General features: G+C 32.0%; 51 protein-coding genes across 51 annotated transcripts; all 51 read left to right on the forward strand.

Annotated features, from left to right (window-relative positions):
• Positions 1-16,938: 16,938 nt before the first annotated feature.
• On the forward strand, positions 16,939-31,266 carry LOC126232244 (repetitive organellar protein-like). The gene is made up of 19 exons (XM_049942535.1): positions 16,939-16,945; positions 17,047-17,168; positions 17,829-18,010; positions 18,151-18,265; positions 19,812-19,913; positions 20,590-20,684; positions 21,263-21,405; positions 21,775-21,972; positions 22,014-22,240; positions 22,783-23,090; positions 23,565-23,688; positions 24,441-24,783; positions 25,640-25,710; positions 26,525-26,807; positions 26,849-27,127; positions 28,626-28,887; positions 29,114-29,527; positions 30,650-30,793; positions 31,131-31,266. Exons 1-19 carry the CDS (start codon positions 16,939-16,941, stop codon positions 31,264-31,266), a joined length of 3,555 nt encoding a protein of 1,184 aa, XP_049798492.1.
• A 59-nt stretch (positions 31,267-31,325) lies between these two features.
• On the forward strand, positions 31,326-33,431 carry LOC126232245 (repetitive organellar protein-like). Its single transcript, XM_049942536.1, has 7 exons — positions 31,326-31,470; positions 31,701-31,877; positions 31,919-32,104; positions 32,246-32,518; positions 32,620-32,791; positions 32,919-32,935; positions 33,076-33,431. The coding sequence occupies exons 1-7, from the start codon at positions 31,326-31,328 to the stop codon at positions 33,429-33,431; spliced, it is 1,326 nt and encodes a 441-aa protein (XP_049798493.1).
• A 472-nt stretch (positions 33,432-33,903) lies between these two features.
• On the forward strand, positions 33,904-44,386 carry LOC126232246 (golgin subfamily A member 6-like protein 7). The gene is made up of 10 exons (XM_049942537.1): positions 33,904-33,915; positions 37,254-37,357; positions 38,237-38,433; positions 38,475-38,693; positions 39,494-39,886; positions 41,045-41,377; positions 42,235-42,305; positions 43,192-43,474; positions 43,516-43,794; positions 44,250-44,386. Exons 1-10 carry the CDS (start codon positions 33,904-33,906, stop codon positions 44,384-44,386), a joined length of 2,028 nt encoding a protein of 675 aa, XP_049798494.1.
• Positions 44,387-48,417: 4,031 nt separating this feature from the next.
• LOC126232247 (repetitive organellar protein-like) lies at positions 48,418-50,445 on the forward strand. Its single transcript, XM_049942538.1, has 7 exons — positions 48,418-48,562; positions 48,757-48,933; positions 48,975-49,160; positions 49,302-49,574; positions 49,676-49,847; positions 49,975-49,991; positions 50,132-50,445. The coding sequence occupies exons 1-7, from the start codon at positions 48,418-48,420 to the stop codon at positions 50,443-50,445; spliced, it is 1,284 nt and encodes a 427-aa protein (XP_049798495.1).
• Positions 50,446-55,591: 5,146 nt separating this feature from the next.
• On the forward strand, positions 55,592-70,044 carry LOC126232248 (structural maintenance of chromosomes protein 2-like). The gene is made up of 11 exons (XM_049942539.1): positions 55,592-55,604; positions 55,853-56,113; positions 56,155-56,373; positions 57,174-57,600; positions 65,197-65,280; positions 65,611-66,053; positions 67,388-67,565; positions 67,842-67,935; positions 68,080-68,284; positions 68,346-68,856; positions 69,939-70,044. Exons 1-11 carry the CDS (start codon positions 55,592-55,594, stop codon positions 70,042-70,044), a joined length of 2,541 nt encoding a protein of 846 aa, XP_049798496.1.
• Positions 70,045-70,312: 268 nt separating this feature from the next.
• On the forward strand, positions 70,313-77,554 carry LOC126232249 (repetitive organellar protein-like). Its single transcript, XM_049942540.1, has 11 exons — positions 70,313-70,366; positions 70,708-70,991; positions 72,136-72,292; positions 72,615-72,897; positions 72,939-73,238; positions 73,959-74,085; positions 74,783-74,897; positions 75,604-75,798; positions 75,914-76,269; positions 76,987-77,121; positions 77,407-77,554. The coding sequence occupies exons 1-11, from the start codon at positions 70,313-70,315 to the stop codon at positions 77,552-77,554; spliced, it is 2,154 nt and encodes a 717-aa protein (XP_049798497.1).
• A 268-nt stretch (positions 77,555-77,822) lies between these two features.
• On the forward strand, positions 77,823-86,827 carry LOC126232251 (repetitive organellar protein-like). The gene is made up of 11 exons (XM_049942541.1): positions 77,823-77,876; positions 78,218-78,501; positions 79,666-79,801; positions 80,143-80,425; positions 80,467-80,766; positions 81,507-81,708; positions 84,197-84,376; positions 84,642-84,799; positions 85,265-85,462; positions 85,504-85,742; positions 86,441-86,827. Exons 1-11 carry the CDS (start codon positions 77,823-77,825, stop codon positions 86,825-86,827), a joined length of 2,421 nt encoding a protein of 806 aa, XP_049798498.1.
• A 463-nt stretch (positions 86,828-87,290) lies between these two features.
• Positions 87,291-89,322, forward strand: LOC126232252 (histone-lysine N-methyltransferase, H3 lysine-79 specific-like). Its single transcript, XM_049942542.1, has 5 exons — positions 87,291-87,352; positions 87,570-87,709; positions 87,824-88,126; positions 88,268-88,403; positions 88,881-89,322. Exons 1-5 carry the CDS (start codon positions 87,291-87,293, stop codon positions 89,320-89,322), a joined length of 1,083 nt encoding a protein of 360 aa, XP_049798499.1.
• Positions 89,323-89,725: 403 nt separating this feature from the next.
• LOC126232253 (golgin subfamily A member 6-like protein 7) lies at positions 89,726-92,834 on the forward strand. Its single transcript, XM_049942543.1, has 6 exons — positions 89,726-89,795; positions 90,324-90,605; positions 90,747-90,927; positions 91,230-91,407; positions 91,489-91,749; positions 92,448-92,834. Exons 1-6 carry the CDS (start codon positions 89,726-89,728, stop codon positions 92,832-92,834), a joined length of 1,359 nt encoding a protein of 452 aa, XP_049798500.1.
• Positions 92,835-93,313: 479 nt separating this feature from the next.
• LOC126232254 (structural maintenance of chromosomes protein 2-like) lies at positions 93,314-98,589 on the forward strand. The gene is made up of 12 exons (XM_049942544.1): positions 93,314-93,375; positions 93,557-93,743; positions 93,837-94,128; positions 94,290-94,446; positions 94,903-95,337; positions 96,006-96,078; positions 96,183-96,496; positions 96,695-96,810; positions 97,092-97,269; positions 97,546-97,772; positions 97,834-98,117; positions 98,419-98,589. The coding sequence occupies exons 1-12, from the start codon at positions 93,314-93,316 to the stop codon at positions 98,587-98,589; spliced, it is 2,496 nt and encodes an 831-aa protein (XP_049798501.1).
• Positions 98,590-101,076: 2,487 nt separating this feature from the next.
• Positions 101,077-106,005, forward strand: LOC126232255 (structural maintenance of chromosomes protein 2-like). The gene is made up of 8 exons (XM_049942545.1): positions 101,077-101,088; positions 101,144-101,390; positions 101,432-101,731; positions 103,276-103,431; positions 104,088-104,294; positions 104,396-104,681; positions 105,417-105,572; positions 105,858-106,005. The coding sequence occupies exons 1-8, from the start codon at positions 101,077-101,079 to the stop codon at positions 106,003-106,005; spliced, it is 1,512 nt and encodes a 503-aa protein (XP_049798502.1).
• A 268-nt stretch (positions 106,006-106,273) lies between these two features.
• LOC126232256 (repetitive organellar protein-like) lies at positions 106,274-115,168 on the forward strand. The gene is made up of 10 exons (XM_049942546.1): positions 106,274-106,337; positions 106,640-106,920; positions 107,676-107,756; positions 108,574-108,856; positions 108,898-109,197; positions 109,918-110,119; positions 112,618-112,904; positions 113,658-113,835; positions 113,896-114,124; positions 114,803-115,168. The coding sequence occupies exons 1-10, from the start codon at positions 106,274-106,276 to the stop codon at positions 115,166-115,168; spliced, it is 2,271 nt and encodes a 756-aa protein (XP_049798503.1).
• A 461-nt stretch (positions 115,169-115,629) lies between these two features.
• LOC126232257 (golgin subfamily A member 6-like protein 7) lies at positions 115,630-120,495 on the forward strand. The gene is made up of 9 exons (XM_049942547.1): positions 115,630-115,716; positions 116,152-116,401; positions 116,563-116,932; positions 117,683-117,825; positions 117,940-118,242; positions 118,384-118,543; positions 118,849-119,047; positions 119,129-119,410; positions 120,109-120,495. Exons 1-9 carry the CDS (start codon positions 115,630-115,632, stop codon positions 120,493-120,495), a joined length of 2,181 nt encoding a protein of 726 aa, XP_049798504.1.
• Positions 120,496-120,976: 481 nt separating this feature from the next.
• LOC126232259 (structural maintenance of chromosomes protein 2-like) lies at positions 120,977-132,940 on the forward strand. Its single transcript, XM_049942548.1, has 10 exons — positions 120,977-121,038; positions 121,256-121,406; positions 121,500-121,791; positions 121,953-122,127; positions 122,584-123,018; positions 129,767-129,850; positions 130,181-130,623; positions 131,958-132,153; positions 132,209-132,261; positions 132,564-132,940. The coding sequence occupies exons 1-10, from the start codon at positions 120,977-120,979 to the stop codon at positions 132,938-132,940; spliced, it is 2,268 nt and encodes a 755-aa protein (XP_049798505.1).
• A 481-nt stretch (positions 132,941-133,421) lies between these two features.
• Positions 133,422-135,449, forward strand: LOC126232260 (histone-lysine N-methyltransferase, H3 lysine-79 specific-like). The gene is made up of 5 exons (XM_049942549.1): positions 133,422-133,483; positions 133,701-133,851; positions 133,945-134,236; positions 134,398-134,572; positions 135,029-135,449. Exons 1-5 carry the CDS (start codon positions 133,422-133,424, stop codon positions 135,447-135,449), a joined length of 1,101 nt encoding a protein of 366 aa, XP_049798506.1.
• A 403-nt stretch (positions 135,450-135,852) lies between these two features.
• Positions 135,853-138,576, forward strand: LOC126232261 (golgin subfamily A member 6-like protein 7). Its single transcript, XM_049942550.1, has 5 exons — positions 135,853-135,904; positions 136,451-136,678; positions 136,740-136,917; positions 137,841-137,996; positions 138,354-138,576. Exons 1-5 carry the CDS (start codon positions 135,853-135,855, stop codon positions 138,574-138,576), a joined length of 837 nt encoding a protein of 278 aa, XP_049798507.1.
• Positions 138,577-139,234: 658 nt separating this feature from the next.
• On the forward strand, positions 139,235-151,685 carry LOC126232262 (structural maintenance of chromosomes protein 2-like). The gene is made up of 10 exons (XM_049942551.1): positions 139,235-139,325; positions 139,387-139,626; positions 139,788-139,905; positions 146,736-146,819; positions 147,150-147,592; positions 148,945-149,122; positions 149,399-149,492; positions 149,637-149,841; positions 149,903-150,455; positions 151,538-151,685. Exons 1-10 carry the CDS (start codon positions 139,235-139,237, stop codon positions 151,683-151,685), a joined length of 2,154 nt encoding a protein of 717 aa, XP_049798508.1.
• Positions 151,686-151,953: 268 nt separating this feature from the next.
• LOC126232263 (repetitive organellar protein-like) lies at positions 151,954-164,373 on the forward strand. Its single transcript, XM_049942552.1, has 21 exons — positions 151,954-152,007; positions 152,349-152,632; positions 153,777-153,933; positions 154,256-154,538; positions 154,580-154,879; positions 155,600-155,765; positions 156,334-156,448; positions 156,897-157,032; positions 157,146-157,391; positions 157,453-157,822; positions 158,550-158,656; positions 159,055-159,541; positions 160,219-160,338; positions 160,651-161,085; positions 161,772-161,844; positions 161,949-162,262; positions 162,461-162,576; positions 162,858-163,053; positions 163,330-163,556; positions 163,618-163,901; positions 164,203-164,373. The coding sequence occupies exons 1-21, from the start codon at positions 151,954-151,956 to the stop codon at positions 164,371-164,373; spliced, it is 4,641 nt and encodes a 1,546-aa protein (XP_049798509.1).
• Positions 164,374-164,641: 268 nt separating this feature from the next.
• LOC126232264 (golgin subfamily A member 6-like protein 7) lies at positions 164,642-166,360 on the forward strand. Its single transcript, XM_049942553.1, has 3 exons — positions 164,642-164,727; positions 165,045-165,246; positions 165,974-166,360. The coding sequence occupies exons 1-3, from the start codon at positions 164,642-164,644 to the stop codon at positions 166,358-166,360; spliced, it is 675 nt and encodes a 224-aa protein (XP_049798510.1).
• Positions 166,361-166,823: 463 nt separating this feature from the next.
• On the forward strand, positions 166,824-172,309 carry LOC126232266 (golgin subfamily A member 6-like protein 7). The gene is made up of 10 exons (XM_049942554.1): positions 166,824-166,885; positions 167,103-167,242; positions 167,357-167,617; positions 167,759-167,894; positions 168,336-168,868; positions 169,778-170,059; positions 170,201-170,381; positions 170,684-170,861; positions 170,943-171,224; positions 171,923-172,309. Exons 1-10 carry the CDS (start codon positions 166,824-166,826, stop codon positions 172,307-172,309), a joined length of 2,442 nt encoding a protein of 813 aa, XP_049798511.1.
• Positions 172,310-172,788: 479 nt separating this feature from the next.
• Positions 172,789-180,541, forward strand: LOC126232267 (structural maintenance of chromosomes protein 2-like). Its single transcript, XM_049942555.1, has 15 exons — positions 172,789-172,850; positions 173,032-173,218; positions 173,312-173,603; positions 173,765-174,134; positions 174,862-174,968; positions 175,367-175,853; positions 176,531-176,650; positions 176,963-177,397; positions 177,940-178,012; positions 178,117-178,430; positions 178,629-178,744; positions 179,026-179,221; positions 179,498-179,664; positions 179,786-180,069; positions 180,371-180,541. The coding sequence occupies exons 1-15, from the start codon at positions 172,789-172,791 to the stop codon at positions 180,539-180,541; spliced, it is 3,381 nt and encodes a 1,126-aa protein (XP_049798512.1).
• Positions 180,542-183,028: 2,487 nt separating this feature from the next.
• On the forward strand, positions 183,029-188,019 carry LOC126232268 (repetitive organellar protein-like). Its single transcript, XM_049942556.1, has 10 exons — positions 183,029-183,040; positions 183,096-183,342; positions 183,384-183,683; positions 184,404-184,569; positions 185,246-185,360; positions 185,809-185,944; positions 186,058-186,303; positions 186,365-186,734; positions 187,452-187,586; positions 187,872-188,019. The coding sequence occupies exons 1-10, from the start codon at positions 183,029-183,031 to the stop codon at positions 188,017-188,019; spliced, it is 1,875 nt and encodes a 624-aa protein (XP_049798513.1).
• A 268-nt stretch (positions 188,020-188,287) lies between these two features.
• LOC126232269 (repetitive organellar protein-like) lies at positions 188,288-198,460 on the forward strand. Its single transcript, XM_049942557.1, has 15 exons — positions 188,288-188,341; positions 188,683-188,966; positions 190,131-190,287; positions 190,629-190,911; positions 190,953-191,252; positions 193,142-193,628; positions 194,306-194,425; positions 194,738-195,172; positions 195,859-195,931; positions 196,036-196,349; positions 196,548-196,663; positions 196,945-197,140; positions 197,417-197,643; positions 197,705-197,988; positions 198,290-198,460. Exons 1-15 carry the CDS (start codon positions 188,288-188,290, stop codon positions 198,458-198,460), a joined length of 3,501 nt encoding a protein of 1,166 aa, XP_049798514.1.
• A 2,487-nt stretch (positions 198,461-200,947) lies between these two features.
• On the forward strand, positions 200,948-205,920 carry LOC126232270 (repetitive organellar protein-like). The gene is made up of 10 exons (XM_049942558.1): positions 200,948-200,959; positions 201,015-201,261; positions 201,303-201,602; positions 202,323-202,488; positions 203,147-203,261; positions 203,710-203,845; positions 203,959-204,204; positions 204,266-204,635; positions 205,353-205,487; positions 205,773-205,920. The coding sequence occupies exons 1-10, from the start codon at positions 200,948-200,950 to the stop codon at positions 205,918-205,920; spliced, it is 1,875 nt and encodes a 624-aa protein (XP_049798515.1).
• A 268-nt stretch (positions 205,921-206,188) lies between these two features.
• LOC126232271 (repetitive organellar protein-like) lies at positions 206,189-215,232 on the forward strand. Its single transcript, XM_049942559.1, has 11 exons — positions 206,189-206,242; positions 206,584-206,867; positions 208,032-208,188; positions 208,530-208,812; positions 208,854-209,153; positions 209,894-210,095; positions 212,602-212,781; positions 213,047-213,204; positions 213,670-213,867; positions 213,909-214,147; positions 214,846-215,232. The coding sequence occupies exons 1-11, from the start codon at positions 206,189-206,191 to the stop codon at positions 215,230-215,232; spliced, it is 2,442 nt and encodes an 813-aa protein (XP_049798516.1).
• A 467-nt stretch (positions 215,233-215,699) lies between these two features.
• Positions 215,700-221,260, forward strand: LOC126232272 (golgin subfamily A member 6-like protein 7). The gene is made up of 10 exons (XM_049942560.1): positions 215,700-215,761; positions 215,979-216,118; positions 216,233-216,514; positions 216,656-216,791; positions 217,287-217,819; positions 218,729-219,010; positions 219,152-219,332; positions 219,635-219,812; positions 219,894-220,175; positions 220,874-221,260. Exons 1-10 carry the CDS (start codon positions 215,700-215,702, stop codon positions 221,258-221,260), a joined length of 2,463 nt encoding a protein of 820 aa, XP_049798517.1.
• A 479-nt stretch (positions 221,261-221,739) lies between these two features.
• Positions 221,740-227,071, forward strand: LOC126232274 (structural maintenance of chromosomes protein 2-like). The gene is made up of 12 exons (XM_049942561.1): positions 221,740-221,801; positions 221,983-222,169; positions 222,263-222,554; positions 222,716-222,872; positions 223,328-223,762; positions 224,449-224,542; positions 224,647-224,960; positions 225,159-225,274; positions 225,556-225,751; positions 226,028-226,254; positions 226,316-226,599; positions 226,901-227,071. Exons 1-12 carry the CDS (start codon positions 221,740-221,742, stop codon positions 227,069-227,071), a joined length of 2,535 nt encoding a protein of 844 aa, XP_049798518.1.
• Positions 227,072-229,558: 2,487 nt separating this feature from the next.
• On the forward strand, positions 229,559-234,549 carry LOC126232275 (repetitive organellar protein-like). Its single transcript, XM_049942562.1, has 10 exons — positions 229,559-229,570; positions 229,626-229,872; positions 229,914-230,213; positions 230,934-231,099; positions 231,758-231,872; positions 232,321-232,456; positions 232,570-232,815; positions 232,877-233,246; positions 233,982-234,116; positions 234,402-234,549. The coding sequence occupies exons 1-10, from the start codon at positions 229,559-229,561 to the stop codon at positions 234,547-234,549; spliced, it is 1,875 nt and encodes a 624-aa protein (XP_049798519.1).
• A 268-nt stretch (positions 234,550-234,817) lies between these two features.
• Positions 234,818-243,941, forward strand: LOC126232276 (repetitive organellar protein-like). Its single transcript, XM_049942563.1, has 11 exons — positions 234,818-234,871; positions 235,195-235,479; positions 236,250-236,330; positions 237,158-237,440; positions 237,482-237,781; positions 238,522-238,723; positions 241,311-241,490; positions 241,756-241,913; positions 242,379-242,576; positions 242,618-242,856; positions 243,555-243,941. The coding sequence occupies exons 1-11, from the start codon at positions 234,818-234,820 to the stop codon at positions 243,939-243,941; spliced, it is 2,367 nt and encodes a 788-aa protein (XP_049798520.1).
• Positions 243,942-244,422: 481 nt separating this feature from the next.
• LOC126232277 (golgin subfamily A member 6-like protein 7) lies at positions 244,423-246,451 on the forward strand. Its single transcript, XM_049942564.1, has 5 exons — positions 244,423-244,484; positions 244,702-244,841; positions 244,956-245,258; positions 245,400-245,514; positions 246,010-246,451. The coding sequence occupies exons 1-5, from the start codon at positions 244,423-244,425 to the stop codon at positions 246,449-246,451; spliced, it is 1,062 nt and encodes a 353-aa protein (XP_049798521.1).
• A 403-nt stretch (positions 246,452-246,854) lies between these two features.
• Positions 246,855-249,434, forward strand: LOC126232278 (golgin subfamily A member 6-like protein 7). The gene is made up of 5 exons (XM_049942565.1): positions 246,855-246,924; positions 247,308-247,506; positions 247,809-247,986; positions 248,068-248,349; positions 249,048-249,434. Exons 1-5 carry the CDS (start codon positions 246,855-246,857, stop codon positions 249,432-249,434), a joined length of 1,116 nt encoding a protein of 371 aa, XP_049798522.1.
• A 479-nt stretch (positions 249,435-249,913) lies between these two features.
• Positions 249,914-252,257, forward strand: LOC126232279 (repetitive organellar protein-like). Its single transcript, XM_049942566.1, has 6 exons — positions 249,914-249,975; positions 250,157-250,343; positions 250,437-250,728; positions 250,890-251,046; positions 251,742-251,835; positions 251,940-252,257. The coding sequence occupies exons 1-6, from the start codon at positions 249,914-249,916 to the stop codon at positions 252,255-252,257; spliced, it is 1,110 nt and encodes a 369-aa protein (XP_049798523.1).
• A 133-nt stretch (positions 252,258-252,390) lies between these two features.
• On the forward strand, positions 252,391-254,364 carry LOC126232280 (repetitive organellar protein-like). Its single transcript, XM_049942567.1, has 5 exons — positions 252,391-252,397; positions 252,849-253,044; positions 253,321-253,547; positions 253,609-253,892; positions 254,194-254,364. The coding sequence occupies exons 1-5, from the start codon at positions 252,391-252,393 to the stop codon at positions 254,362-254,364; spliced, it is 885 nt and encodes a 294-aa protein (XP_049798524.1).
• A 2,487-nt stretch (positions 254,365-256,851) lies between these two features.
• LOC126232282 (golgin subfamily A member 6-like protein 7) lies at positions 256,852-261,823 on the forward strand. Its single transcript, XM_049942568.1, has 8 exons — positions 256,852-256,863; positions 256,919-257,144; positions 257,186-257,485; positions 259,030-259,185; positions 259,842-260,048; positions 260,150-260,519; positions 261,235-261,390; positions 261,676-261,823. The coding sequence occupies exons 1-8, from the start codon at positions 256,852-256,854 to the stop codon at positions 261,821-261,823; spliced, it is 1,575 nt and encodes a 524-aa protein (XP_049798525.1).
• A 268-nt stretch (positions 261,824-262,091) lies between these two features.
• On the forward strand, positions 262,092-272,972 carry LOC126232283 (repetitive organellar protein-like). The gene is made up of 13 exons (XM_049942569.1): positions 262,092-262,145; positions 262,487-262,770; positions 263,915-264,071; positions 264,382-264,665; positions 265,810-265,966; positions 266,308-266,590; positions 266,632-266,931; positions 267,652-267,853; positions 270,342-270,521; positions 270,787-270,944; positions 271,410-271,607; positions 271,649-271,887; positions 272,586-272,972. Exons 1-13 carry the CDS (start codon positions 262,092-262,094, stop codon positions 272,970-272,972), a joined length of 2,883 nt encoding a protein of 960 aa, XP_049798526.1.
• A 467-nt stretch (positions 272,973-273,439) lies between these two features.
• On the forward strand, positions 273,440-278,979 carry LOC126232284 (golgin subfamily A member 6-like protein 7). Its single transcript, XM_049942570.1, has 10 exons — positions 273,440-273,501; positions 273,719-273,858; positions 273,973-274,254; positions 274,396-274,531; positions 275,027-275,559; positions 276,469-276,750; positions 276,892-277,072; positions 277,375-277,552; positions 277,634-277,915; positions 278,614-278,979. The coding sequence occupies exons 1-10, from the start codon at positions 273,440-273,442 to the stop codon at positions 278,977-278,979; spliced, it is 2,442 nt and encodes an 813-aa protein (XP_049798527.1).
• A 479-nt stretch (positions 278,980-279,458) lies between these two features.
• On the forward strand, positions 279,459-285,532 carry LOC126232285 (structural maintenance of chromosomes protein 2-like). Its single transcript, XM_049942571.1, has 13 exons — positions 279,459-279,520; positions 279,702-279,888; positions 279,982-280,273; positions 280,435-280,591; positions 281,047-281,481; positions 282,168-282,261; positions 282,366-282,679; positions 282,878-282,993; positions 283,275-283,470; positions 283,747-283,973; positions 284,035-284,318; positions 284,937-285,219; positions 285,261-285,532. The coding sequence occupies exons 1-13, from the start codon at positions 279,459-279,461 to the stop codon at positions 285,530-285,532; spliced, it is 2,919 nt and encodes a 972-aa protein (XP_049798528.1).
• A 975-nt stretch (positions 285,533-286,507) lies between these two features.
• LOC126232286 (histone-lysine N-methyltransferase, H3 lysine-79 specific-like) lies at positions 286,508-288,445 on the forward strand. Its single transcript, XM_049942572.1, has 4 exons — positions 286,508-286,546; positions 286,819-287,005; positions 287,047-287,327; positions 288,080-288,445. The coding sequence occupies exons 1-4, from the start codon at positions 286,508-286,510 to the stop codon at positions 288,443-288,445; spliced, it is 873 nt and encodes a 290-aa protein (XP_049798529.1).
• Positions 288,446-295,345: 6,900 nt separating this feature from the next.
• Positions 295,346-305,358, forward strand: LOC126232287 (repetitive organellar protein-like). Its single transcript, XM_049942573.1, has 14 exons — positions 295,346-295,407; positions 295,625-295,764; positions 295,879-296,160; positions 296,302-296,497; positions 296,702-297,154; positions 299,125-299,346; positions 299,646-299,899; positions 300,060-300,221; positions 300,656-300,916; positions 301,058-301,196; positions 302,267-302,404; positions 302,762-303,150; positions 303,609-303,763; positions 304,972-305,358. Exons 1-14 carry the CDS (start codon positions 295,346-295,348, stop codon positions 305,356-305,358), a joined length of 3,240 nt encoding a protein of 1,079 aa, XP_049798530.1.
• Positions 305,359-305,803: 445 nt separating this feature from the next.
• On the forward strand, positions 305,804-312,885 carry LOC126232289 (golgin subfamily A member 6-like protein 7). The gene is made up of 11 exons (XM_049942574.1): positions 305,804-305,865; positions 306,083-306,222; positions 306,337-306,618; positions 306,760-306,955; positions 307,137-307,149; positions 307,260-307,612; positions 309,070-309,207; positions 309,583-309,804; positions 310,104-310,357; positions 310,399-310,656; positions 312,509-312,885. Exons 1-11 carry the CDS (start codon positions 305,804-305,806, stop codon positions 312,883-312,885), a joined length of 2,295 nt encoding a protein of 764 aa, XP_049798531.1.
• A 445-nt stretch (positions 312,886-313,330) lies between these two features.
• On the forward strand, positions 313,331-320,393 carry LOC126232290 (structural maintenance of chromosomes protein 2-like). The gene is made up of 12 exons (XM_049942575.1): positions 313,331-313,392; positions 313,610-313,749; positions 313,864-314,145; positions 314,287-314,482; positions 314,664-314,676; positions 314,787-315,139; positions 316,597-316,734; positions 317,110-317,331; positions 317,631-317,884; positions 317,926-318,183; positions 318,641-318,795; positions 319,986-320,393. Exons 1-12 carry the CDS (start codon positions 313,331-313,333, stop codon positions 320,391-320,393), a joined length of 2,481 nt encoding a protein of 826 aa, XP_049798532.1.
• Positions 320,394-320,976: 583 nt separating this feature from the next.
• Positions 320,977-324,374, forward strand: LOC126232291 (structural maintenance of chromosomes protein 2-like). The gene is made up of 6 exons (XM_049942576.1): positions 320,977-321,042; positions 321,414-321,663; positions 321,805-322,000; positions 322,277-322,690; positions 323,814-324,061; positions 324,103-324,374. Exons 1-6 carry the CDS (start codon positions 320,977-320,979, stop codon positions 324,372-324,374), a joined length of 1,446 nt encoding a protein of 481 aa, XP_049798533.1.
• Positions 324,375-324,666: 292 nt separating this feature from the next.
• Positions 324,667-327,184, forward strand: LOC126232292 (histone-lysine N-methyltransferase, H3 lysine-79 specific-like). Its single transcript, XM_049942577.1, has 3 exons — positions 324,667-324,854; positions 325,672-325,849; positions 326,819-327,184. Exons 1-3 carry the CDS (start codon positions 324,667-324,669, stop codon positions 327,182-327,184), a joined length of 732 nt encoding a protein of 243 aa, XP_049798534.1.
• Positions 327,185-327,767: 583 nt separating this feature from the next.
• Positions 327,768-332,158, forward strand: LOC126232293 (repetitive organellar protein-like). The gene is made up of 8 exons (XM_049942578.1): positions 327,768-327,833; positions 328,205-328,455; positions 328,712-328,959; positions 329,001-329,240; positions 329,553-329,698; positions 330,560-330,767; positions 330,809-331,110; positions 331,772-332,158. Exons 1-8 carry the CDS (start codon positions 327,768-327,770, stop codon positions 332,156-332,158), a joined length of 1,848 nt encoding a protein of 615 aa, XP_049798535.1.
• A 585-nt stretch (positions 332,159-332,743) lies between these two features.
• On the forward strand, positions 332,744-336,854 carry LOC126232294 (golgin subfamily A member 6-like protein 7). The gene is made up of 6 exons (XM_049942579.1): positions 332,744-332,755; positions 333,190-333,481; positions 333,603-333,759; positions 334,794-334,949; positions 335,330-335,465; positions 336,447-336,854. Exons 1-6 carry the CDS (start codon positions 332,744-332,746, stop codon positions 336,852-336,854), a joined length of 1,161 nt encoding a protein of 386 aa, XP_049798536.1.
• A 2,227-nt stretch (positions 336,855-339,081) lies between these two features.
• On the forward strand, positions 339,082-342,479 carry LOC126232295 (structural maintenance of chromosomes protein 2-like). Its single transcript, XM_049942580.1, has 6 exons — positions 339,082-339,147; positions 339,519-339,768; positions 339,910-340,105; positions 340,382-340,795; positions 341,919-342,166; positions 342,208-342,479. The coding sequence occupies exons 1-6, from the start codon at positions 339,082-339,084 to the stop codon at positions 342,477-342,479; spliced, it is 1,446 nt and encodes a 481-aa protein (XP_049798537.1).
• A 292-nt stretch (positions 342,480-342,771) lies between these two features.
• LOC126232297 (histone-lysine N-methyltransferase, H3 lysine-79 specific-like) lies at positions 342,772-345,289 on the forward strand. Its single transcript, XM_049942581.1, has 3 exons — positions 342,772-342,959; positions 343,777-343,954; positions 344,924-345,289. The coding sequence occupies exons 1-3, from the start codon at positions 342,772-342,774 to the stop codon at positions 345,287-345,289; spliced, it is 732 nt and encodes a 243-aa protein (XP_049798538.1).
• A 583-nt stretch (positions 345,290-345,872) lies between these two features.
• Positions 345,873-350,263, forward strand: LOC126232298 (repetitive organellar protein-like). Its single transcript, XM_049942582.1, has 8 exons — positions 345,873-345,938; positions 346,310-346,560; positions 346,817-347,064; positions 347,106-347,345; positions 347,658-347,803; positions 348,665-348,872; positions 348,914-349,215; positions 349,877-350,263. The coding sequence occupies exons 1-8, from the start codon at positions 345,873-345,875 to the stop codon at positions 350,261-350,263; spliced, it is 1,848 nt and encodes a 615-aa protein (XP_049798539.1).
• Positions 350,264-350,848: 585 nt separating this feature from the next.
• On the forward strand, positions 350,849-354,959 carry LOC126232299 (golgin subfamily A member 6-like protein 7). The gene is made up of 6 exons (XM_049942583.1): positions 350,849-350,860; positions 351,295-351,586; positions 351,708-351,864; positions 352,917-353,072; positions 353,435-353,570; positions 354,552-354,959. The coding sequence occupies exons 1-6, from the start codon at positions 350,849-350,851 to the stop codon at positions 354,957-354,959; spliced, it is 1,161 nt and encodes a 386-aa protein (XP_049798540.1).
• A 583-nt stretch (positions 354,960-355,542) lies between these two features.
• On the forward strand, positions 355,543-358,940 carry LOC126232300 (structural maintenance of chromosomes protein 2-like). The gene is made up of 6 exons (XM_049942584.1): positions 355,543-355,608; positions 355,980-356,229; positions 356,371-356,566; positions 356,843-357,256; positions 358,380-358,627; positions 358,669-358,940. Exons 1-6 carry the CDS (start codon positions 355,543-355,545, stop codon positions 358,938-358,940), a joined length of 1,446 nt encoding a protein of 481 aa, XP_049798541.1.
• Positions 358,941-359,232: 292 nt separating this feature from the next.
• Positions 359,233-423,190, forward strand: LOC126232301 (reticulocyte-binding protein homolog 1-like). The gene is made up of 27 exons (XM_049942585.1): positions 359,233-359,420; positions 359,686-359,843; positions 360,238-360,544; positions 405,925-406,008; positions 406,339-406,769; positions 408,526-408,744; positions 408,858-409,064; positions 409,166-409,519; positions 410,468-410,577; positions 411,414-411,696; positions 411,738-412,037; positions 412,823-412,884; positions 413,498-413,703; positions 414,354-414,667; positions 414,789-414,945; positions 416,511-416,704; positions 416,960-417,283; positions 418,230-418,386; positions 419,006-419,166; positions 419,281-419,583; positions 419,725-419,863; positions 420,264-420,398; positions 420,984-421,107; positions 421,761-421,886; positions 422,213-422,495; positions 422,537-422,814; positions 423,065-423,190. The coding sequence occupies exons 1-27, from the start codon at positions 359,233-359,235 to the stop codon at positions 423,188-423,190; spliced, it is 5,730 nt and encodes a 1,909-aa protein (XP_049798542.1).
• Positions 423,191-576,716: the final 153,526 nt, after the last annotated feature.

Below are 576,716 nucleotides of genomic sequence, written 5' to 3' on the forward strand. Positions count from 1 at the left end.
TGCTGGAGATTTTACCAAAATACTTCCAGACAATCTCTTACACTAACAGTCCTGCGCATGTTTTCCATGAACTTTTTTGTTTGTTTGTGTGTGTTGTACTCATCTAGTCAGTTAACACATGTGCTCGTCTTACTCACTCAAACATAATGACACACGCAAGTACTCAACACAGCATGAGGGAGAGACACTTGCAGACATGTACTAACAATCGATTGGTGCATCAAAATCACGGTTTCCAGCTTTTTTTTATGATGAGCAGCCCCCTGTTTATTAACAACAGTCAGTTCCGTGTCAAGTCTTACAAATATTTGCTGTTGCCTTGAAGAAATCTTCAATGCATACCTACAGCAAGACAGCCAAATGAGATCTGAAACTCCATCCATTTCCTTAAGGGGTACAAGACATTTTTAAAAAATCTCATTTGAAGACTAGATGCTTTCCAAGCATTCTTAAATACGAGACATTTATGTTTTATTCACAAATTTGTTGGCAGCTACGTGCATAGCGTAAACAGACTATAATCATGATGATTTTTTGAATCTCACTACAAGTATAACATTCATTCTTACTTTTCTGAATTTCTCACTAATTAACTAACAGAAATGATAGTTACCAAATAATATGGACTCAAATTTGTTAGTAAAAATTTATTTATTTTCAATTACTATCTGCATGAAAATCCAAGTAGTCACAAATTAAATTTTGTTACACAAATGTGAAACAGCAGTTGGAAAAAACAAAACATTATTTGAGTCTAGAGGTTTATTTATTTACTCAAGCCAGAAGCCATACAAAATTCTACCATATTATGTGATACCACTAAAACCACAATTTACATGGTTTACATAATCAACTACATGATCTTGGTCCAGAACTGGGCCACAGCAACTGCACTGCCTTCAGTCTTCATCAGCTATCCGTAACTAAAGGACTTTTTTTTTTTTTGAGGGGGGGGGGGTTTTAGGGCGCACAACTTCAACGGTCATTAGCGCCCAGACTACGTTAGGAATGCACCGCGAGTCACAAGTTTAAAACAGCAACGAAACGGAAAACACGATAAAAGACAGACTGACAGGCATAGGATTAAAAAAAAGAAAACAGCATAATCAAATGTCCTTTGAGAGGGTTGTCAAATTGATAAAATGAAGAACGCGAGCAGCTGCTCGTGGGTCATCCGCTAAAATGGCTTCTACAGTACTTGGCAGGCCAAGATCAAGACGCAGGGTGTTAAAATCCGGACAGACCGTTAAAATGTGGCGGACCGTCTGCAATTGCCCACATGGGCAGAACGGCGCCGGCGCAGCCGTCAGCAGATGGCGATGGCTGAACCGGCAGTGGCCAATTCGTAACCGGGCCAAAACGACCTCCTCCCGCCGAGAAGGGCGTGAGGAGGACGTCCAAGCCACGGGAAGAGGTTTCAGGGCCCTAAGTTTGTTGTCTGTAAGTGCAGCCCAATCGGCATGCCACTGCGATAAAATGCGCCGACAAATTACCCTGCTACAATCTGACGAAGGGATACAACAAGAAGCTGACCGAGGCTGGAGGACCGCAGCCTTGGCCGCGGCATCTGCAGCTTTGTTCCCAGGGATACCGACATGGCCAGGAACCCACATAAAGCTAACCGGAGAACCGACGTCCACCAGCTGCTGAAGAGAGCGTTGGATCCGGTGCACGAAAGGGTGAACCGGGTACGGATCACTGAGGCTCTGGATAGCGCTCAGGGAATCGGAGCAGATGACATATGCAGAATGTCGGTGGCGGCAGATGTAAAGGACAGCCTGGTAGAGGGCAAAGAGCTCAGCTGTGAAGACCGAACAAAGGCCATGGAGCCGGTATTTGAAACTTTGTGCCCCGACAATAAAAGAACACCCGACCCCGTCTGTGGTCTTAGAGCCATCTGTATAAATGAAGGTCATATTAATGAACTCCGAACGAAGTTCGATAAAACGGGAGTGGTAGACTGAACCGGGGGTAACCTCCTTCGGCAACGAGCAGAGGTCTAGGTGGACGCGAACCTGAGCCTGGAGCAAAGGTGGCGTGTGGCTCTCGCCCACTCGAAAGGTTGCAGGGAGTGAAAAATTAAGGTGTTGAAGGAGGCGACGAAAGCGAACTCCAGGGGGTAGCAGGGCAGAGACATACAACCCGTATTGACTGTCGAGAGAGCCCGCATCTCGTGGTCGTGTGGTAGCGTTCTCACTTCCCACGCCCGGGTTCCCGGGTTCGATTCCCGGCGGGGTCAGGGATTTTCTCTGCCTCGTGATGGCTGGGTGTTGTGTGCTGTCCTTAGGTTAGTTAGGTTTAAGTAGTTCTAAGGTCTAGGGGACTGATGACCTTAGATGTTAAGTCCCATAGTGCTCAGAGCCATTTTTGACTGTCGAGAGAGTCATCAAAAAAGGAACGATAAGACGGGTGGTCGGGCATTGCCAGTAGCCGACAGGCATACCGACAAAGCAGTATATCGCGCCGGTAGGTGAGTGGCAACTCACCAGCGTCAGCATGAAGACTCGACAGGACTAGTATAAAACGCTCCGATCGCAAGTCGTAAACCCCGATGTTGGATGGAGTTGAGGCGGCGTAAGATGGATGGCCGTGCAGAGGAGTATACGAAGTTCCCATAATCCAGCTTGGAGCGGACGATCGACCGATATAGGCGAAGTATGACGGTTCGATCCGCTCCCCACGACATACCACTGAGAACACGGAGGAAATTTAGAGAACGGGTACAACGAGCAGCCAAATATGACATGTGGAGACTAACTAAGTTTCCTGTCAAATGTAAGACCTAACAATTTTGTTGTCTCCACGAATGGGAGAGCAACGGGACCGAGTCGTAAGGACGGTGGGAGAAACTCTTTGTAGCGCCAGAAGTTAATACAGACCGTCTTCTCGGCAGAAAAACGGAAGCCATTGGCGACACTCCAGGAGTAAAGACGATCAAGAGAACGCTGAAGACAGCGCTCCAGGAAACACGTACGCTGCGTGCTGCAATAGATGGTAAAATCGTCCACGAAAAGGGAGCCTGATACATCAGCTGGGAGGCAATCCATTATTGGATTGATGGCTATGGCGAAGAGAGCGACGCTCAAAACTGAGCCCTGTGGCACCCCATTCTCCTGGCGAAAGGTGTCTGACAGGACAGAACCCACACGTACCCTGAACTGTCGATCCATTAAAAAGGAACGAATAAAAAGAGGGAGGCGACCGCGAAGGCCCCATGTATGCATGGTGCGGAGAATGCCCGCCCTCCAACAGGTGTCGTAAGCCTTCTCCAAATCAAAGAACACAGCCGCGGTCGGGCGCTTCCGCAAGAAGTTATTCATAATGAAGGTAGACAAGGTAATCAGATGGTCAACAGCAGAGCGGCGCCTACGAAATCCACATTGTACATTGGTAAGTAGGCTTCGAGACTCGAGCAGCCAAACCAATCGAGAGTTAACCATTCGCTCCGTCACTTTACAGACACAGCTGGTAAGCGAGATGGGTCGATAACTGGAGGGCAAGTGCTTGTCCTTCCCCAGCTTAGGAATCGGGACAACAATAGACTCGCGCCAGCATGCGGGAACATGTCCCTCAATCCAGATGCGATTGTAAGTACGAAGAAGAAAACCTTTACCCGCAGGAGAAAGGTTCTTCAGCATCTGAATATGAATAGAATCAGGCCCTGGAGCGGAGGACCGTGATCGGCCAAGTGCGTTTTCGAGTTCCCGCATGGTGAATGGGGCATTATAACTTTCACGATTCGAGGAGCGGAAGTTAGGTGGCCTAGCCTCTCTGCCTGTCTGCGGGGGAGGAAGGCAGGGTGGTAATGAGCGGAGCTCGAAACCTCTGCGAAAAAGCGGCCGAAGACATTGGAGACAGCCTCAGGGGCCACAAGGACGTCATTCGCGACCGTCAAGCCAGAAACTGGTGAGTGGACCGTAGTGCCAGATAGCCGGCGCAGGCTACCCCAGACAACAGAAGAAGGAGTAAAACTGTTGAAGGTGCTTGTGAAAGCAGCCCAGCTGGCTTTCTTGCTTTCTTTAATAATACGACGACACTGTGCACGTAATCGTTTATAATTGATACAATTCGCCACTGTAGGGTGGCGGTGAAAGGTGCGTAAAGCACGTCGACGAGCACGTAAAGCGTCTCTACATGCTGCGGTCCACCAGGGGACCGGTACGCGACGTGGAGAAGAAGTGGATGGAATATTCAGCAGCAGTGAGAATGACTTCCGTGAGGTGTGCGACCTGACTATCGCAGCTTGTGAATGTTTGATCCTGAAAGGTCGCCCTGGAAGAGAAGAGCCCCCAGTCTGCTTTGGAGATGTTCCAACGAGATGAGCACGGAGAGGGGGTATGCTGCAGGAGATGGATAACACACGGGAAGTGGTCGCTCGAATATGTATCAGAAAGTGCATACCACTCGAACCGGCGTGCAAGTTGGGGAGTACATATAGAGAGATCTAAATGGGAATAGGTGTGAGATGTGTCCGAAAGAAAAGTAGGGGCGCCAGTATTGAGGCAGACAAGATTGAGGTGGTTGAAAAGGTCTGCTAACAGGGAGCCCCTCGGGCAGGATGCTGGAGAGCCCCAAAGGGGATGGTGGGCATTGAAGTCTCCAGTTAACAAAAATGGTGCAGGTAGCTGAGCAATAAGTTGCATCATATCTGCCCTGGTAACGGCAGACGACGATGGAGTGTAAACGGTACAAATGGAAAATGTAAAAGTGGGGAGAGTAATGCGGATGGCAACTGCCTGCAGGCCGGTGTGCAACGTGATGGGATCGTAGTAAATATCATCCCGGACCAGCAACATAACCCCTCCATGAGCTGGGATACCTACCACAGGGGGTAGGTCAAAACGCACAGAGGTGTAGTGTGCCAAGGCAATTTGATCGCATGGCCGTAGCTTCGTTTCCTGGAGGGCTACGACGAGCGGACGGTGCAAGCGGAGCAGCAACTTCAAGTCCTCTCGGTTGGAGCGAATGCTGCGAATATTCCAGTGAATAAGTGCCATCATAAGAAAAAAAAAAAAATGAAAGAAGGGGTCACCTCGAAGGCCGCTGAGGGCCTGGCTTCGAGCACTGCCGCCGCTATCAGTAGGCGGACAGTCATCGTCCATTGGGTCTATAGGTTCATCGGCCATCTTGGGAAGATGCCGGGAGGGGGAGCTTCCTCCGCCGGTGAACGGCCAGATGTTCGGCTACCAGCGGTGCGGCCAGGCGAAACGGAGGACGGCCTGGGGCGGCAACCGCTGGGTGGCGCAGGAGAAGAAATGCGCCGTGGTGGAGAAGGAGAACTGTGCTTCCTATGTGCCTTCTTGGAAGGTCGTTTGGTGGAAGTACCGGTCGAAGGCTGGGAGGTCGAGGTACGGAGGAAGTCCGCATGGGACGGTTCCTTCTTGAAGGCCCGTGCATCTGACTTCGGGTTCTTCGTCTTAGCAGAAGCTGATGAAGGGGCTGGTGTCTGTGGGGTGATGGGAGGAAGAGGAGACGTCGACCGCGCGATCTTAGCACTGGCCGAACGGACGACCGTGGTGCTGAAGGTCAGATCGCATGTCTGGGTTGCCAGCTCCCTGGTAGTCCGAGGAGAGGCGAGGACAGTACTGTATTTCCCCGCTGGGAGCAGCGTGGGCTTCCTACTAGCCAATAGCTTGCGAGCAGCCGAGGTGGACACTTTCTCTTTGACCCGAATTTCTGGGATACAGCGTTCTTCCTTATAGACAGGACAGTCGCGGGAGGATGCAGCATGGTCACCCTGACAGTTCACACAACGAGGAGACGGAGGTGGACAGTCACCCTCATGGGCATCCCTGCCACAAGTGACACATTTAGCCGCATTGGAACAAGACTGGCGAGTGTGATTGAAACGCTGACACTGGTAGCATTGCGTAGGTGTCGGGACATAGGGGCGAACAGAAATGACCTCGTAGCCCGCCTTGATGCGCGATGGCAGCTGAACACTATCGAAGGTCAAGAAAAGTGTCCGGGTCGGTACAAGGTCATTGTTGACCTTTTTCATGACCCTATGGACAGCCGTCACGCCCTGCTCAGCGAGGAAAGATTGAATCGTCAGTCAAGCCGTCGAGGGATCTAGTATAGACCACACCACGAGACGAATTCAAAGTTCGGTGAGCCTCCAGACAGGGAATGTGTACAGGAGTGTGGCCCGAAGCAGTTTTTGTGCCTGAAAGGTGCTCTCAGTTTCGAGTAATAAGGTACAGTTACGCAACCTGGTACAAGATTTGACAGATCCGGCTATGGCATCGACGCCCTTCTGGATAACGAAAGGGTTGACAGAGGAAAAATCCTTTCCGTCGTCAGATCGAGAAACGACGAGGAACTGTGGGGCAGGCGGTAGTACTTTTGTCACAGGTAGCTGGTCAAGTTTCCGTTTTTGGGCAGAAGTCGAGAGAGATGGAGTGAAATCCATTGCGGAGGAATCCCCCATGATTGCCAGCGTCTCCGATGGCGCGCTCCTTCCTTGTGGGGACCCTCTCAGAGGGCACTCCCGCCTTAGGTGAATGTTTACACCTCAGGTCACACCTCCCGAGCAACAGACGGAGGGACCAATCGGCATGGTCAGAAGGTATCAGCTCAGGCAATCACCCCTCCCCGGGCCTGGCCTTTACCAGGGGGTACGCGCGTGCCTTACATGTCTACCCAGGGCGGGGAATTACGCGTTACCCCGTCACCGGCTACGCGTGCGAACGCGTGGGTCGGCCTTCAGGCGCGCACAGGGAGGAAGGAAGAAGAGGAAAAAGGAGAGAGAGAGGGAGGGGGAGGGGGAGGGGGGAGGGAGGGAGAGAGAGAGAGAGAGAGAGAGAGAGAGAGAGGACAGACTGTCTCAAACGCCGAGGCGGAGACCAGAGAAGGCAAGGAGAAGAAGGCAATGAGAAGGCAAGGAGAAGGCAAGGAGAAGAAGGCAATGAGAAGGCAAGGAGAAGAAGGCAATGAGAAGGCAAGGAGAAGAAGGCAATGAGAAGGCAAGGAGAAGAAGGCAATGAGAAGGCAAGGAGATTTTGCAGGGGAAAGAATAAGGAAGACAGTGAGGTGGAGAAGAGCAAAGAAAGGAACCAACCAAAGGAAGGAAGAAACGAGAAGTGAAAAAGCAAAGTGACCGCAAATAGAGCTCGTGGAACCGTCCGTCTCTGGACACAGGCGCTAACTACCCCCTTGAGGGGGAGGGACTCCTTTTAGTCGCCTCTTACGACAGGCAGTAATACCTCGGGCCTATTCTAATCCCCGGACCCGCAGGGGGGTTGTGTGTAAGTGTCGTTAATATGAAACCACTGGTCGTTAACCCGACCCCAACAATTATGATCTGTTAACTGAATGCATCATGTGCCGATGTACAACATTCAATGCTCATACAACAGCCATGTGCAATTATTAATCTGATGTGGCACTAAAATCATCATTGCACTGCCATGGTATAGTATTAATAATGGCTGCTTGAAACGGGTAAGGTTTTATTGTACATGGGAGTGGCAACTCATTAAATAGTGAAGGTGCAAATGAGCAATGTGGATATGCAGATTGCCTTAAATGAAAGTGTCTAAATTATGGTTTGAAGTTTTCTTTCCAAGTTACATCAGAAAAATCTCTTCAGTGTTGAACAACCCTAGAATCACAGTGCCATTCTATAGCATCACATCTCCAGTTTATTAGTACACATTGTAACTGCATCTTTTACACGTGTTTGAACAAATAATAAGCTAGTAAGTATCACAATAAATTCTGCATCAGTAAGCAGTATGTGCATTATTATTGAAACAGCTGTGAACCCTAATGCAAATGTTTTGTGCATTATATACTCATAGTTATGGGTGTAGTCGAATTAAGTCGAGTGATGCTGAGGGAATTAGATTAAGAAATGAGACACTTAAAGTAGTAAAGGAGTTTTGCTATTTGAGGAGCAAAATAACTGATGATGGTCGAAGTAGAGAGGATATAAAATTGAGACCGGCAATGGCAAGGAACGTTTCTGAAGAAGAGAAATTTGTTAACATCGAGTATAGATTTTAAGTGTCAGAAAGTCATTTCTGAAAGTATTTGTATGGAGTGTAGCCATGTATGGAAGTGAAATATGGACGATAAATAGTTTGGACAAGAAGAGAATAGAAGCTTTCGAAAAGTGGTGCTACAGAAGAATGCTGAAGATTAGATGGGTAGATCACATAACTAATGAGGAAGTATTGAATAGGATTGGGGAGAGAGACTTTCGTGGCACAAATTGACCAGAAGAAGGGATCGGTTGGTCGGACATGTTCTGAGGCATCAAGGGATCACCAATTTAGTATTGGAGGGCAGCGTGGAGGGTAAAAATCGTAGAGGGAGACCAAGAGATGATTACACTATGCAGATTCAGAAGGATGTAGGTTGCACAGGATAGAGTAGCAAGGAGAGCTGCATCAAACCAGTCTCAGGACTGAAGACCACAACAACAACAGTTATGGGTACTAATTAACAGTATTACTAGGCACATATCATCCTTGTATTTGACTTCACGACAATGCATGCTGATAGCCAACATACAAATCTTCCTTTTTTGATTAATTTTAATGGTACTTAATGTTTTCATCTGTTTAGGGTTGTATGTATTTTATGTACACAAAGATGCGTGTGTATTATGGAGCTACTGAGTGCACTTAGGCTCCCATACTGTGTAACACTATTAACAAGTTGTCAGCATTTTTTTCATGTTCCATGTTACCTCATTAATTATTTACAGTGCAGGCATATACTAACTGCTCAACAATTATTCAAGATTGTCATGTTTTGTATTCTACATGCCAAATTCTCACAGAACCAATAAATGTGTGTTCTGTTCGAGCTAATGATGGTGGCGGCTGAGTGTGCATAAAGTGTGCTTGCTTGTGTCAATGTGTGAATTTTCTTTGATGAAAAAGGCTTTCGCCGACAGCTGCATGTGTAACAGTCTCTTCATTGGTCTTTATGTTGTGCCTGTCTGCAACTCAATGTATCATCTTTACGTTGAGTAGCAATCTATCCTATCTGTTGTATATTTCTTATTACAAAATGGAGTTTCTAGTGTTTAGTTATGATATATACGATGTCCCAGGAGGAATGGTCATTTGTCAATGATCTATCAGGAATGATCATTTGAAGCACAAGAGTCCGGTAAACAATTCTTTTATGTTTTGTAATAAATGTGCAGAGTCTTTTTGTTTAAGTTTATTCCACAATGCTTAAAACTTGTGGCAAAAATTGAACATGATTTTATCCAGATTTAAGGTGTGTGTGTGTGTGTGTGTGTGAAAAAGACGCGAAAACATTACGTTGTAATTCTCACTATTTTGAACTATGTTGGGCACAATGAAGACGGACATAAATCAATGCTTGTAAGAATCTATGGGCACAATTATCTCGTAACTATTACTATCAATATTTTTCAAATCACACACTAAGGAAAGTTCATGAGGAAAACATTATCTGACACTTAAAGTAAATCACATAATCAGGACCTCACAAGTGATTCCAAAGACTCAGAAGAACTCCGAACAGCATATGCAGTACACCAAGAATGATTGAAGTTTTCATCTTTTAAAAGTTCATGAAGATGATTTTATTTTCAGCCAGCTGAAATGGAAGGAATGTATGTATGTATATTTAGATTTATTTCATACACATAACAATGATTTTTCCTCTTACTATTAATAGAAGGTAATCCAGCTATCCATACAGCAGAATCATTCTGCAATCACCTTCAAACGCTGGTTCTCGAAATTGTCTCAATAGTGTTCTCCAGAAACAATGTCATCTTCCCTTCAGCGATTCCCATTTGAATTCCCAAAGCGCATCTGTAATACTTGCATGTGTATTTGAACCTACCAATGACAAACCTAGAAGCCAGAGAGTGAATTGCCTCGATCTCTAGCTTTAATCCTAACTGGTGGGGATTCCAAACACTATCACTACTAAAAAATGGGTCAAAGATGAACAACATTTTCCTAAAATTATTCCAACAAACTAAAGTCTACCACTTGCCTTCCCTACTACAATCTTTACACGTTCGTCCCATTTCATGACAGTTTTCCCCTAGACATTTAAATGACCTGACTGTGTCAAACAGGACACTAATAGTGCTGTATTCAAACTTCATAGATTTGTTATTGCTAATCATCTGCATTAACTCATTTTTCCACAACTAGAACTAGCTGACATTCATCACATTAGCCAAAAATTCTGTCCAAGTAATCTCATATCCTCCTACAGTCACCTAATGGCAACACCTTCCTGTAAACCATAGCATCATCAGTAAACAGGCACAGATTGCTGCTAACCCTATCCCTTTATGTAGGCCTATATAGAGAAAAATAGTGGTCCTGTCACACTTACCTCAGCAAGTATGTTAACAACATAATGGGTTCTTGACAAAATTTAAATTCTAATCTGGCACTGATAAATTCAATGGCAAAAAGTGGAAATCTGTGCAAGACAGACTCAGCCTGGTTTTCCCACTTACCGAGTGATCACCTTAAACGCTTCAGCTGTCTGAGCACACTTCACATCCAACCAAAATTCCTGACTTGTCACACACTACAGATAGGTCCCTCATTACTTGCTGCTTCACGTTGATTCCCACAAGAGTTCAGATAAGAGTGCATCTGCACCAAGTGATCTTTGGGGAGTACAAAAGACGTTGTGGGTATAAGATGTTGATTTTTATTTTTTGACGGAAAATCGTTGCTTAGATTTCTCTTTAATTTTATGTATGTTTATCGAGTTTTGGATGCCTTCGAGTCTTTTCATTTACTTTGAAATAATTAACTACACAGGTTCCATGAGTACTTTTTCAGCTACAACAACATATTGCAGGGACTGTTTGCTCTAGATGGCGGGTGATTGATGATCTGCAGTGAATATCCTGCTGCATTGGTTGGCTACATTGGTTGTTATGGTATCACTTCCTGTTTGCCATATAATGCATGGCATTCATTCATACCTCGTGAGGCGCATTACGTGTTTCGCTGCATATATTTGGGCTTGTTACTCATTGAGTTGTGTTTCTCCCTTTGATATGACTCAACAAAAGCAAATATTTAAGAGAAACCTGAGGAAACCTCCCGATTTCGTTATTTGCTGTCGTAAGGACGTACTGCCAGATCGTCACATTGGTCGCTTTTCTCTCTGAAACGATAACATTTATCGTCTGCAAACTTATGTTGCGTGTTGAGGTATGCGGTGACACTACGTGCAACAAAATAGAAGCTTCTAAGTAGATGCAATCGGCAAGTAAGAAGTAGTTGAAGTCAAGTTTTAGCTATCGATATTTTAATTATTGGCCGGTTTTGGTGCGTTGCAGCTGACCGAGGACCTTTAGATTTAGCATGAACGAAGGGCAGGCAGCCACATTACACGACGAATTGCGAAAAGCTTTAATATGTAGTAAAAGGCTAAGAAAATCTCTTGTTTTCGTCATTTGCATTCATAATGATGTAATGCCAGATCGTCACATTGGTCGCTTTTCTCTCACAAACGTGTACATTTATCTTGTATATTGTAACAAATAAGCCCTCGGACACAATATTAAGTCATGAGCGTCGTCTTCAGAATTAGACTAATTGTACTAAAACATTAGGTATATAGTACACTAATAAAATTAAATTTTGTACTGACTCGAAAAGATGCAGTACTTACAATGTTAAAGATCTAAGCCGGAAAGGCGACGTCATGAACACTTGAGACGGCGAGCCGCTAAGGGCTGCTCGTACTGTGAACAAGGGTTACAACAAGACTGTGGTGTCCACTTTAGAAAGTGTGGGCAAGTAAACACGGTGTTGCTACGAGCGCCATCTAGTAGCCGCAGAAACAACTAGGATACTGTGCATTCAAAATTAGACACATGAAATTGTGATGCAGCTGATTTCGGCATAACGTAAGCATTAATAATAACAAGATAAAGTTACATATTTATCTGCTTTCGGTAAACTGCATGAGGAAATCTGAATCAAAGATCAAGCAATGGCTTTATACAGACAAAAAAGTTTTTATTTCACAGCTGCAGCTGTTCGTTGAGAATGAGGCCACCATGAGTGAGATGTTTGAAAATCTCCGATTCCTCTAAGACATCTAACCTACGCTCCTTTTCGGTATGCAGGATATTATCGCCTATGGCTTTAGGCACGTGTCCAGTAATTAAGAGATGATCGGCAAAGGATGAATTTTAGGGACTGGTGCCGTTCTATCTCAAAAGATGTTCTTTATATCTGATGGTGAAAGCACGTCCGGTTTGTCCTATATAACACGAGGAGCAGGTATCGCAGATGAACTTAAAAAACGCCAGAACCTTCTGTAGGGGAGCGAATGGATTTGAAATTATGAATGAAATTTCTCTTTAGATTATTATTAGTAGAGAAGGCAACATTGCAGTTGTATTTGTTGCGAAGCACGCGCTAAATCTGATAGGAAATGGGTCCTATGAAAAGAATAGAACAACGTTTTGTTTGGTTTAATTTCAGTGCATGAGGTGTGGAGCGTGGTAGTTGTTGCAGTTTTCTTTTTTAGGATATCGTCCACTATGTTAGGCGTACATTCATTATTGACTGCTATGGTTTTAAGTAAATTATTCTCCTCGTTAAACTTTTCTGTTGAAAGTGGTATGGAGGTGGCTCGGTGGACGGCAGAGTGAAAAAAGGTCATTTTTTGAGACTGCTATCTTACGTCGCGTGAAAAGTGTTCATATGTAGTAAAAACCTAAGAAATCCTCCCGTTACCGTCATTTGCTTACGAATCGACGTAATGCCAGATCGTCACATTGGACGCTTTTCTCTCCCAAACGTGTACATTTATCGTCTGCTAACATATGTCGCTTGCTGCGGAATGCGGAAACACTACAAGCAACACAGTAGAAGCATGTAAGTTGATGCAATCGGCCAGTAGTATATTGCACAATTCAAGTTTTAGTTATTGATTATTGAATAATTGGCCGATTTGTAGCCTTGGACATGACCAAGGTCCTTAATATTTTGAATGAACCGAGGTCTGGCAGCCACGTTGCACGAGAAAATGTTAAATGTTTGTGTGCTAATATGTAGTAAATCCACTCCATGTATATTACCATACCCGGTTATTTTTACTCATAAAAATTTGTCTGTAGTCTTGTACGAAATGTTTTCACAATTTTGGTTTGTTTTCTAGATGTATAGCAATTCGTTGCGAAAGATGGAAGAGTTTGATTTTTGCTTAGAGCATTAATGTTCGATTTGCACTTACAGTACTGCCCTGGCTGCACACTTTTCTGGGTTCGGAACTGATGCCCTTAACGTGAATTTACTTTGTCTTCACCACAGCATATTTACTTGACGTAAAATACGACGAAATACTCCGCCAATACAGTTCGATTACCATCTCGTAACTGTTGGACCTAGTGGTCTACCGGCACAGTGCGTGGTTGCAAATCGAGAACCGCGCGATCGAATCCCAGTTGAACCAATAAATTTTTCACTCTGCGTTTAATCCAGCCTTCACCTCTCAATGATATGAGGAGTCGGTAGAAACAACATGTGGTGCGGATTCCACGTTAAACTGCCGATTCCCTTCCCCGGTTGGACAACTGGTATACGTTTATGATAAGCAAGTCACCAAAGTGCCGTCCGATTGAAAGACTTAAACGAGGGCACTGAAATACGCGAAATTTGTTAGTATTATTACACTGTCGAAACGCAGTAATGTGACCACGTGTTAAAATCCCGAATAAACGCCTTTTGCAGCATGAGATGTACAGGAATAGAGTCAATGAGGTAATTACAGTGATAAGAAGCCATTCCGACTGCAGTACTTGTCCAGCTGCGATAGAATTTTATCGATTGAGGATCCGTGGCACAAACTACTGGATCGAGATGGCCCCTCAGATTCTCGATTGGGTTTAAAGCCGGGAAATTTGGCGGTCAGGGCAGTACGGTAAATTCATCCTAGAGCTTTCAGAACCACGCACATACACTGCGAGCTATGTTACACGTGCATCTAAGGGTGGATATGGTCCCCAAGGATAGGTGCGTACTAGGGTTGATCCATTGTGCCTTTCAGAATTACGAGATCACCCACGGAATGCCGCGAAAACATTCCCCACACCATTACGCTCCCTCAGGGTTGCAGGGCGTTTGCTTTCAGACGTTACAGGCCAATGAAAATCTGTCCGATGGGACATAAAATGTGATTAATATGGAGAGGCCACCTGTAGCACTCAGTGGACTTTCAGTTGTGGTACCGGCGTGCAAATGCAAGCTTTCAACGCCAATGAACAGCAGTCAGCATGGATGCAGGGACCAGGTGGCTACTGCGGAAGCCCATGCATTGTTGAGGAAACATTCGTGGCAGCCCTTGGTTCGCCTGGGCAGTCAGCTGCACAAAAGTTGCACATCTATTCGCCAGCACACTTATCTGCAGCTATCTCTCACCTGTGTCGCCTACTGCCCGTAGTCCAACACACTTGCCTCGGAGCCGGATTAGAATACCGAGAATTTGCCACGCACTGTTTACTTTACATACAGTGGCATTTGAAAAGATTACAGATCTTGCCGTTTCGGAAATGCTTCAACCTTTGGGAAGAAAGCCAACGATTATGCCCTGTTGGACGGCACATAAATCGCCCCTTTTACGCATTATGACAACGACTTCACTGTTTACAGCCTCCCACCCTCCCGCCCCCCCTTTCATCACCTACTAATGCTATCACCTGGCGTCTATGAGTATTTACACGAAAACAGGAGTTGGTCACATTAATATGACTGGACCTAGTATTATTATTATTATTATTGAAACTCCCTGGCAGATTAAAACTAGGTGCCGGACCGAGACGCGAACTCGGGACCTTTCCCTTTCGCGGGCAAGTGCTCTACCGTCTGAGCTACCGAAGCACGACTCACGCCCCGTCCTCACAGCTTTGCCAGTACCTTGTCTCCTACCTTCCAAACTTTACAGAAGCTCTCCTGTGAACTTATTAATATTTCATAGTTGTTCAGTTGTCTTTTGTGTGTGTAGCGTTGCCAGGTTACTTGCTACAGTAAAATTTTCTTTGCCGTTGCTAGAGTCGTCTTTCAAGTTTGCAGGGGCCACCGCTAGTTGGCGCTATTGGACTGCGACATTACTGTTCTTTCAAAATGTGCCGTTTGTTACTCTTAAAACTAACAAGGAGAGCTCCCCAGCGGCGGGATAGACTTTTTGAAACCAAATAAGCGGTAGTGTAACTTAAGATCCCCCGTATCAGACCCTGCATCCAGGTGGGCCTCCGTTTGCAAGTAACTGACGGAAAAGATTTCGGAATTTTGCGTGATGCTACATAGCGTTAAGGAAGTCGTATTCCATAGTCTGGTTACGTGTCATAATGGTTAGGATAGAAGCTTAACCATGCCTCGTCAGGTGCAATAATTTCTTTTATTGTTAAATCTTTATCGAAATGACTTCGATACCTATTTTTACTCAATTTATTGGTTTAAATGAAATTTCTTTCGTTCTATTCCTTTGTCACATCGTTTTAAGCACCGTATGAACTTTTCCATTTGTTCAATTTTTCTTTGCATCATTCTTCTTCCAATCGGAATTTTTGTGAATGTGTATTTTATTATACCTATCTGTTTGACTATTCAATTATTTCAAAACTCCGATAAATTAATTAGAAAACAAAAGACGAAATAATCTATTTATATTGACTGTGCATTAGTGTGTTAAAAATGTATTTGTCATTACATGACGTGCCTTTTTTTGCATGGTAATCGACATATAAATATTTAAAACAGAACCTAAATTATTTCTGCACTATGGAAATAGTAGTGTAGATGAAGATTTAAATGAGAGAAGGTTTTATAAGTAAAATAAAATTCAAGCAAAGTGAGAAATCGATATAATGAACACAATAACGTAGACGAAAATACAGGGTCATAAAAACAGGAGAAATATCGATATATCGCAAAGTATCGACATATAGATAAGTATCGATATATCGATAAGTATCGATATATCGATAAGTACCGAAAAGATATCGAAAAGTACCGAAAAGATATCGAAAAGTACCGGAAAGATATCGAAAAGTACCGAAAAGATATCGAAAAGTACCGAAAAGATTTCGAAAAGTACCGAAAAGATTTCGAAAAGTACCGAAAAGATATCGAAAAGTACCGAAAAGATATCGAAAAGTATCAAAAAGATATCGAAAAGTATCGATATATCGATAAGTATCGATATATGGATAAGTATCGATATATCGATAAGTATCGATATATCGAAAAGTATCGATGTATCGATAAGTATCGATATATCGATAAGTATCGATCTATCGATAAGTATCGATATATCGAAAAGTATCGATATATCGAAAAGTATCGATATATCGATAAGTATCGATATATCGATAAGTATCGATATATCGATAAGTATCGATATATCGATAAGTATCGATATATCGCAAAGTATCGATATATCGATAAGTACCGAAAAGATATCGAAAAGTACCGAAAAGATATCGAAAAGTACCGAAAAGATATCGAAAAGTACCGAAAAGATATCGAAAAGTACCGAAAAGATATCGAAAAGTACCGAAAAGATTTCGAAAAGTACCGAAAAGATATCGAAAAGTACCGAAAAGATATCGAAAAGTACCGAAAAGATATCGACAAGTACCGAAAAGATATCGACAAGTACCGAAAAGATATCGACAAGTACCGAAAAGATATGTAAAAGTATCGAAAAGATATCGAAAAGTATCGAAAACATATCGAAAAGTATCGAAAAGATATCGAAAAGTATCGAAAAGATATCGAAAAGTATCGAAAAGATATCGAAAAGTATCGAAAAGATATCGAAAAGTATCTATATATATCGAAAAGTATCGATATATATCGAAAAGTATCGATATATATCGAAAAGTATCGATATATAATGAAAAGTATCGATATATAATGAAAAGTATCGATATATAATGAAAAGTATCGATATATAATGATAAGTAAGGATATATAATGATAAGTATGGATATATAATGATAAGTATGGATATATAATGATAAGTATCGATATATAATGATCAGTATCGATATATAATGATAAGTATCGATATATAATGAAAAGTATCGAAAAGATATCGAAAAGTATCGAAAAGATATCGAAAAGTATCGAAAAGATATCGAAAAGTATCGATATATATCGAATAGTATCGATATATATCGAAAAGTATCAATATATATCGAAAAGTATCTATATATAAGGAAAAGGATCGATATATAAGGAAAAGTATCGATATATAATGAAAAGTATCGATATATAATGATAAGTATGGATATATAATGATAAGTATCGATATATAATGATAAGTATCGATATATAATGAAAAGTATCGATATATAATGAAAAGTATCGATATATAATGAAAAGTATCGAAAAGATATCGAAAAGTATCGAAAAGATATCGAAAAGTACCGAAAAGATATCGAAAAGTATCGATATATCGAAAAGTATCGATATATCGAAAAGTATCGATATATCGAAAAGTATCGATATATCGAAAAGTATCGATGTATCGAAAAGTATCGATATATCGATAAGTATCGATACATCGAAAAGTATCGATATATCGATAAGTATCGATATATCGAAAAGTATCGATGTATCGAAAAGTATCGATATATCGATAAGTATCGATATATCGAAAAGTATCGATATATCGAAAAGTATCGATGTATCGAAAAGTATCGATATATCGATAAGTATCGATATATCGAAAAGTATCGATATATCTAAAAGTATCGATATATCAAGAAGTATCGATATATCGAAAAGTATCGATATATCGAAAAGTATCGATATATCGAAAAGTATCGATATATCGAAAAGAATCGATATATCGATAAATATCGATATATCGAAAAGTACCGAAAAGATATCGATAAGTACCGAAAAGATATCGATAAGTACCGAAAAGATATCGATAAGTACCGAAAAGATATCGAAAAGTACCGAAAAGATATCGAAAAGTACCGAGAAGATATCGAAAAGTACCGAAAAGATATCGAAAAGTATCGAAAAGATATCGAATAGTATCGATATATCGAAAAGTATCGATATATCGAAAAGTATCGATATATCGAAAAGTATCGATATATCGAAAAGTACCGATATATCGATAAGTACCGATATATCGAAAAGTACCGAAAAGATATCGAAAAGTACCGAAAAGATATCGAAAAGTATCGAAAAGATATCGAAAAGTAGCGAAAAGATATCGAAAAGTATCGAAAAGATATCGAAAAGTATCGAAAAGATATCGAAAAGTATCGAAAAGATATCGAAAAGTGTCTATATATAATGAAAAGTATCTATATATAATAAAAAGTATCTATATATAATAAAAAGTATCGATATACACTCCTGGAAATGGAAAAAAGAACACATTGACACCGGAGTGTCAGACCCACCATACTTGCTCCGGACACTGTGAGAGGGCTGTACAAGCAATGATCACACGCACGGCACAGCGGACACACCAGGAACCGCGGTGTTGGCCGTCGAATGGCGCTAGCTGTGCAGCATTTGTGCACCGCCGCCGTCAGTGTCAGCCAGTTTGCTGTGGCATACGGAGCTCCATCGCAGTCTTTAACACTGGTAGCATGCCGCGACAGCGTGGACGTGAACCGTATGTGCAGTTGACGGACTTTGAGCGAGGGCGTATAGTGGGCATGCGGGAGGCCGGGTGGACGTACCGCCGAATTGCTCAACACGTGGGGCGTGAGGTCTCCACAGTACATCGATGTTGTCGCCAGTGGTCGGCGGAAGGTGCACGTGCCCGTCGACCTGGGACCGGACCACAGCGACGCACGGATGCACGCCAAGACCGTAGGATCCTACACAGTGCCGTAGGGGACCGCACCGCCACTTCCCAGCAAATTAGGGACACTGTTGCTCCTGGGGTATCGGCGAGGACCATTCGCAACAGTCTCCATGAAGCTGGGCTACGGTCCCGCACACCGTTAGGCCGTCTTCCGCTCACGCCCCAACATCGTGCAGCCCGCCTCCAGTGGTGTCGCGACAGGCGTGAATGGAGGGACGAATGGAGACGTGTCGTCTTCAGCGATGAGAGTCGCTTCTGCCTTGGTGCCAATGATGGTCGTATGCGTGTTTGGCGCCGTGCAGGTGAGCGCCACAATCAGGACTGCATACGACCGAGGCACACAGGGCCAACACCCGGCATCATGGTGTGGGGAGCGATCTCCTACACTGGCCGTACACCACTGGTGATCGTCGAGGGGACACTGAATAGTGCACGGTACATCCAAACCGTCATCGAACCCATCGTTCTAACATTCCTAGACCGGCAAGGGAACTTGCTGTTCCAACAGGACAATGCACGTCCGCATGTATCCCGTGCCACCCAACGTGCTCTAGAAGGTGTAAGTCAACTACCCTGGCCAGCAAGATCTCCGGATCTGTCCCCCATTGAGCATGTTTGGGACTGGATGAAGCGTCGTCTCGCGCGGTCTGCACGTCCAGCACGAACGCTGGTCCAACTGAGGCGCCAGGTGGAAATGGCATGGCAAGCCTTTCCACAGGACTACATCCAGCATCTCTACGATCGTCTCCATGGGAGAACAGCAGCCTGCATTGCTGCGAAAGGTGGATATACACTGTACTAGTGCCGACATTGTGCATGCTCTGTTGCCTGTGTCTATGTGCCTGTGGTTCTGTCAGTGTGATCATGTGATGTATCTGACCCCAGGAATGTGTCAATAAAGTTTCCCCTTCCTGGGACAATGAATTCACGGTGTTCTTATTTCAATTTCCAGGAGTGTATAATGAAAAGTATCGATATATAATGAAAAGTATCGAAAAGATATCGATAAGTATCGAAAAGATATCGATAAGTATCGAAAAGATCTCGAAAAGTATCGAAAAGATCGAAAAGTATCAAAAAGATACCGCAAAGTATCGATATATCGATAAGTATCGATATATCGAAAAGTATCGATATATCGATATATCCGATATATCGATAAGTATCAGTAAATCGATAAGTATCGATAAATCGATAAGTATCGATATATCGAAAAGTTTCTATATATCGAAAAGTATCGATATATCGAAAAGTATCGATTTATCGAAAAGTATCGACTGATCGAAAAGTATCGATATATCGAAAAGTATCGATATATCGAAAAGTATCGATATATCGATAAGTATCGATAAGATATCGAAAAGTACCGAAAAGATATCGAAAGGTACCGAAAAGATATCGAAACGTATCGAAAAGATATCGAAAAGTATCGATATATATCGAATAGTATCGATATATATCGAAAAGTATCGATATATATCGAAAAGTATCTATATATAAGGAAAAGTATCGATATATAATGAAAAGTATCGATATATAATGAAAAGTATCGATATATAATGATAAGTATGGATATATAATGATAAGTATGGATATATAATGATAAGTATGGATATATAATGATAAGTAACGATATATAATGATAAGTATCGATATATAATGATAAGTATCGATATATAATGAAAGGTATCGATATATAATAAAAAGTATCGATATATAATGAAAGGTATCGATATATAATAAAAAGTATCGATATATAATGAAAAGTATCGAAAAGATATCGAAAAGTATCGAAAAGATATCGAAAAGTATCGAAAAGATATCGAAAAGTATCGAAAAGATCGAAGAAAAGATATCGAAAAGTATCGTTATATCGATAAGTATCGATATTTCGAAAAGTATGGATATATCGATAAGTATTGATATATCCGATATATCGATAAGTATCGATATATTGAAAAGTATCGATAAATCGATAAGTATCGATATATCGAAAAGTATCGATATATGGAAAAGTATCGATATATCGAAAAGTATCGATATATCTAAAAGTATCGATATATCGAAAAGTATCGATATATCGAAAAGTATCGATATATCGAAAAGTATCGATATATCGATAAGTATCGATAAGATATCGAAAAGTATCGATATATCGAAAAGTATCGATATATCGAAAAGTATCGATATATCGATAAGTATCGATATATCGAAAAGTATCGAATAGATATCGATAAGTACCGAAAAGATATCGATAAGTACCGAAAAGATTTCGAAAAGTATCGATAATTATCGAAAAGTATCTATATATAAGGAAAAGTATCGATATATAAGCAAAAGTATCGATATATAATGAAAAGTATCGATATATAATGAAAAGTATCGATATATAATGAAAAGTATCGATATATAATTAAAACTATCGATATATAATGAAAAGTATCGAAAAGATATCGAAAAGTATCGAAAAGATATCGAAAACTATCGAAAAGATATCAAAAAGTATCGAAAAGATATCGAAAAGTATCGAAAAGATATCGAAAAGTATCGAAAAGATATCGAAAAGTATCGATATATCGAAAAGTATCGATATATCGATAAGTATCGATATATCGATAAGTATAGATATATCGAAAAGTATCGATATATCGAAAAGAATCGATATATCGGTAAGTATCGATGTATCGATAAGTATCGATAAGTATCGATATATCGATAAGTATCGATATATCGATAAGTATCGATATATCGATAAGTATCGATATATCGATAAGTATCGATATATCGATAAGTATCGATATATCGAAAAATGTCGATATATCGAAAAGTATCGATATATCGAAAAGTATCGATATATCGTAAAGTATCGATATATCGAAAAGTACCGATATATCGAAAAGTACCGCAAAGATATCGAAAAGTACCGAAAAGATATCGAAAAATACCGAAAAGATATCCAAAAGTACCGAAAAGATATCGAAAAGTACCGAAAAGATATCGAAAAGTACCGAAAAGATACCGAAAAGTATCGAAAAGATATCGAAAAGTATCGAAAAGATATCGAAAAGTATCGAAAAGATATCGAAAAGTATCGAAAAGATATCGAAAAGTATCGAAAAGATATCGAAAAGTATCTATATATAATGAAAAGTATCTATATATAATAAAAAGTATCGATATATAATGAAAAGTATCGATATATAATGAAAAGTATCGAAAAGATATCGATAAGTATCGAAAAGATATCGATAAGTATCGAAAAGATATCGATAAGTATCGAAAAGATATCGATAAGTATCGAAAAGATATAGATAAGTATCGAAAAGGTATCGGTAAGTATCGAAAAGATATCGAAAAGTTTCGAAAAGATATCGAAAAGTATCTATATATATCGAAAAGTATCTATATATATCGAAAAGTATCTATATATATCGAAAAGTATCTATATATAATGAAAAGTATCGATATATAATTAAAAGTATCGATATATAATGAAAAGTATCGATATATAAATATAAGTATCGATATATAATGATAAGTATCGATATATAAGTACCGAAAAGATATCGAAAAGTATCGAAAAGATATCGAAAAGTATCGAAAAGATATCGAATAGTATCGATATGTCGATAAGTATCGAAAAGATATCGAAAAGTATCGATATATCGACAAGTATCGATATATCGAAATTTATCGATATATCGAAAAGTATCGATATAACGAAAAGTATCGATATATCGAAAAGTATAGATATTTCAAAAATATCGATGTATCGATAAGTATCGATGTATCGATTCGTATCGATATATCCATAAGTATCGATATATCGATAAGTATCGATATATCGATAAGTATCGAAGTATCGATAAGTATCGATATATCGAAAAGTATCGATATATCGATAAGTATCGATATATCGATACTTATCGATATATCGAAAAGTATCGATGTATCGAAAAGTATCGATATATCGATAAGTGCCGATATATCGAAAAGTACCGAAAAGATATCGAAAAGTACCGAAAAGATATCGAAAAGTACCGAAAAGATATCGAAAAGTACCGAAAAGATATCGAAAAGTACCGAAAAGATATCGAAAAGTACCGAAAAGATATCGAAAAGTACCGAAAAGATATCGAAAAGTACCGAAAAGATTTCGAAAAGTACCGAAAAGATATCGAAAAGTACCGAAAAGATATCGAAAAGTACCGAAAAGATATCGAAAAGTATTGTAAAGATATCGAAAAGTATCGTAAAGATATCGAAAAGTATCGAAAATTTATCGAAAAGTATCGATGTATCGATAAGTATCGATATATCGAAAAGTATCGATGTATCGATAAGTATCGATATATCGATAAGTATCGATATATCGAAAAGTATCGATATATCGAAAAGTATCGATATATCGAAAAGTATCGATATATCGAAAAGTATCGATATATCGAAAAGTATCGATATATCGAAAAGTATCGATACATCGATAAGTATCCATATATCAATAAGTATCGATATATCGATATATATATATATATATATATATATATATATATATATATATATATATATATATATATATATATATATATATATATATATATATATCGATAAGTATAAGTATATATCGATAAGTATCGATATATCGATAAGTATCGACATATCGAAAAGTATCGATATATCGAAAAGTATCGATATATTATGAAAAGTATCGATATATCGAAAAGTATCGATATATCGATAAGTATCGATAAGATATCGAAAAGTACCGAAAAGATATCGAAAAGTATCGAAAAGTATCGAAAAGATACCGAAAAGATATCGAAAAGTATCGAAAAGATATCGAAAAGTATCTATATATATCGAAAAGTATCTATATATATCGAAAAGTATCTATATATACCGAAAAGTATCTATATATAATGAAAAGTATCGATATATAATTAAAAGTATCGATATATAATGAAAAGTATCGATATATAATGATAAGTATCGATATATAATGATAAGTATCGATATATAAGTACCGAAAAGATATCGAAAAGTACCGAAAAGATATCGAAAAGTACCGAAAAGATATCGAAAAGTATCGAAAAGATATCGAAAAGTATCGAAAAGATATCGAAAAGTATCGATATATCGATAAGTATCGAAAAGATATCGAAAAGTATCGATATATCGATAAGTATCGATATATCGAAAAGTATCGATATATCGAAAAGTATCGATATAACGAAAAGTATCGATATATCGAAAAGTATCGATGTATCGATAAGTATCGATATATCGAAAAGTATCGATGTATCGATAAGTATCGATGTATCGATAAGTATCGATGTATCGATAAGTATCGATATATCGATAAGTATCGATATATCGATAAGTATCGATATATCGATAAGTATCGATCTTTCGAAAAGTATCGATATATCGAAATGTATCGATAAATCATAAAGTATCGATATATCGAAAAGTATCGAAATATCGAAAAGTATCGATGTATCGAAAAGTATCGATGTATCGAAAAGTATCGATATATCGAAAAGTATCGATATATCGATAAGTATCGATATATCGATAAGTATCGATATATCGATAAGTACCGAAAAGATATCGAAAAGTACCGAAAAGATATCGAAAAGTACCGGAAAGATATCGAAAAGTACCGAAAAGATATCGAAAAGTACCGAAAAGATATCGAAAAGTACCGAAAAGATTTCGAAAAGTACCGAAAAGATATCGAAAAGTACCGAAAAGATATCGAAAAGTACCGAAAAGATATCGACAAGTACCGAAAAGATATCGACAAGTACCGAAAAGATATCGACAAGTACCGAAAAGATATCGACAAGTACCGAAAAGATATCGAAAAGTATCGAAAAGATATCGAAAAGTATCGAAAAGACATCGAAAAGTATCGTAAAGATATCGAAAAGTATCGAAAAGATATCGAAAAGTATCGATGTATCGATAAGTATCGATATATCGATAAGTATCGATATATCGATAAGTATCGATATAACGAAAAGTATCGATATATCGAAAAGTATCGATATATCGAAAAGTATCGATATATCGAAAAGTATCGATATATCGATACTTATCGATATATCGATACTTTTCGATATATCGATAAGTATCCATATATCAATAAGTATCGATATATCGATATATCGATAAGTATCGATAAATCGATAAGTATCGATTTATCCAAAAGTATCGATATATCGATAAGTATCGATATATCGATAAGTATCGATATATCGATAAGTATCGATATATCGAGAAGTATCGATTTATCGAGAAGTATCGATATATCGAAAAGTATCGATATATCGAGAAGTATCGATTTATCGAAAAGTATCGATATATAGAAAAGTATCGATATATCGAAAAGTATCGATATATCGAAAAGTATCGATATATCGAAAAGTATCGATATATCGAAAAGTATCGATATATCGATAAGTATCGATAAGATATCGAAAAGTACCGATAAGATATCGAAAAGTACCGGAAAGATATCGAAAAGTATCGATATATATCGAATAGTATCGATATATATCGAAATATTGATATATATCGAAAAGTATCTATATATAAGGAAAAGTATCGATATATAAGGAAAACTATCGATATATAATGAAAAGTATCGATATATAATGAAAAGTATCGATATATAATGATAAGTATGGATATATAATGATAAGTATCGATATATAATGATAAGTATCGATATATAATGATAAGTATCGATATATAAAGATAAGTATCGATATATAATAAAATGTATCGATATATAATGAAAAGTATCGAAAAGATATCGAAAAGTATCGAAAAGATATCGAAAAGTATCGAAAAGATATCGAAAAGTATCGAAAAGATCGAAAAGTATCGAAAAGATATCGAAAAGTATCGATATATCGAAAAGTATCGATATATCGAAAAGTATCGATATATCGATAAGTAACGATATATCCGATATATCGATAAGTATCGATCTATCGAAAACTATCGATATATCGAAAAGTATTGATATATCGAAAAGTATCGGTATATCGAAAAGTATCGATATATCGAAAAGTATCGATATATCGATAAGTATCGATATATCGATAAGTATCCATATATCAAAAAGTATCGATATATCGAAAAGTATCGATATATCGAAAAGTATCGATATATCGATAAGTATCGATATATCGATAAGTACAGAAAAGGTATCGAAAAGTACCGAAAAGATATCGAAAAGTACCGGAAAGATATCGAAAAGTACCGAAAAGATATCGAAAAGTACCGAAAAGATATCGAAAAGTATCGAAAAGATATCGAAAAGTATCGAAAAGATATCGAAAAGTATCGAAATGATATCGAAAAGATATCGAAATGTATCGATATATCGAATAGTATCGATATATCGAATAGTATCATTATATCGATAAGTATCGATATATCGAAAAGTACCGATATATCGAAAAGTACCGATATATCGATAAGTATCGATATATCGATAAGTATCGATAAGTATCGATATATCGATAAGTATCGATATATCGATAAGTATCGATATATCGATAAGTATCGATATGTCGATAAGTATCGATATATCGATAAGTATCGATATGTCGATAAGTATCGATATATCGATAAGTATCGATATATCGAAAAGTATCGATATATAGAAAAGTATCGATATATCGTAAAGAATCGATATATCGTAAAGTATCGATATATCGAAAAGTACCGATATATCGAAAAGTACCGAAAAGATATCGAAAAGTATCGAAAAGATATCGAAAAGTACCGAAAAGATATCGAAAAGTACCGAAAAGATATCCAAAAGTACCGAAAAGATATCGAAAAGTACCGAAAAGATATCGAAAAGTACCGAAAAGATATCGAAAAGTACCGAAAAGTTTTCGAAAAGTATCAAAAAGATATCGATAAGTATCGAAAAGATGTCGATAAGTATTTATATATAATGAAAAGTATCTATATATAATAAAAAGTATCGATATATAATGAAAAGTATCGATATATAATGAAAAGTATCGAAAAAATATCGATAAGTATCGAAAAGATATCGATAAGTATCGAAAAGATATCGATAAGTATCGAAAAGATATCGATAAGTATCGAAATTTTATAGATAAGTATCGAAAAGATATCGAAAAGTATCGAAAAGACATCGAAAAGTATCGAGAAGATATCGAAAAGATATCGAAAAGTATCGAAAAGATATCGAAAAGTATCGAAAAGATATCGAAAAGTACCGAAAAAATATCGAAAAGTATCGATATATCGAAAAGTATCGATATATCGAAAAGTATCTATATATCGATAAGTATCGATATATCGAAAAGTATCGATGTATCGAAAAGTATCGATATATCGATAAGTATCGATACATCGAAAAGTATCGATATATCGATAAGTATCGATATATCGAAAAGTATCGATGTATCGAAAAGTATCGATATATCGATAAGTATCGATATATCGAAAAGTATCGATATATCGAAAAGTATCGATATATCTAATAGTATCGATATATCAAGAAGTATCGATATATAGAAAAGTATCGATATATCGAAAAGTATCGATATATCGAAAAGAATTGATATATCGATAAATATCGATATATCGAAAAGTACCGAAAAGATATCGATAAGTACCGAAAAGATATCGATAAGTACCGAAAAGATATCGAAAAGTACCGAGAAGATATCGAAAAGTACCGAAAAGGTATCGAAAAGTATCGAAAAGATATCGAAAAGTATCGAAAAGATATCGAATAGTATCGATATATATCGAAAAGCATCGATATATATCGAAAAGTATCTATATATAAGGAAAAGTATCGATATATAAGGAAAAGTATCGATATATAATGAAAAGTATCGATATATAATGAAAAGTATCGATATATAATGAAAAGTATCGAAAAGATATCGAAAAGTATCGAAAAGATATCAAAAAGTATCGAAAAGATATCGAAAAGTATCGAAAAGATATCGAAAAGTATTGATATATCGATAAGTATCGATATATCGATAAGTATCGACATATCGATAAGTATCGATATATCGGTAAGTATCGACATATCGATAAGTATCGATATATCGATAAGTATCGATGTATCGAAAAGTATCGATATATCGATAAGTATCGATATATCGAAAAGTATCAATATATCGATATCGATGTATCGAAAAATATCGATATATCGATAAGTATCGATATATCGATAAGTATCGATATATCGATAAGTATCGATATATCGAAAAGTATCGATTTATCGAAAAGTATCGATATATCGATAAGTATCGATATATCGAAAAGTGTCGATATATCGAAAAGTATCGATATATCGATAAGTATCGATATATCGATAAGTATCGATATATCGATAAGTATCGATATGTCGATAAGTGTCGATATATCGATAAGTATCGATATATCGATAAGTATCGATGTATCGAAAAGTATCGATATATCGAAAAGTATCGATATATCGAAAAGTATCGATATATCGAAAAGTATCGATATATCGAAAAGTATCGATATATCGAAAAGTATCGATATATCGAAAAGTACCGATATATCGATAAGTATCGATATATCGAAAAGTACAGAAAAGATATCGAAAAGTATCGAAAAGATATCGAAAGGTATCGAAAAGATATCGAAAAGTATCGAAAAGATATCGAAAAGTGTCTATATATAATGAAAAGTATCTATATATAATAAAAAGTATCGATATATAATGAAAAGTATCGATATATAATGTGAAAAGTATCGAAAAGATATCGATAAGTATCGAAAAGATATCGATAAGTATCGAAAAGATACCGATAAGTATCGAAAAGATATCGATAAGTATCGAAAAGATATAGATAAGTTTCGAAAAGATATCGAAAAGTATCGAAAAGACATCGAAAAGTATCGAAAAGTTATCGAAAAGTATCGAAAAGATATTGAAAAGTATCGAAAAGTTATCGAAAAGTATCGAAAAGATATCGAAATGTATCGAAAAGATATCGAAAAGTATCGAAAAGATATCGAAAAGTATCTATATATATCGAAAAGTATCTATATATATCGAAAAGTATCGATATATCGATAAGTATCGATATATCGAAAAGTATCGATATATCGATAAGTATCGATATATCGATAAGTATCGATATATCGATAAGTATCGATATATCGATAAGTATCGATATATCGATAAGTATCGATATATCGCAAAGTATCGATATATCGATAAGTATCGATATATCGGTAAGTACAGAAAAGATATCGAAAAGTACCGAAAAGATATCGATAAGTACCGGAATGATATCGAAAAGTACCGAAAAGATATCGAAAAGTACCGAAAAGATATCGAAAAGTACCGAAAAGATATCGAAAAGTACCGAAAAGATATCGAAAAGTACCGAAAAGATTTCGAAAAGTACCGAAAAGATATCGAAAAGTACCGAAAAGATATCGAAAAGTACCGAAAAGATATCGAAAATTACCGAAAAGATATCGAAAAGTACCGAAAAGATATCGAAAAGTACCGAAAAGATATCGAACAGTACCGAAAAGATATCGACAAGTACCGAAAAGATATCGACACGTACCGAAAAGATATCGACAAGTACCGAAAAGATATCGAAAAGTACCGAAAAGATATCGAAAAGTATCGAAAAGATATCGAAAAGTATTGAAAAGATATCGAAAAGTATCGCAAAGATATCGAAAAGTATCGAAAAGATATCGAAAAGTATCGATATATCGATGAGTATCGATATATCGAAAAGTATCGAAAAGATATCGAAAAGTATCGATATATCGAAAAGTATCAATATGTCGAAAAGTATCGATATATCGATAAGTATCGATATATCGATAAGTATCGATATATCGAAAAGTATCGATATGCCGAAAAGTATCGATATATCGATAAGTATCGATATATCGATAAGTATCGATATATCGATAAGTATCGATATATCGAAAAGTATCGATATATCGATAAGTATCGATATATCGATAAGTATCGATATATCGAAAAGTATCGTTATATCGATAAGTATCGAAAAGATATCGAAAAGTATCGAAAAGATCGAAAAGTATCGAAAAGATATCGCAAAGTATCGATATATCGATAAGTATCGATATATCGAAAAGTATCGATATATCGATAAGTATCGATATATCCGATATATCGATAAGTATCGATATATCGAAAAGTTTCGGTAAATCGATAAGTATCGATATATCGATAAGTATCGATATATCGAAAAGTATCGGTATATCGAAAAGTATCGATATATCGAAAAGTGTCGATATATCGAAAAGCATCGATTTATCGAAAAGTATCGATATATCGAAAAGTATCGATATATCGAAAAGTATCGATATATCGAAAAGTATCGTAATATCGAAAAGTATCGATATATCGAAGAGTATCGATAAGATATCGAAAAGTACCGAAAAGATATCGAAAAGTACCGAAAATATATCGAAAGGTATCGAATAGTATCGATATATATCGAAAAGTATCGATATATATCGAAAAGTATCTATATATAAGGAAAAGTATCGATATATAATGAAAAGTATCGATATATAATGAAAAGTATCGATATATAATGATAAGTATGGATATATAATGATAAGTATCGATATATAATGATAAGTATCGATATATAATGATAGGTATCGATATATAATGATAAGTATCGATATATAATGAAAGGTATCGATATATAATAAAAAGTATCGATATATAATGAAAGGTATCGATATATAATAAAAAGTATCGATATATAATTAAAAGTATCGAAAAGATATCGAAAAGTATCGAAAAGATATCGAAAAGTATCGAAAAGATATCGAAAAGTATCGATAAGTATCGAAAAGATATCGAAAAGTATCGAAAAGATCGAAGAAAAGATATCGAAAAGTATCGTTATATCGATAAGTATCGATATATCGAAAAGTATCGATATATCGATAAGTATTGATATATCCGGTATATCGATAAGTATCGATATATCGAAAAGTATCGATAAATCGATAAGTATCGATAAATCGATAAGTATCGATTTATCGAAAAGTATCGATATATCGAAAAGTATCGATATATCGAAAATTATCGATATATCTAAAAGTATCGATATATCGAAAAGTATCGATATATCGAAAAGTATCTATACATCGATAAGTATCGATAGGATATCGAAAAGTATCGATATATCGAAAAGTATCGATATATCGAAAAGTATCGATATATCGATAAGTATCGATATATCGAAAAGTATCGAAAAGATATCGATAATTACCGAAAAGATATCGATAAGTACCGAAAAGATATCGAAAAGTATCGATATATATCGAAAAGTATCTATATATAAGGAAAAGTATCGATATATAAGCAAAAGTATCGATATATAATGAAAAGTATCGATATATAATGAAAAGTATCGATATATAATGAAAACTAACGATATATAATGAAAAGTATCGAAAAGATATCGAAAAGTATCGAAAAGATATCGAAAAGTATCGAAAAGATATCGAAAAGTATCGAAAAGATATCGAAAAGTATCGATATATCGAAAAGTATCGATATATCGATTAGTATCGATATATCGATAAGTATAGATATATCGAAAAGTATCGATATATCGATAAGTATCGATATATCGATAAGTATCGATATATCGATAAGTATCGATATATCGATAAGTATCGACATATCGAAAAATGTCGATATATCGAAAAGTATCGATATATCGAAAAGTATCGATATATCGTAAAGTATCGATATATCGAAAAGTACCGATATATCGAAAAGTACCGAAAAGATATCGAAAAGTACCGAAAAGATATCGAAAAGTACCGAAAAGATATCCAAAAGTACCGAAAAGATATCGAAAAGTACCGAAAAGGTATCGTAAAGTACCGAAAATATATCGAAAAGTATCGAAAAGATATCGAAAAGTATCGAAAAGATATCGAAAAGTATCGAAAAGATATCGAAAAGTATCTATATATAATGAAAAGTATCTATATATAATAAAAAGTATCGATATATAATGAAAAGTATCGATATATAATGAAAAGTATCGAAAAGATATCGATAAGTATCGAAAAGATATCGATAAGTATCGAAAAGATATCGATAAGAATCGAAAAGATATCGATAAGTATCGAAAAGATATAGATAAGTATCGAAAAGGTATCGATAAGTATCGAAAAGATATCGAAAAGTATCTATATATATCGAAAAGTATCTATATATATCGAAAAGTATCCATATATATCGAAAAGTATCTATATATAATGAAAAGTATCGATATATAATTAAAAGTATCGATATATAATGAAAAGTATCGATATATAATGATAAGTATCGATATATAATGATAAGTATCGATATATAAGTACCGAAAAGATATCGAAAAGTACCGAAAAGATATCGAAAAGTACCGAAAAGATATCGAAAAGTATCGAAAAGATATCGAAAAGTATCGAAAAGATATCGAAAAGTATCGAAAAGACATCGAAAAGTATCGAAAAGATATCGAAAAGATATCGAAAAGTATCGAAAAGATATCGAAAAGTATCGAAAAGATATCGAAAAGTATCTATATATATCGAAAAGTATCTATATATATCGAAAAGTATCCATATATATCGAAAAGTATCTATATATAATGAAAAGTATCGATATATAATTAAAAGTATCGATATATAATGAAAAGTATCGATATATAATGATAAGTATCGATATATAATGATAAGTATCGATATATAAGTACCGAAAAGATATCGAAAAGTACCGAAAAGATATCGAAAAGTACCGAAAAGATATCGAAAAGTATCGAAAAGATATCGAAAAGTATCGATATATAGATAAGTATCGAAAAGATATCGAAAAGTATCGATATATCGATAAGTATCGATATATCGAAAAGTATCGATATATCGAAAAGTATCGATATAACGAAAAGTATCGATATATCGAAAAGTATCGATATATCGAAAAGTATCGATATATCGATAAGTATCGATATATCGAAAAGTATCGAAATATCGTAAAGTATCGATATATCGAAAAGTATCGATATATCTATAAGTATCGATATATCGATAAGTTTCGATATATCGAAAAGTATCGATATATCGATAACTATCGATATATCGATAAGTATCGATATATCGATAAGTACCGAAAAGATATTGAAAAGTACCGAAAAGATATCGAAAAGTACCGAAAAGATATCAAAAAGTACCGAAAAGATATCGAAAAGTACCGAAAAGATATCGAAAAGTACCGAAAAGATTTCGAAAAGTACCGAAAAGATATCGAAAAGTACCGAAAAGATATCGAAAAGTACCGAAAATATATCGAAAAGTACCGAAAAGATATCGAAAAGTACCGAAAAGATATCGAAAAGTACCGAAAAGATATCGAAAAGTACCGAAAAGATATCGAAAAGTACCGAAAAGATATCGAAAAGTACCGAAAAGATATCGACAAGTACCGAAAAGATATCGAAAAGTACCGAAAAGATATCGAAAAGTATCGAAAAGATATCGAAAAGTATCGTTAAGATATCGAAAAGTATCGTAAAGATATCGAAAAGTATCGAAAAGATATCGAAAAGTATCAATGTATCGATAAGTATCGATATATCGATAAGTATCGATATATCGATAAGTATCGATTTATCGATAAGTATCGATATATCAAAAAGTATCGATATATCGAAAAGTATCGATATATCGAAAAGTATCGAAAAGATATCGAAAAGTATCGATATATCGAAAAGTATCGATATATCGATAAGTATCGATAAGATATCGAAAAGTACCGATAAGATATCGAAAAGTAACGAAAAGATAACGAAAAGTATCGATATATATCGAATAGTATCGATATATATCGAATAGTATCTATATATAAGGAAAAGTATCGATATATAATGAAAAGTATCGATATATAATGATAAGTATGGATATATAATGATAAGTATCGATATATAATGATAAGTATCGATATATAATGATAAGTATCGATATATAATGAAAGGTTGTGTTGTTGTGGTCTTCAGTCCTGAGACTGGTTTGATGCAGCTCTCCATGCTACTCTATCCTGTGCAAGCTTCTTCATCTCCCAGTACCTACTACAACCTACATCCTTCTGAATCTGCTTAGTGTATTGATCTCTTGGTCTCCCTCTACGATTTTTACCCTCCACGCTGCCCTCCAATGCTAAATTTGTGATCCCTTGATGCCTCAAAACATGTCCTACCAACCGATCCCTTCTTCTAGTCAAGTTGTGCCACAAACTTCTCTTCTCCCCAATCCTATTCAATACCTCCTCATTAGTTACGTGATCTACCCACCTTATCTTCAGCATTCTTCTGTAGCACCACATTTCGAAAGCTTCTATTCTCTTCTTGTCCAAACTAGTTATCGTCCATGTCTCACTTCCATACATGGCTACGCTCCATACAAATACTTTCAGAAACGACTTCCTGACACCTAAATCTATACTCGATGTTAACAAATTTCTCTTCTTGAGAAACGCTTTCCTTGCCATTGCCAGTCTACATTTTATATCCTCTCTACTTCGACCATCATCGGTTATTTTACTCCCTAAATAGCAAAACTCCTTTACTACTTTAAGTGTCTCATTTCCTAATCTAATTCCCCCAGCATCACCCGACTTAATTTGACTACATTCCATTATCCTCGTTTTGCTTTTGTTGATGTTCATCTTATATCCTCCTTTCAAGACACTGTCCATTCCGTTCAACTGCTCTTCCAAGTCCTTTGCTGTCTCTGACAGAATTACAATGTCATCGGCGAACCTCAGAGTTTTTACTTCTTCTCCATGAATTTTAATACCTACTCCGAATTTTTCTTTTGTTTCCTTTACTGCTTGCTCAATATACAGATTGAATAACATCGGGGAGAGGCTACAACCCTGTCTTACTCCTTTCCCAACCACTGCTTCCCTTTCATGTCCCTCGACTCTTATAACTGCCATCTGGTTTCTGTACAAATTGTAAATAGCCTTTCGCTCCCTGTATTTTACCCCTGCCACCTTCAGAATTTGAAAGAGAGTATTCCAGTCAACATTGTCAAAAGCTTTCTCTAAGTCTACAAATGCTAGAAATGTAGGTTTGCCTTTTCTTAATCTTTCTTCCAAGATAAGTCGTAAGGTTAGTATTGCCTCACGTGTTCCAACATTTCTACGGAATCCAAACTGATCTTCCCCGAGGTCGGCTTCTACCAGTTTTTCCATTCGTCTGTAAAGAATTCGCGTTAGTATTTTGCAGCTGTGACTTATTAAACTGATAGTTCGGTAATTTTCACATCTGTCAACACCTGCTTTCTTTGGGATTGGAATTATTATATTCTTCTTGAAGTCTGAGGGTATTTCGCCTGTCTCATACATCGTGCTCACCAGATGGTAGAGTTTTGTCATGACTGGCTCTCCCGAGGCCATCAGTAGTTCTAGTGGAATGTTGTCTACTCCCGGGGCCTTGTTTCGACTCAGGTCTTTCAGTGCTCTGTCAAACTCTTCACGCAGTATCTTATCTCCCATTTCGTCTTCATCTACATCCTCTTCCATTTCCATAATATTGTCCTCAAGTACATCTCCCTTGTATAAACCCTCTATATACTCCTTCCACCTTTCTGCCTTCCCTTCTTTGCTTAGCACTGGGTTTCCATCTGAGCTCTTGATATTCATACAAGTGGTTCTCTTCTCTCCAAAGGTCTCTTTAATTTTCCTGTAGGCAGTATCTATCTTACCCCTAGTGAGACAAGCCTCTACATCCTTACATTTGTCCTCTAGCCATCCCTGCTTAGCCATTTTGCACTTCCTGTCGATTTCATTTTTGAGACGTTTGTATTCCTTTTTGCCTGCTTCATTTACTGCATTTTTATATTTTCTCCTTTCATCAATTAAATTCAATATTTCTTCTGTTACCCAAGGATTTCTATTAGCCCTCGTCTTTTTACCTACTTGATCGTCTGCTGCCTTCACCACTTCATCCCTCAGAGCTACCCATTCTTCTTCTACTGTATTTCTTTCCCCCATTCCTGTCAATTGTTCCCTTATGCTCTCCCTGTAACTCTCTACAACCTCTGGTTCTTTCAGTTTATCCAGGTCCCATCTCCTTAAATTCCCACCTTTTTGCAGTTTCTTCAGTTTCAATCTGCAGTTCATAACCAATAGATTGTGGTCAGAATCCACATCTGCCCCAGGAAATGTCTTACAATTTAAAACCTGGTTCCTAAATCTCTGTCTTACCATTATATAATCTATCTGAAACCTGTCAGTATCTCCAGGCTTCTTCCATGTATACAGCCTCCTTTCATGATTCTTGAACCAAGTGTTAGCTATGATTAAGTTATGCTCTGAGCAAAATTCTACAAGGCGGCTTCCTCTTTCATTCCTTCCCCCCAATCCATATTCACCTACTATGTTTCCTTCTCTCCCTTTTCCTACTGACGAATTCCAGTCACCCATGACTATTAAATTTTCGTCTCCCTTCACTACCTGAATAATTTCTTTTATCTCGTCATACATTTCATCTATTTCTTCATCATCTGCAGAGCTAGTTGGCATATAAACTTGTACTACTGTAGTAGGCATGGGCTTTGTGTCTATCTTGGCCACAATAATGCGTTCACTATGCTGTTTGTAGTAGCTAACCCGCACTCCTATTTTTTTATTCATTATTAAACCTACTCCTGCATTACCCCTATTTGATTTTGTATTTATAACCCTGTAATCACCTGACCAAAAGTCTTGTTCCTCCTGCCACCGAACTTCACTAATTCCCACTATATCTAACTTTAACCTATCCATTTCCCTTTTCAAATTTTCTAACCTACCTGCCCGATTAAGTGATCTGACATTCCACGCTCCGATCCGTAGAACGCCAGTTTTCTTTCTCCTGATAACGACGTCCTCTTGAGTAGTCCCCGCCCGGAGATCCGAATGGGGGACTATTTTACCTCCGGAATATTTTACCCAAGAGGACGCCATCATCATTTAATCATACAGTAGAGCTGCATGTCCTCGGGAAAAATTACGGCTGTAGTTTCCCCTTGCTTTCAGCCGTTCGCAGTACCAGCACAGCAAGGCCGTTTTGGTTAATGTTACAAGGCCAGATCAGTCAATCATCCAGACTGTTGCCCCTGCAACTACTGAAAAGGCTGCTGCCCCTCTTCAGCAACCACATGTTTGTCTGGCCTCTCAACAGATACCCCTCCGTTGTGGTTGCACCTACGGTACGGCCATCTGCATCGCTGAGGCACGCAAGCCTCCCCACCAACGGCAAGGTCCATGGTTCATGGGGGGGATAATGAAAGGTATCGATATATAATAAAAAGTATCGATATATAATGAAAAGTATCGAAAAGATATAGAAAAGTATCGAAAAGATATCGAAAAGTATCGAAAAGATATCGAAAAGTATCATAAAGATATCGAAAAGTATCGAAAAGATATCGAAAAGTATCGAAAAGATCGAAGAAAAGATATCGAAAAGTATCGATATATCGATAAGTATCGATATATCGAAAAGTATCGATATATCGATAAGTATCGATATATCGATAAGTATCGATATATCGATAAGTATCGATATATCCGATATATCGATAAGTATCGATATATCGAAAAGTATCGATAAATCGATAAGTATCGATATATCGAAAAGTATCGATATATCGAAAAGTATCGATAAATCGAAAAGTATCGATATATCGAAAAAAAAATCGATATATCGAAAAGTATCGATATATCGAAAAGTATCGATATATCGATAAGTATCGATAAGATATCGAAAAGTATCGATATATCGAAAAGTATCGATATATCGATAAGTATCGATATATCGATAAGTATCGATAAGTATCGATATATCGATAAGTATCGATATATCGATACGTATCGAAAAGATATCGATAAGTACCGAAAAGATATCGATAAGTACCGAAAAGATATCGAAAAGTACCGAAAAGATATCGAAAAGTATCGAAAAGATATCAAAAAGTATCGAAAAGATATCGAAAAGTATCGAAAAGATATCGAAAAGTATCGAAATGATACCGAAAAGTATCGAAAAGATATCGAAAAGTATCGATATATCGAAAAGTATCGATATATCGATAAGTATCGATATATCGAAAAGTACCGATATATCGAAAAGTACCGATATATCGATAAGTACCGATATATCGATAAGTATCGATAAGTATCGATATATCGATAAGTATCGATATATCGATAAGTATCGATATATCGAAAAGTATCGATATATCGAAAAGTATCGATATATCGTAAAGTATCGATATATCGAAAAGTACCGATATATCGAAAAGTACCGAAAAGATATCGAAAATATCGAAAAGATATCGAAAAGTGCCGAAAAGATATCCAAAAGTACCGAAAAGATATCCAAAAGTACCGAAAAGATATCGAAAAGTACCGAAAAGATATCGAAAAGTACCGAAAAGATATCGAAAAGTATCGAAAAGATATCGAAAGGTATCGAAAAGATATCGAAAAGTATCTATATATAATGAAAAGTATCTATATATAATAAAAAGTATCGATATAAAATGAAAAGTATCGATATATAATGAAAAGTATCGAAAAGATATCGATAAGTATCGAAAAGATATCGATAAGTATCGAAAAGATATCGATAAGTATCGAAAAGATATAGATAAGTATCGAAAAGATATCGATAAGTATCGAAAAGATATCGAAAAGTATCGAAAAGACATCGAAAAGTATCGAAAAGATATCGAAAAGATATCGAAAAGTATCGAAAAGATATCGAAAAGTATCTATATATAATGAAAAGTATCTATATATATCGAAAAGTATCTATATATATCGAAAAGTATCTATATATAATGAAAAGTATCGATATATAATTAAAAGTATCGATATATAATGAAAAGTATCGATATATAATGATAAGTATCGATATATAATGATAAGTATCGATATATAAGTACCGAAAAGATATCGAAAAGTACCGAAAAGATATCGAAAAGTACCGAAAAGATATCGAAAAGTATCGAAAAGATATCGAAAAGTATCGAAAAGATATCGAAAAGTATCGATATATCGATAAGTATCGAAAAGATATCGAAAAGTATCGATATATCGATAAGTATCGATATATCGAAAAGTATCGATATATCGAAAAGTATCGATATAACGAAAAGTATCGATATATCGAAAAGTATCGATATATCGATAAGTATCGATATATCGAAAAGTATCGATGTATCGATAAGTATCGATGTATCGATAAGTATCGATGTATCGATAAGTATCGATATATCGATAAGTATCGATATATCGATAAGTATCGATATATCGATAAGTATCGATATATCGAAAAGTATCGATAAATCGTAAAGTATCGATATATCGAAAAGTATCGAAATATCGAAAAGTATCGATGTATCGAAAAGTATCGATGTATCGAAAAGTATCGATGTATCGAAAAGTATCGATATATCGAAAAGTATCGATATATCGAAAAGTATCGATATATCGATAAGTATCGATATATCGATAAGTATCGATATATCGATAAGTACCGAAAAGATATCGAAAAGTACCGAAAAGATATCGAAAAGTACCGGAAAGATATCGAAAAGTACCGAAAAGATATCGAAAAGTACCGAAAAGATATCGAAAAGTACCGAAAAGATATCGAAAAGTACCGAAAAGATATCGAAAAGTACCGAAAAGATTTCGAAAAGTACCGAAAAGATATCGAAAAGTACCGAAAAGATATCGAAAAGTACCGAAAAGATATCGAAAAGTACCGAATAGATATCGAAAAGTACCGAAAAGATATCGAAAAGTACCGAAAAGATATCGAAAAGTACCGAAAAGATATCGAAAAGTACCGAAAAGATATCGAAAAGTACCGAAAAGATATCGAAAAGTACCGAAAAGATATCGAAAAGTATCGTAAAGATATCGAAAAGTATTGTAAAGATATCGAAAAGTATCGTAAAGATATCGAAAAGTATCGAAAATTTATCGAAAAGTATCGATGTATCGATAAGTATCGATATATCGAAAAGTATCGATGTATCGATAAGTATCGATATATCGATAAGTATCGATATATCGAAAAGTATCGATATATCGATAAGTATCGATATATCGATAAGTATCGACATATCGAAAAGTATCGATATATCGAAAAGTATCGATATATCGAAAAGTATCGATATATCGAAAAGTATCGATATATCGAAAAGTATCGATATATCGATAAGTATCGATAAGATATCGAAAAGTACCGAAAAGATATCGAAAAGTATCGAAAAGTATCGAAAAGATACCGAAAAGATATCGAATAGTATCGAAAAGATATCGAAAAGTATCTATATATATCGAAAAGTATCTATATATATCGAAAAGTATCTATATATACCGAAAAGTATCTATATATAATGAAAAGTATCGATATATAATTAAAAGTATCGATATATAATGAAAAGTATCGATATATAATGATAAGTATCGATATATAATGATAAGTATCGATATATAAGTACCGAAAAGATATCGAAAAGTACCGAAAAGATATCGAAAAGTACCGAAAAGATATCGAAAAGTATCGAAAAGATATCGAAAAGTATCGAAAAGATATCGAAAAGTATCGATATATCGATAAGTATCGAAAAGATATCGAAAAGTATCGATATATCGATAAGTATCGATATATCGAAAAGTATCGATATATCGAAAAGTATCGATATAACGAAAAGTATCGATATATCGAAAAGTATCGATGTATCGATAAGTATCGATATATCGAAAAGTATCGATGTATCGATAAGTATCGATGTATCGATAAGTATCGATGTATCGATAAGTATCGATATATCGATAAGTATCGATATATCGATAAGTATCGATCTTTCGAAAAGTATCGATATATCGAAAAGTATCGATAAATCATAAAGTATCGATATATCGAAAAGTATCGAAATATCGAAAAGTATCGATGTATCGAAAAGTATCGATGTATCGAAAAGTATCGATATATCGAAAAGTATCGATATATCGAAAAGTATCGATATATCGATAAGTATCGATATATCGATAAGTATCGATATATCGATAAGTACCGAAAAGATATCGAAAAGTACCGAAAAGATATCGAAAAGTACCGGAAAGATATCGAAAAGTACCGAAAAGATATCGAAAAGTACCGAAAAGATATCGAAAAGTACCGAAAAGATTTCGAAAAGTACCGAAAAGATATCGAAAAGTACCGAAAAGATATCGAAAAGTACCGAAAAGATATCGACAAGTACCGAAAAGATATCGACAAGTACCGAAAAGATATCGACAAGTACCGAAAAGATATCGACAAGTACCGAAAAGATATCGAAAAGTATCGAAAAGATATCGAAAAGTATCGAAAAGACATCGAAAAGTATCGTAAAGATATCGAAAAGTATCGAAAAGATATCGAAAAGTATCGATGTATCGATAAGTATCGATATATCGATAAGTATCGATATATCGATAAGTATCGATATAACGAAAAGTATCGATATATCGAAAAGTATCGATATATCGAAAAGTATCGATATATCGAAAAGTATCGATATATCGATACTTATCGATATATCGATACTTTTCGATATATCGATAAGTATCCATATATCAATAAGTATCGATATATCGATATATCGATAAGTATCGATAAATCGATAAGTATCGATTTATCCAAAAGTATCGATATATCGATAAGTATCGATATATCGATAAGTATCGATATATCGATAAGTATCGATATATCGAGAAGTATCGATTTATCGAGAAGTATCGATATATCGAAAAGTATCGATATATCGAGAAGTATCGATTTATCGAAAAGTATCGATATATAGAAAAGTATCGATATATCGAAAATTATCGATATATCGAAAAGTATCGATATATCGAAAAGTATCGATATATCGAAAAGTATCGATATATCGATAAGTATCGATAAGATATCAAAAGTACCGATAAGATATCGAAAAGTACCGGAAAGATATCGAAAAGTATCGATATATATCGAATAGTATCGATATATATCGAAAAGTATTGATATATATCGAAAAGTATCTATATATAAGGAAAAGTATCGATATATAAGGAAAACTATCGATATATAATGAAAAGTATCGATATATAATGAAAAGTATCGATATATAATGATAAGTATGGATATATAATGATAAGTATCGATATATAATGATAAGTATCGATATATAATGATAAGTATCGATATATAAAGATAAGTATCGATATATAATAAAATGTATCGATATATAATGAAAAGTATCGAAAAGATATCGAAAAGTATCGAAAAGATATCGAAAAGTATCGAAAAGATATCGAAAAGTATCGAAAAGATCGAAAAGTATCGAAAAGATATCGAAAAGTATCGATATATCGAAAAGTATCGATATATCGAAAAGTATCGATATATCGATAAGTAACGATATATCCGATATATCGATAAGTATCGATATATCGAAAACTATCGATATATCGAAAAGTATTGATATATCGAAAAGTATCGGTATATCGAAAAGTATCGATATATCGAAAAGTATCGATATATCGATAAGTATTGATATATCGATAAGTATCCATATATCAAAAAGTATCGATATATCGAAAAGTATCGATATATCGAAAAGTATCGATATATCGATAAGTATCGATATATCGCAAAGTATTGATATATCGATAAGTATCGATATATCGATAAGTATCGATATATCGATAAGTATCGATATATCGATAAGTACAGAAAAGGTATCGAAAAGTACCGAAAAGATATCGAAAAGTACCGGAAAGATATCGAAAAGTACCGAAAAGATATCGAAAAGTACCGAAAAGATATCGAAAAGTATCGAAAAGATATCGAAAAGTATCGAAAAGATATCGAAAAGTATCGAAATGATATCGAAAAGATATCGAAATGTATCGATATATCGAATAGTATCGATATATCGAATAGTATCATTATATCGATAAGTATCGATATATCGAAAAGTACCGATATATCGAAAAGTACCGATATATCGATAAGTATCGATATATCGATAAGTATCGATAAGTATCGATATATCGATAAGTATCGATATATCGATAAGTATCGATATATCGATAAGTATCGATATGTCGATAAGTATCGATATATCGATAAGTATCGATATGTCGATAAGTATCGATATATCGATAAGTATCGATATATCGAAAAGTATCGATATATCGAAAAGTATCGATATATCGTAAAGAATCGATATATCGTAAAGTATCGATATATCGAAAAGTACCGATATATCGAAAAGTACCGAAAAGATATCGAAAAGTATCGAAAAGATATCGAAAAGTACCGAAAAGATATCGAAAAGTACCGAAAAGATATCCAAAAGTACCGAAAAGATATCGAAAAGTACCGAAAAGATATCGAAAAGTACCGAAAAGATATCGAAAAGTACCGAAAAGTTTTCGAAAAGTATCAAAAAGATATCGATAAGTATCGAAAAGATGTCGATAAGTATTTATATATAATGAAAAGTATCTATATATAATAAAAAGTATCGATATATAATGAAAAGTATCGATATATAATGAAAAGTATCGAAAAAATATCGATAAGTATCGAAAAGATATCGATAAGTATCGAAAAGATATCGATAAGTATCGAAATTTTATAGATAAGTATCGAAAAGATATCGAAAAGTATCGAAAAGATATCGAAAAGTATCGAAAAGACATCGAAAAGTATCGAGAATATATCGAAAAGATATCGAAAAGTATCGAAAAGATATCGAAAAGTATCGAAAAGATATCGAAAAGTACCGAAAAAATATCGAAAAGTATCGATATATCGAAAAGTATCGATATATCGAAAAGTATCTATATATCGATAAGTATCGATATATCGAAAAGTATCGATGTATCGAAAAGTATCGATATATCGATAAGTATCGATACATCGAAAAGTATCGATATATCGATAAGTATCGATATATCGAAAAGTATCGATGTATCGAAAAGTATCGATATATCGATAAGTATCGATATATCGATAAGTATCGATATATCGAAAAGTATCGATATATCGAAAAGTATCGATATATCTAATAGTATCGATATATCAAGAAGTATCGATATATAGAAAAGTATCGATATATCGAAAAGTATCGATATATCGAAAAGAATCGATATATCGATAAATATCGATATATCGAAAAGTACCGAAAAGATATCGATAAGTACCGAAAAGATATCGATAAGTACCGAAAAGATATCGATAAGTACCGAAAAGATATCTAAAAGTACCGAAAAGATATCGAAAAGTACCGAAAAGATATGGAAAAGTACCGAAAAGATATCGAAAAGTACCGAGAAGATATCGAAAAGTACCGAAAAGGTATCGAAAAGTATCGAAAAGATATCGAAAAGTATCGAAAAGATATCGAATAGTATCGATATATATCGAAAAGCATCGATATATATCGAAAAGTATCTATATATAAGGAAAAGTATCGATATATAAGGAAAAGTATCGATATATAATGAAAAGTATCGATATATAATGAAAAGTATCGATATATAATGAAAAGTATCGAAAAGATATCGAAAAGTATCGAAAAGATATCAAAAAGTATCGAAAAGATATCGAAAAGTATCGAAAAGATATCGAAAAGTATCGATATATCGATAAGTATCGATATATCGATAAGTATCGACATATCGATAAGTATCGATATATCGGTAAGTATCGACATATCGATAAGTATCGATATATCGATAAGTATCGATGTATCGAAAAGTATCGATATATCGATAAGTATCGATATATCGAAAAGTATCAATATATCGATATCGATGTATCGAAAAATATCGATATATCGATAAGTATCGATATATCGATAAGTATCGATATATCGATAAGTATCGATATATCGAAAAGTATCGATTTATCGAAAAGTATCGATATATCGATAAGTATCGATATATCGAAAAGTATCGATATATCGAAAAGTATCGATATATCGATAAGTATCGATATATCGATAAGTATCGATATATCGATAAGAGTCGATAAGTATCGATATATCGATAAGTATCGATATATCGATAAGTATCGATATATCGATAAGTATCGATATGTCGATAAGTGTCGATATATCGATAAGTATCGATATATCGATAAGTATCGATGTATCGAAAAGTATCGATATATCGAAAAGTATCGATATATCGAAAAGTATCGATATATCGAAAAGTATCGATATATCGAAAAGTATCGATATATCGAAAAGTATCGATATATCGAAAAGTACCGATATATCGATAAGTATCGATATATCGAAAAGTACAGAAAAGATATCGAAAAGTATCGAAAAGATATCGAAAGGTATCGAAAAGATATCGAAAAGTATCGAAAAGATATCGAAAAGTGTCTATATATAATGAAAAGTATCTATATATAATAAAAAGTATCGATATATAATGAAAAGTATCGATATATAATGTGAAAAGTATCGAAAAGATATCGATAAGTATCGAAAAGATATCGATAAGTATCGAAAAGATACCGATAAGTATCGAAAAGATATCGATAAGTATCGAAAAGATATAGATAAGTTTCGAAAAGATATCGAAAAGTATCGAAAAGACATCGAAAAGTATCGAAAAGTTATCGAAAAGTATCGAAAAGATATTGAAAAGTATCGAAAAGTTATCGAAAAGTATCGAAAAGATATCGAAATGTATCGAAAAGATATCGAAAAGTATCGAAAAGATATCGAAAAGTATCTATATATATCGAAAAGTATCTATATATATCGAAAAGTATCGATATATCGATAAGTATCGATATATCGAAAAGTATCGATATATCGAAAAGTATCGATATATCGATAAGTATCGATATATCGATAAGTATCGATATATCGATAAGTATCGATATATCGATAAGTATCGATATATCGCAAAGTATCGATATATCGATAAGTATCGATATATCGGTAAGTACAGAAAAGATATCGAAAAGTACCGAAAAGATATCGATAAGTACCGGAATGATATCGAAAAGTACCGAAAAGATATCGAAAAGTACCGAAAAGATATCGAAAAGTACCGAAAAGATATCGAAAAGTACCGAAAAGATTTCGAAAAGTACCGAAAAGATATCGAAAAGTACCGAAAAGATATCGAAAAGTACCGAAAAGATATCGAAAATTACCGAAAAGATATCGAAAAGTACCGAAAAGATATCGAAAAGTACCGAAAAGATATCGAACAGTACCGAAAAGATATCGACAAGTACCGAAAAGATATCGACACGTACCGAAAAGATATCGACAAGTACCGAAAAGATATCGAAAAGTACCGAAAAGATATCGAAAAGTATCGAAAAGATATCGAAAAGTATTGAAAAGATATCGAAAAGTATCGCAAAGATATCGAAAAGTATCGAAAAGATATCGAAAAGTATCGATATATCGATGAGTATCGATATATCGAAAAGTATCGAAAAGATATCGAAAAGTATCGATATATCGAAAAGTATCAATATGTCGAAAAGTATCGATATATCGATAAGTATCGATATATCGATAAGTATCGATATATCGAAAAGTATCGATATGCCGAAAAGTATCGATATATCGATAAGTATCGATATATCGATAAGTATCGATATATCGATAAGTATCGATATATCGAAAAGTATCGATATATCGATAAGTATCGATATATCGATAAGTATCGATATATCGAGAAGTATCGAAATATCGAAAAGTATCGATATATCGATAAGTATGGATATATCGAATAGTATCGAAATATCGAAAAGTATCGATATATCGATAAGTATCCATATATCAATAAGTATCTATATATCGATATATCGATAAGTATCGATATATCGATAAGTATCGATATATCGATAAGTATCGATATATCGATAAGTATCGATATATCGAAAAGTATCGATATATCGATAAGTATCGATATATCGATAAGTATCGATATATCGAAAAGTATCGTTATATCGATAAGTATCGAAAAGATATCGAAAAGTATCGAAAAGATCGAAAAGTATCGAAAAGATATCGCAAAGTATCGATATATCGATAAGTATCGATATATCGAAAAGTATCGATATATCGATAAGTATCGATATATCCGATATATCGATAAGTATCGATATATCGAAAAGTTTCGGTAAATCGATAAGTATCGATATATCGATAAGTATCGATATATCGAAAAGTATCGGTATATCGAAAAGTATCGATATATCGAAAAGTGTCGATATATCGAAAAGTATCGATTTATCGAAAAGTATCGATATATCGAAAAGTATCGATATATCGAAAAGTATCGATATATCGAAAAGTATCGTAATATCGAAAAGTATCGATATATCGAAGAGTATCGATAAGATATCGAAAAGTACCGAAAAGATATCGAAAAGTACCGAAAAGATATCGAAAGGTATCGAATAGTATCGATATATATCGAAAAGTATCGATATATATCGAAAAGTATCTATATATAAGGAAAAGTATCGATATATAATGAAAAGTATCGATATATAATGAAAAGTATCGATATATAATGATAAGTATGGATATATAATGATAAGTATCGATATATAATGATAAGTATCGATATATAATGATAGGTATCGATATATAATGATAAGTATCGATATATAATGAAAGGTATCGATATATAATAAAAAGTATCGATATATAATGAAAGGTATCGATATATAATAAAAAGTATCGATATATAATTAAAAGTATCGAAAAGATATCGAAAAGTATCGAAAAGATATCGAAAAGTATCGAAAAGATATCGAAAAGTATCGATAAGTATCGAAAAGATATCGAAAAGTATCGAAAAGATCGAAGAAAAGATATCGAAAAGTATCGTTATATCGATAAGTATCGATATATCGAAAAGTATCGATATATCGATAAGTATTGATATATCCGGTATATCGATAAGTATCGATATATCGAAAAGTATCGATAAATCGATAAGTATCGATAAATCGATAAGTATCGATTTATCGAAAAGTATCGATATATCGAAAAGTATCGATATATCGAAAATTATCGATATATCTAAAAGTATCGATATATCGAAAAGTATCGATATATCGAAAAGTATCGATACATCGATAAGTATCGATAAGATATCGAAAAGTATCGATATATCGAAAAGTATCGATATATCGAAAAGTATCGATATATCGATAAGTATCGATATATCGAAAAGTATCGAAAAGATATCGATAAGTACCGAAAAGATATCGATAAGTACCGAAAAGATATCGAAAAGTATCGATATATATCGAAAAGTATCTATATATAAGGAAAAGTATCGATATATAAGCAAAAGTATCGATATATAATGAAAAGTATCGATATATAATGAAAAGTATCGATATATAATGAAAAGTATCGATATATAATGAAAACTAACGATATATAATGAAAAGTATCGAAAAGATATCGAAAAGTATCGAAAAGATATCGAAAAGTATCGAAAAGATATCGAAAAGTATCGAAAAGATATCGAAAAGTATCGATATATCGAAAAGTATCGATATATCGATTAGTATCGATATATCGATAAGTATAGATATATCGATAAGTATCGATATATCGATAAGTATCGATATATCGATAAGTATCGACATATCGAAAAGTGTCGATATATCGAAAAGTATCGATATATCGAAAAGTATCGATATATCGTAAAGTATCGATATATCGAAAAGTACCGATATATCGAAAAGTACCGAAAAGATATCGAAAAGTACCGAAAAGATATCGAAAAGTACCGAAAAGATATCCAAAAGTACCGAAAAGATATCGAAAAGTACCGAAAAGGTATCGTAAAGTACCGAAAATATATCGAAAAGTATCGAAAAGATATCGAAAAGTATCGAAAAGATATCGAAAAGTATCGAAAAGATATCGAAAAGTATCTATATATAATGAAAAGTATCTATATATAATAAAAAGTATCGATATATAATGAAAAGTATCGATATATAATGAAAAGTATCGAAAAGATATCGATAAGTATCGAAAAGATATCGATAAGTATCGAAAAGATATCGATAAGTATCGAAAAGATATCGATAAGTATCGAAAAGATATAGATAAGTATCGAAAAGGTATCGATAAGTATCGAAAAGATATCGAAAAGTATCTATATATATCGAAAAGTATCTATATATATCGAAAAGTATCCATATATATCGAAAAGTATCTATATATAATGAAAAGTATCGATATATAATTAAAAGTATCGATATATAATGAAAAGTATCGATATATAATGATAAGTATCGATATATAATGATAAGTATCGATATATAAGTACCGAAAAGATATCGAAAAGTACCGAAAAGATATCGAAAAGTACCGAAAAGATATCGAAAAGTATCGAAAAGATATCGAAAAGTATCGAAAAGATATCGAAAAGTATCGAAAAGACATCGAAAAGTATCGAAAAGATATCGAAAAGATATCGAAAAGTATCGAAAAGATATCGAAAAGTATCGAAAAGATATCGAAAAGTATCTATATATATCGAAAAGTATCTATATATATCGAAAAGTATCCATATATATCGAAAAGTATCTATATATAATGAAAAGTATCGATATATAATTAAAAGTATCGATATATAATGAAAAGTATCGATATATAATGATAAGTATCGATATATAATGATAAGTATCGATATATAAGTACCGAAAAGATATCGAAAAGTACCGAAAAGATATCGAAAAGTACCGAAAAGATATCGAAAAGTATCGAAAAGATATCGAAAAGTATCGATATATAGATAAGTATCGAAAAGATATCGAAAAGTATCGATATATCGATAAGTATCGATATATCGAAAAGTATCGATATATCGAAAAGTATCGATATAACGAAAAGTATCGATATATCGAAAAGTATCGATATATCGAAAAGTATCGATATATCGATAAGTATCGATATATCGAAAAGTATCGAAATATCGTAAAGTATCGATATATCGAAAAGTATCGATATATCTATAAGTATCGATATATCGATAAGTTTCGATATATCGAAAAGTATCGATATATCGATAACTATCGATATATCGATAAGTATCGATATATCGATAAGTACCGAAAAGATATTGAAAAGTACCGAAAAGATATCGAAAAGTACCGAAAAGATATCAAAAAGTACCGAAAAGATATCGAAAAGTACCGAAAAGATATCGAAAAGTACCGAAAAGATTTCGAAAAGTACCGAAAAGATATCGAAAAGTACCGAAAAGATATCGAAAAGTACCGAAAATATATCGAAAAGTACCGAAAAGATATCGAAAAGTACCGAAAAGATATCGAAAAGTACCGAAAAGATATCGAAAAGTACCGAAAAGATATCGACAAGTACCGAAAAGATATCGAAAAGTACCGAAAAGATATCGAAAAGTATCGAAAAGATATCGAAAAGTATCGTTAAGATATCGAAAAGTATCGTAAAGATATCGAAAAGTATCGAAAAGATATCGAAAAGTATCAATGTATCGATAAGTATCGATATATCGATAAGTATCGATATATCGATAAGTATCGATTTATCGATAAGTATCGATATATCAAAAAGTATCGATATATCGAAAAGTATCGATATATCGAAAATTATCGATATATCGAAAAGTATCGATATATCGAAAAGTATCGATATATCGATAAGGATCGATATATCGAAAAGTATCGATATATCGATAAGTATCCATATATCAATAAGTATTGATATATCGATATTCTGATATATATATATATATATATATATATATATATATATATATATATATATATATATATATATATATATATATATCGATATATCGATAAGTATAAGTATATATCGATAAGTATCGATATATCGATAAGTATCGATATATCGAAAAGTATCGATATATCGAAAAGTATCGATATATCGATAAGTATCGATATATCGATAAGTATCGATATATCGATAAGTATCGATATGTCGATAGGTATCGATATATCGATAAGTATCGATATATGGAGAAGTATCGATATATCGAGAAGTATCGATATATCGAAAAGTATCGATATATCGAAAAGTAACGATATATCGATAAGTATCGATGTATCGAAAAGTATCCATATATCGAAAAGTATCAATATATCGAAAAGTATCGATATATCGAAAAGTATCGATATATCGATAAGTATCGATATATCGAGAGGTATCGATATATCGAAAAGTATCGATATATCGAAAAGTATCGATATATCGAAAAGCATCGAAAAGATATCGAAAAGTATCGATATATCGAAAAGTATGATATATCGATAAGTATCGATAAGATATCGAAAAGTACCGATAAGATATCGAAAAGTAACGAAAAGATAACGAAAAGTATCGATATATATCGAATAGTATCGATATATATCGAATAGTATCTATATATAAGGAAAAGTATCGATATATAATGAAAAGTATCGATATATAATGATAAGTATGGATATATAATGATAAGTATCGATATATAATGATAAGTATCGATATATAATGATAAGTATCGATATATAATGAAAGGTTGTGTTGTTGTGGTCTTCAGTCCTGAGACTGGTTTGATGCAGCTCTCCATGCTACTCTATCCTGTGCAAGCTTCTTCATCTCCCAGTACCTACTACAACCTACATCCTTCTGAATCTGCTTAGTGTATTGATCTCTTGGTCTCCCTCTACGATTTTTACCCTCCACGCTGCCCTCCAATGCTAAATTTGTGATCCCTTGATGCCTCAAAACATGTCCTACCAACCGATCCCTTCTTCTAGTCAAGTTGTGCCACAAACTTCTCTTCTCCCCAATCCTATTCAATACCTCCTCATTAGTTACGTGATCTACCCACCTTATCTTCAGCATTCTTCTGTAGCACCACATTTCGAAAGCTTCTATTCTCTTCTTGTCCAAACTAGTTATCGTCCATGTCTCACTTCCATACATGGCTACGCTCCATACAAATACTTTCAGAAACGACTTCCTGACACCTAAATCTATACTCGATGTTAACAAATTTCTCTTCTTGAGAAACGCTTTCCTTGCCATTGCCAGTCTACATTTTATATCCTCTCTACTTCGACCATCATCGGTTATTTTACTCCCTAAATAGCAAAACTCCTTTACTACTTTAAGTGTCTCATTTCCTAATCTAATTCCCCCAGCATCACCCGACTTAATTTGACTACATTCCATTATCCTCGTTTTGCTTTTGTTGATGTTCATCTTATATCCTCCTTTCAAGACACTGTCCATTCCGTTCAACTGCTCTTCCAAGTCCTTTGCTGTCTCTGACAGAATTACAATGTCATCGGCGAACCTCAGAGTTTTTACTTCTTCTCCATGAATTTTAATACCTACTCCGAATTTTTCTTTTGTTTCCTTTACTGCTTGCTCAATATACAGATTGAATAACATCGGGGAGAGGCTACAACCCTGTCTTACTCCTTTCCCAACCACTGCTTCCCTTTCATGTCCCTCGACTCTTATAACTGCCATCTGGTTTCTGTACAAATTGTAAATAGCCTTTCGCTCCCTGTATTTTACCCCTGCCACCTTCAGAATTTGAAAGAGAGTATTCCAGTCAACATTGTCAAAAGCTTTCTCTAAGTCTACAAATGCTAGAAATGTAGGTTTGCCTTTTCTTAATCTTTCTTCCAAGATAAGTCGTAAGGTTAGTATTGCCTCACGTGTTCCAACATTTCTACGGAATCCAAACTGATCTTCCCCGAGGTCGGCTTCTACCAGTTTTTCCATTCGTCTGTAAAGAATTCGCGTTAGTATTTTGCAGCTGTGACTTATTAAACTGATAGTTCGGTAATTTTCACATCTGTCAACACCTGCTTTCTTTGGGATTGGAATTATTATATTCTTCTTGAAGTCTGAGGGTATTTCGCCTGTCTCATACATCGTGCTCACCAGATGGTAGAGTTTTGTCATGACTGGCTCTCCCGAGGCCATCAGTAGTTCTAGTGGAATGTTGTCTACTCCCGGGGCCTTGTTTCGACTCAGGTCTTTCAGTGCTCTGTCAAACTCTTCACGCAGTATCTTATCTCCCATTTCGTCTTCATCTACATCCTCTTCCATTTCCATAATATTGTCCTCAAGTACATCTCCCTTGTATAAACCCTCTATATACTCCTTCCACCTTTCTGCCTTCCCTTCTTTGCTTAGCACTGGGTTTCCATCTGAGCTCTTGATATTCATACAAGTGGTTCTCTTCTCTCCAAAGGTCTCTTTAATTTTCCTGTAGGCAGTATCTATCTTACCCCTAGTGAGACAAGCCTCTACATCCTTACATTTGTCCTCTAGCCATCCCTGCTTAGCCATTTTGCACTTCCTGTCGATTTCATTTTTGAGACGTTTGTATTCCTTTTTGCCTGCTTCATTTACTGCATTTTTATATTTTCTCCTTTCATCAATTAAATTCAATATTTCTTCTGTTACCCAAGGATTTCTATTAGCCCTCGTCTTTTTACCTACTTGATCGTCTGCTGCCTTCACCACTTCATCCCTCAGAGCTACCCATTCTTCTTCTACTGTATTTCTTTCCCCCATTCCTGTCAATTGTTCCCTTATGCTCTCCCTGTAACTCTCTACAACCTCTGGTTCTTTCAGTTTATCCAGGTCCCATCTCCTTAAATTCCCACCTTTTTGCAGTTTCTTCAGTTTCAATCTGCAGTTCATAACCAATAGATTGTGGTCAGAATCCACATCTGCCCCAGGAAATGTCTTACAATTTAAAACCTGGTTCCTAAATCTCTGTCTTACCATTATATAATCTATCTGAAACCTGTCAGTATCTCCAGGCTTCTTCCATGTATACAGCCTCCTTTCATGATTCTTGAACCAAGTGTTAGCTATGATTAAGTTATGCTCTGAGCAAAATTCTACAAGGCGGCTTCCTCTTTCATTCCTTCCCCCCAATCCATATTCACCTACTATGTTTCCTTCTCTCCCTTTTCCTACTGACGAATTCCAGTCACCCATGACTATTAAATTTTCGTCTCCCTTCACTACCTGAATAATTTCTTTTATCTCGTCATACATTTCATCTATTTCTTCATCATCTGCAGAGCTAGTTGGCATATAAACTTGTACTACTGTAGTAGGCATGGGCTTTGTGTCTATCTTGGCCACAATAATGCGTTCACTATGCTGTTTGTAGTAGCTAACCCGCACTCCTATTTTTTTATTCATTATTAAACCTACTCCTGCATTACCCCTATTTGATTTTGTATTTATAACCCTGTAATCACCTGACCAAAAGTCTTGTTCCTCCTGCCACCGAACTTCACTAATTCCCACTATATCTAACTTTAACCTATCCATTTCCCTTTTCAAATTTTCTAACCTACCTGCCCGATTAAGTGATCTGACATTCCACGCTCCGATCCGTAGAACGCCAGTTTTCTTTCTCCTGATAACGACGTCCTCTTGAGTAGTCCCCGCCCGGAGATCCGAATGGGGGACTATTTTACCTCCGGAATATTTTACCCAAGAGGACGCCATCATCATTTAATCATACAGTAGAGCTGCATGTCCTCGGGAAAAATTACGGCTGTAGTTTCCCCTTGCTTTCAGCCGTTCGCAGTACCAGCACAGCAAGGCCGTTTTGGTTAATGTTACAAGGCCAGATCAGTCAATCATCCAGACTGTTGCCCCTGCAACTACTGAAAAGGCTGCTGCCCCTCTTCAGGAACCACATGTTTGTCTGGCCTCTCAACAGATACCCCTCCGTTGTGGTTGCACCTACGGTACGGCCATCTGCATCGCTGAGGCACGCAAGCCTCCCCACCAACGGCAAGGTCCATGGTTCATGGGGGGGATAATGAAAGGTATCGATATATAATAAAAAGTATCGATATATAATGAAAAGTATCGAAAAGATATAGAAAAGTATCGAAAAGATATCGAAAAGTATCGAAAAGATATCGAAAAGTATCATAAAGATATCGAAAAGTATCGAAAAGATATCGAAAAGTATCGAAAAGATCGAAGAAAAGATATCGAAAAGTATCGATATATCGATAAGTATCGATATATCGAAAAGTATCGATATATCGATAAGTATCGATATATCGATAAGTATCGATATATCGATAAGTATCGATATATCCGATATATCGATAAGTATCGATATATCGAAAAGTATCGATAAATCGATAAGTATCGATATATCGAAAAGTATCGATATATCGAAAAGTATCGATAAATCGAAAAGTATCGATATATCGAAAAAAAATCGATATATCGAAAAGTATCGATATATCGAAAAGTATCGATATATCGATAAGTATCGATAAGATATCGAAAAGTATCGATATATCGAAAAGTATCGATATATCGATAAGTATCGATATATCGATAAGTATCGATAAGTATCGATATATCGATAAGTATCGATATATCGATACGTATCGAAAAGATATCGATAAGTACCGAAAAGATATCGATAAGTACCGAAAAGATATCGAAAAGTACCGAAAAGATATCGAAAAGTATCGAAAAGATATCAAAAAGTATCGAAAAGATATCGAAAAGTATCGAAAAGATATCGAAAAGTATCGAAATGATACCGAAAAGTATCGAAAAGATATCGAAAAGTATCGATATATCGAAAAGTATCGATATATCGATAAGTATCGATATATCGATAAGTATCGATATATCGAAAAGTACCGATATATCGAAAAGTACCGATATATCGATAAGTACCGATATATCGATAAGTATCGATAAGTATCGATATATCTATAAGTATCGATATATCGATAAGTATCGATATATCGATAAGTATCGATATATCGAAAAGTATCGATATATCGAAAAGTATCGATATATCGTAAAGTAACGATATATCGAAAAGTACCGATATATCGAAAAGTACCGAAAAGATATCGAAAATATCGAAAAGATATCGAAAAGTGCCGAAAAGATATCCAAAAGTACCGAAAAGATATCCAAAAGTACCGAAAAGATATCGAAAAGTACCGAAAAGATATCGAAAAGTACCGAAAAGATATCGAAAAGTATCGAAAAGATATCGAAAGGTATCGAAAAGATATCGAAAAGTATCTATATATAATGAAAAGTATCTATATATAATAAAAAGTATCGATATAAAATGAAAAGTATCGATATATAATGAAAAGTATCGAAAAGATATCGATAAGTATCGAAAAGATATCGATAAGTATCGAAAAGATATCGATAAGTATCGAAAAGATATAGATAAGTATCGAAAAGATATCGATAAGTATCGAAAAGATATCGAAAAGTATCGAAAAGACATCGAAAAGTATCGAAAAGATATCGAAAAGATATCGAAAAGTATCGAAAAGATATCGAAAAGTATCTATATATAATGAAAAGTATCTATATATATCGAAAAGTATCTATATATATCGAAAAGTATCTATATATAATGAAAAGTATCGATATATAATTAAAAGTATCGATATATAATGAAAAGTATCGATATATAATGATAAGTATCGATATATAATGATAAGTATCGATATATAAGTACCGAAAAGATATCGAAAAGTACCGAAAAGATATCGAAAAGTACCGAAAAGATATCGAAAAGTATCGAAAAGATATCGAAAAGTATCGAAAAGATATCGAAAAGTATCGATATATCGATAAGTATCGAAAAGATATCGAAAAGTATCGATATATCGATAAGTATCGATATATCGAAAAGTATCGATATATCGAAAAGTATCGATATAACGAAAAGTATCGATATATCGAAAAGTATCGATATATCGATAAGTATCGATATATCGAAAAGTATCGATGTATCGATAAGTATCGATGTATCGATAAGTATCGATGTATCGATAAGTATCGATATATCGATAAGTATCGATATATCGATAAGTATCGATATATCGATAAGTATCGATATATCGAAAAGTATCGATAAATCGTAAAGTATCGATATATCGAAAAGTATCGAAATATCGAAAAGTATCGATGTATCGAAAAGTATCGATGTATCGAAAAGTATCGATGTATCGAAAAGTATCGATATATCGAAAAGTATCGATATATCGAAAAGTATCGATATATCGATAAGTATCGATATATCGATAAGTATCGATATATCGATAAGTACCGAAAAGATATCGAAAAGTACCGAAAAGATATCGAAAAGTACCGGAAAGATATCGAAAAGTACCGAAAAGATATCGAAAAGTACCGAAAAGATATCGAAAAGTACCGAAAAGATATCGAAAAGTACCGAAAAGATATCGAAAAGTACCGAATAGATATCGAAAAGTACCGAAAAGATATCGAAAAGTACCGAAAAGATATCGAAAAGTACCGAAAAGATATCGAAAAGTACCGAAAAGATATCGACAAGTACCGAAAAGATATCGACAAGTACCGAAAAGATATCGACAAGTACCGAAAAGATGTCGACAAGTACCGAAAAGATATCGAAAAGTACCGAAAAGATATCGAAAAGTATCGAAAAGATATCGAAAAGTATCGAAAAGATATCGAAAAGTATCGTAAAGATATCGAAAAGTATCGAAAAGATATCGAAAAGTATCGATGTATCGATAAGTATCGATATATCGATAAGTGTCGATATATCGATAAGTATCGATATATCGAAAAGTATCGATGTATCGAAAAGTATCGATATATCGAAAAGTATCGATATATCGAAAAGTATCGATATATCGATAAGTATCCTAATATCAATAAGTATCGATATATCGATATATCGATAAGTATCGATAAATCGATAAGTATCGATATATCGAAAAGTATCGATATATCGAAAACTATCGATATATCGATAAGTATCGATATATCGAGAAGTATCGATATATCGATAAGTATCGATATATCGAGAAGTATCGATTCATCGAAAAGTATCGATATATCGAAAAGTATCGATATATCGAGAAGTATCGATTTATCGAAAAGTATCAATTAATCGAAAAGTATCGATATATCGAAAAGTATCGATATATCGATAAGTATCGATATATCGATAAGTATCGATATATCGAAAACTATCGATATATCGAAAAGTATCGATCTATCGAAAAGTATCGATATATCGAAAAGTATCGATATATCGAAAAGTATCGATATATCGAAAAGTATCGATAAGATATCGAAAAGTACCGATAAGATATCGAAAAGTACCGAAAAGATATCGAAAAGTATCGATATATATCGAATAGTATCGATATATATCGAAAAGTATTGATATATATCGAAAAGTATCTATATATAAGGAAAAGTATCGATATATAAGGAAAACTATCGATATATAATGAAAAGTATCGATATATAATGAAAAGTATCGATATATAATGATAAGTATGGATATATAATGATAAGTATCGATATATAATGATAAGTATCGATATATAATGATAAGTATCGATATATAAAGATAAGTATCGATATATAATGAAAAGTATCGAAAAGATATCGTAAAGTATCGAAAAGATATCGAAAAGTATCGAAAAAGATATCGAAAAGTATCGAAAAGATATCGAAAAGTATCGAAAAGATATCGAAAAGTATCGATATATCGAAAAGTATCGATATATCGAAAAGTATCGATTTATCGATAAGTATCGATATATCCGATATATCGATAAGTATCGATATATCGAAAACTATCGATATATCGAAAAGTATCGATATATCCATAAGTATTGATATATCGAAAAGTGTCGATGTATCGAAAAGTATCGATATATCGGTAAGTATCGATATATCGAAAAGTATCGATATATCGAAAAGTATCGATATATCGATAAGTATCGATATATCGCAAAGTATCGATATATCGATAAGTATCGATCTATCGAGAAGTATCTAAATTTCGAAAAGTATCGATATATCGATAATGATGGATATATCGAATAGTATCGATATATCGAAAAGTATCGATATATCGATAAGTATCCATATATCAATAAGTATCTATATATCGATATATCGATAAGTATCGATATATCAAAAAGTATCGATATATCGATAAGTATCGATATATCGATAAGTATCGATAAATCGAAAAGTATCGTTATATCGATAAGTATCGAAAAGATATCGAAAAGTATCGAAAAGATCGAAAAGTATCGAAAAGATATCGCAAAGTATCGATATATCGATAAGTATCGACATATCGAAAAGTATCGATATATCGATAAGTATCGATATATCCGATATATCGATAAGTATCGATATATCGAAAAGTATCGATAAATCGATAAGTATCGATATATCGAAAAGTATCGATATATCGAAAAGTATCGATATATCGAAAAGTATCGATATATAGAAAAGTATCGATATATCGAAAAGTATCGATATATCGATAAGTATCGATATATCGAAACGTATCGATATATCGAAACGTATCGAAAAGATATCGATAAGTACCGAAAAGATATCGATAAGTACCGAAAAGATATCGAAAAGTATCGAAAAGATATCAAAAAGTATCGAAAAGATATCGAAAAGTATGCGAGGTGCCGGGGCTAGCAGTGTATTGATGACTAAATTCTATTAGAATCCACATATGTCAATCATGCTCTAAGCCCCCCCTATTCTAACTCCGACTTTTGCTGTGGCACAAGGATAAAAGAAATACGCGAACTGACTCTAATCAACCCTGCTAGTGGAGTAGAAGAGAGTTTGGCACCTGCAATAATTTAATTTGATAAATAAGTTAAATAAACAAAGGTTTCATTAGCATAGTGAGGAATGATAGGGTTGCTCTATTGATTAACAGAAAGAAAGTTCTGTCCAAAATAACAATATGATTTATTAAGATTAAACGGAGAATAGTAAAAGAGACACAGGAAATATAAAACATCAAATTGGCTAAAATTGGAGATTCATACAAACACAGTAAAGGTGAAGTTGTCCCTAACTTAGATCGTGAGGTTTAAGACGAAGTGGTATGTGGAGCCAATTCCTTTCCACTCAAATCTCAAGAGAGACACACAGCTAACCCAATAGTAATTGCTGCTACCCGAAACTGAACAAAGTTAGAAAAGGATGAACAGGCGCGCTCTGCTGAGCTCTGATTATCACCTAGGAAAATCCCTATCTGCCGGTGCTGCGGACGTACATTACCAACAGTCTTCTTATCTCCCAGAACACGATCTGGCGTACCGCAGGCGAGGGCTGGTTGCTCGAACGTCCTCGACCGAAAGGCGACTGCCGACTACCCAGAGCACCCGCACAGGCCGAACACCGAACATTCCCGCCCCCACGACAGTGGCCGTGGTTACGTTCCAATCAGCAACTCGAAAACCGGCGGAAATTCCACTCCATTGCCGGAGCACTACCATTCCACCAATGGAGATTCTTGGCGCCAATTTCTGTGCTGATTTTGCAGAAAGTGCGGGAATTTTCCCGCCACAACTGCGTGGGTACACAAGTCATTCCCACGCCTCGCTGGTAGCCCGCCAGAAAGTGTTTTCGCAAGGTTTCTCTGAAGTAACGGAACCTCTAGCCCAGCCGCTACTTCACACCCCAGCGGGCGTGTCTCTTGACAATGTCGGCGTCTGAAAAGCATTCACTCGACTGCCTCACACACGTCGGCTTAACTCTCTCCTGTTCCACAGAGCCCGCCTGTCACCGGCCCACCCGGGTGACGAGAGACGCTGCGTGGGAAGTACGCGTGTAAAGGAAAAGCAACCCTCCACCGCATGCAACTAGAGAGGAGAATCGTAAGATAGAAATATGAGAGGGGGCTCATGCCACCTCTCATTGCCCCTACGCCATTTTAGATTGTAATTGGTGAGCGGTTGGCTCACTTAGGAGCAAGGTAGTGAGTCAATCGCCCAAGAACAATCTTACAAAGTGACTCCACATACCGCACTCTATAAAAAAGATCATTGCAACTGAAAAATGCAACTCATAGAGGGAGGATTATTTATGATGTAGCCAACTTCACCTTCTTAATATGGAACACTAACACTCACATCACACATCCATACCCAGGGAGCCCCTTCCAAACACCGATTCACGCAGACATTCACGCTCTAAACATGGCCCGGGCATCTGAGCCAAATATGGAGCAGTTTATTCTTTACAATCAGAGTTGGAGTGCTCCGCAATTAAATGCCCAAGATGTTACAACAATTTTAATCATTAAACTAACCTGACCTCACTCACACATGATAATATTTAAGTTAACAATCTCTTTGTGAGTTTTCAGAATCTAGTTACAACCTCCGATTCATTCTGTCTCCCTGCAGCAAGAATAACCTTTACAAAATGTTCCCTGAACTGATGGTCCATTCACAATGACAGTGGTGGTATCTGCTTCAGTTTATGGGGACTTCAGGCACACTGTTAGCATACACACAACAATAAACACAAAATACAAAAAAAAACATGATGTGGAGAACAATACAGTAATCTGTAATAAGAATTACAGTGTAAAACACAAACGCATACAAGGTATAACATACATTACAGAAACAACATAAGAGAAAGAAATTTAAGAAAAACGAAAAAAACAAGGTTCATGGGGCATCAAATTGTGCGTGCACATTGCACAAAGTTCACGACTGTGCTGAGAATGAGGCACTAAATCACATTGTTAGAAATATCCGTGGCACTTCACTGATTCCACTGTACTGACATCACATAAGGCTAAACGTCGGTTGTAGTTGCTACGTTGTGGCAACAGCAATCGGGAGTTCTGGAGTGTCTGCAGTACGCTGTTGAGATTGTAGTCAGACCCACGCATATGATCACGGCCGTATGGTAGGAAGACACAGTGATAGGCTCTCCTCACGTCGATTAATTGTCTCTGAGGTCTACTCGTTGGGATACATCACAAGTCTAGGTCTCTTCTCTCGCTGGACAGAACTTTACGTTTCCCAATATTGCAGTTCGACGAGGGATGATGGCACGTGGAGTGACTCCACAAGTGTGTGGGGTCATCCATACAGGATCGAACTAGGAGCGACTATTGTTAAAAACTGCTCTCTAATAGAGAGGAGAAGTAAGACATGAGACCATACATTTGTTAGTGTGGCACGATACTGCTTTGTGTATGCAGATCGGCCAATGCTAGTGAGTTGTAAAAACCCAAACAGGTGAGTATAGAGCGTCCCTTTCTGTCCTGAGGCACATGAGGCGCAGGTTCTGACACGATATGTGATCTTCTTCGTGTACTCACGACAACGTGGTCTGCCGCAGGGAATCCCTCCAAGCGGCTGCCGCGTCCGGAGAGCTAGCAGGCTGTCGCGTGTCAGGGTCAACGGCCAGCCCCACTTTCGCTTGTGGCGGGGCGAGGGTCCCGTGTAATCCCTCAGGTAAGCAGCCGGGTGACTGTCAGCGTGTAGGACGGGACGCTCGCCCTTTAGCAGGTAGCCGAAGACCTCTTGTTTTTGCGCTGGCTGGCCTCTGCATTGCCACGTTCCTCGTCATCTGTACAATTCTTACAAAAGTCTTATGCCTAACTTTTTCCCATGACCTTCTATGTTATAATAAATTTACCTAATGAAACATTGATGGTCTGTCATTTCAGACACTCTTATTTTACTTTTATAGTTATTAATCTATGGCAATCATTATAACATCTAATCTAGACATGGAAATAATTTATTTTGATATACGTGTAGAGACCGATCTCAGTAAGTACATGGTGTGTGATAACTGATGCTTTGTAATGGATGAACAACTAAATGTGCGGGCCCGCACTAATATTACTATTAATTATATAGATCGACAGTAGACATGCTACAAGAATTAACTACCATATCCCAACGATCTACATTCTACGTCTTTTAATTAAATTATGTTGTTATGCAGGTCTAAGTTTTACTGTGCTATAAAGAACATGCTACTACGCTACTTTCGCTCGCCCGTCGTCCCTCCATCTCGGGTCTGTGGTTTGGTGACCTGAAAAATAGCAACTCAACAGGCGCGCGCCACACTTGTGGTAGAAAACCCCCACAATATTAATCTAGTTATTGTTAAATCCTACAGTTTAACTTATCCTAGTATCGTACTTTCCCTTTTATTTATTTATTTATTTATTTTATTTATTTATTTATTTATTTATTTATTTTTTTATTTACCTTATACAATACCCTTACATAGTTCCTGTTACGCTGAGATGTCTTGCTGCTCGCCGCTATTGACGACAGTGATGTGCGCGCCGTACGACATGACCTCCGAGTTTTCATTACGCCTCACTGAAACTCCAGAGACTGGGTTAGCCATGGCTATACACGACAATAAATTTATAGTTGCAACTTCCTTCTCTATGTGAAGCGGTTTTCGCGATCGAAGTACACCTTTCCAGAAGCAATGTAATATGACCAAGCCAGGACTGGTTCCTGTTGAGGATTCAGACACCCAACACACGCCAGCTACACAGTATGTCACGAATATCCAAGTACAATTCCTTGGTGATTCATCTGTGACAAAAACGAGCAGCACGCTAAATCCCCAACCAGCACATTAGCATGGTAGGCTTTTATGCCCTCATTTCTCTCGTCTAGGGCACCATTAGAGTCAAATGCTCACAGGTTCACCCCGACTTGCAAGACAACGATACCGGCGCAGCTCTGCAAAAACTATACTGCCCATATTCACCCTCGAAATCGCGCAATATACCACAATCGTGCAGTGCACTGACGCTTGCCTGCAAGCATTGGTATGAACGTCTCACGAACTGGTTGTGGCCGCTATGGAGCGTATCACGACCTCTCAGAACGCTTCTAAGAGCACGTTCTTGTATGCGCCCGTTTGTGCGACGTCTCGTCACTCATCCTTATCCCTTAACATGGACACCAGATAGGAAAGGACAAAAACATTGCTCATGAAAAGGTAGTGTCTCCTACTCCATCGACATTGGAGATCGCAAACATAAACAAAAAGAGGATAGCAGCAGTAAATTCTTATGCAAGACAACGCAGCGTGTTAACACTTTAGCAATCTTAATCTATTAATGCAACGGTTATTGTTCCCCGAAAAAAGGTTCATATCTTTGCCTATTCTACTATGTACATTTCTTACACTACTACTATTCTACGAACTCCTTTGTGTGAGAGAAGTGGTGGAGTCCTATGGACTAGCGTCAATCCCTTCTTAGACTCCCCCTCCTCTGACGTGCATTAGGATTTGGAGGTCTAATTTCAATCTCCTGGTTCTCCTGTTGTCCTTGATTTCGCTCCCTCCAATTACGGTCGCTTTGCCGTTCGTCATTCCTCCTGTCCCAGATTGCTTGTCTGGATTGACCCTGTTCCCTGACGTTCTGGTTTCCGTGTCTCTGGTTTCCATAACCTTGAATAGCGTAACCTTGATCTCGGTAACCCTGGTTTCCTAACTGACCAGTGCGATTATGCGATCTGTTGTCGTCTTCCCTTGCTGGCCCGTGGTATTTGTTATTTTGCGCCTTCTTCCTGTCCTTTGCGTCTTGTTTATCGAAGACTACTTCGAGTTCGCGCAGTAGACTCTTGAATGCATCTATGTCAGATCCACACTTCCCGACAAGTGTCTGTTGATACCTAACTGGCAATTTCGAAAAGCAAAATTTAATAATTTCTCCGTTGCTGTATGGACTATCTAAAAACTGATTCTTCTTGAGTAAGTCATCAAAAAAATTTGGTTGCGCTCTTATGCCCGGACACTTCCAGTTCAGGACAAAATATTATTTCCTCTTTAATCCTGTCTTGCGTTTCCTTTGACCAGTAGGTCCGCAGGAATGCACCAACAAATTCCTGATAAGTCCGACACGTCGCTGCCACGCCCCGCATCTTTTCCGCGGCTTGGCCTTCGATGTGTCCACACATGAATTCTAATTTGGCCTGGGTTGGCCATGACGACGGTAATGAATTAGTAAATTGCATCACCCAGCTCTTCGGATGCATCGAAAAGTATCGATATATATCGAATAGTATCGATATATATCGAAAAGTATCGATATATATCGAAAAGTATCTATATATATAAGGAAAAGTATCGATATATAATGAAAAGTATCGATATATAATGAAAAGTATCGATATATAATGATAAGTATGGATATATAATGATAAGTATCGATATATAATGATAAGTATCGATATATAATGATAAGTATCGATATATAATGATAAGTATCGATATATAATGAAAGGTATCGATATATAATAAAAAGTATCGATATATAATGAATAGTATCGAAAAGATATCGAAAAGTATCGAAAAGTATCGAAAAGATATCGAAAAGTATCGAAAAGATCGAAGAAAAGATATCGAAAAGTATCGATATATCGAAAAGTATCGATATATCGAAAAGTATCGATATATCGAAAAGTATCGATATATCGAAAAGTATCGATATATCGATAAGTACCGATATATCGAAAAGTATCGATATATCGAAAAGTATCGATATATCGAAAAGTATCGATATATCGATAGGTATCGATATATCGATAGGTATCGATATATCGATACTTTTCGATATATCGATAAGTATCGATATATCGATAAGTATCGATATATTGATAAGTATCGATATATCGCAAAGTATCGATATATCGATAAGTATCGATATATCGATAAGTATCGATATATCGATAAGTACAGAAAAGATATCGAAAAGTACCGAAAATATATCGAAAAGTACCGGAAAGATATCGAAAAGTACCGAAAAGATATCGAAAAGTACAGAAAAGATATCGAAAAGTACCGGAAAGATATCGAAAAGTACCGAAAATATATCGAAAAGTACCGAAAAGATATCGAAAAGTACCGAAAAGATATCGAAAAGTACCGAAAAGATATCGACAAAGATATCGAAAAGTACCGAAAAGATATCGACAAGTACCGAAAAGATATCGACAAGTACCGAAAAGATATCGAAAAGTATCGAAAAGATATCGAAAAGTATCGAAAAGATATCGAAAAGTATCGTAAAGATATCGAAAAGTATCGAAAAGATATCGAAAAGTATCGATATATCGATAAGTATCGATATATCGATAAGTATCCATATATCAATAAGTATCCATATATCGATATATCGATAAGTATCGATATTTCGAAAAGTATCGATACATCGATAAGTATCGATATATCGATAAGTATCGATATATCGATAAGTATCGATATATCGAAAAGTATCGATACATCGATAAGTATCGATATATCGATAAGTATCGATATATCGATAAGTATCGATATATCGATAAGTATCAATATATCTAAAAGTATCGTTATATCGATAAGTATCGAAAAGATATCGAAAAGTATCGAAAAGATCGAAAAGTATCGAAAAGATATCGCAAAGTATCGATATATCGTTAAGTATCGACATATCGAAAATTATCGATATATCGATAAGTATCGATATATCCGATATATTGATAAGTATCGATATATCGAAAAGTATCGATAAATCGATAAGTATCGATAAATCGATAAGTATCGATAAGATATCGAAAAGTACCGAAAAGATATCGAAAAGTACCGAAAAGATATCGAAACGTATCGAAAAGATATCGAAACGTATCGAAAAGATATCGAAAAGTATCGATATATCGAAAAGTATCGATATATCGATAAGTATCGATAGATCGAAAAGTATCGATATATCGAAAAGTATCGATATATCGAAAAGTATCGATATATCGAAAAGTATCGATATATCGATAAGTATCGATAAGATATCGAAAAGTACCGAAAAGATATCGAAAAGTACCGATAAGATATCGAAACGTATCGAAAAGATATCGAAAAGTATCGATATATATCGAATAGTATCGATACATATCGAAAAGTATCGATATATATCGAAAAGTATCTATATATATAAGGAAAAGTATCGATATATAATGAAAAGTATCGATATATAATGAAAAGTATCGATATATAATGAAAAGTATCGATATATAATGATAAGTATGGATATATAATGATAAGTATCGATATAAAATGATAAGTATCGATATATAATGATAAGTATCGATATATAATGATAAGTATCGATATATAATGAAAGGTATCGATATATAATAAAAAGTATCGATATATAATGAATAGTATCGAAAAGATATCGAAAAGTATCGAAAAGATATCGAAAAGTATCGAAAAGATCGAAGAAAAGATATCGATAAGTATCGATATATCGATTAGTATCGATATATCGATAAGTATCGATATATCGAGAAGTATCGATATATCGAAAAGTATCGATATATCGAAAAGTATCGATATAACGAAAAAAATCAATATATCGAAAAGTATCGATATATCGAAAAGAATCGATATATCGATAAGTATCGATAAGATATCGAAAAGTATCGATATATCGAAAAGTATCGATATATCGATAAGTATCGATATATCGATACGTATCGAAAAGATATCGATAAGTACCGAAAAGATATCGATAAGTACCGAAAAGATATCGAAAAGTACCGAAAAGATATCGAAAAGTATCGAAAAGATATCAAAAAGTATCGAAAAGATATCGAAAAGTATCGAAAAGATATCGAAAAGTATCGAAATGATATCGAAAAGTATCGAAAAGATATCGAAAAGTATCGATATATCGAAAAGTATCGATATATCGATAAGTATCGATATATCGAAAAGTACCGATATATCGAAAACTACCGATATATCGATAAGTACCGATATATCGATAAGTATCGATAAGTATCGATATATCGATAAGTATCGATATATCGATAAGTATCGATATATCGATAAGTATCGATATATCGAAAAGTATCGATATATCGTAAAGTATCGATATATCGAAAAGTACCGATATATCGAAAAGTACCGAAAAGATATCGAAAAGTACTGAAAAGATATCGAAAAGTACCGAAAAGATATCGAAAAGTATCGAAAAGATATCGAAAACTATCGAAAAGATATCGAAAAGTATCGAAAAGATATCGAAAAGTATCTATATATAATGAAAAGTACCTATATATAATAAAAAGTATCGATATATAATGAAAAGTATCGATATATAATGAAAAGTATCGAAAAGATATCGATAAGTATCGAAAAGATATCGATAAGTAACGAAAATATATCGATAAGTATCGAAAAGATATAGATAAGTATCGAAAAGATATCGATAAGTATCGAAAAGATATCGAAAAGTATCGAAAAGACATCGAAAAGTATCGAAAAGATATCGAAAAGTATCGAAAAGATATCGAAAAGTATCTATATATATCGAAAAGTATCTATATATATCGAAAAGTATCTATATATAATGAAAAGTATCGATATATAATTAAAAGTATCGATATATAATGAAAAGTATCGATATATAATGATAAGTATCGATATATAATGATAAGTATCGATATATAAGTACCGAAAAGATATCGAAAAGTACCGAAAAGATATCGAAAAGTACCGAAAAGATATCGAAAAGAACCGGAAAGATATCGAAAAGTACCGAAAAGATATCGAAAAGTACCGAAAAGATATCGAAAAGTACCGAAAAGATATCGAAAAGTACCGAAAAGATTTCGAAAAGTACCGAAAAGATTTCGAAAAGTACCGAAAAGATATCGAAAAGTACCGAAAAGTTATCGAAAAGTACCGAAAAGATATCGACAAGTACCGAAAAGATATCGACAAGTACCGAAAAGATATCGAAAAGTACCGAAAAGATATCGAAAAGTACCGAAAAGATATCGAAAAGTACCGAAAAGATTTCGAAAATTACCGAAAAGATATCGAAAAGTATCGAAAAGATATCGAAAAGTATCGAAAAGATATCGAAAAGTATCGTAAAGATATCGAAAAGTATCGAAAAGATATCGAAAAGTATCGATGTATAGATAAGTATCGATATATCGATAAGTATCGATATATCGATAAGTATCGATATATCGAAAAGTATCGATATATCGAAAAGTATCGATATATCGATAAGTATCGATATATCGAGAAGTATCGATTTATCGAAAAGTATCGATATATCGAAAAGTATCGATATATCGAGAAGTATCGATTTATCGAAAAGTATCGATATATAGAAAAGTATCGATATATCGAAAAGTATCGATATATCCGATATATCGATAAGTATCGATATATCGAAAACTATCGATATATCGAAAAGTATCGATATATCGAAAAGTATCGATATATCGAAAAGTATCGATATATCGATAAGTATCGATATATCGATAAGTATCGATAAGATATCGAAAAGTACCGATAAGATATCGAAAAGTACCGAAAAGATATCGAAAAGTATCGATATATATCGAATAGTATCGATATATATCGAAAAGTATTGATATATATCGAAAAGTATCTATATATAAGGAAAAGTATCGATATATAAGGAAAACTATCGATATATAATGAAAAGTATCGATATATAATGAAAAGTATCGATACATAATGATAAGTATCGATATATAATGATAAGTATCGATATATAATGATAAGTATCGATATATAATGATAAGTATCGATATATAAAGATAAGTATCGATATATAATAAATTGTATCGATATATAATGAAAAGTATCGAAAAGATATCGAAAAGTATCGAAAAGATATCGAAAAGTATCGAAAAGATATCGAAAAGTATCATAAAGATCGAAAAGTATCGAAAAGATATCGAAAAGTATCGATATATCGAAAAGTATCGATATATCGAAAAGTATCGATATATCGATAAGTATCGATATATCCGATATATCGATAAGTATCGATATATCGAAAACTATCGATATATCGAAAAGTATTGATATATCGAAAAGTATCGATATACCGAAAAGTATCGATATATCGAAAAGTATCGATATATCGATAAGTATCGATATGTCGATAAGTATCGATATATCGCAAAGTATCGATATATCGATAAGTATCGATACATCGATAAGTATCGATATATCGATAAGTATCGATATATCGATAAGTATAGAAAAGGTATCGAAAAGTACCGAAATGATATCGAAAAGTACCGGAAAGATATCGAAAAGTACCGAAAAGATATCGAAAAGTACCGAAAAGATGGTTATCACATTTAGCATTCAACCGCGATTTTTTATATATATTTTAACAACGCGTTTCGAGAGACAATGCTCTCATCATCAGGTTGTAAAATCTATGTCGCGAAATTAAACGTACTAAAAATACAAAATACCATCACCAATAGTTGGTGGGTCCATAAAGTAAAAAAGAATTAAAAGTATATTGGACTGTGGGTCCTCGTCTTGTTAAAATATATATAAAAAATCGCGGTTGAATGCTAAATGTGATAACCAGTATAACGACAACTGCTACCTCGACTCCATAATGGATTATATCATATCGAAAAGATATCGAAAAGTATCGAAAAGATATCGAAAAGTATCGAAATGATATCGAAAAGTATCGAAAAGATATCGAAATGTATCGATATATCGAATAGTATCGATATATCGAATAGTATCATTATATCGATAAGTATCGATATATCGAAAAGTACCGATATATCGAAAAGTACCGATATATCGATAAGTATCGATATATCGATAAGTATCGATAAGTATCGATATACCGATAAGTATCGATATATCGATAAGTATCGATATATCGATAAGTATCGATATATCGATAAGTATCGATATGTCGATAAGTATCGATATATCGATAAGTATCGATATATCGAAAAGTATCGATATATCGAAAAGTATCGATATATCGTAAAGAATCGATATATCGTAAAGTATCGATATATCGAAAAGTACCGATATATCGAAAAGTACCGAAAAGATATCGAAAAGTATCGAAAAGATATCGAAAAGTACCAAAAAGATATCGAAAAGTACCGAAAAGATATCCAAAAGTACCGAAAAGATATCGAAAAGTACCGAAAAGATATCGAAAAGTACCGAAAAGATATCGAAAAGTACCGAAAAATTTTTGAAAAGTATCGAAAAGATATCGAAAAGTATCGAAAAGATATCGAAAAGTATCGTAAAGATATCGAAAAGTATCGAAAAGATATCGAAAAGTATCGATGTATCGATAAGTATCGATATATCGATAAGTATCGATATATCGATAAGTATCGATATATCGAAAAGTATCGATATATCGAAAAGTATCGATATATCCATAAGTATCGATATATCGAGAAGTATCGATTTATCGAAAAGTATCGATATATCGAAAAGTATCGATATATCGAGAAGTATCGATTTATCGAAAAGTATCGATATATAGAAAAGTATCGATATATCGAAAAGTATCGATATATCCGATATATCGATAAGTATCGATGTATCGAAAACTATCGATATATCGAAAAGTATCGATATATCGAAAAGTATCGATATATCGAAAAGTATTGATATATCGATAAGTATCGATATATCGATAAGTATCGATAAGATATCGAAAAGTACCGATAAGATATCGAAAAGTACCGAAAAGATATCGAAAAGTATCGATATATATCGAATAGTATCGATATATATCTAAAAGTATTGATATATATCGAAAAGTATCTATATATAAGGAAAAGTATCGATATATAAGGAAAACTATCGATATATAATGAAAAGTATCGATATATAATGAAAAGTATCGATATATAATGATAAGTATGGATATATAATGATAAGTATCGATATATAATGATAAGTATCGATATATAATGATAAGTATCGATATATAAAGATAAGTATCGATATATAATAAAATGTATCGATATATAATGAAAAGTATCGAAAAGATATCGAAAAGTATCGAAAAGATATCGAAAAGTATCGAAAAGATATCGAAAAGTATCATAAAGATCGAAAAGTATCGAAAAGATATCGAAAAGTATCGATATATCGAAAAGTATCGATATATCGAAAAGTATCGATATATCGATAAGTATCGATATATCCGATATATCGATAAGTATCGACATATCGAAAACTATCGATATATCGAAAAGTATTGATATATCGAAAAGTATCGATATACCGAAAAGTATCGATATATCGAAAAGTATCGATATATCGATAAGTATCGATATATCGATAAGTATCGATATATCGCAAAGTATCGATATATCGATAAGTATCGATACATCGATAAGTATCGATATATCGATAAGTATCGATATATCGATAAGTATAGAAAAGGTATCGAAAAGTACCGAAAAGATATCGAAAAGTACCGGAAAGATATCGAAAAGTACCGAAAAGATATCGAAAAGTACCGAAAAGATATCGAAAAGTACCGAAAAGATATGGAAAAGTATCGAAAAGATATCGAAAAGTATCGAAAAGATATCGAAAAGTATCGAAATGATATCGAAAAGTATCGAAAAGATATCGAAATGTATCGATATATCGAATAGTATCGATATATCGAATAGTATCATTATATCGATAAGTATCGATATATCGAAAAGTACCGATATATCGAAAAGTACCGATATATAGATAAGTATCGATGTATCGATAAGTATCGATAATATCGATATACCGATAAGTATCGATATATCGATAAGTATCGATATATCGATAAGTATCGATATGTCGATAAGTATCGATATATCGATAAGTATCGATATATCGAAAAGTATCGATATATCGAAAAGTATCGATATATCGTAAAGAATCGATATATCGTAAAGTATCGATATATCGAAAAGTACCGATATATCGAAAAGTACCGAAAAGATATCGAAAAGTATCGAAAAGATATCGAAAAGTACCGAAAAGATATCGAAAAGTACCGAAAAGATATCCAAAAGTACCGAAAAGATATCGAAAAGTACCGAAAAGATATCGAAAAGTACCGAAAAGATATCGAAAAGTACCGAAAAATTTTCGAAAAGTATCGAAAAGATATCGATAAGTATCGAAAAGATATCGATAAGTATTTATATATAATGAAAAGTATCTATATATAATAAAAAGTATCGATATATAATGAAAAGTATCGATATATAATGAAAAGTATCGAAAAGATATCGATAAGTATCGAAAAGATATCGATAAGTATCGAAAAGATATCGAGAAGTATCCAAAAGATATCGATAAGTATCGAAATTTTATAGATAAGTATCGAAAAGATATCGAAAAGTATCGAAAAGATATCGAAAAGTATCGAAAAGACATCGAAAAGTATCGAAAAGATATCGAAAAGATATCGAAAAGTATCGAAAAGATATCGAAAAGTATCGAAAAGATATCGAAAAGTACCGAAAAAATATCGAAAAATATCGATATATCGAAAAGTATCGATATATCGAAAAGTATCGATATATCGATAAGTATCGATATATCGAAAAGTATCGATGTATCGAAAAGTATCGATATATCGATAAGTATCGATACATCGAAAAGTATCGATATATCGATAAGTATCGATATATCGAAAAGTATCGATGTATCGAATAGTATCGATATATCGATAAGTATCGATATATCGAAAAGTATCGATATATCGAAAAATATCGATGTATCGAAAAGTATCGATATATCGATAAGTATCGATCTATCGAAAAGTATCGATATATCGAAAAGTATCGATATATCTAATAGTATCGATATATCAAGAAGTATCGATATATCGAAAAGTATCGATATATCGAAAAGTATCGATATATCGAAAAGAATCGATAAATCGATAAATATCGATATATCGAAAAGTACCGAAAAGATATCGATAAGTACCGAAAAGATATCGATAAGTACCGAAAAGATATCGATAAGTACCGAAAAGATATCTAAAAGTACCGAAAAGATATCTAAAAGTACCGAAAAAATATCGAAAAGTACCGAAAAGATATCGAAAAGTACCGAGAAGATATCGAAAAGTACCGAAAAGATATCGAAAAGTATCGAAAAGATATCGAAAAGTATCGAAAAGATATCGAATAGTATCGATATATATCGAAAAGCATCGATATATATCGAAAAGTATCTATATATAAGGAAAAGTATCGATATATAAGGAAAAGTATCGATATATAATGAAAAGTATCGATATATAATGAAAAGTATCGAATATAATGAAAAGTATCGAAAAGATATCGAAAAGTATCGAAAAGATATCAAAAAGTATCGAAAAGATATCGAAAAGTATCGAAAAGATATCGAAAAGTATCGATATGTCGATAAGTATCGATATATCGATAAGTATCGACTTATCGATAAGTATCGATATATCGATAAGTATCGACATATCGATAAGTATCGATATATCGATAAGTATCGATGTATCGAAAAGTATCGATATATCGATAAGTATCGATATATCGAAAAGTATCAATATATCAATATCGATGTATTGAAAAATATCGATATATTGATAAGTATCGATATATCGAAAAGTATCGATATATCGATAAGTATCCATATATCGATAAGTATCGATATATCGAGAAGTATCGAAATATCGAAAAGTATCGATATATCGATAAGTATGGATATATCGAATAGTATCGATATATCGAAAAGTATCGATATATCGATAAGTATCCATATATCGATAAGTATCTATATATCGATATATCGATAAGTATCGATATATCGATAAGTATCGATATATCGATAAGTACCGATATATCGATAAGTATCGATAAGTATCCATATATCGATAAGTATCGATATATCGATAAGTATCGATATATCGATAAGTATCGATATATCGATAAGTATCGATATATCGAAAAGTATCGATCTATCGAAAAGTATCGATATATCGTAAGGTATCGATATATCGAAAAGTACCGATATATCGAAAAGTACCGAAAAGATATCGAAAAGTATCGAAAAGATATCGAAAAGTGCCGAAAAGATATCCAAAAGTACCGAAAAGATATCCAAAAGTACCGAAAAGATATCGAAAAGTACCGAAAAGATATCGAAAAGTACCGAAAAGATATCGAAAAGTACCAAAAGATATCGAAAAGTATCGAAAAGATATCGAAAAGTATCGATATATCGATAAGTATCGATATATCGATAAGTATCGATATATCGAAAAGTATCGATATATCGAAAAGTATCGATATATCGATAAGTATCGATATATCGAAAAGTATCGATATATCGAAAAGTATCGATATATCGATAAGTATCGATATATCGATAAGTATCGTTATATCGATAAGAGTCGATAAGTATCGATATATCGATAAGTATCGATATATCGATAAGTATCGATATATCGATAAGTATCGATATATCGATAAGTGTCGATATATCGATAAGTATCGATATATCGATAAGTATCGATGTATCGATAAGTATCGATATATCGAAAAGTATCGATATATCGAAAAGTATCGATATATCGAAAAGTATCGATATATCGAAAAGTATCGATATATCGAATAGTATCGATTTATCGAAAAGTACCGATATATCGATAAGTACTGATATATCGAAAAGTACCGAAAAGATATCGAAAAGAATCGAAAAGATATAAAAGTATCGAAAAGATATCGAAAAGTATCTATATATAATGAAAAGTATCTATATATAATAAAAAGTATCGATATATAATGAAAAGTATCGATATATAATGAAAAGTATCGAAAAGATATCGATAAGTATCGAAAAGATATCGATAAGTAACAAAAAGATATCGATAAGTATCGAAAAGATATAGATAAGTATCGAAAAGATATCGATAAGTATCGAAAAGATATCGAAAAGTATCGAAAAGTATCGAAAAGTATCGAAAAGATATCGAAAAGATATCGAAAAGTATCGAAAAGATATCGAAAAGTATCTATATATATCGAAAAGTATCTATATATATCGAAAAGTATCTATATATATCGAAAAGTATCTATATATAATGAAAAGTATCGATATATAATTAAAAGTATCGATATATAATGAAAAGTATCGATATATAATGATAAGTATCGATATATAATGATAAGTATCGTAATATAAGTACCGAAAAGATATCGAAAAGTACCGAAAAGATATCGAAAAGTACCGAAAAGATATCGAAAAGAACCGGAAAGATATCGAAAAGTACCGAAAAGATATCGAAAAGTACCGAAAAGATATCGAAAAGTACCGAAAAGATATCGAAAAGTACCGAAAAGATTTCGAAAAGTACCGAAAAGTTATCGAAAAGTACCGAAAAGATATCGACAAGTACCGAAAAGATATCGACAAGTACCGAAAAGATATCGACAAGTACCGAAAAGATATCGACAAGTACCGAAAAGATATCGAAAAGTATCGAAAAGATATCGAAAAGTATCGAAAAGATATCGAAAAGTATCGTAAAGATATCGAAAAGTATCGAAAAGATATCGAAAAGTATCGCTGTATCGATAAGTATCGATATATCGATAAGTATCGATATATCGATAAGTATCGATATATCGAAAAGTATCGATATATATTAAAAGTATCGATATATCGATAAGTATCGATATATCGAGAAGTATCGATTTATCGAAAAGTATCGATATATCGAAAAGTATCGTTATATCGAGAAGTATCGATTTATCGAAAAGTATCGATATATAGAAAAGTATCGATATATCGAAAAGTATCGATATATCCGATATATCGATAAGTATCGATATATCGAAAAGTATCGATATATCGAAAAGTATCGATATATCGAAAAGTATCGATATATCGATAAGTATCGATATATCGATAAGTATCGATAAGATATCGAAAAGTACCGATAAGATATCGAAAAGTACCGAAAAGATATCGAAAAGTATCGATATATATCGAATAGTATCGATATATATCGAAAAGTATTGATATATATCGAAAAGTATCTATATATAAGGAAAAGTATCGATATATAAGGAAAACTATCGATATATAATGAAAAGTATCGATATATAATGAAAAGTATCGATATATAATGATAAGTATCGATATATAATGATAAGTATCGATATATAATGATAAGTATCGATATATAATGATAAGTATCGATATATAAAGATAAGTATCGATATATAATAAAATGTATCGATATATAATGAAAAGTATCGAAAAGATATCGAAAAGTATCGAAAAGATATCGAAAAGTATCGAAAAGATCGAAAAGTATCGAAAAGATATCGAAAAGTATCGATATATCGAAAAGTATCGATATATCGAAAAGTATCGATATATCGATAAGTATCGATATATCCGATATATCGATAAGTATCGATACATCGAAAACTATCGATATATCGAAAAGTATTGATATATCGAAAAGTATCGATATACCGAAAAGTATCGATATATCGAAAAGTATCGATATATCGATAAGTATCGATATATCGATAAGTATCGATATATCGCAAAGTATCGATATATCGATAAGTATCGATATATCGCAAAGTATCGATATATCGATAAGTATCGATACATCGATAAGTATCGATATATCGATAAGTATCGATATATCGATAAGTATAGAAAAGGTATCGAAAAGTACCGAAAAGATATCGAAAAGTACCGGAAAGATATCGAAAAGTACCGAAAAGATATCGAAAAGTACCGAAAAGATATCGAAAAGTACCGAAAAGATATCGAAAAGTATCGAAAAGATGGTTATCACATTTAGCATTCAACCGCGATTTTTTATATATATTTTAACAACGCGTTTCGAGAGACAATGCTCTCATCATCAGGTTGTAAAATCTATGTCGCGAAATTAAACGTACTAAAAAGACAAAATACCATCACCAATAGTTGGTGGGTCCATAAAGTAAAAAAGAATTAAAAGTATATTGGACTGTGAGTCCTCGTCTTGTTAAAATATATATAAAAAATCGCGGTTGAATGCTAAATGTGATAACCAGTATAACGACAACTGCTACCTCGACTCCATAATGGATTATATCATATCGAAAAGATATCGAAAAGTATCGAAAAGATATCGAAAAGTATCGAAATGATATCGAAAAGTATCGAAAAGATATCGAAATGTATCGATATATCGAATAGTATCGATATATCGAATAGTATCGTTATATCGATAAGTATCGATATATCGAAAAGTACCGATATATCGAAAAGTACCGATATATCGATAAGTATCGATATATCGATAAGTATCGATAAGTATCGATATACCGATAAGTATCGATATATCGATAAGTATCGATATATCGATAAATATCGATATATCGATAAGTATCGATATGTCAATAAGTATCGATATATCGATAAGTATCGATATATCGAAAAGTATCGATATATCGAAAAGTATCGATATATCGCAAAGAATCGATATATCGTAAAGTATCGATATATCGTAAAGTACCGATATATCGAAAAGTACCGAAAAGATATCGAAAAGTATCGAAAAGATATCGAAAAGTACAGAAAAGATATCGAAAAGTACCGAAAAGATATCCAAAAGTACCGAAAAGATATCGAAAAGTACCGAAAAGATATCGAAAAGTACCGAAAAGATATCGAAAAGTACCGAAAAATTTTCGAAAAGTATCGAAAAGATATCGAAAAGTATCGAAAAGATATCGAAAAGTATCGTAAAGATATCGAAAAGTATCGAAAAGATATCGAAAAGTATCGATGTATCGATAAGTATCGATATATCGATAAGTATCGATATATCGATAAGTATCGATGTATCGAAAAGTATCGATATATCGAAAAGTATCGATATATCCATAAGTATCGATATATCGAGAAGTATCGATTTATCGAAAAGTATCGATATATCGAAAAGTATCGATATATCGAGAAGTATCGATTTATCGAAAAGTATCGATATATAGAAAAGTATCGATTTATCGAAAAGTATCGATATATCCGATATATCGATAAGTATCGATGTATCGAAAACTATCGATATATCGAAAAGTATCGATATATCGAAAAGTATCGATATATCGAAAAGTATCGATATATCGATAAGTATCGATATATCGATAAGTATCGATAAGATATCGAAAAGTACCGAAAAGATATCGAAAAGTACCGAAAAGATATCGAAAAGTATCGATATATATCGAATAGTATCGATATATATCGAAAAGTATTGATATATATCGAAAAGTATCTATATATAAGGAAAAGTATCGATATATAAGGAAAACTATCGATATATAATGAAAAGTATCGATATATAATGAAAAGTATCGATATATAATGATAAGTATGGATATATAATGATAAGTATCGATATATAATGATAAGTATCGATATATAATGATAAGTATCGATATATAATGATAAGTATCGATATATAAAGATAAGTATCGATATATAATAAAATGTATCGATATATAATGAAAAGTATCGAAAAGATATCGAAAAGTATCGAAAAGATATCGAAAAGTATCGAAAAGATATCGAAAAGTATCATAAAGATCGAAAAGTATCGAAAAGATATCGAAAAGTATCGATATATCGAAAAGTATCGATATATCGATAAGTATCGATATATCGATAAGTATCGATATATCCGACATATCGATAAGTATCGATATATCGAAAACTATCGATATATCGAAAAGTATTGATATATCGAAAAGTATCGATATACCGAAAAGTATCGATATATCGAAAAGTATCGATATATCGATAAGTATCGATATATCGATAAGTATCGATATATCGCAAAGTATCGATATATCGATAAGTATCGATACATCGATAAGTATCGATATATCGATAAGTATCGATATATCGATAAGTATAGAAAAGGTATCGAAAAGTACCGAAAAGATATCGAAAAGTACCGGAAAGATATCGAAAAGTACCGAAAAGATATCGAAAAGTACCGAAAAGATATCGAAAAGTACCGAAAAGATATCGAAAAGTATCGAAAAGATATCGAAAAGTATCGAAATGATATCGAAAAGTATCGAAAAGATATCGAAATGTATCGATATATCGAATAGTATCGATATATCGAATAGTATCATTATATCGATAAGTATCGATATATCGAAAAGTACCGATATATCGAAAAGTACCGATATATAGATAAGTATCGATATATCGATAAGTATCGATAAGTATCGATATACCGATAAGTATCGATATATCGATAAGTATCGATATATCGATAAGTATCGATATATCGATAAGAATCGATATGTCGATAAGTATCGATATATCGATAAGTATCGATATATCGAAAAGTATCGATATATCGAAAAGTATCGATATATCGTAAAGAATCGATATATCGTAAAGTATCGATATATCGAAAAGTACCGATATATCGAAAAGTACCGAAAAGATATCGAAAAGTATCGAAAAGATATCGAAAAGTACCGAAAAGATATCGAAAAGTACCGAAAAGATATCCAAAAGTACCGAAAAGATATCGAAAAGTACCGAAAAGATATCGAAAAGTACCGAAAAGATATCGAAAAGTACCGAAAAATTTTCGAAAAGTATCGAAAAGATATCGATAAGTATCGAAAAGATATCGATAAGTATTTATATATAATGAAAAGTATCTATATATAATAAAAAGTATCGATATATAATGAAAAGTATCGATATATAATGAAAAGTATCGAAAAGATATCGATAAGTATCGAAAAGATATCGATAAGTATCGAAAAGATATCGACAAGTATCGAAAAGATATCGATAAGTATCGAAATTTTATAGATAAGTATCGAAAAGATATCGAAAAGTATCGAAAAGATATCGATAAGTATCGAAAAGACATCGAAAAGTATCGAAAAGATATCGAAAAGATATCGAAAAGTATCGAAAAGATATCGAAAAGTATCGAAAAGATATCGAAAAGTACCGAAAAAATATCGAAAAGTATCGATATATCGAAAAGTATCGATATATCGAAAAGTATCGATATATCGATAAGTATCGATATATCGAAAAGTATCGATGTATCGAAAAGTATCGATAGATCGATAAGTATCGATACATCGAAAAGTATCGATATATCGATAAGTATCGATATATCGAAAAGTATCGATGTATCGAATAGTATCGATATATCGATAAGTATCGATATATCGAAAAGTATCGATATATCGAAAAGTATCGATGTATCGAAAAGTATCGATATATCGATAAGTATCGATATATCGAAAAGTATCGATATATCGAAAAGTATCGATATATCTAATAGTATCGATATATCAAGAAGTATCGATATATCGAAAAGTATCGATATATCGAAAAGTATCGATATATCGAAAAGAATCGATATATCGATAAATATCGATATATCGAAAAGTACCGAAAAGATATCGATAAGTACCGAAAAGATATCGATAAGTACCGAAAAGATATCGATAAGTACCGAAAAGATATCTAAAAGTACCGAAAAGATATCTAAAAGTACCGAAAAAATATCGAAAAGTACCGAAAAGATATCGAAAAGTACCGAGAAGATATCGAAAAGTACCGAAAAGATATCGAAAAGTATCGAAAAGATATCGAAAAGTATCGAAAAGATATCGAATAGTATCGATATATATCGAAAAGCATCGATATATATCGAAAAGTATCTATATATAAGGAAAAGTATCGATATATAAGGAAAAGTATCGATATATAAGGAAAAGTATCGATATATAATGAAAAGTATCGATATATAATGAAAAGTATCGAATATAATGAAAAGTATCGAAAAGATATCGAAAAGTATCGAAAAGATATCAAAAAGTATCGAAAAGATATCGAAAAGTATCGAAAAGATATCGAAAAGTATCGATATATCGATAAGTATCGATATATCGATAAGTATCGACATATCGATAAGTATCGATATATCGATAAGTATCGACATATCGATAAGTATCGATATATCGATAAGTATCGATGTATCGAAAAGTATCGATATATCGATAAGTATCGATATATCGAAAAGTATCAATATATCAATATCGATGTATCGAAAAATATCGATATATCGATAAGTATCGATATATCGAAAAGTATCGATATATCGATAAGTATCCATATATCGATAAGTATCGATATATCGAGAAGTATCGAAATATCGATAAGTATCGATATATCGATAAGTATCGATGTATCGAAAAGTATCGATATATCGATAAGTATCGATATATCGAAAAGTATCAATATATCAATATCGATGTATCGAAAAATATCGATATATCGATAAGTATCGATATATCGATAAGTATGGATATATCGAATAGTATCGATATATCGAAAAGTATCGATATATCGATAAGTATCCATATATCGATAAGTATCTATATATCGATATATCGATAAGTATCGATATATCGATAAGTATCGATATATCGATAAGTACCGATATATCGATAAGTATCGATAAGTATCGATATATCGATAAGTATCGATATATCGATAAGTATCCATATATCGATAAGTATCTATATATCGATATATCGATAAGTATCGATATATCGATAAGTATCGATATATCGATAAGTACCGATATATCGATAAGTATCGATAAGTATCGATATATCGATAAGTATCGATATATCGATAAGTATCGATATATCGATAAGTATCGATATATCGAAAAGTATCGATATATCGAAAAGTATCGATATATCGAAAAGTATCGATCTATCGAAAAGTATCGATATATCGAAAAGTATCGATATATCGATAAGTATCGATATATCGATAAGTATCGATATATCGATAAGTATCGATATATCGATAAGTATCGATATATCGCAAAGTATCGATATATCGATAAGTATCGATATATCGATAAGTATCGATATATCGATAAGTATCGATATATCGAAAAGTATCGATATATCGATAAGTATCGATATATCGATAAGTATCGATATATCGAAAAGTATCGTTATATCTATAAGTATTGAAAAGATATCGAAAAGTATCGAAAAGATCGAAAAGTATCGAAAAGATATCGCAATGTATCGATATATCGAAAAGTATCGATATATCGAAAAGTATCGAAAAGATATCGAAAAGTATCGATATATCGAAAAGTATCAATATGTCGAAAAGTATCGATATATCGATAAGTATCGATATATCGATAAGTATCGATATATCGAAAAGTATCGATATGCCGAAAAGTATCGATATATCGATAAGTATCGATATATCGATAAGTATCGATATATCGATAAGTATCGATATATCGAAAAGTATCGATATATCGATAAGTATCGATATATCGCTAAGTATCGATATATCGAGAAGTATCGAAATATCGAAAAGTATCGATATATCGATAAGTATGGATATATCGAATAGTATCGATATATCGAAAAGTATCGATATATCGATAAGTATCCATATATCGATAAGTATCTATATATCGATATATCGATAAGTATCGATATATCGATAAGTATCGATATATCGAAAAGTATCGATATATCGATAAGTATCGATATATCGATAAGTATCGATATATCGAAAAGTATCGATATATCGAGAAGTATCGATATATCGATAAGTATCGATATATCGATAAGTATCGATATATCGAAAAGTATCGTTATATCGATAAGTATCGAAAAGATATCGAAAAGTATCGAAAAGATCGAAAAGTGTCGAAAAGATATCGCAAAGTATCGATATATCGATAAGTATCGATATATCGAAAAGTATCGATATATCGATAAGTATCGATATATCCGATATATCGATAAGTATCGATATATCGAAATGTTTCGGTAAATCGATAAGTATCGATATATCGATAAGTATCGATATATCGAAAAGTATCGATATAACGAAAAGTTTCGATATATCGAAAAGTGTCGATATATCGAAAAGTATCGATTTATCGAAAAGTATCGATATATCGAAATGTATCGATATATCGAAAAGAATCGATATATCGAAAAGTATCGAAATATCGAAAAGTATCGATATATCGATAAGTATCGATAAGATATCGAAAAGTACCGAAAAGATATCGAAAAGTACCGAAAAGATATCGAAACGTATCGAATAGTATCGATATTTATCGAAAAGTATCGATATATATCGAAAAGTATCTATATATAAGGAAAAGTATCGATATATAATGAAAAGTATCGATATATAATGAAAAGTATCGATATATAATGATAAGTATGGATATATAATGATAAGTATCGATATATAATGATAAGTATCGATATATAATAATAGGTATCGATATATAATGATAAGTATCGATATATAATGAAAGGTATCGATATATAATAAAAAGTATCGATATATAATGAAAGGTATCGATATATAATAAAAAGTATCGATATATAATGAAAAGTATCGAAAAGATATCGAAAAGTATCGAAAAGATATCGAAAAGTATCGAAAAGATATCGAAAAGTATCGAAAAGTATCGAAAAGATATCGAAAAGTATCGAAAAGATCGAAGAAAAGATATCGAAAAGTATCGTTATATCGATAAGTATCGATATATCGAAAAGTATCGATATATCGATAAGTATTGATATATCCGATATATCGATAAGTATCGATATATCGAAAAGTATCGATAAATCTATAAGTATCGATAAATCGATAAGTATCGATATATCGAAAAGTATCGATATATCGAAAAGTATCGATATATCGAAAAGTATCGATATATCTAAAAGTATCGATACATCGAAATGTATCGATATATCGAAAAGTATCGATATATCGACAAGTATCGATAAGATATCGAAAAGTATCGATATATCGAAAAGTATCGATATATCGAAAAGTATCGATATATCGATAAGTACCGATATATCGAAAAGTATCGAAAAGATATCGATAAGTACCGAAAAGATATCGATAAGTACCGAAAAGATATCGAAAAGTATCGATATATATCGAAAAGTATCTATATATAAGGAAAAGTATCGATATATAAGCAAAAGTATCGATATATAATGAAAAGTATCGATATATAATGAAAAGTATCGATATATAATGAAAAGTATCGATATATAATGAAAACTATCGATATATAATGAAAAGTATCGAAAAGATATCGAAAAGTATCGAAAAGATATCGAAAAGTATCGAAAAGATATCGAAAAGTATCGATATATCGAAAAGTATCGATATATCGATAAGTATCGATATATCGAAAAGTATCGATATATCGAAAAGTATCGATATATCGAAAAGTATCGATATATCGATAAGTATCGATATATCGATAAGTATCGATATATCGATAAGTATCGATATATCGATAAGTATCGACATATCGAAAAGTGTCGATATATCGAAAAGTATCGATATATCGAAAAGTATCGATATATCGTAAAGTATCGATATATCGAAAAGTACCGATATATCGAAAAGTACCGAAAAGATATCGAAAAGTACCGAAAAGATATCGAAAAGTACCGAAAAGATATCCAAAAGTACCGAAAAGATATCGAAAAGTACCGAAAAGGTATCGAAAAGTACCGAAAATATATCGAAAAGTATCGAAAAGATATCGAAAAGTATCGAAAAGATATCGAAAAGTATCGAAAAGATATCGAAAAGTATCGAAAAGATATCGAAAAGTATCTATATATAATGAAAAGTATCTATATATAATAAAAAGTATCGATATATAATGAAAAGTATCGATATATAATGAAAAGTATCGAAAAGATATCGATAAGTATCGAAAAGATATCGATAAGTATCGAAAAGGTATCGATAAGTATCGAAAAGATATCGAAAAGTATCGAAAAGATATCGAAAAGTATCGAAAAGACATCGAAAAGTATCGAAAAGATATCGAAAAGATATCGAAAAGTATCGAAAAGATATCGAAAAGTATCGAAAAGATATCGAAAAGTATCTATATATATCGAAAAGTATCTATATATATCGAAAAGTATCTATATATATCGAAAAGTATCTATATATAATGAAAAGTATCGATATATAATTAAAAGTATCGATATATAATGAAAAGTATCGATATATAATGATAAGTATCGATATATAATGATAAGTATCGATATATAAGTACCGAAAAGATATCGAAAAGTACCGAAAAGATATCGAAAAGTACCGAAAAGATATCGAAAAGTATCGAAAAGATATCGAAAAGTATCGAAAAGATATCGAAAAGTATCAATATATCGATAAGTATCGAAAAGATATCGAAAAGTATCGATATATCGATAAGTATCGATATATCGAAAAGTATCGATATATCGAAAAGTATCGATATAACGAAAAGTATCGATATATCGAAAAGTATCGATATATCGAAAAGTATCGATATATCGATAAGTATCGATATATCGATAAGTATCGATACATCGATAAGTATCGATATATCGATAAGTATCGATTTATCGATAAGTATCGATATATCGATAAGTATCGATATATCGAAAAATATCGATATATCGTAAAGTATCGATATATCGAAAAGTATCGATATATCGATAAGTATCGATATATCGATAAGTATCGATATATCGAAAAGTATCGATATATCGATAAGTATCGATATATCGATAAGTATCGATATATCGATAAGTACCGAAAAGATATCGAAAAGTACCGAAAAGATATCGAAAAGTACCGAAAAGATATCGAAAAGTACCGAAAAGATATCGAAAAGTACCGAAAAGATATCAAAAAGTACCGAAAAGATATCGAAAAGTACCGAAAAGATATCGAAAAGTACCGAAAAGATTTCGAAAAGTACCGAAAAGATATCGAAAAGTACCGAAAAGATATCGAAAAGTACCGAAAATATATCGAAAAGTACCGAAAAGATATCGAAAAGTACCGAAAAGATATCGAAAAGTACCGAAAAGATATCGAAAAGTACCGAAAAGATATCGAAAAGTACCGAAAAGATATCGACAAGTACCGAAAAGATATCGAAAAGTACCGAAAAGATATCGAAAAGTATCGAAAAGATATCGAAAAGTATCGTTAAGATATCGAAAAGTATCGTAAAGATATCGAAAAGTATCGAAAAGATATCGAAAAGTATCAATGTATCGATAAGTATCGATATATCGATAAGTATCGATATATCGAAAAGTATCGATATATCGATAAGTATCGATATATCGAAAAGTATCGATATATCGAAAAGTATCGATATATCGAAAAGTATCGATATATCGATAAGGATCGATATATCGAAAAGTATCGATATATCGATAAGTATCCATATATCAATAAGTATCGATATATCGAAATATCGATTTATATATATATATATATCGATATATCGATAAGTATAAGTATATATCGATAAGTATCGATATATCGATAAGTATCGATATATCGAAAAGTATCGATATATCGATAAGTATCGATATATCGATAAGTATTGATATATCGATAAGTATCGATATATCGATAAGTATCGATATATCGATAAGTATCGATATATGGAGAAGTATCGATATAACGAGAAGTATCGATATATCGAAAAGTATCAATATATCGAAAAGTATTGATATATCGATAAGTATCGATGTATCGAAAAGTATCCATATATCGAAAAGTATCAATATATCGAAAAGTATCGATATATCGAAAAGTATCGATATATCGATAAGTATCGATATATCGAGAGGTATCGATATATCGAAAAGTATCGATATATCGAAAAGTATCGATATATCGAATAGTATCGGTATATCGAAAAGTATCGATATATCGAAAAGTACCGATATATCGATAAGTACCGATATATCGAAAAGTACCGAAAAGATATCGAAAAGTATCGAAAAGATATCGAAAAGTAGCGATATAATATCGAAAAGTATCGAAAAGATATCGAAAAGTATCGAAAAGATATCGAAAAGTATCGAAAAGATATCGAAAAGTGTCTATATATAATGAAAAGTATCTATATATAATAAAAAGTATCGATATATAATGAAAAGTATCGATATATAATGTGAAAAGTATCGAAAAGATATCGATAAGTATCGAAAAGATATCGATAAGTATCGAAAAGATATCGATAAGTATCGAAAAGATATAGATAAGTTTCGAAAAGATATCGAAAAGTATCGAAAAGACATCGAAAAGTATCGAAAAGTTATCGAAAAGTATCGAAAAGATATCGAAAAGTATCGAAAAGTTATCGAAAAGTATCGAAAAGATATCGAAAAGTATCGAAAAGATATCGAAAAGTATCGAAAAGATATCGAAAAGTATCGAACAGATATCGAAAAGTATCGAAAAGATATCGAAAAGTATCTATATATATCGAAAAGTATCTATATATATCGAAAAGTATCTATATATATCGAAAAGTATCTATATATATCGAAAAGTATCTATATATAATGAAAAGTATCGATATATAATTAAAAGTATCGATATATAATGATAAGTATCGATATATAATGATAAGTATCGATATATAAGTACCGAAAAGATATCGAAAAGTACCGAAAAGATATCGAAAAGTACCGAAAAGATATCGAAAAGTATCGAAAAGATATCGAAAAGTATCGAAAAGATATCAAAAAGTATCGATATATCGATAAGTAATGAAAAGATATCGAAAAGTATCGATATATCGATAAGTATCGATATATCGAAAAGTAACGATATATCGAAAAGTATCGATATAACGAAAAGTATCGATATATCGAAAAGTATCGATATATCGAAAAGTATCGATATAACGAAAAGTATCGATATATCGAAAAGTATCGATATATCGATAAGTATCGATATAACGAAAAGTATCGATATATCGAAAAGTATCGATATATATATAAGTATCGATATATCGAAAAGTATCGATATATCTATAAGTATCGATATATCGATAAGTATCGATATATCGATAAGTATCGATATATCGATAAGTATCGATATATCGATAAGTATCGATATATCGATAAGTATCGATATATCGATAAGTATCGATATATCGATTAGTATCGATATATCGATAAGTATCGATATATCGCAAAGTATCGATATATCGATAAGTATCGATATATCGGTAAGTACAGAAAAGATATCGAAAAGTACCGAAAAGATATCGATAAGTACCGGAATGATATCGAAAAGTACCGAAAAGATATCGAAAAGTACCGAAAAGATATCGAAAAGTACCGAAAAGATATCGAAAAGTACCGAAAAGATATCGAAAAGTACCGAAAAGATATCGAAAAATACCGAAAAGATTTCGAAAAGTACCGAAAAGATATCGAAAGGTACCGAAAAGATATCGAAAAGTACCGAAAAGATATCGAAAATTACCGTAAAGATATCGAAAAGTACCGAAAAGATATCGAAAAGTACCGAAAAGATATCGAAAAGTACCAAAAAGATATCGACAAGTACCGAAAAGATATCGACAAGTACCGAAAAGATATCGACAAGTACCGAGAAGATATCGAAAAGTACCGAAAAGATATCGAAAAGTATCGAAAAGATATCGAAAAGTATTGAAAAGATATCGAAAAGTATCGCAAAGATATCGAAAAGTATCGAAAAGATATCGAAAAGTATCGATATATCGATAAGTATCGATATATCGAAAAGTATCGAAAAGATATCGAAAAGTATCGATATATCGAAAAGTATCAATATGTCGAAAAGTATCGATATATCGATAAGTATCGATATATCGATAAGTATCGATATATCGAAAAGTATCGATATGCCGAAAAGTATCGATATATCGATAAGTATCGATATATCGATAAGTATCGATATATCGATAAGTATCGATATATCGATAAGTATCGATATATCGAAAAGTATCGATATATCGATAAGTATCGATATATCGATAAGTATCGATATATCGAGAAGTATCGAAATATCGAAAAGTATCGATATATCGATAAGTATGGATATATCGAATAGTATCGATATATCGAAAAGTATCGATATATCGATAAGTATCCATAAATCGATAAGTATCTATATATCGATATATCGATAAGTATCGATATATCGATAAGTATCGATATATCGATAAGTATCGATATATCGATAAGTACCGATATATCGATAAGTATCGATAAGTATCGATATATCGATAAGTATCGATGTATCGAAAAGTATCGATATATCGAAAAGTATCGATGTATCGAAAAGTATCGATATATCGAAAAGTATCGATATATCGAAAAGTATCGATATATCGAAAAGTATCGATATATCGAAAAGTACCGATATATCGATAAGTACCGATATATCGAAAAGTACCGAAAAGATATCGAAAAGTATCGAAAAGATATCGAAAAGTATCGAAAAGATATCGAAAAGTAGCGATATAATATCGAAAAGTATCGAAAAGATATCGAAAAGTATCGAAAAGATATCGAAAAGTATCGAAAAGATATCGAAAAGTGTCTATATATAATGAAAAGTATCTATATATAATAAAAAGTATCGATATATAATGAAAAGTATCGATATATAATGTGAAAAGTATCGAAAAGATATCGATAAGATTCGAAAAGATATCGATAAGTATCGAAAAGATATCGATAAGTATCGAAAAGATATCGATAAGTATCGAAAAGATATAGATAAGTTTCAAAAAGATATCGAAAAGTATCGAAAAGACATCGAAAAGTATCGAAAAGTTATCGAAAAGTATCGAAAAGATATCGAAAAGTATCGAAAAGTTATCGAAAAGTATCGAAAAGATATCGAAAAGTATCGAAAAGATATCGAAAAGTATCGAAAAGATATCGAAAAGTATCTATATATATCGAAAAGTATCTATATATATCGAAAAGTATCTATATATATCGAAAAGTATCTATATATAATGAAAAGTATCGATATATAATTAAAAGTATCGATATATAATGAAAAGTATCGATATATAATGATAAGTATCGATATATAATGATAAGTATCGATATATAAGTACCGAAAAGATATCGAAAAGTACCGAAAAGATATCGAAAAGTACCGAAAAGATATCGAAAAGTATCGAAAAGATATCGAAAAGTATCGAAAATATATCGAAAAGTATCGAAAAGATATCAAAAAGTATCGAAAAGATATCGAAAAGTATCGAAAAGATATCGAAAAGTATCGATATATCGAAAAGTATCGATATATCGATAAGTATCGATATATCGAAAAGTATCGATATATCGAAAAGTATCGATATATCGAAAAGTATCGATATATCGAAAAGTATCGATATATCGATAAGTATCGATATATCGATAAGTATCGATATATCGATAAGTATCGACATATCGAAAAGTGTCGATATATCGAAAAGTATCGATATATCGAAAAGTATCGATATATCGTAAAGTATCGATATATCGAAAAGTACCGATATATCGAAAAGTACCGAAAAGATATCGAAAAGTACCGAAAAGATATCGAAAAGTACCGAAAAGATATCCAAAAGTACCGAAAAGATATCGAAAAGTACCGAAAAGGTATCGAAAAGTACCGAAAATATATCGAAAAGTATCGAAAAGATATCGAAAAGTATCGAAAAGATATCGAAAAGTATCGAAAAGATATCGAAAAGTATCGAAAAGATATCGAAAAGTATCTATATATAATGAAAAGTATCTATATATAATAAAAAGTATCGATATATAATGAAAAGTATCGATATATAATGAAAAGTATCGAAAAGATATCGATAAGTATCGAAAAGATATCGATAAGTATCGAAAAGATATCGATAAGTATCGAAAAGATATCGATAAGTATCGAAAAGATATAGATAAGTATCGAAAAGGTATCGATAAGTATCGAAAAGATATCGAAAAGTATCGAAAAGATATCGAAAAGTATCGAAAAGATATCGAAAAGATATCGAAAAGTATCGAAAAGATATCGAAAAGTATCGAAAAGATATCGAAAAGTATCTATATATATCGAAAAGTATCTATATATATCGAAAAGTATCTATATATATCGAAAAGTATCTATATATAATGAAAAGTATCGATATATAATTAAAAGTATCGATATATAATGAAAAGTATCGATATATAATGATAAGTATCGATATATAATGATAAGTATCGATATATAAGTACCGAAAAGATATCGAAAAGTACCGAAAAGATATCGAAAAGTACCGAAAAGATATCGAAAAGTATCGAAAAGATATCGAAAAGTATCGAAAAGATATCGAAAAGTATCAATATATCGATAAGTATCGAAAAGATATCGAAAAGTATCGATATATCGATAAGTATCGATATATCGAAAAGTATCGATATATCGAAAAGTATCGATATAACGAAAAGTATCGATATAACGAAAAGTATCGATATATCGAAAAGTATCGATATATCGATAAGTATCGATACATCGATAAGTATCGATACATCGATAAGTATCGATATATCGATAAGTATCGATTTATCGATAAGTATCGATATATCGATAAGTATCGATATATCGAAAAATATCGATATATCGTAAAGTATCGAAATATCGAAAAGTATCGATATATCGATAAGTATCGATATATCGATAAGTATCGATATATCGAAGAGTATCGATATATCGATAAGTATCGATATATCGATAAGTATCGATATATCGATAAGTACCGAAAAGATATCGAAAAGTACCGAAAAGATATCGAAAAGTACCGAAAAGATATCGAAAAGTACCGAAAAGATATTGAAAAGTACCGAAAAGATATCAAAAAGTACCGAAAAGATATCGAAAAGTACCGAAAAGATATCGAAAAGTACCGAAAAGATTTCGAAAAGTACCGAAAAGATATCGAAAAGTACCGAAAAGATATCGAAAAGTACCGAAAATATATCGAAAAGTACCGAAAAGATATCGAAAAGTACCGAAAAGATATCGAAAAGTACCGAAAAGATATCGAAAAGTACCGAAAAGATATCGAAAAGTACCGAAAAGATATCGACAAGTACCGAAAAGATATCGAAAAGTACCGAAAAGATATCGAAAAGTATCGAAAAGATATCGAAAAGTATCGTTAAGATATCGAAAAGTATCGTAAAGATATCGAAAAGTATCGAAAAGATATCGAAAAGTATCAATGTATCGATAAGTATCGATATATCGATAAGTATCGATGTATCGAAAAGTATCGATATATCGATAAGTATCGATATATCGAAAAGTATCGATATATCGAAAAGAATCGATATATCGAAAAGTATCGATATATCGATAAGGATCGATATATCGAAAAGTATCGATATATCGATAAGTATCCATATATCAATTAGTATCGATATATCGAAATATCGATTTATATATATATATATCGATATATCGATAAGTATAAGTATATATCGATAAGTATCGATATATCGATAAGTATCGATATATCGAAAAGTATCGATATATCGATAAGTATCGATATATCGATAAGTATCGATATATCGATAAGTATCGATATATCGATAAGTATCGATATATCGATAAGTATCGATATATCGATAAGTATCGAAATATGGAGAAGTATCGATATAACGAGAAGTATCGATATATCGAAAAGTATCAATATATCGAAAAGTATTGATATATCGATAAGTATCGATGTATCGAAAAGTATCCATATATCGAAAAGTATCATTATATCGAAAAGTATCGATATATCGAAAAGTATCGATATATCGATAAGTATCGATATATCGAGAGGTATCGATATATCGAAAAGTATCGATATATCGAAAAGGATCGATATAACGAATAGTATCGGTATATCGAAAAGTATCGATATATCGAAAAGTACCGATATATCGATAAGTACCGATATATCGAAAAGTACCGAAAAGATATCGAAAAGTATCGAAAAGATATCGAAAAGTAGCGATATAATATCGAAAAGTATCGAAAAGATATCGAAAAGTATCGAAAAGATATCGAAAAGTATCGAAAAGGTATCGAAAAGTGTCTATATATAATGAAAAGTATCTATATATAATAAAAAGTATCGATATATAATGAAAAGTATCGATATATAATGTGAAAAGTATCGAAAAGATATCGATAAGTATCGAAAAGATATCGATAAGTATGGAAAAGATATCGATAAATATCGAAAAGATATAGATAAGTTTCGAAAAGATATCGAAAAGTATCGAAAAGACATCGAAAAGTATCGAAAAGTTATCGAAAAGTATCGAAAAGATATCGAAAAGTATCGAAAAGTTATCGAAAAGTATCGAAAAGATATCGAAAAGTATCGAAAAGATATCGAAAAGTATCGAAAAGATATCGAAAAGTATCGAAAAGATATCGAAAAGTATCTATATATATCGAAAAGTATCTATATATATCGAAAAGTATCTATATATATCGAAAAGTATCTATATATATCGAAAAGTATCTATATATAATGAAAAGTATCGATATATAATTAAAAGTATCGATATATAATGAAAAGTATCGATATATAATGATAAGTATCGATATATAATGATAAGTATCGATATATAAGTACCGAAAAGATATCGAAAAGTACCGAAAAGATATCGAAAAGTACCGAAAAGATATCGAAAAGTATCGAAAAGATATCGAAAAGTATCGAAAAGATATCAAAAAGTATCGATATATCGATAAGTATCGAAAAGATATCGAAAAGTATCGATATATCGATAAGTATCGATATATCGAAAAGTAACGATATATCGAAAAGTATCGATATAACGAAAAGTATCGATATATCGAAAAGTATCGATATATCGATAAGTATCGATATAACGAAAAGTATCGATATATCGAAAAGTATCGATATATCGATAAGTATCGATATATCGAAAAGTATCGATATATCTATAAGTATCGATATATCTATAAGTATCGATATATCGATAATTATCGATATATCGATAAGTATCGATATATCGATAAGTATCGATATATCGATAAGTATCGATATATCGATAAGTATCGATATATCGATAAGTATCGATATATCGATAAGTATCGATATATCGATTAGTATCGATATATCGATAAGTTTCGATATATCGATAAGTATCGATATATCGCAAAGTATCGATATATCGATAAGTATCGATATATCGGTAAGTACAGAAAAGATATCGAAAAGTACCGAAAAGATATCGATAAGTACCGGAATGATATCGAAAAGTACCGAAAAGATATCGAAAAGTACCGAAAAGATATCGAAAAGTACCGAAAAGATATCGAAAAGTACCGAAAAGATATCGAAAAGTACCGAAAAGATATCGAAAAGTACCGAAAAGATTTCGAAAAGTACCGAAAAGATATCGAAAAGTACCGAAAAGATATCGAAAAGTACCGAAAAGATATCGAAAATTACCGTAAAGATATCGAAAAGTACCGAAAAGATATCGAAAAGTACCGAAAAGATATCGAAAAGTACCAAAAAGATATCGACAAGTACCGAAAAGATATCGACAAGTACCGAAAAGATATCGACAAGTACCGAGAAGATATCGAAAAGTACCGAAAAGATATCGAAAAGTATCGAAAAGATATCGAAAAGTATTGAAAAGATATCGAAAAGTATCGCAAAGATATCGAAAAGTATCGAAAAGATAACGAAAAGTATCGATATATCGAAAAGTATCAATATGTCGAAAAGTATCGATATATCGATAAGTATCGATATATCGAAAAGTATCGATATGCCGAAAAGTATCGATATATCGATAAGTATCGATATATCGATAAGTATCGATATATCGATAAGTATCGATATATCGATAAGTATCGATATATCGAAAAGTATCGATATATCGATAAGTATCGATATATCGATAAGTATCGAAATATCGAAAAGTATCGATATATCGATAAGTATGGATATATCGAATAGTATCGATATATCGAAAAGTATCGATATATCGATAAGTATCCATATATCGATAAGTATCTATATATCGATATATCGATAAGTATCGATATATCGATAAGTATCGATATATCGATAAGTACCGATATATCGATAAGTATCGATAAGTATCGATATATCGATAAGTATCGATGTATCGAAAAGTATCGATATATCGAAAAGTATCGATGTATCGAAAAGTATCGATATATCGAAAAGTATCGATATATCGAAAAGTATCGATATATCGAAAAGTATCGATATATCGAAAAGTACCGATATATCGATAAGTACCGATATATCGAAAAGTACCGAAAAGATATCGAAAAGTATCGAAAAGATATCGAAAAGTATCGAAAAGATATCGAAAAGTATCGAAAAGATATCGAAAAGTATCGAAAAGATATCGAAAAGTGTCTATATATAATGAAAAGTATCTATATATAATAAAAAGTATCGATATATAATGAAAAGTATCGATATATAATGTGAAAAGTATCGAAAAGATATCGATAAGATTCGAAAAGATATCGATAAGTATCGAAAAGATATCGATAAGTATCGAAAAGATATCGATAAGTATCGAAAAGATATAGATAAGTTTCAAAAAGATATCGAAAAGTATCGAAAAGACATCGAAAAGTATCGAAAAGTTATCGAAAAGTATCGAAAAGATATCGAAAAGTATCGAAAAGTTATCGAAAAGTATCGAAAAGATATCGAAAAGTATCGAAAAGATATCGAAAAGTACCGAAAAGATATCGAAAAGTATCGAAAAGATATCGAAAAGTATCGAAAAGATATCGAAAAGTAGCGATATAATATCGAAAAGTATCGAAAAGATATCGAAAAGTATCGAAAAGATATCGAAAAGTATCGAAAAGATATCGAAAAGTGTCTATATATAATGAAAAGTATCTATATATAATAAAAAGTATCGATATATAATGAAAAGTATCGATATATAATGTGAAAAGTATCGAAAAGATATAGATAAGTTTCAAAAAGATATCGAAAAGTTATCGAAAAGTATCGAAAAGATATCGAAAAGTATCGAAAAGTTATCGAAAAGTATCGAAAAGATATCGAAAAGTATCGAAAAGATATCGAAAAGATATCGAAAAGTATCGAAAAGATCTAAGAAAAGATATCGATAAGTATCGATGTATCGATTAGTATCGATATATCGATAAGTATCGATATATCGAGAAGTATCGATATATCGAAAAGTATCGATATATCGAAAAGTATCGATATAACGAAAAAAATCGATATATCGAAAAGTATCGATATATCGAAAAGAATCGATATATCGATAAGTATCGATAAGATATCGAAAAGTATCGATATATCGAAAAGTATCGATATATCGATAAGTATCGATATATCGATACGTATCGAAAAGATATCGATAAGTACCGAAAAGATATCGATAAGTACCGAAAAGATATCGAAAAGTACCGAAAAGATATCGAAAAGTATCGAAAAGATATCAAAAAGTATCGAAAAGATATCGAAAAGTATCGAAAAGATATCGAAAAGTATCGAAATGATATCGAAAAGTATCGAAAAGATATCGAAAAGTATCGATATATCGAAAAGTATCGATATATCGATAAGTATCGATATATCGAAAAGTACCGATATATCGAAAAGTACCGATATATCGATAAGTACCGATATATCGATAAGTATCGATAAGTATCGATATATCGATAAGTATCGATATATCGATAAGTATCGATATATCGATAAGTATCGATATATCGAAAAGTATCGATATATCGTAAAGTATCGATATATCGAAAAGTACCGATATATCGAAAAGTACCGAAAAGATATCGAAAAGTATCGAAAAGATATCGAAAAGTGCCGAAAAGATATCCAAAAGTACCGAAAAGAGATCGAAAAGTACCGAAAAGATATCGAAAAGTATCGAAAAGACATCGAAAAGTATCGAAAAGATATCGAAAAGATATCGAAAAGTATCGAAAAGATATCGAAAAGTATCTATATATATCGAAAAGTATCTATATATATCGAAAAGTATCTATATATAATGAAAAGTATCGATATATAATTAAAAGTATCGATATATAATGAAAAGTATCGATATATAATGATAAGTATCGATATATAATGATAAGTATCGATATATAAGTACCGAAAAGATATCGAAAAGTACCGAAAAGATATCGAAAAGTACCGAAAAGATATCGAAAAGAACCGGAAAGATATAGAAAAGTACCGAAAAGATATCGAAAAGTACCGAAAAGATATCGAAAAGTACCGAAAAGATATCGAAAAGTACCGAAAAGATTTCGAAAAGTACCGAAAAGATTTCGAAAAGTACCGAAAAGATATCGAAAAGTACCGAAAAGTTATCGAAAAGTACCGAAAAGATATCGAAAAGTATCATAAAGATCGAAAAGTATCGAAAAGATATCGAAAAGTATCGATATATCGAAAAGTATCGATATATCGAAAAGTATCGATATATCGATAAGTATCGATATATCCGATATATCGATAAGTATCGATATATCGAAAACTATCGATATATCGAAAAGTATTGATATATCGAAAAGTATCGATATACCGAAAAGTATCGATATATCGAAAAGTATCGATATATCGATAAGTATCGATATATCGATAAGTATCGATATATCGCAAAGTATCGATATATCGATAAGTATCGATACATCGATAAGTATCGATATATCGATAAGTATCGATATATCGATAAGTATAGAAAAGGTATCGAAAAGTACCGAAATGATATCGAAAAGTACCGGAAAGATATCGAAAAGTACCGAAAAGATATCGAAAAGTACCGAAAAGATATCGAAAAGTACCGAAAAGATATCGAAAAGTATCGAAAAGATGGTTATCACATTTAGCATTCAACCGCGATTTTTTATATATATTTTAACAACGCGTTTCGAGAGACAATGCTCTCATCATCAGGTTGTAAAATCTATGTCGCGAAATTAAACGTACTAAAAAGACAAAATACCATCACCAATAGTTGGTGGGTCCATAAAGTAAAAAAGAATTAAAAGTATATTGGACTGTGGGTCCTCGTCTTGTTAAAATATATATAAAAAATCGCGGTTGAATGCTAAATGTGATAACCAGTATAACGACAACTGCTACCTTGACTCCATAATGGATTATATCATATCGAAAAGATATCGAAAAGATATCGAAAAGTATCGAAATGATATCGAAAAGTATCGAAAAGATATCGAAATGTATCGATATATCGAATAGTATCGATATATCGAATAGTATCATTATATCGATAAGTATCGATATATCGAAAAGTACCGATATATCGAAAAGTACCGATATATCGATAAGTATCGATATATCGATAAGTATCGATAAGTATCGATATACCGATAAGTATCGATATATCGATAAGTATCGATATATCGATAAGTATCGATATATCGATAAGTATCGATATGTCGATAAGTATCGATATATCGATAAGTATCGATATATCGAAAAGTATCGATATATCGAAAAGTATCGATATATCGTAAAGAATCGATATATCGTAAAGTATCGATATATCGAAAAGTACCGATAATCGAAAAGTACCAAAAAGATATCGAAAAGTACCGAAAAGATATCCAAAAGTACCGAAAAGATATCTAAAAGTACCGAAAAGATATCGAAAAGTACCGAAAAGATATCGAAAAGTACCGAAAAATTTTCGAAAAGTATCGAAAAGATATCGAAAAGTATCGAAAAGATATCGAAAAGTATCGTAAAGATATCGAAAAGTATCGAAAAGATATCGAAAAGTATCGATGTATCGATAAGTATCGATATATCGATAAGTATCGATATATCGATAAGTATCGATATATCGAAAAGTATCGATATATCGAAAAGTATCGATATACCCATAAGTATCGATATATCGAGAAGTATCGATTTATCGAAAAGTATCGATATATCGAAAAGTATCGATATATCGAGAAGTATCGATTTATCGAAAAGTATCGATATATAGAAAAGTATCGATATATCGAAAAGTATCGATATATCCGATATATCGATAAGTATCGATGTATCGAAAACTATCGATATATCGAAAAGTATCGATATATCGAAAAGTATCGATATATCGAAAAGTATTGATATATCGATAAGTATCGATATATCGATAAGTATCGATAAGATATCGAAAAGTACCGATAAGATATCGAAAAGTACCGAAAAGATATCGAAAAGTATCGATATATATCGAATAGTATCGATATATATCTAAAAGTATTGATATATATCGAAAAGTATCTATATATAAGGAAAAGTATCGATATATAAGGAAAACTATCGATATATAATGAAAAGTATCGATATATAATGAAAAGTATCGATATATAATGATAAGTATGGATATATAATGATAAGTATCGATATATAATGATAAGTATCGATATATAATGATAAGTATCGATATATAAAGATAAGTATCGATATATAATAAAATGTATCGATATATAATGAAAAGTATCGAAAAGATATCGAAAAGTATCGAAAAGATATCGAAAAGTATCGAAAAGATATCGAAAAGTATCATAAAGATCGAAAAGTATCGAAAAGATATCGAAAAGTATCGATATATCGAAAAGTATCGATATATCGAAAAGTATCGATATATCGATAAGTATCGATATATCCGATATATCGATAAGTATCGATATATCGAAAACTATCGATATATCGAAAAGTATTGATATATCGAAAAGTATCGATATACCGAAAAGTATCGATATATCGAAAAGTATCGATATATCGATAAGTATCGATATATCGATAAGTATCGATATATCGCAAAGTATCGATATATCGATAAGTATCGATACATCGATAAGTATCGATATATCGATAAGTATCGATATATCGATAAGTATAGAAAAGGTATCGAAAAGTACCGAAAAGATATCGAAAAGTACCGGAAAGATATCGAAAAGTACCGAAAAGATATCGAAAAGTACCGAAAAGATATCGAAAAGTACCGAAAAGATATGGAAAAGTATCGAAAAGATATCGAAAAGTATCGAAAAGATATCGAAAAGTATCGAAATGATATCGAAAAGTATCGAAAAGATATCGAAATGTATCGATATATCGAATAGTATCGATATATCGAATAGTATCATTATATCGATAAGTATCGATATATCGAAAAGTACCGATATATCGAAAAGTACCGATATATAGATAAGTATCGATATATCGATAAGTATCGATAAGTATCGATATACCGATAAGTATCGATATATCGATAAGTATCGATATATCGATAAGTATCGATATGTCGATAAGTATCGATATATCGATAAGTATCGATATATCGAAAAGTATCGATGTATCGAAAAGTATCGATATATCGTAAAGAATCGATATATCGTAAAGTATCGATATATCGAAAAGTACCGATATATCGAAAAGTACCGAAAAGATATCGAAAAGTATCGAAAAGATATCGAAAAGTACCGAAAAGATATCGAAAAGTACCGAAAAGATATCCAAAAGTACCGAAAAGATATCGAAAAGTACCGAAAAGATATCGAAAAGTACCGAAAAGATATCGAAAAGTACCGAAAAATTTTCGAAAAGTATCGAAAAGATATCGATAAGTATCGAAAAGATATCGATAAGTATTTATATATAATGAAAAGTATCTATATATAATAAAAAGTATCGATATATAATGAAAAGTATCGATATATAATGAAAAGTATCGAAAAGATATCGATAAGTATCGAAAAGATATCGATAAGTATCGAAAAGATATCGACAAGTATCGAAAAGATATCGATAAGTATCGAAATTTTTTAGATAAGTATCGAAAAGATATCGAAAAGTATCGAAAAGATATCGAAAAGTATCGAAAAGACATCGAAAAGTATCGAAAATATATCGAAAAGATATCGAAAAGTATCGAAAAGATATCGAAAAGTATCGAAAAGATATCGAAAAGTACCGAAAAAATATCGAAAAATATCGATATATCGAAAAGTATCGATATATCGAAAAGTATCGATATATCGATAAGTATCGATATATCGAAAAGTATCGATGTATCGAAAAGTATCGATATATCGATAAGTATCGATACATCGAAAAGTATCGATATATCGATAAGTATCGATATATCGAAAAGTATCGATGTATCGAATAGTATCGATATATCGATAAGTATCGATATATCGAAAAGTATCGATATATCGAAAAATATCGATGTATCGGAAAGTATCGATATATCGATAAGTATCGATGTATCGAAAAGTATCGATATATCGAAAAGTATCGATATATCAAATAGTATCGATATATCAAGAAGTATCGATATATCGAAAAGTATCGATATATCGAAAAGTATCGATATATCGAAAGGAATCGATAAATCGATAAATATCGATATATCGAAAAGTACCGAAAAGATATCGATAAGTACCGAAAAGATATCGATAAGTACCGAAAAGATATCGATAAGTACCGAAAAGATATCTAAAAGTACCGAAAAGATATCTAAAAGTACCGAAAAAATATCGAAAAGTACCGAAAAGATATCGAAAAGTACCGAGAAGATATCGAAAAGTACCGAAAAGATATCGAAAAGTATCGAAAAGATATCGAAAAGTATCGAAAAGATATCGAATAGTATCGATATATATCGAAAAGCATCGATATATATCGAAAAGTATCTATATATAAGGAAAAGTATCGATATATAAGGAAAAGTATCGATATATAATGAAAAGTATCGATATATAATGAAAAGTATCGAATATAATGAAAAGTATCGAAAAGATATCGAAAAGTATCGAAAAGATATCAAAAAGTATCGAAAAGATATCGAAAAGTATCGAAAAGATATCGAAAAGTATCGATATATCGATAAGTATCGATATATCGATAAGTATCGACATATCGATAAGTATCGATATATCGATAAGTATCGACATATCGATAAGTATCGATATATCGATAAGTATCATTATATCGAAAAGTATCGATATATCGATAAGTATCGATATATCGAAAAGTATCAATATATCAATATCGATGTATCGAAAAATATCGATATATCGATAAGTATCGATATATCGAAAAGTATCGATATATCGATAAGTATCCATATATCGATAAGTATCGATATATCGAGAAGTATCGAAATATCGAAAAGTATCGATATATCGATTAGTACGGATATATCGAATAGTATCGATATATCGAAAAGTATCGATATATCGATAAGTATCCATATATCGATAAGTATCTATATATCGATATATCGATAAGTATCGATATATCGATAAGTATCGATATATCGATAAGTACCGATATATCGATAAGTATCGATAAGTATCCATATATCGATAAGTATCGATATATCGATAAGTATCGATATATCGATAAGTATCGATATATCGATAAGTATCGATATATCGAAAAGTATCGATCTATCGAAAAGTATCGATATATCGTAAAGTATCGATATATCGAAAAGTACCGATATATCGAAAAGTACCGAAAAGATATCGAAAAGTATCGAAAAGATATCGAAAAGTGCCGAAAAGATATCCAAAAGTACCGAAAAGATATCCAAAAGTACCGAAAAGATATCGAAAAGTACCGAAAAGATATCGAAAAGTACCGAAAAGATATCGAAAAGTACCAAAAGATATCGAAAAGTATCGAAAAGATATCGAAAAGTATCGATATATCGATAAGTATCGATATATCGATAAGTATCGATATATCGAAAAGTATCGATATATCGAAAAGTATCGATATATCGATAAGTATCGATATATCGAAAAGTATCGATATATCGAAAAGTATCGATATATCGATAAGTATCGATATATCGATAAGTATCGTTATATCGATAAGAGTCGATAAGTATCGATATATCGATAAGTATCGATATATCGATAAGTATCGATATATCGATAAGTATCGATATATCGATAAGTGTCGATATATCGATAAGTATCGATATATCGATAAGTATCGATGTATCGAAAAGTATCGATATATCGAAAAGTATCGATATATCGAAAAGTATCGATATATCGAAAAGTATCGATATATCGAAAAGTATCGATATATCGAAAAGTATCGATATATCGAAAAGTACCGATATATCGATAAGTACCGATATACCGAAAAGTACCGAAAAGATATCGAAAAGAATCGAAAAGATATCGAAAAGTATCGAAAAGATATCGAAAAGTATCTATATATAATGAAAAGTATCTATATATAATAAAAAGTATCGATATATAATGAAAAGTATCGATATATAATGAAAAGTATCGAAAAGATATCGATAAGTATCGAAAAGATATCGATAAGTAACAAAAAGATATCGATAAGTATCGAAAAGATATAGATAAGTATCGAAAAGATATCGATAAGTATCGAAAAGATATCGAAAAGTATCGAAAAGACATCGAAAAGTATCGAAAAGATATCGAAAAGATATCGAAAAGTATCGAAAAGATATCGAAAAGTATCTATATATATCGAAAAGTATCTATATATATCGAAAAGTATCTATATATATCGAAAAGTATCTATATATAATGAAAAGTATCGATATATAATTAAAAGTATCGATATATAATGAAAAGTATCGATATATAATGATAAGTATCGATATATAATGATAAGTATCGATATATAAGTACCGAAAAGATATCGAAAAGTACCGAAAAGATATCGAAAAGTACCGGAAAGATATCGAAAAGTACCGAAAAGATATCGAAAAGTACCGAAAAGATATCGAAAAGTACCGAAAAGATATCGAAAAGTACCGAAAAGATTTCAAAAAGTACCGAAAAGATTTCGAAAAGTACCGAAAAGATATCGAAAAGTACCGAAAAGTTATCGAAAAGTACCGAAAAGATATCGACAAGTACCGAAAAGATATCGAAAAGTATCGTAAAGATATCGAAAAGTATCGAAAAGATATCGAAAAGTATCGATGTATCGATAAGTATCGATATATCGATAAGTATCGATATATCGATAAGTATCGATATATCGAAAAGTATCGATATATATTAAAAGTATCGATATATCGATAAGTATCGATATATCGAGAAGTATCGATTTATCGAAAAGTATCGATATATCGAAAAGTATCGATATATCGAGAAGTATCGATTTATCGAAAAATATCGATATATAGAAAAGTATCGATATATCGAAAAGTATCGATATATCCGATATATCGATAAGTATCGATATATCGAAAACTATCGATATATCGAAAAGTATCGATATATCGAAAAGTATCGATATATCGAAAAGTATCGATATATCGATAAGTATCGATATATCGATAAGTATCGATAAGATATCGAAAAGTACCGATAAGATATCGAAAAGTACCGAAAAGATATCGAAAAGTATCGATATATATCGAATAGTATCGATATATATCGAAAAGTATTGATATATATCGAAAAGTATCTATATATAAGGAAAAGTATCGATATATAAGGAAAACTATCGATATATAATGAAAAGTATCGATATATAATGAAAAGTATCGATATATAATGATAAGTATCGATATATAATGATAAGTATCGATATATAATGATAAGTATCGATATATAATGATAAGTATCGATATATAAAGATAAGTATCGATATATAATAAAATGTATCGATATATAATGAAAAGTATCGAAAAGATATCGAAAAGTATCGAAAAGATATCGAAAAGTATCGAAAAGATATCGAAAAGTATCATAAAGATCGAAAAGTATCGAAAAGATATCGAAAAGTATCGATATATCGAAAAGTATCGATATATCGAAAAGTATCGATATATCGATAAGTATCGATATATCCGATATATCGATAAGTATCGATACATCGAAAACTATCGATATATCGAAAAGTATTGATATATCGAAAAGTATCGATATACCGAAAAGTATCGATATATCGAAAAGTATCGATATATCGATAAGTATCGATATATCGATAAGTATCGATATATCGCAAAGTATCGATGTATCGATAAGTATCGATATATCGCAAAGTATCGATATATCGATAAGTATCGATACATCGATAAGTATCGATATATCGATAAGTATCGATATATCGATAAGTATAGAAAAGGTATCGAAAAGTACCGAAAAGATATCGAAAAGTACCGGAAAGATATCGAAAAGTACCGAAAAGATATCGAAAAGTACCGAAAAGATATCGAAAAGTACCGAAAAGATATCGAAAAGTATCGAAAAGATGGTTATCACATTTAGCATTCAACCGCGATTTTTTATATATATTTTAACAACGCGTTTCGAGAGACAATGCTCTCATCATCAGGTTGTAAAATCTATGTCGCGAAATTAAACGTACTAAAAAGACAAAATACCATCACCAATAGTTGGTGGGTCCATAAAGTAAAAAAGAATTAAAAGTATATTGGACTGTGGGTCCTCGTCTTGTTAAAATATATATAAAAAATCGCGGTTGAATGCTAAATGTGATAACCAGTATAACGAAAACTGCTACCTCGACTCCATAATGGATTATATCATATCGAAAAGTATCGAAAAGATATCGAAAAGTATCGAAATGATATCGAAAAGTATCGAAAAGATATCGAAATGTATCGATATATCGAATAGTATCGATATATCGAATAGTATCGTTATATCGATAAGTATCGATATATCGAAAAGTACCGATATATCGAAAAGTACCGATATATCGATAAGTATCGATATATCGATAAGTATCGATAAGTATCGATATACCGATAAGTATCGATATATCGATAAGTATCGATATATCGATAAATATCGATATATCGATAAGTATCGATATGTCGATAAGTATCGATATATCGATAAGTATCGATATATCGAAAAGTATCGATATATCGAAAAGTATCGATATATCGCAAAGAATCGATATATCGTAAAGTATCGATATATCGTAAAGTACCGATATATCGAAAAGTACCGAAAAGATATCGAAAAGTATCGAAAAGATATCGAAAAGTACCGAAAAGATATCGAAAAGTACCGAAAAGATATCCAAAAGTACCGAAAAGATATCGAAAAGTACCGAAAAGATATCGAAAAGTACCGAAAAGATATCGAAAAGTACCGAAAAATTTTCGAAAAGTATCGAAAAGATATCGAAAAGTATCGAAAAGATATCGAAAAGTATCGTAAAGATATCGAAAAGTATCGAAAAGATATCGAAAAGTATCGATATATCGATAAGTATCGATATATCGATAAGTATCGATGTATCGATAAGTATCGATATATCGAAAAGTATCGATATATCGAAAAGTATCGATATATCCATAAGTATCGATATATCGAGAAGTATCGATTTATCGAAAAGTATCGATATATCGAAAAGTATCGATATATCGAGAAGTATCGATTTATCGAAAAGTATCGATATATAGAAAAGTATCGATATATCGAAAAGTATCGATATATCCGATATATCGATAAGTATCGATGTATCGAAAACTATCGATATATCGAAAAGTATCGATATATCGAAAAGTATCGATATATCGAAAAGTATCGATATATCGATAAGTATCGATATATCGATAAGTATCGATAAGATATCGAAAAGTACCGAAAAGATATCGAAAAGTACCGAAAAGATATCGAAAAGTATCGATATATATCGAATAGTATCGATATATATCGAAAAGTATTGATATATATCGAAAAGTATCTATATATAAGGAAAAGTATCGATATATAAGGAAAACTATCGATATATAATGAAAAGTATCGATATATAATGAAAAGTATCGATATATAATGATAAGTATGGATATATAATGATAAGTATCGATATATAATGATAAGTATCGATATATAATGATAAGTATCGATATATAAAGATAAGTATCGATATATAATAAAATGTATCGATATATAATGAAAAGTATCGAAAAGATATCGAAAAGTATCGAAAAGATATCGAAAAGTATCGAAAAGATATCGAAAAGTATCATAAAGATCGAAAAGTATCGAAAAGATATCGAAAAGTATCGATATATCGAAAAGTATCGATATATCGAAAAGTATCGATATATCGATAAGTATCGATATATCCGACATATCGATAAGTATCGATATATCGAAAACTATCGATATATCGAAAAGTATTGATATATCGAAAAGTATCGATATACCGAAAAGTATCGATATATCGAAAAGTATCGATATATCGATAAGTATCGATATATCGATAAGTATCGATATATCGCAAAGTATCGATATATCGATAAGTATCGATACATCGATAAGTATCGATATATCGATAAGTATCGATATATCGATAAGTATAGAAAAGGTATCGAAAAGTACCGAAAAGATATCGAAAAGTACCGGAAAGATATCGAAAAGTACCGAAAAGATATCGAAAAGTACCGAAAAGATATCGAAAAGTACCGAAAAGATATCGAAAAGTATCGAAAAGATATCGAAAAGTATCGAAAAGATATCGAAAAGTATCGAAATGATATCGAAAAGTATCGAAAAGATATCGAAATGTATCGATATATCGAATAGTATCGATATATCGAATAGTATCATTATATCGATAAGTATCGATATATCGAAAAGTACCGATATATCGAAAAGTACCGATATATAGATAAGTATCGATATATCGATAAGTATCGATATACCGATAAGTATCGATATATCGATAAGTATCGATATATCGATAAGTATCGATATATCGATAAGAATCGATATGTCGATAAGTATCGATGTATCGATAAGTATCGATATATCGAAAAGTATCGATATATCGAAAAGTATCGATATATCGTAAAGAATCGATATATCGTAAAGTATCGATATATCGAAAAGTACCGATATATCGAAAAGTACCGAAAAGATATCGAAAAGTATCGAAAAGATATCGAAAAGTACCGAAAAGATATCGAAAAGTACCGAAAAGATATCCAAAAGTACCGAAAAGATATCGAAAAGTACCGAAAAGATATCGAAAAGTACCGAAAAGATATCGAAAAGTACCGAAAAATTTTCGAAAAGTATCGAAAAGATATCGATAAGTATCGAAAAGATATCGATAAGTATTTATATATAATGAAAAGTATCTATATATAATAAAAAGTATCGATATATAATGAAAAGTATCGATATATAATGAAAAGTATCGAAAAGATATCGATAAGTATCGAAAAGATATCGATAAGTATCGAAAAGATATCGACAAGTATCGAAAAGATATCGATAAGTATCGAAATTTTATAGATAAGTATCGAAAAGATATCGAAAAGTATCGAAAAGATATCGATAAGTATCGAAAAGACATCGAAAAGTATCGAAAAGATATCGAAAAGATATCGAAAAGTATCGAAAAGATATCGAAAAGTATCGAAAAGATATCGAAAAGTACCGAAAAAATATCGAAAAGTATCGATATATCGAAAAGTATCGATATATCGAAAAGTATCGATATATCGATAAGTATCGATATATCGAAAAGTATCGATGTATCGAAAAGTATCGATATATCGATAAGTATCGATACATCGAAAAGTATCGATATATCGATAAGTATCGATATATCGAAAAGTATCGATGTATCGAATAGTATCGATATATCGATAAGTATCGATATATCGAAAAGTATCGATATATCGAAAAGTATCGATGTATCGAAAAGTATCGATATATCGATAAGTATCGATATATCGAAAAGTATCGATATATCGAAAAGTATCGATATATCTAATAGTATCGATATATCAAGAAGTATCGATATATCGAAAAGTATCGATATATCGAAAAGTATCGATATATCGAAAAGAATCGATATATCGATAAATATCGATATATCGAAAAGTACCGAAAAGATATCGATAAGTACCGAAAAGATATCGATAAGTACCGAAAAGATATCGATAAGTACCGAAAAGATATCTAAAAGTACCGAAAAGATATCTAAAAGTACCGAAAAAATATCGAAAAGTACCGAAAAGATATCGAAAAGTACCGAGAAGATATCGAAAAGTACCGAAAAGATATCGAAAAGTATCGAAAAGATATCGAAAAGTATCGAAAAGATATCGAATAGTATCGATATATATCGAAAAGCATCGATATATATCGAAAAGTATCTATATATAAGGAAAAGTATCGATATATAAGGAAAAGTATCGATATATAATGAAAAGTATCGATATATAATGAAAAGTATCGAATATAATGAAAAGTATCGAAAAGATATCGAAAAGTATCGAAAAGATATCAAAAAGTATCGAAAAGATATCGAAAAGTATCGAAAAGATATCGAAAAGTATCGATATATCGATAAGTATCGATATATCGATAAGTATCGACATATCGATAAGTATCGATATATCGATAAGTATCGACATATCGATAAGTATCGATATATCGATAAGTATCGATGTATCGAAAAGTATCGATATATCGATAAGTATCGATATATCGAAAAGTATCAATATATCAATATCGATGTATCGAAAAATATCGATATATCGATAAGTATCGATATATCGAAAAGTATCGATATATCGATAAGTATCCATATATCGATAAGTATCGATATATCGAGAAGTATCGAAATATCGATAAGTATCGATATATCGATAAGTATCGATGTATCGAAAAGTATCGATATATCGATAAGTTTCGATATATCGAAAAGTATCAATATATCAATATCGATGTATCGAAAAATATCGATATATCGATAAGTATCGATATATCGATAAGTATGGATATATTGAATAGTATCGATATATCGAAAAGTATCGATATATCGATAAGTATCCATATATCGATAAGTATCTATATATCGATATATCGATAAGTATCGATATATCGATAAGTATCGATATATCGATAAGTACCGATATATCGATAAGTATCGATAAGTATCGATATATCGATAAGTATCGATATATCGATAAGTATCCATATATCGATAAGTATCTATATATCGATATATCGATAAGTATCGATATATCGATAAGTATCGATATATCGATAAGTACCGATATATCGATAAGTATCGATAAGTATCGATATATCGATAAGTATCGATATATCGATAAGTATCGATATATCGATAAGTATCGATATATCGATAAGTATCGATATTTCGAAAAGTATCGATCTATCGAAAAGTATCGATATATCGAAAAGTATCGATATATCGATAAGTATCGATATATCGATAAGTATCGATATATCGATAAGTATCGATATATCGATAAGTATCGATATATCGCAAAGTATCGATATATCGATAAGTATCGATATATCGATAAGTATCGATATATCGATAAGTATCGATATATCGAAAAGTATCGATATATCGATAAGTATCGATATATCGATAAGTATCGATATATCGAAAAGTATCGTTATATCGATAAGTATCGAAAAGATATCGAAAAGTATCGAAAAGATCGAAAAGTATCGAAAAGATATCGCAATGTATCGATATATCGAAAAGTATCGATATATCGAAAAGTATCGAAAAGATATCGAAAAGTATCGATATATCGAAAAGTATCAATATGTCGAAAAGTATCGATATATCGATAAGTATCGATATATCGATAAGTATCGATATATCGAAAAGTATCGATATGCCGAAAAGTATCGATATATCGATAAGTATCGATATATCGATAAGTATCGATATATCGATAAGTATCGATATATCGATAAGTATCGATATATCGAAAAGTATCGATATATCGATAAGTATCGATATATCGCTAAGTATCGATATATCGAGAAGTATCGAAATATCGAAAAGTATCGATATATCGATAAGTATGGATATATCGAATAGTATCGATATATCGAAAAGTATCGATATATCGATAAGTATCCATATATCGATAAGTATCTATATATCGATATATCGATAAGTATCGATATATCGATAAGTATCGATATATCGATAAGTATCGATATATCGATAAGTATCGATATATCGATAAGTATCGATATATCGAAAAGTATCGATATATCGAGAAGTATCGATATATCGATAAGTATCGATATATCGATAAGTATCGATATATCGAAAAGTATCGTTATATCGATAAGTATCGAAAAGATATCGAAAAGTATCGAAAAGATCGAAAAGTGTCGAAAAGATATCGCAAAGTATCGATATATCGATAAGTATAGATATATCGAAAAGTATCGATATATCGATAAGTATCGATATATCCGATATATCGATAAGTATCGATATATCGAAATGTTTCGGTAAATCGATAAGTATCGATATATCGATAAGTATCGATATATCGAAAAGTATCGATATAACGAAAAGTATCGATATATCGAAAAGTGTCGATATATCGAAAAGTATCGATTTATCGAAAAGTATCGATATATCGAAATGTATCGATATATCGAAAAGAATCGATATATCGAAAAGTATCGAAATATCGAAAAGTATCGATATATCGATAAGTATCGATAAGATATCGAAAAGTACCGAAAAGATATCGAAAAGTACCGAAAAGATATCGAAACGTATCGAATAGTATCGATATTTATCGAAAAGTATCGATATATATCGAAAAGTATCTATATATAAGGAAAAGTATCGATATATAATGAAAAGTATCGATATATAATGAAAAGTATCGATATATAATGATAAGTATGGATATATAATGATAAGTATCGATATATAATGATAAGTATCGATATATAATAATAGGTATCGATATATAATGATAAGTATCGATATATAATGAAAGGTATCGATATATAATAAAAAGTATCGATATATAATGAAAGGTATCGATATATAATAAAAAGTATCGATATATAATGAAAAGTATCGAAAAGATATCGAAAAGTATCGAAAAGATATCGAAAAGTATCGAAAAGATATCGAAAAGTATCGAAAAGTATCGAAAAGATATCGAAAAGTATCGAAAAGATCGAAGAAAAGATATCGAAAAGTATCGTTATATCGATAAGTATCGATATATCGAAAAGTATCGATATATCGATAAGTATTGATATATCCGATATATCGATAAGTATCGATATATCGAAAAGTATCGATAAATCTATAAGTATCGATAAATCGATAAGTATCGATATAACGAAAAGTATCGATATATCGAAAAGTATCGATATATCGAAAAGTATCGATATATCTAAAAGTATCGATACATCGAAAAGTATCGATATATCGAAAAGTATCGATATATCGACAAGTATCGATAAGATATCGAAAAGTATCGATATATCGATAAGTATCGATATATCGAAAAGTATCGATATATCGATAAGTACCGATATATCGAAAAGTATCGAAAAGATATCGATAAGTACCGAAAAGATATCGATAAGTACCGAAAAGATATCGAAAAGTATCGATATATATCGAAAAGTATCTATATATAAGGAAAAGTATCGATATATAAGCAAAAGTATCGATATATAATGAAAAGTATCGATATATAATGAAAAGTATCGATATATAATGAAAAGTATCGATATATAATGAAAACTATCGATATATAATGAAAAGTATCGAAAAGATATCGAAAAGTATCGAAAAGATATCGAAAAGTATCGAAAAGATATCGAAAAGTATCGATATATCGAAAAGTATCGATATATCGATAAGTATCGATATATCGAAAAGTATCGATATATCGAAAAGTATCGATATATCGATAAGTATCGATATATCGATAAGTATCGATATATCGATAAGTATCGATATATCGATAAGTATCGACATATCGAAAAGTGTCGATATATCGAAAAGTATCGATATATCGAAAAGTATCGATATATCGTAAAGTATCGATATATCGAAAAGTACCGATATATCGAAAAGTACCGAAAAGATATCGAAAAGTACCGAAAAGATATCGAAAAGTACCGAAAAGATATCCAAAAGTACCGAAAAGATATCGAAAAGTACCGAAAAGGTATCGAAAAGTACCGAAAATATATCGAAAAGTATCGAAAAGATATCGAAAAGTATCGAAAAGATATCGAAAAGTATCGAAAAGATATCGAAAAGTATCGAAAAGATATCGAAAAGTATCTATATATAATGAAAAGTATCTATATATAATAAAAAGTATCGATATATAATGAAAGGTATCGAAAAGATATCGATAAGTATCGAAAAGATATCGATAAGTATCGAAAAGATATCGATAAGTATCGAAAAGATATCGATAAGTATCGAAAAGATATAGATAAGTATCGAAAAGGTATCGATAAGTATCGAAAAGATATCGAAAAGTATCGAAAAGATATCGAAAAGTATCGAAAAGATATCGAAAAGTATCTATATATATCGAAAAGTATCTATATATATCGAAAAGTATCTATATATATCGAAAAGTATCTATATATAATGAAAAGTATCGATATATAATTAAAAGTATCGATATATAATGAAAAGTATCGATATATAATGATAAGTATCGATATATAATGATAAGTATCGATATATAAGTACCGAAAAGATATCGAAAAGTACCGAAAAGATATCGAAAAGTACCGAAAAGATATCGAAAAGTATCGAAAAGATATCGAAAAGTATCGAAAAGATATCGAAAAGTATCAATATATCGATAAGTATCGAAAAGATATCGAAAAGTATCGATATATCGATAAGTATCGATATATCGAAAAGTATCGATATATCGAAAAGTATATATATATCGAAAAGTATCGATATATCGAAAAGTATCGATATATCGATAAGTATCGATATATCGATAAGTATCGATGCATCGATAAGTATCGATGCATCGATAAGAATCGATATATCGATAAGTATCGATTTATCGATAAGTATCGATATATCGATAAGTATCGATATATCGAAAAATATCGATATATCGTAAAGTATCGATATATCGAAAAGTATCGATATATCGATAAGTATCGATATATCGATAAGTATCGATATATCGAAAAGTATCGATATATCGATAAGTATCGATATATCGATAAGTATCGATATATCGATAAGTACCGAAAAGATATCGAAAAGTACCGAAAAGATATCGAAAAGTACCGAAAAGATATCGAAAAGTACCGAAAAGATATCGAAAAGTACCGAAAAGATATCAAAAAGTACCGAAAAGATATCGAAAAGTACCGAAAAGATATCGAAAAGTACCGAAAAGATTTCGAAAAGTACCGAAAAGATATCGAAAAGTACCGAAAAGATATCGAAAAGTACCGAAAATATATCGAAAAGTACCGAAAAGATATCGAAAAGTACCGAAAAGATATCGAAAAGTACCGAAAAGATATCGAAAAGTACCGAAAAGATATCGACAAGTACCGAAAAGATATCGAAAAGTACCGAAAAGATATCGAAAAGTATCGAAAAGATATCGAAAAGTATCGTTAAGATATCGAAAAGTATCGTAAAGATATCGAAAAGTATCGAAAAGATATCGAAAAGTATCAATGTATCGATAAGTATCGATATATCGATAAGTATCGATATATCGAAAAGTATCGATATATCGATAAGTATCGATATATCGAAAAGTATCGATATATCGAAAAGTATCGATATATCGAAAAGTATCGATATATCGATAAGGATCGATATATCGAAAAGTATCGATATATCGATAAGTATCCATATATCAATAAGTATCGATATATCGAAATATCGATTTATATATATATATATCGATATATCGATAAGTATAAGTATATATCGATAAGTATCGATATATCGATAAGTATCGATATATCGAAAAGTATCGATATATCGATAAGTATCGATATATCGATAAGTATCGATATATCGATAAGTATCGATATATCGATAAGTATCGATATATCGATAAGTATCGATATATGGAGAAGTATCGATATAACGAGAAGTATCGATATATCGAAAGAATCAATATATCGAAAAGTATTGATATATCGATAAGTATCGATGTATCGAAAAGGATCCATATATCGAAAAGTATCAATATATCGAAAAGTATCGATATATCGAAAAGTATCGATATATCGATAAGTATCGATATATCGAGAGGTATCGATATATCGAAAAGTATCGATATATCGAAAAGTATCGATATATCGAATAGTATCGGTATATCGAAAAGTATCGATATATCGAAAAGTACCGATATATCGATAAGTACCGATATATCGAAAAGTACCGAAAATATATCGAAAAGTATCGAAAAGATATCGAAAAGTAGCGATATAATATCGAAAAGTATCGAAAAGATATCGAAAAGTATCGAAAAGATATCGAAAAGTATCGAAAAGATATCGAAAAGTGTCTATATATAATGAAAAGTATCTATATATAATAAAAAGTATCGATATATAATGAAAAGTATCGATATATAATGTGAAAAGTATCGAAAAGATATCGATAAGTATCGAAAAGATATCGATAAGTATCGAAAAGATATCGATAAGTATCGAAAAGATATAGATAAGTTTCGAAAAGATATCGAAAAGTATCGAAAAGACATCGAAAAGTATCGAAAAGTTATCGAAAAGTATCGAAAAGATATCGAAAAGTATCGAAAAGATATCGAAAAGTATCGAAAAGATATCGAAAAGTATCGAAAAGATATCGAAAAGTATCTATATATATCGAAAAGTATCTATATATATCGAAAAGTATCTATATATATCGAAAAGTATCTATATATATCGAAAAGTATCTATATATAATGAAAAGTATCGATATATAATTAAAAGTATCGATATATAATGAAAAGTATCGATATATAATGATAAGTATCGATATATAATGATAAGTATCGATATATAAGTACCGAAAAGATATCGAAAAGTACCGAAAAGATATCGAAAAGTACCGAAAAGATATCGAAAAGTACCGAAAAGATATCGAAAAGTACCGAAAAGATATCGAAAAGTACCGAAAAGATTTCGAAAAGTACCGAAAAGATATCGAAAAGTACCGAAAAGATATCGAAAATTACCGTAAAGATATCGAAAAGTACCGAAAAGATATCGAAAAGTACCGAAAAGATATCGAAAAGTACCAAAAAGATATCGACAAGTACCGAAAAGATATCGACAAGTACCGAAAAGATATCGACAAGTACCGAGAAGATATCGAAAAGTACCGAAAAGATATCGAAAAGTATCGAAAAGATATCGAAAAGTATTGAAAAGATATCGAAAAGTATCGCAAAGATATCGAAAGTATCGAAAAGATATCGAAAAGTATCGATATATCGATAAGTATCGATATATCGAAAAGTATCGAAAAGATATCGAAAAGTATCGATATATCGAAAAGTATCAATATGTCGAAAAGTATCGATATATCGATAAGTATCGATATATCGATAAGTATCGATATATCGAAAAGTATCGATATGCCGAAAAGTATCGATATATCGATAAGTATCGATATATCGATAAGTATCGATATATCGATAAGTATCGATATATCGATAAGTATCGATATATCGAAAAGTATCGATATATCGATAAGTATCGATATATCGATAAGTATCGAAATATCGAGAAGTATCGTAATATCGAAAAGTATCGATATATCGATAAGTATGGATATATCGAATAGTATCGATATATCGAAAAGTATCGATATATCGATAAGTATCCATATATCGATAAGTATCTATATATCGATATATCGATAAGTATCGATATATCGATAAGTATCGATATATCGATAAGTATCGATATATCGATAAGTACCGATATATCGATAAGTATCGATAAGTATCGATATATCGATAAGTATCGATGTATCGAAAAGTATCGATATATCGAAAAGTATCGATGTATCGAAAAGTATCGATATATCGAAAAGTATCGATATATCGAAAAGTATCGATATATCGAAAAGTATCGATATATCGAAAAGTACCGATATATCGATAAGTACCGATATATCGAAAAGTACCGAAAAGATATCGAAAAGTATCGAAAAGATATCGAAAAGTATCGAAAAGATATCGAAAAGTAGCGATATAATATCGAAAAGTATCGAAAAGATATCGAAAAGTATCGAAAAGATATCGAAAAGTATCGAAAAGATATCGAAAAGTGTCTATATATAATGAAAAGTATCTATATATAATAAAAAGTATCGATATATAATGAAAAGTATCGATATATAATGTGAAAAGTATCGAAAAGATATCGATAAGATTCGAAAAGATATCGATAAGTATCGAAAAGATATCGATAAGTATCGAAAAGATATCGATAAGTATCGAAAAGATATAGATAAGTTTCAAAAAGATATCGAAAAGTATCGAAAAGACATCGAAAAGTATCGAAAAGTTATCGAAAAGTATCGAAAAGATATCGAAAAGTATCGAAAAGTTATCGAAAAGTATCGAAAAGATATCGAAAAGTATCGAAAAGATATCGAAAAGTATCGAAAAGATATCGAAAAGTATCGAAAAGATATCGAAAAGTATCTATATATATCGAAAAGTATCTATATATATCGAAAAGTATCTATATATATCGAAAAGTATCTATATATAATGAAAAGTATCGATATATAATTAAAAGTATCGATATATAATGAAAAGTATCGATATATAATGATAAGTATCGATATATAATGATAAGTATCGATATATAAGTACCGAAAAGATATCGAAAAGTACCGAAAAGATATCGAAAAGTACCGAAAAGATATCGAAAAGTATCGAAAAGATATCGAAAAGTATCGAAAATATATCGAAAAGTATCGAAAAGATATCAAAAAGTATCGAAAAGATATCGAAAAGTATCGAAAAGATATCGAAAAGTATCGATATATCGAAAAGTATCGATATATCGATAAGTATCGATATATCGAAAAGTATCGATATATCGAAAAGTATCGATATATCGAAAAGTATCGATATATCGATAAGTATCGATATATCGATAAGTATCGATATATCGATAAGTATCGACATATCGAAAAGTGTCGATATATCGAAAAGTATCGATATATCGAAAAGTATCGATATATCGTAAAGTATCGATATATCGAAAAGTACCGATATATCGAAAAGTACCGAAAAGATATCGAAAAGTACCGAAAAGATATCGAAAAGTACCGAAAAGATATCCAAAAGTACCGAAAAGATATCGAAAAGTACCGAAAAGGTATCGAAAAGTACCGAAAATATATCGAAAAGTATCGAAAAGATATCGAAAAGTATCGAAAAGATATCGAAAAGTATCGAAAAGATATCGAAAAGTATCGAAAACATATCGAAAAGTATCGAAAAGATATCGAAAAGTATCTATATATAATGAAAAGTATCTATATATAATAAAAAGTATCGATATATAATGAAAAGTATCGATATATAATGAAAAGTATCGAAAAGATATCGATAAGTATCGAAAAGATATCGATAAGTATCGAAAAGATATCGATAAGTATCGAAAAGATATCGATAATTATCGAAAAGATATAGATAAGTATCGAAAAGGTATCGATAAGTATCGAAAAGATATCGAAAAGTATCGAAAAGATATCGAAAAGTATCGAAAAGACATCGAAAAGTATCGAAAAGATATCGAAAAGATATCGAAAAGTATCGAAAAGATATCGAAAAGTATCGAAAAGATATCGAAAAGTATCTATATATATCGAAAAGTATCTATATATATCGAAAAGTATCTATATATATCGAAAAGTATCTATATATAATGAAAAGTATCGATATATAATTAAAAGTATCGATATATAATGAAAAGTATCGATATATAATGATAAGTATCGATATATAATGATAAGTATCGATATATAAGTACCGAAAAGATATCGAAAAGTACCGAAAAGATATCGAAAAGTACCGAAAAGATATCGATAAGTATCGAAAAGATATCGAAAAGTATCGAAAAGATATCGAAAAGTATCAATATATCGATAAGTATCGAAAAGATATCGAAAAGTATCGATATATCGATAAGTATCGATATATCGAAAAGTATCGATATATCGAAAAGTATCGATATAACGAAAAGTATCGATATAACGAAAAGTATCGATATATCGAAAAGTATCGATATATCGATAAGTATCGATATATCGATAAGTATCGATACATCGATAAGTATCGATATATCGATAAGTATCGATTTATCGATAAGTATCGATATATCGATAAGTATCGATATATCGAAAAATATCGATATATCGTAAAGTATCGATATATCGAAAAGTATCGATATATCGATAAGTATCGATATATCGATAAGTATCGATATATCGAAAAGTATCGATATATCGATAAGTATCGATATATCGATAAGTATCGATATATCGATAAGTACCGAAAAGATATCGAAAAGTACCGAAAAGATATCGAAAAGTACCGAAAAGATATCGAAAAGTACCGAAAAGATATCGAAAAGTACCGAAAAGATATCAAAAAGTACCGAAAAGATATCGAAAAGTACCGAAAAGATATCGAAAAGTACCGAAAAGATTTCGAAAAGTACCGAAAAGATATCGAAAAGTACCGAAAAGATATCGAAAAGTACCGAAAATATATCGAAAAGTACCGAAAAGATATCGAAAAGTACCGAAAAGATATCGAAAAGTACCGAAAAGATATCGAAAAGTACCGAAAAGATATCGAAAAGTACCGAAAAGATATCGACAAGTACCGAAAAGATATCGAAAAGTACCGAAAAGATATCGAAAAGTATCGAAAAGATATCGAAAAGTATCGTTAAGATATCGAAAAGTATCGTAAAGATATCGAAAAGTATCGAAAAGATATCGAAAAGTATCAATGTATCGATAAGTATCGATATATCGATAAGTATCGATATATCGAAAAGTATCGATATATCGATAAGTATCGATATATCGAAAAGTATCGATATATCGAAAAGTATCGATATATCGAAAAGTATCGATATATCGATAAGGATCGATATATCGAAAAGTATCGATATATCGATAAGTATCCATATATCAATAAGTATCGATATATCGAAATATCGATTTATATATATATATATATCGATATATCGATAAGTATAAGTATATATCGATAAGTATCGATATATCGATAAGTATCGATATATCGAAAAGTATCGATATATCGATAAGTATCGATATTTCGATAAGTATCGATATATCGATAAGTATCGATATATCGATAAGTATCGATATATCGATAAGTATCGATATATCGATAAGTATCGAAATATGGAGAAGTATCGATATAACGAGAAGTATCGATATATCGAAAAGTATCAATATATCGAAAAGTATTGATATATCGATAAGTATCGATGTATCGAAAAGTATCCATATATCGAAAAGTATCAATATATCGAAAAGTATCGATATATCGAAAAGTATCGATATATCGATAAGTATCGATATATCGAGAGGTATCGATATATCGAAAAGTATCGATATATCGAAAAGTATCGATATATCGAATAGTATCGGTATATCGAAAAGTATCGATATATCGAAAAGTACCGATATATCGATAAGTACCGATATATCGAAAAGTACCGAAAAGATATCGAAAAGTATCGAAAAGATATCGAAAAGTAGCGATATAATATCGAAAAGTATCGAAAAGATATCGAAAAGTATCGAAAAGATATCGAAAAGTATCGAAAAGGTATCGAAAAGTGTCTATATATAATGAAAAGTATCTATATATAATAAAAAGTATCGATATATAATGAAAAGTATCGATATATAATGTGAAAAGTATCGAAAAGATATCGATAAGTATCGAAAAGATATCGATAAGTATCGAAAAGATATCGATAAATATCGAAAAGATATAGATAAGTTTCGAAAAGATATCGAAAAGTATCGAAAAGACATCGAAAAGTATCGAAAAGTTATCGAAAAGTATCGAAAAGATATCGAAAAGTATCGAAAAGTTATCGAAAAGTATCGAAAAGATATCGAAAAGTATCGAAAAGATATCGAAAAGTATCGAAAAGATATCGAAAAGTATCGAAAAGATATCGAAAAGTATCTATATATATCGAAAAGTATCTATATATATCGAAAAGTATCTATATATATCGAAAAGTATCTATATATATCGAAAAGTATCTATATATAATGAAAAGTATCGATATATAATTAAAAGTATCGATATATAATGAAAAGTATCGGTATATAATGATAAGTATCGATATATAATGATAAGTATCGATATATAAGTACCGAAAAGATATCGAAAAGTACCGAAAAGATATCGAAAAGTACCGAAAAGATATCGAAAAGTATCGAAAAGATATCGAAAAGTATCGAAAAGATATCAAAAAGTATCGATATATCGATAAGTATCGAAAAGATATCGAAAAGTATCGATATATCGATAAGTATCGATATATCGAAAAGTAACGATATATCGAAAAGTATCGATATAACGAAAAGTATCGATATATCGAAAAGTATCGATATATCGAAAAGTATCGATATAACGAAAAGTATCGATATATCGAAAAGTATCGATATATCGATAAGTATCGATATAACGAAAAGTATCGATATATCGAAAAGTATCGATATATCGATAAGTATCGATATATCGAAAAGTATCGATATATCTATAAGTATCGATATATCGATAAGTATCGATATATCGATAAGTATCGATATATCTATAAGTATCGATATATCGATAAGTATCGATATATCGATAAGTATCGATATATCGATAAGTATCGATATATCGATTAGTATCGATATATCGATAAGTATCGATATATCGATAAGTATCGATATATCGCAAAGTATCGATATATCGATAAGTATCGATATATCGGTAAGTACAGAAAAGATATCGAAAAGTACCGAAAAGATATCGATAAGTACCGGAATGATATCGAAAAGTACCGAAAAGATATCGAAAAGTACCGAAAAGATATCGAAAAGTACCGAAAAGATGTCGAAAAGTACCGAAAAGATATCGAAAAGTACCGAAAAGATATCGAAAAGTACCGAAAAGATTTCGAAAAGTACCGAAAAGATATCGAAAAGTACCGAAAAGATATCGAAAAGTACCGAAAAGATATCGAAAATTACCGTAAAGATATCGAAAAGTACCGAAAAGATATCGAAAAGTACCGAAAAGATATCGAAAAGTACCAAAAAGATATCGACAAGTACCGAAAAGATATCGACAAGTACCGAAAAGATATCGACAAGTACCGAGAAGATATCGAAAAGTACCGAAAAGATATCGAAAAGTATCGAAAAGATATCGAAAAGTATTGAAAAGATATCGAAAAGTATCGCAAAGATATCGAAAAGTATCGAAAAGATATCGAAAAGTATCGATATATCGATAAGTATCGATATATCGAAAAGTATCGAAAAGATATCGAAAATTATCGATATATCGAAAAGTATCAATATGTCGAAAAGTATCGATATATCGATAAGTATCGATATATCGATAAGTATCAATATATCGAAAAGTATCGATATGCCGAAAAGTATCGATATATCGATAAGTATCGATATATCGATAAGTATCGATATATCGATAAGTATCGATATATCGATAAGTATCGGTATATCGAAAAGTATCGATATATCGATAAGTATCGATATATCGATAAGTATCGATATATCGATAAGTATCGATATATCGCAAAGTATCGATATATCGATAAGTATCGATCTATCGAGAAGTATCTAAATTTCGAAAAGTATCGATATATCGATAATGATGGATATATCGAATAGTATCGATATATCGAAAAGTATCGATATATCGATAAGTATCCATATATCAATAAGTATCTATATATCGATATATCGATAAGTATCGATATATCAAAAAGTATCGATATATCGATAAGTATCGATATATCGATAAGTATCGATAAATCGAAAAGTATCGTTATATCGATAAGTATCGAAAAGATATCGAAAAGTATCGAAAAGATCGAAAAGTATCGAAAAGATATCGCAAAGTATCGATATATCGATAAGTATCGACATATCGAAAAGTATCGATATATCGATAAGTATCGATATATCCGATATATCGATAAGTATCGATATATCGAAAAGTATCGATAAATCGATAAGTATCGATATATCGAAAAGTATCGATATATCGAAAAGTATCGATATATCGAAAAGTATCGATATATAGAAAAGTATCGATATATCGAAAAGTATCGATATATCGATAAGTATCGATATATCGAAACGTATCGATATATCGAAACGTATCGAAAAGATATCGATAAGTACCGAAAAGATATCGATAAGTACCGAAAAGATATCGAAAAGTATCGAAAAGATATCAAAAAGTATCGAAAAGATATCGAAAAGTATGCGAGGTGCCGGGGCTAGCAGTGTATTGATGACTAAATTCTATTAGAATCCACATATGTCAATCATGCTCTAAGCCCCCCCTATTCTAACTCCGACTTTTGCTGTGGCACAAGGATAAAAGAAATACGCGAACTGACTCTAATCAACCCTGCTAGTGGAGTAGAAGAGAGTTTGGCACCTGCAATAATTTAATTTGATAAATAAGTTAAATAAACAAAGGTTTCATTAGCATAGTGAGGAATGATAGGGTTGCTCTATTGATTAACAGAAAGAAAGTTCTGTCCAAAATAACAATATGATTTATTAAGATTAAACGGAGAATAGTAAAAGAGACACAGGAAATATAAAACATCAAATTGGCTAAAATTGGAGATTCATACAAACACAGTAAAGGTGAAGTTGTCCCTAACTTAGATCGTGAGGTTTAAGACGAAGTGGTATGTGGAGCCAATTCCTTTCCACTCAAATCTCAAGAGAGACACACAGCTAACCCAATAGTAATTGCTGCTACCCGAAACTGAACAAAGTTAGAAAAGGATGAACAGGCGCGCTCTGCTGAGCTCTGATTATCACCTAGGAAAATCCCTATCTGCCGGTGCTGCGGACGTACATTACCAACAGTCTTCTTATCTCCCAGAACACGATCTGGCGTACCGCAGGCGAGGGCTGGTTGCTCGAACGTCCTCGACCGAAAGGCGACTGCCGACTACCCAGAGCACCCGCACAGGCCGAACACCGAACATTCCCGCCCCCACGACAGTGGCCGTGGTTACGTTCCAATCAGCAACTCGAAAACCGGCGGAAATTCCACTCCATTGCCGGAGCACTACCATTCCACCAATGGAGATTCTTGGCGCCAATTTCTGTGCTGATTTTGCAGAAAGTGCGGGAATTTTCCCGCCACAACTGCGTGGGTACACAAGTCATTCCCACGCCTCGCTGGTAGCCCGCCAGAAAGTGTTTTCGCAAGGTTTCTCTGAAGTAACGGAACCTCTAGCCCAGCCGCTACTTCACACCCCAGCGGGCGTGTCTCTTGACAATGTCGGCGTCTGAAAAGCATTCACTCGACTGCCTCACACACGTCGGCTTAACTCTCTCCTGTTCCACAGAGCCCGCCTGTCACCGGCCCACCCGGGTGACGAGAGACGCTGCGTGGGAAGTACGCGTGTAAAGGAAAAGCAACCCTCCACCGCATGCAACTAGAGAGGAGAATCGTAAGATAGAAATATGAGAGGGGGCTCATGCCACCTCTCATTGCCCCTACGCCATTTTAGATTGTAATTGGTGAGCGGTTGGCTCACTTAGGAGCAAGGTAGTGAGTCAATCGCCCAAGAACAATCTTACAAAGTGACTCCACATACCGCACTCTATAAAAAAGATCATTGCAACTGAAAAATGCAACTCATAGAGGGAGGATTATTTATGATGTAGCCAACTTCACCTTCTTAATATGGAACACTAACACTCACATCACACATCCATACCCAGGGAGCCCCTTCCAAACACCGATTCACGCAGACATTCACGCTCTAAACATGGCCCGGGCATCTGAGCCAAATATGGAGCAGTTTATTCTTTACAATCAGAGTTGGAGTGCTCCGCAATTAAATGCCCAAGATGTTACAACAATTTTAATCATTAAACTAACCTGACCTCACTCACACATGATAATATTTAAGTTAACAATCTCTTTGTGAGTTTTCAGAATCTAGTTACAACCTCCGATTCATTCTGTCTCCCTGCAGCAAGAATAACCTTTACAAAATGTTCCCTGAACTGATGGTCCATTCACAATGACAGTGGTGGTATCTGCTTCAGTTTATGGGGACTTCAGGCACACTGTTAGCATACACACAACAATAAACACAAAATACAAAAAAAAACATGATGTGGAGAACAATACAGTAATCTGTAATAAGAATTACAGTGTAAAACACAAACGCATACAAGGTATAACATACATTACAGAAACAACATAAGAGAAAGAAATTTAAGAAAAACGAAAAAAACAAGGTTCATGGGGCATCAAATTGTGCGTGCACATTGCACAAAGTTCACGACTGTGCTGAGAATGAGGCACTAAATCACATTGTTAGAAATATCCGTGGCACTTCACTGATTCCACTGTACTGACATCACATAAGGCTAAACGTCGGTTGTAGTTGCTACGTTGTGGCAACAGCAATCGGGAGTTCTGGAGTGTCTGCAGTACGCTGTTGAGATTGTAGTCAGACCCACGCATATGATCACGGCCGTATGGTAGGAAGACACAGTGATAGGCTCTCCTCACGTCGATTAATTGTCTCTGAGGTCTACTCGTTGGGATACATCACAAGTCTAGGTCTCTTCTCTCGCTGGACAGAACTTTACGTTTCCCAATATTGCAGTTCGACGAGGGATGATGGCACGTGGAGTGACTCCACAAGTGTGTGGGGTCATCCATACAGGATCGAACTAGGAGCGACTATTGTTAAAAACTGCTCTCTAATAGAGAGGAGAAGTAAGACATGAGACCATACATTTGTTAGTGTGGCACGATACTGCTTTGTGTATGCAGATCGGCCAATGCTAGTGAGTTGTAAAAACCCAAACAGGTGAGTATAGAGCGTCCCTTTCTGTCCTGAGGCACATGAGGCGCAGGTTCTGACACGATATGTGATCTTCTTCGTGTACTCACGACAACGTGGTCTGCCGCAGGGAATCCCTCCAAGCGGCTGCCGCGTCCGGAGAGCTAGCAGGCTGTCGCGTGTCAGGGTCAACGGCCAGCCCCACTTTCGCTTGTGGCGGGGCGAGGGTCCCGTGTAATCCCTCAGGTAAGCAGCCGGGTGACTGTCAGCGTGTAGGACGGGACGCTCGCCCTTTAGCAGGTAGCCGAAGACCTCTTGTTTTTGCGCTGGCTGGCCTCTGCATTGCCACGTTCCTCGTCATCTGTACAATTCTTACAAAAGTCTTATGCCTAACTTTTTCCCATGACCTTCTATGTTATAATAAATTTACCTAATGAAACATTGATGGTCTGTCATTTCAGACACTCTTATTTTACTTTTATAGTTATTAATCTATGGCAATCATTATAACATCTAATCTAGACATGGAAATAATTTATTTTGATATACGTGTAGAGACCGATCTCAGTAAGTACATGGTGTGTGATAACTGATGCTTTGTAATGGATGAACAACTAAATGTGCGGGCCCGCACTAATATTACTATTAATTATATAGATCGACAGTAGACATGCTACAAGAATTAACTACCATATCCCAACGATCTACATTCTACGTCTTTTAATTAAATTATGTTGTTATGCAGGTCTAAGTTTTACTGTGCTATAAAGAACATGCTACTACGCTACTTTCGCTCGCCCGTCGTCCCTCCATCTCGGGTCTGTGGTTTGGTGACCTGAAAAATAGCAACTCAACAGGCGCGCGCCACACTTGTGGTAGAAAACCCCCACAATATTAATCTAGTTATTGTTAAATCCTACAGTTTAACTTATCCTAGTATCGTACTTTCCCTTTTATTTATTTATTTATTTATTTTATTTATTTATTTATTTATTTATTTATTTTTTTATTTACCTTATACAATACCCTTACATAGTTCCTGTTACGCTGAGATGTCTTGCTGCTCGCCGCTATTGACGACAGTGATGTGCGCGCCGTACGACATGACCTCCGAGTTTTCATTACGCCTCACTGAAACTCCAGAGACTGGGTTAGCCATGGCTATACACGACAATAAATTTATAGTTGCAACTTCCTTCTCTATGTGAAGCGGTTTTCGCGATCGAAGTACACCTTTCCAGAAGCAATGTAATATGACCAAGCCAGGACTGGTTCCTGTTGAGGATTCAGACACCCAACACACGCCAGCTACACAGTATGTCACGAATATCCAAGTACAATTCCTTGGTGATTCATCTGTGACAAAAACGAGCAGCACGCTAAATCCCCAACCAGCACATTAGCATGGTAGGCTTTTATGCCCTCATTTCTCTCGTCTAGGGCACCATTAGAGTCAAATGCTCACAGGTTCACCCCGACTTGCAAGACAACGATACCGGCGCAGCTCTGCAAAAACTATACTGCCCATATTCACCCTCGAAATCGCGCAATATACCACAATCGTGCAGTGCACTGACGCTTGCCTGCAAGCATTGGTATGAACGTCTCACGAACTGGTTGTGGCCGCTATGGAGCGTATCACGACCTCTCAGAACGCTTCTAAGAGCACGTTCTTGTATGCGCCCGTTTGTGCGACGTCTCGTCACTCATCCTTATCCCTTAACATGGACACCAGATAGGAAAGGACAAAAACATTGCTCATGAAAAGGTAGTGTCTCCTACTCCATCGACATTGGAGATCGCAAACATAAACAAAAAGAGGATAGCAGCAGTAAATTCTTATGCAAGACAACGCAGCGTGTTAACACTTTAGCAATCTTAATCTATTAATGCAACGGTTATTGTTCCCCGAAAAAAGGTTCATATCTTTGCCTATTCTACTATGTACATTTCTTACACTACTACTATTCTACGAACTCCTTTGTGTGAGAGAAGTGGTGGAGTCCTATGGACTAGCGTCAATCCCTTCTTAGACTCCCCCTCCTCTGACGTGCATTAGGATTTGGAGGTCTAATTTCAATCTCCTGGTTCTCCTGTTGTCCTTGATTTCGCTCCCTCCAATTACGGTCGCTTTGCCGTTCGTCATTCCTCCTGTCCCAGATTGCTTGTCTGGATTGACCCTGTTCCCTGACGTTCTGGTTTCCGTGTCTCTGGTTTCCATAACCTTGAATAGCGTAACCTTGATCTCGGTAACCCTGGTTTCCTAACTGACCAGTGCGATTATGCGATCTGTTGTCGTCTTCCCTTGCTGGCCCGTGGTATTTGTTATTTTGCGCCTTCTTCCTGTCCTTTGCGTCTTGTTTATCGAAGACTACTTCGAGTTCGCGCAGTAGACTCTTGAATGCATCTATGTCAGATCCACACTTCCCGACAAGTGTCTGTTGATACCTAACTGGCAATTTCGAAAAGCAAAATTTAATAATTTCTCCGTTGCTGTATGGACTATCTAAAAACTGATTCTTCTTGAGTAAGTCATCAAAAAAATTTGGTTGCGCTCTTATGCCCGGACACTTCCAGTTCAGGACAAAATATTATTTCCTCTTTAATCCTGTCTTGCGTTTCCTTTGACCAGTAGGTCCGCAGGAATGCACCAACAAATTCCTGATAAGTCCGACACGTCGCTGCCACGCCCCGCATCTTTTCCGCGGCTTGGCCTTCGATGTGTCCACACATGAATTCTAATTTGGCCTGGGTTGGCCATGACGACGGTAATGAATTAGTAAATTGCATCACCCAGCTCTTCGGATGCATCGAAAAGTATCGATATATATCGAATAGTATCGATATATATCGAAAAGTATCGATATATATCGAAAAGTATCTATATATATAAGGAAAAGTATCGATATATAATGAAAAGTATCGATATATAATGAAAAGTATCGATATATAATGATAAGTATGGATATATAATGATAAGTATCGATATATAATGATAAGTATCGATATATAATGATAAGTATCGATATATAATGATAAGTATCGATATATAATGAAAGGTATCGATATATAATAAAAAGTATCGATATATAATGAATAGTATCGAAAAGATATCGAAAAGTATCGAAAAGTATCGAAAAGATATCGAAAAGTATCGAAAAGATCGAAGAAAAGATATCGAAAAGTATCGATATATCGAAAAGTATCGATATATCGAAAAGTATCGATATATCGAAAAGTATCGATATATCGAAAAGTATCGATATATCGATAAGTACCGATATATCGAAAAGTATCGATATATCGAAAAGTATCGATATATCGAAAAGTATCGATATATCGATAGGTATCGATATATCGATAGGTATCGATATATCGATACTTTTCGATATATCGATAAGTATCGATATATCGATAAGTATCGATATATTGATAAGTATCGATATATCGCAAAGTATCGATATATCGATAAGTATCGATATATCGATAAGTATCGATATATCGATAAGTACAGAAAAGATATCGAAAAGTACCGAAAATATATCGAAAAGTACCGGAAAGATATCGAAAAGTACCGAAAAGATATCGAAAAGTACAGAAAAGATATCGAAAAGTACCGGAAAGATATCGAAAAGTACCGAAAATATATCGAAAAGTACCGAAAAGATATCGAAAAGTACCGAAAAGATATCGAAAAGTACCGAAAAGATATCGACAAAGATATCGAAAAGTACCGAAAAGATATCGACAAGTACCGAAAAGATATCGACAAGTACCGAAAAGATATCGAAAAGTATCGAAAAGATATCGAAAAGTATCGAAAAGATATCGAAAAGTATCGTAAAGATATCGAAAAGTATCGAAAAGATATCGAAAAGTATCGATATATCGATAAGTATCGATATATCGATAAGTATCCATATATCAATAAGTATCCATATATCGATATATCGATAAGTATCGATATTTCGAAAAGTATCGATACATCGATAAGTATCGATATATCGATAAGTATCGATATATCGATAAGTATCGATATATCGAAAAGTATCGATACATCGATAAGTATCGATATATCGATAAGTATCGATATATCGATAAGTATCGATATATCGATAAGTATCAATATATCTAAAAGTATCGTTATATCGATAAGTATCGAAAAGATATCGAAAAGTATCGAAAAGATCGAAAAGTATCGAAAAGATATCGCAAAGTATCGATATATCGTTAAGTATCGACATATCGAAAATTATCGATATATCGATAAGTATCGATATATCCGATATATTGATAAGTATCGATATATCGAAAAGTATCGATAAATCGATAAGTATCGATAAATCGATAAGTATCGATAAGATATCGAAAAGTACCGAAAAGATATCGAAAAGTACCGAAAAGATATCGAAACGTATCGAAAAGATATCGAAACGTATCGAAAAGATATCGAAAAGTATCGATATATCGAAAAGTATCGATATATCGATAAGTATCGATAGATCGAAAAGTATCGATATATCGAAAAGTATCGATATATCGAAAAGTATCGATATATCGAAAAGTATCGATATATCGATAAGTATCGATAAGATATCGAAAAGTACCGAAAAGATATCGAAAAGTACCGATAAGATATCGAAACGTATCGAAAAGATATCGAAAAGTATCGATATATATCGAATAGTATCGATACATATCGAAAAGTATCGATATATATCGAAAAGTATCTATATATATAAGGAAAAGTATCGATATATAATGAAAAGTATCGATATATAATGAAAAGTATCGATATATAATGAAAAGTATCGATATATAATGATAAGTATGGATATATAATGATAAGTATCGATATAAAATGATAAGTATCGATATATAATGATAAGTATCGATATATAATGATAAGTATCGATATATAATGAAAGGTATCGATATATAATAAAAAGTATCGATATATAATGAATAGTATCGAAAAGATATCGAAAAGTATCGAAAAGATATCGAAAAGTATCGAAAAGATCGAAGAAAAGATATCGATAAGTATCGATATATCGATTAGTATCGATATATCGATAAGTATCGATATATCGAGAAGTATCGATATATCGAAAAGTATCGATATATCGAAAAGTATCGATATAACGAAAAAAATCAATATATCGAAAAGTATCGATATATCGAAAAGAATCGATATATCGATAAGTATCGATAAGATATCGAAAAGTATCGATATATCGAAAAGTATCGATATATCGATAAGTATCGATATATCGATACGTATCGAAAAGATATCGATAAGTACCGAAAAGATATCGATAAGTACCGAAAAGATATCGAAAAGTACCGAAAAGATATCGAAAAGTATCGAAAAGATATCAAAAAGTATCGAAAAGATATCGAAAAGTATCGAAAAGATATCGAAAAGTATCGAAATGATATCGAAAAGTATCGAAAAGATATCGAAAAGTATCGATATATCGAAAAGTATCGATATATCGATAAGTATCGATATATCGAAAAGTATCGATATATCGAAAAGTATCGATATAACGAAAAGTATCGATATAACGAAAAGTATCGATATATCGAAAAGTATCGATATATCGATAAGTATCGATATATCGATAAGTATCGATACATCGATAAGTATCGATATATCGATAAGTATCGATTTATCGATAAGTATCGATATATCGATAAGTATCGATATATCGAAAAATATCGATATATCGTAAAGTATCGATATATCGAAAAGTATCGATATATCGATAAGTATCGATATATCGATAAGTATCGATATATCGAAAAGTATCGATATATCGATAAGTATCGATATATCGATAAGTATCGATATATCGATAAGTACCGAAAAGATATCGAAAAGTACCGAAAAGATATCGAAAAGTACCGAAAAGATATCGAAAAGTACCGAAAAGATATCGAAAAGTACCGAAAAGATATCAAAAAGTACCGAAAAGATATCGAAAAGTACCGAAAAGATATCGAAAAGTACCGAAAAGATTTCGAAAAGTACCGAAAAGATATCGAAAAGTACCGAAAAGATATCGAAAAGTACCGAAAATATATCGAAAAGTACCGAAAAGATATCGAAAAGTACCGAAAAGATATCGAAAAGTACCGAAAAGATATCGAAAAGTACCGAAAAGATATCGAAAAGTACCGAAAAGATATCGACAAGTACCGAAAAGATATCGAAAAGTACCGAAAAGATATCGAAAAGTATCGAAAAGATATCGAAAAGTATCGTTAAGATATCGAAAAGTATCGTAAAGATATCGAAAAGTATCGAAAAGATATCGAAAAGTATCAATGTATCGATAAGTATCGATATATCGATAAGTATCGATATATCGAAAAGTATCGATATATCGATAAGTATCGATATATCGAAAAGTATCGATATATCGAAAAGTATCGATATATCGAAAAGTATCGATATATCGATAAGGATCGATATATCGAAAAGTATCGATATATCGATAAGTATCCATATATCAATAAGTATCGATATATCGAAATATCGATTTATATATATATATATATCGATATATCGATAAGTATAAGTATATATCGATAAGTATCGATATATCGATAAGTATCGATATATCGAAAAGTATCGATATATCGATAAGTATCGATATTTCGATAAGTATCGATATATCGATAAGTATCGATATATCGATATGTATCGATATATCGATAAGTATCGATATATCGATAAGTATCGAAATATGGAGAAGTATCGATATAACGAGAAGTATCGATATATCGAAAAGTATCAATATATCGAAAAGTATTGATATATCGATAAGTATCGATGTATCGAAAAGTATCCATATATCGAAAAGTATCAATATATCGAAAAGTATCGATATATCGAAAAGTATCGATATATCGATAAGTATCGATATATCGAGAGGTATCGATATATCGAAAAGTATCGATATATCGAAAAGTATCGATATATCGAATAGTATCGGTATATCGAAAAGTATCGATATATCGAAAAGTACCGATATATCGATAAGTACCGATATATCGAAAAGTACCGAAAAGATATCGAAAAGTATCGAAAAGATATCGAAAAGTAGCGATATAATATCGAAAAGTATCGAAAAGATATCGAAAAGTATCGAAAAGATATCGAAAAGTATCGAAAAGGTATCGAAAAGTGTCTATATATAATGAAAAGTATCTATATATAATAAAAAGTATCGATATATAATGAAAAGTATCGATATATAATGTGAAAAGTATCGAAAAGATATCGATAAGTATCGAAAAGATATCGATAAGTATCGAAAAGATATCGATAAATATCGAAAAGATATAGATAAGTTTCGAAAAGATATCGAAAAGTATCGAAAAGACATCGAAAAGTATCGAAAAGTTATCGAAAAGTATCGAAAAGATATCGAAAAGTATCGAAAAGTTATCGAAAAGTATCGAAAAGATATCGAAAAGTATCGAAAAGATATCGAAAAGTATCGAAAAGATATCGAAAAGTATCGAAAAGATATCGAAAAGTATCTATATATATCGAAAAGTATCTATATATATCGAAAAGTATCTATATATATCGAAAAGTATCTATATATATCGAAAAGTATCTATATATAATGAAAAGTATCGATATATAATTAAAAGTATCGATATATAATGAAAAGTATCGGTATATAATGATAAGTATCGATATATAATGATAAGTATCGATATATAAGTACCGAAAAGATATCGAAAAGTACCGAAAAGATATCGAAAAGTACCGAAAAGATATCGAAAAGTATCGAAAAGATATCGAAAAGTATCGAAAAGATATCAAAAAGTATCGATATATCGATAAGTATCGAAAAGATATCGAAAAGTATCGATATATCGATAAGTATCGATATATCGAAAAGTAACGATATATCGAAAAGTATCGATATAACGAAAAGTATCGATATATCGAAAAGTATCGATATATCGAAAAGTATCGATATAACGAAAAGTATCGATATATCGAAAAGTATCGATATATCGATAAGTATCGATATAACGAAAAGTATCGATATATCGAAAAGTATCGATATATCGATAAGTATCGATATATCGAAAAGTATCGATATATCTATAAGTATCGATATATCGATAAGTATCGATATATCGATAAGTATCGATATATCTATAAGTATCGATATATCGATAAGTATCGATATATCGATAAGTATCGATATATCGATAAGTATCGATATATCGATTAGTATCGATATATCGATAAGTATCGATATATCGATAAGTATCGATATATCGCAAAGTATCGATATATCGATAAGTATCGATATATCGGTAAGTACAGAAAAGATATCGAAAAGTACCGAAAAGATATCGATAAGTACCGGAATGATATCGAAAAGTACCGAAAAGATATCGAAAAGTACCGAAAAGATATCGAAAAGTACCGAAAAGATGTCGAAAAGTACCGAAAAGATATCGAAAAGTACCGAAAAGATATCGAAAAGTACCGAAAAGATTTCGAAAAGTACCGAAAAGATATCGAAAAGTACCGAAAAGATATCGAAAATTACCGTAAAGATATCGAAAAGTACCGAAAAGATATCGAAAAGTACCGAAAAGATATCGAAAAGTACCAAAAAGATATCGACAAGTACCGAAAAGATATCGACAAGTACCGAAAAGATATCGACAAGTACCGAGAAGATATCGAAAAGTACCGAAAAGATATCGAAAAGTATCGAAAAGATATCGAAAAGTATTGAAAAGATATCGAAAAGTATCGCAAAGATATCGAAAAGTATCGAAAAGATATCGAAAAGTATCGATATATCGATAAGTATCGATATATCGAAAAGTATCGAAAAGATATCGAAAATTATCGATATATCGAAAAGTATCAATATGTCGAAAAGTATCGATATATCGATAAGTATCGATATATCGATAAGTATCAATATATCGAAAAGTATCGATATGCCGAAAAGTATCGATATATCGATAAGTATCGATATATCGATAAGTATCGATATATCGATAAGTATCGATATATCGATAAGTATCGATATATCGAAAAGTATCGATATATCGATAAGTATCGATATATCGATAAGTATCGATATATCGAGAAGTATCGAAATATCGAAAAGTATCGATATATCGATAAGTATGGATATATCGAATAGTATCGAAATATCGAAAAGTATCGATATATCGATAAGTATCCATATATCGATAAGTATCAATATATCGATATATCGATAAGTATCGATATATCGATAAGTATCGATACATCGATAAGTATCGATATATCGATAAGTACCGATATATCGATAAGTATCGATAAGTATCGATATATCGATAAGTATCGATGTATCGAAAAGTATCGATATATCGAAAAGTATCGATGTATCGAAAAGTATCGATATATCGAAAAGTATCGATATATCGAAAAGTATCGATATATCGAAAAGTATCGATATATCGAAAAGTACCGATATATCGATAAGTACCGATATATCGAAAAGTACCGAAAAGATATCGAAAAGTATCGAAAAGATATCGAAAAGTATCGAAAAGATATCGAAAAGTAGCGATATAATATCGAAAAGTATCGAAAAGATATCGAAAAGTATCGAAAAGATATCGAAAAGTATCGAAAAGATATCGAAAAGTGTCTATATATAATGAAAAGTATCTATATATAATAAAAAGTATCGATATATAATGAAAAGTATCGATATATAATGTGAAAAATATCGAAAAGATATCGATAAGATTCGAAAAGATATCGATAAGTATCGAAAAGATATCGATAAGTATCGAAAAGATATCGATAAGTATCGAAAAGATATAGATAAGTTTCAAAAAGATATCGAAAAGTATCGAAAAGACATCGAAAAGTATCGAAAAGTTATCGAAAAGTATCGAAAAGATATCGAAAAGTATCGAAAAGTATCTATATATAATGAAAAGTATCGATATATAATTAAAAGTATCGATATATAATGAAAAGTATCGATATATAATGATAAGTATCGATATATTATGATAAGTATCGATATATAAGTACCGAAAAGATATCGAAAAGTACCGAAAAGATATCGAAAAGTACCGAAAAGATATCGAAAAGTATCGAAAAGATATCGAAAAGTATCGAAAATATATCGAAAAGTATCGAAAAGATATCAAAAAGTATCGATATATCGATAAGTATCGAAAAGATATCGAAAAGTATCGATATATCGATAAGTATCGATATATCGAAAAGTATCGATATAACGAAAAGTATCGATATATCGAAAAGTATCGATATATCGATAAGTATCCATATATCGATAAGTATCGATATATCGATGAGTATCGATATATCGATCGATAAGTATCGATATATCGAAAAGTATCGATATATCGATAAGTATCCATATATCAATAAGTATCGATATATCGATATATCGATAAGTATCGATAAGTCGATAAGTATCGATATATCGAAAAGTATCGATATATCGAAAAGTATCGATATATCGATAAGTATCGATATATCGATAAGTATCGATATATCGATAAGTATCGATATATCGAGAAGTATCGATTTATCGAAAAGTATCGATATATCGAAAAGTATCGATATATCGAGAAGTATCGATTTATCGAAAAGTATCGATATATAGAAAAGTATCGATATATCGAAAAGTATCGATATATCCGATATATCGAAAAGAATCGATACATCGAAAACTATCGATATATCGAAAAGTATCGATATATCGAAAAGTATCGATATATCGAAAAGTATCGATATATCGATAAGTATCGATAAGATATCGAAAAGTACCGATAAGATATCGAAAAGTACCGAAAAGATATCGAAAAGTACCGATATATATCGAATAGTATCGATATATATCGAAAAGTATTGATATATATCGAAAAGTATCTATATATAAGGAAAAGTATCGATATATAAGGAAAACTATCGATATATAATGAAAAGTATCGATATATAATGAAAAGTATCGATATATAATGATAAGTATGGATATATAATGATAAGTATCGATATATAATGATAAGTATCGATATATAATGATAAGTATCGATATATAAAGATAAGTATCGATATATAATAAAATGTATCGATATATAATGAAAAGTATCGAAAAGATATCGAAAAGTATCGAAAAGATATCGAAAAGTATCGAAAAGATATCGAAAAGTATCATAATGATCGAAAAGTATCGAAAAGATATCGAAAAGTATCGATATATCGAAAAGTATCGATATATCGAAAAGTATCGATATATCGATAAGTATCGATATATCCGATATATCGATAAGTATCGATATATCGAAAACTATCGATATATCGAAAAGTATTGATATATCGAAAAGTATCGATATATCGAAAAGTATCGATATATCGAAAAGTATCGATATATCGGTAAGTATCGATATATCGATAAGTATCGATATATCGAAAAGTATCGATATATCGAAAAGTATCGATATATCGATAAGTATCGATATATCGATAAGTATCGATATATCGAAAAGTATCGATATATCGATAAGTATCGATATATCGCAAAGTATCGATATATCGATAAGTATCGATACATCGATAAGTATCGATATGTCGATAAGTATCTATATATCGGTAAGTACAGAAAAGGTATCGAAAAGTACCGAAAAGATATCGAAAAGTACCGGAAAGATATCGAAAAGTACCGAAAAGATATCGAAAAGTACCGAAAAGATATCGAAAAGTACCGAAAAGATATCGAAAAGTATCGAAAAGATATCGAAAAGTATCGAAAAGATATCGAAAAGTATCGAAATGATATCGAAAAGTATCGAAAAGATATCGAAATGTATCGATATATCGAATAGTATCGATATATCGAATAGTATCATTATATCGATAAGTATCGATATATCGAAAACTACCGATATATCGAAAAGTACCGATATATCGATAAGTATCGATATATCGTTAATTATCGATAAGTATCGATATATCGATATGTATCGATATTTCGATAAGTATCGATATATCGATAAGTATCGATATATCGATAAGAATCGATATGTCGATAAGTATCGATATATCGATAAGTATCGATATATCGAAAAGTATCGATATATCGAAAAGTATCGATATATCGAAAAGTATCGATATATCGAAAAGTATCGATATATCTAAAAGTATCGATATATAGAAAAGTATCCATATATCGAAAAGTATCGATATATCGATAAGTATCGATAAGATATCGAAAAGTATCGATATATCGAAAAGTATCGATATATCGAAAAGTATCGATATATCGATAAGTATCGATATATCGAAAAGTATCGAAAAGATATCCATAAGTACCGAAAAGATATCGATAAGTACCGAAAAGATATCGAAAAGTATCGATATATATCGAAAAGTATCTATATATAAGGAAAAGTATCGATATATAAGCAAAAGTATCGATATATAATGAAAAGTATCGATATATAATGAAAAGTATCGATATATAATGAAAACTATCGATATATAATGAAAAGTATCGAAAAGATATCGAAAAGTATCGAAAAGATATCGAAAAGTATCGAAAAGATATCGAAAAGTATCGAAAAGATATCGAAAAGTATCTATATATAATGAAAAGTATCTATATATAATAAAAAGTATCGATATATAATGAAAAGTATCGATATATAATGAAAAGTATCGAAAAGATATCGATAAGTATCGAAAAGATTTCGATAAGTATCGAAAAGATATCGATAAGTATCGAAAAGATATAGATAAGTATCGAAAAGGTATCGATAAGTATCGAAAAGATATCGAAAAGTATCGAAAAGACATCGAAATGTATCGAAAAGATATCGAAAAGATATCGAAAAGTATCGGAAAGATATCGAAAAGTATCGAAAAGATATCGAAAAGTATCTATATATATCGAAAAGTATCTATATATATCGAAAAGTATCTATATATATCGAAAAGTATCTATATATAATGAAAAGTATCGATATATAATTAAAAGTATCGATATATAATGAAAAGTATCGATATATAATGACAAGTATCGATATATAATGATAAGTATCGATATATAAGTACCGAAAAGATATCGAAAAGTACCGAAAAGATATCGAAAAGTACCGAAAAGATATCGAAAAGTATCGAAAAGATATCGAAAAGTATCGAAAAGATATCGAAAAGTATCGATATATCGATAAGTATCGAAAAGATATCGAAAAGTATCGATATATCGATAAGTATCGATATATCGAAAAGTATCGATATATCGAAAAGTATCGATATAACGAGAAGTATCGATATATCGAAAAGTATCGATATATCGAAAAGTATCGATGTATCGTTAAGTATCGATATATCGATAAGTATCGATATATCGAAAAGTATCGACATTTCGATAAGTATCGATGTATCGATAAGTATCGATATATCGAAAAGTATCGATATATCGTAAAGTATCGATATATCGAAAAGTATCGAGATATCGATAAGTATCGATATATCGATAAGTATCGATATATCGAAAAGTATCGATATATCGATAAGTATCGATATATCGATAAGTATCGATATATCGATAAGTATCGATATATCGATAAGTACCGAAAAGATATCGAAAAGTACCGAAAAGATATCGAAAAGTACCGAAAAGATATCGAAAAGTACCGAAAAGATATCGAAAAGTACCGAAAAGATATCGAAAAGTATCCAAAAGATATCGAAAAGTATCGAAAAGATATCTAAAAGTATCGTAAAGATATCGAAAAGTATCGAAAAGATATCGAAAAGTATCGATATATCGATAAGTATCAATATATCGATAAGTATCGATATATCAAAAAGTATCGATATATCGATAAGTATCGATATATCGATAAGTATCGATAAATCGAAAAGTATCGTTATATCGATAAGTATCGAAAAGATATCGAAAAGTATCGAAAAGATCGAAAAGTATTGAAAAGATATCGCAAAGTATCGATATATCGATAAGTATCGACATATCGAAAAGTATCGATATATCGATAAGTATCGATATATCCGATATATCGATAAGTATCGATATATCGAAAAGTATCGATAAATCGATAAGTATCGATATATCGAAAAGTATCGATATATCGAAAAGTATCGATATATCGAAAAGTATCGATATATAGAAAAGTATCGATATATCGAAAAGTATCGATATATCGATAAGTATCGATATATCGAAACGTATCGATATATCGAAACGTATCGAAAAGATATCGATAAGTACCGAAAAGATATCGATAAGTACCGAAAAGATATCGAAAAGTATCGAAAAGATATCAAAAAGTATCGAAAAGATATCGAAAAGTATGCGAGGTGCCGGGGCTAGCAGTGTATTGATGACTAAATTCTATTAGAATCCACATATGTCAATCATGCTCTAAGCCCCCCCTATTCTAACTCCGACTTTTGCTGTGGCACAAGGATAAAAGAAATACGCGAACTGACTCTAATCAACCCTGCTAGTGGAGTAGAAGAGAGTTTGGCACCTGCAATAATTTAATTTGATAAATAAGTTAAATAAACAAAGGTTTCATTAGCATAGTGAGGAATGATAGGGTTGCTCTATTGATTAACAGAAAGAAAGTTCTGTCCAAAATAACAATATGATTTATTAAGATTAAACGGAGAATAGTAAAAGAGACACAGGAAATATAAAACATCAAATTGGCTACAATTGGAGATTCATACAAACACAGTAAAGGTGAAGTTGTCCCTAACTTAGATCGTGAGGTTTAAGACGAAGTGGTATGTGGAGCCAATTCCTTTCCACTCAAATCTCAAGAGAGACACACAGCTAACCCAATAGTAATTGCTGCTACCCGAAACTGAACAAAGTTAGAAAAGGATGAACAGGCGCGCTCTGCTGAGCTCTGATTATCACCTAGGAAAATCCCTATCTGCCGGTGCTGCGGACGTACATTACCAACAGTCTTCTTATCTCCCAGAACACGATCTGGCGTACCGCAGGCGAGGGCTGGTTGCTCGAACGTCCTCGACCGAAAGGCGACTGCCGACTACCCAGAGCACCCGCACAGGCCGAACACCGAACATTCCCGCCCCCACGACAGTGGCCGTGGTTACGTTCCAATCAGCAACTCGAAAACCGGCGGAAATTCCACTCCATTGCCGGAGCACTACCATTCCACCAATGGAGATTCTTGGCGCCAATTTCTGTGCTGATTTTGCAGAAAGTGCGGGAATTTTCCCGCCACAACTGCGTGGGTACACAAGTCATTCCCACGCCTCGCTGGTAGCCCGCCAGAAAGTGTTTTCGCAAGGTTTCTCTGAAGTAACGGAACCTCTAGCCCAGCCGCTACTTCACACCCCAGCGGGCGTGTCTCTTGACAATGTCGGCGTCTGAAAAGCATTCACTCGACTGCCTCACACACGTCGGCTTAACTCTCTCCTGTTCCACAGAGCCCGCCTGTCACCGGCCCACCCGGGTGACGAGAGACGCTGCGTGGGAAGTACGCGTGTAAAGGAAAAGCAACCCTCCACCGCATGCAACTAGAGAGGAGAATCGTAAGATAGAAATATGAGAGGGGGCTCATGCCACCTCTCATTGCCCCTACGCCATTTTAGATTGTAATTGGTGAGCGGTTGGCTCACTTAGGAGCAAGGTAGTGAGTCAATCGCCCAAGAACAATCTTACAAAGTGACTCCACATACCGCACTCTATAAAAAAGATCATTGCAACTGAAAAATGCAACTCATAGAGGGAGGATTATTTATGATGTAGCCAACTTCACCTTCTTAATATGGAACACTAACACTCACATCACACATCCATACCCAGGGAGCCCCTTCCAAACACCGATTCACGCAGACATTCACGCTCTAAACATGGCCCGGGCATCTGAGCCAAATATGGAGCAGTTTATTCTTTACAATCAGAGTTGGAGTGCTCCGCAATTAAATGCCCAAGATGTTACAACAATTTTAATCATTAAACTAACCTGACCTCACTCACACATGATAATATTTAAGTTAACAATCTCTTTGTGAGTTTTCAGAATCTAGTTACAACCTCCGATTCATTCTGTCTCCCTGCAGCAAGAATAACCTTTACAAAATGTTCCCTGAACTGATGGTCCATTCACAATGACAGTGGTGGTATCTGCTTCAGTTTATGGGGACTTCAGGCACACTGTTAGCATACACACAACAATAAACACAAAATACAAAAAAAAACATGATGTGGAGAACAATACAGTAATCTGTAATAAGAATTACAGTGTAAAACACAAACGCATACAAGGTATAACATACATTACAGAAACAACATAAGAGAAAGAAATTTAAGAAAAACGAAAAAAACAAGGTTCATGGGGCATCAAATTGTGCGTGCACATTGCACAAAGTTCACGACTGTGCTGAGAATGAGGCACTAAATCACATTGTTAGAAATATCCGTGGCACTTCACTGATTCCACTGTACTGACATCACATAAGGCTAAACGTCGGTTGTAGTTGCTACGTTGTGGCAACAGCAATCGGGAGTTCTGGAGTGTCTGCAGTACGCTGTTGAGATTGTAGTCAGACCCACGCATATGATCACGGCCGTATGGTAGGAAGACACAGTGATAGGCTCTCCTCACGTCGATTAATTGTCTCTGAGGTCTACTCGTTGGGATACATCACAAGTCTAGGTCTCTTCTCTCGCTGGACAGAACTTTACGTTTCCCAATATTGCAGTTCGACGAGGGATGATGGCACGTGGAGTGACTCCACAAGTGTGTGGGGTCATCCATACAGGATCGAACTAGGAGCGACTATTGTTAAAAACTGCTCTCTAATAGAGAGGAGAAGTAAGACATGAGACCATACATTTGTTAGTGTGGCACGATACTGCTTTGTGTATGCAGATCGGCCAATGCTAGTGAGTTGTAAAAACCCAAACAGGTGAGTATAGAGCGTCCCTTTCTGTCCTGAGGCACATGAGGCGCAGGTTCTGACACGATATGTGATCTTCTTCGTGTACTCACGACAACGTGGTCTGCCGCAGGGAATCCCTCCAAGCGGCTGCCGCGTCCGGAGAGCTAGCAGGCTGTCGCGTGTCAGGGTCAACGGCCAGCCCCACTTTCGCTTGTGGCGGGGCGAGGGTCCCGTGTAATCCCTCAGGTAAGCAGCCGGGTGACTGTCAGCGTGTAGGACGGGACGCTCGCCCTTTAGCAGGTAGCCGAAGACCTCTTGTTTTTGCGCTGGCTGGCCTCTGCATTGCCACGTTCCTCGTCATCTGTACAATTCTTACAAAAGTCTTATGCCTAACTTTTTCCCATGACCTTCTATGTTATAATAAATTTACCTAATGAAACATTGATGGTCTGTCATTTCAGACACTCTTATTTTACTTTTATAGTTATTAATCTATGGCAATCATTATAACATCTAATCTAGACATGGAAATAATTTATTTTGATATACGTGTAGAGACCGATCTCAGTAAGTACATGGTGTGTGATAACTGATGCTTTGTAATGGATGAACAACTAAATGTGCGGGCCCGCACTAATATTACTATTAATTATATAGATCGACAGTAGACATGCTACAAGAATTAACTACCATATCCCAACGATCTACATTCTACGTCTTTTAATTAAATTATGTTGTTATGCAGGTCTAAGTTTTACTGTGCTATAAAGAACATGCTACTACGCTACTTTCGCTCGCCCGTCGTCCCTCCATCTCGGGTCTGTGGTTTGGTGACCTGAAAAATAGCAACTCAACAGGCGCGCGCCACACTTGTGGTAGAAAACCCCCACAATATTAATCTAGTTATTGTTAAATCCTACAGTTTAACTTATCCTAGTATCGTACTTTCCCTTTTATTTATTTATTTATTTATTTTATTTATTTATTTATTTATTTATTTATTTTTTTATTTACCTTATACAATACCCTTACATAGTTCCTGTTACGCTGAGATGTCTTGCTGCTCGCCGCTATTGACGACAGTGATGTGCGCGCCGTACGACATGACCTCCGAGTTTTCATTACGCCTCACTGAAACTCCAGAGACTGGGTTAGCCATGGCTATACACGACAATAAATTTATAGTTGCAACTTCCTTCTCTATGTGAAGCGGTTTTCGCGATCGAAGTACACCTTTCCAGAAGCAATGTAATATGACCAAGCCAGGACTGGTTCCTGTTGAGGATTCAGACACCCAACACACGCCAGCTACACAGTATGTCACGAATATCCAAGTACAATTCCTTGGTGATTCATCTGTGACAAAAACGAGCAGCACGCTAAATCCCCAACCAGCACATTAGCATGGTAGGCTTTTATGCCCTCATTTCTCTCGTCTAGGGCACCATTAGAGTCAAATGCTCACAGGTTCACCCCGACTTGCAAGACAACGATACCGGCGCAGCTCTGCAAAAACTATACTGCCCATATTCACCCTCGAAATCGCGCAATATACCACAATCGTGCAGTGCACTGACGCTTGCCTGCAAGCATTGGTATGAACGTCTCACGAACTGGTTGTGGCCGCTATGGAGCGTATCACGACCTCTCAGAACGCTTCTAAGAGCACGTTCTTGTATGCGCCCGTTTGTGCGACGTCTCGTCACTCATCCTTATCCCTTAACATGGACACCAGATAGGAAAGGACAAAAACATTGCTCATGAAAAGGTAGTGTCTCCTACTCCATCGACATTGGAGATCGCAAACATAAACAAAAAGAGGATAGCAGCAGTAAATTCTTATGCAAGACAACGCAGCGTGTTAACACTTTAGCAATCTTAATCTATTAATGCAACGGTTATTGTTCCCCGAAAAAAGGTTCATATCTTTGCCTATTCTACTATGTACATTTCTTACACTACTACTATTCTACGAACTCCTTTGTGTGAGAGAAGTGGTGGAGTCCTATGGACTAGCGTCAATCCCTTCTTAGACTCCCCCTCCTCTGACGTGCATTAGGATTTGGAGGTCTAATTTCAATCTCCTGGTTCTCCTGTTGTCCTTGATTTCGCTCCCTCCAATTACGGTCGCTTTGCCGTTCGTCATTCCTCCTGTCCCAGATTGCTTGTCTGGATTGACCCTGTTCCCTGACGTTCTGGTTTCCGTGTCTCTGGTTTCCATAACCTTGAATAGCGTAACCTTGATCTCGGTAACCCTGGTTTCCTAACTGACCAGTGCGATTATGCGATCTGTTGTCGTCTTCCCTTGCTGGCCCGTGGTATTTGTTATTTTGCGCCTTCTTCCTGTCCTTTGCGTCTTGTTTATCGAAGACTACTTCGAGTTCGCGCAGTAGACTCTTGAATGCATCTATGTCAGATCCACACTTCCCGACAAGTGTCTGTTGATACCTAACTGGCAATTTCGAAAAGCAAAATTTAATAATTTCTCCGTTGCTGTATGGACTATCTAAAAACTGATTCTTCTTGAGTAAGTCATCAAAAAAATTTGGTTGCGCTCTTATGCCCGGACACTTCCAGTTCAGGACAAAATATTATTTCCTCTTTAATCCTGTCTTGCGTTTCCTTTGACCAGTAGGTCCGCAGGAATGCACCAACAAATTCCTGATAAGTCCGACACGTCGCTGCCACGCCCCGCATCTTTTCCGCGGCTTGGCCTTCGATGTGTCCACACATGAATTCTAATTTGGCCTGGGTTGGCCATGACGACGGTAATGAATTAGTAAATTGCATCACCCAGCTCTTCGGATGCATCGAAAAGTATCGATATATATCGAATAGTATCGATATATATCGAAAAGTATCGATATATATCGAAAAGTATCTATATATATAAGGAAAAGTATCGATATATAATGAAAAGTATCGATATATAATGAAAAGTATCGATATATAATGATAAGTATGGATATATAATGATAAGTATCGATATATAATGATAAGTATCGATATATAATGATAAGTATCGATATATAATGATAAGTATCGATATATAATGAAAGGTATCGATATATAATAAAAAGTATCGATATATAATGAATAGTATCGAAAAGATATCGAAAAGTATCGAAAAGTATCGAAAAGATATCGAAAAGTATCGAAAAGATCGAAGAAAAGATATCGAAAAGTATCGATATATCGAAAAGTATCGATATATCGAAAAGTATCGATATATCGAAAAGTATCGATATATCGAAAAGTATCGATATATCGATAAGTACCGATATATCGAAAAGTATCGATATATCGAAAAGTATCGATATATCGAAAAGTATCGATATATCGATAGGTATCGATATATCGATAGGTATCGATATATCGATACTTTTCGATATATCGATAAGTATCGATATATCGATAAGTATCGATATATTGATAAGTATCGATATATCGCAAAGTATCGATATATCGATAAGTATCGATATATCGATAAGTATCGATATATCGATAAGTACAGAAAAGATATCGAAAAGTACCGAAAATATATCGAAAAGTACCGGAAAGATATCGAAAAGTACCGAAAAGATATCGAAAAGTACAGAAAAGATATCGAAAAGTACCGGAAAGATATCGAAAAGTACCGAAAATATATCGAAAAGTACCGAAAAGATATCGAAAAGTACCGAAAAGATATCGAAAAGTACCGAAAAGATATCGACAAAGATATCGAAAAGTACCGAAAAGATATCGACAAGTACCGAAAAGATATCGACAAGTACCGAAAAGATATCGAAAAGTATCGAAAAGATATCGAAAAGTATCGAAAAGATATCGAAAAGTATCGTAAAGATATCGAAAAGTATCGAAAAGATATCGAAAAGTATCGATATATCGATAAGTATCGATATATCGATAAGTATCCATATATCAATAAGTATCCATATATCGATATATCGATAAGTATCGATATTTCGAAAAGTATCGATACATCGATAAGTATCGATATATCGATAAGTATCGATATATCGATAAGTATCGATATATCGAAAAGTATCGATACATCGATAAGTATCGATATATCGATAAGTATCGATATATCGATAAGTATCGATATATCGATAAGTATCAATATATCTAAAAGTATCGTTATATCGATAAGTATCGAAAAGATATCGAAAAGTATCGAAAAGTTCGAAAAGTATCGAAAAGATATCGCAAAGTATCGATATATCGTTAAGTATCGACATATCGAAAATTATCGATATATCGATAAGTATCGATATATCCGATATATTGATAAGTATCGATATATCGAAAAGTATCGATAAATCGATAAGTATCGATAAATCGATAAGTATCGATAAATCGATAAGTATCGATAAGATATCGAAAAGTACCGAAAAGATATCGAAAAGTACCGAAAAGATATCGAAACGTATCGAAAAGATATCGAAACGTATCGAAAAGATATCGAAAAGTATCGATATATCGAAAAGTATCGATATATCGATAAGTATCGATAGATCGAAAAGTATCGATATATCGAAAAGTATCGATATATCGAAAAGTATCGATATATCGAAAAGTATCGATATATCGATAAGTATCGATAAGATATCGAAAAGTACCGAAAAGATATCGAAAAGTACCGATAAGATATCGAAACGTATCGAAAAGATATCGAAAAGTATCGATATATATCGAATAGTATCGATACATATCGAAAAGTATCGATATATATCGAAAAGTATCTATATATATAAGGAAAAGTATCGATATATAATGAAAAGTATCGATATATAATGAAAAGTATCGATATATAATGAAAAGTATCGATATATAATGATAAGTATGGATATATAATGATAAGTATCGATATAAAATGATAAGTATCGATATATAATGATAAGTATCGATATATAATGATAAGTATCGATATATAATGAAAGGTATCGATATATAATAAAAAGTATCGATATATAATGAATAGTATCGAAAAGATATCGAAAAGTATCGAAAAGATATCGAAAAGTATCGAAAAGATCGAAGAAAAGATATCGATAAGTATCGATATATCGATTAGTATCGATATATCGATAAGTATCGATATATCGAGAAGTATCGATATATCGAAAAGTATCGATATATCGAAAAGTATCGATATAACGAAAAAAATCGATATATCGAAAAGTATCGATATATCGAAAAGAATCGATATATCGATAAGTATCGATAAGATATCGAAAAGTATCGATATATCGAAAAGTATCGATATATCGATAAGTATCGATATATCGATACGTATCGAAAAGATATCGATAAGTACCGAAAAGATATCGATAAGTACCGAAAAGATATCGAAAAGTACCGAAAAGATATCGAAAAGTATCGAAAAGATATCAAAAAGTATCGAAAAGATATCGAAAAGTATCGAAAAGATATCGAAAAGTATCGAAATGATATCGAAAAGTATCGAAAAGATATCGAAAAGTATCGATATATCGAAAAGTATCGATATATCGATAAGTATCGATATATCGAAAAGTACCGATATATCGAAAACTACCGATATATCGATAAGTACCGATATATCGATAAGTATCGATAAGTATCGATATATCGATAAGTATCGATATATCGATAAGTATCGATATATCGATAAGTATCGATATATCGAAAAGTATCGATATATCGTAAAGTATCGATATATCGAAAAGTACCGATATATCGAAAAGTACCGAAAAGATATCGAAAAGTACTGAAAAGATATCGAAAAGTACCGAAAAGATATCGAAAAGTATCGAAAAGATATCGAAAACTATCGAAAAGATATCGAAAAGTATCGAAAAGATATCGAAAAGTATCTATATATAATGAAAAGTACCTATATATAATAAAAAGTATCGATATATAATGAAAAGTATCGATATATAATGAAAAGTATCGAAAAGATATCGATAAGTATCGAAAAGATATCGATAAGTAACGAAAATATATCGATAAGTATCGAAAAGATATAGATAAGTATCGAAAAGATATCGATAAGTATCGAAAAGATATCGAAAAGTATCGAAAAGACATCGAAAAGTATCGAAAAGATATCGAAAAGTATCGAAAAGATATCGAAAAGTATCTATATATATCGAAAAGTATCTATATATATCGAAAAGTATCTATATATAATGAAAAGTATCGATATATAATTAAAAGTATCAATATATAATGAAAAGTATCGATATATAATGATAAGTATCGATATATAATGATAAGTATCGATATATAAGTACCGAAAAGATATCGAAAAGTACCGAAAAGATATCGAAAAGTACCGAAAAGATATCGAAAAGAACCGGAAAGATATCGAAAAGTACCGAAAAGATATCGAAAAGTACCGAAAAGATATCGAAAAGTACCGAAAAGATACCGAAAAGTACCGAAAAGATTTCGAAAAGTACCGAAAAGATTTCGAAAAGTACCGAAAAGATATCGAAAAGTACCGAAAAGTTATCGAAAAGTACCGAAAAGATATCGACAAGTACCGAAAAGATATCGACAAGTACCGAAAAGATATCGACAAGTACCGAAAAGATATCGAAAACTACCGAAAAGATATCGAAAAGTACCGAAAAGATATCGAAAAGTACCGAAAAGATATCGAAAAGTACCGAAAAGATTTCGAAAATTACCGAAAAGATATCGAAAAGTATCGAAAAGATATCGAAAAGTATCGAAAAGATATCGAAAAGTATCGTAAAGATATCGAAAAGTATCGAAAAGATATCGAAAAGTATCGATGTATAGATAAGTATCGATATATCGATAAGTATCGATATATCGATAAGTATCGATATATCGAAAAGTATCGATATATCGAAAAGTATCGATATATCGATAAGTATCGATATATCGAGAAGTATCGATTTATCGAAAAGTATCGATATATCGAAAAGTATCGATATATCGAGAAGTATCGATTTATCGAAAAGTATCGATATATAGAAAAGTATCGATATATCGAAAAGTATCGATATATCCGATATATCGATAAGTATCGATATATCGAAAACTATCGATATATCGAAAAGTATCGATATATCGAAAAGTATCGATATATCGAAAAGTATCGATATATCGATAAGTATCGATATATCGATAAGTATCGATAAGATATCGAAAAGTACCGATAAGATATCGAAAAGTACCGAAAAGATATCGAAAAGTATCGATATATATCGAATAGTATCGATATATATCGAAAAGTATTGATATATATCGAAAAGTATCTATATATAAGGAAAAGTATCGATATATAAGGAAAACTATCGATATATAATGAAAAGTATCGATATATAATGAAAAGTATCGATACATAATGATAAGTATCGATATATAATGATAAGTATCGATATATAATGATAAGTATCGATATATAATGATAAGTATCGATATATAAAGATAAGTATCGATATATAATAAATTGTATCGATATATAATGAAAAGTATCGAAAAGATATCGAAAAGTATCGAAAAGATATCGAAAAGTATCGAAAAGATATCGAAAAGTATCATAAAGATCGAAAAGTATCGAAAAGATATCGAAAAGTATCGATATATCGAAAAGTATCGATATATCGAAAAGTATCGATATATCGATAAGTATCGATATATCCGATATATCGATAAGTATCGATATATCGAAAACTATCGATATATCGAAAAGTATTGATATATCGAAAAGTATCGATATACCGAAAAGTATCGATATATCGAAAAGTATCGATATATCGATAAGTATCGATATGTCGATAAGTATCGATATATCGCAAAGTATCGATATATCGATAAGTATCGATACATCGATAAGTATCGATATATCGATAAGTATCGATATATCTATAAGTATAGAAAAGGTATCGAAAAGTACCGAAATGATATCGAAAAGTACCGGAAAGATATCGAAAAGTACCGAAAAGATATCGAAAAGTACCGAAAAGATATCGAAAAGTACCGAAAAGATATCGAAAAGTATCGAAAAGATGGTTATCACATTTAGCATTCAACCGCGATTTTTTATATATATTTTAACAACGCGTTTCGAGAGACAATGCTCTCATCATCAGGTTGTAAAATCTATGTCGCGAAATTAAACGTACTAAAAATACAAAATACCATCACCAATAGTTGGTGGGTCCATAAAGTAAAAAAGAATTAAAAGTATATTGGAGTGTGGGTCCTCGTCTTGTTAAAATATATATAAAAAATCGCGGTTGAATGCTAAATGTGATAACCAGTATAACGACAACTGCTACCTCGACTCCATAATGGATTATATCATATCGAAAAGATATCGAAAAGTATCGAAAAGATATCGAAAAGTATCGAAATGATATCGAAAAGTATCGAAAAGATATCGAAATGTATCGATATATCGAATAGTATCGATATATCGAATAGTATCATTATATCGATAAGTATCGATATATCGAAAAGTACCGATATATCGAAAAGTACCGATATATCGATAAGTATCGATATATCGATAAGTATCGATAAGTATCGATATACCGATAAGTATCGATATATCGATAAGTATCGATATATCGATAAGTGTCGATATATCGATAAGTATCGATATGTCGATAAGTATCGATATATCGATAAGTATCGATATATCGAAAAGTATCGATATATCGAAAAGTATCGATATATCGTAAAGAATCGATATATCGTAAAGTATCGATATATCGAAAAGTACCGATATATCGAAAAGTACCGAAAAGATATCGAAAAGTATCGAAAAGATATCGAAAAGTACCAAAAAGATATCGAAAAGTACCGAAAAGATATCCAAAAGTACCGAAAAGATATCGAAAAGTACCGAAAAGATATCGAAAAGTACCGAAAAGATATCGAAAAGTACCGAAAAATTTTTGAAAAGTATCGAAAAGATATCGAAAAGTATCGAAAAGATATCGAAAAGTATCGTAAAGATATCGAAAAGTATCGAAAAGATATCGAAAAGTATCGATGTATCGATAAGTATCGATATATCGATAAGTATCGATATATCGATAAGTATCGATATATCGAAAAGTATCGATATATCGAAAAGTATCGATATATCCATAAGTATCGATATATCGAGAAGTATCGATTTATCGAAAAGTATCGATATATCGAAAAGTATCGATATATCGAGAAGTATCGATTTATCGAAAAGTATCGATATATAGAAAAGTATCGATATATCGAAAAGTATCGATATATCCGATATATCGATAAGTATCGATGTATCGAAAACTATCGATATATCGAAAAGTATCGATATATCGAAAAGTATCGATATATCGAAAAGTATTGATATATCGATAAGTATCGATATATCGATAAGTATCGATAAGATATCGAAAAGTACCGATAAGATATCGAAAAGTACCGAAAAGATATCGAAAAGTATCGATATATATCGAATAGTATCGATATATATCTAAAAGTATTGATATATATCGAAAAGTATCTATATATAAGGAAAAGTATCGATATATAAGGAAAACTATCGATATATAATGAAAAGTATCGATATATAATGAAAAGTATCGATATATAATGATAAGTATGGATATATAATGATAAGTATCGATATATAATGATAAGTATCGATATCTAATGATAAGTATCGATATATAAAGATAAGTATCGATATATAATAAAATGTATCGATATATAATGAAAAGTATCGAAAAGATATCGAAAAGTATCGAAAAGATATCGAAAAGTATCGAAAAGATATCGAAAAGTATCATAAAGATCGAAAAGTATCGAAAAGATATCGAAAAGTATCGATATATCGAAAAGTATCGATATATCGAAAAGTATCGATATATCGATAAGTATCGATATATCCGATATATCGATAAGTATCGACATATCGAAAACTATCGATATATCGAAAAGTATTGATATATCGAAAAGTATCGATATACCGAAAAGTATCGATATATCGAAAAGTATCGATATATCGATAAGTATCGATATATCGATAAGTATCGATATATCGCAAAGTATCGATATATCGATAAGTATCGATACATCGATAAGTATCGATATATCGATAAGTATCGATATATCGATAAGTATAGAAAAGGTATCGAAAAGTACCGAAAAGATATCGAAAAGTACCGGAAAGATATCGAAAAGTACCGAAAAGATATCGAAAAGTACCGAAAAGATATCGAAAAGTACCGAAAAGATATGGAAAAGTATCGAAAAGATATCGAAAAGTATCGAAAAGATATCGAAAAGTATCGAAATGATATCGAAAAGTATCGAAAAGATATCGAAATGTATCGATATATCGAATAGTATCGATATATCGAATAGTATCATTATATCGATAAGTATCGATATATCGAAAAGTACCGATATATCGAAAAGTACCGATATATAGATAAGTATCGATGTATCGATAAGTATCGATAATATCGATATACCGATAAGTATCGATATATCGATAAGTATCGATATATCGATAAGTATCGATATGTCGATAAGTATCGATATATCGATAAGTATCGATATATCGAAAAGTATCGATATATCGAAAAGTATCGATATATCGTAAAGAATCGATATATCGTAAAGTATCGATATATCGAAAAGTACCGATATATCGAAAAGTACCGAAAAGATATCGAAAAGTATCGAAAAGATATCGAAAAGTACCGAAAAGATATCGAAAAGTACCGAAAAGATATCCAAAAGTACCGAAAAGATATCGAAAAGTACCGAAAAGATATCGAAAAGTACCGAAAAGATATCGAAAAGTACCGAAAAATTTTCGAAAAGTATCGAAAAGATATCGATAAGTATCGAAAAGATATCGATAAGTATTTATATATAATGAAAAGTATCTATATATAATAAAAAGTATCGATATATAATGAAAAGTATCGATATATAATGAAAAGTATCGAAAAGATATCGATAAGTATCGAAAAGATATCGATAAGTATCGAAAAGATATCGAGAAGTATCCAAAAGATATCGATAAGTATCGAAATTTTATAGATAAGTATCGAAAAGATATCGAAAAGTATCGAAAAGATATCGAAAAGTATCGAAAAGACATCGAAAAGTATCGAAAAGATATCGAAAAGATATCGAAAAGTATCGAAAAGATATCGAAAAGTATCGAAAAGATATCGAAAAGTACCGAAAAAATATCGAAAAATATCGATATATCGAAAAGTATCGATATATCGAAAAGTATCGATATATCGATAAGTATCGATATATCGAAAAGTATCGATGTATCGAAAAGTATCGATATATCGATAAGTATCGATACATCGAAAAGTATCGATATATCGATAAGTATCGATATATCGAAAAGTATCGATGTATCGAATAGTATCGATATATCGATAAGTATCGATATATCGAAAAGTATCGATATATCGAAAAATATCGATGTATCGAAAAGTATCGATATATCGATAAGTATCGATCTATCGAAAAGTATCGATATATCGAAAAGTATCGATATATCTAATAGTATCGATATATCAAGAAGTATCGATATATCGAAAAGTATCGATATATCGAAAAGTATCGATATATCGAAAAGAATCGATAAATCGATAAATATCGATATATCGAAAAGTACCGAAAAGATATCGATAAGTACCGAAAAGATATCGATAAGTACCGAAAAGATATCGATAAGTACCGAAAAGATATCTAAAAGTACCGAAAAGATATCTAAAAGTACCGAAAAAATATCGAAAAGTACCGAAAAGATATCGAAAAGTACCGAGAAGATATCGAAAAGTACCGAAAAGATATCGAAAAGTATCGAAAAGATATCGAAAAGTATCGAAAAGATATCGAATAGTATCGATATATATCGAAAAGCATCGATATATATCGAAAAGTATCTATATATAAGGAAAAGTATCGATATATAAGGAAAAGTATCGATATATAATGAAAAGTATCGATATATAATGAAAAGTATCGAATATAATGAAAAGTATCGAAAAGATATCGAAAAGTATCGAAAAGATATCAAAAAGTATCGAAAAGATATCGAAAAGTATCGAAAAGATATCGAAAAGTATCGATATATCGATAAGTATCGATGTATCGAAAAGTATCGATATATCGATAAGTATCGATATATCGAAAAGTATCAATATATCAATATCGATGTATTGAAAAATATCGATATATCGATAAGTATCGATATATCGAAAAGTATCGATATATCGATAAGTATCCATATATCGATAAGTATCGATATATCGAGAAGTATCGAAATATCGAAAAGTATCGATATATCGATAAGTATGGATATATCGAATAGTATCGATATATCGAAAAGTATCGATATATCGATAAGTATCCATATATCGATAAGTATCTATATATCGATATATCGATAAGTATCGATATATCGATAAGTATCGATATATCGATAAGTACCGATATATCGATAAGTATCGATAAGTATCCATATATCGATAAGTATCGATATATCGATAAGTATCGATATATCGATAAGTATCGATATATCGATAAGTATCGATATATCGAAAAGTATCGATCTATCGAAAAGTATCGATATATCGTAAGGTATCGATATATCGAAAAGTACCGATATATCGAAAAGTACCGAAAAGATATCGAAAAGTATCGAAAAGATATCGAAAAGTGCCGAAAAGATATCCAAAAGTACCGAAAAGATATCCAAAAGTACCGAAAAGATATCGAAAAGTACCGAAAAGATATCGAAAAGTACCGAAAAGATATCGAAAAGTACCAAAAGATATCGAAAAGTATCGAAAAGATATCGAAAAGTATCGATATATCGATAAGTATCGATATATCGATAAGTATCGATATATCGAAAAGTATCGATATATCGAAAAGTATCGATATATCGATAAGTATCGATATATCGAAAAGTATCGATATATCGAAAAGTATCGATATATCGATAAGTATCGATATATCGATAAGTATCGTTATATCGATAAGAGTCGATAAGTATCGATATATCGATAAGTATCGATATATCGATAAGTATCGATATATCGATAAGTATCGATATATCGATAAGTGTCGATATATCGATAAGTATCGATATATCGATAAGTATCGATGTATCGATAAGTATCGATATATCGAAAAGTATCGATATATCGAAAAGTATCGATATATCGAAAAGTATCGATATATCGAAAAGTATCGATATATCGAATAGTATCGATTTATCGAAAAGTACCGATATATCGATAAGTACCGATATATCGAAAAGTACCGAAAAGATATCGAAAAGAATCGAAAAGATATCGAAAAGTATCGAAAAGATATCGAAAAGTATCTATATATAATGAAAAGTATCTATATATAATAAAAAGTATCGATATATAATGAAAAGTATCGATATATAATGAAAAGTATCGAAAAGATATCGATAAGTATCGAAAAGATATCGATAAGTAACAAAAAGATATCGATAAGTATCGAAAAGATATAGATAAGTATCGAAAAGATATCGATAAGTATCGAAAAGATATCGAAAAGTATCGAAAAGTATCGAAAAGTATCGAAAAGATATCGAAAAGATATCGAAAAGTATCGAAAAGATATCGAAAAGTATCTATATATATCGAAAAGTATCTATATATATCGAAAAGTATCTATATATATCGAAAAGTATCTATATATAATGAAAAGTATCGATATATAATTAAAAGTATCGATATATAATGAAAAGTATCGATATATAATGATAAGTATCGATATATAATGATAAGTATCGATATATAAGTACCGAAAAGATATCGAAAAGTACCGAAAAGATATCGAAAAGTACCGAAAAGATATCGAAAAGAACCGGAAAGATATCGAAAAGTACCGAAAAGATATCGAAAAGTACCGAAAAGATATCGAAAAGTACCGAAAAGATATCGAAAAGTACCGAAAAGATTTCGAAAAGTACCGAAAAGTTATCGAAAAGTACCGAAAAGATATCGACAAGTACCGAAAAGATATCGACAAGTACCGAAAAGATATCGACAAGTACCGAAAAGATATCGACAAGTACCGAAAAGATATCGAAAAGTATCGAAAAGATATCGAAAAGTATCGAAAAGATATCGAAAAGTATCGTAAAGATATCGAAAAGTATCGAAAAGATATCGAAAAGTATCGCTGTATCGATAAGTATCGATATATCGATAAGTATCGATATATCGATAAGTATCGATATATCGAAAAGTATCGATATATATTAAAAGTATCGATATATCGATAAGTATCGATATATCGAGAAGTATCGATTTATCGAAAAGTATCGATATATCGAAAAGTATCGTTATATCGAGAAGTATCGATTTATCGAAAAGTATCGATATATAGAAAAGTATCGATATATCGAAAAGTATCGATATATCCGATATATCGATAAGTATCGATATATCGAAAAGTATCGATATATCGAAAAGTATCGATATATCGAAAAGTATCGATATATCGATAAGTATCGATATATCGATAAGTATCGATAAGATATCGAAAAGTACCGATAAGATATCGAAAAGTACCGAAAAGATATCGAAAAGTATCGATATATATCGAATAGTATCGATATATATCGAAAAGTATTGATATATATCGAAAAGTATCTATATATAAGGAAAAGTATCGATATATAAGGAAAACTATCGATATATAATGAAAAGTATCGATATATAATGAAAAGTATCGATATATAATGATAAGTATCGATATATAATGATAAGTATCGATATATAATGATAAGTATCGATATATAATGATAAGTATCGATATATAAAGATAAGTATCGATATATAATAAAATGTATCGATATATAATGAAAAGTATCGAAAAGATATCGAAAAGTATCGAAAAGATATCGAAAAGTATCGAAAAGATCGAAAAGTATCGAAAAGATATCGAAAAGTATCGATATATCGAAAAGTATCGATATATCGAAAAGTATCGATATATCGATAAGTATCGATATATCCGATATATCGATAAGTATCGATACATCGAAAACTATCGATATATCGAAAAGTATTGATATATCGAAAAGTATCGATATACCGAAAAGTATCGATATATCGAAAAGTATCGATATATCGATAAGTATCGATATATCGATAAGTATCGATATATCGCAAAGTATCGATATATCGATAAGTATCGATATATCGCAAAGTATCGATATATCGATAAGTATCGATATATCGCAAAGTATCGATATATCGAAAAGTGTCGATATATCGAAAAGTATCGATTTATCGAAAAGTATCGATATATCGAAAAGTATCGATATATCGAAAAGTATCGAAATATCGAAAAGTATCGATATATCGATAAGTATCGATAAGATATCGAAAAGAACCGGAAAGATATCGAAAAGTACCGAAAAGATATCGAAAAGTACCGAAAAGATATCGAAAAGTACCGAAAAGATATCGAAAAGTACCGAAAAGATTTCGAAAAGTACCGAAAAGATTTCGAAAAGTACCGAAAAGATATCGAAAAGTACCGAAAAGTTATCGAAAAGTACCGAAAAGATATCGACAAGTACCGAAAAGATATCGACAAGTACCGAAAAGATATCGACAAGTACCGAAAAGATATCGAAAAGTACCGAAAAGATATCGAAAAGTACCGAAAAGATATCGAAAAGTACCGAAAAGATATCGAAAAGTACCGAAAAGATTTCGAAAATTACCGAAAAGATATCGAAAAGTATCGAAAAGATATCGAAAAGTATCGAAAAGATATCGAAAAGTATCGTAAAGATATCGAAAAGTATCGAAAAGATATCGAAAAGTATCGATGTATAGATAAGTATCGATATATCGATAAGTATCGATATATCGATAAGTATCGATATATCGAAAAGTATCGATATATCGAAAAGTATCGATATATCGATAAGTATCGATATATCGAGAAGTATCGATTTATCGAAAAGTATCGATATATCGAAAAGTATCGATATATCGAGAAGTATCGATTTATCGAAAAGTATCGATATATAGAAAAGTATCGATATATCGAAAAGTATCGATATATCCGATATATCGATAAGTATCGATATATCGAAAACTATCGATATATCGAAAAGTATCGATATATCGAAAAGTATCGATATATCGAAAAGTATCGATATATCGATAAGTATCGATATATCGATAAGTATCGATAAGATATCGAAAAGTACCGATAAGATATCGAAAAGTACCGAAAAGATATCGAAAAGTATCGATATATATCGAATAGTATCGATATATATCGAAAAGTATTGATATATATCGAAAAGTATCTATATATAAGGAAAAGTATCGATATATAAGGAAAACTATCGATATATAATGAAAAGTATCGATATATAATGAAAAGTATCGATACATAATGATAAGTATCGATATATAATGATAAGTATCGATATATAATGATAAGTATCGATATATAATGATAAGTATCGATATATAAAGATAAGTATCGATATATAATAAATTGTATCGATATATAATGAAAAGTATCGAAAAGATATCGAAAAGTATCGAAAAGATATCGAAAAGTATCGAAAAGATATCGAAAAGTATCATAAAGATCGAAAAGTATCGAAAAGATATCGAAAAGTATCGATATATCGAAAAGTATCGATATATCGATAAGTATCGATATATCGAAAAGTATCGATATATCTATAAGTATCGATATATCTATAAGTATCGATATATCGATAATTATCGATATATCGATAAGTATCGATATATCGATAAGTATCGATATATCGATAAGTATCGATATATCGATAAGTATCGATATATCGATAAGTATCGATATATCGATAAGTATCGATATATCGATTAGTATCGATATATCGATAAGTTTCGATATATCGATAAGTATCGATATATCGCAAAGTATCGATATATCGATAAGTATCGATATATCGGTAAGTACAGAAAAGATATCGAAAAGTACCGAAAAGATATCGATAAGTACCGGAATGATATCGAAAAGTACCGAAAAGATATCGAAAAGTACCGAAAAGATATCGAAAAGTACCGAAAAGATATCGAAAAGTACCGAAAAGATATCGAAAAGTACCGAAAAGATATCGAAAAGTACCGAAAAGATTTCGAAAAGTACCGAAAAGATATCGAAAAGTACCGAAAAGATATCGAAAAGTACCGAAAAGATATCGAAAATTACCGTAAAGATATCGAAAAGTACCGAAAAGATATCGAAAAGTACCGAAAAGATATCGAAAAGTACCAAAAAGATATCGACAAGTACCGAAAAGATATCGACAAGTACCGAAAAGATATCGACAAGTACCGAGAAGATATCGAAAAGTACCGAAAAGATATCGAAAAGTATCGAAAAGATATCGAAAAGTATTGAAAAGATATCGAAAAGTATCGCAAAGATATCGAAAAGTATCGAAAAGATAACGAAAAGTATCGATATATCGAAAAGTATCAATATGTCGAAAAGTATCGATATATCGATAAGTATCGATATATCGATAAGTATCGATATATCGAAAAGTATCGATATGCCGAAAAGTATCGATATATCGATAAGTATCGATATATCGATAAGTATCGATATATCGATAAGTATCGATATATCGATAAGTATCGATATATCGAAAAGTATCGATATATCGATAAGTATCGATATATCGATAAGTATCGAAATATCGAAAAGTATCGATATATCGATAAGTATGGATATATCGAATAGTATCGATATATCGAAAAGTATCGATATATCGATAAGTATCCATATATCGATAAGTATCTATATATCGATATATCGATAAGTATCGATATATCGATAAGTATCGATATATCGATAAGTACCGATATATCGATAAGTATCGATAAGTATCGATATATCGATAAGTATCGATGTATCGAAAAGTATCGATATATCGAAAAGTATCGATGTATCGAAAAGTATCGATATATCGAAAAGTATCGATATATCGAAAAGTATCGATATATCGAAAAGTATCGATATATCGAAAAGTACCGATATATCGATAAGTACCGATATATCGAAAAGTACCGAAAAGATATCGAAAAGTATCGAAAAGATATCGAAAAGTATCGAAAAGATATCGAAAAGTATCGAAAAGATATCGAAAAGTATCGAAAAGATATCGAAAAGTGTCTATATATAATGAAAAGTATCTATATATAATAAAAAGTATCGATATATAATGAAAAGTATCGATATATAATGTGAAAAGTATCGAAAAGATATCGATAAGATTCGAAAAGATATCGATAAGTATCGAAAAGATATCGATAAGTATCGAAAAGATATCGATAAGTATCGAAAAGATATAGATAAGTTTCAAAAAGATATCGAAAAGTATCGAAAAGACATCGAAAAGTATCGAAAAGTTATCGAAAAGTATCGAAAAGATATCGAAAAGTATCGAAAAGTTATCGAAAAGTATCGAAAAGATATCGAAAAGTATCGAAAAGATATCGAAAAGTACCGAAAAGATATCGAAAAGTATCGAAAAGATATCGAAAAGTATCGAAAAGATATCGAAAAGTAGCGATATAATATCGAAAAGTATCGAAAAGATATCGAAAAGTATCGAAAAGATATCGAAAAGTATCGAAAAGATATCGAAAAGTGTCTATATATAATGAAAAGTATCTATATATAATAAAAAGTATCGATATATAATGAAAAGTATCGATATATAATGTGAAAAGTATCGAAAAGATATAGATAAGTTTCAAAAAGATATCGAAAAGTTATCGAAAAGTATCGAAAAGATATCGAAAAGTATCGAAAAGTTATCGAAAAGTATCGAAAAGATATCGAAAAGTATCGAAAAGATATCGAAAAGATATCGAAAAGTATCGAAAAGATCGAAGAAAAGATATCGATAAGTATCGATGTATCGATTAGTATCGATATATCGATAAGTATCGATATATCGAGAAGTATCGATATATCGAAAAGTATCGATATATCGAAAAGTATCGATATAACGAAAAAAATCGATATATCGAAAAGTATCGATATATCGAAAAGAATCGATATATCGATAAGTATCGATAAGATATCGAAAAGTATCGATATATCGAAAAGTATCGATATATCGATAAGTATCGATATATCGATACGTATCGAAAAGATATCGATAAGTACCGAAAAGATATCGATAAGTACCGAAAAGATATCGAAAAGTACCGAAAAGATATCGAAAAGTATCGAAAAGATATCAAAAAGTATCGAAAAGATATCGAAAAGTATCGAAAAGATATCGAAAAGTATCGAAATGATATCGAAAAGTATCGAAAAGATATCGAAAAGTATCGATATATCGAAAAGTATCGATATATCGATAAGTATCGATATATCGATAAGTATCGATATATCGAAAAGTACCGATATATCGAAAAGTACCGATATATCGATAAGTACCGATATATCGATAAGTATCGATAAGTATCGATATATCGATAAGTATCGATATATCGATAAGTATCGATATATCGATAAGTATCGATATATCGAAAAGTATCGATATATCGTAAAGTATCGATATATCGAAAAGTACCGATATATCGAAAAGTACCGAAAAGATATCGAAAAGTATCGAAAAGATATCGAAAAGTGCCGAAAAGATATCCAAAAGTACCGAAAAGAGATCGAAAAGTACCGAAAAGATATCGAAAAGTATCGAAAAGACATCGAAAAGTATCGAAAAGATATCGAAAAGATATCGAAAAGTATCGAAAAGATATCGAAAAGTATCTATATATATCGAAAAGTATCTATATATATCGAAAAGTATCTATATATAATGAAAAGTATCGATATATAATTAAAAGTATCGATATATAATGAAAAGTATCGATATATAATGATAAGTATCGATATATAATGATAAGTATCGATATATAAGTACCGAAAAGATATCGAAAAGTACCGAAAAGATATCGAAAAGTACCGAAAAGATATCGAAAAGAACCGGAAAGATATAGAAAAGTACCGAAAAGATATCGAAAAGTACCGAAAAGATATCGAAAAGTACCGAAAAGATATCGAAAAGTACCGAAAAGATTTCGAAAAGTACCGAAAAGATTTCGAAAAGTACCGAAAAGATATCGAAAAGTACCGAAAAGTTATCGAAAAGTACCGAAAAGATATCGAAAAGTATCATAAAGATCGAAAAGTATCGAAAAGATATCGAAAAGTATCGATATATCGAAAAGTATCGATATATCGAAAAGTATCGATATATCGATAAGTATCGATATATCCGATATATCGATAAGTATCGATATATCGAAAACTATCGATATATCGAAAAGTATTGATATATCGAAAAGTATCGATATACCGAAAAGTATCGATATATCGAAAAGTATCGATATATCGATAAGTATCGATATATCGATAAGTATCGATATATCGCAAAGTATCGATATATCGATAAGTATCGATACATCGATAAGTATCGATATATCGATAAGTATCGATATATCGATAAGTATAGAAAAGGTATCGAAAAGTACCGAAATGATATCGAAAAGTACCGGAAAGATATCGAAAAGTACCGAAAAGATATCGAAAAGTACCGAAAAGATATCGAAAAGTACCGAAAAGATATCGAAAAGTATCGAAAAGATGGTTATCACATTTAGCATTCAACCGCGATTTTTTATATATATTTTAACAACGCGTTTCGAGAGACAATGCTCTCATCATCAGGTTGTAAAATCTATGTCGCGAAATTAAACGTACTAAAAAGACAAAATACCATCACCAATAGTTGGTGGGTCCATAAAGTAAAAAAGAATTAAAAGTATATTGGACTGTGGGTCCTCGTCTTGTTAAAATATATATAAAAAATCGCGGTTGAATGCTAAATGTGATAACCAGTATAACGACAACTGCTACCTTGACTCCATAATGGATTATATCATATCGAAAAGATATCGAAAAGATATCGAAAAGTATCGAAATGATATCGAAAAGTATCGAAAAGATATCGAAATGTATCGATATATCGAATAGTATCGATATATCGAATAGTATCATTATATCGATAAGTATCGATATATCGAAAAGTACCGATATATCGAAAAGTACCGATATATCGATAAGTATCGATATATCGATAAGTATCGATAAGTATCGATATACCGATAAGTATCGATATATCGATAAGTATCGATATATCGATAAGTATCGATATATCGATAAGTATCGATATGTCGATAAGTATCGATATATCGATAAGTATCGATATATCGAAAAGTATCGATATATCGAAAAGTATCGATATATCGTAAAGAATCGATATATCGTAAAGTATCGATATATCGAAAAGTACCGATAATCGAAAAGTACCAAAAAGATATCGAAAAGTACCGAAAAGATATCCAAAAGTACCGAAAAGATATCTAAAAGTACCGAAAAGATATCGAAAAGTACCGAAAAGATATCGAAAAGTACCGAAAAATTTTCGAAAAGTATCGAAAAGATATCGAAAAGTATCGAAAAGATATCGAAAAGTATCGTAAAGATATCGAAAAGTATCGAAAAGATATCGAAAAGTATCGATGTATCGATAAGTATCGATATATCGATAAGTATCGATATATCGATAAGTATCGATATATCGAAAAGTATCGATATATCGAAAAGTATCGATATATCCATAAGTATCGATATATCGAGAAGTATCGATTTATCGAAAAGTATCGATATATCGAAAAGTATCGATATGATATCGAAAAGTACCGAAAAGATATCGAAAAGTATCGAAAAGATATCGAAAAGTATCGAAAAGATATCGAAAAGTATCAATATATCGATAAGTATCGAAAAGATATCGAAAAGTATCGATATATCGATAAGTATCGATATATCGAAAAGTATCGATATATCGAAAAGTATCGATATAACGAAAAGTATCGATATATCGAAAAGTATCGATATATCGAAAAGTATCGATATATCGATAAGTATCGATATATCGATAAGTATCGATACATCGATAAGTATCGATATATCGATAAGTATCGATTTATCGATAAGTATCGATATATCGATAAGTATCGATATATCGAAAAATATCGATATATCGTAAAGTATCGATATATCGAAAAGTATCGATATATCGATAAGTATCGATATATCGATAAGTATCGATATATCGAAAAGTATCGATATATCGATAAGTATCGATATATCGATAAGTATCGATATATCGATAAGTACCGAAAAGATATCGAAAAGTACCGAAAAGATATCGAAAAGTACCGAAAAGATATCGAAAAGTACCGAAAAGATATCGAAAAGTACCGAAAAGATATCAAAAAGTACCGAAAAGATATCGAAAAGTACCGAAAAGATATCGAAAAGTACCGAAAAGATTTCGAAAAGTACCGAAAAGATATCGAAAAGTACCGAAAAGATATCGAAAAGTACCGAAAATATATCGAAAAGTACCGAAAAGATATCGAAAAGTACCGAAAAGATATCGAAAAGTACCGAAAAGATATCGAAAAGTACCGAAAAGATATCGAAAAGTACCGAAAAGATATCGACAAGTACCGAAAAGATATCGAAAAGTACCGAAAAGATATCGAAAAGTATCGAAAAGATATCGAAAAGTATCGTTAAGATATCGAAAAGTATCGTAAAGATATCGAAAAGTATCGAAAAGATATCGAAAAGTATCAATGTATCGATAAGTATCGATATATCGATAAGTATCGATATATCGAAAAGTATCGATATATCGATAAGTATCGATATATCGAAAAGTATCGATATATCGAAAAGTATCGATATATCGAAAAGTATCGATATATCGATAAGGATCGATATATCGAAAAGTATCGATATATCGATAAGTGTCCATATATCAATAAGTATCGATATATCGAAATATCGATTTATATATATATATATATCGATATATCGATAAGTATAAGTATATATCGATAAGTATCGATATATCGATAAGTATCGATATATCGAAAAGTATCGATATATCGATAAGTATCGATATATCGATAAGTATCGATATATCGATAAGTATCGATATATCGATAAGTATCGATATATCGATAAGTATCGATATATGGAGAAGTATCGATATAACGAGAAGTATCGATATATCGAAAAGTATCAATATATCGAAAAGTATTGATATATCGATAAGTATCGATGTATCGAAAAGTATCCATATATCGAAAAGTATCAATATATCGAAAAGTATCGATATATCGAAAAGTATCGATATATCGATAAGTATCGATATATCGAGAGGTATCGATATATCGAAAAGTATCGATATATCGAAAAGTATCGATATATCGAATAGTATCGGTATATCGAAAAGTATCGATATATCGAAAAGTACCGATATATCGATAAGTACCGATATATCGAAAAGTACCGAAAAGATATCGAAAAGTATCGAAAAGATATCGAAAAGTAGCGATATAATATCGAAAAGTATCGAAAAGATATCGAAAAGTATCGAAAAGATATCGAAAAGTATCGAAAAGATATCGAAAAGTGTCTATATATAATGAAAAGTATCTATATATAATAAAAAGTATCGATATATAATGAAAAGTATCGATATATAATGTGAAAAGTATCGAAAAGATATCGATAAGTATCGAAAAGATATCGATAAGTATCGAAAAGATATCGATAAGTATCGAAAAGATATAGATAAGTTTCGAAAAGATATCGAAAAGTATCGAAAAGACATCGAAAAGTATCGAAAAGATATCGAAAAGTATCGAAAAGATATCGAAAAGTATCGAAAAGATATCGAAAAGTATCGAAAAGATATCGAAAAGTATCGAACAGATATCGAAAAGTATCGAAAAGATATCGAAAAGTATCTATATATATCGAAAAGTATCTATATATATCGAAAAGTATCTATATATATCGAAAAGTATCTATATATATCGAAAAGTATCTATATATAATGAAAAGTATCGATATATAATTAAAAGTATCGATATATAATGATAAGTATCGATATATAATGATAAGTATCGATATATAAGTACCGAAAAGATATCGAAAAGTACCGAAAAGATATCGAAAAGTACCGAAAAGATATCGAAAAGTATCGAAAAGATATCGAAAAGTATCGAAAAGATATCAAAAAGTATCGATATATCGATAAGTAATGAAAAGATATCGAAAAGTATCGATATATCGATAAGTATCGATATATCGAAAAGTAACGATATATCGAAAAGTATCGATATAACGAAAAGTATCGATATATCGAAAAGTATCGATATATCGATAAGTATCGATATAACGAAAAGTATCGATATATCGAAAAGTATCGATATATAGATAAGTATCGATATATCGAAAAGTATCGATATATCTATAAGTATCGATATATCGATAAGTATCGATATATCGATAAGTATCGATATATCGATAAGTATCGATATATCGATAAGTATCGATATATCGATAAGTATCGATATATCGATAAGTATCGATATATCGATTAGTATCGATATATCGATAAGTATCGATATATCGATAAGTATCGATATATCGCAAAGTATCGATATATCGATAAGTATCGATATATCGGTAAGTACAGAAAAGATATCGAAAAGTACCGAAAAGATATCGATAAGTACCGGAATGATATCGAAAAGTACCGAAAAGATATCGAAAAGTACCGAAAAGATATCGAAAAGTACCGAAAAGATATCGAAAAGTACCGAAAAGATATCGAAAAGTACCGAAAAGATATCGAAAAATACCGAAAAGATTTCGAAAAGTACCGAAAAGATATCGAAAGGTACCGAAAAGATATCGAAAAGTACCGAAAAGATATCGAAAATTACCGTAAAGATATCGAAAAGTACCGAAAAGATATCGAAAAGTACCGAAAAGATATCGAAAATACCAAAAAGATATCGACAAGTACCGAAAAGATATCGACAAGTACCGAAAAGATATCGACAAGTACCGAGAAGATATCGAAAAGTACCGAAAAGATATCGAAAAGTATCGAAAAGATATCGAAAAGTATTGAAAAGATATCGAAAAGTATCGCAAAGATATCGAAAAGTATCGAAAAGATATCGAAAAGTATCGATATATCGATAAGTATCGATATATCGAAAAGTATCGAAAAGATATCGAAAAGTATCGATATATCGAAAAGTATCAATATGTCGAAAAGTATCGATATATCGATAAGTATCGATATATCGATAAGTATCGATATATCGAAAAGTATCGATATGCCGAAAAGTATCGATATATCGATAAGTATCGATATATCGATAAGTATCGATATATCGATAAGTATCGATATATCGATAAGTATCGATATATCGAAAAGTATCGATATATCGATAAGTATCGATATATCGATAAGTATCGATATATCGAGAAGTATCGAAATATCGAAAAGTATCGATATATCGATAAGTATGGATATATCGAATAGTATCGATATATCGAAAAGTATCGATATATCGATAAGTATCCATAAATCGATAAGTATCTATATATCGATATATCGATAAGTATCGATATATCGATAAGTATCGATATATCGATAAGTATCGATATATCGATAAGTACCGATATATCGATAAGTATCGATAAGTATCGATATATCGATAAGTATCGATGTATCGAAAAGTATCGATATATCGAAAAGTATCGATGTATCGAAAAGTATCGATATATCGAAAAGTATCGATATATCGAAAAGTATCGATATATCGAAAAGTATCGATATATCGAAAAGTACCGATATATCGATAAGTACCGATATATCGAAAAGTACCGAAAAGATATCGAAAAGTATCGAAAAGATATCGAAAAGTATCGAAAAGATATCGAAAAGTAGCGATATAATATCGAAAAGTATCGAAAAGATATCGAAAAGTATCGAAAAGATATCGAAAAGTATCGAAAAGATATCGAAAAGTGTCTATATATAATGAAAAGTATCTATATATAATAAAAAGTATCGATATATAATGAAAAGTATCGATATATAATGTGAAAAGTATCGAAAAGATATCGATAAGATTCGAAAAGATATCGATAAGTATCGAAAAGATATCGATAAGTATCGAAAAGATATCGATAAGTATCGAAAAGATATAGATAAGTTTCAAAAAGATATCGAAAAGTATCGAAAAGACATCGAAAAGTATCGAAAAGTTATCGAAAAGTATCGAAAAGATATCGAAAAGTATCGAAAAGTTATCGAAAAGTATCGAAAAGATATCGAAAAGTATCGAAAAGATATCGAAAAGTATCGAAAAGATATCGAAAAGTATCTATATATATCGAAAAGTATCTATATATATCGAAAAGTATCTATATATATCGAAAAGTATCTATATATAATGAAAAGTATCGATATATAATTAAAAGTATCGATATATAATGAAAAGTATCGATATATAATGATAAGTATCGATATATAATGATAAGTATCGATATATAAGTACCGAAAAGATATCGAAAAGTACCGAAAAGATATCGAAAAGTACCGAAAAGATATCGAAAAGTATCGAAAAGATATCGAAAAGTATCGAAAATATATCGAAAAGTATCGAAAAGATATCAAAAAGTATCGAAAAGATATCGAAAAGTATCGAAAAGATATCGAAAAGTATCGATATATCGAAAAGTATCGATATATCGATAAGTATCGATATATCGAAAAGTATCGATATATCGAAAAGTATCGATATATCGAAAAGTATCGATATATCGAAAAGTATCGATATATCGATAAGTATCGATATATCGATAAGTATCGATATATCGATAAGTATCGACATATCGAAAAGTGTCGATATATCGAAAAGTATCGATATATCGAAAAGTATCGATATATCGTAAAGTATCGATATATCGAAAAGTACCGATATATCGAAAAGTACCGAAAAGATATCGAAAAGTACCGAAAAGATATCGAAAAGTACCGAAAAGATATCCAAAAGTACCGAAAAGATATCGAAAAGTACCGAAAAGGTATCGAAAAGTACCGAAAATATATCGAAAAGTATCGAAAAGATATCGAAAAGTATCGAAAAGATATCGAAAAGTATCGAAAAGATATCGAAAAGTATCGAAAAGATATCGAAAAGTATCTATATATAATGAAAAGTATCTATATATAATAAAAAGTATCGATATATAATGAAAAGTATCGATATATAATGAAAAGTATCGAAAAGATATCGATAAGTATCGAAAAGATATCGATAAGTATCGAAAAGATATCGATAAGTATCGAAAAGATATCGATAAGTATCGAAAAGATATAGATAAGTATCGAAAAGGTATCGATAAGTATCGAAAAGATATCGAAAAGTATCGAAAAGATATCGAAAAGTATCGAAAAGACATCGAAAAGTATCGAAAAGATATCGAAAAGATATCGAAAAGTATCGAAAAGATATCGAAAAGTATCGAAAAGATATCGAAAAGTATCTATATATATCGAAAAGTATCTATATATATCGAAAAGTATCTATATATATCGAAAAGTATCTATATATAATGAAAAGTATCGATATATAATTAAAAGTATCGATATATAATGAAAAGTATCGATATATAATGATAAGTATCGATATATAATGATAAGTATCGATATATAAGTACCGAAAAGATATCGAAAAGTACCGAAAAGATATCGAAAAGTACCGAAAAGATATCGAAAAGTATCGAAAAGATATCGAAAAGTATCGAAAAGATATCGAAAAGTATCAATATATCGATAAGTATCGAAAAGATATCGAAAAGTATCGATATATCGATAAGTATCGATATATCGAAAAGTATCGATATATCGAAAAGTATCGATATAACGAAAAGTATCGATATAACGAAAAGTATCGATATATCGAAAAGTATCGATATATCGATAAGTATCGATACATCGATAAGTATCGATACATCGATAAGTATCGATATATCGATAAGTATCGATTTATCGATAAGTATCGATATATCGATAAGTATCGATATATCGAAAAATATCGATATATCGTAAAGTATCGAAATATCGAAAAGTATCGATATATCGATAAGTATCGATATATCGATAAGTATCGATATATCGAAGAGTATCGATATATCGATAAGTATCGATATATCGATAAGTATCGATATATCGATAAGTACCGAAAAGATATCGAAAAGTACCGAAAAGATATCGAAAAGTACCGAAAAGATATCGAAAAGTACCGAAAAGATATTGAAAAGTACCGAAAAGATATCAAAAAGTACCGAAAAGATATCGAAAAGTACCGAAAAGATATCGAAAAGTACCGAAAAGATTTCGAAAAGTACCGAAAAGATATCGAAAAGTACCGAAAAGATATCGAAAAGTACCGAAAATATATCGAAAAGTACCGAAAAGATATCGAAAAGTACCGAAAAGATATCGAAAAGTACCGAAAAGATATCGAAAAGTACCGAAAAGATATCGAAAAGTACCGAAAAGATATCGACAAGTACCGAAAAGATATCGAAAAGTACCGAAAAGATATCGAAAAGTATCGAAAAGATATCGAAAAGTATCGTTAAGATATCGAAAAGTATCGTAAAGATATCGAAAAGTATCGAAAAGATATCGAAAAGTATCAATGTATCGATAAGTATCGATATATCGATAAGTATCGATGTATCGAAAAGTATCGATATATCGATAAGTATCGATATATCGAAAAGTATCGATATATCGAAAAGAATCGATATATCGAAAAGTATCGATATATCGATAAGGATCGATATATCGAAAAGTATCGATATATCGATAAGTATCCATATATCAATTAGTATCGATATATCGAAATATCGATTTATATATATATATATCGATATATCGATAAGTATAAGTATATATCGATAAGTATCGATATATCGATAAGTATCGATATATCGAAAAGTATCGATATATCGATAAGTATCGATATATCGATAAGTATCGATATATCGATAAGTATCGATATATCGATAAGTATCGATATATCGATAAGTATCGATATATCGATAAGTATCGAAATATGGAGAAGTATCGATATAACGAGAAGTATCGATATATCGAAAAGTATCAATATATCGAAAAGTATTGATATATCGATAAGTATCGATGTATCGAAAAGTATCCATATATCGAAAAGTATCATTATATCGAAAAGTATCGATATATCGAAAAGTATCGATATATCGATAAGTATCGATATATCGAGAGGTATCGATATATCGAAAAGTATCGATATATCGAAAAGTATCGATATAACGAATAGTATCGGTATATCGAAAAGTATCGATATATCGAAAAGTACCGATATATCGATAAGTACCGATATATCGAAAAGTACCGAAAAGATATCGAAAAGTATCGAAAAGATATCGAAAAGTAGCGATATAATATCGAAAAGTATCGAAAAGATATCGAAAAGTATCGAAAAGATATCGAAAAGTATCGAAAAGGTATCGAAAAGTGTCTATATATAATGAAAAGTATCTATATATAATAAAAAGTATCGATATATAATGAAAAGTATCGATATATAATGTGAAAAGTATCGAAAAGATATCGATAAGTATCGAAAAGATATCGATAAGTATCGAAAAGATATCGATAAATATCGAAAAGATATAGATAAGTTTCGAAAAGATATCGAAAAGTATCGAAAAGACATCGAAAAGTATCGAAAAGTTATCGAAAAGTATCGAAAAGATATCGAAAAGTATCGAAAAGTTATCGAAAAGTATCGAAAAGATATCGAAAAGTATCGAAAAGATATCGAAAAGTATCGAAAAGATATCGAAAAGTATCGAAAAGATATCGAAAAGTATCTATATATATCGAAAAGTATCTATATATATCGAAAAGTATCTATATATATCGAAAAGTATCTATATATATCGAAAAGTATCTATATATAATGAAAAGTATCGATATATAATTAAAAGTATCGATATATAATGAAAAGTATCGATATATAATGATAAGTATCGATATATAATGATAAGTATCGATATATAAGTACCGAAAAGATATCGAAAAGTACCGAAAAGATATCGAAAAGTACCGAAAAGATATCGAAAAGAACCGGAAAGATATCGAAAAGTACCGAAAAGATATCGAAAAGTACCGAAAAGATATCGAAAAGTACCGAAAAGATATCGAAAAGTACCGAAAAGATTTCGAAAAGTACCGAAAAGTTATCGAAAAGTACCGAAAAGATATCGACAAGTACCGAAAAGATATCGACAAGTACCGAAAAGATATCGACAAGTACCGAAAAGATATCGACAAGTACCGAAAAGATATCGAAAAGTATCGAAAAGATATCGAAAAGTATCGAAAAGATATCGAAAAGTATCGTAAAGATATCGAAAAGTATCGAAAAGATATCGAAAAGTATCGCTGTATCGATAAGTATCGATATATCGATAAGTATCGATATATCGATAAGTATCGATATATCGAAAAGTATCGATATATATTAAAAGTATCGATATATCGATAAGTATCGATATATCGAGAAGTATCGATTTATCGAAAAGTATCGATATATCGAAAAGTATCGTTATATCGAGAAGTATCGATTTATCGAAAAGTATCGATATATAGAAAAGTATCGATATATCGAAAAGTATCGATATATCCGATATATCGATAAGTATCGATATATCGAAAAGTATCGATATATCGAAAAGTATCGATATATCGAAAAGTATCGATATATCGATAAGTATCGATATATCGATAAGTATCGATAAGATATCGAAAAGTACCGATAAGATATCGAAAAGTACCGAAAAGATATCGAAAAGTATCGATATATATCGAATAGTATCGATATATATCGAAAAGTATTGATATATATCGAAAAGTATCTATATATAAGGAAAAGTATCGATATATAAGGAAAACTATCGATATATAATGAAAAGTATCGATATATAATGAAAAGTATCGATATATAATGATAAGTATCGATATATAATGATAAGTATCGATATATAATGATAAGTATCGATATATAATGATAAGTATCGATATATAAAGATAAGTATCGATATATAATAAAATGTATCGATATATAATGAAAAGTATCGAAAAGATATCGAAAAGTATCGAAAAGATATCGAAAAGTATCGAAAAGATCGAAAAGTATCGAAAAGATATCGAAAAGTATCGATATATCGAAAAGTATCGATATATCGAAAAGTATCGATATATCGATAAGTATCGATATATCCGATATATCGATAAGTATCGATACATCGAAAACTATCGATATATCGAAAAGTATTGATATATCGAAAAGTATCGATATACCGAAAAGTATCGATATATCGAAAAGTATCGATATATCGATAAGTATCGATATATCGATAAGTATCGATATATCGCAAAGTATCGATATATCGATAAGTATCGATATATCGCAAAGTATCGATATATCGATAAGTATCGATATATCGCAAAGTATCGATATATCGAAAAGTGTCGATATATCGAAAAGTATCGATTTATCGAAAAGTATCGATATATCGAAAAGTATCGATATATCGAAAAGTATCGAAATATCGAAAAGTATCGATATATCGATAAGTATCGATAAGATATCGAAAAGAACCGGAAAGATATCGAAAAGTACCGAAAAGATATCGAAAAGTACCGAAAAGATATCGAAAAGTACCGAAAAGATATCGAAAAGTACCGAAAAGATTTCGAAAAGTACCGAAAAGATTTCGAAAAGTACCGAAAAGATATCGAAAAGTACCGAAAAGTTATCGAAAAGTACCGAAAAGATATCGACAAGTACCGAAAAGATATCGACAAGTACCGAAAAGATATCGACAAGTACCGAAAAGATATCGAAAAGTACCGAAAAGATATCGAAAAGTACCGAAAAGATATCGAAAAGTACCGAAAAGATATCGAAAAGTACCGAAAAGATTTCGAAAATTACCGAAAAGATATCGAAAAGTATCGAAAAGATATCGAAAAGTATCGAAAAGATATCGAAAAGTATCGTAAAGATATCGAAAAGTATCGAAAAGATATCGAAAAGTATCGATGTATAGATAAGTATCGATATATCGATAAGTATCGATATATCGATAAGTATCGATATATCGAAAAGTATCGATATATCGAAAAGTATCGATATATCGATAAGTATCGATATATCGAGAAGTATCGATTTATCGAAAAGTATCGATATATCGAAAAGTATCGATATATCGAGAAGTATCGATTTATCGAAAAGTATCGATATATAGAAAAGTATCGATATATCGAAAAGTATCGATATATCCGATATATCGATAAGTATCGATATATCGAAAACTATCGATATATCGAAAAGTATCGATATATCGAAAAGTATCGATATATCGAAAAGTATCGATATATCGATAAGTATCGATATATCGATAAGTATCGATAAGATATCGAAAAGTACCGATAAGATATCGAAAAGTACCGAAAAGATATCGAAAAGTATCGATATATATCGAATAGTATCGATATATATCGAAAAGTATTGATATATATCGAAAAGTATCTATATATAAGGAAAAGTATCGATATATAAGGAAAACTATCGATATATAATGAAAAGTATCGATATATAATGAAAAGTATCGATACATAATGATAAGTATCGATATATAATGATAAGTATCGATATATAATGATAAGTATCGATATATAATGATAAGTATCGATATATAAAGATAAGTATCGATATATAATAAATTGTATCGATATATAATGAAAAGTATCGAAAAGATATCGAAAAGTATCGAAAAGATATCGAAAAGTATCGAAAAGATATCGAAAAGTATCATAAAGATCGAAAAGTATCGAAAAGATATCGAAAAGTATCGATATATCGAAAAGTATCGATATATCGATAAGTATCGATATATCGAAAAGTATCGATATATCTATAAGTATCGATATATCTATAAGTATCGATATATCGATAATTATCGATATATCGATAAGTATCGATATATCGATAAGTATCGATATATCGATAAGTATCGATATATCGATAAGTATCGATATATCGATAAGTATCGATATATCGATAAGTATCGATATATCGATTAGTATCGATATATCGATAAGTTTCGATATATCGATAAGTATCGATATATCGCAAAGTATCGATATATCGATAAGTATCGATATATCGGTAAGTACAGAAAAGATATCGAAAAGTACCGAAAAGATATCGATAAGTACCGGAATGATATCGAAAAGTACCGAAAAGATATCGAAAAGTACCGAAAAGATATCGAAAAGTACCGAAAAGATATCGAAAAGTACCGAAAAGATATCGAAAAGTACCGAAAAGATATCGAAAAGTACCGAAAAGATTTCGAAAAGTACCGAAAAGATATCGAAAAGTACCGAAAAGATATCGAAAAGTACCGAAAAGATATCGAAAATTACCGTAAAGATATCGAAAAGTACCGAAAAGATATCGAAAAGTACCGAAAAGATATCGAAAAGTACCAAAAAGATATCGACAAGTACCGAAAAGATATCGACAAGTACCGAAAAGATATCGACAAGTACCGAGAAGATATCGAAAAGTACCGAAAAGATATCGAAAAGTATCGAAAAGATATCGAAAAGTATTGAAAAGATATCGAAAAGTATCGCAAAGATATCGAAAAGTATCGAAAAGATAACGAAAAGTATCGATATATCGAAAAGTATCAATATGTCGAAAAGTATCGATATATCGATAAGTATCGATATATCGATAAGTATCGATATATCGAAAAGTATCGATATGCCGAAAAGTATCGATATATCGATAAGTATGGATATATCGAATAGTATCGATATATCGAAAAGTATCGATATATCGATAAGTATCCATATATCGATAAGTATCTATATATCGATATATCGATAAGTATCGATATATCGATAAGTATCGATATATCGATAAGTACCGATATATCGATAAGTATCGATAAGTATCGATATATCGATAAGTATCGATGTATCGAAAAGTATCGATATATCGAAAAGTATCGATGTATCGAAAAGTATCGATATATCGAAAAGTATCGATATATCGAAAAGTATCGATATATCGAAAAGTATCGATATATCGAAAAGTACCGATATATCGATAAGTACCGATATATCGAAAAGTACCGAAAAGATATCGAAAAGTATCGAAAAGATATCGAAAAGTATCGAAAAGATATCGAAAAGTATCGAAAAGATATCGAAAAGTATCGAAAAGATATCGAAAAGTGTCTATATATAATGAAAAGTATCTATATATAATAAAAAGTATCGATATATAATGAAAAGTATCGATATATAATGTGAAAAGTATCGAAAAGATATCGATAAGATTCGAAAAGATATCGATAAGTATCGAAAAGATATCGATAAGTATCGAAAAGATATCGATAAGTATCGAAAAGATATAGATAAGTTTCAAAAAGATATCGAAAAGTATCGAAAAGACATCGAAAAGTATCGAAAAGTTATCGAAAAGTATCGAAAAGATATCGAAAAGTATCGAAAAGTTATCGAAAAGTATCGAAAAGATATCGAAAAGTATCGAAAAGATATCGAAAAGTACCGAAAAGATATCGAAAAGTATCGAAAAGATATCGAAAAGTATCGAAAAGATATCGAAAAGTAGCGATATAATATCGAAAAGTATCGAAAAGATATCGAAAAGTATCGAAAAGATATCGAAAAGTATCGAAAAGATATCGAAAAGTGTCTATATATAATGAAAAGTATCTATATATAATAAAAAGTATCGATATATAATGAAAAGTATCGATATATAATGTGAAAAGTATCGAAAAGATATAGATAAGTTTCAAAAAGATATCGAAAAGTTATCGAAAAGTATCGAAAAGATATCGAAAAGTATCGAAAAGTTATCGAAAAGTATCGAAAAGATATCGAAAAGTATCGAAAAGATATCGAAAAGATATCGAAAAGTATCGAAAAGATCGAAGAAAAGATATCGATAAGTATCGATGTATCGATTAGTATCGATATATCGATAAGTATCGATATATCGAGAAGTATCGATATATCGAAAAGTATCGATATATCGAAAAGTATCGATATAACGAAAAAAATCGATATATCGAAAAGTATCGATATATCGAAAAGAATCGATATATCGATAAGTATCGATAAGATATCGAAAAGTATCGATATATCGAAAAGTATCGATATATCGATAAGTATCGATATATCGATACGTATCGAAAAGATATCGATAAGTACCGAAAAGATATCGATAAGTACCGAAAAGATATCGAAAAGTACCGAAAAGATATCGAAAAGTATCGAAAAGATATCAAAAAGTATCGAAAAGATATCGAAAAGTATCGAAAAGATATCGAAAAGTATCGAAATGATATCGAAAAGTATCGAAAAGATATCGAAAAGTATCGATATATCGAAAAGTATCGATATATCGATAAGTATCGATATATCGATAAGTATCGATATATCGAAAAGTACCGATATATCGAAAAGTACCGATATATCGATAAGTACCGATATATCGATAAGTATCGATAAGTATCGATATATCGATAAGTATCGATATATCGATAAGTATCGATATATCGATAAGTATCGATATATCGAAAAGTATCGATATATCGTAAAGTATCGATATATCGAAAAGTACCGATATATCGAAAAGTACCGAAAAGATATCGAAAAGTATCGAAAAGATATCGAAAAGTGCCGAAAAGATATCCAAAAGTACCGAAAAGAGATCGAAAAGTACCGAAAAGATATCGAAAAGTATCGAAAAGACATCGAAAAGTATCGAAAAGATATCGAAAAGATATCGAAAAGTATCGAAAAGATATCGAAAAGTATCTATATATATCGAAAAGTATCTATATATATCGAAAAGTATCTATATATAATGAAAAGTATCGATATATAATTAAATGTATCGATATATAATGAAAAGTATCGATATATAATGATAAGTATCGATATATAATGATAAGTATCGATATATAAGTACCGAAAAGATATCGAAAAGTACCGAAAAGATATCGAAAAGTACCGAAAAGATATCGAAAAGAACCGGAAAGATATAGAAAAGTACCGAAAAGATATCGAAAAGTACCGAAAAGATATCGAAAAGTACCGAAAAGATATCGAAAAGTACCGAAAAGATTTCGAAAAGTACCGAAAAGATTTCGAAAAGTACCGAAAAGATATCGAAAAGTACCGAAAAGTTATCGAAAAGTACCGAAAAGATATCGAAAAGTATCATAAAGATCGAAAAGTATCGAAAAGATATCGAAAAGTATCGATATATCGAAAAGTATCGATATATCGAAAAGTATCGATATATCGATAAGTATCGATATATCCGATATATCGATAAGTATCGATATATCGAAAACTATCGATATATCGAAAAGTATTGATATATCGAAAAGTATCGATATACCGAAAAGTATCGATATATCGAAAAGTATCGATATATCGATAAGTATCGATATATCGATAAGTATCGATATATCGCAAAGTATCGATATATCGATAAGTATCGATACATCGATAAGTATCGATATATCGATAAGTATCGATATATCGATAAGTATAGAAAAGGTATCGAAAAGTACCGAAATGATATCGAAAAGTACCGGAAAGATATCGAAAAGTACCGAAAAGATATCGAAAAGTACCGAAAAGATATCGAAAAGTACCGAAAAGATATCGAAAAGTATCGAAAAGATGGTTATCACATTTAGCATTCAACCGCGATTTTTTATATATATTTTAACAACGCGTTTCGAGAGACAATGCTCTCATCATCAGGTTGTAAAATCTATGTCGCGAAATTAAACGTACTAAAAAGACAAAATACCATCACCAATAGTTGGTGGGTCCATAAAGTAAAAAAGAATTAAAAGTATATTGGACTGTGGGTCCTCGTCTTGTTAAAATATATATAAAAAATCGCGGTTGAATGCTAAATGTGATAACCAGTATAACGACAACTGCTACCTTGACTCCATAATGGATTATATCATATCGAAAAGATATCGAAAAGATATCGAAAAGTATCGAAATGATATCGAAAAGTATCGAAAAGATATCGAAATGTATCGATATATCGAATAGTATCGATATATCGAATAGTATCATTATATCGATAAGTATCGATATATCGAAAAGTACCGATATATCGAAAAGTACCGATATATCGATAAGTATCGATATATCGATAAGTATCGATAAGTATCGATATACCGATAAGTATCGATATATCGATAAGTATCGATATATCGATAAGTATCGATATATCGATAAGTATCGATATGTCGATAAGTATCGATATATCGATAAGTATCGATATATCGAAAAGTATCGATATATCGAAAAGTATCGATATATCGTAAAGAATCGATATATCGTAAAGTATCGATATATCGAAAAGTACCGATAATCGAAAAGTACCAAAAAGATATCGAAAAGTACCGAAAAGATATCCAAAAGTACCGAAAAGATATCTAAAAGTACCGAAAAGATATCGAAAAGTACCGAAAAGATATCGAAAAGTACCGAAAAATTTTCGAAAAGTATCGAAAAGATGTCGAAAAGTATCGAAAAGATATCGAAAAGTATCGTAAAGATATCGAAAAGTATCGAAAAGATATCGAAAAGTATCGATGTATCGATAAGTATCGATATATCGATAAGTATCGATATATCGATAAGTATCGATATATCGAAAAGTATCGATATATCGAAAAGTATCGATATACCCATAAGTATCGATATATCGAGAAGTATCGATTTATCGAAAAGTATCGATATATCGAAAAGTATCGATATATCGAGAAGTATCGATTTATCGAAAAGTATCGATATATAGAAAAGTATCGATATATCGAAAAGTATCGATATATCCGATATATCGATAAGTATCGATGTATCGAAAACTATCGATATATCGAAAAGTATCGATATATCGAAAAGTATCGATATATCGAAAAGTATTGATATATCGATAAGTATCGATATATCGATAAGTATCGATAAGATATCGAAAAGTACCGATAAGATATCGAAAAGTACCGAAAAGATATCGAAAAGTATCGATATATATCGAATAGTATCGATATATATCTAAAAGTATTGATATATATCGAAAAGTATCTATATATAAGGAAAAGTATCGATATATAAGGAAAACTATCGATATATAATGAAAAGTATCGATATATAATGAAAAGTATCGATATATAATGATAAGTATGGATATATAATGATAAGTATCGATATATAATGATAAGTATCGATATATAATGATAAGTATCGATATATAAAGATAAGTATCGATATATAATAAAATGTATCGATATATAATGAAAAGTATCGAAAAGATATCGAAAAGTATCGAAAAGATATCGAAAAGTATCGAAAAGATATCGAAAAGTATCATAAAGATCGAAAAGTATCGAAAAGATATCGAAAAGTATCGATATATCGAAAAGTATCGATATATCGAAAAGTATCGATATATCGATAAGTATCGATATATCCGATATATCGATAAGTATCGATATATCGAAAACTATCGATATATCGAAAAGTATTGATATATCGAAAAGTATCGATATACCGAAAAGTATCGATATATCGAAAAGTATCGATATATCGATAAGTATCGATATATCGATAAGTATCGATATATCGCAAAGTATCGATATATCGATAAGTATCGATACATCGATAAGTATCGATATATCGATAAGTATCGATATATCGATAAGTATAGAAAAGGTATCGAAAAGTACCGAAAAGATATCGAAAAGTACCGGAAAGATATCGAAAAGTACCGAAAAGATATCGAAAAGTACCGAAAAGATATCGAAAAGTACCGAAAAGATATGGAAAAGTATCGAAAAGATATCGAAAAGTATCCAAAAGATATCGAAAAGTATCGAAATGATATCGAAAAGTATCGAAAAGATATCGAAATGTATCGATATATCGAATAGTATCGATATATCGAATAGTATCATTATATCGATAAGTATCGATATATCGAAAAGTACCGATATATCGAAAAGTACCGATATATAGATAAGTATCGATATATCGATAAGTATCGATAAGTATCGATATACCGATAAGTATCGATATATCGATAAGTATCGATATATCGATAAGTATCGATATGTCGATAAGTATCGATATATCGATAAGTATCGATATATCGAAAAGTATCGATGTATCGAAAAGTATCGATATATCGTAAAGAATCGATATATCGTAAAGTATCGATATATCGAAAAGTACCGATATATCGAAAAGTACCGAAAAGATATCGAAAAGTATCGAAAAGATATCGAAAAGTACCGAAAAGATATCGAAAAGTACCGAAAAGATATCCAAAAGTACCGAAAAGATATCGAAAAGTACCGAAAAGATATCGAAAAGTACCGAAAAGATATCGAAAAGTACCGAAAAATTTTCGAAAAGTATCGAAAAGATATCGATAAGTATCGAAAAGATATCGATAAGTATTTATATATAATGAAAAGTATCTATATATAATAAAAAGTATCGATATATAATGAAAAGTATCGATATATAATGAAAAGTATCGAAAAGATATCGATAAGTATCGAAAAGATATCGATAAGTATCGAAAAGATATCGAGAAGTATCCAAAAGATATCGATAAGTATCGAAATTTTATAGATAAGTATCGAAAAGATATCGAAAAGTATCGAAAAGATATCGAAAAGTATCGAAAAGACATCGAAAAGTATCGAAAAGATATCGAAAAGATATCGAAAAGTATCGAAAAGATATCGAAAAGTATCGAAAAGATATCGAAAAGTACCGAAAAAATATCGAAAAATATCGATATATCGAAAAGTATCGATATATCGAAAAGTATCGATATATCGATAAGTATCGATATATCGAAAAGTATCGATGTATCGAAAAGTATCGATATATCGATAAGTATCGATACATCGAAAAGTATCGATATATCGATAAGTATCGATATATCGAAAAGTATCGATGTATCGAATAGTATCGATATATCGATAAGTATCGATATATCGAAAAGTATCGATATATCGAAAAATATCGATGTATCGAAAAGTATCGATATATCGATAAGTATCGATCTATCGAAAAGTATCGATATATCGAAAAGTATCGATATGTCTAATAGTATCGATATATCAAGAAGTATCGATATATCGAAAAGTATCGATATATCGAAAAGTATCGATATATCGAAAAGAATCGATAAATCGATAAATATCGATATATCGAAAAGTACCGAAAAGATATCGATAAGTACCGAAAAGATATCGATAAGTACCGAAAAGATATCGATAAGTACCGAAAAGATATCTAAAAGTACCGAAAAGATATCTAAAAGTACCGAAAAAATATCGAAAAGTACCGAAAAGATATCGAAAAGTACCGAGAAGATATCGAAAAGTACCGAAAAGATATCGAAAAGTATCGAAAAGATATCGAAAAGTATCGAAAAGATATCGAATAGTATCGATATATATCGAAAAGCATCGATATATATCGAAAAGTATCTATATATAAGGAAAAGTATCGATATATAAGGAAAAGTATCGATATATAATGAAAAGTATCGATATATAATGAAAAGTATCGAATATAATGAAAAGTATCGAAAAGATATCGAAAAGTATCGAAAAGATATCAAAAAGTATCGAAAAGATATCGAAAAGTATCGAAAAGATATCGAAAAGTATCGATATGTCGATAAGTATCGATATATCGATAAGTATCGACATATCGATAAGTATCGACATATCGATAAGTATCGATATATCGATAAGTATCGACATATCGATAAGTATCGATATATCGATAAGTATCGATGTATCGAAAAGTATCGATATATCGATAAGTATCGATATATCGAAAAGTATCAATATATCAATATCGATGTATTGAAAAATATCGATATATCGATAAGTATCGATATATCGAAAAGTATCGATATATCGATAAGTATCCATATATCGATAAGTATCGATATATCGAGAAGTATCGAAATATCGAAAAGTATCGATATATCGATAAGTATGGATATATCGAATAGTATCGATATATCGAAAAGTATCGATATATCGATAAGTATCCATATATCGATAAGTATCTATATATCGATATATCGATAAGTATCGATATATCGATAAGTATCGATATATCGATAAGTACCGATATATCGATAAGTATCGATAAGTATCCATATATCGATAAGTATCGATATATCGATAAGTATCGATATATCGATAAGTATCGATATATCGATAAGTATCGATATATCGAAAAGTATCGATCTATCGAAAAGTATCGATATATCGTAAGGTATCGATATATCGAAAAGTACCGATATATCGAAAAGTACCGAAAAGATATCGAAAAGTATCGAAAAGATATCGAAAAGTGCCGAAAAGATATCCAAAAGTACCGAAAAGATATCCAAAAGTACCGAAAAGATATCGAAAAGTACCGAAAAGATATCGAAAAGTACCGAAAAGATATCGAAAAGTACCAAAAGATATCGAAAAGTATCGAAAAGATATCGAAAAGTATCGATATATCGATAAGTATCGATATATCGATAAGTATCGATATATCGAAAAGTATCGATATATCGAAAAGTATCGATATATCGATAAGTATCGATATATCGAAAAGTATCGATATATCGAAAAGTATCGATATATCGATAAGTATCGATATATCGATAAGTATCGTTATATCGATAAGAGTCGATAAGTATCGATATATCGATAAGTATCGATATATCGATAAGTATCGATATATCGATAAGTATCGATATATCGATAAGTGTCGATATATCGATAAGTATCGATATATCGATAAGTATCGATGTATCGATAAGTATCGATATATCGAAAAGTATCGATATATCGAAAAGTATCGATATATCGAAAAGTATCGATATATCGAAAAGTATCGATATATCGAATAGTATCGATTTATCGAAAAGTACCGATATATCGATAAGTACCGATATATCGAAAAGTACCGAAAAGATATCGAAAAGAGTCGAAAAGATATCGAAAAGTATCGAAAAGATATCGAAAAGTATCTATATATAATGAAAAGTATCTATATATAATAAAAAGTATCGATATATAATGAAAAGTATCGATATATAATGAAAAGTATCGAAAAGATATCGATAAGTATCGAAAAGATATCGATAAGTAACAAAAAGATATCGATAAGTATCGAAAAGATATAGATAAGTATCGAAAAGATATCGATAAGTATCGAAAAGATATCGAAAAGTATCGAAAAGTATCGAAAAGTATCGAAAAGATATCGAAAAGATATCGAAAAGTATCGAAAAGATATCGAAAAGTATCTATATATATCGAAAAGTATCTATATATATCGAAAAGTATCTATATATATCGAAAAGTATCTATATATAATGAAAAGTATCGATATATAATTAAAAGTATCGATATATAATGAAAAGTATCGATATATAATGATAAGTATCGATATATAATGATAAGTATCGATATATAAGTACCGAAAAGATATCGAAAAGTACCGAAAAGATATCGAAAAGTACCGAAAAGATATCGAAAAGAACCGGAAAGATATCGAAAAGTACCGAAAAGATATCGAAAAGTACCGAAAAGATATCGAAAAGTACCGAAAAGATATCGAAAAGTACCGAAAAGATTTCGAAAAGTACCGAAAAGTTATCGAAAAGTACCGAAAAGATATCGACAAGTACCGAAAAGATATCGACAAGTACCGAAAAGATATCGACAAGTACCGAAAAGATATCGACAAGTACCGAAAAGATATCGAAAAGTATCGAAAAGATATCGAAAAGTATCGAAAAGATATCGAAAAGTATCGTAAAGATATCGAAAAGTATCGAAAAGATATCGAAAAGTATCGCTGTATCGATAAGTATCGATATATCGATAAGTATCGATATATCGATAAGTATCGATATATCGAAAAGTATCGATATATATTAAAAGTATCGATATATCGATAAGTATCGATATATCGAGAAGTATCGATTTATCGAAAAGTATCGATATATCGAAAAGTATCGTTATATCGAGAAGTATCGATTTATCGAAAAGTATCGATATATAGAAAAGTATCGATATATCGAAAAGTATCGATATATCCGATATATCGATAAGTATCGATATATCGAAAAGTATCGATATATCGAAAAGTATCGATATATCGAAAAGTATCGATATATCGATAAGTATCGATATATCGATAAGTATCGATAAGATATCGAAAAGTACCGATAAGATATCGAAAAGTACCGAAAAGATATCGAAAAGTATCGATATATATCGAATAGTATCGATATATATCGAAAAGTATTGATATATATCGAAAAGTATCTATATATAAGGAAAAGTATCGATATATAAGGAAAACTATCGATATATAATGAAAAGTATCGATATATAATGAAAAGTATCGATATATAATGATAAGTATCGATATATAATGATAAGTATCGATATATAATGATAAGTATCGATATATAATGATAAGTATCGATATATAAAGATAAGTATCGATATATAATAAAATGTATCGATATATAATGAAAAGTATCGAAAAGATATCGAAAAGTATCGAAAAGATATCGAAAAGTATCGAAAAGATCGAAAAGTATCGAAAAGATATCGAAAAGTATCGATATATCGAAAAGTATCGATATATCGAAAAGTATCGATATATCGATAAGTATCGATATATCCGATATATCGATAAGTATCGATACATCGAAAACTATCGATATATCGAAAAGTATTGATATATCGAAAAGTATCGATATACCGAAAAGTATCGATATATCGAAAAGTATCGATATATCGATAAGTATCGATATATCGATAAGTATCGATATATCGCAAAGTATCGATATATCGATAAGTATCGATATATCGCAAAGTATCGATATATCGATAAGTATCGATACATCGATAAGTATCGATATATCGATAAGTATCGATATATCGATAAGTATAGAAAAGGTATCGAAAAGTACCGAAAAGATATCGAAAAGTACCGGAAAGATATCGAAAAGTACCGAAAAGATATCGAAAAGTACCGAAAAGATATCGAAAAGTACCGAAAAGATATCGAAAAGTATCGAAAAGATGGTTATCACATTTAGCATTCAACCGCGATTTTTTATATATATTTTAACAACGCGTTTCGAGAGACAATGCTCTCATCATCAGGTTGTAAAATCTATGTCGCGAAATTAAACGTACTAAAAAGACAAAATACCATCACCAATAGTTGGTGGGTCCATAAAGTAAAAAAGAATTAAAAGTATATTGGACTGTGAGTCCTCGTCTTGTTAAAATATATATAAAAAATCGCGGTTGAATGCTAAATGTGATAACCAGTATAACGACAACTGCTACCTCGACTCCATAATGGATTATATCATATCGAAAAGATATCGAAAAGTATCGAAAAGATATCGAAAAGTATCGAAATGATATCGAAAAGTATCGAAAAGATATCGAAATGTATCGATATATCGAATAGTATCGATATATCGAATAGTATCGTTATATCGATAAGTATCGATATATCGAAAAGTACCGATATATCGAAAAGTACCGATATATCGATAAGTATCGATATATCGATAAGTATCGATAAGTATCGATATACCGATAAGTATCGATATATCGATAAGTATCGATATATCGATAAATATCGATATATCGATAAGTATCGATATGTCAATAAGTATCGATATATCGATAAGTATCGATATATCGAAAAGTATCGATATATCGAAAAGTATCGATATATCGCAAAGAATCGATATATCGTAAAGTATCGATATATCGTAAAGTACCGATATATCGAAAAGTACCGAAAAGATATCGAAAAGTATCGAAAAGATATCGAAAAGTACAGAAAAGATATCGAAAAGTACCGAAAAGATATCCAAAAGTACCGAAAAGATATCGAAAAGTACCGAAAAGATATCGAAAAGTACCGAAAAGATATCGAAAAGTACCGAAAAATTTTCGAAAAGTATCGAAAAGATATCGAAAAGTATCGAAAAGATATCGAAAAGTATCGTAAAGATATCGAAAAGTATCGAAAAGATATCGAAAAGTATCGATGTATCGATAAGTATCGATATATCGATAAGTATCGATATATCGATAAGTATCGATGTATCGAAAAGTATCGATATATCGAAAAGTATCGATATATCCATAAGTATCGATATATCGAGAAGTATCGATTTATCGAAAAGTATCGATATATCGAAAAGTATCGATATATCGAGAAGTATCGATTTATCGAAAAGTATCGATATATAGAAAAGTATCGATTTATCGAAAAGTATCGATATATCCGATATATCGATAAGTATCGATGTATCGAAAACTATCGATATATCGAAAAGTATCGATATATCGAAAAGTATCGATATATCGAAAAGTATCGATATATCGATAAGTATCGATATATCGATAAGTATCGATAAGATATCGAAAAGTACCGAAAAGATATCGAAAAGTACCGAAAAGATATCGAAAAGTATCGATATATATCGAATAGTATCGATATATATCGAAAAGTATTGATATATATCGAAAAGTATCTATATATAAGGAAAAGTATCGATATATAAGGAAAACTATCGATATATAATGAAAAGTATCGATATATAATGAAAAGTATCGATATATAATGATAAGTATGGATATATAATGATAAGTATCGATATATAATGATAAGTATCGATATATAATGATAAGTATCGATATATAATGATAAGTATCGATATATAAAGATAAGTATCGATATATAATAAAATGTATCGATATATAATGAAAAGTATCGAAAAGATATCGAAAAGTATCGAAAAGATATCGAAAAGTATCGAAAAGATATCGAAAAGTATCATAAAGATCGAAAAGTATCGAAAAGATATCGAAAAGTATCGATATATCGAAAAGTATCGATATATCGATAAGTATCGATATATCGATAAGTATCGATATATCCGACATATCGATAAGTATCGATATATCGAAAACTATCGATATATCGAAAAGTATTGATATATCGAAAAGTATCGATATACCGAAAAGTATCGATATATCGAAAAGTATCGATATATCGATAAGTATCGATATATCGATAAGTATCGATATATCGCAAAGTATCGATATATCGATAAGTATCGATACATCGATAAGTATCGATATATCGATAAGTATCGATATATCGATAAGTATAGAAAAGGTATCGAAAAGTACCGAAAAGATATCGAAAAGTACCGGAAAGATATCGAAAAGTACCGAAAAGATATCGAAAAGTACCGAAAAGATATCGAAAAGTACCGAAAAGATATCGAAAAGTATCGAAAAGATATCGAAAAGTATCGAAAAGATATCGAAAAGTATCGAAATGATATCGAAAAGTATCGAAAAGATATCGAAATGTATCGATATATCGAATAGTATCGATATATCGAATAGTATCATTATATCGATAAGTATCGATATATCGAAAAGTACCGATATATCGAAAAGTACCGATATATAGATAAGTATCGATATATCGATAAGTATCGATAAGTATCGATATACCGATAAGTATCGATATATCGATAAGTATCGATATATCGATAAGTATCGATATATCGATAAGAATCGATATGTCGATAAGTATCGATATATCGATAAGGATCGATATATCGAAAAGTATCGATATATCGAAAAGTATCGATATATCGTAAAGAATCGATATATCGTAAAGTATCGATATATCGAAAAGTACCGATATATCGAAAAGTACCGAAAAGATATCGAAAAGTATCGAAAAGATATCGAAAAGTACCGAAAAGATATCGAAAAGTACCGAAAAGATATCCAAAAGTACCGAAAAGATATCGAAAAGTACCGAAAAGATATCGAAAAGTACCGAAAAGATATCGAAAAGTACCGAAAAATTTTCGAAAAGTATCGAAAAGATATCGATAAGTATCGAAAAGATATCGATAAGTATTTATATATAATGAAAAGTATCTATATATAATAAAAAGTATCGATATATAATGAAAAGTATCGATATATAATGAAAAGTATCGAAAAGATATCGATAAGTATCGAAAAGATATCGATAAGTATCGAAAAGATATCGACAAGTATCGAAAAGATATCGATAAGTATCGAAATTTTATAGATAAGTATCGAAAAGATATCGAAAAGTATCGAAAAGATATCGATAAGTATCGAAAAGACATCGAAAAGTATCGAAAAGATATCGAAAAGATATCGAAAAGTATCGAAAAGATATCGAAAAGTATCGAAAAGATATCGAAAAGTACCGAAAAAATATCGAAAAGTATCGATATATCGAAAAGTATCGATATATCGAAAAGTATCGATATATCGATAAGTATCGATATATCGAAAAGTATCGATGTATCGAAAAGTATCGATAGATCGATAAGTATCGATACATCGAAAAGTATCGATATATCGATAAGTATCGATATATCGAAAAGTATCGATGTATCGAATAGTATCGATATATCGATAAGTATCGATATATCGAAAAGTATCGATATATCGAAAAGTATCGATGTATCGAAAAGTATCGATATATCGATAAGTATCGATATATCGAAAAGTGTCGATATATCGAAAAGTATCGATATATCTAATAGTATCGATATATCAAGAAGTATCGATATATCGAAAAGTATCGATATATCGAAAAGTATCGATATATCGAAAAGAATCGATATATCGATAAATATCGATATATCGAAAAGTACCGAAAAGATATCGATAAGTACCGAAAAGATATCGATAAGTACCGAAAAGATATCGATAAGTACCGAAAAGATATCTAAAAGTACCGAAAAGATATCTAAAAGTACCGAAAAAATATCGAAAAGTACCGAAAAGATATCGAAAAGTACCGAGAAGATATCGAAAAGTACCGAAAAGATATCGAAAAGTATCGAAAAGATATCGAAAAGTATCGATATATCGATAAGTATCGATATATCGATAAGTATCGACATATCGATAAGTATCGATATATCGATAAGTATCGACATATCGATAAGTATCGATATATCGATAAGTATCGATATATCGAAAAGTATCGATATATATTAAAAGTATCGATATATCGATAAGTATCGATATATCGAGAAGTATCGATTTATCGAAAAGTATCGATATATCGAAAAGTATCGTTATATCGAGAAGTATCGATTTATCGAAAAGTATCGATATATAGAAAAGTATCGATATATCGAAAAGTATCGATATATCCGATATATCGATAAGTATCGATATATCGAAAAGTATCGATATATCGAAAAGTATCGATATATCGAAAAGTATCGATATATCGATAAGTATCGATATATCGATAAGTATCGATAAGATATCGAAAAGTACCGATAAGATATCGAAAAGTACCGAAAAGATATCGAAAAGTATCGATATATATCGAATAGTATCGATATATATCGAAAAGTATTGATATATATCGAAAAGTATCTATATATAAGGAAAAGTATCGATATATAAGGAAAACTATCGATATATAATGAAAAGTATCGATATATAATGAAAAGTATCGATATATAATGATAAGTATCGATATATAATGATAAGTATCGATATATAATGATAAGTATCGATATATAATGATAAGTATCGATATATAAAGATAAGTATCGATATATAATAAAATGTATCGATATATAATGAAAAGTATCGAAAAGATATCGAAAAGTATCGAAAAGATATCGAAAAGTATCGAAAAGATCGAAAAGTATCGAAAAGATATCGAAAAGTATCGATATATCGAAAAGTATCGATATATCGAAAAGTATCGATATATCGATAAGTATCGATATATCCGATATATCGATAAGTATCGATACATCGAAAACTATCGATATATCGAAAAGTATTGATATATCGAAAAGTATCGATATACCGAAAAGTATCGATATATCGAAAAGTATCGATATATCGATAAGTATCGATATATCGATAAGTATCGATATATCGCAAAGTATCGATATATCGATAAGTATCGATATATCGCAAAGTATCGATATATCGATAAGTATCGATATATCGCAAAGTATCGATATATCGAAAAGTGTCGATATATCGAAAAGTATCGATTTATCGAAAAGTATCGATATATCGAAAAGTATCGATATATCGAAAAGTATCGAAATATCGAAAAGTATCGATATATCGATAAGTATCGATAAGATATCGAAAAGAACCGGAAAGATATCGAAAAGTACCGAAAAGATATCGAAAAGTACCGAAAAGATATCGAAAAGTACCGAAAAGATATCGAAAAGTACCGAAAAGATTTCGAAAAGTACCGAAAAGATTTCGAAAAGTACCGAAAAGATATCGAAAAGTACCGAAAAGTTATCGAAAAGTACCGAAAAGATATCGACAAGTACCGAAAAGATATCGACAAGTACCGAAAAGATATCGACAAGTACCGAAAAGATATCGAAAAGTACCGAAAAGATATCGAAAAGTACCGAAAAGATATCGAAAAGTACCGAAAAGATATCGAAAAGTACCGAAAAGATTTCGAAAATTACCGAAAAGATATCGAAAAGTATCGAAAAGATATCGAAAAGTATCGAAAAGATATCGAAAAGTATCGTAAAGATATCGAAAAGTATCGAAAAGATATCGAAAAGTATCGATGTATAGATAAGTATCGATATATCGATAAGTATCGATATATCGATAAGTATCGATATATCGAAAAGTATCGATATATCGAAAAGTATCGATATATCGATAAGTATCGATATATCGAGAAGTATCGATTTATCGAAAAGTATCGATATATCGAAAAGTATCGATATATCGAGAAGTATCGATTTATCGAAAAGTATCGATATATAGAAAAGTATCGATATATCGAAAAGTATCGATATATCCGATATATCGATAAGTATCGATATATCGAAAACTATCGATATATCGAAAAGTATCGATATATCGAAAAGTATCGATATATCGAAAAGTATCGATATATCGATAAGTATCGATATATCGATAAGTATCGATAAGATATCGAAAAGTACCGATAAGATATCGAAAAGTACCGAAAAGATATCGAAAAGTATCGATATATATCGAATAGTATCGATACATATCGAAAAGTATTGATATATATCGAAAAGTATCTATATATAAGGAAAAGTATCGATATATAAGGAAAACTATCGATATATAATGAAAAGTATCGATATATAATGAAAAGTATCGATACATAATGATAAGTATCGATATATAATGATAAGTATCGATATATAATGATAAGTATCGATATATAATGATAAGTATCGATATATAAAGATAAGTATCGATATATAATAAATTGTATCGATATATAATGAAAAGTATCGAAAAGATATCGAAAAGTATCGAAAAGATATCGAAAAGTATCGAAAAGATATCGAAAAGTATCATAAAGATCGAAAAGTATCGAAAAGATATCGAAAAGTATCGATATATCGAAAAGTATCGATATATCGATAAGTATCGATATATCGAAAAGTATCGATATATCTATAAGTATCGATATATCTATAAGTATCGATATATCGATAATTATCGATATATCGATAAGTATCGATATATCGATAAGTATCGATATATCGATAAGTATCGATATATCGATAAGTATCGATATATCGATAAGTATCGATATATCGATAAGTATCGATATATCGATTAGTATCGATATATCGATAAGTTTCGATATATCGATAAGTATCGATATATCGCAAAGTATCGATATATCGATAAGTATCGATATATCGGTAAGTACAGAAAAGATATCGAAAAGTACCGAAAAGATATCGATAAGTACCGGAATGATATCGAAAAGTACCGAAAAGATATCGAAAAGTACCGAAAAGATATCGAAAAGTACCGAAAAGATATCGAAAAGTACCGAAAAGATATCGAAAAGTACCGAAAAGATATCGAAAAGTACCGAAAAGATTTCGAAAAGTACCGAAAAGATATCGAAAAGTACCGAAAAGATATCGAAAAGTACCGAAAAGATATCGAAAATTACCGTAAAGATATCGAAAAGTACCGAAAAGATATCGAAAAGTACCGAAAAGATATCGAAAAGTACCAAAAAGATATCGACAAGTACCGAAAAGATATCGACAAGTACCGAAAAGATATCGACAAGTACCGAGAAGATATCGAAAAGTACCGAAAAGATATCGAAAAGTATCGAAAAGATATCGAAAAGTATTGAAAAGATATCGAAACGTATCGCAAAGATATCGAAAAGTATCGAAAAGATAACGAAAAGTATCGATATATCGAAAAGTATCAATATGTCGAAAAGTATCGATATATCGATAAGTATCGATATATCGATAAGTATCGATATATCGAAAAGTATCGATATGCCGAAAAGTATCGATATATCGATAAGTATCGATATATCGATAAGTATCGATATATCGATAAGTATCGATATATCGATAAGTATCGATATATCGAAAAGTATCGATATATCGATAAGTATCGATATATCGATAAGTATCGAAATATCGAAAAGTATCGATATATCGATAAGTATGGATATATCGAATAGTATCGATATATCGAAAAGTATCGATATATCGATAAGTATCCATATATCGATAAGTATCTATATATCGATATATCGATAAGTATCGATATATCGATAAGTATCGATATATCGATAAGTACCGATATATCGATAAGTATCGATAAGTATCGATATATCGATAAGTATCGATGTATCGAAAAGTATCGATATATCGAAAAGTATCGATGTATCGAAAAGTATCGATATATCGAAAAGTATCGATATATCGAAAAGTATCGATATATCGAAAAGTATCGATATATCGAAAAGTACCGATATATCGATAAGTACCGATATATCGAAAAGTACCGAAAAGATATCGAAAAGTATCGAAAAGATATCGAAAAGTATCGAAAAGATATCGAAAAGTATCGAAAAGATATCGAAAAGTATCGAAAAGATATCGAAAAGTGTCTATATATAATGAAAAGTATCTATATATAATAAAAAGTATCGATATATAATGAAAAGTATCGATATATAATGTGAAAAGTATCGAAAAGATATCGATAAGATTCGAAAAGATATCGATAAGTATCGAAAAGATATCGATAAGTATCGAAAAGATATCGATAAGTATCGAAAAGATATAGATAAGTTTCAAAAAGATATCGAAAAGTATCGAAAAGACATCGAAAAGTATCGAAAAGTTATCGAAAAGTATCGAAAAGATATCGAAAAGTATCGAAAAGTTATCGAAAAGTATCGAAAAGATATCGAAAAGTATCGAAAAGATATCGAAAAGTACCGAAAAGATATCGAAAAGTATCGAAAAGATATCGAAAAGTATCGAAAAGATATCGAAAAGTAGCGATATAATATCGAAAAGTATCGAAAAGATATCGAAAAGTATCGAAAAGATATCGAAAAGTATCGAAAAGATATCGAAAAGTGTCTATATATAATGAAAAGTATCTATATATAATAAAAAGTATCGATATATAATGAAAAGTATCGATATATAATGTGAAAAGTATCGAAAAGATATAGATAAGTTTCAAAAAGATATCGAAAAGTTATCGAAAAGTATCGAAAAGATATCGAAAAGTATCGAAAAGTTATCGAAAAGTATCGAAAAGATATCGAAAAGTATCGAAAAGATATCGAAAAGATATCGAAAAGTATCGAAAAGATCGAAGAAAAGATATCGATAAGTATCGATGTATCGATTAGTATCGATATATCGATAAGTATCGATATATCGAGAAGTATCGATATATCGAAAAGTATCGATATATCGAAAAGTATCGATATAACGAAAAAAATCGATATATCGAAAAGTATCGATATATCGAAAAGAATCGATATATCGATAAGTATCGATAAGATATCGAAAAGTATCGATATATCGAAAAGTATCGATATATCGATAAGTATCGATATATCGATACGTATCGAAAAGATATCGATAAGTACCGAAAAGATATCGATAAGTACCGAAAAGATATCGAAAAGTACCGAAAAGATATCGAAAAGTATCGAAAAGATATCAAAAAGTATCGAAAAGATATCGAAAAGTATCGAAAAGATATCGAAAAGTATCGAAATGATATCGAAAAGTATCGAAAAGATATCGAAAAGTATCGATATATCGAAAAGTATCGATATATCGATAAGTATCGATATATCGATAAGTATCGATATATCGAAAAGTACCGATATATCGAAAAGTACCGATATATCGATAAGTACCGATATATCGATAAGTATCGATAAGTATCGATATATCGATAAGTATCGATATATCGATAAGTATCGATATATCGATAAGTATCGATATATCGAAAAGTATCGATATATCGTAAAGTATCGATATATCGAAAAGTACCGATATATCGAAAAGTACCGAAAAGATATCGAAAAGTATCGAAAAGATATCGAAAAGTGCCGAAAAGATATCCAAAAGTACCGAAAAGAGATCGAAAAGTACCGAAAAGATATCGAAAAGTATCGAAAAGACATCGAAAAGTATCGAAAAGATATCGAAAAGATATCGAAAAGTATCGAAAAGATATCGAAAAGTATCTATATATATCGAAAAGTATCTATATATATCGAAAAGTATCTATATATAATGAAAAGTATCGATATATAATTAAAAGTATCGATATATAATGAAAAGTATCGATATATAATGATAAGTATCGATATATAATGATAAGTATCGATATATAAGTACCGAAAAGATATCGAAAAGTACCGAAAAGATATCGAAAAGTACCGAAAAGATATCGAAAAGAACCGGAAAGATATAGAAAAGTACCGAAAAGATATCGAAAAGTACCGAAAAGATATCGAAAAGTACCGAAAAGATATCGAAAAGTACCGAAAAGATTTCGAAAAGTACCGAAAAGATTTCGAAAAGTACCGAAAAGATATCGAAAAGTACCGAAAAGTTATCGAAAAGTACCGAAAAGATATCGAAAAGTATCATAAAGATCGAAAAGTATCGAAAAGATATCGAAAAGTATCGATATATCGAAAAGTATCGATATATCGAAAAGTATCGATATATCGATAAGTATCGATATATCCGATATATCGATAAGTATCGATATATCGAAAACTATCGATATATCGAAAAGTATTGATATATCGAAAAGTATCGATATACCGAAAAGTATCGATATATCGAAAAGTATCGATATATCGATAAGTATCGATATATCGATAAGTATCGATATATCGCAAAGTATCGATATATCGATAAGTATCGATACATCGATAAGTATCGATATATCGATAAGTATCGATATATCGATAAGTATAGAAAAGGTATCGAAAAGTACCGAAATGATATCGAAAAGTACCGGAAAGATATCGAAAAGTACCGAAAAGATATCGAAAAGTACCGAAAAGATATCGAAAAGTACCGAAAAGATATCGAAAAGTATCGAAAAGATGGTTATCACATTTAGCATTCAACCGCGATTTTTTATATATATTTTAACAACGCGTTTCGAGAGACAATGCTCTCATCATCAGGTTGTAAAATCTATGTCGCGAAATTAAACGTACTAAAAAGACAAAATACCATCACCAATAGTTGGTGGGTCCATAAAGTAAAAAAGAATTAAAAGTATATTGGACTGTGGGTCCTCGTCTTGTTAAAATATATATAAAAAATCGCGGTTGAATGCTAAATGTGATAACCAGTATAACGACAACTGCTACCTTGACTCCATAATGGATTATATCATATCGAAAAGATATCGAAAAGATATCGAAAAGTATCGAAATGATATCGAAAAGTATCGAAAAGATATCGAAATGTATCGATATATCGAATAGTATCGATATATCGAATAGTATCATTATATCGATAAGTATCGATATATCGAAAAGTACCGATATATCGAAAAGTACCGATATATCGATAAGTATCGATATATCGATAAGTATCGATAAGTATCGATATACCGATAAGTATCGATATATCGATAAGTATCGATATATCGATAAGTATCGATATATCGATAAGTATCGATATGTCGATAAGTATCGATATATCGATAAGTATCGATATATCGAAAAGTATCGATATATCGAAAAGTATCGATATATCGTAAAGAATCGATATATCGTAAAGTATCGATATATCGAAAAGTACCGATAATCGAAAAGTACCAAAAAGATATCGAAAAGTACCGAAAAGATATCCAAAAGTACCGAAAAGATATCTAAAAGTACCGAAAAGATATCGAAAAGTACCGAAAAGATATCGAAAAGTACCGAAAAATTTTCGAAAAGTATCGAAAAGATATCGAAAAGTATCGAAAAGATATCGAAAAGTATCGTAAAGATATCGAAAAGTATCGAAAAGATATCGAAAAGTATCGATGTATCGATAAGTATCGATATATCGATAAGTATCGATATATCGATAAGTATCGATATATCGAAAAGTATCGATATATCGAAAAGTATCGATATACCCATAAGTATCGATATATCGAGAAGTATCGATTTATCGAAAAGTATCGATATATCGAAAAGTATCGATATATCGAGAAGTATCGATTTATCGAAAAGTATCGATATATAGAAAAGTATCGATATATCGAAAAGTATCGATATATCCGATATATCGATAAGTATCGATGTATCGAAAACTATCGATATATCGAAAAGTATCGATATATCGAAAAGTATCGATATATCGAAAAGTATTGATATATCGATAAGTATCGATATATCGATAAGTATCGATAAGATATCGAAAAGTACCGATAAGATATCGAAAAGTACCGAAAAGATATCGAAAAGTATCGATATATATCGAATAGTATCGATATATATCTAAAAGTATTGATATATATCGAAAAGTATCTATATATAAGGAAAAGTATCGATATATAAGGAAAACTATCGATATATAATGAAAAGTATCGATATATAATGAAAAGTATCGATATATAATGATAAGTATGGATATATAATGATAAGTATCGATATATAATGATAAGTATCGATATATAATGATAAGTATCGATATATAAAGATAAGTATCGATATATAATAAAATGTATCGATATATAATGAAAAGTATCGAAAAGATATCGAAAAGTATCGAAAAGATATCGAAAAGTATCGAAAAGATATCGAAAAGTATCATAAAGATCGAAAAGTATCGAAAAGATATCGAAAAGTATCGATATATCGAAAAGTATCGATATATCGAAAAGTATCGATATATCGATAAGTATCGATATATCCGATATATCGATAAGTATCGATATATCGAAAACTATCGATATATCGAAAAGTATTGATATATCGAAAAGTATCGATATACCGAAAAGTATCGATATATCGAAAAGTATCGATATATCGATAAGTATCGATATATCGATAAGTATCGATATATCGCAAAGTATCGATATATCGATAAGTATCGATACATCGATAAGTATCGATATATCGATAAGTATCGATATATCGATAAGTATAGAAAAGGTATCGAAAAGTACCGAAAAGATATCGAAAAGTACCGGAAAGATATCGAAAAGTACCGAAAAGATATCGAAAAGTACCGAAAAGATATCGAAAAGTACCGAAAAGATATGGAAAAGTATCGAAAAGATATCGAAAAGTATCCAAAAGATATCGAAAAGTATCGAAATGATATCGAAAAGTATCGAAAAGATATCGAAATGTATCGATATATCGAATAGTATCGATATATCGAATAGTATCATTATATCGATAAGTATCGATATATCGAAAAGTACCGATATATCGAAAAGTACCGATATATAGATAAGTATCGATATATCGATAAGTATCGATAAGTATCGATATACCGATAAGTATCGATATATCGATAAGTATCGATATATCGATAAGTATCGATATGTCGATAAGTATCGATATATCGATAAGTATCGATATATCGAAAAGTATCGATGTATCGAAAAGTATCGATATATCGTAAAGAATCGATATATCGTAAAGTATCGATATATCGAAAAGTACCGATATATCGAAAAGTACCGAAAAGATATCGAAAAGTATCGAAAAGATATCGAAAAGTACCGAAAAGATATCGAAAAGTACCGAAAAGATATCCAAAAGTACCGAAAAGATATCGAAAAGTACCGAAAAGATATCGAAAAGTACCGAAAAGATATCGAAAAGTACCGAAAAATTTTCGAAAAGTATCGAAAAGATATCGATAAGTATCGAAAAGATATCGATAAGTATTTATATATAATGAAAAGTATCTATATATAATAAAAAGTATCGATATATAATGAAAAGTATCGATATATAATGAAAAGTATCGAAAAGATATCGATAAGTATCGAAAAGATATCGATAAGTATCGAAAAGATATCGAGAAGTATCCAAAAGATATCGATAAGTATCGAAATTTTATAGATAAGTATCGAAAAGATATCGAAAAGTATCGAAAAGATATCGAAAAGTATCGAAAAGACATCGAAAAGTATCGAAAAGATATCGAAAAGATATCGAAAAGTATCGAAAAGATATCGAAAAGTATCGAAAAGATATCGAAAAGTACCGAAAAAATATCGAAAAATATCGATATATCGAAAAGTATCGATATATCGAAAAGTATCGATATATCGATAAGTATCGATATATCGAAAAGTATCGATGTATCGAAAAGTATCGATATATCGATAAGTATCGATACATCGAAAAGTATCGATATATCGATAAGTATCGATATATCGAAAAGTATCGATGTATCGAATAGTATCGATATATCGATAAGTATCGATATATCGAAAAGTATCGATATATCGAAAAATATCGATGTATCGAAAAGTATCGATATATCGATAAGTATCGATCTATCGAAAAGTATCGATATATCGAAAAGTATCGATATATCTAATAGTATCGATATATCAAGAAGTATCGATATATCGAAAAGTATCGATATATCGAAAAGTATCGATATATCGAAAAGAATCGATAAATCGATAAATATCGATATATCGAAAAGTACCGAAAAGATATCGATAAGTACCGAAAAGATATCGATAAGTACCGAAAAGATATCGATAAGTACCGAAAAGATATCTAAAAGTACCGAAAAGATATCTAAAAGTACCGAAAAAATATCGAAAAGTACCGAAAAGATATCGAAAAGTACCGAGAAGATATCGAAAAGTACCGAAAAGATATCGAAAAGTATCGAAAAGATATCGAAAAGTATCGAAAAGATATCGAATAGTATCGATATATATCGAAAAGCATCGATATATATCGAAAAGTATCTATATATAAGGAAAAGTATCGATATATAAGGAAAAGTATCGATATATAATGAAAAGTATCGATATATAATGAAAAGTATCGAATATAATGAAAAGTATCGAAAAGATATCGAAAAGTATCGAAAAGATATCAAAAAGTATCGAAAAGATATCGAAAAGTATCGAAAAGATATCGAAAAGTATCGATATGTCGATAAGTATCGATATATCGATAAGTATCGACATATCGATAAGTATCGATATATCGATAAGTATCGACATATCGATAAGTATCGATATATCGATAAGTATCGATGTATCGAAAAGTATCGATATATCGATAAGTATCGATATATCGAAAAGTATCAATATATCAATATCGATGTATTGAAAAATATCGATATATCGATAAGTATCGATATATCGAAAAGTATCGATATATCGATAAGTATCCATATATCGATAAGTATCGATATATCGAGAAGTATCGAAATATCGAAAAGTATCGATATATCGATAAGTATGGATATATCGAATAGTATCGATATATCGAAAAGTATCGATATATCGATAAGTATCCATATATCGATAAGTATCTATATATCGATATATCGATAAGTATCGATATATCGATAAGTATCGATATATCGATAAGTACCGATATATCGATAAGTATCGATAAGTATCCATATATCGATAAGTATCGATATATCGATAAGTATCGATATATCGATAAGTATCGATATATCGATAAGTATCGATATATCGAAAAGTATCGATCTATCGAAAAGTATCGATATATCGTAAGGTATCGATATATCGAAAAGTACCGATATATCGAAAAGTACCGAAAAGATATCGAAAAGTATCGAAAAGATATCGAAAAGTGCCGAAAAGATATCCAAAAGTACCGAAAAGATATCCAAAAGTACCGAAAAGATATCGAAAAGTACCGAAAAGATATCGAAAAGTACCGAAAAGATATCGAAAAGTACCAAAAGATATCGAAAAGTATCGAAAAGATATCGAAAAGTATCGATATATCGATAAGTATCGATATATCGATAAGTATCGATATATCGAAAAGTATCGATATATCGAAAAGTATCGATATATCGATAAGTATCGATATATCGAAAAGTATCGATATATCGAAAAGTATCGATATATCGATAAGTATCGATATATCGATAAGTATCGTTATATCGATAAGAGTCGATAAGTATCGATATATCGATAAGTATCGATATATCGATAAGTATCGATATATCGATAAGTATCGATATATCGATAAGTGTCGATATATCGATAAGTATCGATATATCGATAAGTATCGATGTATCGATAAGTATCGATATATCGAAAAGTATCGATATATCGAAAAGTATCGATATATCGAAAAGTATCGATATATCGAAAAGTATCGATATATCGAATAGTATCGATTTATCGAAAAGTACCGATATATCGATAAGTACCGATATATCGAAAAGTACCGAAAAGATATCGAAAAGAGTCGAAAAGATATCGAAAAGTATCGAAAAGATATCGAAAAGTATCTATATATAATGAAAAGTATCTATATATAATAAAAAGTATCGATATATAATGAAAAGTATCGATATATAATGAAAAGTATCGAAAAGATATCGATAAGTATCGAAAAGATATCGATAAGTAACAAAAAGATATCGATAAGTATCGAAAAGATATAGATAAGTATCGAAAAGATATCGATAAGTATCGAAAAGATATCGAAAAGTATCGAAAAGTATCGAAAAGTATCGAAAAGATATCGAAAAGATATCGAAAAGTATCGAAAAGATATCGAAAAGTATCTATATATATCGAAAAGTATCTATATATATCGAAAAGTATCTATATATATCGAAAAGTATCTATATATAATGAAAAGTATCGATATATAATTAAAAGTATCGATATATAATGAAAAGTATCGATATATAATGATAAGTATCGATATATAATGATAAGTATCGATATATAAGTACCGAAAAGATATCGAAAAGTACCGAAAAGATATCGAAAAGTACCGAAAAGATATCGAAAAGAACCGGAAAGATATCGAAAAGTACCGAAAAGATATCGAAAAGTACCGAAAAGATATCGAAAAGTACCGAAAAGATATCGAAAAGTACCGAAAAGATTTCGAAAAGTACCGAAAAGTTATCGAAAAGTACCGAAAAGATATCGACAAGTACCGAAAAGATATCGACAAGTACCGAAAAGATATCGACAAGTACCGAAAAGATATCGACAAGTACCGAAAAGATATCGAAAAGTATCGAAAAGATATCGAAAAGTATCGAAAAGATATCGAAAAGTATCGTAAAGATATCGAAAAGTATCGAAAAGATATCGAAAAGTATCGCTGTATCGATAAGTATCGATATATCGATAAGTATCGATATATCGATAAGTATCGATATATCGAAAAGTATCGATATATATTAAAAGTATCGATATATCGATAAGTATCGATATATCGAGAAGTATCGATTTATCGAAAAGTATCGATATATCGAAAAGTATCGTTATATCGAGAAGTATCGATTTATCGAAAAGTATCGATATATAGAAAAGTATCGATATATCGAAAAGTATCGATATATCCGATATATCGATAAGTATCGATATATCGAAAAGTATCGATATATCGAAAAGTATCGATATATCGAAAAGTATCGATATATCGATAAGTATCGATATATCGATAAGTATCGATAAGATATCGAAAAGTACCGATAAGATATCGAAAAGTACCGAAAAGATATCGAAAAGTATCGATATATATCGAATAGTATCGATATATATCGAAAAGTATTGATATATATCGAAAAGTATCTATATATAAGGAAAAGTATCGATATATAAGGAAAACTATCGATATATAATGAAAAGTATCGATATATAATGAAAAGTATCGATATATAATGATAAGTATCGATATATAATGATAAGTATCGATATATAATGATAAGTATCGATATATAATGATAAGTATCGATATATAAAGATAAGTATCGATATATAATAAAATGTATCGATATATAATGAAAAGTATCGAAAAGATATCGAAAAGTATCGAAAAGATATCGAAAAGTATCGAAAAGATCGAAAAGTATCGAAAAGATATCGAAAAGTATCGATATATCGAAAAGTATCGATATATCGAAAAGTATCGATATATCGATAAGTATCGATATATCCGATATATCGATAAGTATCGATACATCGAAAACTATCGATATATCGAAAAGTATTGATATATCGAAAAGTATCGATATACCGAAAAGTATCGATATATCGAAAAGTATCGATATATCGATAAGTATCGATATATCGATAAGTATCGATATATCGCAAAGTATCGATATATCGATAAGTATCGATATATCGCAAAGTATCGATATATCGATAAGTATCGATACATCGATAAGTATCGATATATCGATAAGTATCGATATATCGATAAGTATAGAAAAGGTATCGAAAAGTACCGAAAAGATATCGAAAAGTACCGGAAAGATATCGAAAAGTACCGAAAAGATATCGAAAAGTACCGAAAAGATATCGAAAAGTACCGAAAAGATATCGAAAAGTATCGAAAAGATGGTTATCACATTTAGCATTCAACCGCGATTTTTTATATATATTTTAACAACGCGTTTCGAGAGACAATGCTCTCATCATCAGGTTGTAAAATCTATGTCGCGAAATTAAACGTACTAAAAAGACAAAATACCATCACCAATAGTTGGTGGGTCCATAAAGTAAAAAAGAATTAAAAGTATATTGGACTGTGAGTCCTCGTCTTGTTAAAATATATATAAAAAATCGCGGTTGAATGCTAAATGTGATAACCAGTATAACGACAACTGCTACCTCGACTCCATAATGGATTATATCATATCGAAAAGATATCGAAAAGTATCGAAAAGATATCGAAAAGTATCGAAATGATATCGAAAAGTATCGAAAAGATATCGAAATGTATCGATATATCGAATAGTATCGATATATCGAATAGTATCGTTATATCGATAAGTATCGATATATCGAAAAGTACCGATATATCGAAAAGTACCGATATATCGATAAGTATCGATATATCGATAAGTATCGATAAGTATCGATATACCGATAAGTATCGATATATCGATAAGTATCGATATATCGATAAATATCGATATATCGATAAGTATCGATATGTCAATAAGTATCGATATATCGATAAGTATCGATATATCGAAAAGTATCGATATATCGAAAAGTATCGATATATCGCAAAGAATCGATATATCGTAAAGTATCGATATATCGTAAAGTACCGATATATCGAAAAGTACCGAAAAGATATCGAAAAGTATCGAAAAGATATCGAAAAGTACAGAAAAGATATCGAAAAGTACCGAAAAGATATCCAAAAGTACCGAAAAGATATCGAAAAGTACCGAAAAGATATCGAAAAGTACCGAAAAGATATCGAAAAGTACCGAAAAATTTTCGAAAAGTATCGAAAAGATATCGAAAAGTATCGAAAAGATATCGAAAAGTATCGTAAAGATATCGAAAAGTATCGAAAAGATATCGAAAAGTATCGATGTATCGATAAGTATCGATATATCGATAAGTATCGATATATCGATAAGTATCGATGTATCGAAAAGTATCGATATATCGAAAAGTATCGATATATCCATAAGTATCGATATATCGAGAAGTATCGATTTATCGAAAAGTATCGATATATCGAAAAGTATCGATATATCGAGAAGTATCGATTTATCGAAAAGTATCGATATATAGAAAAGTATCGATTTATCGAAAAGTATCGATATATCCGATATATCGATAAGTATCGATGTATCGAAAACTATCGATATATCGAAAAGTATCGATATATCGAAAAGTATCGATATATCGAAAAGTATCGATATATCGATAAGTATCGATATATCGATAAGTATCGATAAGATATCGAAAAGTACCGAAAAGATATCGAAAAGTACCGAAAAGATATCGAAAAGTATCGATATATATCGAATAGTATCGATATATATCGAAAAGTATTGATATATATCGAAAAGTACCTATATATAAGGAAAAGTATCGATATATAAGGAAAACTATCGATATATAATGAAAAGTATCGATATATAATGAAAAGTATCGATATATAATGATAAGTATGGATATATAATGATAAGTATCGATATATAATGATAAGTATCGATATATAATGATAAGTATCGATATATAATGATAAGTATCGATATATAAAGATAAGTATCGATATATAATAAAATGTATCGATATATAATGAAAAGTATCGAAAAGATATCGAAAAGTATCGAAAAGATATCGAAAAGTATCGAAAAGATATCGAAAAGTATCATAAAGATCGAAAAGTATCGAAAAGATATCGAAAAGTATCGATATATCGAAAAGTATCGATATATCGATAAGTATCGATATATCGATAAGTATCGATATATCCGACATATCGATAAGTATCGATATATCGAAAACTATCGATATATCGAAAAGTATTGATATATCGAAAAGTATCGATATACCGAAAAGTATCGATATATCGAAAAGTATCGATATATCGATAAGTATCGATATATCGATAAGTATCGATATATCGCAAAGTATCGATATATCGATAAGTATCGATACATCGATAAGTATCGATATATCGATAAGTATCGATATATCGATAAGTATAGAAAAGGTATCGAAAAGTACCGAAAAGATATCGAAAAGTACCGGAAAGATATCGAAAAGTACCGAAAAGATATCGAAAAGTACCGAAAAGATATCGAAAAGTACCGAAAAGATATCGAAAAGTATCGAAAAGATATCGAAAAGTATCGAAAAGATATCGAAAAGTATCGAAATGATATCGAAAAGTATCGAAAAGATATCGAAATGTATCGATATATCGAATAGTATCGATATATCGAATAGTATCATTATATCGATAAGTATCGATATATCGAAAAGTACCGATATATCGAAAAGTACCGATATATAGATAAGTATCGATATATCGATAAGTATCGATAAGTATCGATATACCGATAAGTATCGATATATCGATAAGTATCGATATATCGATAAGTATCGATATATCGATAAGAATCGATATGTCGATAAGTATCGATATATCGATAAGTATCGATATATCGAAAAGTATCGATATATCGAAAAGTATCGATATATCGTAAAGAATCGATATATCGTAAAGTATCGATATATCGAAAAGTACCGATATATCGAAAAGTACCGAAAAGATATCGAAAAGTATCGAAAAGATATCGAAAAGTACCGAAAAGATATCGAAAAGTACCGAAAAGATATCCAAAAGTACCGAAAAGATATCGAAAAGTACCGAAAAGATATCGAAAAGTACCGAAAAGATATCGAAAAGTACCGAAAAATTTTCGAAAAGTATCGAAAAGATATCGATAAGTATCGAAAAGATATCGATAAGTATTTATATATAATGAAAAGTATCTATATATAATAAAAAGTATCGATATATAATGAAAAGTATCGATATATAATGAAAAGTATCGAAAAGATATCGATAAGTATCGAAAAGATATCGATAAGTATCGAAAAGATATCGACAAGTATCGAAAAGATATCGATAAGTATCGAAATTTTATAGATAAGTATCGAAAAGATATCGAAAAGTATCGAAAAGATATCGATAAGTATCGAAAAGACATCGAAAAGTATCGAAAAGATATCGAAAAGATATCGAAAAGTATCGAAAAGATATCGAAAAGTATCGAAAAGATATCGAAAAGTACCGAAAAAATATCGAAAAGTATCGATATATCGAAAAGTATCGATATATCGAAAAGTATCGATATATCGATAAGTATCGATATATCGAAAAGTATCGATGTATCGAAAAGTATCGATAGATCGATAAGTATCGATACATCGAAAAGTATCGATATATCGATAAGTATCGATATATCGAAAAGTATCGATGTATCGAATAGTATCGATATATCGATAAGTATCGATATATCGAAAAGTATCGATATATCGAAAAGTATCGATGTATCGAAAAGTATCGATATATCGATAAGTATCGATATATCGAAAAGTGTCGATATATCGAAAAGTATCGATATATCTAATAGTATCGATATATCAAGAAGTATCGATATATCGAAAAGTATCGATATATCGAAAAGTATCGATATATCGAAAAGAATCGATATATCGATAAATATCGATATATCGAAAAGTACCGAAAAGATATCGATAAGTACCGAAAAGATATCGATAAGTACCGAAAAGATATCGATAAGTACCGAAAAGATATCTAAAAGTACCGAAAAGATATCTAAAAGTACCGAAAAAATATCGAAAAGTACCGAAAAGATATCGAAAAGTACCGAGAAGATATCGAAAAGTACCGAAAAGATATCGAAAAGTATCGAAAAGATATCGAAAAGTATCGAAAAGATATCGAATAGTATCGATATATATCGAAAAGCATCGATATATATCGAAAAGTATCTATATATAAGGAAAAGTATCGATATATAAGGAAAAGTATCGATATATAAGGAAAAGTATCGATATATAATGAAAAGTATCGATATATAATGAAAAGTATCGAATATAATGAAAAGTATCGAAAAGATATCGAAAAGTATCGAAAAGATATCAAAAAGTATCGAAAAGATATCGAAAAGTATCGAAAAGATATCGAAAAGTATCGATATATCGATAAGTATCGATATATCGATAAGTATCGACATATCGATAAGTATCGATATATCGATAAGTATCGACATATCGATAAGTATCGATATATCGATAAGTATCGATGTATCGAAAAGTATCGATATATCGATAAGTATCGATATATCGAAAAGTATCAATATATCAATATCGATGTATCGAAAAATATCGATATATCGATAAGTATCGATATATCGAAAAGTATCGATATATCGATAAGTATCCATATATCGATAAGTATCGATATATCGAGAAGTATCGAAATATCGATAAGTATCGATATATCGATAAGTATCGATGTATCGAAAAGTATCGATATATCGATAAGTATCGATATATCGAAAAGTATCAATATATCAATATCGATGTATCGAAAAATATCGATATATCGATAAGTATCGATATATCGATAAGTATGGATATATCGAATAGTATCGATATATCGGAAAGTATCGATATATCGATAAGTATCCATATATCGATAAGTATCTATATATCGATATATCGATAAGTATCGATATATCGATAAGTATCGATATATCGATAAGTACCGATATATCGATAAGTATCGATAAGTATCGATATATCGATAAGTATCGATATATCGATAAGTATCCATATATCGATAAGTATCTATATATCGATATATCGATAAGTATCGATATATCGATAAGTATCGATACATCGATAAGTACCGATATATCGATAAGTATCGATAAGTATCGATATATCGATAAGTATCGATATATCGATAAGTATCGATATATCGATAAGTATCGATATATCGATAAGTATCGATATATCGAAAAGTATCGATATATCGAAAAGTATCGATCTATCGAAAAGTATCGATATATCGAAAAGTATCGATATATCGATAAGTATCGATATATCGATAAGTATCGATATATCGATAAGTATCGATATATCGATAAGTATCGATATATCGCAAAGTATCGATATATCGATAAGTATCGATATATCGATAAGTATCGATATATCGATAAGTATCGATATATCGAAAAGTATCGATATATCGATAAGTATCGATATATCGATAAGTATCGATATATCGAAAAGTATCGTTATATCTATAAGTATCGAAAAGATATCGAAAAGTATCGAAAAGATCGAAAAGTATCGAAAAGATATCGCAATGTATCGATATATCGAAAAGTATCGATATATCGAAAAGTATCGAAAAGATATCGAAAAGTATCGATATATCGAAAAGTATCAATATGTCGAAAAGTATCGATATATCGATAAGTATCGATATATCGATAAGTATCGATATATCGAAAAGTATCGATATGCCGAAAAGTATCGATATATCGATAAGTATCGATATATCGATAAGTATCGATATATCGATAAGTATCGATATATCGATAAGTATCGATATATCGAAAAGTATCGATATATCGATAAGTATCGATATATCGCTAAGTATCGATATATCGAGAAGTATCGAAATATCGAAAAGTATCGATATATCGATAAGTATGGATATATCGAATAGTATCGATATATCGAAAAGTATCGATATATCGATAAGTATCCATATATCGATAAGTATCTATGTATCGATATATCGATAAGTATCGATATATCGATAAGTATCGATATATCGAAAAGTATCGATATATCGATAAGTATCGATATATCGATAAGTATCGATATATCGAAAAGTATCGATATATCGAGAAGTATCGATATATCGATAAGTATCGATATATCGATAAGTATCGATATATCGAAAAGTATCGTTATATCGATAAGTATCGAAAAGATATCGAAAAGTATCGAAAAGATCGAAAAGTGTCGAAAAGATATCGCAAAGTATCGATATATCGATAAGTATCGATATATCGAAAAGTATCGATATATCGATAAGTATCGATATATCCGATATATCGATAAGTATCGATATATCGAAATGTTCCGGTAAATCGATAAGTATCGATATATCGATAAGTATCGATATATCGAAAAGTATCGATATAACGAAAAGTTTCGATATATCGAAAAGTGTCGATATATCGAAAAGTATCGATTTATCGAAAAGTATCGATATATCGAAATGTATCGATATATCGAAAAGAATCGATATATCGAAAAGTATCGAAATATCGAAAAGTATCGATATATCGATAAGTATCGATAAGATATCGAAAAGTACCGAAAAGATATCGAAAAGTACCGAAAAGATATCGAAACGTATCGAATAGTATCGATATTTATCGAAAAGTATCGATATATATCGAAAAGTATCTATATATAAGGAAAAGTATCGATATATAATGAAAAGTATCGATATATAATGAAAAGTATCGATATATAATGATAAGTATGGATATATAATGATAAGTATCGATATATAATGATAAGTATCGATATATAATAATAGGTATCGATATATAATGATAAGTATCGATATATAATGAAAGGTATCGATATATAATAAAAAGTATCGATATATAATGAAAGGTATCGATATATAATAAAAAGTATCGATATATAATGAAAAGTATCGAAAAGATATCGAAAAGTATCGAAAAGATATCGAAAAGTATCGAAAAGATATCGAAAAGTATCGAAAAGTATCGAAAAGATATCGAAAAGTATCGAAAAGATCGAAGAAAAGATATCGAAAAGTATCGTTATATCGATAAGTATCGATATATCGAAAAGTATCGATATATCGATAAGTATTGATATATCCGATATATCGATAAGTATCGATATATCGAAAAGTATCGATAAATCTATAAGTATCGATAAATCGATAAGTATCGATATAACGAAAAGTATCGATATATCGAAAAGTATCGATATATCGAAAAGTATCGATATATCTAAAAGTATCGATACATCGAAATGTATCGATATATCGAAAAGTATCGATATATCGACAAGTATCGATAAGATATCGAAAAGTATCGATATATCGAAAAGTATCGATATATCGAAAAGTATCGATATATCGATAAGTACCGATATATCGAAAAGTATCGAAAAGATATCGATAAGTACCGAAAAGATATCGATAAGTACCGAAAAGATATCGAAAAGTATCGATATATATCGAAAAGTATCTATATATAAGGAAAAGTATCGATATATAAGCAAAAGTATCGATATATAATGAAAAGTATCGATATATAATGAAAAGTATCGATATATAATGAAAAGTATCGATATATAATGAAAACTATCGATATATAATGAAAAGTATCGAAAAGATATCGAAAAGTATCGAAAAGATATCGAAAAGTATCGAAAAGATATCGAAAAGTATCGATATATCGAAAAGTATCGATATATCGATAAGTATCGATATATCGAAAAGTATCGATATATCGAAAAGTATCGATATATCGAAAAGTATCGATATATCGATAAGTATCGATATATCGATAAGTATCGATATATCGATAAGTATCGATATATCGATAAGTATCGACATATCGAAAAGTGTCGATATATCGAAAAGTATCGATATATCGAAAAGTATCGATATATCGTAAAGTATCGATATATCGAAAAGTACCGATATATCGAAAAGTACCGAAAAGATATCGAAAAGTACCGAAAAGATATCGAAAAGTACCGAAAAGATATCCAAAAGTACCGAAAAGATATCGAAAAGTACCGAAAAGGTATCGAAAAGTACCGAAAATATATCGAAAAGTATCGAAAAGATATCGAAAAGTATCGAAAAGATATCGAAAAGTATCGAAAAGATATCGAAAAGTATCGAAAAGATATCGAAAAGTATCTATATATAATGAAAAGTATCTATATATAATAAAAAGTATCGATATATAATGAAAAGTATCGATATATAATGAAAAGTATCGAAAAGATATCGATAAGTATCGAAAAGATATCGATAAGTATCGAAAAGGTATCGATAAGTATCGAAAAGATATCGAAAAGTATCGAAAAGATATCGAAAAGTATCGAAAAGACATCGAAAAGTATCGAAAAGATATCGAAAAGATATCGAAAAGTATCGAAAAGATATCGAAAAGTATCGAAAAGATATCGAAAAGTATCTATATATATCGAAAAGTATCTATATATATCGAAAAGTATCTATATATATCGAAAAGTATCTATATATAATGAAAAGTATCGATATATAATTAAAAGTATCGATATATAATGAAAAGTATCGATATATAATGATAAGTATCGATATATAATGATAAGTATCGATATATAAGTACCGAAAAGATATCGAAAAGTACCGAAAAGATATCGAAAAGTACCGAAAAGATATCGAAAAGTATCGAAAAGATATCGAAAAGTATCGAAAAGATATCGAAAAGTATCAATATATCGATAAGTATCGAAAAGATATCGAAAAGTATCGATATATCGATAAGTATCGATATATCGAAAAGTATCGATATATCGAAAAGTATCGATATAACGAAAAGTATCGATATATCGAAAAGTATCGATATATCGAAAAGTATCGATATATCGATAAGTATCGATATATCGATAAGTATCGATACATCGATAAGTATCGATATATCGATAAGTATCGATTTATCGATAAGTATCGATATATCGATAAGTATCGATATATCGAAAAATATCGATATATCGTAAAGTATCGATATATCGAAAAGTATCGATATATCGATAAGTATCGATATATCGATAAGTATCGATATATCGAAAAGTATCGATATATCGATAAGTATCGATATATCGATAAGTATCGATATATCGATAAGTACCGAAAAGATATCGAAAAGTACCGAAAAGATATCGAAAAGTACCGAAAAGATATCGAAAAGTACCGAAAAGATATCGAAAAGTACCGAAAAGATATCAAAAAGTACCGAAAAGATATCGAAAAGTACCGAAAAGATATCGAAAAGTACCGAAAAGATTTCGAAAAGTACCGAAAAGATATCGAAAAGTACCGAAAAGATATCGAAAAGTACCGAAAATATATCGAAAAGTACCGAAAAGATATCGAAAAGTACCGAAAAGATATCGAAAAGTACCGAAAAGATATCGAAAAGTACCGAAAAGATATCGAAAAGTACCGAAAAGATATCGACAAGTACCGAAAAGATATCGAAAAGTACCGAAAAGATATCGAAAAGTATCGAAAAGATATCGAAAAGTATCGTTAAGATATCGAAAAGTATCGTAAAGATATCGAAAAGTATCGAAAAGATATCGAAAAGTATCAATGTATCGATAAGTATCGATATATCGATAAGTATCGATATATCGAAAAGTATCGATATATCGATAAGTATCGATATATCGAAAAGTATCGATATATCGAAAAGTATCGATATATCGAAAAGTATCGATATATCGATAAGGATCGATATATCGAAAAGTATCGATATATCGATAAGTATCCATATATCAATAAGTATCGATATATCGAAATATCGATTTATATATATATATATATATATCGATATATCGATAAGTATAAGTATATATCGATAAGTATCGATATATCGATAAGTATCGATATATCGAAAAGTATCGATATATCGATAAGTATCGATATATCGATAAGTATCGATATATCGATAAGTATCGATATATCGATAAGTATCGATATATCGATAAGTATCGATATATGGAGAAGTATCGATATAACGAGAAGTATCGATATATCGAAAAGTATCAATATATCGAAAAGTATTGATATATCGATAAGTATCGATGTATCGAAAAGTATCCATATATCGAAAAGTATCAATATATCGAAAAGTATCGATATATCGAAAAGTATCGATATATCGATAAGTATCGATATATCGAGAGGTATCGATATATCGAAAAGTATCGATATATCGAAAAGTATCGATATATCGAATAGTATCGGTATATCGAAAAGTATCGATATATCGAAAAGTACCGATATATCGATAAGTACCGATATATCGAAAAGTACCGAAAAGATATCGAAAAGTATCGAAAAGATATCGAAAAGTAGCGATATAATATCGAAAAGTATCGAAAAGATATCGAAAAGTATCGAAAAGATATCGAAAAGTATCGAAAAGATATCGAAAAGTGTCTATATATAATGAAAAGTATCTATATATAATAAAAAGTATCGATATATAATGAAAAGTATCGATATATAATGTGAAAAGTATCGAAAAGATATCGATAAGTATCGAAAAGATATCGATAAGTATCGAAAAGATATCGATAAGTATCGAAAAGATATAGATAAGTTTCGAAAAGATATCGAAAAGTATCGAAAAGACATCGAAAAGTATCGAAAAGTTATCGAAAAGTATCGAAAAGATATCGAAAAGTATCGAAAAGATATCGAAAAGTATCGAAAAGATATCGAAAAGTATCGAAAAGATATCGAAAAGTATCGAACAGATATCGAAAAGTATCGAAAAGATATCGAAAAGTATCTATATATATCGAAAAGTATCTATATATATCGAAAAGTATCTATATATATCGAAAAGTATCTATATATATCGAAAAGTATCTATATATAATGAAAAGTATCGATATATAATTAAAAGTATCGATATATAATGATAAGTATCGATATATAATGATAAGTATCGATATATAAGTACCGAAAAGATATCGAAAAGTACCGAAAAGATATCGAAAAGTACCGAAAAGATATCGAAAAGTATCGAAAAGATATCGAAAAGTATCGAAAAGATATCAAAAAGTATCGATATATCGATAAGTAATGAAAAGATATCGAAAAGTATCGATATATCGATAAGTATCGATATATCGAAAAGTAACGATATATCGAAAAGTATCGATATAACGAAAAGTATCGATATATCGAAAAGTATCGATATATCGAAAAGTATCGATATAACGAAAAGTATCGATATATCGAAAAGTATCGATATATCGATAAGTATCGATATAACGAAAAGTATCGATATATCGAAAAGTATCGATATATAGATAAGTATCGATATATCGAAAAGTATCGATATATCTATAAGTATCGATATATCGATAAGTATCGATATATCGATAAGTATCGATATATCGATAAGTATCGATATATCGATAAGTATCGATATATCGATAAGTATCGATATATCGATAAGTATCGATATATCGATTAGTATCGATATATCGATAAGTATCGATATATCGATAAGTATCGATATATCGCAAAGTATCGATATATCGATAAGTATCGATATATCGGTAAGTACAGAAAAGATATCGAAAAGTACCGAAAAGATATCGATAAGTACCGGAATGATATCGAAAAGTACCGAAAAGATATCGAAAAGTACCGAAAAGATATCGAAAAGTACCGAAAAGATATCGAAAAGTACCGAAAAGATATCGAAAAGTACCGAAAAGATATCGAAAAATACCGAAAAGATTTCGAAAAGTACCGAAAAGATATCGAAAGGTACCGAAAAGATATCGAAAAGTACCGAAAAGATATCGAAAATTACCGTAAAGATATCGAAAAGTACCGAAAAGATATCGAAAAGTACCGAAAAGATATCGAAAATACCAAAAAGATATCGACAAGTACCGAAAAGATATCGACAAGTACCGAAAAGATATCGACAAGTACCGAGAAGATATCGAAAAGTACCGAAAAGATATCGAAAAGTATCGAAAAGATATCGAAAAGTATTGAAAAGATATCGAAAAGTATCGCAAAGATATCGAAAAGTATCGAAAAGATATCGAAAAGTATCGATATATCGATAAGTATCGATATATCGAAAAGTATCGAAAAGATATCGAAAAGTATCGATATATCGAAAAGTATCAATATGTCGAAAAGTATCGATATATCGATAAGTATCGATATATCGATAAGTATCGATATATCGAAAAGTATCGATATGCCGAAAAGTATCGATATATCGATAAGTATCGATATATCGATAAGTATCGATATATCGATAAGTATCGATATATCGATAAGTATCGATATATCGAAAAGTATCGATATATCGATAAGTATCGATATATCGATAAGTATCGATATATCGAGAAGTATCGAAATATCGAAAAGTATCGATATATCGATAAGTATGGATATATCGAATAGTATCGATATATCGAAAAGTATCGATATATCGATAAGTATCCATAAATCGATAAGTATCTATATATCGATATATCGATAAGTATCGATATATCGATAAGTATCGATATATCGATAAGTACCGATATATCGATAAGTACCGATATATCGATAAGTATCGATAAGTATCGATATATCGATAAGTATCGATGTATCGAAAAGTATCGATATATCGAAAAGTATCGATGTATCGAAAAGTATCGATATATCGAAAAGTATCGATATATCGAAAAGTATCGATATATCGAAAAGTATCGATATATCGAAAAGTACCGATATATCGATAAGTACCGATATATCGAAAAGTACCGAAAAGATATCGAAAAGTATCGAAAAGATATCGAAAAGTATCGAAAAGATATCGAAAAGTAGCGATATAATATCGAAAAGTATCGAAAAGATATCGAAAAGTATCGAAAAGATATCGAAAAGTATCGAAAAGATATCGAAAAGTGTCTATATATAATGAAAAGTATCTATATATAATAAAAAGTATCGATATATAATGAAAAGTATCGATATATAATGTGAAAAGTATCGAAAAGATATCGATAAGATTCGAAAAGATATCGATAAGTATCGAAAAGATATCGATAAGTATCGAAAAGATATCGATAAGTATCGAAAAGATATAGATAAGTTTCAAAAAGATATCGAAAAGTATCGAAAAGACATCGAAAAGTATCGAAAAGTTATCGAAAAGTATCGAAAAGATATCGAAAAGTATCGAAAAGTTATCGAAAAGTATCGAAAAGATATCGAAAAGTATCGAAAAGATATCGAAAAGTATCGAAAAGATATCGAAAAGTATCTATATATATCGAAAAGTATCTATATATATCGAAAAGTATCTATATATATCGAAAAGTATCTATATATAATGAAAAGTATCGATATATAATTAAAAGTATCGATATATAATGAAAAGTATCGATATATAATGATAAGTATCGATATATAATGATAAGTATCGATATATAAGTACCGAAAAGATATCGAAAAGTACCGAAAAGATATCGAAAAGTACCGAAAAGATATCGAAAAGTATCGAAAAGATATCGAAAAGTATCGAAAATATATCGAAAAGTATCGAAAAGATATCAAAAAGTATCGAAAAGATATCGAAAAGTATCGAAAAGATATCGAAAAGTATCGATATATCGAAAAGTATCGATATATCGATAAGTATCGATATATCGAAAAGTATCGATATATCGAAAAGTATCGATATATCGAAAAGTATCGATATATCGAAAAGTATCGATATATCGATAAGTATCGATATATCGATAAGTATCGATATATCGATAAGTATCGACATATCGAAAAGTGTCGATATATCGAAAAGTATCGATATATCGAAAAGTATCGATATATCGTAAAGTATCGATATATCGAAAAGTACCGATATATCGAAAAGTACCGAAAAGATATCGAAAAGTACCGAAAAGATATCGAAAAGTACCGAAAAGATATCCAAAAGTACCGAAAAGATATCGAAAAGTACCGAAAAGGTATCGAAAAGTACCGAAAATATATCGAAAAGTATCGAAAAGATATCGAAAAGTATCGAAAAGATATCGAAAAGTATCGAAAAGATATCGAAAAGTATCGAAAAGATATCGAAAAGTATCTATATATAATGAAAAGTATCTATATATAATAAAAAGTATCGATATATAATGAAAAGTATCGATATATAATGAAAAGTATCGAAAAGATATCGATAAGTATCGAAAAGATATCGATAAGTATCGAAAAGATATCGATAAGTATCGAAAAGATATCGATAAGTATCGAAAAGATATAGATAAGTATCGAAAAGGTATCGATAAGTATCGAAAAGATATCGAAAAGTATCGAAAAGATATCGAAAAGTATCGAAAAGACATCGAAAAGTATCGAAAAGATATCGAAAAGATATCGAAAAGTATCGAAAAGATATCGAAAAGTATCGAAAAGATATCGAAAAGTATCTATATATATCGAAAAGTATCTATATATATCGAAAAGTATCTATATATATCGAAAAGTATCTATATATAATGAAAAGTATCGATATATAATTAAAAGTATCGATATATAATGAAAAGTATCGATATATAATGATAAGTATCAATATATAATGATAAGTATCGATATATAAGTACCGAAAAGATATCGAAAAGTACCGAAAAGATATCGAAAAGTACCGAAAAGATATCGAAAAGTATCGAAAAGATATCGAAAAGTATCGAAAAGATATCGAAAAGTATCAATATATCGATAAGTATCGAAAAGATATCGAAAAGTATCGATATATCGATAAGTATCGATATATCGAAAAGTATCGATATATCGAAAAGTATCGATATAACGAAAAGTATCGATATAACGAAAAGTATCGATATATCGAAAAGTATCGATATATCGATAAGTATCGATACATCGATAAGTATCGATACATCGATAAGTATCGATATATCGATAAGTATCGATTTATCGATAAGTATCGATATATCGATAAGTATCGATATATCGAAAAATATCGATATATCGTAAAGTATCGAAATATCGAAAAGTATCGATATATCGATAAGTATCGATATATCGATAAGTATCGATATATCGAAGAGTATCGATATATCGATAAGTATCGATATATCGATAAGTATCGATATATCGATAAGTACCGAAAAGATATCGAAAAGTACCGAAAAGATATCGAAAAGTACCGAAAAGATATCGAAAAGTACCGAAAAGATATTGAAAAGTACCGAAAAGATATCAAAAAGTACCGAAAAGATATCGAAAAGTACCGAAAGGATATCGAAAAGTACCGAAAAGATTTCGAAAAGTACCGAAAAGATATCGAAAAGTACCGAAAAGATATCGAAAAGTACCGAAAATATATCGAAAAGTACCGAAAATATATCGAAAAGTACCGAAAAGATATCGAAAAGTACCGAAAAGATATCGAAAAGTACCGAAAAGATATCGAAAAGTACCGAAAAGATATCGACAAGTACCGAAAAGATATCGAAAAGTACCGAAAAGATATCGAAAAGTATCGAAAAGATATCGAAAAGTATCGTTAAGATATCGAAAAGTATCGTAAAGATATCGAAAAGTATCGAAAAGATATCGAAAAGTATCAATGTATCGATAAGTATCGATATATCGATAAGTATCGATGTATCGAAAAGTATCGATATATCGATAAGTATCGATATATCGAAAAGTATCGATATATCGAAAAGAATCGATATATCGAAAAGTATCGATATATCGATAAGGATCGATATATCGAAAAGTATCGATATATCGATAAGTATCCATATATCAATTAGTATCGATATATCGAAATATCGATTTATATATATATATATCGATATATCGATAAGTATAAGTATATATCGATAAGTATCGATATATCGATAAGTATCGATATATCGAAAAGTATCGATATATCGATAAGTATCGATATATCGATAAGTATCGATATATCGATAAGTATCGATATATCGATAAGTATCGATATATCGATAAGTATCGATATATCGATAAGTATCGAAATATGGAGAAGTATCGATATAACGAGAAGTATCGATATATCGAAAAGTATCAATATATCGAAAAGTATTGATATATCGATAAGTATCGATGTATCGAAAAGTATCCATATATCGAAAAGTATCATTATATCGAAAAGTATCGATATATCGAAAAGTATCGATATATCGATAAGTATCGATATATCGAGAGGTATCGATATATCGAAAAGTATCGATATATCGAAAAGTATCGATATAACGAATAGTATCGGTATATCGAAAAGTATCGATATATCGAAAAGTACCGATATATCGATAAGTACCGATATATCGAAAAGTACCGAAAAGATATCGAAAAGTATCGAAAAGATATCGAAAAGTAGCGATATAATATCGAAAAGTATCGAAAAGATATCGAAAAGTATCGAAAAGATATCGAAAAGTATCGAAAAGGTATCGAAAAGTGTCTATATATAATGAAAAGTATCTATATATAGTAAAAAGTATCGATATATAATGAAAAGTATCGATATATAATGTGAAAAGTATCGAAAAGATATCGATAAGTATCGAAAAGATATCGATAAGTATCGAAAAGATATCGATAAATATCGAAAAGATATAGATAAGTTTCGAAAAGATATCGAAAAGTATCGAAAAGACATCGAAAAGTATCGAAAAGTTATCGAAAAGTATCGAAAAGATATCGAAAAGTATCGAAAAGTTATCGAAAAGTATCGAAAAGATATCGAAAAGTATCGAAAAGATATCGAAAAGTATCGAAAAGATATCGAAAAGTATCGAAAAGATATCGAAAAGTATCTATATATATCGAAAAGTATCTATATATATCGAAAAGTATCTATATATATCGAAAAGTATCTATATATATCGAAAAGTATCTATATATAATGAAAAGTATCGATATATAATTAAAAGTATCGATATATAATGAAAAGTATCGATATATAATGATAAGTATCGATATATAATGATAAGTATCGATATATAAGTACCGAAAAGATATCGAAAAGTACCGAAAAGATATCGAAAAGTACCGAAAAGATATCGAAAAGTATCGAAAAGATATCGAAAAGTATCGAAAAGATATCAAAAAGTATCGATATATCGATAAGTATCGAAAAGATATCGAAAAGTATCGATATATCGATAAGTATCGATATATCGAAAAGTAACGATATATCGAAAAGTATCGATATAACGAAAAGTATCGATATATCGAAAAGTATCGATATATCGATAAGTATCGATATAACGAAAAGTATCGATATATCGAAAAGTATCGATATATCGATAAGTATCGATATATCGAAAAGTATCGATATATCTATAAGTATCGATATATCTATAAGTATCGATATATCGATAATTATCGATATATCGATAAGTATCGATATATCGATAAGTATCGATATATCATAAGTATCGATATATCGATAAGTATCGATATATCGATAAGTATCGATATATCGATAAGTATCGATATATCGATTAGTATCGATATATCGATAAGTTTCGATATATCGATAAGTATCGATATATCGCAAAGTATCGATATATCGATAAGTATCGATATATCGGTAAGTACAGAAAAGATATCGAAAAGTACCGAAAAGATATCGATAAGTACCGGAATGATATCGAAAAGTACCGAAAAGATATCGAAAAGTACCGAAAAGATATCGAAAAGTACCGAAAAGATATCGAAAAGTACCGAAAAGATATCGAAAAGTACCGAAAAGATATCGAAAAGTACCGAAAAGATTTCGAAAAGTACCGAAAAGATATCGAAAAGTACCGAAAAGATATCGAAAAGTACCGAAAAGATATCGAAAATTACCGTAAAGATATCGAAAAGTACCGAAAAGATATCGAAAAGTACCGAAAAGATATCGAAAAGTACCAAAAAGATATCGACAAGTACCGAAAAGATATCGACAAGTACCGAAAAGATATCGACAAGTACCGAGAAGATATCGAAAAGTACCGAAAAGATATCGAAAAGTATCGAAAAGATATCGAAAAGTATTGAAAAGATATCGAAAAGTATCGCAAAGATATCGAAAAGTATCGAAAAGATAACGAAAAGTATCGATATATCGAAAAGTATCAATATGTCGAAAAGTATCGATATATCGATAAGTATCGATATATCGATAAGTATCGATATATCGAAAAGTATCGATATGCCGAAAAGTATCGATATATCGATAAGTATCGATATATCGATAAGTATCGATATATCGATAAGTATCGATATATCGATAAGTATCGATATATCGAAAAGTATCGATATATCGATAAGTATCGATATATCGATAAGTATCGAAATATCGAAAAGTATCGATATATCGATAAGTATGGATATATCGAATAGTATCGATATATCGAAAAGTATCGATATATCGATAAGTATCCATATATCGATAAGTATCTATATATCGATATATCGATAAGTATCGATATATCGATAAGTATCGATATATCGATAAGTACCGATATATCGATAAGTATCGATAAGTATCGATATATCGATAAGTATCGATGTATCGAAAAGTATCGATATATCGAAAAGTATCGATGTATCGAAAAGTATCGATATATCGAAAAGTATCGATATATCGAAAAGTATCGATATATCGAAAAGTATCGATATATCGAAAAGTACCGATATATCGATAAGTACCGATATATCGAAAAGTACCGAAAAGATATCGAAAAGTATCGAAAAGATATCGAAAAGTATCGAAAAGATATCGAAAAGTATCGAAAAGATATCGAAAAGTATCGAAAAGATATCGAAAAGTATCGAAAAGATATCGAAAAGTGTCTATATATAATGAAAAGTATCTATATATAATAAAAAGTATCGATATATAATGAAAAGTATCGATATATAATGTGAAAAGTATCGAAAAGATATCGATAAGATTCGAAAAGATATCGATAAGTATCGAAAAGATATCGATAAGTATCGAAAAGATATCGATAAGTATCGAAAAGATATAGATAAGTTTCAAAAAGATATCGAAAAGTATCGAAAAGACATCGAAAAGTATCGAAAAGTTATCGAAAAGTATCGAAAAGATATCGAAAAGTATCGAAAAGTTATCGAAAAGTATCGAAAAGATATCGAAAAGTATCGAAAAGATATCGAAAAGTACCGAAAAGATATCGAAAAGTATCGAAAAGATATCGAAAAGTATCGAAAAGATATCGAAAAGTAGCGATATAATATCGAAAAGTATCGAAAAGATATCGAAAAGTATCGAAAAGATATCGAAAAGTATCGAAAAGATATCGAAAAGTGTCTATATATAATGAAAAGTATCTATATATAATAAAAAGTATCGATATATAATGAAAAGTATCGATATATAATGTGAAAAGTATCGAAAAGATATAGATAAGTTTCAAAAAGATATCGAAAAGTTATCGAAAAGTATCGAAAAGATATCGAAAAGTATCGAAAAGTTATCGAAAAGTATCGAAAAGATATCGAAAAGTATCGAAAAGATATCGAAAAGATATCGAAAAGTATCGAAAAGATCGAAGAAAAGATATCGATAAGTATCGATGTATCGATTAGTATCGATATATCGATAAGTATCGATATATCGAGAAGTATCGATATATCGAAAAGTATCGATATATCGAAAAGTATCGATATAACGAAAAAAATCGATATATCGAAAAGTATCGATATATCGAAAAGAATCGATATATCGATAAGTATCGATAAGATATCGAAAAGTATCGATATATCGAAAAGTATCGATATATCGATAAGTATCGATATATCGATACGTATCGAAAAGATATCGATAAGTACCGAAAAGATATCGATAAGTACCGAAAAGATATCGAAAAGTACCGAAAAGATATCGAAAAGTATCGAAAAGATATCAAAAAGTATCGAAAAGATATCGAAAAGTATCGAAAAGATATCGAAAAGTATCGAAATGATATCGAAAAGTATCGAAAAGATATCGAAAAGTATCGATATATCGAAAAGTATCGATATATCGATAAGTATCGATATATCGATAAGTATCGATATATCGAAAAGTACCGATATATCGAAAAGTACCGATATATCGATAAGTACCGATATATCGATAAGTATCGATAAGTATCGATATATCGATAAGTATCGATATATCGATAAGTATCGATATATCGATAAGTATCGATATATCGAAAAGTATCGATATATCGTAAAGTATCGATATATCGAAAAGTACCGATATATCGAAAAGTACCGAAAAGATATCGAAAAGTATCGAAAAGATATCGAAAAGTGCCGAAAAGATATCCAAAAGTACCGAAAAGAGATCGAAAAGTACCGAAAAGATATCGAAAAGTATCGAAAAGACATCGAAAAGTATCGAAAAGATATCGAAAAGATATCGAAAAGTATCGAAAAGATATCGAAAAGTATCTATATATATCGAAAAGTATCTATATATATCGAAAAGTATCTATATATAATGAAAAGTATCGATATATAATTAAAAGTATCGATATATAATGAAAAGTATCGATATATAATGATAAGTATCGATATATAATGATAAGTATCGATATATAAGTACCGAAAAGATATCGAAAAGTACCGAAAAGATATCGAAAAGTACCGAAAAGATATCGAAAAGAACCGGAAAGATATAGAAAAGTACCGAAAAGATATCGAAAAGTACCGAAAAGATATCGAAAAGTACCGAAAAGATATCGAAAAGTACCGAAAAGATTTCGAAAAGTACCGAAAAGATTTCGAAAAGTACCGAAAAGATATCGAAAAGTACCGAAAAGTTATCGAAAAGTACCGAAAAGATATCGAAAAGTATCATAAAGATCGAAAAGTATCGAAAAGATATCGAAAAGTATCGATATATCGAAAAGTATCGATATATCGAAAAGTATCGATATATCGATAAGTATCGATATATCCGATATATCGATAAGTATCGATATATCGAAAACTATCGATATATCGAAAAGTATTGATATATCGAAAAGTATCGATATACCGAAAAGTATCGATATATCGAAAAGTATCGATATATCGATAAGTATCGATATATCGATAAGTATCGATATATCGCAAAGTATCGATATATCGATAAGTATCGATACATCGATAAGTATCGATATATCGATAAGTATCGATATATCGATAAGTATAGAAAAGGTATCGAAAAGTACCGAAATGATATCGAAAAGTACCGGAAAGATATCGAAAAGTACCGAAAAGATATCGAAAAGTACCGAAAAGATATCGAAAAGTACCGAAAAGATATCGAAAAGTATCGAAAAGATGGTTATCACATTTAGCATTCAACCGCGATTTTTTATATATATTTTAACAACGCGTTTCGAGAGACAATGCTCTCATCATCAGGTTGTAAAATCTATGTCGCGAAATTAAACGTACTAAAAAGACAAAATACCATCACCAATAGTTGGTGGGTCCATAAAGTAAAAAAGAATTAAAAGTATATTGGACTGTGGGTCCTCGTCTTGTTAAAATATATATAAAAAATCGCGGTTGAATGCTAAATGTGATAACCAGTATAACGACAACTGCTACCTTGACTCCATAATGGATTATATCATATCGAAAAGATATCGAAAAGATATCGAAAAGTATCGAAATGATATCGAAAAGTATCGAAAAGATATCGAAATGTATCGATATATCGAATAGTATCGATATATCGAATAGTATCATTATATCGATAAGTATCGATATATCGAAAAGTACCGATATATCGAAAAGTACCGATATATCGATAAGTATCGATATATCGATAAGTATCGATAAGTATCGATATACCGATAAGTATCGATATATCGATAAGTATCGATATATCGATAAGTATCGATATATCGATAAGTATCGATATGTCGATAAGTATCGATATATCGATAAGTATCGATATATCGAAAAGTATCGATATATCGAAAAGTATCGATATATCGTAAAGAATCGATATATCGTAAAGTATCGATATATCGAAAAGTACCGATAATCGAAAAGTACCAAAAAGATATCGAAAAGTACCGAAAAGATATCCAAAAGTACCGAAAAGATATCTAAAAGTACCGAAAAGATATCGAAAAGTACCGAAAAGATATCGAAAAGTACCGAAAAATTTTCGAAAAGTATCGAAAAGATATCGAAAAGTATCGAAAAGATATCGAAAAGTATCGTAAAGATATCGAAAAGTATCGAAAAGATATCGAAAAGTATCGATGTATCGATAAGTATCGATATATCGATAAGTATCGATATATCGATAAGTATCGATATATCGAAAAGTATCGATATATCGAAAAGTATCGATATACCCATAAGTATCGATATATCGAGAAGTATCGATTTATCGAAAAGTATCGATATATCGAAAAGTATCGATATATCGAGAAGTATCGATTTATCGAAAAGTATCGATATATAGAAAAGTATCGATATATCGAAAAGTATCGATATATCCGATATATCGATAAGTATCGATGTATCGAAAACTATCGACATATCGAAAAGTATCGATATATCGAAAAGTATCGATATATCGAAAAGTATTGATATATCGATAAGTATCGATATATCGATAAGTATCGATAAGATATCGAAAAGTACCGATAAGATATCGAAAAGTACCGAAAAGATATCGAAAAGTATCGATATATATCGAATAGTATCGATATATATCTAAAAGTATTGATATATATCGAAAAGTATCTATATATAAGGAAAAGTATCGATATATAAGGAAAACTATCGATATATAATGAAAAGTATCGATATATAATGAAAAGTATCGATATATAATGATAAGTATGGATATATAATGATAAGTATCGATATATAATGATAAGTATCGATATATAATGATAAGTATCGATATATAAAGATAAGTATCGATATATAATAAAATGTATCGATATATAATGAAAAGTATCGAAAAGATATCGAAAAGTATCGAAAAGATATCGAAAAGTATCGAAAAGATATCGAAAAGTATCATAAAGATCGAAAAGTATCGAAAAGATATCGAAAAGTATCGATATATCGAAAAGTATCGATATATCGAAAAGTATCGATATATCGATAAGTATCGATATATCCGATATATCGATAAGTATCGATATATCGAAAACTATCGATATATCGAAAAGTATTGATATATCGAAAAGTATCGATATACCGAAAAGTATCGATATATCGAAAAGTATCGATATATCGATAAGTATCGATATATCGATAAGTATCGATATATCGCAAAGTATCGATATATCGATAAGTATCGATACATCGATAAGTATCGATATATCGATAAGTATCGATATATCGATAAGTATAGAAAAGGTATCGAAAAGTACCGAAAAGATATCGAAAAGTACCGGAAAGATATCGAAAAGTACCGAAAAGATATCGAAAAGTACCGAAAAGATATCGAAAAGTACCGAAAAGATATGGAAAAGTATCGAAAAGATATCGAAAAGTATCGAAAAGATATCGAAAAGTATCGAAATGATATCGAAAAGTATCGAAAAGATATCGAAATGTATCGATATATCGAATAGTATCGATATATCGAATAGTATCATTATATCGATAAGTATCGATATATCGAAAAGTACCGATATATCGAAAAGTACCGATATATAGATAAGTATCGATATATCGATAAGTATCGATAAGTATCGATATACCGATAAGTATCGATATATCGATAAGTATCGATATATCGATAAGTATCGATATGTCGATAAGTATCGATATATCGATAAGTATCGATATATCGAAAAGTATCGATGTATCGAAAAGTATCGATATATCGTAAAGAATCGATATATCGTAAAGTATCGATATATCGAAAAGTACCGATATATCGAAAAGTACCGAAAAGATATCGAAAAGTATCGAAAAGATATCGAAAAGTACCGAAAAGATATCGAAAAGTACCGAAAAGATATCCAAAAGTACCGAAAAGATATCGAAAAGTACCGAAAAGATATCGAAAAGTACCGAAAAGATATCGAAAAGTACCGAAAAATTTTCGAAAAGTATCGAAAAGATATCGATAAGTATCGAAAAGATATCGATAAGTATTTATATATAATGAAAAGTATCTATATATAATAAAAAGTATCGATATATAATGAAAAGTATCGATATATAATGAAAAGTATCGAAAAGATATCGATAAGTATCGAAAAGATATCGATAAGTATCGAAAAGATATCGAGAAGTATCCAAAAGATATCGATAAGTATCGAAATTTTATAGATAAGTATCGAAAAGATATCGAAAAGTATCGAAAAGATATCGAAAAGTATCGAAAAGACATCGAAAAGTATCGAAAAGATATCGAAAAGATATCGAAAAGTATCGAAAAGATATCGAAAAGTATCGAAAAGATATCGAAAAGTACCGAAAAAATATCGAAAAATATCGATATATCGAAAAGTATCGATATATCGAAAAGTATCGATATATCGATAAGTATCGATATATCGAAAAGTATCGATGTATCGAAAAGTATCGATATATCGATAAGTATCGATACATCGAAAAGTATCGATATATCGATAAGTATCGATATATCGAAAAGTATCGATGTATCGAATAGTATCGATATATCGATAAGTATCGATATATCGAAAAGTATCGATATATCGAAAAATATCGATGTATCGAAAAGTATCGATATATCGATAAGTATCGATCTATCGAAAAGTATCGATATATCGAAAAGTATCGATATATCTAATAGTATCGATATATCAAGAAGTATCGATATATCGAAAAGTATCGATATATCGAAAAGTATCGATATATCGAAAAGAATCGATAAATCGATAAATATCGATATATCGAAAAGTACCGAAAAGATATCGATAAGTACCGAAAAGATATCGATAAGTACCGAAAAGATATCGATAAGTACCGAAAAGATATCTAAAAGTACCGAAAAGATATCTAAAAGTACCGAAAAAATATCGAAAAGTACCGAAAAGATATCGAAAAGTACCGAGAAGATATCGAAAAGTACCGAAAAGATATCGAAAAGTATCGAAAAGATATCGAAAAGTATCGAAAAGATATCGAATAGTATCGATATATATCGAAAAGCATCGATATATATCGAAAAGTATCTATATATAAGGAAAAGTATCGATATATAAGGAAAAGTATCGATATATAATGAAAAGTATCGATATATAATGAAAAGTATCGAATATAATGAAAAGTATCGAAAAGATATCGAAAAGTATCGAAAAGATATCAAAAAGTATCGAAAAGATATCGAAAAGTATCGAAAAGATATCGAAAAGTATCGATATGTCGATAAGTATCGATATATCGATAAGTATCGACATATCGATAAGTATCGATATATCGATAAGTATCGACATATCGATAAGTATCGATATATCGATAAGTATCGATGTATCGAAAAGTATCGATATATCGATAAGTATCGATATATCGAAAAGTATCAATATATCAATATCGATGTATTGAAAAATATCGATATATCGATAAGTATCGATATATCGAAAAGTATCGATATATCGATAAGTATCCATATATCGATAAGTATCGATATATCGAGAAGTATCGAAATATCGAAAAGTATCGATATATCGATAAGTATGGATATATCGAATAGTATCGATATATCGAAAAGTATCGATATATCGATAAGTATCCATATATCGATAAGTATCTATATATCGATATATCGATAAGTATCGATATATCGATAAGTATCGATATATCGATAAGTACCGATATATCGATAAGTATCGATAAGTATCCATATATCGATAAGTATCGATATATCGATAAGTATCGATATATCGATAAGTATCGATATATCGATAAGTATCGATATATCGAAAAGTATCGATCTATCGAAAAGTATCGATATATCGTAAGGTATCGATATATCGAAAAGTACCGATATATCGAAAAGTACCGAAAAGATATCGAAAAGTATCGAAAAGATATCGAAAAGTGCCGAAAAGATATCCAAAAGTACCGAAAAGATATCCAAAAGTACCGAAAAGATATCGAAAAGTACCGAAAAGATATCGAAAAGTACCGAAAAGATATCGAAAAGTACCAAAAGATATCGAAAAGTATCGAAAAGATATCGAAAAGTATCGATATATCGATAAGTATCGATATATCGATAAGTATCGATATATCGAAAAGTATCGATATATCGAAAAGTATCGATATATCGATAAGTATCGATATATCGAAAAGTATCGATATATCGAAAAGTATCGATATATCGATAAGTATCGATATATCGATAAGTATCGTTATATCGATAAGAGTCGATAAGTATCGATATATCGATAAGTATCGATATATCGATAAGTATCGATATATCGATAAGTATCGATATATCGATAAGTGTCGATATATCGATAAGTATCGATATATCGATAAGTATCGATGTATCGATAAGTATCGATATATCGAAAAGTATCGATATATCGAAAAGTATCGATATATCGAAAAGTATCGATATATCGAAAAGTATCGATATATCGAATAGTATCGATTTATCGAAAAGTACCGATATATCGATAAGTACCGATATATCGAAAAGTACCGAAAAGATATCGAAAAGAATCGAAAAGATATCGAAAAGTATCGAAAAGATATCGAAAAGTATCTATATATAATGAAAAGTATCTATATATAATAAAAAGTATCGATATATAATGAAAAGTATCGATATATAATGAAAAGTATCGAAAAGATATCGATAAGTATCGAAAAGATATCGATAAGTAACAAAAAGATATCGATAAGTATCGAAAAGATATAGATAAGTATCGAAAAGATATCGATAAGTATCGAAAAGATATCGAAAAGTATCGAAAAGTATCGAAAAGTATCGAAAAGATATCGAAAAGATATCGAAAAGTATCGAAAAGATATCGAAAAGTATCTATATATATCGAAAAGTATCTATATATATCGAAAAGTATCTATATATATCGAAAAGTATCTATATATAATGAAAAGTATCGATATATAATTAAAAGTATCGATATATAATGAAAAGTATCGATATATAATGATAAGTATCGATATATAATGATAAGTATCGATATATAAGTACCGAAAAGATATCGAAAAGTACCGAAAAGATATCGAAAAGTACCGAAAAGATATCGAAAAGAACCGGAAAGATATCGAAAAGTACCGAAAAGATATCGAAAAGTACCGAAAAGATATCGAAAAGTACCGAAAAGATATCGAAAAGTACCGAAAAGATTTCGAAAAGTACCGAAAAGTTATCGAAAAGTACCGAAAAGATATCGACAAGTACCGAAAAGATATCGACAAGTACCGAAAAGATATCGACAAGTACCGAAAAGATATCGACAAGTACCGAAAAGATATCGAAAAGTATCGAAAAGATATCGAAAAGTATCGAAAAGATATCGAAAAGTATCGTAAAGATATCGAAAAGTATCGAAAAGATATCGAAAAGTATCGCTGTATCGATAAGTATCGATATATCGATAAGTATCGATATATCGATAAGTATCGATATATCGAAAAGTATCGATATATATTAAAAGTATCGATATATCGATAAGTATCGATATATCGAGAAGTATCGATTTATCGAAAAGTATCGATATATCGAAAAGTATCGTTATATCGAGAAGTATCGATTTATCGAAAAGTATCGATATATAGAAAAGTATCGATATATCGAAAAGTATCGATATATCCGATATATCGATAAGTATCGATATATCGAAAAGTATCGATATATCGAAAAGTATCGATATATCGAAAAGTATCGATATATCGATAAGTATCGATATATCGATAAGTATCGATATATCGATAAGTATCGATAAGATATCGAAAAGTACCGATAAGATATCGAAAAGTACCGAAAAGATATCGAAAAGTATCGATATATATCGAATAGTATCGATATATATCGAAAAGTATTGATATATATCGAAAAGTATCTATATATAAGGAAAAGTATCGATATATAAGGAAAACTATCGATATATAATGAAAAGTATCGATATATAATGAAAAGTATCGATATATAATGATAAGTATCGATATATAATGATAAGTATCGATATATAATGATAAGTATCGATATATAATGATAAGTATCGATATATAAAGATAAGTATCGATATATAATAAAATGTATCGATATATAATGAAAAGTATCGAAAAGATATCGAAAAGTATCGAAAAGATATCGAAAAGTATCGAAAAGATCGAAAAGTATCGAAAAGATATCGAAAAGTATCGATATATCGAAAAGTATCGATATATCGAAAAGTATCGATATATCGATAAGTATCGATATATCCGATATATCGATAAGTATCGATACATCGAAAACTATCGATATATCGAAAAGTATTGATATATCGAAAAGTATCGATATACCGAAAAGTATCGATATATCGAAAAGTATCGATATATCGATAAGTATCGATATATCGATAAGTATCGATATATCGCAAAGTATCGATATATCGATAAGTATCGATATATCGCAAAGTATCGATATATCGATAAGTATCGATACATCGATAAGTATCGATATATCGATAAGTATCGATATATCGATAAGTATAGAAAAGGTATCGAAAAGTACCGAAAAGATATCGAAAAGTACCGGAAAGATATCGAAAAGTACCGAAAAGATATCGAAAAGTACCGAAAAGATATCGAAAAGTACCGAAAAGATATCGAAAAGTATCGAAAAGATGGTTATCACATTTAGCATTCAACCGCGATTTTTTATATATATTTTAACAACGCGTTTCGAGAGACAATGCTCTCATCATCAGGTTGTAAAATCTATGTCGCGAAATTAAACGTACTAAAAAGACAAAATACCATCACCAATAGTTGGTGGGTCCATAAAGTAAAAAAGAATTAAAAGTATATTGGACTGTGAGTCCTCGTCTTGTTAAAATATATATAAAAAATCGCGGTTGAATGCTAAATGTGATAACCAGTATAACGACAACTGCTACCTCGACTCCATAATGGATTATATCATATCGAAAAGATATCGAAAAGTATCGAAAAGATATCGAAAAGTATCGAAATGATATCGAAAAGTATCGAAAAGATATCGAAATGTATCGATATATCGAATAGTATCGATATATCGAATAGTATCGTTATATCGATAAGTATCGATATATCGAAAAGTACCGATATATCGAAAAGTACCGATATATCGATAAGTATCGATATATCGATAAGTATCGATAAGTATCGATATACCGATAAGTATCGATATATCGATAAGTATCGATATATCGATAAATATCGATATATCGATAAGTATCGATATGTCAATAAGTATCGATATATCGATAAGTATCGATATATCGAAAAGTATCGATATATCGAAAAGTATCGATATATCGCAAAGAATCGATATATCGTAAAGTATCGATATATCGTAAAGTACCGATATATCGAAAAGTACCGAAAAGATATCGAAAAGTATCGAAAAGATATCGAAAAGTACAGAAAAGATATCGAAAAGTACCGAAAAGATATCCAAAAGTACCGAAAAGATATCGAAAAGTACCGAAAAGATATCGAAAAGTACCGAAAAGATATCGAAAAGTACCGAAAAATTTTCGAAAAGTATCGAAAGATATCGAAAAGTATCGAAAAGATATCGAAAAGTATCGTAAAGATATCGAAAAGTATCGAAAAGATATCGAAAAGTATCGATGTATCGATAAGTATCGATATATCGATAAGTATCGATATATCGATAAGTATCGATGTATCGAAAAGTATCGATATATCGAAAAGTATCGATATATCCATAAGTATCGATATATCGAGAAGTATCGATTTATCGAAAAGTATCGATACATCGAAAAGTATCGATATATCGAGAAGTATCGATTTATCGAAAAGTATCGATATATAGAAAAGTATCGATTTATCGAAAAGTATCGATATATCCGATATATCGATAAGTATCGATGTATCGAAAACTATCGATATATCGAAAAGTATCGATATATCGAAAAGTATCGATATATCGAAAAGTATCGATATATCGATAAGTATCGATATATCGATAAGTATCGATAAGATATCGAAAAGTACCGAAAAGATATCGAAAAGTACCGAAAAGATATCGAAAAGTATCGATATATATCGAATAGTATCGATATATATCGAAAAGTATTGATATATATCGAAAAGTATCTATATATAAGGAAAAGTATCGATATATAAGGAAAACTATCGATATATAATGAAAAGTATCGATATATAATGAAAAGTATCGATATATAATGATAAGTATGGATATATAATGATAAGTATCGATATATAATGATAAGTATCGATATATAATGATAAGTATCGATATATAATGATAAGTATCGATATATAAAGATAAGTATCGATATATAATAAAATGTATCGATATATAATGAAAAGTATCGAAAAGATATCGAAAAGTATCGAAAAGATATCGAAAAGTATCGAAAAGATATCGAAAAGTATCATAAAGATCGAAAAGTATCGAAAAGATATCGAAAAGTATCGATATATCGAAAAGTATCGATATATCGATAAGTATCGATATATCGATAAGTATCGATATATCCGACATATCGATAAGTATCGATATATCGAAAACTATCGATATATCGAAAAGTATTGATATATCGAAAAGTATCGATATACCGAAAAGTATCGATATATCGAAAAGTATCGATATATCGATAAGTATCGATATATCGATAAGTATCGATATATCGCAAAGTATCGATATATCGATAAGTATCGATACATCGATAAGTATCGATATATCGATAAGTATCGATATATCGATAAGTATAGAAAAGGTATCGAAAAGTACCGAAAAGATATCGAAAAGTACCGGAAAGATATCGAAAAGTACCGAAAAGATATCGAAAAGTACCGAAAAGATATCGAAAAGTACCGAAAAGATATCGAAAAGTATCGAAAAGATATCGAAAAGTATCGAAAAGATATCGAAAAGTATCGAAATGATATCGAAAAGTATCGAAAAGATATCGAAATGTATCGATATATAGAATAGTATCGATATATCGAATAGTATCATTATATCGATAAGTATCGATATATCGAAAAGTACCGATATATCGAAAAGTACCGATATATAGATAAGTATCGATATATCGATAAGTATCGATAAGTATCGATATACCGATAAGTATCGATATATCGATAAGTATCGATATATCGATAAGTATCGATATATCGATAAGAATCGATATGTCGATAAGTATCGATATATCGATAAGTATCGATATATCGAAAAGTATCGATATATCGAAAAGTATCGATATATCGTAAAGAATCGATATATCGTAAAGTATCGATATATCGAAAAGTACCGATATATCGAAAAGTACCGAAAAGATATCGAAAAGTATCGAAAAGATATCGAAAAGTACCGAAAAGATATCGAAAAGTACCGAAAAGATATCCAAAAGTACCGAAAAGATATCGAAAAGTACCGAAAAGATATCGAAAAGTACCGAAAAGATATCGAAAAGTACCGAAAAATTTTCGAAAAGTATCGAAAAGATATCGATAAGTATCGAAAAGATATCGATAAGTATTTATATATAATGAAAAGTATCTATATATAATAAAAAGTATCGATATATAATGAAAAGTATCGATATATAATGAAAAGTATCGAAAAGATATCGATAAGTATCGAAAAGATATCGATAAGTATCGAAAAGATATCGACAAGTATCGAAAAGATATCGATAAGTATCGAAATTTTATAGATAAGTATCGAAAAGATATCGAAAAGTATCGAAAAGATATCGATAAGTATCGAAAAGACATCGAAAAGTATCGAAAAGATATCGAAAAGATATCGAAAAGTATCGAAAAGATATCGAAAAGTATCGAAAAGATATCGAAAAGTACCGAAAAAATATCGAAAAGTATCGATATATCGAAAAGTATCGATATATCGAAAAGTATCGATATATCGATAAGTATCGATATATCGAAAAGTATCGATGTATCGAAAAGTATCGATAGATCGATAAGTATCGATACATCGAAAAGTATCGATATATCGATAAGTATCGATATATCGAAAAGTATCGATGTATCGAATAGTATCGATATATCGATAAGTATCGATGTATCGAAAAGTATCGATATATCGAAAAGTATCGATGTATCGAAAAGTATCGATATATCGATAAGTATCGATATATCGAAAAGTATCGATATATCGAAAAGTATCGATATATCTAATAGTATCGATATATCAAGAAGTATCGATATATCGAAAAGTATCGATATATCGAAAAGTATCGATATATCGAAAAGAATCGATATATCGATAAATATCGATATATCGAAAAGTACCGAAAAGATATCGATAAGTACCGAAAAGATATCGATAAGTACCGAAAAGATATCGATAAGTACCGAAAAGATATCTAAAAGTACCGAAAAGATATCTAAAAGTACCGAAAAAATATCGAAAAGTACCGAAAAGATATCGAAAAGTACCGAGAAGATATCGAAAAGTACCGAAAAGATATCGAAAAGTATCGAAAAGATATCGAAAAGTATCGAAAAGATATCGAATAGTATCGATATATATCGAAAAGCATCGATATATATCGAAAAGTATCTATATATAAGGAAAAGTATCGATATATAAGGAAAAGTATCGATATATAAGGAAAAGTATCGATATATAATGAAAAGTATCGATATATAATGAAAAGTATCGAATATAATGAAAAGTATCGAAAAGATATCGAAAAGTATCGAAAAGATATCAAAAAGTATCGAAAAGATATCGAAAAGTATCGAAAAGATATCGAAAAGTATCGATATATCGATAAGTATCGATATATCGATAAGTATCGACATATCGATAAGTATCGATATATCGATAAGTATCGACATATCGATAAGTATCGATATATCGATAAGTATCGATGTATCGAAAAGTATCGATATATCGATAAGTATCGATATATCGAAAAGTATCAATATATCAATATCGATGTATCGAAAAATATCGATATATCGATAAGTATCGATATATCGAAAAGTATCGATATATCGATAAGTATCCATATATCGATAAGTATCGATATATCGAGAAGTATCGAAATATCGATAAGTATCGATATATCGATAAGTATCGATGTATCGAAAAGTATCGATATATCGATAAGTATCGATATATCGAAAAGTATCAATATATCAATATCGATGTATCGAAAAATATCGATATATCGATAAGTATCGATATATCGATAAGTATGGATATATCGAATAGTATCGATATATCGAAAAGTATCGATATATCGATAAGTATCCATATATCGATAAGTATCTATATATCGATATATCGATAAGTATCGATATATCGATAAGTATCGATATATCGATAAGTACCGATATATCGATAAGTATCGATAAGTATCGATATATCGATAAGTATCGATATATCGATAAGTATCCATATATCGATAAGTATCTATATATCGATATATCGATAAGTATCGATATATCGATAAGTATCGATATATCGATAAGTACCGATATATCGATAAGTATCGATAAGTATCGATATATCGATAAGTATCGATATATCGATAAGTATCGATATATCGATAAGTATCGATATATCGATAAGTATCGATATATCGAAAAGTATCGATATATCGAAAAGTATCGATCTATCGAAAAGTATCGATATATCGAAAAGTATCGATATATCGATAAGTATCGATATATCGATAAGTATCGATATATCGATAAGTATCGATATATCGATAAGTATCGATATATCGCAAAGTATCGATATATCGATAAGTATCGATATATCGATAAGTATCGATATATCGATAAGTATCGATATATCGAAAAGTATCGATATATCGATAAGTATCGATATATCGATAAGTATCGATATATCGAAAAGTATCGTTATATCTATAAGTATCGAAAAGATATCGAAAAGTATCGAAAAGATCGAAAAGTATCGAATAGATATCGCAATGTATCGATATATCGAAAAGTATCGATATATCGAAAAGTATCGAAAAGATATCGAAAAGTATCGATATATCGAAAAGTATCAATATGTCGAAAAGTATCGATATATCGATAAGTATCGATATATCGATAAGTATCGATATATCGAAAAGTATCGATATGCCGAAAAGTATCGATATATCGATAAGTATCGATATATCGATAAGTATCGATATATCGATAAGTATCGATATATCGATAAGTATCGATATATCGAAAAGTATCGATATATCGATAAGTATCGATATATCGCTAAGTATCGATATATCGAGAAGTATCGAAATATCGAAAAGTATCGATATATCGATAAGTATGGATATATCGAATAGTATCGATATATCGAAAAGTATCGATATATCGATAAGTATCCATATATCGATAAGTATCTATATATCGATACATCGATAAGTATCGATATATCGATAAGTATCGATATATCGAAAAGTATCGATATATCGATAAGTATCGATATATCGATAAGTATCGATATATCGAAAAGTATCGATATATCGAGAAGTATCGATATATCGATAAGTATCGATATATCGATAAGTATCGATATATCGAAAAGTATCGTTATATCGATAAGTATCGAAAAGATATCGAAAAGTATCGAAAAGATCGAAAAGTGTCGAAAAGATATCGCAAAGTATCGATATATCGATAAGTATCGATATATCGAAAAGTATTGATATATCGATAAGTATCGATATATCCGATATATCGATAAGTATCGATATATCGATAAGTATCGATATATCGAAAAGTATCGATATATCGATAAGTATCGATATATCCGATATATCGATAAGTATCGATATATCGAAATGTTTCGGTAAATCGATAAGTATCGATATATCGATAAGTATCGATATATCGAAAAGTATCGATATAACGAAAAGTTTCGATATATCGAAAAGTGTCGATATATCGAAAAGTATCGATTTATCGAAAAGTATCGATATATCGAAATGTATCGATATATCGAAAAGAATCGATATATCGAAAAGTATCGAAATATCGAAAAGTATCGATATATCGATAAGTATCGATAAGATATCGAAAAGTACCGAAAAGATATCGAAAAGTACCGAAAAGATATCGAAACGTATCGAATAGTATCGATATTTATCGAAAAGTATCGATATATATCGAAAAGTATCTATATATAAGGAAAAGTATCGATATATAATGAAAAGTATCGATATATAATGAAAAGTATCGATATATAATGATAAGTATGGATATATAATGATAAGTATCGATATATAATGATAAGTATCGATATATAATAATAGGTATCGATATATAATGATAAGTATCGATATATAATGAAAGGTATCGATATATAATAAAAAGTATCGATATATAATGAAAGGTATCGATATATAATAAAAAGTATCGATATATAATGAAAAGTATCGAAAAGATATCGAAAAGTATCGAAAAGATATCGAAAAGTATCGAAAAGATATCGAAAAGTATCGAAAAGTATCGAAAAGATATCGAAAAGTATCGAAAAGATCGAAGAAAAGATATCGAAAAGTATCGTTATATCGATAAGTATCGATATATCGAAAAGTATCGATATATCGATAAGTATTGATATATCCGATATATCGATAAGTATCGATATATCGAAAAGTATCGATAAATCTATAAGTATCGATAAATCGATAAGTATCGATATAACGAAAAGTATCGATATATCGAAAAGTATCGATATATCGAAAAGTATCGATATATCTAAAAGTATCGATACATCGAAATGTATCGATATATCGAAAAGTATCGATATATCGACAAGTATCGATAAGATATCGAAAAGTATCGATATATCGAAAAGTATCGATATATCGAAAAGTATCGATATATCGATAAGTACCGATATATCGAAAAGTATCGAAAAGATATCGATAAGTACCGAAAAGATATCGATAAGTACCGAAAAGATATCGAAAAGTATCGATATATATCGAAAAGTATCTATATATAAGGAAAAGTATCGATATATAAGCAAAAGTATCGATATATAATGAAAAGTATCGATATATAATGAAAAGTATCGATATATAATGAAAAGTATCGATATATAATGAAAACTATCGATATATAATGAAAAGTATCGAAAAGATATCGAAAAGTATCGAAAAGATATCGAAAAGTATCGAAAAGATATCGAAAAGTATCGATATATCGAAAAGTATCGATATATCGATAAGTATCGATATATCGAAAAGTATCGATATATCGAAAAGTATCGATATATCGAAAAGTATCGATATATCGATAAGTATCGATATATCGATAAGTATCGATATATCGATAAGTATCGATATATCGATAAGTATCGACATATCGAAAAGTGTCGATATATCGAAAAGTATCGATATATCGAAAAGTATCGATATATCGTAAAGTATCGATATATCGAAAAGTACCGATATATCGAAAAGTACCGAAAAGATATCGAAAAGTACCGAAAAGATATCGAAAAGTACCGAAAAGATATCCAAAAGTACCGAAAAGATATCGAAAAGTACCGAAAAGGTATCGAAAAGTACCGAAAATATATCGAAAAGTATCGAAAAGATATCGAAAAGTATCGAAAAGATATCGAAAAGTATCGAAAAGATATCGAAAAGTATCGAAAAGATATCGAAAAGTATCTATATATAATGAAAAGTATCTATATATAATAAAAAGTATCGATATATAATGAAAAGTATCGATATATAATGAAAAGTATCGAAAAGATATCGATAAGTATCGAAAAGATATCGATAAGTATCGAAAAGGTATCGATAAGTATCGAAAAGATATCGAAAAGTATCGAAAAGATATCGAAAAGTATCGAAAAGACATCGAAAAGTATCGAAAAGATATCGAAAAGATATCGAAAAGTATCGAAAAGATATCGAAAAGTATCGAAAAGATATCGAAAAGTATCTATATATATCGAAAAGTATCTATATATATCGAAAAGTATCTATATATATCGAAAAGTATCTATATATAATGAAAAGTATCGATATATAATTAAAAGTATCGATATATAATGAAAAGTATCGATATATAATGATAAGTATCGATATATAATGATAAGTATCGATATATAAGTACCGAAAAGATATCGAAAAGTACCGAAAAGATATCGAAAAGTACCGAAAAGATATCGAACAGTATCGAAAAGATATCGAAAAGTATCGAAAAGATATCGAAAAGTATCAATATATCGATAAGTATCGAAAAGATATCGAAAAGTATCGATATATCGATAAGTATCGATATATCGAAAAGTATCGATATATCGAAAAGTATCGATATAACGAAAAGTATCGATATATCGAAAAGTATCGATATATCGAAAAGTATCGATATATCGATAAGTATCGATATATCGATAAGTATCGATACATCGATAAGTATCGATATATCGATAAGTATCGATTTATCGATAAGTATCGATATATCGATAAGTATCGATATATCGAAAAATATCGATATATCGTAAAGTATCGATATATCGAAAAGTATCGATATATCGATAAGTATCGATATATCGATAAGTATCGATATATCGAAAAGTATCGATATATCGATAAGTATCGACATATCGATAAGTATCGATATATCGATAAGTACCGAAAAGATATCGAAAAGTACCGAAAAGATATCGAAAAGTACCGAAAAGATATCGAAAAGTACCGAAAAGATATCGAAAAGTACCGAAAAGATTTCAAAAAGTACCGAAAAGATATCGAAAAGTACCGAAAAGATATCGAAAAGTACCGAAAAGATTTCGAAAAGTACCGAAAAGATATCGAAAAGTACCGAAAAGATATCGAAAAGTACCGAAAATATATCGAAAAGTACCAAAAAGATATCGAAAAGTACCGAAAAGATATCGAAAAGTACCGAAAAGATATCGAAAAGTACCGAAAAGATATCGAAAAGTACCGAAAAGATATCGACAAGTACCGAAAAGATATCGAAAAGTACCGAAAAGATATCGAAAAGTATCGAAAAGATATCGAAAAGTATCGTTAAGATATCGAAAAGTATCGTAAAGATATCGAAAAGTATCGAAAAGATATCGAAAAGTATCAATGTATCGATAAGTATCGATATATCGATAAGTATCGATATATCGAAAAGTATCGATATATCGATAAGTATCGATATATCGAAAAGTATCGATATATCGAAAAGTATCGATATATCGAAAAGTATCGATATATCGATAAGGATCGATATATCGAAAAGTATCGATATATCGATAAGTATCCATATATCAATAAGTATCGATATATCGAAATATCGATTTATATATATATATATATCGATATATCGATAAGTATAAGTATATATCGATAAGTATCGATATATCGATAAGTATCGATATATCGAAAAGTATCGATATATCGAAAAGTATCGATATATCGATAAGTATCGATATATCGATAAGTATCGATATATCGATAAGTATCGATATATCGATAAGTATCGATATATCGATAAGTATCGATATATGGAGAAGTATCGATATAACGAGAAGTATCGATATATCGAAAAGTATCAATATATCGAAAAGTATTGATATATCGATAAGTATCGATGTATCGAAAAGTATCCATATATCGAAAAGTATCAATATATCGAAAAGTATCGATATATCGAAAAGTATCGATATATCGATAAGTATCGATATATCGAGAGGTATCGATATATCGAAAAGTATCGATATATCGAAAAGTATCGATATATCGAATAGTATCGGTATATCGAAAAGTATCGATATATCGAAAAGTACCGATATATCGATAAGTACCGATATATCGAAAAGTACCGAAAAGATATCGAAAAGTATCGAAAAGATATCGAAAAGTAGCGATATAATATCGAAAAGTATCGAAAAGATATCGAAAAGTATCGAAAAGATATCGAAAAGTATCGAAAAGATATCGAAAAGTGTCTATATATAATGAAAAGTATCTATATATAATAAAAAGTATCGATATATAATGAAAAGTATCGATATATAATGTGAAAAGTATCGAAAAGATATCGATAAGTATCGAAAAGATATCGATAAGTATCGAAAAGATATCGATAAGTATCGAAAAGATATAGATAAGTTTCGAAAAGATATCGAAAAGTATCGAAAAGACATCGAAAAGTATCGAAAAGTTATCGAAAAGTATCGAAAAGATATCGAAAAGTATCGAAAAGTTATCGAAAAGTATCGAAAAGATATCGAAAAGTATCGAAAAGATATCGAAAAGTATCGAAAAGATATCGAAAAGTATCGAACAGATATCGAAAAGTATCGAAAAGATATCGAAAAGTATCTATATATATCGAAAAGTATCTATATATATCGAAAAGTATCTATATATATCGAAAAGTATCTATATATATCGAAAAGTATCTATATATAATGAAAAGTATCGATATATAATTAAAAGTATCGATATATAATGATAAGTATCGATATATAATGATAAGTATCGATATATAAGTACCGAAAAGATATCGAAAAGTACCGAAAAGATATCGAAAAGTATCGAAAAGATATCGAAAAGTATCGAAAAGATATCAAAAAGTATCGATATATCGATAAGTAATGAAAAGATATCGAAAAGTATCGATATATCGATAAGTATCGATATATCGAAAAGTAACGATATATCGAAAAGTATCGATATAACGAAAAGTATCGATATATCGAAAAGTATCGATATATCGAAAAGTATCGATATAACGAAAAGTATCGATATATCGAAAAGTATCGATATATCGATAAGTATCGATATAACGAAAAGTATCGATATATCGAAAAGTATCGATATATAGATAAGTATCGATATATCGAAAAGTATCGATATATCTATAAGTATCGATATATCGATAAGTATCGATATATCGATAAGTATCGATATATCGATAAGTATCGATATATCGATAAGTATCGATATATCGATAAGTATCGATATATCGATAAGTATCGATATATCGATTAGTATCGATATATCGATAAGTATCGATATATCGATAAGTATCGATATATCGCAAAGTATCGATATATCGATAAGTATCGATATATCGGTAAGTACAGAAAAGATATCGAAAAGTACCGAAAAGATATCGATAAGTACCGGAATGATATCGAAAAGTACCGAAAAGATATCGAAAAGTACCGAAAAGATATCGAAAAGTACCGAAAAGATATCGAAAAGTACCGAAAAGATATCGAAAAGTACCGAAAAGATATCGAAAAATACCGAAAAGATTTCGAAAAGTACCGAAAAGATATCGAAAGGTACCGAAAAGATATCGAAAAGTACCGAAAAGATATCGAAAATTACCGTAAAGATATCGAAAAGTACCGAAAAGATATCGAAAAGTACCGAAAAGATATCGAAAAGTACCAAAAAGATATCGACAAGTACCGAAAAGATATCGACAAGTACCGAAAAGATATCGACAAGTACCGAGAAGATATCGAAAAGTACCGAAAAGATATCGAAAAGTATCGAAAAGATATCGAAAAGTATTGAAAAGATATCGAAAAGTATCGCAAAGATATCGAAAAGTATCGAAAAGATATCGAAAAGTATCGATATATCGATAAGTATCGATATATCGAAAAGTATCGAAAAGATATCGAAAAGTATCGATATATCGAAAAGTATCAATATGTCGAAAAGTATCGATATATCGATAAGTATCGATATATCGATAAGTATCGATATATCGAAAAGTATCGATATGCCGAAAAGTATCGATATATCGATAAGTATCGATATATCGATAAGTATCGATATATCGATAAGTATCGATATATCGATAAGTATCGATATATCGAAAAGTATCGATATATCGATAAGTATCGATATATCGATAAGTATCGATATATCGAGAAGTATCGAAATATCGAAAAGTATCGATATATCGATAAGTATGGATATATCGAATAGTATCGATATATCGAAAAGTATCGATATATCCATAAGTATCCATAAATCGATAAGTATCTATATATCGATATATCGATAAGTATCGATATATCGATAAGTATCGATATATCGATAAGTATCGATATATCGATAAGTACCGATATATCGATAAGTATCGATAAGTATCGATATATCGATAAGTATCGATGTATCGAAAAGTATCGATATATCGAAAAGTATCGATGTATCGAAAAGTATCGATATATCGAAAAGTATCGATATATCGAAAAGTATCGATATATCGAAAAGTATCGATATATCGAAAAGTACCGATATATCGATAAGTACCGATATATCGAAAAGTACCGAAAAGATATCGAAAAGTATCGAAAAGATATCGAAAAGTATCGAAAAGATATCGAAAAGTAGCGATATAATATCGAAAAGTATCGAAAAGATATCGAAAAGTATCGAAAAGATATCGAAAAGTACCGAAAAGATATCGAAAAGTACCGAAAAGATATCGAAAAGTACCGAAAAGATATCGAAAAGTATCGAAAAGATATCGAAAAGTATCGAAAATATATCGAAAAGTATCGAAAAGATATCAAAAAGTATCGAAAAGATATCGAAAAGTATCGAAAAGATATCGAAAAGTATCGATATATCGAAAAGTATCGATATATCGATAAGTATCGATATATCGAAAAGTATCGATATATCGAAAAGTATCGATATATCGAAAAGTATCGATATATCGAAAAGTATCGATATATCGATAAGTATCGATATATCGATAAGTATCGATATATCGATAAGTATCGACATATCGAAAAGTGTCGATATATCGAAAAGTATCGATATATCGAAAAGTATCGATATATCGTAAAGTATCGATATATCGAAAAGTACCGATATATCGAAAAGTACCGAAAAGATATCGAAAAGTACCGAAAAGATATCGAAAAGTACCGAAAAGATATCCAAAAGTACCGAAAAGATATCGAACAGTACCGAAAAGGTATCGAAAAGTACCGAAAATATATCGAAAAGTATCGAAAAGATATCGAAAAGTATCGAAAAGATATCGAAAAGTATCGAAAAGATATCGAAAAGTATCGAAAAGATATCGAAAAGTATCTATATATAATGAAAAGTATCTATATATAATAAAAAGTATCGATATATAATGAAAAGTATCGATATATAATGAAAAGTATCGAAAAGATATCGATAAGTATCGAAAAGATATCGATAAGTATCGAAAAGATATCGATAAGTATCGAAAAGATATCGATAAGTATCGAAAAGATATAGATAAGTATCGAAAAGGTATCGATAAGTATCGAAAAGATATCGAAAAGTATCGAAAAGATATCGAAAAGTATCGAAAAGACATCGAAAAGTATCGAAAAGATATCGAAAAGATATCGAAAAGTATCGAAAAGATATCGAAAAGTATCGAAAAGATATCGAAAAGTATCTATATATATCGAAAAGTATCTATATATATCGAAAAGTATCTATATATATCGAAAAGTATCTATATATAATGAAAAGTATCGATATATAATTAAAAGTATCGATATATAATGAAAAGTATCGATATATAATGATAAGTATCGATATATAATGATAAGTATCGATATATAAGTACCGAAAAGATATCGAAAAGTACCGAAAAGATATCGAAAAGTACCGAAAAGATATCGAAAAGTATCGAAAAGATATCGAAAAGTATCGAAAAGATATCGAAAAGTATCAATATATCGATAAGTATCGAAAAGATATCGAAAAGTATCGATATATCGATAAGTATCGATATATCGAAAAGTATCGATATATCGAAAAGTATCGATATAACGAAAAGTATCGATATAACGAAAAGTATCGATATATCGAAAAGTATCGATATATCGATAAGTATCGATACATCGATAAGTATCGATACATCGATAAGTATCGATATATCGATAAGTATCGATTTATCGATAAGTATCGATATATCGATAAGTATCGATATATCGAAAAATATCGATATATCGTAAAGTATCGAAATATCGAAAAGTATCGATATATCGATAAGTATCGATATATCGATAAGTATCGATATATCGAAGAGTATCGATATATCGATAAGTATCGATATATCGATAAGTATCGATATATCGATAAGTACCGAAAAGATATCGAAAAGTACCGAAAAGATATCGAAAAGTACCGAAAAGATATCGAAAAGTACCGAAAAGATATTGAAAAGTACCGAAAAGATATCAAAAAGTACCGAAAAGATATCGAAAAGTACCGAAAAGATATCGAAAAGTACCGAAAAGATTTCGAAAAGTACCGAAAAGATATCGAAAAGTACCGAAAAGATATCGAAAAGTACCGAAAATATATCGAAAAGTACCGAAAAGATATCGAAAAGTACCGAAAAGATATCGAAAAGTACCGAAAAGATATCGAAAAGTACCGAAAAGATATCGAAAAGTACCGAAAAGATATCGACAAGTACCGAAAAGATATCGAAAAGTACCGAAAAGATATCGAAAAGTATCGAAAAGATATCGAAAAGTATCGTTAAGATATCGAAAAGTATCGTAAAGATATCGAAAAGTATCGAAAAGATATCGAAAAGTATCAATGTATCGATAAGTATCGATATATCGATAAGTATCGATGTATCGAAAAGTATCGATATATCGATAAGTATCGATATATCGAAAAGTATCGATATATCGAAAAGAATCGATATATCGAAAAGTATCGATATATCGATAAGGATCGATATATCGAAAAGTATCGATATATCGATAAGTATCCATATATCAATTAGTATCGATATATCGAAATATCGATTTATATATATATATATCGATATATCGATAAGTATAAGTATATATCGATAAGTATCGATATATCGATAAGTATCGATATATCGAAAAGTATCGATATATCGATAAGTATCGATATATCGATAAGTATCGATATATCGATAAGTATCGATATATCGATAAGTATCGATATATCGATAAGTATCGATATATCGATAAGTATCGAAATATGGAGAAGTATCGATATAACGAGAAGTATCGATATATCGAAAAGTATCAATATATCGAAAAGTATTGATATATCGATAAGTATCGATGTATCGAAAAGTATCCATATATCGAAAAGTATCATTATATCGAAAAGTATCGATATATCGAAAAGTATCGATATATCGATAAGTATCGATATATCGAGAGGTATCGATATATCGAAAAGTATCGATATATCGAAAAGTATCGATATAACGAATAGTATCGGTATATCGAAAAGTATCGATATATCGAAAAGTACCGATATATCGATAAGTACCGATATATCGAAAAGTACCGAAAAGATATCGAAAAGTATCGAAAAGATATCGAAAAGTAGCGATATAATATCGAAAAGTATCGAAAAGATATCGAAAAGTATCGAAAAGATATCGAAAAGTATCGAAAAGGTATCGAAAAGTGTCTATATATAATGAAAAGTATCTATATATAATAAAAAGTATCGATATATAATGAAAAGTATCGATATATAATGTGAAAAGTATCGAAAAGATATCGATAAGTATCGAAAAGATATCGATAAGTATCGAAAAGATATCGATAAATATCGAAAAGATATAGATAAGTTTCGAAAAGATATCGAAAAGTATCGAAAAGACATCGAAAAGTATCGAAAAGTTATCGAAAAGTATCGAAAAGATATCGAAAAGTATCGAAAAGTTATCGAAAAGTATCGAAAAGATATCGAAAAGTATCGAAAAGATATCGAAAAGTATCGAAAAGATATCGAAAAGTATCGAAAAGATATCGAAAAGTATCTATATATATCGAAAAGTATCTATATATATCGAAAAGTATCTATATATATCGAAAAGTATCTATATATATCGAAAAGTATCTATATATAATGAAAAGTATCGATATATAATTAAAAGTATCGATATATAATGAAAAGTATCGATATATAATGATAAGTATCGATATATAATGATAAGTATCGATATATAAGTACCGAAAAGATATCGAAAAGTACCGAAAAGATATCGAAAAGTACCGAAAAGATATCGAAAAGTATCGAAAAGATATCGAAAAGTATCGAAAAGATATCAAAAAGTATCGATATATCGATAAGTATCGAAAAGATATCGAAAAGTATCGATATATCGATAAGTATCGATATATCGAAAAGTAACGATATATCGAAAAGTATCGATATAACGAAAAGTATCGATATATCGAAAAGTATCGATATATCGATAAGTATCGATATAACGAAAAGTATCGATATATCGAAAAGTATCGATATATCGATAAGTATCGATATATCGAAAAGTATCGATATATCTATAAGTATCGATATATCTATAAGTATCGATATATCGATAATTATCGATATATCGATAAGTATCGATATATCGAAAAGTATCGATATATCGATAAGTATCGATATATCGATAAGTATCGAAATATCGAAAAGTATCGATATATCGATAAGTATGGATATATCGAATAGTATCGATATATCGAAAAGTATCGATATATCGATAAGTATCCATATATCGATAAGTATCTATATATCGATATATCGATAAGTATCGATATATCGATAAGTATCGATATATCGATAAGTACCGATATATCGATAAGTATCGATAAGTATCGATATATCGATAAGTATCGATGTATCGAAAAGTATCGATATATCGAAAAGTATCGATGTATCGAAAAGTATCGATATATCGAAAAGTATCGATATATCGAAAAGTATCGATATATCGAAAAGTATCGATATATCGAAAAGTACCGATATATCGATAAGTACCGATATATCGAAAAGTACCGAAAAGATATCGAAAAGTATCGAAAAGATATCGAAAAGTATCGAAAAGATATCGAAAAGTATCGAAAAGATATCGAAAAGTATCGAAAAGATATCGAAAAGTATCGAAAAGATATCGAAAAGTGTCTATATATAATGAAAAGTATCTATATATAATAAAAAGTATCGATATATAATGAAAAGTATCGATATATAATGTGAAAAGTATCGAAAAGATATCGATAAGATTCGAAAAGATATCGATAAGTATCGAAAAGATATCGATAAGTATCGAAAAGATATCGATAAGTATCGAAAAGATATAGATAAGTTTCAAAAAGATATCGAAAAGTATCGAAAAGACATCGAAAAGTATCGAAAAGTTATCGAAAAGTATCGAAAAGATATCGAAAAGTATCGAAAAGTTATCGAAAAGTATCGAAAAGATATCGAAAAGTATCGAAAAGATATCGAAAAGTACCGAAAAGATATCGAAAAGTATCGAAAAGATATCGAAAAGTATCGAAAAGATATCGAAAAGTAGCGATATAATATCGAAAAGTATCGAAAAGATATCGAAAAGTATCGAAAAGATATCGAAAAGTATCGAAAAGATATCGAAAAGTGTCTATATATAATGAAAAGTATCTATATATAATAAAAAGTATCGATATATAATGAAAAGTATCGATATATAATGTGAAAAGTATCGAAAAGATATAGATAAGTTTCAAAAAGATATCGAAAAGTTATCGAAAAGTATCGAAAAGATATCGAAAAGTATCGAAAAGTTATCGAAAAGTATCGAAAAGATATCGAAAAGTATCGAAAAGATATCGAAAAGATATCGAAAATTATCGAAAAGATCGAAGAAAAGATATCGATAAGTATCGATGTATCGATTAGTATCGATATATCGATAAGTATCGATATATCGAGAAGTATCGATATATCGAAAAGTATCGATATATCGAAAAGTATCGATATAACGAAAAAAATCGATATATCGAAAAGTATCGATATATCGAAAAGAATCGATATATCGATAAGTATCGATAAGATATCGAAAAGTATCGATATATCGAAAAGTATCGATATATCGATAAGTATCGATATATCGATACGTATCGAAAAGATATCGATAAGTACCGAAAAGATATCGATAAGTACCGAAAAGATATCGAAAAGTACCGAAAAGATATCGAAAAGTATCGAAAAGATATCAAAAAGTATCGAAAAGATATCGAAAAGTATCGAAAAGATATCGAAAAGTATCGAAATGATATCGAAAAGTATCGAAAAGATATCGAAAAGTATCGATATATCGAAAAGTATCGATATATCGATAAGTATCGATATATCGATAAGTATCGATATATCGAAAAGTACCGATATATCGAAAAGTACCGATATATCGATAAGTACCGATATATCGATAAGTATCGATAAGTATCGATATATCGATAAGTATCGATATATCGATAAGTATCGATATATCGATAAGTATCGATATATCGAAAAGTATCGATATATCGTAAAGTATCGATATATCGAAAAGTACCGATATATCGAAAAGTACCGAAAAGATATCGAAAAGTATCGAAAAGATATCGAAAAGTGCCGAAAAGATATCCAAAAGTACCGAAAAGAGATCGAAAAGTACCGAAAAGATATCGAAAAGTATCGAAAAGACATCGAAAAGTATCGAAAAGATATCGAAAAGATATCGAAAAGTATCGAAAAGATATCGAAAAGTATCTATATATATCGAAAAGTATCTATATATATCGAAAAGTATCTATATATAATGAAAAGTATCGATATATAATTAAAAGTATCGATATATAATGAAAAATATCGATATATAATGATAAGTATCGATATATAATGATAAGTATCGATATATAAGTACCGAAAAGATATCGAAAAGTACCGAAAAGATATCGAAAAGTACCGAAAAGATATCGAAAAGAACCGGAAAGATATAGAAAAGTACCGAAAAGATATCGAAAAGTACCGAAAAGATATCGAAAAGTACCGAAAAGATATCGAAAAGTACCGAAAAGATTTCGAAAAGTACCGAAAAGATTTCGAAAAGTACCGAAAAGATATCGAAAAGTACCGAAAAGTTATCGAAAAGTACCGAAAAGATATCGAAAAGTATCATAAAGATCGAAAAGTATCGAAAAGATATCGAAAAGTATCGATATATCGAAAAGTATCGATATATCGAAAAGTATCGATATATCGATAAGTATCGATATATCCGATATATCGATAAGTATCGATATATCGAAAACTATCGATATATCGAAAAGTATTGATATATCGAAAAGTATCGATATACCGAAAAGTATCGATATATCGAAAAGTATCGATATATCGATAAGTATCGATATATCGATAAGTATCGATATATCGCAAAGTATCGATATATCGATAAGTATCGATACATCGATAAGTATCGATATATCGATAAGTATCGATATATCGATAAGTATAGAAAAGGTATCGAAAAGTACCGAAATGATATCGAAAAGTACCGGAAAGATATCGAAAAGTACCGAAAAGATATCGAAAAGTACCGAAAAGATATCGAAAAGTACCGAAAAGATATCGAAAAGTATCGAAAAGATGGTTATCACATTTAGCATTCAACCGCGATTTTTTATATATATTTTAACAACGCGTTTCGAGAGACAATGCTCTCATCATCAGGTTGTAAAATCTATGTCGCGAAATTAAACGTACTAAAAAGACAAAATACCATCACCAATAGTTGGTGGGTCCATAAAGTAAAAAAGAATTAAAAGTATATTGGACTGTGGGTCCTCGTCTTGTTAAAATATATATAAAAAATCGCGGTTGAATGCTAAATGTGATAACCAGTATAACGACAACTGCTACCTTGACTCCATAATGGATTATATCATATCGAAAAGATATCGAAAAGATATCGAAAAGTATCGAAATGATATCGAAAAGTATCGAAAAGATATCGAAATGTATCGATATATCGAATAGTATCGATATATCGAATAGTATCATTATATCGATAAGTATCGATATATCGAAAAGTACCGATATATCGAAAAGTACCGATATATCGATAAGTATCGATATATCGATAAGTATCGATAAGTATCGATATACCGATAAGTATCGATATATCGATAAGTATCGATATATCGATAAGTATCGATATATCGATAAGTATCGATATGTCGATAAGTATCGATATATCGATAAGTATCGATATATCGAAAAGTATCGATATATCGAAAAGTATCGATATATCGTAAAGAATCGATATATCGTAAAGTATCGATATATCGAAAAGTACCGATAATCGAAAAGTACCAAAAAGATATCGAAAAGTACCGAAAAGATATCCAAAAGTACCGAAAAGATATCTAAAAGTACCGAAAAGATATCGAAAAGTACCGAAAAGATATCGAAAAGTACCGAAAAATTTTCGAAAAGTATCGAAAAGATATCGAAAAGTATCGAAAAGATATCGAAAAGTATCGTAAAGATATCGAAAAGTATCGAAAAGATATCGAAAAGTATCGATGTATCGATAAGTATCGATATATCGATAAGTATCGATATATCGATAAGTATCGATATATCGAAAAGTATCGATATATCGAAAAGTATCGATATACCCATAAGTATCGATATATCGAGAAGTATCGATTTATCGAAAAGTATCGATATATCGAAAAGTATCGATATATCGAGAAGTATCGATTTATCGAAAAGTATCGATATATAGAAAAGTATCGATATATCGAAAAGTATCGATATATCCGATATATCGATAAGTATCGATGTATCGAAAACTATCGATATATCGAAAAGTATCGATATATCGAAAAGTATCGATATATCGAAAAGTATTGATATATCGATAAGTATCGATATATCGATAAGTATCGATAAGATATCGAAAAGTACCGATAAGATATCGAAAAGTACCGAAAAGATATCGAAAAGTATCGATATATATCGAATAGTATCGATATATATCTAAAAGTATTGATATATATCGAAAAGTATCTATATATAAGGAAAAGTATCGATATATAAGGAAAACTATCGATATATAATGAAAAGTATCGATATATAATGAAAAGTATCGATATATAATGATAAGTATGGATATATAATGATAAGTATCGATATATAATGATAAGTATCGATATATAATGATAAGTATCGATATATAAAGATAAGTATCGATATATAATAAAATGTATCGATATATAATGAAAAGTATCGAAAAGATATCGAAAAGTATCGAAAAGATATCGAAAAGTATCGAAAAGATATCGAAAAGTATCATAAAGATCGAAAAGTATCGAAAAGATATCGAAAAGTATCGATATATCGAAAAGTATCGATATATCGAAAAGTATCGATATATCGATAAGTATCGATATATCCGATATATCGATAAGTATCGATATATCGAAAACTATCGATATATCGAAAAGTATTGATATATCGAAAAGTATCGATATACCGAAAAGTATCGATATATCGAAAAGTATCGATATATCGATAAGTATCGATATATCGATAAGTATCGATATATCGCAAAGTATCGATATATCGATAAGTATCGATACATCGATAAGTATCGATATATCGATAAGTATCGATATATCGATAAGTATAGAAAAGGTATCGAAAAGTACCGAAAAGATATCGAAAAGTACCGGAAAGATATCGAAAAGTACCGAAAAGATATCGAAAAGTACCGAAAAGATATCGAAAAGTACCGAAAAGATATGGAAAAGTATCGAAAAGATATCGAAAAGTATCGAAAAGATATCGAAAAGTATCGAAATGATATCGAAAAGTATCGAAAAGATATCGAAATGTATCGATATATCGAATAGTATCGATATATCGAATAGTATCATTATATCGATAAGTATCGATATATCGAAAAGTACCGATATATCGAAAAGTACCGATATATAGATAAGTATCGATATATCGATAAGTATCGATAAGTATCGATATACCGATAAGTATCGATATATCGATAAGTATCGATATATCGATAAGTATCGATATGTCGATAAGTATCGATATATCGATAAGTATCGATATATCGAAAAGTATCGATGTATCGAAAAGTATCGATATATCGTAAAGAATCGATATATCGTAAAGTATCGATATATCGAAAAGTACCGATATATCGAAAAGTACCGAAAAGATATCGAAAAGTATCGAAAAGATATCGAAAAGTACCGAAAAGATATCGAAAAGTACCGAAAAGATATCCAAAAGTACCGAAAAGATATCGAAAAGTACCGAAAAGATATCGAAAAGTACCGAAAAATTTTCGAAAAGTATCGAAAAGATATCGATAAGTATCGAAAAGATATCGATAAGTATTTATATATAATGAAAAGTATCTATATATAATAAAAAGTATCGATATATAATGAAAAGTATCGATATATAATGAAAAGTATCGAAAAGATATCGATAAGTATCGAAAAGATATCGATAAGTATCGAAAAGATATCGACAAGTATCGAAAAGATATCGATAAGTATCGAAATTTTTTAGATAAGTATCGAAAAGATATCGAAAAGTATCGAAAAGATATCGAAAAGTATCGAAAAGACATCGAAAAGTATCGAAAATATATCGAAAAGATATCGAAAAGTATCGAAAAGATATCGAAAAGTATCGAAAAGATATCGAAAAGTACCGAAAAAATATCGAAAAATATCGATATATCGAAAAGTATCGATATATCGAAAAGTATCGATATATCGATAAGTATCGATATATCGAAAAGTATCGATGTATCGAAAAGTATCGATATATCGATAAGTATCGATACATCGAAAAGTATCGATATATCGATAAGTATCGATATATCGAAAAGTATCGATGTATCGAATAGTATCGATATATCGATAAGTATCGATATATCGAAAAGTATCGATATATCGAAAAATATCGATGTATCGGAAAGTATCGATATATCGATAAGTATCGATGTATCGAAAAGTATCGATATATCGAAAAGTATCGATATATCAAATAGTATCGATATATCAAGAAGTATCGATATATCGAAAAGTATCGATATATCGAAAAGTATCGATGTATCGAAAGGAATCGATAAATCGATAAATATCGATATATCGAAAAGTACCGAAAAGATATCGATAAGTACCGAAAAGATATCGATAAGTACCGAAAAGATATCGATAAGTACCGAAAAGATATCTAAAAGTACCGAAAAGATATCTAAAAGTACCGAAAAAATATCGAAAAGTACCGAAAAGATATCGAAAAGTACCGAGAAGATATCGAAAAGTACCGAAAAGATATCGAAAAGTATCGAAAAGATATCGAAAAGTATCGAAAAGATATCGAATAGTATCGATATATATCGAAAAGCATCGATATATATCGAAAAGTATCTATATATAAGGAAAAGTATCGATATATAAGGAAAAGTATCGATATATAATGAAAAGTATCGATATATAATGAAAAGTATCGAATATAATGAAAAGTATCGAAAAGATATCGAAAAGTATCGAAAAGATATCAAAAAGTATCGAAAAGATATCGAAAAGTATCGAAAAGATATCGAAAAGTATCGATATATCGATAAGTATCGATATATCGATAAGTATCGACATATCGATAAGTATCGATATATCGATAAGTATCGACATATCGATAAGTATCGATATATCGATAAGTATCATTGTATCGAAAAGTATCGATATATCGATAAGTATCGATATATCGAAAAGTATCAATATATCAATATCGATGTATCGAAAAATATCGATATATCGATAAGTATCGATATATCGAAAAGTATCGATATATCGATAAGTATCCATATATCGATAAGTATCGATATATCGAGAAGTATCGAAATATCGAAAAGTATCGATATATCGATTAGTACGGATATATCGAATAGTATCGATATATCGAAAAGTATCGATATATCGATAAGTATCCATATATCGATAAGTATCTATATATCGATATATCGATAAGTATCGATATATCGATAAGTATCGATATTTCGATAAGTACCGATATATCGATAAGTATCGATAAGTATCCATATATCGATAAGTATCGATATATCGATAAGTATCGATATATCGATAAGTATCGATATATCGATAAGTATCGATATATCGAAAAGTATCGATCTATCGAAAAGTATCGATATATCGTAAAGTATCGATATATCGAAAAGTACCGATATATCGAAAAGTACCGAAAAGATATCGAAAAGTATCGAAAAGATATCGAAAAGTGCCGAAAAGATATCCAAAAGTACCGAAAAGATATCCAAAAGTACCGAAAAGATATCGAAAAGTACCGAAAAGATATCGAAAAGTACCGAAAAGATATCGAAAAGTACCAAAAGATATCGAAAAGTATCGAAAAGATATCGAAAAGTATCGATATATCGATAAGTATCGATATATCGATAAGTATCGATATATCGAAAAGTATCGATATATCGAAAAGTATCGATATATCGATAAGTATCGATATATCGAAAAGTATCGATATATCGAAAAGTATCGATATATCGATAAGTATCGATATATCGATAAGTATCGTTATATCGATAAGAGTCGATAAGTATCGATATATCGATAAGTATCGATATATCGATAAGTATCGATATATCGATAAGTATCGATATATCGATAAGTGTCGATATATCGATAAGTATCGATATATCGATAAGTATCGATGTATCGAAAAGTATCGATATATCGAAAAGTATCGATATATCGAAAAGTATCGATATATCGAAAAGTATCGATATATCGAAAAGTATCGATATATCGAAAAGTATCGATATATCGAAAAGTACCGATATATCGATAAGTACCGATATACCGAAAAGTACCGAAAAGATATCGAAAAGAATCGAAAAGATATCGAAAAGTATCGAAAAGATATCGAAAAGTATCTATATATAATGAAAAGTATCTATATATAATAAAAAGTATCGATATATAATGAAAAGTATCGATATATAATGAAAAGTATCGAAAAGATATCGATAAGTATCGAAAAGATATCGATAAGTAACAAAAAGATATCGATAAGTATCGAAAAGATATAGATAAGTATCGAAAAGATATCGATAAGTATCGAAAAGATATCGAAAAGTATCGAAAAGACATCGAAAAGTATCGAAAAGATATCGAAAAGATATCGAAAAGTATCGAAAAGATATCGAAAAGTATCTATATATATCGAAAAGTATCTATATATATCGAAAAGTATCTATATATATCGAAAAGTATCTATATATAATGAAAAGTATCGATATATAATTAAAAGTATCGATATATAATGAAAAGTATCGATATATAATGATAAGTATCGATATATAATGATAAGTATCGATATATAAGTACCGAAAAGATATCGAAAAGTACCGAAAAGATATCGAAAAGTACCGGAAAGATATCGAAAAGTACCGAAAAGATATCGAAAAGTACCGAAAAGATATCGAAAAGTACCGAAAAGATATCGAAAAGTACCGAAAAGATTTCGAAAAGTACCGAAAAGATTTCGAAAAGTACCGAAAAGATATCGAAAAGTACCGAAAAGTTATCGAAAAGTACCGAAAAGATATCGACAAGTACCGAAAAGATATCGACAAGTACCGAAAAGATATCGACAAGTACCGAAAAGATATCGAAAAGTATCGAAAAGATATCGAAAAGTATCGAAAAGATATCGAAAAGTATCGTAAAGATATCGAAAAGTATCGAAAAGATATCGAAAAGTATCGATGTATCGATAAGTATCGATATATCGATAAGTATCGATATATCGATAAGTATCGATATATCGAAAAGTATCGATATATATTAAAAGTATCGATATATCGATAAGTATCGATATATCGAGAAGTATCGATTTATCGAAAAGTATCGATATATCGAAAAGTATCGATATATCGAGAAGTATCGATTTATCGAAAAATATCGATATATAGAAAAGTATCGATATATCGAAAAGTATCGATATATCCGATATATCGATAAGTATCGATATATCGAAAACTATCGATATATCGAAAAGTATCGATATATCGAAAAGTATCGATATATCGAAAAGTATCGATATATCGATAAGTATCGATATATCGATAAGTATCGATAAGATATCGAAAAGTACCGATAAGATATCGAAAAGTACCGAAAAGATATCGAAAAGTATCGATATATATCGAATAGTATCGATATATATCGAAAAGTATTGATATATATCGAAAAGTATCTATATATAAGGAAAAGTATCGATATATAAGGAAAACTATCGATATATAATGAAAAGTATCGATATATAATGATAAGTATCGATATATAATGATAAGTATCGATATATAATGATAAGTATCGATATATAATGATAAGTATCGATATATAAAGATAAGTATCGATATATAATAAAATGTATCGATATATAATGAAAAGTATCGAAAAGATATCGAAAAGTATCGAAAAGATATCGAAAAGTATCGAAAAGATATCGAAAAGTATCATACAGATCGAAAAGTATCGAAAAGATATCGAAAAGTATCGATATATCGAAAAGTATCGATATATCGAAAAGTATCGATATATCGATAAGTATCGATATATCCGATATATCGATAAGTATCGATACATCGAAAACTATCGATATATCGAAAAGTATTGATATATCGAAAAGTATCGATATACCGAAAAGTATCGATATATCGAAAAGTATCGATATATCGATAAGTATCGATATATCGATAAGTATCGATATATCGCAAAGTATCGATGTATCGATAAGTATCGATATATCGCAAGGTATCGATATATCGATAAGTATCGATACATCGATAAGTATCGATATATCGATAAGTATCGATATATCGATAAGTATAGAAAAGGTATCGAAAAGTACCGAAAAGATATCGAAAAGTACCGGAAAGATATCGAAAAGTACCGAAAAGATATCGAAAAGTACCGAAAAGATATCGAAAAGTACCGAAAAGATATCGAAAAGTATCGAAAAGATGGTTATCACATTTAGCATTCAACCGCGATTTTTTATATATATTTTAACAACGCGTTTCGAGAGACAATGCTCTCATCATCAGGTTGTAAAATCTATGTCGCGAAATTAAACGTACTAAAAAGACAAAATACCATCACCAATAGTTGGTGGGTCCATAAAGTAAAAAAGAATTAAAAGTATATTGGACTGTGGGTCCTCGTCTTGTTAAAAAATATATAAAAAATCGCGGTTGAATGCTAAATGTGATAACCAGTATAACGAAAACTGCTACCTCGACTCCATAATGGATTATATCATATCGAAAAGATATCGAAAAGTATCGAAAAGATATCGAAAAGTATCGAAATGATATCGAAAAGTATCGAAAAGATATCGAAATGTATCGATATATCGAATAGTATCGATATATCGAATAGTATCGTTATATCGATAAGTATCGATATATCGAAAAGTACCGATATATCGAAAAGTACCGATATATCGATAAGTATCGATATATCGATAAGTATCGATAAGTATCGATATACCGATAAGTATCGATATATCGATAAGTATCGATATATCGATAAATATCGATATATCGATAAGTATCGATATGTCGATAAGTATCGATATATCGATAAGTATCGATATATCGAAAAGTATCGATATATCGAAAAGTATCGATATATCGCAAAGAATCGATATATCGTAAAGTATCGATATATCGTAAAGTACCGATATATCGAAAAGTACCGAAAAGATATCGAAAAGTATCGAAAAGATATCGAAAAGTACCGAAAAGATATCGAAAAGTACCGAAAAGATATCCAAAAGTACCGAAAAGATATCGAAAAGTACCGAAAAGATATCGAAAAGTACCGAAAAGATATCGAAAAGTACCGAAAAATTTTCGAAAAGTATCGAAAAGATATCGAAAAGTATCGAAAAGATATCGAAAAGTATCGTAAAGATATCGAAAAGTATCGAAAAGATATCGAAAAGTATCGATGTATCGATAAGTATCGATATATCGATAAGTATCGATGTATCGATAAGTATCGATATATCGAAAAGTATCGATATATCGAAAAGTATCGATATATCCATAAGTATCGATATATCGAGAAGTATCGATTTATCGAAAAGTATCGATATATCGAAAAGTATCGATATATCGAGAAGTATCGATTTATCGAAAAGTATCGATATATAGAAAAGTATCGATATATCGAAAAGTATCGATATATCCGATATATCGATAAGTATCGATGTATCGAAAACTATCGATATATCGAAAAGTATCGATATATCGAAAAGTATCGATATATCGAAAAGTATCGATATATCGATAAGTATCGATATATCGATAAGTATCGATAAGATATCGAAAAGTACCGAAAAGATATCGAAAAGTACCGAAAAGATATCGAAAAGTATCGATATATATCGAATAGTATCGATATATATCGAAAAGTATTGATATATATCGAAAAGTATCTATATATAAGGAAAAGTATCGATATATAAGGAAAACTATCGATATATAATGAAAAGTATCGATATATAATGAAAAGTATCGATATATAATGATAAGTATGGATATATAATGATAAGTATCGATATATAATGATAAGTATCGATATATAATGATAAGTATCGATATATAAAGATAAGTATCGATATATAATAAAATGTATCGATATATAATGAAAAGTATCGAAAAGATATCGAAAAGTATCGAAAAGATATCGAAAAGTATCGAAAAGATATCGAAAAGTATCATAAAGATCGAAAAGTATCGAAAAGATATCGAAAAGTATCGATATATCGAAAAGTATCGATATATCGAAAAGTATCGATATATCGATAAGTATCGATATATCCGACATATCGATAAGTATCGATATATCGAAAACTATCGATATATCGAAAAGTATTGATATATCGAAAAGTATCGATATACCGAAAAGTATCGATATATCGAAAAGTATCGATATATCGATAAGTATCGATATATCGATAAGTATCGATACATCGCAAAGTATCGATATATCGATAAGTATCGATACATCGATAAGTATCGATATATCGATAAGTATCGATATATCGATAAGTATAGAAAAGGTATCGAAAAGTACCGAAAAGATATCGAAAAGTACCGGAAAGATATCGAAAAGTACCGAAAAGATATCGAAAAGTACCGAAAAGATATCGAAAAGTACCGAAAAGATATCGAAAAGTATCGAAAAGATATCGAAAAGTATCGAAAAGATATCGAAAAGTATCGAAATGATATCGAAAAGTATCGAAAAGATATCGAAATGTATCGATATATCGAATAGTATCGATATATCGAATAGTATCATTATATCGATAAGTATCGATATATCGAAAAGTACCGATATATCGAAAAGTACCGATATATAGATAAGTATCGATATATCGATAAGTATCGATAAGTATCGATATACCGATAAGTATCGATATATCGATAAGTATCGATATATCGATAAGTATCGATATATCGATAAGAATCGATACGATATATCGAAAAGTATCGATATATCGAAAAGTATCGATATATCGCAAAGAATCGATATATCGTAAAGTATCGATATATCGTAAAGTACCGATATATCGAAAAGTACCGAAAAGATATCGAAAAGTATCGAAAAGATATCGAAAAGTACCGAAAAGATATCGAAAAGTACCGAAAAGATATCCAAAAGTACCGAAAAGATATCGAAAAGTACCGAAAAGATATCGAAAAGTACCGAAAAGATATCGAAAAGTACCGAAAAATTTTCGAAAAGTATCGAAAAGATATCGAAAAGTATCGAAAAGATATCGAAAAGTATCGTAAAGATATCGAAAAGTATCGAAAAGATATCGAAAAGTATCGATGTATCGATAAGTATCGATATATCGATAAGTATCGATGTATCGATAAGTATCGATATATCGAAAAGTATCGATATATCGAAAAGTATCGATATATCCATAAGTATCGATATATCGAGAAGTATCGATTTATCGAAAAGTATCGATATATCGAAAAGTATCGATATATCGAGAAGTATCGATTTATCGAAAAGTATCGATATATAGAAAAGTATCGATATATCGAAAAGTATCGATATATCCGATATATCGATAAGTATCGATGTATCGAAAACTATCGATATATCGAAAAGTATCGATATATCGAAAAGTATCGATATATCGAAAAGTATCGATATATCGATAAGTATCGATATATCGATAAGTATCGATAAGATATCGAAAAGTACCGAAAAGATATCGAAAAGTACCGAAAAGATATCGAAAAGTATCGATATATATCGAATAGTATCGATATATATCGAAAAGTATTGATATATATCGAAAAGTATCTATATATAAGGAAAAGTATCGATATATAAGGAAAACTATCGATATATAATGAAAAGTATCGATATATAATGAAAAGTATCGATATATAATGATAAGTATGGATATATAATGATAAGTATCGATATATAATGATAAGTATCGATATATAATGATAAGTATCGATATATAAAGATAAGTATCGATATATAATAAAATGTATCGATATATAATGAAAAGTATCGAAAAGATATCGAAAAGTATCGAAAAGATATCGAAAAGTATCGAAAAGATATCGAAAAGTATCATAAAGATCGAAAAGTATCGAAAAGATATCGAAAAGTATCGATATATCGAAAAGTATCGATATATCGAAAAGTATCGATATATCGATAAGTATCGATATATCCGACATATCGATAAGTATCGATATATCGAAAACTATCGATATATCGAAAAGTATTGATATATCGAAAAGTATCGATATACCGAAAAGTATCGATATATCGAAAAGTATCGATATATCGATAAGTATCGATATATCGATAAGTATCGATATATCGCAAAGTATCGATATATCGATAAGTATCGATACATCGATAAGTATCGATATATCGATAAGTATCGATATATCGATAAGTATAGAAAAGGTATCGAAAAGTACCGAAAAGATATCGAAAAGTACCGGAAAGATATCGAAAAGTACCGAAAAGATATCGAAAAGTACCGAAAAGATATCGAAAAGTACCGAAAAGATATCGAAAAGTATCGAAAAGATATCGAAAAGTATCGAAAAGATATCGAAAAGTATCGAAATGATATCGAAAAGTATCGAAAAGATATCGAAATGTATCGATATATCGAATAGTATCGATATATCGAATAGTATCATTATATCGATAAGTATCGATATATCGAAAAGTACCGATATATCGAAAAGTACCGATATATAGATAAGTATCGATATATCGATAAGTATCGATAAGTATCGATATACCGATAAGTATCGATATATCGATAAGTATCGATATATCGATAAGTATCGATATATCGATAAGAATCGATATGTCGATAAGTATCGATGTATCGATAAGTATCGATATATCGAAAAGTATCGATATATCGAAAAGTATCGATATATCGTAAAGAATCGATATATCGTAAAGTATCGATATATCGAAAAGTACCGATATATCGAAAAGTACCGAAAAGATATCGAAAAGTATCGAAAAGATATCGAAAAGTACCGAAAAGATATCGAAAAGTACCGAAAAGATATCCAAAAGTACCGAAAAGATATCGAAAAGTACCGAAAAGATATCGAAAAGTACCGAAAAGATATCGAAAAGTACCGAAAAATTTTCGAAAAGTATCGAAAAGATATCGATAAGTATCGAAAAGATATCGATAAGTATTTATATATAATGAAAAGTATCTATATATAATAAAAAGTATCGATATATAATGAAAAGTATCGATATATAATGAAAAGTATCGAAAAGATATCGATAAGTATCGAAAAGATATCGATAAGTATCGAAAAGATATCGACAAGTATCGAAAAGATATCGATAAGTATCGAAATTTTATAGATAAGTATCGAAAAGATATCGAAAAGTATCGAAAAGATATCGATAAGTATCGAAAAGACATCGAAAAGTATCGAAAAGATATCGAAAAGATATCGAAAAGTATCGAAAAGATATCGAAAAGTATCGAAAAGATATCGAAAAGTACCGAAAAAATATCGAAAAGTATCGATATATCGAAAAGTATCGATATATCGAAAAGTATCGATATATCGATAAGTATCGATATATCGAAAAGTATCGATGTATCGAAAAGTATCGATATATCGATAAGTATCGATACATCGAAAAGTATCGATATATCGATAAGTATCGATATATCGAAAAGTATCGATGTATCGAATAGTATCGATATATCGATAAGTATCGATATATCGAAAGGTATCGATATATCGAAAAGTATCGATGTATCGAAAAGTATCGATATATCGATAAGTATCGATATATCGAAAAGTATCGATATATCGAAAAGTATCGATATATCTAATAGTATCGATATATCAAGAAGTATCGATATATCGAAAAGTATCGATATATCGAAAAGTATCGATATATCGAAAAGAATCGATATATCGATAAATATCGATATATCGAAAAGTACCGAAAAGATATCGATAAGTACCGAAAAGATATCGATAAGTACCGAAAAGATATCGATAAGTACCGAAAAGATATCTAAAAGTACCGAAAAGATATCTAAAAGTACCGAAAAAATATCGAAAAGTACCGAAAAGATATCGAAAAGTACCGAGAAGATATCGAAAAGTACCGAAAAGATATCGAAAAGTATCGAAAAGATATCGAAAAGTATCGAAAAGATATCGAATAGTATCGATATATATCGAAAAGCATCGATATATATCGAAAAGTATCTATATATAAGGAAAAGTATCGATATATAAGGAAAAGTATCGATATATAATGAAAAGTATCGATATATAATGAAAAGTATCGAATATAATGAAAAGTATCGAAAAGATATCGAAAAGTATCGAAAAGATATCAAAAAGTATCGAAAAGATATCGAAAAGTATCGAAAAGATATCGAAAAGTATCGATATATCGATAAGTATCGATATATCGATAAGTATCGACATATCGATAAGTATCGATATATCGATAAGTATCGACATATCGATAAGTATCGATATATCGATAAGTATCGATGTATCGAAAAGTATCGATATATCGATAAGTATCGATATATCGAAAAGTATCAATATATCAATATCGATGTATCGAAAAATATCGATATATCGATAAGTATCGATATATCGAAAAGTATCGATATATCGATAAGTATCCATATATCGATAAGTATCGATATATCGAGAAGTATCGAAATATCGATAAGTATCGATATATCGATAAGTATCGATGTATCGAAAAGTATCGATATATCGATAAGTTTCGATATATCGAAAAGTATCAATATATCAATATCGATGTATCGAAAAATATCGATATATCGATAAGTATCGATATATCGATAAGTATGGATATATTGAATAGTATCGATATATCGAAAAGTATCGATATATCGATAAGTATCCATATATCGATAAGTATCTATATATCGATATATCGATAAGTATCGATATATCGATAAGTATCGATATATCGATAAGTACCGATATATCGATAAGTATCGATAAGTATCGATATATCGATAAGTATCGATATATCGATAAGTATCCATATATCGATAAGTATCTATATATCGATATATCGATAAGTATCGATATATCGATAAGTATCGATATATCGATAAGTACCGATATATCGATAAGTATCGATAAGTATCGATATATCGATAAGTATCGATATATCGATAAGTATCGATATATCGATAAGTATCGATATATCGATAAGTATCGATATTTCGAAAAGTATCGATCTATCGAAAAGTATCGATATATCGAAAAGTATCGATATATCGATAAGTATCGATATATCGATAAGTATCGATATATCGATAAGTATCGATATATCGATAAGTATCGATATATCGCAAAGTATCGATATATCGATAAGTATCGATATATCGATAAGTATCGATATATCGATAAGTATCGATATATCGAAAAGTATCGATATATCGATAAGTATCGATATATCGATAAGTATCGATATATCGAAAAGTATCGTTATATCGATAAGTATCGAAAAGATATCGAAAAGTATCGAAAAGATCGAAAAGTATCGAAAAGATATCGCAATGTATCGATATATCGAAAAGTATCGATATATCGAAAAGTATCGAAAAGATATCGAAAAGTATCGATATATCGAAAAGTATCAATATGTCGAAAAGTATCGATATATCGATAAGTATCGATATATCGATAAGTATCGATATATCGAAAAGTATCGATATGCCGAAAAGTATCGATATATCGATAAGTATCGATATATCGATAAGTATCGATATATCGATAAGTATCGATATATCGATAAGTATCGATATATCGAAAAGTATCGATATATCGATAAGTATCGATATATCGCTAAGTATCGATATATCGAGAAGTATCGAAATATCGAAAAGTATCGATATATCGATAAGTATGGATATATCGAATAGTATCGATATATCGAAAAGTATCGATATATCGATAAGTATCCATATATCGATAAGTATCTATATATCGATATATCGATAAGTATCGATATATCGATAAGTATCGATATATCGAAAAGTATCGATATATCGATAAGTATCGATATATCGATAAGTATCGATATATCGAAAAGTATCGATATATCGAGAAGTATCGATATATCGATAAGTATCGATATATCGATAAGTATCGATATATCGAAAAGTATCGTTATATCGATAAGTATCGAAAAGATATCGAAAAGTATCGAAAAGATCGAAAAGTGTCGAAAAGATATCGCAAAGTATCGATATATCGATAAGTATCGATATATCGAAAAGTATCGATATATCGATAAGTATCGATATATCCGATATATCGATAAGTATCGATATATCGAAATGTTCCGGTAAATCGATAAGTATCGATATATCGATAAGTATCGATATATCGAAAAGTATCGATATAACGAAAAGTTTCGATATATCGAAAAGTGTCGATATATCGAAAAGTATCGATTTATCGAAAAGTATCGATATATCGAAATGTATCGATATATCGAAAAGAATCGATATATCGAAAAGTATCGAAATATCGAAAAGTATCGATATATCGATAAGTATCGATAAGATATCGAAAAGTACCGAAAAGATATCGAAAAGTACCGAAAAGATATCGAAACGTATCGAATAGTATCGATATTTATCGAAAAGTATCGATATATATCGAAAAGTATCTATATATAAGGAAAAGTATCGATATATAATGAAAAGTATCGATATATAATGAAAAGTATCGATATATAATGATAAGTATGGATATATAATGATAAGTATCGATATATAATGATAAGTATCGATATATAATAATAGGTATCGATATATAATGATAAGTATCGATATATAATGAAAGGTATCGATATATAATAAAAAGTATCGATATATAATGAAAGGTATCGATATATAATAAAAAGTATCGATATATAATGAAAAGTATCGAAAAGATATCGAAAAGTATCGAAAAGATATCGAAAAGTATCGAAAAGATATCGAAAAGTATCGAAAAGTATCGAAAAGATATCGAAAAGTATCGAAAAGATCGAAGAAAAGATATCGAAAAGTATCGTTATATCGATAAGTATCGATATATCGAAAAGTATCGATATATCGATAAGTATTGATATATCCGATATATCGATAAGTATCGATATATCGAAAAGTATCGATAAATCTATAAGTATCGATAAATCGATAAGTATCGATATAACGAAAAGTATCGATATATCGAAAAGTATCGATATATCGAAAAGTATCGATATATCTAAAAGTATCGATACATCGAAATGTATCGATATATCGAAAAGTATCGATATATCGACAAGTATCGATAAGATATCGAAAAGTATCGATATATCGAAAAGTATCGATATATCGAAAAGTATCGATATATCGATAAGTACCGATATATCGAAAAGTATCGAAAAGATATCGATAAGTACCGAAAAGATATCGATAAGTACCGAAAAGATATCGAAAAGTATCGATATATATCGAAAAGTATCTATATATAAGGAAAAGTATCGATATATAAGCAAAAGTATCGATATATAATGAAAAGTATCGATATATAATGAAAAGTATCGATATATAATGAAAAGTATCGATATATAATGAAAACTATCGATATATAATGAAAAGTATCGAAAAGATATCGAAAAGTATCGAAAAGATATCGAAAAGTATCGAAAAGATATCGAAAAGTATCGATATATCGAAAAGTATCGATATATCGATAAGTATCGATATATCGAAAAGTATCGATATATCGAAAAGTATCGATATATCGAAAAGTATCGATATATCGATAAGTATCGATATATCGATAAGTATCGATATATCGATAAGTATCGATATATCGATAAGTATCGACATATCGAAAAGTGTCGATATATCGAAAAGTATCGATATATCGAAAAGTATCGATATATCGTAAAGTATCGATATATCGAAAAGTACCGATATATCGAAAAGTACCGAAAAGATATCGAAAAGTACCGAAAAGATATCGAAAAGTACCGAAAAGATATCCAAAAGTACCGAAAAGATATCGAAAAGTACCGAAAAGGTATCGAAAAGTACCGAAAATATATCGAAAAGTATCGAAAAGATATCGAAAAGTATCGAAAAGATATCGAAAAGTATCGAAAAGATATCGAAAAGTATCGAAAAGATATCGAAAAGTATCTATATATAATGAAAAGTATCTATATATAATAAAAAGTATCGATATATAATGAAAAGTATCGATATATAATGAAAAGTATCGAAAAGATATCGATAAGTATCGAAAAGATATCGATAAGTATCGAAAAGGTATCGATAAGTATCGAAAAGATATCGAAAAGTATCGAAAAGATATCGAAAAGTATCGAAAAGACATCGAAAAGTATCGAAAAGATATCGAAAAGATATCGAAAAGTATCGAAAAGATATCGAAAAGTATCGAAAAGATATCGAAAAGTATCTATATATATCGAAAAGTATCTATATATATCGAAAAGTATCTATATATATCGAAAAGTATCTATATATAATGAAAAGTATCGATATATAATTAAAAGTATCGATATATAATGAAAAGTATCGATATATAATGATAAGTATCGATATATAATGATAAGTATCGATATATAAGTACCGAAAAGATATCGAAAAGTACCGAAAAGATATCGAAAAGTACCGAAAAGATATCGAAAAGTATCGAAAAGATATCGAAAAGTATCGAAAAGATATCGAAAAGTATCAATATATCGATAAGTATCGAAAAGATATCGAAAAGTATCGATATATCGATAAGTATCGATATATCGAAAAGTATCGATATATCGAAAAGTATCGATATAACGAAAAGTATCGATATATCGAAAAGTATCGATATATCGAAAAGTATCGATATATCGATAAGTATCGATATATCGATAAGTATCGATACATCGATAAGTATCGATATATCGATAAGTATCGATTTATCGATAAGTATCGATATATCGATAAGTATCGATATATCGAAAAATATCGATATATCGTAAAGTATCGATATATCGAAAAGTATCGATATATCGATAAGTATCGATATATCGATAAGTATCGATATATCGAAAAGTATCGATATATCGATAAGTATCGATATATCGATAAGTATCGATATATCGATAAGTACCGAAAAGATATCGAAAAGTACCGAAAAGATATCGAAAAGTACCGAAAAGATATCGAAAAGTACCGAAAAGATATCGAAAAGTACCGAAAAGATATCAAAAAGTACCGAAAAGATATCGAAAAGTACCGAAAAGATATCGAAAAGTACCGAAAAGATTTCGAAAAGTACCGAAAAGATATCGAAAAGTACCGAAAAGATATCGAAAAGTACCGAAAATATATCGAAAAGTACCGAAAAGATATCGAAAAGTACCGAAAAGATATCGAAAAGTACCGAAAAGATATCGAAAAGTACCGAAAAGATATCGAAAAGTACCGAAAAGATATCGACAAGTACCGAAAAGATATCGAAAAGTACCGAAAAGATATCGAAAAGTATCGAAAAGATATCGAAAAGTATCGTTAAGATATCGAAAAGTATCGTAAAGATATCGAAAAGTATCGAAAAGATATCGAAAAGTATCAATGTATCGATAAGTATCGATATATCGATAAGTATCGATATATCGAAAAGTATCGATATATCGATAAGTATCGATATATCGAAAAGTATCGATATATCGAAAAGTATCGATATATCGAAAAGTATCGATATATCGATAAGGATCGATATATCGAAAAGTATCGATATATCGATAAGTATCCATATATCAATAAGTATCGATATATCGAAATATCGATTTATATATATATATATATATATCGATATATCGATAAGTATAAGTATATATCGATAAGTATCGATATATCGATAAGTATCGATATATCGAAAAGTATCGATATATCGATAAGTATCGATATATCGATAAGTATCGATATATCGATAAGTATCGATATATCGATAAGTATCGATATATCGATAAGTATCGATATATGGAGAAGTATCGATATAACGAGAAGTATCGATATATCGAAAAGTATCAATATATCGAAAAGTATTGATATATCGATAAGTATCGATGTATCGAAAAGTATCCATATATCGAAAAGTATCAATATATCGAAAAGTATCGATATATCGAAAAGTATCGATATATCGATAAGTATCGATATATCGAGAGGTATCGATATATCGAAAAGTATCGATATATCGAAAAGTATCGATATATCGAATAGTATCGGTATATCGAAAAGTATCGATATATCGAAAAGTACCGATATATCGATAAGTACCGATATATCGAAAAGTACCGAAAAGATATCGAAAAGTATCGAAAAGATATCGAAAAGTAGCGATATAATATCGAAAAGTATCGAAAAGATATCGAAAAGTATCGAAAAGATATCGAAAAGTATCGAAAAGATATCGAAAAGTGTCTATATATAATGAAAAGTATCTATATATAATAAAAAGTATCGATATATAATGAAAAGTATCGATATATAATGTGAAAAGTATCGAAAAGATATCGATAAGTATCGAAAAGATATCGATAAGTATCGAAAAGATATCGATAAGTATCGAAAAGATATAGATAAGTTTCGAAAAGATATCGAAAAGTATCGAAAAGACATCGAAAAGTATCGAAAAGTTATCGAAAAGTATCGAAAAGATATCGAAAAGTATCGAAAAGATATCGAAAAGTATCGAAAAGATATCGAAAAGTATCGAAAAGATATCGAAAAGTATCGAACAGATATCGAAAAGTATCGAAAAGATATCGAAAAGTATCTATATATATCGAAAAGTATCTATATATATCGAAAAGTATCTATATATATCGAAAAGTATCTATATATATCGAAAAGTATCTATATATAATGAAAAGTATCGATATATAATTAAAAGTATCGATATATAATGATAAGTATCGATATATAATGATAAGTATCGATATATAAGTACCGAAAAGATATCGAAAAGTACCGAAAAGATATCGAAAAGTACCGAAAAGATATCGAAAAGTATCGAAAAGATATCGAAAAGTATCGAAAAGATATCAAAAAGTATCGATATATCGATAAGTAATGAAAAGATATCGAAAAGTATCGATATATCGATAAGTATCGATATATCGAAAAGTAACGATATATCGAAAAGTATCGATATAACGAAAAGTATCGATATATCGAAAAGTATCGATATATCGAAAAGTATCGATATAACGAAAAGTATCGATATATCGAAAAGTATCGATATATCGATAAGTATCGATATAACGAAAAGTATCGATATATCGAAAAGTATCGATATATAGATAAGTATCGATATATCGAAAAGTATCGATATATCTATAAGTATCGATATATCGATAAGTATCGATATATCGATAAGTATCGATATATCGATAAGTATCGATATATCGATAAGTATCGATATATCGATAAGTATCGATATATCGATAAGTATCGATATATCGATTAGTATCGATATATCGATAAGTATCGATATATCGATAAGTATCGATATATCGCAAAGTATCGATATATCGATAAGTATCGATATATCGGTAAGTACAGAAAAGATATCGAAAAGTACCGAAAAGATATCGATAAGTACCGGAATGATATCGAAAAGTACCGAAAAGATATCGAAAAGTACCGAAAAGATATCGAAAAGTACCGAAAAGATATCGAAAAGTACCGAAAAGATATCGAAAAGTACCGAAAAGATATCGAAAAATACCGAAAAGATTTCGAAAAGTACCGAAAAGATATCGAAAGGTACCGAAAAGATATCGAAAAGTACCGAAAAGATATCGAAAATTACCGTAAAGATATCGAAAAGTACCGAAAAGATATCGAAAAGTACCGAAAAGATATCGAAAATACCAAAAAGATATCGACAAGTACCGAAAAGATATCGACAAGTACCGAAAAGATATCGACAAGTACCGAGAAGATATCGAAAAGTACCGAAAAGATATCGAAAAGTATCGAAAAGATATCGAAAAGTATTGAAAAGATATCGAAAAGTATCGCAAAGATATCGAAAAGTATCGAAAAGATATCGAAAAGTATCGATATATCGATAAGTATCGATATATCGAAAAGTATCGAAAAGATATCGAAAAGTATCGATATATCGAAAAGTATCAATATGTCGAAAAGTATCGATATATCGATAAGTATCGATATATCGATAAGTATCGATATATCGAAAAGTATCGATATGCCGAAAAGTATCGATATATCGATAAGTATCGATATATCGATAAGTATCGATATATCGATAAGTATCGATATATCGATAAGTATCGATATATCGAAAAGTATCGATATATCGATAAGTATCGATATATCGATAAGTATCGATATATCGAGAAGTATCGAAATATCGAAAAGTATCGATATATCGATAAGTATGGATATATCGAATAGTATCGATATATCGAAAAGTATCGATATATCGATAAGTATCCATAAATCGATAAGTATCTATATATCGATATATCGATAAGTATCGATATATCGATAAGTATCGATATATCGATAAGTACCGATATATCGATAAGTACCGATATATCGATAAGTATCGATAAGTATCGATATATCGATAAGTATCGATGTATCGAAAAGTATCGATATATCGAAAAGTATCGATGTATCGAAAAGTATCGATATATCGAAAAGTATCGATATATCGAAAAGTATCGATATATCGAAAAGTATCGATATATCGAAAAGTACCGATATATCGATAAGTACCGATATATCGAAAAGTACCGAAAAGATATCGAAAAGTATCGAAAAGATATCGAAAAGTATCGAAAAGATATCGAAAAGTAGCGATATAATATCGAAAAGTATCGAAAAGATATCGAAAAGTATCGAAAAGATATCGAAAAGTATCGAAAAGATATCGAAAAGTGTCTATATATAATGAAAAGTATCTATATATAATAAAAAGTATCGATATATAATGAAAAGTATCGATATATAATGTGAAAAGTATCGAAAAGATATCGATAAGATTCGAAAAGATATCGATAAGTATCGAAAAGATATCGATAAGTATCGAAAAGATATCGATAAGTATCGAAAAGATATAGATAAGTTTCAAAAAGATATCGAAAAGTATCGAAAAGACATCGAAAAGTATCGAAAAGTTATCGAAAAGTATCGAAAAGATATCGAAAAGTATCGAAAAGTTATCGAAAAGTATCGAAAAGATATCGAAAAGTATCGAAAAGATATCGAAAAGTATCGAAAAGATATCGAAAAGTATCTATATATATCGAAAAGTATCTATATATATCGAAAAGTATCTATATATATCGAAAAGTATCTATATATAATGAAAAGTATCGATATATAATTAAAAGTATCGATATATAATGAAAAGTATCGATATATAATGATAAGTATCGATATATAATGATAAGTATCGATATATAAGTACCGAAAAGATATCGAAAAGTACCGAAAAGATATCGAAAAGTACCGAAAAGATATCGAAAAGTATCGAAAAGATATCGAAAAGTATCGAAAATATATCGAAAAGTATCGAAAAGATATCAAAAAGTATCGAAAAGATATCGAAAAGTATCGAAAAGATATCGAAAAGTATCGATATATCGAAAAGTATCGATATATCGATAAGTATCGATATATCGAAAAGTATCGATATATCGAAAAGTATCGATATATCGAAAAGTATCGATATATCGAAAAGTATCGATATATCGATAAGTATCGATATATCGATAAGTATCGATATATCGATAAGTATCGACATATCGAAAAGTGTCGATATATCGAAAAGTATCGATATATCGAAAAGTATCGATATATCGTAAAGTATCGATATATCGAAAAGTACCGATATATCGAAAAGTACCGAAAAGATATCGAAAAGTACCGAAAAGATATCGAAAAGTACCGAAAAGATATCCAAAAGTACCGAAAAGATATCGAAAAGTACCGAAAAGGTATCGAAAAGTACCGAAAATATATCGAAAAGTATCGAAAAGATATCGAAAAGTATCGAAAAGATATCGAAAAGTATCGAAAAGATATCGAAAAGTATCGAAAAGATATCGAAAAGTATCTATATATAATGAAAAGTATCTATATATAATAAAAAGTATCGATATATAATGAAAAGTATCGATATATAATGAAAAGTATCGAAAAGATATCGATAAGTATCGAAAAGATATCGATAAGTATCGAAAAGATATCGATAAGTATCGAAAAGATATCGATAAGTATCGAAAAGATATAGATAAGTATCGAAAAGGTATCGATAAGTATCGAAAAGATATCGAAAAGTATCGAAAAGATATCGAAAAGTATCGAAAAGACATCGAAAAGTATCGAAAAGATATCGAAAAGATATCGAAAAGTATCGAAAAGATATCGAAAAGTATCGAAAAGATATCGAAAAGTATCTATATATATCGAAAAGTATCTATATATATCGAAAAGTATCTATATATATCGAAAAGTATCTATATATAATGAAAAGTATCGATATATAATTAAAAGTATCGATATATAATGAAAAGTATCGATATATAATGATAAGTATCAATATATAATGATAAGTATCGATATATAAGTACCGAAAAGATATCGAAAAGTACCGAAAAGATATCGAAAAGTACCGAAAAGATATCGAAAAGTATCGAAAAGATATCGAAAAGTATCGAAAAGATATCGAAAAGTATCAATATATCGATAAGTATCGAAAAGATATCGAAAAGTATCGATATATCGATAAGTATCGATATATCGAAAAGTATCGATATATCGAAAAGTATCGATATAACGAAAAGTATCGATATAACGAAAAGTATCGATATATCGAAAAGTATCGATATATCGATAAGTATCGATACATCGATAAGTATCGATACATCGATAAGTATCGATATATCGATAAGTATCGATTTATCGATAAGTATCGATATATCGATAAGTATCGATATATCGAAAAATATCGATATATCGTAAAGTATCGAAATATCGAAAAGTATCGATATATCGATAAGTATCGATATATCGATAAGTATCGATATATCGAAGAGTATCGATATATCGATAAGTATCGATATATCGATAAGTATCGATATATCGATAAGTACCGAAAAGATATCGAAAAGTACCGAAAAGATATCGAAAAGTACCGAAAAGATATCGAAAAGTACCGAAAAGATATTGAAAAGTACCGAAAAGATATCAAAAAGTACCGAAAAGATATCGAAAAGTACCGAAAGGATATCGAAAAGTACCGAAAAGATTTCGAAAAGTACCGAAAAGATATCGAAAAGTACCGAAAAGATATCGAAAAGTACCGAAAATATATCGAAAAGTACCGAAAATATATCGAAAAGTACCGAAAAGATATCGAAAAGTACCGAAAAGATATCGAAAAGTACCGAAAAGATATCGACAAGTACCGAAAAGATATCGAAAAGTACCGAAAAGATATCGAAAAGTATCGAAAAGATATCGAAAAGTATCGTTAAGATATCGAAAAGTATCGTAAAGATATCGAAAAGTATCGAAAAGATATCGAAAAGTATCAATGTATCGATAAGTATCGATATATCGATAAGTATCGATGTATCGAAAAGTATCGATATATCGATAAGTATCGATATATCGAAAAGTATCGATATATCGAAAAGAATCGATATATCGAAAAGTATCGATATATCGATAAGGATCGATATATCGAAAAGTATCGATATATCGATAAGTATCCATATATCAATTAGTATCGATATATCGAAATATCGATTTATATATATATATATCGATATATCGATAAGTATAAGTATATATCGATAAGTATCGATATATCGATAAGTATCGATATATCGAAAAGTATCGATATATCGATAAGTATCGATATATCGATAAGTATCGATATATCGATAAGTATCGATATATCGATAAGTATCGATATATCGATAAGTATCGATATATCGATAAGTATCGAAATATGGAGAAGTATCGATATAACGAGAAGTATCGATATATCGAAAAGTATCAATATATCGAAAAGTATTGATATATCGATAAGTATCGATGTATCGAAAAGTATCCATATATCGAAAAGTATCATTATATCGAAAAGTATCGATATATCGAAAAGTATCGATATATCGATAAGTATCGATATATCGAGAGGTATCGATATATCGAAAAGTATCGATATATCGAAAAGTATCGATATAACGAATAGTATCGGTATATCGAAAAGTATCGATATATCGAAAAGTACCGATATATCGATAAGTACCGATATATCGAAAAGTACCGAAAAGATATCGAAAAGTATCGAAAAGATATCGAAAAGTAGCGATATAATATCGAAAAGTATCGAAAAGATATCGAAAAGTATCGAAAAGATATCGAAAAGTATCGAAAAGGTATCGAAAAGTGTCTATATATAATGAAAAGTATCTATATATAGTAAAAAGTATCGATATATAATGAAAAGTATCGATATATAATGTGAAAAGTATCGAAAAGATATCGATAAGTATCGAAAAGATATCGATAAGTATCGAAAAGATATCGATAAATATCGAAAAGATATAGATAAGTTTCGAAAAGATATCGAAAAGTATCGAAAAGACATCGAAAAGTATCGAAAAGTTATCGAAAAGTATCGAAAAGATATCGAAAAGTATCGAAAAGTTATCGAAAAGTATCGAAAAGATATCGAAAAGTATCGAAAAGATATCGAAAAGTATCGAAAAGATATCGAAAAGTATCGAAAAGATATCGAAAAGTATCTATATATATCGAAAAGTATCTATATATATCGAAAAGTATCTATATATATCGAAAAGTATCTATATATATCGAAAAGTATCTATATATAATGAAAAGTATCGATATATAATTAAAAGTATCGATATATAATGAAAAGTATCGATATATAATGATAAGTATCGATATATAATGATAAGTATCGATATATAAGTACCGAAAAGATATCGAAAAGTACCGAAAAGATATCGAAAAGTACCGAAAAGATATCGAAAAGTATCGAAAAGATATCGAAAAGTATCGAAAAGATATCAAAAAGTATCGATATATCGATAAGTATCGAAAAGATATCGAAAAGTATCGATATATCGATAAGTATCGATATATCGAAAAGTAACGATATATCGAAAAGTATCGATATAACGAAAAGTATCGATATATCGAAAAGTATCGATATATCGATAAGTATCGATATAACGAAAAGTATCGATATATCGAAAAGTATCGATATATCGATAAGTATCGATATATCGAAAAGTATCGATATATCTATAAGTATCGATATATCTATAAGTATCGATATATCGATAATTATCGATATATCGATAAGTATCGATATATCGATAAGTATCGATATATCATAAGTATCGATATATCGATAAGTATCGATATATCGATAAGTATCGATATATCGATAAGTATCGATATATCGATTAGTATCGATATATCGATAAGTTTCGATATATCGATAAGTATCGATATATCGCAAAGTATCGATATATCGATAAGTATCGATATATCGGTAAGTACAGAAAAGATATCGAAAAGTACCGAAAAGATATCGATAAGTACCGGAATGATATCGAAAAGTACCGAAAAGATATCGAAAAGTACCGAAAAGATATCGAAAAGTACCGAAAAGATATCGAAAAGTACCGAAAAGATATCGAAAAGTACCGAAAAGATATCGAAAAGTACCGAAAAGATTTCGAAAAGTACCGAAAAGATATCGAAAAGTACCGAAAAGATATCGAAAAGTACCGAAAAGATATCGAAAATTACCGTAAAGATATCGAAAAGTACCGAAAAGATATCGAAAAGTACCGAAAAGATATCGAAAAGTACCAAAAAGATATCGACAAGTACCGAAAAGATATCGACAAGTACCGAAAAGATATCGACAAGTACCGAGAAGATATCGAAAAGTACCGAAAAGATATCGAAAAGTATCGAAAAGATATCGAAAAGTATTGAAAAGATATCGAAAAGTATCGCAAAGATATCGAAAAGTATCGAAAAGATAACGAAAAGTATCGATATATCGAAAAGTATCAATATGTCGAAAAGTATCGATATATCGATAAGTATCGATATATCGATAAGTATCGATATATCGAAAAGTATCGATATGCCGAAAAGTATCGATATATCGATAAGTATCGATATATCGATAAGTATCGATATATCGATAAGTATCGATATATCGATAAGTATCGATATATCGAAAAGTATCGATATATCGATAAGTATCGATATATCGATAAGTATCGAAATATCGAAAAGTATCGATATATCGATAAGTATGGATATATCGAATAGTATCGATATATCGAAAAGTATCGATATATCGATAAGTATCCATATATCGATAAGTATCTATATATCGATATATCGATAAGTATCGATATATCGATAAGTATCGATATATCGATAAGTACCGATATATCGATAAGTATCGATAAGTATCGATATATCGATAAGTATCGATGTATCGAAAAGTATCGATATATCGAAAAGTATCGATGTATCGAAAAGTATCGATATATCGAAAAGTATCGATATATCGAAAAGTATCGATATATCGAAAAGTATCGATATATCGAAAAGTACCGATATATCGATAAGTACCGATATATCGAAAAGTACCGAAAAGATATCGAAAAGTATCGAAAAGATATCGAAAAGTATCGAAAAGATATCGAAAAGTATCGAAAAGATATCGAAAAGTATCGAAAAGATATCGAAAAGTATCGAAAAGATATCGAAAAGTGTCTATATATAATGAAAAGTATCTATATATAATAAAAAGTATCGATATATAATGAAAAGTATCGATATATAATGTGAAAAGTATCGAAAAGATATCGATAAGATTCGAAAAGATATCGATAAGTATCGAAAAGATATCGATAAGTATCGAAAAGATATCGATAAGTATCGAAAAGATATAGATAAGTTTCAAAAAGATATCGAAAAGTATCGAAAAGACATCGAAAAGTATCGAAAAGTTATCGAAAAGTATCGAAAAGATATCGAAAAGTATCGAAAAGTTATCGAAAAGTATCGAAAAGATATCGAAAAGTATCGAAAAGATATCGAAAAGTACCGAAAAGATATCGAAAAGTATCGAAAAGATATCGAAAAGTATCGAAAAGATATCGAAAAGTAGCGATATAATATCGAAAAGTATCGAAAAGATATCGAAAAGTATCGAAAAGATATCGAAAAGTATCGAAAAGATATCGAAAAGTGTCTATATATAATGAAAAGTATCTATATATAATAAAAAGTATCGATATATAATGAAAAGTATCGATATATAATGTGAAAAGTATCGAAAAGATATAGATAAGTTTCAAAAAGATATCGAAAAGTTATCGAAAAGTATCGAAAAGATATCGAAAAGTATCGAAAAGTTATCGAAAAGTATCGAAAAGATATCGAAAAGTATCGAAAAGATATCGAAAAGATATCGAAAAGTATCGAAAAGATCGAAGAAAAGATATCGATAAGTATCGATGTATCGATTAGTATCGATATATCGATAAGTATCGATATATCGAGAAGTATCGATATATCGAAAAGTATCGATATATCGAAAAGTATCGATATAACGAAAAAAATCGATATATCGAAAAGTATCGATATATCGAAAAGAATCGATATATCGATAAGTATCGATAAGATATCGAAAAGTATCGATATATCGAAAAGTATCGATATATCGATAAGTATCGATATATCGATACGTATCGAAAAGATATCGATAAGTACCGAAAAGATATCGATAAGTACCGAAAAGATATCGAAAAGTACCGAAAAGATATCGAAAAGTATCGAAAAGATATCAAAAAGTATCGAAAAGATATCGAAAAGTATCGAAAAGATATCGAAAAGTATCGAAATGATATCGAAAAGTATCGAAAAGATATCGAAAAGTATCGATATATCGAAAAGTATCGATATATCGATAAGTATCGATATATCGATAAGTATCGATATATCGAAAAGTACCGATATATCGAAAAGTACCGATATATCGATAAGTACCGATATATCGATAAGTATCGATAAGTATCGATATATCGATAAGTATCGATATATCGATAAGTATCGATATATCGATAAGTATCGATATATCGAAAAGTATCGATATATCGTAAAGTATCGATATATCGAAAAGTACCGATATATCGAAAAGTACCGAAAAGATATCGAAAAGTATCGAAAAGATATCGAAAAGTGCCGAAAAGATATCCAAAAGTACCGAAAAGAGATCGAAAAGTACCGAAAAGATATCGAAAAGTATCGAAAAGACATCGAAAAGTATCGAAAAGATATCGAAAAGATATCGAAAAGTATCGAAAAGATATCGAAAAGTATCTATATATATCGAAAAGTATCTATATATATCGAAAAGTATCTATATATAATGAAAAGTATCGATATATAATTAAAAGTATCGATATATAATGAAAAGTATCGATATATAATGATAAGTATCGATATATAATGATAAGTATCGATATATAAGTACCGAAAAGATATCGAAAAGTACCGAAAAGATATCGAAAAGTACCGAAAAGATATCGAAAAGAACCGGAAAGATATAGAAAAGTACCGAAAAGATATCGAAAAGTACCGAAAAGATATCGAAAAGTACCGAAAAGATATCGAAAAGTACCGAAAAGATTTCGAAAAGTACCGAAAAGATTTCGAAAAGTACCGAAAAGATATCGAAAAGTACCGAAAAGTTATCGAAAAGTACCGAAAAGATATCGAAAAGTATCATAAAGATCGAAAAGTATCGAAAAGATATCGAAAAGTATCGATATATCGAAAAGTATCGATATATCGAAAAGTATCGATATATCGATAAGTATCGATATATCCGATATATCGATAAGTATCGATATATCGAAAACTATCGATATATCGAAAAGTATTGATATATCGAAAAGTATCGATATACCGAAAAGTATCGATATATCGAAAAGTATCGATATATCGATAAGTATCGATATATCGATAAGTATCGATATATCGCAAAGTATCGATATATCGATAAGAAAGTATCAATATGTCGATAAGTATCGATATATCGATAAGTATCGATATATCGATAAGTATCGATATATCGAAAAGTATCGATATATCGATAAGTATCGATATATCGATAAGTATCGATATATCGAAAAGTATCGTTATATCGATAAGTATCGAAAAGATATCGAAAAGTATCGAAAAGATCGAAAAGTATCGAAAAGATATCGCAAAGTATCGATATATCGATAAGTATCGATATATCGAAAAGTATCGATATATCGATAAGTATCGATATGTCGATAAGTATCGATATATCGATAAGTATCGATATATCGAAAAGTATCGATATATCGAAAAGTATCGATATATCGTAAAGAATCGATATATCGTAAAGTATCGATATATCGAAAAGTACCGATATATCGAAAAGTACCGAAAAGATATCGAAAAGTATCGAAAAGATATCGAAAAGTACCGAAAAGATATCGAAAAGTACCGAAAAGATATCCAAAAGTACCGAAAAGATATCGAAAAGTACCGAAAAGATATCGAAAAGTACCGAAAAGATATCGAAAAGTACCGAAAAATTTTCGAAAAGTATCGAAAAGATATCGATAAGTATCGAAAAGATATCGATAAGTATTTATATATAATGAAAAGTATCTATATATAATAAAAAGTATCGATATATAATGAAAAGTATCGATATATAATGAAAAGTATCGAAAAGATATCGATAAGTATCGAAAAGATATCGATAAGTATCGAAAAGATATCGACAAGTATCGAAAAGTTATCGATAAGTATCGAAATTTTATAGATAAGTATCGAAAAGATATCGAAAAGTATCGAAAAGATATCGAAAAGTATCGAAAAGACATCGAAAAGTATCGAAAAGATATCGAAAAGATATCGAAAAGTATCGAAAAGATATCGAAAAGTACCGAAAAGATATCGAAACGTATCGAATAGTATCGATATTTATCGAAAAGTATCGATATATATCGAAAAGTATCTATATATAAGGAAAAGTATCGATATATAATGAAAAGTATCGATATATAATGAAAAGTATCGATATATAATGATAAGTATGGATATATAATGATAAGTATCGATATATAATGATAAGTATCGATATATAATAATAGGTATCGATATATAATGATAAGTATCGATATATAATGAAAGGTATCGATATATAATAAAAAGTATCGATATATAATGAAAGGTATCGATATATAATAAAAAGTATCGATATATAATGAAAAGTATCGAAAAGATATCGAAAAGTATCGAAAAGATATCGAAAAGTATCGAAAAGTATCGAAAAGATATCGAAAAGTATCGAAAAGATCGAAGAAAAGATATCGAAAAGTATCGTTATATCGATAAGTATCGATATATCGAAAAGTATCGATATATCGATAAGTATTGATATATCCGATATATCGATAAGTATCGATATATCGAAAAGTATCGATAAATCTATAAGTATCGATAAATCGATAAGTATCGATATAACGAAAAGTATCGATATATCGAAAAGTATCGATATATCGAAAAGTATCGATATATCTAAAAGTATCGATACATCGAAAAGTATCGATATATCGAAAAGTATCGATATATCGATAAGTATCGATAAGATATCGAAAAGTATCGATATATCGAAAAGTATCGATATATCGAAAAGTATCGATGTATCGATAAGTACCGATATATCGAAAAGTATCGAAAAGATATCGATAAGTACCGAAAAGATATCGATAAGTACCGAAAAGATATCGAAAAGTATCGATATATATCGAAAAGTATCTATATATAAGGAAAAGTATCGATATATAAGCAAAAGTATCGATATATAATGAAAAGTATCGATATATAATGAAAAGTATCGATATATAATGAAAAGTATCGATATATAATGAAAACTATCGATATATAATGAAAAGTATCGAAAAGATATCGAAAAGTATCGAAAAGGTATCGAAAAGTATCGAAAAGATATCGAAAAGTATCGAAAAGATATCGAAAAGTATCGATATATCGAAAAGTATCGATATATCGATAAGTATCGATATATCGAAAAGTATCGATATATCGAAAAGTATCGATATATCGATAAGTATCGACATATCGAAAAGTGTCGATATATCGAAAAGTATCGATATATCGAAAAGTATCGATATATCGTAAAGTATCGATATATCGAAAAGTACCGATATATCGAAAAGTACCGAAAAGATATCGAAAAGTACCGAAAAGATATCGAAAAGTACCGAAAAGATATCCAAAAGTACCGAAAAGATATCGAAAAGTACCGAAAAGGTATCGAAAAGTACCGAAAATATATCGAAAAGTATCGAAAAGATATCGAAAAGTATCGAAAAGATATCGAAAAGTTTCGAAAAGATATCGAAAAGTATCTATATATAATGAAAAGTATCTATATATAATAAAAAGTATCGATATATAATGAAAAGTATCGATATATAATGAAAAGTATCGAAAAGATATCGATAAGTATCGAAAAGATATCGATAAGTATCGTAAAGATATCGATAAGTATCGAAAAGATATAGATAAGTATCGAAAAGGTATCGATAAGTATCGAAAAGATATCGAAAAGTATCGAAAAGATATCGAAAAGTATCGAAAAGACATCGAAAAGTATCGAAAAGATATCGAAAAGATATCGAAAAGTATCGAAAAGATATCGAAAAGTATCGAAAAGATATCGAAAAGTATCTATATATATCGAAAAGTATCTATATATATCGAAAAGTATCTATATTTATCGAAAAGTATCTATATATAATGAAAAGTATCGATATATAATTAAAAGTATCGATATATAATGAAAAGTATCGATATATAATGATAAGTATCGATATATAATGATAAGTATCGATATATAAGTACCGAAAAGATATCGAAAAGTACCGAAAAGATATCGAAAAGTACCGAAAAGATATCGAAAAGTATCGAAAAGATATCGAAAAGTATCGAAAAGATATCGAAAAGTATCGATATATCGATAAGTATCGAAAAGATATCGAAAAGTATCGATATATCGATAAGTATCGATATATCGAAAAGTATCGATATATCGAAAAGTATCGATATAACGAAAAGTATCGATATATCGATAAGTATCGATATATCGATAAGTATCGATATATCGATAAGTATCGATATATCGATAAGTATCGATATATCGATAAGTATCGATATATCGATAAGTATCGATATATCGATAAGTATCGATTTATCGATAAGTATCGATATATCGATAAGTATCGATATATATAAAAATATCGATATATCGTAAAGTATCGATATATCGAAAAGTATCGATATATCGATAAGTATCGATATATCGATAAGTATCGATATATCGAAAAGTATCGATATATCGATAAGTATCGATATATCGAAAAGTATCGATATATCGATAAGTATCGATATATCGATAAGTATCGATATATCGATAAGTACCGAAAAATTATCGAAAAGTACCGAAAAGATATCGAAAAGTACCGAAAAGATATCGAAAAGTACCGAAAAGATATCGAAAAGTACCGAAAAGATATCAAAAAGTACCAAAAAGATATCGAAAAGTACCGAAAAGATATCGAAAAGTACCGAAAAGATTTCGAAAAGTACCGAAAAGATATCGAAAAGTACCGAAAAGATATCGAAAAGTACCGAAAATATATCGAAAAGTACCGAAAAGATATCGAAAAGTACCGAAAAGATATCGAAAAGTACCGAAAAGATATCGAAAAGTACCGAAAAGATATCGACAAGTACCGAAAAGATATCGAAAAGTACCGAAAAGATATCGAAAAGTATCGAAAAGATATCGAAAAGTATCGTTAAGATATCGAAAAGTATCGTAAAGATATCGAAAAGTATCGAAAAGATATCGAAAAGTATCAATGTATCGATAAGTATCGATATATCGATAAGTATCGATATATCGAAAAGTATCGATATATCGATAAGTATCGATATATCGAAAAGTATCGATATATCGAAATGTATCGATATATCGAAAAGTATCGATATATCGATAAGGATCGATATATCGAAAAGTATCGATATATCGATAAGTATCCATATATCAATAAGTATCGATATATCGAAATATCGATTTATATATATATATATATATATATATATATATATCGATATATCGATAAGTATAAGTATATATCGAAAAGTATCGATATATCGATAAGTATCGATATATCGAAAAGTAACGATATATCGAAAAGTATCGATATATCGATAAGTATCGATATATCGAAAAGTATCGATATATCGATAAGTATCGATATATCGATAAGTATCGATACATCGATAAGTATCGATATATGGAGAAGTATCGATATAACGAGAAGTATCGATATATCGAAAAGTATCAATATATCGAATAGTATTGATATATCGATAAGTATCGATGTATCGAAAAGTATCCATCGATAAGTATCGATAAGTATCGATATATCGATAAGTATCGATGTATCGAAAAGTATCGATATATCGAAAAGTATCGATGTATCGAAAAGTATCGATATATCGAAAAGTATCGATATATCGAAAAGTATCGATATATCGAAAAGTATCGATATATCGAAAAGTACCGATATATCGATAAGTACCGATATATCGAAAAGTACCGAAAAGATATCGAAAAGTATCGAAAAGATATCGAAAAGTATCGAAAAGATATCGAAAAGTAGCGAAATAATATCGAAAAGTATCGAAAAGATATCGAAAAGTATCGAAAAGATATCGAAAAGTATCGAAAAGATATCGAAAAGTGTCTATATATAATGAAAAGTATCTATATATAATAAAAAGTATCGATATATAAGGAAAAGTATCGATATATAATGTGAAAAGTATCGAAAAGATATCGATAAGTATCGAAAAGATATCGATAAGTATCGAAAAGATATCGATAAGTATCGAAAAGATATCGATAAGTATCGAAAAGATATAGATAAGTTTCAAAAAGATATCGAAAAGTATCGAAAAGACATCGAAAAGTATCGAAAAGTTATCGAAAAGTATCGAAAAGATATCGAAAAGTATCGAAAAGTTATCGAAAAGTATCGAAAAGATATCGAAAAGTATCGAAAAGATATCGAAAAGTATCGAAAAGATATCGAAAAGTATCGAAAAGATATCGAAAAGTATCTATATATATCGAAAAGTATCTATATATATCGAAAAGTATATATATATATCGAAAAGTATCTATATATAATGAAAAGTATCGATATATAATTAAAAGTATCGATATATAATTAAAAGTATCGATATATAATGATAAGTATCGATATATAATGATAAGTATCGATATATAAGTACCGAAAAGATATCGAAAAGTACCGAAAAGATATCGAAAAGTACCGAAAAGATATCGAAAAGTATCGAAAAGATATCGAAAAGTATCGAAAATATATCGAAAAGTATCGAAAAGATATCAAAAAGTATCGATATATCGATAAGTATCGAAAAGATATCGAAAAGTATCGATATATCGATAAGTATCGATATATCGAAAAGTATCGATATATCGAAAAGTATCGATATAACGAAAAGTATCGATATATCGAAAAGTATCGATATATCGATAAGTATCGATATATCGAAAAGTATCGATATATCGATAAGTATCGATATATCGAAAAGTATCGATATATCGATAAGTATCCATATATCGATAAGTATCGATATATCGATAAGTATCGATATATCGATCGATAAGTATCGATATATCGAAAAGTATCGATATATCGATAAGTATCCATATATCAATAAGTATCGATATATCGATATATCGCTAAGTATCGATAAATCGATAAGTATCGATATATCGAAAAGTATCGATATATCGAAAAGTATCGATATATCGATAAGTATCGATATATCGATAAGTATCGATATATCGAGAAGTATCGATTTATCGAAAAGTATCGATATATCGAAAAGTATCGATATATCGAGAAGTATCGATTTATGGAAAAGTATCGATATATAGAAAAGTATCGATATATCGAAAAGTATCGATATATCCGATATATCGATAAGAATCGATACATCGAAAACTATCGATATATCGAAAAGTATCGATATATCGAAAACTATCGATATTTCGAAAAGTATCGATATATCGAAAAGTATCGATATATCGATAAGTATCGATAAGATATCGAAAAGTACCGATAAGATATCGAAAAGTACCGAAAAGATATCGAAAAGTATCGATATATATCGAATAGTATCGATATATATCGAAAAGTATTGATATATATCGAAAAGTATCTATATATAAGGATAAGTATCGATATATAAGGAAAACTATCGATATATAATGAAAAGTATCGATATATAATGAAAAGTATCGATATATAATGATAAGTATGGATATATAATGATAAGTATCGATATATAATGATAAGTATCGATATATAATGATAAGTATCGATATATAAAGATAAGTATCGATATATAATAAAATGTATCGATATATAATGAAAAGTATCGAAAAGATATCGAAAAGTATCGAAAAGATATCGAAAAGTATCGAAAAGATATCGAAAAGTATCATAAAGATCGAAAAGTATCGAAAAGATATCGAAAAGTATCGATATATCGAAAAGTATCGATATATCGAAAAGTATCGATATATCGATAAGTATCGATATATCCGATATATCGATAAGTATCGATATATCGAAAACTATCGATATATCGAAAAGTATTGATATATCGAAAAGTATCGATATATCGAAAAGTATCGATATATCGAAAAGTATCGATATATCGGTAAGTATCGATATATCGATAAGTATCGATATATCGAAAAGTATCGATATATCGAAAAGTATCGATATATCGATAAGTATCGATATATCGATAAGTATCGATATATCGAAAAGTATCGATATATCGATAAGTATCGATATATCGCAAAGTATCGATATATCGATAAGTATCGATACATCGATAAGTATCGATATGTCGATAAGTATCTATATATCGATAAGTACAGAAAAGGTATCGAAAAGTACCGAAAAGATATCGAAAAGTACCGGAAAGATATCGAAAAGTACCGAAAAGATATCGAAAAGTACCGAAAAGATATCGAAAAGTACCGAAAAGATATCGAAAAGTATCGAAAAGATATCGAAAAGTATCGAAAAGATATCGAAAAGTATCGAAATGATATCGAAAAGTATCGAAAAGATATCGAAATGTATCGATATATCGAATAGTATCGATATATCGAATAGTATCATTATATCGATAAGTATCGATATATCGAAAAGTACCGATATATCGAAAAGTACCGATATATCGATAAGTATCGATATATCGTTAATTATCGATAAGTATCGATATATCGATATGTATCGATATTTCGATAAGTATCGATATATCGATAAGTATCGATATATCGATAAGAATCGATATGTCGATAAGTATCGATATATCGATAAGTATCGATATATCGAAAAGTATCGATATATCGAAAAGTATCGATATATCGTAAAGAATCGATATATCGTAAAGTATCGATATATCGAAAAGTACCGATATATCGAAAAGTACCGAAAAGATATCGAAAAGTATCGAAAAGTACCGAAAAGATATCGAAAAGTACCGAAAAGATATCCAAAAGTACCGAAAAGATATCGAAAAGTACCGAAAAGATATCGAAAAGTACCGAAAAGATATCGAAAAGTACCGAAAAATTTTCGAAAAGTATCGAAAAGATATCGATAAGTATCGAAAAGATATCGATAAGTATTTATATATAATGAAAAGTATCTATATATAATAAAAAGTATCGATATATAATGAAAAGTATCGATATATAATGAAAAGTATCGAAAAGATATCGATAAGTATCGAAATATATCGATAAGTATCGAAAAGATATCGATAAGTATCGAAAAGATATCGATAAGTATCGAAATTTTATAGATAAGTATCGAAAAGATATCGAAAAGTATCGAAAAGATATCGAAAAGTATCGAAAAGATATCGAAAAGTACCGAGAAGATATCGAAAAGTATCGAAAAGATATCGAAAAGTATCGAAAAGATATCGAAAAGTATCGAAAAGATATCGAAAAGTATCTATATATATCGAAAAGTATCTATATATATCGAAAAGTATCTATATATATCGAAAAGTATCTATATATAATGAAAAGTATCGATATATAATTAAAAGTATCGATATATAATGAAAAGTATCGATATATAATGATAAGTATCGATATATAATGATAAGTATCGATATATAAGTACCGAAAAGATATCGAAAAGTACCGAAAAGATATCGAAAAGTATCGAAAAGATATCGAAAAGTATCGAAAATATATCGAAAAGTATCGAAAAGATATCAAAAAGTATCGATATATCGATAAGTATCGAAAAGATATCGAAAAGTATCGATATATCGATAAGTATCGATATATCGAAAAGTATCGATATATCGAAAAGTATCGATATAACGAAAAGTATCGATATATCGAAAAGTATCGATATATCGATAAGTGTCGATATATCGAAAAGTATCGATATATCGATAAGTATCGATATATCGATAAGTATCGATATATCGAGAAGTATCGATTTATCGAAAAGTATCGATATATCGAAAAGTATCGATATATCGAGAAGTATCGATTTATGGAAAAGTATCGATATATAGAAAAGTATCGATATATCGAAAAGTATCGATATATCCGATATATCGATAAGAATCGATACATCGAAAACTATCGATATATCGAAAAGTATCGATATATCGAAAAGTATCGATATATCGAAAAGTATCGATATATCGATAAGTATCGATGTATCGAAAAGTATCGATGTATCGAAAAGTATCGATATATCGATAAGTATCGATACATCGAAAAGTATCGATATATCGATAAGTATCGATATATCGAAAAGTATCGATGTATCGAAAAGTATCGATATATCGATAAGTATCGATATATCGAAAAGTATCGATATATCGAAAAGTATCGATATATCTAATAGTATCGATATATCAAGAAGTATCGATGTATCGATAAGTATCGATATATCGAAAAGTATCGATATATCGATAAGTATCCATATATCGATAAGTATCGATATATCGATAAGTATCGATATATCGATCGATAAGTATCGATACATCGAAAAGTATCGATATATCGATAAGTATCGATAAATCGAAAAGTATCGATGTATCGAGAAGTATCGATATATCGATAAGTATCGATATATCGAAAAGTATCGATATATCGAGAAGTATCGATATATCGATAATAATCGATATATCGATAAGTATCGATATATCGATAAGTATCGATATATCGATAAGTATCCATATATCGATAAGTATCGATATATCGATAAGTATCGATATATCGATCGATAAGTATCGATACATCGAAAAGTATCGATATATCGATAAGTATCGATAAATCGAAAAGTATCGATGTATCGAAAAGTATCGATATATCGATAAGTATCGATATATCGAAAAGTATCGATATATCGAGAAGTATCGATATATCGATAATAATCGATATATCGATAAGTATCGATATATCGATAAGTATCGATATATCGATAAGTATCGATTTATCGATAAGTATCGATATATCGATAAGTATCGATATATAGAAAAATATCGATATATCGTAAAGTATCGATATATCGAAAAGTATCGATATATCGATAAGTATCGATATATCGATAAGTATCGATGTATCGAAAAGTATCGATATATCGATAAGTATCGATATATCGATAAGTATCGATATATCGATAAGTATCGATATATCGATAAGTACCGAAAAGATATCGAAAAGTACCGAAAAGATATCGAAAAGTACCGAAAAGATATCGAAAAGTACCGAAAAGATATCAAAAAGTACCGAAAAGATATCGAAAAGTACCGAAAAGATATCGAAAAGTACCGAAAAGATTTCGAAAAGTACCGAAAAGATATCGAAAAGTACCGAAAAGATATCGGAAAGTACCGAAAATATATCGAAAAGTACCGAAAAGATATCGAAAAGTACCGAAAAGATATCGAAAAGTACCGAAAAGATATCGAAAAGTACCGAAAAGATATCGAAAAGTACCGAAAAGATATCGAAAAGTACCGAAAAGATATCGACAAGTACCGAAAAGATATCGAAAAGTACCGAAAAGATATCGAAAAGTATCGAAAAGATATCGAAAAGTATCGTTAAGATATCGAAAAGTATCGTAAAGATATCGAAAAGTATCGAAAAGATATCGAAAAGTATCAATGTATCGATAAGTATCGATATATCGATAAGTATCGATATATCGAAAAGTATCGATATATCGATAAGTATCGATATATCGAAAAGTATCGATATATCGAAAAGTATCGATATATCGAAAAGTATCGATATATCGATAAGGATCGATATATCGAAAAGTATCGATATATCGATAAGTATCCATATATCAATAAGTATCGATATATCGAAATATCGATTTATATATATATATATCGATATATCGATAAGTATAAGTATATATCGATAAGTATCGATATATCGATAAGTATCGATATATCGAAAAGTATCGATATATCGAAAAGTATCGATATATCGATAAGTATCGATATATCGATAAGTATCGATATATCGATAAGTATCGATATATCGATAAGTATCGATATATCGATAAGTATCGATATATCGATAAGTATCGATATATGGAGAAGTATCGATATAACGAGAAGTATCGATATATCGAAAAGTATCAATATATCGAAAAGTATTGATATATCGATAAGTATCGATGTATCGAAAAGTATCCATATATCGAAAAGTATCAATATATCGAAAAGTATCGATATATCGAAAAGTATCGATATATCGATAAGTATCGATATATCGAGAGGTATCGATATATCGAAAAGTATCGATATATCGAAAAGTATCGATATATCGAAAATTATCGGTATATCGAAAAGTATCGATATATCGAAAAGTACCGATATATCGATAAGTACCGATATATCGAAAAGTACCGAAAAGATATCGAAAAGTATCGAAAAGATATCGAAAAGTAGCGATATAATATCGAAAAGTATCGAAAAGATATCGAAAAGTATCGAAAAGATATCGAAAAGTATCGAAAAGATATCGAAAAGTGTCTATATATAATGAAAAGTATCTATATATAATAAAAAGTATCGATATATAATGAAAAGTATCGATATATAATGTGAAAAGTATCGAAAAGATATCGATAAGTATCGAAAAGATATCGATAAGTATCGAAAAGATATCGATAAGTATCGAAAAGATATCGATAAGTATCGAAAAGATATAGATAAGTTTCGAAAAGATATCGAAAAGTATCGAAAAGACATCGAAAAGTATCGAAAAGTTATCGAAAAGTATCGAAAAGATATCGAAAAGTATCGAAAAGTTATCGAAAAGTATCGAAAAGATATCGAAAAGTATCGAAAAGATATCGAAAAGTATCGAAAAGATATCGAAAAGTATCTATATATATCGAAAAGTATCTATATATATCGAAAAGTATCTATATATATCGAAAAGTATCTATATATAATGAAAAGTATCGATATATAATTAAAAGTATCGATATATAATGAAAAGTATCGATATATAATGATAAGTATCGATATATAATGATAAGTATCGATATATAAGTACCGAAAAGATATCGAAAAGTACCGAAAAGATATCGAAAAGTACCGAAAAGATATCGAAAAGTATCGAAAAGATATCGAAAAGTATCGAAAAGATATCGAAAAGTATCGAAAAGATATCAAAAAGTATCGATATATCGATAAGTATCGAAAAGATATCGAAAAGTATCGATATATCGATAAGTATCGATAATTCGAAAAGTATCGATATATCGAAAACTATAGATATAACGAAAAGTATCGATATATCGAAAAGTATCGATATATCGATAAGTATCGATATATCGAAAAGTATCGATATATCGATAAGTATCGATATATCGATAAGTATCGATATATCGCAAAGTATCGATATATCGATAAGTATCGATATATCGGTAAGTACAGAAAAGATATCGAAAAGTACCGAAAAGATATCGATAAGTACCGGAATGATATCGAAAAGTACCGAAAAGATATCGAAAAGTACCGAAAAGATATCGAAAAGTACCGAAAAGATATCGAAAAGTACCGAAAAGATATCGAAAAGTACCGAAAAGATATCGAAAAGTACCGAAAAGATTTCGAAAAGTACCGAAAAGATATCGAAAAGTACCGAAAAGATATCGAAAAGTACCGAAAAGATATCGAAAATTACCGTAAAGATATCGAAAAGTACCGAAAAGATATCGAAAAGTACCGAAAAGATATCGAAAAGTACCGAAAAGATATCGACAAGTACCGAAAAGATATCGACAAGTACCGAAAAGATATCGACAAGTACCGAAAAGATATCGAAAAGTACCGAAAAGATATCGAAAAGTACCGAAAAAATATCGAAAAGTATCGATATATCGAAAAGTATCGATATATCGAAAAGTATCGATATATCGATAAGTATCGATGTATCGAAAAGTATCGATGTATCGAAAAGTATCGATATATCGATAAGTATCGATACATCGAAAAGTATCGATATATCGATAAGTATCGATATATCGAAAAGTATCGATGTATCGAAAAGTATCGATATATCGATAAGTATCGATATATCGAAAAGTATCGATATATCGAAAAGTATCGATATATCTAATAGTATCGATATAACGAAAAGTATCGATATATCGAAAAGTATCGATATATCGATAAGTATCGATATATCGAAAAGTATCGATATATCGATAAGTATCGATATATCGAAAAGTATCGATATATCGATAAGTATCCATATATCGATAAGTATCGATATATCGATAAGTATCGATATATCGATCGATAAGTATCGATATATCGAAAAGTATCGATATATCGATAAGTATCCATATATCAATAAGTATCGATATATCGATATATCGATAAGTATCGATAAATCGATAAGTATCGATATATCGAAAAGTATCGATATATCGAAAAGTATCGATATATCGATAAGTATCGATATATCGAAAAGTATCGATATATCGATAAGTATCCATATATCGATAAGTATCGATATATCGATAAGTATCGATATATCGATCGATAAGTATCGATATATCGAAAAGTATCGATATATCGATAAGTATCCATATATCAATAAGTATCGATATATCGATATATCGATAAGTATCGATAAATCGATAAGTATCGATATATCGAAAAGTATCGATATATCGAAAAGTATCGATATATCGATAAGTATCGATATATCGATAAGTATCGATATATCGATAAGTATCGATATATCGAGAAGTATCGATTTATCGAAAAGTATCGATATATCGAAAAGTATCGATATATCGAGAAGTATCGATTTATGGAAAAGTATCGATATATAGAAAAGTATCGATATATCGAAAAGTATCGATATATCCGATATATCGATAAGAATCGATACATCGAAAACTATCGATATATCGAAAAGTATCGATATATCGAAAACTATCGATATTTCGAAAAGTATCGATATATCGAAAAGTATCGATATATCGATAAGTATCGATAAGATATCGAAAAGTACCGATAAGATATCGAAAAGTACCGAAAAGATATCGAAAAGTATCGATATATATCGAATAGTATCGATATATATCGAAAAGTATTGATATATATCGAAAAGTATCTATATATAAGGAAAAGTATCGATATATAAGGAAAACTATCGATATATAATGAAAAGTATCGATATATAATGAAAAGTATCGATATATAATGATAAGTATGGATATATAATGATAAGTATCGATATATAATGATAAGTATCGATATATAATGATAAGTATCGATATATAAAGATAAGTATCGATATATAATAAAATGTATCGATATATAATGAAAAGTATCGAAAAGATATCGAAAAGTATCGAAAAGATATCGAAAAGTATCGAAAAGATATCGAAAAGTATCATAAAGATCGAAAAGTATCGAAAAGATATCGAAAAGTATCGATATATCGAAAAGTATCGATATATCGAAAAGTATCGATATATCGATAAGTATCGATATATCCGATATATCGATAAGTATCGATATATCGAAAACTATCGATATATCGAAAAGTATTGATATATCGAAAAGTATCGATATATCGAAAAGTATCGATATATCGAAAAGCATCGATATATCGGTAAGTATCGATATATCGATAAGTATCGATATATCGAAAAGTATCGATATATCGAAAAGTATCGATATATCGATAAGTATCGATATATCGATAAGTATCGATATATCGAAAAGTATCGATATATCGATAAGTATCGATATATCGCAAAGTATCGATATATCGATAAGTATCGATACATCGATAAGTATCGATATGTCGATAAGTATCTATATATCGATAAGTACAGAAAAGGTATCGAAAAGTACCGAAAAGATATCGAAAAGTACCGGAAAGATATCGAAAAGTACCGAAAAGATATCGAAAAGTACCGAAAAGATATCGAAAAGTACCGAAAAGATATCGAAAAGTATCGAAAAGATATCGAAAAGTATCGAAAAGATATCGAAAAGTATCGAAATGATATCGAAAAGTATCGAAAAGATATCGAAATGTATCGATATATCGAATAGTATCGATATATCGAATAGTATCATTATATCGATAAGTATCGATATAAAGAAAAGTACCGATATATCGAAAAGTACCGATATATCGATAAGTATCGATATATCGTTAATTATCGATAAGTATCGATATATCGATATGTATCGATATTTCGATAAGTATCGATATATCGATAAGTATCGATATATCGATAAGAATCGATATGTCGATAAGTATCGATATATCGATAAGTATCGATATATCGAAAAGTATCGATATATCGAAAAGTATCGATATATCGTAAAGAATCGATATATCGTAAAGTATCGATATATCGAAAAGTACCGATATATCGAAAAGTACCGAAAAGATATCGAAAAGTATCGAAAAGTACCGAAAAGATATCGAAAAGTACCGAAAAGATATCCAAAAGTACCGAAAAGATATCGAAAAGTACCGAAAAGATATCGAAAAGTACCGAAAAGATATCGAAAAGTACCGAAAAATTTTCGAAAAGTATCGAAAAGATATCGATAAGTATCGAAAAGATATCGATAAGTATTTATATATAATGAAAAGTATCTTTATATAATAAAAAGTATCGATATATAATGAAAAGTATCGATATATAATGAAAAGTATCGAAAAGATATCGATAAGTATCGAAATATATCGATAAGTATCGAAAAGATATCGATAAGTATCGAAAAGATATCGATAAGTATCGAAATTTTATAGATAAGTATCGAAAAGATATCGAAAAGTATCGAAAAGATATCGAAAAGTATCGAAAAGACATCGAAAAGTATCGAAAAGATATCGAAAAGATATCGAAAAGTATCGAAAAGATATCGAAAAGTATCGAAAAGATATCGAAAAGTACCGAAAAAATATCGAAAAGTATCGATATATCGAAAAGTATCCATCGATAAGTATCGATGTATCGAAATGTATCGATATATCGAAAAGTATCGATGTATCGAAAAGTATCGATAAATCGAAAAGTATCGATATATCGAAAAGTATCGATATATCGAAAGGTATCGATATATCGAAAAGTACCGATATATCGATAAGTACCGATATATCGAAAAGTACCGAAAAGATATCGAAAAGTATCGAAAAGATATCGAAAAGTATCGAAAAGATATCGAAAAGTAGCGAAATAATATCGAAAAGTATCGAAAAGATATCGAAAAGTATCGAAAAGATATCGAAAAGTATCGAAAAGATATCGAAAAGTGTCTATATATAATGAAAAGTATCTATATATAATAAAAAGTATCGATATATAAGGAAAAGTATCGATATATAATGTGAAAAGTATCGAAAAGATATCGATAAGTATCGAAAAGATATCGATAAGTATCGAAAAGATATCGATAAGTATCGAAAAGATATAGATAAGTTTCAAAAAGATATCGAAAAGTATCGAAAAGACATCGAAAAGTATCGAAAAGTTATCGAAAAGTATCGAAAAGATATCGAAAAGTATCGAAAAGTTATCGAAAAGTATCGAAAAGATATCGAAAAGTATCGAAAAGATATCGAAAAGTATCGAAAAGATATCGAAAAGTATCTATATATATCGAAAAGTATCTATATATATCGAAAAGTATATATATATATCGAAAAGTATCTATATATAATGAAAAGTATCGATATATAATTAAAAGTATCGATATATAATTAAAAGTATCGATATATAATGATAAGTATCGATATATAATGATAAGTATCGATATATAAGTACCGAAAAGATATCGAAAAGTACCGAAAAGATATCGAAAAGTACCGAAAAGATATCGAAAAGTATCGAAAAGATATCGAAAAGTATCGAAAATATATCGAAAAGTATCGAAAAGATATCAAAAAGTATCGATATATCGATAAGTTTCGAAAAGATATCGAAAAGTATCGATATATCGATAAGTATCGATATATCGAAAAGTATCGATATATCGAAAAGTATCGATATAACGAAAAGTATCGATATATCGAAAAGTATCGATATATCGATAAGTATCGATATATCGAAAAGTATCGATATATCGATAAGTATCGATATATCGAAAAGTATCGATATATCGATAAGTATCCATATATCGATAAGTATCGATATATCGATAAGTATCGATATATCGATCGATAAGTATCGATATATCGAAAAGTATCGATATATCGATAAGTATCCATATATCAATAAGTATCGATATATCGATATATCGATAAGTATCGATAAATCGATAAGTATCGATATATCGAAAAGTATCGATATATCGAAAAGTATCGATATATCGATAAGTATCGATATATCGATAAGTATCGATATATCGATAAGTATCGATATATCGAGAAGTATCGATTTATCGAAAAGTATCGATATATCGAAAAGTATCGATATATCGAGAAGTATCGATTTATGGAAAAGTATCGATATATAGAAAAGTATCGATATATCGAAAAGTATCGATATATCCGATATATCGATAAGAATCGATACATCGAAAACTATCGATATATCGAAAAGTATCGATATATCGAAAACTATCGATATTTCGAAAAGTATCGATATATCGAAAAGTATCGATATATCGATAAGTATCGATAAGATATCGAAAAGTACCGATAAGATATCGAAAAGTACCGAAAAGATATCGAAAAGTATCGATATATATCGAATAGTATCGATATATATCGAAAAGTATTGATATATATCGAAAAGTATCTATATATAAGGAAAAGTATCGATATATAAGGAAAACTATCGATATATAATGAAAAGTATCGATATATAATGAAAAGTATCGATATATAATGATAAGTATGGATATATAATGATAAGTATCGATATATAATGATAAGTATCGATATATAATGATAAGTATCGATATATAAAGATAAGTATCGATATATAATAAAATGTATCGATATATAATGAAAAGTATCGAAAAGATATCGAAAAGTATCGAAAAGATATCGAAAAGTATCGAAAAGATATCGAAAAGTATCATAAAGATCGAAAAGTATCGAAAAGATATCGAAAAGTATCGATATATCGAAAAGTATCGATATATCGATAAGTATCGATATATCCGATATATCGATAAGTATCGATATATCGAAAACTATCGATATATCGAAAAGTATTGATATATCGAAAAGTATCGATATATCGAAAAGTATCGATATATCGAAAAGTATCGATATATCGGTAAGTATCGATATATCGATAAGTATCGATATATCGAAAAGTATCGATATATCGAAAAGTATCGATATATCGATAAGTATCGATATATCGATAAGTATCGATATATCGAAAAGTATCGATATATCGATAAGTATCGATATATCGCAAAGTATCGATATATCGATAAGTATCGATACATCGATAAGTATCGATATGTCGATAAGTATCTATATATCGATAAGTACAGAAAAGGTATCGAAAAGTACCGAAAAGATATCGAAAATACCGGAAAGATATCGAAAAGTACCGAAAAGATATCGAAAAGTACCGAAAAGATATCGAAAAGTACCGAAAAGATATCGAAAAGTATCGAAAAGATATCGAAAAGTATCGAAAAGATACGAAAAGATATCGATAAGTATCGAAAAGATATCGATAAGTATCGAAATTTTATAGATAAGTATCGAAAAGATATCGAAAAGTATCGAAAAGATATCGAAAAGTATCGAAAAGACATCGAAAAGTATCGAAAAGATATCGAAAAGATATCGAAAAGTATCGAAAAGATATCGAAAAGTATCGAAAAGATATCGAAAAGTACCGAAAAAATATCGAAAAGTATCGATATATCGAAAAGTATCGATATATCGAAAAGTATCGATATATCGATAAGTATCGATGTATCGAAAAGTATCGATGTATCGAAAAGTATCGATATATCGATAAGTATCGATACATCGAAAAGTATCGATATATCGATAAGTATCGATATATCGAAAAGTATCGATGTATCGAAAAGTATCGATATATCGATAAGTATCGATATATCGAAAAGTATCGATATATCGAAAAGTATCGATATATCTAATAGTATCGATATATCAAGAAGTATCGATGTATAGAAAAGTATCGATATATCGAAAAGTATCGATATATCGAAAAGAATCGATATATCGATAAATATCGATATATCGAAAAGTACCGAAAAGATATCGATAAGTACCGAAAAGATATCGATAAGTACCGAAAAGATATCGATAAGTACCGAAAAGATATCTAAAAGTACCGAAAAGATATCTAAAAATACCGAAAAGATATCGAAAAGTACCGAAAAGATATCGAAAAGTACCGAGAAGATATCGAAAAGTATCGAAAAGATATCGAAAAGTATCGAAAAGATATCGAAAAGTATCGAAAAGATATCGAAAAGTATCTATATATATCGAAAAGTATCTATATATATCGAAAAGTATCTATATATATCGAAAAGTATCTATATATAATGAAAAGTATCGATATATAATTAAAAGTATCGATATATAATGAAAAGTATCGATATATAATGATAAGTATCGATATATAATGATAAGTATCGATATATAAGTACCGAAAAGATATCGAAAAGTACCGAAAAGATATCGAAAAGTATCGAAAAGATATCGAAAAGTATCGAAAATATATCGAAAAGTATCGAAAAGATATCAAAAAGTATCGATATATCGATAAGTATCGAAAAGATATCGAAAAGTATCGATATATCGATAAGTATCGATATATCGAAAAGTATCGATATATCGAAAAGTATCGATATAACGAAAAGTATCGATATATCGAAAAGTATCGATATATCGATAAGTATCGATATATCGAAAAGTATCGATATATCGATAAGTATCGATATATCGAAAAGTATCGATATATCGATAAGTATCCATATATCGATAAGTATCGATATATCGATAAGTATCGATATATCGATCGATAAGTATCGATACATCGAAAAGTATCGATATATCGATAAGTATCGATAAATCGAAAAGTATCGATGTATCGAGAAGTATCGATATATCGATAAGTATCGATATATCGAAAAGTATCGATATATCGAGAAGTATCGATATATCGATAATAATCGATATATCGATAAGTATCGATATATCGATAAGTATCGATATATCGATAAGTATCCATATATCGATAAGTATCGATATATCGATAAGTATCGATATATCGATCGATAAGTATCGATACATCGAAAAGTATCGATATATCGATAAGTATCGATAAATCGAAAAGTATCGATGTATCGAAAAGTATCGATATATCGATAAGTATCGATATATCGAAAAGTATCGATATCTCGAGAAGTATCGATATATCGATAATAATCGATATATCGATAAGTATCGATATATCGATAAGTATCGATATATCGATAAGTATCGATTTATCGATAAGTATCGATATATCGATAAGTATCGATATATAGAAAAATATCGATATATCGTAAAGTATCGATATATCGAAAAGTATCGATATATCGATAAGTATCGATATATCGATAAGTATCGATGTATCGAAAAGTATCGATATATCGATAAGTATCGATATATCGATAAGTATCGATATATCGATAAGTATCGATATATCGATAAGTACCGAAAAGATATCGAAAAGTACCGAAAAGATATCGAAAAGTACCGAAAAGATATCGAAAAGTACCGAAAAGATATCGAAAAGTACCGAAAAGATATCAAAAAGTACCGAAAAGATATCGAAAAGTACCGAAAAGATATCGAAAAGTACCGAAAAGATTTCGAAAAGTACCGAAAAGATATCGAAAAGTACCGAAAAGATATCGAAAAGTACCGAAAATATATCGAAAAGTACCGAAAAGATATCGAAAAGTACCGAAAAGATATCGAAAAGTACCGAAAAGATATCGAAAAGTACCGAAAAGATATCGAAAAGTACCGAAAAGATATCGACAAGTACCGAAAAGATATCGAAAAGTACCGAAAAGATATCGAAAAGTATCGAAAAGATATCGAAAAGTATCGTTAAGATATCGAAAAGTATCGTAAAGATATCGAAAAGTATCGAAAAGATATCGAAAAGTATCAATGTATCGATAAGTATCGATATATCGATAAGTATCGATATATCGAAAAGTATCGATATATCGATAAGTATCGATATATCGAAAAGTATCGATATATCGAAAAGTATCGATATATCGAAAAGTATCGATATATCGATAAGGATCGATATATCGAAAAGTATCGATATATCGATAAGTATCCATATATCAATAAGTATCGATATATCGAAATATCGATTTATATATATATATATATCGATATATCGATAAGTATAAGTATATATCGATAAGTATCGATATATCGATAAGTGTCGATATATCGAAAAGTATCGATATATCGAAAAGTATCGATATATCGATAAGTATCGATATATCGATAAGTATCGATATATCGATAAGTATCGATATATGGAGAAGTATCGATATAACGAGAAGTATCGATATATCGAAAAGTATCAATATATCGAAAAGTATTGATATATCGATAAGTATCGATGTATCGAAAAGTATCCATATATCGAAAAGTATCAATATATCGAAAAGTATCGATATATCGAAAAGTATCGATATATCGATAAGTATCGATATATCGAGAGGTATCGATATATCGAAAAGTATCGATATATCGAAAAGTATCGATATATCGAAAATTATCGGTATATCGAAAAGTATCGATATATCGAAAAGTACCGATATATCGATAAGTACCGATATATCGAAAAGTACCGAAAAGATATCGAAAAGTATCGAAAAGATATCGAAAAGTAGCGATATAATATCGAAAAGTATCGAAAAGATATCGAAAAGTATCGAAAAGATATCGAAAAGTATCGAAAAGATATCGAAAAGTGTCTATATATAATGAAAAGTATCTATATATAATAAAAAGTATCGATATATAATGAAAAGTATCGATATATAATGTGAAAAGTATCGAAAAGATATCGATAAGTATCGAAAAGATATCGATAAGTATCGAAAAGATATCGATAAGTATCGAAAAGATATCGATAAGTATCGAAAAGATATAGATAAGTTTCGAAAAGATATCGAAAAGTATCGAAAAGACATCGAAAAGTATCGAAAAGTTATCGAAAAGTATCGAAAAGATATCGAAAAGTATCGAAAAGTTATCGAAAAGTATCGAAAAGATATCGAAAAGTATCGAAAAGATATCGAAAAGTATCGAAAAGATATCGAAAAGTATCTATATATATCGAGAAGTATCTATATATATCGAAAAGTATCTATATATATCGAAAAGTATCTATATATAATGAAAAGTATCGATATATAATTAAAAGTATCGATATATAATGAAAAGTATCGATATATAATGATAAGTATCGATATATAATGATAAGTATCGATATATAAGTACCGAAAAGATATCGAAAAGTACCGAAAAGATATCGAAAAGTACCGAAAAGATATCGAAAAGTATCGAAAAGATATCGAAAAGTATCGAAAAGATATCGAAAAGTATCGAAAAGATATCAAAAAGTATCGATATATCGATAAGTATCGAAAAGATATCGAAAAGTATCGATATATCGATAAGTATCGATAATTCGAAAAGTATCGATATATCGAAAACTATAGATATAACGAAAAGTATCGATATATCGAAAAGTATCGATATATCGATAAGTATCGATATATCGAAAAGTATCGATATATCGATAAGTATCGATATATCGATAAGTATCGATATATCGCAAAGTATCGATATATCGATAAGTATCGATATATCGGTAAGTACAGAAAAGATATCGAAAAGTACCGAAAAGATATCGATAAGTACCGTAATGATATCGAAAAGTACCGAAAAGATATCGAAAAGTACCGAAAAGATATCTAAAAGTACCGAAAAGATATCGAAAAGTACCGAAAAGATATCGAAAAGTACCGAAAAGATATCGAAAAGTACCGAAAAGATTTCGAAAAGTACCGAAAAGATATCGAAAAGTACCGAAAAGATATCGAAAAGTACCGAAAAGATATCGAAAATTACCGTAAAGATATCGAAAAGTACCGAAAAGATATCGAAAAGTACCGAAAAGATATCGAAAAGTACCGAAAAGATATCGACAAGTACCGAAAAGATATCGACAAGTACCGAAAAGATATCGACAAGTACCGAAAAGATATCGAAAAGTACCGAAAAGATATCGAAAAGTACCGAAAAAATATCGAAAAGTATCGATATATCGAAAAGTATCGATATATCGAAAAGTATCGATATATCGATAAGTATCGATGTATCGAAAAGTATCGATGTATCGAAAAGTATCGATATATCGATAAGTATCGATACATCGAAAAGTATCGATATATCGATAAGTATCGATATATCGAAAAGTATCGATGTATCGAAAAGTATCGATATATCGATAAGTATCGATATATCGAAAAGTATCGATATATCGAAAAGTATCGATATATCTAATAGTATCGATATAACGAAAAGTATCGATATATCGAAAAGTATCGATATATCGATAAGTATCGATATATCGAAAAGTATCGATATATCGATAAGTATCGATATATCGAAAAGTATCGATATATCGATAAGTATCCATATATCGATAAGTATCGATATATCGATAAGTATCGATATATCGATCGATAAGTATCGATATATCGAAAAGTATCGATATATCGATAAGTATCCATATATCAATAAGTATCGATATATCGATATATCGATAAGTATCGATAGATCGATAAGTATCGATATATCGAAAAGTATCGATATATCGAAAAGTATCGATATATCGATAAGTATCGATATATCGAAAAGTATCGATATATCGATAAGTATCCATATATCGATAAGTATCGATATATCGATAAGTATCGATATATCGATCGATAAGTATCGATATATCGAAAAGTATCGATATATCGATAAGTATCCATATATCAATAAGTATCGATATATCGATATATCGATAAGTATCGATAAATCGATAAGTATCGATATATCGAAAAGTATCGATATATCGAAAAGTATCGATATATCGATAAGTATCGATATATCGATAAGTATCGATATATCGATAAGTATCGATATATCGAGAAGTATCGATTGTTCGAAAAGTATCGATATATCGAAAAGTATCGATATATCGAGAAGTATCGATTTATGGAAAAGTATCGATATATAGAAAAGTATCGATATATCGAAAAGTATCGATATATCCGATATATCGATAAGAATCGATACATCGAAAACTATCGATATATCGAAAAGTATCGATATATCGAAAACTATCGATATTTCGAAAAGTATCGATATATCGAAAAGTATCGATATATCGATAAGTATCGATAAGATATCGAAAAGTACCGATAAGATATCGAAAAGTACCGAAAAGATATCGAAAAGTATCGATATATATCGAATAGTATCGATATATATCGAAAAGTATTGATATATATCGAAAAGTATCTATATATAAGGAAAAGTATCGATATATAAGGAAAACTATCGATATATAATGAAAAGTATCGATATATAATGAAAAGTATCGATATATAATGATAAGTATGGATATATAATGATAAGTATCGATATATAATGATAAGTATCGATATATAATGATAAGTATCGATATATAAAGATAAGTATCGATATATAATAAAATGTATCGATATATAATGAAAAGTATCGAAAAGATATCGAAAAGTATCGAAAAGATATCGAAAAGTATCGAAAATATATCGAAAAGTATCATAAAGATCGAAAAGTATCGAAAAGATATCGAAAAGTATCGATATATCGAAAAGTATCGATATATCGAAAAGTATCGATATATCGATAATTATCGATATATCCGATATATCGATAAGTATCGATATATCGAAAACTATCGATATATCGAAAAGTATTGATATATCGAAAAGTATCGATATATCGAAAAGTATCGATATATCGAAAAGTATCGATATATCGGTAAGTATCGATATATCGATAAGTATCGATATATCGAAAAGTATCGATATATCGAAAAGTATCGATATATCGATAAGTATCGATATATCGATAAGTATCGATATATCGAAAAGTATCGATATATCGATAAGTATCGATATATCGCAAAGTATCGATATATCGATAAGTATCGATACATCGATAAGTATCGATATGTCGATAAGTATCTATATATCGATAAGTACAGAAAAGGTATCGAAAAGTACCGAAAAGATATCGAAAAGTACCGGAAAGATATCGAAAAGTACCGAAAAGATATCGAAAAGTACCGAAAAGATATCGAAAAGTACCGAAAAGATATCGAAAAGTATCGAAAAGATATCGAAAAGTATCGAAAAGATATCGAAAAGTATCGAAATGATATCGAAAAGTATCGAAAAGATATCGAAATGTATCGATATATCGAATAGTATCGATATATCGAATAGTATCATTATATCGATAAGTATCGATATAAAGAAAAGTACCGATATATCGAAAAGTACCGATATATCGATAAGTATCGATATATCGTTAATTATCGATAAGTATCGATATATCGATATGTATCGATATTTCGATAAGTATCGATATATCGATAAGTATCGATATATCGATAAGAATCGATATGTCGATAAGTATCGATATATCGATAAGTATCGATATATCGAAAAGTATCGATATATCGAAAAGTATCGATATATCGTAAAGAATCGATATATCGTAAAGTATCGATATATCGAAAAGTACCGATATATCGAAAAGTACCGAAAAGATATCGAAAAGTATCGAAAAGTACCGAAAAGATATCGAAAAGTACCGAAAAGATATCCAAAAGTACCGAAAAGATATCGAAAAGTACCGAAAAGATATCGAAAAGTACCGAAAAGATATCGAAAAGTACCGAAAAATTTTCGAAAAGTATCGAAAAGATATCGATAAGTATCGAAAAGATATCGATAAGTATTTATATATAATGAAAAGTATCTATATATAATAAAAAGTATCGATATATAATGAAAAGTATCGATATATAATGAAAAGTATCGAAAAGATATCGATAAGTATCGAAAAGATATCGATAAGTATCGAAATTTTATAGATAAGTATCGAAAAGATATCGAAAAGTATCGAAAAGATATCGAAAAGTATCGAAAAGACATCGAAAAGTATCGAAAAGATATCGAAAAGATATCGAAAAGTATCGAAAAGATATCGAAAAGTATCGAAAAGATATCGAAAAGTACCGAAAAAATATCGAAAAGTATCGATATATCGAAAAGTATCGATATATCGAAAAGTATCGATATATCGATAAGTATCGATGTATCGAAAAGTATCGATGTATCGAAAAGTATCGATATATCGATAAGTATCGATACATCGAAAAGTATCGATATATCGATAAGTATCGATATATCGAAAAGTATCGATGTATCGAAAAGTATCGATATATCGATAAGTATCGATATATCGAAAAGTATCGATATATCGAAAAGTATCGATATATCTAATAGTATCGATATATCAAGAAGTATCGATGTATCGAAAAGTATCGATATATCGAAAAGTATCGATATATCGAAAAGAATCGATATATCGATAAATATCGATATATCGAAAAGTACCGAAAAGATATCGATAAGTACCGAAAAGATATCGATAAGTACCGAAAAGATATCGATAAGTACCGAAAAGATATCTAAAAGTACCGAAAAGATATCTAAAAATACCGAAAAGATATCGAAAAGTACCGAAAAGATATCGAAAAGTACCGATAAGATATCGAAAAGTATCGAAAAGATATCGAAAAGTATCGAAAAGATATCGAAAAGTATCGAAAAGATATCGAAAAGTATCTATATATATCGAAAAGTATCTATATATATCGAAAAGTATCTATATATATCGAAAAGTATCTATATATAATGAAAAGTATCGATATATAATTAAAAGTATCGATATATAATGAAAAGTATCGATATATAATGATAAGTATCGATATATAATGATAAGTATCGATATATAAGTACCGAAAAGATATCGAAAAGTACCGAAAAGATATCGAAAAGTACCGAAAAGATATCGAAAAGTATCGAAAAGATATCGAAAAGTATCGAAAATATATCGAAAAGTATCGAAAAGATATCAAAAAGTATCGATATATCGATAAGTATCGAAAAGATATCGAAAAGTATCGATATATCGATAAGTATCGATATATCGAAAAGTATCGATATATCGAAAAGTATCGATATAACGAAAAGTATCGATATATCGAAAAGTATCGATATATCGATAAGTATCGATATATCGAAAAGTATCGATATATCGATAAGTATCGATATATCGAAAAGTATCGATATATCGATAAGTATCCATATATCGATAAGTATCGATATATCGATAAGTATCGATATATCGATCGATAAGTATCGATACATCGAAAAGTATCGATATATCGATAAGTATCGATAAATCGAAAAGTATCGATGTATCGAGAAGTATCGATATATCGATAAGTATCGATATATCGAAAAGTATCGATATATCGAGAAGTATCGATATATCGATAATAATCGATATATCGATAAGTATCGATATATCGATAAGTATCGATATATCGATAAGTATCCATATATCGATAAGTATCGATATATCGATAAGTATCGATATATCGATCGATAAGTATCGATACATCGAAAAGTATCGATATATCGATAAGTATCGATAAATCGAAAAGTATCGATGTATCGAAAAGTATCGATATATCGATAAGTATCGATATATCGAAAAGTATCGATATCTCGAGAAGTATCGATATATCGATAATAATCGATATATCGATAAGTATCGATATATCGATAAGTATCGATATATCGATAAGTATCGATTTATCGATAAGTATCGATATATCGATAAGTATCGATATATAGAAAAATATCGATATATCGTAAAGTATCGATATATCGAAAAGTATCGATATATCGATAAGTATCGATATATCGATAAGTATCGATGTATCGAAAAGTATCGATATATCGATAAGTATCGATATATCGATAAGTATCGATATATCGATAAGTATCGATATATCGATAAGTACCGAAAAGATATCGAAAAGTACCGAAAAGATATCGAAAAGTACCGAAAAGATATCGAAAAGTACCGAAAAGATATCGAAAAGTACCGAAAAGATATCAAAAAGTACCGAAAAGATATCGAAAAGTACCGAAAAGATATCGAAAAGTACCGAAAAGATTTCGAAAAGTACCGAAAAGATATCGAAAAGTACCGAAAAGATATCGAAAAGTACCGAAAATATATCGAAAAGTACCGAAAAGATATCGAAAAGTACCGAAAAGATATCGAAAAGTACCGAAAAGATATCGAAAAGTACCGAAAAGATATCGAAAAGTACCGAAAAGATATCGACAAGTACCGAAAAGATATCGAAAAGTACCGAAAAGATATCGAAAAGTATCGAAAAGATATCGAAAAGTATCGTTAAGATATCGAAAAGTATCGTAAAGATATCGAAAAGTATCGAAAAGATATCGAAAAGTATCAATGTATCGATAAGTATCGATATATCGATAAGTATCGATATATCGAAAAGTATCGATATATCGATAAGTATCGATATATCGAAAAGTATCGATATATCGAAAAGTATCGATATATCGAAAAGTATCGATATATCGATAAGGATCGATATATCGAAAAGTATCGATATATCGATAAGTATCCATATATCAATAAGTATCGATATATCGAAATATCGATTTATATATATATATATATCGATATATCGATAAGTATAAGTATATATCGATAAGTATCGATATATCGATAAGTGTCGATATATCGAAAAGTATCGATATATCGAAAAGTATCGATATATCGATAAGTATCGATATATCGATAAGTATCGATATATCGATAAGTATCGATATATGGAGAAGTATCGATATAACGAGAAGTATCGATATATCGAAAAGTATCAATATATCGAAAAGTATTGATATATCGATAAGTATCGATGTATCGAAAAGTATCCATATATCGAAAAGTATCAATATATCGAAAAGTATCGATATATCGAAAAGTATCGATATATCGATAAGTATCGATATATCGAGAGGTATCGATATATCGAAAAGTATCGATATATCGAAAAGTATCGATATATCGAAAATTATCGGTATATCGAAAAGTATCGATATATCGAAAAGTACCGATATATCGATAAGTACCGATATATCGAAAAGTACCGAAAAGATATCGAAAAGTATCGAAAAGATATCGAAAAGTAGCGATATAATATCGAAAAGTATCGAAAAGATATCGAAAAGTATCGAAAAGATATCGAAAAGTATCGAAAAGATATCGAAAAGTGTCTATATATAATGAAAAGTATCTATATATAATAAAAAGTATCGATATATAATGAAAAGTATCGATATATAATGTGAAAAGTATCGAAAAGATATCGATAAGTATCGAAAAGATATCGATAAGTATCGAAAAGATATCGATAAGTATCGAAAAGATATCGATAAGTATCGAAAAGATATAGATAAGTTTCGAAAAGATATCGAAAAGTATCGAAAAGACATCGAAAAGTATCGAAAAGTTATCGAAAAGTATCGAAAAGATATCGAAAAGTATCGAAAAGTTATCGAAAAGTATCGAAAAGATATCGAAAAGTATCGAAAAGATATCGAAAAGTATCGAAAAGATATCGAAAAGTATCTATATATATCGAGAAGTATCTATATATATCGAAAAGTATCTATATATATCGAAAAGTATCTATATATAATGAAAAGTATCGATATATAATTAAAAGTATCGATATATAATGAAAAGTATCGATATATAATGATAAGTATCGATATATAATGATAAGTATCGATATATAAGTACCGAAAAGATATCGAAAAGTACCGAAAAGATATCGAAAAGTACCGAAAAGATATCGAAAAGTATCGAAAAGATATCGAAAAGTATCGAAAAGATATCGAAAAGTATCGAAAAGATATCAAAAAGTATCGATATATCGATAAGTATCGAAAAGATATCGAAAAGTATCGATATATCGATAAGTATCGATAATTCGAAAAGTATCGATATATCGAAAACTATAGATATAACGAAAAGTATCGATATATCGAAAAGTATCGATATATCGATAAGTATCGATATATCGAAAAGTATCGATATATCGATAAGTATCGATATATCGATAAGTATCGATATATCGCAAAGTATCGATATATCGATAAGTATCGATATATCGGTAAGTACAGAAAAGATATCGAAAAGTACCGAAAAGATATCGATAAGTACCGTAATGATATCGAAAAGTACCGAAAAGATATCGAAAAGTACCGAAAAGATATCTAAAAGTACCGAAAAGATATCGAAAAGTACCGAAAAGATATCGAAAAGTACCGAAAAGATATCGAAAAGTACCGAAAAGATTTCGAAAAGTACCGAAAAGATATCGAAAAGTACCGAAAAGATATCGAAAAGTACCGAAAAGATATCGAAAATTACCGTAAAGATATCGAAAAGTACCGAAAAGATATCGAAAAGTACCGAAAAGATATCGAAAAGTACCGAAAAGATATCGACAAGTACCGAAAAGATATCGACAAGTACCGAAAAGATATCGACAAGTACCGAAAAGATATCGAAAAGTACCGAAAAGATATCGAAAAGTACCGAAAAAATATCGAAAAGTATCGATATATCGAAAAGTATCGATATATCGAAAAGTATCGATATATCGATAAGTATCGATGTATCGAAAAGTATCGATGTATCGAAAAGTATCGATATATCGATAAGTATCGATACATCGAAAAGTATCGATATATCGATAAGTATCGATATATCGAAAAGTATCGATGTATCGAAAAGTATCGATATATCGATAAGTATCGATATATCGAAAAGTATCGATATATCGAAAAGTATCGATATATCTAATAGTATCGATATAACGAAAAGTATCGATATATCGAAAAGTATCGATATATCGATAAGTATCGATATATCGAAAAGTATCGATATATCGATAAGTATCGATATATCGAAAAGTATCGATATATCGATAAGTATCCATATATCGATAAGTATCGATATATCGATAAGTATCGATATATCGATCGATAAGTATCGATATATCGAAAAGTATCGATATATCGATAAGTATCCATATATCAATAAGTATCGATATATCGATATATCGATAAGTATCGATAGATCGATAAGTATCGATATATCGAAAAGTATCGATATATCGAAAAGTATCGATATATCGATAAGTATCGATATATCGAAAAGTATCGATATATCGATAAGTATCCATATATCGATAAGTATCGATATATCGATAAGTATCGATATATCGATCGATAAGTATCGATATATCGAAAAGTATCGATATATCGATAAGTATCCATATATCAATAAGTATCGATATATCGATATATCGATAAGTATCGATAAATCGATAAGTATCGATATATCGAAAAGTATCGATATATCGAAAAGTATCGATATATCGATAAGTATCGATATATCGATAAGTATCGATATATCGATAAGTATCGATATATCGAGAAGTATCGATTGTTCGAAAAGTATCGATATATCGAAAAGTATCGATATATCGAGAAGTATCGATTTATGGAAAAGTATCGATATATAGAAAAGTATCGATATATCGAAAAGTATCGATATATCCGATATATCGATAAGAATCGATACATCGAAAACTATCGATATATCGAAAAGTATCGATATATCGAAAACTATCGATATTTCGAAAAGTATCGATATATCGAAAAGTATCGATATATCGATAAGTATCGATAAGATATCGAAAAGTACCGATAAGATATCGAAAAGTACCGAAAAGATATCGAAAAGTATCGATATATATCGAATAGTATCGATATATATCGAAAAGTATTGATATATATCGAAAAGTATCTATATATAAGGAAAAGTATCGATATATAAGGAAAACTATCGATATATAATGAAAAGTATCGATATATAATGAAAAGTATCGATATATAATGATAAGTATGGATATATAATGATAAGTATCGATATATAATGATAAGTATCGATATATAATGATAAGTATCGATATATAAAGATAAGTATCGATATATAATAAAATGTATCGATATATAATGAAAAGTATCGAAAAGATATCGAAAAGTATCGAAAAGATATCGAAAAGTATCGAAAATATATCGAAAAGTATCATAAAGATCGAAAAGTATCGAAAAGATATCGAAAAGTATCGATATATCGAAAAGTATCGATATATCGAAAAGTATCGATATATCGATAATTATCGATATATCCGATATATCGATAAGTATCGATATATCGAAAACTATCGATATATCGAAAAGTATTGATATATCGAAAAGTATCGATATATCGAAAAGTATCGATATATCGAAAAGTATCGATATATCGGTAAGTATCGATATATCGATAAGTATCGATATATCGAAAAGTATCGATATATCGAAAAGTATCGATATATCGATAAGTATCGATATATCGATAAGTATCGATATATCGAAAAGTATCGATATATCGATAAGTATCGATATATCGCAAAGTATCGATATATCGATAAGTATCGATACATCGATAAGTATCGATATGTCGATAAGTATCTATATATCGATAAGTACAGAAAAGGTATCGAAAAGTACCGAAAAGATATCGAAAAGTACCGGAAAGATATCGAAAAGTACCGAAAAGATATCGAAAAGTACCGAAAAGATATCGAAAAGTACCGAAAAGATATCGAAAAGTATCGAAAAGATATCGAAAAGTATCGAAAAGATATCGAAAAGTATCGAAATGATATCGAAAAGTATCGAAAAGATATCGAAATGTATCGATATATCGAATAGTATCGATATATCGAATAGTATCATTATATCGATAAGTATCGATATAAAGAAAAGTACCGATATATCGAAAAGTACCGATATATCGATAAGTATCGATATATCGTTAATTATCGATAAGTATCGATATATCGATATGTATCGATATTTCGATAAGTATCGATATATCGATAAGTATCGATATATCGATAAGAATCGATATGTCGATAAGTATCGATATATCGATAAGTATCGATATATCGAAAAGTATCGATATATCGAAAAGTATCGATATATCGTAAAGAATCGATATATCGTAAAGTATCGATATATCGAAAAGTACCGATATATCGAAAAGTACCGAAAAGATATCGAAAAGTATCGAAAAGTACCGAAAAGATATCGAAAAGTACCGAAAAGATATCCAAAAGTACCGAAAAGATATCGAAAAGTACCGAAAAGATATCGAAAAGTACCGAAAAGATATCGAAAAGTACCGAAAAATTTTCGAAAAGTATCGAAAAGATATCGATAAGTATCGAAAAGATATCGATAAGTATTTATATATAATGAAAAGTATCTATATATAATAAAAAGTATCGATATATAATGAAAAGTATCGATATATAATGAAAAGTATCGAAAAGATATCGATAAGTATCGAAAAGATATCGATAAGTATCGAAATTTTATAGATAAGTATCGAAAAGATATCGAAAAGTATCGAAAAGATATCGAAAAGTATCGAAAAGACATCGAAAAGTATCGAAAAGATATCGAAAAGATATCGAAAAGTATCGAAAAGATATCGAAAAGTATCGAAAAGATATCGAAAAGTACCGAAAAAATATCGAAAAGTATCGATATATCGAAAAGTATCGATATATCGAAAAGTATCGATATATCGATAAGTATCGATGTATCGAAAAGTATCGATGTATCGAAAAGTATCGATATATCGATAAGTATCGATACATCGAAAAGTATCGATATATCGATAAGTATCGATATATCGAAAGTATCGATGTATCGAAAAGTATCGATATATCGATAAGTATCGATATATCGAAAAGTATCGATATATCGAAAAGTATCGATATATCTAATAGTATCGATATATCAAGAAGTATCGATGTATAGAAAAGTATCGATATATCGAAAAGTATCGATATATCGAAAAGAATCGATATATCGATAAATATCGATATATCGAAAAGTACCGAAAAGATATCGATAAGTACCGAAAAGATATCGATAAGTACCGAAAAGATATCGATAAGTACCGAAAAGATATCTAAAAGTACCGAAAAGATATCTAAAAATACCGAAAAGATATCGAAAAGTACCGAAAAGATATCGAAAAGTACCGAGAAGATATCGAAAAGTATCGAAAAGATATCGAAAAGTATCGAAAAGATATCGAAAAGTATCGAAAAGATATCGAAAAGTATCTATATATATCGAAAAGTATCTATATATATCGAAAAGTATCTATATATATCGAAAAGTATCTATATATAATGAAAAGTATCGATATATAATTAAAAGTATCGATATATAATGAAAAGTATCGATATATAATGATAAGTATCGATATATAATGATAAGTATCGATATATAAGTACCGAAAAGATATCGAAAAGTACCGAAAAGATATCGAAAAGTATCGAAAAGATATCGAAAAGTATCGAAAATATATCGAAAAGTATCGAAAAGATATCAAAAAGTATCGATATATCGATAAGTATCGAAAAGATATCGAAAAGTATCGATATATCGATAAGTATCGATATATCGAAAAGTATCGATATATCGAAAAGTATCGATATAACGAAAAGTATCGATATATCGAAAAGTATCGATATATCGATAAGTATCGATATATCGAAAAGTATCGATATATCGATAAGTATCGATATATCGAAAAGTATCGATATATCGATAAGTATCCATATATCGATAAGTATAGATATATCGATCGATAAGTATCGATACATCGAAAAGTATCGATATATCGATAAGTATCGATAAATCGAAAAGTATCGATGTATCGAGAAGTATCGATATATCGATAAGTATCGATATATCGAAAAGTATCGATATATCGAGAAGTATCGATATATCGATAATAATCGATATATCGATAAGTATCGATATATCGATAAGTATCGATATATCGATAAGTATCCATATATCGATAAGTATCGATATATCGATAAGTATCGATATATCGATCGATAAGTATCGATACATCGAAAAGTATCGATATATCGATAAGTATCGATAAATCGAAAAGTATCGATGTATCGAAAAGTATCGATATATCGATAAGTATCGATATATCGAAAAGTATCGATATATCGAGAAGTATCGATATATCGATAATAATCGATATATCGATAAGTATCGATATATCGATAAGTATCGATATATCGATAAGTATCGATTTATCGATAAGTATCGATATATCGATAAGTATCGATATATCGAAAAATATCGATATATCGTAAAGTATCGATATATCGAAAAGTATCGATATATCGATAAGTATCGATATATCGATAAGTATCGATGTATCGAAAAGTATCGATATATCGATAAGTATCGATATATCGATAAGTATCGATATATCGATAAGTATCGATATATCGATAAGTACCGAAAAGATATCGAAAAGTACCGAAAAGATATCGAAAAGTACCGAAAAGATATCGAAAAGTACCGAAAAGATATCGAAAAGTACCGAAAAGATATCAAAAAGTACCGAAAAGATATCGAAAAGTACCGAAAAGATATCGAAAAGTACCGAAAAGATTTCGAAAAGTACCGAAAAGATATCGAAAAGTACCGAAAAGATATCGAAAAGTACCGAAAATATATCGAAAAGTACCGAAAAGATATCGAAAAGTACCGAAAAGATATCGAAAAGTACCGAAAAGATATCGAAAAGTACCGAAAAGATATCGAAAAGTACCGAAAAGATATCGAAAAGTACCGAAAAGATATCGACAAGTACCGAAAAGATATCGAAAAGTACCGAAAAGATATCGAAAAGTATCGAAAAGATATCGAAAAGTATCGTTAAGATATCGAAAAGTATCGTAAAGATATCGAAAAGTATCGAAAAGATATCGAAAAGTATCAATGTATCGATAAGTATCGATATATCGATAAGTATCGATATATCGAAAAGTATCGATATATCGATAAGTATCGATATATCGAAAAGTATCGATATATCGAAAAGTATCGATATATCGAAAAGTATCGATATATCGATAAGGATCGATATATCGAAAAGTATCGATATATCGATAAGTATCCATATATCAATAAGTATCGATATATCGAAATATCGATTTATATATATATATATCGATATATCGATAAGTATAAGTATATATCGATAAGTATCGATATATCGATAAGTATCGATATATCGAAAAGTATCGATATATCGAAAAGTATCGATATATCGAAAAGTATCGATATATCGATAAGTATCGATATATCGATAAGTATCGATATATCGATAAGTATCGATATAACGATAAGTATCGATATATCGATAAGTATCGATATATGGAGAAGTATCGATATAACGAGAAGTATCGATATATCGAAAAGTATCAATATATCGAAAAGTATTGATATATCGATAAGTATCGATGTATCGAAAAGTATCCATATATCGAAAAGTATCAATATATCGAAAAGTATCGAAATATCGAAAAGTATCGATATATCGATAAGTATCGATATATCGAGAGGTATCGATATATCGAAAAGTATCGATATATCGAAAAGTATCGATATATCGAAAAGTATCGGTATATCGAAAAGTATCGATATATCGAAAAGTACCGATATATCGATAAGTACCGATATATCGAAAAGTACCGAAAAGATATCGAAAAGTATCGAAAAGATATCGAAAAGTAGCGATATAATATCGAAAAGTATCGAAAAGATATCGAAAAGTATCGAAAAGATATCGAAAAGTATCGAAAAGATATCGAAAAGTGTCTATATATAATGAAAAGTATCTATATATAATAAAAAGTATCGATATATAATGAAAAGTATCGATATATAATGTGAAAAGTATCGAAAAGATATCGATAAGTATCGAAAAGATATCGATAAGTATCGAAAAGATATCGATAAGTATCGAAAAGATATAGATAAGTTTCGAAAAGATATCGAAAAGTATCGAAAAGACATCGAAAAGTATCGAAAAGTTATCGAAAAGTATCGAAAAGATATCGAAAAGTATCGAAAAGTTATCGAAAAGTATCGAAAAGATATCGAAAAGTATCGAAAAGATATCGAAAAGTATCTATATATATCGAAAAGTATCTATATATATCGAAAAGTATCTATATATATCGAAAAGTATCTATATATAATGAAAAGTATCGATATATAATTAAAAGTATCGATATATAATGAAAAGTATCGATATATAATGATAAGTATCGATATATAATGATAAGTATCGATATATAAGTACCGAAAAGATATCGAAAAGTACCGAAAAGATATCGAAAAGTACCGAAAAGATATCGAAAAGTATCGAAAAGATATCGAAAAGTATCGAAAAGATATCGAAAAGTATCGAAAAGATATCAAAAAGTATCGATATATCGATAAGTATCGAAAAGATATCGAAAAGTATCGATATATCGATAAGTATCGATGATTCGAAAAGTATCGATATATCGAAAACTATAGATATAACGAAAAGTATCGATATATCGAAAAGTATCGATATATCGAAAAGTATCGATATATCGATAAGTATCGATATATCGATAAGTATCGATATATCGATAAGTATCGATATATCGATAAGTATCGATATATCGATAAGTATAGATATATCGATAAGTATCGATATATCGATAAGTATCGATATATCGCAAAGTATCGATATATCGATAAGTATCGATATATCGGTAAGTACAGAAAAGATATCGAAAAGTACCGAAAAGATATCGATAAGTACCGGAATGATATCGAAAAGTACCGAAAAGATATCGAAAAGTACCGAAAAGATATCGAAAAGTACCGAAAAGATATCGAAAAGTACCGAAAAGATATCGAAAAGTACCGAAAAGATTTCGAAAAGTACCGAAAAGATATCGAAAAGTACCGAAAAGATATCGAAAAGTACCGAAAAGATATCGAAAATTACCGTAAAGATATCGAAAAGTACCGAAAAGATATCGAAAAGTACCGAAAAGATATCGAAAAGTACCGAAAAGATATCGACAAGTACCGAAAAGATATCGACAAGTACCGAAAAGATATCGACAAGTACCGAAAAGATATCGAAAAGTACCGAAAAGATATCGAAAAGTATCGAAAAGATATCGAAAAGTATTGAAAAGATATCGAAAAGTATCGCAAAGATATCGAAAAGTATCGAAAAGATATCGAAAAGTATCGATATATCGATAAGTATCGATATATCGAAAAGTATCGAAAAGATATCGAAAAGTATCGATATATCGAAAAGTATCAATATGTCGAAAAGTATCGATATATCGATAAGTATCGATATATCGATAAGTATCGATATATCGAAAAGTATCGATATATCGATAAGTATCGATATATCGATAAGTATCGATATATCGAAAAGTATCGATATATCGATAAGTATCGATATATCGATAAGTATCGATATATCGAGAAGTATCGAAATATCGAAAAGTATCGATATATCGATAAGTATGGATATATCGAATAGTATCGATATATCGAAAAGTATCGATATATCGATAAGTATCCATGTATCGATAAGTATCTATATATCGATATATCGATAAGTATCGATATATCGATAAGTACCGATATATCGATAAGTATCGATAAGTATCGATATATCGATAAGTATCGATGTATCGAAAAGTATCGATATATCGAAAAGTATCGATGTATCGAAAAGTATCGATATATCGAAAAGTATCGATATATCGAAAAGTATCGATATATCGAAAAGTATCGATATATCGAAAAGTACCGATATATCGATAAGTACCGATATATCGAAAAGTACCGAAAAGATATCGAAAAGTATCGAAAAGATATCGAAAAGTATCGATATATCGAAAAGTATCAATATGTCGATAAGTATCGATATATCGATAAGTATCGATATATCGATAAGTATCGATATATCGAAAAGTATCGATATATCGATAAGTATCGATATATCGATAAGTATCGATCTATCGAAAAGTATCGTTATATCGATAAGTATCGAAAAGATATCGAAAAGTATCGAAAAGATCGAAAAGTATCGAAAAGATATCGCAAAGTATCGATATATCGATAAGTATCGATATATCGAAAAGTATCGATATATCGATAAGTATCGATATGTCGATAAGTATCGATATATCGATAAGTATCGATATATCGAAAAGTATCGATATATCGAAAAGTATCGATATATCGTAAAGAATCGATATATCGTAAAGTATCGATATATCGAAAGGTACCGATATATCGAAAAGTACCGAAAAGATATCGAAAAGTATCGAAAAGATATCGAAAAGTACCGAAAAGATATCGAAAAGTACCGAAAAGATATCCAAAAGTACCGAAAAGATATCGAAAAGTACCGAAAAGATATCGAAAAGTACCGAAAAGATATCGAAAAGTACCGAAAAATTTTCGAAAAGTATCGAAAAGATATCGATAAGTATCGAAAAGATATCGATAAGTATTTATATATAATGAAAAGTATCTATATATAATAAAAAGTATCGATATATAATGAAAAGTATCGATATATAATGAAAAGTATCGAAAAGATATCGATAAGTATCGAAAAGATATCGATAAGTATCGAAAAGATATCGACAAGTATCGAAAAGTTATCGATAAGTATCGAAATTTTATAGATAAGTATCGAAAAGATATCGAAAAGTATCGAAAAGATATCGAAAAGTATCGAAAAGACATCGAAAAGTATCGAAAAGATATCGAAAAGATATCGAAAAGTATCGAAAAGATATCGAAAAGTACCGAAAAGATATCGAAACGTATCGAATAGTATCGATATTTATCGAAAAGTATCGATATATATCGAAAAGTATCTATATATAAGGAAAAGTATCGATATATAATGAAAAGTATCGATATATAATGAAAAGTATCGATATATAATGATAAGTATGGATATATAATGATAAGTATCGATATATAATGATAAGTATCGATATATAATAATAGGTATCGATATATAATGATAAGTATCGATATATAATGAAAGGTATCGATATATAATAAAAAGTATCGATATATAATGAAAGGTATCGATATATAATAAAAAGTATCGATATATAATGAAAAGTATCGAAAAGATATCGAAAAGTATCGAAAAGATATCGAAAAGTATCGAAAAGATATCGAAAAGTATCGAAAAGTATCGAAAAGATATCGAAAAGTATCGAAAAGATCGAAGAAAAGATATCGAAAAGTATCGTTATATCGATAAGTATCGATATATCGAAAAGTATCGATATATCGATAAGTATTGATATATCCGATATATCGATAAGTATCGATATATCGAAAAGTATCGATAAATCTATAAGTATCGATAAATCGATAAGTATCGATATAACGAAAAGTATCGATATATCGAAAAGTATCGATATATCGAAAAGTATCGATATATCTAAAAGTATCGATACATCGAAAAGTATCGATATATCGAAAAGTATCGATATATCGATAAGTATCGATAAGATATCGAAAAGTATCGATATATCGAAAAGTATCGATATATCGAAAAGTACCGATACATCGATAAGTACCGATATATCGAAAAGTATCGAAAAGATATCGATAAGTACCGAAAAGATATCGATAAGTACCGAAAAGATATCGAAAAGTATCGATATATATCGAAAAGTATCTATATATAAGGAAAAGTATCGATATATAAGCAAAAGTATCGATATATAATGAAAAGTATCGATATATAATGAAAAGTATCGATATATAATGAAAACTATCGATATATAATGAAAAGTATCGAAAAGATATCGAAAAGTATCGAAAAGATATCGAAAAGTATCGAAAAGATATCGAAAAGTATCGAAAAGATATCGAAAAGTATCGATATATCGAAAAGTATCGATATATCGATAAGTATCGATATATCGAAAAGTATCGATATATCGAAAAGTATCGATATATCGATAAGTATCGACATATCGAAAAGTGTCGATATATCGAAAAGTATCGATATATCGAAAAGTATCGATATATCGTAAAGTATCGATATATCGAAAAGTACCGATATATCGAAAAGTACCGAAAAGATATCGAAAAGTACCGAAAAGATATCGAAAAGTACCGAAAAGATATCCAAAAGTACCGAAAAGATATCGAAAAGTACCGAAAAGGTATCGAAAAGTACCGAAAATATATCGAAAAGTATCGAAAAGATATCGAAAAGTATCGAAAAGATATCGAAAAGTATCGAAAAGATATCGAAAAGTATCGAGAAGATATCAAAAAGTATCGATATATCGATAAGTATCGAAAAGATATCGAAAAGTATCGATATATCGATAAGTATCGATATATCGAAAAGTATCGATATATCGAAAAGTATCGATATAACGAAAAGTATCGATATATCGAAAAGTATCGATATATCGATAAGTATCGATATATCGAAAAGTATCGATATATCGATAAGTATCGATATATCGAAAAGTATCGATATATCGATAAGTATCCATATATCGATAAGTATCGATATATCGATAAGTATAGATATATCGATCGATAAGTATCGATACATCGAAAAGTATCGATATATCGATAAGTATCGATAAATCGAAAAGTATCGATGTATCGAGAAGTATCGATATATCGATAAGTATCGATATATCGAAAAGTATCGATATATCGAGAAGTATCGATATATCGATAATAATCGATATATCGATAAGTATCGATATATCGATAAGTATCGATATATCGATAAGTATCCATATATCGATAAGTATCGATATATCGATAAGTATCGATATATCGATCGATAAGTATCGATACATCGAAAAGTATCGATATACCGATAAGTATCGATAAATCGAAAAGTATCGATGTATCGAAAAGTATCGATATATCGATAAGTATCGATATATCGAAAAGTATCGATATATCGAGAAGTATCGATATATCGATAATAATCGATATATCGATAAGTATCGATATATCGATAAGTATCGATATATCGATAAGTATCGATTTATCGATAAGTATCGATATATCGATAAGTATCGATATATCGAAAAATATCGATATATCGTAAAGTATCGATATATCGAAAAGTATCGATATATCGATAAGTATCGATATATCGATAAGTATCGATGTATCGAAAAGTATCGATATATCGATAAGTATCGATATATCGATAAGTATCGATATATCGATAAGTATCGATATATCGATAAGTACCGAAAAGATATTGAAAAGTACCGAAAAGATATCGAAAAGTACCGAAAAGATATCGAAAAGTACCGAAAAGATATCGAAAAGTACCGAAAAGATATCAAAAAGTACCGAAAAGATATCGAAAAGTACCGAAAAGATATCGAAAAGTACCGAAAAGATTTCGAAAAGTACCGAAAAGATATCGAAAAGTACCGAAAAGATATCGAAAAGTACCGAAAAGATATCGAAAAGTACCGAAAAGATATCGAAAAGTACCGAAAAGATATCGAAAAGTACCGAAAAGATATCGAAAAGTACCGAAAAGATATCGACAAGTACCGAAAAGATATCGAAAAGTACCGAAAAGATATCGAAAAGTATCGAAAAGATATCGAAAAGTATCGTTAAGATATCGAAAAGTATCGTAAAGATATCGAAAAGTATCGAAAAGATATCGAAAAGTATCAATGTATCGATAAGTATCGATATATCGATAAGTATCGATATATCGAAAAGTATCGATATATCGATAAGTATCGATATATCGAAAAGTATCGATATATCGAAAAGTATCGATATATCGAAAAGTATCGATATATCGATAAGGATCGATATATCGAAAAGTATCGATATATCGATAAGTATCCATATATCAATAAGTATCGATATATCGAAATATCGATTTATATATATATATATCGATATATCGATAAGTATAAGTATATATCGATAAGTATCGATATATCGATAAGTATCGATATATCGAAAAGTATCGATATATCGAAAAGTATCGATATATCGAAAAGTATCGATATATCGATAAGTATCGATATATCGATAAGTATCGATATATCGATAAGTATCGATATATCGATAAGTATCGATATATCGATAAGTATCGATATATGGAGAAGTATCGATATAACGAGAAGTATCGATATATCGAAAAGTATCAATATATCGAAAAGTATTGATATATCGATAAGTATCGATGTATCGAAAAGTATCCATATATCGAAAAGTATCAATATATCGAAAAGTATCGAAATATCGAAAAGTATCGATATATCGATAAGTATCGATATATCGAGAGGTATCGATATATCGAAAAGTATCGATATATCGAAAAGTATCGATATATCGAAAAGTATCGGTATATCGAAAAGTATCGATATATCGAAAAGTACCGATATATCGATAAGTACCGATATATCGAAAAGTACCGAAAAGATATCGAAAAGTATCGAAAAGATATCGAAAAGTAGCGATATAATATCGAAAAGTATCGAAAAGATATCGAAAAGTATCGAAAAGATATCGAAAAGTATCGAAAAGATATCGAAAAGTGTCTATATATAATGAAAAGTATCTATATATAATAAAAAGTATCGATATATAATGAAAAGTATCGATATATAATGTGAAAAGTATCGAAAAGATATCGATAAGTATCGAAAAGATATCGATAAGTATCGAAAAGATATCGATAAGTATCGAAAAGATATAGATAAGTTTCGAAAAGATATCGAAAAGTATCGAAAAGACATCGAAAAGTATCGAAAAGTTATCGAAAAGTATCGAAAAGATATCGAAAAGTATCGAAAAGTTATCGAAAAGTATCGAAAAGATATCGAAAAGTATCGAAAAGATATCGAAAAGTATCGAAAAGATATCGAAAAGTATCTATATATATCGAAAAGTATCTATATATATCGAAAAGTATCTATATATATCGAAAAGTATCTATATATAATGAAAAGTATCGATATATAATTAAAAGTATCGATATATAATGAAAAGTATCGATATATAATGATATGTCGATAAGTATCGATATATCGATAAGTATCGATATATCGAAAAGTATCGATATATCGAAAAGTATCGATATATCGTAAAGAATCGATATATCGTAAAGTATCGATATATCGAAAGGTACCGATATATCGAAAAGTACCGAAAAGATATCGAAAAGTATCGAAAAGATATCGAAAAGTACCGAAAAGATATCGAAAAGTACCGAAAAGATATCCAAAAGTACCGAAAAGATATCGAAAAGTACCGAAAAGATATCGAAAAGTACCGAAAAGATATCGAAAAGTACCGAAAAATTTTCGAAAAGTATCGAAAAGATATCGATAAGTATCGAAAAGATATCGATAAGTATTTATATATAATGAAAAGTATCTATATATAATAAAAAGTATCGATATATAATGAAAAGTATCGATATATAATGAAAAGTATCGAAAAGATATCGATAAGTATCGAAAAGATATCGATAAGTATCGAAAAGATATCGACAAGTATCGAAAAGTTATCGATAAGTATCGAAATTTTATAGATAAGTATCGAAAAGATATCGAAAAGTATCGAAAAGATATCGAAAAGTATCGAAAAGACATCGAAAAGTATCGAAAAGATATCGAAAAGATATCGAAAAGTATCGAAAAGATATCGAAAAGTACCGAAAAGATATCGAAACGTATCGAATAGTATCGATATTTATCGAAAAGTATCGATATATATCGAAAAGTATCTATATATAAGGAAAAGTATCGATATATAATGAAAAGTATCGATATATAATGAAAAGTATCGATATATAATGATAAGTATGGATATATAATGATAAGTATCGATATATAATGATAAGTATCGATATATAATAATAGGTATCGATATATAATGATAAGTATCGATATATAATGAAAGGTATCGATATATAATAAAAAGTATCGATATATAATGAAAGGTATCGATATATAATAAAAAGTATCGATATATAATGAAAAGTATCGAAAAGATATCGAAAAGTATCGAAAAGATATCGAAAAGTATCGAAAAGATATCGAAAAGTATCGAAAAGTATCGAAAAGATATCGAAAAGTATCGAAAAGATCGAAGAAAAGATATCGAAAAGTATCGTTATATCGATAAGTATCGATATATCGAAAAGTATCGATATATCGATAAGTATTGATATATCCGATATATCGATAAGTATCGATATATCGAAAAGTATCGATAAATCTATAAGTATCGATAAATCGATAAGTATCGATATAACGAAAAGTATCGATATATCGAAAAGTATCGATATATCGAAAAGTATCGATATATCTAAAAGTATCGATACATCGAAAAGTATCGATATATCGAAAAGTATCGATATATCGATAAGTATCGATAAGATATCGAAAAGTATCGATATATCGAAAAGTATCGATATATCGAAAAGTATCGATACATCGATAAGTACCGATATATCGAAAAGTATCGAAAAGATATCGATAAGTACCGAAAAGATATCGATAAGTACCGAAAAGATATCGAAAAGTATCGATATATATCGAAAAGTATCTATATATAAGGAAAAGTATCGATATATAAGCAAAAGTATCGATATATAATGAAAAGTATCGATATATAATGAAAAGTATCGATATATAATGAAAACTATCGATATATAATGAAAAGTATCGAAAAGATATCGAAAAGTATCGAAAAGATATCGAAAAGTATCGAAAAGATATCGAAAAGTATCGAAAAGATATCGAAAAGTATCGATATATCGAAAAGTATCGATATATCGATAAGTATCGATATATCGAAAAGTATCGATGTATCGAAAAGTATCGATATATCGATAAGTATCGACATATCGAAAAGTGTCGATATATCGAAAAGTATCGATATATCGAAAAGTATCGATATATCGTAAAGTATCGATATATCGAAAAGTACCGATATATCGAAAAGTACCGAAAAGATATCGAAAAGTACCGAAAAGATATCGAAAAGTACCGAAAAGATATCCAAAAGTACCGAAAAGATATCGAAAAGTACCGAAAAGGTATCGAAAAGTACCGAAAATATATCGAAAAGTATCGAAAAGATATCGAAAAGTATCGAAAAGATATCGAAAAGTATCGAAAAGATATCGAAAAGTATCGAAAAGATATCGAAAAGTATCTATATATAATGAAAAGTATCTATATATAATAAAAAGTATCGATATATAATGAAAAGTATCGATATATAATGAAAAGTATCGAAAAGATATCGATAAGTATCGAAAAGATATCGATAAGTATCGAAAAGATATCGATAAGTATCGAAAAGATATCGATAAGTATCGAAAAGATATAGATAAGTATCGAAAAGGCATCGATAAGTATCGAAAAGATATCGAAAAGTATCGAAAAGATATCGAAAAGTATCGAAAAGACATCGAAAAGTATCGAAAAGATATCGAAAAGATATCGAAAAGTATCGAAAAGATATCGAAAAGTATCGAAAAGATATCGAAAAGTATCTATATATATCGAAAAGTATCTATATATATCGAAAAGTATCTATATTTATCGAAAAGTATCTATATATAATGAAAAGTATCGATATATAATTAAAAGTATCGATATATAATGAAAAGTATCGATATATAATGATAAGTATCGATATATAATGATAAGTATCGATATATAAGTACCGAAAAGATATCGAAAAGTACCGAAAAGATATCGAAAAGTACCGAAAAGATATCGAAAAGTATCGAAAAGATATCGAAAAGTATCGAAAAGATATCGAAAAGTATCGATATATCGATAAGTATCGAAAAGATATCGAAAAGTATCGATATATCGATAAGTATCGATATATTGAAAAGTATCGATATATCGAAAAGTATCGATATAACGAAAAGTATCGATATATCGATAAGTATCGATATATCGATAAGTATCGATATATCGATAAGTATCGATATATCGATAAGTATCGATATATCGATAAGTATCGATATATCGATAAGTATCGATATATCGAAAAATATCGATATATCGTAAAGTATCGATATATCGAAAAGTATCGATATATCGATAAGTATCGATATATCGATAAGTATCGATATATCGAAAAGTATCGTTATTCGATAAGTATCGATATATCGATAAGTATCGATATATCGATAAGTACCGAAAAGATATCGAAAAGTACCGAAAAGATATCGAAAAGTACCGAAAAGATATCGAAAAGTACCGAAAAGATATCGAAAAGTACCGAAAAGATATCAAAAAGTACCGAAAAGATATCGAAAAGTACCGAAAAGATATCGAAAAGTACCGAAAAGATTTCGAAAAGTACCGAAAAGATATCGAAAAGTACCGAAAAGATATCGAAAAGTACCGAAAATATATCGAAAAGTACCGAAAAGATATCGAAAAGTACCGAAAAGATATCGAAAAGTACCGAAAAGATATCGAAAAGTACCGAAAAGATATCGAAAAGTACCGAAAAGATATCGACAAGTACCGAAAAGATATCGAAAAGTACCGAAAAGATATCGAAAAGTATCGAAAAGATATCGAAAAGTATCGTTAAGATATCGAAAAGTATCGTAAAGATATCGAAAAGTATCGAAAAGATATCGAAAAGTATCAATGTATCGATAAGTATCGATATATCGATAAGTATCGATATATCGAAAAGTATCGATATATCGATAAGTATCGATATATCGAAAAGTATCGATATATCGAAATGTATCGATATATCGAAAAGTATCGATATATCGATAAGGATCGATATATCGAAAAGTATCGATATATCGATAAGTATCCATATATCAATAAGTATCGATATATCGAAATATCGATTTATATATATATATATATCGATATATCGATAAGTATAAGTAAATATCGAAAAGTATCGATATATCGATAAGTATCGATATATCGAAAAGTATCGATATATCGAAAAGTATCGATATATCGATAAGTATCGATATATCGATAAGTATCGATATATCGATAAGTATCGATATATCGATAAGTATCGATATATCGATAAGTATCGATATATCGATAAGTATCGATATATGGAGAAGTATCGATATAACGAGAAGTATCGATATATCGAAAAGTATCAATATATCGAATAGTATTGATATATCGATAAGTATCGATGTATCGAAAAGTATCCATCGATAAGTATCGATAAGTATCGATATATCGATAAGTATCGATGTATCGAAAAGTATCGATATATCGAAAAGTATCGATGTATCGAAAAGTATCGATATATCGAAAAGTATCGATATATCGAAAAGTATCGATATATCGAAAAGTATCGATATATCGAAAAGTACCGATATATCGATAAGTACCGATATATCGAAAAGTACCGAAAAGATATCGAAAAGTATCGAAAAGATATCGAAAAGTATCGAAAAGATATCGAAAAGTAGCGAAATAATATCGAAAAGTATCGAAAAGATATCGAAAAGTATCGAAAAGATATCGAAAAGTATCGAAAAGATATCGAAAAGTGTCTATATATAATGAAAAGTATCTATATATAATAAAAAGTATCGATATATAATGAAAAGTATCGATATATAATGTGAAAAGTATCGAAAAGATATCGATAAGTATCGAAAAGATATCGATAAGTATCGAAAAGATATCGATAAGTATCGAAAAGATATCGATAAGTATCGAAAAGATATAGATAAGTTTCAAAAAGATATCGAAAAGTATCGAAAAGACATCGAAAAGTATCGAAAAGTTATCGAAAAGTATCGAAAAGTTATCGAAAAGTATCGAAAAGGTATCGAAAAGTATCGAAAAGATATCGAAAAGTATCGAAAAGATATCGAAAAGTATCGAAAAGATATCGAAAAGTATCTATATATATCGAAAAGTATCTATATATATCGAAAAGTATATATATATATCGAAAAGTATCTATATATAATGAAAAGTATCGATATATAATTAAAAGTATCGATATATAATTAAAAGTATCGATATATAATGATAAGTATCGATATATAAGTACCGAAAAGATATCGAAAAGTACCGAAAAGATATCGAAAAGTACCGAAAAGATATCGAAAAGTATCGAAAAGATATCGAAAAGTATCGAAAATATATCGAAAAGTATCGAAAAGATATCAAAAAGTATCGATATATCGATAAGTATCGAAAAGATATCGAAAAGTATCGATATATCGATAAGTATCGATATATCGAAAAGTATCGATATATCGAAAAGTATCGATATAACGAAAAGTATCGATATATCGAAAAGTATCGATATATCGATAAGTATCGATATATCGAAAAGTATCGATATATCGATAAGTATCGATATATCGAAAAGTATCGATATATCGATAAGTATCCATATATCGATAAGTATCGATATATCGATAAGTATCGATATATCGATCGATAAGTATCGATATATCGAAAAGTATCGATATATCGATAAGTATCCATATATCAATAAGTATCGATATATCGATATATCGATAAGTATCGATAAATCGATAAGTATCGATATATCGAAAAGTATCGATATATCGAAAAGTATCGATATATCGATAAGTATCGATATATCGATAAGTATCGATATATCGATAAGTATCGATTTATCGAAAAGTATCGATATATCGAAAAGTATCGATATATCGAGAAGTATCGATTTATGGAAAAGTATCGATATATAGAAAAGTATCGATATATCGAAAAGTATCGATATATCCGATATATCGATAAGAATCGATACATCGAAAACTATCGATATATCGATAAGTATCGATATATCGAAAAGTATCGGTATTTCGAAAAGTATCGATATATCGAAAAGTATCGATATATCGATAAGTATCGATAAGATATCGAAAAGTACCGATAAGATATCGAAAAGTACCGAAAAGATATCGAAAAGTATCGATATATATCGAATAGTATCGATATATATCGAAAAGTATTGATATATATCGAAAAGTATCTATATATAAGGAAAAGTATCGATATATAAGGAAAACTATCGATATATAATGAAAAGTATCGATATATAATGAAAAGTATCGATATATAATGATAAGTATGGATATATAATGATAAGTATCGATATATAATGATAAGTATCGATATATAATGATAAGTATCGATATATAAAGATAAGTATCGATATATAATAAAATGTATCGATATATAATGAAAAGTATCGAAAAGATATCGAAAAGTATCGAAAAGATATCGAAAAGTATCGAAAAGATATCGAAAAGTATCATAAAGATCGAAAAGTATCGAAAAGATATCGAAAAGTATCGATATATCGAAAAGTATCGATATATCGAAAAGTATCGATATATCGATAAGTATCGATATATCCGATATATCGATAAGTATCGATATATCGAAAACTATCGATATATCGAAAAGTATTGATATATCGAAAAGTATCGATATATCGAAAAGTATCGATATATCGAAAAGTATCGATATATCGGTAAGTATCGATATATCGATAAGTATCGATATATCGAAAAGTATCGATATATCGAAAAGTATCGATATATCGATAAGTATCGATATATCGATAAGTATCGATATATCGAAAAGTATCGATATATCGATAAGTATCGATATATCGCAAAGTATCGGTATATCGATAAGTATCGGTATATCGATAAGTATCGATACATCGATAAGTATCGATATGTCGATAAGTATCTATATATCGATAAGTACAGAAAAGGTATCGAAAAGTACCGAAAAGATATCGAAAAGTACCGGAAAGATATCGAAAAGTACCGAAAAGATATCGAAAAGTACCGAAAAGATATCGAAAAGTATCGAAAAGATATCGAAAAGTATCGAAAAGATATCGAAAAGTATCGAAATGATATCGAAAAGTATCGAAAAGATATCGAAATGTATCGATATATCGAATAGTATCGATATATCGAATAGTATCATTATATCGATAAGTATCGATTTATCGAAAAGTACCGATATATCGAAAAGTACCGATATATCGATAAGTATCGATTATCGTTAATTATCGATAAGTATCGATATATCGATATGTATCGATATTTCGATAAGTATCGATATATCGATAAGTATCCATATATCGATAAGTATCGATATATCGATAAGTATCGATATATCGATCGATAAGTATCGATACATCGAAAAGTATCGATATATCGATAAGTATCGATAAATCGAAAAGTATCGATGTATCGAAAAGTATCGATATATCGATAAGTATCGATATATCGAAAAGTATCGATATATCGAGAAGTATCGATATATCGATAATAATCGATATATCGATAAGTATCGATATATCGATAAGTATCGATATATCGATAAGTATCCATATATCGATAAGTATCGATATATCGATAAGTATCGATATATCGATCGATAAGTATCGATACATCGAAAAGTATCGATATATCGATAAGTATCGATAAATCGAAAAGTATCGATGTATCGAAAAGTATCGATATATCGATAAGTATCGATATATCGAAAAGTATCGATATATCGAGAAGTATCGATATATCGATAATAATCGATATATCGATAAGTATCGATATATCGATAAGTATCGATATATCGATAAGTATCGATTTATCGATAAGTATCGATATATCGATAAGTATCGATATATCGAAAAATATCGATATATCGTAAAGTATCGATATATCGAAAAGTATCGATATATCGATAAGTATCGATATATCGATAAGTATCGATGTATCGAAAAGTATCGATATATCGATAAGTATCGATATATCGATAAGTATCGATATATCGATAAGTATCGATATATCGATAAGTACCGAAAAGATATCGAAAAGTACCGAAAAGATATCGAAAAGTACCGAAAAGATATCGAAAAGTACCGAAAAGATATCGAAAAGTACCGAAAAGATATCAAAAAGTACCGAAAAGATATCGAAAAGTACCGAAAAGATATCGAAAAGTACCGAAAAGATTTCGAAAAGTACCGAAAAGATATCGAAAAGTACCGAAAAGATATCGAAAAGTACCGAAAATATATCGAAAAGTACCGAAAAGATATCGAAAAGTACCGAAAAGATATCGAAAAGTACCGAAAAGATATCGAAAAGTACCGAAAAGATATCGAAAAGTACCGAAAAGATATCGAAAAGTACCGAAAAGATATCGACAAGTACCGAAAAGATATCGAAAAGTACCGAAAAGATATCGAAAAGTATCGAAAAGATATCGAAAAGTATCGTTAAGATATCGAAAAGTATCGTAAAGATATCGAAAAGTATCGAAAAGATATCGAAAAGTATCAATGTATCGATAAGTATCGATATATCGATAAGTATCGATATATCGAAAAGTATCGATATATCGATAAGTATCGATATATCGAAAAGTATCGATATATCGAAAAGTATCGATATATCGAAAAGTATCGATATATCGATAAGGATCGATATATCGAAAAGTATCGATATATCGATAAGTATCCATATATCAATAAGTATCGATATATCGAAATATCGATTTATATATATATATATCGATATATCGATAAGTATAAGTATATATCGATAAGTATCGATATATCGATAAGTATCGATATATCGAAAAGTATCGATATATCGAAAAGTATCGATATATCGAAAAGTATCGATATATCGATAAGTATCGATATATCGATAAGTATCGATATATCGATAAGTATCGATATAACGATAAGTATCGATATATCGATAAGTATCGATATATGGAGAAGTATCGATATAACGAGAAGTATCGATATATCGAAAAGTATCAATATATCGAAAAGTATTGATATATCGATAAGTATCGATGTATCGAAAAGTATCCATATATCGAAAAGTATCAATATATCGAAAAGTATCGAAATATCGAAAAGTATCGATATATCGATAAGTATCGATATATCGAGAGGTATCGATATATCGAAAAGTATCGATATATCGAAAAGTATCGATATATCGAAAAGTATCGGTATATCGAAAAGTATCGATATATCGAAAAGTACCGATATATCGATAAGTACCGATATATCGAAAAGTACCGAAAAGATATCGAAAAGTATCGAAAAGATATCGAAAAGTAGCGATATAATATCGAAAAGTATCGAAAAGATATCGAAAAGTATCGAAAAGATATCGAAAAGTATCGAAAAGATATCGAAAAGTGTCTATATATAATGAAAAGTATCTATATATAATAAAAAGTATCGATATATAATGAAAAGTATCGATATATAATGTGAAAAGTATCGAAAAGATATCGATAAGTATCGAAAAGATATCGATAAGTATCGAAAAGATATCGATAAGTATCGAAAAGATATAGATAAGTTTCGAAAAGATATCGAAAAGTATCGAAAAGACATCGAAAAGTATCGAAAAGTTATCGAAAAGTATCGAAAAGATATCGAAAAGTATCGAAAAGTTATCGAAAAGTATCGAAAAGATATCGAAAAGTATCGAAAAGATATCGAAAAGTATCTATATATATCGAAAAGTATCTATATATATCGAAAAGTATCTATATATATCGAAAAGTATCTATATATAATGAAAAGTATCGATATATAATTAAAAGTATCGATATATAATGAAAAGTATCGATATATAATGATAAGTATCGATATATAATGATAAGTATCGATATATAAGTACCGAAAAGATATCGAAAAGTACCGAAAAGATATCGAAAAGTACCGAAAAGATATCGAAAAGTATCGAAAAGATATCGAAAAGTATCGAAAAGATATCGAAAAGTATCGAAAAGATATCAAAAAGTATCGATATATCGATAAGTATCGAAAAGATATCGAAAAGTATCGATATATCGATAAGTATCGATAATTCGAAAAGTATCGATATATCGAAAACTATAGATATAACGAAAAGTATCGATATATCGAAAAGTATCGATATATCGAAAAGTATCGATATATCGATAAGTATCGATATATCGATAAGTATCGATATATCGATAAGTATCGATATATCGATAAGTATCGATATATCGATAAGTATAGATATATCGATAAGTATCGATATATCGAAAAGTATCGATATATCGATAAGGATCGATATATCGAAAAGTATCGATATATCGATAAGTATCCATATATCAATAAGTATCGATATATCGAAATATCGATTTATATATATATATATCGATATATCGATAAGTATAAGTATATATCGATAAGTATCGATATATCGATAAGTATCGATATATCGAAAAGTATCGATATATCGAAAAGTATCGATATATCGAAAAGTATCGATATATCGATAAGTATCGATATATCGATAAGTATCGATATATCGATAAGTATCGATATAACGATAAGTATCGATATATCGATAAGTATCGATATATGGAGAAGTATCGATATAACGAGAAGTATCGATATATCGAAAAGTATCAATATATCGAAAAGTATTGATATATCGATAAGTATCGATGTATCGAAAAGTATCCATATATCGAAAAGTATCAATATATCGAAAAGTATCGAAATATCGAAAAGTATCGATATATCGATAAGTATCGATATATCGAGAGGTATCGATATATCGAAAAGTATCGATATATCGAAAAGTATCGATATATCGAAAAGTATCGGTATATCGAAAAGTATCGATATATCGAAAAGTACCGATATATCGATAAGTACCGATATATCGAAAAGTACCGAAAAGATATCGAAAAGTATCGAAAAGATATCGAAAAGTAGCGATATAATATCGAAAAGTATCGAAAAGATATCGAAAAGTATCGAAAAGATATCGAAAAGTATCGAAAAGATATCGAAAAGTGTCTATATATAATGAAAAGTATCTATATATAATAAAAAGTATCGATATATAATGAAAAGTATCGATATATAATGTGAAAAGTATCGAAAAGATATCGATAAGTATCGAAAAGATATCGATAAGTATCGAAAAGATATCGATAAGTATCGAAAAGATATAGATAAGTTTCGAAAAGATATCGAAAAGTATCGAAAAGACATCGAAAAGTATCGAAAAGTTATCGAAAAGTATCGAAAAGATATCGAAAAGTATCGAAAAGTTATCGAAAAGTATCGAAAAGATATCGAAAAGTATCGAAAAGATATCGAAAAGTATCTATATATATCGAAAAGTATCTATATATATCGAAAAGTATCTATATATATCGAAAAGTATCTATATATAATGAAAAGTATCGATATATAATTAAAAGTATCGATATATAATGAAAAGTATCGATATATAATGATAAGTATCGATATATAATGATAAGTATCGATATATAAGTACCGAAAAGATATCGAAAAGTACCGAAAAGATATCGAAAAGTACCGAAAAGATATCGAAAAGTATCGAAAAGATATCGAAAAGTATCGAAAAGATATCGAAAAGTATCGAAAAGATATCAAAAAGTATCGATATATCGATAAGTATCGAAAAGATATCGAAAAGTATCGATATATCGATAAGTATCGATGATTCGAAAAGTATCGATATATCGAAAACTATAGATATAACGAAAAGTATCGATATATCGAAAAGTATCGATATATCGAAAAGTATCGATATATCGATAAGTATCGATATATCGATAAGTATCGATATATCGATAAGTATCGATATATCGATAAGTATCGATATATCGATAAGTATAGATATATCGATAAGTATCGATATATCGATAAGTATCGATATATCGCAAAGTATCGATATATCGATAAGTATCGATATATCGGTAAGTACAGAAAAGATATCGAAAAGTACCGAAAAGATATCGATAAGTACCGGAATGATATCGAAAAGTACCGAAAAGATATCGAAAAGTACCGAAAAGATATCGAAAAGTACCGAAAAGATATCGAAAAGTACCGAAAAGATATCGAAAAGTACCGAAAAGATTTCGAAAAGTACCGAAAAGATATCGAAAAGTACCGAAAAGATATCGAAAAGTACCGAAAAGATATCGAAAATTACCGTAAAGATATCGAAAAGTACCGAAAAGATATCGAAAAGTACCGAAAAGATATCGAAAAGTACCGAAAAGATATCGACAAGTACCGAAAAGATATCGACAAGTACCGAAAAGATATCGACAAGTACCGAAAAGATATCGAAAAGTACCGAAAAGATATCGAAAAGTATCGAAAAGATATCGAAAAGTATTGAAAAGATATCGAAAAGTATCGCAAAGATATCGAAAAGTATCGAAAAGATATCGAAAAGTATCGATATATCGATAAGTATCGATATATCGAAAAGTATCGAAAAGATATCGAAAAGTATCGATATATCGAAAAGTATCAATATGTCGAAAAGTATCGATATATCGATAAGTATCGATATATCGATAAGTATCGATATATCGAAAAGTATCGATATATCGATAAGTATCGATATATCGATAAGTATCGATATATCGAAAAGTATCGATATATCGATAAGTATCGATATATCGATAAGTATCGATATATCGAGAAGTATCGAAATATCGAAAAGTATCGATATATCGATAAGTATGGATATATCGAATAGTATCGATATATCGAAAAGTATCGATATATCGATAAGTATCCATGTATCGATAAGTATCTATATATCGATATATCGATAAGTATCGATATATCGATAAGTACCGATATATCGATAAGTATCGATAAGTATCGATATATCGATAAGTATCGATGTATCGAAAAGTATCGATATATCGAAAAGTATCGATGTATCGAAAAGTATCGATATATCGAAAAGTATCGATATATCGAAAAGTATCGATATATCGAAAAGTATCGATATATCGAAAAGTACCGATATATCGATAAGTACCGATATATCGAAAAGTACCGAAAAGATATCGAAAAGTATCGAAAAGATATCGAAAAGTATCGATATATCGAAAAGTATCAATATGTCGATAAGTATCGATATATCGATAAGTATCGATATATCGATAAGTATCGATATATCGAAAAGTATCGATATATCGATAAGTATCGATATATCGATAAGTATCGATCTATCGAAAAGTATCGTTATATCGATAAGTATCGAAAAGATATCGAAAAGTATCGAAAAGATCGAAAAGTATCGAAAAGATATCGCAAAGTATCGATATATCGATAAGTATCGATATATCGAAAAGTATCGATATATCGATAAGTATCGATATGTCGATAAGTATCGATATATCGATAAGTATCGATATATCGAAAAGTATCGATATATCGAAAAGTATCGATATATCGTAAAGAATCGATATATCGTAAAGTATCGATATATCGAAAGGTACCGATATATCGAAAAGTACCGAAAAGATATCGAAAAGTATCGAAAAGATATCGAAAAGTACCGAAAAGATATCGAAAAGTACCGAAAAGATATCCAAAAGTACCGAAAAGATATCGAAAAGTACCGAAAAGATATCGAAAAGTACCGAAAAGATATCGAAAAGTACCGAAAAATTTTCGAAAAGTATCGAAAAGATATCGATAAGTATCGAAAAGATATCGATAAGTATTTATATATAATGAAAAGTATCTATATATAATAAAAAGTATCGATATATAATGAAAAGTATCGATATATAATGAAAAGTATCGAAAAGATATCGATAAGTATCGAAAAGATATCGATAAGTATCGAAAAGATATCGACAAGTATCGAAAAGTTATCGATAAGTATCGAAATTTTATAGATAAGTATCGAAAAGATATCGAAAAGTATCGAAAAGATATCGAAAAGTATCGAAAAGACATCGAAAAGTATCGAAAAGATATCGAAAAGATATCGAAAAGTATCGAAAAGATATCGAAAAGTACCGAAAAGATATCGAAACGTATCGAATAGTATCGATATTTATCGAAAAGTATCGATATATATCGAAAAGTATCTATATATAAGGAAAAGTATCGATATATAATGAAAAGTATCGATATATAATGAAAAGTATCGATATATAATGATAAGTATGGATATATAATGATAAGTATCGATATATAATGATAAGTATCGATATATAATAATAGGTATCGATATATAATGATAAGTATCGATATATAATGAAAGGTATCGATATATAATAAAAAGTATCGATATATAATGAAAGGTATCGATATATAATAAAAAGTATCGATATATAATGAAAAGTATCGAAAAGATATCGAAAAGTATCGAAAAGATATCGAAAAGTATCGAAAAGATATCGAAAAGTATCGAAAAGTATCGAAAAGATATCGAAAAGTATCGAAAAGATCGAAGAAAAGATATCGAAAAGTATCGTTATATCGATAAGTATCGATATATCGAAAAGTATCGATATATCGATAAGTATTGATATATCCGATATATCGATAAGTATCGATATATCGAAAAGTATCGATAAATCTATAAGTATCGATAAATCGATAAGTATCGATATAACGAAAAGTATCGATATATCGAAAAGTATCGATATATCGAAAAGTATCGATATATCTAAAAGTATCGATACATCGAAAAGTATCGATATATCGAAAAGTATCGATATATCGATAAGTATCGATAAGATATCGAAAAGTATCGATATATCGAAAAGTATCGATATATCGAAAAGTACCGATACATCGATAAGTACCGATATATCGAAAAGTATCGAAAAGATATCGATAAGTACCGAAAAGATATCGATAAGTACCGAAAAGATATCGAAAAGTATCGATATATATCGAAAAGTATCTATATATAAGGAAAAGTATCGATATATAAGCAAAAGTATCGATATATAATGAAAAGTATCGATATATAATGAAAAGTATCGATATATAATGAAAACTATCGATATATAATGAAAAGTATCGAAAAGATATCGAAAAGTATCGAAAAGATATCGAAAAGTATCGAAAAGATATCGAAAAGTATCGAAAAGATATCGAAAAGTATCGATATATCGAAAAGTATCGATATATCGATAAGTATCGATATATCGAAAAGTATCGATATATCGAAAAGTATCGATATATCGATAAGTATCGACATATCGAAAAGTGTCGATATATCGAAAAGTATCGATATATCGAAAAGTATCGATATATCGTAAAGTATCGATATATCGAAAAGTACCGATATATCGAAAAGTACCGAAAAGATATCGAAAAGTACCGAAAAGATATCGAAAAGTACCGAAAAGATATCCAAAAGTACCGAAAAGATATCGAAAAGTACCGAAAAGGTATCGAAAAGTACCGAAAATATATCGAAAAGTATCGAAAAGATATCGAAAAGTATCGAAAAGATATCGAAAAGTATCGAAAAGATATCGAAAAGTATCGAGAAGATATCAAAAAGTATCGATATATCGATAAGTATCGAAAAGATATCGAAAAGTATCGATATATCGATAAGTATCGATATATCGAAAAGTATCGATATATCGAAAAGTATCGATATAACGAAAAGTATCGATATATCGAAAAGTATCGATATATCGATAAGTATCGATATATCGAAAAGTATCGATATATCGATAAGTATCGATATATCGAAAAGTATCGATATATCGATAAGTATCCATATATCGATAAGTATCGATATATCGATAAGTATAGATATATCGATCGATAAGTATCGATACATCGAAAAGTATCGATATATCGATAAGTATCGATAAATCGAAAAGTATCGATGTATCGAGAAGTATCGATATATCGATAAGTATCGATATATCGAAAAGTATCGATATATCGAGAAGTATCGATATATCGATAATAATCGATATATCGATAAGTATCGATATATCGATAAGTATCGATATATCGATAAGTATCCATATATCGATAAGTATCGATATATCGATAAGTATCGATATATCGATCGATAAGTATCGATACATCGAAAAGTATCGATATACCGATAAGTATCGATAAATCGAAAAGTATCGATGTATCGAAAAGTATCGATATATCGATAAGTATCGATATATCGAAAAGTATCGATATATCGAGAAGTATCGATATATCGATAATAATCGATATATCGATAAGTATCGATATATCGATAAGTATCGATATATCGATAAGTATCGATTTATCGATAAGTATCGATATATCGATAAGTATCGATATATCGAAAAATATCGATATATCGTAAAGTATCGATATATCGAAAAGTATCGATATATCGATAAGTATCGATATATCGATAAGTATCGATGTATCGAAAAGTATCGATATATCGATAAGTATCGATATATCGATAAGTATCGATATATCGATAAGTATCGATATATCGATAAGTACCGAAAAGATATTGAAAAGTACCGAAAAGATATCGAAAAGTACCGAAAAGATATCGAAAAGTACCGAAAAGATATCGAAAAGTACCGAAAAGATATCAAAAAGTACCGAAAAGATATCGAAAAGTACCGAAAAGATATCGAAAAGTACCGAAAAGATTTCGAAAAGTACCGAAAAGATATCGAAAAGTACCGAAAAGATATCGAAAAGTACCGAAAAGATATCGAAAAGTACCGAAAAGATATCGAAAAGTACCGAAAAGATATCGAAAAGTACCGAAAAGATATCGAAAAGTACCGAAAAGATATCGACAAGTACCGAAAAGATATCGAAAAGTACCGAAAAGATATCGAAAAGTATCGAAAAGATATCGAAAAGTATCGTTAAGATATCGAAAAGTATCGTAAAGATATCGAAAAGTATCGAAAAGATATCGAAAAGTATCAATGTATCGATAAGTATCGATATATCGATAAGTATCGATATATCGAAAAGTATCGATATATCGATAAGTATCGATATATCGAAAAGTATCGATATATCGAAAAGTATCGATATATCGAAAAGTATCGATATATCGATAAGGATCGATATATCGAAAAGTATCGATATATCGATAAGTATCCATATATCAATAAGTATCGATATATCGAAATATCGATTTATATATATATATATCGATATATCGATAAGTATAAGTATATATCGATAAGTATCGATATATCGATAAGTATCGATATATCGAAAAGTATCGATATATCGAAAAGTATCGATATATCGAAAAGTATCGATATATCGATAAGTATCGATATATCGATAAGTATCGATATATCGATAAGTATCGATATATCGATAAGTATCGATATATCGATAAGTATCGATATATGGAGAAGTATCGATATAACGAGAAGTATCGATATATCGAAAAGTATCAATATATCGAAAAGTATTGATATATCGATAAGTATCGATGTATCGAAAAGTATCCATATATCGAAAAGTATCAATATATCGAAAAGTATCGAAATATCGAAAAGTATCGATATATCGATAAGTATCGATATATCGAGAGGTATCGATATATCGAAAAGTATCGATATATCGAAAAGTATCGATATATCGAAAAGTATCGGTATATCGAAAAGTATCGATATATCGAAAAGTACCGATATATCGATAAGTACCGATATATCGAAAAGTACCGAAAAGATATCGAAAAGTATCGAAAAGATATCGAAAAGTAGCGATATAATATCGAAAAGTATCGAAAAGATATCGAAAAGTATCGAAAAGATATCGAAAAGTATCGAAAAGATATCGAAAAGTGTCTATATATAATGAAAAGTATCTATATATAATAAAAAGTATCGATATATAATGAAAAGTATCGATATATAATGTGAAAAGTATCGAAAAGATATCGATAAGTATCGAAAAGATATCGATAAGTATCGAAAAGATATCGATAAGTATCGAAAAGATATAGATAAGTTTCGAAAAGATATCGAAAAGTATCGAAAAGACATCGAAAAGTATCGAAAAGTTATCGAAAAGTATCGAAAAGATATCGAAAAGTATCGAAAAGTTATCGAAAAGTATCGAAAAGATATCGAAAAGTATCGAAAAGATATCGAAAAGTATCGAAAAGATATCGAAAAGTATCTATATATATCGAAAAGTATCTATATATATCGAAAAGTATCTATATATATCGAAAAGTATCTATATATAATGAAAAGTATCGATATATAATTAAAAGTATCGATATATAATGAAAAGTATCGATATATAATGATATGTCGATAAGTATCGATATATCGATAAGTATCGATATATCGAAAAGTATCGATATATCGAAAAGTATCGATATATCGTAAAGAATCGATATATCGTAAAGTATCGATATATCGAAAGGTACCGATATATCGAAAAGTACCGAAAAGATATCGAAAAGTATCGAAAAGATATCGAAAAGTACCGAAAAGATATCGAAAAGTACCGAAAAGATATCCAAAAGTACCGAAAAGATATCGAAAAGTACCGAAAAGATATCGAAAAGTACCGAAAAGATATCGAAAAGTACCGAAAAATTTTCGAAAAGTATCGAAAAGATATCGATAAGTATCGAAAAGATATCGATAAGTATTTATATATAATGAAAAGTATCTATATATAATAAAAAGTATCGATATATAATGAAAAGTATCGATATATAATGAAAAGTATCGAAAAGATATCGATAAGTATCGAAAAGATATCGATAAGTATCGAAAAGATATCGACAAGTATCGAAAAGTTATCGATAAGTATCGAAATTTTATAGATAAGTATCGAAAAGATATCGAAAAGTATCGAAAAGATATCGAAAAGTATCGAAAAGACATCGAAAAGTATCGAAAAGATATCGAAAAGATATCGAAAAGTATCGAAAAGATATCGAAAAGTACCGAAAAGATATCGAAACGTATCGAATAGTATCGATATTTATCGAAAAGTATCGATATATATCGAAAAGTATCTATATATAAGGAAAAGTATCGATATATAATGAAAAGTATCGATATATAATGAAAAGTATCGATATATAATGATAAGTATGGATATATAATGATAAGTATCGATATATAATGATAAGTATCGATATATAATAATAGGTATCGATATATAATGATAAGTATCGATATATAATGAAAGGTATCGATATATAATAAAAAGTATCGATATATAATGAAAGGTATCGATATATAATAAAAAGTATCGATATATAATGAAAAGTATCGAAAAGATATCGAAAAGTATCGAAAAGATATCGAAAAGTATCGAAAAGATATCGAAAAGTATCGAAAAGTATCGAAAAGATATCGAAAAGTATCGAAAAGATCGAAGAAAAGATATCGAAAAGTATCGTTATATCGATAAGTATCGATATATCGAAAAGTATCGATATATCGATAAGTATTGATATATCCGATATATCGATAAGTATCGATATATCGAAAAGTATCGATAAATCTATAAGTATCGATAAATCGATAAGTATCGATATAACGAAAAGTATCGATATATCGAAAAGTATCGATATATCGAAAAGTATCGATATATCTAAAAGTATCGATACATCGAAAAGTATCGATATATCGAAAAGTATCGATATATCGATAAGTATCGATAAGATATCGAAAAGTATCGATATATCGAAAAGTATCGATATATCGAAAAGTATCGATACATCGATAAGTACCGATATATCGAAAAGTATCGAAAAGATATCGATAAGTACCGAAAAGATATCGATAAGTACCGAAAAGATATCGAAAAGTATCGATATATATCGAAAAGTATCTATATATAAGGAAAAGTATCGATATATAAGCAAAAGTATCGATATATAATGAAAAGTATCGATATATAATGAAAAGTATCGATATATAATGAAAACTATCGATATATAATGAAAAGTATCGAAAAGATATCGAAAAGTATCGAAAAGATATCGAAAAGTATCGAAAAGATATCGAAAAGTATCGAAAAGATATCGAAAAGTATCGATATATCGAAAAGTATCGATATATCGATAAGTATCGATATATCGAAAAGTATCGATGTATCGAAAAGTATCGATATATCGATAAGTATCGACATATCGAAAAGTGTCGATATATCGAAAAGTATCGATATATCGAAAAGTATCGATATATCGTAAAGTATCGATATATCGAAAAGTACCGATATATCGAAAAGTACCGAAAAGATATCGAAAAGTACCGAAAAGATATCGAAAAGTACCGAAAAGATATCCAAAAGTACCGAAAAGATATCGAAAAGTACCGAAAAGGTATCGAAAAGTACCGAAAATATATCGAAAAGTATCGAAAAGATATCGAAAAGTATCGAAAAGATATCGAAAAGTATCGAAAAGATATCGAAAAGTATCGAAAAGATATCGAAAAGTATCTATATATAATGAAAAGTATCTATATATAATAAAAAGTATCGATATATAATGAAAAGTATCGATATATAATGAAAAGTATCGAAAAGATATCGATAAGTATCGAAAAGATATCGATAAGTATCGAAAAGATATCGATAAGTATCGAAAAGATATCGATAAGTATCGAAAAGATATAGATAAGTATCGAAAAGGCATCGATAAGTATCGAAAAGATATCGAAAAGTATCGAAAAGATATCGAAAAGTATCGAAAAGACATCGAAAAGTATCGAAAAGATATCGAAAAGATATCGAAAAGTATCGAAAAGATATCGAAAAGTATCGAAAAGATATCGAAAAGTATCTATATATATCGAAAAGTATCTATATATATCGAAAAGTATCTATATTTATCGAAAAGTATCTATATATAATGAAAAGTATCGATATATAATTAAAAGTATCGATATATAATGAAAAGTATCGATATATAATGATAAGTATCGATATATAATGATAAGTATCGATATATAAGTACCGAAAAGATATCGAAAAGTACCGAAAAGATATCGAAAAGTACCGAAAAGATATCGAAAAGTATCGAAAAGATATCGAAAAGTATCGAAAAGATATCGAAAAGTATCGATATATCGATAAGTATCGAAAAGATATCGAAAAGTATCGATATATCGATAAGTATCGATATATTGAAAAGTATCGATATATCGAAAAGTATCGATATAACGAAAAGTATCGATATATCGATAAGTATCGATATATCGATAAGTATCGATATATCGATAAGTATCGATATATCGATAAGTATCGATATATCGATAAGTATCGATATATCGATAAGTATCGATATATCGAAAAATATCGATATATCGTAAAGTATCGATATATCGAAAAGTATCGATATATCGATAAGTATCGATATATCGATAAGTATCGATATATCGAAAAGTATCGTTATTCGATAAGTATCGATATATCGATAAGTATCGATATATCGATAAGTACCGAAAAGATATCGAAAAGTACCGAAAAGATATCGAAAAGTACCGAAAAGATATCGAAAAGTACCGAAAAGATATCGAAAAGTACCGAAAAGATATCAAAAAGTACCGAAAAGATATCGAAAAGTACCGAAAAGATATCGAAAAGTACCGAAAAGATTTCGAAAAGTACCGAAAAGATATCGAAAAGTACCGAAAAGATATCGAAAAGTACCGAAAATATATCGAAAAGTACCGAAAAGATATCGAAAAGTACCGAAAAGATATCGAAAAGTACCGAAAAGATATCGAAAAGTACCGAAAAGATATCGAAAAGTACCGAAAAGATATCGACAAGTACCGAAAAGATATCGAAAAGTACCGAAAAGATATCGAAAAGTATCGAAAAGATATCGAAAAGTATCGTTAAGATATCGAAAAGTATCGTAAAGATATCGAAAAGTATCGAAAAGATATCGAAAAGTATCAATGTATCGATAAGTATCGATATATCGATAAGTATCGATATATCGAAAAGTATCGATATATCGATAAGTATCGATATATCGAAAAGTATCGATATATCGAAATGTATCGATATATCGAAAAGTATCGATATATCGATAAGGATCGATATATCGAAAAGTATCGATATATCGATAAGTATCCATATATCAATAAGTATCGATATATCGAAATATCGATTTATATATATATATATATCGATATATCGATAAGTATAAGTAAATATCGAAAAGTATCGATATATCGATAAGTATCGATATATCGAAAAGTATCGATATATCGAAAAGTATCGATATATCGATAAGTATCGATATATCGATAAGTATCGATATATCGATAAGTATCGATATATCGATAAGTATCGATATATCGATAAGTATCGATATATCGATAAGTATCGATATATGGAGAAGTATCGATATAACGAGAAGTATCGATATATCGAAAAGTATCAATATATCGAATAGTATTGATATATCGATAAGTATCGATGTATCGAAAAGTATCCATCGATAAGTATCGATAAGTATCGATATATCGATAAGTATCGATGTATCGAAAAGTATCGATATATCGAAAAGTATCGATGTATCGAAAAGTATCGATATATCGAAAAGTATCGATATATCGAAAAGTATCGATATATCGAAAAGTATCGATATATCGAAAAGTACCGATATATCGATAAGTACCGATATATCGAAAAGTACCGAAAAGATATCGAAAAGTATCGAAAAGATATCGAAAAGTATCGAAAAGATATCGAAAAGTAGCGAAATAATATCGAAAAGTATCGAAAAGATATCGAAAAGTATCGAAAAGATATCGAAAAGTATCGAAAAGATATCGAAAAGTGTCTATATATAATGAAAAGTATCTATATATAATAAAAAGTATCGATATATAATGAAAAGTATCGATATATAATGTGAAAAGTATCGAAAAGATATCGATAAGTATCGAAAAGATATCGATAAGTATCGAAAAGATATCGATAAGTATCGAAAAGATATCGATAAGTATCGAAAAGATATAGATAAGTTTCAAAAAGATATCGAAAAGTATCGAAAAGACATCGAAAAGTATCGAAAAGTTATCGAAAAGTATCGAAAAGTTATCGAAAAGTATCGAAAAGGTATCGAAAAGTATCGAAAAGATATCGAAAAGTATCGAAAAGATATCGAAAAGTATCGAAAAGATATCGAAAAGTATCTATATATATCGAAAAGTATCTATATATATCGAAAAGTATATATATATATCGAAAAGTATCTATATATAATGAAAAGTATCGATATATAATTAAAAGTATCGATATATAATTAAAAGTATCGATATATAATGATAAGTATCGATATATAAGTACCGAAAAGATATCGAAAAGTACCGAAAAGATATCGAAAAGTACCGAAAAGATATCGAAAAGTATCGAAAAGATATCGAAAAGTATCGAAAATATATCGAAAAGTATCGAAAAGATATCAAAAAGTATCGATATATCGATAAGTATCGAAAAGATATCGAAAAGTATCGATATATCGATAAGTATCGATATATCGAAAAGTATCGATATATCGAAAAGTATCGATATAACGAAAAGTATCGATATATCGAAAAGTATCGATATATCGATAAGTATCGATATATCGAAAAGTATCGATATATCGATAAGTATCGATATATCGAAAAGTATCGATATATCGATAAGTATCCATATATCGATAAGTATCGATATATCGATAAGTATCGATATATCGATCGATAAGTATCGATATATCGAAAAGTATCGATATATCGATAAGTATCCATATATCAATAAGTATCGATATATCGATATATCGATAAGTATCGATAAATCGATAAGTATCGATATATCGAAAAGTATCGATATATCGAAAAGTATCGATATATCGATAAGTATCGATATATCGATAAGTATCGATATATCGATAAGTATCGATATATCGAGAAGTATCGATTTATCGAAAAGTATCGATATATCGAAAAGTATCGATATATCGAGAAGTATCGATTTATGGAAAAGTATCGATATATAGAAAAGTATCGATATATCGAAAAGTATCGATATATCCGATATATCGATAAGAATCGATACATCGAAAACTATCGATATATCGATAAGTATCGATATATCGAAAAGTATCGGTATTTCGAAAAGTATCGATATATCGAAAAGTATCGATATATCGATAAGTATCGATAAGATATCGAAAAGTACCGATAAGATATCGAAAAGTACCGAAAAGATATCGAAAAGTATCGATATATATCGAATAGTATCGATATATATCGAAAAGTATTGATATATATCGAAAAGTATCTATATATAAGGAAAAGTATCGATATATAAGGAAAACTATCGATATATAATGAAAAGTATCGATATATAATGAAAAGTATCGATATATAATGATAAGTATGGATATATAATGATAAGTATCGATATATAATGATAAGTATCGATATATAATGATAAGTATCGATATATAAAGATAAGTATCGATATATAATAAAATGTATCGATATATAATGAAAAGTATCGAAAAGATATCGAAAAGTATCGAAAAGATATCGAAAAGTATCGAAAAGATATCGAAAAGTATCATAAAGATCGAAAAGTATCGAAAAGATATCGAAAAGTATCGATATATCGAAAAGTATCGATATATCGAAAAGTATCGATATATCGATAAGTATCGATATATCCGATATATCGATAAGTATCGATATATCGAAAACTATCGATATATCGAAAAGTATTGATATATCGAAAAGTATCGATATATCGAAAAGTATCGATATATCGAAAAGTATCGATATATCGGTAAGTATCGATATATCGATAAGTATCGATATATCGAAAAGTATCGATATATCGAAAAGTATCGATATATCGATAAGTATCGATATATCGATAAGTATCGATATATCGAAAAGTATCGATATATCGATAAGTATCGATATATCGCAAAGTATCGGTATATCGATAAGTATCGATACATCGATAAGTATCGATATGTCGATAAGTATCTATATATCGATAAGTACAGAAAAGGTATCGAAAAGTACCGAAAAGATATCGAAAAGTACCGGAAAGATATCGAAAAGTACCGAAAAGATATCGAAAAGTACCGAAAAGATATCGAAAAGTATCGAAAAGATATCGAAAAGTATCGAAAAGATATCGAAAAGTATCGAAATGATATCGAAAAGTATCGAAAAGATATCGAAATGTATCGATATATCGAATAGTATCGATATATCGAATAGTATCATTATATCGATAAGTATCGATTTATCGAAAAGTACCGATATATCGAAAAGTACCGATATATCGATAAGTATCGATTATCGTTAATTATCGATAAGTATCGATATATCGATATGTATCGATATTTCGATAAGTATCGATATATCGATAAGTATCCATATATCGATAAGTATCGATATATCGATAAGTATCGATATATCGATCGATAAGTATCGATACATCGAAAAGTATCGATATATCGATAAGTATCGATAAATCGAAAAGTATCGATGTATCGAAAAGTATCGATATATCGATAAGTATCGATATATCGAAAAGTATCGATATATCGAGAAGTATCGATATATCGATAATAATCGATATATCGATAAGTATCGATATATCGATAAGTATCGATATATCGATAAGTATCCATATATCGATAAGTATCGATATATCGATAAGTATCGATATATCGATCGATAAGTATCGATACATCGAAAAGTATCGATATATCGATAAGTATCGATAAATCGAAAAGTATCGATGTATCGAAAAGTATCGATATATCGATAAGTATCGATATATCGAAAAGTATCGATATATCGAGAAGTATCGATATATCGATAATAATCGATATATCGATAAGTATCGATATATCGATAAGTATCGATATATCGATAAGTATCGATTTATCGATAAGTATCGATATATCGATAAGTATCGATATATCGAAAAATATCGATATATCGTAAAGTATCGATATATCGAAAAGTATCGATATATCGATAAGTATCGATATATCGATAAGTATCGATGTATCGAAAAGTATCGATATATCGATAAGTATCGATATATCGATAAGTATCGATATATCGATAAGTATCGATATATCGATAAGTACCGAAAAGATATCGAAAAGTACCGAAAAGATATCGAAAAGTACCGAAAAGATATCGAAAAGTACCGAAAAGATATCGAAAAGTACCGAAAAGATATCAAAAAGTACCGAAAAGATATCGAAAAGTACCGAAAAGATATCGAAAAGTACCGAAAAGATTTCGAAAAGTACCGAAAAGATATCGAAAAGTACCGAAAAGATATCGAAAAGTACCGAAAATATATCGAAAAGTACCGAAAAGATATCGAAAAGTACCGAAAAGATATCGAAAAGTACCGAAAAGATATCGAAAAGTACCGAAAAGATATCGAAAAGTACCGAAAAGATATCGAAAAGTACCGAAAAGATATCGACAAGTACCGAAAAGATATCGAAAAGTACCGAAAAGATATCGAAAAGTATCGAAAAGATATCGAAAAGTATCGTTAAGATATCGAAAAGTATCGTAAAGATATCGAAAAGTATCGAAAAGATATCGAAAAGTATCAATGTATCGATAAGTATCGATATATCGATAAGTATCGATATATCGAAAAGTATCGATATATCGATAAGTATCGATATATCGAAAAGTATCGATATATCGAAAAGTATCGATATATCGAAAAGTATCGATATATCGATAAGGATCGATATATCGAAAAGTATCGATATATCGATAAGTATCCATATATCAATAAGTATCGATATATCGAAATATCGATTTATATATATATATATCGATATATCGATAAGTATAAGTATATATCGATAAGTATCGATATATCGATAAGTATCGATATATCGAAAAGTATCGATATATCGAAAAGTATCGATATATCGAAAAGTATCGATATATCGATAAGTATCGATATATCGATAAGTATCGATATATCGATAAGTATCGATATAACGATAAGTATCGATATATCGATAAGTATCGATATATGGAGAAGTATCGATATAACGAGAAGTATCGATATATCGAAAAGTATCAATATATCGAAAAGTATTGATATATCGATAAGTATCGATGTATCGAAAAGTATCCATATATCGAAAAGTATCAATATATCGAAAAGTATCGAAATATCGAAAAGTATCGATATATCGATAAGTATCGATATATCGAGAGGTATCGATATATCGAAAAGTATCGATATATCGAAAAGTATCGATATATCGAAAAGTATCGGTATATCGAAAAGTATCGATATATCGAAAAGTACCGATATATCGATAAGTACCGATATATCGAAAAGTACCGAAAAGATATCGAAAAGTATCGAAAAGATATCGAAAAGTAGCGATATAATATCGAAAAGTATCGAAAAGATATCGAAAAGTATCGAAAAGATATCGAAAAGTATCGAAAAGATATCGAAAAGTGTCTATATATAATGAAAAGTATCTATATATAATAAAAAGTATCGATATATAATGAAAAGTATCGATATATAATGTGAAAAGTATCGAAAAGATATCGATAAGTATCGAAAAGATATCGATAAGTATCGAAAAGATATCGATAAGTATCGAAAAGATATAGATAAGTTTCGAAAAGATATCGAAAAGTATCGAAAAGACATCGAAAAGTATCGAAAAGTTATCGAAAAGTATCGAAAAGATATCGAAAAGTATCGAAAAGTTATCGAAAAGTATCGAAAAGATATCGAAAAGTATCGAAAAGATATCGAAAAGTATCTATATATATCGAAAAGTATCTATATATATCGAAAAGTATCTATATATATCGAAAAGTATCTATATATAATGAAAAGTATCGATATATAATTAAAAGTATCGATATATAATGAAAAGTATCGATATATAATGATAAGTATCGATATATAATGATAAGTATCGATATATAAGTACCGAAAAGATATCGAAAAGTACCGAAAAGATATCGAAAAGTACCGAAAAGATATCGAAAAGTATCGAAAAGATATCGAAAAGTATCGAAAAGATATCGAAAAGTATCGAAAAGATATCAAAAAGTATCGATATATCGATAAGTATCGAAAAGATATCGAAAAGTATCGATATATCGATAAGTATCGATAATTCGAAAAGTATCGATATATCGAAAACTATAGATATAACGAAAAGTATCGATATATCGAAAAGTATCGATATATCGAAAAGTATCGATATATCGATAAGTATCGATATATCGATAAGTATCGATATATCGATAAGTATCGATATATCGATAAGTATCGATATATCGATAAGTATAGATATATCGATAAGTATCGATATATCGATAAGTATCGATATATCGCAAAGTATCGATATATCGATAAGTATCGATATATCGGTAAGTACAGAAAAGATATCGAAAAGTACCGAAAAGATATCGATAAGTACCGGAATGATATCGAAAAGTACCGAAAAGATATCGAAAAGTACCGAAAAGATATCGAAAAGTACCGAAAAGATATCGAAAAGTACCGAAAAGATATCGAAAAGTACCGAAAAGATTTCGAAAAGTACCGAAAAGATATCGAAAAGTACCGAAAAGATATCGAAAAGTACCGAAAAGATATCGAAAATTACCGTAAAGATATCGAAAAGTACCGAAAAGATATCGAAAAGTACCGAAAAGATATCGAAAAGTACCGAAAAGATATCGACAAGTACCGAAAAGATATCGACAAGTACCGAAAAGATATCGACAAGTACCGAAAAGATATCGAAAAGTACCGAAAAGATATCGAAAAGTATCGAAAAGATATCGAAAAGTATTGAAAAGATATCGAAAAGTATCGCAAAGATATCGAAAAGTATCGAAAAGATATCGAAAAGTATCGATATATCGATAAGTATCGATATATCGAAAAGTATCGAAAAGATATCGAAAAGTATCGATATATCGAAAAGTATCAATATGTCGAAAAGTATCGATATATCGATAAGTATCGATATATCGATAAGTATCGATATATCGAAAAGTATCGATATATCGATAAGTATCGATATATCGATAAGTATCGATATATCGAAAAGTATCGATATATCGATAAGTATCGATATATCGATAAGTATCGATATATCGAGAAGTATCGAAATATCGAAAAGTATCGATATATCGATAAGTATGGATATATCGAATAGTATCGATATATCGAAAAGTATCGATATATCGATAAGTATCCATGTATCGATAAGTATCTATATATCGATATATCGATAAGTATCGATATATCGATAAGTACCGATATATCGATAAGTATCGATAAGTATCGATATATCGATAAGTATCGATGTATCGAAAAGTATCGATATATCGAAAAGTATCGATGTATCGAAAAGTATCGATATATCGAAAAGTATCGATATATCGAAAAGTATCGATATATCGAAAAGTATCGATATATCGAAAAGTACCGATATATCGATAAGTACCGATATATCGAAAAGTACCGAAAAGATATCGAAAAGTATCGAAAAGATATCGAAAAGTATCGATATATCGAAAAGTATCAATATGTCGATAAGTATCGATATATCGATAAGTATCGATATATCGATAAGTATCGATATATCGAAAAGTATCGATATATCGATAAGTATCGATATATCGATAAGTATCGATCTATCGAAAAGTATCGTTATATCGATAAGTATCGAAAAGATATCGAAAAGTATCGAAAAGATCGAAAAGTATCGAAAAGATATCGCAAAGTATCGATATATCGATAAGTATCGATATATCGAAAAGTATCGATATATCGATAAGTATCGATATGTCGATAAGTATCGATATATCGATAAGTATCGATATATCGAAAAGTATCGATATATCGAAAAGTATCGATATATCGTAAAGAATCGATATATCGTAAAGTATCGATATATCGAAAGGTACCGATATATCGAAAAGTACCGAAAAGATATCGAAAAGTATCGAAAAGATATCGAAAAGTACCGAAAAGATATCGAAAAGTACCGAAAAGATATCCAAAAGTACCGAAAAGATATCGAAAAGTACCGAAAAGATATCGAAAAGTACCGAAAAGATATCGAAAAGTACCGAAAAATTTTCGAAAAGTATCGAAAAGATATCGATAAGTATCGAAAAGATATCGATAAGTATTTATATATAATGAAAAGTATCTATATATAATAAAAAGTATCGATATATAATGAAAAGTATCGATATATAATGAAAAGTATCGAAAAGATATCGATAAGTATCGAAAAGATATCGATAAGTATCGAAAAGATATCGACAAGTATCGAAAAGTTATCGATAAGTATCGAAATTTTATAGATAAGTATCGAAAAGATATCGAAAAGTATCGAAAAGATATCGAAAAGTATCGAAAAGACATCGAAAAGTATCGAAAAGATATCGAAAAGATATCGAAAAGTATCGAAAAGATATCGAAAAGTACCGAAAAGATATCGAAACGTATCGAATAGTATCGATATTTATCGAAAAGTATCGATATATATCGAAAAGTATCTATATATAAGGAAAAGTATCGATATATAATGAAAAGTATCGATATATAATGAAAAGTATCGATATATAATGATAAGTATGGATATATAATGATAAGTATCGATATATAATGATAAGTATCGATATATAATAATAGGTATCGATATATAATGATAAGTATCGATATATAATGAAAGGTATCGATATATAATAAAAAGTATCGATATATAATGAAAGGTATCGATATATAATAAAAAGTATCGATATATAATGAAAAGTATCGAAAAGATATCGAAAAGTATCGAAAAGATATCGAAAAGTATCGAAAAGATATCGAAAAGTATCGAAAAGTATCGAAAAGATATCGAAAAGTATCGAAAAGATCGAAGAAAAGATATCGAAAAGTATCGTTATATCGATAAGTATCGATATATCGAAAAGTATCGATATATCGATAAGTATTGATATATCCGATATATCGATAAGTATCGATATATCGAAAAGTATCGATAAATCTATAAGTATCGATAAATCGATAAGTATCGATATAACGAAAAGTATCGATATATCGAAAAGTATCGATATATCGAAAAGTATCGATATATCTAAAAGTATCGATACATCGAAAAGTATCGATATATCGAAAAGTATCGATATATCGATAAGTATCGATAAGATATCGAAAAGTATCGATATATCGAAAAGTATCGATATATCGAAAAGTACCGATACATCGATAAGTACCGATATATCGAAAAGTATCGAAAAGATATCGATAAGTACCGAAAAGATATCGATAAGTACCGAAAAGATATCGAAAAGTATCGATATATATCGAAAAGTATCTATATATAAGGAAAAGTATCGATATATAAGCAAAAGTATCGATATATAATGAAAAGTATCGATATATAATGAAAAGTATCGATATATAATGAAAACTATCGATATATAATGAAAAGTATCGAAAAGATATCGAAAAGTATCGAAAAGATATCGAAAAGTATCGAAAAGATATCGAAAAGTATCGAAAAGATATCGAAAAGTATCGATATATCGAAAAGTATCGATATATCGATAAGTATCGATATATCGAAAAGTATCGATATATCGAAAAGTATCGATATATCGATAAGTATCGACATATCGAAAAGTGTCGATATATCGAAAAGTATCGATATATCGAAAAGTATCGATATATCGTAAAGTATCGATATATCGAAAAGTACCGATATATCGAAAAGTACCGAAAAGATATCGAAAAGTACCGAAAAGATATCGAAAAGTACCGAAAAGATATCCAAAAGTACCGAAAAGATATCGAAAAGTACCGAAAAGGTATCGAAAAGTACCGAAAATATATCGAAAAGTATCGAAAAGATATCGAAAAGTATCGAAAAGATATCGAAAAGTATCGAAAAGATATCGAAAAGTATCGAGAAGATATCAAAAAGTATCGATATATCGATAAGTATCGAAAAGATATCGAAAAGTATCGATATATCGATAAGTATCGATATATCGAAAAGTATCGATATATCGAAAAGTATCGATATAACGAAAAGTATCGATATATCGAAAAGTATCGATATATCGATAAGTATCGATATATCGAAAAGTATCGATATATCGATAAGTATCGATATATCGAAAAGTATCGATATATCGATAAGTATCCATATATCGATAAGTATCGATATATCGATAAGTATAGATATATCGATCGATAAGTATCGATACATCGAAAAGTATCGATATATCGATAAGTATCGATAAATCGAAAAGTATCGATGTATCGAGAAGTATCGATATATCGATAAGTATCGATATATCGAAAAGTATCGATATATCGAGAAGTATCGATATATCGATAATAATCGATATATCGATAAGTATCGATATATCGATAAGTATCGATATATCGATAAGTATCCATATATCGATAAGTATCGATATATCGATAAGTATCGATATATCGATCGATAAGTATCGATACATCGAAAAGTATCGATATACCGATAAGTATCGATAAATCGAAAAGTATCGATGTATCGAAAAGTATCGATATATCGATAAGTATCGATATATCGAAAAGTATCGATATATCGAGAAGTATCGATATATCGATAATAATCGATATATCGATAAGTATCGATATATCGATAAGTATCGATATATCGATAAGTATCGATTTATCGATAAGTATCGATATATCGATAAGTATCGATATATCGAAAAATATCGATATATCGTAAAGTATCGATATATCGAAAAGTATCGATATATCGATAAGTATCGATATATCGATAAGTATCGATGTATCGAAAAGTATCGATATATCGATAAGTATCGATATATCGATAAGTATCGATATATCGATAAGTATCGATATATCGATAAGTACCGAAAAGATATTGAAAAGTACCGAAAAGATATCGAAAAGTACCGAAAAGATATCGAAAAGTACCGAAAAGATATCGAAAAGTACCGAAAAGATATCAAAAAGTACCGAAAAGATATCGAAAAGTACCGAAAAGATATCGAAAAGTACCGAAAAGATTTCGAAAAGTACCGAAAAGATATCGAAAAGTACCGAAAAGATATCGAAAAGTACCGAAAAGATATCGAAAAGTACCGAAAAGATATCGAAAAGTACCGAAAAGATATCGAAAAGTACCGAAAAGATATCGAAAAGTACCGAAAAGATATCGACAAGTACCGAAAAGATATCGAAAAGTACCGAAAAGATATCGAAAAGTATCGAAAAGATATCGAAAAGTATCGTTAAGATATCGAAAAGTATCGTAAAGATATCGAAAAGTATCGAAAAGATATCGAAAAGTATCAATGTATCGATAAGTATCGATATATCGATAAGTATCGATATATCGAAAAGTATCGATATATCGATAAGTATCGATATATCGAAAAGTATCGATATATCGAAAAGTATCGATATATCGAAAAGTATCGATATATCGATAAGGATCGATATATCGAAAAGTATCGATATATCGATAAGTATCCATATATCAATAAGTATCGATATATCGAAATATCGATTTATATATATATATATCGATATATCGATAAGTATAAGTATATATCGATAAGTATCGATATATCGATAAGTATCGATATATCGAAAAGTATCGATATATCGAAAAGTATCGATATATCGAAAAGTATCGATATATCGATAAGTATCGATATATCGATAAGTATCGATATATCGATAAGTATCGATATATCGATAAGTATCGATATATCGATAAGTATCGATATATGGAGAAGTATCGATATAACGAGAAGTATCGATATATCGAAAAGTATCAATATATCGAAAAGTATTGATATATCGATAAGTATCGATGTATCGAAAAGTATCCATATATCGAAAAGTATCAATATATCGAAAAGTATCGAAATATCGAAAAGTATCGATATATCGATAAGTATCGATATATCGAGAGGTATCGATATATCGAAAAGTATCGATATATCGAAAAGTATCGATATATCGAAAAGTATCGGTATATCGAAAAGTATCGATATATCGAAAAGTACCGATATATCGATAAGTACCGATATATCGAAAAGTACCGAAAAGATATCGAAAAGTATCGAAAAGATATCGAAAAGTAGCGATATAATATCGAAAAGTATCGAAAAGATATCGAAAAGTATCGAAAAGATATCGAAAAGTATCGAAAAGATATCGAAAAGTGTCTATATATAATGAAAAGTATCTATATATAATAAAAAGTATCGATATATAATGAAAAGTATCGATATATAATGTGAAAAGTATCGAAAAGATATCGATAAGTATCGAAAAGATATCGATAAGTATCGAAAAGATATCGATAAGTATCGAAAAGATATAGATAAGTTTCGAAAAGATATCGAAAAGTATCGAAAAGACATCGAAAAGTATCGAAAAGTTATCGAAAAGTATCGAAAAGATATCGAAAAGTATCGAAAAGTTATCGAAAAGTATCGAAAAGATATCGAAAAGTATCGAAAAGATATCGAAAAGTATCGAAAAGATATCGAAAAGTATCTATATATATCGAAAAGTATCTATATATATCGAAAAGTATCTATATATATCGAAAAGTATCTATATATAATGAAAAGTATCGATATATAATTAAAAGTATCGATATATAATGAAAAGTATCGATATATAATGATAAGTATCGATATATAATGATAAGTATCGATATATAAGTACCGAAAAGATATCGAAAAGTACCGAAAAGATATCGAAAAGTACCGAAAAGATATCGAAAAGTATCGAAAAGATATCGAAAAGTATCGAAAAGATATCGAAAAGTATCGAAAAGATATCAAAACGTATCGATATATCGATAAGTATCGAAAAGATATCGAAAAGTATCGATATATCGATAAGTATCGATAATTCGAAAAGTATCGATATATCGAAAACTATAGATATAACGAAAAGTATCGATATATCGAAAAGTATCGATATATCGAAAAGTATCGATATATCGAAAAGTATCGATATATCGAAAAGTATCGATATATCGATAAGTATCGATATATCGATAAGTATCGATATATCGATAAGTATCGATATATCGATAAGTATCGATATATCGATAAGTATCGATATATCGATAAGTATCGATATATCGATAAGTATAGATATATCGATAAGTATCGATATATCGATAAGTATCGATATATCGCAAAGTATCGATATATCGATAAGTATCGATATATCGGTAAGTACAGAAAAGATATCGAAAAGTACCGAAAAGATATCGATAAGTACCGGAATGATATCGAAAAGTACCAAAAAGATATCGAAAAGTACCGAAAAGATATCGAAAAGTACCGAAAAGATATCGAAAAGTACCGAAAAGATATCGAAAAGTACCGAAAAGATTTCGAAAAGTACCGAAAAGATATCGAAAAGTACCGAAAAGATATCGAAAAGTACCGAAAAGATATCGAAAATTACCGTAAAGATATCGAAAAGTACCGAAAAGATATCGAAAAGTACCGAAAAGATATCGAAAAGTACCGAAAAGATATCGACAAGTACCGAAAAGATATCGACAAGTACCGAAAAGATATCGACAAGTACCGAAAAGATATCGAAAAGTACCGAAAAGATATCGAAAAGTATCGAAAAGATATCGAAAAGTATTGAAAAGATATCGAAAAGTATCGCAAAGATATCGAAAAGTATCGAAAAGATATCGAAAAGTATCGATATATCGATAAGTATCGATATATCGAAAAGTATCGAAAAGATATCGAAAAGTATCGATATATCGAAAAGTATCAATATGTCGAAAAGTATCGATATATCGATAAGTATCGATATATCGATAAGTATCGATATATCGAAAAGTATCGATATATCGATAAGTATCGATATATCGATAAGTATCGATATATCGAAAAGTATCGATATATCGATAAGTATCGATATATCGATAAGTATCGATATATCGAGAAGTATCGAAATATCGAAAAGTATCGATATATCGATAAGTATGGATATATCGAATAGTATCGATATATCGAAAAGTATCGATATATCGATAAGTATCCATGTATCGATAAGTATCTATATATCGATATATCGATAAGTATCGATATATCGATAAGTACCGATATATCGATAAGTATCGATAAGTATCGATATATCGATAAGTATCGATGTATCGAAAAGTATCGATATATCGAAAAGTATCGATGTATCGAAAAGTATCGATATATCGAAAAGTATCGATATATCGAAAAGTATCGATATATCGAAAAGTATCGATATATCGAAAAGTACCGATATATCGATAAGTACCGATATATCGAAAAGTACCGAAAAGATATCGAAAAGTATCGAAAAGATATCGAAAAGTATCGATATATCGAAAAGTATCAATATGTCGATAAGTATCGATATATCGATAAGTATCGATATATCGATAAGTATCGATATATCGAAAAGTATCGATATATCGATAAGTATCGATATATCGATAAGTATCGATCTATCGAAAAGTATCGTTATATCGATAAGTATCGAAAGGATATCGAAAAGTATCGAAAAGATCGAAAAGTATCGAAAAGATATCGCAAAGTATCGATATATCGATAAGTATCGATATATCGAAAAGTATCGATATATCGATAAGTATCGATATGTCGATAAGTATCGATATATCGATAAGTATCGATATATCGAAAAGTATCGATATATCGAAAAGTATCGATATATCGTAAAGAATCGATATATCGTAAAGTATCGATATATCGAAAGGTACCGATATATCGAAAAGTACCGAAAAGATATCGAAAAGTATCGAAAAGATATCGAAAAGTACCGAAAAGATATCGAAAAGTACCGAAAAGATATCCAAAAGTACCGAAAAGATATCGAAAAGTACCGAAAAGATATCGAAAAGTACCGAAAAGATATCGAAAAGTACCGAAAAATTTTCGAAAAGTATCGAAAAGATATCGATAAGTATCGAAAAGATATCGATAAGTATTTATATATAATGAAAAGTATCTATATATAATAAAAAGTATCGATATATAATGAAAAGTATCGATATATAATGAAAAGTATCGAAAAGATATCGATAAGTATCGAAAAGATATCGATAAGTATCGAAAAGATATCGACAAGTATCGAAAAGTTATCGATAAGTATCGAAATTTTATAGATAAGTATCGAAAAGATATCGAAAAGTATCGAAAAGATATCGAAAAGTATCGAAAAGACATCGAAAAGTATCGAAAAGATATCGAAAAGATATCGAAAAGTATCGAAAAGATATCGAAAAGTACCGAAAAGATATCGAAACGTATCGAATAGTATCGATATTTATCGAAAAGTATCGATATATATCGAAAAGTATCTATATATAAGGAAAAGTATCGATATATAATGAAAAGTATCGATATATAATGAAAAGTATCGATATATAATGATAAGTATGGATATATAATGATAAGTATCGATATATAATGATAAGTATCGATATATAATAATAGGTATCGATATATAATGATAAGTATCGATATATAATGAAAGGTATCGATATATAATAAAAAGTATCGATATATAATGAAAGGTATCGATATATAATAAAAAGTATCGATATATAATGAAAAGTATCGAAAAGATATCGAAAAGTATCGAAAAGATATCGAAAAGTATCGAAAAGATATCGAAAAGTATCGAAAAGTATCGAAAAGATATCGAAAAGTATCGAAAAGATCGAAGAAAAGATATCGAAAAGTATCGTTATATCGATAAGTATCGATATATCGAAAAGTATCGATATATCGATAAGTATTGATATATCCGATATATCGATAAGTATCGATATATCGAAAAGTATCGATAAATCTATAAGTATCGATAAATCGATAAGTATCGATATAACGAAAAGTATCGATATATCGAAAAGTATCGATATATCGAAAAGTATCGATATATCTAAAAGTATCGATACATCGAAAAGTATCGATATATCGAAAAGTATCGATATATCGATAAGTATCGATAAGATATCGAAAAGTATCGATATATCGAAAAGTATCGATATATCGAAAAGTATCGATACATCGATAAGTACCGATATATCGAAAAGTATCGAAAAGATATCGATAAGTACCGAAAAGATATCGATAAGTACCGAAAAGATATCGAAAAGTATCGATATATATCGAAAAGTATCTATATATAAGGAAAAGTATCGATATATAAGCAAAAGTATCGATATATAATGAAAAGTATCGATATATAATGAAAAGTATCGATATATAATGAAAACTATCGATATATAATGAAAAGTATCGAAAAGATATCGAAAAGTATCGAAAAGATATCGAAAAGTATCGAAAAGATATCGAAAAGTATCGAAAAGATATCGAAAAGTATCGATATATCGAAAAGTATCGATATATCGATAAGTATCGATATATCGAAAAGTATCGATGTATCGAAAAGTATCGATATATCGATAAGTATCGACATATCGAAAAGTGTCGATATATCGAAAAGTATCGATATATCGAAAAGTATCGATATATCGTAAAGTATCGATATATCGAAAAGTACCGATATATCGAAAAGTACCGAAAAGATATCGAAAAGTACCGAAAAGATATCGAAAAGTACCGAAAAGATATCCAAAAGTACCGAAAAGATATCGAAAAGTACCGAAAAGGTATCGAAAAGTACCGAAAATATATCGAAAAGTATCGAAAAGATATCGAAAAGTATCGAAAAGATATCGAAAAGTATCGAAAAGATATCGAAAAGTATCGAAAAGATATCGAAAAGTATCTATATATAATGAAAAGTATCTATATATAATAAAAAGTATCGATATATAATGAAAAGTATCGATATATAATGAAAAGTATCGAAAAGATATCGATAAGTATCGAAAAGATATCGATAAGTATCGAAAAGATATCGATAAGTATCGAAAAGATATCGATAAGTATCGAAAAGATATAGATAAGTATCGAAAAGGCATCGATAAGTATCGAAAAGATATCGAAAAGTATCGAAAAGATATCGAAAAGTATCGAAAAGACATCGAAAAGTATCGAAAAGATATCGAAAAGATATCGAAAAGTATCGAAAAGATATCGAAAAGTATCGAAAAGATATCGAAAAGTATCTATATATATCGAAAAGTATCTATATATATCGAAAAGTATCTATATTTATCGAAAAGTATCTATATATAATGAAAAGTATCGATATATAATTAAAAGTATCGATATATAATGAAAAGTATCGATATATAATGATAAGTATCGATATATAATGATAAGTATCGATATATAAGTACCGAAAAGATATCGAAAAGTACCGAAAAGATATCGAAAAGTACCGAAAAGATATCGAAAAGTATCGAAAAGATATCGAAAAGTATCGAAAAGATATCGAAAAGTATCGATATATCGATAAGTATCGAAAAGATATCGAAAAGTATCGATATATCGATAAGTATCGATATATTGAAAAGTATCGATATATCGAAAAGTATCGATATAACGAAAAGTATCGATATATCGATAAGTATCGATATATCGATAAGTATCGATATATCGATAAGTATCGATATATCGATAAGTATCGATATATCGATAAGTATCGATATATCGATAAGTATCGATATATCGAAAAATATCGATATATCGTAAAGTATCGATATATCGAAAAGTATCGATATATCGATAAGTATCGATATATCGATAAGTATCGATATATCGAAAAGTATCGTTATTCGATAAGTATCGATATATCGATAAGTATCGATATATCGATAAGTACCGAAAAGATATCGAAAAGTACCGAAAAGATATCGAAAAGTACCGAAAAGATATCGAAAAGTACCGAAAAGATATCGAAAAGTACCGAAAAGATATCAAAAAGTACCGAAAAGATATCGAAAAGTACCGAAAAGATATCGAAAAGTACCGAAAAGATTTCGAAAAGTACCGAAAAGATATCGAAAAGTACCGAAAAGATATCGAAAAGTACCGAAAATATATCGAAAAGTACCGAAAAGATATCGAAAAGTACCGAAAAGATATCGAAAAGTACCGAAAAGATATCGAAAAGTACCGAAAAGATATCGAAAAGTACCGAAAAGATATCGACAAGTACCGAAAAGATATCGAAAAGTACCGAAAAGATATCGAAAAGTATCGAAAAGATATCGAAAAGTATCGTTAAGATATCGAAAAGTATCGTAAAGATATCGAAAAGTATCGAAAAGATATCGAAAAGTATCAATGTATCGATAAGTATCGATATATCGATAAGTATCGATATATCGAAAAGTATCGATATATCGATAAGTATCGATATATCGAAAAGTATCGATATATCGAAATGTATCGATATATCGAAAAGTATCGATATATCGATAAGGATCGATATATCGAAAAGTATCGATATATCGATAAGTATCCATATATCAATAAGTATCGATATATCGAAATATCGATTTATATATATATATATATCGATATATCGATAAGTATAAGTAAATATCGAAAAGTATCGATATATCGATAAGTATCGATATATCGAAAAGTATCGATATATCGAAAAGTATCGATATATCGATAAGTATCGATATATCGATAAGTATCGATATATCGATAAGTATCGATATATCGATAAGTATCGATATATCGATAAGTATCGATATATCGATAAGTATCGATATATGGAGAAGTATCGATATAACGAGAAGTATCGATATATCGAAAAGTATCAATATATCGAATAGTATTGATATATCGATAAGTATCGATGTATCGAAAAGTATCCATCGATAAGTATCGATAAGTATCGATATATCGATAAGTATCGATGTATCGAAAAGTATCGATATATCGAAAAGTATCGATGTATCGAAAAGTATCGATATATCGAAAAGTATCGATATATCGAAAAGTATCGATATATCGAAAAGTATCGATATATCGAAAAGTACCGATATATCGATAAGTACCGATATATCGAAAAGTACCGAAAAGATATCGAAAAGTATCGAAAAGATATCGAAAAGTATCGAAAAGATATCGAAAAGTAGCGAAATAATATCGAAAAGTATCGAAAAGATATCGAAAAGTATCGAAAAGATATCGAAAAGTATCGAAAAGATATCGAAAAGTGTCTATATATAATGAAAAGTATCTATATATAATAAAAAGTATCGATATATAATGAAAAGTATCGATATATAATGTGAAAAGTATCGAAAAGATATCGATAAGTATCGAAAAGATATCGATAAGTATCGAAAAGATATCGATAAGTATCGAAAAGATATCGATAAGTATCGAAAAGATATAGATAAGTTTCAAAAAGATATCGAAAAGTATCGAAAAGACATCGAAAAGTATCGAAAAGTTATCGAAAAGTATCGAAAAGTTATCGAAAAGTATCGAAAAGGTATCGAAAAGTATCGAAAAGATATCGAAAAGTATCGAAAAGATATCGAAAAGTATCGAAAAGATATCGAAAAGTATCTATATATATCGAAAAGTATCTATATATATCGAAAAGTATATATATATATCGAAAAGTATCTATATATAATGAAAAGTATCGATATATAATTAAAAGTATCGATATATAATTAAAAGTATCGATATATAATGATAAGTATCGATATATAAGTACCGAAAAGATATCGAAAAGTACCGAAAAGATATCGAAAAGTACCGAAAAGATATCGAAAAGTATCGAAAAGATATCGAAAAGTATCGAAAATATATCGAAAAGTATCGAAAAGATATCAAAAAGTATCGATATATCGATAAGTATCGAAAAGATATCGAAAAGTATCGATATATCGATAAGTATCGATATATCGAAAAGTATCGATATATCGAAAAGTATCGATATAACGAAAAGTATCGATATATCGAAAAGTATCGATATATCGATAAGTATCGATATATCGAAAAGTATCGATATATCGATAAGTATCGATATATCGAAAAGTATCGATATATCGATAAGTATCCATATATCGATAAGTATCGATATATCGATAAGTATCGATATATCGATCGATAAGTATCGATATATCGAAAAGTATCGATATATCGATAAGTATCCATATATCAATAAGTATCGATATATCGATATATCGATAAGTATCGATAAATCGATAAGTATCGATATATCGAAAAGTATCGATATATCGAAAAGTATCGATATATCGATAAGTATCGATATATCGATAAGTATCGATATATCGATAAGTATCGATATATCGAGAAGTATCGATTTATCGAAAAGTATCGATATATCGAAAAGTATCGATATATCGAGAAGTATCGATTTATGGAAAAGTATCGATATATAGAAAAGTATCGATATATCGAAAAGTATCGATATATCCGATATATCGATAAGAATCGATACATCGAAAACTATCGATATATCGATAAGTATCGATATATCGAAAAGTATCGGTATTTCGAAAAGTATCGATATATCGAAAAGTATCGATATATCGATAAGTATCGATAAGATATCGAAAAGTACCGATAAGATATCGAAAAGTACCGAAAAGATATCGAAAAGTATCGATATATATCGAATAGTATCGATATATATCGAAAAGTATTGATATATATCGAAAAGTATCTATATATAAGGAAAAGTATCGATATATAAGGAAAACTATCGATATATAATGAAAAGTATCGATATATAATGAAAAGTATCGATATATAATGATAAGTATGGATATATAATGATAAGTATCGATATATAATGATAAGTATCGATATATAATGATAAGTATCGATATATAAAGATAAGTATCGATATATAATAAAATGTATCGATATATAATGAAAAGTATCGAAAAGATATCGAAAAGTATCGAAAAGATATCGAAAAGTATCGAAAAGATATCGAAAAGTATCATAAAGATCGAAAAGTATCGAAAAGATATCGAAAAGTATCGATATATCGAAAAGTATCGATATATCGAAAAGTATCGATATATCGATAAGTATCGATATATCCGATATATCGATAAGTATCGATATATCGAAAACTATCGATATATCGAAAAGTATTGATATATCGAAAAGTATCGATATATCGAAAAGTATCGATATATCGAAAAGTATCGATATATCGGTAAGTATCGATATATCGATAAGTATCGATATATCGAAAAGTATCGATATATCGAAAAGTATCGATATATCGATAAGTATCGATATATCGATAAGTATCGATATATCGAAAAGTATCGATATATCGATAAGTATCGATATATCGCAAAGTATCGGTATATCGATAAGTATCGATACATCGATAAGTATCGATATGTCGATAAGTATCTATATATCGATAAGTACAGAAAAGGTATCGAAAAGTACCGAAAAGATATCGAAAAGTACCGGAAAGATATCGAAAAGTACCGAAAAGATATCGAAAAGTACCGAAAAGATATCGAAAAGTATCGAAAAGATATCGAAAAGTATCGAAAAGATATCGAAAAGTATCGAAATGATATCGAAAAGTATCGAAAAGATATCGAAATGTATCGATATATCGAATAGTATCGATATATCGAATAGTATCATTATATCGATAAGTATCGATTTATCGAAAAGTACCGATATATCGAAAAGTACCGATATATCGATAAGTATCGATTATCGTTAATTATCGATAAGTATCGATATATCGATATGTATCGATATTTCGATAAGTATCGATATATCGATAAGTATCGATATATCGATAAGAATCGATATGTCGATAAGTATCGATATATCGATAAGTATCGATATATCGAAAAGTATCGATATATCGAAAAGTATCGATATATCGTAAAGAATCGATATATCGTAAAGTATCGATATATCGAAAAGTACCGATATATCGAAAAGTACCGAAAAGATATCGAAAAGTATCGAAAAGTACCGAAAAGATATCGAAAAGTACCGAAAAGATATCCAAAAGTACCGAAAAGATATCGAAAAGTACCGAAAAGATATCGAAAAGTACCGAAAAGATATCGAAAAGTACCGAAAAATTTTCGAAAAGTATCGAAAAGATATCGATAAGTATCGAAAAGATATCGATAAGTATTTATATATAATGAAAAGTATCTATATATAATAAAAAGTATCGATATATAATGAAAAGTATCGATATATAATGAAAAGTATCGAAAAGATATCGATAAGTATCGAAATATATCGATAAGTATCGAAAAGATATCGATAAGTATCGAAAAGATATCGATAAGTATCGAAATTTTATAGATAAGTATCGAAAAGATATCGAAAAGTATCGAAAAGATATCGAAAAGTATCGAAAAGACATCGAAAAGTATCGAAAAGATATCGAAAAGATATCGAAAAGTATCGAAAAGATATCGAAAAGTATCGAAAAGATATCGAAAAGTACCGAAAAAATATCGAAAAGTATCGATATATCGAAAAGTATCGATATATCGAAAAGTATCGATATATCGATAAGTATCGATGTATCGAAAAGTATCGATGTATCGAAAAGTATCGATATATCGATAAGTATCGATACATCGAAAAGTATCGATATATCGATAAGTATCGATATATCGAAAAGTATCGATGTATCGAAAAGTATCGATATATCGATAAGTATCGATATATCGAAAAGTATCGATATATCGAAAAGTATCGATATATCTAATAGTATCGATATATCAAGAAGTATCGATGTATCGAAAAGTATCGATATATCGAAAAGTATCGATATATCGAAAAGAATCGATATATCGATAAATATCGATATATCGAAAAGTACCGAAAAGATATCGATAAGTACCGAAAAGATATCGATAAGTACCGAAAAGATATCGATAAGTACCGAAAAGATATCTAAAAGTACCGAAAAGATATCTAAAAATACCGAAAAGATATCGAAAAGTACCGAAAAGATATCGAAAAGTACCGAGAAGATATCGAAAAGTATCGAAAAGATATCGAAAAGTATCGAAAAGATATCGAAAAGTATCTATATATATCGAAAAGTATCTATATATATCGAAAAGTATCTATATATAATGAAAAGTATCGATATATAATTAAAAGTATCGATATATAATGAAAAGTATCGATATATAATGATAAGTATCGATATATAATGATAAATATCGATATATAAGTACCGAAAAGATATCGAAAAGTACCGAAAAGATATCGAAAAGTACCGAAAAGATATCGAAAAGTATCGAAAAGATATCGAAAAGTATCGAAAATATATCGAAAAGTATCGAAAAGATATCAAAAAGTATCGATATATCGATAAGTATCGAAAAGATATCGAAAAGTATCGATATATCGATAAGTATCGATATATCGAAAAGTATCGATATATCGAAAAGTATCGATATAACGAAAAGTATCGATATATCGAAAAGTATCGATATATCGATAAGTATCGATATATCGAAAAGTATCGATATATCGATAAGTATCGATATATCGAAAAGTATCGATATATCGATAAGTATCCATATATCGATAAGTATCGATATATCGATAAGTATCGATATATCGATCGATAAGTATCGATACATCGAAAAGTATCGATATATCGATAAGTATCGATAAATCGAAAAGTATCGATGTATCGAAAAGTATCGATATATCGATAAGTATCGATATATCGAAAAGTATCGATATATCGAGAAGTATCGATATATCGATAATAATCGATATATCGATAAGTATCGATATATCGATAAGTATCGATATATCGAGAAGTATCCATATATCGATAAGTATCGATATATCGATAAGTATCGATATATCGATAAGTATCGATAAAACGATAAGTATCGATATATGGAGAAGTATCGATATAACGAGAAGTATCGATATATCGAAAAGTATCAATGTATCGAAAAGTATTGATATATCGATAAGTATCGATGTATCGAAAAGTATCCATATATCGAAAAGTATCAATATATCGAAAAGTATCGATATATCGAAAAGTATCGATATATCGATAAGTATCGATATATCGAGAGGTATCGATATATCGAAAAGTATCGATATATCGAAAAGTATCGATATATCGAAAAGTATCGGTATATCGAAAAGTATCGATATATCGAAAAGTACCGATATATCGATAAGTACCGATATATCGAAAAGTACCGAAAAGATATCGAAAAGTATCGAAAAGATATCGAAAAGTAGCGATATAATATCGAAAAGTATCGAAAAGATATCGAAAAGTATCGAAAAGATATCGAAAAGTATCGAAAAGGTATCGAAAAGTGTCTATATATAATGAAAAGTATCTATATATAATAAAAAGTATCGATATATAATGAAAAGTATCGATATATAATGTGAAAAGTATCGAAAAGATATCGATAAGTATCGAAAAGATATCGATAAGTATGGAAAAGATATCGATAAGTATCGAAAAGATATCGATAAGTATCGAAAAGATATAGATAAGTTTCGAAAAGATATCGAAAAGTATCGAAAAGACATCGAAAAGTATCGAAAAGTTATCGAAAAGTATCGAAAAGATATCGAAAAGTATCGAAAAGTTATCGAAAAGTATCGAAAAGATATCGAAAAGTATCGAAAAGATATCGAAAAGTATCGAAAAGATATCGAAAAGTATCGAAAAGATATCGAAAAGTATCTATATATATCGAAAAGTATCTATATATATCGAAAAGTATCTATATATATCGAAAAGTATCTATATATAATGAAAAGTATCGATATATAATTAAAAGTATCGATATATAATGAAAAGTATCGATATATAATGATAAGTATCGATATATAATGATAAGTATCGATATATAAGTACCGAAAAGATATCGAAAAGTACCGAAAAGATATCGAAAAGTACCGAAAAGATATCGAAAAGTATCGAAAAGATATCGAAAAGTATCGAAAAGATATCGAAAAGTATCGAAAAGATATCAAAAAGTATCGATATATCGATAAGTATCGAAAAGATATCGAAAAGTATCGATATATCGATAAGTATCGATAATTCGAAAAGTATCGATATATCGAAAACTATAGATATAACGAAAAGTATCGATATATCGAAAAGTATCGATATATCGATAAGTATCGATATATCGAAAAGTATCGATATATCGAAAAGTATCGATATATCGAAAAGTATCGATATATCGATAAGTATCGATATATCGATAAGTATCGATATATCGATAAGTATCGATATATCGATAAGTATCGATATATCGATAAGTATCGATATATCGATAAGTATCGATATATCGATAAGTATCGATATATCGATAAGTATCGATATATCGCAAAGTATCGATATATCGATAAGTATCGATATATCGGTAAGTACAGAAAAGATATCGAAAAGTACCGAAAAGATATCGATAAGTACCGGAATGATATCGAAAAGTACCGAAAAGATATCGAAAAGTACCGAAAAGATATCGAAAAGTACCGAAAAGATATCGAAAAGTACCGAAAAGATATCGAAAAGTACCGAAAAGATTTCGAAAAGTACCGAAAAGATATCGAAAAGTACCGAAAAGATATCGAAAAGTACCGAAAAGATATCGAAAATTACCGTAAAGATATCGAAAAGTACCGAAAAGATATCGAAAAGTACCGAAAAGATATCGAAAAGTACCGAAAAGATATCGACAAGTACCGAAAAGATATCGACAAGTACCGAAAAGATATCGACAAGTACCGAAAAGATATCGAAAAGTACCGAAAAGATATCGAAAAGTATCGAAAAGATATCGAAAAGTATTGAAAAGATATCGAAAAGTATCGCAAAGATATCGAAAAGTATCGAAAAGATATCGAAAAGTATCGATATATCGATAAGTATCGATATATCGAAAAGTATCGAAAAGATATCGAAAAGTATCGATATATCGAAAAGTATCAATATGTCGAAAAGTATCGATATATCGATAAGTATCGATATATCGATAAGTATCGATATATCGAAAAGTATCGATATGCCGAAAAGTATCGATATATCGATAAGTATCGATATATCGATAAGTATCGATATATCGATAAGTATCGATATATCGATAAGTATCGATATATCGAAAAGTATCGATATATCGATAAGTATCGATATATCGATAAGTATCGATATATCGAGAAGTATCGAAATATCGAAAAGTATCGATATATCGATAAGTATGGATATATCGAATAGTATCGATATATCGAAAAGTATCGATATATCGATAAGTATCCATGTATCGATAAGTATCTATATATCGATATATCGATAAGTATCGATATATCGATAAGTACCGATATATCGATAAGTATCGATAAGTATCGATATATCGATAAGTATCGATGTATCGAAAAGTATCGATATATCGAAAAGTATCGATGTATCGAAAAGTATCGATATATCGAAAAGTATCGATATATCGAAAAGTATCGATATATCGAAAAGTATCGATATATCGAAAAGTACCGATATATCGATAAGTACCGATATATCGAAAAGTACCGAAAAGATATCGAAAAGTATCGAAAAGATATCGAAAAGTATCGAAAAGATATCGAAAAGTAGCGAAATAATATCGAAAAGTATCGAAAAGATATCGAAAAGTATCGAAAAGATATCGAAAAGTATCGAAAAGATATCGAAAAGTGTCTATATATAATGAAAAGTATCTATATATAATAAAAAGTATCGATATATAATGGAAAGTATCGATATATAATGTGAAAAGTATCGAAAAGATATCGATAAGTATCGAAAAGATATCGATAAGTATCGAAAAGATATCGATAAGTATCGAAAAGATATCGATAAGTATCGAAAAGATATAGATAAGTTTCAAAAAGATATCGAAAAGTATCGAAAAGACATCGAAAAGTATCGAAAAGTTATCGAAAAGTATCGAAAAGATATCGAAAAGTATCGAAAAGTTATCGAAAAGTATCGAAAAGGTATCGAAAAGTATCGAAAAGATATCGAAAAGTATCGAAAAGATATCGAAAAGTATCGAAAAGATATCGAAAAGTATCGAAAAGATATCGAAAAGTATCTATATATATCGAAAAGTATCTATATATATCGAAAAGTATCTATATATATCGAAAAGTATCTATATATAATGAAAAGTATCGATATATAATTAAAAGTATCGATATATAATGAAAAGTATCGATATATAATGATAAGTATCGATATATAATGATAAGTATCGATATATAAGTACCGAAAAGATATCGAAAAGTACCGAAAAGATATCGAAAAGTACCGAAAAGATATCGAAAAGTATCGAAAAGATATCGAAAAGTATCGAAAATATATCGAAAATTATCGAAAAGATATCAAAAAGTATCGATATATCGATAAGTATCGAAAAGATATCGAAAAGTATCGATATATCGATAAGTATCGATATATCGAAAAGTAACGATATATCGAAAAGTATCGATATAACGAAAAGTATCGATATATCGAAAAGTATCGATATATCGAAAAGTATCGATATAACGAAAAGTATCGATATATCGAAAAGTATCGATATATCGATAAGTATCGATATAACGAAAAGTATCGATATATCGAAAAGTATCGATATATCGATAAGTATCGATATATCGAAAAGTATCGATATATCTATAAGTATCGATATATCGATAAGTATCGATATATCGAAAAGTATCGATATATCTATAAGTATCGATATATCGATAAGTATCGATATATCGATTAGTATCGATATATCGATAAGTATCGATATATCGATAAGTATCGATATATCGCAAAGTATCGATATATCGATAAGTATCGATATATCGGTAAGTACAGAAAAGATATCGAAAAGTACCGAATAGATATCGAAAAGTACCGAAAAGATATCGAAAAGTACCGAAAAGATATCGAAAAGTACCGAAAAGATATCGAAAAGTACCGAAAAGATATCGAAAAGTACCGAAAAGATATCGAAAAGTACCGAAAAGATTTCGAAAAGTACCGAAAAGATATCGAAAAGTACCGAAAAGATATCGAAAAGTACCGAAAAGATATCGAAAATTACCGTAAAGATATCGAAAAGTACCGAAAAGATATCGAAAAGTACCGAAAAGATATCGAAAAGTACCAAAAAGATATCGACAAGTACCGAAAAGATATCGACAAGTACCGAAAAGATATCGACAAGTACCGAGAAGATATCGAAAAGTACCGAAAAGATATCGAAAAGTATCGAAAAGATATCGAAAAGTATTGAAAAGATATCGAAAAGTATCGCAAAGATATCGAAAAGTATCGAAAAGATATCGAAAAGTATCGATATATCGATAAGTATCGATATATCGAAAAGTATCGAAAAGATATCGAAAAGTATCGATATATCGAAAAGTATCAATATGTCGAAAAGTATCGATATATCGATAAGTATCGATATATCGATAAGTATCGATATATCGAAAAGTATCGATATGCCGAAAAGTATCGATATATCGATAAGTATCGATATATCGATAAGTATCGATATATCGATAAGTATCGATATATCGATAAGTATCGATATATCGAAAAGTATCGATATATCGATAAGTATCGATATATCGATAAGTATCGATATATCGAGAAGTATCGAAATATCGAAAAGTATCGATATATCGATAAGTATGGATATATCGAATAGTATCGATATATCGAAAAGTATCGATATATCGATAAGTATCCATATATCGATAAGTATCTATATATCGATATATCGATAAGTATCGATATATCGATAAGTATCGATATATCGATAAGTATCGATATATCGATAAGTACCGATATATCGATAAGTATCGATAAGTATCGATATATCGATAAGTATCGATGTATCGAAAAGTATCGATATATCGAAAAGTATCGATGTATCGAAAAGTATCGATATATCGAAAAGTATCGATATATCGAAAAGTATCGAAATATCGAAAAGTATCGATATATCGAAAAGTACCGATATATCGATAAGTACCGATATATCGAAAAGTACCGAAAAGATATCGAAAAGTATCGAAAAGATATCGAAAAGTATCGAAAAGATATCGAAAAGTAGCGATATAATATCGAAAAGTATCGAAAAGATATCGAAAAGTATCGAAAAGATATCGAAAAGTATCGAAAAGATATCGAAAAGTGTCTATATATAATGAAAAGTATCTATATATAATAAAAAGTATCGATATATAATGAAAAGTATCGATATATAATGTGAAAAGTATCGAAAAGATATCGATAAGATTCGAAAAGATATCGATAAGTATCGAAAAGATATCGATAAGTATCGAAAAGATATCGATAAGTATCGAAAAGATATAGATAAGTTTCAAAAAGATATCGAAAAGTATCGAAAAGACATCGAAAAGTATCGAAAAGTTATCGAAAAGTATCGAAAAGATATCGAAAAGTATCGAAAAGTTATCGAAAAGTATCGAAAAGATATCGAAAAGTATCGAAAAGATATCGAAAAGTATCGAAAAGATATCGAAAAGTATCGAAAAGATATCGAAAAGTATCTATATATATCGAAAAGTATCTATATATATCGAAAAGTATCTATATATATCGAAAAGTATCTATATATAATGAAAAGTATCGATATATAATTAAAAGTATCGATATATAATGAAAAGTATCGATATATAATGATAAGTATCGATATATAATGATAAATATCGATATATAAGTACCGAAAAGATATCGAAAAGTACCGAAAAGATATCGAAAAGTACCGAAAAGATATCGAAAAGTATCGAAAAGATATCGAAAAGTATCGAAAATATATCGAAAAGTATCGAAAAGATATCAAAAAGTATCGATATATCGATAAGTATCGAAAAGATATCGAAAAGTATCGATATATCGATAAGTATCGATATATCGAAAAGTATCGATATAACGAAAAGTATCGATATATCGAAAAGTATCGATATATCGATAAGTATCGATATATCGAAAAGTATCGATATATCGATAAGTATCGATATATCGAAAAGTATCGATATATCGATAAGTATCCATATATCGATAAGTATCGATATATCGATGAGTATCGATATATCGATCGATAAGTATCGATATATCGAAAAGTATCGATATATCGATAAGTATCCATATATCAATAAGTATCGATATATCGATATATCGATAAGTATCGATAAATCGATAAGTATCGATATATCGAAAAGTATCGATATATCGAAAAGTATCGATATATCGATAAGTATCGATATATCGATAAGTATCGATATATCGAGAAGTATCGATTTATCGAAAAGTATCGATATATCGAAAAGTATCGATATATCGAGAAGTATCGATTTATCGAAAAGTATCGATATATAGAAAAGTATCGATATATCGAAAAGTATCGATATATCCGATATATCGATAAGAATCGATACATCGAAAACTATCGATATATCGAAAAGTATCGATATATCGAAAAGTATCGATATATCGAAAAGTATCGATAAATCGAAAAGTATCGATATATCGAAAAGTATCGATATATCGATAAGTATCGATAAGATATCGAAAAGTACCGATAAGATATCGAAAAGTACCGAAAAGATATCGAAAAGTATCGATATATATCGAATAGTATCGATATATATCGAAAAGTATTGATATATATCGAAAAGTATCTATATATAAGGAAAAGTATCGATATATAAGGAAAACTATCGATATATAATGAAAAGTATCGATATATAATGAAAAGTATCGATATATAATGATAAGTATGGATATATAATGATAAGTATCGATATATAATGATAAGTATCGATATATAATGATAAGTATCGATATATAAAGATAAGTATCGATATATAATAAAATGTATCGATATATAATGAAAAGTATCGAAAAGATATCGAAAAGTATCGAAAAGATATCGAAAAGTATCGAAAAGATATCGAAAAGTATCATAATGATCGAAAAGTATCGAAAAGATATCGAAAAGTATCGATATATCGAAAAGTATCGATATATCGATAAGTATCGATATATCCGATATATCGATAAGTATCGATATACCGAAAACTATCGATATATCGAAAAGTATTGATATATCGAAAAGTATCGATATATCGAAAAGTATCGATATATCGAAAAGTATCGATATATCGGTAAGTATCGATATATCGATAAGTATCGATATATCGAAAAGTATCGATATATCGAAAAGTATCGATATATCGATAAGTATCGATATATCGATAAGTATCGATATATCGAAAAGTATCGATATATCGATAAGTATCGATATATCGCAAAGTATCGATATATCGATAAGTATCGATACATCGATAAGTATCGATATGTCGATAAGTATCTATATATCGATAAGTACAGAAAAGGTATCGAAAAGTACCGAAAAGATATCGAAAAGTACCGGAAAGATATCGAAAAGTACCGAAAAGATATCGAAAAGTACCGAAAAGATATCGAAAAGTACCGAAAAGATATCGAAAAGTATCGAAAAGATATCGAAAAGTATCGAAAAGATATCGAAAAGTATCGAAATGATATCGAAAAGTATCGAAAAGATATCGAAATGTATCGATATATCGAATAGTATCGATATATCGAATAGTATCATTATATCGATAAGTATCGATATATCGAAAAGTACCGATATATCGAAAAGTACCAATATATCGATAAGTATCGATATATCGTTAATTATCGATAAGTATCGATATATCGATATGTATCGATATTTCGATAAGTATCGATATATCGATAAGTATCGATATATCGATAAGAATCGATATGTCGATAAGTATCGATATATCGATAAGTATCGATATATCTAAAAGTATCGATATATCGAAAAGTATCGATATATCGTAAAGAATCGATATATCGTAAAGTATCGATATATCGAAAAGTACCGATATATCGAAAAGTACCGAAAAGATATCGAAAAGTATCGAAAAGATATCGAAAAGTACCGAAAAGATATCGAAAAGTACCGAAAAGATATCCAAAAGTACCGAAAAGATATCGAAAAGTACCGAAAAGATATCGAAAAGTACCGAAAAGATATCGAAAAGTACCGAAAAATTTTCGAAAAGTATCGAAAAGATATCGATAAGTATCGAAAAGATATCGATAAGTATTTATATATAATGAAAAGTATCTATATATAATAAAAAGTATCGATATATAATGAAAAGTATCGATATATAATGAAAAGTATCGAAAAGATATCGATAAGTATCGAAATATATCGATAAGTATCGAAAAGATATCGATAAGTATCGAAAAGATATCGATAAGTATCGAAATTTTATAGATAAGTATCGAAAAGATATCGAAAAGTAACGAAAAGATATCGAAAAGTATCGAAAAGACATCGAAAAGTATCGAAAAGATATCGAAAAGATATCGAAAAGTATCGAAAAGATATCGAAAAGTATCGAAAAGATATCGAAAAGTACCGAAAAAATATCGAAAAGTATCGATATATCGAAAAGTATCGATATATCGAAAAGTATCGATATATCGATAAGTATCGATGTATCGAAAAGTATCGATGTATCGAAAAGTATCGATATATCGATAAGTATCGATACATCGAAAAGTATCGATATATCGATAAGTATCGATATATCGAAAATTATCGATGTATCGAAAAGTATCGATATATCGATAAGTATCGATATATCGAAAAGTATCGATATATCGAAAAGTATCGATATGTCGATAAGTATCGATATATCGAAAAGTATCGATGTATCGAAAAGTATCGATATATCAAAAAGTATCGATGTATCGAAAAGTATCGATATATCGATAAGTATCGATATATCGAAAAGTATCGATATATCGAAAAGTATCGATGTATCGAAAAGTATCGATATATCGATAAGTATCGATATATCGAAAAGTATCGATATATCGAAAAGAATCGATATATCTAATAGTATCGATATATCAAGAAGTATCGATATATCGAAAAGTATCGATATATCGAAAAGAATCGATATATCGATAAATATCGATATATCGAAAAGTACCGAAAAGATATCGATAAGTACCGAAAAGATATCGATAAGTACCGAAAAGATATCGATAAGTACCGAAAAGATATCTAAAAGTACCGAAAAGATATCTAAAAGTACCGAAAAGATATCGAAAAGTACCGAAAAGATATCGAAAAGTACCGAGATGATATCGAAAAGTACCGAAAAGATATCGAAAAGTATCGAAAAGATATCGAAAAGTATCGAAAAGATATCGAATAGTATCGATATATATCGAAAAGCATCGATATATATTGAAAAGTATCTATATATAAGGAAAAGTATCGATATATAAGGAAAAGTATCGATATATAATGAAAAGTATCGATATATAATGAAAAGTATCGATATATAATGAAAAGTATCGAAAAGATATCGAAAAGTATCGAAAAGATATCAAAAAGTATCGAAAAGATATCGAAAAGTATCGAAAAGATATCGAAAAGTATCGATATATCGATAAGTATCGATATATCGATAAGTATCGACATATTGATAAGTATCGATATATCGATAAGTATCGACATATCGATAGGTATCGATATATCGATAAGTATCGATGTATCGAAAAGTATCGATATATCGATAAGTATCGATATATCGAAAAGTATCAATATATCGATATCGATGTATCGAAAAATATCGATATATCGATAAGTATCGATATATCGATAAGTATCGATATATCGATAAGTATCGATATATCGAAAAGTATCGATATATCGAAAAGTATCGATATATCGATAAGTATCGATATATCGAAAAGTATCGATATATCGAAAAGTATCGATATATCGATAAGTATCGATAAATCGATAAGTATCGATATATCGATAAGAGTCGATAAGTATCGATATATCGATAAGTATCGATATATCGATAAGTATCGATATATCGATAAGTATCGATATATCGATAAGTGTCGATATATCGATAAGTATCGATATATCGATAAGTATCGATGTATCGAAAAGTATCGATATATCGAAAAGTATTGATATATCGAAAAGTATCGATATATCGAAAAGTATCGATATATCGAAAAGTATCGATATATCGAAAAGTACCGATATATCGATAAGTACCGATATATCGAAAAGTACGGAAAAGATATCGAAGGTATCGAAAAGTATCGAAATGATATCGAAAAGTATCGAAAAGATATCGAAATGTATCGATATATCGAATAGTATCGATATATCGAATAGTATCATTATATCGATAAGTATCGATATATCGAAAAGTACCGATATATCGAAAAGTACCGATATATCGATAAGTATCGATATATCGTTAATTATCGATAAGTATCGATATATCGATATGTATCGATATTTCGATAAGTATCGATATATCGATAAGTATCGATATATCGATAAGAATCGATATGTCGATAAGTATCGATATATCGATAAGTATCGATATATCGAAAAGTATCGATATATCGAAAAGTATCGATATATCGTAAAGAATCGATATATCGTAAAGTATCGATATATCGAAAAGTACCGATATATCGAAAAGTACCGAAAAGATATCGAAAAGTATCGAAAAGATATCGAAAAGTACCGAAAAGATATCGAAAAGTACCGAAAAGATATCCAAAAGTACCGAAAAGATATCGAAAAGTACCGAAAAGATATCGAAAAGTACCGAAAAGATATCGAAAAGTACCGAAAAATTTTTGAAAAGTATCGAAAAGGTATCGATAAGTATCGAAAAGATATCGATAAGTATTTATATATAATGAAAAGTATCTATATATAATAAAAAGTATCGATATATAATGAAAAGTATCGATATATAATGAAAAGTATCGAAAAGATATCGATAAGTATCGACATATATCGATAAGTATCGAAAAGATATCGATAAGTATCGAAAAGATATCGATAAGTATCGAAATTTTATAGATAAGTATCGAAAAGATATCGAAAAGTATCGAAAAGATATCGAAAAGTATCGAAAAGACATCGAAAAGTATCGAAAAGATATCGAAAAGATATCGAAAAGTATCGAAAAGATATCGAAAAGTATCGAAAAGATATCGAAAAGTACCGAAAAAATATCGAAAAGTATCGATATATCGAAAAGTATCGATATATCGAAAAGTATCGATATATCGATAAGTATCGATGTATCGAAAAGTATCGATGTATCGAAAAGTATCGATATATCGATAAGTATCGATACATCGAAAAGTATCGATATATCGATAAGTATCGATATATCGAAAAGTATCGATGTATCGAAAAGTATCGATATATCGATAAGTATCGATATATCGAAAAGTATCGATTTATCGAAAATTATCGATATATCGATAAGTATCGATATATCGAAAAGTATCGATATATCGATAAGTATCGATATATCGAAAAGTATCGATATATCGATAAGTATCGATATATCGATAAGTATCGATATATCGATAAGTATCGATATATCGATAAGTATCGATATATCGCAAAGTATCGATATATCGATAAGTATCGATACATCGATAAGTTTCGATATACCGATAAGTATCGATATATCGAAAAGTATCGATATATCGATAAGTATCGATATATCGATAAGTATCGTTATATCGAAAAGTATCGTTATATCGATAAGTATCGAAAAGATATCGAAAAGTATCGAAAAGATCGAAAAGTATCGAAAAGATATCGCAAAGTATCGATATATCGAAAAGTATCGATATATCGAAAAGTATCGAAAAGATATTGAAAAGTATCGATATATCGAAAAGTATCAATATGTCGAAAAGTATCGATATATCGATAAGTATCGATATATCGATAAGTATCGATATATCGAAAAGTATCGATATGCCGAAAAGTATCGATATATCGATAAGTATCGATATATCGATAAGTATCGATATATCGATAAGTATCGATATATCGAAAAGTATCGATATATCGATAAGTATCGATATATCGAGAAGTATCGAAATATCGAAAAGTATCGATATATCGATAAGTATGGATATATCGAATAGTATCGATATATCGAAAAGTATCGATATATCGATAAGTATCCATATATCGATAAGTATCTATATATCGATATATCGATAAGTATCGATATATCGAAAAGTGTCGATATATCGAAAAGTATCGATTTATCGAAAAGTATCGATATATCGAAAAGTATCGATATATCGAAAAGTATCGATATATCGAAAAGAATCGATATATCGAAAAGTATCGAAATATCGAATAGTATCGATATATCGATAAGTATCGATAAGATATCGAAAAGTACCGAAAAGATATCGAAAAGTACCGAAAAGATATCGAAACGTATCGAATAGTATCGATATTTATCGAAAAGTATCGATATATATCGAAAAGTATCTATATATAAGGAAAAGTATCGATATATAATGAAAAGTATCGATATATAATGAAAAGTATCGATATATAATGATAAGTATGGATATATAATGATAAGTATCGATATATAATGATAAGTATCGATATATAATAATAGGTATCGATATATAATGATAAGTATCGATATATAATGAAAGGTATCGATATATAATAAAAAGTATCGATATATAATGAAAGGTATCGATATATAATAAAAAGTATCGATATATAATGAAAAGTATCGAAAAGATATCGAAAAGTATCGAAAAGATATCGAAAAGTATCGAAAAGATATCGAAAAGTATCGAAAAGTATCGAAAAGATATCGAAAAGTATCGAAAAGATCGAAGAAAAGATATCGAAAAGTATCGTTATATCGATAAGTATCGATATATCGAAAAGTATCGATATATCGATAAGTATTGATATATCCGATATATCGATAAGTATCGATATATCGAAACGTATCGATAAATCTATAAGTATCGATAAATCGATAAGTATCGATATACGAAAAGTATCGATATATCGAAAAGTATCGATATATCGAAAAGTATCGATATATCTAAAAGTATCGATACATCGAAAAGTATCGATATATCGAAAAGTATCGATATATCGATAAGTATCGATAAGATATCGAAAAGTATCGATATATCGAAAAGTATCGATATATCGAAAAGTATCGATATATCGATAAGTATCGATATATCGAAAAGTATCGAAAAGATATCGATAAGTACCGAAAAGATATCGATAAGTACCGAAAAGATATCGAAAAGTATCGATATATATCGAAAAGTATCTATATATAAGGAAAAGTATCGATATATAAGCAAAAGTATCGATATATAATGAAAAGTATCGATATATAATGAAAAGTATCGATATATAATGAAAAGTATCGATATATAATGAAAACTACCGATATATAATGAAAATTATCGAAAAGATATCGAAAAGTATCGAAAAGATATCGAAAAATATCGAAAAGATATCGAAAAGTATCGATATATCAAAAAGTATCGATATATCGATAAGTATCGATATATCGAATTGTATCGATATATCGAAAAGTATCGATATATCGAAAAGTATCGATATATCGAAAAGTATCGATATATCGATAAGTATCGATATATCGATAAGTATCGATATATCGATAAGTATCGATATATCGATAAGTATCGACATATCGAAAAGTGTCGATATATCGAAAAGTATCGATATATCGAAAAGTATCGATATATCGTAAAGTATCGATATATCGAAAAGTACCGATATATCGAAAAGTACCGAAAAGATATCGAAAAGTACCGAAAAGATATCGAAAAGTACCGAAAAGATATCCAAAAGTACCGAAAAGATATCGAAAAGTACCGAAAAGGTATCGAAAAGTACCGAAAATATATCGAAAAGTATCGAAAAGATATCGAAAAGTATCGAAAAGATATCGAAAAGTATCTATATATAATGAAAAGTATCTATATATAATAAAAAGTATCGATATATAATGAAAAGTATCGATATATAATGAAAAGTTTCGAAAAGATATCGATAAGTATCGAAAAGATATCGATAAGTATCGAAAAGATATCGATAAGTATCGAAAAGATATCGATAAGTATCGAAAAGATATAGATAAGTATCGAAAAGGTATCGATAAGTATCGAAAAGATATCGAAAAGTATCGAAAAGATATCGAAAAGTATCGAAAAGACATCGAAAAGTATCGAAAAGATATCGAAAAGATATCGAAAAGTATCGAAAAGATATCGAAAAGTATCGAAAAGATATCGAAAAGTATCTATATATATCGAAAAGTATCTATATATATCGAAAAGTATCTATATATATCGAAAAGTATCTATATATAATGAAAAGTATCGATATATAATTAAAAGTATCGATATATAATGAAAAGTATCGATATATAATGATAAGTATCGATATATAATGATAAGTATCGATATATAAGTACCGAAAAGATATCGAAAAGTACCGAAAAGATATCGAAAAGTACCGAAAAGATATCGAAAAGTATCGAAAAGATATCGAAAAGTATCGAAAAGATATCGAAAAGTATCGATATATCGATAAGTATCGAAAAGATATCGAAAAGTATCGATATATCGATAAGTATCGATATATCGAAAAGTATCGATATATCGAAAAGTATCGATATAACGAAAAGTATCGATATATCGAATAGTATCGATATATCGAAAAGTATCGATATATCGATAAGTATCGATATATCGATAAGTATCGATATATCGATAAGTATCGATTTATCGATAAGTATCGATATATCGATAAGTATCGATATATCGAAAAATATCGATATATCGTAAAGTATCGATATATCGAAAAGTATCGATATATCGATAAGTATCGATATATCGATAAGTATCGATATATCGGAAAGTATCGATATATCGATAAGTACCGAACAGATATCGAAAAGTACCGAAAAGATATCGAAAAGTACCGAAAAGATATCGAAAAGTACCGAAAAGATATCGAAAAGTACCGAAAAGATATCAAAAAGTACCGAAAAGATATCGAAAAGTACCGAAAAGATATCGAAAAGTACCGAAAAGATTTCGAAAAGTACCGAAAAGATATCGAAAAGTACCGAAAAGATATCGAAAAGTACCGAAAATATATCGAAAAGTACCGAAAAGATATCGAAAAGTACCGAAAAGATATCGAAAAGTACCGAAAAGATATCGAAAAGTACCGAAAAGATATCTAAAAGTACCGAAAAGATATCGACAAGTACCGAAAAGATATCGAAAAGTACCGAAAAGATATCGAAAAGTATCGAAAAGATATCGAAAAGTATCGTTAAGATATCGAAAAGTATCGTAAAGATATCGAAAAGTATCGAAAAGATATCGAAAAGTATCAATGTATCGATAAGTATCGATATATCGATAAGTATCGATATATCGAAAAGTATCGATATATCGATAAGTATCGATATATCGAAAAGTATTGATATATCGAAAAGTATCGATATATCGAAAAGTATCGATATATCGATAAGGATCGATATATCGAAAAGTATCGATATATCGAGAAGTATCCATATATCAATAAGTATCGATATATCGATATATCGATTTATATATATATATCGATATATCGATAAGTATAAGTATATATCGATAAGTATCGATATATCGATAAGTATCGATATATCCAAAAGTATCGATATATCGATAAGTATCGATATATCGATAAGTATCGATATATCGATAAGTATCGATATATGGAGAAGTATCGATATAACGAGAAGTATCGATATATCGAAAAGTATCGATATATCGAAAAGTATTGATATATCGATAAGTATCGATGTATCGAAAAGTATCCATATATCGAAAAGTATCAATATATCGAAAAGTATCGATATATCGAAAAGTATCGATATATCGATAAGTATCGATATATCGAGAGGTATCGATATATCGAAAAGTATCGATATATCGAAAAGTATCGATATATCGAAAAGTATCAGTATATCGAAAAGTATCGATATATCGAAAAGTACCGATATATCGATAAGTACCGATATATCGAAAAGTACCGAAAAGATATCGAAAAGTATCGAAAAGATATCGAAAAGTAGCGATATAATATCGAAAAGTATCGAAAAGATATCGAAAAGTATCGAAAAGATATCGAAAAGTATCGAAAAGATATCGAAAAGTGTCTATATATAATGAAAAGTATCTATATATAATAAAAAGTATCGATATATAATGAAAAGTATCGATATATAATGTGAAAAGTATCGAAAAGATATCGATAAGTATCGAAAAGATATCGATAAGTATCGAAAAGATATCGATAAGTATCGAAAAGATATCGATAAGTATCGAAAAGATATAGATAAGTTTCGAAAAGATATCGAAAAGTATCGAAAAGACTTCGAAAAGTATCGAAAAGTTATCGAAAAGTATCGAAAAGATATCGAAAAGTATCGAAAAGTTATCGAAAAGTATCGAAAAGATATCGAAAAGTATCGAAAAGATATCGAAAAGTATCGAAAAGATATCGAAAAGTATCGAAAAGATATCGAAAAGTATCTATATATATCGAAAAGTATCTATATATATCGAAAAGTATCTATATATATCGAAAAGTATCTATATATAATGAAAAGTATCGATATATAATTAAAAGTATCGATATATAATGAAAAGTATCGATATATAATGATAAGTATCGATATATAATGATAAGTATCGATATATAAGTACCGAAAAGATATCGATAAGTACCGAAAAGATATCGAAAAGTACCGAAAAGATATCGAAAAGTATCGAAAAGATATCGAAAAGTATCGAAAAGATATCGAAAAGTATCGAAAAGATATCAAAAAGTATCGATATATCGATAAGTATCGAAAAGATATCGAAAAGTATCGATATATCGATAAGTATCGATATATCGAAAAGTATCGATATATCGAAAAGTATCGATTTAACGAAAAGTATCGATATATCGAAAAGTATCGATATATCGATAAGTATCGATATATCGAAAAGTATCGATACATCGATAAGTATCGATATATCGATAAGTATCGATATATCGATAAGTATCGATATATCGATAAGTATCGATATATCGATAAGTATCGATATATCGATAAGTATCGATATATCGCAAAGTATCGATATATCGATAAGTATCGATATATCGGTAAGTACAGAAAAGATATCGAAAAGTACCGAAAAGATATCGATAAGTACCGAAAAGATATCGAAAAGTACCGAAAAGATATCGAAAAGTACCGAAAAGATATCGAAAAGTACCGAAAAGATATCGAAAAGTACCGAAAAGATTTCGAAAAGTACCGAAAAGATATCGAAATGTACCGAAAAGATATCGAAAAGTACCGAAAAGATATCGAAAATTACCGAAAAGATATCGAAAAGTACCGAAAAGATATCGAAAAGTACCGAAAAGATATCGAAAAGTACCGAAAAGATATCGACAAGTACCGAAAAGATATCGACAAGTACCGAAAAGATATCGACAAGTACCGAAAAGATATCGAAAAGTACCGAAAAGATATCGAAAAGTATCGAAAAGATATCGAAAAGTATTGAAAAGATATCGAAAAGTATCGCAAAGATATCGAAAAGTATCGAAAAGATATCGAAAAGTATCGATATATCGATAAGTATCGATATATCGAAAAGTATCGAAAAGTATCGATATATCGAAAAGTATCAATATGTCGAAAAGTATCGATATATCGATAAGTATCGATATATCGATAAGTATCGATATATCGAAAAGTATCGATATGCCGAAAAGTATCGATATATCGATAAGTATCGATATATCGATAAGTATCGATATATCGATAAGTATCGATATATCGATAAGTATCGATATATCGAAAAGTATCGATATATCGATAAGTATCGATATATCGATAAGTATCGATATATCGATAAGTATCGATATATCGATAAGTATCGATATATCGAGAAGTATCGAAATATCGAAAAGTATCGATATATCGATAAGTATGGATATATCGAATAGTATCGATATATCGAAAAGTATCGATATATCGATAAGTATCCATATATCGATAAGTATCTATATATCGATATATCGATAAGTATCGATATATCGATAAGTATCGATATATCGATAAGTACCGATATATCGGTAAGTATCGATAAGTAACGATATATCGATAAGTATCGATGTATCGAAAAGTATCGATATATCGAAAAGTATCGATGTATCGAAAAGTATCGATATATCGAAAAATATCGATATATCGAAAAGTATCGATATATCGAAAAGTATCTATATATCGAAAAGTACCGATATATCGATAAGTACCGATATATCGAAAAGTACCGAAAAGATATCGAAAAGTATCGAAAAGATATCGAAAAGTATCGAAAAGATATCGAAAAGTAGCGAAATAATATCGAAAAGTATCGAAAAGATATCGAAAAGTATCGAAAAGATATCGAAAAGTATCGAAAAGATATCGAAAAGTGTCTATATATAATGAAAAGTATCTATATATAATAAAAAGTATCGATATATAATGAAAAGTATCGATATATAATGTGAAAAGTATCGAAAAGATATCGATAAGTATCGAAAAGATATCGATAAGTATCGAAAAGATATAGATAAGTTTCAAAAAGATATCGAAAAGTATCGAAAAGACATCGAAAAGTATCGAAAAGTTATCGAAAAGTATCGAAAAGTTATCGAAAAGTATCGAAAAGATATCGAAAAGTATCGAAAAGATATCGAAAAGTATCGAAAAGATATCGAAAAGTATCGAAAAGATATCTAGTATCGATATATATCGAAAAGCATCGATATATATCGAAAAGTATCTATATATAATGAAAAGTATCGATATATAAGGAAAAGTATCGATATATAATGAAAAGTATCGATATATAATGAAAAGTATCGATATATAATGAAAAGTATCGAAAAGATATCGAAAAGTATCGAAAAGATATCAAAAAGTATCGAAAAGATATCGAAAAGTATCGAAAAGATATCGAAAAGTATCGATATATCGATAAGTATCGATATATCGATAAGTATCGACATATCGATAAGTATCGATATATCGATAAGTATCGACATATCGATAAGTATCGATATATCGATAAGTATAGATGTATCGAAAAGTATCGATATATCGATAAGTATCGAAAAGATATCGATAAGTATCGAAAAGATATAGATAAGTTTCGAAAATATATCGAAAAGTATCGAAAAGACATCGAAAAGTATCGAAAAGTTATCGAAAAGTATCGAAAAGGTATCGAAAAGTATCGAAAAGTTATCGAAAAGTATCGAAAAGATATCGAAAAGTATCGAAAAGATATCGAAAAGTATCGAAAAGATATCGAAAAGTATCGAAAAGATATCGAAAAGTATCTATATATATCGGAAAGTATCTATATATATCGAAAAGTATCTATATATATCGAAAAGTATCTATATATATCGAAAAGTATCTATATATAATGAAAAGTATCGATATATAATTAAAAGTATCGATATATAATGAAAAGTATCGATATATAATGATAAGTATCGATATATAATGATAAGTATCGATATATAAGTACCGAAAAGATATCGAAAAGTACCGAAAAGATATCGAAAAGTACCGAAAAGATATCGAAAAGTATCGAAAAGATATCGAAAAGTATCGAAAAGATATCAAAAAGTATCGATATATCGATAAGTATCGAAAAGATATCGAAAAGTATCGATATATCGATAAGTATCGATATATCGAAAAGTATCGATATATCGAAAAGTATCGATATAACGAAAAGTATCGATATATCGAAAAGTATCGATATATCGAAAAGTATCGATATATCGAAAAGTATCGATATATCGATAAGAATCGATATATCGAAAAGTATCGATATATCGATAAGTATCGATGTATCGATAAGTATCGATATATCGCAAAGTATCGATATATCGGTAAGTACAGAAAAGATATCGAAAAGTACCGAAAAGATATCGATAAGTACCGGAATGATATCGAAAAGTACCGAAAAGATATCGAAAAGTACCGAAAAGATATCGAAAAGTACCGAAAAGATATCGAAAAGTACCGAAAAGATATCGAAAAGTACCGAAAAGATATCGAAAAGTACCGAAAATATATCCAAAAGTACCGAAAAGATTTCGAAAAGTACCGAAAAGATATCGAAAAGTACCGAAAAGATATCGAAAAGTACCGAAAAGATATCGAAAATTACCGAAAAGATATCGAAAAGTACCGAAAAGATATCGAAAAGTACCGAAAAGATATCGAAAAGTACCGAAAAGATATCGACAAGTACCGAAAAGATATCGACAAGTACCGAAAAGATATCGACAAGTACCGAAAAGATATCGAAAAGTACCGAAAAGATATCGAAAAGATATCGAAAAGTATTGAAAAGATATCGAAAAGTATCGCAAAGATATCGAAAAGTATCGAAAAGATATCGAAAAGTATCGATATATCGATAAGTATCGATGTATCGAAAAGTATCGAAAAGATATCGAAAAGTATCGATATATCGAAAAGAATCAATATGTCGAAAAGTATCGATATATCGATAAGTATCGATATATCGATAAGTATCGATATATCGAAAAGTATCGATATGCCGAAAAGTATCGATATATCGATAAGTATCGATATATCGATAAGTATCGATATATCGATAAGTATCGATATATCGATAAGTATCGATATATCGAAAAGTATCGATATATCGATAAGTATCGATATATCGATAAGTATCGATATATCGAGAAGTATCGAAATATCGAAAAGTATCGATATATCGATAAGTATGGATATATCGAATAGTATCGATATATCGAAAAGTATCGATATATCGATAAGTATCCATATATCGATAAGTATCTATATATCGATATATCGATAAGTATCGATATATCGATAAGTATCGATATATCGATAAGTACCGATATATCTATAAGTATCGATAAGTATCGATATATCGATAAGTATCGATATATCGATAAGTATCGATATATCGATAAGTAACGATATATCGATAAGTATCGATATATCGAAAGGTATCGATCTATCGAAAAGTATCGATATATCGTAAAGTATCGATAATTCGAAAAGTACCGATATATCGAAAAGTACCGAAAAGATATCGAAAAGTATCGAAAAGATATCGAAAAGTGCCGAAAAGATATCCAAAAGTACCGAAAAGATATCCAAAAGTACCGAAAAGATATCGAAAAGTACCGAAAAGATATCGAAAAGTACCGAAAAGATATCGAAAAGTACCGAAAAGATATCGAAAAGTATCGAAAAGATATCGAAAAGTATCGAAAAGATATCGAAAAGTATCTATATATAATGAAAAGTATCTATATATAATAAAAAGTATCGATATATAATGAAAAGTATCGATATATAATGAAAAGTATCGAAATGATATCGATAAGTATCGAAAAGATATCGATAAGTAACGAAAAGATATCGATAAGTATCGAAAAGATATAGATAAGTATCGAAAAGATATCGATAAGTATCGAAAAGATATCGAAAAGTATCGAAAAGACATCGAAAAGTATCGAAAAGATATCGAAAAGATATCGAAAAGTATCGAAAAGATATCGAAAAGTATCTATATATATCGAAAAGTATCTATATATATCGAAAAGTATCTATATATATCGAAAAGTATCTATATATAATGAAAAGTATCGATATATAATTAAAAGTATCGATATATAATGAAAAGTATCGATATATAATGATAAGTATCGATATATAATGATAAGTATCGATATATAAGTACCGAAAAGATATCGAAAAGTACCGAAAAGATATCGAAAAGTACCGAAAAGATATCGAAAAGTACCGGAAAGATATCGAAAAGTACCGAAAAGATATCGAAAAGTGCCGAAAAGATATCGAAAAGTACCGAAAAGATATCGAAAAGTACCGAAAAGATTTCGAAAAGTACCGAAAAGATATCGAAAAGTACCGAAAAGATATCGAAAAGTACCGAAAAGATATCGACAAGTACCGAAAAGATATCGACAAGTACCGAAAAGATATCGACAAGTACCGAAAAGATATCGAAAAGTATCGAAAAGATATCGAAAAGTATCGTAAAGATATCGAAAAGTATCGAAAAGATATCGAAAAGTATCGATGTATCGATAAGTATCTATATATCGATAAGTATCGATATATCGATAAGTATCGATATATCGAAAAGTATCGATATATCGAAAAGTATCGATATATCGAAAAGTATCGATATATCGAAAAGTATCGATATATCGATAAGTATCGATATATCGAAAAGTATCGATATATCGATAAGTATCCATATATCAATAAGTATCGATATATCGATATATCGATAAGTATCGATAAATCGATAAGTATCGATATATCGAAAAGTATCGATATATCGAAAAGTATCGATATATCGATAAGTATCGATATATCGATAAGTATCGATATATCGATAAGTATCGATATATCGAGAAGTATCGATTTATCGAAAAGTATCGATATATCGAAAAGTATCGATATATCGAGAAGTATCGATTTATCGAAAATTATCGATATATAGAAAAGTATCGATATATCGAAAAGTATCGATAAATCCGATATATCGATAAGTATCGATATATCGAAAACTATCGATATATCGAAAAGTATCGATATATCGAAAAGTATCGATATATCGAAAAGTATCGATATATCGATAAGTATCGATAAGATATCGAAAAGTACCGATAAGATATCGAAAAGTACCGAAAAGATATCGAAAAGTATCGATATATATCGAATAGTATCGATATATATCGAAAAGTATTGATATATATCGAAAAGTATCTATATATAAGGAAAAGTATCGATATATAGGGAAAACTATCGATATATAATGAAAAGTATCGATATATAATGAAAAGTATCGATATATAATGATAAGTATCGATATATAATGATAAGTATCGATATATAATGATAAGTATCGATATATAATGATAAGTATCGATATATAAAGATAAGTATCGATATATAATAAAATGTATCGATATATAATGAAAAGTATCGAAAAGATATCGAAAAGTATCGAAAAGATATCGAAAAGTATCGAAAAGATATCGAAAAGTATCATAAAGATCGAAAAGTATCGAAAAGATATCGAAAAGTCTCGATATATCGAAAAGTATCGATATATCGAAAAGTATCGATATATCGATAAGTATCGATATATCCGATATATCGATAAGTATCGATATATCGAAAACTATCGATATATCGAAAAGTATTGATATATCGAAAAGTATCGATATATCGAAAAGTATCGATATATCGAAAAGTATCGATATATCGATAAGTATCGATATATCGTACCGATATATCGATAAGTACCGATATATCGAAAATATCGATATATCGATAAGTACCGATATATCGATAAGTACCGATATATCGAAAAGTGCCGATATATCGAAAAGTACCGATATATCGAAAAGTACCGATATATCGAAAAGTACCGATGTATCGAAAAGTACCGATATATCGAAAAGTATCGATATATCGTTAAGTATCGATATATCGAAAAGTATCGAAAAGATATCGATAAGTACCAAAAAGATATCGATCGATATATCGATAAGTATCGATATATCGATAAGTATCGATATATCGGTAAGTATCGATATATCGAAATGTACCGATATATCGAAAAGTACCGATATATCGAAAAGTACCGGTATATCGAAAAGTACCGATATATCGATAAGTACCGATATATCGAAAAGTACCGATATATCGAAAAGTACCGATATATCGAAAAGTACCGATGTATCGAAAAGTACCGATATATCGAAAAGTACCGATATATCGAAAAGTACCGATATATCGATAAGTACCGATATATCGAAAAGTACTGATATATCGAAAAGTACCGATATATCGATAAGTACCGATCTATCGATAAGTGCCGATTTATCGAAAAGTATCGATATATCGATAAGTACCGATGTATCGAAAAGTATCGAAAAGATATCGATAAGTACCGAAAAGATATCGATAAGTACCGAAAAGATATCGAAAAGTACCGAGAAGATATCGAAAAGTACCGAAAAGATATCGAAAAGTATCGAAAAGATATCGAAAAGTATCGATATATATCGAAAAGTATCGATATATATCGAAAAGTATCGATATATAAGGAAAAGTATCGATATATAATGAAAAGTATCGATATATAATGAAAAGTATCGATATATAATGAAAAGTATCGATATATAATGAAAAGTATCGAAAAGATATCGAAAAGTATCGAAAAGATATCGAAAAGTATCGAAAAGATATCGAAAAGTGTCGATATATCGATAAGTATCGATATATCGATAAGTATCGATATATCGATAAGTATCGATATATCGAAAAGTATCGATATATCGAATAGTATCGATATATCGATAAGTATCGATATATCGATCGAAAAGTATCGATATATCGATAAGTATCGATATGTCGAAAAGTATCGATATATCGAAAAGTATCGATATATCGAAAAGTATCGGTATATCGATAAGTATCGATATATCGCAAAGTATCGATACATCGATAAGTATCGATATATCGATAAGTACCGAAAAGATATCGAAAAGTACCGGAAAGATATCGAAAAGTACCGAAAAGATATCGAAAAGTACCGAAAAGATATCGAAAAAACCGAAAAGATATCGAAAAGTACCGAAAAGATTTCGAAAAGTACCGAAAAGATTTCGAAAAGTACCGAAAAGATTTCGAAAAGTACCAAAAAGATATCGAAAAGTACCGAAAAGATATCGAAAAGTACCGAAAATATATCGAAAAGTACCGAAAAGATATCGAAAAGTACCGAAAAGATATCGAAAAGTACCGAAAAGATATCGACAAGTACCGAAAAGATATCGACAAGTACCGAAAAGATATCGACAAGTACCGAAAAGATATCGACAAGTACCGAAAAGATATCGAAAAGTACCGAAAAGATATCGAAAAGTATCCAAAAGATATCGAAAAGTATCGAAAAGATATCGAAAAGTATCGTAAAGATATCGAAAAGTATCGAAAAGATATCGAAAAGTATCGATATATCGATAAGTATCAATATATCGATAAGTATCGATATATCAAAAAGTATCGATATATCGATAAGTATCGATATATCGATAAGTATCGATATATCGATAAGTATCGATATATCGATAAGTATCGATAAATCGAAAAGTATCGTTATATCGATAAGTATCGAAAAGATATCGAAAAGTATCGAAAAGATCGAAAAATATCGTAAAGATATCGCAAAGTATCGATATATCGATAAGTATCGACATATCGAAAAGTATCGATATATCGATAAGTATCGATATATCCGATATATCGATAAGTATCGATATATCGAAAAGTATCGATAAATCGATAAGTATCGATATATCGAAAAGTATCGATATATCGAAAAGTATCGATAAATCGAAAAGTATCGATATATAGAAAAGTATCGATATATCGAAAAGTATCGATATATCGATAAGTATCGATATATCGTAACGTATCGATATATCGAAACGTATCGAAAAGATATCGATAAGTACCGAAAAGATATCGATAAGTACCGAAAAGATATCGAAAAGTATCGAAAAGATATCAAAAAGTATCGAAAAGATATCGAAAAGTATGCGAGGTGCCGGGGCTAGCAGTGTATTGATCACTAAATTCTATTAGAATCCACATATGTCAATCATGCTCTAAGCCCCCCCTATTCTAACTCCGACTTTTGCTGTGGCACAAGGATAAAAGAAATACGCGAACTGACTCTAATCAACCCTGCTAGTGGAGTAGAAGAGAGTTTGGCACCTGCAATAATTTAATTTGATAAATAAGTTAAATAAACAAAGGTTTCATTAGCATAGTGAGGAATGATAGGGTTGCTCTATTGATTAACAGAAAGAAAGTTCTGTCCAAAATAACAATATGATTTATTAAGATTAAACGGAGAATAGTAAAAGAGACACAGGAAATATAAAACATCAAATTGGCTAAAATTGGAGATTCATACAAACACAGTAAAGGTGAAGTTGTCCCTAACTTAGATCGTGAGGTTTAAGACGAAGTGGTATGTGGAGCCAATTCCTTTCCACTCAAATCTCAAGAGAGACACACAGCTAACCCAATAGTAATTGCTGCTACCCGAAACTGAACAAAGTTAGAAAAGGATGAACAGGCGCGCTCTGCTGAGCTCTGATTATCACCTAGGAAAATCCCTATCTGCCGGTGCTGCGGACGTACATTACCAACAGTCTTCTTATCTCCCACAACACGATCTGGCGTACCGCAGGCGAGGGCTGGTTGCTCGAACGTCCTCGACCGAAAGGCGACTGCCGACTACCCAGAGCACCCGCACAGGCCGAACACCGAACATTCCCGCCCCCACGACAGTGGCCGTGGTTACGTTCCAATCAGCAACTCGAAAACCGGCGGAAATTCCACTCCATTGCCGGAGCACTACCATTCCACCAATGGAGATTCTTGGCGCCAATTTCTGTGCTGATTTTGCAGAAAGTGCGGGAATTTTCCCGCCACAACTGCGTGGGTACACAAGTCATTCCCACGCCTCGCTGGTAGCCCGCCAGAAAGTGTTTTCGCAAGGTTTCTCTGAAGTAACGGAACCTCTAGCCCAGCCGCTACTTCACACCCCAGCGGGCGTGTCTCTTGACAATGTCGGCGTCTGAAAAGCATTCACTCGACTGCCTCACACACGTCGGCTTAACTCTCTCCTGTTCCACAGAGCCCGCCTGTCACCGGCCCACCCGGGTGACGAGAGACGCTGCGTGGGAAGTACGCGTGTAAAGGAAAAGCAACCCTCCACCGCATGCAACTAGAGAGGAGAATCGTAAGATAGAAATATGAGAGGGGGCTCATGCCACCTCTCATTGCCCCTACGCCATTTTAGATTGTAATTGGTGAGCGGTTGGCTCACTTAGGAGCAAGGTAGTGAGTCAATCGCCCAAGAACAATCTTACAAAGTGACTCCACATACCGCACTCTATAAAAAAGATCATTGCAACTGAAAAATGCAACTCATAGAGGGAGGATTATTTATGATGTAGCCAACTTCACCTTCTTAATATGGAACACTAACACTCACATCACACATCCACACCCAGGGAGCCCCTTCCAAACACCGATTCACGCAGACATTCACGCTCTAAACATGGCCCGGGCATCTGAGCCAAATATGGAGCAGTTTATTCTTTACAATCAGAGTTGGAGTGCTCCGCAATTAAATGCCCAAGATGTTACAACAATTTTAATCATTAAACTAACCTGACCTCACTCACACATGATAATATTTAAGTTAACAATCTCTTTGTGAGTTTTCAGAATCTAGTTACAACCTCCGATTCATTCTGTCTCCCTGCAGCAAGAATAACCTTTACAAAATGTTCCCTGAACTGATGGTCCATTCACAATGACAGTGGTGGTATCTGCTTCAGTTTATGGGGACTTCAGGCACACTGTTAGCATACACACAACAATAAACACAAAATACAAAAAAAAACATGATGTGGAGAACAATACAGTAATCTGTAATAAGAATTACAGTGTAAAACACAAACGCATACAAGGTATAACATACATTACAGAAACAACATAAGAGAAAGAAATTTAAGAAAAACGAAAAAAACAAGGTTCATGGGGCATCAAATTGTGCGTGCACATTGCACAAAGTTCACGACTGTGCTGAGAATGAGGCACTAAATCACATTGTTAGAAATATCCGTGGCACTTCACTGATTCCACTGTACTGACATCACATAAGGCTAAACGTCGGTTGTAGTTGCTACGTTGTGGCAACAGCAATCGGGAGTTCTGGAGTGTCTGCAGTACGCTGTTGAGATTGTAGTCAGACCCACGCATATGATCACGGCCGTATGGTAGGAAGACACAGTGATAGGCTCTCCTCACGTCGATTAATTGTCTCTGAGGTCTACTCGTTGGGATACATCACTAGTCTAGGTCTCTTCTCTCGCTGGACAGAACTTTACGTTTCCCAATATTGCAGTTCGACGAGGGATGATGGCACGTGGAGTGACTCCACAAGTGTGTGGGGTCATCCATACAGGATCGAACTAGGAGCGACTATTGTTAAAAACTGCTCTCTAATAGAGAGGAGAAGTAAGACATGAGACCATACATTTGTTAGTGTGGCACGATACTGCTTTGTGTATGCAGATCGGCCAATGCTAGTGAGTTGTAAAAACCCAAACAGGTGAGTATAGAGCGTCCCTTTCTGTCCTGAGGCACATGAGGCGCAGGTTCTGACACGATATGTGATCTTCTTCGTGTACTCACGACAACGTGGTCTGCCGCAGGGAATCCCTCCAAGCGGCTGCCGCGTCCGGAGAGCTAGCAGGCTGTCGCGTGTCAGGGTCAACGGCCAGCCCCACTTTCGCTTGTGGCGGGGCGAGGGTCCCGTGTAATCCCTCAGGTAAGCAGCCGGGTGACTGTCAGCGTGTAGGACGGGACGCTCGCCCTTTAGCAGGTAGCCGAAGACCTCTTGTTTTTGCGCTGGCTGGCCTCTGCATTGCCACGTTCCTCGTCATCTGTACAATTCTTACAAAAGTCTTATGCCTAACTTTTTCCCATGACCTTCTATGTTATAATAAATTTACCTAATGAAACATTGATGGTCTGTCATTTCAGACACTCTTATTTTACTTTTATAGTTATTAATCTATGGCAATCATTATAACATCTAATCTAGACATGGAAATAATTTATTTTGATATACGTGTAGAGACCGATCTCAGTAAGTACATGGCGTGTGATAACTGATGCTTTGTAATGGATGAACAACTAAATGTGCGGGCCCGCACTAATATTACTATTAATTATATAGATCGACAGTAGACATGCTACAAGAATTAACTACCAAATCCCAACGATCTACATTCTACGTCTTTTAATTAAATTATGTTGTTATGCAGGTCTAAGTTTTACTGTGCTATAAAGAACATGCTACTACGCTACTTTCGCTCGCCCGTCGTCCCTCCATCTCGGGTCTGTGGTTTGGTGACCTGAAAAATAGCAACTCAACAGGCGCGCGCCACACTTGTGGTAGAAAACCCCCACAATATTAATCTAGTTATTGTTAAATCCTACAGTTTAACTTATCCTAGTATCGTACTTTCCCTTTTATTTATTTATTTATTTATTTTATTTATTTATTTATTTATTTATTTATTTATTTATTTTTTTATTTACCTTATACAATACCCTTACATAGTTCCTGTTACGCTGAGATGTCTTGCTGCTCGCCGCTATTGACGACAGTGATGTGCGCGCCGTACGACATGACCTCCGAGTTTTCATTACGCCTCACTGAAACTCCAGAGACTGGGTTAGCCATGGCTATACACGACAATAAATTTATAGTTGCAACTTCCTTCTCTATGTGAAGCGGTTTTCGCGATCGAAGTACACCTTTCCAGAAGCAATGTAATATGACCAAGCCAGGACTGGTTCCTGTTGAGGATTCAGACACCCAACACACGCCAGCTACACAGTATGTCACGAATATCCAAGTACAATTCCTTGGTGATTCATCTGTGACAAAAACGAGCAGCACGCTAAATCCCCAACCAGCACATTAGCATGGTACGCTTTTATGCCCTCATTTCTCTCGTCTAGGGCACCATTAGAGTCAAATGCTCACAGGTTCACCCCGACTTGCAAGACAACGATACCGGCGCAGCTCTGCAAAAACTATACTGCCCATATTCACCCTCGAAATCGCGCAATATACCACAATCGTGCAGTGCACTGACGCGTGCCTGCAAGCATTGGTATGAACGTCTCACGAACTGGTTGTGGCCGCTATGGAGCGTATCACGACCTCTCAGAACGCTTCTAAGAGCACGTTCTTGTATGCGCCCGTTTGTGCGACGTCTCGTCACTCATCCTTATCCCTTAACATGGACACCAGATAGGAAAGGACAAAAACATTGCTCATGAAAAGGTAGTGTCTCCTACTCCATCGACATTGGAGATCGCAAACATAAACAAAAAGAGGATAGCAGCAGTAAATTCTTATGCAAGACAACGCAGCGTGTTAACACTTTAGCAATCTTAATCTATTAATGCAACGGTTATTGTTCCCCGAAAAAAGGTTCATATCTTTGCCTATTCTACTATGTACATTTCTTACACTACTACTATTCTACGAACTCCTTTGTGTGAGAGAAGTGGTGGAGTCCTATGGACTAGCGTCAATCCCTTCTTAGACTCCCCCTCCTCTGACGTGCATTAGGATTTGGAGGTCTAATTTCAATCTCCTGGTTCTCCTGTTGTCCTTGATTTCGCTCCCTCCAATTACGGTCGCTTTGCCGTTCGTCATTCCTCCTGTCCCAGATTGCTTGTCTGGATTGACCCTGTTCCCTGACGTTCTGGTTTCCGTGTCTCTGGTTTCCATAACCTTGAATAGCGTAACCTTGATCTCGGTAACCCTGGTTTCCTAACTGACCAGTGCGATTATGCGATCTGTTGTCGTCTTCCCTCGCTGGCCCGTGGTATTTGTTATTTTGCGCCTTCTTCCTGTCCTTTGCGTCTTGTTTATCGAAGACTACTTCGAGTTCGCGCAGTAGACTCTTGAATGCATCTATGTCAGATCCACACTTCCCGACAAGTGTCTGTTGATACCTAACTGGCAATTTCGAAAAGCAAAATTTAATAATTTCTCCGTTGCTGTATGGACTATCTAAAAACTGATTCTTCTTGAGTAAGTCATCAAAAAAATTTGGTTGCGCTCTTATGCCCGGACACTTCCAGTTCAGGACAAAATATTATTTCCTCTTTAATCCTGTCTTGCGTTTCCTTTGACCAGTAGGTCCGCAGGAATGCACCAACAAATTCCTGATAAGTCCGACACGTCGCTGCCACGCCCCGCATCTTTTCCGCGGCTTGGCCTTCGATGTGTCCACACATGAATTCTAATTTGGCCTGGGTTGGCCATGACGACGGTAATGAATTAGTAAATTGCATCACCCAGCTCTTCGGATGCATCGAAAAGTATCGATATATATCGAATAGTATCGATATATATCGAAAAGTATCGATATATATCGAAAAGTATCTATATATATAAGGAAAAGTATCGATATATAATGAAATGTATCGATATATAATGAAAAGTATCGATATATAATGAAAAGTATCGATATATAATGATAAGTATGGATATATAATGATAAGTATCGATATATAATGATAAGTATCGATATATAATGATAAGTATCGATATATAATGATAAGTATCGATATATAATGAAAGGTATCGATATATAATAAAAAGTATCGATATATAATGAACAGTATCGAAAAGATATCGAAAAGTATCGAAAAGTATCGAAAAGATATCGAAAAGTATCGAAAAGATCGAAGAAAAGATATCGAAAAGTATCGATATATCGAAAAGTATCGATATATCGAAAAGTATCGATATATCGAAAAGTATCGATGTATCGAAAAGTATCGATATATCGATAAGTATCGATATATCGAAAAGTATCGATATATCGAAAAGTATCGATATATCGAAAAGTATCGATATATCGATAGGTATCGATATATCGATAGGTATCGATATATCGATACTTTTCGATATATCGATAAGTATCGATATATCGATAAGTATCGATATATTGATAAGTATCGATATATCGCAAAGTATCGATATATCGATAAGTATCGATATATCGATAAGTATCGATATATCGATAAGTACAGAAAAGATATCGAAAAGTACCGAAAATATATCGAAAAGTACCGGAAAGATATCGAAAAGTACCGAAAAGATATCGAAAAGTACAGAAAAGATATCGAAAGGTACCGGAAAGATATCGAAAAGTACCGAAAATATATCGAAAAGTACCGAAAAGATATCGAAAAGTACCGAAAAGATATCGAAAAGTACCGAAAAGATATCGACAAGTACCGAAAAGATATCGACAAGTACCGAAAAGATATCGACAAGTACCGAAAAGATATCGAAAAGTATCGAAAAGATATCGAAAAGTATCGAAAAGATATCGAAAAGTATCGTAAAGATATCGAAAAGTATCGAAAAGATATCGAAAAGTATCGATATATCAATAAGTATCGATATATCGATAAGTATCCATATATCAATAAGTATCCATATATCGATATATCGATAAGTATCGATATTTCGAAAAGTATCGATACATCGATAAGTATCGATATATCGATAAGTATCGATATATCGATAAGTATCGATATATCGAAAAGTATCGATACATCGATAAGTATCGATATATCGATAAGTATCGATATATCGATAAGTATCGATATATCGATAAGTATCGATATATCTAAAAGTATCGTTAAATCGATAAGTATCGAAAAGATATCGAAAAGTATCGAAAAGATCGAAAAGTATCGAAAAGATATCGCAAAGTATCGATATATCGTTAAGTATCGACATATCGAAAATTATCGATATATCGATAAGTATCGATATATCCGATATATTGATAAGTATCGATATATCGAAAAGTATCGATAAATCGATAAGTATCGATAAATCGATAAGTATCGATAAGATATCGAAAAGTACCGAAAAGATATCGAAAAGTACCGAAAAGATATCGAAACGTATCGAAAAGATATCGAAACGTATCGAAAATCTATCGAAAAGTATCGATATATCGAAAAGTGTCGATATATCGATAAGTATCGATAAGATATCGAAAAGTACCGAAAAGATATCGAAAAGTACCGAAAAGATATCGAAACGTATCGAAAAGATATCGAAAAGTATCGATATATATCGAATAGTATCCATATATATCGAAAAGTATCGATATATATCGAAAAGTATCTATATATATAAGGAAAAGTATCGATATATAATGAAAAGTATCGATATATAATGAAAAGTATCGATATATAATGAAAAGTATCGATATATAATGATAAGTATGGATATATAATGACAAGTATCGATATATAATGATAAGTATCGATATATATAATGATAAGTATCGATATATAATGATAAGTATCGATATATAATGAAAGGTATCGATATATAATAAAAAGTATCGATATATAATGAATAGTATCGAAAAGATATCGAAAAGTATCGAAAAGATCGAAGAAAAGATATCGAAAAGTATCGATATATCGATAAGTATCGATATATCGATAAGTATCCATATATCAATAAGTATCGATATATATATATATATATATATATATATATATATATATATATATATATATATATATATATATATATATATATATATATATATATATATATATATATATATATATATATATCGATAAGTATCGATATATCGATAAGTATCGACATATCGAAAAGTATCGATATATCGAAAAGTATCGATATATCGATAAGTATCGATATATCGATAAGTATCGATATATCGATAAGTATCGATATATCGATTACTATCGATATATCGATAAGTATCGATTTATCGAGAAGTATCGATATATCGAAAAGTATCGATATATCGAAAAGTATCGATATAACGAAAAAAATCGATATATCGAAAAGTATCGATATATCGAAAAGAATCGATATATCGATAAGTATCGATAAGATATCGAAAAGTATCGATATATCGAAAAGTATCGATATATCGATAAGTATCGATATATCGATAAGTATCGATATATCGAAAAGTACCGATATATCGAAAAGTACCGATATATCGATAAGTACCGATATATCGATAAGTATCGATAAGTATCGATATATCGATAAGTATCGATATATCGATAAGTATCGATATATCGATAAGTATCGATATATCGATAAGTATCGATATATCGAAAAGTATCGATATATCGTAAAGTATCGATATATCGAAAAGTACCGATATATCGAAAAGTACCGAAAAGATATCGAAAAGTATCGAAAAGATATCGAAAAGTGCCGAAAAGATATCCAAAAGTACCGAAAAGATATCCAAAAGTACCGAAAAGATATCGAAAAGTACCGAAAAGATATCGAAAAGTACCGAAAAGATATCGAAAAGTACCGAAAAGATATCGAAAAGTATCGAAAAGATATCGAAAAGTATCGAAAAGATATCGAAAAGTATCGAAAAGATATCGAAAAGTATCTATATATAATGAAAAGTATCTATATATAATAAAAAGTATCGATATATAATGAAAAGTATCGATATATAATGAAAAGTATCGAAAAGATATCGATAAGTATCGAAAAGATATCGATAAGTAACGAAAAGATATCGATAAGTATCGAAAAGATATAGATAAGTATCGAAAAGATATCGATAAGTATCGAAAAGATATCGAAAAGTATCGAAAAGACATCGAAAAGTATCGAAAAGATATCGAAAAGATATCGAAAAGTATCGAAAAGATATCGAAAAGTATCTATATATATCGAAAAGTATCTATATATATCGAAAAGTATCTATATATATCGAAAAGTATCTATATATAATGAAAAGTATCGATATATAATTAAAAGTATCGATATATAATGAAAAGTATCGATATATAATGATAAGTATCGATATATAATGATAAGTATCGATATATAAGTACCGAAAAGATATCGAAAAGTACCGAAAAGATATCGAAAAGTACCGAAAAGATATCGAAAAGTACCGGAAAGATATCGAAAAGTACCGAAAAGATATCGAAAAGTACCGAAAAGGTATCGAAAAGTACCGAAAAGATATCGAAAAGTACCGAAAAGATTTCGAAAAGTACCGAAAAGATATCGAAAAGTACCGAAAAGATATCGAAAAGTACCGAAAAGATATCGACAAGTACCGAAAAGATATCGACAAGTACCGAAAAGATATCGACAAGTACCGAAAAGATATCGAAAAGTATCGAAAAGATATCGAAAAGTATCGAAAAGATATCGAAAAGTATCGTAAAGATATCGAAAAGTATCGAAAAGATATCGAAAAGTATCGATGTATCGATAAGTATCGATATATCGATAAGTATCGATGTATCGATAAGTATCGATATATCGAAAAGTATCGATATATCGAAAAGTATCTATATATAGATAAGTATCGATATATCGAAAAGTATCGATATATCGATAAGTATCCATATATCAATAAGTATCGATATAATGATATATCGATAAGTATCGATAAATCGATAAGTATCGATATATCGAAAAGTATCGATATATCGAAAAGTATCGATATATCGATAAGTATCGATATATCGATAAGTATCGATATATCGATAAGTATCGATATATCGAGAAGTATCGATTTATCGAAAAGTATCGATATATCGAAAAGTATCGATATATCGAGAAGTATCGATTTATCGAAAAGTATCGATATATAGAAAAGTATCGATATATCGAAAAGTATCGATATATCCGATATATCGATAAGTATCGATATGTCGAAAACTATCGATATATCGAAAAGTATCGATATATCGAAAAGTATCGATATATCGAAAAGTATCGATATATCGAAAAGTATCGATATATCGATAAGTATCGATAAGATATCGAAAAGTACCGATAAGATATCGAAAAGTACCGAAAAGATATCGAAAAGTATCGATATATATCGAATAGTATCGATATATATCGAAAAGTATTGATATATATCGAAAAGTATCTATATATAAGGAAAAGTATCGATATATAAGGAAAACTATCGATATATAATGAAAAGTATCGATATATAATGAAAAGTATCGATATATAATGATAAGTATGGATATATAATGATAAGTATCGATATATAATGATAAGTATCGATATATAATGATAAGTATCGATATATAAAGATAAGTATCGATATATAATAAAATGTATCGATATATAATGAAAAGTATCGAAAAGATATCGAAAAGTATCGAAAAGATATCGAAAAGTATCGAAAAGATATCGAAAAGTATCATAAAGATCGAAAAGTATCGAAAAGATATCGAAAAGTATCGATATATCGAAAAGTATCGATATATCGAAAAGTATCGATATATCGATAAGTATCGTTATATGCGATATATCGATAAGTATCGATATATCGAAAACTATCGATATATCGAAAAGTATTGATATATCGAAAAGTATCGATATATCGAAAAGTATCGATATATCGAAAAGTATCGATATACCGATAAGTATCTATATATCGATAAGTATCGATATATCGAAAAGTATCGATATATCGAAAAGTATCTATATATCGATAAGTATCGATATATCGATAAGTATCGATATATCGAAAAGTATCGATATATCGATAAGTATCGATATATCGATAAGTATCGATATATCGCAAAGTATCGATATATCGATAAGTATCGATACATCGATAAGTATCGATATATCGATAAGTATCGATATATCGATAAGTACAGAAAAGGTATCGAAAAGTACCGAAAAGATATCGAAAAGTACCGGAAAGATATCGAAAAGTACCGAAAAGATATCGAAAAGTATCGAAAAGATATCGAAAAGTATCGAAAAGATATCGAAAAGTATCGAAATGATATCGAAAAGTATCGAAAAGATATCGAAATGTATCGATATATCGAATAGTATCGATATATCGAATAGTATCATTATATCGATAAGTATCGATATATCGAAAAGTACCGATATATCGAAAAGTACCGATATATCGATAAGTATCGATATATCGATAAGTATCGATAAGTATCGATATATCGATAAGTATCGATATATCGATAAGTATCGATATGTCGATAAGTATCGATATATCGATAAGTATCGATATATCGAAAAGTATCGATATATCGAAAAGTATCGATATATCGTAAAGAATCGATATATCGTAAAGTATCGATATATCGAAAAGTACCGATATATCGAAAAGTACCGAAAAGATATCGAAAAGTATCGAAAAGATATCGAAAAGTACCGAAAAGATATCGAAAAGTACCGAAAAGATATCCAAAAGTACCGAAAAGATATCGAAAAGTACCGAAAAGATATCGAAAAGTACCGAAAAGATATCGAAAAGTACCGAAAAATTTTCGAAAAGTATCGAAAAGATATCGATAAGTATCGAAAAGATATCGATAAGTATTTATATATAATGAAAAGTATCTATATATAATAAAAAGTATCGATATATAATGAAAAGTATCGATATATAATGAAAAGTATCGAAAAGATATCGATAAGTATCGAAAAGATATCGATAAGTATCGAAAAGATATCGACAAGTATCGAAAAGTTATCGATAAGTATCGAAATTTTATAGATAAGTATCGAAAAGATATCGAAAAGTATCGAAAAGATATCGAAAAGTATCGAAAAGACATCGAAAAGTATCGAAAAGATATCGAAAAGATATCGAAAAGTATCGAAAAGATATCGAAAAGTATCGAAAAGATATCGAAAAGTACCGAAAAAATATCGAAAAGTATCGATATATCGAAAAGTATCGATATATCGAAAAGTATCGATATATCGATAAGTATTGATATATCGAAAAGTATCGATGTATCGAAAAGTATCGATATATCGATAAGTATCGATACATCGAAAAGTATCGATATATCGATAAGTATCGATATATCGAAAAGTATCGATGTATCGAATATCATCGATATATCGATAAGTATCGATATATCGAAAAGTATCGATATATCGAAAAGTATCGATGTATCGAAAAGTATCGATATATCGATAAGTATCGATATTTCGAAAAGTATCGATATATCGAAAAGTATCGATATATCTAATAGTATCGATATATCAAGAAGTATCGATATATCGAAAAGTATCGATATATCGAAAAGTATCGATATATCGAAAAGAATCGATATATCGATAATTATCGATATATCGAAAAGTACCGAAAAGATATCGATAAGTACCGAAAAGATATCGATAAGTACCGAAAAGATATCGATAAGTACCGAAAAGATATCTAAAAGTACCGAAAAGATATCTAAAAGTACCGAAAAAATATCGAAAAGTACCGAAAAGATATCGAAAAGTACCGAGAAGATATCGAAAAGTACCGAAAAGATATCGAAAAGTATCGAAAAGATATCGAAAAGTATCGAAAAGATATCGAATAGTATCGATATATATCGAAAAGCATCGATATATATCGAAAAGTATCTATATATAAGGAAAAGTATCGATATATAAGGAAAAGTATCGATATATAATGAAAAGTATCGATATATAATGAAAAGTATCGAATATAATGAAAAGTATCGAAAAGATATCGAAAAGTATCGAAAAGATATCAAAAAGTATCGAAAAGATATCGAAAAGTATCGAAAAGATATCGAAAAGTATCGATATATCGATAAGTATCGATATATCGATAAGTATCGACATATCGATAAGTATCGATATATCGATAAGTATCGACATATCGATAAGTATCGATATATCGATAAGTATCGATGTATCGAAAAGTATCGGTATATCGATAAGTATCGATATATCGAAAAGTATCAATATATCAATATCGATGTATCGAAAAATATCGATATATCGATAAGTATCAATATATCGAAAAGTATCGATATATCGATAAGTATCCATATATCGATAAGTATCGATATATCGATAAGTATGGATATATCGAATAGTATCGATATATCGAAAAGTATCGATATATCGATAAGTATCCATATATCGATAAGTATCTATATATCGATATATCGATAAGTATCGATATATCGATAAGTATCGATATATCGATAAGTACCGATATATCGATAAGTATCGATAAGTATCGATATATCGATAAGTATCGATATATACATTAAGTATCGATATATCGATAAGTATTGATATATCGATAAGTATCGATATATCGAAAAGTATCGATCTATCGAAAAGTATCGATATATCGTAAAGTATCGATATATCGAAAAGTACCGATATATCGAAAAGTACCGAAAAGATATCGAAAAGTATCGAAAAGATATCGAAAAGTGCCGAAAAGATATCCAAAAGTACCGAAAAGATATCCAAAAGTACCGAAAAGATATCGAAAAGTACCGAAAAGATATCGAAAAGTACCGAAAAGATATCGAAAAGTACCGAAAAGATATCGAAAAGTATCGAAAAGATATCGAAAAGTATCGATATATCGTTAAGTATCGATATATCGATAAGTATCGATATATCGAAAAGTATCGATATATCGAAAAGTATCGATATATCGATAAGTATCGATATATCGAATAGTATCGATATATCGAAAAGTATCGATATATCGATAAGTATCGATATATCGATAAGTATCGTTATATCGATAAGAGTCGATAAGTATCGATATATCGATAAGTATCGATATATCGATAAGTATCGATATATCGATAAGTATCGATATATCGATAAGTATCGATATATCGATAAGTATCGATGTATCGAAAAGTATCGATATATCGAAAAGTATCGATGTATCGAAAAGTATCGATATATCGAAAAGTATCGATATATCGAAAATTATCGATATATCGAAAAGTATCGATATATCGAAAAGTACCGATATATCGATAAGTACCGATATATTGAAAAGTACCGAAAAGATATCGAAAAGTATCGAAAAGATATCGAAAAGTATCGAAAAGATATCGAAAAGTAGCGAAATAATATCGAAAAGTATCGAAAAGATATCGAAAAGTATCGAAAAGATATCGAAAAGTATCGAAAAGATATCGAAAAGTGTCTATATATAATGAAAAGTATCTATATATAATAAAAAGTATCGATATATAATGAAAAGTATCGATATATTATGTGAAAAGTATCGAAAAGATATCGATAAGTATCGAAAAGATATCGATAAGTATCGAAAAGATATCGATAAGTATCGAAAAGATATAGATAAGTTTCGAAAAGATATCGAAAAGTATCGAAAAGACATCGAAAAGTATCGAAAAGTTATCGAAAAGTATCGAAAAGATATCGAAAAGTATCGAAAAGTTATCGAAAAGTATCGAAAAGATATCGAAAAGTATCGAAAAGATATCGAAAAGTATCGAAAAGATATCGAAAAGTATCGAAAAGATATCGAAAAGTATCTATATATATCGAAAAGTATCTATATATATCGAAAAGTATCTATATATATCGAAAAGTATCTATATATAATGAAAAGTATCGATATATAATTAAAAGTATCGATATATAATGAAAAGTATCGATATATAATGATAAGTATCGATATATAAGTACCGAAAAGATATCGAAAAGTACCGAAAAGATATCGAAAAGTACCGAAAAGATATCGAAAAGTTACGAAAAGATATCGAAAAGTATCGAAAAGATATCGAAAAGTATCGAAAAGATATCAAAAAGTATCGATATATCGATAAGTATCGAAAAGATATCGAAAAGTATCGATATATCGATAAGTATCGATATATCGAAAAGTATCGATATATCGAAAAGTATCGATATAACGAAAAGTATCGATATATCGAAAAGTATCGATATATCGATAAGTATCGATATATCGAAAAGTATCGATATATCAATAAGTATCGATATATCGAAAAGTATCGATATATCGATAAGTATCCGTATATCGATAAGTATCGATATATCGATAAGTATCGATATATCGATCGATAAGTATCGATATATCGAAAAGTATCGATATATCGATAAGTATCCATATATCAATAAGTATCGATATATCGATATATCGATAAGTATCGATAAATCGATAAGTATCGATATATCGAAAAGTATCGATATATCGAAAAGTATCGATATATCGATAAGTATCGATATATCGATAAGTATCGATATATCGATAAGTATCGATATATCGAGAAGTATCGATTTATAGAAAAGTATCGATATATCGAAAAGTATCGATATATCGAGAAGTATCGATTTATCGAAAAGTATCGATATATAGAAAAGTATCGATATATCGAAAAGTATCGATATATCCGATATATCGATAAGAATCGATATATCGAAAACTATCGATATATCGAAAAGTATCGATATATCGAAAAGTATCGATATATCGAAAAGTATCGATATATCGAAAAGTATCGATATATCGATAAGTATCGATAAGATATCGAAAAGTACCGATAAGATATTGAAAAGTACCGAAAAGATATCGAAAAGTATCGATATATATCGAATAGTATCGATATATATCGAAAAGTATTGATATATATCGAAAAGTATCTATATATAAGGAAAAGTATCGATATATAAGGAAAACTATCGATATATAATGAAAAGTATCGATATATAATGAAAAGTATCGATATATAATGATAAGTATGGATATATAATGATAAGTATCGATATATAATGATAAGTATCGATATATAATGATAAGTATCGATATATAAAGATAAGTATCGATATATAATAAAATGTATCGATATATAATGAAAAGTATCGAAAAGATATCGAAAAGTATCGAAAAGATATCGAAAAGTATCGAAAAGATATCGAAAAGTATCATAAAGATCGAAAAGTATCGAAAAGATATCGAAAAGTATCGATATATCGAAAAGTATCGATATATCGAAAAGTATCGATATATCGATAAGTATCGATATATCCGGTATATAGATAAGTATCGATATATCGAAAACTATCGATATATCGAAAAGTATTGATATATCGAAAAGTATCGATATATCGAAAAGTATCGATATATCGAAAAGTATCGATATATCGGTAAGTATGGATATATCGATAAGTATCGATATATCGAAAAGTATCGATATATCGAAAAGTATCGATATATCGATAAGTACCGATATATCGATAAGTATCGATATATCGAAAAGTATCGATATATCGATAAGTATCGATGTATCGCAAAGTATCGATATATCGATAAGTATCGATACATCGATAAGTATCGATATGTCGATAAGTATCTATATATCGATAAGTACAGAAAAGGTATCGAAAAGTACCGAAAAGATATCGAAAAGTACCGGAAAGATATCGAAAAGTACCGAAAAGATATCGAAAAGTACCGAAAAGATATCGAAAAGTACCGAAAAGATATCGAAAAGTATCGAAAAGATATCGAAAAGTATCGAAAAGATATCGAAAAGTATCGAAATGATATCGAAAAGTATCGAAAAGGTATCGAAATGTATCGATATATCGAACAGTATCATTATATCGATAAGTATCGATATATCGAAAAGTACCGATATATCGAAAAGTACCGATATATCGATAAGTATCGATATATCGTTAAGTATCGATAAGTATCGATATATCGATATGTATCGATATTTCGATAAGTATCGATATATCGATAAGTATCGATATATCGATAAGAATCGATATGTCGATAAGTATCGATATATCGATAAGTATCGATATATCGCAAAGTATCGATATATCGTAAAGAATCGATATATCGTAAAGTATCGATATATCGAAAAGTACCGATATATCGAAAAGTACAGAAAAGATATCGAAAAGATATCGAAAAGTACCGAAAAGATATCGAAAAGTACCGAAAAGATATCCAAAAGTACCGAAAAGATATCGAAAAGTACCGAAAAGATATCGAAAAGTACCGAAAAGATATCGAAAAGTACCGAAAAATTTTCGAAAAGTATCGAAAAGACATCGAAAAGTATCGAAAAGATATCGAAAAGATATCGAAAAGTATCGAAAAGATATCGAAAAGTATCGAAAAGATATCGAAAAGTACCGAAAAAATATCGAAAAGTATCGATATATCGAAAAGTATCGATATATCGAAAAGTATCGATATATCGATAAGTATCGATATATCGAAAAGTGTCGATGTATCGAAAAGTATCGATATATCGATAAGTATCTATACATCGAAAAGTATCGATATATCGATAAGTATCGATATATCGAAAAGTATCGATGTATCGAAAAGTATCGATATATCGATAAGTATCGATATATCGAAAAGTATCGATATATCGAAAAGTATCGATATATCGATAAGTATCGATATATCGAAAAGTATCGATATATCGATAAGTATCGATATATCGAAAAGTATCGATGTATCGAAAAGTATCGATATATCGATAAGTATCGATATATCGAAAAGTATCGATATATCGAAAAGTATCGATATATCGAAAAGTATCGATGTATCGAAAAGTATCGATATATCGATAAGTATCGATATATCGAAAAGTATCGATATATCGAAAAGTATCGATATATCTAATAGTATCGATATATCAAGAAGTATCGATATATCGAAAAGTATCGATATATCGAAAAGTATCGATATATCGAAAAGAATCGATATATCGATAAATATCGATATATCGAAAAGTACCGAAAAGATATCGATAAGTACCGAAAAGATATCGATAAGTACCGAAAAGATATCGATAAGTACCGAAAAGATATCTAAAAGTACCGAAAAGATATCGAAAAGTACCGAAAAGATATCGAAAAGTACCGAGAAGATATCGAAAAGTACCGAAAAGATATCGAAAAGTATCGAAAAGATATCGAAAAGTATCGAAAAGATATCGAATAGTATCGATATATATCGAAAAGCATCGATATATATCGAAAAGTATCTATATATAAGGAAAAGTATCGATATATAAGGAAAAGAGTCGATATATAATGAAAAGTATCGATATATAATGAAAAGTATCGATATATAATGAAAAGTATCGAAAAGATATCGAAAAGTATCGAAAAGATATCAAAAAGTATCGAACAGATATCGAAAAGTATCGAAAAGATATCGAAAAGTATCGATATATCGATAAGTATCGATATATCGATAAGTATCGACATATCGATAAGTATCGATATATCGATAAGTATCGACATATCGATAAGTATCGATATATCGATAAGTATCGATGTATCGAAAAGTATCGATATATCGATAAGTATCGATATATCGAAAAGTATCAATATATCGATATCGATGTATCGAAAAATATCGATATATCGATAAGTATCGATATATCGATAAGTATCGATATACCGAAAAGTATCGATATATCGAAAAGTATCGATATATCGAAAAGTATCGATATATCGAAAAGTATCGATATATCGATAAGTATCGATATATCGAAAAGTATCGATATATCGAATAGTATCGATATATCGAAAAGTATCGATATATCGATAAGTATCGATATATCGATAAGAGTCGATAAGTATCGATATATCGATAAGTATCGATATATCGATAAGTATCGATATATCGATAAGTATCGATATATCGATAAGTGTCGATATATCGATAAGTATCGATATATCGATAAGTATCGATGTATCGAAAAGTATCGATATATCGAAAAGTATCGATATATCGATAAGTATCGATATATCGAAAAGTATCGATATATCGAAAAGTATCGATATATCGAAAAGTATCGATATATCGAAAAGTATCGATATATCGAAAAGTACCGATATATCGATAAGTACCGATATATCGAAAAGTACGGAAAAGATATCGAAAAGTATCGAAAAGATATCGAAAAGTATCGAAAAGATATCGAAAAGTAGCGAAATAATATCGAAAAGTATCGAAAAGATATCGAAAAGTATCGAAAAGATATCGAAAAGTATCGAAAAGATATCGAAAAGTGTCTATATATAATGAAAAGTATCTATATATAATAAAAAGTATCGATATATAATGAAAAGTATCGATATATAATGTGAAAAGTATCGAAAAGATATCGATAAGTATCGAAAAGATATCGATAAGTATCGAAAAGATATCGATAAGTATCGAAAAGATATCGATAAGTATCGAAAAGATATAGATAAGTTTCGAAAAGATATCGAAAAGTATCGAAAAGACATCGAAAAGTATCGAAAAGTTATCGAAAAGTATCGAAAAGATATCGAAAAGTATCGAAAAGTTATCGAAAAGTATCGAAAAGATATCGAAAAGTATCGAAAAGATATCGAAAAGTATCGAAAAGATATCGAAAAGTATCGAAAAGATATCGAAAAGTATCTATATATATCGAAAAGTATCTATATATATCGAAAAGTATCTATATATATCGAAAAGTATCTATATATAATGAAAAGTAGCGATATATAATTAAAAGTATCGATATATAATGAAAAGTATCGATATATAATGATAAGTATCGATATATAATGATAAGTATCGATATATAAGTACCGAAAAGATATCGAAAAGTACCGAAAAGATATCGAAAAGTACCGAAAAGATATCGAAAAGTATCGAAAAGATATCGAAAAGTATCGAAAAGATATCGAAAAGTATCGAAAAGATATCAAAAAGTATCGATATATCGATAAGTATCGAAAAGATATCGAAAAGTATCGATATATCGATAAGTATCGATATATCGAAAAGTATCGATATATCGAAAAGTATCGATATAACGAAAAGTATCGATATATCGAAAAGTATCGACATATCGATAAGTATCGATATATCGAAAAGTATCGATATATCGATAAGTATCGATTTATCGAAACGTATCGATATATCGATAAGTATCGATATATCGATAAGTATCGATATATCGATAAGTATCGATATATCGCAAAGTATCGATATATCGATAAGTATCGATATATCGATAAGTATCGATATATCGAAAAGTATCGATATATCGATAAGTATCGATATATCGATAAGTATCGATATATCGAAAAGTATCGTTATATCGATAAGTATCGAAAAGATATCGAAAAGTATCGAAAAGATCGAAAAGTATCGAAAAGATATCGCAAAGTATCGATATATCGAAAAGTATCGATACATCGAAAAGTATCGAAAAGATATCGAAAAGTATCGATATATCGAAAAGTATCAATATGTCGAAAAGTATCGATATATCGATAAGTATCGATATATCGATAAGTATCGATATATCGAAAAGTATCGATATGCCGAAAAGTATCGATATATCGATAAGTATCGATATATCGATAAGTATCGATATATCGATAAGTATCGATATATCGAAAAGTATCGATATATCGATAAGTATCGATATATCGAAAAGTATCGATATATCGATAAGTATCGATATATCGAAAAGTATCGATATATCGAGAAGTATCGAAATATCGAAAAGTATCGATATATCGATAAGTATGGATATATCGAATAGTATCGATATATCGAAAAGTATCGATTTATCGATAAGTATCCATATATCGATAAGTATCTATATATCGATATATCGATAAGTATCGATATATCGATAAGTATCGATATATCGAAAAGTATCAATATATCGATAAGTATCGATATATCGATAAGTATCGATATATCGAAAAGTATCGATATATCGATAAGTATCGATATATCGAAAAGTATCGATATATCGATAAGTATCGATATATCGATAAGTATCGATATATCGAAAAGTATCGTTATATCGATAAGTATCGAAAAGATATCGAAAAGTATCGAAAAGATCGAAAAGTATCGAAAAGATATCGCAAAGTATCGATATATCGATAAGTATCGATGTATCGAAAAGTATCGATATATCGATAAGTATCGAAAAGTATCGATATATCGATAAGTATCGATATATCCGATATGTCGATAAGTATCGATATATCGAAAAGTTTCGGTAAATCGATAAGTATCGATATATCGATAAGTATCGATATATCGAAAAGTATCGATATATCGAAAAGTATCGATATATCGAAAAGTGTCGATATATCGAAAAGTATCGATTTATCGAAAAGTATCGATATATCGAAAAGTATCGATATATAGAAAAGAATCGATATATCGAAAAGTATCGAAATATCGAAAAGTATCGATATATCGATAAGTATCGATAAGATATCGAAAAGTACCGAAAAGATATCGAAAAGTACCGAAAAGATATCGAAACGTATCGAATAGTATCGATATTTATCGAAAAGTATCGATATATATCGAAAAGTATCTATATATAAGGAAAAGTATCGATATATAATGAAAAGTATCGATATATAATGAAAAGTATCGATATATAATGATAAGTATGGATATATAATGATAAGTATCGATATATAATGATAAGTATCGATATATAATAATAGGTATCGATATATAATGATAAGTATCGATATATAATGAAAGGTATCGATATATAATAAAAAGTATCGATATATAATGAAAGGTATCGATATATAATAAAAAGTATCGATATATAATGAAAAGTATCGAAAAGATATCGAAAAGTATCGAAAAGATATCGAAAAGTATCGAAAAGATATCGAAAAGTATCGAAAAGTATCGAAAAGATATCGAAAAGTATCGAAAAGATCGAAGAAAAGATATCGAAAAGTATCGTTATATCGATAAGTATCGATATATCGAAAAGTATCGATATATCGATAAGTATTGATATATCCGATATATCGATAAGTATCGATATATCGAAAAGTATCGATAAATCTATAAGTATCGATAAATCGATAAGTATCGATAAATCGATAAGTATCGATAAGTATCGATATATCGATAAGTAATGATATATCGATAAGTATCGATATATCGATAAGTATCGATATATCGATAAGTATCGACATGTCGATAAGTATCGATATATCGATAAGTATCGATATATCGAAAAGTATCGATATATCGAAAAGTATCGATATATCGTAAAGAATCGATATATCGTAAAGTATCGATATATCGAAAAGTACCGATATATCGAAAAGTACCGAAAAGATATCGAAAAGTATCGAAAAGATATCGAAAAGTACCGAAAAGATATCGAAAAGTACCGAAAAGATATCCAAAAGTACCGAAAAGATATCGAAAAGTACCGAAAAGATATCGAAAAGTACCGAAAAGATATCGAAAAGTACCGAAAAATTTTCGAAAAGTATCGAAAAGATATCGATAAGTATCGAAAAGATATCGATAAGTATTTATATATAATGAAAAGTATCTATATATAATAAAAAGTATCGATATATAATGAAAAGTATCGATATATAATGAAAAGTATCGAAAAGATATCGATAAGTATCGAAAAGATATCGATAAGTATCGAAAAGATATCGATAAGTATCGAAATTTTATAGATAAGTATCGAAAAGATATCGAAAAGTATCGAAAAGATATCGAAAAGTATCGAAAAGACATCGAAAAGTATCGAAAAGATATCGAAAAGATATCGAAAAGTATCGAAAAGATATCGAAAAGTATCGAAAAGATATCGAAAAGTACCGAAAAATATCGAAAAGTATCGATATATCGAAAAGTATCGATATATCGAAAAGTATCGATATATCGATAAGTATCGATATATCGAAAAGTATCGATGTATCGAAAAGTATCGATATATCGAAAAGTATCGATATATCGAAAAGAATCGATATATAGATAAATATCGATATATCTAAAAGTACCGAAAAGATATCGATAAGTACCGAAAAGATATCGATAAGTACCGAAAAGATATCGATAAGTACCGAAAAGATATCTAAAAGTACCGATAGGATATCTAAAAGTACCGAAAAGATATCGAAAAGTACCGAAAAGATATCGAAAAGTACCGAGAAGATATCGAAAAGTACCGAAAAGATATCGAAAAGTATCGAAAAGATATCGAAAAGTATCGAAAAGATATCGAATAGTATCGATATATATCGAAAAGCATCGATATATATCGAAAAGTATCTATATATAAGGAAAAGTATCGAACTCCCAGCATTCTGACTATTGTAGTTATTAGCAAAGACTTCTTTCTTTTGCTAGGTGCTTCTCTTGATTGATACCGTTATCACTTATATTCATCAATTTCACAGTGGAGTAATGTATTTGAATCGTGAAATGTGGTAAAGTGTTTGTTCTTTACAGCAGGGTCATCTGGTTGTATGGCCACAAAGCAGATTCTCCATTCAACGGGTTTTTTGTGCATATGGGACTTCACATGCACCTTACTGAATAACGGATGTTTGGAATGTGATAAATCTTCTTGGTTAGGTATCTCCTTCATTTGCTTTATATTTTTAAAAATCGTATTCCAGTGGTCACTAAAATAATCAATGTGCTTCACAAATTGTGGTACATGTTTCTTCCCTCTCAGCAGGGAGATTCCGTTTGATGACTGCTATGTTTGTTCTACCATGGAGTGTGATTTTGTTGGATGGGAACCACCACTCCCAGCATTCTGACTATTGTAGTTATTAGCAAAGACTTCTTTCTTTTGCTAGGTGCTTCTCTTGATTGATACCGTTATCACTTATATTCATCAATTTCACAGTGGAGTAATGTATTTGAATCGTGAAATGTGGTAAAGTGTTTGTTCTTTACAGCAGGGTCATCTGGTTGTATGGCCACAAAGCAGATTCTCCATTCAACGGGTTTTTTGTGCATATGGGACTTCACATGCACCTTACTGAATAACGGATGTTTGGAATGTGATAAATCTTCTTGGTTAGGTATCTCCTTCATTTGCTTTATATTTTTAAAAATCGTATTCCAGTGGTCACTAAAATAATCAATGTGCTTCACAAATTGTGGTACATGTTTCTTCCCTCTCAGCAGGGAGATTCCGTTTGATGACTGCTATGTTTGTTCTACCATGGAGTGTGATTTTGTTGGATGGGAACCACCACTCCCAGCATTCTGACTATTGTAGTTATTAGCAAAGACTTCTTTCTTTTGCTAGGTGCTTCTCTTGATTGATACCGTTATCACTTATATTCATCAATTTCACAGTGGAGTAATGTATTTGAATCGTGAAATGTGGTAAAGTGTTTGTTCTTTACAGCAGGGTCATCTGGTTGTATGGCCACAAAGCAGATTCTCCATTCAACGGGTTTTTTGTGCATATGGAACTTCACATGCACCTTACTGAATAACGGATGTTTGGAATGTGATAAATCTTCTTGTTTAGCTATCTCCTTCATTTGCTTTATATTTTTAAAAATCGTATTCCAGTGGTCACTAAAATAATCAATGTGCTTCACAAATTGTGGTACATGTTTCTTCCCTCTCAGCAGGGAGATTCCGTTTGATGACTGCTATGTTTGTTCTACCATGGAGTGTGATTTTGTTGGATGGGAACCACCACTCCCAGCATTCTGACTATTGTAGTTATTAGCAAAGACTTCTTTCTTTTGCTAGGTGCTTCTCTTGATTGATACCGTTATCACTTATATTCATCAATTTCACAGTGGAGTAATGTATTTGAATCGTGAAATGTGGTAAAGTGTTTGTTCTTTACAGCAGGGTCATCTGGTTGTATGGCCACAAAGCAGATTCTCCATTCAATGGGTTTTTTGTGCATATGGGACTTCACATGCACCTTACTGAATAACGGATGTTTGGAATGTGATAAATCTTCTTGGTTAGGTATCTCCTTCATTTGCTTTATATTTTTAAAAATCGTATTCCAGTGGTCACTAAAATAATCAATGTGCTTCACAAATTGTGGTACATGTTTCTTCCCTCTCAGCAGGGAGATTACGTTTGATGACTGCTATGTTTGTTCTACCATGGAGTGTGATTTTGTTGGATGGGAACCACCGCTCCCAGCATTCTGACTATTGTAGTTATTAGCAAAGACTTCTTTCTTTTGCTAGGTGCTTCTCTTGATTGATACCGTTATCACTTATATTCATCAATTTCACAGTGGGTTAATGTATTTGAATCGTGAAATGTGGTAAAGTGTTTGTTCTTTACAGCAGGGTCATCTGGTTGTATGGCCACAAAGCAGATTCTCCATTCAACGGGTTTTTTGTGCATATGGGACTTCACATGCACCTTACTGAATAACGGATGTTTGGAATGTGATAAATCTTCTTGTTTAGCTATCTCCTTCATTTGCTTTATATTTTTAAAAATCGTATTCCAGTGGTCACTAAAATAATCAATGTGCTTCACAAATTGTGGTACATGTTTCTTCCCTCTCAGCAGGGAGATTCCGTTTGATGACTGCTATGTTTGTTCTACCATGGAGTGTGATTTTGTTGGATGGTAACCACCACTCCCAGCATTCTGACTATTGTAGTTATTAGCAAAGACTTCTTTCTTTTGCTAGGTGCTTCTCTTGATTGATACCGTTATCACTTATATTCATCAATTTCACAGTGGAGTAATGTATTTGAATCGTGAAATGTGGTAAAGTGTTTGTTCTTTACAGCAGGGTCATCTGGTTGTATGGCCACAAAGCAGATTCTCCATTCAACGGGTTTTTTGTGCATATGGGACTTCACATGCACCTTACTGAATAACGGATGTTTGGAATGTGATAAATCTTCTTGTTTAGCTATCTCCTTCATTTGCTTTATATTTTTAAAAATCGTATTCCAGTGGTCACTAAAATAATCAATGTGCTTCACAAATTGTGGTACATGTTTCTTCCCTCTCAGCAGGGAGATTCCGTTTGATGACTGCTATGTTTGTTCTACCATGGAGTGTGATTTTGTTGGATGGGAACCACCACTCCCAGCATTCTGACTCTTGTAGTTATTAGCAAAGACTTCTTTCTTTTGCTAGGTGCTTCTCTTGATTGATACCGTTATCACTTATATTCATCAATTTCACAGTGGAGTAATGTATTTGAATCGTGAAATGTGGTAAAGTGTTTGTTCTTTACAGCAGGGTCATCTGGTTGTATGGCCACAAAGCAGATTCTCCATTCAACGGGTTTTTTGTGCATATGGGACTTCACATGCACCTTACTGAATAACGGATGTTTGGAATGTGATAAATCTTCTTGTTTAGCTATCTCCTTCATTTGCTTTATATTTTTAAAAATCGTATTCCAGTGGTCACTAAAATAATCAATGTGCTTCACAAATTGTGGTACATGTTTCTTCCCTCTCAGCAGGGAGATTCCGTTTGATGACTGCTATGTTTGTTCTACCATGGAGTGTGATTTTGTTGGATGGGAACCACCACTCCCAGCATTCTGACTATTGTAGTTATTAGCAAAGACTTCTTTCTTTTGCTAGGTGCTTCTCTTGATTGATACCGTTATCACTTATATTCATCAATTTCACAGTGGAGTAATGTATTTGAATCGTGAAATGTGGTAAAGTGTTTGTTCTTTACAGCAGGGTCATCTGGTTGTATGGCCACAAAGCAGATTCTCCATTCAACGGGTTTTTTGTGCATATGGGACTTCACATGCACCTTACTGAATAACGGATGTTTGGAATGTGATAAATCTTCTTGTTTAGCTATCTCCTTCATTTGCTTTATATTTTTAAAAATCGTATTCCAGTGGTCACTAAAATAATCAATGTGCTTCACAAATTGTGGTACATGTTTCTTCCCTCTCAGCAGGGAGATTCCGTTTGATAACTGCTATGTTTGTTCTACCATGGAGTGTGATTTTGTTGGATGGGAACCACCACTCCCAGCATTCTGACTATTGTAGTTATTAGCAAAGACTTCTTTCTTTTGCTAGGTGCTTCTCTTGATTGATACCGTTATCACTTATATTCATCAATTTCACAGTGGAGTAATGTATTTGAATCGTGAAATGTGGTAAAGTGTTTGTTCTTTACAGCAGGGTCATCTGGTTGTATGGCCACAAAGCAGATTCTCCATTCAACGGGTTTTTTGTGCATATGGGACTTCACATGCACCTTACTGAATAACGGATGTTTGGAATGTGATAAATCTTCTTGGTTAGGTATCTCCTTCATTTGCTTTATATTTTTAAAAATCGTATTCCAGTGGTCACTAAAATAATCAATGTGCTTCACAAATTGTGGTACATGTTTCTTCCCTCTCAGCAGGGAGATTCCGTTTGATGACTGCTATGTTTGTTCTACCATGGAGTGTGATTTTGTTGGATGGGAACCACCACTCCCAGCATTCTGACTATTGTAGTTATTAGCAAAGACTTCTTTCTTTTGCTAGGTGCTTCTCTTGATTGATACCGTTATCACTTATATTCATCAATTTCACAGTGGAGTAATGTATTTGAATCGTGAAATGTGGTAAAGTGTTTGTTCTTTACAGCAGGGTCATCTGGTTGTATGGCCACAAAGCAGATTCTCCATTCAACGGGTTTTTTGTGCATATGGGACTTCACATGCACCTTACTGAATAACGGATGTTTGGAATGTGATAAATCTTCTTGGTTAGGTATCTCCTTCATTTGCTTTATATTTTTAAAAATCGTATTCCAGTGGTCACTAAAATAATCAATGTGCTTCACAAATTGTGGTACATGTTTCTTCCCTCTCAGCAGGGAGATTCCGTTTGATGACTGCTATGTTTGTTCTACCATGGAGTGTGATTTTGTTGGATGGGAACCACCACTCCCAGCATTCTGACTATTGTAGTTATTAGCAAAGACTTCTTTCTTTTGCTAGGTGCTTCTCTTGATTGATACCGTTATCACTTATATTCATCAATTTCACAGTGGAGTAATGTATTTGAATCGTGAAATGTGGTAAAGTGTTTGTTCTTTACAGCAGGGTCATCTGGTTGTATGGCCACAAAGCAGATTCTCCATTCAACGGGTTTTTTGTGCATATGGGACTTCACATGCACCTTACTGAATAACGGATGTTTGGAATGTGATAAATCTTCTTGTTTAGCTATCTCCTTCATTTGCTTTATATTTTTAAAAATCGTATTCCAGTGGTCACTAAAATAATCAATGTGCTTCACAAATTGTGGTACATGTTTCTTCCCTCTCAGCAGGGAGATTCCGTTTGATGACTGCTATGTTTGTTCTACCATGGAGTGTGATTTTGTTGGATGGGAACCACCACTCCCAGCATTCTGACTCTTGTAGTTATTAGCAAAGACTTCTTTCTTTTGCTAGGTGCTTCTCTTGATTGATACCGTTATCACTTATATTCATCAATTTCACAGTGGAGTAATGTATTTGAATCGTGAAATGTGGTAAAGTGTTTGTTCTTTACAGCAGGGTCATCTGGTTGTATGGCCACAAAGCAGATTCTCCATTCAACGGGTTTTTTGTGCATATGGGACTTCACATGCACCTTACTGAATAACGGATGTTTGGAATGTGATAAATCTTCTTGGTTAGGTATCTCCTTCATTTGCTTTATATTTTTAAAAATCGTATTCCAGTGGTCACTAAAATAATCAATGTGCTTCACAAATTGTGGTACATGTTTCTTCCCTCTCAGCAGGGAGATTCCGTTTGATGACTGCTATGTTTGTTCTACCATGGAGTGTGATTTTGTTGGATGGGAACCACCACTCCCAGCATTCTGACTCTTGTAGTTATTAGCAAAGACTTCTTTCTTTTGCTAGGTGCTTCTCTTGATTGATACCGTTATCACTTATATTCATCAATTTCACAGTGGAGTAATGTATTTGAATCGTGAAATGTGGTAAAGTGTTTGTTCTTTACAGCAGGGTCATCTGGTTGTATGGCCACAAAGCAGATTCTCCATTCAACGGGTTTTTTGTGCATATGGGACTTCACATGCACCTTACTGAATAACGGATGTTTGGAATGTGATAAATCTTCTTGTTTAGCTATCTCCTTCATTTGCTTTATATTTTTAAAAATCGTATTCCAGTGGTCACTAAAATAATCAATGTGCTTCACAAATTGTGGTACATGTTTCTTCCCTCTCAGCAGGGAGATTCCGTTTGATGACTGCTATGTTTGTTCTACCATGGAGTGTGATTTTGTTGGATGGGAACCACCACTCCCAGCATTCTGACTATTGTAGTTATTAGCAAAGACTTCTTTCTTTTGCTAGGTGCTTCTCTTGATTGATACCGTTATCACTTATATTCATCAATTTCACAGTGGAGTAATGTATTTGAATCGTGAAATGTGGTAAAGTGTTTGTTCTTTACAGCAGGGTCATCTGGTTGTATGGCCACAAAGCAGATTCTCCATTCAACGGGTTTTTTGTGCATATGGGACTTCACATGCACCTTACTGAATAACGGATGTTTGGAATGTGATAAATCTTCTTGTTTAGCTATCTCCTTCATTTGCTTTATATTTTTAAAAATCGTATTCCAGTGGTCACTAAAATAATCAATGTGCTTCACAAATTGTGGTACATGTTTCTTCCCTCTCAGCAGGGAGATTCCGTTTGATAACTGCTATGTTTGTTCTACCATGGAGTGTGATTTTGTTGGATGGGAACCACCACTCCCAGCATTCTGACTATTGTAGTTATTAGCAAAGACTTCTTTCTTTTGCTAGGTGCTTCTCTTGATTGATACCGTTATCACTTATATTCATCAATTTCACAGTGGAGTAATGTATTTGAATCGTGAAATGTGGTAAAGTGTTTGTTCTTTACAGCAGGGTCATCTGGTTGTATGGCCACAAAGCAGATTCTCCATTCAACGGGTTTTTTGTGCATATGGGACTTCACATGCACCTTACTGAATAACGGATGTTTGGAATGTGATAAATCTTCTTGGTTAGGTATCTCCTTCATTTGCTTTATATTTTTAAAAATCGTATTCCAGTGGTCACTAAAATAATCAATGTGCTTCACAAATTGTGGTACATGTTTCTTCCCTCTCAGCAGGGAGATTCCGTTTGATGACTGCTATGTTTGTTCTACCATGGAGTGTGATTTTGTTGGATGGGAACCACCACTCCCAGCATTCTGACTATTGTAGTTATTAGCAAAGACTTCTTTCTTTTGCTAGGTGCTTCTCTTGATTGATACCGTTATCACTTATATTCATCAATTTCACAGTGGAGTAATGTATTTGAATCGTGAAATGTGGTAAAGTGTTTGTTCTTTACAGCAGGGTCATCTGGTTGTATGGCCACAAAGCAGATTCTCCATTCAACGGGTTTTTTGTGCATATGGGACTTCACATGCACCTTACTGAATAACGGATGTTTGGAATGTGATAAATCTTCTTGGTTAGGTATCTCCTTCATTTGCTTTATATTTTTAAAAATCGTATTCCAGTGGTCACTAAAATAATCAATGTGCTTCACAAATTGTGGTACATGTTTCTTCCCTCTCAGCAGGGAGATTCCGTTTGATGACTGCTATGTTTGTTCTACCATGGAGTGTGATTTTGTTGGATGGGAACCACCACTCCCAGCATTCTGACTATTGTAGTTATTAGCAAAGACTTCTTTCTTTTGCTAGGTGCTTCTCTTGATTGATACCGTTATCACTTATATTCATCAATTTCACAGTGGAGTAATGTATTTGAATCGTGAAATGTGGTAAAGTGTTTGTTCTTTACAGCAGGGTCATCTGGTTGTATGGCCACAAAGCAGATTCTCCATTCAACGGGTTTTTTGTGCATATGGGACTTCACATGCACCTTACTGAATAACGGATGTTTGGAATGTGATAAATCTTCTTGTTTAGCTATCTCCTTCATTTGCTTTATATTTTTAAAAATCGTATTCCAGTGGTCACTAAAATAATCAATGTGCTTCACAAATTGTGGTACATGTTTCTTCCCTCTCAGCAGGGAGATTCCGTTTGATGACTGCTATGTTTGTTCTACCATGGAGTGTGATTTTGTTGGATGGGAACCACCACTCCCAGCATTCTGACTCTTGTAGTTATTAGCAAAGACTTCTTTCTTTTGCTAGGTGCTTCTCTTGATTGATACCGTTATCACTTATATTCATCAATTTCACAGTGGAGTAATGTATTTGAATCGTGAAATGTGGTAAAGTGTTTGTTCTTTACAGCAGGGTCATCTGGTTGTATGGCCACAAAGCAGATTCTCCATTCAACGGGTTTTTTGTGCATATGGGACTTCACATGCACCTTACTGAATAACGGATGTTTGGAATGTGATAAATCTTCTTGGTTAGGTATCTCCTTCATTTGCTTTATATTTTTAAAAATCGTATTCCAGTGGTCACTAAAATAATCAATGTGCTTCACAAATTGTGGTACATGTTTCTTCCCTCTCAGCAGGGAGATTCCGTTTGATGACTGCTATGTTTGTTCTACCATGGAGTGTGATTTTGTTGGATGGGAACCACCACTCCCAGCATTCCTACTATTGTAGTTATTAGCAAAGACTTCTTTCTTTTGCTAGGTGCTTCTCTTGATTGATACCGTTATCACTTATATTCATCAATTTCACAGTGGAGTAATGTATTTGAATCGTGAAATGTGGTAAAGTGTTTGTTCTTTACAGCAGGGTCATCTGGTTGTATGGCCACAAAGCAGATTCTCCATTCAACGGGTTTTTTGTGCATATGGGACTTCACATGCACCTTACTGAATAACGGATGTTTGGAATGTGATAAATCTTCTTGTTTAGCTATCTCCTTCATTTGCTTTATATTTTTAAAAATCGTATTCCAGTGGTCACTAAAATAATCAATGTGCTTCACAAATTGTGGTACATGTTTCTTCCCTCTCAGCAGGGAGATTCCGTTTGATGACTGCTATGTTTGTTCTACCATGGAGTGTGATTTTGTTGGATGGGACCCACCACTCCCAGCATTCTGACTCTTGTAGTTATTAGCAAAGACTTCTTTCTTTTGCTAGGTGCTTCTCTTGATTGATACCGTTATCACTTATATTCATCAATTTCACAGTGGAGTAATGTATTTGAATCGTGAAATGTGGTAAAGTGTTTGTTCTTTACAGCAGGGTCATCTGGTTGTATGGCCACAAAGCAGATTCTCCATTCAACGGGTTTTTTGTGCATATGGGACTTCACATGCACCTTACTGAATAACGGATGTTTGGAATGTGATAAATCTTCTTGGTTAGGTATCTCCTTCATTTGCTTTATATTTTTAAAAATCGTATTCCAGTGGTCACTAGAATAATCAATGTGCTTCACAAATTGTGGTACATGTTTCTTCCCTCTCAGCAGGGAGATTCCGTTTGATGACTGCTATGTTTGTTCTACCATGGAGTGTGATTTTGTTGGATGGGAACCACCACTCCCAGCATTCTGACTATTGTAGTTATTAGCAAAGACTTCTTTCTTTTGCTAGGTGCTTCTCTTGATTGATACCGTTATCACTTATATTCATCAATTTCACAGTGGAGTAATGTATTTGAATCGTGAAATGTGGTAAAGTGTTTGTTCTTTACAGCAGGGTCATCTGGTTGTATGGCCACAAAGCAGATTCTCCATTCAACGGGTTTTTTGTGCATATGGGACTTCACATGCACCTTACTGAATAACGGATGTTTGGAATGTGATAAATCTTCTTGTTTAGCTATCTCCTTCATTTGCTTTATATTTTTAAAAATCGTATTCCAGTGGTCACTAAAATAATCAATGTGCTTCACAAATTGTGGTACATGTTTCTTCCCTCTCAGCAGGGAGATTCCGTTTGATGACTGCTATGTTTGTTCTACCATGGAGTGTGATTTTGTTGGATGGGAACCACCACTCCCAGCATTCTGACTCTTGTAGTTATTAGCAAAGACTTCTTTCTTTTGCTAGGTGCTTCTCTTGATTGATACCGTTATCACTTATATTCATCAATTTCACAGTGGAGTAATGTATTTGAATCGTGAAATGTGGTAAAGTGTTTGTTCTTTACAGCAGGGTCATCTGGTTGTATGGCCACAAAGCAGATTCTCCATTCAACGGGTTTTTTGTGCATATGGGACTTCACATGCACCTTACTGAATAACGGATGTTTGGAATGTGATAAATCTTCTTGGTTAGGTATCTCCTTCATTTGCTTTATATTTTTAAAAATCGTATTCCAGTGGTCACTAAAATAATCAATGTGCTTCACAAATTGTGGTACATGTTTCTTCCCTCTCAGCAGGGAGATTCCGTTTGATGACTGCTATGTTTGTTCTACCATGGAGTGTGATTTTGTTGGATGGGAACCACCACTCCCAGCATTCCTACTATTGTAGTTATTAGCAAAGACTTCTTTCTTTTGCTAGGTGCTTCTCTTGATTGATACCGTTATCACTTATATTCATCAATTTCACAGTGGAGTAATGTATTTGAATCGTGAAATGTGGTAAAGTGTTTGTTCTTTACAGCAGGGTCATCTGGTTGTATGGCCACAAAGCAGATTCTCCATTCAACGGGTTTTTTGTGCATATGGGACTTCACATGCACCTTACTGAATAACGGATGTTTGGAATGTGATAAATCTTCTTGTTTAGCTATCTCCTTCATTTGCTTTATATTTTTAAAAATCGTATTCCAGTGGTCACTAAAATAATCAATGTGCTTCACAAATTGTGGTACATGTTTCTTCCCTCTCAGCAGGGAGATTCCGTTTGATGACTGCTATGTTTGTTCTACCATGGAGTGTGATTTTGTTGGATGGGACCCACCACTCCCAGCATTCTGACTCTTGTAGTTATTAGCAAAGACTTCTTTCTTTTGCTAGGTGCTTCTCTTGATTGATACCGTTATCACTTATATTCATCAATTTCACAGTGGAGTAATGTATTTGAATCGTGAAATGTGGTAAAGTGTTTGTTCTTTACAGCAGGGTCATCTGGTTGTATGGCCACAAAGCAGATTCTCCATTCAACGGGTTTTTTGTGCATATGGGACTTCACATGCACCTTACTGAATAACGGATGTTTGGAATGTGATAAATCTTCTTGGTTAGGTATCTCCTTCATTTGCTTTATATTTTTAAAAATCGTATTCCAGTGGTCACTAGAATAATCAATGTGCTTCACAAATTGTGGTACATGTTTCTTCCCTCTCAGCAGGGAGATTCCGTTTGATGACTGCTATGTTTGTTCTACCATGGAGTGTGATTTTGTTGGATGGGAACCACCACTCCCAGCATTCTGACTATTGTAGTTATTAGCAAAGACTTCTTTCTTTTGCTAGGTGCTTCTCTTGATTGATACCGTTATCACTTATATTCATCAATTTCACAGTGGAGTAATGTATTTGAATCGTGAAATGTGGTAAAGTGTTTGTTCTTTACAGCAGGGTCATCTGGTTGTATGGCCACAAAGCAGATTCTCCATTCAACGGGTTTTTTGTGCATATGGGACTTCACATGCACCTTACTGAATAACGGATGTTTGGAATGTGATAAATCTTCTTGTTTAGCTATCTCCTTCATTTGCTTTATATTTTTAAAAATCGTATTCCAGTGGTCACTAAAATAATCAATGTGCTTCACAAATTGTGGTACATGTTTCTTCCCTCTCAGCAGGGAGATTCCGTTTGATAACTGCTATGTTTGTTCTACCATGGAGTGTGATTTTGTTGGATGGGAACCACCACTCCCAGCATTCTGACTATTGTAGTTATTAGCAAAGACTTCTTTCTTTTGCTAGGTGCTTCTCTTGATTGATACCGTTATCACTTATATTCATCAATTTCACAGTGGAGTAATGTATTTGAATCGTGAAATGTGGTAAAGTGTTTGTTCTTTACAGCAGGGTCATCTGGTTGTATGGCCACAAAGCAGATTCTCCATTCAACGGGTTTTTTGTGCATATGGGACTTCACATGGACCTTACTGAATAACGGATGTTTGGAATGTGATAAATCTTCTTGGTTAGGTATCTCCTTCATTTGCTTTATATTTTTAAAAATCGTATTCCAGTGGTCACTAAAATAATCAATGTGCTTCACAAATTGTGGTACATGTTTCTTCCCTCTCAGCAGGGAGATTCCGTTTGATGACTGCTATGTTTGTTCTACCATGGAGTGTGATTTTGTTGGATGGGAACCACCACTCCCAGCATTCTGACTATTGTAGTTATTAGCAAAGACTTCTTTCTTTTGCTAGGTGCTTCTCTTGATTGATACCGTTATCACTTATATTCATCAATTTCACAGTGGAGTAATGTATTTGAATCGTGAAATGTGGTAAAGTGTTTGTTCTTTACAGCAGGGTCATCTGGTTGTATGGCCACAAAGCAGATTCTCCATTCAACGGGTTTTTTGTGCATATGGGACTTCACATGCACCTTACTGAATAACGGATGTTTGGAATGTGATAAATCTTCTTGTTTAGCTATCTCCTTCATTTGCTTTATATTTTTAAAAATCGTATTCCAGTGGTCACTAAAATAATCAATGTGCTTCACAAATTGTGGTACATGTTTCTTCCCTCTCAGCAGGGAGATTCCGTTTGATGACTGCTATGTTTGTTCTACCATGGAGTGTGATTTTGTTGGATGGGAACCACCACTCCCAGCATTCTGACTATTGTAGTTATTAGCAAAGAATTCTTTCTTTTGCTAGGTGCTTCTCTTGATTGATACCGTTATCACTTATATTCATCAATTTCACAGTGGAGTAATGTATTTGAATCGTGAAATGTGGTAAAGTGTTTGTTCTTTACAGCAGGGTCATCTGGTTGTATGGCCACAAAGCAGATTCTCCATTCAACGGGTTTTTTGTGCATATGGGACTTCACATGCACCTTACTGAATAACGGATGTTTGGAATGTGATAAATCTTCTTGTTTAGCTATCTCCTTCATTTGCTTTATATTTTTAAAAATCGTATTCCAGTGGTCACTAAAATAATCAATGTGCTTCACAAATTGTGGTACATGTTTCTTCCCTCTCAGCAGGGAGATTCCGTTTGATGACTGCTATGTTTGTTCTACCATGGAGTGTGATTTTGTTGGATGGGAACCACCACTCCCAGCATTCTGACTATTGTAGTTATTAGCAAAGACTTGTTTCTTTTGCTAGGTGCTTCTCTTGATTGATACCGTTATCACTTATATTCATCAATTTCACAGTGGAGTAATGTATTTGAATCGTGAAATGTGGTAAAGTGTTTGTTCTTTACAGCAGGGTCATCTGGTTGTATGGCCACAAAGCAGATTCTCCATTCAATGGGTTTTTTGTGCATATGGGACTTCACATGCACCTTACTGAATAACGGATGTTTGGAATGTGATAAATCTTCTTGGTTAGGTATCTCCTTCATTTGCTTTATATTTTTAAAAATCGTATTCCAGTGGTCACTAAAATAATCAATGTGCTTCACAAATTGTGGTACATGTTTCTTCCCTCTCAGCAGGGAGATTCCGTTTGATGACTGCTATGTTTGTTCTACCATGGAGTGTGATTTTGTTGGATGGGAACCACCACTCCCAGCATTCTGACTATTGTAGTTATTAGCAAAGACTTCTTTCTTTTGCTAGGTGCTTCTCTTGATTGATACCGTTATCACTTATATTCATCAATTTCACAGTGGAGTAATGTATTTGAATCGTGAAATGTGGTGAAGTGTTTGTTCTTTACAGCAGGGTCATCTGGTTGTATGGCCACAAAGCAGATTCTCCATTCAACGGGTTTTTTGTGCATATGGGACTTCACATGCACCTTACTGAATAACGGATGTTTGGAATGTGATAAATCTTCTTGTTTAGCTATCTCCTTCATTTGCTTTATATTTTTAAAAATCGTATTCCAGTGGTCACTAAAATAATCAATGTGCTTCACAAATTGTGGTACATGTTTCTTCCCTCTCAGCAGGGAGATTCCGTTTGATGACTGCTATGTTTGTTCTACCATGGAGTGTGATTTTGTTGGATGGGAACCACCACTCCCAGCATTCCTACTATTGTAGTTATTAGCAAAGACTTCTTTCTTTTGCTAGGTGCTTCTCTTGATTGATACCGTTATCACTTATATTCATCAATTTCACAGTGGAGTAATGTATTTGAATCGTGAAATGTGGTAAAGTGTTTGTTCTTTACAGCAGGGTCATCTGGTTGTATGGCCACAAAGCAGATTCTCCATTCAACGGGTTTTTTGTGCATATGGGACTTCACATGCACCTTACTGAATAACGGATGTTTGGAATGTGATAAATCTTCTTGTTTAGCTATCTCCTTCATTTGCTTTATATTTTTAAAAATCGTATTCCAGTGGTCACTAAAATAATCAATGTGCTTCACAAATTGTGGTACATGTTTCTTCCCTCTCAGCAGGGAGATTCCGTTTGATGACTGCTATGTTTGTTCTACCATGGAGTGTGATTTTGTTGGATGGGAACCACCACTCCCAGCATTCTGACTCTTGTAGTTATTAGCAAAGACTTCTTTCTTTTGCTAGGTGCTTCTCTTGATTGATACCGTTATCACTTATATTCATCAATTTCACAGTGGAGTAATGTATTTGAATCGTGAAATGTGGTAAAGTGTTTGTTCTTTACAGCAGGGTCATCTGGTTGTATGGCCACAAAGCAGATTCTCCATTCAACGGGTTTTTTGTGCATATGGGACTTCACATGCACCTTACTGAATAACGGATGTTTGGAATGTGATAAATCTTCTTGTTTAGCTATCTCCTTCATTTGCTTTATATTTTTAAAAATCGTATTCCAGTGGTCACTAAAATAATCAATGTGCTTCACAAATTGTGGTACATGTTTCTTCCCTCTCAGCAGGGAGATTCCGTTTGATGACTGCTATGTTTGTTCTACCATGGAGTGTGATTTTGTTGGATGGGAACCACCACTCCCAGCATTCTGACTATTGTAGTTATTAGCAAAGACTTCTTTCTTTTGCTAGGTGCTTCTCTTGATTGATACCGTTATCACTTATATTCATCAATTTCACAGTGGAGTAATGTATTTGAATCGTGAAATGTGGTAAAGTGTTTGTTCTTTACAGCAGGGTCATCTGGTTGTATGGCCACAAAGCAGATTCTCCATTCAACGGGTTTTTTGTGCATATGGGACTTCACATGCACCTTACTGAATAACGGATGTTTGGAATGTGATAAATCTTCTTGTTTAGCTATCTCCTTCATTTGCTTTATATTTTTAAAAATCGTATTCCAGTGGTCACTAAAATAATCAATGTGCTTCACAAATTGTGGTACATGTTTCTTCCCTCTCAGCAGGGAGATTCCGTTTGATAACTGCTATGTTTGTTCTACCATGGAGTGTGATTTTGTTGGATGGGAACCACCACTCCCAGCATTCTGACTATTGTAGTTATTAGCAAAGACTTCTTTCTTTTGCTAGGTGCTTCTCTTGATTGATACCGTTATCACTTATATTCATCAATTTCACAGTGGAGTAATGTATTTGAATCGTGAAATGTGGTAAAGTGTTTGTTCTTTACAGCAGGGTCATCTGGTTGTATGGCCACAAAGCAGATTCTCCATTCAACGGGTTTTTTGTGCATATGGGACTTCACATGCACCTTACTGAATAACGGATGTTTGGAATGTGATAAATCTTCTTGGTTAGGTATCTCCTTCATTTGCTTTATATTTTTAAAAATCGTATTCCAGTGGTCACTAAAATAATCAATGTGCTTCACAAATTGTGGTACATGTTTCTTCCCTCTCAGCAGGGAGATTCCGTTTGATGACTGCTATGTTTGTTCTACCATGGAGTGTGATTTTGTTGGATGGGAACCACCACTCCCAGCATTCTGACTATTGTAGTTATTAGCAAAGACTTCTTTCTTTTGCTAGGTGCTTCTCTTGATTGATACCGTTATCACTTATATTCATCAATTTCACAGTGGAGTAATGTATTTGAATCGTGAAATGTGGTAAAGTGTTTGTTCTTTACAGCAGGGTCATCTGGTTGTATGGCCACAAAGCAGATTCTCCATTCAACGGGTTTTTTGTGCATATGGGACTTCACATGCACCTTACTGAATAACGGATGTTTGGAATGTGATAAATCTTCTTGTTTAGCTATCTCCTTCATTTGCTTTATATTTTTAAAAATCGTATTCCAGTGGTCACTAAAATAATCAATGTGCTTCACAAATTGTGGTACATGTTTCTTCCCTCTCAGCAGGGAGATTCCGTTTGATGACTGCTATGTTTGTTCTACCATGGAGTGTGATTTTGTTGGATGGGAACCACCACTCCCAGCATTCTGACTATTGTAGTTATTAGCAAAGAATTCTTTCTTTTGCTAGGTGCTTCTCTTGATTGATACCGTTATCACTTATATTCATCAATTTCACAGTGGAGTAATGTATTTGAATCGTGAAATGTGGTAAAGTGTTTGTTCTTTACAGCAGGGTCATCTGGTTGTATGGCCACAAAGCAGATTCTCCATTCAACGGGTTTTTTGTGCATATGGGACTTCACATGCACCTTACTGAATAACGGATGTTTGGAATGTGATAAATCTTCTTGTTTAGCTATCTCCTTCATTTGCTTTATATTTTTAAAAATCGTATTCCAGTGGTCACTAAAATAATCAATGTGCTTCACAAATTGTGGTACATGTTTCTTCCCTCTCAGCAGGGAGATTCCGTTTGATGACTGCTATGTTTGTTCTACCATGGAGTGTGATTTTGTTGGATGGGAACCACCACTCCCAGCATTCTGACTATTGTAGTTATTAGCAAAGACTTGTTTCTTTTGCTAGGTGCTTCTCTTGATTGATACCGTTATCACTTATATTCATCAATTTCACAGTGGAGTAATGTATTTGAATCGTGAAATGTGGTAAAGTGTTTGTTCTTTACAGCAGGGTCATCTGGTTGTATGGCCACAAAGCAGATTCTCCATTCAACGGGTTTTTTGTGCATATGGGACTTCACATGCACCTTACTGAATAACGGATGTTTGGAATGTGATAAATCTTCTTGGTTAGGTATCTCCTTCATTTGCTTTATATTTTTAAAAATCGTATTCCAGTGGTCACTAAAATAATCAATGTGCTTCACAAATTGTGGTACATGTTTCTTCCCTCTCAGCAGGGAGATTCCGTTTGATGACTGCTATGTTTGTTCTACCATGGAGTGTGATTTTGTTGGATGGGAACCACCACTCCCAGCATTCTGACTATTGTAGTTATTAGCAAAGACTTCTTTCTTTTGCTAGGTGCTTCTCTTGATTGATACCGTTATCACTTATATTCATCAATTTCACAGTGGAGTAATGTATTTGAATCGTGAAATGTGGTGAAGTGTTTGTTCTTTACAGCAGGGTCATCTGGTTGTATGGCCACAAAGCAGATTCTCCATTCAACGGGTTTTTTGTGCCTATGGGACTTCACATGCACCTTACTGAATAACGGATGTTTGGAATGTGATAAATCTTCTTGGTTAGGTATCTCCTTCATTTGCTTTATATTTTTAAAAATCGTATTCCAGTGGTCACTAAAATAATCAATGTGCTTCACAAATTGTGGTACATGTTTCTTCCCTCTCAGCAGGGAGATTCCGTTTGATGACTGCTATGTTTGTTCTACCATGGAGTGTGATTTTGTTGGATGGGAACCACCACTCCCAGCATTCCTACTATTGTAGTTATTAGCAAAGACTTCTTTCTTTTGCTAGGTGCTTCTCTTGATTGATACCGTTATCACTTATATTCATCAATTTCACAGTGGAGTAATGTATTTGAATCGTGAAATGTGGTAAAGTGTTTGTTCTTTACAGCAGGGTCATCTGGTTGTATGGCCACAAAGCAGATTCTCCATTCAACGGGTTTTTTGTGCATATGGGACTTCACATGCACCTTACTGAATAACGGATGTTTGGAATGTGATAAATCTTCTTGTTTAGCTATCTCCTTCATTTGCTTTATATTTTTAAAAATCGTATTCCAGTGGTCACTAAAATAATCAATGTGCTTCACAAATTGTGGTACATGTTTCTTCCCTCTCAGCAGGGAGATTCCGTTTGATGACTGCTATGTTTGTTCTACCATGGAGTGTGATTTTGTTGGATGGGAACCACCACTCCCAGCATTCTGACTCTTGTAGTTATTAGCAAAGACTTCTTTCTTTTGCTAGGTGCTTCTCTTGATTGATACCGTTATCACTTATATTCATCAATTTCACAGTGGAGTAATGTATTTGAATCGTGAAATGTGGTAAAGTGTTTGTTCTTTACAGCAGGGTCATCTGGTTGTATGGCCACAAAGCAGATTCTCCATTCAACGGGTTTTTTGTGCATATGGGACTTCACATGCACCTTACTGAATAACGGATGTTTGGAATGTGATAAATCTTCTTGTTTAGCTATCTCCTTCATTTGCTTTATATTTTTAAAAATCGTATTCCAGTGGTCACTAAAATAATCAATGTGCTTCACAAATTGTGGTACATGTTTCTTCCCTCTCAGCAGGGAGATTCCGTTTGATGACTGCTATGTTTGTTCTACCATGGAGTGTGATTTTGTTGGATGGGAACCACCACTCCCAGCATTCTGACTATTGTAGTTATTAGCAAAGACTTCTTTCTTTTGCTAGGTGCTTCTCTTGATTGATACCGTTATCACTTATATTCATCAATTTCACAGTGGAGTAATGTATTTGAATCGTGAAATGTGGTAAAGTGTTTGTTCTTTACAGCAGGGTCATCTGGTTGTATGGCCACAAAGCAGATTCTCCATTCAACGGGTTTTTTGTGCATATGGGACTTCACATGCACCTTACTGAATAACGGGTGTTTGGAATGTGATAAATCTTCTTGTTTAGCTATCTCCTTCATTTGCTTTATATTTTTAAAAATCGTATTCCAGTGGTCACTAAAATAATCAATGTGCTTCACAAATTGTGGTACATGTTTCTTCCCTCTCAGCAGGGAGATTCCGTTTGATAACTGCTATGTTTGTTCTACCATGGAGTGTGATTTTGTTGGATGGGAACCACCACTCCCAGCATTCTGACTATTGTAGTTATTAGCAAAGACTTCTTTCTTTTGCTAGGTGCTTCTCTTGATTGATACCGTTATCACTTATATTCATCAATTTCACAGTGGAGTAATGTATTTGAATCGTGAAATGTGGTAAAGTGTTTGTTCTTTACAGCAGGGTCATCTGGTTGTATGGCCACAAAGCAGATTCTCCATTCAACGGGTTTTTTGTGCATATGGGACTTCACATGCACCTTACTGAATAACGGATGTTTGGAATGTGATAAATCTTCTTGGTTAGGTATCTCCTTCATTTGCTTTATATTTTTAAAAATCGTATTCCAGTGGTCACTAAAATAATCAATGTGCTTCACAAATTGTGGTACATGTTTCTTCCCTCTCAGCAGGGAGATTCCGTTTGATGACTGCTATGTTTGTTCTACCATGGAGTGTGATTTTGTTGGATGGGAACCACCACTCCCAGCATTCTGACTATTGTAGTTATTAGCAAAGACTTCTTTCTTTTGCTAGGTGCTTCTCTTGATTGATACCGTTATCACTTATATTCATCAATTTCACAGTGGAGTAATGTATTTGAATCGTGAAATGTGGTAAAGTGTTTGTTCTTTACAGCAGGGTCATCTGGTTGTATGGCCACAAAGCAGATTCTCCATTCAACGGGTTTTTTGTGCATATGGGACTTCACATGCACCTTACTGAATAACGGATGTTTGGAATGTGATAAATCTTCTTGGTTAGGTATCTCCTTCATTTGCTTTATATTTTTAAAAATCGTATTCCAGTGGTCACTAAAATAATCAATGTGCTTCACAAATTGTGGTACATGTTTCTTCCCTCTCAGCAGGGAGATTCCGTTTGATGACTGCTATGTTTGTTCTACCATGGAGTGTGATTTTGTTGGATGGGAACCACCGCTCCCAGCATTCTGACTATTGTAGTTATTAGCAAAGACTTCTTTCTTTTGCTAGGTGCTTCTCTTGATTGATACCGTTATCACTTATATTCATCAATTTCACAGTGGAGTAATGTATTTGAATCGTGAAATGTGGTAAAGTGTTTGTTCTTTACAGCAGGGTCATCTGGTTGTATGGCCACAAAGCAGATTCTCCATTCAACGGGTTTTTTGTGCATATGGGACTTCACATGCACCTTACTGAATAACGGATGTTTGGAATGTGATAAATCTTCTTGGTTAGGTATCTCCTTCATTTGCTTTATATTTTTAAAAATCGTATTCCAGTGGTCACTAAAATATCAATGTGCTTCACAAATTGTGGTACATGTTTCTTCCCTCTCAGCAGGGAGATTCCGTTTGATGACTGCTATGTTTGTTCTACCATGGAGTGTGATTTTGTTGGATGGGAACCACCACTCCCAGCATTCTGACTATTGTAGTTATTAGCAAAGACTTCTTTCTTTTGCTAGGTGCTTCTCTTGATTGATACCGTTATCACTTATATTCATCAATTTCACAGTGGAGTAATGTATTTGAATCGTGAAATGTGGTAAAGTGTTTGTTCTTTACAGCAGGGTCATCTGGTTGTATGGCCACAAAGCAGATTCTCCATTCAACGGGTTTTTTGTGCATATGGGACTTCACATGCACCTTACTGAATAACGGATGTTTGGAATGTGATAAATCTTCTTGTTTAGCTATCTCCTTCATTTGCTTTATATTTTTAAAAATCGTATTCCAATGGTCACTAAAATAATCAATGTGCTTCACAAATTGTGGTACATGTTTCTTCCCTCTCAGCAGGGAGATTCCGTTTGATGACTGCTATGTTTGTTCTACCATGGAGTGTGATTTTGTTGGATGGGAACCACCACTCCCAGCATTCTGACTCTTGTAGTTATTAGCAAAGACTTCTTTCTTTTGCTAGGTGCTTCTCTTGATTCATACCGTTATCACTTATATTCATCAATTTCACAGTGGAGTAATGTATTTGAATCGTGAAATGTGGTAAAGTGTTTGTTCTTTACAGCAGGGTCATCTGGTTGTATGGCCACAAAGCAGATTCTCCATTCAACGGGTTTTTTGTGCATATGGGACTTCACATGCACCTTACTGAATAACGGATGTTTGGAATGTGATAAATCTTCTTGTTTAGCTATCTCCTTCATTTGCTTTATATTTTTAAAAATCGTATTCCAGTGGTCACTAAAATAATCAATGTGCTTCACAAATTGTGGTACATGTTTCTTCCCTCTCAGCAGGGAGATTCCATTTGATGACTGCTATGTTTGTTCTACCATGGAGTGTGATTTTGTTGGATGGGAACCACCACTCCCAGCATTCTGACTATTGTAGTTATTAGCAAAGACTTCTTTCTTTTGCTAGGTGCTTCTCTTGATTGATACCGTTATCACTTATATTCATCAATTTCACAGTGGAGTAATGTATTTGAATCGTGAAATGTGGTAAAGTGTTTGTTCTTTACAGCAGGGTCATCTGGTTGTATGGCCACAAAGCAGATTCTCCATTCAACGGGTTTTTTGTGCATATGGGACTTCACATGCACCTTACTGAATAACGGATGTTTGGAATGTGATAAATCTTCTTGTTTAGCTATCTCCTTCATTTGCTTTATATTTTTAAAAATCGTATTCCAGTGGTCACTAAAATAATCAATGTGCTTCACAAATTGTGGTACATGTTTCTTCCCTCTCAGCAGGGAGATTCCGTTTGATAACTGCTATGTTTGTTCTACCATGGAGTGTGATTTTGTTGGATGGGAACCACCACTCCCAGCATTCTGACTATTGTAGTTATTAGCAAAGACTTCTTTCTTTTGCTAGGTGCTTCTCTTGATTGATACTGTTATCACTTATATTCATCAATTTCACAGTGGAGTAATGTATTTGAATCGTGAAATGTGGTAAAGTGTTTGTTCTTTACAGCAGGGTCATCTGGTTGTATGGCCACAAAGCAGATTCTCCATTCAACGGGTTTTTTGTGCATATGGGACTTCACATGCACCTTACTGAATAACGGATGTTTGGAATGTGATAAATCTTCTTGGTTAGGTATCTCCTTCATTTGCTTTATATTTTTAAAAATCGTATTCCAGTGGTCACTAAAATAATCAATGTGCTTCACAAATTGTGGTACATGTTTCTTCCCTCTCAGCAGGGAGATTCCGTTTGATGACTGCTATGTTTGTTCTACCATGGAGTGTGATTTTGTTGGATGGGAACCACCACTCCCAGCATTCTGACTATTGTAGTTATTAGCAAAGACTTCTTTCTTTTGCTAGGTGCTTCTCTTGATTGATACCGTTATCACTTATATTCATCAATTTCACAGTGGAGTAATGTATTTGAATCGTGAAATGTGGTAAAGTGTTTGTTCTTTACAGCAGGGTCATCTGGTTGTATGGCCACAAAGCAGATTCTCCATTCAACGGGTTTTTTGTGCATATGGGACTTCACATGCACCTTACTGAATAACGGATGTTTGGAATGTGATAAATCTTCTTGGTTAGGTATCTCCTTCATTTGCTTTATATTTTTAAAAATCGTATTCCAGTGGTCACTAAAATAATCAATGTGCTTCACAAATTGTGGTACATGTTTCTTCCCTCTCAGCAGGGAGATTCCGTTTGATGACTGCTATGTTTGTTCTACCATGGAGTGTGATTTTGTTGGATGGGAACCACCGCTCCCAGCATTCTGACTATTGTAGTTATTAGCAAAGACTTCTTTCTTTTGCTAGGTGCTTCTCTTGATTGATACTGTTATCACTTATATTCATCAATTTCACAGTGGAGTAATGTTTTTGAATCGTGAAATGTGGTAAAGTGTTTGTTCTTTACAGCAGGGTCATCTGGTTGTATGGCCACAAAGCAGATTCTCCATTCAACGGGTTTTTTGTGCATATGGGACTTCACATGCACCTTACTGAATAACGGATGTTTGGAATGTGATAAATCTTCTTGGTTAGGTATCTCCTTCATTTGCTTTATATTTTTAAAAATCGTATTCCAGTGGTCACTAAAATAATCAATGTGCTTCACAAATTGTGGTACATGTTTCTTCCCTCTCAGCAGGGAGATTCCGTTTGATGACTGCTATGTTTGTTCTACCATGGAGTGTGATTTTGTTGGATGGGAACCACCACTCCCAGCATTCCTACTATTGTAGTTATTAGCAAAGACTTCTTTCTTTTGCTAGGTGCTTCTCTTGATTGATACCGTTATCACTTATATTCATCAATTTCACAGTGGAGTAATGTATTTGAATCGTGAAATGTGGTAAAGTGTTTGTTCTTTACAGCAGGGTCATCTGGTTGTATGGCCACAAAGCAGATTCTCCATTCAACGGGTTTTTTGTGCATATGGGACTTCACATGCACCTTACTGAATAACGGATGTTTGGAATGTGATAAATCTTCTTGTTTAGCTATCTCCTTCATTTGCTTTATATTTTTAAAAATCGTATTCCAGTGGTCACTAAAATAATCAATGTGCTTCACAAATTGTGGTACATGTTTCTTCCCTCTCAGCAGGGAGATTCCGTTTGATGACTGCTATGTTTGTTCTACCATGGAGTGTGATTTTGTTGGATGGGACCCACCACTCCCAGCATTCTGACTCTTGTAGTTATTAGCAAAGACTTCTTTCTTTTGCTAGGTGCTTCTCTTGATTGATACCGTTATCACTTATATTCATCAATTTCACAGTGGAGTAATGTATTTGAATCGTGAAATGTGGTAAAGTGTTTGTTCTTTACAGCAGGGTCATCTGGTTGTATGGCCACAAAGCAGATTCTCCATTCAACGGGTTTTTTGTGCATATGGGACTTCACATGCACCTTACTGAATAACGGATGTTTGGAATGTGATAAATCTTCTTGTTTAGCTATCTCCTTCATTTGCTTTATATTTTTAAAAATCGTATTCCAGTGGTCACTAAAATAATCAATGTGCTTCACAAATTGTGGTACATGTTTCTTCCCTCTCAGCAGGGAGATTCCGTTTGATGACTGCTATGTTTGTTCTACCATGGAGTGTGATTTTGTTGGATGGGAACCACCACTCCCAGCATTCTAACTATTGTAGTTATTAGCAAAGACTTCTTTCTTTTGCTAGGTGCTTCTCTTGATTGATACCGTTATCACTTATATTCATCAATTTCACAGTGGAGTAATGTATTTGAATCGTGAAATGTGGTAAAGTGTTTGTTCTTTACAGCAGGGTCATCTGGTTGTATGGCCACAAAGCAGATTCTCCATTCAACGGGTTTTTTGTGCATATGGGACTTCACATGCACCTTACTGAATAACGGATGTTTGGAATGTGATAAATCTTCTTGTTTAGCTATCTCCTTCATTTGCTTTATATTTTTAAAAATCGTATTCCAGTGGTCACTAAAATAATCAATGTGCTTCACAAATTGTGGTACATGTTTCTTCCCTCTCAGCAGGGAGATTCCGTTTGATAACTGCTATGTTTGTTCTACCATGGAGTGTGATTTTGTTGGATGGGAACCACCACTCCCAGCATTCTGACTATTGTAGTTATTAGCAAAGACTTCTTTCTTTTGCTAGGTGCTTCTCTTGATTGATACCGTTATCACTTATATTCATCAATTTCACAGTGGAGTAATGTATTTGAATCGTGAAATGTGGTAAAGTGTTTGTTCTTTACAGCAGGGTCATCTGGTTGTATGGCCACAAAGCAGATTCTCCATTCAACGGGTTTTTTGTGCATATGGGACTTCACATGCACCTTACTGAATAACGGATGTTTGGAATGTGATAAATCTTCTTGGTTAGGTATCTCCTTCATTTGCTTTATATTTTTAAAAATCGTATTCCAGTGGTCACTAAAATAATCAATGTGCTTCACAAATTGTGGTACATGTTTCTTCCCTCTCAGCAGGGAGATTCCGTTTGATGACTGCTATGTTTGTTCTACCATGGAGTGTGATTTTGTTGGATGGGAACCACCACTCCCAGCATTCTGACTATTGTAGTTATTAGCAAAGACTTCTTTCTTTTGCTAGGTGCTTCTCTTGATTGATACCGTTATCACTTATATTCATCAATTTCACAGTGGAGTAATGTATTTGAATCGTGAAATGTGGTAAAGTGTTTGTTCTTTACAGCAGGGTCATCTGGTTGTATGGCCACAAAGCAGATTCTCCATTCAACGGGTTTTTTGTGCATATGGGACTTCACATGCACCTTACTGAATAACGGATGTTTGGAATGTGATAAATCTTCTTGGTTAGGTATCTCCTTCATTTGCTTTATATTTTTAAAAATCGTATTCCAGTGGTCACTAAAATAATCAATGTGCTTCACAAATTGTGGTACATGTTTCTTCCCTCTCAGCAGGGAGATTCCGTTTGATGACTGCTATGTTTGTTCTACCATGGAGTGTGATTTTGTTGGATGGGAACCACCGCTCCCAGCATTCTGACTATTGTAGTTATTAGCAAAGACTTCTTTCTTTTGCTAGGTGCTTCTCTTGATTGATACCGTTATCACTTATATTCATCAATTTCACAGTGGAGTAATGTATTTGAATCGTGAAATGTGGTAAAGTGTTTGTTCTTTACAGCAGGGTCATCTGGTTGTATGGCCACAAAGCAGATTCTCCATTCAACGGGTTTTTTGTGCATATGGGACTTCACATGCACCTTACTGAATAACGGATGTTTGGAATGTGATAAATCTTCTTGGTTAGGTGTCTCCTTCATTTGCTTTATATTTTTAAAAATCGTATTCCAGTGGTCACTAAAATAATCAATGTGCTTCACAAATTGTGGTACATGTTTCTTCCCTCTCAGCAGGGAGATTCCGTTTGATGACTGCTATGTTTGTTCTACCATGGAGTGTGATTTTGTTGGATGGGAACCACCACTCCCAGCATTCTGACTATTGTAGTTATTAGCAAAGACTTCTTTCTTTTGCTAGGTGCTTCTCTTGATTGATACCGTTATCACTTATATTCATCAATTTCACAGTGGAGTAATGTATTTGAATCGTGAAATGTGGTAAAGTGTTTGTTCTTTACAGCAGGGTCATCTGGTTGTATGGCCACAAAGCAGATTCTCCATTCAACGGGTTTTTTGTGCATATGGGACTTCACATGCACCTTACTGAATAACGGATGTTTGGAATGTGATAAATCTTCTTGTTTAGCTATCTCCTTCATTTGCTTTATATTTTTAAAAATCGTATTCCAGTGGTCACTAAAATAATCAATGTGCTTCACAAATTGTGGTACATGTTTCTTCCCTCTCAGCAGGGAGATTCCGTTTGATGACTGCTATGTTTGTTCTACCATGGAGTGTGATTTTGTTGGATGGGAACCACCACTCCCAGCATTCTGACTCTTGTAGTTATTAGCAAAGACTTCTTTCTTTTGCTAGGTGCTTCTCTTGATTGATACCGTTATCACTTATATTCATCAATTTCACAGTGGAGTAATGTATTTGAATCGTGAAATGTGGTAAAGTGTTTGTTCTTTACAGCAGGGTCATCTGGTTGTATGGCCACAAAGCAGATTCTCCATTCAACGGGTTTTTTGTGCATATGGGACTTCACATGCACCTTACTGAATAACGGATGTTTGGAATGTGATAAATCTTCTTGTTTAGCTATCTCCTTCATTTGCTTTATATTTTTAAAAATCGTATTCCAGTGGTCACTAAAATAATCAATGTGCTTCACAAATTGTGGTACATGTTTCTTCCCTCTCAGCAGGGAGATTCCGTTTGATGACTGCTATGTTTGTTCTACCATGGAGTGTGATTTTGTTGGATGGGAACCACCACTCCCAGCATTCTGACTCTTGTAGTTATTAGCAAAGACTTCTTTCTTTTGCTAGGTGCTTCTCTTGATTGATACCGTTATCACTTATATTCATCAATTTCACAGTGGAGTAATGTATTTGAATCGTGAAATGTGGTAAAGTGTTTGTTCTTTACAGCAGGGTCATCTGGTTGTATGGCCACAAAGCAGATTCTCCATTCAACGGGTTTTTTGTGCATATGGGACTTCACATGCACCTTACTGAATAACGGATGTTTGGAATGTGATAAATCTTCTTGGTTAGGTATCTCCTTCATTTGCTTTATATTTTTAAAAATCGTATTCCAGTGGTCACTAAAATAATCAATGTGCTTCACAAATTGTGGTACATGTTTCTTCCCTCTCAGCAGGGAGATTCCGTTTGATGACTGCTATGTTTGTTCTACCATGGGGTGTGATTTTGTTGGATGGGAACCACCACTCCCAGCATTCTGACTCTTGTAGTTATTAGCAAAGACTTCTTTCTTTTGCTAGGTGCTTCTCTTGATTGATACCGTTATCACTTATATTCATCAATTTCACAGTGGAGTAATGTATTTGAATCGTGAAATGTGGTAAAGTGTTTGTTCTTTACAGCAGGGTCATCTGGTTGTATGGCCACAAAGCAGATTCTCCATTCAACGGGTTTTTTGTGCATATGGGACTTCACATGCACCTTACTGAATAACGGATGTTTGGAATGTGATAAATCTTCTTGGTTAGGTATCTCCTTCATTTGCTTTATATTTTTAAAAATCGTATTCCAGTGGTCACTAAAATAATCAATGTGCTTCACAAATTGTGGTACATGTTTCTTCCCTCTCAGCAGGGAGATTCCGTTTGATGACTGCTATGTTTGTTCTACCATGGAGTGTGATTTTGTTGGATGGGAACCACCACTCCCAGCATTCTGACTATTGTAGTTATTAGCAAAGAATTCTTTCTTTTGCTAGGTGCTTCTCTTGATTGATACCGTTATCACTTATATTCATCAATTTCACAGTGGAGTAATGTATTTGAATCGTGAAATGTGGTAAAGTGTTTGTTCTTTACAGCAGGGTCATCTGGTTGTATGGCCACAAAGCAGATTCTCCATTCAACGGGTTTTTTGTGCATATGGGACTTCACATGCACCTTACTGAATAACGGATGTTTGGAATGTGATAAATCTTCTTGGTTAGGTATCTCCTTCATTTGCTTTATATTTTTAAAAATCGTATTCCAGTGGTCACTAAAATAATCAATGTGCTTCACAAATTGTGGTACATGTTTCTTCCCTCTCAGCAGGGAGATTCCGTTTGATGACTGCTATGTTTGTTCTACCATGGAGTGTGATTTTGTTGGATGGGAACCACCACTCCCAGCATTCTGACTATTGTAGTTATTAGCAAAGACTTCTTTCTTTTGCTAGGTGCTTCTCTTGATTGATACCGTTATCACTTATGTTCATCAATTTCACAGTGGAGTAATGTATTTGAATCGTGAAATGTGGTAAAGTGTTTGTTCTTTACAGCAGGGTCATCTGGTTGTATGGCCACAAAGCAGATTCTCCATTCAACGGGTTTTTTGTGCATATGGGACTTCACATGCACCTTACTGAATAACGGATGTTTGGAATGTGATAAATCTTCTTGGTTAGGTATCTCCTTCATTTGCTTTATATTTTTAAAAATCGTATTCCAGTGGTCACTAAAATAATCAATGTGCTTCACAAATTGTGGTACATGTTTCTTCCCTCTCAGCAGGGAGATTCCGTTTGATGACTGCTATGTTTGTTCTACCATGGAGTGTGATTTTGTTGGATGGGAACCACCGCTCCCAGCATTCTGACTATTGTAGTTATTAGCAAAGACTTCTTTCTTTTGCTAGGTGCTTCTCTTGATTGATACCGTTATCACTTATATTCATCAATTTCACAGTGGAGTAATGTATTTGAATCGTGAAATGTGGTAAAGTGTTTGTTCTTTACAGCAGGGTCATCTGGTTGTATGGCCACAAAGCAGATTCTCCATTCAACGGGTTTTTTGTGCATATGGGACTTCACATGCACCTTACTGAATAATGGATGTTTGGAATGTGATAAATCTTCTTGGTTAGGTATCTCCTTCATTTGCTTTATATTTTTAAAAATCGTATTCCAGTGGTCACTAAAATAATCAATGTGCTTCACAAATTGTGGTACATGTTTCTTCCCTCTCAGCAGGGAGATTCCGTTTGATGACTGCTATGTTTGTTCTACCATGGAGTGTGATTTTGTTGGATGGGAACCACCACTCCCAGCATTCTGACTATTGTAGTTATTAGCAAAGACTTCTTTCTTTTGCTAGGTGCTTCTCTTGATTGATACCGTTATCACTTATATTCATCAATTTCGCAGTGGAGTAATGTATTTGAATCGTGAAATGTGGTAAAGTGTTTGTTCTTTACAGCAGGGTCATCTGGTTGTATGGCCACAAAGCAGATTCTCCATTCAACGGGTTTTTTGTGCATATGGGACTTCACATGCACCTTACTGAATAACGGATGTTTGGAATGTGATAAATCTTCTTGTTTAGCTATCTCCTTCATTTGCTTTATATTTTTAAAAATCGTATTCCAGTGGTCACTAAAATAATCAATGTGCTTCACAAATTGTGGTACATGTTTCTTCCCTCTCAGCAGGGAGATTCCGTTTGATGACTGCTATGTTTGTTCTACCATGGAGTGTGATTTTGTTGGATGGGAACCACCACTCCCAGCATTCTGACTCTTGTAGTTATTAGCAAAGACTTCTTTCTTTTGCTAGGTGCTTCTCTTGATTCATACCGTTATCACTTATATTCATCAATTTCACAGTGGAGTAATGTATTTGAATCGTGAAATGTGGTAAAGTGTTTGTTCTTTACAGCAGGGTCATCTGGTTGTATGGCCACAAAGCAGATTCTCCATTCAACGGGTTTTTTGTGCATATGGGACTTCACATGCACCTTACTGAATAACGGATGTTTGGAATGTGATAAATCTTCTTGTTTAGCTATCTCCTTCATTTGCTTTATATTTTTAAAAATCGTATTCCAGTGGTCACTAAAATAATCAATGTGCTTCACAAATTGTGGTACATGTTTCTTCCCTCTCAGCAGGGAGATTCCGTTTGATGACTGCTATGTTTGTTCTACCATGGAGTGTGATTTTGTTGGATGGGAACCACCACTCCCAGCATTCTGACTATTGTAGTTATTAGCAAAGACTTCTTTCTTTTGCTAGGTGCTTCTCTTGATTGATACCGTTATCACTTATATTCATCAATTTCACAGTGGAGTAATGTATTTGAATCGTGAAATGTGGTAAAGTGTTTGTTCTTTACAGCAGGGTCATCTGGTTGTATGGCCACAAAGCAGATTCTCCATTCAACGGGTTTTTTGTGCATATGGGACTTCACATGCACCTTACTGAATAACGGATGTTTGGAATGTGATAAATCTTCTTGTTTAGCTATCTCCTTCATTTGCTTTATATTTTTAAAAATCGTATTCCAGTGGTCACTAAAATAATCAATGTGCTTCACAAATTGTGGTACATGTTTCTTCCCTCTCAGCAGGGAGATTCCGTTTGATAACTGCTATGTTTGTTCTACCATGGAGTGTGATTTTGTTGGATGGGAACCACCACTCCCAGCATTCTGACTATTGTAGTTATTAGCAAAGACTTCTTTCTTTTGCTAGGTGCTTCTCTTGATTGATACCGTTATCACTTATATTCATCAATTTCACAGTGGAGTAATGTATTTGAATCGTGAAATGTGGTAAAGTGTTTGTTCTTTACAGCAGGGTCATCTGGTTGTATGGCCACAAAGCAGATTCTCCATTCAACGGGTTTTTTGTGCATATGGGACTTCACATGCACCTTACTGAATAACGGATGTTTGGAATGTGATAAATCTTCTTGGTTAGGTATCTCCTTCATTTGCTTTATATTTTTAAAAATCGTATTCCAGTGGTCACTAAAATAATCAATGTGCTTCACAAATTGTGGTACATGTTTCTTCCCTCTCAGCAGGGAGATTCCGTTTGATGACTGCTATGTTTGTTCTACCATGGAGTGTGATTTTGTTGGATGGGAACCACCACTCCCAGCATTCTGACTATTGTAGTTATTAGCAAAGACTTCTTTCTTTTGCTAGGTGCTTCTCTTGATTGATACCGTTATCACTTATATTCATCAATTTCACAGTGGAGTAATGTATTTGAATCGTGAAATGTGGTGAAGTGTTTGTTCTTTACAGCAGGGTCATCTGGTTGTATGGCCACAAAGCAGATTCTCCATTCAACGGGTTTTTTGTGCATATGGGACTTCACATGCACCTTACTGAATAACGGATGTTTGGAATGTGATAAATCTTCTTGTTTAGCTATCTCCTTCATTTGCTTTATATTTTTAAAAATCGTATTCCAGTGGTCACTAAAATAATCAATGTGCTTCACAAATTGTGGTACATGTTTCTTCCCTCTCAGCAGGGAGATTCCGTTTGATGACTGCTATGTTTGTTCTACCATGGAGTGTGATTTTGTTGGATGGGAACCACCACTCCCAGCATTCTGACTCTTGTAGTTATTAGCAAAGACTTCTTTCTTTTGCTAGGTGCTTCTCTTGATTGATACCGTTATCACTTATATTCATCAATTTCACAGTGGAGTAATGTATTTGAATCGTGAAATGTGGTAAAGTGTTTGTTCTTTACAGCAGGGTCATCTGGTTGTATGGCCACAAAGCAGATTCTCCATTCAACGGGTTTTTTGTGCATATGGGACTTCACATGCACCTTACTGAATAACGGATGTTTGGAATGTGATAAATCTTCTTGGTTAGGTATCTCCTTCATTTGCTTTATATTTTTAAAAATCGTATTCCAGTGGTCACTAAAATAATCAATGTGCTTCACAAATTGTGGTACATGTTTCTTCCCTCTCAGCAGGGAGATTCCGTTTGATGACTGCTATGTTTGTTCTACCATGGAGTGTGATTTTGTTGGATGGGAACCACCACTCCCAGCATTCCTACTATTGTAGTTATTAGCAAAGACTTCTTTCTTTTGCTAGGTGCTTCTCTTGATTGATACCGTTATCACTTATATTCATCAATTTCACAGTGGAGTAATGTATTTGAATCGTGAAATGTGGTAAAGTGTTTGTTCTTTACAGCAGGGTCATCTGGTTGTATGGCCACAAAGCAGATTCTCCAATCAACGGGTTTTTTGTGCATATGGGACTTCACATGCACCTTACTGAATAACGGATGTTTGGAATGTGATAAATCATCTTGTTTAGCTATCTCCTTCATTTGCTTTATATTTTTAAAAATCGTATTCCAGTGGTCACTAAAATAATCAATGTGCTTCACAAATTGTGGTACATGTTTCTTCCCTCTCAGCAGGGAGATTCCGTTTGATGACTGCTATGTTTGTTCTACCATGGAGTGTGATTTTGTTGGATGGGAACCACCACTCCCAGCATTCTGACTCTTGTAGTTATTAGCAAAGACTTCTTTCTTTTGCTAGGTGCTTCTCTTGATTGATACCGTTATCACTTATATTCATCAATTTCACAGTGGAGTAATGTATTTGAATCGTGAAATGTGGTAAAGTGTTTGTTCTTTACAGCAGGGTCATCTGGTTGTATGGCCACAAAGCAGATTCTCCATTCAACGGGTTTTTTGTGCATATGGGACTTCACATGCACCTTACTGAATAACGGATGTTTGGAATGTGATAAATCTTCTTGTTTAGCTATCTCCTTCATTTGCTTTATATTTTTAAAAATCGTATTCCAGTGGTCACTAAAATAATCAATGTGCTTCACAAATTGTGGTACATGTTTCTTCCCTCTCAGCAGGGAGATTCCGTTTGATGACTGCTATGTTTGTTCTACCATGGAGTGTGATTTTGTTGGATGGGAACCACCACTCCCAGCATTCTGACTATTGTAGTTATTAGCAAAGACTTCTTTCTTTTGCTAGGTGCTTCTCTTGATTGATACCGTTATCACTTATATTCATCAATTTCACAGTGGAGTAATGTATTTGAATCGTGAAATGTGGTAAAGTGTTTGTTCTTTACAGCAGGGTCATCTGGTTGTATGGCCACAAAGCAGATTCTCCATTCAACGGGTTTTTTGTGCATATGGGACTTCACATGCACCTTACTGAATAACGGATGTTTGGAATGTGATAAATCTTCTTGTTTAGCTATCTCCTTCATTTGCTTTATATTTTTAAAAATCGTATTCCAGTGGTCACTAAAATAATCAATGTGCTTCACAAATTGTGGTACATGTTTCTTCCCTCTCAGCAGGGAGATTCCGTTTGATAACTGCTATGTTTGTTCTACCATGGAGTGTGATTTTGTTGGATGGGAACCACCACTCCCAGCATTCTGACTATTGTAGTTATTAGCAAAGACTTCTTTCTTTTGCTAGGTGCTTCTCTTGATTGATACCGTTATCACTTATATTCATCAATTTCACAGTGGAGTAATGTATTTGAATCGTGAAATGTGGTAAAGTGTTTGTTCTTTACAGCAGGGTCATCTGGTTGTATGGCCACAAAGCAGATTCTCCATTCAACGGGTTTTTTGTGCATATGGGACTTCACATGCACCTTACTGAATAACGGATGTTTGGAATGTGATAAATCTTCTTGGTTAGGTATCTCCTTCATTTGCTTTATATTTTTAAAAATCGTATTCCAGTGGTCACTAAAATAATCAATGTGCTTCACAAATTGTGGTACATGTTTCTTCCCTCTCAGCAGGGAGATTCCGTTTGATGACTGCTATGTTTGTTCTACCATGGAGTGTGATTTTGTTGGATGGGAACCACCACTCCCAGCATTCTGACTATTGTAGTTATTAGCAAAGACTTCTTTCTTTTGCTAGGTGCTTCTCTTGATTGATACCGTTATCACTTATATTCATCAATTTCACAGTGGAGTAATGTATTTGAATCGTGAAATGTGGTAAAGTGTTTGTTCTTTACAGCAGGGTCATCTGGTTGTATGGCCACAAAGCAGATTCTCCATTCAACGGGTTTTTTGTGCATATGGGACTTCACATGCACCTTACTGAATAACGGATGTTTGGAATGTGATAAATCTTCTTGGTTAGGTATCTCCTTCATTTGCTTTATATTTTTAAAAATCGTATTCCAGTGGTCACTAAAATAATCAATGTGCTTCACAAATTGTGGTACATGTTTCTTCCCTCTCAGCAGGGAGATTCCGTTTGATGACTGCTATGTTTGTTCTACCATGGAGTGTGATTTTGTTGGATGGGAACCACCACTCCCAGCATTCTGACTATTGTAGTTATTAGCAAAGAATTCTTTCTTTTGCTAGGTGCTTCTCTTGATTGATACCGTTATCACTTATATTCATCAATTTCACAGTGGAGTAATGTATTTGAATCGTGAAATGTGGTAAAGTGTTTGTTCTTTACAGCAGGGTCATCTGGTTGTATGGCCACAAAGCAGATTCTCCATTCAACGGGTTTTTTGTGCATATGCGACTTCACATGCACCTTACTGAATAACGGATGTTTGGAATGTGATAAATCTTCTTGGTTAGGTATCTCCTTCATTTGCTTTATATTTTTAAAAATCGTATTCCAGTGGTCACTAAAATAATCAATGTGCTTCACAAATTGTGGTACATGTTTCTTCCCTCTCAGCAGGGAGATTCCGTTTGATGACTGCTATGTTTGTTCTACCATGGAGTGTGATTTTGTTGGATGGGAACCACCACTCCCAGCATTCTGACTATTGTAGTTATTAGCAAAGACTTCTTTCTTTTGCTAGGTGCTTCTCTTGATTGATACCGTTATCACTTATATTCATCAATTTCACAGTGGAGTAATGTATTTGAATCGTGAAATGTGGTAAAGTGTTTGTTCTTTACAGCAGGGTCATCTGGTTGTATGGCCACAAAGCAGATTCTCCATTCAACGGGTTTTTTGTGCATATGGGACTTCACATGCACCTTACTGAATAACGGATGTTTGGAATGTGATAAATCTTCTTGGTTAGGTATCTCCTTCATTTGCTTTATATTTTTAAAAATCGTATTCCAGTGGTCACTAAAATAATCAATGTGCTTCACAAATTGTGGTACATGTTTCTTCCCTCTCAGCAGGGAGATTCCGTTTGATGACTGCTATGTTTGTTCTACCATGGAGTGTGATTTTGTTGGATGGGAACCACCGCTCCCAGCATTCTGACTATTGTAGTTATTAGCAAAGACTTCTTTCTTTTGCTAGGTGCTTCTCTTGATTGATACCGTTATCACTTATATTCACCAATTTCACAGTGGAGTAATGTATTTGAATCGTGAAATGTGGTAAAGTGTTTGTTCTTTACAGCAGGGTCATCTGGTTGTATGGCCACAAAGCAGATTCTCCATTCAACGGGTTTTTTGTGCATATGGGACTTCACATGCACCTTACTGAATAACGGATGTTTGGAATGTGATAAATCTTCTTGGTTAGGTATCTCCTTCATTTGCTTTATATTTTTAAAAATCGTATTCCAGTGGTCACTAAAATATCAATGTGCTTCACAAATTGTGGTACATGTTTCTTCCCTCTCAGCAGGGAGATTCCGTTTGATGACTGCTATGTTTGTTCTACCATGGAGTGTGATTTTGTTGGATGGGAACCACCACTCCCAGCATTCTGACTATTGTAGTTATTAGCAAAGACTTCTTTCTTTTGCTAGGTGCTTCTCTTGATTGATACCGTTATCACTTATATTCATCAATTTCACAGTGGAGTAATGTATTTGAATCGTGAAATGTGGTAAAGTGTTTGTTCTTTACAGCGGGGTCATCTGGTTGTATGGCCACAAAGCAGATTCTCCATTCAACGGGTTTTTTGTGCATATGGGACTTCACATGCACCTTACTGAATAACGGATGTTTGGAATGTGATAAATCTTCTTGGTTAGGTATCTCCTTCATTTGCTTTATATTTTTAAAAATCGTATTCCAGTGGTCACTAAAATAATCAATGTGCTTCACAAATTGTGGTACATGTTTCTTCCCTCTCAGCAGGGAGATTCCGTTTGATGACTGCTATGTTTGTTCTACCATGGAGTGTGATTTTGTTGGATGGGAACCACCACTCCCAGCATTCTGACTCTTGTAGTTATTAGCAAAGACTTCTTTCTTTTGCTAGGTGCTTCTCTTGATTGATACCGTTATCACTTATATTCATCAATTTCACAGTGGAGTAATGTATTTGAATCGTGAAATGTGGTAAAGTGTTTGTTCTTTACAGCAGGGTCATCTGGTTGTATGGCCACAAAGCAGATTCTCCATTCAACGGGTTTTTTGTGCATATGGGACTTCACATGCACCTTACTGAATAACGGATGTTTGGAATGTGATAAATCTTCTTGTTTAGCTATCTCCTTCATTTGCTTTATATTTTTAAAAATCGTATTCCAGTGGTCACTAAAATAATCAATGTGCTTCACAAATTGTGGTACATGTTTCTTCCCTCTCAGCAGGGAGATTCCGTTTGATGACTGCTATGTTTGTTCTACCATGGAGTGTGATTTTGTTGGATGGGAACCACCACTCCCAGCATTCTGACTATTGTAGTTATTAGCAAAGACTTCTTTCTTTTGCTAGGTGCTTCTCTTGATTGATACCGTTATCACTTATATTCATCAATTTCACAGTGGAGTAATGTATTTGAATCGTGAAATGTGGTAAAGTGTTTGTTCTTTACAGCAGGGTCATCTGGTTGTATGGCCACAAAGCAGATTCTCCATTCAACGGGTTTTTTGTGCATATGGGACTTCACATGCACCTTACTGAATAACAGATGTTTGGAATGTGATAAATCTTCTTGTTTAGCTATCTCCTTCATTTGCTTTATATTTTTAAAAATCGTATTCCAGTGGTCACTAAAATAATCAATGTGCTTCACAAATTGTGGTACATGTTTCTTCCCTCTCAGCAGGGAGATTCCGTTTGATAACTGCTATGTTTGTTCTACCATGGAGTGTGATTTTGTTCGATGGGAACCACCACTCCCAGCATTCTGACTATTGTAGTTATTAGCAAAGACTTCTTTCTTTTGCTAGGTGCTTCTCTTGATTGATACCGTTATCACTTATATTCATCAATTTCACAGTGGAGTAATGTATTTGAATCGTGAAATGTGGTAAAGTGTTTGTTCTTTACAGCAGGGTCATCTGGTTGTATGGCCACAAAGCAGATTCTCCATTCAACGGGTTTTTTGTGCATATGGGACTTCACATGCACCTTACTGAATAACGGATGTTTGGAATGTGATAAATCTTCTTGGTTAGGTATCTCCTTCATTTGCTTTATATTTTTAAAAATCGTATTCCAGTGGTCACTAAAATAATCAATGTGCTTCACAAATTGTGGTACATGTTTCTTCCCTCTCAGCAGGGAGATTCCGTTTGATGACTGCTATGTTTGTTCTACCATGGAGTGTGATTTTGTTGGATGGGAACCACCACTCCCAGCATTCTGACTATTGTAGTTATTAGCAAAGACTTCTTTCTTTTGCTAGGTGCTTCTCTTGATTGATACCGTTATCACTTATATTCATCAATTTCACAGTGGAGTAATGTATTTGAATCGTGAAATGTGGTAAAGTGTTTGTTCTTTACAGCAGGGTCATCTGGTTGTATGGCCACAAAGCAGATTCTCCATTCAACGGGTTTTTTGTGCATATGGGACTTCACATGCACCTTACTGAATAACGGATGTTTGGAATGTGATAAATCTTCTTGGTTAGGTATCTCCTTCATTTGCTTTATATTTTTAAAAATCGTATTCCAGTGGTCACTAAAATAATCAATGTGCTTCACAAATTGTGGTACATGTTTCTTCCCTCTCAGCAGGGAGATTCCGTTTGATGACTGCTATGTTTGTTCTACCATGGAGTGTGATTTTGTTGGATGGGAACCACCACTCCCAGCATTCTGACTATTGTAGTTATTAGCAAAGACTTCTTTCTTTTGCTAGGTGCTTCTCTTGATTGATACCGTTATCACTTATATTCATCAATTTCACAGTGGAGTAATGTATTTGAATCGTGAAATGTGGTAAAGTGTTTGTTCTTTACAGCAGGGTCATCTGGTTGTATGGCCACAAAGCAGATTCTCCATTCAACGGGTTTTTTGTGCATATGGGACTTCACATGCACCTTACTGAATAACGGATGTTTGGAATGTGATAAATCTTCTTGTTTAGCTATCTCCTTCATTTGCTTTATATTTTTAAAAATCGTATTCCAGTGGTCACTAAAATAATCAATGTGCTTCACAAATTGTGGTACATGTTTCTTCCCTCTCAGCAGGGAGATTCCGTTTGATGACTGCTATGTTTGTTCTACCATGGAGTGTGATTTTGTTGGATGGGAACCACCACTCCCAGCATTCTGACTCTTGTAGTTATTAGCAAAGACTTCTTTCTTTTGCTAGGTGCTTCTCTTGATTGATACCGTTATCACTTATATTCATCAATTTCACAGTGGAGTAATGTATTTGAATCGTGAAATGTGGTAAAGTGTTTGTTCTTTACAGCAGGGTCATCTGGTTGTATGGCCACAAAGCAGATTCTCCATTCAACGGGTTTTTTGTGCATATGGGACTTCACATGCACCTTACTGAATAACGGATGTTTGGAATGTGATAAATCTTCTTGGTTAGGTATCTCCTTCATTTGCTTTATATTTTTAAAAATCGTATTCCAGTGGTCACTAAAATAATCAATGTGCTTCACAAATTGTGGTACATGTTTCTTCCCTCTCAGCAGGGAGATTCCGTTTGATGACTGCTATGTTTGTTCTACCATGGAGTGTGATTTTGTTGGATGGGAACCACCACTCCCAGCATTCCTACTATTGTAGTTATTAGCAAAGACTTCTTTCTTTTGCTAGGTGCTTCTCTTGATTGATACCGTTATCACTTATATTCATCAATTTCACAGTGGAGTAATGTATTTGAATCGTGAAATGTGGTAAAGTGTTTGTTCTTTACAGCAGGGTCATCTGGTTGTATGGCCACAAAGCAGATTCTCCATTCAACGGGTTTTTTGTGCATATGGGACTTCACATGCACCTTACTGAATAACGGATGTTTGGAATGTGATAAATCTTCTTGGTTAGGTATCTCCTTCATTTGCTTTATATTTTTAAAAATCGTATTCCAGTGGTCACTAAAATAATCAATGTGCTTCACAAATTGTGGTACATGTTTCTTCCCTCTCAGCAGGGAGATTCCGTTTGATGACTGCTATGTTTGTTCTACCATGGAGTGTGATTTTGTTGGATGGGACCCACCACTCCCAGCATTCTGACTCTTGTAGTTATTAGCAAAGACTTCTTTCTTTTGCTAGGTGCTTCTCTTGATTGATACCGTTATCACTTATATTCATCAATTTCACAGTGGAGTAATGTATTTGAATCGTGAAATGTGGTAAAGTGTTTGTTCTTTACAGCAGGGTCATCTGGTTGTATGGCCACAAAGCAGATTCTCCATTCAACGGGTTTTTTGTGCATATGGGACTTCACATGCACCTTACTGAATAACGGATGTTTGGAATGTGATAAATCTTCTTGTTTAGCTATCTCCTTCATTTGCTTTATATTTTTAAAAATCGTATTCCAGTGGTCACTAAAATAATCAATGTGCTTCACAAATTGTGGTACATGTTTCTTCCCTCTCAGCAGGGAGATTCCGTTTGATGACTGCTATGTTTGTTCTACCATGGAGTGTGATTTTGTTGGATGGGAACCACCATTCCAGCATTCTGACTATTGTAGTTATTAGCAAAGACTTCTTTCTTTTGCTAGGTGCTTCTCTTGATTGATACCGTTATCACTTATATTCATCAATTTCACAGTGGAGTAATGTATTTGAATCGTGAAATGTGGTAAAGTGTTTGTTCTTTACAGCAGGGTCATCTGGTTGTATGGCCACAAAGCAGATTCTCCATTCAACGGGTTTTTTGTGCATATGGGACTTCACATGCACCTTACTGAATAACGGATGTTTGGAATGTGATAAATCTTCTTGTTTAGCTATCTCCTTCATTTGCTTTATATTTTTAAAAATCGTATTCCAGTGGTCACTAAAATAATCAATGTGCTTCACAAATTGTGGTACATGTTTCTTCCCTCTCAGCAGGGAGATTCCGTTTGATAACTGCTATGTTTGTTCTACCATGGAGTGTGATTTTGTTGGATGGGAACCACCACTCCCAGCATTCTGACTATTGTAGTTATTAGCAAAGACTTCTTTCTTTTGCTAGGTGCTTCTCTTGATTGATACCGTTATCACTTATATTCATCAATTTCACAGTGGAGTAATGTATTTGAATCGTGAAATGTGGTAAAGTGTTTGTTCTTTACAGCAGGGTCATCTGGTTGTATGGCCACAAAGCAGATTCTCCATTCAACGGGTTTTTTGTGCATATGGGACTTCACATGCACCTTACTGAATAACGGATGTTTGGAATGTGATAAATCTTCTTGGTTAGGTATCTCCTTCATTTGCTTTATATTTTTAAAAATCGTATTCCAGTGGTCACTAAAATAATCAATGTGCTTCACAAATTGTGGTACATGTTTCTTCCCTCTCAGCAGGGAGATTCCGTTTGATGACTGCTATGTTTGTTCTACCATGGAGTGTGATTTTGTTGGATGGGAACCACCACTCCCAGCATTCTGACTATTGTAGTTATTAGCAAAGACTTCTTTCTTTTGCTAGGTGCTTCTCTTGATTGATACCGTTATCACTTATATTCATCAATTTCACAGTGGAGTAATGTATTTGAATCGTGAAATGTGGTAAAGTGTTTGTTCTTTACAGCAGGGTCATCTGGTTGTATGGCCACAAAGCAGATTCTCCATTCAACGGGTTTTTTGTGCATATGGGACTTCACATGCACCTTACTGAATAACGGATGTTTGGAATGTGATAAATCTTCTTGGTTAGGTATCTCCTTCATTTGCTTTATATTTTTAAAAATCGTATTCCAGTGGTCACTAAAATAATCAATGTGCTTCACAAATTGTGGTACATGTTTCTTCCCTCTCAGCAGGGAGATTCCGTTTGATGACTGCTATGTTTGTTCTACCATGGAGTGTGATTTTGTTGGATGGGAACCACCACTCCCAGCATTCTGACTATTGTAGTTATTAGCAAAGAATTCTTTCTTTTGCTAGGTGCTTCTCTTGATTGATACCGTTATCACTTATATTCATCAATTTCACAGTGGAGTAATGTATTTGAATCATGAAATGTGGTAAAGTGTTTGTTCTTTACAGCAGGGTCATCTGGTTGTATGGCCACAAAGCAGATTCTCCATTCAACGGGTTTTTTGTGCATATGGGACTTCACATGCACCTTACTGAATAACGGATGTTTGGAATGTGATAAATCTTCTTGGTTAGGTATCTCCTTCATTTGCTTTATATTTTTAAAAATCGTATTCCAGTGGTCACTAAAATAATCAATGTGCTTCACAAATTGTGGTACATGTTTCTTCCCTCTCAGCAGGGAGATTCCGTTTGATGACTGCTATGTTTGTTCTACCATGGAGTGTGATTTTGTTGGATGGGAACCACCACTCGCAGCATTCTGACTATTGTAGTTATTAGCAAAGACTTCTTTCTTTTGCTAGGTGCTTCTCTTGATTGATACCGTTATCACTTATATTCATCAATTTCACAGTGGAGTAATGTATTTGAATCGTGAAATGTGGTAAAGTGTTTGTTCTTTACAGCAGGGTCATCTGGTTGTATGGCCACAAAGCAGATTCTCCATTCAACGGGTTTTTTGTGCATATGGGACTTCACATGCACCTTACTGAATAACGGATGTTTGGAATGTGATAAATCTTCTTGGTTAGGTATCTCCTTCACTTGCTTTATATTTTTAAAAATCGTATTCCAGTGGTCACTAAAATAATCAATGTGCTTCACAAATTGTGGTACATGTTTCTTCCCTCTCAGCAGGGAGATTCCGTTTGATGACTGCTATGTTTGTTCTACCATGGAGTGTGATTTTGTTGGATGGGAACCACCGCTCCCAGCATTCTGACTATTGTAGTTATTAGCAAAGACTTCTTTCTTTTGCTAGGTGCTTCTCTTGATTGATACCGTTATCACTTATATTCATCAATTTCACAGTGGAGTAATGTATTTGAATCGTGAAATGTGGTAAAGTGTTTGTTCTTTACAGCAGGGTCATCTGGTTGTATGGCCACAAAGCAGATTCTCCATTCAACGGGTTTTTTGTGCATATGGGACTTCACATGCACCTTACTGAATAACGGATGTTTGGAATGTGATAAATCTTCTTGGTTAGGTATCTCCTTCATTTGCTTTATATTTTTAAAAATCGTATTCCAGTGGTCACTAAAATAATCAATGTGCTTCACAAATTGTGGTACATGTTTCTTCCCTCTCAGCAGGGAGATTCCGTTTGATGACTGCTATGTTTGTTCTACCACGGAGTGTGATTTTGTTGGATGGGAACCACCACTCCCAGCATTCTGACTATTGTAGTTATTAGCAAAGACTTCTTTCTTTTGCTAGGTGCTTCTCTTGATTGATACCGTTATCACTTATATTCATCAATTTCACAGTGGAGTAATGTATTTGAATCGTGAAATGTGGTAAAGTGTTTGTTCTTTACAGCAGGGTCATCTGGTTGTATGGCCACAAAGCAGATTCTCCATTCAACGGGTTTTTTGTGCATATGGGACTTCACATGCACCTTACTGAATAACGGATGTTTGGAATGTGATAAATCTTCTTGGTTAGGTATCTCCTTCATTTGCTTTATATTTTTAAAAATCGTATTCCAGTGGTCACTAAAATAATCAATGTGCTTCACAAATTGTGGTACATGTTTCTTCCCTCTCAGCAGGGAGATTCCGTTTGATGACTGCTATGTTTGTTCTACCATGGAGTGTGATTTTGTTGGATGGGAACCACCACTCCCAGCATTCTGACTCTTGTAGTTATTAGCAAAGACTTCTTTCTTTTGCTAGGTGCTTCTCTTGATTGATACCGTTATCACTTATATTCATCAATTTCACAGTGGAGTAATGTATTTGAATCGTGAAATGTGGTAAAGTGTTTGTTCTTTACAGCAGGGTCATCTGGTTGTATGGCCACAAAGCAGATTCTCCATTCAACGGGTTTTTTGTGCATATGGGACTTCACATGCACCTTACTGAATAACGGATGTTTGGAATGTGATAAATCTTCTTGTTTAGCTATCTCCTTCATTTGCTTTATATTTTTAAAAATCGTATTCCAGTGGTCACTAAAATAATCAATGTGCTTCACAAATTGTGGTACATGTTTCTTCCCTCTCAGCAGGGAGATTCCGTTTGATGACTGCTATGTTTGTTCTACCATGGAGTGTGATTTTGTTGGATGGGAACCACCACTCCCAGCATTCTGACTATTGTAGTTATTAGCAAAGACTTCTTTCTTTTGCTAGGTGCTTCTCTTGATTGATACCGTTATCACTTATATTCATCAATTTCACAGTGGAGTAATGTATTTGAATCGTGAAATGTGGTAAAGTGTTTGTTCTTTACAGCAGGGTCATCTGGTTGTATGGCCACAAAGCAGATTCTCCATTCAATGGGTTTTTTGTGCATATGGGACTTCACATGCACCTTACTGAATAACGGATGTTTGGAATGTGATAAATCTTCTTGGTTAGGTATCTCCTTCATTTGCTTTATATTTTTAAAAATCGTATTCCAGTGGTCACTAAAATAATCAATGTGCTTCACAAATTGTGGTACATGTTTCTTCCCTCTCAGCAGGGAGATTCCGTTTGATGACTGCTATGTTTGTTCTACCATGGAGTGTGATTTTGTTGGATGGGAACCACCACTCCCAGCATTCTGACTATTGTAGTTATTAGCAAAGACTTCTTTCTTTTGCTAGGTACTTCTCTTGATTGATACCGTTATCACTTATATTCATCAATTTCACAGTGGAGTAATGTATTTGAATCGTGAAATGTGGTAAAGTGTTTGTTCTTTACAGCAGGGTCATCTGGTTGTATGGCCACAAAGCAGATTCTCCATTCAACGGGTTTTTTGTGCATATGGGACTTCACATGCACCTTACTGAATAACGGATGTTTGGAATGTGATAAATCTTGTTGGTTAGGTATCTCCTTCATTTGCTTTATATTTTTAAAAATCGTATTCCAGTGGTCATTAAAATAATCAATGTGCTTCACAAATTGTAGTACATGTTTCTTCCCTCTCAGCAGGGAGATTCCGTTTGATGACTGCTATGTTTGTTCTACCATGGAGTGTGATTTTGTTGGATGGGAACCACCACTCCCAGCATTCTGACTATTGTAGTTATTAGCAAAGACTTCTTTCTTTTGCTAGGTGCTTCTCTTGATTGATACCGTTATCACTTATATTCATCAATTTCACAGTGGAGTAATGTATTTGAATCGTGAAATGTGGTAAAGTGTTTGTTCTTTACAGCAGGGTCATCTGGTTGTATGGCCACAAAGCAGATTCTCCATTCAACGGGTTTTTTGTGCATATGGGACTTCACATGCACCTTACTGAATAACGGATGTTTGGAATGTGATAAATCTTCTTGGTTAGGTATCTCCTTCATTTGCTTTATATTTTTAAAAATCGTATTCCAGTGGTCACTAAAATAATCAATGTGCTTCACAAATTGTGGTACATGTTTCTTCCCTCTCAGCAGGGAGATTCCGTTTGATGACTGCTATGTTTGTTCTACCATGGAGTGTGATTTTGTTGGATGGGAACCACCACTCCCAGCATTCTGACTATTGTAGTTATTAGCAAAGACTTCTTTCTTTTGCTAGGTGCTTCTCTTGATTGATACCGTTATCACTTATATTCATCAATTTCACAGTGGAGTAATGTATTTGAATCGTGAAATGTGGTAAAGTGTTTGTTCTTTACAGCAGGGTCATCTGGTTGTATGGCCACAAAGCAGATTCTCCATTCAACGGGTTTTTTGTGCATATGGGACTTCACATGCACCTTACTGAATAACGGATGTTTGGAATGTGATAAATCTTCTTGTTTAGCTATCTCCTTCATTTGCTTTATATTTTTAAAAATCGTATTCCAGTGGTCACTAAAATAATCAATGTGCTTCACAAATTGTGGTACATATTTCTTCCCTCTCAGCAGGGAGATTCCGTTTGATGACTGCTATGTTTGTTCTACCATGGAGTGTGATTTTGTTGGATGGGAACCACCACTCCCAGCATTCTGACTCTTGTAGTTATTAGCAAAGACTTCTTTCTTTTGCTAGGTGCTTCTCTTGATTGATACCGTTATCACTTATATTCATCAATTTCACAGTGGAGTAATGTATTTGAATCGTGAAATGTGGTAAAGTGTTTGTTCTTTACAGCAGGGTCATCTGGTTGTATGGCCACAAAGCAGATTCTCCATTCAACGGGTTTTTTGTGCATATGGGACTTCACATGCACCTTACTGAATAACGGATGTTTGGAATGTGGTAAATCTTCTTGGTTAGGTATCTCCTTCATTTGCTTTATATTTTTAAAAATCGTATTCCAGTGGTCACTAAAATAATCAATGTGCTTCACAAATTGTGGTACATGTTTCTTCCCTCTCAGCAGGGAGATTCCGTTTGATGACTGCTATGTTTGTTCTACCATGGAGTGTGATTTTGTTGGATGGGAACCACCACTCCCAGCATTCCTACTATTGTAGTTATTAGCAAAGACTTCTTTCTTTTGCTAGGTGCTTCTCTTGATTGATACCGTTATCACTTATATTCATCAATTTCACAGTGGAGTAATGTATTTGAATCGTGAAATGTGGTAAAGTGTTTGTTCTTTACAGCAGGGTCATCTGGTTGTATGGCCACAAAGCAGATTCTCCATTCAACGGGTTTTTTGTGCATATGGGACTTCACATGCACCTTACTGAATAACGGATGTTTGGAATGTGATAAATCTTCTTGGTTAGGTATCTCCTTCATTTGCTTTATATTTTTAAAAATCGTATTCCAGTGGTCACTAAAATAATCAATGTGCTTCACAAATTGTGGTACATGTTCCTTCCCTCTCAGCAGGGAGATTCCGTTTGATGACTGCTATGTTTGTTCTACCATGGAGTGTGATTTTGTTGGATGGGAACCACCACTCCCAGCATTCTGACTATTGTAGTTATTAGCAAAGACTTCTTTCTTTTGCTAGGTGCTTCTCTTGATTGATACCGTTATCACTTATATTCATCAATTTCACAGTGGAGTAATGTATTTGAATCGTGAAATGTGGTAAAGTGTTTGTTCTTTACAGCAGGGTCATCTGGTTGTATGGCCACAAAGCAGATTCTCCATTCAACGGGTTTTTTGTGCATATGGGACTTCACATGCACCTTACTGAATAACGGATGTTTGGAATGTGATAAATCTTCTTGTTTAGCTATCTCCTTCATTTGCTTTATATTTTTAAAAATCGTATTCCAGTGGTCACTAAAATAATCAATGTGCTTCACAAATTGTGGTACATATTTCTTCCCTCTCAGCAGGGAGATTCCGTTTGATGACTGCTATGTTTGTTCTACCATGGAGTGTGATTTTGTTGGATGGGAACCACCACTCCCAGCATTCTGACTCTTGTAGTTATTAGCAAAGACTTCTTTCTTTTGCTAGGTGCTTCTCTTGATTGATACCGTTATCACTTATATTCATCAATTTCACAGTGGAGTAATGTATTTGAATCGTGAAATGTGGTAAAGTGTTTGTTCTTTACAGCAGGGTCATCTGGTTGTATGGCCACAAAGCAGATTCTCCATTCAACGGGTTTTTTGTGCATATGGGACTTCACATGCACCTTACTGAATAACGGATGTTTGGAATGTGATAAATCTTCTTGGTTAGGTATCTCCTTCATTTGCTTTATATTTTTAAAAATCGTATTCCAGTGGTCACTAAAATAATCAATGTGCTTCACAAATTGTGGTACATGTTTCTTCCCTCTCAGCAGGGAGATTCCGTTTGATGACTGCTATGTTTGTTCTACCATGGAGTGTGATTTTGTTGGATGGGAACCACCACTCCCAGCATTCCTACTATTGTAGTTATTAGCAAAGACTTCTTTCTTTTGCTAGGTGCTTCTCTTGATTGATACCGTTATCACTTATATTCATCAATTTCACAGTGGAGTAATGTATTTGAATCGTGAAATGTGGTAAAGTGTTTGTTCTTTACAGCAGGGTCATCTGGTTGTATGGCCACAAAGCAGATTCTCCATTCAACGGGTTTTTTGTGCATATGGGACTTCACATGCACCTTACTGAATAACGGATGTTTGGAATGTGATAAATCTTCTTGTTTAGCTATCTCCTTCATTTGCTTTATATTTTTAAAAATCGTATTCCAGTGGTCACTAAAATAATCAATGTGCTTCACAAATTGTGGTACATGTTTCTTCCCTCTCAGCAGGGAGATTCCGTTTGATAACTGCTATGTTTGTTCTACCATGGAGTGTGATTTTGTTGGATGGGAACCACCACTCCCAGCATTCTGACTATTGTAGTTATTAGCAAAGACTTCTTTCTTTTGCTAGGTGCTTCTCTTGATTGATACCGTTATCACTTATATTCATCAATTTCACAGTGGAGTAATGTATTTGAATCGTGAAATGTGGTAAAGTGTTTGTTCTTTACAGCAGGGTCATCTGGTTGTATGGCCACAAAGCAGATTCTCCATTCAACGGGTTTTTTGTGCATATGGGACTTCACATGCACCTTACTGAATAACGGATGTTTGGAATGTGATAAATCTTCTTGGTTAGGTATCTCCTTCATTTGCTTTATATTTTTAAAAATCGTATTCCAGTGGTCACTAAAATAATCAATGTGCTTCACAAATTGTGGTACATGTTTCTTCCCTCTCAGCAGGGAGATTCCGTTTGATGACTGCTATGTTTGTTCTACCATGGAGTGTGATTTTGTTGGATGGGAACCACCACTCCCAGCATTCTGACTATTGTAGTTATTAGCAAAGACTTCTTTCTTTTGCTAGGTGCTTCTCTTGATTGATACCGTTATCACTTATATTCATCAATTTCACAGTGGAGTAATGTATTTGAATCGTGAAATGTGGTAAAGTGTTTGTTCTTTACAGCAGGGTCATCTGGTTGTATGGCCACAAAGCAGATTCTCCATTCAACGGGTTTTTTGTGCATATGGGACTTCACATGCACCTTACTGAATAACGGATGTTTGGAATGTGATAAATCTTCTTGGTTAGGTATCTCCTTCATTTGCTTTATATTTTTAAAAATCGTATTCCAGTGGTCACTAAAATAATCAATGTGCTTCACAAATTGTGGTACATGTTTCTTCCCTCTCAGCAGGGAGATTCCGTTTGATGACTGCTATGTTTGTTCTACCATGGAGTGTGATTTTGTTGGATGGGAACCACCGCTCCCAGCATTCTGACTATTGTAGTTATTAGCAAAGACTTCTTTCTTTTGCTAGGTGCTTCTCTTGATTGATACCGTTATCACTTATATTCATCAATTTCACAGTGGAGTAATGTATTTGAATCGTGAAATGTGGTAAAGTGTTTGTTCTTTACAGCAGGGTCATCTGGTTGTATGGCCACAAAGCAGATTCTCCATTCAACGGGTTTTTTGTGCATATGGGACTTCACATGCACCTTACTGAATAACGGATGTTTGGAATGTGATAAATCTTCTTGGTTAGGTATCTCCTTCATTTGCTTTATATTTTTAAAAATCGTATTCCAGTGGTCACTAAAATATCAATGTGCTTCACAAATTGTGGTACATGTTTCTTCCCTCTCAGCAGGGAGATTCCGTTTGATGACTGCTATGTTTGTTCTACCATGGAGTGTGATTTTGTTGGATGGGAACCACCACTCCCAGCATTCTGACTATTGTAGTTATTAGCAAAGACTTCTTTCTTTTGCTAGGTGCTTCTCTTGATTGATACCGTTATCACTTATATTCATCAATTTCACAGTGGAGTAATGTATTTGAATCGTGAAATGTGGTAAAGTGTTTGTTCTTTACAGCAGGGTCATCTGGTTGTATGGCCACAAAGCAGATTCTCCATTCAACGGGTTTTTTGTGCATATGGGACTTCACATGCACCTTACTGAATAACGGATGTTTGGAATGTGATAAATCTTCTTGTTTAGCTATCTCCTTCATTTGCTTTATATTTTTAAAAATCGTATTCCAGTGGTCACTAAAATAATCAATGTGCTTCACAAATTGTGGTACATGTTTCTTCCCTCTCAGCAGGGAGATTCCGTTTGATGACTGCTATGTTTGTTCTACCATGGAGTGTGATTTTGTTGGATGGGAACCACCACTCCCAGCATTCTGACTCTTGTAGTTATTAGCAAAGACTTCTTTCTTTTGCTAGGTGCTTCTCTTGATTGATACCGTTATCACTTATATTCATCAATTTCACAGTGGAGTAATGTATTTGAATCGTGAAATGTGGTAAAGTGTTTGTTCTTTACAGCAGGGTCATCTGGTTGTATGGCCACAAAGCAGATTCTCCATTCAACGGGTTTTTTGTGCATATGGGACTTCACATGCACCTTACTGAATAACGGATGTTTGGAATGTGATAAATCTTCTTGTTTAGCTATCTCCTTCATTTGCTTTATATTTTTAAAAATCGTATTCCAGTGGTCACTAAAATAATCAATGTGCTTCACAAATTGTGGTACATGTTTCTTCCCTCTCAGCAGGGAGATTCCGTTTGATGACTGCTATGTTTGTTCTACCATGGAGTGTGATTTTGTTGGATGGGAACCACCACTCCCAGCATTCTGACTATTGTAGTTATTAGCAAAGACTTCTTTCTTTTGCTAGGTGCTTCTCTTGATTGATACCGTTATCACTTATATTCATCAATTTCACAGTGGAGTAATGTATTTGAATCGTGAAATGTGGTAAAGTGTTTGTTCTTTACAGCAGGGTCATCTGGTTGTATGGCCACAAAGCAGATTCTCCATTCAACGGGTTTTTTGTGCATATGGGACTTCACATGCACCTTACTGAATAACGGATGTTTGGAATGTGATAAATCTTCTTGGTTAGGTATCTCCTTCATTTGCTTTATATTTTTAAAAATCGTATTCCAGTGGTCACTAAAATAATCAATGTGCTTCACAAATTGTGGTACATGTTTCTTCCCTCTCAGCAGGGAGATTCCGTTTGATAACTGCTATGTTTGTTCTACCATGGAGTGTGATTTTGTTGGATGGGAACCACCACTCCCAGCATTCTGACTATTGTAGTTATTAGCAAAGACTTCTTTCTTTTGCTAGGTGCTTCTCTTGATTGATACCGTTATCACTTATATTCATCAATTTCACAGTGGAGTAATGTATTTGAATCGTGAAATGTGGTAAAGTGTTTGTTCTTTACAGCAGGGTCATCTGGTTGTATGGCCACAAAGCAGATTCTCCATTCAACGGGTTTTTTGTGCATATGGGACTTCACATGCACCTTACTGAATAACGGATGTTTGGAATGTGATAAATCTTCTTGGTTAGGTATCTCCTTCATTTGCTTTATATTTTTAAAAATCGTATTCCAGTGGTCACTAAAATAATCAATGTGCTTCACAAATTGTGGTACATGTTTCTTCCCTCTCAGCAGGGAGATTCCGTTTGATGACTGCTATGTTTGTTCTACCATGGAGTGTGATTTTGTTGGATGGGAACCACCACTCCCAGCATTCTGACTATTGTAGTTATTAGCAAAGACTTCTTTCTTTTGCTAGGTGCTTCTCTTGATTGATACCGTTATCACTTATATTCATCAATTTCACAGTGGAGTAATGTATTTGAATCGTGAAATGTGGTAAAGTGTTTGTTCTTTACAGCAGGGTCATCTGGTTGTATGGCCACAAAGCAGATTCTCCATTCAACGGGTTTTTTGTGCATATGGGACTTCACATGCACCTTACTGAATAACGGATGTTTGGAATGTGATAAATCTTCTTGGTTAGGTATCTCCTTCATTTGCTTTATATTTTTAAAAATCGTATTCCAGTGGTCACTAAAATAATCAATGTGCTTCACAAATTGTGGTACATGTTTCTTCCCTCTCAGCAGGGAGATTCCGTTTGATGACTGCTATGTTTGTTCTACCATGGAGTGTGATTTTGTTGGATGGGAACCACCGCTCCCAGCATTCTGACTATTGTAGTTATTAGCAAAGACTTCTTTCTTTTGCTAGGTGCTTCTCTTGATTGATACCGTTATCACTTATATTCATCAATTTCACAGTGGAGTAATGTATTTGAATCGTGAAATGTGGTAAAGTGTTTGTTCTTTACAGCAGGGTCATCTGGTTGTATGGCCACAAAGCAGATTCTCCATTCAACGGGTTTTTTGTGCATATGGGACTTCACATGCACCTTACTGAATAACGGATGTTTGGAATGTGATAAATCTTCTTGTTTAGCTATCTCCTTCATTTGCTTTATATTTTTAAAAATCATATTCCAGTGGTCACTAAAATAATCAATGTGCTTCACAAATTGTGGTACATGTTTCTTCCCTCTCAGCAGGGAGATTCCGTTTGATGACTGCTATGTTTGTTCTACCATGGAGTGTGATTTTGTTGGATGGGAACCACCACTCCCAGCATTCTGACTCTTGTAGTTATTAGCAAAGACTTCTTTCTTTTGCTAGGTGCTTCTCTTGATTGATACCGTTATCACTTATATTCATCAATTTCACAGTGGAGTAATGTATTTGAATCGTGAAATGTGGTAAAGTGTTTGTTCTTTACAGCAGGGTCATCTGGTTGTATGGCCACAAAGCAGATTCTCCATTCAACGGGTTTTTTGTGCATATGGGACTTCACATGCACCTTACTGAATAACGGATGTTTGGAATGTGATAAATCTTCTTGGTTAGGTATCTCCTTCATTTGCTTTATATTTTTAAAAATCGTATTCCATTGGTCACTAAAATAATCAATGTGCTTCACAAATTGTGGTACATGTTTCTTCCCTCTCAGCAGGGAGATTCCGTTTGATGACTGCTATGTTTGTTCTACCATGGAGTGTGATTTTGTTGGATGGGAACCACCACTCCCAGCATTCCTACTATTGTAGTTATTAGCAAAGACTTCTTTCTTTTGCTAGGTGCTTCTCTTGATTGATACCGTTATCACTTATATTCATCAATTTCACAGTGGAGTAATGTATTTGAATCGTGAAATGTGGTAAAGTGTTTGTTCTTTACAGCAGGGTCATCTGGTTGTATGGCCACAAAGCAGATTCTCCATTCAACGGGTTTTTTGTGCATATGGGACTTCACATGCACCTTACTGAATAACGGATGTTTGGAATGTGATAAATCTTCTTGTTTAGCTATCTCCTTCATTTGCTTTATATTTTTAAAAATCGTATTCCAGTGGTCACTAAAATAATCAATGTGCTTCACAAATTGTGGTACATGTTTCTTCCCTCTCAGCAGGGAGATTCCGTTTGATGACTGCTATGTTTGTTCTACCATGGAGTGTGATTTTGTTGGATGGGAACCACCACTCCCAGCATTCTGACTCTTGTAGTTATTAGCAAAGACTTCTTTCTTTTGCTAGGTGCTTCTCTTGATTGATACCGTTATCACTTATATTCATCAATTTCACAGTGGAGTAATGTATTTGAATCGTGAAATGTGGTAAAGTGTTTGTTCTTTACAGCAGGGTCATCTGGTTGTATGGCCACAAAGCAGATTCTCCATTCAACGGGTTTTTTGTGCATATGGGACTTCACATGCACCTTACTGAATAACGGATGTTTGGAATGTGATAAATCTTCTTGGTTAGGTATCTCCTTCATTTGCTTTATATTTTTAAAAATCGTATTCCAGTGGTCACTAAAATAATCAATGTGCTTCACAAATTGTGGTACATGTTTCTTCCCTCTCAGCAGGGAGATTCCGTTTGATGACTGCTATGTTTGTTCTACCATGGAGTGTGATTTTGTTGGATGGGAACCACCACTCCCAGCATTCCTACTATTGTAGTTATTAGCAAAGACTTCTTTCTTTTGCTAGGTGCTTCTCTTGATTGATACCGTTATCACTTATATTCATCAATTTCACAGTGGAGTAATGTATTTGAATCGTGAAATGTGGTAAAGTGTTTGTTCTTTACAGCAGGGTCATCTGGTTGTATGGCCACAAAGCAGATTCTCCATTCAACGGGTTTTTTGTGCATATGGGACTTCACATGCACCTTACTGAATAACGGATGTTTGGAATGTGATAAATCTTCTTGTTTAGCTATCTCCTTCATTTGCTTTATATTTTTAAAAATCGTATTCCAGTGGTCACTAAAATAATCAATGTGCTTCACAAATTGTGGTACATGTTTCTTCCCTCTCAGCAGGGAGATTCCGTTTGATGACTGCTATGTTTGTTCTACCATGGAGTGTGATTTTGTTGGATGGGACCCACCACTCCCAGCATTCTGACTCTTGTAGTTATTAGCAAAGACTTCTTTCTTTTGCTAGGTGCTTCTCTTGATTGATACCGTTATCACTTATATTCATCAATTTCACAGTGGAGTAATGTATTTGAATCGTGAAATGTGGTAAAGTGTTTGTTCTTTACAGCAGGGTCATCTGGTTGTATGGCCACAAAGCAGATTCTCCATTCAACGGGTTTTTTGTGCATATGGGACTTCACATGCACCTTACTGAATAACGGATGTTTGGAATGTGATAAATCTTCTTGTTTAGCTATCTCCTTCATTTGCTTTATATTTTTAAAAATCGTATTCCAGTGGTCACTAAAATAATCAATGTGCTTCACAAATTGTGGTACATGTTTCTTCCCTCTCAGCAGGGAGATTCCGTTTGATGACTGCTATGTTTGTTCTACCATGGAGTGTGATTTTGTTGGATGGGAACCACCACTCCCAGCATTTCTACTATTGTAGTTATTAGCAAAGACTTCTTTCTTTTGCTAGGTGCTTCTCTTGATTGATACCGTTATCACTTATATTCATCAATTTCACAGTGGAGTAATGTATTTGAATCGTGAAATGTGGTAAAGTGTTTGTTCTTTACAGCAGGGTCATCTGGTTGTATGGCCACAAAGCAGATTCTCCATTCAACGGGTTTTTTGTGCATATGGGACTCCACATGCACCTTACTGAATAACGGATGTTTGGAATGTGATAAATCTTCTTGTTTAGCTATCTCCTTCATTTGCTTTATATTTTTAAAAATCGTATTCCAGTGGTCACTAAAATAATCAATGTGCTTCACAAATTGTGGTACATGTTTCTTCCCTCTCAGCAGGGAGATTCCGTTTGATGACTGCTATGTTTGTTCTACCATGGAGTGTGATTTTGTTGGATGGGAACCACCACTCCCAGCATTCTGACTCTTGTAGTTATTAGCAAAGACTTCTTTCTTTTGCTAGGTGCTTCTCTTGATTGATACCGTTATCACTTATATTCATCAATTTCACAGTGGAGTAATGTATTTGAATCGTGAAATGTGGTAAAGTGTTTGTTCTTTACAGCAGGGTCATCTGGTTGTATGGCCACAAAGCAGATTCTCCATTCAACGGGTTTTTTGTGCATATGGGACTTCACATGCACCTTACTGAATAACGGATGTTTGGAATGTGATAAATCTTCTTGTTTAGCTATCTCCTTCATTTGCTTTATATTTTTAAAAATCGTATTCCAGTGGTCACTAAAATAATCAATGTGCTTCACAAATTGTGGTACATGTTTCTTCCCTCTCGGCAGGGAGCTTCCGTTTGATGACTGCTATGTTTGTTCTACCATGGAGTGTGATTTTGTTGGATGGGAACCACCACTCCCAGCATTCTGACTATTGTAGTTATTAGCAAAGACTTCTTTCTTTTGCTAGGTGCTTCTCTTGATTGATACCGTTATCACTTATATTCATCAATTTCACAGTGGAGTAATGTATTTGAATCGTGAAATGTGGTAAAGTGTTTGTTCTTTACAGCAGGGTCATCTGGTTGTATGGCCACAAAGCAGATTCTCCATTCAACGGGTTTTTTGTGCATATGGGACTTCACATGCACCTTACTGAATAACGGATGTTTGGAATGTGATAAATCTTCTTGTTTAGCTATCTCCTTCATTTGCTTTATATTTTTAAAAATCGTATTCCAGTGGTCACTAAAATAATCAATGTGCTTCACAAATTGTGGTACATGTTTCTTCCCTCTCAGCAGGGAGATTCCGTTTGATAACTGCTATGTTTGTTCTACCATGGAGTGTGATTTTGTTGGATGGGAACCACCACTCCCAGCATTCTGACTATTGTAGTTATTAGCAAAGACTTCTTTCTTTTGCTAGGTGCTTCTCTTGATTGATACCGTTATCACTTATATTCATCAATTTCACAGTGGAGTAATGTATTTGAATCGTGAAATGTGGTAAAGTGTTTGTTCTTTACAGCAGGGTCATCTGGTTGTATGGCCACAAAGCAGATTCTCCATTCAACGGGTTTTTTGTGCATATGGGACTTCACATGCACCTTACTGAATAACGGATGTTTGGAATGTGATAAATCTTCTTGTTTAGCTATCTCCTTCATTTGCTTTATATTTTTAAAAATCGTATTCCAGTGGTCACTAAAATAATCAATGTGCTTCACAAATTGTGGTACATGTTTCTTCCCTCTCAGCAGGGAGATTCCGTTTGATGACTGCTATGTTTGTTCTACCATGGAGTGTGATTTTGTTGGATGGGAACCACCACTCCCAGCATTCTGACTCTTGTAGTTATTAGCAAAGACTTCTTTCTTTTGCTAGGTGCTTCTCTTGATTGATACCGTTATCACTTATATTCATCAATTTCACAGTGGAGTAATGTATTTGAATCGTGAAATGTGGTAAAGTGTTTGTTCTTTACAGCAGGGTCATCTGGTTGTATGGCCACAAAGCAGATTCTCCATTCAACGGGTTTTTTGTGCATATGGGACTTCACATGCACCTTACTGAATAACGGATGTTTGGAATGTGATAAATCTTCTTGTTTAGCTATCTCCTTCATTTGCTTTATATTTTTAAAAATCGTATTCCAGTGGTCACTAAAATAATCAATGTGCTTCACAAATTGTGGTACATGTTTCTTCCCTCTCAGCAGGGAGATTCCGTTTGATAACTGCTATGTTTGTTCTACCATGGAGTGTGATTTTGTTGGATGGGAACCACCACTCCCAGCATTCTGACTATTGTAGTTATTAGCAAAGACTTCTTTCTTTTGCTAGGTGCTTCTCTTGATTGATACCGTTATCACTTATATTCATCAATTTCACAGTGGAGTAATGTATTTGAATCGTGAAATGTGGTAAAGTGTTTGTTCTTTACAGCAGGGTCATCTGGTTGTATGGCCACAAAGCAGATTCTCCATTCAACGGGTTTTTTGTGCATATGGGACTTCACATGCACCTTACTGAATAACGGATGTTTGGAATGTGATAAATCTTCTTGGTTAGGTATCTCCTTCATTTGCTTTATATTTTTAAAAATCGTATTCCAGTGGTCACTAAAATAATCAATGTGCTTCACAAATTGTGGTACATGTTTCTTCCCTCTCAGCAGGGAGATTCCGTTTGATGACTGCTATGTTTGTTCTACCATGGAGTGTGATTTTGTTGGATGGGAACCACCACTCCCAGCATTCTGACTATTGTAGTTATTAGCAAAGACTTCTTTCTTTTGCTAGGTGCTTCTCTTGATTGATACCGTTATCACTTATATTCATCAATTTCACAGTGGAGTAATGTATTTGAATCGTGAAATGTGGTAAAGTGTTTGTTCTTTACAGCAGGGTCATCTGGTTGTATGGCCACAAAGCAGATTCTCCATTCAACGGGTTTTTTGTGCATATGGGACTTCACATGCACCTTACTGAATAACGGATGTTTGGAATGTGATAAATCTTCTTGGTTAGGTATCTCCTTCATTTGCTTTATATTTTTAAAAATCGTATTCCAGTGGTCACTAAAATAATCAATGTGCTTCACAAATTGTGGTACATGTTTCTTCCCTCTCAGCAGGGAGATTCCGTTTGATGACTGCTATGTTTGTTCTACCATGGAGTGTGATTTTGTTGGATGGGAACCACCGCTCACAGCATTCTGACTATTGTAGTTATTAGCAAAGACTTCTTTCTTTTGCTAGGTGCTTCTCTTGATTGATACCGTTATCACTTATATTCATCAATTTCACAGTGGAGTAATGTATTTGAATCGTGAAATGTGGTAAAGTGTTTGTTCTTTACAGCAGGGTCATCTGGTTGTATGGCCACAAAGCAGATTCTCCATTCAACGGGTTTTTTGTGCATATGGGACTTCACATGCACCTTACTGAATAACGGATGTTTGGAATGTGATAAATCTTCTTGTTTAGCTATCTCCTTCATTTGCTTTATATTTTTAAAAATCATATTCCAGTGGTCACTAAAATAATCAATGTGCTTCACAAATTGTGGTACATGTTTCTTCCCTCTCAGCAGGGAGATTCCGTTTGATGACTGCTATGTTTGTTCTACCATGGAGTGTGATTTTGTTGGATGGGAACCACCACTCCCAGCATTCTGACTCTTGTAGTTATTAGCAAAGACTTCTTTCTTTTGCTAGGTGCTTCTCTTGATTGATACCGTTATCACTTATATTCATCAATTTCACAGTGGAGTAATGTATTTGAATCGTGAAATGTGGTAAAGTGTTTGTTCTTTACAGCAGGGTCATCTGGTTGTATGGCCACAAAGCAGATTCTCCATTCAACGGGTTTTTTGTGCATATGGGACTTCACATGCACCTTACTGAATAACGGATGTTTGGAATGTGATAAATCTTCTTGGTTAGGTATCTCCTTCATTTGCTTTATATTTTTAAAAATCGTATTCCATTGGTCACTAAAATAATCAATGTGCTTCACAAATTGTGGTACATGTTTCTTCCCTCTCAGCAGGGAGATTCCGTTTGATGACTGCTATGTTTGTTCTACCATGGAGTGTGATTTTGTTGGATGGGAACCACCACTCCCAGCATTCCTACTATTGTAGTTATTAGCAAAGACTTCTTTCTTTTGCTAGGTGCTTCTCTTGATTGATACCGTTATCACTTATATTCATCAATTTCACAGTGGAGTAATGTATTTGAATCGTGAAATGTGGTAAAGTGTTTGTTCTTTACAGCAGGGTCATCTGGTTGTATGGCCACAAAGCAGATTCTCCATTCAACGGGTTTTTTGTGCATATGGGACTTCACATGCACCTTACTGAATAACGGATGTTTGGAATGTGATAAATCTTCTTGTTTAGCTATCTCCTTCATTTGCTTTATATTTTTAAAAATCGTATTCCAGTGGTCACTAAAATAATCAATGTGCTTCACAAATTGTGGTACATGTTTCTTCCCTCTCAGCAGGGAGATTCCGTTTGATGACTGCTATGTTTGTTCTACCATGGAGTGTGATTTTGTTGGATGGGAACCACCACTCCCAGCATTCTGACTCTTGTAGTTATTAGCAAAGACTTCTTTCTTTTGCTAGGTGCTTCTCTTGATTGATACCGTTATCACTTATATTCATCAATTTCACAGTGGAGTAATGTATTTGAATCGTGAAATGTGGTAAAGTGTTTGTTCTTTACAGCAGGGTCATCTGGTTGTATGGCCACAAAGCAGATTCTCCATTCAACGGGTTTTTTGTGCATATGGGACTTCACATGCACCTTACTGAATAACGGATGTTTGGAATGTGATAAATCTTCTTGGTTAGGTATCTCCTTCATTTGCTTTATATTTTTAAAAATCGTATTCCAGTGGTCACTAAAATAATCAATGTGCTTCACAAATTGTGGTACATGTTTCTTCCCTCTCAGCAGGGAGATTCCGTTTGATGACTGCTATGTTTGTTCTACCATGGAGTGTGATTTTGTTGGATGGGAACCACCACTCCCAGCATTCCTACTATTGTAGTTATTAGCAAAGACTTCTTTCTTTTGCTAGGTGCTTCTCTTGATTGATACCGTTATCACTTATATTCATCAATTTCACAGTGGAGTAATGTATTTGAATCGTGAAATGTGGTAAAGTGTTTGTTCTTTACAGCAGGGTCATCTGGTTGTATGGCCACAAAGCAGATTCTCCATTCAACGGGTTTTTTGTGCATATGGGACTTCACATGCACCTTACTGAATAACGGATGTTTGGAATGTGATAAATCTTCTTGTTTAGCTATCTCCTTCATTTGCTTTATATTTTTAAAAATCGTATTCCAGTGGTCACTAAAATAATCAATGTGCTTCACAAATTGTGGTACATGTTTCTTCCCTCTCAGCAGGGAGATTCCGTTTGATGACTGCTATGTTTGTTCTACCATGGAGTGTGATTTTGTTGGATGGGACCCACCACTCCCAGCATTCTGACTCTTGTAGTTATTAGCAAAGACTTCTTTCTTTTGCTAGGTGCTTCTCTTGATTGATACCGTTATCACTTATATTCATCAATTTCACAGTGGAGTAATGTATTTGAATCGTGAAATGTGGTAAAGTGTTTGTTCTTTACAGCAGGGTCATCTGGTTGTATGGCCACAAAGCAGATTCTCCATTCAACGGGTTTTTTGTGCATATGGGACTTCACATGCACCTTACTGAATAACGGATGTTTGGAATGTGATAAATCTTCTTGTTTAGCTATCTCCTTCATTTGCTTTATATTTTTAAAAATCGTATTCCAGTGGTCACTAAAATAATCAATGTGCTTCACAAATTGTGGTACATGTTTCTTCCCTCTCAGCAGGGAGATTCCGTTTGATGACTGCTATGTTTGTTCTACCATGGAGTGTGATTTTGTTGGATGGGAACCACCACTCCCAGCATTTCTACTATTGTAGTTATTAGCAAAGACTTCTTTCTTTTGCTAGGTGCTTCTCTTGATTGATACCGTTATCACTTATATTCATCAATTTCACAGTGGAGTAATGTATTTGAATCGTGAAATGTGGTAAAGTGTTTGTTCTTTACAGCAGGGTCATCTGGTTGTATGGCCACAAAGCAGATTCTCCATTCAACGGGTTTTTTGTGCATATGGGACTCCACATGCACCTTACTGAATAACGGATGTTTGGAATGTGATAAATCTTCTTGTTTAGCTATCTCCTTCATTTGCTTTATATTTTTAAAAATCGTATTCCAGTGGTCACTAAAATAATCAATGTGCTTCACAAATTGTGGTACATGTTTCTTCCCTCTCAGCAGGGAGATTCCGTTTGATGACTGCTATGTTTGTTCTACCATGGAGTGTGATTTTGTTGGATGGGAACCACCACTCCCAGCATTCTGACTCTTGTAGTTATTAGCAAAGACTTCTTTCTTTTGCTAGGTGCTTCTCTTGATTGATACCGTTATCACTTATATTCATCAATTTCACAGTGGAGTAATGTATTTGAATCGTGAAATGTGGTAAAGTGTTTGTTCTTTACAGCAGGGTCATCTGGTTGTATGGCCACAAAGCAGATTCTCCATTCAACGGGTTTTTTGTGCATATGGGACTTCACATGCACCTTACTGAATAACGGATGTTTGGAATGTGATAAATCTTCTTGTTTAGCTATCTCCTTCATTTGCTTTATATTTTTAAAAATCGTATTCCAGTGGTCACTAAAATAATCAATGTGCTTCACAAATTGTGGTACATGTTTCTTCCCTCTCGGCAGGGAGCTTCCGTTTGATGACTGCTATGTTTGTTCTACCATGGAGTGTGATTTTGTTGGATGGGAACCACCACTCCCAGCATTCTGACTATTGTAGTTATTAGCAAAGACTTCTTTCTTTTGCTAGGTGCTTCTCTTGATTGATACCGTTATCACTTATATTCATCAATTTCACAGTGGAGTAATGTATTTGAATCGTGAAATGTGGTAAAGTGTTTGTTCTTTACAGCAGGGTCATCTGGTTGTATGGCCACAAAGCAGATTCTCCATTCAACGGGTTTTTTGTGCATATGGGACTTCACATGCACCTTACTGAATAACGGATGTTTGGAATGTGATAAATCTTCTTGTTTAGCTATCTCCTTCATTTGCTTTATATTTTTAAAAATCGTATTCCAGTGGTCACTAAAATAATCAATGTGCTTCACAAATTGTGGTACATGTTTCTTCCCTCTCAGCAGGGAGATTCCGTTTGATAACTGCTATGTTTGTTCTACCATGGAGTGTGATTTTGTTGGATGGGAACCACCACTCCCAGCATTCTGACTATTGTAGTTATTAGCAAAGACTTCTTTCTTTTGCTAGGTGCTTCTCTTGATTGATACCGTTATCACTTATATTCATCAATTTCACAGTGGAGTAATGTATTTGAATCGTGAAATGTGGTAAAGTGTTTGTTCTTTACAGCAGGGTCATCTGGTTGTATGGCCACAAAGCAGATTCTCCATTCAACGGGTTTTTTGTGCATATGGGACTTCACATGCACCTTACTGAATAACGGATGTTTGGAATGTGATAAATCTTCTTGGTTAGGTATCTCCTTCATTTGCTTTATATTTTTAAAAATCGTATTCCAGTGGTCACTAAAATAATCAATGTGCTTCACAAATTGTGGTACATGTTTCTTCCCTCTCAGCAGGGAGATTCCGTTTGATGACTGCTATGTTTGTTCTACCATGGAGTGTGATTTTGTTGGATGGGAACCACCACTCCCAGCATTCTGACTATTGTAGTTATTAGCAAAGACTTCTTTCTTTTGCTAGGTGCTTCTCTTGATTGATACCGTTATCACTTATATTCATCAATTTCACAGTGGAGTAATGTATTTGAATCGTGAAATGTGGTAAAGTGTTTGTTCTTTACAGCAGGGTCATCTGGTTGTATGGCCACAAAGCAGATTCTCCATTCAACGGGTTTTTTGTGCATATGGGACTTCACATGCACCTTACTGAATAACGGATGTTTGGAATGTGATAAATCTTCTTGGTTAGGTATCTCCTTCATTTGCTTTATATTTTTAAAAATCGTATTCCAGTGGTCACTAAAATAATCAATGTGCTTCACAAATTGTGGTACATGTTTCTTCCCTCTCAGCAGGGAGATTCCGTTTGATGACTGCTATGTTTGTTCTACCATGGAGTGTGATTTTGTTGGATGGGAACCACCACTCCCAGCATTCTGACTCTTGTAGTTATTAGCAAAGACTTCTTTCTTTTGCTAGGTGCTTCTCTTGATTGATACCGTTATCACTTATATTCATCAATTTCACAGTGGAGTAATGTATTTGAATCGTGAAATGTGGTAAAGTGTTTGTTCTTTACAGCAGGGTCATCTGGTTGTATGGCCACAAAGCAGATTCTCCATTCAACGGGTTTTTTGTGCATATGGGACTTCACATGCACCTTACTGAATAACGGATGTTTGGAATGTGATAAATCTTCTTGTTTAGCTATCTCCTTCATTTGCTTTATATTTTTAAAAATCGTATTCCAGTGGTCACTAAAATAATCAATGTGCTTCACAAATTGTGGTACATGTTTCTTCCCTCTCAGCAGGGAGATTCCGTTTGATGACTGCTATGTTTGTTCTACCATGGAGTGTGATTTTGTTGGATGGGAACCACCACTCCCAGCATTCTGACTCTTGTAGTTATTAGCAAAGACTTCTTTCTTTTGCTAGGTGCTTCTCTTGATTGATACCGTTATCACTTATATTCATCAATTTCACAGTGGAGTAATGTATTTGAATCGTGAAATGTGGTAAAGTGTTTGTTCTTTACAGCAGGGTCATCTGGTTGTATGGCCACAAAGCAGATTCTCCATTCAACGGGTTTTTTGTGCATATGGGACTTCACATGCACCTTACTGAATAACGGATGTTTGGAATGTGATAAATCTTCTTGTTTAGCTATCTCCTTCATTTGCTTTATATTTTTAAAAATCGTATTCCAGTGGTCACTAAAATAATCAATGTGCTTCACAAATTGTGGTACATGTTTCTTCCCTCTCAGCAGGGAGATTCCGTTTGATAACTGCTATGTTTGTTCTACCATGGAGTGTGATTTTGTTGGATGGGAACCACCACTCCCAGCATTCTGACTATTGTAGTTATTAGCAAAGACTTCTTTCTTTTGCTAGGTGCTTCTCTAGATTGATACCGTTATCACTTATATTCATCAATTTCACAGTGGAGTAATGTATTTGAATCGTGAAATGTGGTAAAGTGTTTGTTCTTTACAGCAGGGTCATCTGGTTGTATGGCCACAAAGCAGATTCTCCATTCAACGGGTTTTTTGTGCATATGGGACTTCACATGCACCTTACTGAATAACGGATGTTTGGAATGTGATAAATCTTCTTGGTTAGGTATCTCCTTCATTTGCTTTATATTTTTAAAAATCGTATTCCAGTGGTCACTAAAATAATCAATGTGCTTCACAAATTGTGGTACATGTTTCTTCCCTCTCAGCAGGGAGATTCCGTTTGATGACTGCTATGTTTGTTCTACCATGGAGTGTGATTTTGTTGGATGGGAACCACCACTCCCAGCATTCTGACTATTGTAGTTATTAGCAAAGACTTCTTTCTTTTGCTAGGTGCTTCTCTTGATTGATACCGTTATCACTTATATTCATCAATTTCACAGTGGAGTAATGTATTTGAATCGTGAAATGTGGTAAAGTGTTTGTTCTTTACAGCAGGGTCATCTGGTTGTATGGCCACAAAGCAGATTCTCCATTCAACGGGTTTTTTGTGCATATGGGACTTCACATGCACCTTACTGAATAACGGATGTTTGGAATGTAATAAATCTTCTTGGTTAGGTATCTCCTTCATTTGCTTTATATTTTTAAAAATCGTATTCCAGTGGTCACTAAAATAATCAATGTGCTTCACAAATTGTGGTACATGTTTCTTCCCTCTCAGCAGGGAGATTCCGTTTGATGACTGCTATGTTTGTTCTACCATGGAGTGTGATTTTGTTGGATGGGAACCACCACTCCCAGCATTCTGACTATTGTAGTTATTAGCAAAGAATTCTTTCTTTTGCTAGGTGCTTCTCTTGATTGATACCGTTATCACTTATATTCATCAATTTCACAGTGGAGTAATGTATTTGAATCGTGAAATGTGGTAAAGTGTTTGTTCTTTACAGCAGGGTCATCTGGTTGTATGGCCACAAAGCAGATTCTCCATTCAACGGGTTTTTTGTGCATATGGGACTTCACATGCACCTTACTGAATAACGGATGTTTGGAATGTGATAAATCTTCTTGGTTAGGTATCTCCTTCATTTGCTTTATATTTTTAAAAATCGTATTCCAGTGGTCACTAAAATAATCAATGTGCTTCACAAATTGTGGTACATGTTTCTTCCCTCTCAGCAGGGAGATTCCGTTTGATGACTGCTATGTTTGTTCTACCATGGAGTGTGATTTTGTTGGATGGGAACCACCACTCCCAGCATTCTGACTATTGTAGTTATAAGCAAAGACTTCTTTCTTTTGCTAGGTGCTTCTCTTGATTGATACCGTTATCACTTATATTCATCAATTTCACAGTGGAGTAATGTATTTGAATCGTGAAATGTGGTAAAGTGTTTGTTCTTTACAGCAGGGTCATCTGGTTGTATGGCCACAAAGCAGATTCTCCATTCAACGGGTTTTTTGTGCATATGGGACTTCACATGCACCTTACTGAATAACGGATGTTTGGAATGTGATAAATCTTCTTGGTTAGGTATCTCCTTCATTTGCTTTATATTTTTAAAAATCGTATTCCAGTGGTCACTAAAATAATCAATGTGCTTCACAAATTGTGGTACATGTTTCTTCCCTCTCAGCAGGGAGATTCCGTTTGATGACTGCTATGTTTGTTCTACCATGGAGTGTGATTTTGTTGGATGGGAACCACCGCTCCCAGCATTCTGACTATTGTAGTTATTAGCAAAGACTTCTTTCTTTTGCTAGGTGCTTCTCTTGATTGATACCGTTATCACTTATATTCATCAATTTCACAGTGGAGTAATGTATTTGAATCGTGAAATGTGGTAAAGTGTTTGTATTTTACAGCAGGGTCATCTGGTTGTATGGCCACAAAGCAGATTCTCCATTCAACGGGTTTTTTGTGCATATGGGACTTCACATGCACCTTACTGAATAACGGATGTTTGGAATGTGATAAATCTTCTTGGTTAGGTATCTCCTTCATTTGCTTTATATTTTTAAAAATCGTATTCCAGTGGTCACTAAAATAATCAATGTGCTTCACAAATTGTGGTACATGTTTCTTCCCTCTCAGCAGGGAGATTCCGTTTGATGACTGCTATGTTTGTTCTACCATGGAGTGTGATTTTGTTGGATGGGAACCACCACTCCCAGCATTCCTACTATTGTAGTTATTAGCAAAGACTTCTTTCTTTTGCTAGGTGCTTCTCTTGATTGATACCGTTATCACTTATATTCATCAATTTCACAGTGGAGTAATGTATTTGAATCGTGAAATGTGGTAAAGTGTTTGTTCTTTACAGCAGGGTCATCTGGTTGTATGGCCACAAAACAGATTCTCCATTCAACGGGTTTTTTGTGCATATGGGACTTCACATGCACCTTACTGAATAACGGATGTTTGGAATGTGATAAATCTTCTTGTTTAGCTATCTCCTTCATTTGCTTTATATTTTTAAAAATCGTATTCCAGTGGTCACTAAAATAATCAATGTGCTTCACAAATTGTGGTACATGTTTCTTCCCTCTCAGCAGGGAGATTCCGTTTGATGACTGCTATGTTTTTTCTACCATGGAGTGTGATTTTGTTGGATGGGAACCACCACTCCCAGCATTCTGACTCTTGTAGTTATTAGCAAAGACTTCTTTCTTTTGCTAGGTGCTTCTCTTGATTGATACCGTTATCACTTATATTCATCAATTTCACAGTGGAGTAATGTATTTGAATCGTGAAATGTGGTAAAGTGTTTGTTCTTTACAGCAGGGTCATCTGGTTGTATGGCCACAAAGCAGATTCTCCATTCAACGGGTTTTTTGTGCATATGGGACTTCACATGCACCTTACTGAATAACGGATGTTTGGAATGTGATAAATCTTCTTGTTTAGCTATCTCCTTCATTTGCTTTATATTTTTAAAAATCGTATTCCAGTGGTCACTAAAATAATCAATGTGCTTCACAAATTGTGGTACATGTTTCTTCCCTCTCAGCAGGGAGATTCCGTTTGATAACTGCTATGTTTGTTCTACCATGGAGTGTGATTTTGTTGGATGGGAACCACCACTCCCAGCATTCTGACTATTGTAGTTATTAGCAAAGACTTCTTTCTTTTGCTAGGTGCTTCTCTTGATTGATACCGTTATCACTTATATTCATCAATTTCACAGTGGAGTAATGTATTTGAATCGTGAAATGTGGTAAAGTGTTTGTTCTTTACAGCAGGGTCATCTGGTTGTATGGCCACAAAGCAGATTCTCCATTCAACGGGTTTTTTGTGCATATGGGACTTCACATGCACCTTACTGAATAACGGATGTTTGGAATGTGATAAATCTTCTTGGTTAGGTATCTCCTTCATTTGCTTTATATTTTTAAAAATCGTATTCCAGTGGTCACTAAAATAATCAATGTGCTTCACAAATTGTGGTACATGTTTCTTCCCTCTCAGCAGGGAGATTCCGTTTGATGACTGCTATGTTTGTTCTACCATGGAGTGTGATTTTGTTGGATGGGAACCACCACTCCCAGCATTCTGACTATTGTAGTTATTAGCAAAGACTTCTTTCTTTTGCTAGGTGCTTCTCTTGATTGATACCGTTATCACTTATATTCATCAATTTCACAGTGGAGTAATGTATTTGAATCGTGAAATGTGGTGAAGTGTTTGTTCTTTACAGCAGGGTCATCTGGTTGTATGGCCACAAAGCAGATTCTCCATTCAACGGGTTTTTTGTGCATATGGGACTTCACATGCACCTTACTGAATAACGGATGTTTGGAATGTGATAAATCTTCTTGTTTAGCTATCTCCTTCATTTGCTTTATATTTTTAAAAATCGTATTCCAGTGGTCACTAAAATAATCAATGTGCTTCACAAATTGTGGTACATGTTTCTTCCCTCTCAGCAGGGAGATTCCGTTTGATGACTGCTATGTTTGTTCTACCATGGAGTGTGATTTTGTTGGATGGGAACCACCACTCCCAGCATTCTGACTCTTGTAGTTATTAGCAAAGACTTCTTTCTTTTGCTAGGTGCTTCTCTTGATTGATACCGTTATCACTTATATTCATCAATTTCACAGTGGAGTAATGTATTTGAATCGTGAAATGTGGTAAAGTGTTTGTTCTTTACAGCAGGGTCATCTGGTTGTATGGCCACAAAGCAGATTCTCCATTCAACGGGTTTTTTGTGCATATGGGACTTCACATGCACCTTACTGAATAACGGATGTTTGGAATGTGATAAATCTTCTTGGTTAGGTATCTCCTTCATTTGCTTTATATTTTTAAAAATCGTATTCCAGTGGTCACTAAAATAATCAATGTGCTTCACAAATTGTGGTACATGTTTCTTCCCTCTCAGCAGGGAGATTCCGTTTGATGACTGCTATGTTTGTTCTACCATGGAGTGTGATTTTGTTGGATGGGAACCACCACTCCCAGCATTCTGACTATTGTAGTTATTAGCAAAGACTTCTTTCTTTTGCTAGGTGCTTCTCTTGATTGATACCGTTATCACTTATATTCATCAATTTCACAGTGGAGTAATGTATTTGAATCGTGAAATGTGGTAAAGTGTTTGTTCTTTACAGCAGGGTCATCTGGTTGTATGGCCACAAAGCAGATTCTCCATTCAACGGGTTTTTTGTGCATATGGGACTTCACATGCACCTTACTGAATAACGGATGTTTGGAATGTGATAAATCTTCTTGTTTAGCTATCTCCTTCATTTGCTTTATATTTTTAAAAATCGTATTCCAGTGGTCACTAAAATAATCAATGTGCTTCACAAATTGTGGTACATGTTTCTTCCCTCTCAGCAGGGAGATTCCGTTTGATAACTGCTATGTTTGTTCTACCATGGAGTGTGATTTTGTTGGATGGGAACCACCACTCCCAGCATTCTGACTATTGTAGTTATTAGCAAAGACTTCTTTCTTTTGCTAGGTGCTTCTCTTGATTGATACCGTTATCACTTATATTCATCAATTTCACAGTGGAGTAATGTATTTGAATCGTGAAATGTGGTAAAGTGTTTGTTCTTTACAGCAGGGTCATCTGGTTGTATGGCCACAAAGCAGATTCTCCATTCAACGGGTTTTTTGTGCATATGGGACTTCACATGCACCTTACTGAATAACGGATGTTTGGAATGTGATAAATCTTCTTGGTTAGGTATCTCCTTCATTTGCTTTATATTTTTAAAAATCGTATTCCAGTGGTCACTAAAATAATCAATGTGCTTCACAAATTGTGGTACATGTTTCTTCCCTCTCAGCAGGGAGATTCCGTTTGATGACTGCTATGTTTGTTCTACCATGGAGTGTGATTTTGTTGGATGGGAACCACCACTCCCAGCATTCTGACTATTGTAGTTATTAGCAAAGACTTCTTTCTTTTGCTAGGTGCTTCTCTTGATTGATACCGTTATCACTTATATTCATCAATTTCACAGTGGAGTAATGTATTTGAATCGTGAAATGTGGTAAAGTGTTTGTTCTTTACAGCAGGGTCATCTGGTTGTATGGCCACAAAGCAGATTCTCCATTCAACGGGTTTTTTGTGCATATGGGACTTCACATGCACCTTACTGAATAACGGATGTTTGGAATGTGATAAATCTTCTTGGTTAGGTATCTCCTTCATTTGCTTTATATTTTTAAAAATCGTATTCCAGTGGTCACTAAAATAATCAATGTGCTTCACAAATTGTGGTACATGTTTCTTCCCTCTCAGCAGGGAGATTCCGTTTGATGACTGCTATGTTTGTTCTACCATGGAGTGTGATTTTGTTGGATGGGAACCACCACTCCCAGCATTCTGACTATTGTAGTTATTAGCAAAGAATTCTTTCTTTTGCTAGGTGCTTCTCTTGATTGATACCGTTATCACTTATATTCATCAATTTCACAGTGGAGTAATGTATTTGAATCGTGAAATGTGGTAAAGTGTTTGTTCTTTACAGCAGGGTCATCTGGTTGTATGGCCACAAAGCAGATTCTCCATTCAACGGGTTTTTTGTGCATATGGGACTTCACATGCACCTTACTGAATAACGGATGTTTGGAATGTGATAAATCTTCTTGGTTAGGTATCTCCTTCATTTGCTTTATATTTTTAAAAATCGTATTCCAGTGGTCACTAAAATAATCAATGTGCTTCACAAATTGTGGTACATGTTTCTTCCCTCTCAGCAGGGAGATTCCGTTTGATGACTGCTATGTTTGTTCTACCATGGAGTGTGATTTTGTTGGATGGGAACCACCACTCCCAGCATTCTGACTATTGTAGTTATTAGCAAAGACTTCTTTCTTTTGCTAGGTGCTTCTCTTGATTGATACCGTTATCACTTATATTCATCAATTTCACAGTGGAGTAATGTATTTGAATCGTGAAATGTGGTAAAGTGTTTGTTCTTTACAGCAGGGTCATCTGGTTGTATGGCCACAAAGCAGATTCTCCATTCAACGGGTTTTTTGTGCATATGGGACTTCACATGCACCTTACTGAATAACGGATGTTTGGAATGTGATAAATCTTCTTGGTTAGGTATCTCCTTCATTTGCTTTATATTTTTAAAAATCGTATTCCAGTGGTCACTAAAATAATCAATGTGCTTCACAAATTGTGGTACATGTTTCTTCCCTCTCAGCAGGGAGATTCCGTTTGATGACTGCTATGTTTGTTCTACCATGGAGTGTGATTTTGTTGGATGGGAACCACCGCTCCCAGCATTCTGACTATTGTAGTTATTAGCAAAGACTTCTTTCTTTTGCTAGGTGCTTCTCTTGATTGATACCGTTATCACTTATATTCATCAATTTCACAGTGGAGTAATGTATTTGAATCGTGAAATGTGGTAAAGTGTTTGTTCTTTACAGCAGGGTCATCTGGTTGTATGGCCACAAAGCAGATTCTCCATTCAACGGGTTTTTTGTGCATATGGGACTTCACATGCACCTTACTGAATAACGGATGTTTGGAATGTGATAAATCTTCTTGGTTAGGTATCTCCTTCATTTGCTTTATATTTTTAAAAATCGTATTCCAGTGGTCACTAAAATATCAATGTGCTTCACAAATTGTGGTACATGTTTCTTCCCTCTCAGCAGGGAGATTCCGTTTGATGACTGCTATGTTTGTTCTACCATGGAGTGTGATTTTGTTGGATGGGAACCACCACTCCCAGCATTCTGACTATTGTAGTTATTAGCAAAGACTTCTTTCTTTTGCTAGGTGCTTCTCTTGATTGATACCGTTATCACTTATATTCATCAATTTCACAGTGGAGTAATGTATTTGAATCGTGAAATGTGGTAAAGTGTTTGTTCTTTACAGCAGGGTCATCTGGTTGTATGGCCACAAAGCAGATTCTCCATTCAACGGGTTTTTTGTGCATATGGGACTTCACATGCACCTTACTGAATAACGGATGTTTGGAATGTGATAAATCTTCTTGGTTAGGTATCTCCTTCATTTGCTTTATATTTTTAAAAATCGTATTCCAGTGGTCACTAAAATAATCAATGTGCTTCACAAATTGTGGTACATGTTTCTTCCCTCTCAGCAGGGAGATTCCGTTTGATGACTGCTATGTTTGTTCTACCATGGAGTGTGATTTTGTTGGATGGGAACCACCACTCCCAGCATTCTGACTCTTGTAGTTATTAGCAAAGACTTCTTTCTTTTGCTAGGTGCTTCTCTTGATTGATACCGTTATCACTTATATTCATCAATTTCACAGTGGAGTAATGTATTTGAATCGTGAAATGTGGTAAAGTGTTTGTTCTTTACAGCAGGGTCATCTGGTTGTATGGCCACAAAGCAGATTCTCCATTCAACGGGTTTTTTGTGCATATGGGACTTCACATGCACCTTACTGAATAACGGATGTTTGGAATGTGATAAATCTTCTTGTTTAGCTATCTCCTTCATTTGCTTTATATTTTTAAAAATCGTATTCCAGTGGTCACTAAAATAATCAATGTGCTTCACAAATTGTGGTACATGTTTCTTCCCTCTCAGCAGGGAGATTCCGTTTGATGACTGCTATGTTTGTTCTACCATGGAGTGTGATTTTGTTGGATGGGAACCACCACTCCCAGCATTCTGACTATTGTAGTTATTAGCAAAGACTTCTTTCTTTTGCTAGGTGCTTCTCTTGATTGATACCGTTATCACTTATATTCATCAATTTCACAGTGGAGTAATGTATTTGAATCGTGAAATGTGGTAAAGTGTTTGTTCTTTACAGCAGGGTCATCTGGTTGTATGGCCACAAAGCAGATTCTCCATTCAACGGGTTTTTTGTGCATATGGGACTTCACATGCACCTTACTGAATAACGGATGTTTGGAATGTGATAAATCTTCTTGTTTAGCTATCTCCTTCATTTGCTTTATATTTTTAAAAATCGTATTCCAGTGGTCACTAAAATAATCAATGTGCTTCACAAATTGTGGTACATGTTTCTTCCCTCTCAGCAGGGAGATTCCGTTTGATAACTGCTATGTTTGTTCTACCATGGAGTGTGATTTTGTTGGATGGGAACCACCACTCCCAGCATTCTGACTATTGTAGTTATTAGCAAAGACTTCTTTCTTTTGCTAGGTGCTTCTCTTGATTGATACCGTTATCACTTATATTCATCAATTTCACAGTGGAGTAATGTATTTGAATCGTGAAATGTGGTAAAGTGTTTGTTCTTTACAGCAGGGTCATCTGGTTGTATGGCCACAAAGCAGATTCTCCATTCAACGGGTTTTTTGTGCATATGGGACTTCACATGCACCTTACTGAATAACGGATGTTTGGAATGTGATAAATCTTCTTGGTTAGGTATCTCCTTCATTTGCTTTATATTTTTAAAAATCGTATTCCAGTGGTCACTAAAATAATCAATGTGCTTCACAAATTGTGGTACATGTTTCTTCCCTCTCAGCAGGGAGATTCCGTTTGATGACTGCTATGTTTGTTCTACCATGGAGTGTGATTTTGTTGGATGGGAACCACCACTCCCAGCATTCTGACTATTGTAGTTATTAGCAAAGACTTCTTTCTTTTGCTAGGTGCTTCTCTTGATTGATACCGTTATCACTTATATTCATCAATTTCACAGTGGAGTAATGTATTTGAATCGTGAAATGTGGTAAAGTGTTTGTTCTTTACAGCAGGGTCATCTGGTTGTATGGCCACAAAGCAGATTCTCCATTCAACGGGTTTTTTGTGCATATGGGACTTCACATGCACCTTACTGAATAACGGATGTTTGGAATGTGATAAATCTTCTTGGTTAGGTATCTCCTTCATTTGCTTTATATTTTTAAAAATCGTATTCCAGTGGTCACTAAAATAATCAATGTGCTTCACAAATTGTGGTACATGTTTCTTCCCTCTCAGCAGGGAGATTCCGTTTGATGACTGCTATGTTTGTTCTACCATGGAGTGTGATTTTGTTGGATGGGAACCACCACTCCCAGCATTCTGACTATTGTAGTTATTAGCAAAGACTTCTTTCTTTTGCTAGGTGCTTCTCTTGATTGATACCGTTATCACTTATATTCATCAATTTCACAGTGGAGTAATGTATTTGAATCGTGAAATGTGGTAAAGTGTTTGTTCTTTACAGCAGGGTCATCTGGTTGTATGGCCACAAAGCAGATTCTCCATTCAACGGGTTTTTTGTGCATATGGGACTTCACATGCACCTTACTGAATAACGGATGTTTGGAATGTGATAAATCTTCTTGTTTACCTATCTCCTTCATTTGCTTTATATTTTTAAAAATCGTATTCCAGTGGTCACTAAAATAATCAATGTGCTTCACAAATTGTGGTACATGTTTCTTCCCTCTCAGCAGGGAGATTCCGTTTGATGACTGCTATGTTTGTTCTACCATGGAGTGTGATTTTGTTGGATGGGAACCACCACTCCCAGCATTCTGACTCTTGTAGTTATTAGCAAAGACTTCTTTCTTTTGCTAGGTGCTTCTCTTGATTGATACCGTTATCACTTATATTCATCAATTTCACAGTGGAGTAATGAATTTGAATCGTGAAATGTGGTAAAGTGTTTGTTCTTTACAGCAGGGTCATCTGGTTGTATGGCCACAAAGCAGATTCTCCATTCAACGGGTTTTTTGTGCATATGGGACTTCACATGCACCTTACTGAATAACGGATGTTTGGAATATGATAAATCTTCTTGGTTAGGTATCTCCTTCATTTGCTTTATATTTTTAAAAATCGTATTCCAGTGGTCACTAAAATAATCAATGTGCTTCACAAATTGTGGTACATGTTTCTTCCCTCTCAGCAGGGAGATTCCGTTTGATGACTGCTATGTTTGTTCTACCATGGAGTGTGATTTTGTTGGATGGGAACCACCACTCCCAGCATTCCTACTATTGTAGTTATTAGCAAAGACTTCTTTCTTTTGCTAGGTGCTTCTCTTGATTGATACCGTTATCACTTATATTCATCAATTTCACAGTGGAGTAATGTATTTGAATCGTGAAATGTGGTAAAGTGTTTGTTCTTTACAGCAGGGTCATCTGGTTGTATGGCCACAAAGCAGATTCTCCATTCAACGGGTTTTTTGTGCATATGGGACTTCACATGCACCTTACTGAATAACGGATGTTTGGAATGTGATAAATCTTCTTGTTTAGCTATCTCCTTCATTTGCTTTATATTTTTAAAAATCGTATTCCAGTGGTCACTAAAATAATCAATGTGCTTCACAAATTGTGGTACATGTTTCTTCCCTCTCAGCAGGGAGATTCCGTTTGATGACTGCTATGTTTGTTCTACCATGGAGTGTGATTTTGTTGGATGGGACCCACCACTCCCAGCATTCTGACTCTTGTAGTTATTAGCAAAGACTTCTTTCTTTTGCTAGGTGCTTCTCTTGATTGATACCGTTATCACTTATATTCATCAATTTCACAGTGGAGTAATGTATTTGAATCGTGAAATGTGGTAAAGTGTTTGTTCTTTACAGCAGGGTCATCTGGTTGTATGGCCACAAAGCAGATTCTCCATTCAACGGGTTTTTTGTGCATATGGGACTTCACATGCACCTTACTGAATAACGGATGTTTGGAATGTGATAAATCTTCTTGTTTAGCTATCTCCTTCATTTGCTTTATATTTTTAAAAATCGTATTCCAGTGGTCACTAAAATAATCAATGTGCTTCACAAATTGTGGTACATGTTTCTTCCCTCTCAGCAGGGAGATTCCGTTTGATGACTGCTATGTTTGTTCTACCATGGAGTGTGATTTTGTTGGATGGGAACCACCACTCCAGCATTCTGACTATTGTAGTTATTAGCAAAGACTTCTTTCTTTTGCTAGGTGCTTCTCTTGATTGATACCGTTATCACTTATATTCATCAATTTCACAGTGGAGTAATGTATTTGAATCGTGAAATGTGGTAAAGTGTTTGTTCTTTACAGCAGGGTCATCTGGTTGTATGGCCACAAAGCAGATTCTCCATTCAACGGGTTTTTTGTGCATATGGGACTTCACATGCACCTTACTGAATAACGGATGTTTGGAATGTGATAAATCTTCTTGTTTAGCTATCTCCTTCATTTGCTTTATATTTTTAAAAATTGTATTCCAGTGGTCACTAAAATAATCAATGTGCTTCACAAATTGTGGTACATGTTTCTTCCCTCTCAGCAGGGAGATTCCGTTTGATAACTGCTATGTTTGTTCTACCATGGAGTGTGATTTTGTTGGATGGGAACCACCACTCCCAGCATTCTGACTATTGTAGTTATTAGCAAAGACTTCTTTCTTTTGCTAGGTGCTTCTCTTGATTGATACCGTTATCACTTATATTCATCAATTTCACAGTGGAGTAATGTATTTGAATCGTGAAATGTGGTAAAGTGTTTGTTCTTTACAGCAGGGTCATCTGGTTGTATGGCCACAAAGCAGATTCTCCATTCAACGGGTTTTTTGTGCATATGGGACTTCACATGCACCTTACTGAATAACGGATGTTTGGAATGTGATAAATCTTCTTGGTTAGGTATCTCCTTCATTTGCTTTATATTTTTAAAAATCGTATTCCAGTGGTCACTAAAATAATCAATGTGCTTCACAAATTGTGGTACATGTTTCTTCCCTCTCAGCAGGGAGATTCCGTTTGATGACTGCTATGTTTGTTCTACCATGGAGTGTGATTTTGTTGGATGGGAACCACCACTCCCAGCATTCTGACTCTTGTAGTTATTAGCAAAGACTTCTTTCTTTTGCTAGGTGCTTCTCTTGATTGATACCGTTATCACTTATATTCATCAATTTCACAGTGGAGTAATGTATTTGAATCGTGAAATGTGGTAAAGTGTTTGTTCTTTACAGCAGGGTCATCTGGTTGTATGGCCACAAAGCAGATTCTCCATTCAACGGGTTTTTTGTGCATATGGGACTTCACATGCACCTTACTGAATAACGGATGTTTGGAATGTGATAAATCTTCTTGGTTAGGTATCTCCTTCACTTGCTTTATATTTTTAAAAATCGTATTCCAGTGGTCACTAAAATAATCAATGTGCTTCACAAATTGTGGTACATGTTTCTTCCCTCTCAGCAGGGAGATTCCGTTTGATGACTGCTATGTTTGTTCTACCATGGAGTGTGATTTTGTTGGATGGGAACCACCGCTCCCAGCATTCTGACTATTGTAGTTATTAGCAAAGACTTCTTTCTTTTGCTAGGTGCTTCTCTTGATTGATACCGTTATCACTTATATTCATCAATTTCACAGTGGAGTAATGTATTTGAATCGTGAAATGTGGTAAAGTGTTTGTTCTTTACAGCAGGGTCATCTAGTTGTATGGCCACAAAGCAGATTCTCCATTCAACGGGTTTTTTGTGCATATGGGACTTCACATGCACCTTACTGAATAACGGATGTTTGGAATGTGATAAATCTTCTTGGTTAGGTATCTCCTTCATTTGCTTTATATTTTTAAAAATCGTATTCCAGTGGTCACTAAAATTATCAATGTGCTTCACAAATTGTGGTACATGTTTCTTCCCTCTCAGCAGGGAGATTCCGTTTGATGACTGCTATGTTTGTTCTACCATGGAGTGTGATTTTGTTGGATGGGAACCACCACTCCCAGCATTCTGACTATTGTAGTTATTAGCAAAGACTTCTTTCTTTTGCTAGGTGCTTCTCTTGATTGATACCGTTATCACTTATATTCATCAATTTCACAGTGGAGTAATGTATTTGAATCGTGAAATGTGGTAAAGTGTTTGTTCTTTACAGCAGGGTCATCTGGTTGTATGGCCACAAAGCAGATTCTCCATTCAACGGGTTTTTTGTGCATATGGGACTTCACATGCACCTTACTGAATAACGGATGTTTGGAATGTGATAAATCTTCTTGGTTAGGTATCTCCTTCATTTGCTTTATATTTTTAAAAATCGTATTCCAGTGGTCACTAAAATAATCAATGTGCTTCACAAATTGTGGTACATGTTTCTTCCCTCTCAGCAGGGAGATTCCGTTTGATGACTGCTATGTTTGTTCTACCATGGAGTGTGATTTTGTTGGATGGGAACCACCACTCCCAGCATTCTGACTCTTGTAGTTATTAGCAAAGACTTCTTTCTTTTGCTAGGTGCTTCTCTTGATTGATACCGTTATCACTTATATTCATCAATTTCACAGTGGAGTAATGTATTTGAATCGTGAAATGTGGTAAAGTGTTTGTTCTTTACAGCAGGGTCATCTGGTTGTATGGCCACAAAGCAGATTCTCCATTCAACGGGTTTTTTGTGCATATGGGACTTCACATGCACCTTACTGAATAACGGATGTTTGGAATGTGATAAATCTTCTTGTTTAGCTATCTCCTTCATTTGCTTTATATTTTTAAAAATCGTATTCCAGTGGTCACTAAAATAATCAATGTGCTTCACAAATTGTGGTACATGTTTCTTCCCTCTCAGCAGGGAGATTCCGTTTGATGACTGCTATGTTTGTTCTACCATGGAGTGTGATTTTGTTGGATGGGAACCACCACTCCCAGCATTCTGACTATTGTAGTTATTAGCAAAGACTTCTTTCTTTTGCTAGGTGCTTCTCTTGATTGATACCGTTATCACTTATATTCATCAATTTCACAGTGGAGTAATGTATTTGAATCGTGAAATGTGGTAAAGTGTTTGTTCTTTACAGCAGGGTCATCTGGTTGTATGGCCACAAAGCAGATTCTCCATTCAATGGGTTTTTTGTGCATATGGGACTTCACATGCACCTTACTGAATAACGGATGTTTGGAATGTGATAAATCTTCTTGGTTAGGTATCTCCTTCATTTGCTTTATATTTTTAAAAATCGTATTCCAGTGGTCACTAAAATAATCAATGTGCTTCACAAATTGTGGTACATGTTTCTTCCCTCTCAGCAGGGAGATTCCGTTTGATGACTGCTATGTTTGTTCTACCATGGAGTGTGATTTTGTTGGATGGGAACCACCACTCCCAGCATTCTGACTATTGTAGTTATTAGCAAAGACTTCTTTCTTTTGCTAGGTGCTTCTCTTGATTGATACCGTTAACACTTATATTCATCAATTTCACAGTGGAGTAATGTATTTGAATCGTGAAATGTTGTAAAGTGTTTGTTCTTTACAGCAGGGTCATCTGGTTGTATGGCCACAAAGCAGATTCTCCATTCAACGGGTTTTTTGTGCATATGGGACTTCACATGCACCTTACTGAATAACGGATGTTTGGAATGTGATAAATCTTCTTGGTTAGGTATCTCCTTCATTTGCTTTATATTTTTAAAAATCGTATTCCAGTGGTCACTAAAATAATCAATGTGCTTCACAAATTGTGGTACATGTTTCTTCCCTCTCAGCAGGGAGATTCCGTTTGATGACTGCTATGTTTGTTCTACCATGGAGTGTGATTTTGTTGGATTGGAACCACCACTCCCAGCATTCTGACTATTGTAGTTATTAGCAAAGACTTCTTTCTTTTGCTAGGTGCTTCTCTTGATTGATACCGTTAACACTTATATTCATCAATTTCACAGTGGAGTAATGTATTTGAATCGTGAAATGTGGTAAAGTGTTTGTTCTTTACAGCAGGGTCATCTGGTTGTATGGCCACAAAGCAGATTCTCCATTCAACGGGTTTTTTGTGCATATGGGACTTCACATGCACCTTACTGAATAACGGATGTTTGGAATGTGATAAATCTTCTTGTTTAGCTATCTCCTTCATTTGCTTTATATTTTTAAAAATCGTATTCCAGTGGTCACTAAAATAATCAATGTGCTTCACAAATTGTGGTACATATTTCTTCCCTCTCAGCAGGGAGATTCCGTTTGATGACTGCTATGTTTGTTCTACCATGGAGTGTGATTTTGTTGGATGGGAACCACCACTCCCAGCATTCTGACTCTTGTAGTTATTAGCAAAGACTTCTTTCTTTTGCTAGGTGCTTCTCTTGATTGATACCGTTATCACTTATATTCATCAATTTCACAGTGGAGTAATGTATTTGAATCGTGAAATGTGGTAAAGTGTTTGTTCTTTACAGCAGGGTCATCTGGTTGTATGGCCACAAAGCAGATTCTCAATTCAACGGGTTTTTTGTGCATATGGGACTTCACATGCACCTTACTGAATAACGGATGTTTGGAATGTGGTAAATCTTCTTGGTTAGGTATCTCCTTCATTTGCTTTATATTTTTAAAAATCGTATTCCAGTGGTCACTAAAATAATCAATGTGCTTCACAAATTGTGGTACATGTTTCTTCCCTCTCAGCAGGGAGATTCCGTTTGATGACTGCTATGTTTGTTCTACCATGGAGTGTGATTTTGTTGGATGGGAACCACCACTCCCAGCATTCTGACTATTGTAGTTATTAGCAAAGAATTCTTTCTTTTGCTAGGTGCTTCTCTTGATTGATACCGTTAACACTTATATTCATCAATTTCACAGTGGAGTAATGTATTTGAATCGTGAAATGTGGTAAAGTGTTTGTTCTTTACAGCAGGGTCATCTGGTTGTATGGCCACAAAGCAGATTCTCCATTCAACGGGTTTTTTGTGCATATGGGACTTCACATGCACCTTACTGAATAACGGATGTTTGGAATGTGATAAATCTTCTTGGTTAGGTATCTCCTTCATTTGCTTTATATTTTTAAAAATCGTATTCCAGTGGTCACTAAAATAATCAATGTGCTTCACAAATTGTGGTACATGTTTCTTCCCTCTCAGCAGGGAGATTCCGTTTGATGACTGCTATGTTTGTTCTACCATGGAGTGTGATTTTGTTGGATGGGAACCACCACTCCCAGCATTCTGACTATTGTAGTTATTAGCAAAGACTTCTTTCTTTTGCTAGGTGCTTCTCTTGATTGATACCGTTATCACTTATATTCATCAATTTCACAGTGGAGTAATGTATTTGAATCGTGAAATGTGGTAAAGTGTTTGTTCTTTACAGCAGGGTCATCTGGTTGTATGGCCACAAAGCAGATTCTCCATTCAACGGGTTTTTTGTGCATATGGGACTTCACATGCACCTTACTGAATAACGGATGTTTGGAATGTGATAAATCTTCTTGGTTAGGTATCTCCTTCATTTGCTTTATATTTTTAAAAATCGTATTCCAGTGGTCACTAAAATAATCAATGTGCTTCACAAATTGTGGTACATGTTTCTTCCCTCTCAGCAGGGAGATTCCGTTTGATGACTGCTATGTTTGTTCTACCATGGAGTGTGATTTTGTTGGATGGGAACCACCACTCCCAGCATTCTGACTATTGTAGTTATTAGCAAAGACTTCTTTCTTTTGCTAGGTGCTTCTCTTGATTGATACCGTTATCACTTATATTCATCAATTTCACAGTGGAGTAATGTATTTGAATCGTGAAATGTGGTAAAGTGTTTGTTCTTTACAGCAGGGTCATCTGGTTGTATGGCCACAAAGCAGATTCTCCATTCAACGGGTTTTTTGTGCATATGGGACTTCACATGCACCTTACTGAATAACGGATGTTTGGAATGTGATAAATCTTCTTGTTTAGCTATCTCCTTCATTTGCTTTATATTTTTAAAAATCGTATTCCAGTGGTCACTAAAATAATCAATGTGCTTCACAAATTGTGGTACATATTTCTTCCCTCTCAGCAGGGAGATTCCGTTTGATGACTGCTATGTTTGTTCTACCATGGAGTGTGATTTTGTTGGATGGGAACCACCACTCCCAGCATTCTGACTCTTGTAGTTATTAGCAAAGACTTCTTTCTTTTGCTAGGTGCTTCTCTTGATTGATACCGTTATCACTTATATTCATCAATTTCACAGTGGAGTAATGTATTTGAATCGTGAAATGTGGTAAAGTGTTTGTTCTTTACAGCAGGGTCATCTGGTTGTATGGCCACAAAGCAGATTCTCCATTCAACGGGTTTTTTGTGCATATGGGACTTCACATGCACCTTACTGAATAACGGATGTTTGGAATGTGATAAATCTTCTTGGTTAGGTATCTCCTTCATTTGCTTTATATTTTTAAAAATCGTATTCCAGTGGTCACTAAAATAATCAATGTGCTTCACAAATTGTGGTACATGTTTCTTCCCTCTCAGCAGGGAGATTCCGTTTGATGACTGCTATGTTTGTTCTACCATGGAGTGTGATTTTGTTGGATGGGAACCACCACTCCCAGCATTCCTACTATTGTAGTTATTAGCAAAGACTTCTTTCTTTTGCTAGGTGCTTCTCTTGATTGATACCGTTATCACTTATATTCATCAATTTCACAGTGGAGTAATGTATTTGAATCGTGAAATGTGGTAAAGTGTTTGTTCTTTACAGCAGGGTCATCTGGTTGTATGGCCACAAAGCAGATTCTCCATTCAACGGGTTTTTTGTGCATATGGGACTTCACATGCACCTTACTGAATAACGGATGTTTGGAATGTGATAAATCTTCTTGTTTAGCTATCTCCTTCATTTGCTTTATATTTTTAAAAATCGTATTCCAGTGGTCACTAAAATAATCAATGTGCTTCACAAATTGTGGTACATGTTTCTTCCCTCTCAGCAGGGAGATTCCGTTTGATGACTGCTATGTTTGTTCTACCATGGAGTGTGATTTTGTTGGATGGGAACCACCACTCCCAGCATTCTGACTCTTGTAGTTATTAGCAAAGACTTCTTTCTTTTGCTAGGTGCTTCTCTTGATTGATACCGTTATCACTTATATTCATCAATTTCACAGTGGAGTAATGTATTTGAATCGTGAAATGTGGTAAAGTGTTTGTTCTTTACAGCAGGGTCATCTGGTTGTATGGCCACAAAGCAGATTCTCCATTCAACGGGTTTTTTGTGCATATGGGACTTCACATGCACCTTACTGAATAACGGATGTTTGGAATGTGATAAATCTTCTTGTTTAGCTATCTCCTTCATTTGCTTTATATTTTTAAAAATCGTATTCCAGTGGTCACTAAAATAATCAATGTGCTTCACAAATTGTGGTACATGTTTCTTCCCTCTCAGCAGGGAGATTCCGTTTGATGACTGCTATGTTTGTTCTACCATGGAGTGTGATTTTGTTGGATGGGAACCACCACTCCCAGCATTCTGACTATTGTAGTTATTAGCAAAGACTTCTTTCTTTTGCTAGGTGCTTCTCTTGATTGATACCGTTATCACTTATATTCATCAATTTCACAGTGGAGTAATGTATTTGAATCGTGAAATGTGGTAAAGTGTTTGTTCTTTACAGCAGGGTCATCTGGTTGTATGGCCACAAAGCAGATTCTCCATTCAACGGGTTTTTTGTGCATATGGGACTTCACATGCACCTTACTGAATAACGGATGTTTGGAATGTGATAAATCTTCTTGTTTAGCTATCTCCTTCATTTGCTTTATATTTTTAAAAATCGTATTCCAGTGGTCACTAAAATAATCAATGTGCTTCACAAATTGTGGTACATGTTTCTTCCCTCTCAGCAGGGAGATTCCGTTTGATAACTGCTATGTTTGTTCTACCATGGAGTGTGATTTTGTTGGATGGGAACCACCACTCCCAGCATTCTGACTCTTGTAGTTATTAGCAAAGACTTCTTTCTTTTGCTAGGTGCTTCTCTTGATTGATACCGTTATCACTTATATTCATCAATTTCACAGTGGAGTAATGTATTTGAATCGTGAAATGTGGTAAAGTGTTTGTTCTTTACAGCAGGGTCATCTGGTTGTATGGCCACAAAGCAGATTCTCCATTCAACGGGTTTTTTGTGCATATGGGACTTCACATGCACCTTACTGAATAACGGATGTTTGGAATGTGATAAATCTTCTTGGTTAGGTATCTCCTTCATTTGCTTTATATTTTTAAAAATCGTATTCCAGTGGTCACTAAAATAATCAATGTGCTTCACAAATTGTGGTACATGTTTCTTCCCTCTCAGCAGGGAGATTCCGTTTGATGACTGCTATGTTTGTTCTACCATGGAGTGTGATTTTGTTGGATGGGAACCACCACTCCCAGCATTCTGACTATTGTAGTTATTAGCAAAGACTTCTTTCTTTTGCTAGGTGCTTCTCTTGATTGATACCGTTATCACTTATATTCATCAATTTCACAGTGGAGTAATGTATTTGAATCGTGAAATGTGGTAAAGTGTTTGTTCTTTACAGCAGGGTCATCTGGTTGTATGGCCACAAAGCAGATTCTCCATTCAACGGGTTTTTTGTGCATATGGGACTTCACATGCACCTTACTGAATAACGGATGTTTGGAATGTGATAAATCTTCTTGGTTAGGTATCTCCTTCATTTGCTTTATATTTTTAAAAATCGTATTCCAGTGGTCACTAAAATAATCAATGTGCTTCACAAATTGTGGTACATGTTTCTTCCCTCTCAGCAGGGAGATTCCGTTTGATGACTGCTATGTTTGTTCTACCATGGAGTGTGATTTTGTTGGATGGGAACCACCACTCCCAGCATTCTGACTATTGTAGTTATTAGCAAAGACTTCTTTCTTTTGCTAGGTGCTTCTCTTGATTGATACCGTTATCACTTATATTCATCAATTTCACAGTGGAGTAATGTATTTGAATCGTGAAATGTGGTAAAGTGTTTGTTCTTTACAGCAGGGTCATCTGGTTGTATGGCCACAAAGCAGATTCTCCATTCAACGGGTTTTTTGTGCATATGGGACTTCACATGCATCTTACTGAATAACGGATGTTTGGAATCTGATAAATCTTCTTGTTTAGCTATCTCCTTCATTTGCTTTATATTTTTAAAAATCGTATTCCAGTGGTCACTAAAATAATCAATGTGCTTCACAAATTGTGGTACATGTTTCTTCCCTCTCAGCAGGGAGATTCCGTTTGATGACTGCTATGTTTGTTCTACCATGGAGTGTGATTTTGTTGGATGGGAACCACCACTCCCAGCATTCTGACTATTGTAGTTATTAGCAAAGACTTCTTTCTTTTGCTAGGTGCTTCTGTTGAGTGATACCGTTATCACTTATATTCATCAATTTCACAGTGGAGTAATGTATTTGAATCGTGAAATGTGGTAAAGTGTTTGTTCTTTACATCAGGGTCATCTGGTTGTATGGCCACAAGGCAGATTCTCCATTCAACGGGTTTTTTGTGCATATGGGACTTCACATGCACCTTACTGAATAACGGATGTTTGGAATGTGATAAATCTTCTTGGTTAGGTATCTCCTTCATTTGCTTTATATTTTTAAAAATCGTATTCCAGTGGTCACTAAAATAATCAATGTGCTTCACAAATTGTGGTACATGTTTCTTCCCTCTCAGCAGGGAGATTCCGTTTGATGACTGCTATGTTTGTTCTACCATGGAGTGTGATTTTGTTGGATGGGAACCACCACTCCCAGCATTCTGACTATTGTAGTTATTAGATAAGACTTCTTTCTTTTGCTAGGTGCTTCTCTTGATTGATACCGTTAACACTTATATTCATCAATTTCACAGTGGAGTAATGTATTTGAATCGTGAAATGTTGTAAAGTGTTTGTTCTTTACAGCAGGGTCATCTGGTTGTATGGCCACAAAGCAGATTCTCCATTCAACGGGTTTTTTGTGCATATGGGACTTCACATGCACCTTACTGAATAACGGATGTTTGGAATGTGATAAATCTTCTTGGTTAGGTATCTCCTTCATTTGCTTTATATTTTTAAAAATCGTATTCCAGTGGTCACTAAAATAATCAATGTGCTTCACAAATTGTGGTACATGTTTCTTCCCTCTCAGCAGGGAGATTCCGTTTGATGACTGCTATGTTTGTTCTACCATGGAGTGTGATTTTGTTGGATGGGAACCACCACTCCCAGCATTCTGACTATTGTAGTTATTAGCAAAGACTTCTTTCTTTTGCTAGGTGCTTCTCTTGATTGATACCGTTATCACTTATATTCATCAATTTCACAGTGGAGTAATGTATTTGAATCGTGAAATGTGGTAAAGTGTTTGTTCTTTACAGCAGGGTCATCTGGTTGTATGGCCACAAAGCAGATTCTCCATTCAACGGGTTTTTTGTGCATATGGGACTTCACATGCACCTTACTGAATAACGGATGTTTGGAATGTGATAAATCTTCTTGGTTAGGTATCTCCTTCATTTGCTTTATATTTTTAAAAATCGTATTCCAGTGGTCACTAAAATAATCAATGTGCTTCACAAATTGTGGTACATGTTTCTTCCCTCTCAGCAGGGAGATTCCGTTTGATGACTGCTATGTTTGTTCTACCATGGAGTGTGATTTTGTTGGATGGGAACCAACACTCCCAGCATTCTGACTATTGTAGTTATTAGCAAAGACTTCTTTCTTTTGCTAGGTGCTTCTCTTGATTGATACCGTTATCACTTATATTCATCAATTTCACAGTGGAGTAATGTATTTGAATCGTGAAATGTGGTAAAGTGTTTGTTCTTTACAGCAGGGTCATCTGGTTGTATGGCCACAAAGCAGATTCTCCATTCAACGGGTTTTTTGTGCAAATGGGACTTCACATGCACCTTACTGAATAATGGATGTTTGGAATGTGATAAATCTTCTTGTTTAGCTATCTCCTTCATTTGCTTTATATTTTTAAAAATCGTATTCCAGTGGTCACTAAAATAATCAATGTGCTTCACAAATTGTGGTACATATTTCTTCCCTCTCAGCAGGGAGATTCCGTTTGATGACTGCTATGTTTGTTCTACCATGGAGTGTGATTTTGTTGGATGGGAACCACCACTCCCAGCATTCTGACTCTTGTAGTTATTAGCAAAGACTTCTTTCTTTTGCTAGGTGCTTCTCTTGATTGATACCGTTATCACTTATATTCATCAATTTCACAGTGGAGTAATGTATTTGAATCGTGAAATGTGGTAAAGTGTTTGTTCTTTACAGCAGGGTCATCTGGTTGTATGGCCACAAAGCAGATTCTCCATTCAACGGGTTTTTTGTGCATATGGGACTTCACATGCACCTTACTGAATAACGGATGTTTGGAATGTGGTAAATCTTCTTGGTTAGGTATCTCCTTCATTTGCTTTATATTTTTAAAAATCGTATTCCAGTGGTCACTAAAATAATCAATGTGCTTCGCAAATTGTGGTACATGTTTCTTCCCTCTCAGCAGGGAGATTCCGTTTGATGACTGCTATGTTTGTTCTACCATGGAGTGTGATTTTGTTGGATGGGAACCACCACTCCCAGCATTCTGACTATTGTAGTTATTAGCAAAGAATTCTTTCTTTTGCTAGGTGCTTCTCTTGATTGATACCGTTAACACTTATATTCATCAATTTCACAGTGGAGTAATGTATTTGAATCGTGAAATGTGGTAAAGTGTTTGTTCTTTACAGCAGGGTCATCTGGTTGTATGGCCACAAAGCAGATTCTCCATTCAACGGGTTTTTTGTGCATATGGGACTTCACATGCACCTTACTGAATAACGGATGTTTGGAATGTGATAAATCTTCTTGGTTAGGTATCTCCTTCATTTGCTTTATATTTTTAAAAATCGTATTCCAGTGGTCACTAAAATAATCAATGTGCTTCACAAATTGTGGTACATGTTTCTTCCCTCTCAGCAGGGAGATTCCGTTTGATGACTGCTATGTTTGTTCTAGCATGGAGTGTGATTTTGTTGGATGGGAACCACCACTCCCAGCATTCTGACTATTGTAGTTATTAGCAAAGACTTCTTTCTTTTGCTAGGTGCTTCTCTTGATTGATACCGTTATCACTTATATTCATCAATTTCACAGTGGAGTAATGTATTTGAATCGTGAAATGTGGTAAAGTGTTTGTTCTTTACAGCAGGGTCATCTGGTTGTATGGCCACAAAGCAGATTCTCCATTCAACGGGTTTTTTGTGCATATGGGACTTCACATGCACCTTACTGAATAACGGATGTTTGGAATGTGATAAATCTTCTTGGTTAGGTATCTCCTTCATTTGCTTTATATTTTTAAAAATCGTATTCCAGTGGTCACTAAAATAATCAATGTGCTTCACAAATTGTGGTACATGTTTCTTCCCTCTCAGCAGGGAGATTCCGTTTGATGACTGCTATGTTTGTTCTACCATGGAGTGTGATTTTGTTGGATGGGAACCACCACTCCCAGCATTCTGACTATTGTAGTTATTAGCAAAGACTTCTTTCTTTTGCTAGGTGCTTCTCTTGATTGATACCGTTATCACTTATATTCATCAATTTCACAGTGGAGTAATGTATTTGAATCGTGAAATGTGGTAAAGTGTTTGTTCTTTACAGCAGGGTCATCTGGTTGTATGGCCACAAAGCAGATTCTCCATTCAACGGGTTTTTTGTGCATATGGGACTTCACATGCACCTTACTGAATAACGGATGTTTGGAATGTGATAAATCTTCTTGGTTAGGTATCTCCTTCATTTGCTTTATATTTTTAAAAATCGTATTCCAGTGGTCACTAAAATAATCAATGTGCTTCACAAATTGTGGTACATGTTTCTTCCCTCTCAGCAGGGAGATTCCGTTTGATGACTGCTATGTTTGTTCTACCATGGAGTGTGATTTTGTTGGATGGGAACCACCACTCCCAGCATTCTGACTATTGTAGTTATTAGCAAAGACTTCTTTCTTTTGCTAGGTGCTTCTCTTGATTGATACCGTTATCACTTATATTCATCAATTTCACAGTGGAGTAATGTATTTGAATCGTGAAATGTGGTAAAGTGTTTGTTCTTTACAGCAGGGTCATCTGGTTGTATGGCCACAAAGCAGATTCTCCATTCAACGGGTTTTTTGTGCATATGGGACTTCACATGCACCTTACTGAATAACGGATGTTTGGAATGTGATAAATCTTCTTGGTTAGGTATCTCCTTCATTTGCTTTATATTTTTAAAAATCGTATTCCAGTGGTCACTAAAATAATCAATGTGCTTCACAAATTGTGGTACATGTTTCTTCCCTCTCAGCAGGGAGATTCCGTTTGATGACTGCTATGTTTGTTCTACCATGGAGTGTGATTTTGTTGGATGGGAACCACCACTCCCAGCATTCTGACTATTGTAGTTATTAGCAAAGACTTCTTTCTTTTGCTAGGTGCTTCTCTTGATTGATACCGTTATCACTTATATTCATCAATTTCACAGTGGAGTAATGTATTTGAATCGTGAAATGTGGTAAAGTGTTTGTTCTTTACAGCAGGGTCATCTGGTTGTATGGCCACAAAGCAGATTCTCCATTCAACGGGTTTTTTGTGCATATGGGACTTCACATGCACCTTACTGAATAACGGATGTTTGGAATGTGATAAATCTTCTTGGTTAGGTATCTCCTTCATTTGCTTTATATTTTTAAAAATCGTATTCCAGTGGTCACTAAAATAATCAATGTGCTTCACAAATTGTGGTACATGTTTCTTCCCTCTCAGCAGGGAGATTCCGTTTGATGACTGCTATGTTTGTTCTACCATGGAGTGTGATTTTGTTGGATGGGAACCACCACTCCCAGCATTCTGACTATTGTAGTTATTAGCAAAGACTTCTTTCTTTTGCTAGGTGCTTCTCTTGATTGATACCGTTATCACTTATATTCATCAATTTCACAGTGGAGTAATGTATTTGAATCGTGAAATGTGGTAAAGTGTTTGTTCTTTACAGCAGGGTCATCTGGTTGTATGGCCACAAAGCAGATTCTCCATTCAACGGGTTTTTTGTGCATATGGGACTTCACATGCACCTTACTGAATAACGGATGTTTGGAATGTGATAAATCTTCTTGTTTAGCTATCTCCTTCATTTGCTTTATATTTTTAAAAATCGTATTCCAGTGGTCACTAAAATAATCAATGTGCTTCACAAATTGTGGTACATGTTTCTTCCCTCTCAGCAGGGAGATTCCGTTTGATGACTGCTATGTTTGTTCTACCATGGAGTGTGATTTTGTTGGATGGGAACCACCACTCCCAGCATTCTGACTCTTGTAGTTATTAGCAAAGACTTCTTTCTTTTGCTAGGTGCTTCTCTTGATTGATACCGTTATCACTTATATTCATCAATTTCACAGTGGAGTAATGTATTTGAATCGTGAAATGTGGTAAAGTGTTTGTTCTTTACAGCAGGGTCATCTGGTTGTATGGCCACAAAGCAGATTCTCCATTCAACGGGTTTTTTGTGCATATGGGACTTCACATGCACCTTACTGAATAACGGATGTTTGGAATGTGATAAATCTTCTTGGTTAGGTATCTCCTTCATTTGCTTTATATTTTTAAAAATCGTATTCCAGTGGTCACTAAAATAATCAATGTGCTTCACAAATTGTGGTACATGTTTCTTCCCTCTCAGCAGGGAGATTCCGTTTGATGACTGCTATGTTTGTTCTACCATGGAGTGTGATTTTGTTGGATGGGAACCACCACTCCCAGCATTCCTACTATTGTAGTTATTAGCAAAGACTTCTTTCTTTTGCTAGGTGCTTCTCTTGATTGATACCGTTATCACTTATATTCATCAATTTCACAGTGGAGTAATGTATTTGAATCGTGAAATGTGGTAAAGTGTTTGTTCTTTACAGCAGGGTCATCTGGTTGTATGGCCACAAAGCAGATTCTCCATTCAACGGGTTTTTTGTGCATATGGGACTTCACATGCACCTTACTGAATAACGGATGTTTGGAATGTGATAAATCTTCTTGTTTAGCTATCTCCTTCATTTGCTTTATATTTTTAAAAATCGTATTCCAGTGGTCACTAAAATAATCAATGTGCTTCACAAATTGTGGTACATGTTTCTTCCCTCTCAGCAGGGAGATTCCGTTTGATGACTGCTATGTTTGTTCTACCATGGAGTGTGATTTTGTTGGATGGGACCCACCACTCCCAGCATTCTGACTATTGTAGTTATTAGCAAAGACTTCTTTCTTTTGCTAGGTGCTTCTCTTGATTGATACCGTTATCACTTATATTCATCAATTTCACAGTGGAGTAATGTATTTGAATCGTGAAATGTGGTAAAGTGTTTGTTCTTTACAGCAGGGTCATCTGGTTGTATGGCCACAAAGCAGATTCTCCATTCAACGGGTTTTTTGTGCATATGGGACTTCACATGCACCTTACTGAATAACGGATGTTTGGAATGTGATAAATCTTCTTGTTTAGCTATCTCCTTCATTTGCTTTATATTTTTAAAAATCGTATTCCAGTGGTCACTAAAATAATCAATGTGCTTCACAAATTGTGGTACATGTTTCTTCCCTCTCAGCAGGGAGATTCCGTTTGATGACTGCTATGTTTGTTCTACCATGGAGTGTGATTTTGTTGGATGGGAACCACCACTCCAGCATTCTGACTATTGTAGTTATTAGCAAAGACTTCTTTCTTTTGCTAGGTGCTTCTCTTGATTGATACCGTTATCACTTATATTCATCAATTTCACAGTGGAGTAATGTATTTGAATCGTGAAATGTGGTAAAGTGTTTGTTCTTTACAGCAGGGTCATCTGGTTGTATGGCCACAAAGCAGATTCTCCATTCAACGGGTTTTTTGTGCATATGGGACTTCACATGCACCTTACTGAATAACGGATGTTTGGAATGTGATAAATCTTCTTGTTTAGCTATCTCCTTCATTTGCTTTATATTTTTAAAAATCGTATTCCAGTGGTCACTAAAATAATCAATGTGCTTCACAAATTGTGGTACATGTTTCTTCCCTCTCAGCAGGGAGATTCCGTTTGATAACTGCTATGTTTGTTCTACCATGGAGTGTGATTTTGTTGGATGGGAACCACCACTCCCAGCATTCTGACTATTGTAGTTATTAGCAAAGACTTCTTTCTTTTGCTAGGTGCTTCTCTTGATTGATACCGTTATCACTTATATTCATCAATTTCACAGTGGAGTAATGTATTTGAATCGTGAAATGTGGTAAAGTGTTTGTTCTTTACAGCAGGGTCATCTGGTTGTATGGCCACAAAGCAGATTCTCCATTCAACGGGTTTTTTGTGCATATGGGACTTCACATGCACCTTACTGAATAACGGATGTTTGGAATGTGATAAATCTTCTTGGTTAGGTATCTCCTTCATTTGCTTTATATTTTTAAAAATCGTATTCCAGTGGTCACTAAAATAATCAATGTGCTTCACAAATTGTGGTACATGTTTCTTCCCTCTCAGCAGGGAGATTCCGTTTGATGACTGCTATGTTTGTTCTACCATGGAGTGTGATTTTGTTGGATGGGAACCACCACTCCCAGCATTCTGACTATTGTAGTTATTAGCAAAGACTTCTTTCTTTTGCTAGGTGCTTCTCTTGATTGATACCGTTATCACTTATATTCATCAATTTCACAGTGGAGTAATGTATTTGAATCGTGAAATGTGGTAAAGTGTTTGTTCCTTACAGCAGGGTCATCTGGTTGTATGGCCACAAAGCAGATTCTCCATTCAACGGGTTTTTTGTGCATATGGGACTTCACATGCACCTTACTGAATAACGGATGTTTGGAATGTGATAAATCTTCTTGGTTAGGTATCTCCTTCATTTGCTTTATATTTTTAAAAATCGTATTCCAGTGGTCACTAAAATAATCAATGTGCTTCACAAATTGTGGTACATGTTTCTTCCCTCTCAGCAGGGAGATTCCGTTTGATGACTGCTATGTTTGTTCTACCATGGAGTGTGATTTTGTTGGATGGGAACCACCACTCCCAGCATTCTGACTATTGTAGTTATTAGCAAAGAATTCTTTCTTTTGCTAGGTGCTTCTCTTGATTGATACCGTTATCACTTATATTCATCAATTTCACAGTGGAGTAATGTATTTGAATCGTGAAATGTGGTAAAGTGTTTGTTCTTTACAGCAGGGTCATCTGGTTGTATGGCCACAAAGCAGATTCTCCATTCAATGGGTTTTTTGTGCATATGGGACTTCACATGCACCTTACTGAATAACGGATGTTTGGAATGTGATAAATCTTCTTGGTTAGGTATCTCCTTCATTTGCTTTATATTTATAAAAATCGTATTCCAGTGGTCACTAAAATAATCAATGTGCTTCACAAATTGTGGTACATGTTTCTTCCCTCTCAGCAGGGAGATTCCGTTTGATGACTGCTATGTTTGTTCTACCATGGAGTGTGATTTTGTTGGATGGGAACCACCGCTCCCAGCATTCTGACTATTGTAGTTATTAGCAAAGACTTCTTTCTTTTGCTAGGTGCTTCTCTTGATTGATACCGTTATCACTTATATTCATCAATTTCACAGTGGAGTAATGTATTTGAATCGTGAAATGTGGTAAAGTGTTTGTTCTTTACAGCAGGGTCATCTGGTTGTATGGCCACAAAGCAGATTCTCCATTCAACGGGTTTTTTGTGCATATGGGACTTCACATGCACCTTACTGAATAACGGATGTTTGGAATGTGATAAATCTTCTTGGTTAGGTATCTCCTTCATTTGCTTTATATTTTTAAAAATCGTATTCCAGTGGTCACTAAAATAATCAATGTGCTTCACAAATTGTGGTACATGTTTCTTCCCTCTCAGCAGGGAGATTCCGTTTGATGACTGCTATGTTTGTTCTACCATGGAGTGTGATTTTGTTGGATGGGAACCACCACTCCCAGCATTCTGACTATTGTAGTTATTAGCAAAGACTTCTTTCTTTTGCTAGGTGCTTCTCTTGATTGATACCGTTATCACTTATATTCATCAATTTCACAGTGGAGTAATGTATTTGAATCGTGAAATGTGGTAAAGTGTTTGTTCTTTACAGCAGGGTCATCTGGTTGTATGGCCACAAAGCAGATTCTCCATTCAACGGGTTTTTTGTGCATATGGGACTTCACATGCACCTTACTGAATAACGGATGTTTGGAATGTGATAAATCTTCTTGTTTAGCTATCTCCTTCATTTGCTTTATATTTTTAAAAATCGTATTCCAGTGGTCACTAAAATAATCAATGTGCTTCACAAATTGTGGTACATGTTTCTTCCCTCTCAGCAGGGAGATTCCGTTTGATGACTGCTATGTTTGTTCTACCATGGAGTGTGATTTTGTTGGATGGGAACCACCACTCCCAGCATTCTGACTATTGTAGTTATTAGCAAAGACTTCTTTCTTTTGCTAGGTGCTTCTCTTGATTGATACCGTTATCACTTATATTCATCAATTTCACAGTGGAGTAATGTATTTGAATCGTGAAATGTGGTAAAGTGTTTGTTCTTTACAGCAGGGTCATCTGGTTGTATGGCCACAAAGCAGATTCTCCATTCAATGGGTTTTTTGTGCATATGGGACTTCACATGCACCTTACTGAATAACGGATGTTTGGAATGTGATAAATCTTCTTGGTTAGGTATCTCCTTCATTTGCTTTATATTTTTAAAAATCGTATTCCAGTGGTCACTAAAATAATCAATGTGCTTCACAAATTGTGGTACATGTTTCTTCCCTCTCAGCAGGGAGATTCCGTTTGATGACTGCTATGTTTGTTCTACCATGGAGTGTGATTTTGTTGGATGGGAACCACCACTCCCAGCATTCTGACTATTGTAGTTATTAGCAAAGACTTCTTTCTTTTGCTAGGTGCTTCTCTTGATTGATACCGTTAACACTTATATTCATCAATTTCACAGTGGAGTAATGTATTTGAATCGTGAAATGTTGTAAAGTGTTTGTTCTTTACAGCAGGGTCATCTGGTTGTATGGCCACAAAGCAGATTCTCCATTCAACGGGTTTTTTGTGCATATGGGACTTCACATGCACCTTACTGAATAACGGATGTTTGGAATGTGATAAATCTTCTTGGTTAGGTATCTCCTTCATTTGCTTTATATTTTTAAAAATCGTATTCCAGTGGTCACTAAAATAATCAATGTGCTTCACAAATTGTGGTACATGTTTCTTCCCTCTCAGCAGGGAGATTCCGTTTGATGACTGCTATGTTTGTTCTACCATGGAGTGTGATTTTGTTGGATGGGAACCACCACTCCCAGCATTCTGACTATTGTAGTTATTAGCAAAGACTTCTTTCTTTTGCTAGGTGCTTCTCTTGATTGATACCGTTAACACTTATATTCATCAATTTCACAGTGGAGTAATGTATTTGAATCGTGAAATGTGGTAAAGTGTTTGTTCTTTACAGCAGGGTCATCTGGTTGTATGGCCACAAAGCAGATTCTCCATTCAACGGGTTTTTTGTGCATATGGGACTTCACATGCACCTTACTGAATAACGGATGTTTGGAATGTGATAAATCTTCTTGTTTAGCTATCTCCTTCATTTGCTTTATATTTTTAAAAATCGTATTCCAGTGGTCACTAAAATAATCAATGTGCTTCACAAATTGTGGTACATATTTCTTCCCTCTCAGCAGGGAGATTCCGTTTGATGACTGCTATGTTTGTTCTACCATGGAGTGTGATTTTGTTGGATGGGAACCACCACTCCCAGCATTCTGACTCTTGTAGTTATTAGCAAAGACTTCTTTCTTTTGCTAGGTGCTTCTCTTGATTGATACCGTTATCACTTATATTCATCAATTTCACAGTGGAGTAATGTATTTGAATCGTGAAATGTGGTAAAGTGTTTGTTCTTTACAGCAGGGTCATCTGGTTGTATGGCCACAAAGCAGATTCTCCATTCAACGGGTTTTTTGTGCATATGGGACTTCACATGCACCTTACTGAATAACGGATGTTTGGAATGTGGTAAATCTTCTTGGTTAGGTATCTCCTTCATTTGCTTTATATTTTTAAAAATCGTATTCCAGTGGTCACTAAAATAATCAATGTGCTTCACAAATTGTGGTACATGTTTCTTCCCTCTCAGCAGGGAGATTCCGTTTGATGACTGCTATGTTTGTTCTACCATGGAGTGTGATTTTGTTGGATGGGAACCACCACTCCCAGCATTCTGACTCTTGTAGTTATTAGCAAAGACTTCTTTCTTTTGCTAGGTGCTTCTCTTGATTGATACCGTTATCACTTATATTCATCAATTTCACAGTGGAGTAATGTATTTGAATCGTGAAATGTGGTAAAGTGTTTGTTCTTTACAGCAGGGTCATCTGGTTGTATGGCCACAAAGCAGATTCTCCATTCAACGGGTTTTTTGTGCATATGGGACTTCACATGCACCTTACTGAATAACGGATGTTTGGAATGTGGTAAATCTTCTTGGTTAGGTATCTCCTTCATTTGCTTTATATTTTTAAAAATCGTATTCCAGTGGTCACTAAAATAATCAATGTGCTTCGCAAATTGTGGTACATGTTTCTTCCCTCTCAGCAGGGAGATTCCGTTTGATGACTGCTATGTTTGTTCTACCATGGAGTGTGATTTTGTTGGATGGGAACCACCACTCCCAGCATTCTGACTATTGTAGTTATTAGCAAAGAATTCTTTCTTTTGCTAGGTGCTTCTCTTGATTGATACCGTTAACACTTATATTCATCAATTTCACAGTGGAGTAATGTATTTGAATCGTGAAATGTGGTAAAGTGTTTGTTCTTTACAGCAGGGTCATCTGGTTGTATGGCCACAAAGCAGATTCTCCATTCAACGGGTTTTTTGTGCATATGGGACTTCACATGCACCTTACTGAATAACGGATGTTTGGAATGTGATAAATCTTCTTGGTTAGGTATCTCCTTCATTTGCTTTATATTTTTAAAAATCGTATTCCAGTGGTCACTAAAATAATCAATGTGCTTCACAAATTGTGGTACATGTTTCTTCCCTCTCAGCAGGGAGATTCCGTTTGATGACTGCTATGTTTGTTCTACCATGGAGTGTGATTTTGTTGGATGGGAACCACCACTCCCAGCATTCTGACTATTGTAGTTATTAGCAAAGACTTCTTTCTTTTGCTAGGTGCTTCTCTTGATTGATACCGTTATCACTTATATTCATCAATTTCACAGTGGAGTAATGTATTTGAATCGTGAAATGTGGTAAAGTGTTTGTTCTTTACAGCAGGGTCATCTGGTTGTATGGCCACAAAGCAGATTCTCCATTCAACGGGTTTTTTGTGCATATGGGACTTCACATGCACCTTACTGAATAACGGATGTTTGGAATGTGATAAATCTTCTTGTTTGACTATCTCCTTCATTTGCTTTATATTTTTAAAAATCGTATTCCAGTGGTCACTAAAATAATCAATGTGCTTCACAAATTGTGGTACATATTTCTTCCCTCTCAGCAGGGAGATTCCGTTTGATGACTGCTATGTTTGTTCTACCATGGAGTGTGATTTTGTTGGATGGGAACCACCACTCCCAGCATTCTGACTCTTGTAGTTATTAGCAAAGACTTCTTTCTTTTGCTAGGTGCTTCTCTTGATTGATACCGTTATCACTTATATTCATCAATTTCACAGTGGAGTAATGTATTTGAATCGTGAAATGTGGTAAAGTGTTTGTTCTTTACAGCAGGGTCATCTGGTTGTATGGCCACAAAGCAGATTCTCCATTCAACGGGTTTTTTGTGCATATGGGACTTCACATGCACCTTACTGAATAACGGATGTTTGGAATGTGATAAGTCTTCTTGGTTAGGTATCTCCTTCATTTGCTTTATATTTTTAAAAATCGTATTCCAGTGGTCACTAAAATAATCAATGTGCTTCACAAATTGTGGTACATGTTTCTTCCCTCTCAGCAGGGAGATTCCGTTTGATGACTGCTATGTTTGTTCTACCATGGAGTGTGATTTTGTTGGATGGGAACCACCACTCCCAGCATTCCTACTATTGTAGTTATTAGCAAAGACTTCTTTCTTTTGCTAGGTGCTTCTCTTGATTGATACCGTTATCACTTATATTCATCAATTTCACAGTGGAGTAATGTATTTGAATCGTGAAATGTGGTAAAGTGTTTGTTCTTTACAGCAGGGTCATCTGGTTGTATGGCCACAAAGCAGATTCTCCATTCAACGGGTTTTTTGTGCATATGGGACTTCACATGCACCTTACTGAATAACGGATGTTTGGAATGTGATAAATCTTCTTGTTTAGCTATCTCCTTCATTTGCTTTATATTTTTAAAAATCGTATTCCAGTGGTCACTAAAATAATCAATGTGCTTCACAAATTGTGGTACATGTTTCTTCCCTCTCAGCAGGGAGATTCCGTTTGATGACTGCTATGTTTGTTCTACCATGGAGTGTGATTTTGTTGGATGGGAACCACCACTCCCAGCATTCTGACTATTGTAGTTATTAGCAAAGACTTCTTTCTTTTGCTAGGTGCTTCTCTTGATTGATACCGTTATCACTTATATTCATCAATTTCACAGTGGAGTAATGTATTTGAATCGTGAAATGTGGTAAAGTGTTTGTTCTTTACAGCAGGGTCATCTGGTTGTATGGCCACAAAGCAGATTCTCCATTCAACGGGTTTTTTGTGCATATGGGACTTCACATGCACCTTACTGAATAACGGATGTTTGGAATGTGATAAATCTTCTTGGTTAGGTATCTCCTTCATTTGCTTTATATTTTTAAAAATCGTATTCCAGTGGTCACTAAAATAATCAATGTGCTTCACAAATTGTGGTACATGTTTCTTCCCTCTCAGCAGGGAGATTCCGTTTGATGACTGCTATGTTTGTTCTACCATGGAGTGTGATTTTGTTGGATGGGAACCACCACTCCCAGCATTCTGACTATTGTAGTTATTAGCAAAGACTTCTTTCTTTTGCTAGGTGCTTCTCTTGATTGATACCGTTATCACTTATATTCATCAATTTCACAGTGGAGTAATGTATTTGAATCGTGAAATGTGGTAAAGTGTTTGTTCTTTACAGCAGGGTCATCTGGTTGTATGGCCACAAAGCAGATTCTCCATTCAACGGGTTTTTTGTGCATATGGGACTTCACATGCACCTTACTGAATAACGGATGTTTGGAATGTGATAAATCTTCTTGGTTAGGTATCTCCTTCATTTGCTTTATATTTTTAAAAATCGTATTCCAGTGGTCACTAAAATAATCAATGTGCTTCACAAATTGTGGTACATGTTTCTTCCCTCTCAGCAGGGAGATTCCGTTTGATGACTGCTATGTTTGTTCTACCATGGAGTGTGATTTTGTTGGATGGGAACCACCACTCCCAGCATTCTGACTATTGTAGTTATTAGCAAAGACTTCTTTCTTTTGCTAGGTGCTTCTCTTGATTGATACCGTTATCACTTATATTCATCAATTTCACAGTGGAGTAATGTATTTGAATCGTGAAATGTGGTAAAGTGTTTGTTCTTTACAGCAGGGTCATCTGGTTGTATGGCCACAAAGCAGATTCTCCATTCAACGGGTTTTTTGTGCATATGGGACTTCACATGCACCTTACTGAATAACGGATGTTTGGAATGTGATAAATCTTCTTGTTTAGCTATCTCCTTCATTTGCTTTATATTTTTAAAAATCGTATTCCAGTGGTCACTAAAATAATCAATGTGCTTCACAAATTGTGGTACATGTTTCTTCCCTCTCAGCAGGGAGATTCCGTTTGATGACTGCTATGTTTGTTCTACCATGGAGTGTGATTTTGTTGGATGGGAACCACCACTCCCAGCATTCTGACTCTTGTAGTTATTAGCAAAGACTTCTTTCTTTTGCTAGGTGCTTCTCTTGATTGATACCGTTATCACTTATATTCATCAATTTCACAGTGGAGTAATGTATTTGAATCGTGAAATGTGGTAAAGTGTTTGTTCTTTACAGCAGGGTCATCTGGTTGTATGGCCACAAAGCAGATTCTCCATTCAACGGGTTTTTTGTGCATATGGGACTTCACATGCACCTTACTGAATAACGGATGTTTGGAATGTGATAAATCTTCTTGGTTAGGTATCTCCTTCATTTGCTTTATATTTTTAAAAATCGTATTCCAGTGGTCACTAAAATAATCAATGTGCTTCACAAATTGTGGTACATGTTTCTTCCCTCTCAGCAGGGAGATTCCGTTTGATGACTGCTATGTTTGTTCTACCATGGAGTGTGATTTTGTTGGATGGGAACCACCACTCCCAGCATTCCTACTATTGTAGTTATTAGCAAAGACTTCTTTCTTTTGCTAGGTGCTTCTCTTGATTGATACCGTTATCACTTATATTCATCAATTTCACAGTGGAGTAATGTATTTGAATCGTGAAATGTGGTAAAGTGTTTGTTCTTTACAGCAGGGTCATCTGGTTGTATGGCCACAAAGCAGATTCTCCATTCAACGGGTTTTTTGTGCATATGGGACTTCACATGCACCTTACTGAATAACGGATGTTTGGAATGTGATAAATCTTCTTGTTTAGCTATCTCCTTCATTTGCTTTATATTTTTAAAAATCGTATTCCAGTGGTCACTAAAATAATCAATGTGCTTCACAAATTGTGGTACATGTTTCTTCCCTCTCAGCAGGGAGATTCCGTTTGATGACTGCTATGTTTGTTCTACCATGGAGTGTGATTTTGTTGGATGGGACCCACCACTCCCAGCATTCTGACTCTTGTAGTTATTAGCAAAGACTTCTTTCTTTTGCTAGGTGCTTCTCTTGATTGATACCGTTATCACTTATATTCATCAATTTCACAGTGGAGTAATGTATTTGAATCGTGAAATGTGGTAAAGTGTTTGTTCTTTACAGCAGGGTCATCTGGTTGTATGGCCACGAAGCAGATTCTCCATTCAACGGGTTTTTTGTGCATATGGGACTTCACATGCACCTTACTGAATAACGGATGTTTGGAATGTGATAAATCTTCTTGTTTAGCTATCTCCTTCATTTGCTTTATATTTTTAAAAATCGTATTCCAGTGGTCACTAAAATAATCAATGTGCTTCACAAATTGTGGTACATGTTTCTTCCCTCTCAGCAGGGAGATTCCGTTTGATGACTGCTATGTTTGTTCTACCATGGAGTGTGATTTTGTTGGATGGGAACCACCACTCCAGCATTCTGACTATTGTAGTTATTAGCAAAGACTTCTTTCTTTTGCTAGGTGCTTCTCTTGATTGATACCGTTATCACTTATATTCATCAATTTCACAGTGGAGTAATGTATTTGAATCGTGAAATGTGGTAAAGTGTTTGTTCTTTACAGCAGGGTCATCTGGTTGTATGGCCACAAAGCAGATTCTCCATTCAACGGGTTTTTTGTGCATATGGGACTTCACATGGACCTTACTGAATAACGGATGTTTGGAATGTGATAAATCTTCTTGGTTAGCTATCTCCTTCATTTGCTTTATATTTTTAAAAATCGTATTCCAGTGGTCACTAAAATAATCAATGTGCTTCACAAATTGTGGTACATGTTTCTTCCCTCTCAGCAGGGAGATTCCGTTTGATAACTGCTATGTTTGTTCTACCATGGAGTGTGATTTTGTTGGATGGGAACCACCACTCCCAGCATTCTGACTATTGTAGTTATTAGCAAAGACTTCTTACTTTTGCTAGGTGCTTCTCTTGATTGATACCGTTATCACTTATATTCATCAATTTCACAGTGGAGTAATGTATTTGAATCGTGAAATGTGGTAAAGTGTTTGTTCTTTACAGCAGGGTCATCTGGTTGTATGGCCACAAAGCAGATTCTCCATTCAACGGGTTTTTTGTGCATATGGGACTTCACATGCACCTTACTGAATAACGGATGTTTGGAATGTGATAAATCTTCTTGGTTAGGTATCTCCTTCATTTGCTTTATATTTTTAAAAATCGTATTCCAGTGGTCACTAAAATAATCAATGTGCTTCACAAATTGTGGTACATGTTTCTTCCCTCTCAGCAGGGAGATTCCGTTTGATGACTGCTATGTTTGTTCTACCATGGAGTGTGATTTTGTTGGATGGGAACCACCACTCCCAGCATTCTGACTATTGTAGTTATTAGCAAAGACTTCTTTCTTTTGCTAGGTGCTTCTCTTGATTGATACCGTTATCACTTATATTCATCAATTTCACAGTGGAGTAATGTATTTGAATCGTGAAATGTGGTAAAGTGTTTGTTCTTTACAGCAGGGTCATCTGGTTGTATGGCCACAAAGCAGATTCTCCATTCAACGGGTTTTTTGTGCATATGGGACTTCACATGCACCTTACTGAATAACGGATGTTTGGAATGTGATAAATCTTCTTGGTTAGGTATCTCCTTCATTTGCTTTATATTTTTAAAAATCGTATTCCAGTGGTCACTAAAATAATCAATGTGCTTCACAAATTGTGGTACATGTTTCTTCCCTCTCAGCAGGGAGATTCCGTTTGATGACTGCTATGTTTGTTCTACCATGGAGTGTGATTTTGTTGGATGGGAACCACCACTCCCAGCATTCTGACTATTGTAGTTATTAGCAAAGAATTCTTTCTTTTGCTAGGTGCTTCTCTTGATTGATACCGTTATCACTTATATTCATCAATTTCACAGTGGAGTAATGTATTTGAATCGTGAAATGTGGTAAAGTGTTTGTTCTTTACAGCAGGGTCATCTGGTTGTATGGCCACAAAGCAGATTCTCCATTCAATGGGTTTTTTGTGCATATGGGACTTCACATGCACCTTACTGAATAACGGATGTTTGGAATGTGATAAATCTTCTTGGTTAGGTATCTCCTTCATTTGCTTTATATTTTTAAAAATCGTATTCCAGTGGTCACTAAAATAATCAATGTGCTTCACAAATTGTGGTACATGTTTCTTCCCTCTCAGCAGGGAGATTCCGTTTGATGACTGCTATGTTTGTTCTACCATGGAGTGTGATTTTGTTGGATGGGAACCACCGCTCCCAGCATTCTGACTATTGTAGTTATTAGCAAAGACTTCTTTCTTTTGCTAGGTGCTTCTCTTGATTGATACCGTTATCACTTATATTCATCAATTTCACAGTGGAGTAATGTATTTGAATCGTGAAATGTGGTAAAGTGTTTGTTCTTTACAGCAGGGTCATCTGGTTGTATGGCCACAAAGCAGATTCTCCATTCAACGGGTTTTTTGTGCATATGGGACTTCACATGCACCTTACTGAATAACGGATGTTTGGAATGTGATAAATCTTCTTGGTTAGGTATCTCCTTCATTTGCTTTATATTTTTAAAAATCGTATTCCAGTGGTCACTAAAATAATCAATGTGCTTCACAAATTGTGGTACATGTTTCTTCCCTCTCAGCAGGGAGATTCCGTTTGATGACTGCTATGTTTGTTCTACCATGGAGTGTGATTTTGTTGGATGGGAACCACCACTCCCAGCATTCTGACTATTGTAGTTATTAGCAAAGACTTCTTTCTTTTGCTAGGTGCTTCTCTTGATTGATACCGTTATCACTTATATTCATCAATTTCACAGTGGAGTAATGTATTTGAATCGTGAAATGTGGTAAAGTGTTTGTTCTTTACAGCAGGGTCATCTGGTTGTATGGCCACAAAGCAGATTCTCCATTCAATGGGTTTTTTGTGCATATGGGACTTCACATGCACCTTACTGAATAACGGATGTTTGGAATGTGATAAATCTTCTTGGTTAGGTATCTCCTTCATTTGCTTTATATTTTTAAAAATCGTATTCCAGTGGTCACTAAAATAATCAATGTGCTTCACAAATTGTGGTACATGTTTCTTCCCTCTCAGCAGGGAGATTCCGTTTGATGACTGCTATGTTTGTTCTACCATGGAGTGTGATTTTGTTGGATGGGAACCACCACTCCCAGCATTCTGACTATTGTAGTTATTAGCAAAGACTTCTTTCTTTTGCTAGGTGCTTCTCTTGATTGATACCGTTAACACTTATATTCATCAATTTCACAGTGGAGTAATGTATTTGAATCGTGAAATGTTGTAAAGTGTTTGTTCTTTACAGCAGGGTCATCTGGTTGTATGGCCACAAAGCAGATTCTCCATTCAACGGGTTTTTTGTGCATATGGGACTTCACATGCACCTTACTGAATAACGGATGTTTGGAATGTGATAAATCTTCTTGGTTAGGTATCTCCTTCATTTGCTTTATATTTTTAAAAATCGTATTCCAGTGGTCACTAAAATAATCAATGTGCTTCACAAATTGTGGTACATGTTTCTTCCCTCTCAGCAGGGAGATTCCGTTTGATGACTGCTATGTTTGTTCTACCATGGAGTGTGATTTTGTTGGATGGAAACCACCACTCCCAGCATTCTGACTATTGTAGTTATTAGCAAAGACTTCTTTCTTTTGCTAGGTGCTTCTCTTGATTGATACCGTTAACACTTATATTCATCAATTTCACAGTGGAGTAATGTATTTGAATCGTGAAATGTGGTAAAGTGTTTGTTCTTTACAGCAGGGTCATCTGGTTGTATGGCCACAAAGCAGATTCTCCATTCAACGGGTTTTTTGTGCATATGGGACTTCACATGCACCTTACTGAATAACGGATGTTTGGAATGTGATAAATCTTCTTGTTTAGCTATCTCCTTCATTTGCTTTATATTTTTAAAAATCGTATTCCAGTGGTCACTAAAATAATCAATGTGCTTCACAAATTGTGGTACATATTTCTTCCCTCTCAGCAGGGAGATTCCGTTTGATGACTGCTATGTTTGTTCTACCATGGAGTGTGATTTTGTTGGATGGGAACCACCACTCCCAGCATTCTGACTCTTGTAGTTATTAGCAAAGACTTCTTTCTTTTGCTAGGTGCTTCTCTTGATTGATACCGTTATCACTTATATTCATCAATTTCACAGTGGAGTAATGTATTTGAATCGTGAAATGTGGTAAAGTGTTTGTTCTTTACAGCAGGGTCATCTGGTTGTATGGCCACAAAGCAGATTCTCCATTCAACGGGTTTTTTGTGCATATGGGACTTCACATGCACCTTACTGAATAACGGATGTTTGGAATGTGGTAAATCTTCTTGGTTAGGTATCTCCTTCATTTGCTTTATATTTTTAAAAATCGTATTCCAGTGGTCACTAAAATAATCAATGTGCTTCACAAATTGTGGTACATGTTTCTTCCCTCTCAGCAGGGAGATTCCGTTTGATGACTGCTATGTTTGTTCTACCATGGAGTGTGATTTTGTTGGATGGGAACCACCACTCCCAGCATTCTGACTACTGTAGTTATTAGCAAAGAATTCTTTCTTTTGCTAGGTGCTTCTCTTGATTGATACCGTTAACACTTATATTCATCAATTTCACAGTGGAGTAATGTATTTGAATCGTGAAATGTGGTAAAGTGTTTGTTCTTTACAGCAGGGTCATCTGGTTGTATGGCCACAAAGCAGATTCTCCATTCAACGGGTTTTTTGTGCATATGGGACTTCACATGCACCTTACTGAATAACGGATGTTTGGAATGTGATAAATCTTCTTGGTTAGGTATCTCCTTCATTTGCTTTATATTTTTAAAAATCGTATTCCAGTGGTCACTAAAATAATCAATGTGCTTCACAAATTGTGGTACATGTTTCTTCACTCTCAGCAGGGAGATTCCGTTTGATGACTGCATTGTTTGTTCTACCATGGAGTGTGATTTTGTTGGATGGGAACCACCACTCCCAGCATTCTGACTATTGTAGTTATTAGCAAAGACTTCTTTCTTTTGCTAGGTGCTTCTCTTGATTGATACCGTTATCACTTATATTCATCAATTTCACAGTGGAGTAATGTATTTGAATCGTGAAATGTGGTAAAGTGTTTGTTCTTTACAGCAGGGTCATCTGGTTGTATGGCCACAAAGCAGATTCTCCATTCAACGGGTTTTTTGTGCATATGGGACTTCACATGCACCTTACTGAATAACGGATGTTTGGAATGTGATAAATCTTCTTGGTTAGGTATCTCCTTCATTTGCTTTATATTTTTAAAAATCGTATTCCAGTGGTCACTAAAATAATCAATGTGCTTCACAAATTGTGGTACATGTTTCTTCCCTCTCAGCAGGGAGATTCCGTTTGATGACTGCTATGTTTGTTCTACCATGGAGTGTGATTTTGTTGGATGGGAACCACCACTCCCAGCATTCTGACTACTGTAGTTATTAGCAAAGACTTCTTTCTTTTGCTAGGTGCTTCTCTTGATTGATACCGTTATCACTTATATTCATCAATTTCACAGTGGAGTAATGTATTTGAATCGTGAAATGTGGTAAAGTGTTTGTTCTTTACAGCAGGGTCATCTGGTTGTATGGCCACAAAGCAGATTCTCCATTCAACGGGTTTTTTGTGCATATGGGACTTCACATGCACCTTACTGAATAACGGATGTTTGGAATGTGATAAATCTTCTTGTTTAGCTATCTCCTTCATTTGCTTTATATTTTTAAAAATCGTATTCCAGTGGTCACTAAAATAATCAATGTGCTTCACAAATTGTGGTACATATTTCTTCCCTCTCAGCAGGGAGATTCCGTTTGATGACTGCTATGTTTGTTCTACCATGGAGTGTGATTTTGTTGGATGGGAACCACCACTCCCAGCATTCTGACTCTTGTAGTTATTAGCAAAGACTTCTTTCTTTTGCTAGGTGCTTCTCTTGATTGATACCGTTATCACTTATATTCATCAATTTCACAGTGGAGTAATGTATTTGAATCGTGAAATGTGGTAAAGTGTTTGTTCTTTACAGCAGGGTCATCTGGTTGTATGGCCACAAAGCAGATTCTCCATTCAACGGGTTTTTTGTGCATATGGGACTTCACATGCACCTTACTGAATAACGGATGTTTGGAATGTGATAAATCTTCTTGGTTAGGTATCTCCTTCATTTGCTTTATATTTTTAAAAATCGTATTCCAGTGGTCACTAAAATAATCAATGTGCTTCACAAATTGTGGTACATGTTTCTTCCCTCTCAGCAGGGAGATTCCGTTTGATGACTGCTATGTTTGTTCTACCATGGAGTGTGATTTTGTTGGATGGGAACCACCACTCCCAGCATTCCTACTATTGTAGTTATTAGCAAAGACTTCTTTCTTTTGCTAGGTGCTTCTCTTGATTGATACCGTTATCACTTATATTCATCAATTTCACAGTGGAGTAATGTATTTGAATCGTGAAATGTGGTAAAGTGTTTGTTCTTTACAGCAGGGTCATCTGGTTGTATGGCCACAAAGCAGATTCTCCATTCAATGGGTTTTTGTGCATATGGGACTTCACATGCACCTTACTGAATAACGGATGTTTGGAATGTGATAAATCTTCTTGTTTAGCTATCTCCTTCATTTGCTTTATATTTTTAAAAATCGTATTCCAGTGGTCACTAAAATAATCAATGTGCTTCACAAATTGTGGTACATGTTTCTTCCCTCTCAGCAGGGAGATTCCGTTTGATGACTGCTATGTTTGTTCTACCATGGAGTGTGATTTTGTTGGATGGGAACCACCACTCCCAGCATTCTGACTCTTGTAGTTATTAGCAAAGACTTCTTTCTTTTGCTAGGTGCTTCTCTTGATTGATACCGTTATCACTTATATTCATCAATTTCACAGTGGAGTAATGTATTTGAATCGTGAAATGTGGTAAAGTGTTTGTTCTTTACAGCAGGGTCATCTGGTTGTATGGCCACAAAGCAGATTCTCCATTCAACGGGTTTTTTGTGCATATGGGACTTCACATGCACCTTACTGAATAACGGATGTTTGGAATGTGATAAATCTTCTTGTTTAGCTATCTCCTTCATTTGCTTTATATTTTTAAAAATCGTATTCCAGTGGTCACTAAAATAATCAATGTGCTTCACAAATTGTGGTACATGTTTCTTCCCTCTCAGCAGGGAGATTCCGTTTGATGACTGCTATGTTTGTTCTACCATGGAGTGTGATTTTGTTGGATGGGAACCACCACTCCCAGCATTCTGACTCTTGTAGTTATTAGCAAAGACTTCTTTCTTTTGCTAGGTGCTTCTCTTGATTGATACCGTTATCACTTATATTCATCAATTTCACAGTGGAGTAATGTATTTGAATCGTGAAATGTGGTAAAGTGTTTGTTCTTTACAGCAGGGTCATCTGGTTGTATGGCCACAAAGCAGATTCTCCATTCAACGGGTTTTTTGTGCATATGGGACTTCACATGCACCGTACTGAATAACGGATGTTTGGAATGTGATAAATCTTCTTGTTTAGCTATCTCCTTCATTTGCTTTATATTTTTAAAAATCGTATTCCAGTGGTCACTAAAATAATCAATGTGCTTCACAAATTGTGGTACATGTTTCTTCCCTCTCAGCAGGGAGATTCCGTTTGATAACTGCTATGTTTGTTCTACCATGGAGTGTGATTTTCTTGGATGGGAACCACCACTCCCAGCATTCTGACTATTGTAGTTATTAGCAAAGACTTCTTTCTTTTGCTAGGTGCTTCTCTTGATTGATACCGTTATCACTTATATTCATCAATTTCACAGTGGAGTAATGTATTTGAATCGTGAAATGTGGTAAAGTGTTTGTTCTTTACAGCAGGGTCATCTGGTTGTATGGCCACAAAGCAGATTCTCCATTCAACGGTTTTTTTGTGCATATGGGACTTCACATGCACCTTACTGAATAACGGATGTTTGGAATGTGATAAATCTTCTTGGTTAGGTATCTCCTTCATTTGCTTTATATTTTTAAAAATCGTATTCCAGTGGTCACTAAAATAATCAATGTGCTTCACAAATTGTGGTACATGTTTCTTCCCTCTCAGCAGGGAGATTCCGTTTGATGACTGCTATGTTTGTTCTACCATGGAGTGTGATTTTGTTGGATGGGAACCACCACTCCCAGCATTCTGACTATTGTAGTTATTAGCAAAGACTTCTTTCTTTTGCTAGGTGCTTCTCTTGATTGATACCGTTATCACTTATATTCATCAATTTCACAGTGGAGTAATGTATTTGAATCGTGAAATGTGGTAAAGTGTTTGTTCTTTACAGCAGGGTCATCTGGTTGTATGGCCACAAAGCAGATTCTCCATTCAACGGGTTTTTTGTGCATATGGGACTTCACATGCACCTTACTGAATAACGGATGTTTGGAATGTGATAAATCTTCTTGGTTAGGTATCTCCTTCATTTGCTTTATATTTTTAAAAATCGTATTCCAGTGGTCACTAAAATAATCAATGTGCTTCACAAATTGTGGTACATGTTTCTTCCCTCTCAGCAGGGAGATTCCGTTTGATGACTGCTATGTTTGTTCTACCATGGAGTGTGATTTTGTTGGATGGGAACCACCACTCCCAGCATTCTGACTATTGTAGTTATTAGCAAAGACTTCTTTCTTTTGCTAGGTGCTTCTCTTGATTGATACCGTTATCACTTATATTCATCAATTTCACAGTGGAGTAATGTATTTGAATCGTGAAATGTGGTAAAGTGTTTGTTCTTTACAGCAGGGTCATCTGGTTGTATGGCCACAAAGCAGATTCTCCATTCAACGGGTTTTTTGTGCATATGGGACTTCACATGCATCTTACTGAATAACGGATGTTTGGAATCTGATAAATCTTCTTGTTTAGCTATCTCCTTCATTTGCTTTATATTTTTAAAAATCGTATTCCAGTGGTCACTAAAATAATCAATGTGCTTCACAAATTGTGGTACATGTTTCTTCCCTCTCAGCAGGGAGATTCCGTTTGATGACTGCTATGTTTGTTCTACCATGGAGTGTGATTTTGTTGGATGGGAACCACCACTCCCAGCATTCTGACTATTGTAGTTATTAGCAAAGACTTCTTTCTTTTGCTAGGTGCTTCTGTTGAGTGATACCGTTATCACTTATATTCATCAATTTCACAGTGGAGTAATGTATTTGAATCGTGAAATGTGGTAAAGTGTTTGTTCTTTACATCAGGGTCATCTGGTTGTATGGCCACAAGGCAGATTCTCCATTCAACGGGTTTTTTGTGCATATGGGACTTCACATGCACCTTACTGAATAACGGATGTTTGGAATGTGATAAATCTTCTTGGTTAGGTATCTCCTTCATTTGCTTTATATTTTTAAAAATCGTATTCCAGTGGTCACTAAAATAATCAATGTGCTTCACAAATTGTGGTACATGTTTCTTCCCTCTCAGCAGGGAGATTCCGTTTGATGACTGCTATGTTTGTTCTACCATGGAGTGTGATTTTGTTGGATGGGAACCACCACTCCCAGCATTCTGACTATTGTAGTTATTAGCAAAGACTTCTTTCTTTTGCTAGGTGCTTCTCTTGATTGATACCGTTAACACTTATATTCATCAATTTCACAGTGGAGTAATGTATTTGAATCGTGAAATGTTGTAAAGTGTTTGTTCTTTACAGCAGGGTCATCTGGTTGTATGGCCACAAAGCAGATTCTCCATTCAACGGGTTTTTTGTGCATATGGGACTTCACATGCACCTTACTGAATAACGGATGTTTGGAATGTGATAAATCTTCTTGGTTAGGTATCTCCTTCATTTGCTTTATATTTTTAAAAATCGTATTCCAGTGGTCACTAAAATAATCAATGTGCTTCACAAATTGTGGTACATGTTTCTTCCCTCTCAGCAGGGAGATTCCGTTTGATGACTGCTATGTTTGTTCTACCATGGAGTGTGATTTTGTTGGATGGGAACCACCACTCCCAGCATTCTGACTATTGTAGTTATTAGCAAAGACTTCTTTCTTTTGCTAGGTGCTTCTCTTGATTGATACCGTTATCACTTATATTCATCAATTTCACAGTGGAGTAATGTATTTGAATCGTGAAATGTGGTAAAGTGTTTGTTCTTTACAGCAGGGTCATCTGGTTGTATGGCCACAAAGCAGATTCTCCATTCAACGGGTTTTTTGTGCATATGGGACTTCACATGCACCTTACTGAATAACGGATGTTTGGAATGTGATAAATCTTCTTGGTTAGGTATCTCCTTCATTTGCTTTATATTTTTAAAAATCGTATTCCAGTGGTCACTAAAATAATCAATGTGCTTCACAAATTGTGGTACATGTTTCTTCCCTCTCAGCAGGGAGATTCCGTTTGATGACTGCTATGTTTGTTCTACCATGGAGTGTGATTTTGTTGGATGGGAACCACCACTCCCAGCATTCTGACTATTGTAGTTATTAGCAAAGACTTCTTTCTTTTGCTAGGTGCTTCTCTTGATTGATACCGTTATCACTTATATTCATCAATTTCACAGTGGAGTAATGTATTTGAATCGTGAAATGTGGTAAAGTGTTTGTTCTTTACAGCAGGGTCATCTGGTTGTATGGCCACAAAGCAGATTCTCCATTCAACGGGTTTTTTGTGCAAATGGGACTTCACATGCACCTTACTGAATAACGGATGTTTGGAATGTGATAAATCTTCTTGTTTAGCTATCTCCTTCATTTGCTTTATATTTTTAAAAATCGTATTCCAGTGGTCACTAAAATAATCAATGTGCTTCACAAATTGTGGTACATATTTCTTCCCTCTCAGCAGGGAGATTCCGTTTGATGACTGCTATGTTTGTTCTACCATGGAGTGTGATTTTGTTGGATGGGAACCACCACTCCCAGCATTCTGACTCTTGTAGTTATTAGCAAAGACTTCTTTCTTTTGCTAGGTGCTTCTCTTGATTGATACCGTTATCACTTATATTCATCAATTTCACAGTGGAGTAATGTATTTGAATCGTGAAATGTGGTAAAGTGTTTGTTCTTTACAGCAGGGTCATCTGGTTGTATGGCCACAAAGCAGATTCTCCATTCAACGGGTTTTTTGTGCATATGGGACTTCACATGCACCTTACTGAATAACGGATGTTTGGAATGTGGTAAATCTTCTTGGTTAGGTATCTCCTTCATTTGCTTTATATTTTTAAAAATCATATTCCAGTGGTCACTAAAATAATCAATGTGCTTCACAAATTGTGGTACATGTTTCTTCCCTCTCAGCAGGGAGATTCCGTTTGATGACTGCTATGTTTGTTCTACCATGGAGTGTGATTTTGTTGGATGGGAACCACCACTCCCAGCATTCTGACTATTGTAGTTATTAGCAAAGAATTCTTTCTTTTGCTAGGTGCTTCTCTTGATTGATACCGTTAACACTTATATTCATCAATTTCACAGTGGAGTAATGTATTTGAATCGTGAAATGTGGTAAAGTGTTTGTTCTTTACAGCAGGGTCATCTGGTTGTATGGCCACAAAGCAGATTCTCCATTCAACGGGTTTTTTGTGCATATGGGACTTCACATGCACCTTACTGAATAACGGATGTTTGGAATGTGATAAATCTTCTTGGTTAGGTATCTCCTTCATTTGCTTTATATTTTTAAAAATCGTATTCCAGTGGTCACTAAAATAATCAATGTGCTTCACAAATTGTGGTACATGTTTCTTCACTCTCAGCAGGGAGATTCCGTTTGATGACTGCTATGTTTGTTCTACCATGGAGTGTGATTTTGTTGGATGGGAACCACCACTCCCAGCATTCTGACTATTGTAGTTATTAGCAAAGACTTCTTTCTTTTGCTAGGTGCTTCTCTTGATTGATACCGTTATCACTTATATTCATCAATTTCACAGTGGAGTAATGTATTTGAATCGTGAAATGTGGTAAAGTGTTTGTTCTTTACAGCAGGGTCATCTGGTTGTATGGCCACAAAGCAGATTCTCCATTCAACGGGTTTTTTGTGCATATGGGACTTCACATGCACCTTACTGAATAACGGATGTTTGGAATGTGATAAATCTTCTTGGTTAGGTATCTCCTTCATTTGCTTTATATTTTTAAAAATCGTATTCCAGTGGTCACTAAAATAATCAATGTGCTTCACAAATTGTGGTACATGTTTCTTCCCTCTCAGCAGGGAGATTCCGTTTGATGACTGCTATGTTTGTTCTACCATGGAGTGTGATTTTGTTGGATGGGAACCACCACTCCCAGCATTCTGACTATTGTAGTTATTAGCAAAGACTTCTTTCTTTTGCTAGGTGCTTCTCTTGATTGATACCGTTATCACTTATATTCATCAATTTCACAGTGGAGTAATGTATTTGAATCGTGAAATGTGGTAAAGTGTTTGTTCTTTACAGCAGGGTCATCTGGTTGTATGGCCACAAAGCAGATTCTCCATTCAACGGGTTTTTTGTGCATATGGGACTTCACATGCACCTTACTGAATAACGGATGTTTGGAATGTGATAAATCTTCTTGTTTGACTATCTCCTTCATTTGCTTTATATTTTTAAAAATCGTATTCCAGTGGTCACTAAAATAATCAATGTGCTTCACAAATTGTGGTACATATTTCTTCCCTCTCAGCAGGGAGATTCCGTTTGATGACTGCTATGTTTGTTCTACCATGGAGTGTGATTTTGTTGGATGGGAACCACCACTCCCAGCATTCTGACTCTTGTAGTTATTAGCAAAGACTTCTTTCTTTTGCTAGGTGCTTCTCTTGATTGATACCGTTATCACTTATATTCATCAATTTCACAGTGGAGTAATGTATTTGAATCGTGAAATGTGGTAAAGTGTTTGTTCTTTACAGCAGGGTCATCTGGTTGTATGGCCACAAAGCAGATTCTCCATTCAACGGGTTTTTTGTGCATATGGGACTTCACATGCACCTTACTGAATAACGGATGTTTGGAATGTGATAAGTCTTCTTGGTTAGGTATCTCCTTCATTTGCTTTATATTTTTAAAAATCGTATTCCAGTGGTCACTAAAATAATCAATGTGCTTCACAAATTGTGGTACATGTTTCTTCCCTCTCAGCAGGGAGATTCCGTTTGATGACTGCTATGTTTGTTCTACCATGGAGTGTGATTTTGTTGGATGGGAACCACCACTCCCAGCATTCCTACTATTGTAGTTATTAGCAAAGACTTCTTTCTTTTGCTAGGTGCTTCTCTTGATTGATACCGTTATCACTTATATTCATCAATTTCACAGTGGAGTAATGTATTTGAATCGTGAAATGTGGTAAAGTGTTTGTTCTTTACAGCAGGGTCATCTGGTTGTATGGCCACAAAGCAGATTCTCCATTCAACGGGTTTTTTGTGCATATGGGACTTCACATGCACCTTACTGAATAACGGATGTTTGGAATGTGATAAATCTTCTTGTTTAGCTATCTCCTTCATTTGCTTTATATTTTTAAAAATCGTATTCCAGTGGTCACTAAAATAATCAATGTGCTTCACAAATTGTGGTACATGTTTCTTCCCTCTCAGCAGGGAGATTCCGTTTGATGACTGCTATGTTTGTTCTACCATGGAGTGTGATTTTGTTGGATGGGAACCACCACTCCCAGCATTCTGACTATTGTAGTTATTAGCAAAGACTTCTTTCTTTTGCTAGGTGCTTCTCTTGATTGATACCGTTATCACTTATATTCATCAATTTCACAGTGGAGTAATGTATTTGAATCGTGAAATGTGGTAAAGTGTTTGTTCTTTACAGCAGGGTCATCTGGTTGTATGGCCACAAAGCAGATTCTCCATTCAACGGGTTTTTTGTGCATATGGGACTTCACATGCACCTTACTGAATAACGGATGTTTGGAATGTGATAAATCTTCTTGTTTAGCTATCTCCTTCATTTGCTTTATATTTTTAAAAATCGTATTCCAGTGGTCACTAAAATAATCAATGTGCTTCACAAATTGTGGTACATGTTTCTTCCCTCTCAGCAGGGAGATTCCGTTTGATGACTGCTATGTTTGTTCTACCATGGAGTGTGATTTTGTTGGATGGGAACCACCACTCCCAGCATTCTGACTATTGTAGTTATTAGCAAAGACTTCTTTCTTTTGCTAGGTGCTTCTCTTGATTGATACCGTTATCACTTATATTCATCAATTTCACAGTGGAGTAATGTATTTGAATCGTGAAATGTGGTAAAGTGTTTGTTCTTTACAGCAGGGTCATCTGGTTGTATGGCCACAAAGCAGATTCTCCATTCAACGGGTTTTTTGTGCATATGGGACTTCACATGCACCTTACTGAATAACGGATGTTTGGAATGTGATAAATCTTCTTGTTTAGCTATCTCCTTCATTTGCTTTATATTTTTAAAAATCGTATTCCAGTGGTCACTAAAATAATCAATGTGCTTCACAAATTGTGGTACATGTTTCTTCCCTCTCAGCAGGGAGATTCCGTTTGATAACTGCTATGTTTGTTCTACCATGGAGTGTGATTTTGTTGGATGGGAACCACCACTCCCAGCATTCTGACTATTGTAGTTATTAGCAAAGACTTCTTTCTTTTGCTAGGTGCTTCTCTTGATTGATACCGTTATCACTTATATTCATCAATTTCACAGTGGAGTAATGTATTTGAATCGTGAAATGTGGTAAAGTGTTTGTTCTTTACAGCAGGGTCATCTGGTTGTATGGCCACAAAGCAGATTCTCCATTCAACGGGTTTTTTGTGCATATGGGACTTCACATGCACCTTACTGAATAACGGATGTTTGGAATGTGATAAATCTTCTTGGTTAGCTATCTCCTTCATTTGCTTTATATTTTTAAAAATCGTATTCCAGTGGTCACTAAAATAATCAATGTGCTTCACAAATTGTGGTACATGTTTCTTCCCTCTCAGCAGGGAGATTCCGTTTGATGACTGCTATGTTTGTTCTACCATGGAGTGTGATTTTGTTGGATGGGAACCACCACTCCCAGCATTCTGACTATTGTAGTTATTAGCAAAGACTTCTTTCTTTTGCTAGGTGCTTCTCTTGATTGATACCGTTATCACTTATATTCATCAATTTCACAGTGGAGTAATGTATTTGAATCGTGAAATGTGGTAAAGTGTTTGTTCTTTACAGCAGGGTCATCTGGTTGTATGGCCACAAAGCAGATTCTCCATTCAACGGGTTTTTTGTGCATATGGGACTTCACATGCACCTTACTGAATAACGGATGTTTGGAATGTGATAAATCTTCTTGGTTAGGTATCTCCTTCATTTGCTTTATATTTTTAAAAATCGTATTCCAGTGGTCACTAAAATAATCAATGTGCTTCACAAATTGTGGTACATGTTTCTTCCCTCTCAGCAGGGAGATTCCGTTTGATGACTGCTATGTTTGTTCTACCATGGAGTGTGATTTTGTTGGATGGGAACCACCACTCCCAGCATTCTGACTATTGTAGTTATTAGCAAAGACTTCTTTCTTTTGCTAGGTGCTTCTCTTGATTGATACCGTTATCACTTATATTCATCAATTTCACAGTGGAGTAATGTATTTGAATCGTGAAATGTGGTAAAGTGTTTGTTCTTTACAGCAGGGTCATCTGGTTGTATGGCCACAAAGCAGATTCTCCATTCAACGGGTTTTTTGTGCATATGGGACTTCACATGCACCTTACTGAATAACGGATGTTTGGAATGTGATAAATCTTCTTGGTTAGGTATCTCCTTCATTTGCTTTATATTTTTAAAAATCGTATTCCAGTGGTCACTAAAATAATCAATGTGCTTCACAAATTGTGGTACATGTTTCTTCCCTCTCAGCAGGGAGATTCCGTTTGATGACTGCTATGTTTGTTCTACCATGGAGTGTGATTTTGTTGGATGGGAACCACCACTCCCAGCATTCTGACTATTGTAGTTATTAGCAAAGACTTCTTTCTTTTGCTAGGTGCTTCTCTTGATTGATACCGTTATCACTTATATTCATCAATTTCACAGTGGAGTAATGTATTTGAATCGTGAAATGTGGTAAAGTGTTTGTTCTTTACAGCAGGGTCATCTGGTTGTATGGCCACAAAGCAGATTCTCCATTCAACGGGTTTTTTGTGCATATGGGACTTCACATGCACCTTACTGAATAACGGATGTTTGGAATGTGATAAATCTTCTTGTTTAGCTATCTCCTTCATTTGCTTTATATTTTTAAAAATCGTATTCCAGTGGTCACTAAAATAATCAATGTGCTTCACAAATTGTGGTACATGTTTCTTCCCTCTCAGCAGGGAGATTCCGTTTGATGACTGCTATGTTTGTTCTACCATGGAGTGTGATTTTGTTGGATGGGAACCACCACTCCCAGCATTCTGACTATTGTAGTTATTAGCAAAGACTTCTTTCTTTTGCTAGGTGCTTCTCTTGATTGATACCGTTATCACTTATATTCATCAATTTCACAGTGGAGTAATGTATTTGAATCGTGAAATGTGGTAAAGTGTTTGTTCTTTACAGCAGGGTCATCTGGTTGTATGGCCACAAAGCAGATTCTCCATTCAACGGGTTTTTTGTGCATATGGGACTTCACATGCACCTTACTGAATAACGGATGTTTGGAATGTGATAAATCTTCTTGTTTAGCTATCTCCTTCATTTGCTTTATATTTTTAAAAATCGTATTCCAGTGGTCACTAAAATAATCAATGTGCTTCACAAATTGTGGTACATGTTTCTTCCCTCTCAGCAGGGAGATTCCGTTTGATGACTGCTATGTTTGTTCTACCATGGAGTGTGATTTTGTTGGATGGGAACCACCACTCCCAGCATTCTGACTATTGTAGTTATTAGCAAAGACTTCTTTCTTTTGCTAGGTGCTTCTCTTGATTGATACCGTTATCACTTATATTCATCAATTTCACAGTGGAGTAATGTATTTGAATCGTGAAATGTGGTAAAGTGTTTGTTCTTTACAGCAGGGTCATCTGGTTGTATGGCCACAAAGCAGATTCTCCATTCAACGGGTTTTTTGTGCATATGGGACTTCACATGCACCTTACTGAATAACGGATGTTTGGAATGTGATAAATCTTCTTGTTTAGCTATCTCCTTCATTTGCTTTATATTTTTAAAAATCGTATTCCAGTGGTCACTAAAATAATCAATGTGCTTCACAAATTGTGGTACATGTTTCTTCCCTCTCAGCAGGGAGATTCCGTTTGATGACTGCTATGTTTGTTCTACCATGGAGTGTGATTTTGTTGGATGGGAACCACCACTCCCAGCATTCTGACTATTGTAGTTATTAGCAAAGACTTCTTTCTTTTGCTAGGTGCTTCTCTTGATTGATACCGTTATCACTTATATTCATCAATTTCACAGTGGAGTAATGTATTTGAATCGTGAAATGTGGTAAAGTGTTTGTTCTTTACAGCAGGGTCATCTGGTTGTATGGCCACAAAGCAGATTCTCCATTCAACGGGTTTTTTGTGCATATGGGACTTCACATGCACCTTACTGAATAACGGATGTTTGGAATGTGATAAATCTTCTTGTTTAGCTATCTCCTTCATTTGCTTTATATTTTTAAAAATCGTATTCCAGTGGTCACTAAAATAATCAATGTGCTTCACAAATTGTGGTACATGTTTCTTCCCTCTCAGCAGGGAGATTCCGTTTGATAACTGCTATGTTTGTTCTACCATGGAGTGTGATTTTGTTGGATGGGAACCACCACTCCCAGCATTCTGACTATTGTAGTTATTAGCAAAGACTTCTTTCTTTTGCTAGGTGCTTCTCTTGATTGATACCGTTATCACTTATATTCATCAATTTCACAGTGGAGTAATGTATTTGAATCGTGAAATGTGGTAAAGTGTTTGTTCTTTACAGCAGGGTCATCTGGTTGTATGGCCACAAAGCAGATTCTCCATTCAACGGGTTTTTTGTGCATATGGGACTTCACATGCACCTTACTGAATAACGGATGTTTGGAATGTGATAAATCTTCTTGGTTAGCTATCTCCTTCATTTGCTTTATATTTTTAAAAATCGTATTCCAGTGGTCACTAAAATAATCAATGTGCTTCACAAATTGTGGTACATGTTTCTTCCCTCTCAGCAGGGAGATTCCGTTTGATGACTGCTATGTTTGTTCTACCATGGAGTGTGATTTTGTTGGATGGGAACCACCACTCCCAGCATTCTGACTATTGTAGTTATTAGCAAAGACTTCTTTCTTTTGCTAGGTGCTTCTCTTGATTGATACCGTTATCACTTATATTCATCAATTTCACAGTGGAGTAATGTATTTGAATCGTGAAATGTGGTAAAGTGTTTGTTCTTTACAGCAGGGTCATCTGGTTGTATGGCCACAAAGCAGATTCTCCATTCAACGGGTTTTTTGTGCATATGGGACTTCACATGCACCTTACTGAATAACGGATGTTTGGAATGTGATAAATCTTCTTGGTTAGGTATCTCCTTCATTTGCTTTATATTTTTAAAAATCGTATTCCAGTGGTCACTAAAATAATCAATGTGCTTCACAAATTGTGGTACATGTTTCTTCCCTCTCAGCAGGGAGATTCCGTTTGATGACTGCTATGTTTGTTCTACCATGGAGTGTGATTTTGTTGGATGGGAACCACCACTCCCAGCATTCTGACTATTGTAGTTATTAGCAAAGACTTCTTTCTTTTGCTAGGTGCTTCTCTTGATTGATACCGTTATCACTTATATTCATCAATTTCACAGTGGAGTAATGTATTTGAATCGTGAAATGTGGTAAAGTGTTTGTTCTTTACAGCAGGGTCATCTGGTTGTATGGCCACAAAGCAGATTCTCCATTCAACGGGTTTTTTGTGCATATGGGACTTCACATGCACCTTACTGAATAACGGATGTTTGGAATGTGATAAATCTTCTTGGTTAGGTATCTCCTTCATTTGCTTTATATTTTTAAAAATCGTATTCCAGTGGTCACTAAAATAATCAATGTGCTTCACAAATTGTGGTACATGTTTCTTCCCTCTCAGCAGGGAGATTCCGTTTGATGACTGCTATGTTTGTTCTACCATGGAGTGTGATTTTGTTGGATGGGAACCACCACTCCCAGCATTCTGACTATTGTAGTTATTAGCAAAGACTTCTTTCTTTTGCTAGGTGCTTCTCTTGATTGATACCGTTATCACTTATATTCATCAATTTCACAGTGGAGTAATGTATTTGAATCGTGAAATGTGGTAAAGTGTTTGTTCTTTACAGCAGGGTCATCTGGTTGTATGGCCACAAAGCAGATTCTCCATTCAACGGGTTTTTTGTGCATATGGGACTTCACATGCATCTTACTGAATAACGGATGTTTGGAATCTGATAAATCTTCTTGTTTAGCTATCTCCTTCATTTGCTTTATATTTTTAAAAATCGTATTCCAGTGGTCACTAAAATAATCAATGTGCTTCACAAATTGTGGTACATGTTTCTTCCCTCTCAGCAGGGAGATTCCGTTTGATGACTGCTATGTTTGTTCTACCATGGAGTGTGATTTTGTTGGATGGGAACCACCACTCCCAGCATTCTGACTATTGTAGTTATTAGCAAAGACTTCTTTCTTTTGCTAGGTGCTTCTCTTGATTGATACCGTTATCACTTATATTCATCAATTTCACAGTGGAGTAATGTATTTGAATCGTGAAATGTGGTAAAGTGTTTGTTCTTTACAGCAGGGTCATCTGGTTGTATGGCCACAAAGCAGATTCTCCATTCAACGGGTTTTTTGTGCATATGGGACTTCACATGCACTTACTGAATAACGGATGTTTGGAATGTGATAAATCTTCTTGGTTAGGTATCTCCTTCATTTGCTTTATATTTTTAAAAATCGTATTCCAGTGGTCACTAAAATAATCAATGTGCTTCACAAATTGTGGTACATGTTTCTTCCCTCTCAGCAGGGAGATTCCGTTTGATGACTGCTATGTTTGTTCTACCATGGAGTGTGATTTTGTTGGATGGGAACCACCACTCCCAGCATTCCTACTATTGTAGTTATTAGCAAAGACTTCTTTCTTTTGCTAGGTGCTTCTCTTGATTGATACCGTTATCACTTATATTCATCAATTTCACAGTGGAGTAATGTATTTGAATCGTGAAATGTGGTAAAGTGTTTGTTCTTTACAGCAGGGTCATCTGGTTGTATGGCCACAAAGCAGATTCTCCATTCAACGGGTTTTTTGTGCATATGGGACTTCACATGCACCTTACTGAATAACGGATGTTTGGAATGTGATAAATCTTCTTGGTTAGGTATCTCCTTCATTTGCTTTATATTTTTAAAAATCGTATTCCAGTGGTCACTAAAATAATCAATGTGCTTCACAAATTGTGGTACATGTTTCTTCCCTCTCAGCAGGGAGATTCCGTTTGATGACTGCTATGTTTGTTCTACCATGGAGTGTGATTTTGTTGGATGGGAACCACCACTCCCAGCATTCTGACTCTTGTAGTTATTAGCAAAGACTTCTTTCTTTTGCTAGGTGCTTCTCTTGATTGATACCGTTATCACTTATATTCATCAATTTCACAGTGGAGTAATGTATTTGAATCGTGAAATGTGGTAAAGTGTTTGTTCTTTACAGCAGGGTCATCTGGTTGTATGGCCACAAAGCAGATTCTCCATTCAACGGGTTTTTTGTGCATATGGGACTTCACATGCACCTTACTGAATAACGGATGTTTGGAATGTGATAAATCTTCTTGTTTAGCTATCTCCTTCATTTGCTTTATATTTTTAAAAATCGTATTCCAGTGGTCACTAAAATAATCAATGTGCTTCACAAATTGTGGTACATGTTTCTTCCCTCTCAGCAGGGAGATTCCGTTTGATGACTGCTATGTTTGTTCTACCATGGAGTGTGATTTTGTTGGATGGGAACCACAACTCCCAGCATTCTGACTATTGTAGTTATTAGCAAAGACTTCTTTCTTTTGCTAGGTGCTTCTCTTGATTGATACCGTTATCACTTATATTCATCAATTTCACAGTGGAGTAATGTATTTGAATCGTGAAATGTGGTAAAGTGTTTGTTCTTTACAGCAGGGTCATCTGGTTGTATGGCCACAAAGCAGATTCTCCATTCAACGGGTTTTTTGTGCATATGGGACTTCACATGCACCTTACTGAATAACGGATGTTTGGAATGTGATAAATCTTCTTGTTTAGCTATCTCCTTCATTTGCTTTATATTTTTAAAAATCGTATTCCAGTGGTCACTAAAATAATCAATGTGCTTCACAAATTGTGGTACATGTTTCTTCCCTCTCAGCAGGGAGATTCCGTTTGATGACTGCTATGTTTGTTCTACCATGGAGTGTGATTTTGTTGGATGGGAACCACCACTCCCAGCATTCTGACTATTGTAGTTATTAGCAAAGAATTCTTTCTTTTGCTAGGTGCTTCTCTTGATTGATACCGTTATCACTTATATTCATCAATTTCACAGTGGAGTAATGTATTTGAATCGTGAAATGTGGTAAAGTGTTTGTTCTTTACAGCAGGGTCATCTGGTTGTATGGCCACAAAGCAGATTCTCCATTCAACGGGTTTTTTGTGCATATGGGACTTCACATGCACCTTACTGAATAACGGATGTTTGGAATGTGATAAACCTTCTTGGTTAGGTATCTCCTTCATTTGCTTTATATTTTTAAAAATCGTATTCCAGTGGTCACTAAAATAAACAATGTGCTTCACAAATTGTGGTACATGTTTCTTCCCTCTCAGCAGGGAGATTCCGTTTGATGACTGCTATGTTTGTTCTACCATGGAGTGTGATTTTGTTGGATGGGAACCACCACTCCCAGCATTCTGACTATTGTAGTTATTAGCAAAGACTTCTTTCTTTTGCTAGGTGCTTCTCTTGATTGATACCGTTATCACTTATATTCATCAATTTCACAGTGGAGTAATGTATTTGAATCGTGAAATGTGGTAAAGTGTTTGTTCTTTACAGCAGGGTCATCTGGTTGTATGGCCACAAAGCAGATTCTCCATTCAACGGGTTTTTTGTGCATACGGGACTTCACATGCACCTTACTGAATAACGGATGTTTGGAATGTGATAAATCTTCTTGGTTAGGTATCTCCTTCATTTGCTTTATATTTTATAAATCGTATTCCAGTGGTCACTAAAATAATCAATGTGCTTCACAAATTGTGGTACATGTTTCTTCCCTCTCAGCAGGGAGATTCCGTTTGATGACTGCTATGTTTGTTCTACCATGGAGTGTGATTTTGTTGGATGGGAACCACCACTCCCAGCATTCTGACTATTGTAGTTATTAGCAAAGACTTCTTTCTTTTGCTAGGTGCTTCTCTTGATTGATACCGTTATCACTTATATTCATCAATTTCACAGTGGAGTAATGTATTTGAATCGTGAAATGTGGTAAAGTGTTTGTTCTTTACAGCAGGGTCATCTGGTTGTATGGCCACAAAGCAGATTCTCCATTCAACGGGTTTTTCGTGCATATGGGACTTCACATGCACCTTACTGAATAACGGATGTTTGGAATGTGATAAATCTTCTTGGTTAGGTATCTCCTTCATTTGCTTTATATTTTTAAAAATCGTATTCCAGTGGTCACTAAAATAATCAATGTGCTTCACAAATTGTGGTACATGTTTCTTCCCTCTCAGCAGGGAGATTCCGTTTGATGACTGCTATGTTTGTTCTACCATGGAGTGTGATTTTGTTGGATGGGAACCACCACTCCCAGCATTCTGACTCTTGTAGTTATTAGCAAAGACTTCTTTCTTTTGCTAGGTGCTTCTCTTGATTGATACCGTTATCACTTATATTCATCAATTTCACAGTGGAGTAATGTATTTGAATCGTGAAATGTGGTAAAGTGTTTGTTCTTTACAGCAGGGTCATCTGGTTGTATGGCCACAAAGCAGATTCTCCATTCACCGGGTTTTTTGTGCATATGGGACTTCACATGCACCTTACTGAATAACGGATGTTTGGAATGTGATAAATCTTCTTGGTTAGGTATCTCCTTCATTTGCTTTATATTTTTAAAAATCGTATTCCAGTGGTCACTAAAATAATCAATGTGCTTCACAAATTGTGGTACATGTTTCTTCCCTCTCAGCAGGGAGATTCCGTTTGATGACTGCTATGTTTGTTCTACCATGGAGTGTGATTTTGTTGGATGGGAACCACCACTCCCAGCATTCTGACTATTGTAGTTATTAGCAAAGACTTCTTTCTTTTGCTAGGTGCTTCTCTTGATTGATACCGTTATCACTTATATTCATCAATTTCCCAGTGGAGTAATGTATTTGAATCGTGAAATGTGGTAAAGTGTTTGTTCTTTACAGCAGGGTCATCTGGTTGTATGGCCACAAAGCAGATTCTCCATTCAACGGGTTTTTTGTGCATATGGGACTTCACATGCACCTTACTGAATAACGGATGTTTGGAATGTGATAAATCTTCTTGGTTAGGTATCTCCTTCATTTGCTTTATATTTTTAAAAATCGTATTCCAGTGGTCACTAAAATAATCAATGTGCTTCACAAATTGTGGTACATGTTTCTTCCCTCTCAGCAGGGAGATTCCGTTTGATGACTGCTATGTTTGTTCTACCATGGAGTGTGATTTTGTTGGATGGGAACCACCACTCCCAGCATTCTGACTATTGTAGTTATTAGCAAAGACTTCTTTCTTTTGCTAGGTGCTTCTCTTGATTGATACCGTTATCACTTATATTCATCAATTTCACAGTGGAGTAATGTATTTGAATCGTGAAATGTGGTAAAGTGTTTGTTCTTTACAGCAGGGTCATCTGGTTGTATGGCCACAAAGCAGATTCTCCATTCAACGGGTTTTTTGTGCATATGGGACTTCACATGCACCTTACTGAATAACGGATGTTTGGAATGTGATAAATCTTCTTGGTTAGGTATCTCCTTCATTTGCTTTATATTTTATAAATCGTATTCCAGTGGTCACTAAAATAATCAATGTGCTTCACAAATTGTGGTACATGTTTCTTCCCTCTCAGCAGGGAGATTCCGTTTGATGACTGCTATGTTTGTTCTACCATGGAGTGTGATTTTGTTGGATGGGAACCACCACTCCCAGCATTCTGACTATTGTAGTTATTAGCAAAGACTTCTTTCTTTTGCTAGGTGCTTCTCTTGATTGATACCGTTATCACTTATATTCATCAATTTCACAGTGGAGTAATGTATTTGAATCGTGAAATGTGGTAAAGTGTTTGTTCTTTACAGCAGGGTCATCTGGTTGTATGGCCACAAAGCAGATTCTCCATTCAACGGGTTTTTCGTGCATATGGGACTTCACATGCACCTTACTGAATAACGGATGTTTGGAATGTGATAAATCTTCTTGGTTAGGTATCTCCTTCATTTGCTTTATATTTTTAAAAATCGTATTCCAGTGGTCACTAAAATAATCAATGTGCTTCACAAATTGTGGTACATGTTTCTTCCCTCTCAGCAGGGAGATTCCGTTTGATGACTGCTATGTTTGTTCTACCATGGAGTGTGATTTTGTTGGATGGGAACCACCACTCCCAGCATTCTGACTCTTGTAGTTATTAGCAAAGACTTCTTTCTTTTGCTAGGTGCTTCTCTTGATTGATACCGTTATCACTTATATTCATCAATTTCACAGTGGAGTAATGTATTTGAATCGTGAAATGTGGTAAAGTGTTTGTTCTTTACAGCAGGGTCATCTGGTTGTATGGCCACAAAGCAGATTCTCCATTCACCGGGTTTTTTGTGCATATGGGACTTCACATGCACCTTACTGAATAACGGATGTTTGGAATGTGATAAATCTTCTTGGTTAGGTATCTCCTTCATTTGCTTTATATTTTTAAAAATCGTATTCCAGTGGTCACTAAAATAATCAATGTGCTTCACAAATTGTGGTACATGTTTCTTCCCTCTCAGCAGGGAGATTCCGTTTGATGACTGCTATGTTTGTTCTACCATGGAGTGTGATTTTGTTGGATGGGAACCACCACTCCCAGCATTCTGACTATTGTAGTTATTAGCAAAGACTTCTTTCTTTTGCTAGGTGCTTCTCTTGATTGATACCGTTATCACTTATATTCATCAATTTCACAGTGGAGTAATGTATTTGAATCGTGAAATGTGGTAAAGTGTTTGTTCTTTACAGCAGGGTCATCTGGTTGTATGGCCACAAAGCAGATTCTCCATTCAACGGGTTTTTTGTGCATATGGGACTTCACATGCACCTTACTGAATAACGGATGTTTGGAATGTGATAAATCTTCTTGGTTAGGTATCTCCTTCATTTGCTTTATATTTTTAAAAATCGTATTCCAGTGGTCACTAAAATAATCAATGTGCTTCACAAATTGTGGTACATGTTTCTTCCCTCTCAGCAGGGAGATTCCGTTTGATGACTGCTATGTTTGTTCTACCATGGAGTGTGATTTTGTTGGATGGGAACCACCACTCCCAGCATTCTGACTATTGTAGTTATTAGCAAAGACTTCTTTCTTTTGCTAGGTGCTTCTCTTGATTGATACCGTTATCACTTATATTCATCAATTTCACAGTGGAGTAATGTATTTGAATCGTGAAATGTGGTAAAGTGTTTGTTCTTTACAGCAGGGTCATCTGGTTGTATGGCCACAAAGCAGATTCTCCATTCAACGGGTTTTTTGTGCATATGGGACTTCACATGCACCTTACTGAATAACGGATGTTTGGAATGTGATAAATCTTCTTGGTTAGGTATCTCCTTCATTTGCTTTATATTTTATAAATCGTATTCCAGTGGTCACTAAAATAATCAATGTGCTTCACAAATTGTGGTACATGTTTCTTCCCTCTCAGCAGGGAGATTCCGTTTGATGACTGCTATGTTTGTTCTACCATGGAGTGTGATTTTGTTGGATGGGAACCACCACTCCCAGCATTCTGACTATTGTAGTTATTAGCAAAGACTTCTTTCTTTTGCTAGGTGCTTCTCTTGATTGATACCGTTATCACTTATATTCATCAATTTCACAGTGGAGTAATGTATTTGAATCGTGAAATGTGGTAAAGTGTTTGTTCTTTACAGCAGGGTCATCTGGTTGTATGGCCACAAAGCAGATTCTCCATTCAACGGGTTTTTCGTGCATATGGGACTTCACATGCACCTTACTGAATAACGGATGTTTGGAATGTGATAAATCTTCTTGGTTAGGTATCTCCTTCATTTGCTTTATATTTTTAAAAATCGTATTCCAGTGGTCACTAAAATAATCAATGTGCTTCACAAATTGTGGTACATGTTTCTTCCCTCTCAGCAGGGAGATTCCGTTTGATGACTGCTATGTTTGTTCTACCATGGAGTGTGATTTTGTTGGATGGGAACCACCACTCCCAGCATTCTGACTCTTGTAGTTATTAGCAAAGACTTCTTTCTTTTGCTAGGTGCTTCTGTTGATTGATACCGTTATCACTTATATTCATCAATTTCACAGTGGAGTAATGTATTTGAATCGTGAAATGTGGTAAAGTGTTTGTTCTTTACAGCAGGGTCATCTGGTTGTATGGCCACAAAGCAGATTCTCCATTCACCGGGTTTTTTGTGCATATGGGACTTCACATGCACCTTACTGAATAACGGATGTTTGGAATGTGATAAATCTTCTTGGTTAGGTATCTCCTTCATTTGCTTTATATTTTTAAAAATCGTATTCCAGTGGTCACTAAAATAATCAATGTGCTTCACAAATTGTGGTACATGTTTCTTCCCTCTCAGCAGGGAGATTCCGTTTGATGACTGCTATGTTTGTTCTACCATGGAGTGTGATTTTGTTGGATGGGAACCACCACTCCCAGCATTCTGACTATTGTAGTTATTAGCAAAGACTTCTTTCTTTTGCTAGGTGCTTCTCTTGATTGATACCGTTATCACTTATATTCATCAATTTCACAGTGGAGTAATGTATTTGAATCGTGAAATGTGGTAAAGTGTTTGTTCTTTACAGCAGGGTCATCTGGTTGTATGGCCACAAAGCAGATTCTCCATTCAACGGGTTTTTTGTGCATATGGGACTTCACATGCACCTTACTGAATAACGGATGTTTGGAATGTGATAAATCTTCTTGGTTAGGTATCTCCTTCATTTGCTTTATATTTTTAAAAATCGTATTCCAGTGGTCACTAAAATAATCAATGTGCTTCACAAATTGTGGTACATGTTTCTTCCCTCTCAGCAGGGAGATTCCGTTTGATGACTGCTATGTTTGTTCTACCATGGAGTGTGATTTTGTTGGATGGGAACTACCACTCCCAGCATTCTGACTATTGTAGTTATTAGCAGAGACTTCTTTCTTTTGCTAGGTGCTTCTCTTGATTGATACCGTTATCACTTATATTCATCAATTTCACAGTGGAGTAATGTATTTGAATCGTGAAATGTGGTAAAGTGTTTGTTCTTTACAGCAGGGTCATCTGGTTGTATGGCCACAAAGCAGATTCTCCATTCAACGGGTTTTTTGTGCATATGGGACTTCACATGCACCTTACTGAATAACGGATGTTTGGAATGTGATAAATCTTCTTGGTTAGGTATCTCCTTCATTTGCTTTATATTTTTAAAAATCGTATTCCAGTGGTCACTAAAATAATCAATGTGCTTCACAAATTGTGGTACATGTTTCTTCCCTCTCAGCAGGGAGATTCCGTTTGATGACTGCTATGTTTGTTCTACCATGGAGTGTGATTTTGTTGGATGGGAACCACCACTCCCAGCATTCTGACTATTGTAGTTATTAGCAAAGACTTCTTTCTTTTGCTAGGTGCTTCTCTTGATTGATACCGTTATCACTTATATTCATCAATTTCACAGTGGAGTAATGTATTTGAATCGTGAAATGTGGTAAAGTGTTTGTTCTTTACAGCAGGGTCATCTGGTTGTATGGCCACAAAGCAGATTCTCCATTCACCGGGTTTTTTGTGCATATGGGACTTCACATGCACCTTACTGAATAACGGATGTTTGGAATGTGATAAATCTTCTTGGTTAGGTATCTCCTTCATTTGCTTTATATTTTTAAAAATCGTATTCCAGTGGTCACTAAAATAATCAATGTGCTTCACAAATTGTGGTACATGTTTCTTCCCTCTCAGCAGGGAGATTCCGTTTGATGACTGCTATGTTTGTTCTACCATGGAGTGTGATTTTGTTGGATGGGAACCACCACTCCCAGCATTCTGACTATTGTAGTTATTAGCAAAGACTTCTTTCTTTTGCTAGGTGCTTCTCTTGATTGATACCGTTATCACTTATATTCATCAATTTCACAGTGGAGTAATGTATTTGAATCGTGAAATGTGGTAAAGTGTTTGTTCTTTACAGCAGGGTCATCTGGTTGTATGGCCACAAAGCAGATTCTCCATTCAACGGGTTTTTTGTGCATATGGGACTTCACATGCACCTTACTGAATAACGGATGTTTGGAATGTGATAAATCTTCTTGTTTAGCTATCTCCTTCATTTGCTTTATATTTTTAAAAATCGTATTCCAGTGGTCACTAAAATAATCAATGTGCTTCACAAATTGTGGTACATGTTTCTTCCCTCTCAGCAGGGAGATTCCGTTTGATAACTGCTATGTTTGTTCTACCATGGAGTGTGATTTTGTTGGATGGGAACCACCACTCCCAGCATTCTGACTATTGTAGTTATTAGCAAAGACTTCTTTCTTTTGCTAGGTGCTTCTCTTGATTGATACCGTTATCACTTATATTCATCAATTTCACAGTTGAGTAATGTATTTGAATCGTGAAATGTGGTAAAGTGTTTGTTCTTTACAGCAGGGTCATCTGGTTGTATGGCCACAAAGCAGATTCTCCATTCAACGGGTTTTTTGTGCATATGGGACTTCACATGCACCTTACTGAATAACGGATGTTTGGAATGTGATAAATCTTCTTGGTTAGGTATCTCCTTCATTTGCTTTATATTTTTAAAAATCGTATTCCAGTGGTCACTAAAATAATCAATGTGCTTCACAAATTGTGGTACATGTTTCTTCCCTCTCAGCAGGGAGATTCCGTTTGATGACTGCTATGTTTGTTCTACCATGGAGTGTGATTTTGTTGGATGGGAACCACCACTCCCAGCATTCTGACTATTGTAGTTATTAGCAAAGACTTCTTTCTTTTGCTAGGTGCTTCTCTTGATTGATACCGTTATCACTTATATTCATCAATTTCACAGTGGAGTAATGTATTTGAATCGTGAAATGTGGTAAAGTGTTTGTTCTTTACAGCAGGGTCATCTGGTTGTATGGCCACAAAGCAGATTCTCCATTCAACGGGTTTTTTGTGCATATGGGACTTCACATGCACCTTACTGAATAACGGATGTTTGGAATGTGATAAATCTTCTTGGTTAGGTATCTCCTTCATTTGCTTTATATTTTTAAAAATCGTATTCCACTGGTCACTAAAATAATCAATGTGCTTCACAAATTGTGGTACATGTTTCTTCCCTCTCAGCAGGGAGATTCCGTTTGATGACTGCTATGTTTGTTCTACCATGGAGTGTGATTTTGTTGGATGGGAACCACCACTCCCAGCATTCTGACTATTGTAGTTATTAGCAAAGACTTCTTTCTTTTGCTAGGTGCTTCTCTTGATTGATACCGTTATCACTTATATTCATCAATTTCACAGTGGAGTAATGTATTTGAATCGTGAAATGTGGTAAAGTGTTTGTTCTTTACAGCAGGGTCATCTGGTTGTATGGCCACAAAGCAGATTCTCCATTCAACGGGTTTTTTGTGCATATGGGACTTCACATGCATCTTACTGAATAACGGATGTTTGGAATCTGATAAATCTTCTTGTTTAGCTATCTCCTTCATTTGCTTTATATTTTTAAAAATCGTATTCCAGTGGTCACTAAAATAATCAATGTGCTTCACAAATTGTGGTACATGTTTCTTCCCTCTCAGCAGGGAGATTCCGTTTGATGACTGCTATGTTTGTTCTACCATGGAGTGTGATTTTGTTGGATGGGAACCACCACTCCCAGCATTCTGACTATTGTAGTTATTAGCAAAGACTTCTTTCTTTTGCTAGGTGCTTCAGTTGAGTGATACCGTTATCACTTATATTCATCAATTTCACAGTGGAGTAATGTATTTGAATCGTGAAATGTGGTAAAGTGTTTGTTCTTTACATCAGGGTCATCTGGTTGTATGGCCACAAGGCAGATTCTCCATTCAACGGGTTTTTTGTGCATATGGGACTTCACATGCACCTTACTGAATAACGGATGTTTGGAATGTGATAAATCTTCTTGGTTAGGTATCTCCTTCATTTGCTTTATATTTTTAAAAATCGTATTCCAGTGGTCACTAAAATAATCAATGTGCTTCACAAATTGTGGTACATGTTTCTTCCCTCTCAGCAGGGAGATTCCGTTTGATGACTGCTATGTTTGTTCTACCATGGAGTGTGATTTTGTTGGATGGGAACCACCACTCCCAGCATTCTGACTATTGTAGTTATTAGCAAAGACTTCTTTCTTTTGCTAGGTGCTTCTCTTGATTGATACCGTTAACACTTATATTCATCAATTTCACAGTGGAGTAATGTATTTGAATCGTGAAATGTTGTAAAGTGTTTGTTCTTTACAGCAGGGTCATCTGGTTGTATGGCCACAAAGCAGATTCTCCATTCAACGGGTTTTTTGTGCATATGGGACTTCACATGCACCTTACTGAATAACGGATGTTTGGAATGTGATAAATCTTCTTGGTTAGGTATCTCCTTCATTTGCTTTATATTTTTAAAAATCGTATTCCAGTGGTCACTAAAATAATCAATGTGCTTCACAAATTGTGGTACATGTTTCTTCCCTCTCAGCAGGGAGATTCCGTTTGATGACTGCTATGTTTGTTCTACCATGGAGTGTGATTTTGTTGGATGGGAACCACCACTCCCAGCATTCTGACTATTGTAGTTATTAGCAAAGACTTCTTTCTTTTGCTAGGTGCTTCTCTTGATTGATACCGTTAACACTTATATTCATCAATTTCACAGTGGAGTAATGTATTTGAATCGTGAAATGTTGTAAAGTGTTTGTTCTTTACAGCAGGGTCATCTGGTTGTATGGCCACAAAGCAGATTCTCCATTCAACGGGTTTTTTGTGCATATGGGACTTCACATGCACCTTACTGAATAACGGATGTTTGGAATGTGATAAATCTTCTTGGTTAGGTATCTCCTTCATTTGCTTTATATTTTTAAAAATCGTATTCCAGTGGTCACTAAAATAATCAATGTGCTTCACAAATTGTGGTACATGTTTCTTCCCTCTCAGCAGGGAGATTCCGTTTGATGACTGCTATGTTTGTTCTACCATGGAGTGTGATTTTGTTGGATGGGAACCACCACTCCCAGCATTCTGACTATTGTAGTTATTAGCAAAGACTTCTTTCTTTTGCTAGGTGCTTCTCTTGATTGATACCGTTAACACTTATATTCATCAATTTCACAGTGGAGTAATGTATTTGAATCGTGAAATGTTGTAAAGTGTTTGTTCTTTACAGCAGGGTCATCTGGTTGTATGGCCACAAAGCAGATTCTCCATTCAACGGGTTTTTTGTGCATATGGGACTTCACATGCACCTTACTGAATAACGGATGTTTGGAATGTGATAAATCTTCTTGGTTAGGTATCTCCTTCATTTGCTTTATATTTTTAAAAATCGTATTCCAGTGGTCACTAAAATAATCAATGTGCTTCACAAATTGTGGTACATGTTTCTTCCCTCTCAGCAGGGAGATTCCGTTTGATGACTGCTATGTTTGTTCTACCATGGAGTGTGATTTTGTTGGATGGGAACCACCACTCCCAGCATTCTGACTCTTGTAGTTATTAGCAAAGACTTCTTTCTTTTGCTAGGTGCTTCTCTTGATTGATACCGTTATCACTTATATTCATCAATTTCACAGTGGAGTAATGTATTTGAATCGTGAAATGTGGTAAAGTGTTTGTTCTTTACAGCAGGGTCATCTGGTTGTATGGCCACAAAGCAGATTCTCCATTCACCGGGTTTTTTGTGCATATGGGACTTCACATGCACCTTACTGAATAACGGATGTTTGGAATGTGATAAATCTTCTTGGTTAGGTATCTCCTTCATTTGCTTTATATTTTTAAAAATCGTATTCCAGTGGTCACTAAAATAATCAATGTGCTTCACAAATTGTGGTACATATTTCTTCCCTCTCAGCAGGGAGATTCCGTTTGATGACTGCTATGTTTGTTCTACCATGGAGTGTGATTTTGTTGGATGGGAACCACCACTCCCAGCATTCTGACTCTTGTAGTTATTAGCAAAGACTTCTTTCTTTTGCTAGGTGCTTCTCTTGATTGATACCGTTATCACTTATATTCATCAATTTCACAGTGGAGTAATGTATTTGAATCGTGAAATGTGGTAAAGTGTTTGTTCTTTACAGCAGGGTCATCTGGTTGTATGGCCACAAAGCAGATTCTCCATTCAACGGGTTTTTTGTGCATATGGGACTTCAGATGCACCTTACTGAATAACGGATGTTTGGAATGTGGTAAATCTTCTTGGTCAGGTATCTCCTTCATTTGCTTTATATTTTTAAAAATCGTATTCCAGTGGTCACTAAAATAATCAATGTGCTTCACAAATTGTGGTACATGTTTCTTCCCTCTCAGCAGGGAGATTCCGTTTGATGACTGCTATGTTTGTTCTACCATGGAGTGTGATTTTGTTGGATGGGAACCACCACTCCCAGCATTCTGACTATTGTAGTTATTAGCAAAGAATTCTTTCTTTTGCTAGGTGCTTCTCTTGATTGATACCGTTAACACTTATATTCATCAATTTCACAGTGGAGTAATGTATTTGAATCGTGAAATGTGGTAAAGTGTTTGTTCTTTACAGCAGGGTCATCTGGTTGTATGGCCACAAAGCAGATTCTCCATTCAACGGGTTTTTTGTGCATATGGGACTTCACATGCACCTTACTGAATAACGGATGTTTGGAATGTGATAAATCTTCTTGGTTAGGTATCTCCTTCATTTGCTTTATATTTTTAAAAATCGTATTCCAGTGGTCACTAAAATAATCAATGTGCTTCACAAATTGTGGTACATGTTTCTTCACTCTCAGCAGGGAGATTCCGTTTGATGACTGCTATGTTTGTTCTACCATGGAGTGTGATTTTGTTGGATGGGAACCACCACTCCCAGCATTCTGACTATTGTAGTTATTAGCAAAGACTTCTTTCTTTTGCTAGGTGCTTCTCTTGATTGATACCGTTATCACTTATATTCATCAATTTCACAGTGGAGTAATGTATTTGAATCGTGAAATGTGGTAAAGTGTTTGTTCTTTACAGCAGGGTCATCTGGTTGTATGGCCACAAAGCAGATTCTCCATTCAACGGGTTTTTTGTGCATATGGGACTTCACATGCACCTTACTGAATAACGGATGTTTGGAATGTGATAAATCTTCTTGGTTAGGTATCTCCTTCATTTGCTTTATATTTTTAAAAATCGTATTCCAGTGGTCACTAAAATAATCAATGTGCTTCACAAATTGTGGTACATGTTTCTTCCCTCTCAGCAGGGAGATTCCGTTTGATGACTGCTATGTTTGTTCTACCATGGAGTGTGATTTTGTTGGATGGGAACCACCACTCCCAGCATTCTGACTATTGTAGTTATTAGCAAAGACTTCTTTCTTTTGCTAGGTGCTTCTCTTGATTGATACCGTTATCACTTATATTCATCAATTTCACAGTGGAGTAATGTATTTGAATCGTGAAATGTGGTAAAGTGTTTGTTCTTTACAGCAGGGTCATCTGGTTGTATGGCCACAAAGCAGATTCTCCATTCAACGGGTTTTTTGTGCATATGGGACTTCACATGCACCTTACTGAATAACGGATGTTTGGAATGTGATAAATCTTCTTGTTTGACTATCTCCTTCATTTGCTTTATATTTTTAAAAATCGTATTCCAGTGGTCACTAAAATAATCAATGTGCTTCACAAATTGTGGTACATATTTCTTCCCTCTCAGCAGGGAGATTCCGTTTGATGACTGCTATGTTTGTTCTACCATGGAGTGTGATTTTGTTGGATGGGAACCACCACTCCCAGCATTCTGACTCTTGTAGTTATTAGCAAAGACTTCTTTCTTTTGCTAGGTGCTTCTCTTGATTGATACCGTTATCACTTATATTCATCAATTTCACAGTGGAGTAATGTATTTGAATCGTGAAATGTGGTAAAGTGTTTGTTCTTTACAGCAGGGTCATCTGGTTGTATGGCCACAAAGCAGATTCTCCATTCAACGGGTTTTTTGTGCATATGGGACTTCACATGCACCTTACTGAATAACGGATGTTTGGAATGTGATAAGTCTTCTTGGTTAGGTATCTCCTTCATTTGCTTTATATTTTTAAAAATCGTATTCCAGTGGTCACTAAAATAATCAATGTGCTTCACAAATTGTGGTACATGTTTCTTCCCTCTCAGCAGGGAGATTCCGTTTGATGACTGCTATGTTTGTTCTACCATGGAGTGTGATTTTGTTGGATGGGAACCACCACTCCCAGCATTCCTACTATTGTAGTTATTAGCAAAGACTTCTTTCTTTTGCTAGGTGCTTCTCTTGATTGATACCGTTATCACTTATATTCATCAATTTCACAGTGGAGTAATGTATTTGAATCGTGAAATGTGGTAAAGTGTTTGTTCTTTACAGCAGGGTCATCTGGTTGTATGGCCACAAAGCAGATTCTCCATTCAACGGGTTTTTTGTGCATATGGGACTTCACATGCACCTTACTGAATAACGGATGTTTGGAATGTGATAAATCTTCTTGTTTAGCTATCTCCTTCATTTGCTTTATATTTTTAAAAATCGTATTCCAGTGGTCACTAAAATAATCAATGTGCTTCACAAATTGTGGTACATGTTTCTTCCCTCTCAGCAGGGAGATTCCGTTTGATGACTGCTATGTTTGTTCTACCATGGAGTGTGATTTTGTTGGATGGGAACCACCACTCCCAGCATTCTGACTCTTGTAGTTATTAGCAAAGACTTCTTTCTTTTGCTAGGTGCTTCTCTTGATTGATACCGTTATCACTTATATTCATCAATTTCACAGTGGAGTAATGTATTTGAATCGTGAAATGTGGTAAAGTGTTTGTTCTTTACAGCAGGGTCATCTGGTTGTATGGCCACAAAGCAGATTCTCCATTCAACGGGTTTTTTGTGCATATGGGACTTCACATGCACCTTACTGAATAACGGATGTTTGGAATGTGATAAATCTTCTTGTTTAGCTATCTCCTTCATTTGCTTTATATTTTTAAAAATCGTATTCCAGTGGTCACTAAAATAATCAATGTGCTTCACAAATTGTGGTACATGTTTCTTCCCTCTCAGCAGGGAGATTCCGTTTGATGACTGCTATGTTTGTTCTACCATGGAGTGTGATTTTGTTGGATGGGAACCACCACTCCCAGCATTCTGACTATTGTAGTTATTAGCAAAGACTTCTTTCTTTTGCTAGGTGCTTCTCTTGATTGATACCGTTATCACTTATATTCATCAATTTCACAGTGGAGTAATGTATTTGAATCGTGAAATGTGGTAAAGTGTTTGTTCTTTACAGCAGGGTCATCTGGTTGTATGGCCACAAAGCAGATTCTCCATTCAACGGGTTTTTTGTGCATATGGGACTTCACATGCACCTTACTGAATAACGGATGTTTGGAATGTGATAAATCTTCTTGTTTAGCTATCTCCTTCATTTGCTTTATATTTTTAAAAATCGTATTCCAGTGGTCACTAAAATAATCAATGTGCTTCACAAATTGTGGTACATGTTTCTTCCCTCTCAGCAGGGAGATTCCGTTTGATAACTGCTATGTTTGTTCTACCATGGAGTGTGATTTTTTTGGATGGGAACCACCACTCCCAGCATTCTGACTATTGTAGTTATTAGCAAAGACTTCTTTCTTTTGCTAGGTGCTTCTCTTGATTGATACCGTTATCACTTATATTCATCAATTTCACAGTGGAGTAATGTATTTGAATCGTGAAATGTGGTAAAGTGTTTGTTCTTTACAGCAGGGTCATCTGGTTGTATGGCCACAAAGCAGATTCTCCATTCAATGGGTTTTTTGTGCATATGGGACTTCACATGCACCTTACTGAATAACGGATGTTTGGAATGTGATAAATCTTCTTGGTTAGGTATCTCCTTCATTTGCTTTATATTTTTAAAAATCGTATTCCAGTGGTCACTAAAATAATCAATGTGCTTCACAAATTGTGGTACATGTTTCTTCCCTCTCAGCAGGGAGATTCCGTTTGATGACTGCTATGTTTGTTCTACCATGGAGTGTGATTTTGTTGGATGGGAACCACCACTCCCAGCATTCTGACTATTGTAGTTATTAGCAAAGACTTCTTTCTTTTGCTAGGTGCTTCTCTTGATTGATACCGTTATCACTTATATTCATCAATTTCACAGTGGAGTAATGTATTTGAATCGTGAAATGTGGTAAAGTGTTTGTTCTTTACAGCAGGGTCATCTGGTTGTATGGCCACAAAGCAGATTCTCCATTCAACGGGTTTTTTGTGCATATGGGACTTCACATGCACCTTACTGAATAACGGATGTTTGGAATGTGATAAATCTTCTTGGTTAGGTATCTCCTTCATTTGCTTTATATTTTTAAAAATCGTATTCCAGTGGTCACTAAAATAATCAATGTGCTTCACAAATTGTGGTACATGTTTCTTCCCTCTCAGCAGGGAGATTCCGTTTGATGACTGCTATGTTTGTTCTACCATGGAGTGTGATTTTGTTGGATGGGAACCACCACTCCCAGCATTCTGACTATTGTAGTTATTAGCAAAGACTTCTTTCTTTTGCTAGGTGCTTCTCTTGATTGATACCGTTATCACTTATATTCATCAATTTCACAGTGGAGTAATGTATTTGAATCGTGAAATGTGGTAAAGTGTTTGTTCTTTACAGCAGGGTCATCTGGTTGTATGGCCACAAAGCAGATTCTCCATTCAACGGGTTTTTTGTGCATATGGGACTTCACATGCACCTTACTGAATAACGGATGTTTGGAATGTGATAAATCTTCTTGGTTAGGTATCTCCTTCATTTGCTTTATATTTTTAAAAATCGTATTCCAGTGGTCACTAAAATAATCAATGTGCTTCACAAATTGTGGTACATGTTTCTTCCCTCTCAGCAGGGAGATTCCGTTTGATGACTGCTATGTTTGTTCTACCATGGAGTGTGATTTTGTTGGATGGGAACCACCACTCCCAGCATTCTGACTATTGTAGTTATTAGCAAAGACTTCTTTCTTTTGCTAGGTGCTTCTCTTGATTGATACCGTTATCACTTATATTCATCAATTTCACAGTGGAGTAATGTATTTGAATCGTGAAATGTGGTAAAGTGTTTGTTCTTTACAGCAGGGTCATCTGGTTGTATGGCCACAAAGCAGATTCTCCATTCAACGGGTTTTTTGTGCATATGGGACTTCACATGCATCTTACTGAATAACGGATGTTTGGAATCTGATAAATCTTCTTGTTTAGCTATCTCCTTCATTTGCTTTATATTTTTAAAAATCGTATTCCAGTGGTCACTAAAATAATCAATGTGCTTCACAAATTGTGGTACATGTTTCTTCCCTCTCAGCAGGGAGATTCCGTTTGATGACTGCTATGTTTGTTCTACCATGGAGTGTGATTTTGTTGGATGGGAACCACCACTCCCAGCATTCTGACTCTTGTAGTTATTAGCAAAGACTTCTTTCTTTTGCTAGGTGCTTCTCTTGATTGATACCGTTATCACTTATATTCATCAATTTCACAGTGGAGTAATGTATTTGAATCGTGAAATGTGGTAAAGTGTTTGTTCTTTACAGCAGGGTCATCTGGTTGTATGGCCACAAAGCAGATTCTCCATTCAACGGGTTTTTTGTGCATATGGGACTTCACATGCACTTACTGAATAACGGATGTTTGGAATGTGATAAATCTTCTTGGTTAGGTATCTCCTTCATTTGCTTTATATTTTTAAAAATCGTATTCCAGTGGTCACTAAAATAATCAATGTGCTTCACAAATTGTGGTACATGTTTCTTCCCTCTCAGCAGGGAGATTCCGTTTGATGACTGCTATGTTTGTTCTACCATGGAGTGTGATTTTGTTGGATGGGAACCACCACTCCCAGCATTCTGACTATTGTAGTTATTAGCAAAGACTTCTTTCTTTTGCTAGGTGCTTCTCTTGATTGATACCGTTATCACTTATATTCATCAATTTCACAGTGGAGTAATGTATTTGAATCGTGAAATGTGGTAAAGTGTTTGTTCTTTACAGCAGGGTCATCTGGTTGTATGGCCACAAAGCAGATTCTCCATTCAACGGGTTTTTTGTGCATATGGGACTTCACATGCACCTTACTGAATAACGGATGTTTGGAATGTGATAAATCTTCTTGTTTAGCTATCTCCTTCTTTTGCTTTATATTTTTAAAAATCGTATTCCAGTGGTCACTAAAATAATCAATGTGCTTCACAAATTGTGGTACATGTTTCTTCCCTCTCAGCAGGGAGATTCCGTTTGATGACTGCTATGTTTGTTCTACCATGGAGTGTGATTTTGTTGGATGGGAACCACCACTCCCAGCATTCTGACTCTTGTAGTTATTAGCAAAGACTTCTTTCTTTTGCTAGGTGCTTCTCTTGATTGATACCGTTATCACTTATATTCATCAATTTCACAGTGGAGTAATGTATTTGAATCGTGAAATGTGGTAAAGTGTTTGTTCTTTACAGCAGGGTCATCTGGTTGTATGGCCACAAAGCAGATTCTCCATTCAACGGGTTTTTTGTGCATATGGGACTTCACATGCACCTTACTGAATAACGGATGTTTGGAATGTGATAAATCTTCTTGTTTAGCTATCTCCTTCATTTGCTTTATATTTTTAAAAATCGTATTCCAGTGGTCACTAAAATAATCAATGTGCTTCACAAATTGTGGTACATGTTTCTTCCCTCTCAGCAGGGAGATTCCGTTTGATGACTGCTATGTTTGTTCTACCATGGAGTGTGATTTTGTTGGATGGGAACCACAACTCCCAGCATTCTGACTATTGTAGTTATTAGCAAAGACTTCTTTCTTTTGCTAGGTGCTTCTCTTGATTGATACCGTTATCACTTATATTCATCAATTTCACAGTGGAGTAATGTATTTGAATCGTGAAATGTGGTAAAGTGTTTGTTCTTTACAGCAGGGTCATCTGGTTGTATGGCCACAAAGCAGATTCTCCATTCAACGGGTTTTTTGTGCATATGGGACTTCACATGCACCTTACTGAATAACGGATGTTTGGAATGTGATAAATCTTCTTGTTTAGCTATCTCCTTCATTTGCTTTATATTTTTAAAAATCGTATTCCAGTGGTCACTAAAATAATCAATGTGCTTCACAAATTGTGGTACATGTTTCTTCCCTCTCAGCAGGGAGATTCCGTTTGATGACTGCTATGTTTGTTCTACCATGGAGTGTGATTTTGTTGGATGGGAACCACAACTCCCAGCATTCTGACTATTGTAGTTATTAGCAAAGACTTCTTTCTTTTGCTAGGTGCTTCTCTTGATTGATACCGTTATCACTTATATTCATCAATTTCACAGTGGAGTAATGTATTTGAATCGTGAAATGTGGTAAAGTGTTTGTTCTTTACAGCAGGGTCATCTGGTTGTATGGCCACAAAGCAGATTCTCCATTCAACGGGTTTTTTGTGCATATGGGACTTCACATGCACCTTACTGAATAACGGATGTTTGGAATGTGATAAATCTTCTTGGTTAGGTATCTCCTTCATTTGCTTTATATTTTTAAAAATCGTATTCCAGTGGTCACTAAAATAAACAATGTGCTTCACAAATTGTGGTACATGTTTCTTCCCTCTCAGCAGGGAGATTCCGTTTGATGACTGCTATGTTTGTTCTACCATGGAGTGTGATTTTGTTGGATGGGAACCACCACTCCCAGCATTCTGACTATTGTAGTTATTAGCAAAGACTTCTTTCTTTTGCTAGGTGCTTCTCTTGATTGATACCGTTATCACTTATATTCATCAATTTCACAGTGGAGTAATGTATTTGAATCGTGAAATGTGGTAAAGTGTTTGTTCTTTACAGCAGGGTCATCTGGTTGTATGGCCACAAAGCAGATTCTCCATTCAACGGGTTTTTTGTGCATATGGGACTTCACATGCACCTTACTGAATAACGGATGTTTGGAATGTGATAAATCTTCTTGGTTAGGTATCTCCTTCATTTGCTTTATATTTTATAAATCGTATTCCAGTGGTCACTAAAATAATCAATGTGCTTCACAAATTGTGGTACATGTTTCTTCCCTCTCAGCAGGGAGATTCCGTTTGATGACTGCTATGTTTGTTCTACCATGGAGTGTGATTTTGTTGGATGGGAACCACCACTCCCAGCATTCTGACTATTGTAGTTATTAGCAAAGACTTCTTTCTTTTGCTAGGTGCTTCTCTTGATTGATACCGTTATCACTTATATTCATCAATTTCACAGTGGAGTAATGTATTTGAATCGTGAAATGTGGTAAAGTGTTTGTTCTTTACAGCAGGGTCATCTGGTTGTATGGCCACAAAGCAGATTCTCCATTCAACGGGTTTTTCGTGCATATGGGACTTCACATGCACCTTACTGAATAACGGATGTTTGGAATGTGATAAATCTTCTTGGTTAGGTATCTCCTTCATTTGCTTTATATTTTTAAAAATCGTATTCCAGTGGTCACTAAAATAATCAATGTGCTTCACAAATTGTGGTACATGTTTCTTCCCTCTCAGCAGGGAGATTCCGTTTGATGACTGCTATGTTTGTTCTACCATGGAGTGTGATTTTGTTGGATGGGAACCACCACTCCCAGCATTCTGACTCTTGTAGTTATTAGCAAAGACTTCTTTCTTTTGCTAGGTGCTTCTCTTGATTGATACCGTTATCACTTATATTCATCAATTTCACAGTGGAGTAATGTATTTGAATCGTGAAATGTGGTAAAGTGTTTGTTCTTTACAGCAGGGTCATCTGGTTGTATGGCCACAAAGCAGATTCTCCATTCACCGGGTTTTTTGTGCATATGGGACTTCACATGCACCTTACTGAATAACGGATGTTTGGAATGTGATAAATCTTCTTGGTTAGGTATCTCCTTCATTTGCTTTATATTTTTAAAAATCGTATTCCAGTGGTCACTAAAATAATCAATGTGCTTCACAAATTGTGGTACATGTTTCTTCCCTCTCAGCAGGGAGATTCCGTTTGATGACTGCTATGTTTGTTCTACCATGGAGTGTGATTTTGTTGGATGGGAACCACCACTCCCAGCATTCTGACTATTGTAGTTATTAGCAAAGACTTCTTTCTTTTGCTAGGTGCTTCTCTTGATTGATACCGTTATCACTTATATTCATCAATTTCACAGTGGAGTAATGTATTTGAATCGTGAAATGTGGTAAAGTGTTTGTTCTTTACAGCAGGGTCATGTGGTTGTATGGCCACAAAGCAGATTCTCCATTCAACGGGTTTTTTGTGCATATGGGACTTCACATGCACCTTACTGAATAACGGATGTTTGGAATGTGATAAATCTTCTTGGTTAGGTATCTCCTTCATTTGCTTTATATTTTTAAAAATCGTATTCCAGTGGTCACTAAAATAATCAATGTGCTTCACAAATTGTGGTACATGTTTCTTCCCTCTCAGCAGGGAGATTCCGTTTGATGACTGCTATGTTTGTTCTACCATGGAGTGTGATTTTGTTGGATGGGAACCACCACTCCCAGCATTCTGACTATTGTAGTTATTAGCAAAGACTTCTTTCTTTTGCTAGGTGCTTCTCTTGATTGATACCGTTATCACTTATATTCATCAATTTCACAGTGGAGTAATGTATTTGAATCGTGAAATGTGGTAAAGTGTTTGTTCTTTACAGCAGGGTCATCTGGTTGTATGGCCACAAAGCAGATTCTCCATTCAACGGGTTTTTTGTGCATATGGGACTTCACATGCACCTTACTGAATAACGGATGTTTGGAATGTGATAAATCTTCTTGGTTAGGTATCTCCTTCATTTGCTTTATATTTTATAAATCGTATTCCAGTGGTCACTAAAATAATCAATGTGCTTCACAAATTGTGGTACATGTTTCTTCCCTCTCAGCAGGGAGATTCCGTTTGATGACTGCTATGTTTGTTCTACCATGGAGTGTGATTTTGTTGGATGGGAACCACCACTCCCAGCATTCTGACTATTGTAGTTATTAGCAAAGACTTCTTTCTTTTGCTAGGTGCTTCTCTTGATTGATACCGTTATCACTTATATTCATCAATTTCACAGTGGAGTAATGTATTTGAATCGTGAAATGTGGTAAAGTGTTTGTTCTTTACAGCAGGGTCATCTGGTTGTATGGCCACAAAGCAGATTCTCCATTCAACGGGTTTTTTGTGCATATGGGACTTCACATGCACCTTACTGAATAACGGATGTTTGGAATGTGATAAATCTTCTTGGTTAGGTATCTCCTTCATTTGCTTTATATTTTATAAATCGTATTCCAGTGGTCACTAAAATAATCAATGTGCTTCACAAATTGTGGTACATGTTTCTTCCCTCTCAGCAGGGAGATTCCGTTTGATGACTGCTATGTTTGTTCTACCATGGAGTGTGATTTTGTTGGATGGGAACCACCACTCCCAGCATTCTGACTATTGTAGTTATTAGCAGAGACTTCTTTCTTTTGCTAGGTGCTTCTCTTGATTGATACCGTTATCACTTATATTCATCAATTTCACAGTGGAGTAATGTATTTGAATCGTGAAATGTGGTAAAGTGTTTGTTCTTTACAGCAGGGTCATCTGGTTGTATGGCCACAAAGCAGATTCTCCATTCAACGGGTTTTTTGTGCATATGGGACTTCACATGCACCTTACTGAATAACGGATGTTTGGAATGTGATAAATCTTCTTGGTTAGGTATCTCCTTCATTTGCTTTATATTTTTAAAAATCGTATTCCAGTGGTCACTAAAATAATCAATGTGCTTCACAAATTGTGGTACATGTTTCTTCCCTCTCAGCAGGGAGATTCCGTTTGATGACTGCTATGTTTGTTCTACCATGGAGTGTGATTTTGTTGGATGGGAACCACCACTCCCAGCATTCTGACTCTTGTAGTTATTAGCAAAGACTTCTTTCTTTTGCTAGGTGCTTCTCTTGATTGATACCGTTATCACTTATATTCATCAATTTCACAGTGGAGTAATGTATTTGAATCGTGAAATGTCTTAAAGTGTTTGTTCTTTACAGCAGGGTCATCTGGTTGTATGGCCACAAAGCAGATTCTCCATTCACCGGGTTTTTTGTGCATATGGGACTTCACATGCACCTTACTGAATAACGGATGTTTGGAATGTGATAAATCTTCTTGGTTAGGTATCTCCTTCATTTGCTTTATATTTTTAAAAATCGTATTCCAGTGGTCACTAAAATAATCAATGTGCTTCACAAATTGTGGTACATGTTTCTTCCCTCTCAGCAGGGAGATTCCGTTTGATGACTGCTATGTTTGTTCTACCATGGAGTGTGATTTTGTTGGATGGGAACCACCACTCCCAGCATTCTGACTATTGTAGTTATTAGCAAAGACTTCTTTCTTTTGCTAGGTGCTTCTCTTGATTGATACCGTTATCACTTATATTCATCAATTTCACAGTGGAGTAATGTATGGCCACAAAGCAGATTCTCCATTCAACGGGTTTTTTGTGCATATGGGACTTCACATGCACCTTACTGAATAACGGATGTTTGGAATGTGATAAATCTTCTTGGTTAGGTATCTCCTTCATTTGCTTTATATTTTTAAAAATCGTATTCCAGTGGTCACTAAAATAATCAATGTGCTTCACAAATTGTGGTACATGTTTCTTCCCTCTCAGCAGGGAGATTCCGTTTGATGACTGCTATGTTTGTTCTACCATGGAGTGTGATTTTGTTGGATGGGAACCACCACTCCCAGCATTCTGACTATTGTAGTTATTAGCAAAGACTTCTTTCTTTTGCTAGGTGCTTCTCTTGATTGATACCGTTATCACTTATATTCATCAATTTCACAGTGGAGTAATGTATTTGAATCGTGAAATGTGGTAAAGTGTTTGTTCTTTACAGCAGGGTCATCTGGTTGTATGGCCACAAAGCAGATTCTCCATTCAACGGGTTTTTTGTGCATATGGGACTTCACATGCACCTTACTGAATAACGGATGTTTGGAATGTGATAAATCTTCTTGGTTAGGTATCTCCTTCATTTGCTTTATATTTTTAAAAATCGTATTCCAGTGGTCACTAAAATAATCAATGTGCTTCACAAATTGTGGTACATGTTTCTTCCCTCTCAGCAGGGAGATTCCGTTTGATGACTGCTATGTTTGTTCTACCATGGAGTGTGATTTTGTTGGATGGGAACCACCACTCCCAGCATTCTGACTATTGTAGTTATTAGCAAAGACTTCTTTCTTTTGCTAGGTGCTTCTCTTGATTGATACCGTTATCACTTATATTCATCAATTTCACAGTGGAGTAATGTATTTGAATCGTGAAATGTGGTAAAGTGTTTGTTCTTTACAGCAGGGTCATCTGGTTGTATGGCCACAAAGCAGATTCTCCATTCAACGGGTTTTTTGTGCATATGGGACTTCACATGCACCTTACTGAATAACGGATGTTTGGAATGTGATAAATCTTCTTGGTTAGGTATCTCCTTCATTTGCTTTATATTTTATAAATCGTATTCCAGTGGTCACTAAAATAATCAATGTGCTTCACAAATTGTGGTACATGTTTCTTCCCTCTCAGCAGGGAGATTCCGTTTGATGACTGCTATGTTTGTTCTACCATGGAGTGTGATTTTGTTGGATGGGAACCACCACTCCCAGCATTCTGACTATTGTAGTTATTAGCAAAGACTTCTTTCTTTTGCTAGGTGCTTCTCTTGATTGATACCGTTATCACTTATATTCATCAATTTCACAGTGGAGTAATGTATTTGAATCGTGAAATGTGGTAAAGTGTTTGTTCTTTACAGCAGGGTCATCTGGTTGTATGGCCACAAAGCAGATTCTCCATTCAACGGGTTTTTTGTGCATATGGGACTTCACATGCACCTTACTGAATAACGGATGTTTGGAATGTGATAAATCTTCTTGGTTAGGTATCTCCTTCATTTGCTTTATATTTTTAAAAATCGTATTCCAGTGGTCACTAAAATAATCAATGTGCTTCACAAATTGTGGTACATGTTTCTTCCCTCTCAGCAGGGAGATTCCGTTTGATGACTGCTATGTTTGTTCTACCATGGAGTGTGATTTTGTTGGATGGGAACCACCACTCCCAGCATTCTGACTATTGTAGTTATTAGCAAAGACTTCTTTCTTTTGCTAGGTGCTTCTCTTGATTGATACCGTTATCACTTATATTCATCAATTTCACAGTGGAGTAATGTATTTGAATCGTGAAATGTGGTAAAGTGTTTGTTCTTTACAGCAGGGTCATCTGGTTGTATGGCCACAAAGCAGATTCTCCATTCAACGGGTTTTTTGTGCATATGGGACTTCACATGCACCTTACTGAATAACGGATGTTTGGAATGTGATAAATCTTCTTGGTTAGGTATCTCCTTCATTTGCTTTATATTTTTAAAAATCGTATTCCAGTGGTCACTAAAATAATCAATGTGCTTCACAAATTGTGGTACATGTTTCTTCCCTCTCAGCAGGGAGATTCCGTTTGATGACTGCTATGTTTGTTCTACCATGGAGTGTGATTTTGTTGGATGGGAACCACCACTCCCAGCATTCTGACTATTGTAGTTATTAGCAAAGACTTCTTTCTTTTGCTAGGTGCTTCTCTTGATTGATACCGTTATCACTTATATTCATCAATTTCACAGTGGAGTAATGTATTTGAATCGTGAAATGTGGTAAAGTGTTTGTTCTTTACAGCAGGGTCATCTGGTTGTATGGCCACAAAGCAGATTCTCCATTCAACGGGTTTTTTGTGCATATGGGACTTCACATGCACCTTACTGAATAACGGATGTTTGGAATGTGATAAATCTTCTTGGATAGGTATCTCATTCATTTGCTTTATATTTTATAAATCGTATTCCAGTGGTCACTAAAATAATCAATGTGCTTCACAAATTGTGGTACATGTTTCTTCCCTCTCAGCAGGGAGATTCCGTTTGATAAACTGCTATGTTTGTTCTACCATGGAGTGTGATTTTGTTGGATGGGAACCACCACTCCCAGCATTCTGACTATTGTAGTTATTAGCAAAGACTTCTTTCTTTTGCTAGGTGCTTCTCTTGATTGATACCGTTATCACTTATATTCATCAATTTCACAGTGGAGTAATGTATTTGAATCGTGAAATGTGGTAAAGTGTTTGTTCTTTACAGCAGGGTCATCTGGTTGTATGGCCACAAAGCAGATTCTCCATTCAACGGGTTTTTTGTGCATATGGGACTTCACATGCACCTTACTGAATAACGGATGTTTGGAATGTGATAAATCTTCTTGGTTAGGTATCTCCTTCATTTGCTTTATATTTTTAAAAATCGTATTCCATTGGTCACTAAAATAATCAATGTGCTTCACAAATTGTGGTACATGTTTCTTCCCTCTCAGCAGGGAGATTCCGTTTGATGACTGCTATGTTTGTTCTACCATGGAGTGTGATTTTGTTGGATGGGAACCACCACTCCCAGCATTCTGACTCTTGTAGTTATTAGCAAAGACTTCTTTCTTTTGCTAGGTGCTTCTCTTGATTGATACCGTTATCACTTATATTCATCAATTTCACAGTGGAGTAATGTATTTGAATCGTGAAATGTGGTAAAGTGTTTGTTCTTTACAGCAGGGTCATCTGGTTGTATGGCCACAAAGCAGATTCTCCATTCAACGGGTTTTTTGTGTATATGGGACTTCACATGCACCTTACTGAATAACGGATGTTTGGAATGTGATAAATCTTCTTGGTTAGGTATCTCCTTCATTTGCTTTATATTTTTAAAAATCGTATTCCAGTGGTCACTAAAATAATCAATGTGCTTCACAAATTGTGGTACATGTTTCTTCCCTCTCAGCAGGGAGATTCCGTTTGATGACTGCTATGTTTGTTCTACCATGGAGTGTGATTTTGTTGGATGGGAACCACCACTCCCAGCATTCTGACTATTGTAGTTATTAGCAAAGACTTCTTTCTTTTGCTAGGTGCTTCTCTTGATTGATACCGTTATCACTTATATTCATCAATTTCACAGTGGAGTAATGTATTTGAATCGTGAAATGTGGTAAAGTGTTTGTTCTTTACAGCAGGGTCATCTGGTTGTATGGCCACAAAGCAGATTCTCCATTCAACGGGTTTTTTGTGCATATGGGACTTCACATGCACCTTACTGAATAACGGATGTTTGGAATGTGATAAATCTTCTTGTTTAGCTATCTCCTTCATTTGCTTTATATTTTTAAAAATCGTATTCCAGTGGTCACTAAAATAATCAATGTGCTTCACAAATTGTGGTACATGTTTCTTCCCTCTCAGCAGGGAGATTCCGTTTGATGACTGCTATGTTTGTTCTACCATGGAGTGTGATTTTGTTGGATGGGAACCACCACTCCCAGCATTCTGACTCTTGTAGTTATTAGCAAAGACTTCTTTCTTTTGCTAGGTGCTTCTCTTGATTGATACCGTTATCACTTATATTCATCAATTTCACAGTGGAGTAATGTATTTGAATCGTGAAATGTGGTAAAGTGTTTGTTCTTTACAGCAGGGTCATCTGGTTGTATGGCCACAAAGCAGATTCTCCATTCAACGGGTTTTTTGTGCATATGGGACTTCACATGCACCTTACTGAATAACGGATGTTTGGAATGTGATAAATCTTCTTGGTTAGGTATCTCCTTCATTTGCTTTATATTTTTAAAAATCGTATTCCAGTGATCACTAAAATAATCAATGTGCTTCACAAATTGTGGTACATGTTTCTTCCCTCTCAGCAGGGAGATTCCGTTTGATGACTGCTATGTTTGTTCTACCATGGAGTGTGATTTTGTTGGATGGGAACCACCACTCCCAGCATTCTGACTATTGTAGTTATTAGCAAAGACTTCTTTCTTTTGCTAGGTGCTTCTCTTGATTGATACCGTTATCACTTATATTCATCAATTTCACAGTGGAGTAATGTATTTGAATCGTGAAATGTGGTAAAGTGTTTGTTCTTTACAGCAGGGTCATCTGGTTGTATGGCCACAAAGCAGATTCTCCATTCAACGGGTTTTTTTGTGCATATGGGACTTCACATGCACCTTACTGAATAACGGATGTTTGGAATGTGATAAATCTTCTTGGTTAGGTATCTCCTTCATTTGCTTTATATTTTTAAAAATCGTATTCCAGTGGTCACTAAAATAATCAATGTGCTTCACAAATTGTGGTACATGTTTCTTCCCTCTCAGCAGGGAGATTCCGTTTGATGACTGCTATGTTTGTTCTACCATGGAGTGTGATTTTGTTGGATGGGAACCACCACTCCCAGCATTCTGACTATTGTAGTTATTAGCAAAGACTTCTTTCTTTTGCTAGGTGCTTCTCTTGATTGATACCGTTATCACTTATATTCATCAATTTCACAGTGGAGTAATGTATTTGAATCGTGAAATGAGGTAAAGTGTTTGTTCTTTACAGCAGGGTCATCTGGTTGTATGGCCACAAAGCAGATTCTCCATTCAACGGGTTTTTTGTGCATATGGGACTTCACATGCACCTTACTGAATAACGGATGTTTGGAATGTGATAAATCTTCTTGGTTAGGTATCTCCTTCATTTTGCTTTATATTTTTAAAAATCGTATTCCAGTGGTCACTAAAATAATCAATGTGCTTCACAAATTGTGGTACATGTTTCTTCCCTCTCAGCAGGGAGATTCCGTTTGATGACTGCTATGTTTGTTCTACCATGGAGTGTGATTTTGTTGGATGGGAACCACCACTCCCAGCATTCTGACTATTGTAGTTATTAGCAAAGACTTCTTTCTTTTGCTAGGTGCTTCTCTTGATTGATACCGTTATCACTTATATTCATCAATTTCACAGTGGAGTAATGTATTTGAATCGTGAAATGTGGTAAAGTGTTTGTTCTTTACAGCAGGGTCATCTGGTTGTATGGCCACAAAGCAGATTCTCCATTCAACGGGTTTTTTGTGCATATGGGACTTCACATGCACCTTACTGAATAACGGATGTTTGGAATGTGATAAATCTTCTTGTTTAGCTATCTCCTTCATTTGCTTTATATTTTTAAAAATCGTATTCCAGTGGTCACTAAAATAATCAATGTGCTTCACAAATTGTGGTACATGTTTCTTCCCTCTCAGCAGGGAGATTCCGTTTGATGACTGCTATGTTTGTTCTACCATGGAGTGTGATTTTGTTGGATGGGAACCACCACTCCCAGCATTCTGACTCTTGTAGTTATTAGCAAAGACTTCTTTCTTTTGCTAGGTGCTTCTCTTGATTGATACCGTTATCACTTATATTCATCAATTTCACAGTGGAGTAATGTATTTGAATCGTGAAATGTGGTAAAGTGTTTGTTCTTTACAGCAGGGTCATCTGGTTGTATGGCCACAAAGCAGATTCTCCATTCAACGGGTTTTTTGTGCATATGGGACTTCACATGCACCTTACTGAATAACGGATGTTTGGAATGTGATAAATCTTCTTGTTTGGCTATCTCCTTCATTTGCTTTATATTTTTAAAAATCGTATTCCAGTGGTCACTAAAATAATCAATGTGCTTCACAAATTGTGGTACATGTTTCTTCCCTCTCAGCAGGGAGATTCCGTTTGATGACTGCTATGTTTGTTCTACCATGGAGTGTGATTTTGTTGGATGGGAACCACCACTCCCAGCATTCTGACTATTGTAGTTATTAGCAAAGACTTCTTTCTTTTGCTAGGTGCTTCTCTTGATTGATACCGTTATCACTTATATTCATCAATTTCACAGTGGAGTAATGTATTTGAATCGTAAAATGTGGTAAAGTGTTTGTTCTTTACAGCAGGGTCATCTGGTTGTATGGCCACAAAGCAGATTCTCCATTCAACGGGTTTTTTGTGCATATGGGACTTCACATGCACCTTACTGAATAACGGATGTTTGGAATGTGATAAATCTTCTTGTTTAGCTATCTCCTTCATTTGCTTTATATTTTTAAAAATCGTATTCCAGTGGTCACTAAAATAATCAATGTGCTTCACAAATTGTGGTACATGTTTCTTCCCTCTCAGCAGGGAGATTCCGTTTGATGACTGCTATGTTTGTTCTACCATGGAGTGTGATTTTGTTGGATGGGAACCACCACTCCCAGCATTCTGACTCTTGTAGTTATTAGCAAAGACTTCTTTCTTTTGCTTGGTGCTTCTCTTGATTGATACCGTTATCACTTATATTCATCAATTTCACAGTGGAGTAATGTATTTGAATCGTGAAATGTGGTAAAGTGTTTGTTCTTTACAGCAGGGTCATCTGGTTGTATGGCCACAAAGCAGATTCTCCATTCAACGGGTTTTTTGTGCATATGGGACTTCACATGCACCTTACTGAATAACGGATGTTTGGAATGTGATAAATCTTCTTGGTTAGGTATCTCCTTCATTTGCTTTATATTTTTAAAAATCGTATTCCAGTGGTCACTAAAATAATCAATGTGCTTCACAAATTGTGGTACATGTTTCTTCCCTCTCAGCAGGGAGATTCCGTTTGATGACTGCTATGTTTGTTCTACCATGGAGTGTGATTTTGTTGGATGGGAACCACCACTCCCAGCATTCTGACTATTGTAGTTATTAGCAAAGACTTCTTTCTTTTGCTAGGTGCTTCTCTTGATTGATACCGTTATCACTTATATTCATCAATTTCACAGTGGAGTAATGTATTTGAATCGTGAAATGTGGTAAAGTGTTTGTTCTTTACAGCAGGGTCATCTGGTTGTATGGCCACAAAGCAGATTCTCCATTCAACGGGTTTTTTGTGCATATGGGACTTCACATGCACCTTACTGAATAACGGATGTTTGGAATGTGATAAATCTTCTTGGTTAGGTATCTCCTTCATTTGCTTTATATTTTATAAATCGTATTCCAGTGGTCACTAAAATAATCAATGTGCTTCACAAATTGTGGTACATGTTTCTTCCCTCTCAGCAGGGAGATTCCGTTTGATGACTGCTATGTTTGTTCTACCATGGAGTGTGATTTTGTTGGATGGGAACCACCACTCCCAGCATTCTGACTATTGTAGTTATTAGCAAAGACTTCTTTCTTTTGCTAGGTGCTTCTCTTGATTGATACCGTTATCACTTATATTCATCAATTTCACAGAGGAGTAATGTATTTGAATCGTGAAATGTGGTAAAGTGTTTGTTCTTTACAGCAGGGTCATCTGGTTGTATGGCCACAAAGCAGATTCTCCATTCAACGGGTTTTTTGTGCATATGGGACTTCACATGCACCTTACTGAATAACGGATGTTTGGAATGTGATAAATCTTCTTGGTTAGGTATCTCCTTCATTTGCTTTATATTTTATAAATCGTATTCCAGTGGTCACTAAAATAATCAATGTGCTTCACAAATTGTGGTACATGTTTCTTCCCTCTCAGCAGGGAGATTCCGTTTGATGACTGCTATGTTTGTTCTACCATGGAGTGTGATTTTGTTGGATGGGAACCACCACTCCCAGCATTCTGACTATTGTAGTTATTAGCAGAGACTTCTTTCTTTTGCTAGGTGCTTCTCTTGATTGATACCGTTATCACTTATATTCATCAATTTCACAGTGGAGTAATGTATTTGAATCGTGAAATGTGGTAAAGTGTTTGTTCTTTACAGCAGGGTCATCTGGTTGTATGGCCACAAAGCAGATTCTCCATTCAACGGGTTTTTTGTGCATATGGGACTTCACATGCACCTTACTGAATAACGGATGTTTGGAATGTGATAAATCTTCTTGGTTAGGTATCTCCTTCATTTGCTTTATATTTTTAAAAATCGTATTCCAGTGGTCACTAAAATAATCAATGTGCTTCACAAATTGTAGTACATGTTTCTTCCCTCTCAGCAGGGAGATTCCGTTTGATGACTGCTATGTTTGTTCTACCATGGAGTGTGATTTTGTTGGATGGGAACCACCACTCCCAGCATTCTGACTATTGTAGTTATTAGCAAAGACTTCTTTCTTTTGCTAGGTGCTTCTCTTGATTGATACCGTTATCACTTATATTCATCAATTTCACAGTGGAGTAATGTATTTGAATCGTGAAATGTGGTAAAGTGTTTGTTCTTTACAGCAGGGTCATCTGGTTGTATGGCCACAAAGCAGATTCTCCATTCAACGGGTTTTTTGTGCATATGGGACTTCACATGCACCTTACTGAATAACGGATGTTTGGAATGTGATAAATCTTCTTGGTTAGGTATCTCCTTCATTTGCTTTATATTTTTAAAAATCGTATTCCAGTGGTCACTAAAATAATCAATGTGCTTCACAAATTGTGGTACATGTTTCTTCCCTCTCAGCAGGGAGATTCCGTTTGATGACTGCTATGTTTGTTCTACCATGGAGTGTGATTTTGTTGGATGGGAACCACCACTCCCAGCATTCTGACTCTTGTAGTTATTAGCAAAGACTTCTTTCTTTTGCTAGGTGCTTCTCTTGATTGATACCGTTATCACTTATATTCATCAATTTCACAGTGGAGTAATGTATTTGAATCGTGAAATGTGGTAAAGTGTTTGTTCTTTACAGCAGGGTCATCTGGTTGTATGGCCACAAAGCAGATTCTCCATTCAACGGGTTTTTTGTGCATATGGGACTTCACATGCACCTTACTGAATAACGGATGTTTGGAATGTGATAAATCTTCTTGGTTAGGTATCTCCTTCATTTGCTTTATATTTTTAAAAATCGTATTCCAGTGGTCACTAAAATAATCAATGTGCTTCACAAATTGTGGTACATGTTTCTTCCCTCTCAGCAGGGAGATTCCGTTTGATGACTGCTATGTTTGTTCTACCATGGAGTGTGATTTTGTTGGATGGGAACCACCACTCCCAGCATTCTGACTCTTGTAGTTATTAGCAAAGACTTCTTTCTTTTGCTAGGTGCTTCTCTTGATTGATACCGTTATCACTTATATTCATCAATTTCACAGTGGAGTAATGTATTTGAATCGTGAAATGTGGTAAAGTGTTTGTTCTTTACAGCAGGGTCATCTGGTTGTATGGCCACAAAGCAGATTCTCCATTCAACGGGTTTTTTGTGCATATGGGACTTCACATGCACCTTACTGAATAACGGATGTTTGGAATGTGATAAATCTTCTTGGTTAGGTATCTCCTTCATTTGCTTTATATTTTTAAAAATCGTATTCCAGTGGTCACTAAAATAATCAATGTGCTTCACAAATTGTGGTACATGTTTCTTCCCTCTCAGCAGGGAGATTCCGTTTGATGACTGCTATGTTTGTTCTACCATGGAGTGTGATTTTGTTGGATGGGAACCACCACTCCCAGCATTCTGACTATTGTAGTTATTAGCAAAGACTTCTTTCTTTTGCTAGGTGCTTCTCTTGATTGATACCGTTATCACTTATATTCATCAATTTCACAGTGGAGTAATGTATTTGAATCGTGAAATGTGGTAAAGTGTTTGTTCTTTACAGCAGGGTCATCTGGTTGTATGGCCACAAAGCAGATTCTCCATTCAACGGGTTTTTTCTGCATATGGGACTTCACATGCACCTTACTGAATAACGGATGTTTGGAATGTGATAAATCTTCTTGGTTAGGTATCTCCTTCATTTGCTTTATATTTTTAAAAATCGTATTCCAGTGGTCACTAAAATAATCAATGTGCTTCACAAATTGTGGTACATGTTTCTTCCCTCTCAGCAGGGAGATTCCGTTTGATGACTGCTATGTTTGTTCTACCATGGAGTGTGATTTTGTTGGATGGGAACCACCACTCCCAGCATTCTGACTATTGTAGTTATTAGCAAAGACTTCTTTCTTTTGCTAGGTGCTTCTCTTGATTGATACCGTTATCACTTATATTCATCAATTTCACAGT

Source organism: Schistocerca nitens, unplaced genomic scaffold (assembly GCF_023898315.1).
Source record: "Schistocerca nitens isolate TAMUIC-IGC-003100 unplaced genomic scaffold, iqSchNite1.1 HiC_scaffold_468, whole genome shotgun sequence".
Taxonomy (NCBI): domain Eukaryota; kingdom Metazoa; phylum Arthropoda; class Insecta; order Orthoptera; family Acrididae; genus Schistocerca; species Schistocerca nitens.

Excerpts from the sequence above, each read along its gene's own strand:
- LOC126232254 (XM_049942544.1), top strand. The coding sequence starts at position 93,314 with ATGGAGAAGTATCGATATAACGAGAAGTATCGATATATCGAAAAGTAT. Across the intron at positions 94,447-94,902 it reads TATCGAAAAGATATCGAAAA|AAAAGATATCGAAAAGTACC; the intron begins GTATCGATATAT and ends CGGTAAGTACAG. Across the intron at positions 96,497-96,694 it reads TATCGAAAAGATATCGAAAA|ATATCGAAAAGTTATCGAAA; the intron begins GTAGCGATATAA and ends AGTTTCAAAAAG.
- LOC126232294 (XM_049942579.1), top strand. Across the intron at positions 334,950-335,329 it reads AAGTATCGATATATCGATAA|GTATCGAAAAGTACCGAAAA; the intron begins GTATCGATATAT and ends AGTACAGAAAAG. Across the intron at positions 335,466-336,446 it reads TATCGAAAAGATATCGAAAA|TACCGAAAAGATATCGAAAA; the intron begins GTATCGAAATGA and ends GATATCGAAAAG.
- LOC126232272 (XM_049942560.1), top strand. The coding sequence starts at position 215,700 with ATGGAGAAGTATCGATATAACGAGAAGTATCGATATATCGAAAAGTAT. Across the intron at positions 217,820-218,728 it reads AAGTATCGATATATCGAAAA|ATATCGATAAGATTCGAAAA; the intron begins GTATCGAAAAGA and ends AGTATCGAAAAG. Across the intron at positions 220,176-220,873 it reads GTATCTATATATATCGAAAA|TACCGAAAAGATATCGAAAA; the intron begins GTATCTATATAT and ends GATATCGAAAAG.
- LOC126232252 (XM_049942542.1), top strand. The coding sequence starts at position 87,291 with ATGGAGAAGTATCGATATAACGAGAAGTATCGATATATCGAAAAGTAT. Across the intron at positions 87,710-87,823 it reads TATCGAAAAGATATCGAAAA|ATATCGATAAGTATCGAAAA; the intron begins GTATCGAAAAGA and ends AGTATCGAAAAG. Across the intron at positions 88,127-88,267 it reads GTATCTATATATATCGAAAA|TATCGATATATAAGTACCGA; the intron begins GTATCTATATAT and ends TATAATGATAAG.
- LOC126232290 (XM_049942575.1), top strand. The coding sequence starts at position 313,331 with ATGGAGAAGTATCGATATAACGAGAAGTATCGATATATCGAAAAGTAT. Across the intron at positions 313,750-313,863 it reads TATCGAAAAGATATCGAAAA|ATATCGATAAGTATCGAAAA; the intron begins GTATCGAAAAGA and ends AGTATCGAAAAG. Across the intron at positions 318,184-318,640 it reads AAGTATCGATATATCGAAAA|ATATCGAAAAGTACCGAAAA; the intron begins GTATCGATATAT and ends AATACCGAAAAG.
- LOC126232287 (XM_049942573.1), top strand. The coding sequence starts at position 295,346 with ATGGAGAAGTATCGATATAACGAGAAGTATCGATATATCGAAAAGTAT. Across the intron at positions 296,161-296,301 it reads GTATCTATATATATCGAAAA|TATCGATATATAAGTACCGA; the intron begins GTATCTATATAT and ends TATAATGATAAG. Across the intron at positions 300,222-300,655 it reads TACCGAAAAAATATCGAAAA|ATATCGATAAGTATCGAAAA; the intron begins GTATCGATATAT and ends AGTATCGAAAAG.
- LOC126232278 (XM_049942565.1), top strand. The coding sequence starts at position 246,855 with ATGGATATATCGAATAGTATCGATATATCGAAAAGTATCGATATATCC. Across the intron at positions 246,925-247,307 it reads AAGTATCCATAAATCGATAA|ATATCGAAAAGTATCGAAAA; the intron begins GTATCTATATAT and ends AGTATCGAAAAG. Across the intron at positions 248,350-249,047 it reads GTATCTATATATATCGAAAA|TACCGAAAAGATATCGAAAA; the intron begins GTATCTATATAT and ends GATATCGAAAAG.
- LOC126232248 (XM_049942539.1), top strand. Across the intron at positions 65,281-65,610 it reads CGAAGAAAAGATATCGAAAA|AAAAGATATCGAAAAGTACC; the intron begins GTATCGATATAT and ends CGATAAGTACAG. Across the intron at positions 68,285-68,345 it reads GTATCGATATATAATTAAAA|TATCGATATATAAGTACCGA; the intron begins GTATCGATATAT and ends TATAATGATAAG.
- LOC126232276 (XM_049942563.1), top strand. The coding sequence starts at position 234,818 with ATGGATTATATCATATCGAAAAGATATCGAAAAGTATCGAAAAGATAT. Across the intron at positions 235,480-236,249 it reads AAAAGATATCGAAAAGTATC|TATCGAAAAGATATCGAAAA; the intron begins GTAAAGATATCG and ends TATAATGAAAAG. Across the intron at positions 241,914-242,378 it reads GTATCGATATATAAGCAAAA|ATATCGAAAAGTACCGAAAA; the intron begins GTATCGATATAT and ends AGTACCGAAAAG.
- LOC126232256 (XM_049942546.1), top strand. The coding sequence starts at position 106,274 with ATGGATTATATCATATCGAAAAGTATCGAAAAGATATCGAAAAGTATC. Across the intron at positions 107,757-108,573 it reads AGTATCATAAAGATCGAAAA|AATCGATATATCGTAAAGTA; the intron begins GTATCGAAAAGA and ends TATATCGTAAAG. Across the intron at positions 113,836-113,895 it reads TATCGAAAAGATATCGAAAA|GTATCGAAAAGATATCGATA; the intron begins GTATCTATATAT and ends ATATAATGAAAG.
- LOC126232301 (XM_049942585.1), top strand. The coding sequence starts at position 359,233 with ATGAAAAGTATCGAAAAGATATCGAAAAGTATCGAAAAGATATCGAAA. Across the intron at positions 406,009-406,338 it reads CGAAGAAAAGATATCGAAAA|AAAAGATATCGAAAAGTACC; the intron begins GTATCGATATAT and ends CGATAAGTACAG. Across the intron at positions 419,167-419,280 it reads TATCGAAAAGATATCGAAAA|ATATCGATAAGTATCGAAAA; the intron begins GTATCGAAAAGA and ends AGTATCGAAAAG.
- LOC126232286 (XM_049942572.1), top strand. The coding sequence starts at position 286,508 with ATGAAAAGTATCGAAAAGATATCGAAAAGTATCGAAAAG. Across the intron at positions 287,006-287,046 it reads GTATCTATATATAATGAAAA|TATCGATATATAATGAAAAG; the intron begins GTATCTATATAT and ends TATAATGAAAAG. Across the intron at positions 287,328-288,079 it reads GTATCTATATATATCGAAAA|TACCGAAAAGATATCGAAAA; the intron begins GTATCTATATAT and ends ATTATCGAAAAG.
- LOC126232255 (XM_049942545.1), top strand. Across the intron at positions 101,391-101,431 it reads GTATTTATATATAATGAAAA|TATCGATATATAATGAAAAG; the intron begins GTATCTATATAT and ends TATAATGAAAAG. Across the intron at positions 104,295-104,395 it reads GTATCTATATATATCGAAAA|TATCGATATATAAGTACCGA; the intron begins GTATCTATATAT and ends TATAATGATAAG.
- LOC126232298 (XM_049942582.1), top strand. The coding sequence starts at position 345,873 with ATGTATCGAAAAGTATCCATATATCGAAAAGTATCAATATATCGAAAA. Across the intron at positions 345,939-346,309 it reads AAGTATCGAAATATCGAAAA|TATCGAAAAGATATCGATAA; the intron begins GTATCGATATAT and ends TAATGTGAAAAG. Across the intron at positions 348,873-348,913 it reads GTATCTATATATAATGAAAA|TATCGATATATAATGAAAAG; the intron begins GTATCTATATAT and ends TATAATGAAAAG.
- LOC126232266 (XM_049942554.1), top strand. The coding sequence starts at position 166,824 with ATGGAGAAGTATCGATATAACGAGAAGTATCGATATATCGAAAAGTAT. Across the intron at positions 167,243-167,356 it reads TATCGAAAAGATATCGAAAA|ATATCGATAAGTATCGAAAA; the intron begins GTATCGAAAAGA and ends AGTATCGAAAAG. Across the intron at positions 167,618-167,758 it reads GTATCTATATATATCGAAAA|TATCGATATATAAGTACCGA; the intron begins GTATCTATATAT and ends TATAATGATAAG.
- LOC126232275 (XM_049942562.1), top strand. Across the intron at positions 231,873-232,320 it reads TACCGAAAAGATATCGAAAA|TATCGATTTATCGAAAAGTA; the intron begins GTACCAAAAGAT and ends TATATCGAATAG. Across the intron at positions 232,457-232,569 it reads GTATCTATATATAATGAAAA|ATATCGATAAGTATCGAAAA; the intron begins GTATCTATATAT and ends AGTAACAAAAAG.
- LOC126232249 (XM_049942540.1), top strand. The coding sequence starts at position 70,313 with ATGGATTATATCATATCGAAAAGATATCGAAAAGTATCGAAAAGATAT. Across the intron at positions 70,992-72,135 it reads TATCGTAAAGATATCGAAAA|GTATCGAAAAGTACCGAAAA; the intron begins GTATCGAAAAGA and ends AGTATAGAAAAG. Across the intron at positions 77,122-77,406 it reads AAGTATCGATATATCGATAA|AAAAGGTATCGAAAAGTACC; the intron begins GTATCGATATAT and ends CGATAAGTATAG.
- LOC126232269 (XM_049942557.1), top strand. The coding sequence starts at position 188,288 with ATGGATTATATCATATCGAAAAGATATCGAAAAGTATCGAAAAGATAT. Across the intron at positions 188,342-188,682 it reads TATCGAAAAGATATCGAAAA|AATCGATATATCGTAAAGTA; the intron begins GTATCGAAATGA and ends TATATCGCAAAG. Across the intron at positions 190,288-190,628 it reads TATCGAAAAGATATCGAAAA|AATCGATATATCGTAAAGTA; the intron begins GTATCGAAATGA and ends TATATCGTAAAG.
- LOC126232244 (XM_049942535.1), top strand. Across the intron at positions 18,011-18,150 it reads TACCGAAAAGATATCGAAAA|ATATCGAAAAGTACCGAAAA; the intron begins GTATCGAAAAGA and ends AGTACCGAAAAG. Across the intron at positions 24,784-25,639 it reads AGATATCGAAAAGTATCGAT|ATATCGAAAAGTATCGAAAA; the intron begins GTATCGATAAGT and ends AGTATCGAAAAG.
- LOC126232283 (XM_049942569.1), top strand. The coding sequence starts at position 262,092 with ATGGATTATATCATATCGAAAAGATATCGAAAAGTATCGAAAAGATAT. Across the intron at positions 262,771-263,914 it reads TATCGTAAAGATATCGAAAA|GTATCGAAAAGTACCGAAAA; the intron begins GTATCGAAAAGA and ends AGTATAGAAAAG. Across the intron at positions 264,072-264,381 it reads TATCGAAAAGATATCGAAAA|AATCGATATATCGTAAAGTA; the intron begins GTATCGAAATGA and ends TATATCGCAAAG.
- LOC126232253 (XM_049942543.1), top strand. The coding sequence starts at position 89,726 with ATGGATATATCGAATAGTATCGATATATCGAAAAGTATCGATATATCG. Across the intron at positions 89,796-90,323 it reads AAGTATCCATAAATCGATAA|ATATCGATAAGATTCGAAAA; the intron begins GTATCTATATAT and ends AGTATCGAAAAG. Across the intron at positions 90,928-91,229 it reads TATCGAAAAGATATCGAAAA|ATATCGAAAAGTACCGAAAA; the intron begins GTATCGATATAT and ends AGTACCGAAAAG.
- LOC126232263 (XM_049942552.1), top strand. The coding sequence starts at position 151,954 with ATGGATTATATCATATCGAAAAGATATCGAAAAGTATCGAAAAGATAT. Across the intron at positions 155,766-156,333 it reads AAGTATCGATATATCGATAA|ATATCGAAAAGTGCCGAAAA; the intron begins GTATCGATGTAT and ends AGTATCGAAAAG. Across the intron at positions 162,577-162,857 it reads TATCGAAAAGATATCGAAAA|ATATCGATAAGTACCGAAAA; the intron begins GTATCGAAAAGA and ends CGTATCGAAAAG.
- LOC126232293 (XM_049942578.1), top strand. The coding sequence starts at position 327,768 with ATGTATCGAAAAGTATCCATATATCGAAAAGTATCAATATATCGAAAA. Across the intron at positions 328,456-328,711 it reads TATCGAAAAGATATCGAAAA|GTACCGATATATCGAAAAGT; the intron begins GTATCTATATAT and ends ATATATCGAAAG. Across the intron at positions 330,768-330,808 it reads GTATCTATATATAATGAAAA|TATCGATATATAATGAAAAG; the intron begins GTATCTATATAT and ends TATAATGAAAAG.
- LOC126232259 (XM_049942548.1), top strand. The coding sequence starts at position 120,977 with ATGGAGAAGTATCGATATAACGAGAAGTATCGATATATCGAAAAGTAT. Across the intron at positions 130,624-131,957 it reads ATATATCGATATATCGATAA|ATATCGATAAGTACCGAAAA; the intron begins GTATCGATATTT and ends CGTATCGAAAAG. Across the intron at positions 132,154-132,208 it reads AAGTATCGATATATCGAAAA|TATCGATATAACGAAAAGTA; the intron begins GTATCGATATAT and ends TATATCGAAAAG.
- LOC126232246 (XM_049942537.1), top strand. Across the intron at positions 38,434-38,474 it reads GTATCTATATATAATGAAAA|TATCGATATATAATGAAAAG; the intron begins GTATCTATATAT and ends TAAAATGAAAAG. Across the intron at positions 38,694-39,493 it reads TATCGAAAAGATATCGAAAA|ATATCGAAAAGTACCGGAAA; the intron begins GTATCTATATAT and ends AGTACCGAAAAG.
- LOC126232291 (XM_049942576.1), top strand. The coding sequence starts at position 320,977 with ATGTATCGAAAAGTATCCATATATCGAAAAGTATCAATATATCGAAAA. Across the intron at positions 321,043-321,413 it reads AAGTATCGAAATATCGAAAA|TATCGAAAAGATATCGATAA; the intron begins GTATCGATATAT and ends TAATGTGAAAAG. Across the intron at positions 321,664-321,804 it reads GTATCTATATATATCGAAAA|TATCGATATATAAGTACCGA; the intron begins GTATCTATATAT and ends TATAATGATAAG.
- LOC126232277 (XM_049942564.1), top strand. The coding sequence starts at position 244,423 with ATGGAGAAGTATCGATATAACGAGAAGTATCGATATATCGAAAAGTAT. Across the intron at positions 244,485-244,701 it reads AAGTATCAATATATCGAAAA|TACCGATATATCGATAAGTA; the intron begins GTATTGATATAT and ends TATATCGAAAAG. Across the intron at positions 245,259-245,399 it reads GTATCTATATATATCGAAAA|TATCGATATATAAGTACCGA; the intron begins GTATCTATATAT and ends TATAATGATAAG.
- LOC126232300 (XM_049942584.1), top strand. The coding sequence starts at position 355,543 with ATGTATCGAAAAGTATCCATATATCGAAAAGTATCAATATATCGAAAA. Across the intron at positions 356,230-356,370 it reads GTATCTATATATATCGAAAA|TATCGATATATAAGTACCGA; the intron begins GTATCTATATAT and ends TATAATGATAAG. Across the intron at positions 357,257-358,379 it reads TATCGAAAAGATATCGAAAA|GTACCGATATATCGAAAAGT; the intron begins GTATTGAAAAGA and ends ATATATCGAAAG.
- LOC126232279 (XM_049942566.1), top strand. The coding sequence starts at position 249,914 with ATGGAGAAGTATCGATATAACGAGAAGTATCGATATATCGAAAAGTAT. Across the intron at positions 249,976-250,156 it reads AAGTATCAATATATCGAAAA|TATCGGTATATCGAAAAGTA; the intron begins GTATTGATATAT and ends TATAACGAATAG. Across the intron at positions 250,344-250,436 it reads TATCGAAAAGTATCGAAAAG|TATCGAAAAGATATCGATAA; the intron begins GTATCGAAAAGT and ends TAATGTGAAAAG.
- LOC126232280 (XM_049942567.1), top strand. Across the intron at positions 253,548-253,608 it reads GTATCGATATATAATTAAAA|TATCGATATATAAGTACCGA; the intron begins GTATCGATATAT and ends TATAATGATAAG. Across the intron at positions 253,893-254,193 it reads AGTATCATAAAGATCGAAAA|TATCGATATATCGATAAGTA; the intron begins GTATCGAAAAGA and ends TATATCGATAAG.
- LOC126232260 (XM_049942549.1), top strand. The coding sequence starts at position 133,422 with ATGGAGAAGTATCGATATAACGAGAAGTATCGATATATCGAAAAGTAT. Across the intron at positions 133,852-133,944 it reads TATCGAAAAGTATCGAAAAG|TATCGAAAAGATATCGATAA; the intron begins GTATCGAAAAGT and ends TAATGTGAAAAG. Across the intron at positions 134,573-135,028 it reads AAGTATCGATATATCGATAA|AAAAGATATCGAAAAGTACC; the intron begins GTATCGATATAT and ends CGGTAAGTACAG.
- LOC126232247 (XM_049942538.1), top strand. The coding sequence starts at position 48,418 with ATGAAAAGTATCGAAAAGATATCGAAAAGTATCGAAAAGATATCGAAA. Across the intron at positions 48,563-48,756 it reads TAGTATCGATATATCGATAA|ATATCGAAAAGTACCGAAAA; the intron begins GTATAGATATAT and ends AGTACCGAAAAG. Across the intron at positions 49,575-49,675 it reads GTATCCATATATATCGAAAA|TATCGATATATAAGTACCGA; the intron begins GTATCTATATAT and ends TATAATGATAAG.
- LOC126232261 (XM_049942550.1), top strand. The coding sequence starts at position 135,853 with ATGGATATATCGAATAGTATCGAAATATCGAAAAGTATCGATATATCG. Across the intron at positions 136,679-136,739 it reads GTATCGATATATAATTAAAA|TATCGATATATAAGTACCGA; the intron begins GTATCGATATAT and ends TATTATGATAAG. Across the intron at positions 136,918-137,840 it reads TATCGAAAAGATATCGAAAA|TATCGAAAAGATATCGAAAA; the intron begins GTATCGATATAT and ends TATAATGAAAAG.
- LOC126232257 (XM_049942547.1), top strand. The coding sequence starts at position 115,630 with ATGGAGAAGTATCGATATAACGAGAAGTATCGATATATCGAAAGAATC. Across the intron at positions 119,048-119,128 it reads TATCGAAAAGATATCGAAAA|TATCGAAAAGATATCGATAA; the intron begins GTATCTATATAT and ends TATAATGAAAAG. Across the intron at positions 119,411-120,108 it reads GTATCTATATATATCGAAAA|TACCGAAAAGATATCGAAAA; the intron begins GTATCTATATAT and ends GATATCGAAAAG.
- LOC126232292 (XM_049942577.1), top strand. The coding sequence starts at position 324,667 with ATGAAAAGTATCGAAAAGATATCGAAAAGTATCGAAAAGATATCGAAA. Across the intron at positions 324,855-325,671 it reads AAGTATCGATATATCGATAA|ATATCGAAAAGTACCGAAAA; the intron begins GTATTGATATAT and ends AGTACCGAAAAG. Across the intron at positions 325,850-326,818 it reads TATCGAGAAGATATCAAAAA|TACCGAAAAGATATCGAAAA; the intron begins GTATCGATATAT and ends GATATTGAAAAG.
- LOC126232289 (XM_049942574.1), top strand. The coding sequence starts at position 305,804 with ATGGAGAAGTATCGATATAACGAGAAGTATCGATATATCGAAAAGTAT. Across the intron at positions 306,619-306,759 it reads GTATCTATATATATCGAGAA|TATCGATATATAAGTACCGA; the intron begins GTATCTATATAT and ends TATAATGATAAG. Across the intron at positions 309,208-309,582 it reads AAGTATCGATATATCGAAAA|AAAAGGTATCGAAAAGTACC; the intron begins GTATCGATATAT and ends CGATAAGTACAG.
- LOC126232251 (XM_049942541.1), top strand. The coding sequence starts at position 77,823 with ATGGATTATATCATATCGAAAAGATATCGAAAAGTATCGAAAAGATAT. Across the intron at positions 79,802-80,142 it reads TATCGAAAAGATATCGAAAA|AATCGATATATCGTAAAGTA; the intron begins GTATCGAAATGA and ends TATATCGTAAAG. Across the intron at positions 80,426-80,466 it reads GTATTTATATATAATGAAAA|TATCGATATATAATGAAAAG; the intron begins GTATCTATATAT and ends TATAATGAAAAG.
- LOC126232270 (XM_049942558.1), top strand. Across the intron at positions 201,603-202,322 it reads AAATATCGATATATCGAAAA|GAAAAGTATCGATATATAAT; the intron begins GTATCGATATAT and ends TCGATATATAAG. Across the intron at positions 203,846-203,958 it reads GTATCTATATATAATGAAAA|ATATCGATAAGTATCGAAAA; the intron begins GTATCTATATAT and ends AGTAACAAAAAG.
- LOC126232245 (XM_049942536.1), top strand. The coding sequence starts at position 31,326 with ATGAAAAGTATCGAAAAGATATCGAAAAGTATCGAAAAGATATCGAAA. Across the intron at positions 31,878-31,918 it reads GTATCTATATATAATGAAAA|TATCGATATATAATGAAAAG; the intron begins GTATCTATATAT and ends TATAATGAAAAG. Across the intron at positions 32,519-32,619 it reads GTATCCATATATATCGAAAA|TATCGATATATAAGTACCGA; the intron begins GTATCTATATAT and ends TATAATGATAAG.
- LOC126232274 (XM_049942561.1), top strand. The coding sequence starts at position 221,740 with ATGGAGAAGTATCGATATAACGAGAAGTATCGATATATCGAAAAGTAT. Across the intron at positions 224,961-225,158 it reads TATCGAAAAGATATCGAAAA|ATATCGAAAAGTTATCGAAA; the intron begins GTAGCGATATAA and ends AGTTTCAAAAAG. Across the intron at positions 226,255-226,315 it reads GTATCGATATATAATTAAAA|TATCGATATATAAGTACCGA; the intron begins GTATCGATATAT and ends TATAATGATAAG.
- LOC126232297 (XM_049942581.1), top strand. The coding sequence starts at position 342,772 with ATGAAAAGTATCGAAAAGATATCGAAAAGTATCGAAAAGATATCGAAA. Across the intron at positions 342,960-343,776 it reads AAGTATCGATATATCGATAA|ATATCGAAAAGTACCGAAAA; the intron begins GTATTGATATAT and ends AGTACCGAAAAG. Across the intron at positions 343,955-344,923 it reads TATCGAGAAGATATCAAAAA|TACCGAAAAGATATCGAAAA; the intron begins GTATCGATATAT and ends GATATTGAAAAG.
- LOC126232268 (XM_049942556.1), top strand. Across the intron at positions 184,570-185,245 it reads AAGTATCGATATGTCGATAA|ATATCGAAAAGTGCCGAAAA; the intron begins GTATCGATATAT and ends AGTATCGAAAAG. Across the intron at positions 185,361-185,808 it reads TACCGAAAAGATATCGAAAA|TATCGATTTATCGAAAAGTA; the intron begins GTACCAAAAGAT and ends TATATCGAATAG.
- LOC126232262 (XM_049942551.1), top strand. The coding sequence starts at position 139,235 with ATGAAAAGTATCGAAAAGATATCGAAAAGTATCGAAAAGATATCGAAA. Across the intron at positions 149,123-149,398 it reads TATCGAAAAGATATCGAAAA|ATATCGAAAAGTACCGAAAA; the intron begins GTATCGATATAT and ends AGTACTGAAAAG. Across the intron at positions 150,456-151,537 it reads AAGTATCGATATATCGATAA|AAAAGGTATCGAAAAGTACC; the intron begins GTATCGATATAT and ends CTATAAGTATAG.
- LOC126232271 (XM_049942559.1), top strand. The coding sequence starts at position 206,189 with ATGGATTATATCATATCGAAAAGATATCGAAAAGTATCGAAAAGATAT. Across the intron at positions 209,154-209,893 it reads AAGTATCGATATATCGAAAA|GAAAAGTATCGATATATAAT; the intron begins GTATCGATATAT and ends TCGATATATAAG. Across the intron at positions 213,868-213,908 it reads GTATCTATATATAATGAAAA|TATCGATATATAATGAAAAG; the intron begins GTATCTATATAT and ends TATAATGAAAAG.
- LOC126232284 (XM_049942570.1), top strand. The coding sequence starts at position 273,440 with ATGGAGAAGTATCGATATAACGAGAAGTATCGATATATCGAAAAGTAT. Across the intron at positions 274,532-275,026 it reads AAGTATCGATATATCGATAA|AAAAGATATCGAAAAGTACC; the intron begins GTAATGAAAAGA and ends CGGTAAGTACAG. Across the intron at positions 277,073-277,374 it reads TATCGAAAAGATATCGAAAA|ATATCGAAAAGTACCGAAAA; the intron begins GTATCGATATAT and ends AGTACCGAAAAG.
- LOC126232267 (XM_049942555.1), top strand. The coding sequence starts at position 172,789 with ATGGAGAAGTATCGATATAACGAGAAGTATCGATATATCGAAAAGTAT. Across the intron at positions 176,651-176,962 it reads AAGTATCGATATATCGAAAA|AAAAGATATCGAAAAGTACC; the intron begins GTATCGATATAT and ends CGGTAAGTACAG. Across the intron at positions 180,070-180,370 it reads AGTATCATAAAGATCGAAAA|TATCGATATATCGATAAGTA; the intron begins GTATCGAAAAGA and ends TATATCGATAAG.
- LOC126232299 (XM_049942583.1), top strand. Across the intron at positions 353,073-353,434 it reads AAGTATCGATATATCGATAA|GTATCGAAAAGTACCGAAAA; the intron begins GTATCGATATAT and ends AGTACAGAAAAG. Across the intron at positions 353,571-354,551 it reads TATCGAAAAGATATCGAAAA|TACCGAAAAGATATCGAAAA; the intron begins GTATCGAAATGA and ends GATATCGAAAAG.
- LOC126232295 (XM_049942580.1), top strand. The coding sequence starts at position 339,082 with ATGTATCGAAAAGTATCCATATATCGAAAAGTATCAATATATCGAAAA. Across the intron at positions 340,106-340,381 it reads AAGTATCGATATATCGATAA|AAAAGATATCGAAAAGTACC; the intron begins GTATCGATGATT and ends CGGTAAGTACAG. Across the intron at positions 342,167-342,207 it reads GTATTTATATATAATGAAAA|TATCGATATATAATGAAAAG; the intron begins GTATCTATATAT and ends TATAATGAAAAG.
- LOC126232285 (XM_049942571.1), top strand. The coding sequence starts at position 279,459 with ATGGAGAAGTATCGATATAACGAGAAGTATCGATATATCGAAAAGTAT. Across the intron at positions 281,482-282,167 it reads TATCGAAAAGATATCGAAAA|ATATCGAAAAGTATCGAAAA; the intron begins GTATTGAAAAGA and ends AGTACCGAAAAG. Across the intron at positions 283,471-283,746 it reads AAGTATCGATATATCGAAAA|ATATCGAAAAGTGCCGAAAA; the intron begins GTATCGATATAT and ends AGTATCGAAAAG.
- LOC126232282 (XM_049942568.1), top strand. Across the intron at positions 257,486-259,029 it reads AAATATCGATATATCGAAAA|ATATCGAAAAGTGCCGAAAA; the intron begins GTATCGATATAT and ends AGTATCGAAAAG. Across the intron at positions 259,186-259,841 it reads TATCGAAAAGATATCGAAAA|ATATCGATAAGTATCGAAAA; the intron begins GTATCGATATAT and ends AGTAACAAAAAG.
- LOC126232264 (XM_049942553.1), top strand. The coding sequence starts at position 164,642 with ATGGATTATATCATATCGAAAAGATATCGAAAAGATATCGAAAAGTAT. Across the intron at positions 164,728-165,044 it reads TATCGAAAAGATATCGAAAT|TATCGATATATCGAAAAGTA; the intron begins GTATCGATATAT and ends TATATCGTAAAG. Across the intron at positions 165,247-165,973 it reads TATCGAAAAGATATCGAAAA|TACCGAAAAGATATCGAAAA; the intron begins GTATCGTAAAGA and ends GATATCGAAAAG.